Genomic DNA, 530,842 nt, shown 5'->3' with positions numbered 1-530,842 from the left:
TGAGGCAGAAAGGTCAATACGCGTCCATATAAATATAAAAATAGCTACACTTGTATTAAGCAAAAGTAATTGTATTAAATCAAAATGTCATAACTCTTATAGCATAATTATACCATAATTCTTAAAGTATTTTTTAATCGTAGTTTTATAAATTCAGAGAAATAATGTAGCCAATTATTTATAATTTTCAAATGAAAACGTTAAAAAATTCGTTTTTGATAAATAAGAAATAACACTGAAATGCATATTGCATTAATTTCCAGGTTTCCTTGCAATTTTTTGGTTTGTTTTATTGATTTAAGTTTGACGAAGCTTATTTCCCCTAATAATTAAAGTAATTTTCGAATTCGCATAGCCAATTTGGCGCCTCTTCTGGTGATTCACATGAGCCCTGCTTTGTTGCTTTTTAAGTATAAATGTTATTAATTTTTATTGCGTTTCGGTATTTTAATGTACGTTTAGAGAATGTTAATTTGTTTTTATATGCATATTTCAGTAATGTAATCTTACGACTAGTGAGACAGTGTAGTATAACTAATTTTCTGTTTTTGATTCATGTTATCGAGCTTTAACGCTAAGAAAAAATTTATAAGAGGCTTAAAATACCTAATTCCTATTGAAAGCTACATGTAATTGATAATTAAATTACTATTCAAATAACAAACACATGCTCAGTGTCAGTCATTTCGACATAATGTTTGTAATTCATTTTACCACAAATTTATTTCGTTTATCTTGTTTCATATTTATAAAAGGGGAGTTTACCTTCATCGCATTTATTGGTTGATTGAATATTTTGAAACAAATTTCAGTCATAATAACCTTATTAAAAATTTTCTACATATAGACAAGATGTCACAGATACCTCTCAGTTTCCGAACTAAATTACATGGTACTGAAATTCGGTGCATTTTCATATGATTATTTTTGACAGAAAGAGTTACCTTACGTAAATCACAAAAGAACATTGTTTTAATTCTTAATTAAATATAGCACTTGTATTAAATTGCTAAAATTCATTGTTAGGAAAATCTCGCTCTAAAAAATTAGACACTTTTACCTTTCAAAGTGGAATTTTTGTGGTTTTCTCTGTGCATAATGTGGGCGCGAGTAAGTTTTTCTTAGAATGTCCTCCACGGAGGCATTCCTCCCTTTAGGCAGATAGCTCTCCCTGCTTTGAAGGAAAAATAAAGCAAACCAAAACAAAAGCTTCAAAGTTGGTGTTTAAAATTTTTTTGTTTTCAAATACGCAAATTACTTAGAGATCTCAATTCACATTATCAAATGTTATTAGTTAAATAAATAAAAGCAAGCTGAGGATTTCCATTTAAATTGTTTGTTTTAAAATAAAAAATAAGAACAGTCAGTTTTGAATAAATCTTGTCAACATCAAGCAGGGACAGGAACATGCCAATGTAAAATTAAATATTAGGCCAAAAAGAAGCGCTTTGACGTAGATTTTGGATAAAACTTAATCAAATTCGCAGGTAGTCAGAGACAGGCCTTTCTTCAGTAGAGAGAAAAAAATGCTTCTGAAGTATTTGTGTATTTATTACATAAATGTTTTAATGCTTCCATAACACTGCTAATCGATAAAATTTATTTGATGAAAAGTAGGAAGTTTGCTTTTAAAATTCCGATTTTTCAACCTTTTTCAGTGACATATGTGGCATCGAAAAACACGTCTGGCCAGGAGGCAGATTAATGGCTGAAAAATTCTTAGAATTTAAAGAGGCATCGAACAAGAAAATTTAGGGATGGCGAAATTCTAAGAATTTGGCACTTGACAACGGCAAAAGTTTTAGAATGTAGAGAGCTACAGAATTTAGGCAAGGCAAAATATTTTAAATTTATAGATGGTGTATTTAATTATGGCAAAGCACACGAGGGCTATCTGCCTAAAGGGAGGGATGCCTTTCGTGGAGGACTTTCTAAGGGAAACTGGCTCGTATACACGTTACACATGGGGAAAACCACGAAAACGCCCATGCAGCCAGCCCGTTCGCGGGATTCGAACCTCAGACCGAACTACCAGTGTTCAGCGTCCTCACCGCTCGGCCGCTGGTGGGCTTAAATTTATAGAACATCGTTCAGTAGAATTAAGATCCCACAGCGATTGCACTGAGAAACAAATCGACCTGTTTCTCGATTATGCGGATGGACGCAGATTAACTTCCGAAAGCTCAGTGAAGCAAGAGCTATACATAATGCAGCTATTTACGATTTCTGCTATAATAAACTGAAATTTAATATAATAATTTAACACTATATATCAGTTTACGAAAAACATGATGATACTTTTGAGAAATTTTCTTTAATTCCCCAGTACAGTAAAAAAAAAAAAAAAAAAAAAAAAAAAAAAAAAAGTAAAATAGATTATATAATGATAATTACTAACAAAATGATGCCGATGACGCATTTAATTTTTATCTTTTTATTAATCTAAATAAATATGTCATAGAGTTTTCCATAACTTATAGTTTTGCAAATTAAAAATGTTCAATAATATAATATGTGATTATGGTACTATTGGTATGGTACTATTCAAGGCAAAGCACACGAGGGTTATCTGCCTAAATGGGGGGATGCCTTCGTGGAGGACTTTCTAAGGGAAACTGGCTCGTATACACGTTACACATGGGGAAAACCACGAAAACGACCATGCAGCCAGCCCGTTCGCGGAATTCGAACCTCGGACCGAACTACCAGTGTTCAGCGTCTTTACCGCTCGGCCGCTGGTGGGTAATATGTGATTATGAAAGCTGTGTAAAAGAAGAAAAATTCTTGCATATTCGTCAGGCAGCATACGATGGGCACCTGCTTGAGGAAAAGGATGCGTTTGTAGATGACTTTTTCAGGGAAACTGGTTTGGTATATTCAACCTAAAATTCACCAAAATACCAAGCAACGAACGCATTCGCCGGAATTCAAACTTAGGCAAAACTACCAGTGTTCAGTTGCAAAAGAGAGTTAACAACATAAACAGGTAACATGTCTGAAATTAGTATTTATTGCATCCAACAGTGATATGATTTTCTGATATAATTTAATGGAATATCACTGTAAAAGAATGGGAATCTTTTTTTTTTCTCCTTTTGCAAGGAGATTTTTTTCCGCTTTGTTTTCAACATTTGGTTGAAATGCAAATTAAATAAATATTTACAAATGCAGAATGTTGGATAGTTATTGATGATTTCGAGATTCAGTTTCTGAAATCCATTTCATGTGTCATTTCCTTAAAAAGGTGATACTGAAACCAACTTTCGAGGAGTAAAATGATTACTAGAAAAGAGTTTCCGATTTCTTTCATTCTTTTATTCCCATTATAAATTTATCCCGTAGTTCTTAGAACATTCTTCTATCCGTAAGTGATGATTTGCTTTCCGAGAAAATTTTCTGAAAGGAATTAATTACTTAGTCTTCAAACCATGGGAAAATCTTGCCATCGCCGGTACTTAATTCCCTTCATTTACTGAGATAACCTGCTTTGTTATAAGTATGGTACTTCTTTTCTGATTTTTACTGAATTTGCATGCTCAAAGCTATCTAAATAAAGAAACGCTATTGTGAATATCAGGGTAGGAGTACATATATGAAAGGGTTATATATTTTTCAGAATTCCCCTATGAGCTGTTTATTCTTAGGGCAGAAAGAGGAAAAAGCTTGCATACATCGCCATTCCCGGAAACTAGACAGTACCGAAAACATTACTAGACAGTCCGGTTTACCAGACAATAGAGTTTATCTGCTTCCAAGTTGTAAAAGCTGACAGTTATAAATTGTTATGTTCATGGCGACCTTCAGAAGGCATCAAATTACTTCAAAAGTTCCGCTGCTATAAATTTTCAGACTGCAATTTTGTTCCTTTAAATTTTCGAAAATACCTATTTTTGAAGTATTTTTCGGTACTTATATTAATATTGATACAAATAATATAGAAAGCACCAAACGTAGTTATGATGTATTTTAATTTGTCCTTAGTATTTTTTCACATATAAGTATTAACACTTTGTCTACACGTTTCTAATGTTTCACCATAGTAAGCCTTCTCTTTCCGAATGTATTCAGTTCCTTTTCGCTTTTGTTTTCTGCTTCTTCTTCTTTTTTTAAATTTTATTTATTTATTTATTTAATGTTACCATATCCTGAGTTTTACTCTAGCTATTAGCTAGAGTAGCTACTAGGTAGCATTCATTATAGTACATGCATTATATTCATATAGCTACTAGCTAGCATTCATTATAGTACAAAAACTAATATAGCTTGTCAATATCAACACATTTTTATCTTCAATAAAATCCACTAATTCGATTGATGCTGTAAAAATTACAATTTAATACTTTAGCCAATTATTCTGATTATAGTGATTTAAATTCGATTTTAGGCAACATATGCATTCTTTCAGAAAACGTGATATATTGAGCACCGCTGTTACAAGTAAATACTGTACATTCAACCATTTCATAATATGTAAATGTAGCATAACTTCTTTTCGAGTGCTTGCATTGAGAGTCTCCTTCAAGTAAACCTTAATGGAACTTTATTTCATGAAAATTTAGAAGTATTATAAAAGCCTCAGAATTATTTCCATTGCAAACATTTATGAATTATGCAGAAAAATATATAAGAAAAACATCAATGAGAAACTATTATCGAATATACATTTCATGACAGTAGTAAAACCTTTTTTCAGTACCGACGGTGTTAAAAAGCTCAATATTGTGATAAGCTAAATAAAATAAAACGGTATTAAAAGTTTAATATTGTGATAAGTATACTAATCTATAACACTCATTTGATATTTTTGCCATTAGGAACTATAATGTAATTCTAACCGTTAAAGTAACATTGTATTTGTATTAACTACAATTGTAATTGTCATTTCAATTAAATTTATCAGTACTCGTTGCACCTTGAGGGAGACGCATTATTATTATTTTTTTCCTATTATATAAAATACTGTCCTCAGAAAAAAATGTCTCTAGACATGATTCTGTCTCCAAAATTAATGGATGAGGTGAACAGAAATAATCTTGGAACAGCCTTTGGGCAAGTGCTCCGAGTATGCGAAATGTAAGACTGTAATTAAACTTCGATCATCCTGGAGACTACACTTTCTTAGAATATTGCCATTCGACAAATTATAAGACCTTCCATTTATCTTTAAAGTTTAAGCTATCTGTTATTGACTGAGAAAAGCTGGTAATTCATTGTAGTTACTTTGTAGTTAAAACTACAACTAATGCAGTTATAACTGTAATTGTGCCGCCCAGATGGTATAGTGGTTAGGGAAGCCAGACTGCGATACCGAAGGGCCTGGTTTCGAATCCCGGAGAAGGCATGTCTTTAACTGTTCGTCCTTTCATAGGAGGCGATGGTGGCCCACATATTAGATGCCTCCATAATAAAGTGACTGCAACTTCTGGCCTTGTATAGACTAATGGACTGTGTTGCACTGTAACTGTTTCCAATCTACCATTGGGAAAAAAAAAATAATAATTGTAATACAATGATTGTTCGAATTACAATATAACTTCAAAAGCAACTGGATTTTTCGCTCAGCAGAGTAATAAGTCGTCTTTTGAATACTACAAGTTCAAATCGGATGCCCATTTTGGCAAACAATCTAAATGTTTAGATAGCTCCGTGGATTTCCTTATGTGTAACATGAATACAAATCATTTTATTTTAGAAAGTTCTCTATGAGTACATCATTCTTCTTAAACGTTTCGTTGCATTCAATTAAATAAAGATCTTTTCCTGCTTTTATTAACAGGTGATGTGAACATGAGCCAGTTTCCCTTAGAAAGTCCTCCATAGAAGCATCTTTGCAGTCTTTACCGTAATCCAAATAATATGACAATCACAGGTGCATAAGAAAATTGTACTTTTATTTGTTCTTACGTGAAACAATGATGGAAAATAGTTCATGCAAGTACTTTCACTTGTAACTGAATAATGCATTTTAACTATTTATGAAAAATGTGTGTTATGTTGAATAAAAGACCAATTCGTAATTTTTTTTTTCAATGACAGGGAGTAGCCGTTTATAGACATTGATCACTACTAAGGCCGGACATGTTATTAAGGAGGGAACTAATACGTTGGCCACCGTTGCCACCTATGAAGAGGACGAACAAATTACATTCATGCCCTATCCGGGATTCGAACCCAGGCTCTTCGGTACGGCAACCAGAGTCACGAACCGCTTTACTGTCTGGGCGGTAATTCATAATAAATGGATTTAGTAAAATGTCTAATACACACAGCAATTAAGCATACTGATTGCTGATCAGAATCCTTTTTTACCAGCTAAAGCAATAGGTTGGACAAGCGTCCCGTAACAAATCCTTTGCGGAAACATCCCTTTGCACTGGCATAAACTCTTTGCTTGCTTTCCCTTAATCTTGTAATTTAAGTTCACATGTATATCGAAGATCATAAACATACACATTTCCTTACTAACGTTATGTGCATTTCGGTCTATATAAAATATTTCCTTTAAATAAACTCCTATTTATGCTGGTACCACAAACTACAATATATGTAAGATGATTCAGAAGACATGACAGAAAATATTAATATTTTTCTCATAGGTGATTATCCCGTTGTATTATTTAAAAAATCATTATCCAAAATGCAGAAACATTTCGAATATAATATTATTGACTGTAATTTTCAAATATTATCACGATTTCCTTAGCCTATGTCACTGAAATTATAAGGGGCAGTTGTTTTTCTGATTAAATAGTTACAATCATCTGCTGCGCAATTTTAATTAAGAGGTCATTACAATTGCATTGTAATTTTTATTAGATAATATAATTACAGTTATACCGTTTACTCAATTAGATTTCACAATTAAAATGCAATTATAATTAAAATGCATTTGAGTAAATTGTATATATAATTAAAAATTGTTACATTGTAATTACAAGATAATTGCATAATATTATTCCAATTACTATGTGTTTTCAATTGCATTCTGCAATTACATTTGCAATTAAGATCATGATTTTCCTGGGCTACGTAACTGCTTTTATCAGAAACAATTGCTATCCTAATTACATTATTATAATTACTTACTGGAGTTACAATGACAGTGTAATTGTAATTAGATTATATGTTTGCAGTTGCATTGAATGTGAAATTGGATTTCACAAATATAGAGTAATTGTAATTTAAATGAAATTACGAAAATTGTAATTGTAATTAAAAAAAACAGCTACTTTTTAACTATAACTACTTAGTAATTGCATAATTTTATTACAATTGCATACTACACTTAGAATTACAATTATGATCATAATTTCACTATGTTAAGTAATTCTAATTATCAGAGACAATTACTTTTCTAATTGCGTAGTTATAATTACCTACTGCAATTGCAGTTAAAATTACGTTGTAATTAGCTAATATTACCGTAGTTGTGATTAGATGCAATAAAATTTGTAATTGTAATTAGATTATATAATTATAATGTTTGTGATTATCATTGCATTGTAATTGTAAGACTTAAGAATTAAAATGCAATTACATACATTATTGTTGCATTTAAAAAGTACTTACTTTCTAATTGTAATTGCGAAGCTAATTACAATTGCAATATAATTGAAATCACATATTTCAAAATATTGTTGCAGTTTCTTGCAATTTTAATTTTAATTCCAATTACATTTTGCCAAACTGCATCTAAAATTTGGAGAATAATTAGGCTGGAAAATGAAAATTCTCTTTACAAACATAAACATTTAAGTTTACTATAGCTGGTATAAGCACAGAACAGCTGTAAGTTTCGAACGAGCTATTTATTCCGAGCTGTTATTCAAAACCTAACGATAAAACCCATTTGCCCCTAGCGAATAGATAGTTTCCTCTCCTCAATTACCTCCCACAGAGAAAAATTATCACCTGTCAGTTTACATTAAGAGCAGAGAGGGGAGGGCACTCTGAGATAGGCCGTATATATGCTGCTTTGCCGTTTCGGGCCAAAATTTAAGTTTACGTATATATGCTGCCTTGCCGCCATGAGGACCAAAATATTTGGACGCATATATGCTGCCTTGCCGCTATGAGAGCCATTATTTTCGAACGCATATATACGGCCTTGCCGCCTGGAGGGTTAAATATGTCATTTCCTTTTTTGTTAGCAGGTCCTCGGTTCCAACAGGGCTGTTTGGCGTTGAAGTCCCCTCCGACAATGGTAGAAGTATTAGAATTAAGGAGGTGAATCAATTCTTGTGCGCTGGGATTATTATTTGGTGGGATGTATATATTCGAAATTTTGAATTTTTTATGTTCTATTACAATTTCTATTGTGTTACTTTCGAAAGTGGTGCTGGGATTAGGAATTTGAGCGTGTTTTATGCTCCTTTTAACAAATGTGATGATGACACCGCCTCTTCCTGTCTCACGATCCGTACGGTAGGTGTTATAATTATCATAAAGTACTTTGAGTGCTGGTTTAATGTGAGTCTCTTGTATGAGTATTACGTCAGGTTCAATTTCAATAATGAGGTTGGATAATTCATCTTTTTTATGGTAAAGACCGTTAGCGTTCCAAGAGAGGATTTTTATGTTGCATCTGTTCTTGAATTTATTAGCATTAAAGATGATTTCCTATTTTTCCAATGATTTCGACTACTGCGATTATTTTATCAAGAGGTGATTTCTTGGTTTTAATGTTTTTGAGTCCTTGGATCACTATTGTCCTGAATGTTTTTATCGAAGAGAAGTCAAAGAGGTCTGACAGGGAGGATTCTGCGGTGCTGGTAGTTTCTTCTCTTAGAATTTCGTTTTGAATGAAGGTTTGAGCGATATTTTCGTTACTGTTTTATGTCAGCGGAGGAAAGTCTTGTCTTTTGTTAGTCCAGGGATTGGTTGCTGGTGGAGGACTGGGTTGGAACTGAACTTGTTTGTTTTTCGGTCTGGCCGGACAATTTGAGAAGTTGGCTGGGTGAGGACCTTTGCAGTGATAACATATGGCTGGCTGGTAGCGGCTACGTGTGCATTCTATAGGTTTGTGATTGCCTCCGCAACGGACGCATACCCAGTCTCTGGTGCAGAGCAGGGAACTGTGAAAAAATCCCTGGCATCTATAGCATTGTGGAGGGCCAGGTTTCTTGCGTAATGATTCTATTGTTACGTTCATATAACCTATGCGTTTGATTTTGAATATTTCCTTATTTTCTTCTGATTTCGGTATATGTACTAAGAAAAGCGGCATTGGTTTATTTTCTTTTCTGTTTCTTAAAAGTGTAATAAAGTTAACCTTAAATCCTTTGTCAAGAAGTTCTTGAGTGATGGCTTGGGGATCTGTGGTGATGGGTAAGGCTCTTATTATGACTTTTAAAACCTTATCTTCGGGCGATAAGTAGGTGTGGGCTTTAAGCTTTGTTTCTTCGACTATTTTGCGAATGAATCGATGTGAGTCAGACTCTGCAGGCTGTATTTCAAGGCGGCGTCCTTTTAAGGTGCCAGTTATCTCTTTTCCGGTTCGCATGTTTAAGTTTTTTAAGAATTCATCCGCTTTTGGTACGTCATCTACGACAATAATTGGCACTTTATCAATTCTACTTGTTTTGGTGCTGGAGTTTGGTTTTCTATTTGCGGGAATGGTGTCACTTTTGTTTGGTTGGTCTTTTGGGGTGGTAGTGAGCTGAGTGGCTGATTCATCTTCGTTGTCCAAATGCATGTCGTCTATTTGGTTCTCTAATTGTTTATATCGATTGCTGGTTTTGAGGGAAGGCTCCTCATCGGAGTCAGAATCCGTTTGTCTATGGCGCAATTTTCTTTTTCTTTGTTCTTTGAAACCACTAGTGGATTGAAGTATGTCGCAGAAGTTTTTAATCTCTTCAAATTGTTTAGCGAGCTTTTAGTTAGAGGTTTGTAATTCGTTTATTTTTGCATTGGCCATCTCGTTTTCCTGCATACACAGTTGATTAATGGCTTTTACAAGGAGAAAGTTTAGTTCTTTTTGATCACTAGCGGACATAATCACATTTGGGTCGTTACGGATATCTTGGATATCTTCCACCAAGGATCTGGTAATTTCGACGTCATTGGATAAAGTAATTTTGTGACTTAATATTTGGAGAACGTTGGGTTCATCATTGAGATGTCTCATGTGAGGATTTTCTGAGTTTGGAGGTGAATTTTCCATGTTTATGTTATTATTAGTTACAGTTATGTTTGTTGTGTCATATTGATTAATCATGTGAGGCAAATAAGTTGGAAAAAGGCCTTACTAAAGGCCGTACCCGAAGGTACCCTTATCAGCACGGTGAATAAAGAAAATCAGAAGAAAGAATAAAATACGACCTGTTTTATCCAACGAAGGGTGAAGCAGTGGAGTTAAGGCGACGTTTTTGCGAGGCGAAAGCCAAAGAAGAAACAACCCAGAGCCCGTGAGGCGAGGTCGATGAACTCGGTACAGTAGCGGGGGTGGTAGCAACGTAAGGAAACGGAGAGCTCGAACTCTGTCCCACCTCGGAATGAAGAAATTCAACCAGTCAGCAATTGAAGGTTTTGTTTTGGATTTATTATCTGTTTATATTCCTCTTTTCATATCTTTTGATGACGTCTTTTTCGCATCAATTTATAATAATTTTCTAAATTTTATTTCTATAAAAGACAACGGAGTGAATACGGAAAATTCGGTGGATTCTCACGTGATATGTGTAATAAAATTTCTAGCCTGTCCCGCAAAAAAGGGTGCACGGTGTTGTGTCGCAAAAGTTATATGCTAAACTTTATTTTGTAGCACTGAAAATTACAGAGAGAATTTGTTTTTTGATTACCAAGTAAAAAATGCACATGAGAGAGGCTTTCTCAAGTTGTCCTGTGCAGAAGATGTGTTGCGTTTTTCTTTTCTTTTACAGATATATATATATATATATATTTATTTATTAGATACCCAAATTTAGCCAACAAAGCCACATGCTTGCTTTTTTACGTATATGCATGTTTGTTAAAATTTATATGTATGTGATGTACCAGCTTTAGTCATAGCTTAAATTATCAGACAATAAGATTTAAAAGAAGGAACCATTTATTAAATTTTAGGAAAAAATAGCAGTTACAAAATCAGATAACCGGAGTAAATAAAAAGAATTACTAATAACTTTTTGTATGAAGTTTACTGCATCGTGACATTTAAGAAAAGCCCCGATATTCTTTTTGCGAGTTCTTTTATAGCCTCTGGAAAGGCGGAGCTTCCAAGAAATGACGTCAGCCTCGCCAGCCAATCCAGTTCGCTTTAAATATTTCCAGAACATTCTAAAACTGTACGTGTAGAAAAGGCGGGAAAACAACTTGACTACGTTCCTGTGGATTTAATTCCACGTACTTTCAAATAAGAGACCGTCGCCATTAAAAATGAAAAGAACATACAGTTAGAATTTTAAGTGTATTCTTGACTATGGAATTTTATTATTACAAATAATCCCCTCATCAGAAAAGGCTTGAAGCCGGGCGCCTCGACCACAAGACATTCCAAATAGAAAAAATATTTTAAATAATTGCTTAATTTGTTTGAAGAACTCGCATCTAGAATTCGAGTTACAATAATATTGTTACGAATTTGGTATTTAAAAAGCTAATGTTAGTTCAGTTATAAATTAAAGGGTTTTATTTCTCGCGCAGGGCAGCGCGTGACGAATATTAAAAGAAAGCTAAGCCGGAAAATTGAAAATACAAGAGCGCGTGCATTAAATAATTAAATATCTCTTTTTGATTTCGAGAAAGTACAGGAAAATTCTAGCGCGTGATTTTAAAATCTTATAAAAGGAGGAAAACATCTCAGTTTGTAGGAGTTGCTTAGTTTGTTGTTGTTTAGAAAACTGCTCTTGTTGATTGTAGCGAATTCGCGGATTAGCGTTCTTTAGATGTTTTGAATTACGTTCTTTTGGACATTTGAGTAGTTAAAAGATAACTACTGTGAGATATCGTAATACTGCATGATAATTTGAGAAAATTTAAGCATTTTTGTTGTGATAATAATAAATTTTTGTTCATTTTTCCTCGGACTTGTGCATTCATTTCATAACGAACCCGTACGCACGCAACAATTTTTGGTGTCAGAAGTGGGATTTGAATGCCAATAACTAGAGCGATGGAAGAACAATTCAGGCAAATGATGGTTGCATTTGCTTTTTTCCAAGAAAAGATGGAAGGAGCCGTCAACTCTGTTGAAGAAGAAATTAAAGGCGAGATGAAATTGGGCCAAGAATCCGTTGAGGAAGAGATGAAGGCCATTCAAGCTGGTCAATTAACTTTTAAAGACGAAATAAAAGCCGTACAAGTAAAGATTGAAGAAAGTCAATACGAAATGAAAAGAGAAATTGCCTGCATAATAGAAACCAAATTCGATGCTATGGAAGGTAGAATAGATGTGGTTGAAAATAAAGTTGGGCAAATTGAAGAAAAGGTTTCTTCTGTCAAAGATGAAATAGAAGATAGAGTGTCGGCTGTGGAACGACGAGTCGAAGGAAGAGTTTCGGCCTTCCAACAACAAATTGAAGAAAGAGTTTCTGCCGTCCAAGGACATATTGAACAACAAATCGAAGACAGAATTTCTGCTGTCGTCGCCAAAGAAGTTGACACTTTAGAGAAATTCGTAGCGATGGCAGGAAGCACTTCGGATGGTTTAAAATTTCTACCCATGCCTGCTCGTCCCTCTCTGAAGCTATCGACATATGATGCGAAGACCTCCTGGCAGGTGTATAAGACACAATTTTCTATCGTGGCGGATGCGAATGGATGGGATTCCCAAGCTAAGGCCTGTCATCTCGCCGCTTCTTGAAGAGCCGACGCAGCGGATATCCTTCAGACTCTTCCCGAAAACAAAAGGTTAGATTTCGAAGCTCTGTCCGGCGCCTTGCAGCTGCGCTTCGGGGAGAAATGTTCAAAAGACTACAGCAGGCTCCAAATAAAATCCCGTCTACAGAAGCTCACCGAAACACTTCAGGAGCTCGCCACGGATGTTGAAAGGCTGTCACATCACGCCTTTTCGGAGTGCCCGACAGAAACAAGAGAAATCTGTCCCTGCAATATTTCATCGATGGCATCCGGGACCCTGAAATACAGAAAGCACTACGAATGGCGGATGTTAAAGATCTGAAAAGCGCTTTAGTGTACGCCATGAAATTCGAGGCGGCCCAGCAAGCCACCCGTCGAGACCGCCATCCAGTCAGAGCTGCTCAGGTCCAGGAGCCAGGGAATCAAGTCACTGCTCGTCTAGATGATTTAACTAGACAACTGAACGCCTTGAGACGGAATATTGGGGACAAGAAAACGACCGTAAAGTGCTGGAACTGCGGTGCTGAAGGACACATACGACGAAACTGCAGAACACCCCAGGGTACGGATGTTAAAACCGCTCCTAACAAACAGCAGGGAAACTAATTAGTGGCCATCTCGCGGGGCGGAGGTTGCCAGATAATGAAAAGCCCCAGTTTAAAGCGCTTCAGATTTCTGCACTGAGAGTCGGCAGTAATGGACTTTTCATAATAGGACATATTAATAGAGTTCCCTGCAATATGACGCTAGATACAGGAGCCAAAGTTACTGTCGTGAACATTGTAAGTTTAAGAGAAAATAATGAGCGGTTTGCTAAAATTTAGATCAGATGAAAGATCTTTTAATATATAGCATTTTAATACTATTTAGCACAGTGTAATAAGTTCAATTTACAGTACACAACATCCTCAAAAATGATCGTTACAACGCAGTTCGATCATCCATCTTTAGAATAACAATCTCTTTCGTTGCCATTCCGTAACAGATAAACTTACCTCTCATGGAGTTCGATAGTGGCGCGACATTCTCCCCACCTTGAGTTTGGGGATACAAACTCAAAACAGTAATATAATGATAATACATACATACAATTTTGAGATAACTATAGCATACATAATAATAATAGAAATATTTCAAAATATTAGAATGCAAATTGAAATCAATATTTTAGAGTTCAAACGCAGAAAGTTCAAAAATTTGTTTAGAAGTTTATAAATCCAGTCTTTTAACTGGTTTTATTTTTCGTCCTGAGCGAGACACGCGAACAGTTTCATTAGAGTCAGTATTAAGCTCAGGACTTTCAGCTACTACTTCCGGAACCTTCTGAGGTTCCGATACGACTTGCTCGTAATTTGGGGTCAATTCCAAAGGGTACAGTCGTTGGATTGGTCTTAATATGTTTCCCTTTTCAGTTCGCAGTTTCACAAGTCTGATGATTCCATCTTTTCCTGGAAAGAGTTCCAGTACTCTCCCTAGCAGCCAATGGAGCCTTTTTTTATCATCTGTACCAATTAACACTATGTCACCTACATTTATTTTATCTTCTCTTTTGTTAACTGAAGAACGAAGGAAACCCAGATACTCCCTTTGAACCTTCGTTTTAGATTTTCACGAACCTTTTGAATATGTCTCCATCTCAAAACAATATTAGTCTTTTCAATTTGATCCAAATCAGGAACATCATTTAATGGAATGTCCTGAAGAAACATTGAGGGGGTCAAGGTCTTCAGATCTTGTTCCTCGGATATGTAAGTTAACGGTCTGCTGTTCATGATAGATTCGCATTCACAGACAAGAGTCTGCAATTCCTCGTAAGACAAACAGGAGCGTCCAAGATTTTTTCTCAAAAGATCTTTCAAAATCCCAATCAAGCGTTCCCAGAAGCCTCCCCACCATGGAGAGGAGGGTGGGTTAAACTTCCAACGAATTTCGTTGACTCTAAATTCAGTTTCAATTGTAGTCCAATCTAATTGTTTCAGAGCATTATTTAGTCCTGTAAAATTAGTACCATTGTCTGAATACATAACAGAAATTCGTCCTCTTCTGGCTATAAACCTACGCATAGCTTGGATGAAGTCATTGGTACTCAGTGAAGGTATTAGCTCAAGATGGACAGCTCTAAATACGGCGCAAGTAAAAAGTACTATCCACACCTTTTGTTTAGATTTAGTCAACAGAGGTCCAGCTATATCTACACCTGATACTTGAAAAACTGCTGCTACTTCTGTCGGTCTTTTGGAAGAGGCGGAAAAGGTACCTCAAGATGTTTTACCTTTTGCCTTTTACATGTTAAGCATTCTTTGATAACACTCCGTACAGTTCTTTTCCCTTTCACTATCCAAAATTTTTCCCGTAAAACAGTAAGTAGAGTTAATGTCCCAGCATGCTTGTTAGCAATATGTTCTTGGGCTATAAATCTTCTCACTGCCAGGTGTTTCGATGGCAGAATTATTGGAGAAATAAAATCTTTCGATTCTTCCTCATTTATCAATCTGGACTTCGATCGTAAAATTCCTTCTTCATCTTCAAATATTAGAAGACCTTTCAAATTTTTCGTGTTTCTTCATTAGAGTAACATTCCTTTTGTATTACACGGAAAATAGTCCTTTGTGCATTTAACAATTCTTCATTTTGAAGTTCCTTACATTTTCTAAAGTCCTTGGCCTTTGGTTGAAAACGCAGTATCCAAGCGATAACCCTAATCATCTTTGAAAATCTAGAGAATCTTCTGGCTAACTGTAATGGAATTGACTCTAGCTCTGTGTTACTAGCAGAGATGACTGACTTTCGTTTCTCTATCTCTACTTCTTTTTCGTTAATATTTACAGCTGACTTTGGCCACTGCTCCTTCGGATTCTTCAACCAGGCTGGCCCTTGCCACCACTTGCGTTTCTGAATTTGCCTAGGTCCACAACCTCTTGACAAAATATCTGCTGGATTCTGGTCAGTTGAAATATGGAACCAATCTTCCGAAATTGTCAATTTCCTAATTTCACTTATTCTGTTTGTAACGAATACCGACCACTGTTCTCGACGAGTTATCCACACAAGAACTGTGGAAGAATCTGTCCAAAAGTAAGTCTTGATGCTGGGAAGTTTTAGAGCTTGCTTCACAGAACTAAACAGCCTAGCACCTATGGTAGCAGCCATTAGTTCAAGTCGTGGTATAGTAATAGTCTTCGTTGGAGTTATTCGTGATTTGGCTTGAAGTAATTGAACAGTCACTGAACCCATACTGGATTCACTTCTTAAGAAAATGCATGCCCCATAAGCTGTCTTGCTGGCATCGACAAATGTATGGATACTTAAATTGGATTCCTTCATCACACCTAACCATCTTGGAATTTTTATATTTTTGAGGTACTTCAGTTGTTTTCCCCATTTTAAAAAATTCTTCTTTATTTCATCATTCACTTCATCATCCCATGATTCTTTGCTCTTCCAAGCGGCCTTCAGTAAAATCTGAGGCTGAATCATAACAGGTACAAGGAAACCTATGGGATCAAATACTCGACTAACTACTGAAAGCATTTTCCTTTTAGTTACTTTTTCTCTTTCATCAAATTTCAAAAATTCGGTGTCTATTTCTAAGGTATCTAAATCTTTGTCCCAAACCAGTCCTAATACCGGTGATGTTTTACTTTCTGAAAATGCAGGAATGCCAGAACTTTCCCATCCTCTGAGATCAAACATTCCTTCTTTCATTACATTAGTTGCAGATTCGATGAATATTTCTAGTTCGTCATTATTTTGTACACTAGTTACGCAATTATCGACATAAAAACTATCTTGTAATTTTTTAAGAAATTCTTCAGAATATTTTTCTTTCCGCGTTTCTTTGGATAAATGATGGTCAATAACCGCCATCAGCAAAAATGGACTACAAGTAATGCCAAATACCACACGGGTGTGACGAAATGTCTTCACTCTACCATCATCACCATACCAAAGAAATCGTAAAAAATCTCGATCTCTTTCATTTAGAGATATCTGTAAAAAAGCTCTTCTGATGTCTGAAATCACACCAATTTCATGTAAGCGAAATCTTGCTAGAATAGACGGAATAGTTTCAATCAAATTAATTCCAGTCTCTAAGCAATCATTTAGAGATGGCTGATTAGAAAGCTTTGCCGAAGCATCAAAAACGGGTCTAATTTTCATGGAAGATAGTGAGGACGTTTCCTTAATGACTGGACGATGTGGGAGGTAATAAACAACGGGTAAAGACAACTCCTTTTGTGGAACTTCTTCAATCACTCCTTCCTGCAGCCATTCATTAAAGACTTCATGATACCTTTCACGATATCCGATTTTTTCCAACTTCTTCGTAGTAGATTCGAGTCTTTTCAGATAGGTCATAATTGTCAGGTAAGACTGCATGCTCAATCTTCCAAGGCATATCAATCTCGTATGTACCATTTTCTAATTGACGAACTGTTTCTTGGAAATGAAGCATAATAGCTCTTCTTGACTCTTCTTTAGTTTTTTGTTCAACAGGATCTCGGATACCCAATAATTCTAAGTCCCACAACGATGAAATAGGCAGGTCTTCTTGAGATAACATAGAAACTATAGTCATATTTACATTGTGCTGATGTTCGGATTGAGGTACTTTACCCATCAAAGTCCAACCCAATTTTGTTTCTATAGCCACTAAACCTGTTCTTAGTTCTTCTCGTTTGCCAGTAAATAACTTCCCTGCAACCTCTGCCCCTAACAGTACTTCAATAGGGCCTGGATTCCCTTGGGTATCAGTTAAGCGTATTCCTTTATTTCCTAATTCGCGAATCCAAGAACCGTATCTTATGCTTGAAATATCATTACAAATAACATCATGGTCTACAGCATCTAATTTACACGAATATTTACCATCAAGGCTACTCAAATAAATCTTGTAACATTTATGTTTATAAATTTCAGTTTTCTTTCCACCAAATAAAGAGTGACTAAATTCTTCCTCCTATTGCAAGTCAAAACCCATTTCTTCTGCAGTAGACTTTAAAACATAACTTTTTGAGCTACCCGTATCAATCATTAATCTTGTAAGGATCTTAAGTTTTACTAACGTTTATTTTATTTTAAATCTTTACTATCACTTCTTATTTTCTACTTCCGGCCAGAATTATAAGCGTGAAGGTTTTTATGCAAAGTTTGTCTGGCGAACGCCAAGTACTTAAGTTGTGGCCTTTTGCCAAGCGAGAGAGAGGAAGCAGTGAGTTCGAAGCAGGCCGCTTACCTTAGAAGTTACGCAGTTGCTGTTTGCCTTCCAGGCCAGAGGTTTTAATCCTCTTGATAACTTTTAAACGTATTGTAGTGTTCTCAGTTATCTGTACTACATACGCTTCCTGTTAATATAAGGCCAATCTTCCACGTTTATTATTCTAAAGTTAAATTAGAGTTTAGTTTTATTTTTTATACTTTTACGTTAGACCCCAAGTGGCGGGTCAGTGTATTCCGAAGTACGGAAGTTATTGTATATAGAGAAAAATAAAGGGTTTTGTATACCCTTCGTCTGTATCCTGTCTACTTACTACAATTAGTGAACATAGCTTTAGTAAGCTCTCTGTTCCTAGTTAGGTCCTTGTATGTTCCCGAAGAAGGTTAGAAGGAACATTGACCCTGATAGTGGCGCCCAACGAAGAAGAATAACCATGGCCGAGTTTCAAGAAGAACCTGTGCTGCCTGCAGAAACGGCTCAGAATCCAGAAATGCCAGCTGCCGCCCTGGAAGGATTTGGTTACATCGTCCAGACCATGCTCGCTTCGATGAAACCAGGAGCAACATTTAACGGAAACTCACCGGTAACCAGTTTTTTGGAAAAATTGGATGACCACTTCATGCTCTACCCCGTGCACGAGTTTTAAAAAGTTACCTTAGTTACCAGCGCTTTGAGGGCCCAAGCGCTTAACTGGTTCAAATGTATAGGCAGAAGTCTCTTGGGTCAAGCAGGAAGTCCCACCTATACTTACGAAAATTTCAAGACTGCCCTACTAAAAGCCTTCCCTGTTGTAAGGGATCGTGCGAAATTAGAAACGGAACTTTTCAGTATATATCAACAAAGAATCGGAAACCTCTCGAGCTTTATTTTAAGAAAAATTCACGTTTTCAAGCTCTTGTATGGAAACCGTCCGGATCCTGAAATAATTCAAGTGATTTTGCCGAGGTTACTGCCCCAAGTGCAAGACTTTATTGAATTAAGAAATCCGACTACACTGGAAAAGTTATTTGAGCTAGCAATCCAGTTTGAAAGTAGAAGAACGGCGGACGTCGAAAGAAGACGCCAATATCAACAGCGAAACCAATTTGGTACGCCAAGACTACAGCAAACTCAAGCATACGGCTACGGAGAAAAAGCGAATCAGTGGGCAAGGAAACCCGAGCATTCAAAAACAGCCGGCGAACGTCGACAGTTCAATAGCAACCCAGGAAAAAAGTCTCAAGGCCAGGGGAAATAGAAGGAAAGCACGGAAAGGAAAAATAATTTAAACTAAAATGGATTTCTGCTGACGAGAGGGTGCGGAAATCCGAAGGCCACGAAAACCCCTCTTCCTACAAGTTAAATACAGTAATGGTGAAAAATTTGACTCTTCCGAAGATTGAAGTCTTGGTGAATAATATCCCAGCCACCGCACTCCTGGATACCGGCGAACAGTGTTCCTGTGTGGCAGAAGAGTTTTTTAGGAAGTATTTTCGCAAATACCGCATATATAATGCGGATAATACGACAGTATTAGCGGCGCAAGGAGAAAAATGTAAGTGCGTAGGTAAAGTACCTTTGTATATCCGTATCAAGGACGAACAAGTAAAGGTGATGTTTTTTATAGTAAAGAATCTGCAAGCACATTTAATCTTAGGAATAGATTTTCTTTCAGACGCACAAGCTAAACTGGATTTTAATGAAGCGCCCCTTAAGCTGACAATGAAACCAGTGCGTGTAGGAAAGGCTGAACCGCCAAGGTTAAATCTTGACCACCTGCCTAATGACGAGCAAGATAGAATCCGACAAGTGGTAAGTGAATTTGCTTCGTTATTTAGTGATATACCAGGATTTACTCAGGTTACTAACCATAGTATTGACACCGGAGATGCAATTCCAGTTCGCCAAAAACCATACCGGTATGATAAGAATAAGGAAAAAATTATAGAATGGCATATTACCGATATCGATATGCTACGTAAAAAGATCATAACGCCCATCTCAAGTAGTTATGCTAGCCCGGTGGTTTTATGTAAGAAAAATAATGACTATCCTTTGGAGCATCCAAAAAGGTGGAGATTCGCTATTGATTACCGTAAATTAAATTCCATAACGAAATATCCGGTATATCCGTTACCGATCATAGAAGAAATTTTAAGGAACATAAAATCAACCAAATTTATGACGACTTTAGACTTAACGACTGGTTATTTTCAAATAGGGGGGAGGCCTGAGGACGTGCCTAAGACTGCTTTTATAACCAAGTCTGGCACTTATGCATTTTTGCGTATGCCGTTTGGCCTTTCAGGGGCCCCAGCAACATTTCAGCGATGCATGGACATTGTGTTAAAACCTGTTCTTGGAAAGTCCACATTTATCTATTTAGACGATATCATTATTACTAGTGATAATCTCGACCAACATGTACAGGATTTAAGACAGGTGTTTTCTTTATTAAATGAGGCCGGTCTAAAAGTTAATGTCGAAAAGTGCAAATTCGCAGCCCCTGAATTAAAATATTTAGGTTACAAAATATCTCAAAAAGGGATCGAGACAGATGAATCAAAAATAATCGCTGTACAAAAGTATCCGACTCCAAACACGGCAAAGAAGCTCTCTTCTTTTCTAGGACTTTGTTCATATTATAGGTCCTTTATAAAAGATTTTGCGGCTATCGCTGAGCCATTGTTAAAATTAAAAAGGAAAAAGGCAAGATTCTCGTGGACGGCTGAAGCCAATAGTGCTTTCGAAAAATTAAAACAAGCATTAACGCAAGCCCCTGTGTTGAAATTTCCTGAAAAGGATGAGAATTTAGAAATTTCAGCGGATGCTTCGGATTATGCGGTAGGAGCGGTACTTTTGCAAAATCAGCAGCCCGTGGCATTTTTTAGCCGAACTTTAAATCAAACACAGAGAAACTATTCCGCGACCGAGAGAGAGGCACTTGCAGTTCTGTTAGCAGTGCAAAAGTTCCGAGTCTATTTTGGACAGGCGCCGATAACAGTGTACTCTGATCATGCGGCGGTAACTAGATTGTACTCAGGGAAAAATTTATCCCCAAGGTTAATAAGATGGGCACTCAAGCTGCAAGAATATAATCTGGTAATCAAGCATACCCCCGGTAAGGAAAATATCGTAGCAGATGCCCTATCAAGAATTAAAATAGATGAACAAGGGAATACCGTAAAGGTGGCAATGCTCACAGCATGTACAATAAATTCCCGAGAAACTGTAATAACTGAACTGGGTAAGGATCCTGAGTTTGGAAGCATTTATGAGTATTTGAAGGATCCTGAAAATTTTAGCCACCAAGATATTGTGGCGATAAGAAATAGGGCGGCCCATTACGAACTAATAGATGGTCTATTATTCTATACAAAAACTACGAATTCCAACAACGAATTTCGACCTGTTATCCCAGCTAGTCTTAGATTAAATATCCTGCAGGAGCTCCATGACAGCCCTTTAGCTTCTCATGCTGGTATTCGAAAAACTATCCAACGCGTACGCGAGGCAGTCTACTTTCCTGAAATGCAAAAGTTAACAAGGGCGTATGTCCAGTCCATCCCAACATGTCAAGCCGTTAATCATATTAATTTCCGCCCGGCCGGGTTTCTAAATAGTATTAAATCCGAATTTCCAAATGAAATAATTGGCATCGATTTATTGGGCCCTTTCCCCAAAAGTCAGTTAAATAAAAGTCGCTATCTCCTTGTTATGCTTGATCATTTTAGCAAATGGACCGAAATTGTTCCCTTAAAACGAGCCTCCGCGAAATTAGTTACTGATTCTATTTTAAATAAATATATTTTAAAATACGGGGCGCCCCTAAAAGTTATATCGGATAATGGTCCTCAATTTGTAAGTAATATATTTGAAGACATGTGCCAAAAACTGGGCATACGTCATTTAAAAATGGTCCCGTATCGGCCGCAATCAAATATAGCGGAACGGGTCAATAGAAATATAGTGAAAATTATCCGTAGTTATGTTAAAAATTTTCATAAAAGCTGGGATAACTATGTCAATGAATTTGCTTTCGCCCTTAGGACCGCAAAACATGATACAACGGGCAAAACTCCTGCTGAGGTATTTCTAGGCAGAAAGATTATAACACCGTTAGATAAATTATTTTATGTGCAACAAAGAGCCCCAGAATTTAAAATGGGTGATATAGAAAAACTAATAAAAGAAGCAAAGAAGAATACGGAAGTAGCACAAAGAAAACAGAAGCTATATTATGATTTGAAACGACGGGGAGTAACTAATAAAGTAGGGGATGAAGTTTTAAAAATTAAGCATTCACTTTCTTCAGCACCAGAAGATAAAACTGCCAATTTTTTTCCACGATTTGAAGGACCATATGTTATAGAAAAAATAACTCACGCTGTTGTAGTGTTAAAAGCCAGAAATGGTGAAACCTGTTCCGCAAACATTGATCAAATCAAGCCCTACTTCGATCGTAATAAAATGCAAATCTTTTCAGATCTTTTGCAGGATCCGGCACGGCAGACACCGCAGGTACAAGCTCCAGAGGTGGAAAAACGACAAGTACAAGGGCAAGCCAATGAGAGACAGAAGCAAGTGAAAAGAAAATTGCCCCGCGGAAAAATTGAAGGTAACAAGAAAAGAAGCCGTTCCACCGTGCAGAAAAGAGAGTTCACGAACACCCACAGAATGAAGAAGGGAGAAGGACGACGTATGTGAAGAGAACCAGGAGAAATGACGGCAACTATAACCCGGCTTTAAAACGGAAGATATACTCATCCGACAGAACTCTCCGCAGCAAAAGTCGTCGAACTGCGGAAGGGCCATCAGCGGCGGAGGAAAAGTTACAAGGAAAATTTTAACGGCCAGCAACGAGGTCCAAGCAGGAACACAGAAGTTTCCCGGTTCCGCCAAGACCAGCTGCCATCAAACGGCCAAGACCACAAGCAGAGGAGAAAAAGAAGATATTCAAGGGTGGCCGAATTGGTGAAAAAAGGAAGCTTCCAGAGGAAAGCACTGAAGGGCGAGCCCGTACAAGAAGGAGGATAAATCAAACTACTATCTGCAGTACCTTTAAAGACTGGGCCCAGAAAAGGATGTCCGAATATTACAAAGATAAGTAAAATTTTATGTTACTTTGCAAACTTAAGTTAATCTTTCATTCTTACTGCAAGTGGCAGATTTCAAGAAGTTTTACCTCATGCGAGGTCTACCTTTATCGCCAAAAGGGCGAGAAATGAGTTGTGACCGATTTTCGTATTATGTTTTTCAATTACTCGCGCTTAAAACTAAAGTTGATGTATAATAGCGTTGTGTAAAAACTTAAATATTGTAAAAAGTTATTGTATAAATTTTATTTAAAACATTCTAGCGAGAAAGAAGTTTTAGTCTGAAAGACTTTTTGAAATGTATTATTTCAATGTAGAAAGAATTGGCACTTGCTTTGAAAAGAATAGAAGTTAACAATGTACTACTAATGTATGTTTTCAAATGTGTAAAATTAACGGCATGTTGATATGTTCTTATATACATGTGAACTGTTATTTTAAATGTTAAGAAATACCGTGATATGGTAAAAGTGAAAGTAATGTTAAAAATTTGTTATTCGTGTGACTGTAAAGACTAAATCATGGTGAATATGTGTTAAAGGTTGAATGATGTAGTTAGGCTCTCTGACGCTACACTTTAGAGTTAGCCACTTTTAGAATAGTACCTCAGGGTTTAGAGTTGAAATTAGGGTGTGTTAAGAGGTCTCGTTATGTTGAATTTTAACACGTTAGTGTTTTGATTGTAGGAGGAAGTGTGGCACACGTAGACAGAAACACATTCGTGTTTGGTGTTCTTTTACAACACATGTCAGAGAGCACGGGGAGAGATAATTAAAATAGTCATGAATGAAATAAGAATGTTAAGAGAAGTATAATTGTATATGTTACTTGCCATTTCATTGTGTAACATTTCATTAAACTAGTTTTCCTTCCAGATCTCTGGAAGGAACCAGAATTGAATAAAAGCTCCTGTTTAGATGCAGTACAGATGAAAAACATTGTTGTATATCCTGGGAGCTGCTATTGTAACAAATTTCTTTCTTTTAAATTTCTAGTTTCTAGCGAAGTTATGTTTGTAAAAGATTGGCCTCGCGTTAGATTCTAGAGCTAAAAGTTTTCAACAAGGTCGTTTTAGACCTCAGTTTCAAACTAATTAACTCTGGCGGGAAGTATGTAAGGATCTTAAGTTTTACTAACGTTTATTTTATTTTAAATCTTTACTATCACTTCTTATTTTCTACTTCCGGCCAGAATTATAAGCGTGAAGGTTTTTATGCAAAGTTTGTCTGGCGAACGCCAAGTACTTAAGTTGTGGCCTTTTGCCAAGCGAGAGAGAGGAAGCAGTGAGTTCGAAGCAGGCCGCTTACCTTAGAAGTTACGCAGTTGCTGTTTGCCTTCCAGGCCAGAGGTTTTAATCCTCTTGATAACTTTTAAACGTATTGTAGTGTTCTCAGTTATCTGTACTACATACGCTTCCTGTTAATATAAGGCCAATCTTCCACGTTTATTATTCTAAAGTTAAATTAGAGTTTAGTTTTATTTTTATACTTTTACGTTAGACCCCAAGTGGCGGGTCAGTGTATTCCGAAGTACGGAAGTTATTGTATATAGAGAAAAATAAAGGGTTTTGTATACCCTTCGTCTGTATCCTGTCTACTTACTACAATTAGTGAACATAGCTTTAGTAAGCTCTCTGTTCCTAGTTAGGTCCTTGTATGTTCCCGAAGAAGGTTAGAAGGAACATTGACCCTGATAATCTAACTTTACGCTTTTTGTTCTTACCCTCTATGTTCACAACTAGGGTCTGAAGGAAAACTTCACTCGTAGCACGCGAATGCAAAGAATCGATTGTTTTCTCTTTTTTCTCACCATTTTTCTGGTTATGCATTTCACTAGACTTATTACATTCAAGACTAGGACAAAAAAATTTCAAATGCCTTTTTGACAAATCTGACACTTAACACTTGATCGACACTGGTTACTGAGGTGACCTTTAACCAAGCATATTCTGCATAAACCTTTCTTTTTTACCGCAGACATTTTTTCATCTAACAGAATATAAAACGCCTTTTTACAATTACGCGTTTCATGATCTTTTAAACAAAACGAACAAGAAGGTATTGCTTCATGATTCATCAAATCCGACGCGAAAGGAATATTTTGGCTAGTTGCCAAGTGCTTACGTTTTTAAACTGATTCCAAAACGTAAGCCAATTTTTTAAATCACCTGCGAACTTATACAGTTCTACTTTCGGTAGGCGTTGGCACAAAGTTTTACATATATTTTCATCAGTAACTAATTTCTGACTACTCTCTGACGATGTGTTTTGGATTTCGTTTAATTTACTCTTAATATTATCGAGAAATCGTTCCGATTTTAACTGTATCCTAATAGCCTTCTCTCGATAGTCCTCTGTTATTTCAAATTCTGTTTCGAATTCTTTATCATCAGTTATAGTATCTAAATAAGCACTGTGCGTCAATTCTAATGTTTCTGCCTTTTACTTGAACAAATAAAAGCACATTTCTGCTTCTTCATAATCAACATTATCATCATTAAAAAGATCATCTAGTCTTTTATATGCTTTAGTAAAAGCCGAACGTTGCGCAGTTTTGTTTCTTTTCATCACTTCCATTTTGTCATAAAAGTTTAAAATATTCAGATAAAAATTAGGCAAGAAAAGTATTTTAAACTTCAGTAAAACAATAATCAATAACTTCAAAACGGAAGTATAAGGTAATCAACTTACCCTATCTATTCTTTCATCCAACATGTTTCCAACAAACACGCCCACCCGGGGGCGCCAGAAATGTCGTGAACATTGTGAGTTTAAGAGAAAATAATGAGCGGTTTGTTAAAATTTAGATCAGATGAAAGATCTTTTAATATATAGCATTTTAATACTATTTAGCACAGTGTAATAAGTTCAATTTACAGTACGCAACATCCTCAAAAATGATCGTTACAACGCAGTTCGATCATCCAACTTTAGAACAACAATCTCTCTCGTTGAATTTCCGTAACAGATAAACTTATCTCTCATGGAGTTCGATAGTGGCGCGACAGTTACCATCATCCGAAAAGATTTGGCTGAACAACTGGGAAGCAAACTTATCTGAACGCCGCCCTGCGTTACCCTACAGACTGTGTCCGGTGAGAAGATCGACATCAATGGAAAAGTAAATGTTAACATCACGTTTGGAAGTGCCGTTTACAATCACACGGCATATGTAGCAGAGATCACTGATTCTTGCATACTCGGATTGGACTTTCTAAGGAAATACAATTTTTCCTTGGACTTTAAAAATAAAGAACTGCATTCTACATCTGAGGACATAGCGTTATTTGGAGTTAATGATGAAGAAGTTAAATCTGTTCATAAAATCATAGCACAAGACAATATCACAATACCGGCAAGAACAGAAATTTTACTTCCTGGATCCATAGCCGAAAACAGAAATTTCCGCTACGGCATCACAAAATATCCCAATAACTGTAATAGCCCAAAAGGAGTACTAGTAGCCTCAACACTCGTCGACCTATCCAGAACGGTTATCCCGGTGAGAGTCGCCAATGTAACTGAGAAGGGGAGAATTATTAAGAAAGGTGAAGTGGTTGCAGCATGTACTCCAGTAACCAGCGTTGAAAGAAAGAGTAACATCCAAGAATCCGTGTCCTGAGAGAGCATTACATCGGAGTTATTGCAGAATGCGCAATTAAACGATAAAGAGAGGAATGCTGCCGATCGCGTCATTAAAGATCTTCAAGTTGTTTTCTCCCGCTCGTCTTCTGACGTGGGTCGAACTAGTTTGACACAACATAGAATAGATATCGGCGATCATCCCCCGATAAAGCAACATCCAAGACGTCTACCGTTTGCTAAACAGGAAGAGGTGCGAACACTGTTAAAAGATATGGAAGAAGGCGATGTCATCGAGCCTTCAGTAAGTCCATGGGCATCTCCCATCATCCTAGTCAGAAAGAAAGACAGCTCAACAAGATTTTGCGTCGATTATCGCCGGTTGAATGAGGTTACGAAGAAAGACAGTTACCCTCTTCCTAGAATTGAAAACATTTTAGACACTCTTTCTGGAAGCAAGTGGTTCTCAACAGTTGATTTAAAGAGTGGGTATTGGCAGGTAGAAATACAGCCTGAAGACCGTGAAAAGACGGCATTTACTGCGGGACAAGGGCTTTGGCAATTCAAGGTGATGCCATATGGATTGTGTAATGCGACGGCAACATTCGAACGTCTTATGGAGACTGTTTTGAAAGGCGTTTCCTACGAAACCTGCCTGATATACCTGGACGACATCATCATTGTCGGAAAGAGTTTTGAAGAACATTTAGAAAATCTTAGGAAGATGCTTCAGAAACTGAAAGAAGCCAATCTGAAGCTGAGTCCCGCTAAATGCAAATTGTTCCGAAAGGAAGTGACTTACCTGGGACATATCATCTCTGCAGAAGGTGTGCGCACGGATCCTGAAAAGGTATCAGCGGTTAAATCCTCCAAACGTCCCGAAAATTTCCATCAGCTGAGAAGCTTCCTAGGGCTTTGCACCTACTATAGGAGATTCGTGAAGCACTTTTCTTCCATCGCAAGACCCCTTCACAAACTGACAGAGAGCAACCAAAAGTTCTTGTGGACAAAAGAATGCGAGGATGCATTTAACAACTTAAAGGAGGCTTTAACATCTGCTCCAATCCTGACGTATCCTCAGCTCGACCGACCATTTATTCTCGACACCGATGCGAGCAATGAAAGTGTCGGTGCTGTGTTGCCCAAGAAATAGACGGCCAAGAACGTGTAGTGGCGTACTGGAGCAAGTGCCTGTCTAAACCGGAGAGGAATTATTGTGTCACCAGAAAAGAGTTGCTCGCCATAGTTAAAGCTGTAGAAGAGTTCCCTCACTATCTATACGGCAGAAAATTCCTGCTCCGTACCGATCATGCATCATTGACCTGGCTTTTAAATTTCAAGAATCCTGAGGGTCAAATAGCTAGGTGGATACAGAGACTCTAAGAATATGACATCACTATCCGTCATCGTAAGGGATCATCACACGGAAACGCCGACGCCCTATCTAGAAGACCTTGCCAAGAAAGCTGCCGATATTGTTCCAGGTGGAAGAGAAATACGAGCTGCTGACTCCGGTCGCAAGACAAATTACAACATCAACATCGGCTGATCGAGAACCGTGGAGTGATGATGAAGTCAGGAAAGACCAGCTGGAAGACCGCGACATTAAACCCATAATTGATTTAATGGAGTCATCAACCAGAAAAACCTACCTGGCAGGACATTTCTATCTGTAGTCCTACAACCAAACAGTATTGGGCACTCTGGGATTCACTTCACATTCGAAACGGCGTCTTATACCGGAAATTCGAATCGGATGATGGGAAGACGTTCCGATGGCAGCTGATACTTCCAAGATCACGCATTCCTGATGTCCTTAAAGAACTACATAATAGCCCTACGGGAGGTCACTTTCGAATAATGAAGACCTTACAGAGAGTTCGTGAGCACTTTTACTGGAATAATGCAAAGGATGACGTGCAAAAGTGGTGCCGATCTTGCGATGCCTGTGCAGGTCGGAAAGGACCGAAGAGACGCAGCCGAAGCAAGCTGCAGCGTTACAACGTAGGGGCGCCTTTTGAACGTATCGCCTTTGACATCTTGGGACCTCTGCCACGAACTGCTGATGGCAACAAATACATACTCTTTGTCATTGATTACTTAAACCAAGTGGCCTGAAGCGTATCCTATTCCTGATTAAGAGGCTGTTACAATAGCTGAGGTGATGATACAGTACTGGATTTCCAGGTTCGGTGTGCCTCTTCTGTTACATTCCGATCAGGGAAGGAATTTTACCTCGGTAGTAATCAAAGAACTATGCAAACTACTCGGCATTGACAAAACCCAAACGACACCATTACATCTCCAGTCGGACGGCATGGTAGAGAGGTTCAATCGAACCATCCTTAATAACCTCTCATTAGTGGTTTCCAGAAACCAGCAGGACTGGGACAAGAAATTATTGCTGCTTTTACTGGCTTAACGCAGTGCTGTTCACGAGACTACCGGCTATTCCCCATCACAGATGCTCTTCGGTCGTGACCTTCGTCTGCTTTGTGATCTATTGTTTGGTTGCCCTCCAGATGCTCCTTCATCGTCTGAGGAATATATTCAAGATCTCCAGGCCCGGTTTGAAGTGATGCACAACTTTTCACGAGAGCGAGTCAACTTGGCGACGGAGAAGATGAAGACCCGATACGACACAAGAGCTACTGAACATCAATTCCACGAAGGAGACAAGATGTGGTTGTGGAATCCGACTCGACGGAAAGGACTTTGTCCGAAATTACAGTCACCTTGGGATGGCCCGTACACAGTCCTAAACAGGCTGAATGACGTCGTGGTTCGATTCGTAAGTCTTCGAACTCTAAACCTAAAGTCGCTCATTACGACAGGTTAGCTCATTACTATGGCCATAGTACATAATGTAAATAATTGTAAATAATATAAGACCATGGTCAGTTTTGTTTTTAAATGTGTCTTTAATTTGATTTGTATTTAGTATTTGATTTGCATTTAGTATTTGATTTGTATTTGATAGCATTTGATTTGTTTTATTTATTGCATTTATTGTTCATGTTGTTTATTATTGTAATGTAATGCTTATTAATGCATTTATGCCACAGTTGTAAGTTAAGCTTCCTGTCCAGGGATTGTACTGCCTGGGACGTGCAGTCCTTGGGAAGGGGGCAGTGTTACGAATTTGGTATTTAAAAAGCTAATGTTAGTTCAATTATAAATTAAATGGTTTTATTTCTCGCGCAGTGCAGCGCGTGACGAATATTAAAAGAAAGCTAAGCCGGAAATGAAAAAGCTAAGCCGGAAATTAAAAGAAAGCTAAGCCGGAAATGAAGAGCGCGTGCATTAACTAAATAAATATCTCTTTTTGATTTCGAGAAGTACTGGAAAATTCTAGCGCGTGATTTTAAAATCTTATAAAAGGAGGAAAACATCTCAGTTTGTAGGAGTTGCTTAGTTTGTTGTTGTTTAGAAAACTGCTCTTGTTGATTGTAGCGAATTCGCGGATTAGCGTTCTTTAGCTGTTTTGAATTATGTTCTATTGGACATTTGAGTAGTTAAAAGATAATTATTGTGAGATATCGTAATACTGCATGATAATTTGAGAAAATTTAAGCATTTTTGTTGTGATAATAATAAATTTTTGTTCATTTTTCCTCGGACTTGTGCATTCATTTCATAACGAACCCGTACGCACGCAACAATATTAATCTTAAATATACACTCTCACTGCAACACAGTCAATAATAATATCTATATATAAATTTTAAATAATATACCTTACTATATTGACATTTATAGAAATAAAAGAAAAGTAACATTATGCATGCATTATTGGGAAAACATTTTTTGAGAACAGTTTCAGTTCTGGATCCAGGTCTGTAGAAATTGCTGCAAAACATTAGAGCAGTTCTTATTTTACAAATCTTTCATTTCCAGTTCTCCTTGGCTTTAATATTAATAATTTCTATTTGAGGTGAGGTATTCCTCTATTTTTTTCTTCATATTATTGACAATTGCAATACTTGACTAATTTCTTAACATTTCCTTTTGACTTTTAGTTTGTTTACAGTATTTCATTTTGACTACTTATTCATATAAAACATTTATTTTGATAATAATAATTTTACACAATACTTTTACTCGTATTTTATAATTTACTATCGACAATGACAATTATGTCATATACTGCATTGTCGTTCAACACAACTTTCAACTTCAATAGTATTTTATAATTACCATTAATGTCGTTGCCAAAATAAAATTGAAACATAAATACAAAATAAATACAAAGATGCAAAACTACACACCAAAAATTTACAACACAGAAAATTAGACATTAAATAATTAGAGGTGCTCTAATTACCTTTAGTAGCAACCCCAACTGAGCGTTTACCAAAGGGAAAGTGTGTCCACCTATTGGTGATGTAGTTTAAAATTTTCTGGGTCTTGGTAGTGTCGTAGTCTGGAAACATGGACAATATCAGTAGGTTTCTTTGTGTGGTAATTCTTTTTATCAATTTCATAATTAACCTCAGATAATTTTTTGACAATTTGGTATGGTCCAGAATAGGGAGCTGTCAATTTACGTGTATTCGGAAATTCAAATTCATCAAATAAAACTAGATCACCAAGTTGAAAAACTACATCTGCAAATTTTGTGTCATAACGACTTTTATTCCTTTTATGATATTCAATAGTTCTCTCTTTAGCTAATTTTCTCGCTATGTCAACCGGAGGGTAAGTATTTTGATCTAGGGGAGAATCGAAAGGAAGTTTTCCGAGTAAAAGATATGCAGGGGTGAATTTAGTTACCGAATGAGGAGAATTATTATATTCACTAATAACTTAATCCAAAATTTTCGTCCATGGAATTTACTTTACATCTTAAACGAGTTACTAGGGTTTGGTTCACACGCTCTACTTTACCATTTGTCTGGGGGTGATGGGCAGTAGTTAGAAGTTGTTTTACATTATAATTTCTAAGAAAGTTTTTTAATCTATTGCAGGTGAATGCGGCATTACGGTCACTAAGGATTTTTTCGGGGACTTGAATTTGGAAAATTTGTTTCAAAATATTAACATAAGTTTCTGTAGTTGCACTTTTAGATGGAAAAGCCCAGACATATCTTGTGGCATGATCGATCACAATATGTAAATATTTTTTTTTTTTTGTAGAATTATAATAATTAAAACCGCCGACTGTATCAATGGAAAGACATTCAAAAGGTTTATCAGTTGGGGGTACTTCTTGCATAAGTCCAAATTTTTTTGGTTTTTTTTCTTTTTATTAATTTGACAAACATGGCAATGTTTCACGAAATTTCCAATATCTTTACTAATGTAGGGCCAATAATATTGTGGGGTGATTAAATTTAACATAGCATGAATACCTGGATGTCCGAATTTTTCATGAGTTTCAGTTAATAATTTTAATCTTAAGGATTTTGGTACCACAATTTATAACCTTTTTTCTTCTTAATTACCATCAAATCATTTAGTTCTACATATTTTTATCACACACATTGTCACTTTTTTGCTGCTGTATAATTTCATCACGATTAAGTAAATACACAGAATGTTGGAGCTGGTGAGAAACAGGTTGTCTAGAAAGCATATCAGCTTCAACGTTTGTAGAGCCTTTTTGATATTTAACTTCGTAATCAAACATACTGAGTCGGAGTGACCAACGGAATAATCTGCCTCTTAAATTCTTAAAATTTTTAAGCCAAACAAGGGCTGTATGATCGGTATGGATTGTAAATTTTTGACCGTGAAGGTAGTAATAAAATTTATCTAATGCATCAACAATAGCTAAACGTTCAAGTTCTGTAATTGCATATATATATATATATATATATATATATATATATATATATTGTAATCTTTTAAAGCTCTAGAATGGTAGGAAACTGGGTGTAATACATTACTTTCGTCTGGCTGCTTCAAAACAGCTCCCACAGCACGCTGTGATGCATCAACAAAAACATGACAAGGTTTATTTGGATCATACAATTGTAAGACTGGTTTTGAAATAAGAATATTTTTCAGTTCGTCAAAAGCAGTTTGACATTGATCATCCCAATGCCATGGTACATCTTTCTTCAATAATTTATTTAGAGGAGATCTTAATTTAGCATAATTAGGTATGAATCTATGATAAACATTTACACTGCCTAACACTCTTTGTAGTTCTTTTACATTACTTGGATATTTCAAATTTTTAGTACTTTCTATATTTTGGTTATCTGGGGTAACTTTACCTTTTCTAATTTCATAACCTAGAAAATTGATTTTATCTTTGGTAAAGACACATTTACTCTGGTTCAATTTAATACCTTCTTGAATAAATATTTCAAATAAAACACTCACATGCTTTACATGTTGTTCTTTGGAAGAAGAGTAAACAATTATGTCATCAAAATAACTACAAGCAAATTGGATTTTATTTTTAGTGAGGATGCGTTTAATAACTCTGTTAAAGATAGCTGGTGCATTTTTGAAGCCAAAAGGGAGTCTTAGCCATTCATACAGTCCAAAATTTGTAATAAAAGCCAATTTTTCGGTGTCATCAGGGTGAATAGGAATGTGCCAAAACCCTGATCTTAGATCTATTGTAGAAAAAACATTTGCATTACTTAATTTGTCTAATAAAAAGTCTATCCGGGGCAGGGGATGAGCATCAGTCTTTGCTAAAGCATTCAATTTACGATAATCAATACACATACTGGTTTTTTTTTGCCCTCATCGCGCTTTAATACTAAAGTTACTGGGGATGCATAAGGACTACTACTTTCTTTAACAATTCCATTTTTTAATAATTGATCAATTTGTCGTCTAATTTCTTCTTCTTCCTTAGGGGAAGTTCGATAAGGTCTTAAAGTGACAGGCAAATCAGAAGTCAAGTTAATTCGTTTTAGTTCAATGTTAATTTTACCTACATCATATTTATTTTTGGAAAACACATTCTTATATTTATTTAACAATTTAATTAATTCAGGGTTTTCTTCCTCCATACTCTCTGAATCTGTTGTTATTTCACTACTTTGTTTTTTCACATCACTTTTTTGACTTTTTAGTTTTACATTACTTTCGTTATTTACATTAAACCTTGTTACCTTAGACATCTTATCATCATTAAACTTCATAATATTAGACTTATTACCTTCATTAACTGTTATACCTTTAGACACATTATTTTCATTAGATATATTATTTTCATCAACACTTATTACCTCAGAGATATTACTTCTAGGTTTTGTCTTAACTGATGGCATTACATTACTGTTTTCTTCAAGTACTTGATCAAGTTGTACATGCAAAGAAACTCTGTTATTTACATTCACAGAATTTGAAATGTTTTCATTTCTTTGAGTTACCACCAAATTACTACAATCAATTTTTAATTCAATTTACATTCATTTAAACCCAAAAGAACATAATCTCAATTAGTATCTAACACTAACAAGTTAATTAGTTTAATAATACTTCCAATTTTCATTTGTAATCTACACATTTTATCAATAGAAAAATTTCCTTTAGTTTGCCTAATTTTAATACCTTTTACCTTTTGAACTTTTAACTGTAAATTGTTTGCAGATTTTTCTGAGATGATAGACAATGTCGCGCCAGTGTCCACGACACAGTCGACTGATCTGCCATGGGATAAAAATCCCTTAATTCTTAGTTGTCAAATTCCCGAAGAATCAGACCCCGAATTTTTGTTTTCCACATTAGAATTAGTTTCAGTTTCGTTGTTCTCACTTCGGAATGGGCAGATTTGTGCCCAGTGATAACAATTTGGTATCCCTTTCTTGGTACATATTCTACAAGGTGATGGGGCTATACCGTCAAAATTACTATTAGTATGGTGACTTACAACTTTCTTTCCGTTGTTGATATTGCTGTTAGATTTATTTCCAATTTGTTGAAAACTATGAGGTTTGTAATTAGATGCATTGGGTCGATTATCAACAAACTAACGATTATTATTTCGGAAATTAGCTTGTCTGAATTGTTGACTATTCCTATCTCTGTTATAATTTTGTGAATTTTCATCTTTAAATTCATGAATTTGTGGGCTTGTTCTAGCCAAGTTATCGGATCAGCGGGACTTTGAACAATCATCAAAGACTTTAAGTTCGTTGGCAAACCAACTGTCAAACCTAAAATAATTGATTTATCCAAATTAAGCCGCTTACCCAAATCACTTCTCTTTCGAAAGTAATTTGTGATGTCTTCTCTGGCGTTATATTTTAAATTAGCGAAGTCGCCGAAAGTAGTTAAGATGGGATCGATAAAGTTTTCTTTTAATATTTGTTCAAATTCTGAGTAAGTTTTTAGCTCATGGCAATTTTTAATATAGAGCCAGAGGGCTTTTCCCTTAATGTAACGAGAAATATTTTGAAGTTTCCAATTTTCGTCCTTATTTTGGCAGACCTATTGTTAAAATAACCTAACCAAGAAATTATGTCACTGTCCTTAGAATGTTCAAATGGAATAATATTTAAATCTTTTGTATCTTGATTCAAGTTCAGTGAATCGTCAAGATTAACGGGTTCCTGATTTGTCGACATTGTAACAAGCTTTAAAATTTTCTTGAGAAAAAAAAAATTTGCACTATTCTCAAAATATTTTTACAATAGTTAAAATATTTTATTTTATTTTTTTTTAAACCAAAAACTCTTCAGAGTGTTATCAACACTTCATAGAATTATAGACTAGAAAATTTTGTATTCTCGAATTTTATGATTGTCACTACACAATTCAGGATAATATCAAATCTTACTTAGAATACTATTAATTAGAATAAGACTTGAAATTTAAATAAACTCGTAATTACTTTAACATAATATATTTAAACCGAACTATTGTCGTAGCAACTTAGTTCACACACTGAGAAAAAATAATTTCCTAAAATATGTTCTTACTTGGCTGTTGAATACACTATTTAATCCTGCTCGTTTGTGTGCTGTTAAAAAAAAACACAGCATAAATGATTGAAATTCTTCAGCTTCTTTCCAGCAGACGATATCCAAATCATGCGGTTCTAACTATGAGACGCGCTCAAAATTCGAAGACAAAGCTGTATCACAATTCACTATTCTTCACTTGTAAAAAACAGACAACAACTTGCACTTAAAAAGTTCTTTCTCTTCCATTACAGTTACTTTCCTTTTGGGTACACCTATCCTGCCGACTCCTTGTGATGTACCAGCTTTAGTCGTAGCTTAAATTATCAGACGATAAGATTTAAAAACAGGATCCATTTATTATATTTCAGGAAAAAATAGCACTTACAAAATCAGATATCCGGAGTAAATAAAAAGAATTACTAATAACTTTTTGTATGAAGTTTACTGCATCGTGACATTTAAGAGAAACCCCGATATTCCTTTTGCGAGTCCTTTTATAGCCTCTGGAAAGGCGGAGCTTCCAAGAAATGACGTCAGCCTCGTCAGCCAATCCTGTTCGCTTTAAATATTTCCAGAACATTCTAAAACTGTACTTGTAGAAAAGGCGGGAAAACCAAATTGACTACGGGGCTGTGAATTTAATTTCACGTACTTTCAAATAAGAGACCGTCGCCATTAAAAATGAATAGAACATACAGTTAGAATTTTAAGTGTATTCTTGACTATGGAATTTTATTATTACATATATATATATATATATTAGAAGATTCCTAAATACCAATAAATTATACAAATTATAATTTGATTGAACTTTTTTCTAAAATGCATTGCATTTTTGTGTGATATTTGTTTTATAAGAAATGTAACACGTTGACTAAATTGATAGTAAAAATATCAAATATACTTCATAAAATCTCGAATTCTTTCTCAATTTCAACACATAAGAAATGGTACATAAATATGCCAGGAAAGACGGATGTGGGAAGGATTAATGCATGTAACAAATAGATCTTTAGAAAAATTGTCAATAGCATAACATGAGGAATGTAAAATGTGAAGATCTTTATAATGTAATATAATGCAGTTCATAATCATCAGAAAAAGTGCCCATGAGTGATAGGACTGCCGAACACTGATAGTTAGGTTTATATCCTAACTATATATTAGGACACATTTTGCTTAGCTTATCTGGTCTGATGATCTCTATAAAATACAGAATTATGAAAACTCACCACAATTACTCAATCAGAAATGACAGCAAATTATAGGAACATAGGCACAATTTGTTGCTCTTTACAAAATAAAAATTAGAGGCATCCAATGGTGGTAGCTGTTGGTGGAATATTTTATTTGTACAGAAAAAGAAAATGCTTCGGATTTCAAGAAAACTTATACAGCATTTCTGCTAGGAATTAATATATGACATCTGAAATCATAAGCAAGTGGAATTAAAATTGCAGCTTAAAGACTGTGTGATTTCCTAAAATATAATTACAAACACTGGAGACTAGTTAAGGTGATAATTTTGGCATATTATTGAGAAAAGTCTTGGCAATAAAAGAATATTATGTACATAGTAACACATACAGTGTAATATAGAGCGTAAAATGCTCCACAGATTCGTCATGAATCAAAATTACTTGATTGTGCTAATGTTGCAAGACTTTAAAATTCCATCTTTATTTTTACATAGCACAATGAAATGAAATAGAACTACAGTGTCTCACAAAAGTGATGGGACACTTGTGCTTTACAAAAGGAAACTGTAATAAAATAAATTAAAAGAACATCTAAACATCTTTTGTGGGTGTGTTTCATACTTAAATTTAGTAACAATTATTACATAACATACATTTTCTCAAAATATTAAAATATTAATTTAATAAAAATACAATTGTTCAGAACGGAGCAAAAAGTGGCTCACATAAGTGATGGGACACCATTAGATACTACTACGTACAATAATAAAAATATTTTGGGGGGTTTTTATTTTTACTCAAAAGCAATTGGCAATAATTTATATAATCGTCTGCGGTATTTCTCTCCAGTTTGTTTTGGAAATTTTGTGTTTTTTAGCTCTGTGCAGCCATGAAAGCTAAACGAAAAGAAACTTTCACTGAAATTCGAAAATTAGTTATTAATTTGCATATTGAACGTGGAAAATCTATTAGAGAAACTGCTGAAACAGTTAACTTGAGTCATTCAACAGTTTTCAATATCATTAACGGATATAAAAGGAATCATATGATTCAGGATAAAAGAAGACCTGGCCGACCATCAAAGCTATCCAATCGAATAAAGCGAATTATCGTTCGAAAGATTAAAAAAATTCCAAGAATGAGTGCTCCTAAAGTTGCTGCTGATTGATTTAATGATATTGAAAACTGTTGAATGACTCTCAAGTTAACTGTTTCAGCAGTTTCTCTAATAGATTTTCCACGTTCAATATGCAAATTAATAACTAATTTTCGAATTTCAGACAAAGTTTCTTTTCGTTTAGCATTCATGGCTGCACAGAGCTAAAAAACACAAAATTTCCAAAACAAACTGGAGAGAAATACTGCAGACGATTTTATAAATTATTGCCAATTGCTTTTGAGTAAAAATAAAAACCCCCAAAAATATTTTTATTATAGTACGTAGTAGTATCTAGGGGTGTCCCATCACTTATGTGAGCCATTTTTTGCTCCGTTCTGAACAATTGTATTTTTATTAAATTATTATTTTAATATTTTGAGAAAATGTATATTATGTAATAATTGTTACTTAATTTAAGTATGAAATACACCCACAAAAATTTTTACACTTTTTTTTATTTATTTTACTACAGTTTCCTTTTGTAAAGCGCAAGTGTCCCATCACTTTTGTGAGACACTGTATTTAGATGGAGAATAATGCATAAGCAAGTTTCATATGTAATAATTGTTACTAAATTTAAGTATGAAATACACCCACAAAAATTTTTACACGTTTTTTTATTTATTTAACAGTCAAAAGTCGTTAATTCGGACACTCATAATCCGGAATGATCTATAATCCGGACCTCAAAGCTTCAAACTTTCTGCGCATGCGTGTAAGGCCTTTACGGCTGAGAATATTCTTATGCGCGTGCGCAAAATACGTTTACGAATGCGCGTGTAATGTATAACGAACGGTATAATCTAAGCTAAAATTATTTAATTATCTATTTCAGTTAATGTTGCAGATTGCGTTGTTCCTTAATCTTCGAATTTGATCCAGCTTATTATTTTTTGCAGACTGTTAGAGCAATTTTATAAAAGTAAGCTTGAACTTTCGATTATGTCAAACAGAATTTCTGATATATATTTATTAATATGTAAATGATGTACAAAGCGAAAGTATGTTTCGAAGTTCATTAAACAAAAAGTGGAATTGCTACAAAAAATGGATAAAGGCATATCCTTTGTTTATCTAAACTTTAACGTTTGTTTATCTAAACTTTGTTTATCTTTAACGCCGCGGCGCCGCGCTATGAATTGGAAGTTGATTTGTCAGCACTATCCTTATCTTCAGGGCAGATGTTTTTATTTTATTTGGCTTATAATTCCTTATTAAATGTAGTATTTCATCTCGATGTACTCCATCTTTGATATGATTTAAATCAAATTCCTCGTCATTATAATTCGCTTCCGATAGCGAAGAAAGTGACAGAGGTTATTGAAAACGAAAAAATTTCAATTGACAAATTAGTCGGTATTCTCGACACAGCAATTATAGGACTTGCACAGCGGAACTTTGTAACTGAACAAGAAATTATGTCTGTTTAAAGAATTAAAGAGAATGTATTATCACATAAAAAACGAAGCAACTTAAACAACTTACATTGAAAGAAATGTTTAATAAATTAAACAAATATATATTAAGCTTTTTTTTTTGTAAATTTTGATACCCTTTAGATCATAATTGTTCTTTATTTCATAAATTACGGTTTCATATTTTTAATTTTATAATTTCTGCATGCCATCTTACCAGATTTAAACTGATGATCTATAATCCGGAAAAATCGATAATCCGGAATCGCCGAAGTCCCGACAAGTCCGGATTAACGACTTTTGACTGTACTACGGTTTCCTTTTGTAAAGCACAAGTGTCCCATCACTTTTGTGAGACACTGTATTTAGATGGAGAATAATGCATAAGCAAGTTTCATGTTAATTTTTTCAATTATTTTTTATTTTGGGAGTTGCTGGGTTACCTGATTATTGGTCACTGGCTTGCCTGGGTTATTTTATGAGTTATCCCACATCAGCATTTTAATACTATATATAGATTCTCTGAATAATCATTGTATTTTCTATATTTCAGTAGGAGCTTTTGTTAATGTGATTTTGCCTACGCAAAAATACACAAAAGAGAGATTTCTAAAAGTTTTAAAAGTAGTTTAAATAAATAAAAAAAAAGACATATTCTTAAAATATTTTTCTTTATTGAATTTTACGATGTTTAGAGTACATGAAATAATATGAACCTAGATATCACCGAACATTTTCAAATACACAAAGAGCCCAGACATTTCACAATACAGTAATTTTTATCAATTATTATTTTCACGCTTTATTTAAAAGTATCAAAAAGTTGTTCGGTATCGAGTTAGTAAATTGAGTAGAATATAAAGTTGCATTTTTTTTTTCGAAATTGAGATTTACATACTTCACTTATCGCCCCTACAGTAAATTAAATATTAAATCATATCAAGGTAGCACAAAGTCAACCAAAAGGATTTTTAATACAACCCTCTACCCAAGTAGTACGAACAAGTTACCATAACATTAATAACTGCTTTCTTGTATACCAGTTTTGCACAAACGTTGCTTTTGGCAAGCGGAAAATGATGCCAAAAGTTCCTGGCGCAACGGTCGTCTCTGATTGGTTGAATTTCTCCAGTTCACGGCGGGTTTAAGCTGCCCGTGCCGCTTGAGCTATTCGCACCAAGCAGGTCGCACCAACATAATCCACGCACACGCATTGAGTTGTCGGATCCGTCATTTAAACCAAGGCTATCTAGTTGGCCTTGTTTGAACCCAAATGAAAAGAATGGATTCTACGTACGCGAACTGCCTAAATGTTGTACTGAATATTTTTTATAAAAAAAATGGTGGGTTACTACATTGGCGTAGTTTAATTTGCATTATTTTAGCATATTTTTTAAGCGTTGGCGACTTTCAAAAGTTTAGAAAGGAAAATGGGTTCCTTTTCTTATATATATTAAAAGAAGGAACATATTTCTTTTTATTAAAGTATATATAAAAAATCTGATGTGTACACCAAATGACTTCCTTGTACGGAATATTAGTAAATTATACGCATTTTTTCTTGCATTTTATTTAAACTTATTACATTGAATTAAACCTACTTCGCCGACAGCGTATAAACCACAATAGAATAAATGCATTCTTTAAAATTCACTTTGTTTACCATAGCGACACTCTGGCGCTAGGTTTACTTAACAGTATTATATTTCCTTCATATTATAACTCATTTAATTAATTCAGTTCTCACTTCGCGAGAAGGCAAAAATGCATAAAAACTCAAAATATCTATATTAAAAATTACTAAGTAAATCTCAAACGCTTATTTTCTCGAAAAAATTTCAGAAAGAATTAAGCATGATTTAATTGGCAGTAATAAATGAATGCGTTCTCTTTGTTGTTGCGAAGCTAAGTTTCTCTAGATTGGCAACAAATCCACTAGTCTCCTGTTTCAAATGTAGGTCGCCGCTTTTTCGGATGGCCAAGAGTCTCCTTTCCCTATCGATGACGACTAGCTGATAGCTTTGCACTTTGTAATCGATTACGAAGTCTCGATACTTTGTTTACGTTTTAGGCGGAATTGTGGAAAATTTTGCGGAACGGAAAAGGGCCTTCACCTTCATATTTTATTTTATTTATTTATTTTTTTGCGGTATACGAGACTGGGCGCAATGCGAATAAATCTGTATGATACACAGAAACTTGCTCATATTGCTGATACAATGATCAAGAGTATTGATATGTTTAGTTCATTTCTGTTGTTAAAATAAAAAACCGCAATTGTGCATGTAATGAGTGTAAACAATATTGAAAATTTAGATATGTCTGTATCAAGGAGGTTAGAATACATGGAGATGCCCTGCGCGCAGTCCAAGTGAAGCCAAAAAGTGGGGGAAAGCATGCCCTTAGTAGTCGTGGCTTTAGAAAGATTGACGAGCTCTTCAGCCAATGAGGCAGAACCTAGCCACACCCAGTTTCGTAAATTAAAGACCGTGGATTCTTCGCGCGCTTTTTCCTTCACTTTTTCCCGCCATTTCATTTTATTTCTACATTTTCTATCATCTTGTAGGCGGCTGCAATATTGTTCCGAAAAGCAATTTTTATTCCTGCCAAAATGGTAAATTCCTGCGTCGCTTTCGGCTGTACAAATAGAAGAATAGCAGGATCCGGTATTACATTTCACAGGTAAATATTCTTTTAACATATATACTATCATTTATTTAATTATACTTTGCTCAAAGTTAGATAAAAGTTTGCTGTGCATGTTTAAAACATATCCAAGGAAACGGCTGCAAGTGCTGATAATTGTATCAATTCTAATGATTATCAGGATATGCAGAGGGAAAATATATGTACAAAGGGACTGATTCCATTAAAATGAGTTAAATGAGAAATGCATTATGTAATTACATGCTGTCATTAATGAATGCTAGCAATAAAGGTATTGTGAAAATAAATAAATAAATACTCAAACCATTAATTGATTATATTTTAGTTATTCTAAATATATACAGGTATAATTCTCAATTTTCCATGTTAGAAATACTACTTACGTTTTGAAAAATATTAAATTGCATGAACAATGATAAAAAATAATATTTAAATTCTGCATTGTTATTTTTAAAACTCCCACAAATTTCACCCCAAATTAAATCCTGTTATTAAATATTTACTTGAACAGAAAATAAAATTAAATACATAAAATATGACTTGTAATATAATATGATCACACCTTTAAAATAACGCGTTTTCTTTTCCAGGATGAGCTGACCACTCCCCCTTCCCTTGTTTACTTACCGTTTTGCTTTTACAACTCAGTTAATTACGAGTATAATACTCAAACCATTAATTGAAGAAAAATCTGAGAATTATAGATGTTTCTTCGCGCACGTCACACCGAGAAAATACTCAAACTCTTTTCTGACGGCTTTTCAAACGCACATTTCAATTATTCTACTTATTTATGCATGTTAAAAAAACATTCTTTTATATGGAAATGAAATCCGAAATGTAGACATTATTTCAATGTAACCATTCAGTACCTTATAACCCTCTCACGTCTTCACATAAGAAATCAGAAAACACACTCAAAACTTCAAACAAGCTGACGTTTAACCTCACTTCACATAGTAAGGGAAGCGTTTTCTTGCCCTCACGAGGCGTGGCTTATTTGCTTCCCCCGGCTTCACTCTCCTCGTATTGCGACAGCAGAGACGCCATCTCCATGTATTCTAACCTCCTTGGTCTGTATTGTTGACTAAGTAGTAATAATGCCTGATTGTAAAATATATATTAGACTACTGATTGTATATGTACGATTTAAAGTAATAATTACGTAGGGTAGAACACAGCAAAAGAATCACTGAATTTTTATTTATTTGAATGACCCATAATTTTTGTTTTGTTCATAGGGATATATCTTTTTTAGGTGATATATCTATTTTAATATATTGTGTACTTAATTGTAATTAATATACGAATAAACAGGGTTGATTTAGTAAAAAAATTAAATATAGTATGTGTTATTATAAACATTATAATACTATACCACACAAGCACTTTCTTATATATGTAATATAATCTTAGAGAAATACCAACTGAATACTTCTTTGAATATCTATAATATTCTCTGACTGTGTTGTTTCATATACAATGATCAAGCAAAGACAGCGTTAAAATTTTGCTCCGAACAGCTGAGATGCGTGTCTTAAATTTTGTACTAAACAGCACAAACTTATGTCTGGAGGAAAGAAATTTATAAATTTTGTTTTGTCTACGATTTTCATTTCTCTACATCGAAAAATTATACTGGGGTGGGAGCACCACTTCACTTAACATTTGATTTCAAGTGGCATCTGATGTTTTATGTCAATAAAAATATGACAGTTCATCCTAATTTTAATCTCTTCTTTATTGTTAGCTTTTAAGAAATTTGCTTCTTATTTGCATTTTGTTCTCTTTCTGTCAGTAGATGATATTAAGGATTTGGTTTTTATTATTTAACCATACTCTCAGATTTCTTTCTGTTGCTTCTCATGTAGGCACATGTTTCTTTTTCATTCTTGCAGCAGATATTAAGATGTGTAGTGCTTCAAGTGAACTAATATTTTGTGGATTTTTGTTTGCTATTGATTTCTTTTTAAATTATAATCCTGCTTAGTGTCAAGATTTATGCGCTGTTTATGTCTGGTAATTAATAATAAAAAAAACTATGTATTTTCATCATTTTGTGTACATTTTAACCATACAATTATTTTTGTATGCGAATAAATTTGTATTTATTGACTTTTCTTTACACCCAATTATCCCTAAAGTATATATGCTATGCTGAATGCATTATTTCAGATTCAAAATGTATACACAGAGAGATGCATATCACACTATGATGATAACAAAAGTGGTAATTTAATAACATTGACATCAAATATCACCTAAGACAACCACTTCCATAGAAAATTTTTTGTAGCAGCTGTGTCTGACTGTCTTACAGAAGTGTTTTGTGATTTAGAATTAACTCGCTGTAATACTGATGCAATTTAAGGTTACTAATATGTGCATTCAGCTGTTTTTCTTTATTAGTTCAAACAACCCATGTTATTGATCAAAAAGCAATACCTTATCATTAGTCATATTATAAAAATTTAAAAATGGCTTTTGGAAATTTTCCTCCTTATGCAATGATTTCCAGTTTGGTAAAAAAGCTTTCATAAGTTGATCTTACTATGGGCACGTATTGAATTTTATTTAGTGTTAAAAATCATTTCTATGGTATATGTACATATTTTTACAGTTTTTAAAATACTTCAGAAATTCATTATCTCATGCATGCATAAAATAAGCTTATTTGGTACTTTTCCGTTTCGCCGGCGCAAATCTCGCCAAGCAGACTTTGTTGGCGACAACATACAGTATACACATAAAAAATGTTAATTCTAAGAATTTTTTTTTATTTTGAAGGCATAAACATTTTAATATGGTTTAAAATTTTGTAAAAAGCCAATAAATAAAGACAATAAATTTGTAAAAAGACATTAATTTAAGAATTTACTATGATTTCATGGTTCAATATCCTGATTCGCCGGTTCGTATCACGTGACCCCAAGTGATCTCATCTCACGTAAACTACGCTACTAAAATCTAATTCGCTCAGTAATTATCTACATTAATTTCAAGTTAAATCTTAATTTGGAATACAAGTTTAAATGCAAGACTTATTTCAATTCGTACGAATAGCTTACTCAGAAATTATGTAAAACCGCAGTGCTTTACCTCGCTAGTGCATTCTCATTAGAATTGATGAATTTAACACTTGATTTCGCCTTCGGATGAGTGGTGTAATTGCGTTCTAATTGACTTATTACCGTGAATTGTCTTAGGGGATAAAATTTAAATATCGTGTAAAAATTCTATATTATTGTATGCCAGTATTGAAAGAAACAATCTGATAAGAAATGGCTTCAACTTGTTTTGAAACTGAGGCGTAAAAGGTTACCAGCTAAGATATTCCGTCTGGCATCAGTTAAACCATTATTGGCGACTTTATCGTTTGCGCCGGCAAAGCGGAAAAGTACCGCTTATTTCCTTGTACTATTATTAAGCTGTCCAGAAGAAGCCTTTTTTTGACAATGGATCACTGAAAGTTATGCTGTATCTTTCCGTTAATTAGAAAATAATTTTGGATAATAAAATAAATGTATTAGAAAAATATTATATTAAAATGATATTTTTAAAACACATAATTAAATTAATGTATTAGAAATCTGTAATTTAAAGCAAACCTTCGTTCTTCAACTACATATTCATTTCCGATACCCAAAGGCTAATTCCATCATAATAACTTGTATTTTAACTCGTCATTATTCAGCAAAACTTTTTGATTAAAAAATTCTGTATTCGTCCTTTGTGATAAAAGCCCAAGATACGAACCCCCACCATCTGCAAAATGCATGGCTCTCTTTGTACAGGATCTCTGTGGCTGTTACTGGAAGCCTAGAGTATGTTCAAGCAGTAGTAAATAGGCTTCCTTATTCTCTGTTTATTTAGTGTGTGATATATTTGTTTGTGTGTGTTTATTTGATAGTGTGTCTGTATAAATACTTTTGTCTGCCATTGGAAATAAAAATATATGCATTACAAATCCGAGTTATTAAGTATATTAAGGCTGTTTACATTTTTCATTCCAAAACATATATTCAATTAAAATACATTATGCAATTTGTGTTCATCTACATTTGTTAATGTTTAATTAATGCCAACAGAAACATGTTCGCATAAATTCCTCTAAGTAATTTAAACATGAGGTTGTTTAAGAAGGCCATTTTTTATCCATTCATTTATTGAAATATTTGCATTACTTCTTATATATTAAAATTTACATATATTATGTATATTTTTTTCAGTAGACAATCCAAGAATATTCTATATGTTAAAATGTATGGTATATGCAATAATACCCCCCCCAAAAAAAAAAAGAAAAAAAAAACTTATCCTCTATTTGTGATCTTATTATCTGATTGTGTCTTCTTCAAAATACACAAATAATCTGATGGAATGAAAATATTTTGGTCATTAAAACTTTTTAATCACTGCTCTTTACAACATTTCTTTTTTCTCATAATCTGAAGTTTTCGAGTAGTCTGAAGGTTTTCAAACTGTGTTTCACAGAAATTTTAGATACCATGCAACTCCTCTAGGGCATCTGTAAGTCAAAATTTAAAACAATTTTTAATATCACTGGACATCAAAATGAAATACTTGAAATAATCTTTGAAATTCTCTTATTATTGTTAAAAATATTAAGCAGATTTTTGTTTATGATTAAATTTATAATGAAATAATGAATTTCTTTTTACTTTCTGCATAAAATGCACAAATTTTATATTTCAATTCTTTAACATTTTTTTTTCTGAGGATAGAAATTCTTCTATAGAAAAAATTACGATTTTAGAAGTTTTTCTGAATTTAAAGATTTGAAGACAACCCTGTTATAAGGGTTTACGATTATAATGTGAATGACCCAAATAATTGTAAATGGCCTATGGCCATACTTAATACACATATTATTTAAATTGACATGCTTTACCTGTAATGTACATTTGTGACTTATGTTATAATTTAAGTGCACCAGTTTACTCACACTTATCTGTATTGTATGTATGTATTATATGCATCTCTAGACTCAGGTTAAAGCTAGCTCGTTTCCCCTTTCTCAGCTTTCCCAGATGACATTTTTGGGTTTTTACTGGAACTCGACGCACACTTTATTTCGGCTAGAATAACCACTTATCTCACTCTTCTTTTATTCAAAAATTATAACATACTAATTTGGGGAAAAAATTATATTTTATGTTAGTTACTCATGACAACATTCGAAACAACCTACATGTTCGACAAGGGGTAGGGGTCTAGGAAAGCCACAACTTTTTCAATGAACTGGATGAATAAATGCAGCCCTGCCTTTTGTTGTGTTTTATGCATTTATAAATTTCTACCTGACTGTTTATTCTTTAATTCTATATAACACAATTAATCAATGCTTGTTTCTTGTATGGAATTTTAACATTAATTCTACATAATAACATGAGTAATCTTTTTTTTTTAATTGTATTTTAGCATTATTAAAAAAACACTTTGGCACTATGAACTGAGAATATCTGTCAATCTGTCTTCTACGTTAATTTACAATAATATAAATGTGAATATCTGAATGGAGTTATATTGAAAGATCTACTGGATGCTATGATTCCATGATGGTCAATCCACCACATTGGAAATACTAAATCAAACAATAAGTACAGGAAAAGATTCAGCAAGACAATATATCCTCTTTTGAATGAATACATTTAACTGTAGTTATTCCATATGATGTATTATACAACACCCCAAAATCATGGAAAATAACTTTCTAAACAGAGTTTATAGTGTAAAAAAAGTAGTGGAAAAATGTTGTAGTCATGTAACTGGGCTATCTAACATAAAAATTACAGCATATTACACCAGTGTTCTTACCTTTACTGCATATTACAACCAAATAACTACAATTAGATATGAGAAAGAACAGGCAGTGTCAGTACAACCAAGAGTAAAACTTTTACAGAGTTGCTAATTTGAAAACAAGTGAACCTGTAAAACTAACCCTGCATACTGGTTTGCTTTAGATGCATTTGGTAACCAATATGCCGTAAGTCTTTACCAGATTCAGTTTTGAGTGCATTAAATACTATATTGCTCATATGTCTTGATCGTGACAATCAATGCAGCTGCAGCATTTTTGAATAGAAATAAGTTATATGACTCTCAAATAAGTGTTTGTAAAGTTGTTCAGGAAATAAATATTACTAAATAATAACATGTATTATGTTTATTGAATTGTACAAAACTTATATGTTATACTTTGAATTATCGTCAATTTTAATTGTCTGAAATCTGGTATTTGATAGTATATAGTTGTAGCAGTTTTTTCACTATAAATTCTGAAGAATCCGAAAATAAATGCACATACTAAAGTATTTCAAGTATGATAATATTCAGTATTTAAGATTATCCTAAAAGTATGAAATTTATTATTTTATTTGAAAATAAGTATTAGTGTATCCATGGCATGCAGGTCCCCGAGATTACTCTATTATCCACTCATAGGTGGGGGTGTCACCTTTGCCAAAGGCTCTTTGTAGCCTGCTTTAGGTTTTATACTAATTTTAATTACTGGCCATCTACTGAAATGGTTTCTTTATGTATATCCACCTTTATTCCAACTCTGGTATTTCTACGGCGATGGAGGTTTAGTTGACCATACTTCTTGACAATTCTTTTACTTTTTTTTAGTTTAATTTTTTTTTCAATTTGAAGCGGTAGACCAGTATTTTCATCTAGCATAACTGTTTTTGAAGCAGACTCGAAAATCTCCTTCAAAGAGTTGGCTACATTGTGTAAATTTTCGCTATCTAAATTCCAAAGGAGTGACCGAATTGATCTGTAATTTGCATCGCACTCATTGATCAAATTTCTTTTTTTACTCAACGTTGCTTCTTCAGATATGGTGGGTAAATTATCTGATGTTCCACCTGAAGGAGCTTCAGTTGATGAATATTTTCGTTTTCTGGTGCCTGAAATACTTCTTGAGACTAAATCTTCATCAACTTTGAAAATAGGTGTTGAAAATAGCCATTCTGCAGTACATTCCAAACTCCAGGCTGGAAACTTCATGCCAGCAAACACAATATGCTTGCACAGCAGTCGGTTTCTTCTGAAATCTAAGCATGTGCATTGACACAGTTGTTTCTGTTCATCAAACGTGACAGAATAAACTGCATCATGCTTAGTTTCAAAAGAAACTTTAAAGAAGCCATGTGAAATTTTTTTTATACTACCCACATAAACTTCAGCAGCTCTTAATTTTGTTTTTATGTGATCAATTAACCATTTTGGCTTATTGATTAAATAATTTGGTACATGTTCATTGTATAATCTGGCCTGCGAAAGCATACTCAGATTTTTTCTGACGTAAATTCTATATCTTTCTGGCAGAAATTTCTCAACCAAGATCTTAATTATTTCAGACAGCATACAGTTTTTATATCCCTGAAGATATCTATATTTTAGTTCCTCATTTAAGCGTTCAACACCATTGTTCGAGTTTATGAATAAGTCATTTGGTTTGTAAGCCAAAGCCCATCTCTCAATTTCCTTGAACCATGTTAATTCAAAATAATCTTTCACAGCTTCATATTGCTTCCATGATTTTAATACCTCTATTGCTGCAACCATTTCATCCTGAGTTGGAGCATTTGCTATGGCACATAATTTACACAAAAGCTCTTCTTTGGGAACCACTGCATTCTTTTTTTTAGAAGCCCATCTTGACCATGCCTGCTCTCGATGGAAACTACATATAAAAACCTTAATTCCTGTAAAGACATTTTCCAAACTTGTAATTTCTTCCATTGCAAAATCAACCATCCCATATTTTGGTCTAACGAGAGGCGACCAATTTTTAATAATTATAAGAGCTTCTTCTAATGCTTTGGCTGTTTCATTTTGTGTAATTATTATGCTCACTATTTGATAGTTCACATTTGTTTTGACAACTAAAAAATAAAATGGGAGAGCATACTTACAGGTTCGATAGGTCGCGTCGAGAAGAACAAGATTAGAACCATATAAGACATATAAATTTTTCATTTCTTCACTTTGATATACAAATAGCAGATTTAGTTTTGAATCTGTAAAGTCATTTGGCTCAGTACCATCATATGTATTTTCAGTACATGGTCTAAAAAAAACAGAACACTTAGAAGTATCCCAGCTATTTATTAACATTTCTGCATTTTCCTGGTCAATTTTACTAGTTCTAATATCGGATTTTGCTTGGCTTATTATTTTCCTTATTGCCTCCATTTCTGGATAAAATCGTCTGCGCGTTTTATCAGTTTCTCCCAATTCAGTTGAAACGTATACTTCTAATAGCTCTGCAATTACAGTGGCATTGCATTTTCCATTCTTAACTTTAGAAGCTATGAAATGCCGCACTCTAGCATCTATAGGTTCTATTACTGCAGCCATGTTACCCATTAGATGATTTTGATGATCTTGGCTATTAGGTAAATTAAACATGAAAACTTCTTCACCAGCAATACTATCTTTATTGGCTAGTTTTTCCTTAATTTTCCGAGATATCATAATCTTTCTTTTTCGGGTTGGCACTACCTGTAACATATTTATCACAGTAAAATTTAGAAATTCCAGCACAGTCATCTAAAACTAATTATTGATAAAGGTTCAATTTTAAAAACTTTCTGTTCATAGCAAATTATTAAAAAAAAAAAAAAAAAAAAAAAAAAGGAGTCATTTCTTTCCTTTAAAAATAGCTGTAAAAAGGATCTTCCATTTTTATAACAATAGATCAAATTACTTCTTCAAAGAAACATAACCAATAAAATTTCACTTTGAACAACTTATTTCTATTTGTAGCAAATCGGTTAGAATATAATTAGCATAAAAAGCCTTTATTTCTGGCCTGAAAACATCATTTTATTTGCATGTCAATTACTGAATTATTTATTTAGGAAAATATTACTGTTAAAAACCCTCTTTTGGCAAAAAAAAAAAAAATATTTAGAAAAATATGTTGAATTAAAGAGACACAAAAAATCATTTCTTTTTACATTGTGACTCTAAAAATACCTTTTGTTTTTGTCAAAAAGTATGTATACTTTATCATAGAATACCTTCAATACATCTTGCTCATACGTGACAGAATTATATTTTTTCCTTAAAAAAAAATTCTCTAAAATTACTAAGACCATCTTAGAACAAAAAGTTAAATAAACTTCTACCTTGAACTGAGGCATCCTGTACATTCGGGTAACATTAATTACAGCTGGACAATTAACTTTTTTAGTTGTCTGGTTCTTGGAATATGCTTTACCAAAAGCATGATCAGTTTGACACTAAAAGAAAAAAAAAAAAAAAAAAAACACACACACACATATATATATATAATCCAAGAGGTGATATTTTTGTATAAATTTTTAAATATAACAATGTTATTTTACCTTTTCATTTTTTTCTTTAGCATAATTTTCCTTTTAACGTTTATTCAGATCTTTTCCTTGATGGCAAACATAGGTTTTTTGCCCAAAGTGGAAATAGGGAATATCATCTAACCAGTTTAATCGTAAATCTGGAGTTAGTTCAACTGGAAAGAAAATTTTGATTTAGATCACAATCTGATAAGCTTTGATTTTTAAAAGAAAGAAATTACAGATCTCTATAAACATATTATACATTTAACTGTCTCTATATATACTACATACTGTAGACACTGCTTAATGTATTGCAGCTGATGTCGTGTATATTGCTATTGAATTTCTAAGTTCTGCTCTTTCATATATGGAAACATAAAAAATGCATCATTTGCTGTAATTTTATTTGCTCAATTTGGTTAATATAATCAAAATATTATACAATAAATTTCTTAAACTGAAGAACGAAAATGATTTTAATCAAGCATTTAGAAAAAAGCGCAAAACAATAAAATTAAAAAAAAAAACTTAATTTCATACGAATTTTCAATAGCTATTGATTTGGAAGGGCTTCAGCACAGTTCCCTCTTCTTCAAAAGGGAGGTAAAAATTCCTGAAAACATCTTTGCCAAAATACACTTGCGTTTTTGCCCAATTTCAGATTTTACATTGGCAAAATCTCTTTAAACAAGGATGCCCTCCAAGTATTAAGATTATAGGTATAGAATTGGTCCAATAAATTTCAGAAACATTATGGACTACTCAAATGAACTTTTGCAATGAAGACTGTAAACAATTAATAAACAAACTTTTATTTTTCCTAATTAAAATGTTAAGAAAGTGGCTAGTTATATTTATAGTTAATTCAATTCCTATTTTAAAAGATACTTTTCTCATCATCTTATATTATCAAAAATGGGCAAATGTAATCACATTAAGCAGCACCTACTGCAAACATAGAGAGATATTAAAAGCATTAAACTATTATGTAAAAATATTATGTCATTTTGTCTCATATTAAAATTATATATGCTAGGTAAAGTATAGAATGAGCTAGCTGCCTTACGCAAAAGGGATGCCTTTGAGAAGGTCTAATGGGAAACTGTCTTGTATTCACTTATATATAAGGAGAACAGGAAAATTCCCATGCAGCTAATCCATTCAACAGTATTTATACCTTGATCAAACATCCAGTATTCAGCTATCTTATCTGCTAGTCCATTCGTGCTAAGAGTCAAAATAGACAGTAATGTGATTTTACACACAAGATAAGTAGCATTCATTGACTAAAGAAATATATATATCACATCACTAAAGAAATATATATACATTTCAGAAAACTTTCCTGTTTTCTAAAATTCAATATCTTTATTATTATAACTTCCTGATATTTCAATGCATTATAATTTTATGGTGAACTATTACCTGAAAATAAAACATAATATTTTTTGAATTGGTAGTGTTTATTATAAGGTTATTTTGAAACATGTTGTTAATGATAAAACTAAAGAATGGATTTTCTTTATAGACTATTAAATGATTATATTTCAAATCAACAGACTGCATTCATACACTAAAATAGGATGAAAAATATAGTAGTCATCGAGACAATTGTCGAGTTTCTCAAGAAACAACAATAAAAATTTTCAAATCTAACACGGTATATCTTGTTTAATGTTTAATACAGTACGGAATGTTTCGTGAAGCATCAGCTATTTAAAAAAAAAAAAAAAAAAAAAAAACATGCAATACCTGACAATGAAACCAAATAAAAATCAAACATAACGCTATTACACGTCATGCAACAAAATTAATGAATATGAACGTCTATAAACCCTTTTTTCAACTTGGACCGAATCTCGCAACATCAACTAGATCTTACGCAATAAAATTACTACAAATTAGTGCTGATAAGTTCTTTGGAACAAAATGGCCAAATATCAACTAAACAACCAAAGAAAGCATTTACATTCTAGAGGATTTTTATTTACTCATTACATCTTCAAAAATTACTTACTCTCTTTATCGAATGACTTTCCATAGTAGTAAACATATTTTGTTACAGTTTCTACTTCGTGTCTGCGAAGTATTTCTTTAAATTCGCTCCAAGATTTCGCAAAATTCATTTTGCCTCTAAACACAAAGGTTCATACACGAGACGGACTTTGAAACTCGTAATCGATAAACCGGCCATTCCCCTATCGTTGACACAAGTCTTTCTATCGATGGGAAAAGGAGACTCTAGGCCATCCGAAAAAGCGGCGACCTCAAAGGGTCAACATCAATGGCCGCCATTAAAAACAGGCTTAGCGGCAATTAAACAACTTTAAAATTGCTGATAATTCTAAAAATATTGCACACAGATTTACTAAAGGCATAAAATCCTTAACCGGAAGATAAAAACAACATAATTCAATCATTTTTAAAGCAAAAAATGTACAATTTACAAACATATAAGAGTAAAGAAACTGAGATCACTGATCCGGGTAATAGAGAGGATATATATATAAATATATTTATATACGTTTCGTGCGGCCGATTGCAACCAAAATACGAGGTGCACATCTACATGTTATAGATGTCCTATATACAAAATTTCAACGTTCTGAGGCTACTCGTTTTTGAGTTATGCGAGATACGTACGTACATACGTTCGTACAGACGCCACGAAAAATTCTCTTCAGAATTAATTTTAAAGCAGTTTTATAATTTTTTTGAAGGAAAAGAGTATTTTATTCTGTCCTTACGTACAGATATCACGCAAAAACATCGTTAAATTGCATTCGATAGCCGTCAAAATGGATATTTTCGTTGAAATATGCTGCCTGAAACTTTTCGCGATAACTTCCTTTTTACTTCGTACAAGGAAGTAAAAAGGGCTGATTTTTATGTTCACAATGTGTATCGTTTTCCTGAACGGTTGGAATAGTTTAAATGACTGATTTAGGGGGGGGGGGACAAAATCTTGTTTACATATTTTGCACTTCTTGAATGCATTTAGATTCAAAGATATGTTTTGCACAATCAAGACTTTAATTCATTCCTCTTTGAAAAATTGCCTGAGAAAAGATAATAAAAATTAGACAGACGAAATTCTATGTAGAAATTTTAGACATGATTTAAGTTAAAAGTGATTAAATCAACTATTAAATGAACAATTAATCATATAATACTGGTTATTAACAATTTTGTAAGCCTGTTTATTTTTTTATGGAAATACTTGGCATTTTTAGGACACCAAAAAGTATTTCAAAGAAGTTTGAAATATTAGTACAAACAGATTAATAAATTAGATTGAAATAAATAATGGGATGTAATTTAATAAAAGACAGAAATAATTTAATGTAAGAAATTTAGATTTAAAAATTTGCACACACTGTCGCGAATAAGGCTCCTCTAAATAGGAGCCTTAGTATATAGGAGCCTTAGTCGCGAAAGACGTACGCTCCGCTCTTGAGGAACGGATTGAGACTCCAGACCGACGAGAATCGAAAAAGAAAGTTTGTTTTTTGAGAACTGGCAATGATGAGCGTATGCTTTTAGTACAGTGACGCAGTAGAATAATGACACTTTTAGATATGTGGAACAATGACGCTAAGTAGTTAGAAGTATTTTTGATGTTGTAATGATTTAGATATTGTTCCCCTTTTGTGTGAAATGTCAAATAAAGTTATTCATACAAAATAGTGCCAATTTTAGATGAGTTTGAAAACAAATCGGAGTCTGTCTACAAAAGTGGCGGACCAGAATCGAAAAACGCGGATCATAAAGGTAGCAACCTTTCTTCATTTGCTTATCTAGAATTTTGAATGATCTGTTTTTTCTGAATTGAAATGATATAAAAATTTGGCGCCCGAACAGGGACCGCCGAAGTAGACTATATTCAAGTGAAAGATTTAGGAATGTTTGAAAAATAGCTCCTTTTGATTTGAGAAGTTTATTTATTATTTGAGAGTACTGATTTGTAATTTGAAATATAAGAATACTACTAAATAGAAGAATTAAAGAAAAGACGAACTGTAGTTAGGAGTATGACAACAAAGTTGATAAATAATTGTAAAGAATACCTCTAAGAAACAGAACTTGATTTGTGTATTCTTAAGGGGACTCATACACCTTAAAATCCATAAGATGTTCGAATAGGTGACTGTCGCAAGAATTGAGATGACTTATTTATTTTAAAAGCAATTACTACCAACGTTTTACAGCTGACTACATAATATAGCTGCTTTCTGAAATAGTCATCAGAAAGTTTGTGTTGCCACAAATATTTTTATAATTTAATCCGCTTTGTGACAACATTTTTCGTCATGTTTCCAACTTGCGCGCACAGTTTAAAACATTCTGTTTCATAATTTAATTCCATATTTAATATATAGCTTTTATAACATCTGGAAACTACTGTGAACCTAAAATTCTAAAAATTTCATGTTAATTTTTATTTTATTTTGAGTCTAGTTTATAAAATGTATTTTATTAAAAAAATTTGTAATGGTTTCGACCATAAAATTTTTCAATATTAAAATATTCATCAGATTGTTGGTTCAGTTATAAAATAGTGCCCATATGAAGAATTTAATCAAATTTCAACTATGTACCATTAGCCATTTTTAAAATATCATGCGCGCAATGTGGAAACATGGCAAAATATTTTGTCTAAAGGGGATTAAATTACAAACATATTTGTGGCAACACAAATTTTCCAGTTACTAGTTTCCAAAGCAGCTATATCATGTAGTCAGCTGTAAAAAGTTGGAAGTAATTGCTTTTAAAATAAATAAAATATCCCAATTCTTGCAATAGTCACATATTCGAAGATCATGAGGGGTTTAAGGTGTACGAGTCCCCTTAATGAAAATATTGATTTATTAGATTCAAAATATAACAGCCTAAAAGAATTAGATAAACAAATACAAGAATTAATTGAGGCTACTGAATATGAATCGGAATTTGAAACTTGTGAAGTTTATTCCGAGAAAATAATTTCCATGAAATCAAAACTAACATTTATGTTAAAAGAGAAAAGGAAACCTGAAATTCCAGTTTCGAATACAATTGGTAATATTGTGAATTTCTGCATTTCAAACATTTCTGTTTCTCATTCAAAAATTAAATTGCCCAAATTATCGATCAATAAATTTAATGGCGATCCTGTTAATTGCTTATCATTTTGGAACCAGTTTGACAATGCAATACATCAGAATAGTGATTTAACAGATACAGACAAATTTAATTATTTTATTTCATTTTTATCAGGTGCTGCTTGTAATGCTGTTAGTGGTTTTGCATCAAGTGAAAATTATTTTGCCGCAATAGAGTTACTTAAAACACGCTTTGATCGAACAGATTTAATTATAAATGCACATACAGTATCTCACAAAAGTGATGGGACACTTGTGCTTTACAAAAGGAAACTGTAGTAAAATAAATTACAAAAACATGTAAAAATTTTTTCTGAGTGTGTTTCATACTTAAATTTAGTAACAATTATTACATAACTTACATTTTCTCAAAATATTAAAATATTAATTTAATAAAAATACAATTGTTTAGAATGGAGCAAAAAATGGCTCACATGGACACCATTAGATACTACTACGTACTACAATAAAAATATTTTTGGGGGTTTTTATTTTTACTCAAAAGCAATTGGCAATAATTTATAAAATCATCTGCAGTATTTCTCTCCAGCTTGTTTTGGAATTTTTGCGTTTTTTAGCTCTGTGCAGCCATGAATGCTAAACGAAAAGAAACTTTGCCTGAAATTCGAAAATTAGTTATTAAATTGCATATTGAAGGTGGAAAATCTATTAGAGAAACTGCTGAAACAGTTAATTTGAGTCATTCAACAGTTTTCAGTATCATTAACGGATATAAAAAGAATCATATGATTCAGGATAAAAGAAGACCTGGCCGACCATCAAAGCTATCCAATCGAATACAGCGAATTATCGTTCGAAATATTAAAAAAAATCCAAGATTGAGTGCTCCTACAGTTGCTGCTGATTGATTTAATGATATTGAAAACTGTTGAATGACTCTCAAGTTAACTGTTTCAGCAGTTTCTCTAATAGATTTTCCACGTTCAATATGCAAATTAATAACTAATTTTCGAATTTCAGACAAAGTTTCTTTTCGTTTAGCATTCATGGCTGCACAGAGCTAAAAAACACAAAATTTCCAAAACAAACTGGAGAGAAATACTGCAGACGATTTTATAAATTATTGCCAATTGCTTTTGAGTAAAAATAAAAACCCCCAAAAATATTTTTATTATAGTACGTAGTAGTATCTAGGGGTGTCCCATCACTTATGTGAGCCATTTTTTGCTCCGTTCTGAACAATTGTATTTTTATTAAATTATTATTTTAATATTTTGAGAAAATGTATATTATGTAATAATTGTTACTTAATTTAAGTATGAAATACACCCACAAAAAGTTTTACACTTTTTTTTATTTATTTTACTACAGTTTCCTTTTGTAACTTTGTTAATCCTGAGACTATTAGAAGAGTAATTCGATCTGCTGGATATCACGGTAGAGCAACCAGGAAAAATTCCTTTTAAGTGAAAAGAATAGAAAACTCACACTGGTTTTCGCAAAATCCAACATAAATAAAAATTCTGATTACTGGAATGAAGTTATATTTACCAATGAGAGTAAATTTAATATATTTGGTTCTGATGGTAGAATCTTGGTGTGGAGAAAACCCAGGGAAGAATTTCGCAAACAGAACTTGGTGCCAACATTAAAACATGGTGGAGGAGGAGTTATGGTATGGGAGTGTATGTCGTCCGCTTGAGTTGGCAATCTTGTTTTTATTGACAGTATAATGGATCAGTACAAGTATATTGTCATTTTTAATCAAAATTTAAAATCTTCAGCACGAAAATTGAACCTTCATAACGATTTTAAAGTCTACCAGGACAATGACCGCAAGAGTTAACTGCTTTGAACGTTAGACTTTGGTTGCTGTATAACTATCCTGAAATAATAAAAACACCACCGCAATCTCCAGACTTAAATCCCATAGAGAATATTTGGCAAGAATTGGAATCAAGAATTCGCAAACACACCATTTCTTCAGAAGAACAATTAAAATCGGTGCTTCAAGAAGAATTGGGGTAAAATCGCTCCAGAAAGCACACACACACGCACACACACACACACACACACACACACAAAAAAAAAAAAAATTAGTCGAATCCATCCCAAGAAGATTAAATTATGTTTTAAAAGTAAAAGGAAATCCAACAAAATATTAAAACCTTTTAAAAAGTAAAATTTTTGGATAAATATTTGATGGAAAAGTAAGTGTCCCATCACTTATGTGAGCCATTTTTTGCTCCGTTCTAAACAATTGTATTTTTATTAAATTAATATTTTAATATTTTGAGAAAATGTATGTTATGTAATAATCGTTACTAAATTTAAGTATGAAACACACCCACAAAAAATTTTTACATGTTTTTTAAATTTATTTTACTACAGTTTCCTTTTGTAAAACACAAGTGTCCCATCACTTTTGTGAGACACTGTATGGGGAAATTGTTAAATTTAGAACCTGTTAGGACTGCTAACAACATATTTGCATTACGTAAGTTGTATGATGATACCGAAATACTGATAAGAAGTTTGAAATCACTTAATGTAACTTCTGGCCACATATGGCGCGTTATTGACACCAGTTTTATTAAAATTAATTCCGAATGAACTGAATCTTTATTTCCAAAGAAAAAGGGTATCTAAAAATAATTTCGATGTAAACGAATTATTAGAGTTCTTAAAAACGGAAAGTGAATGCCACGAATCTATGCTACAAATTCAAGATAAAATAAACAACCATAATTCGAACCACTTTCCTAAAGAAAAAAGAATAAATAAAATTTCTATTCCAACGGCTGCTGTGTTAAAGGTTTCAATTAACAGCTGCCTATTTTGCGAGGATTCAGAAAAAGAAAAACATACTTCCGATGCTTGACCGAAGTTTCTGAGCAGACAGAAAGGCGTCACTTCGAAAACTCGGAATATGTTATTTATGCCTTAAAAGAGGTAACCATTTGGCAAAAAATTACTTTTCGAAGATAAAGTGGTATTCATGTGGTTGGAAATACAATAGTTTAATCTGTGACAGAAATAGTTTAGATGAAAAAAAATCAAATAAGAAGGATCTCAATTTGACGAACAAATCATGTTTAGAGAAAGTTTTATTACAAACTTTAGTAGTAAAATTGCGTGGAAATGGTCCAGCAAAATACTGCCGCTGTTTGATTCTGGGAGTCAAGCTATGTATCTAAATTCTTAGCTAATGCTTTGCAGTACGTATGTATTAACGAAAGCAGTGTGATTCATAGTCTGTTCGGAGAAACAGAAGTGGTTGAAACTCATAAACAATTCGTTGTACGTTTAAGTAGTATTAAAAACGATTATCAGTGTAACTTCAAATCTTTTGATCAAGCGAAAATTTGTTCTGATATTCCACAATTTGACATCAAGCCTTATTTAAATAAGTTAAAAACCCATAACATATTTTTGAATGATGTTGAAGGTAGGCATAAAAAATTGTTGTTCGAGCATTCTCTTTCTGAAATTCATTTCCTCATAGGCGCGGACACAATGACAACTTTTTCAGAGGCATTTCCACAAATTTCACGTACTGTTTTGTTCGAAATTGTGTCTGACCGCTTGAATTATCGTAAACTGTGTTCCCGATGGGTTCCAAAAATGCTCACTGATGTTCACAAAACAAAGCGACTTGGTAGTGCCCTGACATTTCTCAAGCGGTACAGTGATGAGGGAGAAAACTTTTTTAACCAAATTGTGACAGGTGATGAAACTTGGGCGTGTCATTTCACACTAGAATCGAAACAACAATCGATGGAGTGGAGACACACTCATTCTCCGAAAAAACAAAAGTTCAAAGTGACAATTTCATCACAAAAAATCATGTGCACTGTCTTCTGGGATAGGAAAGGCGTTTTGCTTACAGAATTTCTTCCCAGAGGTGAAACCATTAATGCGACACGCTATTGTGAGACTAACAAAACTAAGGCGTGCCATTCAAAACAAACGAAGAGGAATCCTCAGTAAAGGAACTGTGTTGCTCCACGACAATGCTCATCCCCTTACTGCTGTTGTCACTCAATCGTTAATTCGACAGTTTCATTGGGAGCAGTTCGATCACCCGCCATACAGCCCGGACTTGGCGCCGTCCGACTATCGCTTGTTCTTGCACATGAAGCACGAGCTTGGTGGCAAGCGCTTTGGATCTGACGATGACATGAAAAATGCTGTGGAGTCGTGGTTATCGAAACTGGCAGGAAGTTTCTTTGACGATGGTATACAAAAACTGGTCACCGCTATGACATGTGTTTGATCATTGGCGGAAACTATGTTGAAAAATAGTATAAGACATGTAGTTTCATGTAAAAATAAAATTGGATTCGAAAAAATTGTTTTACTATTTTGTTTTTTTCTAAAACGGTACTTAGTTTCTGAATACGCCTCGTACTTTTTCGAAATCAAAAAGAGATATTTATTAAATGTTTAATGCATGCGCTCTTGTATTTTCAATTTTCCGGCTTAGCTTTCTTTTAATATTCGTCACGCGCTGCACTGCGCGGCAAATAAAACCATTTAATTTATAATTGAACTAACATTAGCTTTTTAAATACCAAATTCGTAACACTGCCCCCCTTCCCAAGGACTGCACGTCCCGGGCAGTACAATCCCTAGACAGGAAGCCAAACTTACAACTAAAGGTATAAATGCAATAATAAGCACTACATTACAATTATAAACAACACGAACAATAAATGCAATAAATAAGACAAATCAAATGCTATCAAATACAAAATACAAATCAAATACTAAATACACATTTAGAAACAAAAAGGACCATGATCTTACACTATTTACAGTTATTGACATTACGTAGTATGGCCATAGTAATGAGCTAACCTGTCGTAATGAGCGACTTTAGGCTTAGAGTTCGAAGACGTATGGATCCGAACTACGATGTCGTTCAGCCTGTTTAAGAGTGCAAGGACCATCCCATGGTGACTGTAGAATAGGACAAAGTTCTGTCCGTCGAGTCGGATTCCAAAACCACACCTTGTCTCCTTCGTGGAATTGATGTTCAGTAGCTCTTGTCTCGTATCGGGTCTTCATCTTCTCCGTCGCCAAGTTGCCTCGCTCTCGTGAAAAGTTGTGCATCACTTCAAACCGGGCCTGGAGATCTTGAATATATTCCTCAGACGATGAAGGAGCATCTGGAGGGCAACCAAACAATAGATCACAAAGCAGACGAAGGTCACGACCGAAGAGCATCTGTGATGGGGAATAGCCGGTAGTCTCGTGAACAGCACTGCGTTAAGCCAGTAAGAGCAGCAATAATTTCTTGTCCCAGTCCTGCTGGTTTCTGGAAACCACTAATGAGAGGTTATTAAGGATGGTTCGATTGAACCTCTCTACCATGCCGTCCGACTGGGGACGTAATGGTGTCGTTTGGGTTTTGTCAATGCCGAGTAGTTTGCATAGTTCTTTGATTACTACCGAGGTAAAATTCCTTCCCTGATCGGAATGTAACAGAAGAGGCACACCGAACCCGGAAATCCAGTACTGTATCATCACCTCAGCTATTGTAACAGCCTCTTAATCAGGAATAGGATACGCTTCAGGCCACTTGGTTTAAGTAATCAATGACAACGAGTATGTATTTGTTGCCATCAGCAGTTCGTGGCAGAGGTCCCAAGATGTCAAAGGCGATACGTTCAAACGGCACACCTACGTTGTAACGTTGCAGCTTCCCTCGGCTGCGTTTCCTTGGTCCTTTCCGACCTGCACAGGCATCGCAAGATCGGAACCACTTTTGCACGTCATCCTTTGCATTATTCCAGTAAAAGCACTCACGAACACTCTGTAAGGTCTTCATAATTCCAAAGTGATCTCCTGTAGGGCTGTTATGTAGTTCTTTAAGGACATCAGGAATCGCGATCTTGGAAGAATCAGTTGCCATCAGAACGTCTTCCCATCATCTGATTCGAATTTCCGGTATAAGACGCCGTTTCGAATGTGAAGTGAATCCCAGAGTGCCCAGTATTGTTTTGTTGTAGGACTACAGATAAAAATGTCCTGTGAAGAAGGTTTTTTGTTTGATGACTCCATTAAATCAATTATGGGTTTAATGTCGTGGTCTGCCAGCTGGTCTTTCCTGACTTCATCATCACTCCACGGGTCTAGATCAGCTGATGTTCATGTCTTGCAATTTGTCTTGCGACCAGAGTCAGCAGCTGGTATTTCGCTTCCACCCTGGAACAATATCGGCAGCTTTCTGGGCAAGGTCGTCTAGACAGGACATCGGCGTTCCCATGTGATGATCCCTTACAATGACGGAAAGTGATGTCATATTCTTGAAGTCTCTGTATCCACTTCGCTATTTGACCCTCAGGATTCTTGAAATTTAAAAGCCAGGCCAATGAGGCATGGTCTGTGCGGAGCAGGAATTTTCTGCCGTATAGATAATGATGAAAATGTTCTACAGCTTTAACTATGGCGAGCAACTCTTTCCTGGCGACACAGTAATTCCTCTCCGGTTTAGACAGGCACTTGCTCCAGTACGCCACTGCACGTTTTTGGCCGTCTATTTCTTGGGACAAAACCGCACTGACACTTTCATTGCTTGCGTCCGTGTCGAGAATAAACGGTCTGTCGAGCTGAGAATACGTCAGGATCGGAGTAGATGTTAAAGCTTCCTTTAAGTTGTTAAATGCATCCTCGCATTCTTTTGTCCACAAGAACGTTTGCTTGCTCTCTGTCAGCTTGTGATGGAAGAAAAGTCCTTCACGAATCTCCTATAGTAGGTGCAAAGCCCTAGGAAGCTTCTCAGCTGATGGACATTTTCGGGACGTTTCCAGGATTTAACCGCTGATACCTTTTCAGGATCCGTGCGTACACCTTCTGCAGAAATGGCATGTCCCAGGTAAATCACTTCCTTCCGGAACAATTTGCATTTAGTGGGACTCAGCTTCAGATTAGCTTCTTTCAGTTTCTGAAGCACCTTCCTAAGATTATCTAAATGTTCTTCAAAATCTTTCCGACGATGATGATGTCGTCCAGGTATATCAGGCAGGCTTCGTAGGAAAGGCATTTCAAAACGGTCTCCATAAGACGTTCGAATGTTGCCGGCGCATTACACAGTCCATATGTCATCACCTTGAATTGCCAAAGCCCTTGTCCGGCAGTAAATGCCGTGTTTTCTCGGTCTTCAGGCTGTATTTCTACCTGCCAATACCCACTCTTTAAATCAAGTGTTGAGAACCACTTGCTTCCAGAAAAAGTGTCTAGAATGTCGTCAATTCTAGGAAGAGGGTAACTGTCTTTCTTCGTAACCTCGTTCAACCGGCAATAGTCGACGCAAAATCTTGTTGAGCCGTCTTTCTTTCTGACTAGGACGATGGGAGATGCCCATGGACTTGCTGAAGGCTCGACGACATAGCTTTCTTCCATATCCTTTAAAAGTGTTCGTACCTCTTCCTGTTTAGCAAACGGTAGACGTCTTGGATATTGCTTGATTGGGGGATGATCGCCGGTATCGATTCTATGTTGTGTCAAACTAGTTCGACCCACGTCAGAAGACGAGCGGGAGAAAGCAACTTGAAGATTTTTAATGACGCGATCGGCAGCATTCTTCTCTTCATCGTTTAATTGCGCATTCTGCAATAACTCCGATGTAATGCTTTCTGAAGGTACGGATTCTTGGATGTTACTCTTTCTTTCAACGCTGCTTACTGGACTACATGCAGCAACCACTTCACCTTTCTTAACAACTCATGCCTTCTCAGTTACATTAACGACTCTCACCAGAATAACCGTTTTGGATGGGTCGACGAGTGTTGAAGCTACTAGTACTCCTTTTGGGCTATTACAGCTATTGGGATATTCTATGATGCCGTAGTGGAAATTTCTATTTTCGGCTATGTATTCAGGAAGCAAAAACTCGTTTCTTGCGGGTGTTGTTATATCGTCTTGAGCTATAATTTTGTGGATAGATTTAACTTCATCATCAACTCCAAATAACGCTATGTCCTCAGATGTAGAATGCAATTCGTTATTTTTAAAGTCCAAGGAAAAATTGTATTTCCTTAGAAAGTCCAATCCGAGTATGCAAGAATCAGTGATCTCTGCAACATATGCCGTGTGATGGTAAGCGGCACTTCCAAACATGATGTTAACATTTACTTTTCTGTTGATATCGATCTTCTCACCGGACACAGTCTGGAGGGTAACACAGGGCGGCGTCCAGATAAGTTTGTTTCCCAGTGGTTGAGCCATATCTTTTCGGATGATGGTAATGTTGTCTCCTGTATCTATCGTCATATTGCAGGGAACTCCATTAATATGTCCTATTATGAAAAGTCATTACTGCCGCCTCTCACTGCAGAAATCTGAAGCGTTTAAACTGGGGCTTTTCTTTATTTGGCAACCTCCACCCCCCGAGATGGCCACTAATTAGTTTCCCTGCTGTTTGTTAGGAGCGGTCTTAACATCCGTACCCTGGGGTGTTCTGCAGTTTCGTCGTATGTGTTCTTCAGCACCGCAGTTCCAGCACTTAACGGTCGGTTTCTTATCACCAATATTCCGTCTCAAGGTGTTCAGTTGTCTAGTTAAATCGTCTAGGCGAGCGGTGACTTGATCCCCTCGCTCCTGGACGTGAGCAGCTCTCACTGGGTGGCGGTCTCGAAGAGTGGCTTGCTGGGCTGCCTCGAATTTCATGGCGTACACTAAAGCACTTTTCAAATCTTTAACATCCGCCATTCATAGAGCCTTCTGTATTTCGGGATCCCAGATACGATCGATAAAGTACTGCAGGGACAGATTTCCCTCGTCTCTGGGGCACTCCGCAAAGGCGAGGTGGGACAGCCTTTCAACATCTGTGGCGAGTTCCTTGAGTGATTCGATGGGCTTCTGTTGATGGGATTTTAATTGAAGCCTGCTGTAGTCTTTTAAACATTTCTTGGCAAAGCGCAGCAGCTCTAATGCGCCGGATAAAGCTTCGAAGTCAAGTCTTCGGTTTTCTGGAAGCGTCTGCAGGATATCCGCTGCGTCTGCTCTCAGAGAAGCGGCGAGATGACAGGCCTTAGTTTGAGAATCCCATCCATTCGCATCCGAAACGATAGAAAATTGTGTTTTATACACTTGCCAGGGTGTCTTCCCATCATATGTGGATAGCTTCAGAGATGGACGAGCAGGCATCCGTAAGAATTTAAAACCCTCAGAATTGCTTCCTTCTGTCGCTATGCTCTTCTTTAAAGTGTCAACTTCTTTGGCAACAGCAGCAGAAACCCTTTCCTCAATTTGTTGTTGGACGGCAGAAACTCTTTGTTCAATTTGTTTCTCTACCGCAGAAACTCTTTCTTGAATTTCTCCAACTGTATGTATTCTTCTTTCCATAGCTTCAAACGTGTTTTCTATTATGCAAGTAATTTCTCTCTTCAATTCCTCTTTAACAGATTCCTGGCCCAATTTTCATCTGTTCCTGTGTTGCTTTCATTTCTTCCTTAAGGGATTCCTGGCCCATCATTTCTTCCTTAACGGAGTTGACGGCCCCTTCCATCTTTTCTTGGAAAGCAGTAAATGCAATCATCATTTGCCTGAATTGTTCTTCCATCGCTCTTGTAAATGGCATTCAAAACCCCACTCCTGACACCAAAAATTGTTGCGTGTGTACGGGTTCGTTACGAAATGAATGCACAAGTCCGATGAAAAATGAACAAAAATTTATTATTATAACAAATATGATTAAATGTCCTCAAATAATCGTGCAGTATCACAATATATCACAGTAGTTATCTTTTAACTACTCAAACGTTCAAAAGAACTTAATTCAAAACAGCTAAAGAAAGTTAATCCGCGAATTCGCTACAATACACAAGAGCAGTTTTCTAAACAACAACAAACTAACTAACCATGAACTGAGAGGTTTTCCTTCTTTTATAAGATTTTAAAATCACGCGCGAGAATTTTCTAGTACTTTCTCGAAATTAAAGAGATATTTATTAAATGTTTAATGCACACGCTCTTGTATTTTCAATTTTCTGGCTTAGCTTTCTTTTAACATTCTTCATGCGCTGCACTGTGCGGGAAATAAAACCATTTAATTTATAATTGAACTAACATTAGCTTTTTAAATACCAAATTCGTAACACTATTTTAAACTGTATTCTTTAAGTATTCCATCCTGTTTATCATATTTTGTGCTAAACCTTAACATGGTCAAGAGAACAATGGGAAGTCTTGTTTAGCATCACATGACCATCTTTCGCCCTTTCCTCGACTTACAGTTACCTTGATGACGCCACATTCAGTCAACTTTCTTGGCTAAAGATTTCTTCCACATTACTTACTTCATGTTATTACACTTGGTTAGTTTTCGCCTTCGGGTGTGATACATAAAAATGTATCTCTAAATTCACAAAAAAACAAGCTATTGGCTTATTTTATTGCAACTCTTAACGTCTGGAATTTGAACTGCAAAAATTATGCGTTGAAGCAGAAAGTAGATATGCATATTCTGGCACCAATCAAAATACTAGTGGTACGCACATGAATCCAAAGTTAGAGCTTCATCGTTTGATTGAAAAATTTAAACTTGACGAAAATGATATGTTTATATTTCATTATATTTGAACATTTCGCAAACAAGTTGAAATGCCAGAAAATACATGGGTTTAATCATTTGCTTGGCTTATTGCCATGTGACATTGCTCAGCTAATCACCAGAGAAGCGGATGATATTGCAAACGATTATATTTAAATTAAAACGGTAAAAGATGACACCTGAAAAATTTCGCCAAAAATGTTTTACCCACAGCGTTGAATTTCTTACAGCTATCACTTGGATATTCAATAACAGATATTCAAGACAGGAAATCTCACTGCGAAAATTGTGACGAAACTAGGACTAGTATTTCTATCTCTTGACAATATTCAGAAATATAAAAATAAGCACAGAGTTTAAAGCAACATATGAGTAGCAACGAACTCAGTTTCAACAATGTTTCACCTTTATTTATTGAGGTAGTGGTGGCTGGTAAGAAATGTACCGCCAAAGGTTTCCTTCATTGCACTCTACTTTAAGCAAGTAGAAGGGGGAAACCCCACGAGGCAGTAAGCAAAGGGGCGTCCTCGCTGCCTGCTCTGGGTAATTCAGTTTAAATTAGCAGACACCTTTGCACAAATCATTTTAATTACAATTTATAATATCTAGCACAGCAGTTATTTCCTATGACCGATGGGCTTTCTAGTTTTAATATAAGCACGTTAGCTTCAAATATATGCAAACGATATGTTATTAATACAATTTGGGACAACAATATTTAATTTCAGTTTAATGTTGCTCTAGAAAGAATGTTATTAATGTTATTAGTTATGTGTTAATAATGTGGGATTCTAATCGACTAATTATATGCCGTAAAAAAAAAGTCTTTATTTGAAAATCTTTAATGTTTTTTTTATTAACGCTTTTGTGAAGCTTAGTGCTCAAAGACAAATACACTCATGTCCATAAATTAAGGATAATGCAAGATCAGGCAAAGGTAGAGTTAGAAGCAAAACAAATTTGACTTATTTGTAAAGCTTATTTATTAAACAAAAGGTAAAGAGCAAAAAAAGATGCTATACGTTTGATATTATTAAAAAAATTAGTAATTTTTTCTCCCTGGAGCAAATTACAAAAAAAAAAAAAAAAAAAAAAAAAAAAAAAAAAAAAAAAAAACCTATTTACAAAAAACCAATATTACATGGTTGGTATGAATGTTCATATATTGTATGTCTCCCAGACGATGCAATACAGTCCGTACAACACCTAGGCATGCTGAGTATCAAATTATCGATCTGATCTTGGGGGATATTACACCACTCAAAACGCAATGCTCTCCGAAATTCCGGTAGACATGTAGGAAGAGGTTGACAAGCTGCAACTCGTCGGCCAAGCATGTCCCACACGTGCTCTACTGGATTCAAGTCCGGTGAGAATGCTGGCCAGTCCATATGGGTGATATCTTCCAGTTGAAGGCATTCGCTTATGAAGTGTGCACGGTAAGGACAGGCATTGTCATCCATAAACACAAATTGTGCGCCCTGAAACAAACGTACATGTTGTTCCAGAATGACGTCCCAATAGATTTGGCTTGTTATGGTTCCAATTTGAACATGCAGGTCAGTTCTGGAGCCCAGAATAATTCCACCCCAAATGAGCACTCCTTCACCACCATAATGGTGTCGTTCAATGATGTTTTCTTGATGTAACGGATACCTGGAGCTCTCCATATGAAAGTCTGGCGAGAATCAGACTGCAAGCTAAACCTGTGTTAGTTTGGTACATTTATATTTACCGTATTGGCAACACCAAGTTCTCTCTTCTCTGTGTGCGAGCTATGGATGCCGATGTAATGTTGTGCACGTGTTGTTAAGTTTCAATAAAAAAATGTGAAAAGATACGTTTCTTATTTTTCGACTTGCTTCTTCATGTGATATCGATTTATTTAACATGGTAGCAGTTCTCGTGGTTTGTGAATATGAATGAAGAATTTAGTAGTTATAATTTGTTTTAAAAGTTACCGGTACTAGCGTAAAAATGGCATGTACAAGAAGCAGCGATATCGGCATAACGCTATTTGATGGTTCGGACTATTTTAATTGGAAAGTGCGTATGATGAAATTTCTTCAATTTAAAAAGTGTAAAGATGTGGTTCAGCGAAAAGTCAGTGAAAACGATGACGTGGAAAAATGGGAAGAAAAGGATATCCAAGCTACAAATTACATTTACGGCACCATAACAAACAAACAGTTGGAATATATTCATGAGTGTGAGACTGCATTTGATATAATTACGAAATTTGATGCAACGTATTTAAAAACTTCAACATCTCTACAAGTTGTTTGTTGAAATAACTTAGAATTGTAACCTTCAAATTACAGTCACATTGGTGACTTAGTAGATGTATTACCAGAGAAGGACAGAACAGTCGATTACCTAAAGAGCAAATTCAAATCAAAATTACTTGAAGAGAAAAATGATTATGAAGATTGTGCACCAGCAGAAAAATTAAATGCGTTCAAAATTGAAACAAGCAAATCGGGCCCACAAGGGAATGTCTGTTATAACTGTGGAAAACCTGGTCACATTAAAAAGAATTGTTGGCATGTCCATCAAAGGAACTATCGTTGTAATGGCTCCACTAATTATCGCAGTCGAAGTTCTTCAAACAATCGAGGACGTAGTCGTGAACGTGGAGCATACTCTAACCAGAGAATAAACACTCATCAAGGCAATAGTTTTCACACCACTGTTATTGAAAGTAACATGACAAGTTCCAGTGCAAATACTGTGACGAATAAAAATGAAATCGATTGGTTACTGGATAGCGGATGCACAGACCACATTATAAACAGTGATGAATATTTCAAAGAGCAAGTCACTTTGAAGGATCCTATTCAAGTGAAAGTCGGTGATGGACGGATTTTGAAAGCTACAAAGGTTGGAAATATAATAGTTTCTTTTCCTGTTTATAACTCTGAATCTATTGTAACATTGAAGAATGTATTTTATGTAAAAGAAATGAAAGCAAATTTATTAAGTTATTCAAAGATTACTGATAATCATAAAATAGTTTCAAAAGAAAAGTTTTCTAAAATATATGATGTCAATGGTTCATTAGTAGCAGTAGCAAAGAAAGAAGAAAGATTATATAAAGTAAAGAGTTATGTTAAAATAGTAAAATATTTGCAAATTTGACCAACAATAAGTTAACGTTAAAAGAAAAATTGCACCATTCATTTGGACATGTAAATTTTAAATATCTGGATATTATGTGCAAAGATCAGCTATTAGAAGGAATCCCTAAAGAAATAGAAACCAAATATATGAAGTGTGCCATATGTATTGAAAATAAAATGCACAATTTACCATTCAAGAATAATAGAAGAAAAGCAGAAGATATTCTGGAGATTATACATACAGATGTAAATGGACCTCACAGAACAATTGGATGTAATGGTGAGAAATACTTTGTGAGTTTTATTGATGATTATAGCAAGTTGGCAAAAATTTATTGTATCAAATCTAAGGATCAAGTCTCTGATTGCTTAATTGAATATGTAAATGAAATTCAAAATTTAACAGGGAAGACTATCAAAGAACTAAGATGTGATAATGGTAGTGAATATATGAATAGCAAGATATACAAATTTGCAAGAGAAAAAGGTTTCAAGATAAAGTCATGCCCACCATATGTACACGAATTAAATGGTACTGCTGAGCGTTACAACAGAACTATAATGGATATGGCAAGATTTCTTTTAGCCGAAGCAAAAGTTGACAGACGTTACTGGCCCGAAGTAATTAAAGCTGCTGCTTATTTGAAAAACAGGACATTAACAAATACTATTGTAAAGAAGACACCATATGAAATATTTTTCAATAGGAAACCATCTGCTAATGAATTGAAATTATACGGAAGTAGAGTGTATGTAAGAATACCAGAAGAAAAGAGAAAGTCGAAGTGGGATAAAAAAGCTGAATTTGGAATTTTACTTGGGTATACAGAAGTTGAATATAGTGTTTTGATGAATAACAGAATAATAGTTGCCAGACATGTTGATATTATTGAAGAAGACATAATGTGTGTAGGTTGTGATGATGAAGATAAGAATGATGATACAAATAAGAAGAATGAACCTAAAGAAGTGTCATGTGAATCGAGTAATGATAACTCCAAGGACAGTGTGATAAATGAAGATGAAACAAAAAGTGGAATGAGACCAAGAAGGCAAATCAAACCACCAGTTCGATTTCATGAAGAATTCGGGTACTACTGTGTTAGTGCAAATTTTTGTGATGCTACAGTTCCAGGTAACTTTGAGGAGGCGACAACATGCAGTGAGGCTGGACGTTGGAAAGAGGCAATGGACAGTGAAATGAACAGTCTTGTTAAAAATAACACTTGGACACTAGTGACTAAACCAGAGGATAAAGCAATTCTAGATGTCTAGATTCTAGATTCAAAAGAAAACCAGGTAATGTTTTTAAAGCTAGATTAGAGGTTCGAGGTTTTCAGCAAAAAGATAGTATTGAGGACACTTACTCCCCTGTCATCAAGATGCAAACCTTAAAATTGTTACTTTCATATTCCTGTCAGTATAATTTAAATATTCATCAAATGGATGTTGAGACTGCTTTTTTAAATGGTTATGTTGTGTCTGAGGTTTATGTTAAACAGCCACAAGGCTATAATGATAATTCGAATAGAGTGTATAAATTAAAGAAAGCACTATATGGGTTGAAAGAAAGCCCTCGTGCTTGGTATGAGTGTTTTAACGAGTATATTGAGAGTTTAGGATTTCGTAGAAGTAAATATGATTATTGTCTTTATGTAAAATCTGAAAATGATGTATTTGTATATATTCTTTTATTTGTTGATGATTTGTTGATATGTTGCAGAGATACTCGGGTAATTAATGATATTAAGGAACAACTACATAAAAAATTTAAAATGAAGGATTTAAATAAAGTAAAAAGCTACATTGGAATTGATACTGAATATGATAATGAGAAAAGTAATATCTTAACACTGAGTCAGGAAAATTATATTGAATCTTTAGCTAAACTGTATGGTATTAAAAATTCAAAGCTTTATGATATACCAATGGAGACTAATCTTAAACTAAGCCAATCTAATTTAAATCAAAATGTCAAATATAGAAATCTAATAGGAGCACTCTTGTATATTAGTCATGGTACTAGACTAGACATATCTTTCAGCGTAAATTATTTAAGTAGATTTCAAAATTGTTATGATGAGACACATTTCAAATATGCTTTGAGAGTTTTAAAGTATTTGTACTTAACAAAACATCTAAAATTAACTTATAGTAAAAATCTTAAAACTGATATTATGAATTGTTATGTTGATGCTGATTGGGCAGGTGATATTGTTGACAGAAAGTCAACTACTGGGTTTGTTATTGAATTATTTGGTAATCCAATTTACTGGAAATCCAAAAAGCAAAATTGTGTGACAAAATCTTCCACTTTTGCCGAATATATTGCTCTATCTGAGGCTATGACAGAAATTAATTTCTTGAAAAATGTTGTGAATGATGGTTTTGCTGATATAACTCACCCCATTAAAATTTATGAAGATAATTCAGGAGCTTTGGCCATTGCTAATTATGAGAACTTCACTAAAAATTCAAAACACATAGAAGTTCAATATCATTATGTTCACGAAAATGTTCAAAATGGAGTAATTGAAATTGTAAAGATTGATTCAGAATCAAATATTGCAGATATCTTTACTAAGTCTTTAGGAAAGATTAAATTTATGAAATTTAGAGAAGGTTTGAAATTGAAATAAATTTTGTATACTGTTTATTTAAATATATTTGCTTGAAATGAAATAGATTTTGGTAATGTCCTTATGTAAACTAAATTGTGTTTAACTTTGATTTTAACATTTAAGTTAATGAAAGAAACTTTTTTAAAAATAATTTGTGTTAAGTGTTGAATGTTATTGTTTATATCTATGCTTAATTGTAAATGGTAAAGATGAAAAATTGCTTATATCTATGTTCGTTTGTAATTAGTAAATATAAATGTTAAAGAGGCGTGTTAGTTTGGTACATTTATATTTACCGTATTGGCAACACCAAGTTCTCTCTTCTCTGTGTGCGAGCTATGGATGCCGATGTAATGTTGTGCACGTGTTGTTAAGTTTCAATAAAAAAATGTGAAAAGATACGTTTCTTATTTTTTTTACTTGCTTCTTCATATATCAATTTATTTAACAACCTGGACTCGTCAGAAAACATCACACAAGCCCACTGTTGCGGTGTCCACAATGTATGCTCTCTACTCCAGGCTAACCGCAGGGGACAGTGAGTTGCAGTAAGTGGAATGCATCTGACATGTCTACGAGCATATAGGCCAATCTGCCCTAAGCGTTTGTACACGGTCTGCCTTGAAATTGTCGTACCAGTGCCTGAAGAGACAGGTCTGAGGCTGTGCTCCGCCTGTTTCTTTTGGCAGTAACTGCCAAATACCGGTTCTCATTCGGCGCTGTAACTCTGGGGCAACCTGTGCTGTAACATCTACTCACATTACCATCATCTTGGAATCATTGCCAAAGCCTACAGATGACACTCTGGGCAATTTCAAGTTTGTCTGATACTTCCAGTTGGGTACGCCCACATTCCAGACGGCCGATAATTCTACCATGTAAAAAATCCTCCAAATGTGTCCTTTGTGTCATAATTATTCGGTTATTGCACTGAAATGCTTATAAGACGCCTGTGAACAATTTTACTTCTTTGCCTGTATTCCTTATATATCTTACACTCTCGTCATTGTGACGTACCATAGGTTTCATCTGGTTACTTCCTGAAATTTGCATATGATTCTTGAAGATGTGTGTAGTGATTTTACAGGTGATATATTTATTTTAGAGTTCGATTTCCGCGTGACTCTGAATTATCCTTAATTTATGGACATGAGTGTAGTATGTGTGTATGTGTATAATAATTCTCCAGATAACTGGAAAATGAATCCGTGAGCTCAGATAAATCCCAGTGGGAATGGCCCTTGATGGTCTTGCTTCTATCATAGAAGTACAAGGAAAAAAAAAAAAAAAAAAAAAAAAAAAAAAAAAAAAACTCTCCATTAATACATATTTAATGCTAGAGATAGAGATGCATAAAAGAATAAAACCCGAAATTTGAACTGATTTATAACCATACCATGGGTGGAGGTAATTGCATTGAACACTTATCTTCTTATGCAGCACAGAGAAAGAGAGGCAAGAAGTAGTAAACAAAGCATTTTTTCATTTCTTAGACCTGGCATTGTGAACTCTTTTTGCGCTATACCAAAAACTAAATGTCAGAATGAATTTACTTGATTTTCGCCCCGAGGTACCAAAGCTCAATGAAACAATGAAAAATACGAAGTCACATATAATGCAAAAACTGGATGCCCTTCAAATATCCCAGTACTACTGAAGATTTCTGCACACTTTCCGTTCTTCAGAGAGAAAGAAACAAGAAATCTAAGCCCCCACTAATGTTCCTTTTTGTACAATTCTGTGCTTTAGAATTTATCACAGGGAAAAACTAAAAAATTATTATGATCTTTTTATGGTGACAAATGAATAAATAAATAATGAATAATAATAATGGTGATAAATGATAAAATGAATGATAACTGGAAAATATCTAAACTTATGGAAATGCTAATCATATTTTACTTTTTACAGCATACTTGCACGGGGCAGGTTTTTCATATTATGCAGCAGCCAAACTAAACACATTTTTGCTTCTGATATAAGAATTCATATTTCTAATATAGTGCTTGACATTAAAAGACTTTTGTCATTCGAAGACTCGAAAAATCAATGTCAGTGAAAACTAAAAATGTTTCTTATATAGGTATGATATAAAAACTGGATTTCTTCATTTAATATATCTGTGTTGCCATTTATTAAAATTAAAATTCCAAATTTACTGAGTGTTCCTTAAAAAACCCATCTAAGCAATATATTAGTGAAATAAAAAAAAATTAGCGATGAAAACAAATAAAATACAACTCTGATTGTCCTGTTAGCTGATGGAATTATGAATTACACTGACTACCAATAAGTATTTGGACACCTATGCAAATGACGATATCTGCAGTCCTAAGGTACGTCACAGAATCCACTGGTATATATCGTGTAGGAAACAGCATCAGCATTAGGCGCAAGCAAGATGCCTCGCAGTTCGGAGCTCTCTGATTTCGAGAAAGGTATAATTATCGGGTATCACAAATGTGGGCGATCCTTAAGGGACATATCTAGCGATCTGAAGTACCCAAAATGGTCAGTGGTCTATGTGATTAAGAAGTGGAAGGTGAGCGGTGATTGTCGGAATGTGCCCCGAGCTGGCAGACCAAAGAAACTGAGAAATAGAGACAGATCACAGCTGTCCAGAGAAATTTGGAAGAACCGCACCCAACCGATGGCCCTAATCCGCGAGGAGTTTCAACAGGCATCCGGGAGTATTCTTTAAATGAATACCATCCGTAAGGAAGCACATATGCTTGGTTTTCATGGTTGTGCTGCTGCCCATAAGCCTTTGATCACAAAGTCCAACCGCGCTGCTCGGTTAATGTGGTGCAAAGCACATCGAAATTGGATCGTAGATCAGTGGAAACGGGTTCTTTGCAGTGACGAATCAAGGTTCACCCTTTACCGTACGGATGGCAGGGTCTGGGTTTGGCGTCTACCTGGAGAACCTCTCCTGCCAGAATGCATTGTGCCAACAGTCAAGTTTGGCGGAGGTGGAATTATGGTCTGGGGTAGTTTCTCCTGGTATGGGTTGGGACGCTTGGTCTCCGTTCATGGTAAGCTCAACTCCGATGCCTACTACACTATTTTGGATGACAATGTGCTTCGTACGTTGTGGCAGTTTTACGGGTTGGACCCCTGTTACTTTCAGGACGACAATACCAGTTGTCATGTTTCGATGTTAACCAAGGCTTGGTATGGTGCCAATGGAGTTCCTCGAATGGACTGGCCTGCCCAGAGTCCCCCCTATCGAGAACCTCTGGGCCAAGTTGCATCGCCGAATTCAAAGGTGCACTACCCGTGCAAAATTGGTGAAGGAACTTCTATGTCTTCTCCAAGCCGAGTGGAAGAAAATACCACTAGCTGTCATACAAAGACTTGTGGAAAGTATGCCCCGGAAGGTCCACGCTGTAATTACCTCTCGTGGAGGCTCTACCAACTATTGATTTTGAATATAGTTTTTCTTTTCTATCACAGGTGTCCAAATACTTATTGGCAGTCAGTGTATTATTATTTAATTATTATTATTAATCATTATTTAGAAATGATTCTCATTAGAATAAAATGCATTTGGATAGCATAAGAGTTGAAACTGACTACCTTTTACTGTTTTTTTAGAAAAACATTAACAAACTTCACAAATATAATTAAGACACAAACAAAATACAATTTTAATGCTCCAATTTTTTTCTTATAAATTATAAAGTAAAAACAAAAAATCATTTAAACAAAGAAATACTTTAAAAATCCTCTATTAGTTAGAGTGTTATTAACTAAAGAAAAAATACAGGAATTCAAGGATTTGAATTGCAAAATAATCATGAATCACGAAGATCAACGATATGCAGCGTGTCTTCTAGAAAGCTTGCTGGATCTGGGATATCGTGCAAAAGATCTATTGGAATAGAAAAGAATAGTTATTTAAATTAATTTTACAGCAAAATATATCAAATTAGGAAATTATATGGAAGAAAAAGAAGCAAAAGATACAGCAAATAATAAATAAAAGAAACTCTACAAATTTAGAAAATATTCAAACAGACTGCGTGTCACCTGAAATAAATTTCTTATACAGTGCAAAGTCTGAAATCCAGACATAAGATATCTGGACTTTCCAATCACCATTGATTGATTTTTTTTGGGGGGGGGCATTTATTTGCTCAAATACTAAACATCCACACATATTTCCAATCACAAAATTCCTTAAAATATGAATAAGAGTTTAAGAAAATGGTTCAACACTTTAAGTGGAAGAGTTTGCTGTAAAGTAGGTGGACCAGTTTTACTGTTATGTAGACTCCTGCATGCTTAGCCATAACATACCTTTTAAGTAACATAACTTTTAGAGGTATTGGGAAATAAAAAATCTCATTGTGTGTAGAGTGTGTTCTTTTGTGATATTTACTTCACTCTAACTGTAATTCAAGTTTCATATTGTTATATTTCATTTTTTATTAAAAAAGTTACAGATGTCACTTCCCTTCATTCTGCATGAGTAGACCCTTTAATCAAAGGCACATTCTAACACAAAATAAATGCAAAAGAGATATTTACCCAAAACATCACAGAATTCTGCAAAAGATTGCACTGGCAACAGATCATCTTCAAAGAAACGCAGCAGATTATCACCAGCTTCCAAAAGTGGCTGATCATTTTGTCGAATATAATCAGCCAGTACAATAGCCCATTCTTCATTCTCAGTAACAGCTACTTTCTATATAAAATAATTAAATTTTATATTAAGAAAACAATTTTAATCCTTTTTCCATATATATATATATATTCAAAATACAAGAATTATGCATTTATTTTATATATAAACTCATTTATAAAAATTAACATAAAATGTATAATACATCAATTAAAAATGATTTACATAGATGACTACATATTAAATAAATAAAAACTTTTAAGTTTAAAAATCTGCAGAAAAAAAAACTAGTTACAGATAAAAATAAAAAATCTGAAAGGGTTCAGATTTTAACAGTAGCCCAAAAAGGCTCTTTTAAAGTTATCAGCAAAGATTATAAATAGAGTTGGTCCAGGTAGAAAACAAAATATTTTGCACAATACTAAATGAATATACATTTACGGTAACAAAACGTTACATACCTTCTGTCTATTTGAAAAGTGAAAACATACATATAATGTAATTCTATAAAAATATTTAATGTTTTTAATTGAATATATCATGAATTAAATGCATTTTTATTTAAATCAGTCAGATAAAAAAAAAAAAAAGTAGAACTGTATCTACTGCTTTGGATAGCTTAGTTTATTAAGAAATAACAGATTAAATTTGAAAGATCCTGTAGTCATGGATATGAGATTTCATTATATATTCATTTATATAAGCTTCTTTAATTCAATAAATTTCATTTATTACTGTAAAGCATTTTTAACAAAAGCTTAAAAATTAAAAAGCAGATGTAATGAAATATTAGGATAGTTAGTAGCTATGAACACAGTAATCAATCAAATGAAACATCTCCTAGACAAGTTGCCTTGGCTCCACATATCTTGAAATTTTAACAAGAAACTGTCTTAAATCCTAAGTGGTTCCTTGTTATAGTAATTACATTGTGGAGAAAATTAAAAATTTTCCCCGTTATTAATGTTGTTAATTTTTCATATTTCAAAATTTTAATATTTTCTGAAGTGGCTTTTCCTAAATTAAAAACTTAATACAGGACTAGGGACATTAAATTAAAGGGGGTATATGCACATGCTAGTGTAACAGAACACTATCCTTTGAAATACATTCTTAATCTATGAAAGAGTATGATAATATTACGAAATTTGACAGGTTTAATAAAAGCATTAAATTAAAAACATATTTCAGAAGGTTCATTTATAACATGCTAACTATTTATGTATATTATTGTTTTTCATCTAATACCGTAAATTCTCAGATGCCAAACTTTTGTGAAACAGTTAGCGTAAGCTTAGGTACCATGATAGCTGCAATGCATACTTTTACAAATTAGAAACAAAATTATTCAAACTACACTTTTTGTCTTAATTTTAGGATGTTGAATAATGAGGGGAATAAGAGGGTGTTTACACACTTTCAGAACAATTTTGATAAGGAATTAAAAAAAAAAAAAAAAAAAAAAAAAAAATCTGAACGGTTGGGTGTTTTTTAAACGTTTTGTATGTTACCTTTATTTATTAAATATCATGTCCTTTGCACTTAAACCATAAAACTCAGTTCAAGAGCAATATCGCAAAATAATTTTAAAATGAGCATATCTTTAGAATTTCTTTAGAATCTTAGAAAATCTTTAGAATTCGATACACAGTCTCGTGTGCTAGAGATAAAAATGTTTTTTGTGTACAACGTCATCATTGCTCGCTTTGAAATCGTTGAGTTTGTTACTCAAAAATTCGTTAAAGTTTTACAAAATATGAAATCGATAATATTTTAAATTTGGTCTTCCACATGCCCATATTTGTAGGAGGATTATGCCATTCAAAATTCGATGGCTCTATGTACCGTTGTTTTATCATAATGCAAGAAATATACATACATTTATGCAGATTTTTCATTATATAATTTCTTCAAATATAATGTAGGACTCTAACATTTGGTGGCAACAGTTTGAAAAGTGATTCACCGTTTATAGTGACTAAACATAAAATCCAAAATGAAAACAATAGTCCTTCAGGGACAAAGCCCCTTTGGACAAAATGTTTTGGAATAAAAATTTCTGGCAACAGCTTATTGTTTGGAATGAGAAATACAGTCTATTACTTTCAAATTCATTCCTCTTTCAAAATGTTGCATGTAAACAAGCTGTGGATTGAAGAATATATTTTTGCGCTTTCCAAAGAGAAATATTCCTATTCCATAATTAAAAAATATTATAAAATGCATGGTATTAAATTTTTTTTTAAGCACAAAAGAAGCAACATTATTAATCAGAAGAGGAAGAACTGTTAGTCATTACTTTTACTTAGAAAGACGACTCCAAATGAATACCCAAAAATGGTACATACTGTTTTAATGTTTCTAAAATTAAATTATTGGTAATAAGAGAAAATCCTCTGATGCAGAAGTCGATTGCACAAAGTCTTTAAATACATCTGTCGGAACAAAAAATAAAATAAATCTAGATTTTCAACTTAAAAAAAAAAAACAATGTTCATCAACTTTTGAAGAGGCATGAGGCTCAATGCAGAACAATTTGTAGAAACCCGCATGAAAACTATTTAGCAAGAAGTAAATGGAAATACATTGTGAATCTTGATGAAGCATGGGTTTACCTAAATGATCGCAGCAAAAAGAGTCTTTTTATTATTAAAAAAAGAGAAAAAATGCACAAACCTGTAGCACCAATGCACATAAAGTTTCAATAAGGATTTATGATTGTTGGAGGATTCTCTTACAATGGGAAATTAAAACTAAGATGTGTGTGTGGGGGATTAAATCAACTCGATGTACTATAAAGCCCTACATCTGATATTTATAGAACATATTCCACTTTTTTAAAATCCCAATAACTTTAAAAAAGTGAAACTTTATCAAGACAAAGCAACAAGTCATATTTAGAAAAGTACCACAGCATTCCTTTATAAAATGAAGACCGTTACAAGTATTGCATATATACAATTTCAACAAATTCCTGTGAAGTGCTCCGACATTTCACCTATGGAGTACTGTGCCTTTGGTCTTTTGAAAAGAGCTCTTTCTGAGCCCAAACCCACAACAAATGGACTCTGGAAAGTAGTAGAAGAGGAACTGAAATCAACACCTCTGAAAATTTTACAAAAAGCCCTTCTAATATGGATATCATGATGCAGACTTATAATTCAAGACAATAAGATGGAACATTTATAAAAAATACTGTTTACATTTAAAACAGTAAGTAAAAAGTCCCAAAACTGTTCTAAAATTAGATAAACACTATATTTTCTCTTTAATAATGAAATAATTTCCCATAAATTATTTATAATTTCCTAATTTTTATGCTTAGTTCTACTGAATTATATACCTTAACTAAAATTCCAAATAGCATAAAAGTTTTTAATCAAGTTTTAATTATGATTTCTTACACATTATACACGTGAAACTTATACAGTACAAAGTCCGAGATCTGAACGTCGACCTTAAAAGCCACCAACAAGAAATTTTTTTTTGGAATTTTTTTAATGCTTCACACATGAGCATTTGATTTTTTCCCCCGTAAGAAAACATGTGGAGAATTCCGATTCTTAATTTCACTTTGGCATTAAATAAAATACCTCATTATTGAAGAAACAATCATTTTAGCAAATTTGTGTGACCAATAATTTATGGATTACGGGAGGATATACTTCCAGATACTTTAAAAAATGTCTGGCATAATTTATGGCCAGCTACCATATTTCATGGTGAGGATGATGAAAACGATAGTCGCAAATTCGAAGGCTTTCGGATATTGCAAACCACAGTTGGATTTTTATAAAGTAATTTGGAGAAGCGGTAATAAATGAAGATGAGATAACAGAAGTTTTTCAGTGCGATGACACTGCTCCAATCATCAATTAATTAACTAACAGTGAAATCTGTAGCATAGATCTAGATCCAGAAAATACTGCTATTAATAGTGAAGAAAGTGAGAGAAAGGTTATTGAAAACAAAAAAATTCCATTTGACAAGTTAGTCGCGAATTCTTGACACAGCAATTACAGGCCCTTGAACAGTGGAACTTTGTAATTGAACAAGAAATTATGTCTGTCTATTTAATTGAAGAGAAGGTATTAGTACAAAAAATGAAGCAACTTAAATAATTTACATTGAAAGAAATGTTTAATAAAGTAAATAAAGAATTTTTTTTGTTTTTGTTTGTAAATTTGGTACCATATAGATCATAAATGGTTCATTATTTCATAAATCATGATTTTATATTTTTAATTTTATAATTTCTACATGCCATCTTACTAGATTTAAACTGATGATCTAATATCCAGAAAAATCCCAAATTCAGAATCGCTGAAGTCCTGATCCTGATCTTTGTACTGTATATGGAAATATTACACTTTCATATAAGCCAAAAGAAAGACTATTCACGTAGAAACTTTAATAAGAAGACTGCATAACAAAGAAATTTATTCAAGAGGAAATAAATGCAAAGTAAAATTACCTTGAACATTTTCTTATAAAGGCCATCTATTAATCCAAAGAACAGAAGATACGATTTATATACACTGAAATCTTTTACTGATGTATCACTTAGACTTGCAGTTCCCTGAGGACTGACATGCCTTGCTTGTGAAAGAATTAAAATTCGTTTCAAAAAGTTCAACTTGAGTTTTTGCCATTTGGATGAGGGAAAAACTATCACACACATAGTCATCCAATACATAGGACCTTCAAGCTAAAAGCAATTTATGAGATATTAAGTATGCCATACATATCTTATCTCAACTTCATGATCAGACTAAGTTATAACACATTAATAAATATAAAATTTTAATCACTTTAAAATCCCTTGCAGAATCAAAACTTACCATTTAAATCTGCATGCAAATTAAAATTATTTTAGAAGAAACAAAGTAAATTACATAAAATTAAACTGAAATGAATAAAAATTTCACCTAACTTTACTAAATATAAAGTATAATACATGTTATACAGAATTTGCATGCTGTATATATGTAATAAATTTGAAAAGTTGATTTCCCCTTAGAGATATTCAGAGTCATGTAGATGCAATAAGAAACAGTCATGGCAGAATTAATAGTTTTTTTTATTTCTTGTTATGCACATTTCTAAGGTGACAAAATAACAAAGAACCAAATCAATACTATCACATTTTAGTATGCTCGTTGCTGCGTCAGAGCTTAAGTTACACTGGAGCCAGGCATGAAAGTGCAAGTTGGCAAAAAAAGCTGAACAACGCGCAGACACAAAATTACACAAAAACTAAATGCGTACGCGTGACCTCCCCCCAAAAAAACATTTTTTTAATATAAAAGTATTAAACATATACATATAATTAAACTAAAATAATACTTGTACTTACTATTTTGCTATTAATTTTATCTTCCACTCGTTAAAAAAAATCAGTAAATCACCAAGAGGTTGTAATGAATTAACCTTATTTAAGATGCTCTTTATGTAACTTAATTTAACCCTTGATACATGAATACTGTACACAACATTACAACACACTAATATACATATTTATGTTATATACTACTGCCCATTTTCAGGCAATGACAAGTTTTAGAGATAATATATATATATATATATATAAAACTGTTACTATAGCTTTCAATTATCTTCACTTTTTAGTTCAATAAACAGTACTTTAACATAACAACAGAAAAAGCAGTCATGTGAGATAATATAGTAACAAAATAACATAACATATAGTTAAAGGAGGAATTTAAAAAATAACTATTTTGTCTGTCTCACTCAATCCTGATTAAAAATTTTTAGGGAAAAAACCTTTTCTTTTTTGCTACTTTTGCAGCCAACTTTTCTAACTTCCCTTTGCGAGCTAGTTTTAATTTCTTTTCAGCAGCTTTTATACAATCCATTGATACTTTTTTTATTTTCTGCAAAGTTTAATTGCTTTTTTTTTTTTTTTTTTAAAGATTCTCGCTCCTCCTTTTTTATTTTTAGCTCTTCTTTGTACAGTTTATGAGCATTCCTTAAATTTTTACATAAAGTTTTGTGTACTGGAGAATGCAAGTGGTTATCCGTATGTCCGACAGATGGTGCCAGCACTGATCCTTGAAATTATTGAAGTCAACTCTCGTTTGACGGTTGCTTGTTCTTGATTCGACATTCGTGTGCATCTAGTTCCGCCTTTCCACATAAGCCCCACCTACTTCGCCTTGATGTAAAACAACATATTTCGCGATCTCTGGCATGATGTAAAGTTTTTTTACAAAGAAAAGAGGAAGAGAGCGTGTCCTCCTTTTACCCCCCCCACACATTTGCCGATTGTTATTTCTCAATGGTTCTACATCGATCTCAGAAACAGCCCGGGTGACGTTCAAAAAAGCGGAATTCCACAAAAACGCTGAAAACTTTCATGCCTGTGGAGCCTAGCACAGGTACTTTTCTCAACTTCTGAGGTATACCATAATTGCAGAAGGAGTGCACCAGAGCCCTAAATAAAAGGACTTCAGTAGTTATTTTATGTAAGTGAAACACAGTTTCAGCAGACATTTTACGAGTTAAAATATATATTTTATGATTTTAAAAATAAATAAGTCTCTAGCCTGTCTTTCCTTGGGGAACAAACACCTTGATGGAGGTTAAAACTTTTAAGGAAAGAAAAGTCCCCATCCACATGTCAAAAGCTTATTTTATTTATTTATTTATTAATTTTTTTTTTCAAATTTGTGACTCTCTGGTACATGATATGAGCATTTACTATAGTTATTTCTAAGAGCAAATGTAGTGCTAATTTCCAGTACCACTTGATGCTCCCCACTTCCCAACTCCCTAATTTTTTTCCTTCCCCCCCACCTTTTTTTAAAACTTTTATAACCAACTTTTCTTTCAAAATTAATCTAGTAATGCTTAAACGTACAACTAAAAGAAATTATATGGTTTATTTTTAGCAAAATGTAAACTTCTAATTTAATTATACTGTGAAGGGCCAACTAAAACTTTTCCTTTTCATGAAATTTTCTTATGCAGAGAATTTCAAAATGAGAGAAAATAATAAAAACAAATTTAAAATAAAATGACAGAAAAATATAATGTGAAATGTGCTACAAAGAAAATACAAACTAATCAAAACAGAGGAAGGAATTTTAAATAAAACATTTGCCACACAAATGCATGAAAATGTCTGACTGAAGAGCAGAAAGAAAAGGAAAAATTAGATTAATTCAATCTGAATTTACAAATAATTCAGTCCTATGAATTCGTTTTCACACAGTAGGCAACATCAAGATACTTTAAAATTTCCAGATTTAAGAAAATGCATATTATTTAAATAGAAGATAAAAGCAAACCAAATTTGTGTACATTAAAAACAAAATTATACATTTACCTCATAGCAGTTTTCTACCCATTTGCTACGTTGCATTTCCAGGAAATTAATGATGTTTTTCTCTTCACTACTCACAAAACGTGTTCTGAAAAATAAAAATTTATTATTATGCATATTAGAATCAAACACAATTGTTATGATTAAAAGTATTTTAATGTTTTTTTTTTTTTTTTTTTAAAATTCCAGTTTGAAATATGATCATGGCCAAATCACAAGTATCTGATGTCCTTAAACAAACGAAATCTAAAACACTCCCCACACATTGTTTCTATGATGCATTTAATGATGCCTCTTTACGATGATGACCGGCAGTTCTAGACAATTCTAGGCACATGTGAAGGTTGTCACGTTGAAGAACATTACTAGTGATGTTCAATACAATTTCTTAATTTTCAGAACAACTGATTGAATACCTATTTATATTAGGTAAATAATGCCTGTTTAACAAGAAACTAAGCAATATTTATCAAGCTTTTAAAAACCAAAATGATTTAATTGTTTATTTTGTAAGACATGCATCCACGATTTCAGTGCCCATAGAAAATTACGTAAGTTTGTTTAATGATAAAACTAGTCCTGATATTAAATAAACTAATTTTAATACAATTAAAATACTCAAGGTAAAATGACAATGAGAATTGATAAAAAAGTCTATTTTCAATACATTAAACATTCCTTTTTCAACAAAAATCATTGATAAAATTGCAGGAATTTTTGTAAGGTTTGTTTTTGAAATGCACTAAAAGTAAACGGAAAATTAATTTTCAATTTATAGTTTTTATCGCAGTATTTTTTTTGTTTCATAGAATTATCATGTATACCTTTAATTTTGTTTAAATTTCTTTAATTTTGTTTTAAAACGCAAAAATTTATGCTACTGCTATACATACATACACATATTATATATACAGTACCTGCTTGCTGCTTATTAAAATTACTTCTGTTTTCAAAATGAGTTTATTAAGTGGCTGAGTTTAGATAATGATTTGTGTATTGCAAATTGTGTTTTCAGTTCTAAACCTTTCAAGTAAAATAATAACTAACAACTAATTAATTAATCCTAAAATAATAAAAATTAATGCTAAAATTAAAATATTTGTGCAATTTTGAAATTAGTTTTTTTTTTTTTAATTTTTGTAAAAATCTTTTAAACTTTTTTGATTTCAGTTCAAGAGCTTTTTTTTTTTTTTATTATTATTTTTTAGAATTTGCAGTGATTTTCTAGATTGGATTGATGATGATATATCATCCCTTTTGCTATATCACTTTCCCTGTCTATTTCTGCACACATTAGTCAGTTTCTACAAATGCTGTCTCAGTATTTTTGTAGACAGACACATATTATAAAATGAATTTTCAAAACATGTCACTAACTATAATTTGCAGTTTCTCCAAGGTTTCTTTTACATTAAAGCCATATTTTTCAAAATAATTTTTTTATAAATAATACAAAATAATTTTTAACTGATTTTAAGAGGTTAATTTAAGAGGCATTGACTATACCGTGCACACTTCTGGCAGAGATACTGGCTTATTTATATCCTTCGAAGTGCTTGCATTTTCACAAAATTCAATTCTGTTCATCGATTTCAGAACATCTTTTCTATACTGACATTTCAAAATTTTATAATAGACAATAATTAAAGACTGAATCTTACAAGTTGTATATAAAAGAGACACTAATGTTTTATAGAAAGTGATCAGAGGTCTATATGAAGCTTAGTCAGGCATTAGTAAAGCTATTTTTTTATTTATCAGTTCGCTGTTCCATTTCAAAAGAAAATCAATAAAAATACTACTTGTCATCCATGAGTTCTTTTTGTGTAATGAAATTAACTTTTGATTCTTTTCAAACATCAACTTTTTTTTGCGTTTATCAATAGCTAGTGCTGTCACTTAGTTGTTGGGTTCCTATTACATGCTAATAATACAGTAAATTATATTTTGGTTTCTTAAATCAATTGTAGTTTCACTTTTAAATAAATATGCATGTTCTCATCATGCTCTAGTTACGTCTGTATTATAAATTTCATGTGGCTTGTATTAATTTAGTGAACAAAATAAAATGTTTTGTTCATTTATCAGCTGCATGATGATCTGAATCTTTCTGCATATTATGCAGTTTCTAATGAACAATGTTAGATTTCTCTTTCTCCAACTTGTGAGCCATCTATCAGTTGATGTAAATATTCTGTCCTAGCATTTAGTGAAGTTACAAAAAAAAAAAAAAAAAAAAAAAAAAAAAAAAAAGATATATTTTTTAGTTTTATAGCTTGAAACCATTCTAAAAAAGCAACTTTAACATCTATTAATTTTCTATCTTTTTTTTTTTTTGCATCACGATGTGTAGGAAACTCCAGTTTAGATGTAGTTTTTCTCTGACTGCAGTTACCAAGAGAATTAGAATCTTTTAAAAATGTATCCTTTCTTTTTGTTTGGCATTTTCAACATGTTACAAGTTAATCACACAACATTAAAAAAATACTTCTTCGGATGATTTACCCAAATTTCAAAATTTATGTTTCTAAGCAGCAGAAACATAAATTTACTCTATCTGCCACTTCATGATTACAAGCATGACCAATGCTTTCCTTGTTCTTCCTTCAGTCTACAGTTACCACTTCCTTTCCATTCAAAGATTCTTAATATAGTATGTTAATGCTAAGAAGCCTTTCCGAAATTTTCCTTATAACTCTCTATGTACAAAATGTACCTGTCCCAAAGGGAAGATTTTGAACGTGGAAACCTTAATAAATTCGATACAGAAGTTGCACTTTCACCTCCTACCAGCTACTATTCAAAAAGAAACCTAAATTCATTTAAAATATCAAAATAAGATCATTTTTGTTAACTACTTTCACCTCCTACCAGCTACTATTCAAAAAGAAACCTAAATTCATTTAAAATATCAAAATAAGATCGTTTTTGTTAACTTTAAGATAAGGAAATTATGTGTTTCAGTAGTTCTGTGCTGACAAACTTTGGAAACAGTTTCTTGCAGGAACAAGGACTGGAGGGTAAAATATGCGGTCAAGCCCATTTTATTAAAGCACTATATTTAAGCTGAACTAAAGACATGGGTGAACTATGAAAAGCTTTGATAGGTACTAAATCAGATATTCTGGCACTGAACAAGTAATCTTTTGCCAATCAGAGTTTAATAAATGTGAGCTATGAGTTTGCTAAATGTCAGTATTACTACTAATTAGTATTTTTTTATTACAGGAAATCTGAACATAATAAGCAGGCGAGTTTATTAATATTTGAATATAATAGGGCTGAGGCTTGAATAGTGGATTTATCTTAAAATATATATGTATATATTAAGATAAATCCAATATTCAAGTCTTACAAAAGATGTACTTACCTTCCCAAAACTGCATCAACATACCTGGCTATTATATTTGAAATGCTGAATCACAATGCCACCTAAAGCTAAAAAATTAACTTGGTTTCCGCATAATTTCTGACACACCTATTTACAGGTATCACTGTTTAAATCAACAAAAATAGTTATTAGCTAAAAAAAAGAAATACATTTTTAATTTAATTAATTTACATTGGTGGCTGTGAAGCTTTATCTTAACAACCCTTTTAATGCTTGGAAGTTGGTTGACCATAAAAACGTAGAATCTAGAGTAGAAACGTAGAGCTGTAGAATGTAAAAAAGATGGCTGTAGCTAAAACTTGGGCCAGGGAAATTCTTCCCTTCCATTTAGGTTGCGGAGAAAGTTACTGTGCGATAACTTTCCCCTGCCACTTGTCTGATGACCTTCGCATCTTGTAATTATGGGATTTCATTCCCCTTCATTTCCCCTCAACAGCGCAATATTAGTTGGAGGCAAAAACTTTCAGTTAGTTGTGTTTGGCATGATTAGCTTGCTCTCTAGAATGCTACTTAAGTAAGCTAACCATACTGATATGCATATGGTGTATATGTATATATATGTCATAATAACAGCACAAGGAAATGACGGAACACTGTACATGCGTGATTAGACCCATATTGAAGAAGAATTTTGATTGCGTAGTATTTAAAGAGCTTGGCAGTCGAGGCAGTTTTAATTCCATTTTTATTTCCAATTGATATTTGTGGCCACAATCACTTGGCACTCTAGTCGTGCCTTTCCACAATAGATTTACATTTTTGATATTGTTGAGATAGAAAGCAAGCCAGCGAAATTACATCTTAGCACAGTAGAGAGCAAAAGCTGAAGTGCGTAGTTATGAAAGATAGAAGCACGCGAAGAGAAAAGTTTTGTTTTACAATTCGGTGATTGGTCGTCAAGAGGCATCTGGTATTAACGGTTACATAAGATCGCATGATTAATTTGAATGACGCAATGCAGATACGTTATTACGATTTTAGAATAGAGAGGAAGAATTAATGTTTTTAGTTATTCTGATTCATATAATTTTATCTTACATATTCCCCCCTTCAAAAAGAAAAAGGTGTAGCGACAAAGAAGCCTTTTTTGAAGAGAAAGAGTTAAAGCACTAGCAAATGTAAAAAAAAAAAAAAAAAAAAAAAAAAAAAAAAAAAAAAACATAAATCATAAATTTTTTTTTCTGTAAACTATAATTTATAAATATCAATTTTTTTTTTTTAAAATAAATTTTTCATTTTTAGAGTCCTATTGAATTTTTCAGCATTTCAGTCCAAAAGTCTTTTTGTCTGAGAGTTCACATAATCATAATTCTTCAGGGAAGGTTCTTGTTATCACAGAGTATAACAAAATAAACTTTTACATAATCATTACTTATAATTAAATGTAATGCACATAAATATTTATGATATTAATTTTCATATTGATAAATTATATTTTAATACCATATAATAATAGGAGTAAGCTTCAGAAATTATGGTTTCACTGTTATCATCTTTCATTTACAATTCCTGATTTTACCAAACTGGAAGCCTCGCAATACTTCTTAACAAACATATCCATCAATAGGCTGTCCTCTTGAGCTAACCAGTGTGTTCTCTGCACTGGTGGCCCAGGGTGCCTAGGCAGTTACTTGAAAAGGCCTCCATTCCTTGCATTAAGGTAACTGGCCTTTGAGAACTGCACTAATACATTCCATAATAAAAAATATAATAATAATAATAATATAAAAAATTTACATGCATTCAGAAAATGAGAGCCTCCAACATTATCTTGCATGAAGAGGGTAAAAGGAACAACTGTACAGAGGTAATTACAGGCTTCTGTTGAAGGAACCAGTACACCCTCATCATACTATACTTAACACACAATAAGCCATAAATTTTAACATGCATTTACCATAATTTCATATTACGTATCTGTAATAATTTCACTTATTTTTTACACCTACTTCATTTTTAGAATAATTATAAAATTTATATTCAAAATTCTCAACAAAATTTCAAAAACATAAAAACTTATCTTAATATCCTTCCCTATGAATAATTTAAATAGCTTAAAATTCGTTACTTAATTTGCTCACACATAATTATGAAAAATTAGAAAAATTAATGAACAAGAATTTCAGATTTTCTCAAAACAAATTGCAGAAATTTTAACCAATGTTGAAATGAAAACTATAGAATTCGCAGCACATTAAATAATTTAGTTCCTGAGCTAGGTTCACACGAATGTAATAATTTTTGAGCTGTTGAAAAAGCAGAAGTGCAAATAATTTTCTGTCGCACATACTTGCAAACACTAACTCAGATCGATCTTGAACCCGCTGTAATGCTTAATTCCTAAACGGTAATTCACTGATGATTTCCTTTTCACTAGGCATTCGAACTTCTCAATTTATCGAGAGATTACTTTCAATCTGTAAACACTACGCGTGATTATTTTTTTGAAGCACTTGCAAAACACCACAGCAGAAGAATGATCTGTTATTTTTTAAACACTGAAAAAACAAACTTTATGATTCACTTCTTTCACATTATCTTGGATTTACACAAAACGATGATTTGAAGAGCTGAACTAAATTTTCCATTGAGGTTTCAGGCTGCAGGAAACTATCCTACCGGCTTAATTGTCATAATAAAAGCAAAGGAAATGACGGAACACTGTAGATGCGTGATTAGACCCATATTGAAGAAGAATTTTGATTGCGTAGTATTTAAAGAGCTTGGCAGTCGAGGCAGTTTTAATTCCATTTTTATTTCCAATTGATATTTGTGGCCACAATCACTTGGCACTCTAGTCGTGCCTTTCCACAATAGATTTACATTTTTGATATTGTTGAGATAGAAAGCAAGCCAGCGAAATTACATCTTAGCACAGTAGAGAGCAAAAGCTGAAGTGCGTAGTTATGAAAGATAGAAGCACGCAAAGAGAAAAGTTTTGTTTTACAATTCGGTGATTGGTCGTCAAGAGGCATCTGGTATTAACGGTTACATAAGATCGCATGATTAATTTGAATGACGCAATGCAGATACGTTATTACGATTTTAGAATAGAGAGGAAGAATTAATGTTTTTAGTTATTCTGATTCATATAATTTTATCTTACATATATATATATGCAAATGAGGTGTGTGTGCATATGCAATAGAAATGCAAATGTGTAGCATGTATGTACGATAGCCGCATACGTGTATGCAAACAGATTTATGCATATTATATGCCCATGCAGATAAAAGCATACACATGTACATATGTATAAATACCACGTATATATGATAACTGTGCATACATATAGATGCATCCATAAATCTTTGTGCATATTTGAAAATCACAGATTTAAATTCAAATATTATATTAATTTATATTTTTTAGCATTCAGCATAGAGGTTTTATTCAAAAATACAAAGATGAAATGCAATAATATTCCAATTATTGATGATTTTAAAGAAAGAGACCAATTCCCCTTATAAAGTTAGAACGTTCTATGAGATCATCAATAATTACTCTTATATATTTGCTTTCTACATTTTTGTTATAACTATTTGCAAATTCAAAATATGACAAGAAAGCAAAATGTGGGAAGTTTTATTAAATTACAGTTTTACAAAGATTTAACTTTTTAAAAAAATCTCTCATTAAATCAGCATTTAATCTGTGTTTCCTAGGAAATCCTTTACACTCGAGGCCTTTTTCACTTGGCGAATTAGCAACTTGAGACTATTTTCTGCATATTTAACGAATTTTTTACAGCTAATTTAAAATGATTTCACACACAATTAAAAGAAATACGATGGTTCTTGTATGTCTGTAGATACTTGCCATCGTATGCCTATTTCGCAGGATACAAACAGTATTTAATTCTTTGCGATGTTTCTTCAGATTACGTGCATGTTATCAATACTGAATTTTCTCTTTCTCCTGCTGAATCACTGTGTTGCTTTTATTTTTCTATTACCTCTCCTTCTTACACTTTTTACTTCATTGCTATCTTCATCACTGCTTACCTTCTCTCTATCGTCATGTAGTTTATGCATATACGTAATTTCATTCTTCATCAACAAAAAATCAATTCATAATCACTTAAAGTGATTTCTTTATCATATTCCATGCTTATTGGGCTTCCTAACTTAAAAATAATATTCCTATTGCCATAGCTGTCAAATTCGAACCAATATCGAAGACACATGTATAATAATAAATCTGAAAAACCTAGTTAAGATTAAATATTGGCAGTTACTTTATATGCATGTGTTGTTGAATACAGACATGAAGTGATATTGCCCAAACCAAACCTAAATAAATATCATTACCTCCCAAATTATCGCATTAAACCGAGTGGTGATTGGAGTCACCTTTTGAGTTATCGCATTAAATCAAGTGGTGACTGAGAGTCACTTCCCAAGCACAAAGGAGTTAATAATTAAAACATAGATACATATGTATCTTTTTGCTTCAACTTCTTTCTTGAAATTGTACCCATATTGATAACAGTCAGGTCATACCTTCAGTCAATTGAATATCACCTAATGGCTTATCAGCGAAGTCGATATACACTTGTGGTTCTATTCTCTGCTGCAGCTAAATAAAGCTTCTGTTTTTCCTTCATGTACATATATGCAATGGACATATGGGTTAGTTTCACACAGAAAATCCTTAAGAAAGGCCATCAGCGGCTGAGTGCCGCTGAATACTGGTAATTCAGTCCGGGATTCGAGTCCCAGCAAATGGGATGGCTGCATGGGAATTTTTGAGGTTTTCCCCATGTGTAACGAGCATACAAGCCACTTTTCTTTAAAACATCTTCCACGAAGGGTCCCTCCTTTTCCGTATAGTGCCTGATGGTGAAGAACATTATAAATACAGTCCTTAACAATGTTATTTTTCCCTATAAGCAAACAGCGCTAGCATAATTTTGCATGATTATACAGTCTAATTGATCTATGCTATCTTATTTTATCTAATTTCATATTTTGCTGAGAGAATTAATTACTTTTCTGCATATGCCTTTTGTTTTTAATTAATAATGAAATTGTCATCACTGTGGTGAAGTAATAATGAGAAATGCTATTTTAATAACAATTGTAATTTCAGTATTCTTTACATTCTTGTGTATAATGAAAATATGAGCTAAATTCCTGCAGAAGTGATTTGCATAATAGCATCTATATTTTGACAGGATAATTATGCGTTTACGAGAATTCCAGTCTTTATATGCTCATATAAATAAATGTTGGAATATTTGGATTATGACCAAGATACAAAGGGCTATCGGCCCAACGGCGAAGGGTCTTCCTGGAGGAATTTTTAATAGAAATTGGTTGGTACTCATGTTACACATGACGCCACATACAGTCAGCTACTTGACCGAAATGTAAACTGAACCTAGTTATCAGTGTTCATTGATTTTACCGCTCGGCCTCTGGTGGGTCTATATCCATACTAATAAATCCATTTTAAATTTTATGATATTAGTATTAATTTTACAAATTTTTTAGCGTCATCAGAAATGTATTTTTTCTTTAATTTCCCCTTTTTATTGTAATTAATTTTTGTATTTAATACTGTTGTTTGAAATATGCAAAATGCAATGCAAATATAATCAATAAAATCTCTTTCTTTTACATTAAAAGAGAATATTTATTAAAAAAATGCATATTTCATAAGGGAGAGAAGACCTTTTATCACAAAACTGCAAGGAAGAACAATGAACAATAATGTAGTTGAAAGATAAACACATAGGATACAATGGCCCGGGTGAGGGGGAATCAAATGTTAAAAAAATGAATAAGAATACTAATGAAAAAGGTAAATAAAACTAATATCATAAAAATAAAAGAGCATATGTTGAATAAATAAATATAAGCTGTTTACACAATGTTTGTAACACAATGAATGAGAATTGCCAACTTATGCGAGAAACAAATAGTTAAACATAATTTTCGAGTATAAATTAAAACTGTTAATCAGTACATGTAATTCTAAACTAAATTCAGTTTGAAAACAAATAAAAATTGATTAGACTATGTACTGATTTTAGGCGATCCTAGGAGGTATTTGCTGCTAAGGCGTTTTCAGAAATGGAATGGATTTGGATTACTTGTTCTTTTACGTGAAAACTTTCTAAACTCCCTAGTCTCTTAAAGGTTAATGATGTTATAAAAGTGTAGGGGAAATCCATGTTCGGATATTAAATATCATTTAAATATGTTTAATGAAAGGTTCTTGAACTGTACTAATTACACTAGTATATGGTAAACAGTGTTTAGAGAAGGAGAAACAAATTAATGAAGCAACATTGTTTAAATTTTCATGTGCAGCAAGGCTAATTAGTATTCAATCATAAATAGAACATTTACACTAGTCTCATTATTTATGAATTTCAAATCTCTTCGTTCTTTCAAATTCAGCAAGTTTCCCTGCTTAGTTATAAATGTATTCACAAGGTTGAGACTAGCTTAAAAGACATATAATGTGCAGAATGCTGAAATAAAGGATATCGGTACCATTACACAAATTTCAGCATATCTAAGTATTCATACTTCTATTTAATTATTAGTAATTACTTCTATTTCTCCATATTAATTAGAAAGTCTTATGTTTGAACAATGCTTTTGTTATAAGACTAACTGACCTATTCATTGGAAATTTCTCGGTCAACTCTGGCACTCTGATTTATGAAAAGAGTTAAAAAGTGACATCCATTCCAATCAGGAATTTGTATATTTTGCAAGTCTGCAAATCTAATGTTGAAATCTTTTATTAGATTTTCCTTACTGCCTCTCTAATAAACTCTATCTGACTCAAATGCGAAAGCATTCATCTTTCTGGTCATCCCAGATTTCATAGTATACATACATATAATTAAAATAATCTACTAAACAGAGTATAAAAAAGATAACTCTTTTAAAATACATCCTCCTATTTCTTTTTTGTTTGAGATAGTAGCAAATTACATTAACTACAAATGCATTAAAAATCTCTTAATAATAATAATAAAAAAAATCTTACTTACGTATTTATAACATAAAGAGTCATATGAATAAGGTAAGGAATAAGATGCATATTGCTTTGTGGCCCACCTCCACCGCTGTCTTCACTAAATGATTTTTCAAAAGCAAATTTTTGGAGTAATAATTTCAGATCATGAACAGTTGATGAATAGCCAACATCTCTGTGACCAGTGCATTCTTGTAAGTATGTATTATGCCTGCAAATTATATATTTCACATCAATAAAATGTAAAGCAAGATTTAAAATGAACAGAAAATAAAATAGAATATTTAAAAATTGTTATATAACCTACGCATTTTACATTACATGTAATTAAAAAAATTAAATGATTTATTTTGTGGTATAAGTTTTATTATAAATAAATATACATGCTGAAAGTATAAATTATTTTTTCAACAGATATTTAATTTTGCTCAAAAATTTATTTAACCACGTTGGTATCAAAAGGGGGCATAAAGACAAATCGCAAAGAGATAGGGATATTTAAAACAATAAATTTAATTGTTGGTAAGATGCTTATAAATACACATTCATTCAATCATACAGTTTAACAAATATTATTAACAAATGCTCAAAAAATTCTTTTAGCTCTTAGTATATTAGACATTTAAACATGATAAAATACAGTTTAAGGCAGGATGATTAAAAACTTTATTTTACACCTATAATAAACTGTTCATAATTAAATATGGAACTGAAAGTGCAAAAGCACTTTTTTAACTTCTTGAAGAAAGTATTACATTTTCACTATGTGAATTTTTTGTCCTGGTAAAACAGAAATTACTGCTAATTCATTTGTGAAAAACATTTCTTGCTGGCCTTGTATGCAGCTATGTCTTGTGTCACATTAAGGTTTTTTCCTTTTAAAATAAGAAAAAAAGTTTCCATATTGGTTAATTAGTGATAAGATGATATTATGACCAAAATGTTTTCTTACTGCTTGGCACAGCTATTTTAAACAATTCAAAGGTTCAATTTTATGTCCTGTGTCTTAGATTTCTGGGGATTCCTTTTTGAACTCGTACGCCCATCACACACTTTTCAGCTTAAAAAAGGAATCTGAATGCAAAGAACAGTATGTTTATATGGAACCCACCTGCCAAACTGGGACATTATTTTAAGTTCCTCAAATGGTGATAGAAAACTGATGATGAATGAACCTTTTCTATCAACTCTTCAATAGTAGCACATAGCTTTCACTTAACACAAGAATAATAATAACAACATAATATAAATGTGCACAACATAATATAATATAAATATAGTGGTTGGCATTTTTTAAACAAAAGTTGCTTTATTCAAATTTACAGAACCATCATTAGCATCATCAGAATGAAATGCTAGTTATCACCTTTACCATACATTCCCTCTAAATTTTTTACAGAATTTGCAGCACTATAATCTTTTGTATCCTCACAAAGCATGGTGCGTCTTATTTGCTTTTCTGTGACACTACCACTTTCATGAGGGGTTATTAACCTTCTAGATGCCCTATATATATGTGTGTATATATATAGTATGTATATATACACATATATGTATGTGTGTGTGTACATTGAAGAGCCATTACATTATGACCACCCTCCATATATATCAATGGCTTGCCCAGGAACAAAAACATTGCATGTGCACACCTGATCTTGGAATATATAAAGTGGTTATGCCTTTTCAAACATTTCATATGTCTTTTCAAACATAACACGATTAGCAACATAATGGGAAAAGCAGCTGATTTTTCCATCTTCAATAAAGGTGAAATTATCAGTGACTGGGAATATCAATACCAGAAACAGCACATTCAGTGGGCTGTTCACGTGCAGTTGTGAGCACATATCGAAAGTGGTGTATGGATGATGAAATGACAAGTTGGCAGCCAGCAGTGTGTCGTCGATGGCGCATTGATTCCAGAGGAAAGTGGAGATTCCTATGCATAGTTCGCCGTGACCGAACAGCTAAAACAGATGAAACCACCACCAGCTACAACAGTGGCAACCCAGGCAGTGTTTCTCAACACACTGTGGAGCGTATATTGTTGTGCATGAGCCTACACAGCTGGAGGCCGAAGCACAGCCCTGCATTGGCGGCACATTATCGCCAACTGCGTCTGCAATGGGCCAAGAGTTATAGCAACTAAAATCACCACCAGCTACAACAGCGGCAACCCAAACAGTGTTTCTCAACACATTGTGCAGCATGCTTTGCTGCATATGAGCCTAAGCAGCTGGAGGGCAAAGCATGTCCATTACATCGACAGGTTTGTGCTAACACGCCAATTTCCAAACAAAAGCCTGGCTCCCGGATGTACAGTTGGACAGAGACAAGCCGGTGGTGGTGGGTATTATGATATGGGCAATGTTTTCATGGAGCACATTAGGACCCATAATTCCCATAGCCAATATATAGAACAATCCCTGACGTTCTGTGCACTACATGAACATCGTTGCATACCAGGTTCACCCATTCATGACAACAGTACTGCTGGCAGGGGATGGTGTTTACCAACAGGATAATGCACTATGTCATAAGGGTCGAATGATCAGGGAGTGGTTCGAGGAACATTCCAGTGACTTTCAAGACATGCCTTGGCCTCCACATTCACCCGACATTAATCCAATACAGCATTTGTGGTCGCAGCTGGAAAACCAAATTCGTGCTGCCACGCTATCCCTTGCATTGTGCGGGAATTGCAGGACCAATTGGTGAGTGCTTGCTACCAGATACCTCAGACAACCTATGGAGTCAATGCCACACCGGATGCAGGCAGATTTGAGGTGGAGGTGGTCCTACATGTTAAGGTGGTCATAATGTAATGGCCCTTTGGTGTGTATATATACACCCAAAAATATTTTTATAATACCTTTTGAGTCTGTATGTGTATGTATGTATGTATATATATATATGAGAATATTTGAAATGTGTCCAGTAATTAAAGAGCATACACATACATTTTGGTGTTACAAACAAGAAAACAACTCTTTCTCATTCAGTTTTAGGAAATCTGGAGTCAAACCCTTGGCTGACTGTAGAGTTATAAGCAACAGATACCAGCATAGCTGCATGTTAGAATTTATCTGAATACAGCTATATTTGCTCAGTGTTATATTATGCATGCAGCTCAACATATGCAGTAGCAAATTATAACAGCAAATGACAGAGGTTTTTACATAAACTAAAAGCAACTTAGAACAACATAAAAAAAAGAGGGGGGGGAAGAAGCTTAGAAATATGCAATAAAAAAGCTTTCTAGTTACAGTATGATTATTTGACAAAATATTTAAGAAAAGAAATTTTGAACATTTTAAGTTAAATTCAATAATATCAAGTACCTTTAAAAATATACATGTTTTAACCTAGTTATAAAATTCTGATTTCCTTATTTAAGGAAGGCATAAAAAGATTGATTTTAACAAATGAAAAATATCGCAAAAACATTCATATTAATAACTGAAACTGAGTAGGACTTTTATCCTTTATAAATAATACTTTTATTTTATTTTATTTCTGCTTAATGCTTTTGTAATGTTACTTACATTTCGAAGTGCTTAATTTCTACATATTACTTTTACTTTAAAATTATACAGAAACATATGAGCATAAATTCGAATTGAACAGAAATGGACTTATTTTCTTGCACAAAGAACATGCACAGATTCCCCAAAACACTGGAAACACTGCATAAAATCAAGAATATATACTTTTTAAATATGACATTAATTTTGATTTCAGTATTTTGTAGCAATTTGGTGATAACATTTGCTGATTCTCAATGACCACAGCTAAAACAGCAGAGCTTTGCTTTCTGCAGTAGCTTGGAACAGCATAGCTTTCTCAGGACAGTTTAGAATACAGCTGGTGCAATTACATTACTGCACAAGATTGCATGGCTCTATATGACAGCTGAAATCATGTTGAAATATCTCACCAAAGAATGTGGAAATTATTTTTATAAAAATTGGAGGAGTTGTAAGAAATGAATGCCAGTGAGTGACAACACTTTTCTATTTTACTTCCTTTTAGAATGACATTTAAGTAAGACTTTATACTGTTTAATGTAACAAATAAATTACAGAAGGTTGTTCCTACACTTTGGTAAACTATAGCACCTCATTTATCCCAAAATATATTTAATCAAGAAATAATAACATTATCAAAATCAGAAATAAATCAATAGAAAGACATATATATATACTCTAATCCAGTTTAATATGATGTACTGTCTAGATGGAAAAAAAAAATTACAATCTAAATCAACAATACCCAACAGAAATATTATGCTGATCAAACAGGTACACACCAACATGCATCAACTGCTATTTACATTACATGCTTATTCATCAGATGAAAAAAAAAAAAAATGAATTTTTTACTTGTGAAATTATCTATAATATTTTTGTTTAATTTTCAAATAAAATTAAAAAATGCTTTGCATACATTACTATGACATTATTTTTCATGAAAAATAACAACATATTTAAAACTGACACAAGCACTAATAAATGATACAAAGAAATCAACTGACTTTGATTCATTTGCTGATGCATTTATGGGCAATTCAAATCTGTACATATGTTGGACAGAAAAAAGGCATTGGTATATGTGAGGAAACAACCTTAATTACAATAATGCAGGAATATTTTTATTCTCTGATGGGAAATATAACAGCTACAACACTTTTAGTAAAAAAAAAAAAAAAAAAAAAAAAAAAAAAGAGGGATGGCTATGTTTGGTATATTAGCTAAGTCCTCCCCCCCTTTGTAACAAGGATGACAGAGCAAACTGTCATTCTTGATTCTTTGCATATTAACTGTTTGAGTCCCAAGCAGCACAATTGCGCTGTTGAGATGTTATGTCGAGGAAATCAGTACATTGCGAACATTGTGGATAACTGATGGTGCACATCTATGTAAAAGAAATAAAGCGCTATCAAGCCGCTCGGTATTACTTGAAATAATATAAAACAAGTGCTACTGCCTTGCTTGGGTCTTTTCGTTTTCATTTAGAGAAAGCCCAGCTGCACTGTTTGGGATTCTTCTACAGTGTTTTTTCAATACCCCTCTGGGACTCAAAAGGTTAAATCTTTTATAACCATCAAAGAAGTCTGCTTGTAGCATTGGTTTCCCATATTTTCACCTTTTTAATGTTGTTGGTTGGCACATACATTCCTTTATTTAAGTAAGTAGACTCATTTGTTAAAAGTTGATTCATTTGCAACTATGTAAATAATGAACGATAAATTATTAAAAAAAAAGAAAGAAAGAACAAGAAGAAGAAAGAGATACCAGAAAGTACTCATATCCCCCCCAAAATTAATTTAATTCAAAATGCACTCTACTCCAGTTACCACATTTTAAGTGTTCCAAACATTTGTGGTTAGCAATAGTTGTAATGGACAACATAGATCTGGATAAGTATGAAACGCATTTTAAGTTCACTTTCTAGTTTGATAACTTCTAAGAGTTTAAATAAATTTTGCTTAAAAATACATCTATTACCTAGCTAAGCAGCTTGCAAAAGCAGATTCTGGAACTTGTGGACCCCATAAAGGAAGAAGACCATTGCATTTTGTGTTTGCATTTTGCAGTGCAGCACTCTCCCATTCATCTCGACCACGAGCGTGTCTGAAGAAAAAGTTATAAATTCTAATCATCATCATCATAAGAAAGCTTACAAAACCATCAGATGATGTGCTTATATACTTCAAAATAATGTGAAGAAAACAGCATAAATTTTTTTAAAAATATGCAACATGAATTAAAAAAAAAGTTAATTACCTAACAGCAGCCATATGACAATCAACATGAACCACATTGAAATGAGTAACAGTGCTATAACCAGGTGTTTTTCTTGGCCGATTTTCAAAATCTTCAGCATTGCACCTTTTTGTAAAAGTATAGATACCTAAAACTTTTGTTGGCTGGAATTTATAACCCTCACGGCAGATAATACACACTAAGCCAGATTCCTCTCCAAGTTCTTCTACATGTTTCATCAGAGAACTTGTAGCAGTAACCTACAAGGGAATGGAAATCATATTACAAGAAAAAAAATACAAACATTTTATATAATGCTCAGCATAAATTTACTTTTACACTAATAATTCAATAACAGGAAACTATCTACAGTAAGTTAAATAATATTTCATATTCATTAAATATCTAAAAAAAAATCCAAACTTTAAAAACAGAGCACATAATAAAATTAAAGCTGAAAGCTTATCAACAAAATTAACATTACAAAAAAATTGAAAAAGAAACACTTTATTGTGCAAATGCACAAGGAATAATTTTAGCAAAACAATACATGTATTCCATACAGTAAACATAATGTATCCTTTCTTTATTCACACTTTCCGCTTGTTGCTCAAAAAAATATTATCTCATGGTTCAGTATACTTTTCAAATTCCAATTTTCAAAGTTCTTATCCAAAAGGAATCAAAAGACAAGCTAGACACATATTTATCTTTAATGGTGCAGACACATATTTAATTACATAAATCTGTTCACATCACTGTAGATCACTTTATATACAAATCCAAAGAAATCAAATATCAGTATAATTATTACAATTAATAAACATAACCAAACCCTTGAATATTTTCTTTGGCACCACACACATGATTTTAATTGAAAGTTCCAAATTTCACACTATTACCCCCAAAAAAGTTGTTAGCATTGTAGCGCCCTCTTGTGCAAAGGAGAATCTGTACACGGTTGAATAATCTTGCTTTTCTAGGAAATTGTTTTAAATCAAAGTTTCTTAGACCTTTTTTCAAAATGGGGATCATTTTTATATATCAGAATGCTCTGCAGACATTTTATGCTTGCCCACTTTGAAAACAATTTCTCCCCCCCTTAAGTTTATGTTACTACCTGCATACTTACATTTTGAAAATACAATTAATTAAAATTTATTAATTTTTTGGAACACATTATAAACATTGATGAAACACAAATATAATTTACATTACTTACCACAAAAATATCAATTTATTTTACTTACTAGAAAATCATATAAAATAATAGTTTTAACAAGTCACAAAACAGATTACTTTTTTTAGTGTACTGTTATGGGTGAAAACATTTCTGAAATGGATCACTAACATGGATACTGAAATTAGACTTCCTGGATTTTTAATAACAATACAAAGTCCTGACAGCATAAAACTGTGGAAGCCTAGCATGAAAATGGAATTAGCCCCTTATTCTTCAAATTTTAGTGCTTAGGACCATGACAGTTTCCTCCAACTAATGAATGATATTTGGAGTTCCTACACAAAATAACAGACAAATGGCACAAAACACAGGAAAAACATCCAATCCTTGTTCTTCTTTTTCCCTTTTCTTTAAACGGATAATACAAGACCTTAACAGCATACAACTTCAGCTAATACAGAATATCTAAAGTTCCTGAACAGGCTAATGGATAGGAAAAGTTTCGATTGAAGAGAATATTGAGCAACAAGATCAATTACATTATTTTGAGGATTTAAGGTATATATGGGAACCATGACTTTTCCCACCAGCTGAAATAACAACCGCCATTGTACCATATCTTAATGATAATTTTTCCCATGTTGCCTTAGGTACAGATATTCAAAATGTTAACTAAAATCTATGGTTCTCTATCTAACTGTTTTCAGTCACAAAAATACAGCATTGTCACAGGAACAAGACTTATTACCTTGAGCTCAGCAAAGAGCATTAAATATTGTAAAAGTACTTGAATGGATAAGATGCAGCTGATGACATGTTAAACAATTTTATATTTTTTTCAAATAGGAAAACATAAAAATCCATAAACAATTATGTATAAAATTTAACATGTGATTAATAAATCATACTTGGCCTTTCTCATTAGTGCTCATTCCTAATGCTCCAAGTTGTTTTTCCCTCATAGCCATAGCAAGTCTCTTTTTCTCATCTTTTGTTTGCTTACGCACTTCTTCAATCTTCTGAGCCACACTGGGATTCTTTTTAATAGCTTCCATTAAATTTTCTGCCAATGAACCAACTCTTTCATCACTTGATACTTGCTCTAACCTTTTTATAATAAATACAATACATACATTAATACATACTGAAAGAAAGAACTCTTAACATTTATAACCCCGGAACACTACACAGAATAAAATATTATTTCTACAGATACAAAGTTAACAATGAAGCATTGCAACATAAGTTCAAAATAAATACCTATGAATGATAGGAATACATTCAGCACTGACTAAATGCTGAGTAGTTTCATGACCCTGACTCAGACCTGTCAATAATTTTAATACATATTTTAAAGCTGGCTTGGATGTGAATTCTTTCCACTCATCTGAAGCTCCAAGAAGTGCACTTCTAATAGAAATTAAAAATAAATTCAAAGAGATTAACAAACAACTTAAAAAGAGTATATGCTATAAAAAATTGAGATTTTAAAACACCATTTCAAATACAATCTTTTGTAAATTTACTTCTTATAAACATCTACTTCAGAAACTACTGCATTAACACCAACCCAAATTCATATATTTTTGTATATAATCTGGGAGGGTGAATTTCAAACACTGCTTTGAATTTCATCAAATGGCAATAAAATGCGTAAGTAAATATCCTCCAAACCAAATATTTCAAATCACTGTTTTACACTAACATAAAATTAAAAAAGAATTATTATGTAGTTAACTCTAAAAATGCTCATAACAGATTGATATTTCTTTAACATAACCAGAAATAAACCAAAGAATACTGATTTATGTCATTAAAAATTTCAAAGCAACTTAAATTTTAAAACTTTGGTGAATATTTTTGCTTTATTTTATTTACTTATTTGAAGGAGGAATTATAAAGTGAAAATATTAACAAATATATTACCATCTACACAAAATTTAAAACAGAAATCTAAATTAACTGTAATAAAAATTGATCATGATTAGATTTTATTTTGGATGCAGAACTTAGTATAAAGGACATATATAACAGCATCAGAAATGCTGTTCAGTACAAGTATTTATAGCCATAAATAAACCATAATTTTATTTATGGCTATAAATACTTGTACTGAAACTTGTTGCCAAATGCTTACATGTTGCATAAATGGATACATAAAATGATTTTAAATGATTAACTTTATTATTTTGATGAGGAAAGTACTTTCATTACAGCAAAAATAAATGGAAGATTTTATGCACTATTTCTTTCTTCAGACCTCACAAACACAATAAAATAATCCTTGCTTATTCCTCAGGTGTCCAGATCATCACATCCTTTTTTCAATAATTAAAAAAAAAATTAGGACATTATACTGACTAGAGTTGAATACTAGGTGGGTAGAGAAAGAAAAGGCATAAGTCAATACATATTTAATCTGCATGCTTTCAATTTAGTGCAACAAAATTCACTGCATGCATTCCATTCAGAATTAAGAATATAGAAATCAATAATATAAAATAGCTTTTTCACATACTTTATAGGTGGTGCATGAGCAGTAATATATTCCAAGGCATCTTGTACAATGTGCTTTTCTACCAATAAATCCTTCAACTGATTGCCATTAACATTACATTCTATTCCAGCTGTCAGCATACAAAAGCATTCCAACTGCAAATCGTCATCAGCAGTGTGCTCAAAATCAAATTCGTTGAAGTTCAAATAAGGCTTGAAATAATTAATTAAGGATTCCATTTTTTCCTAGAGGGGGAAAAAAAAAAGAAAGAAAGAGTATTAAGTTTAGCATTTTGCATTAAAGCAACTACAGTAAAACCTCTCAACTTTCATCTCTTTGAAAATGATTAGAATTTCTAGGAACAAACTAGTGTTGAGCACAACTAAATTAATTATTTGGAATAATTATGTTCTCTATGGCAACCATGTACCCAAATTAAAAAATTTTTTTGGAATCCACTTGTCTCTTAGAAATGTTTCACTGTATATGTTAAAATATACTTAAAAATAGGAGTTAAATCCAATAAGAATCTAAACTATATTATCTAAGAATTTCAATTACAAATCAAAATTTAGGTATTCAAATATGATATGGTTTGCTGGATTTTTCTTCATGATTCCTTGCAATGGAGTATGCTACCTTGAATATTTCTACAGTAATGTTATCTACTATGCAACAATAATTCAACCGGTCGCATGCAAATGGAGAGCAACTCACAGATGGATGGATCAGTATCACATCTCTATTATAATATAGATTAATTTTCCATGCTAATACAGTAGTTCAAGAGTGGGTATGCATCCAAACACTTACCTTTTTTAAGAGGGGATGCTACAACTTGCAAAAAGACACAATGCATTGTAAAGACATTACTTCAAACAATGACATGCTTTGGAAGTATGTAAATATTTTATATGTATAGGTCATATTTGAATGTCTTAATATATCAGACAATTTACTTTTTATGAAATGCAAGGTACAAATATATTGAATTTTCAGATTCCAGATTGTAAATCAAATAACAAAATTATGAAACTTCAGAGCACAGCCAGCAAGGATTGAAACAAGCAGCAGATATACCTCAATGAAAAAGGTCCTACAATGTGAGGAGAACACTTGCTCTCTGAAATCCTTAATAACATTTAAAGAAATAGCTGATGTTATAAATCTGAGAGATGTTTCTTATTCTTTGAAATAATGCCCCGAATATTACATCGGGGAGTTCCTTTTTTTGCCAAAGTTGGAGTCAAAAAGGTAACATACATGCTTATTGCATGATTTTTCCAAAAATATGTATTTGCTATGGTGACCGGAAAAATGCCCACAGGAAAAATGCTCACAGGAAAAAAGCCCACAGAGAAAAAAGCTCACATGGAAAAATGCTCACTAAAAAATATGTTCACATGGAAAAAAGCTCACATGGAAATAAGCACACTGAAAAATAAAAGACGTAGAAATAGTTTTAGATTAATCAATACATAATAATTAATCGATTTGAACATCGTACACCTACTTCAATTGTTCAAAGAAAAATTATTTAAATTATATTATATATATTTTAAATTATATTATATATATATTAAATTATATTATATATACCAAAACATTTATGGTGTATATATATAAAACTGTATAACTTATGTGTAGATTCAGTTGCTATAAAAGATTAGTAAATCCGCCATTTTAAATTAGGAAAAGGAGAGAAAAAGAAGGAAAATAAAACAGAATATACAGTGAGAAATTATTATAATTTTAATTGTTAAAAAAATAAAATAATAGTAAATATAAGTTAAACATTTTATAATATAAACATTTAGAAGAATAAACAAACATATGTAATTATTTTCTTTAAATTACGTTAAATATCTTATTATATATAAATCATAAATATATGTTTTAAAAAGTTATAAATACATAAAACTCCTGAATATTAGCTAATATATGTAATTATCAAATTTTATCATCGATTTCATCATAGTTTCTTACATGATTCGCGATTACCAAATGTAAGTTTTCATATTTTCTTTTTTCAGTACGCCATGTATTTACAATAGCTAATAATAAACGTTGACAGGCTAAATCTTTTTTTAGTCTGTCAAATAAAAACCACATACTGGGATGGCTACAATTAAATAATGAATTTAGTACCTTATGAAAGCTTTTGTAACAATTTGTGGTTTTAGGAGATTTTTTGAAAGCTGCTTCATAATGATTCCACACTTCGATTAGAAATTGTGGTCTTCTAGAACTTTTTTTGGCTCCAAACTTATATAACTACATTAAAACATCAATTTCTGTAGATACACATCAAAAGTATGCAAAAATAAAGTAAATAAACAAAAAATAACTATTGCAGTTACAGGAATGAAAATGTTGCACAGGGGCAGCAGTATAAAATATTAAAGTACATGCAAAATTTTACTATAGTTTTCAATCTTTTCTATACCTTCCCTGAGAGTGTTTATGTGAGCATTTGTTCAATAATTTTTTTTAAATGATCAAATAATTTTTCTCTTAAAATATAGGTATGTGTACGATGTTCAAATTGATTAATTATTGATTGATTAACATAAGGATATTTCTACATATTTCACTTATCAGTGGGCTTATTTCCATGTGAGCTTTTTTCTGTGTGAGCATATTTCTGTAGGGGCTTTTTTCCTGTGAGCATTTATACCTGTGAGCATTATTCTGTGAGCATTTTTCCTGTGGGTTTTATCCCTAGAACCATTTGCTATTATCAAATAATAATAGAATTTATTAAAATCAAAATCTGTAAATTTTATTCACACATAAAAATTACTATAACATAACAAAATCTAAAACATGTTATAACACTTTAATCCAGCGTTTTACAATCCATCAGTTCTATAACTGCCAGCCACATGGGAAAGTGGTTAGTGACTCTGACTACCATACAGAACAGACCAGGTTTGAATTCCAGAGACGGCATAGATGTAATTTGTCCGTCCCACACAGGAGGCAATGGCAATAATGCTTTGCTTTTACAGCAGTTCTGTTAATTTCTTATATTCTACTCTTCATGTTGTCAATTTATAGACCACGAAGTGAAGAACATGGTTTTACTACAAATATGTGCAAGCATAAACCATTACTTATGCTTGAAAAGATAAAGTTACTAAAAGGAATGAATATAAAGCCCTATATGAATATGATAGAAATGGATCATTAACTCCATTATTATTATTACATATATTACTTTAAGAACAAGACAAGATTTTAAATTTCTAACTCAAAATGAAAGTTATAAAAACTTAAAGAACCTTACTTAGAAGAATTAATAAAGAAATTTTTTTCTATTTTAAGCTTTGTTATTGCAACAACATGCAAAGTGCCATGAGCTGGAAATTTAGGAGTCGGGAATATATGGTTAACAAATTAGTCGATTTCAATTCTTCACAATTTTTTATATTTTGGTGACAATAAAGCAGATTTAGGAGGTATATACTGCACTAGGCTAGCTACATATTTTTTTCAACATAATATCAACAGGAAAAAAATATATTAAAGTAGATAAAGCCACATAAAAGTGCTTTCTGGGAAAAGATTTCTCAGGTTTCATGCAATTACTAGGAGGTCAATGCAAGCTATAAATAATAGCTCTGAAAGAGTTTTTGGTGGTCCTGAACTTTCATTAAAGATTCGGATTAGGAAAGATTGGGGAGATCTAGTTCAGAATTAAACTGAAATACTCAAAAGATCTACGTGAGAGCAACTGGAATGTCATTGGTTTATTACACTTTGCCAAATCCATTAAAAGAAAAAAATGTGTAAAGGTTAATACATGAAAAGTAAACCTAACAACCTCACATACCGCATACAGATTAAAAAAAAAAAAAAAAAAATAACAAATTTAGCTGTTTTTTTCTCCACAGTTACTGGGTATTTTAATATTTTCCTCAGCTATGAAAATGAATATCAGAGGTAAGACTACAGATGGTTCTAACAGGAACCTGATCAACCGTTTGAGTCTAGCGAAGCGCTATCACTTGTCGTATGCCAGAAGTATGGCGCAGCGCAATAGCGCTTCTCTTGTTTTCTAACGAGAATGCAAAGACGCTGCTGTTGGTTAGTATACTTGGAAAAAAAATTATTGAAATATTCAATTGGTTTCGCATCAGGAGGAGGGGCATGCTTTAGTCCAGGTACTACAGAAAAAATATTCGATTCGTTCAAAAAAAATTGTATCCACGAATAAAAATTAATCAATAATATCGTCATCGGAGGTACTTGCAGTTACTTCATCATCATCACTGCTATCACTAATAACTCGTAATCTCTTAGAACCAATGATGATGTCACTTCCACTATCACTTTCAAGGTCATTACATAGACTCCAACCTTCAGCAAACCTTGTCAGTAGTCAACGCGCGAACGACATTTTTACAACTTTGAAAATGTGCGCGTAGCGTATGTTGTAATTAACCATTCATTAATTTTAAATTAATAATTAATTGTAATCAATTTTATTAAATTTAAAATCCATATACATATAAAACTGAATAATTAAAAATATACCTTGTAAATTATATGCACATTTAATTAGAAATTTTCTTTTAACTCCTCAAGTATTCACTAATAAAAAGTACTTCAAATCACTACTAATCATAGAAAAAATCAGAAGCTATAAATCATATCTTTATTCTGGATATGATTTCTACAGGGAAATAAAATTTAAATAACCAAGAATGATACATATAAGTATTAAACAAAATACGCATAATTTATGAATGCAAAGATTTATATGTAGCATGTTTAGCAAGCTTAAGTTCTGATTTTGAGAATGTTTTTTTATAACACAGTTCTTCATTTGCCTGCATATTTATTTTTTCAATCAAAACTGCTTCAAGAGTTTTAAGACCTAAATTTGGTCGAAATTCCGTCTGATTTTTTTTAACAATAGAAAAAATTCTTTCGCAAGCTGCATTTGAATGAGGTATTATTAAGACAGCAAGCATTACAGAAGGCAATACTTTGTATTTAATACACCCATTCATATTTTTTAATTTGGCAATTTCTCCCCATGCTATATCAATACGCAAATCTACAATTTCTTTCAAATCATCTACTTGATACATGGAAAATTCAATTTCTACTTGATTAAGACATTTTTCATCAATAATGGATGGAAAAGTATTCATCAAGTAAAGAACAGATGAAAATGAGACTTCAGTTCTCAAGTTGATGTCAGCAACTTCAGCATGTTTTAGAAATGGATCACTCAGTGGAAATTTATCAATTATATATGAACATGCAGTTACAAAAAAAGCTCGCACAGAATTGAAAAATGATTTCACTTTCATTCAACTTGGCATTTTTTAAATATAGTCTTGTTTCCGCACCAATCACTAAATTTTCATTTTCTTTTTGTTTACTATACTTCTGAAATGGAATAGACGTTAGAGTAACATCTTCATTTTCTTTAGAAATTACTGATGGTTTTACGAATCTAACAAATAAATTCATTAAAAGTTCAAAAAGTTCTCTTCTCAATTTATGTATATAAGGAGCTTGTTGTTGCAAATTAATATTTACTGTTATAAACAAAGGCAAAGTATTTTTCAAAAATAACAAGCACAATTTGGTGGTCGGTGACTGTAAAATTTTTTTAATGTTTTGCAATCTCTTTCCTTCATTCTCACTGTTATCTGGTTTATCTCCAAAAAAATTTATCACAGCATCCCACTGTTCCAAAATCCTTGTTTTAGATTCTAAAAGAGACAACCATCTCGTACTGCAATATTTCAAAATTTTATGAGATTTTGCATTCTGTCCCAAAATTTGTTGAGCAACTTTGAAGTTATGCTTCCATTTCGAACTTTTCTCCAAGTAAAAATATATATCTATTATCAACATTTCAATTTCTGAGCCAATTAATTTTTCAGTAGCTTTTTTTGCAGCTATATGCAAGAGGTGGCATGGACAACCTCGGGTGATTATACTTGGTTGATGCATTTTGATAAATGATGCTACACCTTTAAACTTTCCAATCATATTACTAGCATTATCTGAAGAAAATGATAAGCAATTTTTCCATTCTAAACCTTTGTTTTTAAAGTTTTCATTTATACAATTAAAAATACCTTCTTCTGTATTATTCGTGCATTCTAAAATAGAAATCAATGAAGTAATTATCACTCCCTTTTCTTTACTGTAGTATGTTATAACCAATGGGTACAGTTTGTTATCATTGTTATCATTACTTCCATCAGTACTTAGAGAAAATGATGTACTGCACACTGATTTTATAATATCAGCAACAGTATTTTCTGCAAGCGTTTTCACAATAGCAGCAGTTTTGGTATGACCGCAGCTAAATTTTTTTGCTATGGCAGAATCCGGAAACATTGCTTTGAAAAGCTCTTTGGAATGATCCGAAACAGAAAGCGGTAGATTATGTTCAATTAAAAAACGAACAAAATAGCATTCGGCTTTTATAGGATCTGTTTCATCATCTTTTATTAAGAAATTTGTTATTTCTTTAGATTTTACGGTGCCAAGTTCTATATGCTTTTGAGAAAACACATGCCGTTTACAGTCATCTTTTCCACCATGAGCAACTGAGAAGTCTTTGTTGCATACACTGCAGTGTGCGTGATTCACAGAAATTTCGGACGCTTTAATGCATGGAAATTCTGAAGAATATGAATCTTTAAACTTCTGCTTTGATAATTTTGGCTTCTTCGTTCGAGGCAGCATTATGATTAAAAATCTTTCACCTGATTCACAGTTCACAAGACACACGCTAAGCTCTCGCCGTAAACTACACAATGCAGCCGAATGCAGCCTAAACACGCATCAGCGAGGAACCTGGGAGACAGACAACTGGGTGGAACTATTGATAAGTCATTAACGGTTGGAGTTACTGATCTACGATTGGCTAATTCTTCAAAACTAGGAACGCACTCAACATGTGATATATGATAACACGAGTATTCAGCCAATCATCGGATGAATTAGTTGGTTCCGTTTTGCGTACTGGTTCTCCTGCTCTTGTTTCTGTAAAATCCGTAGTTTTTTCCATACTTTTCGTAGCTCGTAGTTTTTCATGAATTTCCGTAGAAACTACGGAGAATCCGTAGTAGTTGGAGTCTATGGGTCATTACTATACTCTTCATTATCACTTCTCATAACATAGCCATTTTCAAATGAATCAGAACTTGACATGGGTTATTTCGTAATTATCAGTATAACACTTGGTAAAAAAGTGAAAAGAATTTCCAATTCCTATAAAACAACTGCTACTGATATCACTACAACTGCTCTCAATAATTGTGTAAAATATACTAACCAACAGCAGCGTCTTCGCATTCTTGATAGAAAAGAAGAGAAGAGCTATCGCGCTGCGTCGTATTTTTGGCATACGACAAAAGTGAAGCGCAATAGCACTTCGCCGAACTCAAACGGTTAATGTTTCTACATTACAACACAAAAACTAAAGGCATGTATGAAAGCAAATATTTGCATAATTTTACACTGCACAATTAATATCAAGACATAATACTTTTAATGCATTCTATTGATGTAAAGTTTAAATGGATATTTTTTAATCCAAAAAATTATTTGAAATAAAAAATCATTACAAAATCATATAAAATAAACTATATATATATTGTTTGTTTACTTTAAAAAACATTTTGGTAACATTTTCAACTTATATTACTAACAATGGCACTTATAACACACTAAGAAAGGACAAAACAGTATATATGTATTTTTCATAGTCAAAAATGCATAATCTTTAAATAGCAATATTTTTCATAATCAAAAATGCATAATCTTTAAATAGAAATCTGTGATTGCTATTTAATTTGTGATTAAATAGCATTCACAAATTTCGTAAAATCATTTGAATTATAGTTAGAAAACTTTTACTCAGTGCACTCTAACAGATATAGTTTGATTTCTTGTAGAACTGCAATTACTAACCACATTTTAAACTGCAATACTCGGTGAAGTCTTACTGAAATTAACATTAAAAAGACATGACTGCACAATACAAATCATTATGATACCAACCTGAGACCCAAATGTTAAGAAAGGTACAACTCGCATCAAAAGTGGCAATAGAGTTGAAAAATTTTTCATTGGGACGCTGTTTACCGAAGATAACAAGAAAGTTATATCTTCCTTTTCACCACAACTTTTACAAAATTCAGCATACTGTGCCTTAGTCTTTGTTGCAGCTTCAGCTAATATTACTTCCATGATTTGCAGTAACTGTTCTATTATTGTAGGACCACCAGCAGGTGCTTGCAGAAGTTCAGGAGTTTCAGCTGATAAAGCCAATCTAAGGATGCCTAGCATTACTCTAATGGCACCCATTTTTGGATCAACCAGTTTCTGACGATTGCTTTTTACCTGCAAAATAAGATAACAGAGCCAGATAAGAAGAAATTAAAACAGAAGTTCATCTAAGTGATTCTCAATCTAGTAACATTTAACACGAATGCTGCTTAATTCAGAATCACTTAAGGCCATACTAAAAATCCTCAATATTTTCTTACCTTAATACAAAATCCAAATAATTTTAACAACACTGTAAGCAAAGATCGTCCTCGAGATAAATCGGTTATAGTTGCCATTCTCTCCAACATAACTTCAAGGCCGCTACATTCACTCATTACATTTGCCATTTTGTAAACTTCTTCATTATCCACTTCCTCATTGTCTTTTGTGTCTAAATTCTCGATAAACTCTTCTGTGGCATCACCAAGAAGGCCACGCATTCGATAGACTATACGCATAGCTTCTGACTCATTGTTCTCTGCACACCAAACCTAAAATATTAAGCAAATAAACTAATAGAAGGAAGACATCTAGAACACAATGCAGTTCATTATTTTATTTTTAGACTACGATAAACTGTTACTTTAATGAATAGTCTAGCTCGATAAGAATTAAAATTGCATTAATATTTGCTATACATCAATATGAGTTAACTAGAATAGTTATCTGAACTTGGATTAGAATTTAGGATATAAGATGGCACATGAATTTCATCAACTCCTTATAGGAACTATAGGAATATGTGGATAAAGAACATAACGTGTCTCCTGCAAAAAAGCTGATAATAATATATGGGGTGTATACTAAAATTCCACCCTTTTTGTATGTGGCAACTATCTAAAGTGTAAAAAATAATTATTTTTACATCTTTAAAAATATCGAACTCTGTACAGAAAACAGCATCTGCAGGAAGTTTTACTTCATGGAAATTAATGGTGAACATGCCTGGTTTAAAATGATGATTTTGATACACATGGAAAAAAGGCATACAAAGCAAATAATAATATATAATAAAATAAAAAAAAAAAAAAAAAAAAAAAAAAATGGCAGTTGTAAACGAATCAATCTTGAATGTTACAAACACTAGTTAATCAATTTAAACAAAAATAATATTAAAAAATATATATTATCTTACTTCTGGAGTACCACAGTTAAATGAAACATATTATAAGCAATAATCAAAGGGTTCATACTTTATTTAGAAATTAAGAAAATATGAATTCTTAGGATTAATACATATAATTTTGTAATATTTGTAACTGTATATATACACTATAAATTCACAGCTAGTACTATGTATGCACTATAAATTCACAAATATATATAAAGCTTTTTTTTTTTTTTTTTTTAAATGAGAAAAACCTACTTTTCTATACACATCCTTGACAGGTAAATCAAGGTTTATTATTTTATTATTGACTAGAAGTTCCATTCCACTATCATCTTCCAGTAAAGCAACAAGTTCACAATCTTGGCAAATCTTATTTTTCACATCTCGCATAAGAGGCCCCATTCCTGGTTCATTGGAACTGTAAGGGTTGCCTAACATGCGACCCTGAAGGAAGTCTTCTTGCTGTGGGTCTTTTTCTAGAGTTATGTAAAATTCACCAGAATCACTCTCTTCCTGGAATGAAGGGAAAAAATTATTTGTTTCATTTATGTTGTTGTCAATTATATAAATATATACATTAATTTGTCTCCATTGTGCTGCACACTGGTTTATATGCTTTCTGATTTACAGTGAATTAGTTTTAATCAATCTAATTCATTTTATAACTCCATACTTATTTATTGTGTATTTTCAGTTGTCTTTAAATTGTGGCTACTTACCTTAAATTACGGCCACTTACTCTTAACATGTTTAATTCCTTTACAATTTCATTGCACTTATGATTTTGGACAGTGAAAATAGCCTTAAGATAACTGGAGGTACATGTTCTTGAAGCTTACTACATATAATAAAATTGTTTTATTTTACTGAAAATCATTCTAAAGAACTTAAAAACGTATTTTCATTCAAAATGTTGCCAATCTGACAGCATTTTTGAGATCCTTTAAAGTGATTTTAAAGAATCTATTGACATGGTAATAGTTCATAAAAATCTTTCAAATAAAAGAAGTTCAATTAAGGAAAAAAATCTTTATAGAAGCTTCAAGCAACAATTTCTATAAATGCAGATAAACTAAAGGTAGTTCAAGGAAAACCAAGACATCACACTAATCTCTTTAATACAAGAATAAATGCTGCAAATTTGGCTCAAATTTACAGGATCAGTGTGATTAAAAAAAATCAACTTTTTGACACGTTTAAAATTCTTAATGCAAACAAACCAGTTGATTAAGATATAATAACATGCTGAGCAAGTATTAATTTAGAAGTCAAACAACCAAAATCATCATTATATTTTCATATTTTCAACAGACTTAGTTTCATCAGTTTTACCGAACCATCATCTTCAGCTACAAAAGTGCAAATGAACCAGATAAGATATAGTGATTAGATAAGATAGACTGGACAAGAGTTAAGCTATTGATGCCATCTGTTTATGAAACAAGAAATAAAACATAATTTTCTTAAAGGCTGAAGACAAAGATGGATTGGAATTAAGGTCGTTAACTAGGCAGAAAGATTTTTTTTTTTTTTTTTAAATGTGAAATGCCTCTAGAAAATCTAATTCACCAATGGAAGATGCTTTTTGAATAATTTTGGCTGCAGAAAATTGCCTTAAGATAAGTGTGATTGTCCGACCAACAATGCCGGGCAACAGAAGACTTCTGTGTTTCCTTTTTTTTAACATATGCCTCATGTTACTTAAGTAAATTTTAAGGCTCTTTTAGTTTGACAAATGTAAATTAAACCACACTGGCAAGAAATCCTGTAAATACCCCAGAAATTCATATCTGGAATGGGGTCCTGGAGTATGGAAATCAAAATTTTATTGATGGGAGAATAAACGACCCAAAAGTCAAATTTCTGTAAAATATGTGCAATTTTATAGCTAACTGACGGAAAGAATCGTTCCGTCAGAATTATCTCGTTCATTTGCACTTCTGTAGCTGAGGCTGACGATTTGGTAAAACTGTCAAAACCAGACCTGTGAGAATTTGAAAATATAATACTGATTTTTGTTGTTTGACTTCTAAATTAAAACTAGTTGATTTCAAAATGTATGTGGTCAGATTATAATATAAATATAAACATCAGGAAGAATCCAGAAGTTTATTACTTATATTGACAAAATGAAAACACTTACTGGATATATCACAGAACAAAGTCTTTCAAATATAAAAACTGGTGTCCGAAGGTCATCCAAACCATATTTCTTTACAGTTTCAACACAAACAGCCATGAAAGCCATAGTTTCAGATTCAGTACCTATACAAATAAATACAAATTTCAATATAATTTTTTCAGATTCTGAAATATATAGCAGCATGGTATTCAAGTGTGAAACATACAAGACTGCCAAAAGTTCTTATTAATGCATAAAATGAGACACAAATACATATACAGATCTTATTAATTTAAACATATATTTGATATGTAAACCAAGTAAAATAGAGAAATTTTTTATTGTAAAAAAATATTTGTATACTTATCTACTGCATAAACTAAACAGGATTTTTCAAAATTTTAAATTTTACAAATCAAACTTTGCTAAATTATAAATCAGCAAGTAATAATGCAGAAAAATCCTTTGTTTTTACCTTAAACAAAAATTATAATTACTGCTTCTAAGGGGGGGAGGACTTATCACTAACATTAACACAATAATTTTGATGTGGGAGTTAAAGAGAAATTCCTGGATAACAACATTTGGAAATTTCTTTATACAGGTATTAGAATACATTTTTTATTAATTAATGGTTTTATTGTTAGTACACAATGTAGTACTTAAATAATAAAGCTGTATTTTTTAGAAAAACCCTGCAAAGCTGAAAATTCGAAACTATACTGCATTAAAAAAAAAAAAAGTATTTATAAACTAGTTGAGCTGTTAATTTTTAATGCTTGTGTCATACTTTTAAATCAAAATTCATTTTCCCAGGAGCATTTTATTGCATGGCAATAGAATTTTATGCTAGTCAGAATACGTACAGCAGTTCTTTAGCTTCAAACCTACTGTTGTTATTAACCATCTATTCTGTTTTCCAGATTTGTGACTCTCCTCCTTAAAACTAAAACTGTATCTCAAAAGAAAAGTTTTTCTGTTATCGACAAACTCTAAACGCCCACTCTCACAGCCATATTCAAAATAGACCTTTACAAGTATTTTCACCATTAAATCATACCACTGCTTGCACTGATGCAGGTTTTAATTTTTCATTTGGTCTGTGTGTTACATACATAAATGCAAATTCTATCTATGACTTACACCCCTTTTTAAAATGTAGTTATTAAATAAGCACACATAAAGTGAAAATAAATATTGTTTCACTGCGAAAGTGTATTCCAAAACATAGATTACTTTTATGTGTCTCCTCTGCATGTGGAACTGCTCATAAATGTACGTGAGTATGGACATTAAAGACAACTGCTTCCATTTAAATTAATTGTCTATTGGTGATTCACTGCTAATCTTGGGTCAGATTGATAATCTCAAGGTAGATATGGTTGCCACATTAAGAATCTTGAGCTACTGCTAGAAAACCTCACAGAAATTTGTAACTTCTGTTAGTTTTGACTTTGGTTTATTTACTTATGACAAAGCTCTCAAGGGCTATCTGCCTACAGAAAGGGATGCCTTTATGAAGGCCTTTCAAAGGGAAACTGGTTTGTATACACATTACGCATGGGGAAAACCACAAAAAGCCCATGCAGCCAGCCCATTTGCCTGGAATTGACCCCAGGTCGGAACATAACTTCTGTTAGAAACAGCATTTGTAATTAGAGATGGAATTAAAGAGAACTTGCATTTGCATACAGGTTCATGCAACCGATAACAGTGTGTTACATTATTTTTTAGTTTAATCCTTACAGATGGTGATGTAGAATAAATTTCAAATTTAACAAAGTACATCTCTAGTTGTTCTAGCAGTGAAAACTCACCTAGGAAATCAAAGTAACACCTAGTTAAACTTGTATTTGAGCAAGTTTAGTTATGCCACAGACAGGTTACATAACGATATGTAAAAGTTATAAAATTAAAAATGTGACAGGTTGTTTGTTATGATTTTAAGGGAACCCAAATTTACAACAATAAAAGACAGAGGGAGAAAAACTCAATGCTAAATTTGTTTTGTTACACTAAAATTTTTTTCAAGATAAGCTGCTTATGCAAATTTTAATAATGTCTCTTTACTTTCATAAAGAGAAATTTCTTGCTCAGTTACAAAGTTTCATTCTTCAAATCCTGTAATTACCATGTTGAGAATCACCATAAAATAATCAACTGAAATCTTTTCATTCTTAGCAACATCATTATAATTTTCTTCATTATTAGTAGCAACATTTTCCATGTATAAAAACTATACTGCAGGTTTCACCATCCATTAATTGATGGATGATTGAGGTATTGTCATTCCAATTAAGACCCAGTTATATCATCCTCATTCAGCATTCCTTTATATAACTCAACCAATTGCAAAATTTTTTAGGTTCTTTTCTATCAAAGTCCTTTGATGCATTTTTTTGGGGGGGGGATTGCCATATTTTTTTAGCATCAGGCATCACCAGTTTAGTTTGGCTTCTTTCCTGATATAACCTATTTTTTACTGAGACAGATTTTTACAATTTTGGGATTTGTCAACAGGTAACAAGCACTATCCTGTTCTACAAGAAGGGACATGTTGTACAAAGACTGTATCTGAATAACCATCTCAAAATCAAAATGTGACTCAAAGCCAGAATGCTAGTATTCTCTGCCATTTCAGTTTACTACATATTTTTTTCATCTGTTAACTGACTGAAGATATATAGGGTTTTATGTTTACTTATGTATTATCTTATTATTTTGCAAAACTTTCATGAGCTCTCACCAGGATACAAATTAGTGAATGTATATAAAAACAGAAATCTTGAATTTAGGAGAGAGATTTCGGCAGCAATGCTGACTGTACCATTACTATTTTTGCCCAGCTTCCAAACTAACTTGAACTGGCTTTAGCTTTTACTGTATTTTTGCTTGTGTAAGTTGAGAGTCTCAGCCAAAACTTATAGGTGCAATCTGTTTGTGAATATAAATTACGTTATTCCTGCATGCAAGATCTATTATTACACAAGCATGTAAATCTATTAGATTGTAGAACTAATAAAAAGGTTTTTTTTTTAAACCTTCACCTAAGTTGGTGTTACTTTACTGGAAGATTTAGGATGGTGCAGTAAGTCATTTGGCTGTTTTTATGCAGATAGAATAACATTCAAATAACTAGGTTTCAGACAAGTGAAATATTGTTATTGTATTGGAAGATTTTAGTTAAAGCATCTTCATTCATTTCATTAATTAACGAAAATTTCCACTTTTTACTTATGATATCATCCAAGCGTCTTCAAATTCATGCCTATCATCATTATTAAACATGGTAGCCAACTATAAACAGGGCTTTTAGCATTTCCAGCACTCTAGGTGATAAGTACAAATGGTGCCCCTTATAAATAAACCGCATTCATGATTCAAAATAACATGTATATTTAGCTGCTACATGTTACAACGACTTACAAAAAATAAGCATCCTAGGCAGGTGCCTATGCAGGAATTTATAAAATTATTGGAAGACCTGTTCTCTCATGAACTTGAGGTGCTCAGCTCAATACAGCAGATTTTATATAGAAATATTTCAAGAATCTTATTACTGTATAGATTTTAAGAAGGTTACTTTACATCTGTCTTTCACTGCGCAATAAATTCCAATATCTATGCACTGATTGATGAATATGAGGATTTCAGGAAAGAATAAAACTAGGACGTTATCTTTTAATAAACTTTAATTTTGGTAAGTTAACAGATTTGATAATACAATTTTTGATAAAAATAAAGTGAATTAAATATAATAAGCTGGATCAAATTAGAATAAGGAACAGTGCAAGTTAAGCTTAAATAAAAATGAGCCAGAATCTTTCTCCCCTGATATGTCAATGAAAGAAAACTAATATGTATAACATTCCACTGAAAACAAATACTAGTCTTTGGAGGTCATTTATAGTATACAGGGGTAGATATGAAAATGCTGCCTCCCACAATGATGATTTGATATTATCATGAATAATGATTCGCATTTTTCTTATTGCTTGGAGGGTAGAAAACTTACCCAATTGGAACAAAAATTTATCTATGGCACACTTGCTTAACCGCGTGCCTGATTATCCCGAGTTATCTCGGGTTCATATATATTGCAGTTAATTATTATCCTGTGAAAACTCGGACAAAGCAGAATTTGTTAGTACGATTTGTTTTATCACGGTTTTACTCGGCTTGGAGGAAATGAACGGAAATATTCAGCTTTGATTGGCAGTTTGCCAAATTTTGTTGGTTGCGCGGTTCTTTTGGAGGGACTGGTCACGTGTTTTCCTATTGTATAGTATACGTCGGCTTGTGGATTAGTAATGCATAAAGAAGGATACATGTGTTGAAAAAATAAAATAATTGTGATGATGCAAGATAGTTATTACGAAGAGGTGGGGGAAATCATATCCAACGAGACAGTGTACTCTGTGCTCCCGTGAAAGATTCCAGCGGTAAGCCAGTAAGAAAAGAGACCAGATACCAGTGTAAAATATCAGGTATCACTTTCCCTTGTTTCAAAAACTATCATACAAAGACTAATATTTAACTTTTTTTGTTTGCCCGAGATAACTCGGGATAGTAAACTAATATTAAAATTAAATGTTTTTACACTTTCAAAAAATTAAAAATTCAACTTAAAAACCTACATGTTTTGATTTGCTTTGTTTTGCTGTATTTAATTATAAAATAAAAAAATGTGATGATTTTTTGCAATTTTTTTCAAAAAAATTTGTAAGGGAAGCAGTTAAGTATCATATTATCCATTCCTATATTACGTGAGAAAAAGAAAGCCAGACCTCCAAATTTCAGATTTTGTACTGCATCAACATTGATTTCTTTTAAAACGGACAACATTTAAAGTTAGGAATATATATAGAACACAGAATTAAAAATATTACATGACAATATTTACAGCACACAGAATTATAAAAAGATAACTGAAGCTATTTTCAAAGCAGAAAGATATTTTACCAGTAGTCATTTCTTCAAGTAATTCTAACAGCTTTTCCTGAGTTTCATCAATAAGTTTAGTCCTCTGGACAACCAACTTGCGAAGTGAAAGATAACCATTCAAGACACAGCCAACTAGTCGAGATTTGTAATGTTGCCTTATGGTAGCTACGTCAATAAATGACTCCAGCAGCTCAGTGAGCATTTTTAAAGCATAACCTAAAATAATTTATAGTTTTAAAATCAAATTAGAATTCCCCAACATAATTTTAAAACCAAATTTATAATTTTTAAAACAATTGCATGGAATCAAGGAAAATTCATATACCTTGAGAAAGATCAGAATTTAGAGTTGTCTCTTCTAAAAAGCTAAGATGTTCAATTTCCTTGGTTATCAAATTTCCAATGTGTGGCAACAAGCCTCGAAGAGCCAAATAAAATTTCCAAGGCACAGGGTTGATTAAATTTTGGTATAAGGTTAAGAATTCAGCAGCACTTTCGCCTGCAGATCCTAGATCATCTAAATAAGCTGTCAGCATATCGAGAACTTCTCGTCGTCGACTTGGTATCTAAAAAACATTTTTCCAATTTATTAGGTTGTATTAATGAGTAAAATTATTATGTTCTTGCCCAAATATGAACCACAAAATTTAAAGAAATGATTCTTTCAATTCCTTTTCATTTCTTTATTTTTAAAATTTCATTTTATTTCAAGAGTTTTATTAAAATTTTTAAAATGTAAATTTATATTTTTTATTTTTAAAACTCTTTAAATGGCATGTAAACAATTATTTTCTACTACAAGTAGGAGCTAATCCACCACCTCCGTAGTACCGCAGGTGACTGAAGTATTGCTAAACCTAGCTGTTATGCTTCGATTCCAATTTTGATGGAGAATATCTGTGGGGTGGTCCGAGAGTCTCCCAGCCTTCTTCACCTATCATCAACCTCCTGAGAGGACTTTCAGCTTGCCATGTATTTTAAATGACCCCTTGTTACACAAAAACTAAATGCTTACACATATAGATACTTACCTATTTAAGGATTTGAGCCCGTCCCTGTAGGTATGGCAGTCAAAGATGTCATCAGGACACATTTTATTATTTTTCAAAATTGAATATAAATTAGTAAAAACAACAAATTGGATATCATGTATAATTCAAATGTATTACGAATTACAACATTCAAAGATATTATTAAAAATATAAAATAAAAATTTAAATTAAGAACTACGGACATTGTTTTCAGTCACTCTGCATGTTAAGTAGTACATTAAATATATGTACATAAAATTTGTTGTATTATATATAATAGTTAGTACATACAAATAAAAATTAGCAAGGGTAGGGAAAACAGTAAAAGGCAATAGTCTTTCTTAGCATTACCAAAACATCAAAACTTAGCAATTATCATAATACATGTGTTAGCTATACACGTTAATTATAATAAAAATTAGTGAAATTTTTTTTTTTTTAAAATTCAAAATTGACATCTGAAAAATTAAATTAAAAAAAATATTTAACTAAATTGGAATTTTTTTATAGCTCTGCGAGATGCAATTGGCATTGATAAAATACCTGCAAAAGATGGAAATAATTTGATGAAGGTTTTTAACAGAAGAAGACAGTGTAATGCTGCCACTGGAAAATGCAATGAAATGTAAGTAATCTCTTGCAATATAAGTATGATAACATGATTATGCATTACATTTTACAGGTAAGATTAACTTTCCATCAGATTTAGATTTCTGAGACATGCACAAAGTGTTGACATTGAAAATAATGTTAGTTGATAGAAGATATGTGATCTACCTTTTTAAGTTGCTTTAAAAACACAGCCGTTTTAGAAGTATATACATAAACCATTAACTTTTGTAAATAAATCTATAAAATGTTACAGCTAATGTGTATCCAGTAAGTACACTATAGGAAATGTAAACTTTAATTTGAATAAATCAAGTGGGTATTTACTGGATTTTTCGTTTAAAACTGAATACTTGTCTAAGATTTTAATGAATTTCAGATAATGTTAAAATGTCAATAATGTTAAAAAGGATTAATTTTTCTGAGATCTCACAATAAAAAAAGTTATTTATTATCAGTTAAAAGCAATATATTTCTGTGTTTAGTGCCTCTTATTCACTATGCCCCAATGAATGACATCTCTGCTCAGAACTAGCATTTTGTTTAGCTATGCAGGTAACCCATCCCATATTTAAAATGAAGGGGGGGGGAGACTAGAATATAAACATTTCGAGTACAAGAAATTAATTTAAAATGAAAATAAAACATTATGTAAGCTTCAAGTGTCACTAAAAAATCTTATTTTAAGGCTAATTTAATACAGTACAAAGTCCGTAATCTGAACGTCTATTATCCGGAATGATCTATAATCCGGACCTCAAAGCCACAAACTTACGTATGCACGTAAAGCCAGCGAAGTGTTTACCCATGAGCGCTTCCGATAGTGAAGAAAGTTACATTGAAAGAAATGTTTAATAAAGTAAACAAATAAATATTACGCTTTTTTTTTTGTAAATTTTGATACCCTTTAGATCGTAATTGCTCTATTTCATAAATTACGGTTCCACATTTTTAATTGTATAATTTTTGCATGCCATCTTACCAGATTTAAATTGATGATCTATAATCCAGAATCGCCGAAGTCCTGATGAGTCTGGATTATGGACTTTGTAGTGTATCTTTAATAAAATTATCACCCCTTCCTTTTTAATACGTATTTCAAAATTTAAATATTTTATACAATTTTTGATTAAATGACAAATTAAAAATACTAATGGGCAATGTGATTTCAGTTCTGTAGAAGATGTATCAGGTATCTGGGGGTAGCAGGTGGTGTAACATTTTAAAAGGATGCAGCAGTAATGGCAATAATTTTACAATAAACATAATTTATCCAATACCTTACCATACCACATTCAGAACAGCATCACTTTTTGCATTACTCCACACAAATGATATTCTCAGCATCATACATATTAGTATGAAATTATACACACTATGCAACTTTGTAGCAAAACACTGATATTGCCTACAAATTGCTGAATGTAGAGATTCCCAATACTGATATTAAATTGATATTAATATATTACTGCTACTCTTGTAATACTTATTTATATCATATTTTACTATATTGTAATTATTACTGAATTTCTCTCTCTATATATATACATAGTGTAGTGCCTAGTCCTCCAAAACTGTAATCCTGAAAATACGCTGCACCCTGTAGGTGAAAAAGTGCTAAGTTGGAGACTGAATTTTGGTGGTAGAGGCTGAATGCTCAGTATGCTTAGTGTGATAATTTTATAAATTTAAACAGTTCTATCAACTGATGTATTTTTATTTGTACAAAGTGTATATGATCATAACCTATGTTGTAAATAAATAAGATTAATCTGAGTTAATTATTTGCATGCAAGACTCCAACACCGGACAAGACTGGATCCTAAATTGTTGCAGTGAAACAGGATTAGAATCTAAATGAAACACCTCAACAGAGAAAAGATAAGTGATTTATGCTTACCTATTATTTTTAAATGACTATTATAGTTACATAAATTGTACAATGAGGTAAATTACGAGTTACTACAATAGTTTGAACTGATTAGCGCTATATTACAAAATTATAACAAAGCCGCAAAATGTTCTGAGTTTAAGGTCTCAAAAAACAAGATTTATTTCTATTGACAAAAGAACTAGGTCAGAATGCTGATGAAAGTATTACAATCATGGAACTGAAAGATAAAATTATTAACAGTAATGATTACAAAATTGATCCTGAATTCATTAAATCGATGTTTATATCCATAATTGATGACAGGAAATCCAATGAAGAACTGGAAGCTTAAAAGTTGAAGCTACAAAAATTTAAATTAGAGAAAGAACATGAACTAGAAATTGCAAAAGTTAGATCTTCATGTACTTTTAATCTTTCAGATAACACAATGTTAGAAAATTTAATTAAAAGCATAAAAACTTTTAACGATATCCATTCTGACTCATCCGGAATCTATTTCTCTTCGCTAGAAAGAGCATTTACGATTAAACATGTGCCAGAAGAACACAAAGCTGAAATTTTTATAAATCATTTAGGAGAAAATGCAGCAAACACTTATAGCATCACTTAGATTTATATTAGTGAAGATGATGTAAACAATTATGAAGTAATTAAAATCTTAAAAGAATACCAGCCAACTGCACTGAAATCATCTAGATTACAGCATCAGGCTTTTGCCTTACAAAAATACAATATCGAGATGAAACATTTACCAGGAGTCAAAACGGGCAATGCAGATGCTTTATCCAGACTGAATGGTGAATGAAAATTTTTTTAAAAATTTTTTAATGAAGTGAAAAACTTTTAGATACTTAACGATATGGACAATTCATAAAGACTTTAATTTTGGTGTTTAGACTGATTGTTAATTTTTTTCTTTCTTTAAAGTTCATTGTAAGATATTTCTTTACTAACTAATATTTGTAAAGCTACTAAATTATTTATAGCAATTAGATAATTTAAGTGTAACATCCTTTACCATTTTGCAGTTTTTTTAAAAAAAATTTTTACATGTAAGAGTTAATTATTTTGTTAGAGTTAAACATTATTTGATTAGTAGATATAATGTTGAACTGTGAGTACCAAGCTTTGTTATCAGAATGTATTTGGACATTCTGCCCAACCACAATCTTAGGAGGAAGGTGTAGTGCCTGGTCCTCCAAAACTGTAACCCCCGAAAATAGGTAGCGCCATCTAGGTGGAAAAGAAGTAAGTTGGAGACTGACTTTCGGTGGGAGAGGCCAATGCTCAGTGTAGTAATTTTAGAAATTTAAACAATTCTATCAACTGATGTATTTCTATTTGTACAAAGTGTATATAATCATAGTGTGTGTTGTAAATAAATAAAAAGATCAATCTGAGTTAATTAATTACTGGCAAGACTCCAACACTGGCCCCGGCTGGATCCTACACATAGTATACGTATAAAATTTTTATTTAAAAAAATTAAAATATTATGTTGCTTATTATTCATACAGGAAATTTTGTGCAAAGAAATGATAAATACTAACTTAGTATATAATACACATGGGAAACTCACATTACCCATCAAATTTAAAATCAGTCTGATGGACAAAGTGAATAATGATGATAACAATAATAAACAGGGTTCGTACACATTTCCTTACGTGAAAATTAAGGACTTTTAAGGACCATCAAAGAAAAAATTAAGGACCTATCAGCAAACAAAAAAATGAATAGAATAAAGCAATTATCCATACAACAGACTTCATGCTTGTAATTTCACTTTAAGAAACTAACAGAAGTGTGTATTATGCACTATTATTAAATTCAATTTAATACTTACCATAAAACAATTATGAAAATTTAACTAACTCCCTACAAGTTATGAAGTAGATAACATTAAATTATGTACATAATTTCTTGAAAAACATGTATAAGTGTATTTTACACTAATAACAGTCACTATTTTAGAGATTTACATGATTATTATTTAACTTATTTGATATTTATTTAAACACAGTCAACTACTATTATAATCACAATGTAAGAATATTTTGCAGATTAAAATAACTGATTTGTAAACATACAATTTATTTCCTTGGTTTTTTGAAAGAGACTAGAATAATAAACTGTACAATAAAAGATACAAAACATTTGTGCTTTTTTTAAATCTGAAATCTTTTCAGCTATTTTAACATCTAATTTATTTATGTCTATTTCCTTTTCTTTAACTATTCTTCTAAGTTCATTTGCTTTGATAAACAAATCAATGTTTCTGCTGGTCTCAGCTTCATCTGCTAAAACATCTACTTCTTCATTAATATCTTTAATGTCCCTTTGAAGAAATTTTTTTCTTAGTATGGTTCTAAATCCAGAAAATACAGCTACCGATAATGAAGAAAGTAACAGAGAGGTTACTGAACGAGAAAAAATTTTGATTGACAAGTTATTCGGAATTCTCGACACAGCAATTACAGGACTTGAACAATGAAACTTAATAACTGAAAAAGAAATTATATGTCTATAGTATTAGAAGTATTAGAAGAGAAAACAAATCAAACAACTCACATTGAAAGAAATGTTTAATAAAGTAAACATATAAATATTAAGCTCTTTTCTTTTGTAAATTTTGATACCCTTTAAATCATAAATGCTTCATTATTTCATAAATCATGATTTCATATTTTCAATTTTATATTTTCTACGTGCCATCTTAGTAGATTTAAAATGATCTAATATCCTGAAAAATCTCAAATCTGGGATCGCCGATGTCCCGACGAGTCCAGACCTCAGACTTTGTACTGTATAAATATATATATATATATATATAATACGGAATGTATATTTTCAGTTAAACTTCTGCCCAATAACTTTAGTAATTCATGAAAGTTAATCTTGCGTCTAGTTAATTCAGGAAAATTAGTTTCAATTAGTTGTTTTCAGCTTTAAAAATATTAAAAAAAATTTAATTAGTTATTTTCAACTAATAATTGTATCGCCATTAGCAAAAATTATGCATTACTATGAACAACATAGGTTTAAACCAAATACTTAATTGTCTATTGAAGCTTCAAAACGTATTTCCGAACTTCACTTTTTCTCGGCTAGCGTTACCGAATTTGCCCTTGGTGACCTAAAATTGAAATGGAGCCAACAGATTTCCCGCGAAATCGATAACAGACACTCTGCAGAAATAAACTCATAATCCCGATATCCCATACATATAGTATGTGCAAAAGAGAATAAACTCTGTAGAAGGTGATAAAAAATTAATTTATGGCTTAATTGAAACAAACACAGAAATTAAGCTAAGCAAAACCGTGTAAAAACAAATTGAAATGATAAAACGAAACTTAATTTTCATGTGAATTTTCAGCGCTGACTCTCCCATTCTAGAAATTTCAATTTGTTACAGAAAGAGGCCACATTTAAGGATTGCCATCCATCAATATCCAGTCTTTGTAGTCAGCTTGATGAAGCCACAGTTTATTGAAAATGCACTTTCCAGGCATCTCGTTCCTGTTGGCATCGGAAGGGTTGTGGCCTTCCAGGTTGGGATTGCTCCAATTTTGGCAAATATTTTCAGAATCCCCCCTTTTTTTTCTCGAGCACCTTCATCATCACTTTCGCCTCTTAAAGAACTTCTGGCTTCACGCTTTCGTCACAATCTGCCTAAATTTATGGATAACACCTGTTTCGAAAGACTGGGTGAATAGCCAATCAGACACCGATACTTTCGTTCGGGTAGCTAATTGTTTTTTTTTTTTTTTATCGTTTGCAACGCAAATCCCCCAACAGATTGGTTAAGAGCCGTGTAATTTTAATTCCATATTCATGAGAAATCGTAATTCCCACTTAGAATGGCAATCATTAGAAATGATAAGAAATGTCAAATGAGCAAAATTAAGGACCGTTTATTCATTTTGGCCAAAATTAAGGACCGTACAAACTCTGAATAAAGTAAACACTCTCAAATTTTAATTCAAAGCAAGCAATATTACACAATAAAATTGTTTTGTCACCATAGTTAGAACAAAAAAGCTAAAAATACTACTTTCGCTATTGTACTGTTAAATAAAAGCCCCCTCAAAAGAAGGGAAAAAAAAAAAAAAAAAAAAAAAAAAACTATTACATAGTGCTGCACAAATGCAATAATCATGGGTTTACATTTTATAAACAATACAGGTTTATCTACTTGTACGTCCAGTCACACATTTAGGTGCATACTAATTACATTAATTAGATAATTACATGAATTACAAAACAACATTAATTAGGTACACAGTACTTGAATTTGATTACACAGTAGCTGAAAAGACAAAGAAGGTATGCAATATGCAAAATTGTGTACTGAGGAAAAAAGTGTAAAAAAAAAAAAAAAAAAAAAAAAAAAAAAAAAAAAAAATATTATATTTTTATTACATTACATCCAGCAAATTCTGGAGGTGTAATAGGATAAATTTTCAATTCTTATCTTGGTTTTCAGACATACTACAAAACACTCTATGCTAGAAATAGATTTTTTTCATTGAAGTCTTTTGAAGCTTGTGTCTGATGATGATCAGTGGTGAAAAGACTTTCTGTTATCTGTCTATTCTGTAATCTATCCCAAATGATGGTCTCAAGATTAACATATAATCAACATTCCACTGCATATTAAAGCATACATGTGCATACACATACAAACAAAAAAAGCAATGACCTAAAAAAAGCCTGAGATACTATCGTTTAAAGCAGGCCTGAGCAAACTTTTCTGCGGAAACGCCCAATTAAGGATAAAAACAGACCTCGGTTGAAAATAAAACAATATTTTTGGACATACATAGTTATCATGAAAAATTAATTCTAGCATAAAAATAAATAAATTTCTAACAATCAGCAATTCAATGAGACAAATGATGCTATTTTACATCTCTCACTATTAAAAATTTCAGATGCTAATTTTTTAGTGAAGATTTTTAAAACTTCTTGTAAATGGTATATATATACTTAATATTTTTTTTAACGAGATTCATGATTGAAATCTTTTTTCACATATATAAGCTCATCTCCAAATAATGAATATTTTTCAAGCAAAATTTTTAAGTTTGCCAAATTTGTCCAAATTAAGAGTATTCTAATATTTACAGATTTCTTCATGACTTTGCAATTATTTCTCATACAATATAGCAGATCAAAATTCTCTAAATTGCAGTTTACTAAGTGCACAATCAAGTTCTATTGAAAATGTATCTTGAAGCACCACAAAACATGTTTTAATTTTTTTGAAATCACAAATCATGCTAATGAAGTATATTTAAAAGTAGATCTGCAATTTATGAAATTCTATCTCTTTGAACATAAGTGGAAATTTGAAAGTTGGCATACTAAAAATCTATTGCAAATTCAAATTTAGTTTACTTAAACAGGAACGGGGAAAAAAAAGTAAACGAGTAAGAAATATGATTATTGTTCATCAGCCACACTTTAAAAAAAAAAAAAAAAAAAAAAAAAAAAAAAAAAAATATATATATATATATATATATATATATATATATATATAAAATTTTCTTTAATTCATCTTAAATACAACAACATAACTTCAGTTTTATTATAGCTGACATGGAATAAAGTGCTTTTCCACCACAGCATACCTTTTCATTTAATCAAAAATGGACACCCAGGGAAACAAAATGAGTTATTCACAAAACACATGAAAAACTATTTAATTTACCAACGTTTGTAAGTAGCTAAAAAGGTTCAAAAGTGATAAAATAGGTATTAATTACAAACCATATTCAGGAAGACTTAATTAGAATTTCTTCATAATGATCCAGCTCAAACACTGGAGAATATGAAAAATGAATATGGCAGTCTTTTTCCTTGTTGCTGATTAAATAATATATTTAAACATACAACAAACTTTTATAAGCTGTTAATTATTATAAAATTTACATGTTAAATTTATTAATATATGAAAAATAAGTACTTGCTTATTAACAGGGAATAAAATGGTTTTGTAAGACATGTTTAAAAAAATTCCAAATATGGAGTCAATGTTTAACTAGGTAAGATATTAAGGTGCCATATTTGATTAGCAGCTGATTTCTGGAAGTAATGCATTTATCACTGATTTTGAAGTTTCAAGAATCTAGATGTTTCTAACTATGGCATTCAGATTTATATAAGAATCTGAAGATATTACAGATATATTATTTACATAGCACATTAATTATGAAATAATGACAAACACAATTTACTGATTAGGTATTTTAAGAAGAAAGCACTTGCAACTACCACTAACTCCATTGCTTTGAAAGAAGATGGGCAGATTAGTTTTTATATTTAATAAACAAGCTTTCATCTACTTCAAACAATCAACTACAGACTATTAGTAATGTAACACAGACTTTATGCTCATAATTATTTTAGTTATACTGCTTTTAATGTAACAACTTGTTTTTCACTTGATGTTTTTGTATGGTTACTAAGTTGGTAATTTTTTATTTTTCATCAGCATTACATAGTTGCCGAACCTGAAATCTTAAAACCTGGGTGATTTTTGCGAGAAAACCAGGAAAAACAAGGCTTCCAGCAGGCCAGTAACACCATTTCAAACGACCTCCAAACTGATTTTAATTCACTCAAGTTATTGAATTGTTTGTTCGTAACATTCTGACATAAAATATATTACCATTAGATAGATATTCTAAATTTTATGTTCTTTGGCTAATTTCATTTTAAAATTTCCTTGCACTTTTATACTAAGAAAATCCTGAGTAGTGAAGAAAAGCTTTTATATTTATCAAAACACTCATAAATATGATGAAAATAAAATTAATGATTAATACATATAGTGTTTGTGTGGATAAACGTAGTCATGTATCATATACTGAAGTAAAAAAAAATTAACCAAAATACTAACTGATTAAACACTGCTTAAATCTTCATATAAAAATCTAGAAATGTCCTCAGTACAAGACAATTCAGATCAAAAGATATTTAATGATATCAATAAAATGTAACAAAAAATACAACCGAGATGAAATAAAATTTAATAAAAATTATTCTTAAAAATAAAAATTCTGAAAATCACTAAATATGGCAGAATGGAATATGCCTAATTTCAGTTTCATTATTTTTTTGCTGGGAAATACTTTTATTATCAAAGGCTAAAATATTAAAAACCAGGAGGTTTTGTAATCTATCGAGACAGTGACTGATGTGATGAAAAACAGGAGAGTGGCAGCTATGGTATTTGTAAACACAAGTACATTTGTAACATTTGTGTTTGGTTAAAAGGGAAATACAGAAAAGTGCATTTGGTCCCAAACTTCCTCCTTAACTTAATTATTATTATTATAAACAGAAATAGCAAAAATAAGCCTAATTTTACCTGACTTAAAGCCTCTACAACATTGCATGCCATAGTTCTTGCAGCTTGAGAGGAAGGATTGAACATGACAAGACGAAGCCAGTTTGATTGCAGCAATTTTAACTGAAACACGTGGCGACGGGTTTTCTCTCTCCATCTTCCTCCATATTTTTCAATTAAGTGAAAGTTATGGACTTCTTCTTTCTTCATTTTTGAAATATTTGCAATATTTGGATCCAAGATTTTAGCAGGCATCTGCTGCTTCCACATTTTATATGATTGTTTAGGGTCTCCTGCAAGCCAGCCTTTTAAATCTACACCTACTTTCATTCCCGCTAGAAAAAAAAATGTTAAAAAAAAAAAAAAAAAAAAAAAATTCAAATCACAATTACTGGTTAAAAGAGTAATGATTCAAGATACACATTCTTTCCTGAAAAACATTTAACAAGTTTCATTACATGCTAATTACCCACAAAACAAAAGGTATAACAACAAAAACACATTCTGTCAGTTTGGTGGTAGTGTAACTTCCACATTTGTTATGTAGATTTATTACACAATAAATAGTAATGGTACTGTACAAAAGAATGTATTATTGAAAAATATATTATGAATTACAAAAAATTTATGTGGCAACAATTCCCAAAGCATGTGACATTTTTGAAAGAAAATTATGTAGCTAATGAGTTTGCAATTTAAAGACTGATTAAGAATATTTTAGGCAACAGGCTCAGGTTCAGAAATGAATATTAAAACACCTATGCATTATCATGTTGGCTGGTTTCTCAAAAATTTGCTGCACAGAGTGAAAGTGTAATTCAAGAATCCAGAAACCTTGATCTGATCAACTAGGTTCAGAAATGGACATTAAAACAAACACCTGTGCATAATCATACTGGCTGGTTTCTCAAAAAGTTGCTACACAGAGTGAAAGTGGAATTAAAGAGTCCACAAATCTTGATCTGCCTTTGTACATTCTGAAAAGTCAACAGATTCTCACTATGATTTGAACACAGCAAAGATCAAGTGATGCAGCAACTCCAGTAAACATACATTTTGCAGGTCAAGAACATAAGGAAAACTTGCTTAGTGAAAAAATGCACTTAACAGATAGGTGGTATCACTGCATGAACAGTAACCTCCTTCAAGGTGCTGCTGATATGCTGATAAAATGAGTAGGCTGTATCTGAGGAAGCATGTGCTCCTGTGGTCATAGAAAAGTTGTTAATAAACTTTCCCCATACATAATCAGAGTATATATACTTTGTAGAGACCTATATACTAGGAAAAAAAAAAAAAAAAAAAAAAAAAAAATTCAGAATAGAGAATTAGATATTTTTCAAATATGTTCTGCTTTATTACAAAATTAAATGTTTTATTCTTGTTAGAACATCTCAAAAAAGTCAAAAGTGCTTTTTAACTTCTCAAACACTTCTAATTTTTAATTTATAGCATTTTAAACAAAAAAGCTAACTATATTATACTAACTAGTTTATGCTCTTGCAATATCTTATTACTTAAATTAAAAGATATCATGGAAAAAAAAAAAAAAAAAAAAAAAAAAAAAAAAATTATTGTGAAGGAGAAAATGAGAAACATGTAAGCTTTGGAGCTGATTCTCAAAATGAAATTAATTTCTTGATATAAATGTCTCTTAAATATATTAACTTTGTGAAAAGATCTTACATTCAACAAACATTACTTAGCATTTTATTCGTCATTGATATTTTACATAATTTAATGCCTATTGTTTATAACATTTTAATCTTTGGAAATATATGTCCTTGTTTAAAAAAATAAAAATACTTAAAATAATAACTACAGATTGACTTAAAACTTCTCGAAGAAAAGCCTGTAAGATTAACTACCTGTTCTTTTGTTATATTACTATTTGATAAATATAACAGAATGTTTTTAAAGAAAGTTATTAAACAGCCTAACTTCTTTACCCACTAAAACCTTTGCTAACTCGTGCTGTCAAAATACACTGATAAGCTAAAACGTTAAGACCATCGACACATTTTTCAATGATCTCATCTGAATGATGTGTGGAGCGGAGGGCATGTGATTAAGTGGGAATGCAACAGTTCTCTAGCAACAGTTAAATAAAAACTGTTGCTAGAGAAGGAAAGAAATCCTTTTTGCACTTACTTTTGCAAGTGATGGGGAAAGCTACTGATCTAACAGAATTTGATAGAAGGCAACTTGTAATGGCCCAAAGACTCAGAATGAGTATATCCAAACTGCATGATGTTCACGATCTGTCGTTGTTAGTGTTTATGCAAAGTGGATAAATAACAGTGAAACCAGCAAAGTTTCAGACACCAAGGTGTTGGACATCCATGTATCATCAAAGAAAAAGGACGCCCTTTGCATCTTTACATGACATAAGTCTTCCCAACTAGAATTGAAATCTTCCAGCAGGACAGTGCCCTATGTCACAAAGATTGAATTATGTTGGAGTGGTTCTAGGAGAATAAGGATGAACTCCAATTAATGTCTTGGCCATCTAACTCACCAGATCTTAGACCAGTAGAGCACATTCAGGATTCCACGGTGCGGCAGCTCAAAGGTCAGACGCCACCATGTTGGAATATCTTGACTTTGCGTGACTGCTACTTAGACATTTGGTACAACTTGTCTCCAGTCATCTACCAAGAAATTGTGGCATCCATTCCAAGGCAAAGTGCAGCTGTTTTGCAGGTCAAAGGCTGTGCAATGCATTATTGAGTAAGTGGTCAAAATGTTTTGGCTCTACAGTGTATATAATTAAAAATTTACTTAAAATTCCTAAAATTTTTTTTCTTTAGTTAATCCATTTTAGAGTTTCACTTTGTTTCCTGGGCTTCAGAAATTTTGTAGAAGAACAAGCAGGTTTATTTTTTAAATTTATTTGGATTATAAGAAAGCATGTCAGTGTTACTTGCTGAGGGAAGGAATGCAGTTCTGAAGGACTTTTTATGGAAAACTAGTTTGTACTGATGATAGTAAGGGGTAAATCATGAAAATTCCTATGCAGCTTATTAATTGGTATTTAAAAGGGCAAACATAATAGCATACAATGATCATCTTCCCATCTATACAATGAAGGGTAAGGAAGAAGCATTTTCATCCCCAAAATGTTCTTGAAAACCATAGAAGGCATCAAGAAAAAGTGTTATGATCACGAAATTCTTCAGGTGCAAAACTTTCTCAAACAGTAATAGCCTTTAATAACACCTTTAAAGGGTTCATGTGTTATGCCCAAAAAGGCTAAATATGAATTAAAGTTTTCAAGTTTGAGAACTTGATGATTCTTATATATTACTTATACTTGCTTTGAGATTTAGACAGGAAGACTGAATCATTGCTAGATACAGTATTTATATCACAGTATCATCATACGGTCTGGACAATAACTAAGACTTCTCAAATAGTTAAATTCATGGACAGATTAAGAAAATCAAGTTGTTTAACACTAATCCAATTCAGATAATTTGGAAGTTAACTGGATCAGATTGAATATGCCAGCTACAGTCATCATAATCACAAACAGCGATTAAAGTTGCAATTGTTCACCCAAGATGACTAACTGAAAATTCCAAAGCAAGTAAACATTGCCAAACTATGCATTTTCAACAAATGTCTGCCTCTTTGAAAGTGTCATAACGAATATTTTTATTATTACAAATTGTTTTAATAAAACTACATGTGCAAATCATATACACATATTCACAACTTTAACAAGCAGTACTGATAGAGATAGCTTACATAACATGTGTATGTGATGTCAGCAGAACCACTGCATTCAATATGATATATCAATTGTGACATCAGCAAAATCAGTAGTTTTGATTATTTATGTACATATAGCAGTCAAGCAATTCAAACTTTGCATTTTCCACAGCAGGTTTTGGCTTATCTGTAATGCCATAATGAAGAATAAAAATCACTCACAATTACAGAAAACCCATTAGGAACAATGGAAAATAGTTTGCATATTACAAATTAATAAGAGATTATAACCCCAAGCTTAGATTGTTTAAAAAACTTCATTCATAAAACTAAATATCTAATCTGGTTTCCTATCAGCAAATTTTATTATGCTTTGGTCACAATCCATGAATTTCCAACTTAGTATGATGGCTATTAGAAAACGAGAAAAATTACAACCAATGCTACTGACAATTTTCAGTCATAAAAATAACAAAATTAGAAAGTTTAATATTTAATAAAATCTCTAAGAATCAGAAAAAAAGAAAAATCAGAAACACATGCACTGAAGAAGATTTTAGAAATATTTATTATTAAATGTCATTCTAACCTGCTATGTTGATGGTGGCAAGTGATTCAACACTTTTATCCTTGTTTTTCTTGCTCATGAACGACTCTGGTTTGATAAGGACTTGCAATATCCTCAGACAAGGCAGTGTAATGCTTTCCATCACTACAGAACTTTTCGCATTAACACCCATAAGGAAGAGTTTTATAACACATCTACAAAAAACATTATATGCATTAAAATACTTGATGCACAAAAACATGAAATCTGATAACACACATACGTGCACACAAAACGAGGCATAATTAAAGTGATATATGCTAGAAATTATGCATTTCAGATTATAAATTTATCAAAGCCATGTAAATACTATGTTATTACTCTTATTTATACTGATTTATAATATGGTTTTTCAACATTATTCAAAGGAACATTTATTGCAGTCATTCTCATTTTTTTAACCATGAATTAATAATCTTATAGAAACAAAATAAAAACAAAATGATTCTGCATTTAGATACATAATTATAGCATATGATATAACATTTTTTCTGGTTAGCACCAAAAATTGGATATAAAAGAATACAGATTTAAATATTAAGATTTATATTTACTGCTTTAAATTGCTCAGCTGGACTGATTAAATTTGGAAGGTTATTAAAAATCTTATGCTTTACCAACTGGCATCACTTTTCAAAAGTGGTTAGGCAAAAGGCCACACATATAGCTACTTTAAATTTCTTGAAGTAACAACAATTGACAAGGTATACGGATACCATATGCATTACAAAATGAAGTACTGAAACACAATCTTTTAGGGAAAACTGAACTGAAAATGTTTCTAACATTGAAAATTTGTATTACATTACAAATGAAAACAAAGCTATCCTTGCAATAACATTGATGATAGGCCAAAAAGGAAATTATTGTTTCCCACTTACAAGATTAAGCAACATTGTACTCACATTGTCCTTACTCAACAAATCCTAGCTAAGTGCTAATATTAGAAAACTAGATAAAAAGCCAGAAAACACTGTACCATTGTGCATAATCTCTGTGATTGACACTACGCACACAATGAAACTTCTCTGTAACTATCATTTAAGTTTCAGATTATTTTAGTGTTTTGCAGAGATGGTCATATTAGACAGGTAATTTTAAATACAAGTATATTTATTTATTTTGGGGGAAATACTGGATACTTTCATAGGTGGACTGACCACATCATACGAGGTTTTACGCTACTCGTATACTACATAAACACACAAAATAAAATTATATGGAATCAATACCTTAATCTCTGTTCCCAACATGAATCTTCTTTCTGAAGGCTGCTAGCTAAAAGAGCCACTTCATGACGCACAGCTGCTGCCAAATCTGGGCTAGTTACATGTCCTTTCAAAGCAGTTGCGATCTTTTCCATCAGCAGTGCATTTAAATCTGAAGTAGCACGAGCATTATCTCTGGTAAGTGAACATAACAGTTGTCTAACATCATGCCTTACACGAACACTTCCATGTCTTAAGTTATATGCCACTAGCTCATGAATTAACCCTTGACTACATAAAATTAATCTGTATCTTGTATTAGTAGATAATGCTCGTAATAAAGTGACACAGTGTTCAACAGCAGAACTCGCACATCCATAACATTTTCCGGGAGCATTTACAGCTAAAGTAGGACTTTTAGGCTCATCTGGAGTTTGACGCTTTAACAATACACTTTCTTGAGTACCTTGAGATGCTGGTGATGTTTTTGATCTGGTTTCACGCTGTCGTCGCTCATAATCCACCAGCTCCTTTCGTGATGCAAGAACCTACAATACCCCAAAAAAGTATTCTAACTGAAATTTGTAAAGAATTTTAACAGAAAGGACAGGTAAAATTTCAATGTAAATTATGGATGAAATAAAATATGTAAGAACATAAAAGTAATTCATATTTTAGTGACATTTATGAAAACTACATAAAAACATAAAATTATTATTAACACATATTAAAATTAAATATTTTTCTATAAACTACCTAACATGTGTATATTTAGTAGTAATGCTCATTCAAATATAAATTTGCATGCTTCAATATACAACGGAAAATAATGACATTTTTTCCCTTCTTGATAAATATTTAAATGTTAAGAAAACAATTGAGATACAAATAATTTATTTTTCAAATGTTACAAAATATTATTCAATTTTCTTTTTGTGATTTTAATTAAATTTAAAATACACTGTTATAATAAAGGAAGCAGTAAAAATCATCCTTTTTAAGACTAAATTTTGTGATACCTCACATTCAAAATAATGGTTAAATCTTAACAAATGATGAAAAATAAAGGTCAAGAGTAGGATTAGCAGCAGATTTATAAACATCCATACACAAATCAGTATCTAATGGCATATTCATTTGAATATCACTGGCTGAAAAATAAATGTTTCTTAGCTTTCTTTTGCGGAAAGGGCAACATTCATTATGATATTTTCTCTGCTTGTATTTTAAATAATATTTTAACACCATGGTTTATTAAAAATGTACCATCAGATTGGACCATTAGATGCAGCTGCTAATGGCACACACCATTGAGCTCTCACTAAGTGCTATTTTCCCAAGAGTGATGTTAAAAAGCATGAAACTCTGGAAGCGAGCGAGTTCACATTCCTTCAAAAGCTAATACATCAAAAGAGACAACTGTTATTTATTTTTGCATGCAGCTTTATATGCAGAAACATATTGCTAAACTTTGCCAAGAATTATTCAAGGCTACCGGGGGATGGCAATTCAAATTATCACCAAGATCTGGGCAAAAAACCAATGCTGCACCTCCTTTTATTCACGACAGCATATATATCTGAACTTGTTTGAGGAACATCATTGTTGAAAGTATGTTGAATGGAATCCAGTTCTTTTTTTCTATCAAGATTCAGTCTGCAATAAAATAATTTATAAGACCTTAACTGGGTTTTGATAGAAATGGATTGGACTTAGCGCATTTAGTATGAGTAATTTCTAGTCCTGTGTATTGCCTAAAACACCAATATGATTCACAGAAGCACACAGATTGGATATAAACCAACCGCCATCTGTATACTGCAAATGTAAGCAAAAATGTTTTTGCTCTTTAATGAGAATTAATAATCACTTTAATATTAATTTACTTATCAGAATAATATATATTTTCAAAGTCTGTTTTAATTGCTCTATTGCAAATAATATCTGATCTCAGGAAAATAATCTAAAAACAGCTTATGCTTTTTTTATCAAATTAATTTTTTTTAATGGTTTCTATTAAATGACATTACAAAACTAGCAGTCTGACAAGCCCCCCAAAAAAGTATAACTATTTCTGTGTTATGTGACTATTAAAACAAACATAAATTAAAATTTATGCACAAGATCGAACACCGATCTACACTACAACATGAATTCTTTTATACTTTTAAAAAATTTAAAATATAGCCAAAGGAAACTATGCCAGAATTACTTGTTGCCTTAAAATGTATAAAAAAAATAATTGCATTAGTTATAATGAAATTATTCTTACTTTTTGAACTATTTTGCTTAACTCATCAAATGAAGCTTTGCAGTCTGCACAGTATCGTTGAGCAAGTTGTTGAATGGCTCGGTTTACATTAGTAGATGAAACTGAAGCTGTAGTAGAACTAGATCCTCCATTTTCATCAAGAGTCTTTTCGAGCAAACCATGCTCATATATGCGTAACAAAAGAATCTCCAGAGCTGGTTTATTTGCAATAAGCTGCTTGTAAACTCGATCAGCCTTCTCCAGCAAACTATTTATAGTACTAATAGCTTTTTTACGGTCTTCTTCATTTTCGATGGGATCAACAGCACAGCAAGGTTTTGCTGTTATAGTGTAATCAAATTTGGCATATTTGCAAAAACCACATGAATTGCATAAGAAAGGATCCTTTTCATCATAATTTATGGCTCGGCATTTGTGACACTGAAATACATTTTCTCCACAATTTGAGCACACACCAGGATTTGCAGGAACAGATGCACTGCACCTTGGACACTGCAGAGTTTCAGAAGATGCTTGAATATTTTCGTAAAAGTCAGCATATTCGATCATTAGATTACAAGCGACAATGGGAAGTGGAAACTCAATTTTTAATTCAGTTTGACCAGCGGCCAAGGTGCATTTCTTTGCTTTATTCCAAATAGATGGCCTATTCTTCAATTCTACAACAGATTGAACAGATCTATTATTGTAATAAATATTCAGTGTATGGACCATTTTATTGCGCTTTAAGTCACCAATACGAAGAGTAATTTTAGAAATGGTATGACTACCAATTAATTTTACAATCTGTGTAGTAGTAGTGAATCGAGAATCTACCTTAATTGCTGATAATTTGATATTAGTATAAGGAACTTCAGGGTTGTTGCATACTAAACACGGTTCACTTTCCAAGTAGTACCCATCAAACTCCACCAAACCTTGCAGCGAGTTATAAATATTTGAGTTAGGATGATTCATCAGCAGCTGGTTTTGCTGATGTAAAATATCAAGAGCTTTTTCAATATATTCTTTTTCTTTATCTTGTTGAGGCATATTTAAAGTAAAATAACCCAATAAATCTACAAACTGTGCAGCTCGACGACCAAATGTTGGAAGCTTGGGCCACAATTTCCACATCATGTCTAATAAAATTTCCTGCTGGGAAGAATTAGAATTCTTGTGGAGATGAAATATTAAGGAATGAGCTTGCCACCTCACAGATGTAGAATTTGATTCTAGCAAGAAGGCACATATAAAATAACTCATCAAACTTTTGTCTACAAATTTATTTACTTGCTGTGCCAAAGCCATACAAAGAGCAGTATCACTTTTGCTTGATTCACTCAACTCATCTTCAGTATCAGCTTTATCTTTTTCTTTGCGCTGCTTGGATGGGGAAGTTGTTACTTGAGGAGTGGAATTACCAGTCAGTTGTTGCTGCTGAATTGCTTTCGAACCACACAAAGCACACTGCAGAAGTTGCAGAATAATTGGAGATACACCTTCATCTAACAAAAAACTAACATGAATCAAAAATGATAGAATACTTTCATCTTTCTGGCAAAATTTCTGCCAATTAACAGTTCGGGATGTAGCAATATCACTGCAAGCTTTCAAATGTTCAATCATATTGATTAATGAGTCATAAGAGAGACTGAGCATTGTGTTACTAGGAGAGAAATCTTCATAACCTCCTTGATTGCAGATCATTTTCACATCTTCCATGTGAGATTCAAGAGCATGGAAATCTCTAAGTTGGCGATATTTATCTTTAGAACCACAAATGTATAGAAGTAATTTTCTTACTTGCCGCCGTACAAATGGTGTTTGTTGCATCATCATATAATCACACAAGTACAGAAACCAAGACTGTGAAAATACAACAGGCTGAGATCCAGGCATTAAATTTAAAATCTTCTTAATTTGATAAGGAAGTCGTAACACCATTTCAGTCAAAAGCTGAGGGTAAGCTTCGAACACATCATTAGCATGTCCTTTTACATACTGTTTTAAGAAGAACGGTGACATATCAGGAGGTGGTGAGAGAGGGTGGGATTTCAGTAAATTTCCTGTTATACTGGATGACTTATCTTCAGTCTGTATGCTCTTCCAATAGCCTAACAAAACTTTTAATACTTGCAGGCAGTAATCGATAGCATTAGCAGACACTAAAGCCAAAGCTGTAGCACTACTACAGAATGTTGAAGATTCTCCGGCACTAGTCTTCAGAGAGCCTTTAACTCTTGACATCATAATGCTTAGCAGTCTCATGACAATTAGATTAACTTCTCTTGCTGGAGTTCTTTCAGCAATTTTTGACAGGTCTTTGCTATTCATATCTAAAGCAGATATTAATGCAGGAAGAAGCTTTGCTAATGCTGCACAGTCTTTTTCCTCTTCACCTACAAGATCAGAAGTAAGCATTAAAATAACTTGCATGAAAGGAATGGCTCTCACTCCTCCAACTTCACCAAGTTCTGGCAAATAGTTCAGCATTTTCTCTAGAAGCATAAGACGCAAGGTATGAAGACGAAAACTTGTGTCAATATCAGTCTCAATTTCAAGTCCTTCTTCACCCTGTGGCATAGTTGAGCTAGGTAAACCAACAGAACTAGTTTCAGATCTAGCACCTGTAGTGATGCTCTCAGGTACAGTATCACCATAAGCACTACTGCGTCCACTTACATTATGTTCTCCCATAATTGATTCAACTCCGCTGCCACCACTTTCAGAGCCAGCACTGCCACCTTGTTCCGCAGGAGAAGTGCGCAGCGTTGACCCATCAGTAGCAGCAGTGCTGCCTTCATCATCACTAGCTCCAGCAGAAGCAGTTGTATCAGAATAATGACCACCTTCTAGAGAAGATGTATGATGTGAACCTTGGGAAGCAAGTGATAAAGCCTGCAATGATAAGCCCCCTGACTGAACTTCAGGCTGATCTTGCAGACTTAAAGCTATAGCAAGCTCAACCATTGTTTCATCATCATCAGGAGGTATGTCTAACATTGGAAAACCTCCTTGACTGGCAATAAGGGCTTCAAGGTTAGGTACACCGCCACCAGCACCATCTGCTGGAAGAAGAACAAGAGGGTCCAAGCCATCAACTATTTCAAATTGCTCAAGATCTTGATGGAAATCATGCATTTCAGGTTGAGGAGGTACTTGAGCTTGAGCTTGATTTGATACTGGAGCTGCTGACTGAGACGGAACTTGAGGTTGGGGATGAGCTCTGTTTTCAGAACTTTCTGCTTCATGGAGGACTTCACCAGGCATACTGCAATGTGCTGGAGAAGGAATAAAAACCTTTCGTCTCCTTACACGTGGTCTCAAGACACGAATCAAAGCTTGTTTAGCAGCAAAGCTTACAACAGTGTCCTCACAAAGAAGTAATTTTACATAAAGCTTAGTAGCCAAAGAAACATGTTCAAGATCACATGCAGTAAAAGCATGAATTACTTCAACTAAAGCATGAACAGTTGCTTCAACATGAACAAGTCCACGGAAGGATACAGGAGCAATGGCTGGATTAGAAGGTTGCATAGCATGTAAATGCCAAAATGCATCAGTAAGTTGAATAATAAAATGCGCAGATCCTGAAAATTCTACTTTTTGAGGGCTGTCTAAACTACCCGATCTTTGTCTTTCACTTTGCTGAGAACTTGAACTATTTTCTTCAATATCTTGGCTCAATTTGAATGAACTTTGATCAGAATCAAGAGCTGTGGAATCGGTTATTATCATTCCATCATGACTTTCAGCAAATCGTACCAAATTTGCAGGTCTAGCAACAGCTACACCTCTTGTAATAGCAACTAAACGATAAAGAGCTTCACCGTCAAGTTCATCTGTTGGTTTACCATCCTGACTAGCATTTAAACAATGGAGAACATAATTCAAAAGTGCTTCATCTTTATGAGAGCAATATGCATTTCTACTGTTGTGAAGTGTTGCTAATAATGTTTTTACATGTTCATGCACCACAGGGGGAGTAGGTAAAGTCAACATTGTTGTGGATAAATCAATGGCATTATTTTTTAATTGTTGTTTATCATCAGAACTTAATCCAGCTGAGAAACATCCATCTAAAAGTTCTAAACTGCTACTGACAAGCCTATCCAATGGAGTAAGTGGCAATGGCGCAGCAGGGATACCATCAACTTCTACTCCAGCTTCAGTACCAGATGTACCAGCAGTTCCAGAAGCTGTCTGGGTTGGGAAATCATCATTATCTTCTGGCCATCCAAATGCCTCTTTTGTTTTGCCAAAAATTTTAATAGAATCAACCATAGTCACACCAGAAGGATCAGAACTTGCCCCAAAAAATATTGTCAATTTTTTATCAGCAGTTAATGATTCTTCACGTGAAAATGGAAAATCATACCAACGATTCCTTGTTAAATTTACTTGGATACTACGTCCAAAAATTTCAATATAGGAAGGAGCTCTTTGAATATCTTGATTGCCAACAAGGATACGACATCCTACCATCACCATAGAGTTATCTGAATTGTTAACTTCTATTGCAAATCCTGCTGCTTTTGTGCTAGCAATATACAATCCAGTAGTATTTAAGCGATGTTTAATCTGCTGTGTGTTGTAAACTTGAAGAACATCATTTCCACCAAATTCAATATCATTCATTGCTGTGCAGTGCTCAAAAAAGTCAACAGGAAATGTTATGCTACCAACAGGGCGGCCACTTTTAGCAGCTTTCTTTTTCTTCGATGGCTTGGATGAACTTGAGACAGATGCTGGCTGAAATGCTGGTGTTAACCAGTAATTTGTCTGATCTTGATTAGCCATATAAATGCGAAGGCTTCCATCCTCACATAAAAGAATTAATGTGGTTCGAAGTTCACCACAAGTGATTACATGCCTAATAGCCACCATATCTGTTATTTTTGACTTTGCGGTTAGAAATTTAATTTCTTGCACTAGTACTGTATCTGGCTTCACCATTAATATAACAGGATTATTAGAAGCTTGCATCTGAGCCAATATCAGCCCTGGGTGATTGGCAACTTCAGACCATTGACATAGTGGCTGTGGACTTGGTTTACTATTTCCACTATTATTTCCATTATTGCTGTTATTTTTCATTTGAATTAAAAACATCTGGGATAGTTGTGATGACATTCTTGATAAAGGTGCTATAAAGCTTTTTCCTTGGGTATAACTGAAGAACAGAAGTTGCAGCGTGTGTGAATAATAAATCGAAACACCTCCTCCACCGATCATGCCATTCGAATCCTAGAAAGAGAGGGAAGAATGAAAAGTATTTAGTATATACTTTAAATTTTGCTTGTAAAACAAAAATTTGCTTCATAAAATAAATTTAAAATAACAGATTTAATTAAAAAAGTTTAATAACAAGTTAAAAAAAAACAAAATTTCTTATTACTTAAAATAATTTATCCAATTCTGCAAAACTATACTTTTGGCATTTATATAACTACAGAACAAACAGCCAGTTGTACAACTAGTAAAAATATAAGAAAAATTACTCAAATTTTGCTTCACATTAGACAATATTCAATATAGCTTCCCTTATTTTCTCACAAGGAATTTTGGGAAAATATTAAAAATCAATCCATGCTTGTACTGGTACTTCCTTTATCATGAATTACATAATGTGCCCTCCTCAAAAGGGAGTGTAAGCATATAGTGCAGTTTTAAGCATCAGAGTATGAATTTAAATTTCACTGCCTAAAGTCTTTGCAAATGTGGGATATGCACACAGTATATAATCAAGTAGGATTTCTTCTCCTTAAGTACGCATTTTTTTTTTTTTTTTTTTTTTTTAAATCTATAAGTAGAAGAGCAATTTCTGACAGAAAATCTGGGAGGTGATTCTGATTACTCTTTTATAAGATAAGATGACTGAATAATTCTCAACAGCTGCTATGCTGTTGGTTGGCATAAAACAGGTCAATCTATTAAAGATGTCATTATTTTCTTTGGTGTTGATAACTGTATGATTTTTCGCTTTCAGAAACAATTTAAAATGAATGTCTTAAGACCTGTTTCTCATAAGCCACAGTCTATCATAGCCTCTTATGATAAATATATGGCTTTGTTAGGTAATCATAGTTGACAAGCAACCATGTTGACTTCAACAGAGTGGTTACGATAACAATTGGAAGACTGATATCTGCAACTACTGTGCAGTGAAAACTAAGCAAGAAAGGACTGCAACTCTATGCTCCTTTAAGCAAAGTCAGAGCATGTTTGGAGTTGTCAACATGCAAATTGGAAATCAGCTGATTTGTTTCGAGATAACATACTGCTCATGAATGAACCAAGATCTGTGCTAGGATATTGATAAGAATGCTACAATCTAGAGGGGGAAAAATAAACACAGTAATTCTTCAAATATCTATCTTCAGTAATGGCAGTACAATGGACTAACCAGGCTTTTGAGCTACTGCACTGATCTGCATGTCTTAACAAGAAATATTATGACTAAAAAACAGCAGGATGAAGTCCTTGACCCCGCTGTAAGATCATATGTGACAGCCATTGAAACGGCATTTATTTTTATAGGTGACACATGTCCACATATAACAAATCTAGTGGATGTGCGTCTCGACAGAGAAAGTGTTAATGAAGTGGCCACATGCTCACTTGACCTCAACACTAGTGCAAACCTATAAAATTTGGATATGCATTCTTAGCCTCTGAATGTAGTCTAAATAATCTCAAAGAGCTGAACACAGCCCTAAGAGTGGAAAAGCAATTATTGCTCCCTAAAGCATTTGAAAACTGAATTGAAGGTATGGAATGTCTTTGTGCTTGTATGAAGGTCAAAGAGGTGCACATCCCTCATTAAATGAAATTTGATTTGGTAGCATAGTTGATTTTGCTTTTTAATACACCAAATATACTAATAAATACACCTAAATAAATTCTGTTTATTATAACTGTTTTAGTTATGAATACAAAACTTAATTGTCCTCTTCATGTTACAAATCAAAGCATCATTCAGTTACACTGAATATACTATAATGTGGTCAACTTTGGGGCAATTAAAAATGCAAGGGTTGGCACACATACAGATATACTGATTACTCTGTTGAAACTGATTAGAATCCAATTGTTATGAAGTTAGTTGTAAAAGACATACTATAGGAATTACAGGACAAATTTGAATATCATATGAACACAACTCATGCAACTATTGTTTGATGGATCCCAATTAACTCAGTATGTATCAACCTTAAAAATAAACAATTTTTTTTTAAAAAATAAATAAAGAAAGAAATATATACTTAGATGAATTATTTTTATCCAGCACATATTAAATTCTTACTTTCTTCATACTTTTTCAAAGTCTGAAGACTGAAATCTTAAGCCTTATTACCATAGTAAAGGCAGAGAGGGCAGACCACATCTCTCTTTAAGGTTATTAAATAAGAGCTGGTAATAATTACCAATATGATTTATGCTCATACTATCAAACAGCAGATTTTACCAATTTCTTACAATAAATATTCCTTGTACAAAATAATGTACAGCAAATCGTTTGCTGTTTAACGAACAAAGACAAAATTAAAGCTATTATTTCGTTAAACACATAGTAGCTACTAATTAATATGAATTGCACTACACTTACATAGTATGATGTTTTATATTTAGTGCACTATCTGAGAATTTCATTTCATAAACATTTTACAGTATACGTTAAAATAGGTAAGAAGCAAAAGAATGTGAATATTGCATTTCATATCATTTATTTAGAAACCATTAAAATTTTACTGTTTATGCAATGCACCTTTGAATATGAGTATAATAATGTTTTAGCATAAAAATGTATGTGTATACTCAACCATTTTCCTTACTCTTCAGATTTGTCCTTATGAGAGCCACCTACTGCATTATCCCAAGTGCGTGAGCACATTTCAAGTAATATACATCAACATAAGTTCTACAACCTTTACCATCAAGAAAAGTTTCATTCTTTAAACGCCATATTGCATTATTATTAAATGCAACATTTTATATTACAACTTCAAAGACATCTTAAAATAAAATGCAGACTGCACTGTAATATTTTAGTTCTGGCTTCTGATTCTGGGAAGGAAGAATGATTCAAGTAGACATGTTATAAACATTAGCAAAATTTAAAAACCACTGAAAGTGAAAAAAATTCATACTTTTTGTAGTTTTTAAATTTTAGTCAGAATTTATAAATACCTTCAGTTCTGGATGCTTTGTTTCCAAAATGTTAGTGACATAAAAGGGACCATGTTTTGCACAACTCTCTTCAACCATAGGTTGGTAATATATGTGACCTGCAGATGACATTAAAACTAAATGCCGCTGGCCATCATCAGAAAATACAAAACAGCAATCACGGATTTTTTCGCTTGGCAACAAGAAGAAAAATTGTGGACTCAGAGCATCTTGGGACAAGTCATATATTTTAACCATGTCTGCTGTTACAAGTGCTAGTTCAGTTTGGGATCCAGGCAACCACATAGCCTATAAAATGAAATACAGATATATAATAGTAAAAAATTCTTGCAAGTTTCATGCTTTTTAATACCTATAATAACTTTAAAAAACTTTAAAAAAAAACTCACTTTGATGATATAATTTCCTGATTCCAATTGTGGATGCAATACGAGATGATCCGAAACAGAACCTGATCCGCTAAATGTCAAAATATGGCAATCCTGAGAATAAATAAAATGTAGTTTACTTTCAATAAAACATATATTTCTAACATTATATGGCAAGTAATTTAAAGACTTAGTTTAAGGAAGTAGAAAGAAACTTACTTTTAAGCCACATACTGCTAAAAAGTCTTCATTATAAGGATTTCCAGTAATAGATAAAACCATGAATGGTACAGGAGCTGATGCTAAACGCTAAAAAAGAGAAGGAAGGTACAATCAAAATTAGGGTGAGAGGCAGAGCCAATCTTAGCAGGGGGCAAGTTAGTGCACAGCACGTGGGCAGTCAAATAATGAAACATAAATATGAAACATACTAAATTTCTATAAAAAAGGGCACCCAATTGTGTAGCCCAACATGGTCCAACCCGCAATCCTCTTATTTTGTTGGCACTTGTCCTTCTTACTGGGAAAAAATGTTAGTTAAACATTTAGAAAAACAAAAGACTCTTCTTAATGCTTTAAATAATAATAAACAGAATAAATTGTATTTGTGTAAAACAGTCGCTAGGATGCGAACCAGCTGGCGAACCTGCACTGCAGGGAATAAAATTATATATATATATATAAACACATTTAGTGGGAAACATTTTCAAAGATATCCATCAGATGACAATTTCTTTGATTCTTAAAGGTGGTAGTATTCATTCCTTTTATAAAAGCCACCTCAATAATAAGGCTTGAATTATATCTGATTTATCGTGCAAGCGCAATCTCATCAGCTCTTTTGGAATATTGCCTTTATTTTGCACTTTGCTAGAATTGGCGTGGTGACGACCATGAGAACGGAAGCATGAAGGAGAAAAAAGAAAAAAGGGTAACCATTTATTACCAGGAGAAAATGGGCAGGAGCACTGTTCGGCAAGCAGTCAATCTTGAATGGTGGATCTTAATGAAAGTCAGTTCGGAGTATGCAGGGTTACATGTTACATGACTCAGTGTGCCAATGGGGGAGATCGCGCAGAGAAAGCTTTTAGTGTTTTGTAGATCCCAGTGCAGTCTTGCAGGTGAAGTTAAGAATAGTCATGTAACTTTGATGATAAGCTTCATTCTACGACCATTATACTCCGTGGCGTATATGCTTCCATTTTCACTTTCATTCAGTACTACCTAAAATGGTGGAACTAAAAAAACTACAAATTGAAAATGAAAAACGACCATTTCAATCCAAGTGGCAGGAAAGTTACTTTTTTGTTGAACATAATGGAAAACCACAGTGTGTTATCTGTTCTCAAGTCTTCAGTGTTCCAAAGGAGTATAATGTGAGGAGACATTACACCAGTTTGCATAAATCAAAATACAACCATTACCACGGAAGTGCAGGAGTTATTTGTTTAATAATTTGAAGCTGAAACTAACAACACAGAAGAAACTAACTATCTTTCAGTGAACATCAAACACTGCTGATCTGAAGGCATCTTATGAGGTATGCTTAGATTTAGCTAAAAGTATAAAGTCTTTTAGGGATAATGAGTTTATCAAAAGATGTGCTATAAAAATATCATCTTCATTTGGGCATAATAAGGTAGCTAGAAATTTTGAAACAGTGTCCTTGTCCCATCAGACAGCAAGTAGAAGAATTAATGATATGGGTAGTGAAGTTTCAGATATTCTAAAGGGCATTTTGGGAAAATGTGAATTTTACTCTCTAGCTCTAGATGTCAGCACAGATATAGCTGACATCAGCCAGCTCCTTATCTTCGATAAAACAATAAATGAAGAATTTGAAATTCATGAAGATCTGCTGGAATTAAAACCATTAGAAACTAGCACCAAAGGTATTGATACTCGTATATTCAACGCTTTGAATAATGCCATTTCTAAATATGGAGTTTTTGGGAAGTACTCTGGCACTGCAACAGATAGAGCAACGGTTGGTCATAGAGCTTAGTTAGTAGGTCCGTGTAAAGAAAAAGGAATAGATTGTTTGTTTTTCCACTGCATTATCCATCAGGACGCTCTCTGCAAGGCTCAGTGACACAATGAAAACTGTTGTAAATACTGTAAATTTAACGAGGCAAAGCACAGAGAGACAGAGCATTTATTGCATTTGTGGACAATTTGGATGCTGAGTATGGTGACATTTCATTGTACTATCAACTGCGCTGCTAAGTGCTAGAAATTGTCTGGAACAGTTTTTTAGGTTGAGGAATGAAATTCTTGCTTTCCTCAAAAAAGAAAACACTGGGCATGGGTATCAAGAAAAATTGGAAGAAATCCAGTTTTTAAATAATCTTGCTTTTCTGATAGATTTAACGTCTCATCTAAGTGCTTTAAACTTGAAACTACAAGGCAGAAAACAAAATACATCAAAAACGAGAAATTGCATTGAAAGTGCTTCAATGGAACTGAGCCATAGACTTTGGTTTCATGGCAGGCTTACTTTGCATTATTTTTGTCATATAAATCGTAATAAAAGTAAAAATAACTGAACACGAAAAAATTAGTTGATGTTTTTGTGCATTTATGAAAAAATTTAGTAATTGAAACAAAGGCTTAGAAAATTAACTTAAAGTTCAGAAAAAGAATAATGGAAATTCATACTTTAAATTGTTACTCTCATTATAAGTAAAATAAGAAATGTTTACATAAAATGAAAAATGTTAGAAAATGCATTTTTTAAAAAATTTGCAACTTTCTTAAAAAATAGTTGTGACATAAAAGACTACAAATCAAAGCAATAAAAATTTCAGAATATAATGCTAAAATAGTTAAAATGAAAACTAAATACCCTTATTTTTTGGGGGGGAAGAGGCACACAAACACCTTTAATAATCCAAAGATAAAGACATGTTATAATTATTACCAAAATTTAATTGTTATTTGTATCATTCAATTCTTGATATTAATTTTATTACAGTAAAATGTATCACAAATAGATAGATTCACAGTCTTTTTTAGAAAAACTCAATTGTTTATCAAATATTAAATCAAAATATTTGTTCAATTATTTTAACTACAAATACTTTAACTCCAACATACTTCTAAGCTCAAAAGTAAAAAACAGTAGATGAAGATGGTGAATGAAGTGTATAAAAATGAATGAAGATGGAAAATATTTTATGACTGTGCTTATTACTTACTGTTAATGTCAACTTTCTTTTACTGGAATCTGCCTGCTTTAGTAAAGCCGAGAGTTGGAGCAGAGTGATCTAGAAAAGATAAGGAAGCTAATTTTAAGCATTTCCAAAATATAAATTTTACGGCTGCTGGTTAAAACACAAAAATCAGTATTATTTTCCATGAAAAGTGAATTTTACTTCACAATATTTGTCATATGAAAAGATACAAATTTACAGAGAAAAAGAAATAACTCAGAATACATACGAAAGCCAAATAAAAATAAGTGCTATAACACAATGAAAAATACTTTTAAGTTTTTGCCTTCACTACCAAACTACAACATTAGAGAGACATTATGCACCATACCATTTAAAAAAGGTGATTGCTATCATAGAGTGTTAACTGATGTTATACATTTACATATGCTGCAAAAGATCTTAATTAGAAATATGAGTGACAAATAATCACATTTTCAGAAAGACACTTCACATACATTTTCTATGCATGCCTGCAACATGGATGCTAAATCTTTCAACTTCTCATTATTACATTTTTTTTAAAATTTATTCAATTTCAAAAGAAATCATTACTTCCAGTTAGATACAGATTTTGTACTAATAAAAATGATATTTACCTTCAATATTAAAAAAAGTGTTGCTTTTCAGCAAAACAAAACCGATGCTTTAAAAATGCCATACATTTTTCATAAACTCTGTTTAAAAGTCATCTTTTATTTAAACGTCCCATTTTATTATTCACGAAATTCCCAGTTGATAAGTATTATCAACAATAATTAAGGAATTAATTAGTTTAAAAGTTATTTTGCCCGATTTTTTTAACAATATTTTGCAATAAGCATTATTTTTAAACATAAATGCTGTAACTAAAACTCCTACGAGTTAATGGCAAATTTCTAATTTCTTTTTCTGTATACACCACCAACTGCACCCAAAATCAAATTAAATGGTTATGATTAAATTTTACAATATATTAGACTGAAAATCACTAATATGCTTTTGCAATACTCTGATATATTTTTATTTACATCATTTGATGTTCAAATCTAGGATACTGAAACACACATCAGAAATTAACTGAAATTATTTTTTGATTTGCCATTATTAGTCATTATTTTTATTTAAGTAATATTAACTGTAGAATTTTTCTGAATGATTTTTGTATATTGTAATCATTTTATGTTTTTAAAATTTTTCAATCACAAACTCTTCTTTGATGTTGTGGTGAACCTTCATTTTCCCTTTTCTATATTTATTGCTACTATTGTTGAAGTTATGCATTGGACGTTAAGAAAATAATTTCAGTTTTTTATAGTATATGAATATTTTATTGAATTATATACTGGGCATTCTGGTCCAACACCTTTTGCTATTTTTTCTGGTAGTATCATTATTCTGCACTTAGAAAAGCTATGATCTCTTCTTACAAAAACTGTGTTTGATATCTTCATTTGAAGTAAGTGTTTCACCATTTAAATAATTTTGTAAAGACCATTACAAGTGATAATCTGATGATGCCGGATATTGTGAACATTGTGGATGTGGTAGCACATCACATCTAAGCTATAATAAAGTTACTGACAACTAACTTTTTGTCAGATAAGGTATTATCACAGTGAACACTTTTTCTGTTTACTGGTATCACTCAATTTGTCCAACTGATGGCAGTACACTTTTTAATCAATTGTGGAACTGTCTGGTAGAAGGTTAAAAAATATAAATCCTTTAATAACTCAGCAAACAAAGAATTTTTTTTGTTTTGATTTTCAAACATAGCTTTAGAAGTGCTTTGAATTGGCTCATCTCTTCTGTTCTAAGGCTGCTTGCTTTGACATCGTTGCAAACAGTGAATTTCTCATTGTGAGTTATGATTCGTTTCACAATTGGACAATATTTTTAAAAATATTTAATGCATTCTTACTGAGCATTCCTAACTGAGCTAATTTATTTTTGAAAATTACATATAAAACTTAATCAATTTTGTATCTTCAGTTCTCATATACTTAGCTTTATGTCACATATTAAAATAATTAGTTGAGTTTATAGATTTCCTTCCTTATTCATATTCATTTTTAATGACAATGAAAATAATGTAAACTCGAACATTAAATAACTAGAATTTTCAAATTTTTGCAGCAATATATTTACAATAAATATCTAATCACAGATGGCAAACATGTGGAACCAATATATCAAGCTTTGAAATGAATGACACAAGTCATTTTTTATGTGATTATAAACAGTTAATTTTGACATATGTAATCCTTGATGATTTATCCTGTTGTTATTTGGCAGTTTGTTTCAATCAGTACCCTTAATATAAAAATGTTCAATGTCAAAATTGCTGGAAAGACATTTTGCAAACCACTTTTTGCACAGGTGTCAACCCACTTTTTCTACATTCATGGTACAATTTTTATTTTTATCTGTAGAGTATTCTTACCTTTTCAGTCATAAAATGGAAAATATGATGAAAATGCTGATTTTAAACTTTCCATATTTCATGCTCCCTAATCCCCCCTTCACAAAAAATGACACAGAATTAAGCAACTTTTTTTTTACAATTAAGCCTTAAAATGTCAGCTGTCAAAATATATAATGACAATATGGTTAAGAATGAAGTAGGTATGTAAAAGCTATATACAATCTGCCTGTACGTAAAGTAGAAAAGTATGTTGAATTCAGTAGTAGTGCTTCGAGTTCAGAGATTAGCTTGAAAGCGACCGAACCAAGTCGGAAGCTGTATTTTATTGCTTTGCTGTGAAGTTGTCCTCATTGTTATTATAGCTTGATGGCTGTGTTGCTGATAGTTTCATAGTTTTTTGCCGACAATAATATGACTTTGGAACTGTCCTGTGTAATACTGACAAATAAAATGTGGTTTGATTCTTCATTAAGTGTTGTCATCAATCGCTCCAAATCCATGAACCCATAGAATGCAACAATATGTAGCGCGAGGCAAAGAAATGAGACTGGATGTCAGATGCACAGAACCACAACTAACATTAGCCTATGAAATGGAATTTCAAATTAGTTTTCTTCATAATTTATCACTTAAATGAGGACAATAAATTGTTTATATGCTGTTATTCATCCTATTATTATTGCAACACACTATTCATTTTATCAAATTCCCTGTCATAATACTTTAATTTTGTTTACCAAAAGGTCATCTATTTAAAATTTAAGCCGGCAATAAAGATGAAATTTAAGATGCCTCTTACCTTGCCTTTCTCATGGCTCACTGCTAAATGCTGACGTTTCCCTTGAGGTGATGCTAGACAGCACATGGCAACTCTCCTTATCATATGGCTGCTTATTAATTGTCGAATGGTTTGCCCCTGGTCACCAGAATAGTTCATTCTCACATTTTCAAAAGCTCCCTCTTGAGAACCCAGTGTAGGTAACTAAATATAATAATGGGGAAAAAAAATAGATATTGTCAAACTTTATTTTGCTACCATTCTTCTCATTCGGTAGATTGGAACAACTATAAAAATGTTTGCAGCTTTTAAGAGCTTATAAAATAGTGCTTCCCTTTGTAGTTAAATAACAGTATTATCACAGCAGAGCAAAATACTGATGCACCTTCAAATTTTAGATTTTATTTAAACATTAATATCATGGTTTTATAGAAATAAAAATGTAAATGCAAAGGCACAAACTTGTATTTCTCAAAAACAGCCACAAATGTTTCAAATAGTATACTTATGCATGATCAAAATTTTGTGCACACTGAATTACAGAGGATGTGATTGTGATGCACAGAGATGTGATTACCAAATCTACCTTCAACTCAACTACTGCATCAGAATATATTTTTAAAAATAACTGTAGCTGCAAGTTCCACTGAAATAACAGCTATCTGGAGCAACACACAATAAAATTTAAAAAAAAAAAAAAAAAAAAAAAAAATTGTTAAGTGGTAAGCATTTGCATTTAAATTCTTGAGTCCTGAAAGAGACTCAAATTATACAAAAGCAATTACAATTAATGTTTTAGCAACAGAATTAAGATTTTTTTAAGATAACTATTTCCTTATTTAAATTAACTTCTTATTTACTTTTTTAATGCCCTGAAAAGAATGAACAGTTAAAGTTAACAAATTTCAAAATACAGAAACAAGAAAGTTTCATATTAGTAATTCAAAGTAAAAGTAAGTCTTCATCATTCAATTATTGATTCAGCAAAATATTTTCCTATTATACAGCTATACATTTCCATCTAATTATGTATTAAATTCTTTTAATACCAAAAATTCATCAATCTAATAATCACCAATGTCTGGAATCCTCACAGCCTCTCAGATATAAAGAGTAATATATACAGTTAAAATGACTGCAAAACACTTTCAAACTGCAAAAGTCTTTCTAATTCTAAATCCATTTAGATTATTGGATTGCACAACTTTTAGTGATATTAATTTTTTATTGATGTTTTGATGTTTGGTTAGTGCGATGGCATATTAAAAAATTTTCTTCCTTATGCAAAGGAAATATTTAATAATGAAAAAGAGTTTCAAGAAAACAAAGTTATCAAATTGGATGACAAGTTTAGATGAACACTATCAAATCAATTGTAATGAAACCACAGTGGGGGGGGGGAGATTTTGATTTGGCAATTAAAAAAAATAATAAAGATTTAGGTTTAGGAGAATTTTAAGGAATAAAACTGTGCAACTACTCAAGATATAATGATTATATGTACTTTTTTTCCTTGGAAAAGGGGGGGACTTGAATTAAAGCATGCTACAATTTAATATATATATATATGTAAACACAATTTTTCATATAATGAAAAGGCAATCTTTTTTTCTTTATATTCTTTTCCTTATTAAGTATTAAAGAGAAATCAACTGCTTACATATGCTTCCATTAATTTGCTTTTATTTATTCTGCATTTTTTAAGCTAAAATTATAGACATATAACTAGCTTTGTAAATCAAAGCAATAGCCCTTTAATTCCTCCCTCTCTATTCTAAAAACAGTACTTCTTTTTTCTGCATTGCATCATTTCTAGATCAATTCATATCATATGACTTGCGCAACACTGATGACAGCAATTTCGGAACTTAAGCCAAAATTTTCTCTTAATAGGCTGCCATATTGGATAACTGTGCACTTTTGATTCTAGCTCTCTTGCTGTTAAGATGCTAGCATGTTGCTCTTCCTTTTATCACAATAGTATCGAAAATGTAAATGCTCTTGAATAGGCACAATTATAGTGCCAAGTGAATTGTGGCTGCAAATGTCAGTTGAAATAAAGATGTATATTTAATCTTTCTCAACTGCCATGTTTGTTTTTCAATATAGATCAACATTATGTTTTACATCATCAATAGTGCCGCAAATGTCATTACCTATATATATCAGGCAAGTCTTTCATTACACACATATATAAATATATTGTTATGGATTTGGTTAGTAGAATTACAAATTAAATTGTTTTATTCCCAGTGCAGTGCAGCACGTAATGAATATTAAGAGAAGCCGGAAAATTAAAAGCACAAGAGCGCGTGCATTTAACATTTAATAAATAAATATCTCTTTCTAAATTCAAGAAATTGCTAGAACAATCTCATGTGGCGAATTTAAAAAGCTAAAAAAGCCAGAGAAAGAACACCTCAGCTCAATTTGGTTTAGAAAAACACTGTTAGTTTACTGTAGTGAATTTACGAATTAGCTTTCTCTACGTTTCTCTAATTTTGAATTAGTTCTGTTGAAGGTTTTTAGTAGTTTAAAAGATAACTACTGTGAGATATCTAAGGAAATTTAATTATTTTTTTATTTGTTGTTATAATAATAAATTTTATTTATTTTTTATGAGACGAAATCATAACGCATTCAAACCATAATGAACCCATACGCACTCAACAATATCTATCAGGCATGGGCAAACTATGGCTCTCTGGTCTAATAATTGCAGCTGTCAAGCAACATGTATCCTTTTGGTCTAAAAAAATGTGAATCGCTAGAAACAAAAATTAGTTTTATTTAAAAATATAACTATATTGAAACAAAAACACGCAATGATGTATTTTTTATCAGTAATTTCATTTCTTATATTACATTATTAAATTATGTGTGTGTAACAGTTTGATAGATTTCAAATCGTCCACTGTGCGCTAATTAGCTCGGTAAGAAACAGAGGAAAAAAATTCTGTTTTTGTGAATTACTACAAGGACCATATTATATTAAAAGCAAATAACAGTTATAAAAGAAAAATTCAAAGGTTATTTAAAAAACGTCAATTTTTTGCCCCTCCCTGACTTATTTTATTTCGTTTCCTTTCATGTGGCTCCTTTACTTCTCCATTACCAGAATTGAATGTCTCAGAAAAATTATTATTCCTTGCAAAATATTACTTTTTTTCACTCATCAAACTGCAGAAAAAATCACTTTCAAGGAGGAAAAATGTAATTCACATAGAAACGTTTTCAAATTGAGGAAAAAGATAAAGTCTGCAAAGCTCATGCATAGACTTTATGGCAGAAAACTCCCATTAGTACTTGATCAATAGATTTGTTACAGTCTTTCCATGCACATGTATGCATTAGCATTCCTAAGAAGAGCTTTTTTTAGGAAGGACAGTGCAGGATTTACATATAAGCTACACAAGCTATAGGGCCCCCACTTTTTTGGGGATCCCCCCCCAAACCCTTTAGATATCTGAAAATCACATTTGGCACTGATATATAATATCTGGACTTACAAAGGGCCCCATATCTCTAGTAGGTTAAGGCCCTATCAAGTCTAAATCCAGCCATGTGGAGGGAGGCATACATTTTTCTTGCTTGCATTATGTGCTGCAGGCACATCTTTTCCACACTGAAATCTTTTTTTTTTTTTTTAAATAATTTCTTGGTAAATCATAAGCAAAGATCATCATTTATTTAAACTATTATTATTCATGTCAAAACTCTAGGAGGTCGTAGGGAGGATGGATTTCTCAAAAAAAATTTCAGTTCTGGTTCAAAGTTATTATTCCACATTTGATCAACTGTGATTACTCAAGATAGCAATTTTTTACTGTTATTATCAAATCTTCATTTCAATTAAGCTGCTTTAAGTTGTGAGAGAGCCATCAAGCACAAATTCTTCTTTTCCAGTTAACATTTGATAAAATACTAGTGAATATTACACACATTATCGCGATAATGGTATTGGTAAGTTCATTTTAGCTTCTGCTATTTCTTCATAAGTTTCTCAATGATCTTTTTCCTCTCTATAAAACTCAAATATCACATATTTTCATCTATAGGTGCTTTTGGTCTTTCTGGTCATTTTCTATACCTGGATGTTCTTCCAAAAGAGCAAGTAGTAGGAACGTATCAATCCAATGCCTGGTAACTACATACTCTACATCAGGGATCTCCAACCTTTTTTGTCCCTAAGAGCACATTCTAAAATAGCTGTTGGATGGCAAGCACCATTTACATTTCATAAAAAATGAGAAAACTTTCACATAGAATTTCATTGAAAACTAAAACATTTTTATTGTGACTGCACAGGCATGGGTGCACATTAAATGATTGGTGGGTGCCATGGTGCCCACCGGCATAGGTTTGAGAACCTGTGTTTTACACAGTCAGAAAGTCTATTGAAATTTTGCCACATAAACTTCCAATTTTGAAGTACTGTGTTTAAACTTCTACAGTCACAGTGCCCAGATACTTGCAGACTTCATTTCAAGCACTCATCACTTCAAGATGATGTATTCTAAAGAATTTGTATGGATACAGTACAAAGTTCGAGATCCGGAAGTCCAATATCTGGAACAATCTAAAATCCGGAAAAATGTGGAAAGTCCTGATTCTTAATTTTCCTTCGGCACTAAATAAATACCTCGTTACTGAAGAAACAATAATGTAGCATAAATTAATGTGAGCAAAAATTTGGCTCCATAGCTGTGATCTCAAATCGAAGCATTCTATAAAGAAACATGGTTGATTTTACTCCTACTAATACTTTATATCCCTGACGCCAACCCGGCGAATCATTAGTTATAATACAGTCAAAAGTCTTTAATCTGGACTCGTCGGGACTTCCGCAATTCCAGATTATCAGTTTTTCCAGATTAGAGATCATCAGTTTAAATCTGGTAAGATGGCACGTGGAAATTATAAAATCAAAAATATGAAACTGTAATTTATGAAATAAAGAGCAATTATGATCTAAAGGGTATCAAAATTTACACACACACACACAAAAAAAAAAACTTAATATTTATTTGTTTACTTTATTAAACATTTCTTACAACGTGCACATGCGTAAAGCATACATTACACATAGTCAAAATTAGAAAATTGCAACCAGAAAACTATTTGATGTGTATTTGTGATATTTATAATGATGAGGAATTTGATTTAAATCATATCAGAGTACATCGAAATGAAATACTACATTTAGTAAGGAATTACAAGCTGAATAAAATAAAAACATCTGCCCTGATGATAAGGATAGTGCTGACAGATCAACTTTCAGTTCGTTGAGCACCGCGACGTCCCCCCCCCCCCCGCAGAGCAGCGTGAAATTGATAAACAGATTTTGGAATGGTTCGAGAAACTAAGGATATGCCTTTATCCATTTTTTGCAGCAATTCCACTTTTTGTTTGATGGACATCGAAACATGCTTTCGCTTTGTAGATCCTTTGCAGCTGCAGAATCGGAAATTCTTTTTGACATAATCGAAAGTTCAAGCTTACTTTTATGAAATTGCTCTAACAGCCTGCAAAAAATAATAAGCCAGATCCAATTAGAAGATTAAGGAACAACGCAATCTGCAACATTAACTGAAATAGATAATTTTAGATTAGTTTATACTATCCGTTATACATTAAACGCGCATGTGTAAACGTATTATGCACATGCATAAATGCACATGTGCAGAAAGTTTGTAGCTTTGAGATCCGGATTATAGATCATTTCAGATTAAAGACTTTTGACTGTATTTTATTTTCATCACCGCATGTTTATCAACACATGACAACTTGAGCAATGACTCATGCAGCGATGCCCAAACAATTTTTTATATTAGTACAAAGAGTATGGTAACCTTTTACGTTGACATTCTTGCACTTGGCAATGATTACAGATTTAATATTTAAATGCGCTAAGAAATATTAACAAGGAAAAATTTGACGAAAGTTTCTTTCCCTACGCTAAAAATAAATTTTGTTGATGATATCGATGGGCCAAAAGAATAACTGATTTGTTTTTCACGTAGACCCAGAATCGGCACCAGAGCTCGTATGGCTGCACCAGGTGGCAGAATTTATCAAAGATGAGATTTATGAAATTTAGAGAAGCTCCGAGCAGCAAAATGAAAGGATGTAAATATTTTTATAATTTAGGAAAAGCACTGCTATCCAAAATTTAGAACTTAGGCACTTGTTAGCAGAATTCAGTACCCACAGAGATTGCATCAGGCGGTAAGGTATCTAGCACCGGCCCTCAAAAAGCCTTATGTATATGTGGGAATTTATTTATTCAGGATTCAGATAAGCCTTAAGCATGTGCAAAAAATAGACGCAAGTATAATAAATAACTTAACTAATACAATCAGGCTTAATCGTCTCAATGCGCTATAGAAGCAATAAAAAATTCAATGGAACAACTTGTCTTTCGTCCCCAATCTCACGACACATAGCCAATAATTATAGCGGATGCTACCAAGCTAGGCCAAAATTATACTCTACTGAATCCAAGGAATTTCAGCCAATATTGCGCTGTTCCTTAAATTTCTGATTTGAACCAGCTTAATTTTTTTTTGCAGGCTGTGTTTATCACAGCAATTTGATGAAAATTAAAGTTTCAGCTTTTGATCATGTCGAAAAGAGTTTCTAACTCTGGAGCTGCAATAGGATTTATGAAGTGAAAACATGTTTCTTGTCCATTAACCAAAAAGCAGACTTGCTGAAAAAATGGATGAAGGTATACCCGTCTCAAATTATGTGAGGAGTATGACATTGGAAAAGCATATATGACATTTAAAAAAAAATTTTTTTTTTTTTTTTCCGACACCCTACTTGCAACGAATAACAGAAAAATTAATTCCTTATGCTAAATGTGACGACCAGGACACTGTGATGATTGAATAGGTCAGATAGTGTCACAGCGAAGGCGTGCCACAGGTGGATTCAATGATAATGGCTCAAGCCAAAATATTTCATGAAGAAATGAACTTAAATACTGAGTGCATATATTCGACAAGTTGGTTAACGAAATTTAGAAATGGCATGGTATAAAGCAATTAAAAATTTCAGGTGAAAACTCTAGCTGATACTGAAGCTGCTGAACTATTTGCAGATGAACTCATTAACAGTTAAAATTTTTCTCCAGAACAAATTTACAATGCTGATGAAAGTGGTCTTTTCTGGCAATATGTACTGCAAAATACCTTGACAACTTCTACAGAAAAGGCTACAATTCTTGTCAAAGATTCCAAAACGAGACTAGCAATTTTAGCATACATAAATGCAGCAGGAACACAGAAATGTAAAGTTTTTGTAATCGGAAAAAATGCATAACTTTGAGCATTTAAAGGAGTAATAAGTTTCCTGTTATATATCATGTAAATAAAAGAACACGGACGACACAAGTGTTAATGAATGATTGTCTTGAAAATCATTTCATACCGAGGCTCAGCAGAATTTGGTTGGTTTACCTGATGATGCAAAAATTGTACTGACTGTAGACAACTGTTCGGATCATACTTCACTTAAAGTTTTAGTGAAAGGCAATGTATCCTTATTATTTTTTCCTCCAAATTGTACGTCCATCATTCAGCCTATGGGTATCGGAATAGTGATCAAGATGAAATGCAAATATAAAGCAGAATTTCTATATTGCAAACCAAAGGTTGAATTTTCCAATTAATAAAATTTTTAAAGAAATGTGGAGAAGCGGTAATAAATGAAGATGATATAACAGAAGTTTTTCATTGTGATGACATTGCCCCAATTATCAATCAATTAATGGACATGAAATCTGCAATATGGTTCTAGAATCAGAAAATACCACTATGATAGTGAAGAAGGGTTGACAGAGAGGTTATTGAAAACGAAGAAATTTCGATTGACAAGTTAGTTGGAATTCTCGACACAGCAATTACAGGACTTGAACAATGGAACTGTTACATCTGTCTACAGAATTAAAGAAAAATTACCAGCACAAGAAAGCAGCTTAAACAACTTACATTGAAAGAAATGTTTAATAAATTAAACAAATAATTATTAAGCTTTTTTTTTTTTTGTAAATTTTGTTACCCTTTAGATAATAAATGCTTCATTATGTCATAAATCAAGATTTCATATTTTTAATTTTATTAAACTGCTAATACAATCGACCATACCTTAATAATAAAAGATTATATTTTTTACAATAATTTGATTTCTATTAACAGATTTTCAATTAATGAAATGAAAAAGGGAGTTTATGAAATAATTTGAATTAAATTATTTATAATACAGTCCTGCAGATTTTCAAGACACACAGGATTTGTATAAATTAGTTATACTTTCATATGGACAATAAAAGTAAAAATTTTCAATTAGCAATCTTAAATGACAACATGCAAATAATTTGTATATATACACACAAACTGCCTACATACCATTAATTGATCACTCTGATCAAACACTTTATCCTGAGTATGAAGTTCTAACAAAGCATTTTGTGCTCTTATAGAGCTCCCTATTGGAGAATTTCGTTGGCAAGATTGACTTATTGCAGGCATCAGATACTGCAGTAGCTCTAACACTGTGGAAGCTATGTTTGTAGTAGCCTACAGAAAGAAAAACATTCAGTGTTAAAAAAAAATGATGAATGTGTACATAGAATACTGTAACAATGTAAGCAGCAGTTTCAGTGATATATTTGACAACATATCACAATAATAAGCATCAATTAATCAAATAACAAACTAAATAAATAATAGAAACTAATCAATCAAATGAATTGCAGCTATTGAAAAATAAACGTTCAGCTTACCATAAAATTCAAGAGAACATCTTTTGAAGCCTTTAAAAAAAAAAAAAAAAAAAAAAAAATACAACAATCAAACAGTTTTTTAAACCAAATATAAAACTTTAAATCAAAACATTTTTAATTAAAGTACAATGATACATTTATTTCAGCAACCTTTAATATTATTACACATTGGACTGAAAATTCTACCACATGTGGTCCTTAAATTATTACATTCATATTTACAAAGGAGCATGATCTAAAGATACTGCTATGTAAGACATGTTAAAATATTATGTTCGGAAAGCTTATGAACATTAATTTCACATAAACTCAGCATAATTGTAGCAGTTAATTTTGATGTGAATATCTTGGCTAACACTTAATGTGCCCAATATTGTAATGAGAAAGGAAAGCAGATCAATTTACATTCATACTACTTAAGTTCTCCAAATTGGTTTAAAAGTACCAGCAACATCATAAGATACTGTGCCTTAAATGAGAAGTTCCCAGTTTGAATCTAGCTCGCAGCATCACTACTTTTATTGTACCATAATTCTCTTACTGCTAAAAATATATTTGTGAAAAATGTTTTTAAGGCAATAGCATTTATTTATAATTGACAGAAAATATAAAAACCTAGAATCAGGGACACTGAGTAAATGGTTTATCATAATCAAAAAATGTTTTCAGAATGACTTTTTAAAATTTTATTTATTGACTATTATTTTTTAATTTTAAAGACGAACACACATTATAAGATCTCTCCCATATATTGCTGGTTTGATCTCTATTTCCTTCTAATGTACTTTAATATTTCACAAACACAAATCATGAATAAAAATTTAAATTATGATAATTTTTTATTAGTTCAAGATATGCAATGTTAGATTTTTATATTTAATATGTTTTTATGCTAATTATCACAAATAAGTTGTAAAAGAACTGGCAGAAAAGTGCAATCAGATTGAACAAAATAAATTAAAAAAAAAATTCTTTAAAATATGAAATTGTGTATTACTTCTAATTTTTTTAAATAACATAATATTATAAGAATTAATAACAGAAATAAAAAGAGCATTCCATTAATACTTAAAAGTTTATAACAGTTTGAAACTTTGGGGGGATTATTTTCTAGGATTTTGGTGTTTAGACTGAGAAAGGTTTACTAGTTCCTAAATTTTATGTTTTCAGAGAGAAAGATTGAGTACAATAGTCTTCTACCAATTAAAAAAAAAAAAAGGGGGGGGGGAGTCGACAGCCCTTCTAATTGCTTAAGCCAACCTACTATAGAATCTAGTGCAACATTTTCATCTCTTTTCTACCCAGCGATTGTAAATTACTAAAATAAACAGCAATAATGGAAATGAAACCATGTCAATAAAATAATTTGATAACCAAATGGTACAGATAATGTGTTCGGCATAACTGTTGGAAATAGGTGTTTCCCGCATCATGTCATGGAAACAGAAGGGACAATGCAAAAGATCATCAAGGCCCTGCCCAAATAATGCAATTAAAAAAAAAAAGAGAGAGAGAGAACTTGGTTTGCAGTTAACAGTATTTGTCCACCTGTCTTAATTGTACTTACTTTAACCATTCTACACAAACTTTTAGACTTTTCCTATGGGATTACATTAGAAGAAAATTACACTCCACATATCTTTTGGATACCAAAATATTGATGAACAACAGAATAAAAGAGGTTATAAATTCTGTATTTAAAGAAATTTTTCAAAAAAAAAAAAAAAAAAAAAAAAAAAAAATTGCATGAAATTGGAATTTTGCTCAGTTTTCTTTCTAGGCACAAAAAGCATTTACAAGGAGATGAAAAAAAAATTTACTTGGCCATGATCTCTTTTTTTCTAAATGTAACAGAATTTTGTAACATGAAAAAGATTTTTATAGTTACTTTATATAGTTAGATGTAATACTTAAAAACACAAATTCTCCTTTTCCCATTTCATTCATTAGAAAAGAACTACAAATTCAGCAGATTAAAACTAACAGATGAATTGTATCACTTTGTACAGCATTCAATTTACCATAGAAATTACAAAAGCAGGGTAAGACAAAAATTTTCCAGTAAAATTTTATGCACAAAATATTGAAGAACTTGAATCAGAACTTTCTTGACCTCAACTGATAATTTAAATTAGCTACAATCACAGCATTAAAAAAAGTTCTTTAGTTGTGAAACACACACCTCCAGCTGTCTTGCCAAAGTCTGCTTGTGTTTAAGAGTCTCATCAGTTGTCTTTTTGCTTTCGGATGACTGACTACGCAGCTGTTCTCCATTAGAAGCACCAGCACCAGAAGCTGTCGGAGAAGATGGTCGTCTCCGCAATGAGCTAGGTAAGATGGAATCTGACCCAAAAGAGAAGCCAGTAGTAGAAGGCTGTGGTGCATTATTTTCATTGGTAACTTTAGGGCTTCTTTTTAAAAGAGCCTAAAAATAAAAAACACAAACATGAAAATGAAAATTAGGTTAAAAAATATTTTGCTGCATAGCTCAGAGGAAAATAATTTTATAATAAACAGAAAATTATCCTTTTAAAACAAGTAATAATAATTATATTATTATTATGAAAGTTTCAGCTCAAACATTTTAAAAGTTCCGCTTTTTTTCTGGTAATCATTAAATAAAATGCTATGAATTTCTACAGAATGTCAATCACTGTTTTAAAATTTTATCCATAAAAATTATTAAGCAATAAAAATATAAATTGGTGAAGTTATATACTTTTGTATATAATAACTAATTAAACATTGTTTGCTAGCATAAATTTAATAAATTTTGGATCTGAGCTTAAAATTTCATTAAAAATGCTAAAATACTGAAAAATTAAAAAATAAATATAAAAAAGCACAAAACTGCAGTTGATCTTCACATTTAGATTTTTGTTAAAGCTTTGAACAGTTTTAAGCTAAACAGTTACAACAAACCTATTATTATATAAATTAATTCCCAGTAACTTAGGATACAAAATAAATTACCTTTTAAATCCAGATGTTCAAAACAATGCCAAATGGACCGGGGAGGGGGATATGGTATAGTATTATTCCTTCATAAACTAATGCTACATAGAGAGTTCTGACTTTATTTCCTACATAGATGGGACTATTTTTCACTAGACAGCCTACTGCACATGTATTGCAATTTGCATTTCATATAAAAGACACTCTGTTGGTATGATGGTAAGAGAGCTGGCTGCCATAGCCTTGGGTCCAAGATTCTACCCATTCCCCAAGGCATTCTCTTTAAAAACTGGGAAAACTGGGCAAATTCATACTGTCACTTATAAGAGAATATGAATTTGCCCAGTTTTCCCAGTTTTTAAGGAGAATGCCTTGGGCAAATTCATACTGTCACTTATAAGAGAAAAAGTGAATTATTGAACTGTGTTGAACATATTTTTAGGAGCTCCTAAAGCGAGAAAATTGAATTGCGTAAATAGGTGTCTGAGGTGAAAAATTTTTATATCATTTTAAAGCCCTAAAAAAGATACATAAGAGGATATAATCTTTAGGAATGTATCACCAAGGACTGTAAAGATATTGTCATTCAAAGTTATCAAGTTTGTAAGTTATTAAAATTTAACAATACTCAATGTTAGACTAATATTACAACGACTGCAGCCAAATCTTTTAAATAGCTTATTTCTCTGTGAAACTCAACATATTGTATCAAGAATTACAGTACCAGATAGAGCAAATTTTTCTCTTTCAGAATATATAATTTTTATATAAATTTCTGTGATATTTTTTCTAAATATATTGACTAAAATATTTAATTTTCACTAATATTTAATTTTAAAATTCACAGAAAAACATTGTTGACATATCAGTTTTAATATAGGTAATGCAATAATTCCTTTATAAGATTTGTATTACATATATTGAAAAACTTTTTATTAAAATATTTCACGTTATCTTTCTTATAATAATATAACATAACAAGGATATAGACAACTCAACTTTTCTCATGTAATTTAATGTAACATAAACATTAAAAATAAATATTAATTTAATATCTTTAATCCTTATATTTTTTTTACAACAACTGAAACTTTCGGTATTTAATATCAACTGTTTATTTAATATGTATTAATATATAGTAGATACATAAATAGTCTTATTAAATAAATAAAAAAAAATATTTCTCAACTGAACTCATAAAGTATTTAAAATAAAATAAATAAGATTTACATTTCTTTACTGCTTCCAACCCTATAATGCAAAACTCTAGATCTTCAAGTTTAACATCACTTGATACCTATCATTCGACTGATCCAACGGCTGTTCTTCAGCGTTTTAAACTTTCAAGGATTTGCAATACTGATGCTAATTCACAAAGCACAATTAATAATACTGATAATATGGATCAAAAAATTCAAAACGCTTATGATGAATGCATTTCATTACTACAAACTCGAATATCTGGCAAAAGAGATCTCTCTAAGAATTTATATCTAAAAATCAAATCTTTGATTGATTTTATAAAAGATTCAAAACTTGCTGCAAAAAACTCGCATTCATCTTCACTCTCATGTAAAGATAATGAAATAAAAAGTTCTAATGATATTAGTCATCATATCAATTCTAAGAAATATATGGATTCAGCAACTTCACCTATTAGCTGTCAAACAAGAAAATTCTATGATGACGCAGCTCTCTCACCAATCAGTTCTAACTATGAATACGAAACCAGTTTACAAAATATATCTTTAAACAAGCAAAGGATTTCAACATCAAACAAAAGTCGTCCTCTGCAACAAAATTATATCCAGGATGCAAACAATAATCCACCCATAGGTTACAACGACATGCAGATTTTACCACGAAATGAAGAAAGTTTTATTTATCATCAAAATATCAATAAAGCATTTATATCTCCTATATCTCATGACCAAATACAAAAGGAAAGATCCAGATCTTATGCAGAAGTAACCAAAATAAATAAAGCTCCAACTAAAAGACAGACTCCAACACTTCTTATTATCCCAAAGGCACAAATGACGAATCGTGAATTGCAAGATAATTTAGAAAAATACAATCCAGTTTCCAAAACTCGTGTAAAAATTCAAAAGATTTCACATATCTGAAAAGGTGGTATTGCGGTTTCATGCAATACCAAAGAAGAAATACTCAAGATTAATTCCACATTGGAAAGCAATAAAAATATCAATAATTTAGTTTCTTTCAAAATACCTTCCAAAAGAAAACCTAAATGCACAATAAACAATCTACTTAACAATACTGGTCCAGAAGATGTCACTGAAATAATTAAACAAGCAAGTAATTTGGATGAAAATGAATTCATACCCACTTTTAAAATAAATGACAAAAGAAACAATGGAATAAAATGGGTAATTGAATGCTCTCCTCTAGCTTTCAAAATACTAATGAAACAAAATAATATTAACTACGGCTGGAGAAGTCACAAAATCGCAGAATTTTTTGGATTACGTCAATGTTTCATATGTCAAGACTTTTCACACTCAGTCAGAAACTGCAAACATAGAAACTATTGTGCATTCTGTGGCAGCAATCACAATATCAAAGAATGCCAAGCAGAAAGTCCCTTATGTATAAACTGCAAATTACATAATGATGCCAATATAATACGGACCTTAATACATATCATCCTGCTTATGCACCAAACTTCCCAATATATCAAAAAGAAGTGACCAAAGTAATTACAAGAACCGAATATGACATCTTAGATTAATTTCATCCTTACCATTAACAAGTTAATACCACTTCTTCACTTTAATTCACCGAAATAATATAATTAATATGTCACCAATACTAATTAAAAATACAGAATTTTCGACTCTCAAAATACAACAAATTAACCTTCAAAGAGCCCCCTCTTCTATGACAAACCTGGTCCAAATTTCAACTGAGCTCAATCCAGACATAATCCTCATACAAGAACCCTACTGTGTCAATGGAAAAGTTAGCGGAATACCAAACTGTTGGAACTGTATTCAATATGAATCTTCAGATAAATCTTCAGTCAGATCAGCTATCATCATCAATAACAAATATTTATGTCCAATAATAATCTTTACAAGTAAAGATATAGTTTCCATATTATTAAATAATAAAGAAAATCAACTTATCATCACCTCCTATGCATCGCCATTAAAAAATTTAGAAAATAACATTAAAGCCCTTTCTTCAATAATAAGGAAACATTCAAAATATCAACACGTAATAGGAGGCGACTTTAATGCCCACCATACAATATGGGGATATAATAACATTGATACAAGAGGTGAGCATGTCGAAGATTTTATAGCGGAGCATAATTTTATTCTTTATAATAATGATAACAGCCTACCTACGTATGAAACAATACATGGACGTGGATGGCCTGACTTAACTATAACCTCATATCAAATAGCTAACAAAATTTTATCATGGGAAGTTTTAGATACCATATCGCTATCTGACCATAAAATAATCTCATTCAGAATAGATCTTAATTTTGAAATAACCTTAACTCATCGATTTAAAATTAATTCAAGATCTATTAAAATTTTTAATCAGCTCCTGAAACAAGATCTCTTCAAGATCCATCGGGAAATCAATAATTCATCTGATAAAATCACACTTAATAAATCAATAGAAAACCTTACAATATTCATACAGCACTGCTGCAAACAATCATTTATAACCCAAGAACCAAATAATAAACTTAACTTAAACTGGTGGACTAAAGAATTAAGGATACAGAGAAACAAAACAAGAGCATTCTATAGGAAAATGAAAAAAGCCTCCCTTCAAGAACTGAAAGATAAATTTTACATTATATACTCACAACGAAAAGCAATGCATAAAAAAATGATACTATCAGCTAAAAATAAATGCTGGAGAGATTATTGTACCAAAAACACAGAAAGATATGGAAATATTTACAAGATCTGTATGAACAAAGTTTTTAAACCAACCCAAATCTCCATCACTTCAAACCTCAATCAATCTCAACATCAAGATCAAGACACAACTTTAATAACTCTTTCTAATATCATGGAACAAGTTTTTCTGCAAGACTCCTCTCAAGAAGATACTGCTGAACAATCGTACGTCAGAAATAATAATACAGCTCCAGATACAATGGATGACTTTCCCTTTACATTAAAGGAAATCTCTAATATAATAAAAAATTTAGCAAAAAATAAGGCACCAGGACCAGATGGAATATTTAACCAAATAGTCCAACTTATTCATTATATTGATCGAACTCTTTTCTTAGATCTCAGTAATAAGTGCCTACAATTAAGCACATTTCCTACTCATTTCAAAACTGGTCAAGTCATTTTGTTTAGCAAACCAAGCGCAGATGCAAATACTCCAAAATCATACAGACCAATCAACTTATTACCGGCAATAGGAAAAGTCTTAGAAAGAATAATAGCAAATCGTCTACGACATCATCTAATAAAAATAGAATTTATCAGCAATAATCAATTTGGATTCATCCCGAATAAATCGACAACGAATGCCATAGATTCAGCTTTAAACCAAATTCATACCAATAACTCCAATAATCTGCATTCTGCTTTTATTTGCTTGGATCTAACCAAAGCTACTAAGGCCACTATGAGAAGGGATCCATTGCAGAAGTGCATCATTATCGGAAGAGAGGTTTTGCAGTAAAAACAAAAAATAGAGAATCACCAATACGAGGCTAATTTTGCAGATGCTGGATAGAACTGTGACTATCAGTCAAAATCAAAATACCTTTGTAGGCAGTGCAAGTGTATATAACCTTAAGGCCCTCCTCAATTGCTATAAGTTCAGACTGAAGAACAGAATAGTGACCAGGTTTTTCTAGTCAATATAAAGCTACTAATAGGCGCTCTAATGAAGACTCCACTACTGCAACTCCCAAGTTTATTTTTACTGTCATCAGTGGAAACCTGAAGGGCATTAAAGGGAATGCCGTTTAAAGTTTTCAGTACAATCTGCCAAAGGTAATCTGGTAAATATTTTTTTTTTTTTTTTGGTGAGAAGGGGTTGTTTGTTTTTTGGTACAAGAGGTTTAAGCCTGTGTGAAAATGGATGCCAAGAAGTCTTATTTTATTATTTTATTTTGTTACAAATTTTGCTCACAAATTCATTATGCTTTCATGGTAGAACATCCTAATTCGCTACCTCATATTACATGACCCCAAGTGATCTCATCTCATGTAAACTACACTAAAAAAATCTAATTACCTCGGTAATTATCTGCAATTAAATTCAAGTTAAATCTTCAAGGAATACAAATTTAAGGAAATGCAAGAATTACTTCAATTTGTACAAATTGTTCACTCAGCACTTATGTTCAACTGCAGAGATTTACTTTGCTAGTGCTACTTATCATTAGAATTAATGAACTAATCCAGTGTCTTTGCCTTTTTATACATTTTTGCCTTTGGGTGAGTGGTGTGACTGCACCCTAATTAATTAATTAATGTAGTGTGATTGTACCTTAATTACCAAGATTGGCCTCAGGATATAAATCTAAACTATCTGGTTAAAATTCTATGCAACTATATACCAGTATCGAAGGAAATGATCTGTGATCTCTAGTAAGTTTCAGTGAGTATCTCTTAACAAATGTATCTATTAAACCCATGAGATAAACCAAAGAAAAAGGGCTGTTTCTTCTCAATCTTTGATTAGAAACTCAATCATGAAGAAGTATAAAGTATCATAACTATATATATTAAAGTATTTTTTGACAATTTAGCTTTGAGTCTCGAATTCAGTGGTTGTACATCACATTCAAAGAGGGCTATTTCAGCCAGGCAGCTGCTACATAAGCCAGCATTTGGGTAGCACTTAAATTGAACACACTCAAGTTTAGCCAAATTGGTAGCAGAAATGAAAAAGTAAATTTTTGAACCATATTCCAAAATGGGTCTTATTCGTGACATACATGCAGATTTGAGAGTAGATTAATTCCCCCTCCCACTCAGTATCAGATATATACTTAAGGATGTTAAGTCTTTTCCTGATCCTCAAAACTAGATTTTTAATGTGTTTATTACTCAGGAACTCTGGATCAACCAAGTAAGGTAAAGGCTGATCCAACATAACAATATTCAGATGATAATTAGATCATAGTTACTATCATAGGCAAAATCATAGTTACTATACCTGGCAACTACCATCTTCTTTGGCTCCACAATCACAAAAGAATGATCCAAATTTTGCATATGTGACATCATGATCTTTATGACAAACTTTTGCACATATAGTACATACACCAACTCCATCTATCATTTTGCAAGTATGGCAATGATACCTGTAATAGAATAGTTTAAATACATTTCATATACCTTTCTATATAATTACAATGAAAATTTCAACCAATAATTTATTTACAATACTAATTCATTTCAAGATAAAAAATTAGTAAAATGTTAAGGTATCATGATTTTGCACTCATACCTTCAGAACGGAATAGTTGCTAAAGTTTAAATTTAAAATATTATAACACTATAACTATTTAAATTAGAATATCATACCACTAGATTCCATACACTATCAAGAATGAGAAAACAAATTTTGAATTAACCAACTCAAATTCTGAGCCACAAAGTTTTGGTAATATTTTAAAATGAAACAACAAAAAATAAAAAACAATGAAACTTGAAGACATTACATTTGCACATATTTATACATTTGTATATTTTTACTATTATTTTTACATAAGATTTTATGCATTTGATGATACAATTAAAAGAAAATTTTAAAAAGGCAATAGCTCAAACATTTGACAATGCAATTAAATTAATAGAATTCGTTCTTTATGTGCATCACATTTTTATTACTCACAATATAAAATTGAAGACGGATTTTGTTAAAAAAATAATGAAAATTAAAAATACTTAATCTTTTATTCTATTATGCACTTATTCAATTATTCCCACTAAATTATATAATAAACTATTTTTCTTACTTTAGTTCATTAATTATCATATCCATTTTAAATAAAAGCTTACTGCATAAAAATATTTTTTAACTGTATTTTATTTTCTGTTTTTTAGTCTCTATTACACTATCAATGATGAAATTTTCAGTCATTATTAAAACACAAGCAATAAATTACAAGACAATTATGAAGTTTTGAAAATTGGATGCAACAAGCATTTTACTTGAAGCTAAAATGTAAAATGAATATCACAAATTTGTCATTAAGTGTACCTAGCTTTCTTCTTTAAAAGTACCTTTCTTCTTTTAAAAGAGGGCAAAAAGTTTCGTCAAATAGTCGAACAAATCAAGTAACTCAAAACTTCACCAAAATTCAGAAATTAATTTAAAACAAGTTTCATTGAAAAGATATTTTTTTCTTGCTTCATTTGATGGTGCAAACAATAAAATTCTGATATTCTTAGTTTGTTCATTAAACAAAGCTATGTGCAAAAAATAATTTGAACATAAAAAAAAAAAAAAAAAAAAAAAAAAAAAAAAAGAGAGAGAGATGAAAAACCTGCTTCACTACACAGCATTGTCAAGGACAAAAAGTAGGTGCACAAAGTTTGAATTCAGGAATTATCAGGAAGTAGGTTAAAAATCGATAGCCAAATTCCACTCACAGTGAAATATCATAACTGAACTAAATAAAACTAAATAAAATATAAAGTTTGTTCATATGTTCCTCCCACTACCTACGGTCATTATTTATTATAATTTCCCTTCCGCAAAGAATTTTCCTTTGCTTTATAAATTACCACTTTAATAAAATTACATGAATTTGTCTTAATTTTCATTTGTATCCTTGTTTGAGTTTTTTTTTTTTTTTTTTTGAGGGGAGGGTATTTTGATTTTTAATTTTAATTTAGGCAGTGATTACGGCTTATTTGGATAATGTTTGCTTTAATTCATGTACATAATTATTCATATCGTGCATATACAGTACCATGAAGTTCCCATATTACACTTACATAATTGTAGCATTTAACAAACGCAAATGGGATACTCAAGATCACTACTACTAAGTTATTGTTGCTATGTCAATTTGCTACACAGCATAATATTATCCAGTAAAATTTTCCATATTAAGTTAGAAAATTTTGCACAGTTTTGCAGTCTTTACACAGAATAACAAATTTGAGCAATTTCTCTGCCTCAAATTTTACTTAAAACTTATCAGACTTGCTATCAAGATTCTTTAAATGCTCTTGCAAACTTTTGGTAAGAGTTTTCTTGATTATACACATTATGGTAGAATTTGCATGCTATGATTGGTTAACTGCTAATTAAAAATAAATTTTAGGCATTTTAGGTTATAAGCATATTAGCTACTTTAGAGCAGGGTGCAACCTTTTTTACTAGGCATATTTTCAAAAATGCAGGAGCTTAGCGTCACTGTGGAGTGGCAACAAAAATAATAATGATATAATAATAACAATAAAAAGCAAATATGAGCTTATATCAAAATAGAATTAATTTATGTGGATTGTAAAAGTTATAATGCTCTAACAATCTTTGATATTGCAAAAACATTTATGAAAAAATGTTGCTAAAGTGAGTGTTCATAAATGCAACTAGCCAAGAATAAGAACTGCAAATTATTGTTATTTAATAGCTGAAATAAGTTGCTGACACATAATAATCTGCTCAAATGAACTTTTTTTTTTAGTACCACAGCAAAAGCAGTGTTGTGTTTATTTTTTCATCTTTTAATCTGAAGAAACGAAACTCCATTCTTCTTAAAACTCAAAATTCGCAGTATGTGGAATCAGATGCTTCTAGCAATCAAAATTGATTCATCTAGTAATGCAGTGTTATCTAGATGTTACTAAAGTTCAGTTTTAGGCAAAAGTTTAATTGTACAAATCATACAATTGTTAAAATGGTGATGATAAAATAAGAGGTTTTTGTTATTACTGTTGTGCAAATATCTAAAATTTAGATATCTGAATGACGGGTACATTCACTGCATTGCTGATCAAAAAGGGCAAGATGCTAAAATTAAAGGCTTGATAGGCTAAAAAATGAAAAGTGATATTTTTACATGATATTTATACACATCTTGCTGACACTTACCAAACTAAATTAATGAAATATTTCCATTTATTAATAAACATAGTATAAATCAAGTTAAATTTTGTCCTGATGCGATGAGTATAATAGCTTTTTCTAAAGTTTTTCTTTCATTATACAGGAGTTAAAAGTTAATATTTCATATCGCTTGCAAATGGTCATCTGATAATAATGATCAGTATTGCGACTTCATGTGCTTCATTTTCGAAAATGGCCTTTACATTGGCAAGTACTTGGAAATACAGTTATAAATCCCCATGCATATAATTTTAACTGACCATATTTACCTTCCAAAAGATACTTATAGAACTGGATTAGATCTTCTCTAAATATCATTTTTCAAATTAAGTCACTTTCAGATCAGTCATTTTCAAATTAGTCACTGAAGGTCTGATGAAAGTTCCTCAATTGTACAAATGAAACGTATTTTGAAATATGGAGATTTCTTTTGCTTTTTACATCAAGATCCGAAATAATCTGTAATTGCCTAAATTAATTTACAACTGTAATTGCTTAAATTACAGTTGCTACTGCAACTGTAATTTAAGCAATTACAGTTGTAACAACAGCTGTAACAACAGTTTATCTAAAAGAAACTGTGATAAGAACAAAAGGTAGACCTAGGATCTGGACTGTACCTTCTGATGCAAAAGAAGACATCCGTAAAGATAGTGTTGGTCATTTTTTACTAAAGCGAGAAAAACGGCGTCGTTATCAAAGAGAGGGCTGCAAAGGAAAACCAAAAACATACTGTGGCAAATGTGACAAAACACTTTGTCAGGCTTGCTTTGGACCTTTCCACCAAGATTAGAGTGAAATTCATCTGAAAAGTGTATCTTGTAAATAAGGAAGCATTAGTCGAATAAAGTAAAATTTGTACACGGAAATCACTTTTCATCATCGAAGAGAACACTAAAAACATGTAAGTGCAAATTTTATCCCCTTTATTCCAGTGTCCTATTTAGAGGACAGGACAAATTTCTTAATATAATATATAAAAAAAATTTCTAATTTTATTATATTCAGTTTGTTTAGGTTTAATTAACCTTAAAAAATATCATTCTTTTCAAATTTGAACAAAATAAATAAATTGGGATAAAATGGGTTAAACTCTTCTCGCACAGTTATTATGCCATTAGATAATAAACACAAATACCTTTTCACTTAATTCAAAATACAGCATTCAAAGTCTCCTTTTTTCTCATTATCTGGTCTTCAGACTGACATGGCAATGGTGCGAAATAAATAAAACCAAAATATCACAGATTGCCGATATACAGTAAGAGCCAACAAACGTGACAGACAATGTCACCTGCACCTTATCTCAGTCAATATAAAAAAAGTGCATCCTGTGACACTGCCTCACTCTGCAAATTTAAACTGAAGTTAAAAGTATGCTACTAACATACATTAACAAAATCTATGACAACTGCAAAATTTTAAATAATGTAAACTATACTTTTCTAGACTTAGTCTAGAATTTTGAGGCATTTTTTTAAACACACACCATAAGAAGAATTTTCCAATACATTCTTATATACAAGTATATGTTAATGGTATATAGAAATATTAAATTATATCTTATAATTTTAATTCCATAGATGGTCCATAAAACTGTTCACATTACGAAAAGTTACTTTAAGAGTTAAAAACACATGGCAATGCATTAAATTATAATTTCATGATGCATATTTATAAAATTAACATACCAATGCTGATTCATAAATTCTTTTTGTGTTATAGTAAATGTGCAAAGCTTGTTGCATATGGAATCTTCATCCTGAAAATATATTTAAAACAATTTATCAATGATTATTCAAAGTAAAAAAGAATTCAAAAACCACTAGGCACACTAATCTTGCCTGTTTCAGAATAGTTACATTAGATAGTGTTACAATAGGAAGAATAGCATCATGCTGTGTTTTAGCAAGATCAGAGATAGAAGCAAAGTGCACAGTTATTCAATATGGCTACTTATTAAGAGAAAGTTTTGGTTTAAGTTCTGAATTAGCTAAATCATCAGTGTTATTAAATCATATGTATAGATTGATCTAAAAATGACGCAGTCCAGAAAACGTTATTACTATTTTTAGAATAGAGAGGAAAATTACCCAAATTAAAAAGAGTAATTAAGAGCTATTGGTAGCTTAAATTATAGTTACAGTTATAATGCAAAACATTAATAGGTACTTTAATGTTTGATCATCTAAGACTTTCATAGCGAGAAAATTCTAACAAGCAAGGAAGAAAAGTTTTTATTTATCAAAGTAATTTAAATGTAGCAAAAATTAAATTAATAATTAATGTACACAGGGTGTTTCATGAGACAGACTTGGAGGGGTGGTGGAGCATACTAAAACATGCATTTTTTGTATAGGAATGTGGGGTGTAAAGTGACGGGTTAAGGCAGGAATGCAAAAAAACAACACGAGAGGAAAATGTGTTTATGTACAAAATCAACGTAAAGTGCTTCTTTGCAGCAATACAGTATTCACAATAAATGTTCAAAAAAGGGAACACTAACAGTAATAGGAACTACAGCTATGATTGACTGGCAATGCAGCGGTAGAGGGCGGTAGTGAGCCGGACAAACCATGATCCGATGCATCAGAGGATCATTCGCAACTCTGATGTCGAGCGTGATGGGCGAGTTTACTCACGGGGAAAAAGCTGAAATGCATCTCATGTATGGTGCTGCTAATGGGAATGGCAAAGCAGCACTACCGTTGTGCCAGGAACAATTTCTGAACAGGCGTATGCCGAAGCACACAATGTTCGAGAGGTTGCATCGGTCTCTGCGTGAAAAAAGGGTCATTTGAAGCCACCTCTGACACTAGGAGTGGAAGAAGTGCACAACAGCCTCACATTGAAGAATGCATTTTGAACATTGTGCATGAATCATCTCAGACAAGTACAAGAGCTATTGCACGTCGTCTGCAGCTAAGTCATTCCACCGTTTGGAGAGTATTGCATGAAAATGGTTTGCACCCATACCATTTGCAGAGAGTTCAAGGCCTTGCAAGAGACAAATTACCCTTTTTGATTCATTTCTGTCATTGGTTCTTGCAGCAGTGTGCGGCGCACCCATCGGATGTGCTATTAACGGACGAGGCAACTTTCTCACAGGACGGCATCTTCAACAGCCACAACATGCACATGTGGGCAACTCATAATCCACACGGCACACGTCCACATGCATTCCAAACCCGCTTCTCTGTGAATGTGTGTGCAGGTATTGTTAAGGACTACCTCATAGGTCCATACCTCTTATCTGCACGTACAAATGGCTTATCTTATCGTATTTTTCTGCAAGAGGTGCTACTGGAATTGCTGCAGGATGTTCCGGCTGTCGTTCATGATCACATGTGGTATCAGCATGATGCTACACCAGCTCATAACCATTGTGTGGGTTAGCAATTACTTGGATGGGACATTTCCGGGCCGATGGATTGGGTGATTTTTTTTAATGGGGGTCATCTGAAGAGCATTATTTACGAGACTCCCGTTGACTCACTGGAGGACGTCGTTGCACGACTATCCATTGCAGCTGCAAGTGTGCGCGAAATGCCTGTCGTTTTTCAAAATGTTCATCAATCCCTTCTGCGACATTACCAAGCATGTATTACTGCTGCTGGTCGCAATTTTGAACATTTATTGTGAATACTGTATTGCTACAAAGAAGCACTTTGCGTTGATTTTGTACATAAACACATTTTCCTCTTGTGTCGTTTTTTGGCATTCCTGCCTTAACCCGTCACTTTAGACCCTGCATTCCTATAAAAAAATGCATGTTTTAGTACGCTCCAATACCCCTTCAAGTTTGTCCCACGATCTATGAAACACCCTGTATAATATTGTATGGATAAACTCAGTACTGTATAATATATTGAATTAAAACAAGTTTAAATGCAAATATTAATTAATTGAACATTGGTTGAATTTTAATAAAATGTTCTATAAATATTTACAGTATATTAAGGTACAGCACTAAGTCAAATAAAATTTAATAATAATAATAATAATAATAATAATAATAATAATAATAATAATAAAAATTAAAAAAAAAATGCTAAAATTCACTAAAAGTGCAGGTTTTCAATTTGCATAATTTAAACTTCATTAATCGAATAAATTTCTTTTATTGCTGGGAACCATTTTACTTAAGAAAGGCTAAAAATTAAAAATTGTAAGATTCTGTAATCTACTCAGAGAAAGGGAGATTCAATGAAAAACTGGAAGGCTCCTTATATATTCTGAAATTTACACAAAATTTGATTAATTTGATTTTTATGATGATGCTTTTGTTTATAACTACTAAGCAATTCTTACCGATTCTTCACCGGCTGTGTCTTCTTCGTCAGGACCGATATCTTCCGCCCAGTCAGAATCAATCTCAGGATGATGCAGCTCACTATCACAAGGGGGAGAAGCTGTCCCTGTTCGATTTATTCCAGCAATTCTAAGCAGAATTACACATTAGTTTTTATGCTAATTCAGTATCTTTAAATTTTAATCTATATACTTAAAATTTTCAAATATTTTAGTAAATATATTAAAAATACGCCGAATGTTCAGGAAAATTACATAAAAATTAATTACAAAAGAAATATTATTTTACATGAAAGTACATTTGCATTAAACATTAATGTTACAGGAAAAAGAATACACAATTTATTAAAAGAAAGTAAACACTTACTTGTCATTTTGAAAACGTAAAGCACCAACAACATCAGCCATGTATGACAATAAATAGCAACAAGATTCCATCATTATTTGATGCTGCAAAATTTTAAAAATTTATCTTATAAATTTATCTAACCTTGAAAAATACATCACATTAAATAATTAAATTAAGACCCACAAAAGTGAATAGAAAACTCTGATTAAAAATGAAATTTAGAGCACAGCAGTCATATTTTCTTACCACAAATATTCAGTAGAAATTCAGGGAATGGAAATTTAAGAAGCAGGAATGTTATCTCAACACTAGCTAAGTTTCACTACCCACTAAATGTGTTAAATAAGAAACCACAATGTGTTTCAACTGCATAGCTTTCACATGCAAAATTTTTTCAATGATTATTAAAATAAAAAAATCAATTCTTATTTTTTTCTGAAATATATAAGAGCATCTACATATACATAAAAATAAAGAATTTGGCTGCTAATATTCTGTGACCTATCTATTCTAGGCAGTCAAATTTTTTTTTTTTTTTTTTTTGTTTTTTTTAAATTAAATTTCAAAAGCTTTCATTTTAAGTTCTTGTGTATTGAGAGCTAAAATATCTAGTTTTTCTTTTCATTTTTTATTTTATAATATCACTGCATGAATCAATCAGTTTGGTGAGTGAGATTTTAGTGCAAAACCAAAGATGATTATAATGCGCCAAACATGAGGTAGGATGATCTAATTTATGAAATAAAACAATTTCTTAGTAAATAATAATAATAATAATAATAATAATAAAAAGGGTGGACAAATGTACCAAATCCAGAGAATGAAGTCATAAAAGCACACATTAAAATACAATACACAATCTTTCAAAACAGATTAGATTAAGATATAAAAGCCAGTCTCTTTTAAATAATAAAATTAATTACAATCAATCAGTTTGATGATTTCCACAATTTTCAAAATGAAGTTTGAACACAAGACAGGAACAAACAAGTCTAAACTTATTCCACTTTGAGTAAGATAGCAGTGCACCAAATATTAGGAGTGACACCTCTGATAGCAAGCAATTCTCCAACGAGCTATTCTGAAAGCAATATCACTGATTAGTAACTTATGAACACATAATATGTTCACAAAAACCAATCTTCTTATCTTTCTGCCATACTTTAAATGCAACTAGATATGTAGTTTTTTTTGCCATTGACATAAAGTAAAATTTCTTAAAGCAGTTTTCTATGTTCAGCTCTGACATGATTAGAAACTTATTACAAAGGTTTCTACTAGACATAATTATATATATATATATAAATATATATATAAAGAACTTCTCAACGCAACTACTTATCAATTATCCAACCTTACAGAAACATCTATAATAAACAGGATTAAAACTTTTCATAAGAAACTCAATATTACTTTCAATGCAAACTACAACAGATTTACTAATCTTTATGCGATTCCCAAATTCCATAAAACACCATTAAAATTTAGATTTATAGCTAATGGAACTAATAATTACAAGAAAAATATAGACTATTATTTTTCAATTCAACTTAATAAAATCTGTAAATTTATTTTCAATGATTGTAACACTAATGATAACTATTGCTGGATCATTCATAATAACACTCCTGTCATTAATACCATTCATACCATTAACATCCAAAACATTAACTGCTATGATTTTGAAAACTTATATACCTCACTTCCTCTAGAAGAAATCTATACCAGTCTACTTGATCTACCAAAACTTTTCCCTAATATACTCAATATCGTGACTCTTGACAAATGGAAAACCTACCTAAAATGCACACTTTTTCATAACTACATCAAGTTTCAAAATCAACTTTTTAAACAAGTCAGAGGATTGCCAATGGGCTTACATTCCAGCACCTCGATCTGTAATATCTTTTTATTTGTCAAAGAATTTAACTTCCAAAAAAATCTACAACCACAAGAGTTAAATTACTACAAACACACCTACAGATATATTGATGACCTTATTACAATTAATAATTTTGGTAAAATTGAAAACTCCGACATTTATCTGAATTGTCTTAAACTTAATAAAACTAATAATTCACAAAATAACATAGACTTTTTAGATCTTCAAATCATTAATTACAAAAAAGTTTTACTTTTTGACAAAACAAGAAACTTCAATTTCAATATTAACAAATTAATAAATTGGAACTCCAACATATCCAAAAAAGTAACTAACAATACTATAATTAATCAAATACAACGAATTAAAACTATATGCACAGATACAATAGATTTACAACGCGAAATTTTGATCCTTATCAAAATTCTCAAAAATAATCTAATTCCCTTTCAATTTATCAACCATTGCCTTAAAAGAGCAGGCGTTAAATACTCACTCTAAATCATTTAACTGATAGGGATATGATAATTTATTCCTAAACCTGAGAAGGCGGTATAAGTTGGATGACTGTCAGTTGAAAGATTTGTATATAGTGTAATTACTCAATTGTATATATTGTAAAAAGCTAATTGTCTTCAGACATATACTGTTACTATACTGTTACTAAAAAAATGGGCCTATTTCCTGCCTTTAGACTGTCTATTAGCTCTTGGACAGCGAAAATGCCTTTTTCCTTTCTTAAATTCTTAATCATTGCGACACGACAATTAGCCAGAAATTAATTAATTTCCATTCACTAGTATTTTCAAAAAAATCTTAACAGACGGTCTCTCTCAGATAAGAACTCCACAAAATACATCCCTCAAGAATTCCAAGTCCCACCCACTACCATAAATTACTTCACCCAAGTCTTACCGACTGATACAGTCAAAAGTCGTTAATTCGGACACCCATAATCCGGAATGATCTATAATCCGGACCTCAAAGCTACAAACTTTCTGCGCATGCGTCGCTTTCACGCATGCGCGTAAGACCTTTACCGCTGCGAATTTGCGTGTGCGCGTGCGCAAAATACGTTTACGAATGCGCGTTTAATGTATAACGGACGGGATAAGCTAAGCTAAAATTATCTAATTATCTATTTCAGTTAATGTTGCAGATTGCGTTGTTCCTTAATCTTCGAATTGGATCCGGATTATTATTTTTTGCAGATTGTCAGAGCAATTTTATAAAAGTAAGCTTGAACTTTCGATTATGTCAAATAGAATTTCCGATATATATTTACTAATATGTAAAGGATATACAAAGCGAAAGTATCTTTCGGAGTCCATTAAACAAAAAGTAGAATTGCTGCAAAAAATGGATAAAGGCATATCCTTTGTTTATGTAAACTTTAACGTTTGTTTATCTAAACATTGTTTATCTTTAACACCGGGCGGCGTGCAATGAATTGGAAGTTGATCCAGCACTATCCTTATCTTAAGAGCAGATGTTTTTATTTTATTTGGCTTATAATTGCTTACTCAATGTAGTATTTCAGCTCGATGTGTCTTTGATATGATTGAAATCAAATGCCTCGTCATTATAATTCGCTTCGGATAGCGAAGAAAGTGATAGAGGTTATTGAAAACGAAAAAGTTTCGATTGACAAATTAGTCGGTATTCTTGACACAGCAATTATAGGACTTGAACAGCGGAACTTTGTAACTGAACACGAAATTATGTCTGTTTATAGAATTAAAGAGAATGTATTATCACATAAAAAACGAAGCAACTTAAACAACTTACATTGAAAGAAATGTTTAATAAAGTAAACAAATAAATATTAAGCTTTTTTTTTTTTGTAAATTTTGATACCCTTTAGATCATAATTGTTCTTAATTTCGTAAATTACGGTTTCATATTTTTAATTTTATAATTTCTGCATGCCATTTTACCAGATTTAAACTGATGATCTATAATCCGGAAAAATCGATAATCCGGAATTGCCGAAGTCCCGATGAGTCCGGAATAACGACTTTTGACTGTATTATTCAAAGCCCCTACTGCCGCTAAGAATTTTCGGACACCCTACAGTTCTGAGTCAGACACGAAGAGAACACTTTGCCAACTCCCCCACTAGAAAGAATGTAAGTTACTTAATAGCTTTCTGGCCTTTATATCTTCATGTACATTCACTGATCTTATTTATATTATTTTCTATATTATTTTTATATTATTTTTATGTTTTCTTTGATTTGTTTTTACAAAGTTTGCATTATTTATCTTTTTTATAATCTATGTTTATTTCAACTTTACTTTGAATTCGATTTCATAATGACAATTTCCAATGTTTAATTTCTACAAATAATATTGTACTCAAATACATAAAGATGATAGTGTCGGGGACGGTTACTCGAGTTTTACAGGATTTCTCTACAGTAATTGATTTTTACTCCAAATTAAATTGACTAAAATGCTTCATGAGAATAAGTTCTTTGAGTAGCAACTATTCGCGGAAATTTTTGGCCTGACTAGAATTGCCGGTTTGGCTTTAACTTATAACTCGAGTAAAGACGAAACACTTTCATATTTACGTATTTTTTATCAATTATTGTTCATTGAACGGGAGTTGGTTTGTTCCCCTTGAAAAGTCAACTAATTTCCGATCAATGACAATAATTACATGTTTTAATTTTTCCTTTTACAATTGAAATATTATTCTTCGTGATGATTTAACTCCAGTCCCCGTTAAAACATTATTAACATTTTGCTTTCAAATTACTTCAAAACATCTTTCAAAATATAACTTACCAGTATGGATGCACACTTTTAAAATAATTCTACTTTAATTAAACTTAGGAGATAATATAATCAATTAATCAATACAGTTTAGGAAATAAATTATATATATATATATATATATATACATATAGGTATTGGTGTTTGCAACCAATTTCACAAAGCTAGGAAATCGAGTTTACCTTTAAACACACACAAACATATATATATTTTTTGGAACAAAATTTATATTAAATTAACCTCAGACTTTTTACTTTACTTTGAAATTATTTTTATCTTGCAGCTTCAGCGCACAGTCGTTTTTTTATTATTTGAATGTAGTTTCTACAATTTTGAACATTCTCTAGAGTAACTCTCTTGTCTGCAGCTTTCAGCACAACTTAATCCTTTTACATTGATTTTTTTTTTTTTTTACTTTTTTCAGCGCCTGTGGCATATAAAGGTTTTCTTAATTTTCACCATCTTTCATTAGGTTTTAGTTTTCCTCACCAAAAAACTAACTGTAATGTACGTTAGCTTGCTCTTTACTTTTGCATCTGAGCTCAGTTGAAAAATATTAAAATTAGCAAATGCAAAAATTTACTTTGAAAAGCATGTAAGCTTAATGCCGTCCTTGATCCAATCCACGAACACCAGCATCACCTTCAAAAGAAATTCGAATTTATGGCATTTACTTTGTGATTTCATGGCATGACCACTGAGCCACTAGTGCATTGTGTCACAATGCTCACAATCCTCTAGAGGCTCAGTGGTCGTGCTTTGAAACCACTGCTCTTTATAATGGCATTTGTTGCTTTTCAAATAAAAATGCTTATTATTACCCAGATATAGATAAGGGGCTTTAAAGTCACGGATTAATTTTATTACTAAACAATACATGCACCTGCCCAGTGAAAAGGTTTTTCTTTTCCAGAGATTTTTCTGACCTCAACATGCTTGGTTCCTATGCTAGTATTGTGATTTTATAAATTCTTTTGTGAGGTTTAAATGTAATGTAAATATACTTTGCTATAATTAAGAATAGAAATCACACAAAAGTTTTAATTAAATAAAAAGTATTTTCTAAATATTTTGGAACGAAATACGAATGAGAAACCAAAGATCTGTACCAAAACCAAAAAGAACAAGCCCTCCCCCAGTTAACATATAAAAACCATGTTCTTTGATGTTTAAAAAAAAAAAAAAAAAAAAAAAAAAAAAAAAAAAAAAAAAAAAGGTTTTTTTATCCTTACTTTACTGAGTTTTTTTTAATCCATTTATCCAAATGTCCTTATTATGCAGGTTCTTATGTTTTCACTGGTATAGAAAAATTACACAAATGTTTGTTTTTTAATTTTTTCTGGCGATTTACTTTGTAAATTAATGTAAAAAATTTACATTTAATGCAGTTGTTACATACATTATTTTTAAATTGACAAATTTCGTCATTTACTGGAAATGCACACAGAAAGAGGTAAGATTGTTTTTCCTACTATCTCAGCAAGTTTCAAAGTTCCAGATGTGTGCTGGTTTCACAGTGCGACCATCACCCACAGATCAATGGGCAACAGTAGATTTTTTTTAAAATTCACATATTATTTGTCTCTAGGATCAAAATATTCAATTTCTAGAGTGTTTTAGTTAAAAAATTATAAAAATAATATTGCACGCGTTAAAGGGTTAAAAAGTTTAACTGTCTAAACAATTAATCACCAAAAACTAAACAACACTGCAATTCTAAAACATTTTCAATCGCATGATTTTGACAATAACGAAATTGCTATTTTGGATATAATTCCTAACACCAAATTAAGACTCTAAAAAATCTATCTACATTCTGCAAAATAGATCACTTTACCCTTATGGGCTCAACTTGTACTTACACAACACAGCTATCAAGAAGAAAGAACACTCTGTCTACACTCAATTTAGAAGGTTCAGTTAAAAAAAAAAAAAAAAAAAAAAAAAAAAAAAAAAAAAAGGTTGGGGAAGGGAAAAAGTAATAATGATAAAAGAAATTTTTTTTTGCAATGTTGGATACCAATCAACTCTTCAATAATTTTAACAAATTCTTAAATGCAAAATCTTTCGCCAAAAATCTCATTAATTTTACTCCACATGTTCAAAAATAAAATGTTATAGCAACTTCTCAATTTTTTTTTCAGACTAAGTATGATGGCCACCAACTGCTTAGATTATAATAGACTTTTGTAATTACAAATTGCATACTAGCAAACTTCTTGACAACAAAATTTTTTGCATTATTCACTTCAAACATCATATCTATGATTGCATAAATGTTAATCAGCTTTTTAAAAAACATCAATATCGACTATCTAGCAATATACAAGCAATTCCAAGCTTTAAATTTAATAAAACACTTGGAAACTTGATTACCAACCACCACAAGATTGATGTGCCAGGTTCCGGAGAGTGAAAACTACCAGAATACAGTGCTTTTGTAGATCAAAATCACTAGCATGTCACTACAGAAAATTTGATGTTTGTAAAAGACACAACTTTAAGACAATTAATGCACTTAGGAACTAAGTTCCATCCCACATTCCATATTATCAAAAAATACTGCAACCAACCAACAATTTGAAAGTAATTTAAACACTTTCATAATCAATACTAGTTACAAGACTAATTTGTCTACTACTACTTATCTTGAATGGAAAGATGCAACTCTCAATGACTTCATATGGAGAATTTCTTTCTTGCAGAGATTCATTACTTGCATAACATAACAAGAAAGATCTTGAAAATAAAATTAAGCAGCTCTAGCACCAATTCATTATAGCTAAAATGGGCAAAGCGAGCAAAACTTTTATGAAAGACCTTCTACTACAATTAAATTCATCCAAACAATTTGTATGTTCCAACTTTTTACTTCACTTGAAATTGATTACGTATACAGTACAAAGTCCGAAATCCGGATTTCGGCGATTCGAGATTTTTCTGGATATTAGATCATCAGTTTAAATTTAGTGAGAGGGCATGTAGAAATTCTAAAATTAAAAATATGAAATTGTTATTTATGATCTAAAAGGTATCAAAATTTACAAAAACTTAATATTTATTTGTTTACCTTATTAAACATTTCTTCCAATGTAAGTTTAAGTTGCTTTTTTTTTTTTGTGTTTAAGTTGGGTCTTAAATTCTGCGACTCGGTGTGGACTGGACCCTGGCACTGGTTCTGGGTTTATGTGAATAACAAATCAGTTATTCAAATAGCCCTGAATGTAATCTTTGGTTCTATGAGTATCAACAACAAAATCTGTGTTTAGTATATGGGAAAAAAATTTTGTTAAATTTTTCCTCGTCAACATTTTTAGCACATTTAACTTAAATCTCTAATCGTCGACAAGCCTAATGTCAACATAAAAGGTTTCCATACTCCTTTATTATTCAATTACTAACATAAAAAAAATGTTTAGGCATCGCTACAAGAGTCATTACTCAAGTTGTCATGTTTTGAATAACATGCGATGATGAAAGGAAAGTATAATAAATAGCGATTCCCCAGGTTGGAGTCAGATCACCGATGTATCTACGTGGAATGTTTCTGTTTGAGATGTGTGCCAAGCAGATACACAGCAACGGAGCCAAATTACTGAAAAACAAATTTATGCTAAAATGATCGTTTCTTCAATAACAAGGTATTTTATTTATTGTCAAAGTGAAATTAAGAATCGGGACTCTCCAGATGTTTTATTATGCACGGAGGGGGGGGGGGGAGAATCAAATGCTCATGCATAAAGCCTACTAGAAAGACCTTGTTGGTGGTTTTGAGGTACGGATTTTAGATCATTTCGGATAATGGACGTCCGGATTTCGGACTTTATACTGTATATACATATAAGGTCATTCAAATGAAAATGGCATTGCTGTAATAACTTCCCAATTTAAACAAAAATATGACCATGCAAGCCCCTATAGAGAGCAAAGAGTGTTGGAAGTGCATACATTATTGTCAGATCCTGCCAGACGCGTGTGTGATAGCATCGGAACACATTAAAAGGCACGGTTCGCATCATGGATGCCTCCAAATGGTGTTAATGTGCACAGTACAAATTTTAACAGCAGAAAATGCGAGTGCTTCTGAAATCTAGTGTCGAATGTAAAATGTGTATGGCATACTTCTTCACCCACAGTATGAAAAGCAGATCAGTATTCCGATGGTATAGGAATTTTCTTAGAGGGAAAAGCAGTACTGACGGCAGGCCACAACCCGGTCAAGTGCATACGGTGATCACTCAAGAAGCAGTAGCATTTGTGGACCATCTCATTAGGAAATGAAGCTGCATATCACTCGAGAAATACAGGAGGAAATGTCTATGAGCACAGGAAGTGTGCACACAATACTGCATAAAAGGTTGTGATATTGCAAGGTTTGTGAGCAATGGGTGCCAAAACATTTTACAGAGGAGCAGAAGATTCATGCATCTCTATTTCCATGCAACACCTTATGCAGTACGATGAAATGAAGAATAAATTCCTTTCAAGGATCACTGCTGCTGATGTAACATGGTGTGATCACTTTGATCCAGCCACAAAAAGCATGAGCATGGAATGGCGACATTCTTCATACCCATGCCTGAGAAACCTGGCACGTCCACTGGAGCTGGTAAAGTTATGTTAATATGCTTCTTTGACATCGATGGCCCAAAGCTTATTTAACACAAAATTTTAAGAGCCTCAAATGAAAATCAATTTAATGCCCTTTCAAAATGATGGTGGCTCTACGCCTTAGCTGTAAAGTTCTTAATAACAATGAGGGATAAAATAAGTAACAGAAACTAATTAAAAAAATTCAGCATCAAAGTTGAATAACATTAACTAGTCTACAGATAAATAGTCTCCATCTGGAAAATTACTGATAACTGTTTCTAAATTAATGTGTAGGTATAGTGGTGTGTGTGTATATATATATATATATATATATATATATATATATATATATATATATATATATATATATATATCGAGAGAGAGAGAAAAGAAGCAGTCAATGAGGTAAAAAGAAAGTATGTTTGAACTAAAAGTAATAAACTAGCAGAAAGTGCTGCTAAATTTAATAATGAAGTTTAACAGTAATGTTAGATCCAACTCATCAGCAAGAAGACATGAATTTTACCTAGGAAATCAATACATGAACTACATAAAAGTAAAAATCTAAGATACTAAGACATTGATCTGAATGTAGAAATTAATAAAGAAGAAAGTAATTTTGCTAGAAATCAATTAGTTGACTAATTAATTAAGGACTAGGCTTCCGAGTCTCAGTGAATTACTCAGAGCGAAATTTGTCTTGGATCTCTTACTAATCGACCAGGTGGAGCTTCAAAACACTTTTCCCTTGAGAAATTCTGTTAGGAAGCTCCAAACAAGGGAAATTAATTTTAGCAAAATTACTTTCTTCTTTATTAATTTCTAAATTCAGATCAATGTCTTAGTATCTTAGACTTTTACTTTTATGTAGTTCATGTATTAATTTCCTAGGTAAAATTCATGTCTTCTTGCTGATGAGTTGGATCTAACATTACTTTTAAACTTATATATATGCAGAATGTTTTATTATTTTTACTTTCATACTGGATGCTGTTAAATTCATTTAAATGTTTCTTCATAGCACTACTATTTGGACTTAAAAATACAATTTAAAAACAATACACTCAGAACCGAAGTTTTCAGAACTATAATTTAATAAAACACCAAATAATGAAAAAAAGATAAAACAGTTACATAGTAAATTAAAAACATATTAATACAAGATCCTGTTTTTCAACATCGCTTTAGCATTACAGTGCTATTCAACAAATTATATACAATTCTACCACCTAACTACGTATACAAAAAATAGCATTAACTGCAGTTTTTTTTATAAGGGTTTCTTAAGAACCGAAAATTATTTCAAGAGTTTTTCCAAGGTAAGAGAAACTTAAACTATCAAAACTTGACATTAAAGATCAGATCAAATTTAAAGATATAAATCTGCACAACACTGCCGTTTTACAAAGACTCAAGACATTTAAATAAAATTAAACATAAAAATTTCCCAAAATTATTATCAGCTTGAATAGAAAGATCTGAAACATTATGACATCAAATTTTTCAGATATTTCTATTCAATTGTTGAAATATATTAACAAATCCAAAGATAATTTAATTAAATGAATTAAATTATAAATTACAGAGCCAGGAAACCAGATGATGCTGTTCTGAATACTTATACTTTCTATGTACATCCCAGCATTTAAAACTTACTCATAACTCTTTAAATATTATGCAAATATTTTCATCATAATAAAATCTCTGATTTAAAAAATATCAAAAATTACCTTGCCACCAGAAATATTCTGCTCTAACTTTTCTAAAACATCCTTCTGGGCAAGGTACTTTTTACTAAGAAAAAAAAAAAAAAAAAAAAAAAAAAAATTAAAATTAATATAAAGCATGATATTTTATAAAATATCTGTGATTCAGAGTAAAATGTAATGAAAAAGACAGAGAAAACTAAAAATTACAATATTCAATTAGTTCACAAAAGTGTTTTAGGATAATAATTCAATCATTTATGTTACAAGACCTTCAGAATGATTTCAGAACTTCTTCATCATTATGTCATAAAATAAAAGTCAGCTTATAAATTAAAAAAAAATTAAATATAAAAATACTTTACTTTCTTTCACAAAGTATAAAATTTGGAAAGAATCCTACTAAAGGCAATAAATTTTAAATAATAGAATGAGACATTTATTTAAATATAAAAAAAGAGAGCCAGACACCAAGAGAAAATCTGTCCCTATTTCTCAAAAACTATCCGAAAACTTCCATATTATATTAAAAAAAAAAAAAAAAAAAAAAAATATATATATATATATAATATTTATTGTTGCCAAATGATAAAACTATGATAGACTGCATATCTGATATTAATAAATTATCTAATAAGTAACACGAAGTAATATAAAAGATGCAGACCAGTATGTTACTACACACAATTAAACTGGAAAAAACAAAAATCATAATTGGATGACTATAAGAAAAAAATCTTTCACTTTACCATAGTTCAAGCCATGCTGGCGTTGCTTTAAAAAGTTGAAAATGACCTGCTCCAGATCCAGCTCCAGAAAGAATGGCCATAACAACCATTAATTCAGAAAAACCAATGCCTTCTGAAGCTGGTGATAAAATTTGTAAACCCATTGGGATCATAGCGGATAAAAATGTATTAGCCACTTTTTCAGCTACAGCACTACAAAAAAATAAGAGCAGTTTTAATTAAAATGAAATCATATACTACAAAATGCATACTAAAAGTTCCTTTTAAGAAAATTTAACATGGAGGAGCATGAACTTCAAACTTATTTTGTTCCACATAATTTTGGTAGATAACCAGGGCCAGTTTAAGAAATTTTGGGAGCCCCTGCAAGTTGGAAGATCAGGGCCCCCTAAAGGAATCCCTTTTAATAGTACAATTTCTATCGCATAATCAGGTTGTTACATAAATTAGAATCACTAATCCTTTTATTTCAAAAGTTTATTAATACTTATGTAATCTTTTCTGTTTGGGAATACTTTTCAAAATAATAAAATAAAAATGCACTTAACCATAATTAACACTTATGCCAGAATACTTTATGCCAGAAACGGCATAAATGTCTAAAGCAGTTTCCCTAAATTCAAAATTTTAAAACATTAAACAATTTTTACATGGAAAATTTTAACATGTATAGAAAAAAAAAAAAAAAAAAACTTAATATAAATCATATTTTACAGCACATTTATTCTAATTCATTTTTATTTTACAGTAAATATTATATTGTAAGCATTTATTTAAATATTTAGTCCGACTTATTTTTAAACTTAACTTTTATTATTTTTCTTATAATTTCACTTAACTTCATAACTTTGTCACAAAAAATTACATAATCTATAATTTTTCACCCTTTCTCTCCTTTCCAGATAAAGTTTTCTGCATTTGTTAAATGTTACTGTTTCATGTTTTTTGAGCACTCAACATTACAATTAATGTGTCAATGTCCAATAAACATGCAATCTACTTACCGACTGTTATAGAAAAAACCTTCTAATTGTTCTTCCTTCAATAAAAATTGTAATTTTTTTTTTTTTTTTTTTTTTAAAAATCAGTTTCAGTTTTGACTAAAAGCTGCTTTCTGCTGAAGCTACTGACACTGATTGGATAAGATAACGGATAGCATTTCTAAATCATCACCAAGATCTAAGGCATTTATATCTTTTGAGTTTTATTTTGGGTTACTTAAAAGCATCTACAAGTTTTTTACAACTGTTGCTTATATATTCCTTATTTTTGGTAATTTCTTAATGCCGCAAATGACACTAAACACATCAAAACAATGACTTGATAATTGCTCATCTTTCTGACAAAAGAGAAACTTTCCATCAGTATAAGAGCAATGTCTATTACAATATTAGAACTTAGATGTAACTGATTTTCTTCTACTCATATAGATTTACTTGTTTTCATAAGAAAGCATCTTTTGTTTATAGTTCTGCATCGGGTATCACTAGAATGGACAAAACCTCCTAAAGATATGATCACTTTTCTTCTTTTATCTTTTCTAAAACAACTTTTTTCAGAACTCTTCAATAATGCTTGGCATTGCATTTTTAAGTTTTACTATTGGGTTCTAATTACATGCCTTTCTGCTGAATTGCTTTATTAACCCCTTAATCTACAATGACAGGCATAGCCCGCATACGATGGTCGGGCCAAACCTAACTTTCACGGGCATAGGTCGCGTATGGTGATCGGGCCAGAAGTGAATATTACGTGGAATATTTGACATGCAATTACAGTCTGACGCAATAATTGTGGTAGATGCAAGTATTACAAAATGTTTATTTATACAAAACTCCAAAATACAAAATTAGTAATCTGTAACGGTATGATATATTTCAAAGCATTCTGGTACATGTAACGAAACTTTACACTTTTTACACTCGTGTTCTATGTGGATTTTCTCGTACTTGATCTGTATACTGATTTGTTTCGGTTACAATATTGTTCCAAAATATGTCATCAAATATTAGATTAAATATATCAAATTCTCCTCTACTTACTCCTAATTGACATAAGGCTTCCTCTCTTATGCCAGGAGCCATCGTATAGTTCCAGATTTTTGGACTATTTCTTATTCTTTTTGGTAGTTGATCGTCATTGGATGTATCATCAATAATTATTCGCCTATACTTTCTTCGAAAATTACATAATTCGTCATGTTTATGATTGCCTGGATTAGCGTGTTACACAAGTCGTGCAAATGTCCCGAACGCTGTGCAAGCTTGTATACAATTTCGACCCAACATCTCCGAATCTAAAGCGTAGGTTAAGGGGTTAACTTTAATGACATGAACAAGAAAATCATACCAGATCAAAGTCTAATTCTGATATGTAAACCATGTATTTTTTCTCAGAATAGATAAACAAAATACAAGAGCATTCAAATGAAAGAAAATTTAACAAACAGCTCATGCGAACCCAACGAGAGCACCTAGAGCTTCCAACTATACTTTTTAAATGTTTAACATATGAATTTCCCAAGAAAGTAATCATTTCCAGATTTTACTCCAAAGCATACTTTTCTTCCTGCTTTCAAAGCAACTGCTAGCAATCAAGGTTGCAAAACATCCCTGAAAATTACTTTGTGGCATATGGAAACCATTTTCTTTTGTTCAAATCATTAATGGCCATCTTCTGAATGCACACAATGTTTCTGAAAAGATAGAGCAGACGACCCAAGAGCCCAATGACAAAACTTAGGGATTTTCAAAAGCCACAACTAAATCTTCAAAAAACCACAATTATACTTTTATATTTTTTAGTAGTAGCAAAATCGTTTTTTAATGAAATGATACAGAAACTAAATATTACTAAAAACAATTAGTTAAATATTCTCAACCAGAATGCTGATTCAACAAAATTCCAAACAGATTCTAATAAAGGAATTCATTTTATAAATTGCTTTTCAGTTGCATATCATTATTTAATTAAAGAAAAGTTATACATGCTATCAAAATACCTTTTGATGATTTGACCTTTTTGATGATTATTAAGTTTCAAACCGCAACAAAAGAAACATAAGTTTTTACTACTGCAATCAGTGTAAAATCTTTTCTAATGTACAAATCTAAGGTTTGTAAAAGAATTACGTTCTGAAGGCAATAAAAACCTTAGTCTTCCACACATGAAATGATGATGATAGAAACAATAATAATAATAATAAACTTGCAGTCTGTAACACTTTAAAAATTAAATTAGCATTTTCAAATTAAAGAAATATAAAAATCTGTAAAATATTTCATTGCTTGAATTAAAATCATAATTTTTCGGAGAGCTATTTTCATATATTCTTTTATTTATATCATTTTACATTCAATAATAGCAGAAATATTATAAAAGTTGAGTAAACACTTATCATCATCTTTTAAGCAAACTTAATACCTCTTACACCAACTGAAAACAATAAATCTCTACTATCAAATAAAATAAAAATTCAATTAAAATAATTTTGAAAAATTCTATTGTTCATAGCAGATGTAAATTAGTATAAACAGGGCAAAGTGAAAAATGTTTATATTAGAAAGTAAGAAAATGTGAAAATGCTACATCCATAGGCAAACTGAAGAAATCAGACTTGTCTAGTGCTTATGAATAACTTTTTTGCCCGTTTCGATTCTGATATTTAATTATTAACATTCATCAAATTTTTGGAAATCTTCAGTTCGGCTACAGCAATGAAAAGTCATTATACAGACATTACTGTCCCAATGTATGAAAACAGTAAAAACATTATAGGAAAAAAAAAAAAATGTTAACAACAATTACTCTGAGCCAATCAAAGCATTCTTTCAAGAAAAAAGTATTTTAACTCAAGAAAGTGACCACAATGTAGAATTTTATATCAATGCTGAAACTATTTGGAGATGGATGCTAAAAAGTTGCTGGGGGGGGGAAAGGACATTCATGTTCGTAAATGATTTTATTATTCATGGCTACCATTTCTAAAAGCAGTTTATTTATTTTGGGTCAAAAAATCTCATATTCATTAAATGGTGCATAAAGCAGATAAAAAATGTAGCATATGATTGTTGAATGGAATAGTTAGGCTGCCTGCACCACATGCTAAGTACAGTTGATTAGTCTGCAATTTACATTGGTGGTTAATTTGCTGAAGCAGCAAAATGTATCAAAATGTTTACTTTTTAGTGCATTGAACAAAAACTGCATGATTTTAAGTTATTTTTCTATGGAGTGTTCATTGGATGAGAGGAAAATAAAAAATTAAGTGCCTTCAAACAGAAAAATTATTTTTTGTAATCAGCAATAGCAAGGTAGTGCAAAAGATACTTTTGGAAATGGTAGCTAGGAATAATAAAATAGCAAGGTTTCCATTTGTCTCTTCTTTCAAAGACTTTTCATTAATCCGATGGCATAAGAGTACGTTTAATGTGTTCATGTAATTTTTTTCACCTCTAGTTAGAAATCAAAACTTCTACAGTAACTATGTTAAAAATACTGGTTGCAAGTGAAGTGGAGAAATTTTAATGTGTTATATTGGGGGGGGGGAAGTAGAAAATAGCCCAATTAATATTTTTATTAATCATTACTGTTTCAAAAGAGAGTGAACAGTTTGTTTTATTACCAAAAATTTCAAAGCTGTTTTGAGGTCTAAGGTAATGAATATCTAATAATGTCCCCTCTCCCAAATCAAAGGATACTGGAAAATTGTAAAAACTGGTAAATTATAGTAGAGATTCAATATAAATGCCATTTAAAAGAAATTTTCACTCTACCAAATGATGCAAATTATAACGAAATTATTTAATTATAGTGAAATTCTGAGATTATTAATTTGCCCATTAACCAAAATATATACAAAAAATTTCTTTTAATATTAAAATAAAATTAAAAAAAAAAAAAAAAAAAAAAAAACCCACTAAATTTTGGAGGGAGGGGGAAATGGTTTCATGCATGCACGTCTCTATCCAGATAACAGGGATGCTAAATTTTATAGCTCTTTGCCTGTCTCATTGCTTTGTGATACATATAGCCCACATTTTTATGATTAATATCATTTATAACTGTAAACCAGCTTATACAGAAAAACAATAAATTAGAACAAAATAAGAATGATAAGGTACAATAATAAAAATGATAAGATAAATATGACAGAACATTTCAGATTACATACATTTAAAAAAAAGAAATTAAACTATTTTCATATTAAATCACATATAGAAAGAACTGTCAAATTTTACAAAATTACCTATTCTGCTTCACAATATAAGAAGTTAAGCTCTGCAAAAGTAGTCTGTTTTCTTGAACGCTATTTCCTTCTTCCACAGGCTAAAGGAAAGAGAGAAATAATTTTGCATTTAATAAATTAATTTACATTTTACTTATTAAATTATTAATTGCATTTAATAATTTAATAAATAAAATATAAATTATTAAAGATGCTACATGTAACAAAGATATAAACTGCCCTAAACAGTCAATAATTTTATAAGATTATAACTGCATATTAATATATCAAGTTACTGACACTTAACTGTAACTATTATTACATACATAAGTTAATATATGCAATGCTGTATATATATATATATATATATATATATATATATATAATATAAAAAAATGTGTTATTAATGCCTCTAAAAATTCACTGTGGTTCACTGCAGATTTTAAAATAAAGTAGCTTATTTTACATCCTTCCCAAAAGCATTAGATCATCTGTCCAATGTAGTCATTACATTTAATGAGGGTTCAGAAAATTTGGATCAACAGTGGAAGAGAGGAGAATGTGTTGTAAAAGCAGGAAGAAATAAACTCTAGCTCTTTGCCTGTGCTTATTCCCTATTAGAGTATAAAATGTTAAAGAAATTGCTATTAAAATTTTTAAATTATGACAACTCATAAATTAAATCTTTAGTACAGAATAAAACTAAAAATCAACAAAGTCAACTCAAAAAAGAAATCTTTTAAAAATTCTAGCATCTGCTCATTTGTTTCTGCATTTTTATAAAAAAAAATAACTTGATATAGATAGAAAAATATTAAAAGCAATGTATAGAAAGGTAAAATATTTCATGAATCACTGACTAGCAACAATATCTTTCTTGATGACATATCAACAATGGCATAACAATGTGGAAAATAGCAACACTTCTTCTAGGTGTTAATAAATATAAAAACAGGTATAACAAATAAGTTTCAGAAAGGTTGGAAATATTCCAAATGTGATACAAAAAATAAAAATATTAACATGTAAAATGTCATACTTGAGCAGGACCACCAAATATCACTTTGCTTAACCACTGCTGAAGCGTTGCTGAATCAACTTTACCCAGTTTACTCATTTTGCACAAAGATGCACACAACTTCTCCAATGTTTTATCTCCAGGATTTTTTTCTTCTAAAATTAAAAGTTTGCAATGGGTAAAATAAATGATTTAATTTATATTACTACTTATAAAGCTTTTCAAATCTATTAAATAAAATCAACAATGAGATGATTTAAACAAATTAAAGTTTAAAAGAAATTTAAAAATAAAATTTTTGTCAAGCCTTACAAGAAGCAAAACAAAAGGTGTATTAAAGTTTTGAAATTTAGAAAAAAATTTAAAAGATATTTTATGATCTGTATGCAAAAATTTACAAACTGCTTTTGTTCAAGAACTTGTCAAGGTAACATGAAATGTTCAGAGAACCAGCTGTCAGAAAGGAAAAATCATTTCCAAATCTGCTATGAACTTTAATCTATTGTATTTTCATAGCATTGTATGTATGATTTGTACGAGCATACTTATTAAAAAACAAACAAACAAAAACTCTGAACTATTTTGTGCCTAGATATATAATATCCAGTATTAGAAAAAATGTTTTATTATCTAGAGCAATGCAGCAACTATTGACAAAAATTATCAATAGGATGTATTGCAAATTAGGTACATTTTAATTTTTTTGAGATACATAATTAAAACTAAGATAATTATTGAAATTATCAAAAAAGTTTATTGTTTTCAAATTTCTCAATTTGTTAAGCAAAGACAGTTTGGTTAAATTTAAAAGGCAATTTTTTTTCTTTCAAATTTAATCTTAAGTCCTTTATTGAATTACACAGAAAGCCTTAGTTTATTATTATAGCAATTCACAAATTTGTTTGGGTACACCCTTAGTAATACAATATACATTTATCCAATAGATCAGATTTAATGTAAGCTTATGTAAGCTAAGAAATGGTGGCTATGATGTATTTCAGCTTATCTAAATTATGACGAAGGATATGAATAAAGACCTCATCTTTCATATATTTTCAAGAGAAAAATATCACAGAAAGTTTATGCATGACATTAAAGTGACTACACTATGAATACTACCAAAGCCTGTCCATCCACCTCTGAGGAGGATTTTTTTCTGAGGCGATTTCTCATCCTGACTCAGAAATATGGTGATATTCCCTGATATATTAACTGAAGAATGAAGTTCTCATTGGCCTCCTACAAATGTGCCATTAACTAAAAGCCACTTTTTGTAACCAAATCATGTGAGAAGTCACAATCTAATAAAATGCTGGGGGGAAAACTTACATACTTCTACTTATGAAGAGATTATCTTCTTCCTTTTTCCCCATCGAATTAATTATTGAACCTTTTTCAATAAGTTTGCCTTTAAATGATATATAAAGATTTTGCACTTCATCTAAAAATTAGTTTTGAAAATAAAAGCATTTCTAAATGGACGAGTGGAAGAAAAAAATATAAATAAAATTATCAATTATCTTATACCAAAACCCCATTTTGCCTTCTACCAAGAAATGAAAAAGAAGTCCAATATATCCGGCTTATTTCGTACATATGGCTGAGTAATTTAATTTTTGTCATTTAGAAAACTTAATTCTTCCACCCTTTCAATACAGACACCAATAATGGAGAAACATTTCATAATGCTGATACTGAAGACACATTTTTTCATATGGCATTTTCTCTATCAGATTATCCAGCTCTTTCTGAACCATCTTGATGATCTTATTTTAATCATCTACCTTCTCTCACTCATGGGAAAACTGATTCTTAAAAAAACACTGAACAAACCAATGTTAGACCACTAGAATAGTAATGAGATTGAACTGGATTAATTTCTGTGGCTTGTAGGGTAATATTTTCTTGGTTAAGTATAACTTCAAAAATCCAAAAAAGCATAGTGATAAATAATGAATCTTTCCAACTGAGCAAAGTGTTACTTAAAAACTTTTGGTATAATTTCAGGTTGTTTCAATTCCTAATAACTTTTAAAACTGGTTTCTTCAGTTTCTAGTCCCACCAGTGGCTGAGTGGTTAAGACCAATGAATACTGGTAGCACAACACAAGTTCCAGCCTAAGTGAATATGCTAGTTGTATGATTGGTTTTCATAATTCTCATCATATTGAATGTTGATATCAGCCAAAAGTCCCTTAGAAAGTCCCCCACAAAAGCATCCCTCCCTTTCGAAAGAGACCCCTATCTGCTTTGCTATATTTTAATAACCTAATTTTAGCTCTAATTTATAAACACTAAATCCAATGATTCTTCTACTGCTAGAAGCAGGTTTGAATGCCTTCTTTGGAACTGTAGGTGAAACCACTGACATACTTGCCAACCTATGACACTAAAAAAATCAGGAGATTTTTCACAATGTTAAAAAGACTTTTTTAAATGATAAAAATATAGTTTTTAATAATGAATTAACTTTAAATAGTTAGTAATTCTTAAATGCAAGCAACACAAAAATACCTTACACATAAAAAACATTTTTATTACTTGCATTGTATAAGGGGGGGGGGAACACTTTAATCAGCTTTCGTACAAATGTTTTGAAGAGTGGCAGATTTTGCCTTCATTTTAGAAAGAAACTTCATAATTTTGTTCATAGCAATTGCCATGCAGGCCTGTTTTTGTTAATAAAAGTTTTTCTAATGTGTCATCACTAATATTAGATCTAAATTTAGTTCTCATTTTTGCAACAACACTGAAAATCCTCTCACACTCTGCATTACTATGGGGAACTGTCAAGATGGCCAACATAATTCTAGACAGCTCACTATATTTTAAAATTCCATCAGCACCTTTCAGTTTTCCAATTAAACTCCACTGGTGTCAATCCTAGCTGATTTTATAACTTTATCCAAGTTTCCTAATTGTAAACTGCAAAATTGCGACTGCAATATATCAGTGGCAACATCAATATCATCTGTCATGACTAAATGAAGTAACACACGAAATCTGTTCAAAAAGTACCTTATATGAGAAAAAGATGCATTAGCTAGAACAGAAACATCAGCAACTTTAAAGAAAAAAACTCCATTAAAAAAGGCAGAGAACAGACATTCTGCATTCTTTTTGGTCCTTTGTTTCCAAAGAAAAAAAAAAAATTTTTTTTTTCAAAACAACTCATGTTGTCCTTGTGTTTTTGTGTACGCACATGTTTGAGAACATATGCCCTTCCACCACGTGAAATCAAAAAATCGCAACAACAGACGGTACACATCACAAATTTATTACATTTCCTTGAGGAAATAATGGAAGGAAAGTCAACTGTGTATGATTTTTGAAACATACACGAGTATTTCACCTTTCTCGCAGACATAACAAAAGATGATAATTTCTAAAACTATTTCCCGATGGCTCACACAACTCAGGATAAGATGAACGAAATAACTAAAGAATATCCAAATGACACCCTTGAGCTTGCTTTGTGCTCATTGGCTAATATATGCCAGATGACATGCAGTGGAGCTCGATGCCCACTGGAGAACGACATTTCTGGATACATATGCTCTCACTCACAAAGCAGAAATTCTCATCTGATTCTAAAGTTTTTGTTCAAGATATAATCTAGAGAAAATTCAATTGCTTTCGTACGTCCAAAATCACTTTTGTTTTGTTCATGTAACGAAGTATTAAGCCAAGTTCCATAAAAATAGTTAGAAATTTTGAGAATAAGAAAAAGGTCGGGAGAAATATATTGTAAATCGGGTTGGCAGGAGAGTGGTCGAAATCTCATGCACTGAACACTGAGTTTCTTTTTTGACTTATGGAAAGCCAAAAATCATGTTTCTGCTCTTTATTGCTAAGTCTAAACTTGGAATTTTATTTATAATTTCAGCCCTTTTTAGAAAAACATTTAAATTAAAAATGACCTGTTACTGCTCCCCGCAGATAAAGAATGTCCTCCTACTCTACAATACTTCCATCCTAAAATTCTGCTTCCCCCCCCCAAAAAAAGAGAAAAGAAAATAATGGCTTTTCCATTTGAAAAATTTATCAATATGGATGCTGATTAATTTGAAAAAGAGAACTAAAAATTTTTAGACACAAAAAAGTAACTGGGTACTTAAACATCTCAGTGAAATTACACACCACACATTATAATAAAATACTTCTGCATATTAATTAAATGTTGTGCCACGCTAGCATGCAACTATAAATGACTGAAATTCTAGAAATAAAAATGGCTAATATTTAAAAAAAATATATGTAGTATTTCCCAGATTCCTGCAAAACAACTAAATATAATAATAAATTGAAATAAGTAAATAAGTATTTCTTAAAAAAATTTTGTAAATATCATATTTTGGCTCGAGAAATTTAAGATACATGATTCAAATGAACTTACTCTGTTGAAATAATTTGCTAAAAAATTTTAAAACTCTTGTTCCATACACAGGACTCAAGTTACTGTTGGCTGCTGATAATAATATGTTAACCATATCTGTAATCAGAGAAGCATCAAATATAAATACGTACAAAATTAATTCAAAAATTGAGAAAACAATTTTTATTGCAAAAGAAATTATCACTAAATACCATTATCACTATCATCAGCAAAAAATGTTTCCATAGCTTTTTTCCCAGCACTTTTATCTAACAAGCCTTCCATGAATTTTAGGCATTCGTGAAGTATACGTTCATCAACATCGCTAAAAAAGGGGGGAAATGCACAATTCTCAAATCTATCAAATTTAAACAAAAAATATAAACAATAAAATTATAAATCTAAACATTTACCTTTCTTTATTTGAATGATTTATAAGCAAATCATAACTCTGAGTGAGTACTTCAAAATAATTAAATGACAGATATTCATCACCTTCTGGAGCACCAATAAGCCTCTCCAATGCTAATGTCGTCTAAATTTTAAATACACATAAATAATTAGATTGATAAATTAATTAGAATTTTATATTAAACAGTACACTACAGTTCATTTTGAGAGCCCAGCAATAAATTACATCACTAAAGACATATGACAATGTGTTATTATACAACAACATACTGAGCACAATAATGAAGAAAGATTAACAAACAGTAAAACACAGTAATGAAACATTTACTGATTCTCTCCCCCCGCAGCATTCATCTCCTCCAAAAGTTTAACATATCAATAAGATTATGATGAATTATGAAAAATTAAAATTAAAAAATATAAAAGAATACAATTTTAAAAACAAGCAATCTGAAATTAGATACTGAGTTAACACCTCAAACAGTTTTATGCTAAAAATTATATATATGTTAAAAATTTATACAGAAAAATAAAGAATATGTAAAAGATATAATTTAAATTAGCAGCATAAAATTAATTTCCTTTCTCTATTCTAAAAAAAGTAATCTCCCTTTGCACTGCGTCGAGACTAATCCCTATCATATGACTCTTAGAAAACTCTAATGATGTAAATGGAACTAAAACAGCCAATAATAACAGCAATATTAATTATCCAATCAAAATGCATTGAGAACCAAAACTAACTCAGTCTGAAGTAAGATTTCATCCTGAACATAACATTGCATTCTAGTCTTTGGTCTAGCTAAACTGCAGCTCTCTTCTTATTGCAAATCTATCAAAAAATGTAAACTTCTTTAAATAAGCATAAATAACGTGCCAAGTTGTTTGTGGCCGCAACATGCTTACTGATATAAAATGAAGACTTAATCTGCCTTGACTGCCAGTTTCCTTTTTATTATGGATAAGCTTTCTTCACAATAAAAATTCTTGCTCTTCATTACGGATTCAACGTTCTATAAGAACTGTTCAAATTAAAAGCTACAAATCGTCGTAACAAATAAAATAGGTTGAAATTTGAATATGCAGCTTTAGACATCTAAAGATGTGAGTGTAGTGTACGGTGTGGGTGTGCGCATGCATAAGCACCCACACGTGACGCAAGAGAGAAGCAAGCAAGGCGCTCCGTCCAACTGATGCGACAGTGCATGCGAGGACGTCATAGTATTCACAATGCCAAATTCGACAACTGCAGAGCAGTGAGGTGTTATCAGATTTCTGACTGTGGAAGGGTTTAAACCGGCCGATATTCATCACCGGATTATGGTCGTATACTGGGCAGATTGTGTATCAGACAACTTAGAGAGGAAGTGGAGTGCTAGTAACTTTATGTGGTAAATTTGCACTGATTTAATACGGAAAAGATTTTAATAACCAAGATGATGGTGTATATTTTTTTAAGTAAACTGTCGGTACACAAAGCTTATAACACATATTTCTTATACATGAAATTTATATTCATATTTTGACTCAGCAAATTTTAGGGGCATTATATAAATGAAAAGACAAAAACTGCTTCTTTTTTTGGCTCTCACCTCATCAAAAGCAAAAGAATGAGATCCTCTCATGGTGTTACATCTTATTGATGTGACACTTTCTTGACTATGCATTGTGTTACTTTCTCCCACTACCCCTGCAGAAATTCTACAGTTCTTATTAGCTATCATCATGGAAAAAATAAGGTGCAAATGCAGTCCCCGAACACTAGTTCTAGTCACATTTTATACCATTAATCAAATATGCCAATAAGCAAACACTTACAATATGACTATATTTTATGTTTTTAGTGCTAAAGTTGAAAAATGGCAGCCTTCGAAATAAAAGAAGAGATAAAAGATGATTTATTTTCCAGTCTTATCCTTTTTATTTATTTATTGGCAGGATTTAATTAGCAAATTCCATCAAAGGTTCTTACATTTAGATATTCAGATATTTATCATATTTCGTCATCTGTCCAGTGCCCAGATTTCTGAAACATTTTGAATTTTCCTGTTAATTACATTTTTTGAATCTAAAACTTGCATAAATCCAATTTTAAACTTATAAATAAATAAAGTATAAACAGATTTTTATTAAAGAAAATTTTCAATTTCTCAGATATTAAGAAAAAACATTTTTTAATGGCACTATAGCTATTACTTTAAAACATGGACTTCAAGGTTATTTTCCACACCCCACTTGGCTTTTAATTGCGGTAACAACAGCTATAGCAGATCGTTAGGTCTCCTAATTATTTTTTTTTGCACTTTACTCACTTTTTGAAAAGTACACAAATGAAGGTTGAATTAAACAGCAATCTCAAACGAGGTGGAGAAAATTAGCGCTGTGCGGCAATGACAACACATGTTATGACTGCAAATGGGGAAAGATCAGATAGATCTTGAAACGCCTCTGTTAAAGCAGAGATTATAACATTTAACAGCAACAGATTATAACATTTAACAGCAACAGATTATAACATTGTCCAGATTCATGTATAAACAAAAAGAATACAATGACATCAAAATACAGCTTTAAAAAATTATGAGTAACTTAATACTTTTTGAATTATTTATATAAAAAGCATTCAGCACTCAAGCTAAATCAGTTAAACAGCTAATGCCTAAGCTAAACATATTAGACTTAAGCAACTAATCTATAAATAAATTCAATGCAAGAATCTTACATAATCTCCAAGTGATTCTGTGGTAGCATCTAGCAACAATGGAAGCATAACACGAATCATTTCTTTTGAACTGTTATTTTCAGGGCACCATCTATTTTAAATAAAATCATTAAATAAAATTAAAAAATTTCACCATACACTGAATCTAATTTTTCAACTAAAAATTAAAACTAGTGGCAAAAACTCCTCTGAAGAAATTATGAAATATTACATGTGTATGCAACTTTGAAAAGAATCAGATTACAGTTTTTTTCCTACAACAAAGAAATGAAAAACAGAAAATGAAGCTCCTCACCTTATTACCTGGAAATTTTAAGCAGCTTCCCCCCAAAAAAATTACACACCAAGTTCTGAGAATGAATTTCCTAACTAAATTTTTATTCAGTCCCAGTCTCCTAGACTTCTGTTAACCTATTCAATCCAGAAGTTTTATGTAAATATCAATAACATGCTAGCTACATTAAGTATTTATTGCAATTCATAAAGTGTCACTAAGCTCTCCCTGAATCCTAGTGACATTAGTCCCTGCCTGAGGAAAAACTTGACACTTTTAAAAGATTACTCATATATTGCAGGCTGAGGAACCTTGGTGGGTAAGAGTATAGGGTTTTATGTTAATTGATTAGTTATCTCATTATTTATCTAAACTTTCAATTTCATTGAATCCCACGAGGAGGCAAACAAGTTAATGCCTTTAAACACACAGTACTTACAGTCTAAAAGAGACCTTTAGAACAGCTATAACTGACCCTCACACTATTACTTCTCTCTGCAACAGAATCATTTACTTCTACTCTACCTTTGCTAATTGTGAAGGTTAGAGTCCTGAGCCAAAGATAGTGAGCATGTTTCACCCAGTAATTTAATAGTTTAATTTTACTAAAGTATTTGTTTCTGAATTCCTGCAAGTTATGAAGACTTGCAGTTTAGAAACTGTTTCTATTATTAAAACTTGTAACCATCAGTCTAAAAAGGTTTATTTTAAACTTTATTCTGAGTTTGTGTAAGTCTGCTTAGCAGTTACAATGCAAAGATAAGTCAACTGTGCAGTTTCAAAGGTTAATATTTTAAGTAGTTTAGATCAGTATAAGTAAAACTTGAAATTAAGAGAATTAGATAAATTACAGCTGCCCTGTTAGCATGATGGAAGAAAAGCCAGCTGATGTAGTCTTGGGCCTGGTTCAAATCCCAGAGAAGGTGTGTAAGAGTATAATGTCTCTGTGGCATGCGGGCACTTAAAATACTGGTGGGCCGAAAATCCTCTCAGAAGGGGAAGAGGGAAGGAAGATCTGTTTTCCAAGAGATTCTCCTTCAAAACTGAAACAGTGCTGGGTAAATTAATTCTGTCATGTATAAAGAGGTCAAGGCCTATGCAATCTTTATATAGTGGGACCTTGAGATACGAGTTTAATTCATTCCAGCATTGAGCTCGTATAGTGAATTTCTCATATCTAGAAACAAACTTCTCCATTGAAGATAATGGGAATCCAGTTAATCCATTCCACACCCCAAAAAATATCAAGATAAAAATCAATTTTTCTGATAAAAAATGCTGGTAAATAATATAACCGTAGTTTATCTTTATAATAGCTTCCGACACCGAATTGTCTTTTAACTGCTTCTTGTTTATCCGCAACAACAACAGCTTCCTAAAATCTTCTAGAAGTTTTGGATCATGCTTTTAAGTAACGGTAACTCCTTTAGCCATATCAAGTTTCTTAATTTCTTCCTTCTTCTTCAGAATAGTGCAGATCATCAATGTCAAATGGCCTCGCCAATTACTTCACTATTATGCCACACTTGTATTTATCTATTTCTTTCTTATTTTCAATGGCCATGGCTTCCTTCTTTTTCAAATATACTAATAAAATGGAGGTTTAAATAAGCTACGTTTTTAATTATTTAGTTGGTGATAAGTTCTAAATTCTTATGTTGAATTACTTGCATAGGACGGACACTATATAGATTCAATACAGCATAGAAATAACACAGGCGACTAACTGACACTAGCTGCAGCATACTAACACAGGTTACCGATATACAATCTACATAATAAAAGAAAAATCTTGATAACGATATTAGAGGATTAATGCATATTTTGTCATCTGCACAGGATCATTACAAATATCAATACTACATACGGCCAACTCTAGTACAGAATCTGTCAGAGTATCAACAGTAAACAGAACTAACAACAGAATACATGTTGCATTAGCTTAGGCTTATAATTAGCAATGATGAATAACCAAGACAGAAATTAATTAAATTATTATTTTTTAGGATACCTGCATAAGACTGAAATTAACTCTTCAACTACAGTTTCGATCAAATGCTGGCAGAGATCTCATGTAGTGTAAACCTCTACTGCATTCTACATGGCAAATTAACATGGTAGTAACTTCTACTGATACTTATATAGCCTAATCTAGTTCATTAGCTGAAAGTCAAACTGACAATTAGAGAAATTTAGAGCTGCACAGTATACAATTATGTATACTGTTATTTCTGCTCAGAAACTAGATGACATATTTTAGGACTAGCAGTTCAAAAAAATTAATTAAAAAATTTATAAGAGTTAAGAATACTAAACAAATCAAAATTCAAAAAGTTTAAGCATGAATATTCATCACTAGATACAAATGCTGAAATTTTAAATTGTTAAATCTGAAATTTTATACTTTCAGAAAACATCAATGTTAATACAGTAGCAACTAAAAAAAATTTACTTCAAGTTACATATAACTTGAGTTTCCATTCTAAAAACTTTGCAATTTTGAGGCTGATATGACCATAATATTTGTTTATGATTTAACTGCTAGGAAGTCTATTTTAGAAAAGAATATCAGTTTGGAGCAGCGAAACTGAAAAAGTTCTTCAGAAGTACGAAGTAAATTCAAACTATTTCAATATGCATATCTGATAAATACATTTAAATACTGATACAGTATATATTTGAATTTGGAATTTCGCATCTCCTCCCCTCAAAATTATTAATTACTACCCAGGAAATAAATTTTTTTTCTGGTAATTTCTGCTGCTTTTTAAGTTACACAAAGAGGCACACCTGATATTAGTTCTGTTAGCTTCATTTCTGAACTTATTACAGAAATGCAGATTATTCAAATGGAAAATACTGTATTAAAAAAACTATTATTCAAATCTTTATATAACGAGGAAAATATGTGCAAATAGATACACTTAAATACACAGAAAAACAGAAGAATTTTTTTAAACAATTATTTGTATTAAAAAATATTTATAGTTTAATCTGAACCTTGCTCCTTTGCATAATTCTAAGAATTTAAATTTGATTATTCATTAACACTTCTAAATACTGTTCTGGTATTTTATGTTTTGCATCATTACTTAACCATTTCACCTTTTAAAAAATATTCTATTCCTCACTTTTTTGTAAAACCTGTAGCAAAACATCTGAAGTGAACGTTTTTCTCAGTTTAATGCAAAAAGTGCACAATCATCACTACAGGTCCGGTTTTATGAAAAAATAGTGTAAGACTTTTGATGTAACTTAGTGTTATCGGCAATATGTAAGCTCTACAGAAATCACAATACTGCATTCAAAGAAATAATATTACAGTAATAAATAAAGTGAGCAAAATAAAGATTTGGACTATAAATATGGCATTTTAAAAAACTCATCGATTTCAATAAATGTAACTTTATATGTATATACCAAAATTATTAATTATACTATGAATAAGGCACATATTCTAGTTGTATCAAATCTGGATTTAAATAAAAATTAATAAACAAATTCAAATTTTACAATTAAGATCATGCACGCAACAACGATTTCTATCAATAAAATTTTTAATAAAGTTTTAATAAATTTCTAATAATTTCAAAAAATTTTATTTAAAGAACATAATAGCACAGGATCAATTTTCAGTTCAGATGATGCATATATTACAAAGCTATAATTAATAACAAATCTGTTTGATCTAAAAAATGAGTTTTATTTAATTTCAGATAATTTCACTGCTAAAATTTTGGCAGAGATCTGCTTAAATTAGTCTTACATAATCAAATCACCAGCAAAACGAACTAAAGTATGCAAAAGTCTTTTCAGATTTGGACTTGTTGAAAACCTTGTTTGACCTGAAATGTAAAATATGTATCACCAGTCTTTTAAAAATAATAAAGCAGTATATTAAACTTAATTAATTTTTTAGCATGAATCAAGTTAAATCACACTGGAAAATATTATTCAATTGTTTACTGAGACTGACTAGACTTTTCACTTTCAGCATTCAACAGGTATATATTAGCTGAAACTTACTCGAGAGACAATTCATGTGGGCATGTTCAATGGATGATATGTAACTTTCCGAAGGTATAATATCATTAGCAAAATCATTTCTCTAAAAAAGAAAGAAATGTAAATTTGTAACAAATTTTTACTGAATTCTGTAATTTTTAAAATCAAAATGAATTTTTATATATAAAATATTCCAACTAATTTTTTATGAAATAAATACGTAGTCTGGAGGCCCAGATTTTAGATCATTCCGGATATTGAGTGCCTGATTTTCGGTCTTTTTTACATACATTAAAATTTTAATTACTGAACTCTTGTTTATCAAAAAAGATCTAAAAACATCTAACAACATATTATTAACCTACCCCCCCCCTTAAAAAATTGCTATCTCAATTTAAAGATTACAGAATAACACTTGAAAAGTATAACTAATTGGTATTTTTGAGCTGTAAAAAGCAGAGCTGTGGAGTCAGAGTCATGAAGTCGAAATTGGAGTTAGGCAGATTTTAGGGTAAAAGGAGTCGGAGAGCTGGAGTTGCTAAAAACACGTTGACTCCAGTTCCAATTTGAAATGAAATTAAAGTGAACTGAAAAAGAATTTAATGACAAACTGAGTTATTATTTTTATTTATGGACTATATTGATTAATAATATTTAGTTATTTTCTATTTGATATACATATTAATAAATAAATATAAGGGAGAAGGATAGATGTGATATTTACAATTATTCATTAAACTGATTCATTTAGTTTCTTCTTCAGCTCATAGATGGCATTATTGTAGTAAAATTCACAACAAGTAAAAGGAGCCCATGGCTGCAAAATGCATCAAATGCTACAAATCTCATTGGTACCTATGCTACAATTCTGACTGTTAAATTTATGCAAGCACCACCAGCAGCAAAGACTCCCAAACGTGATGCCATTCTTAGGAGGGGCGGAAAACAGGAAAAGGAGCAATTATTAATCAAGCAACACGATGGGGAAGTACATATTTGATGATAAAGAAGTTGTTACAATTAAGAACTTTCTTAGAAGATGTAGATAACACTAATGTTTCATTAACAGAAAGACTGCGGAATGATCTTGCAAAGTTAGAAACTATTCTTTCTACACCGTATATAGCCAAAATAAAGCTACAATCTGGAGAATTAACAGGAGGCTTCCTTCTATGAGAATGGAAAAATGTGATAATTGATCTTTCTAAAATGGGAGGGCTTATTGCAGAAGGAATCATTTCCTCAATGAAGAAAAGAGAAATTAGTTTGCTAGATAATGAGAGCTTGCTGGGTTCAATATATGTAGATCCAAAACACCGAATTTTCTTAGATGACAAAGAAATTAAAAAGGCAAAGAAAGCCATCTATGAACTTTCACTAAGAATGACATTATTCTCAGAACAACTGGAGTATTCGAATCAAGACAGTTAGACTGCAGACACTATCCTCTTCCATTGATGAATTAGATTTTGAGAAATATTTGCATAATATTGAAAAGGCTAAGGCAAAGTGAATGAAAATAAAGAGCCAGGAAACTTTAGATATAAAAATGAAAAAATACAAACAAGATTTCTACACAGCCCTTGAAATAGAGAAATATGATCTCTCTTGCAAGACACCTCTTTTAGAACTTACACAAATCTATCCTGAAAAGCTAAAAGAAATAGCCTTAACAGTAACACCCTCCTACTGAATAGTATGGAAAGGCTATTCTCAGCTCTGAAGTTTATCAAATCTGATCTACGGTCCTTTATCAAAGAAGATCTTGCCAAAGCTTTACTGTTTCTTAGAAATTACTAATGCCAGTTTTTGTATTTCATAATAAATGCTAAATAATATATATAATCTGCTATGCCATCATTTGTTTTTCTGTAGCATCTATTACTTCTTTTATATTTAAAAAAAAAAAAAATAAGCTTTAACACATCTGTATAGGTTTACATATATATGAGGGAGTCAGAGTCTTTAAAATTCCAGAGTTGGAGTCGGTCATTTTCCCTACCGAGTCCACAGCTCTCGTAAAACGTGCCAATTCATCACACCTTTAGTATTGAAAATATGCATTTATAAATGGATATGATATGTAAACTAAATAGAAATGATAATATTCAAAATTCTATGAAACAGACATCACTTGAAAAAAACCAACAAAGAAATTAAAATAACATTTTACTTTTTCAATTAGAAAAAAATCACTTTATAAAACAAACCTTACTGATTTAAGCAAAATTTTTTAAAAATGAAAATACTTTGATATAATTGCAGATTACAAAATACAGATAAAAGGGTTAAAAAGAAATTCTGTAGTTGATAAGTAATAAATGGCATTAAAAATGTCCTACTATTTCAAGGTATGGAAAAATAAATGATTTTCCTATACTGAGACATATATGACATCAGAATTTTTGTTTATTATTTGTAATATCTCTACAGATGTTTATACAAATAATCAATTTATTTAAGCACACCACAAATGACAGACTTTAAATGTCCTTTTTCCATAACGATACTAAAATCTGAAACGCCTATGCTTTGTCCAGGATTTGAGCTTGGACTCAACAGCATAGACTGTAGTGGGTAATTATACATTATAATACATAATACACATAATTAATTAAAAACATAATTAATCAATTTAGAGACAAACATTAATCAAAAATAGAAAATAATTACCCATGCAGTTGTTGTTATAGTGTAAGAGTTCCACTGACCCAAGACGCTACGCAGCAGTGGAGGGAGAAAATCAGCTATTGCCGAAGTGAAAGATGATACTTTAGATGAGCCATTGGATGCCATGCGTAACACAGTATTGTATGCTTGTAAAGTTTTCGAACTAAGAGGAGGAGGAGACTGTGCTGCATTTGCTGACATTTCAGCAAACTGATGCAATAAATTCCATCTAAACAATGACAACAGAGGTACAGAAATTAATCATATATATAATTTGTTGACATAAAGTTTTGCTTTACTGACAAATTATATACCTGACTATAGTGCATAGCTCTTTTAATAACAGCAAACTCCCTTTAGAATTACCTAATGCTATGCAGTATTTAAAACTAAAGCTAAAGCTTACATGGAAAAATATATTTTTTTTCTCAATAGATAACTTCACTGAAAAGCTAACAACACTTTTACATATCATGAAAACTAGATAAGACATTCATATAACAGAAAAAATAAACAATTCCGTGGCGAGATATACTAATATTCAACATAAGAAACATCTTTAGTTTGTGACATTGTATTTGAATTTCACTAGCCAGATTTGATTTTAGTTTATATCTTTCTTACTGCCTTATTTTGTCATGGGCTAGTTCATTCCAGAATTTATACAGATTTGAGTGGAAAGAAGTTTGGTATAAAGTCTGAAGAATAGCTCATAAGCACATGTGAGAGTTTGGACGATGGTTAGCTGCCATCGAACTTGTCATTTGATCAACAGCCGCTGCCTAACATAAGAGTAAAATTTCAAGGTAGACTTTATTGATAAGTTTAGATATCAACAGACGTACATGAACATGCAGTTAGTTACATACTGTACTAACAAACACCTTAAAGGAAAACCTTGCATTCATTGCCAAGTCCAGGTGACTGGTAACTTTGTGTTGCAATATTTTTATTACCGTAATTTCCGGAAGAAAGGCCGCATCAGCGTAAACGCCGCACTGGAGAAAAATGGCGGGAAAAAAATTAAAATTACACAGAAACGCCGCAATAGATTAAATTGCGTGACATCGTCGTGGGCCGTATAGATACAAAAACTCAACCTAAGTCCTGATATATGACATACCGGTTAAGAAAAATGCATGAAATGAAACCATAACTCAAAAATAAATTAAAGGTAAGAAATGTGGAAAATACATTTACCTTCACGTATATACTTATATTTACCCACTAAAGAAGTCCATATTTGTAATACTCAGACTATATTATAAAAAATGTTGCAACAACGAAATATTAAATTTGGATGACAAAAGGAAATTTTAAATTTTACTTACGAATTACAGCAAACTATACATCATATGAAGCCATCAAAATATGATTCTTCACTATCTGAATTAAAAAGATTATCTAAGTCTTCCAGATCATCACATTCATCCTCTTGGTTTACAGTCTCTTTATCTAAGGATATAATTTCAGCTTCTTTGAACCCTGCTATTATTGACGATGTTTCTACCGATTTCCACGCACTTCCTGCCCACTTTGCAATTTCTTCGTAAGATGCTATATGCATTTTACCGCTTTTGGTTTACGTATGCAATCCTTCACTCATCCAACACTCCCACCGCTTTCGGACTTCAGCTTTGAAGGATTTATTACCTGAAAAATCTAACGGTTGTAAGATTTTTGTCAAACCACCAGAAATTATTGTTTCGGTTGTAGACAATTTTTGACATCTGGTTTTCACTGACTCAGAGAAATGAGCACGCATGGAATCCATTATCAATAACCCCTTTGGTTGGAAAAAAGATCCCATACGACACTGCCAAAATTTTTTTAGCCACTCATGCATGATTGTTTCGCACATCTAGCCGTTCTCGTTTGCACAAATAATTACGTCATTAGGAAAATCTCCCTTCAGAATAGTCTTTCGTTTAAAAATGATCATCGGCTTTAGCTTGTCACCGTTTGCAGCACAAGCTAACACACATGTAAATGACGTTCTTTCATGCCTCATCATAAACACAGATACAGTTTTTGCACCAGTTTCATCAACAGTTCTGTTTGCAGGAGAGTCGAAAGCTAATGGCGTTTCATCCATATTTATTATCTGTGACCGAAAAAGTTTTTTTTTTGTTAATAATAGCTGTCACATATTTTAGAAAAGATGACTTTTTATCCTGAGAGTCCATTGGTAATTGTTGCCCGACTGTTGTTCTAGTACGCACAGAAATATTTTTTCTTTTCATAAATCTGCTACACCTCCTTTGAAATCATTTATGTTCATTCGTTTTGCTATAAATTTTGCTTGTAAGCGAATTTTTACAGTTGAAATTGCCATTCCCTTTCCTCATTGCTCCGTTATCCAGTTTGCAAGGTCGTCCTCTAGATTTGGTCACCTTACAGTACCACTTCTTTTGGCTCGTTTCTGTTGTGGCATCTTTTTAAGAAGTTCTTTTTCAGTTCTCCAACGTTGAATACATCTGTCGTCCACTTCAAACTCTCGAGCTGCTGCTCGATTTCCAATTTGTTCAGCACGTGAAATTACATTAAGCTTAAAACCAGCAGTATAGCTTCTGTGCCGTTTAGGGACATTTTCAAAAATTTTCCGCTCCCTTCTTACTTAAAAACTATCCAACAAGTACTTGTACCCAAACTGGTGGGATCTGTATCTGGCAGAATGCCAAGAAAAATCCATTCATGCTGAAGGGGAAATACATCAGAGTTCGTTATTGCGATGCGAGGCAGGTGGTGTCGTGTCAGCCTTTGAAAAAAATTGCAGAAAAGGCAGGGATGGGGAGAGGATGGGTCCTGGAAGATTCATCGAATGGCAGAGGAAAGAGACTATTCGAACTGATGAGAATGTTGATTTGAAAGGGGGAAGAATGTTATTGTTCTGAGATCTCCTTTAGAGTGAATAAGGCATGTAGGTCTGTTCAAGGGAAAGAATGTAAACAAAATAACGTTCGCAAAAAGCAATTGAGTGGTCTTTTGTGTGGGAACAGCACCAGTCTCTGCACAATGACAAGGCCATCCAAACTATGTACAATGACCATCATAGGAAATATTTTATTTTTAGTGCACTTAAACGCCGCATGGGTAGAAACGTCGCACCCGCTGAAAATTTAAGTTTTAAACACGTAAACGCCGCGGCGTTTCTTCCGGAAATTACGGTACTTCCTTGTACGAAGAAAAAGGAGTATTGTAATTGCGAAAAATTTCAGGCATCATTTCAACGAAAATATCCATTTTGACCACGACTGAATGCAATGTAACGATGTTTTTGCATGACATCTGTACGTAAGGACAGAATAAAAGACTCTTTTTCCCCAAATGAATTATAAAATGGATTTAGATGATACTTTCTTGTGGCGTCTGTACGTATGCATGTATCTTGCATAACTCAAAGACGAGTAGCCTTAGAACATTGAACTTTTATATATAGGACTGCTATAACAAGCAGATATGCACCCTCCTATTTTGGTTGCAATCGGCTGCACCAAAAGTATAAAAATATATGTATATATACATATATCTACTTTGTTACTCAGCTCAGTTTCTTTATGCTTATACAGTCTTGTAAGACCCCGCTTAACGCGGGGGATACGTTCCATCAAAGTAGAGGTAGAGCGTAATGCGAAACAGCGTTAAATGAGGCTATCTTTACATGTAAATATTGGGGTTAGGGGAAGATGGCTAGGAAATTGGTTAGGTATTAAATTTAAAAAGTATGTTTTTTTAATAAAAATAAAACCAAACATTTATTTCTTAAAGCCCAAATTAATACCACATTATTATTTCTTGCAAAAATAAAAACAAAATATAAATAACAAAACGAATATTCTTTAAAAAAAAAAAAAAAAAAAAAAAAAAAAATAAAATAAAATAAAATAAAATTCTCAGTCAGTCATATTTAGTTAGCCTTCCGCGTTTTCAGTGTTCTGCCTTTTTGTGACAAAAGCATCTAATGTTGTTTGCCTTTTTCTTTTGCGTTGTTCTCTTAAAAGTTGTTCATAAATGGATACAGCATCTCTAACACCACGCCTTACTTTTGAGCTCCTGTCAAAATTCGGATCATTTTCAATGAATTGATCCATTATTTCAGTTATGGTACACAAACTCCTTTTTACAAACGCCATCGAAAGTTCTTTTTGCTCTTCTTCTGAATCACTGCTGTCAACATTTTTGTTTACCCCTTGTTCAGTTAATTCCTTGAGCTCATCATTAGAAAGACTAGCCGCTGCTTCTTGAATTATTTCTTTGACATCTTCCACATTTACCCCTTCAAAACTGGTTTGCTTCGTTAATTTCACTATCTCTTCCACTATTTCATCCACATCGACAGAGTGTCCAACGTCATCGCTCTTACTTAAATCCAGCCAAATATTCTTCCATACTCCTTTCAAAGATCTTTCTGTTACCTCATTCCAAGAAAGGCCTATGTTTTCTACAGCATCCACGATGTTGTAGTTTTTCCAAAATTCTCTTATGGACTGGTTCTCTTCTCCGTCTGTTTTTTCAAACATTTGCTTAAAGGTTTGCCGCAAGTAATAAGCCTTAAAATTTGATATAACGCCTTGGTCCATTGGTTGAATTAAGGCAGTTGTGTTAGGCGGCAAGAAAACCACTTCGACTGGAATGCATGTTGTTAAGTCTGATAAATTTGTTGGGTGGCTTGGACACAATTAACAGAAGTGCTTTTTGTTCAAGTTTTTTAATTTCACAATAACGTTTAACAGACGGGCAGAAATGTTCAGTGAACCAATCCTGGAAAATTTTCGCAGTTATCCATGATTTTTTTTATTAGACTCCCAAATTACAGGTAAAGTTGATTTAGATATGCCTTTCATCGCTCTTGGGTTTTTGGAATGGTAAATTAGTAATGGTTTTAATTTAAAATCTCCGCTTGCGTTACCACCTAGTAGAAGGGTTAAGCGATCTTTTGCAGCTTTAAATCCTGGTGCCCGTTTCTCTTCACGGGATAGAAATGTTCGTTTTGGCATTCTTTTCCAAAACAAGCCTGTTTCATCAACATTAAAGACCAATTCTGGAGGATAGTTTCTTTCTTCAATTATTTTTTTTAATATCGCTGGAAATTCAGCCGCCACTTTTGTATCACCACTTGCTGCTTCTCCTGTAATCTTTATGTTGTGAAGGTTATTTCGATGTTTAAATCTATTAAACCATCCTCGACTAGCAACGAAAGTTTCACTTTTGTCAATTGTCTCAGCCTGAATGTAATTAAAAATTCTTCTAGCTTTTTCCATTATGATAGATTGGCTTAATGGCATATTGCGGTCAATTTCGTCGTCAATCCATATAGACAGTCGTTTTTCCATTTCCTCTATGATATTATTTCTAGAATGGGTAATTCTAGTTGCAGAGCTTGACGTAGTTGCAGTTGCCGTTGACAGTATTTTTTCTTTATTCTTCATGATGGTCCTTATTGTTGAAGTTGGCAAATTCAATGAAGCACTAATTAGAGTTTGACGTTCACCAGAATCTAATCTTCTAATCACTTCCATTTTAGTTTTGAGCTTTTTCTGGTTGCTTTCTTTTCTTTTTCATTATCACCCATAGTAAAAAACTAAAGATCAAAATATTTGACACTGAAATATAGTATTAAATATGTAAATTAATACCTACTTACAATAATGTCAACAAATGTTTCTAATAATAAAAATATGCCTGTACAATATCGCACCAAACAAGAAATACAAGTACACTCTTTCGGATATGTATTTGAAACCTATCGCTGCATAATATTTCGTGGAATCCCCGTATGCTGCGCGCGATTTCGTGGAATCCCCGGGTTGAAATAAAAGAGCGCTAAACCGAAACAGCGCTAAGCGGGGTCTTACTGTATGTTTGTAAATTGTGCATCTTTTGCTTTAAAAATCATTGAATTAAGTTGTTCTTATCTTCTGGTTAAGGTTTTTATGCCTTTAGTTAACCATCATGTTATAGTTGTAGAATTCAACAACTTAAAAGTTGTTTGCATGCGGCTAAGCCTAATTTTCTTACCATAGAAGCCATATTTACATTTGAAACTTAGCAAATAGTGGATTTGTTGCCAATCTAGAGAAACTAAGCTTCACAATAACAAAGTAACATCTTCTTTTATTACTGTGAATTAAATTATGCTTAATCCATTCTGGGATTACCATTTAAGTTATTAAATTATCTCATACATTGACTCAGCATAGCGTCCACAACAAATTCAGTTTCTACTCCTTCAGTGCCCTTTTGCCGAGTGAGACCAAAACTAAACTTCCAGTTTTGTGCACCGAAAAATCAGCCTTCTTGCCCCCGATCGAATTGCTTGTTTTTGCATAGAAACTGTAATTTTAATTGTAAAATTTTTTTTGTTAATTGTTTTAACTGTATTTGGTGTTTTAAGTTTTTCTATATTTTTAAATTTTTAATATAGATATTCTGAATTTTTGTGTATTTTTGCCTTGTCGTGAAGTTAGAACTGAATTAACTGAATGAGAAATATATCTCTAATGAAATTCGAGGAAGTAAGTTTAAATGAAATACATGAAAAAATCTGTATAATTCAATATTCCATACAAGGAAGTCATGTGATGTACACATCAGAATTTTTCAACTTTCAAAAACGGTTAGGTAGAATAAATTTAAATTTTAAGCAATATCTGTGTTTTTTGCTTCAGTGCAAAGTTTGCGGTAAAAATTCCCTCAAGAATTTTAAATAACACCTAGGGAGACCCAAACTAAACTTGGTACCTGAGGTAATTAAGATCTGATTAAGCTTCAGACAGGTGTGTTACAAATTAATTATAGCAACTACTATGTGTTAACAATTACCAACTAGATATACTTTTATAAATTAAATGCAATTTAAATTATATGAATTACATATATTAGTAAAAGTGTTTATAGCTTTCAAATAGCCTAGTTTGTTAAGTGATAAATAGACTGATAATTTGAACAATAAATTAATGCTCTTATGTTGTATGGAATGGAGGTAATCTAGAAACTGGCTATATGTAGCCTATACAGGCTACATGGAAAATAAAAATCTAATGTTTTAGGCAATAGCAACATTTCCCATGTTGCATGACAGATAAGCATTACAATTGTGCCGATGATTGTCCCAGAAATTAAAGAAAATATTTGAACAATACCAACATTATACTTTAATTTTCAAAACTCAGAATTCTTTCTAGGTAATGATTTGCAGGCAGCAATTCTAACAATTACAAGAAAAAAAGTGAGAATCACACAAACGTTATTCCAATAATTCTTCATTTCTTTTACACATTTTTTGCTCTCTGTTAAATCTATGTCTTTGTTTTTAAGCTGTGTCCTAGCCATTAAAAACAAACAGAAATTTTGAAGTAAAATGAAAATTAAGGGCTTGATTTAAATTTGTGCCAGAATTAACTGTAACTTATTTTTTTATTATACTTATGCAATATAGCAAAAAAATTACCATTATATATATGTTTTTTAGTAATTAAAAAAACTGAAGTATTATTAAATTATCATATATCAACGAAGATCAAGGGTACCTGATGCATGATGACAGAATTTCTATTGATTGCAAGATGATTGGAAGCATTTCTTGTGCTAATTCTTTAGCTTCAGTGTTGGCCCCTTCGCTCTAATTTAGAAACATAGGAAAATATTAAAAAATTAGCAAGAACTTTGAAGTTTTTTTTATAAAAAAAATATTACAATAAATAATTTTTACTATTTTGTATTAAAGGAAAAAATATTTATATACCTATGAATTCTACATCATGAAGATTATTGTAAAAACCATACAGTTTTAGACTTGATATAAAAGTTTTAAGTACTTCAAACCCACTTTTCTTCTTCCCACAGTCATACTTTGTTGTAACTTTTATAACAAATTTTATAACTTTTTAAGTAATGTTAATATTTTTTAATTTGTACAATTTTCTTTACTAGAATTTACAATATATATTGAAGAGTGGGTAGTGCTGGTTTTCAAAGTTTAACTAAAAGCTCAAATGCAAGTTTCTTGCAGATATTTGCATACACTTTGAATTTTCTTTATTTATATTATAATTTTATTTCATATTGCAATGATTAAAAGTGACTTTTATATAATAGATGACAAACTTAGTTTAATCATAAATTCTCTCTAATCAGTTTAACTCTCCCTATTAACATTAGTCATGTATCATTTTATGTCACAGGGAAGGTCAAACTAAAGATAGCAGAGCTGCACACAGTGGTTGGATAGGATAAAGCAGAGCCAGTTGTTAGTTGGCCCTGGGAAGTTATTATTTGTTCATACCTTACTTAATTTAGTAAATAAAGCTATCAAGCTTTCTCTATTTTAATTATTGGTGCAAAACAAACACTTTTCTAACTGGGACTTGTTCTGCAAACCATATAAACCATACAAAATGTTCAATTTCTTACCCACCAAACTGAGACAATTATCATAAAATTTTCAACATTATTTAGGAAAAACCCATAACTGTAAGTACATACTAAGAATAATAGTGTATATATGCAAGTATGTATGTATGGATGGATGTATATGCATACCTACAGCGGAACACCATTTTTCAATTCGTTTAAAATATTAACTGTGATGAAACAAATTTTTATTAATTTTAATAAATATTTATTAAAATTAATATTTTAATAAATATTTAATTAATATTAATGCTCTAAAAATTAAACAATTTAATTTTTTTATAATTAATGTTTTAAACTTACTAATGTCATTTTATATATCATACAAATTACATCAAACATGGTACAAATTTAATGCAAAGCAAATTTGTATAATGTAAATATGTAAAACTGACCATAAACATTCATATCTTTATTTGAATTACCATCTTCAACAAGTAAATTTTAACCTTTTTTAAAAAAAAGTCTTTGTCTTTTTTTTTTTTTTTTTTTAATTCTGAATCTTAAGTAAAGCTTTTGAATTAAGTTCTTGAAAATTTTTTCTTGATTGTAGTTTTACATACAAAGAAATTTCTTAGGGTTTCAATGCAGAAGATAGCATTTCAAAATCAAAGTGGAATTATTTCTTCATTTTCTTCCTCATGACGACTACTTAAATATTCATGTGGTAAAATCTTTTTAATCATTTCTTAAACTATGTATAGGTTTGACATCATTACACTATCATCACTGTTTACATACACCTTAACTGTAATGTCTCATCCCAGTAGTTTCCAATCTTAGTCATCTATAATCACACTTTCATCATCAACACTTTCACTTGACTCTGGTTTCGAAAGTCCCTCTTTAATGAAGCAATGTTTAAACGTAATTTTACTTGAGTTCAGGCAAGTGAAATCATATTCATTGCCTCACGAATATTTAAATTTTTCTGTGTATTTCTTGTCATTATATGTTAAAGGATTATTTGAATTAGCTTTTCTTTGTAGAACATATTTAAATTCTTACTGATACTCAGATTTAAAGGTTTATTTCTTGTAATTATACTTTGAAGGATAACTTGAATTAGCTTTTGCTTGTAGAACATATTCAAATTCTTACTGATACTCAGATCTAAAGGTTACACCACATTGGTCATTTGGCAGAAAGAAAATGACTTTCATAGTTTGCAAGAAATCTAATTCTTGCAGATGTGCAGCACAATGATCCATTAAAAGTAAGGTTTTGCAGTTTTGTCTCCTTACAATTTTACGTATTTTCTTGAGACATTCTGTAAAAATGCCTGTAGTCATTCATGCTTCCTTATTTGCTTTATATTCTAATGACAGTTTTCTGGTACAGGAGTTTTAACATATTTGAGGCTGCTTGGTTTTTATGACATTTCTATAACTAAAGGAGTCATTTTTTCCATACCACGAGCATTTTCACAAGGTAAAACAGAGAAAAATTCTCTACTTTGCTTAGCTCCATAATTCTCCTTTGAAAATTAGGATTCTTGCAGGCATAAGTTTAAAGATTTTAGATTCTCCTTTTATTATAAGACAGAGATTCAACACCACTGTTTAAATTCGTGCAGCCATCTACTTGGAATGCATGCTTCCTTCATATTCAGTCAAAGTGATTTTTCTTACGAATTCTCAAATAACATGGGGCCATTCACTGGAATATTGGATGCAGGACACTGATTGAAAAGTTTTAGCAAAATGGCTTCGACTTCAGGAAATTTTCCATCTTGAGCACGTAATTTCTTTGAAGCAGACTGCCCACAAATTTCTGTTCTTTCAACGTTTTTTCTATCATAAACAACCCTTTTTAATGTTGTTACAAGACTAACCAGTCTCTTTGCTAACTTAATTTTCATCAATACAGTTTCCTCATCAAATTCTTTTACAATCTGAATTTTATCTGTAAATGAGAATGTCTTTTGCTTTCATAACATTTTGTATCAGTTAATTCTGCTCCACCTAATTACAGCATCCTTTTCAGAAGGAAAAAAAAAACTATTCTTCCTTCCAACTGAACCTTTATTTGTGAATTTGTTCAACTCCTGTACCAGACTTTGATGTCTCCTGCCTTTGTTTCCTTCGCCTATCCCCATTTCTGGTGAACATACTTGAACGATGGGGGTACGAGATGTAACATCAGTGCAGTAAGTTAAGCAAAAGCGATGTGTAACCAAAATTATGTGATGTATAAAAGTGACAATTTACTATTAAAATAAATGACTGAATCAGGACCAAGATGAAATGATGTATAAATGTAAAAGATGTATAAAAGATGTTTGATTGTATTCATATAATATCAAAAAGTTCTTTTTGTTTTAAAATATATTATTCCAATATTTTCTCCGTGCAATATGCTCCTGAAAATGATTCAACTATAGATAAGAAATAAGAAATTTAGAACCAAATCCACAAAGATGCAAAAGAAATGAAATACAATACCAATAAAATTCAAAATTCCATATAAACATGTTTCAAAAAATAATCACCGAACCAGAAGAATTATAGATATCGGAAATACAACATTACAAAAATTATGTAGGAAGCAGAATGCAATCAAAATCTGATTCAAATTTATCAAGACTCGAGATATTTCGGGTCAACTGAACCCCTTCCTCCATGGAAAACCACTGCATTTCTGTTCATCCAAAGTTAGCTGATGAACCATTCTAAACCATTTAATTATAACAGTTCACCCAAAAATTCTGAACTTCTCCTCAATGCAGAGGGGAGTCCATTAAAGAAATATATAAAAACACATCCATATGTAAAAATTTCAATGTCGAATAAAGTAAAAAAACTTCATTAGATATTTTTTACTAAATTTAAGATTGAAGTGCATAAGTAGTAATATGAAATAAACACAAAAAATTAACACAGAACATTGAAATCAAACTTACCAAGAGCAAAACAAAGCCCCAAATAATGAAATTTTAAAATAGATGCTTATGGTTGCCAGTGTGGCTTCATTGGTGATGGTTAGTTAAGATTCGGAACATACAATAGTAAAGTAAAAAAAGAAAAGTTAGAAAACAGTAGTCTTCATGTCATGAGCTTATCATGATGACTTGAACAGAGTATATACCCTCTGTTAATACAAGTAAAGTCAAGAATAACTGTACAGTAATAAGAAGGATAAAGATGGACGTTTTAAGGGATGTTTAACCCCTTAGCATACAATGACGCTTCAGAGGCGTCGCAAGGTTATCGGACCAAACACGAATAAGACACCTTAGAGGCGTTGCAAGGTTATCGGCCCAAACATGAATAAGACGCCTCAGAAGCATCGCAAGGTTATTAGCCCAAACACGAAAAAGACGCCTTAGAGTCATCGTAGCTCTACCGGGCGAAACATAAACAAAACATTTGAGAAACTTAATGGGGCCTTTGCCCCATGAGAAACATTCCAGAGGCGCGAGTTCAGTTACTGCTTATTCGCATTCGACGTTACATCGTTTGTAAGAAGTATTATAAAATCACCCATTATAATGTCTTCAAAAAGAAAAATTAGTATTGAGAACAGTGATGACTTTGCTACCAGTAGTAGTGACAGTGGTAGTGACATTGTATGTTTCGCACGAAAAGCTACTAAGCAACTGGTAATTAGCGAAGAATCCGATAATGAAAATTATTATCAACCACCTGAGTTGTGGATCTGAGGGGGGAAAAAAAAAAAAACGAGAACCAACCAAAAATATGGCAATATATGGAAATTCCTGGAATAAAAGCTGCAACATTAGATCAGTTGAGTACAAGCAAAGAGGAAATGGAGGTTTTTAATATAATGTTTAATAGTATATTTTGGGAAAATCTTGTGACGGAGATGAATCTATATGCGGAACAAGTGACATATAATGAAAATAAAAAAAGAAAAATTGATGAAGCTTGGTTTACTATTGACTGTGATGAACTAAAAATATATATTGCCCTATGTATAATTGCGGCTGAAGTGAAGAAACCCGCATTTTAAATGTATTGGTCTAAGAGGGCCGTTATTGCAACTCCAATATTTAGAGAAACGATGCAGTACAAAAGATTTTTACAAATAAGTAGATTTTTGCATTTTGCAAATAATGAGGTGGCCAATAAAAGTGATAAATTAAGTAAAATAAAGCCCCTAATAAATTATTTTAACCAACAATTCCAAGAAATATATACTATGCAAGAGGACATTACAATTGACGAATCATTAGTAACATTTAAAGGACGTTTATCCTCTAAACAATACAATCTGTCAAAAAGAGCGAGATTTGGTATAAAAGTTTATAAATTATGTGAGTCCAGTACAGGTTACTGCTGTAATTTCAAAATATACACTGGCCGTGACAAAATACATACTACAGAAAATGCATCTGAAATTTAGTCAAAGAACTATCAAAGCCAATTTTACACAAAGTACACACATTATATTTGGACAATTGGTATTCTTCACCAAATCTTTTTGTAACTCTACTCAGCAGTAAAACTAATGTCATTGGAACAGTGCGCGCAAACAGAAAAAATATGCCAAAAGATTTCTTGAAAACAAAATTAAAAACAGGAGAATATGAAATGAGAATCTGCAGTGGATTACTGGCAATAAAATGGAAAGATAAACGAGACGTTTTTATTCTATCTACAAAATATACAACAGTAGCAATGACTAAGCAAATCAAAAAGCAACACAATCCTACTTGGAAACCAAAGTGTATCATCGAATACAACAAAGGGATGATAGGAGTTGATTGACAAGATCAAATGCTTCCCTCTTATGAGAAAGTGTATGAAGGGGTATCGGAAAATTTTCTTTTACCTGTTTGACATGACGTTATTTAACTCTTTCATTTTGCATAACAAGATAAATATTGAAAAAAGACAGGGATATGCAGAATATGAGGTTAAAATAGCTGAATTATTATTGAAAAATACACCATTGCGGAACTACAACCGTAAAGGACAGTTGTAAAATGGAAATTTACCACTAAGATTGCAGGCTCAACAGTGGAGTCATTTTCCCAAACATATAGATCCAACGCCGTCGAACTAAAACCCAAAATGAAGATGTGTAGTTTGCACAAAGCATAAACAATGCAGAGAGACAAAGTGGGAATGCAAAAAGTGTAAAATTGAATTACATGTACCAACATGTTTTGAGAGATATCATACTGTCAAAGATTACTAAAGTTTTGTATTAAAACAAAAATGTTATTATTAATGGATTATATAATTTGCAACAAAAAATCTTTTTTTTTTTTTTTTGTTTAATAATCAACCAACTGTAATTACTTATCAAACATCTTGCAAAGTTAACTGTACAGCGCACGTGTATATACAAATCATAGGAAGTTTGCAATTTGTACAATTTTGAACACTGAGCAAAGTTGTTTATGTCCCTTCGCACGACCGACTATGGTGTCGCTTTTGGCCCGCACATTTGGAAATTATATCATAAGGGAAGGGGTTAAAGAATAGAAGAATAAAGCCTGTAACCACTTTTCTCATATAACTGCACAGACAACTACCTGGTGCAATGCAATACCTCATATAAATATAATACTGCTGAAAATATACATAAAATATATCTTAAACATTTGAATTCCTTTCAAATGTCTCGAAGTCATTTTTTATGACCTTATGTCAACACTCACCATCTCAATTAAAAGGTATATTTCACTAGTAAGCTAATATAATAGTAATAATAATAGGTTAAAAAAATTCAAATTTTAAAACATGAAAACCTTCTTATTACATACAATATATTTTATACCTAAACACATTTCTTTAAATATCAAAGATTTATTTTATATTCAGAATGCAAATTATGTCAAAATTGCTGGAACATCTAAATATGCTTGGTCAGAAATAGCAGGGTTATCATTTACTTAATTTGGCAGATACAGAGGAAACCCTTTAAAAAAACTTTAATAAAATTATATGGTTGCGTCTACTTACTTCTTTTACACAAGTTTCACACATATTTCTGTGTATGGAAATTCAGTATTTTTAAAGACCATCAATTGAAAAAAAAATTAAGGACGTATAAAAAAAAATTAATGAAATTAAATTTAATCTTGTAAATGCCATTCCATAATGTAAGCGTATGAAAGATGTATTTTAACCCTTTGAGGGGTGGTATATAAAATAATTTAAACTGTGGTAAAATTTTGCATGAACTATAACTTATGGACCCTAAGGACACAAAATTGAGACTTAAAAAAATTCTAGAGCGAAATCCTGAATTTTGAGAGCCGGTATATATTTTATACCGGCGCCCCTCTAGGACATTTTTTTTCCAGGTAGTTGCCAACTGTTAATCTTTGTTTTTTAAATTAATTTTGGGTACTTTTGATGTGCGTTTGTAGTGATGAGTGCTTGAATATAGTTATGTAAGTCTAAAGACAAAATTTTCTTAAATTACGACAGAAATTTAAAATTTTAAAAATAAAATTTATGTTTTTATGCACTTTGATGATGCAACCCAGCTGAACATACTTATGGGTAAAAAGCTCTTCAACTTGATTTAAATTCAATATTATTTTATAAAAAAAATTTAGCAAATATAACACTGCATGTGTAAATCGTATCATGCTGTAACTGAACTAGTAGAATATCACAAGCAGATGTAATTCAGCCGAAAATTGAAAAAAATTGAAAAATGAAGCACTACGACCGACTCAGCTGAGAAAGTATGTTGCATTTTTGAAGTTGTATTTTATGCTTTAGATAATATGTGAAAAAAACCATGCTTCATACTATGATACGAAGAATTGCCCCCCCCCTCCACGCACACACACTTTAGATCACGGAGGACCGTAAGGGTCCCTTTTTTATTTTTTGTAAATATAGGTTGTAATATATCTTTTTGTTCAGGAAGAAACACCGTTAAACAATTTTATTATTTGATACACCTCAAAGCTCTTATTCTGATTTTCAACCCCTTTTCAACTTTTGGATAAATTTTGTTTGCATCTAAAACGGGGCTTAGAAATATTTTTCCTCCTTTCACCAACTGTGAAAATTTATTTCCGAAACAACCTATTTGTATCAACCAGAGCGCAAATTTCTCTTGTGTTCTCTAGTCTTTCATCTGAAATTAACAAAGAATTAAAAAGAATTTCCCTAAAGAATAAAAGCATGCTTTCAAATCAGGAGTTTTTGTGATTACACTATGAGATGGACCTTAAGTACATTTCCATTTTAAGTGAGCTTTGTGTGATCTTATCACACTTCACAAAGGGAAGAAGGCCTGGCTCCAGAAAGACAAATTGGTTGTCAATCACCTCTTTTCATTTTCTTACATTCTAGGATTTTGGAAAACAGGAAGCAACAGGTGTCTTTTGGGAGCTAGCATGCCACGTTTAACCCCCACAATTGTGTGAAGTTTTGACCCCAGACGGCAATTTTGAAATTGATGAGTCTTTCTCTTGGGAAAGAGATAAGTGCTGAAATAAAAATTTTAGCTAAACACAGACGAATGAAACTTGAGCTGAGTACACAAAGAATAAATGAAACTAATATACTTGTATTCAGTCCTAGTGCAGGGTCAGAAAACTCCCCATTCCTCCATGAACATAATATTTAATCCTAAACGACTTATAAGTTAATCATGAAATATTATTACATCATAAACTGTTATAATAATAAAGAAATTCTGTCACGTCACAGAGTAGAAAAGGAGAAGACTGGTGCTGCCATCTATTGGCGTGGTACCCTCAGTGTGGGCGCAGGTATATATTATATACCAGTTTTAAAATCGTATAAATAATCTGCTGTTAATTATCACTTCTGACTGAAATGAAGTAAATATATAAGATTCAGCAGGTGTACGTCGTATCTTTGCAGATTTTGAATTTTTTCTTTCCCTCCAATAGAATTTATCAATCTTCCAACATGATACCTTGGACCGACGTATATTAATTTCATAACTGTAAAATATTGAGCTTTCATAGGGTGATGTTGCCATTTAGAATCGAAAGAAAATACTAGACACTTACGATTATAGCTTTTGGTGTAGAAAAATTAGCATTTTTTCGGAGGTTAAAAAATTGGCAAACGCCCTTCAAAGGGTTAAAACACAAGCATATGAATGCTGCATAATTATTAAATATAATTGTAAAACTAATTTAAGAGTAAAACCAATTTAACTTGGTTAACTTAATTAAACCAACCAACCAACTTAAACTACTAAAAAATTTACTATTAAAATTAGTATTCACTATTATTAATTCACAATTAAATGCTATTCACTACTAACTCACTATTATACAATTCTTTTATTTTAAAAATATCCATTAAAAATTATTACATTGAAATCACAATCAAGAAAAATTCTGAAATTTAAAACAAATATGTACCATATTTCCCAATGTGACTGGTGATGTGATGGTGTTTATATGTTTTTGGTGATACGATTTTGCCCGAGAGAAGGGCTGAAGGTCATGCTTTTGAAGGCACATGCAGATGTCACATTTCCATTAAAATCCAAGAAGCAGCCTCATATTAAATCAGTTACATTACTGAATCAAACACTTCTGGACAGGGGAATAAAAATATCTCCATATTATTGGAAAAGATAAATTGAAGTGTTGGAGTAAAATTACGGTTTGCAAGTTTGTTACCCATTTCACTTTTACAGTCATTTCCTTCATTTGGTTCATATATGAAGGTTCTAATGAAATGAGACTGCAACCTTATTATTAATTTAAACATTAACACACATTTCTTTCAATCGCAGTTTACAAAAATAATATAAATTAATATTTGAAAAAAATTACTCAAAATGTCAAATAAACAAAAATACATGAAAAATCATTACTTTCATTCAATAAAATGAATTACAAGCTAAAATAGCTTAGATACAAATACATACTAAAGGTCTTGAGAAATATTCATCTAAGGCAACTTGCACTTTTGCAACTGCACATTCTATAAGAAATATATCAAACAACCTTGGTGACTGTTCTTTACTGCACGGTTCAGACGATGATGCAGGAGTTTTCTGCAACTAAGCATTTATTCAATGTATAAAGAGTACTAAAGAAATACTTTAAAAATACATGTTATATTATTTAAAGATAATTTTTCCAGCCGCAACAAAAAAAAAAAAAAAAAAAAAAAAAAAATAAGGACTGGAAAAAATATACCAAGATTACACTAATTTATGGAATTTTAATAAAGAAAATATAAACATGATAAATTGGCAAAAAGTGCATTAAAAAATAAAATCTATAAAAACCAAAAATACATTACAACTGCAAAAAGGGACATAAAAAAATTACATGTACTTTTTTAAATGAAATATTTAGACCATAGTTCAAGATTCCAAAGAAACGTAAACCATTAAAAATGGAAAGTAGGGGGAAGGGAAAAAAAAAAAAATCATACATTTTGATTATCTGCCCAGTCCTAAAGAGAATTTACCAGATGACATGCTATATCACCAAAACAGGCAAACAATGATGGGGGGAAAAAGGGGTTTAATGTGACAACCCAGGTGTGCACATGCAGTATTAATGTTGGTTTTTGCTGCAGAGTGCACTTTCTTTTCCCCCCCTTTTTTGCAGAGTGGGTTAAGGATTCTAACAGGACTATGGAGTCTGGTTGAAGATGACAGCATTGCACTTCCTCAGAAACATGGCATTTTGTTCAACAATAGAGAATGCAAGAATTTGCACTTCCATACTTTGTAAAATCAAAATTTGTGCAATGATGCTGAATTTCAGAAAAATCTCCAGTTTGTTTTAAAGCAAAAACTGAATGCTCTGTATTTACAAAAAGAGAACAAAAGTGTACAGAGTCACATGGTACTTTGTGATGCTGAGATTCTGCAATTTTCTGATTTTTAAGCTAAAACATATCATTGTGCACATGGGGAGAGGTGTAGGGAAAAAATAGGTAAACATTTTATAATGGATATTTCTTGCATTTTATATTTTGTTAACTGGTTGCTATTTTACATTGTTTTTAACACACTGTCATTTTTGAAAATGGATGTTGTCTTGCACATCTGCTTTTCTACACGAGGAGACAAAGTTGCTTAGCGTCACAATAAAGACCTTGCAGACTTGTAGCCTGACAAGTTGGCCTGAGCTACACAGCCAATTATGAAAGTCAAAGCACTAGATGTCAAAGCAAAAGATGTGATTTGTATCCAACAAAAGACCTCCATCAATCTCACAACAACCATAATAATTTGCAAACTTTTCAATGCATACATATTTCAGAATTTAATTTTAAAATAAGTTGTAGTAACATTAATAGCAATAATAAACAGGAGCTTAATAGCATAAGGTACAATAATATAAAATTCCAATAAAAATACAAAACAGGAAAAATAAATATAAGATGCAAATTTAAAAAAAAATTAATGAAGTGAGAAAGGAATGCAAATTAATTGTTAAATATAATGCATATATGAATGTGTGTGTGAATATATATACAAACATACGAGGGTTGGAACTTTAATAGTAGCAACTATTTATTTACAAGGAATACAAAAGTGATTCATGTCATCATGTTCTACAGTCCTTCAATATAGTCGCCAGCATTGTGTACAGCCCGTTTCCAACGATGTGGAAGTCGCAGAATACCTGTAGCAGCGCCTGTTTTGTTGATAGTTTGAATGGACCGGTCTACTGCCGCAAGAATCTCAGGAACAGTTTGGAAGCAAGTGCCACGAAGTGGTTCCTTCATCTTAGGAATTAAGTCATAGTCACAAGGGCTTAGATCTGGGGAGTATGGTGGACAGTAAAGCACTTCCCAGCCCCATCGCTTGAACATATCAGTCGCAGCTTGCGCTGCATGCGGCCAAAAATTGTCATGCAAAATGAGAGGAGCGTTCTTCAGAAAGTGTCGCCATTTTTTTCTCAAAGCTGGTCGGAGAATGTGCTCCAAAAATGAGCAGTAATACTGCGCAGTGACGGTCTGCCGTGGGGGAACAGTATGCATTAGGATGACACCATCACAGTCGTACGGGGGGTAATGTTACCTGTGTCCGTGATTATCCTTAAGTCACACGTGCCCCCTGGGTGGTGCTAAATGGGTAACTGTCACAAAGTCCTGTGGCATACCGGGGTTTAGTGGGATGAGGTTCGGTCTGATGATGAGTAATCTTATGACGACCCAACGGACCGCTCTTCCCTGGGAAAACCGGCGATTGTGGGGAGGATTTGAAATTCCGAGGATCTTTGATTTGGAGAGGAGGGGTCTTGGAGGAAGCAGCCACGTAGAGGATACAGGAAAAAAGCTGAGTTTTGCGTCTCAGGCCGCCAGATAGTACAGGAGCTCGGGGCAGCCCAACCAGCATGTCCTGGCTGCTCTATCAGCTGGTGTATAATCTCGCCTGCCTTGTAGTTCCAGGTGGTGCCTGGGTGGGGTCCTGCATGGCAGAGCGGGGGGCTTTTCTGAGGTCACTGCTGGCTGCTGAATCTGGGGCTAGCCCCTCCAAACTGGCTCTTAGAACATCGGAAGGAATTTTTCTCCCCCTTTTTTCAATCAGATACCAAAATGGATGCTTGCAATATAAAATTAGATAAAAAACGCATCTTCTGAAACCCCCACTTTAACCACTGTAGCTCCTTCTGAGGGAGTGAATGCACCCTCGGGTGCAGACGCTCTTCTCTTCAGGACTACAGAAACCAGAACCGCTGGTGAAAGGGTGAATGTGCCTTCGGACACGGACACCTTGAACCCAGTGGGGATGGATACCGACTCCTCTGTCAGAAGTACTGTGCCAGATGCGCAAGCGGATGACCAGTCACCAATGACATAGGTTGTAAATAAAAGAAGAGAAAAGAGACAACGCCAGAAAGAGTGGAAACGCCTGCAGAGGGCCATGGAAGGGATCTCGATCTCTGGGAAGAAGGGAGCGAAGGAGAAAACAGATAAAGCTGGGACTTCTGGAGCGAACTCCAAACCGGTGAGGAAGAGCCATCCAAAGCAATGAAGAGTCTCGTAAGAGAGAACGCATTGCTGGTGACACCCCGGAAATGGTCCTCAAGAAACGATGGCTTTATAGTCAAGCTGCAAGAAAGGCAATTACTCTGCGAGTCGTCTGCAAGGATGACTCCAGAGACATAACATCGGTGGATTCAGATTTCATCACCTCTATAATTGATGACCGAATTATCGATGGCTCTATCACCACCTGCAAGGTCCATAAGACAGTCCTGCAGCCAAATGGCCTCAACATTGCATGTGAGGGCCAAGAGACTGTGGACGTCCTAAAGACTTTAATTAATGATCTACCTGGCCCTGAAGAAAACCATCCCGGTTATCATGCCATGGCTCACGGGACAGACCCCCCATGAAGAGGTTTTTCGCTTGGTTTCCTGGTAACAGGTCATCAAAAGATAACATCAAGCTCCTTGATGCCTGTAACAAGGGCCTGGATGTTAAGAAGATTGCCATCAATGCAGTTATCCCTGGAGACGGAGGTAATACCCTGGTGCTGGGAGTGGAACCTGAGCTTATGGATTATCTGGAAGCCCAGAATTTCAAACATTTTTGTGGTGCCCGTGGCTGTGTACAGCTGAAGGAACCAAGGCAACAGGAGAAATCAATTCCTCCACCCAAGGATCCTCCGAGGAAACAGTTGATGGAAGAAGGGGAGACCGAAAAGGAATCGCAACCAGAGCTTTCTTTGGAGGCTCTGGGGAAGACATCTGAATAGTTTTCCCCTGTCACTACTTCCTTTGAAGTAGTGGGCTAAGGATGCGGCTTTTAACTAAGTCTCTCCTTAAAATCCTTCAGGGTAAGTTCTTTTCTCTCATTTAACCTGTTTTAATGGTTAAGGTGAGTCAGCTAAACCTGCAACATAGCAGAGCAGCATCATACAATTTAGCTGCTCAATTAGGTAAGCAAGGCACTTTTGTTGCCTTAATTCAAGAACCTTGGGTGTACAAGGGTAAAATCCTTGGTAGACCCATGAATGCACACTTCTTTTCGTCAGAGGGACCTAATAAAAGACCTAGAACTAGCATTTACATTTCTAAAAATATAAAGGCTATGAAATTATCCCAATTTACATCAGAGGACTTAACTGCTATTTTAACTAAGGACATAAACAGTTCACTGAGAGGAAACATTTGTTTTTGCTTGGTTTACATGGCTTATGACCTTAACATTCCCCAAGAATTTATAGATCTTGTGAGTTTCTGTGAAATAAACAATATTCCTATGGTTATTGGTGGTGATGTTAACGCTCACCACCAATCATGGGGCAGTTCTGATACTAATCCTAGAGGAGAAAAACTCATGGAACTTATAATGAATACCAACCTAACTTGGGTAAACAGGGGAAATCGCCCCACCTTTGTCAACAGAAGAAGAGAAGGAGTCATTGACCTCACATTAACTTCTTCTGATATTTATAACCTTATTGAGAATTGGCATGTAAGTGACAATCCCTCGTTTTCAGACCATCGCCTTATACAATTTTGTATTTGAGATGAAATTCCAGCTGAATATTTCAGAAACATTAAAAGCACAAATTGGGACCTTTATAAGGACTCCCTGGTTTCTAATGTCATTAACCTTCAGGTTTAGACAATAATTGTACAGTCGAGGAGCTTGATACTCAAGCTAACAATCTGACAAATATCATTATTGAATCTTATCATGCATCATGCCCTCTCAAATGAAGGAAGTACTCTCCTAGCAAGAGAGTTTGGTGGACCAAGGAGCTTGAAAGCCTCCGCCTAGAGGTTCGGAGAGCTCACAGGAAAGCAGTCAGAAATAAACCTGAAGTTAACTGGTCTATCTTCAAAATTCTACAAAGGAAATTTAAAAGTGAAATCAGGAAAACTAAATAAACTCACGGAGATCGTTCTGCACAGATATTCTGTCCTAACAGGAGACTGCCAGAGTATATAAGATTCTTAAAAGATCTCAGGAGTCTCAACTCTCATCGGTTATGCGACCTGATTGCAGTTAGACTATAAACCCTTTGGATACACTTTCAACCATGTTGAATTTTCATCTGGGGGACACAAGTGTCACCTCTGACCCCCAGGAAAATCCATTGGAACTACCTCATAATCCATTAGGTTTGGATTTTTCTAAGACAATAGTGAGCTAAAGGCTAAAGTGGCCCTTTATGTATTTCTTCCCTTTAAAACTCCAGGGAACGATGGCATTTACCCAATTCTGCTTCAGAAAGGGTGGGATATTTTTGGCCACATTCTCGTGGACATATTCGAATCCAGTTTGGTTTTAGGATATGTTCCTAAGGTGTCGAGAACTTCACGAGGTGTGTTTCTTCCTAAACCAGGAAAAGATACATATGAGAAGCCAAACTCATTTAGAATGATTACGCTAACATCCTTCCAGCTTAAGCTGCTGGAACAATTGATTTTCTGGCACCTCCAGTCAGATAATAATCTGAACCATACTTTTGGCTTAGACCAACACGGTTTTAGGCCTAGCTTCTCCACTGAGTCAGCCTTACACCAACTCGTGTGGAGAATAGAAAAAAACAATTATAGACGGACACTTTGCCATTGGGATTCTACTGGATATTGTAGGAGCCTTTGATAACATCGGTTTCGAGAAAATACATAAAGCCCTAACTGGAAGTGATATTCACCCTATGAAAACTAGATGGGTCATCTTTATGATTAAAAACAGGAATATCTGTGTTAGTCTCACTGACTATGAAGTAAAGAGAGATATTACCAAAGGGTGTCCACAGGGTGGTATTCTTTCTCCGTTCCTGTGGAACCTGGTATTCATCTCACTCTTAGTACTTCTACGGGAGGAACCTGGCATGTCACAGGCTTATGCAGATGACCTTATTGCGTTATTACAGGGTTTCGATCGAAACCCTACACAATCAAGCTCAGCAGATCTTGAATAAAGTTTCACACTGGGATGAAACAAATGGCCTATCTTTCTCTGCTGAAAAATCTGATGTCATAGTTTTCACGTGGAGAAGGAAATGGAAACCGGCAGATTTATATCTGGGTAACCAGATTATCAGACATAAGGAATGCGTTAAATACCTAGGATGTTACCTGGACAGTAAACTTACATGGATCACCCATATAAAAGAAAAGGCACAAACAGCCACAAATGTTCTAGTACTTTGTAGGCGAATCGTTGGTAAACAATGGGGCCTTAACCCAAAATCTACTCTATGGATTTATACTGCGATAGTCCGGCCAATGCTTTCTTACAGATGAGTAGTCTGGATCAATGTTATTAACAAAAGCACATATTTAAACATTTTACAAAAGGTGCAAAGACTTGCTTGCCTATGCATTAGTGGGGCTTTAAATAGTACCTCTACTGCTGCATTAGAATTTGTATTGCAAATTCCACCCTTGAAATTATTCTTGAGCGGAAAAGCAATTAAAGCCATGTATAGATTGAATAAAAATGGCACATGGTGCCAAAGAACAGGTTTTGGTCATAAATGCCACCTGAAAACTTGGGACTTGGGCAATGAGATCCCTATAATCTATATGCCCAAAGATGCAATTACTAAAACAATAGTTCCAGATAAACTATTCTCAACTTGTATACCAAAAAGGAATGAGATAGAATCTCTAACTGACCTATTTCCAACAGGATCAATTGAATGTTACACAGATGGATCAAAATCCAACTTCACTGGAGCTGGAGCTATTATAAGAACCAAGGGATCTGAAGAAGATTTCATTAGATTTCACCTATACCTTGGTAAATTAACAACTGTTTCCCAAGCCCAGATTCTGGCGATCAATATGGTCGCCAGGGAGCTCTTAGCTAAAAATACAGTTGATAAGAATATATATATTCTCTCTGACAGCCAATCAGCCATCCTTGCCTTGGCTAATCGTGTCAAGTTACAAAACTGTGTTTTGAACTGTACTCAAGATCTCAATTCTCTGGCTCAGGCCCATAATACCATTAGTGTAGTCTGGGTCCCAGGTCATTGTGATTTTGCTGGAAATGAACTAGCTGATAAAGTAGCTAAAGATGCTTCGCAACTACATATGTCTGGCCCAGAACCATTTTACCCCGTTTCATATCAAACTGTTAAAAAAGAAGTAAGAAGCTGGATAAAGAACAAACATGATGATATATGGTCTAAACTACCAGACTGTGCTCATTCTAAATTGGTGCTCAGTACACTTAACTTATCAGGTGAACTCATACACCTCAGTAGCACTAACTTACGCCAGGTAATTCAAATTGTTACCGGACATGCTTATCTGGCCAAGCATCTCCACAAATGTGGTCTTGTCAAATCTCCTCTCTGCCCAGCTTGTGGAGAAGAAGAGGAAACACCTTTTCACTTTCTGGGACGATGTCCGGTGTTTTCTGTCCCTAGAAACAAATTCCTTAGGTTTCCCTATATTAGCTTTGATCAAGACTTTCTATACAAAGGGCTCTCTGGCATAATAGGGTTTCTGATGTATACTAAACACCTACAGGTAAGGTGAATTTGAAACCACAAGAAACAAGCATTGAGAGGCCCTGTGAGTTCTTTTTTTTCTTTTTTTGGAAAGAAACTATGCAGGGATTTCCCTCTCATAGCCGTGTTTTGGAATATAATTTGGAAATAGATATCAAATCTTTATACACTACCTGGCCATTCGGCTTGAGTAAGCACCTCTGCTCTCCTTATTTAATTTTTTTTTTTTTTTTTTTTGACTCGCCATCGCATTCTTGTTTAGTCAAGAATTTGCGTTTGGTGGTTTGGGAGGGGTTGAATCGGCTCTTCATCCAATAGGGAAGTTTTCACGATTCAACCGATACCCTGAATTTAGAGATGGGATCTTTTGCTGATACTATAGATTTGGTGTCAGTTTGAGATCTTATCTATTTATTTATTACTTACCTTTTACGGGAGTTACCATTTAAATCCTTTGATTTAAATGATCAAATGGCGGAAGAGTAATGGGCAATATTGCCTACACTCTTTTCCTTCTTTTCATAAGAAGGAAGCGCCACAAATGTTATGTTATGTTATCACAGTCGTACACGAGAATCACCATAACTTTCACATTGCTGGGGTTCTGACAAAATTTCGAACGTCGTGGTGACCCATGATGACGCCATTCGTTTAATTGGCGTTTCAGTTCTGGCTGGTACGATCGGGCCCAAGTCTCATCCAGCATAATGATACGGGGTAAAAAAGCATCTTCTTCGCGCTCATAGCGTTCCAGGCGGGTTCGGGCAGCATCGTATTGTAGCCATTTCTGCATTTCCGTCAATTGATGTGGAACCCATCGTGAAGCAATTTTTCTCACGGACAGGCGTTCCTTCAGAATGTGCAGCACAGTCGTATGCGCTAATCCTGTTTGTCCGGCCAGCTGAAGAATGGTTTGGCGGCGATCACTGTCCATTAGTGTGGCAACAGCTTGCACGTCTGCATCGCTGACACTAGGACGACCTGGCCGCAGCATGTCTGCCACGTTTTGGCGTCCTTCATTGAATGCTTTCACCCATCTTGCTACAGTTCTGTAAGGCAATGCAGATTGCCCACAAGCCTCTTGAAGCCCTTGACGACACTGTCGTGCTGTACGACCTCTGGCACATTCAATTTTTATCTAACATCGTTGTTCTTGTTTTGAAAACATTCTGACAACACTTACTTTAGACCGCGAGCTAATACAAGGATCCGTTCTTCGCGTCACTCTGCATACGCGTGACATAGGCAGGACGAGTCTTTTTGCTGAGAGGTAAGGTAGGTATGTAGTTTACGTGATATTCTTTGGTTTTGTTGCGTAGCGCTTTTTCAGCTGTGTTGCCACTATTAAAGTTCCAACCCTCGTGTGTATATATATATATATATATATATATATATATATACACATAGGCTATATTTTTTTCCAACCTTCGATGGGCTATAAAGAAAAAACGGGTGAATACTCAAAAAAGATTTGATTGCCAAAGTAATGTACAATACGGGTTATTTCTCGACATAATCATTTTGACGATTGAAGCCTTTGTCATATCTGTGAACAAGCTTTGCAATATCCTCTTAATAAGATGTTCCCGCCAATGATTAGAAGTGAGTTGTCATGATTTCTTTGAGCTCCATGCCATTTTGAAAGCGCTGCTCCCCAAGACACTACTTCAGTTCAGGGAAAAGATGAAAATCACTTGGCACTAGGTCGGGACTATATGGTGGATGTTTGAAAACGTCCTATTGAAATTGGTGATGGATCCGCTGGGTTACTAGAGTGGAGTGAAGATGAGCATTGTCATGGATCTGAACAATTCCAGAAGTCAGCATGTCTCTTCGTTTGTTTTGAATAGCTTTCTGTAAGCATTGCAAAGTTTCACAGAATGAATCTACATTAATTGTTGTTACAGGCTGCATAAACTCCACAAGCAACACACCTTTTTGGTCCCAAAAAACAGTTGTCATAACCATACGATTGTTGGAGGTTCGTTTGAATTTTGTGGGTCTCTTTAGAGAATTTGTGTGCATCCATCATTGTGACTATCGCTTCGTTTCAGGCATGTCATATTGAACGCATGTCTCGTCACTTGTCACAATGGATTTAAAAAAATCTTCTCCATCAGAACTGTAATGGTTAAGAAACTCCAACGCTGCAGCCATTTGGCAAGTTTTGTAGTCCTCTGTCAACATCTGTGGGACCCAACGAGCGCAAACTTTTCTGTAGCAATAGAGTACAGAGAAGATCTTGAAACTTCCGGAAATTTCATCAATAATTCACTTATGGTGAATCTTCGATTTTCCTTAACCGCTTGGTCAACTCATTGACCTGTAGCGACAGGACTTGCGTCCTTGACCCCCCTTCATCATGCACATCAGTTTGGCCATCTTTAAACTTTCGACACCACTCACGAACAATGCCATCACTCATAAAGTCGACACTCAACTCATTCTTCGATGAATTTCCGCTGCACTGTTCCCTTCTGACTGCAAGAAACAAATAACGGCTCGCAATTTAGACTTAGCGGGAGAATCAATAGTGACAGCCATGTTTACGTGACTGCAACTCAACAACTCAATAGGAAATGGCATGTTGAACCCGCCAGTGACAGAGCGCGTGGAGGGAAAGTGACCTGCTATGTACACCAACCACCTGCCACATGCCTGGCCATTATACTGTCCGATCAGAGGTTGAAAAAAAAAAAAAAAAAAAAAAAAAAAACCTCCTATATATATATATATATCTGAAGTGCCACTGAATTAGGGATAGACATGGCTATGCAAATTTTATAGCGCTGCACGGCAATTGTGCTCACGAGAGGAAGTTGTGGTAAATGCACATACAGCTAGTACTATGGTTGTTGTTCATCAGTCATTTTAATTACCAGTATGGGTAAAACTTCTGATTTAGACAGCTTCAATCTCAGGCAAATAGTAGGCACTCGACGCATGGGCCATTCAAATTCCAAAATCCTCAGCGGGCTAGGATTTTCAAGGTCAACAATGTCAAGAGTATACCAATAATACATGGATGGTGGGAAAAAGAACTAGCAATTGGTCAAATTGCAAAGGACAATTAACCTAGAACAAGTGTGGTGTGAGACGGCTCAGCTGTATTGTACATAGTCAACAAAGACAAACATTAGCTCAAATTACCACCCAGCTAAATCAGGGCGACAGTCATACAATCAGTAAAAGGATTGTGCATTGCTCGCTTCACCATATGGGCTTCAGAAGTCATAGACTCACGAGAATAACTTTGCTGAATACATGCCATCGAGCTGCACTTCTTGTCTGGGCAAGAGAATTCAGAAAATACACTCTAGTGGACTTCAAATGAGTAGCAAGGAGTGATGAGTCTCGATTCCGACTAATTAATACCGATGGGAGGCTGAGAATATGGCTTCAGACTCATGAAGCCATGAACCCTGTAAGGCAGATTGGAACTGTAAAAGGCCATGGTGGCTTAAATCATGGTCTGGGATATTTTCTCTTGGCAGTGTTTGGGATCTTTGGTACTTGTACCAAACTCCCTTGATATGATTCGCTATGTAGAGTTGCTGGGTGATCATCATCCATTTCTGTTGTCCTGCCATTCACACAGATATTGAGCATCCCAGCAAGATAACTGCACTTCTCATAGGTATTTGTTGGCTACTGCCTGGTTGGATGAGCGTTCTTCTAACTTCTCTGTCATAAATTGCCTACTTAAAAGCCCTGCCTTAAATTCTACTGAGCAACTTTCAGACCTTTTGGAGAAAGGTTTGAAACCTCATCACACAACACTAGTGAATCTTCTAATTATATACAGTCTATCCGATGTTAGGAAAGCCATTCTTGTAGAATGCTTCCAGAAACTTATTGAATCTATGCTTCGTCCTTTGGCAGCCATTATAAAGGCCAAATGAGACCCAACTTTATTATTGACTAGCTATCCCTCATTCAGTGGCACTTCAGTGTATATAAGCAATATCTTTCCTCCTGTAGATGGATTGGTGCAGACACTGAGATATACTTGTTTGGAGATGGCCTTAAATTGGTGAAAAGTTAGTTGACTGGCTAATTTTGGGGACGGCTGAGAAGATAATCAGAAAGTACTCCAAACCTTTTAAATATAAAAAAATTATGCAAATATTTCTCTTTTAAACATAAATTAAATTTTCATTAAATTATAATTATTATTTCATTCCTAAAACAAGATTTCTATTGGAGTACAATTAAATATCTGCCATTTGACAAAAAATGACACCACCAGCAAGTTATGGTTAAAACTGTCCGATGTAAAGCGCCATATCTCAAGGTTATACATCTGATAACAACATAGCCTTGAAATATTAGCGATTTTGTGAAAGCATCATATATTTTTTATGTGTGAAAATGTCAAGTTTTGAGGCAAATGAGCGTCATTTGCGAGAAATTTTGATTTACTTCTTTAAATTCAAGAAATCTGCAGCTGAGGAGCATTGATTGTTTGTGGAAGCACATGGTGAGGCTGCCTTTAGTGAAAGAAGTTCTTGTGAGTTGTTTCAAATATTGAAGAATGGTGAATTTGTGGTTGAAGACAAAGGATGCAGTGGATGGATGAAAGTGTACAAAGACATGGAATTGAAAGCATTATTGTATGAAGATTCACACCAAATGCAAATAGAAGTTGCACTTACATTAGGTGTGACTCAGAAAGGAATTCCACATTGTTTAAAATCATTGGGAATGATTCAAATGCCAGGAAAGTGGATTCCATATAAAATGAAGCCAAGAAACATTGAACCCTGATTTTTCACACGTGAAATGCTGCTTGCCAGGCAGAAAAGAAAGGTTTTTTTTTGCATCGTATCATCACTGGTGATGAAAAATAGATCCACTACGATAACCTGAAGAAGAGTTCATGGGGACCACTTGGGTATGCTTCAATATCGATAGCCAAGACAAATATTCATGATGAAAAGAAATGGTGGGATTGGTATATGGTAGGAATGGTATACAGTGGAATCAACTTGGTGTCGTGTATTATTATTCGATAAAACAGAATGAAACCATTACTGGGGCTCTCTAATGAACACAGCTGATAAGACTGAGCTCAGCATACTAAGAAAAAAGCACCTACTACTATTCCAGATATTAGAAAATTATTCTCCTGCCTGATAGCACTCAACCACATACTCAGTCTCATACATATGCCAGTCAAAACATACTCAGAAACACTCAAATGAGAAGTTCCTCCCTCTTGCTGTATTCACCAGACATTGCTCCTTCTGATTTCTACTTGTTTTGATTGATGATACATGGCTTGTTTAAGCAGCGCTTCTTATTAGATGAGGATACAAAAAATTGGGTCGATTAGTGGATAGCCTCAAAAGATGAAGTGTTCCTCCAACATGGTATCCATACGCTGCCAGAAATAAGTGAAAAAGCAGTGGCTAGCAATTAGGGATTGAAATTTCGGAAGAAAAGTTCAATACCAGTATTCGGTATTTTTTAGATCTTAATACCGGTAATAGGAATTTTAGAAAAAGAAAGAAAACACGGGTGTTTCTTTGTTTTATTTGCCAGCTTTATTAGAGAGAGTAAATATTAAATCATCTATAACTTATAAACTATAACAGTATATAATATTTATTGTCGGATGGTTTTGGATATAACTGATTTCTGTATTGTATTTTGGTTTGTTGAAATTTTTTAGTTATTGCTAATTCTAATTTTTGTTCAAGAGACAATTCCTTTTCACTACTGATATCAGCATGAGTGTCATCATCTCCTTCAATAACTGTACCGAATTTTCTAAATGTGGATAAGTTTCTGGGCAAAAAATTTTAAGAAAATTTACCTATAAACTTAATTTGGCTAGTCTCTTTTCTACTTTTTCATTTTTAAAATCATTATAATTATGTAAATACAGTCAAAAGTCTTTAATCCAGACGTCCATAATCCGGACCTCAAAGCTACAAACTTTAACGCGTTAACACATACGCATAATACCTTTACACATGCGCATTTAATGTATAATGGACGATATAAGCTAAGCTAAAACTATCTAATTACTTGTTTCAATTAATGCTGCAGATTGTGTTGTTTTTTATCTTTATAATTGAATCCGGCTTATTAATTTTTGCAGACTGTTAGAGCAATTTTTATAAAAGTAAGCTTGAACTTTCAATTATGTCAAAAGAATTTCTGATTCTGGAGCTACCAAAGGATCTACAAAGTAATAGCATGTTTCGAGGTCCATCAAACAAAAAGTGGAATTGCTGCAAAAAATGGATAAAGGCATATCGTTTGATTCTCTAACCATTCCGAAATATGTTTATCAATTTTACGCTGCTCTGCGGGGGTGGGGGGAGGAAACGACGCAGCGCGAATGAACTGGAAGTTGATCTGTCAGCACTATCCTTATCTTCAGGGCAGATGTTTTTATTTTATTCGGCTTATAATTCTTTACTAAATGTAGTATTTCATCTCGATGTACTCTGTCTTTGATATGATTTAAATCAAATTCCTTGTCATTATAAATATCACGAATACACATCAAATAGTTTCCTGGTTGCAATTTTCTAATTTCGACTATGCATAAACGTATGCTTTACGCGAGCGCGCGTTGAAAGAAATGTTTAATAAAGTAAACAAATAAATATAAAGTTTTTTTTTTTTTTGTAAATTTTGATACCCTTTAGATCATAATTGCTCTTTATTTCATAAATTATGGTTTCATATTTTTAATTTTATAATTTCTGCATGCCATCTTACCAGATTTAACCTGATGATCTATAATCAGGAAAAACCGATGATATGGAACTGCCGAAGTCCCGACGAGTCCAGATTAAAGACTTTTGACTGTATTATAAGACATTTTCTATTTCGGTATGCCTTTCTTCTGTGTGATTTTTAATGCAATATATAATTCTTCAGATAGTGATGTGTGCTGCTCTTTCAGTGACTAGAGCTGATGCGGTTCTGGATATTAATTCGAATTCACTATCGGAAAAGATAATTTGAAGGTTTAAGTGGATTACTGCATTTTGGATTGGATTTTTCAGTTTTTAAAGTCATTCCCATCATTAGGAGTAATCTGTTCCAATGTGTTTTAGAATCTAATATTAACACATATTCTGGTTTATTTTCAGTTATTACATATTTTTGTAATAAGGCATTGGTAGGGGAACATTTAAATATCTTAACAATTTTTCAAACTTTATTAATTATAGGAAGCAATTCTTGATGAGTTAATATTTCATCCTCATTAGCAATATCTTCTTCAATAATTATTGTCATTATCATCACTGTCAGTATCACTCTCTTCAAAGTCGGAAACAAATTTCTACATCCACAGTATTTGGGTTCTTCTGTTTATTTATTTATTTATTTTTTTGGTATAATACATATGTTACTCCTAATTGAATTCCACAAGCACAGCACAAATGCCGATTTGCAACAATCAACTTTCCAACTTTTTTCATAAAAGTTGCTCCATCAATCATCATGGATACAATAATTTCTTTTAGGGATAATCCATATTTCCCTAACTTAGATTTAAGCATTTCCACACATTTTTCGGATGGCATACTTCCTGAGACATGAGCAAGTCCTTCTCAATGAATATTTATATTTAAATAGTGTCTATTTCTTACACATGTCTATTCATCAAATGTAAGACTAAATTTTTCACCATTTATGTTTAATTGCATTAACTTGTGTTTCAAAGAATTGTACTGTTACTATAGTTTATAACAGTTCTTATAGTGATTCAGAAGTCAAACAACAAAAATCAGCGTTAATTCACAAAATTTTCACAGGACTAGTTTCGATGGTTTTACCGAACCATCATCTTCAGCTGCAAAACCGCAAATGAACAAGATAGGAAATAATGTTTAGATAAGATAAGAAAGCCTGGACAAGAATAAGCAAGTGGCGCCATCTGTTGGCGAAACCAGAACTAAAACATAATTTCTCTAAAAGCCGAAGGCAAATTTGGATTGGAATTAGGATCGTTAACTAGAACAGAAAGATTTTTATGAATGTGAAATGCCTCTAGAAAATCCAGTTCTCCAATGGATTTTATTTTAGGTATTTATATATATCTTAGAGGTATTTATATTATCTCCTAAAATAAGATATTTATATATATCTTATTTTAGGAGATTATAAAAATTCTGTTGTCATTCCCTTCTTTCCATCAATTAGCTATAAAGTTGCACATATTTTGCAGAAATTTAACTTTCGGGTTGTTTACTCTCCCATCAATAAAATTCCAACTTCTATACTCAAGGACCCCATTCCGGATATGAATTCCTGGGGTATTTATAGGATTCCTTGCCAGTGCGGTTTAATTTACATTGGCCAAACTAAGAGAGCCTTAAAATTTCGCGTCAAAGAACATGAGGCATATGTTAGAAAAAAGGAAACACAGAAGTCTTCTGTTGCTCAACATTGTTGGTCCGAAAATCACACTTTCAATTTTTCTGCTGCCAAAATTATTCAAAAAACATCTTCCATTGGAGAACTGGATTTTCTAGAGGCATTTCACATTCATAAAAATCTTTCTGTTCTAGTTAACGATCCTAATTCCAATCCAAATTTGCCTTCGGCTTTTAGAGAAATTATGTTTTAGTTCTGGTTTCGCCAACAGATGGCGCCACTTGCTTATTCTTGTCCAGGCTTTCTTATCTTATCTAAACATTATTTCCTATCTTGTTCATTTGCGGTTTTGCAGCTGAAGATGATGGTTCGGTAAAACCATCGAAACTAGTCCTGTGAAAATTTTGTGAATTAACGCTGATTTTTGTTGTTTGACTTCTGAATCAGTATTTATTCGGCGTGTTATTGTGTCTTAATTAGTTCTTATAGTGTTAATCAATGTTGGTAGATTTTTAAAACCTCTGGTGGATAGTGATTTTATTTACTCAGTAAAGTGCAAAACACTCAAAATGGCAAACCATCCAATGCTGTCATTTTACTTATAATTTAATTTCATCCAAATTATCTCTCTCTCTCTCTTTTTTTTTCCAAAATAGTCTAAAATCCCAAATGGTTTAGGCTTAGAAACCATGCTCAAATTTATGAAACCAAACTGACGTATTATCAAAAGATTTTTTATGTTCTTTAAAGTTATTCTTATTCATTATTATTATGAGTCTATTAATTATGAGTATATAATAAGTCTGAAAAGTATTTTGAATCCTAAAGTATGATACGCAAATATAATGTGAATAACAAACTCACCACTTTAAAAAATATCAAAATTTTTCTAAATATTACGCACTTTCTTCACAATTACAACATTGTTCTCACAGAGATGAATATTAGACTACGCATCCTGCACGTGTGCAGTACTGCTCTGAGCTGTAATAGGGCATTACAGTTTTGGCCCGCTTCCATGGATGATTCACATATTTATCACTTCTCTAGACTGTACGCTGCAACCTTGTTTTCACAGTCTAATTAATTTCGCCCATTAGGGAGACATAAAAACGTATATTATTTTGCTATGTTGGCGACTCCTGAACATATAGTGGAGACAATTTTAAAAATGTCTAGTAAATTCTGAAAAAACAGTACTTAAACATGCGAATACTGGTATTACGAAATTGTACAAATTTTGTAATCCCTATTAGCAATGGGCAATACTTTGAATATAACATAACATACTGTTCTTTCACAATAAATACACAATTTGGGATTAAAAAAAGGGGCAGAGACCTCTTAGATAAAAATACTCGTAATACTATTAGATTAAAAATTAAAACAAACAAAGAAGAAAAAGCAAGAAAAAAAGAAAAGGAAAGGAAAAGAAGAAAAAATTTTAAAAAACTTTGACTTTTGTGCAAAGCATTTCTTACAAATCCATACATGGAAGGATATTAAAATACTAAATACTTAGCTTACTTGCATCTGAATAAAATAAAATAAAATAAAATACAGAAGCTTGAAATATATATTAACATAAAAATTTCTACTAAACATTAGATTTTACGCTATGCAGACAACAATAGACAAACATAAATTCTGTAATCATCTTTTATAGATAATCAGATATTTACTTTACTTACCATACTCATAGTAAAATAATGTTAAAGGGGCCGAAATACAATGACTTTTTAAACAATTTATTTATATTACAACAGGCAACGAATACCAAAATTGTAAAGATAAAATAAAAAAATTTTGTCTACTATTAAGCAGCAATAAAATACACATACATCAAAATTGAAAACAATAACACCTCAAAAAGACTTTTCTGGAAGCGGTAATAAAAAAATACATAAATAAATTATAAGATGCTTTAAAATTATTCAGATAGAAGGGAAGGGGGAGCAATCTCCTTCCAACATGCATATAGACATACATATGTATCCATAAATATACTTATGATATCACTGAGAAATCATAACAAATGTAATGTAGATTAATATTAAAGCATAAATTTATTATTGTTCAATTATACTAATTTCTAAACACAGGCACAGTCACCAAACACAACTTGATTTATTTACTCCCCAAATATGATTCAAACTGTTGAGAAATTCCATCACTTCTTAACAGAAAAATGAATTAGAATTGCATCAGATTTTCTTACATAAGCAAAAGAAACACATACATTATTTTTATGTTTAATATTTAACTATTCAATCCAACTAGCAATTTCAAATTTACACTAATCCTAGTTCAATATTTTGTAAATAATGGTCTAATTACAAAAGAATTAGTTTCTAAAAACAAGAGTGTTAGAGAAAGTTCACTTATATATATACCGTAATTTCGCACGTATAGTCCGCAGACACGATTTTATATAAAAAAAATTTTAAAAATTGTCAGATAGTCCGCACCACCGGATAGTCCGCGGACTATACGTCCGAAATTACGTTTTTTTAATACAGCAATATTCCCATGCTTTTTAAACACATCCTTTTGTTTGCGCAAATTTCTCACCGCTTTCTTGTCCACTTCAAAATAATAGAGTAAAATCCTAGTATACGGTGCAGCCTTGGCATGACTTTGCCAACACCAAAAATGATCCAAAGAACGTCTATATATATATACTATACACGCATAGTATATATACTATATACATAGTATATACTATGTTTAACTATATATTTTCTTTGAATGACCCGTTAACTACTCATCGTATATGTCCCGTTTTTACTGCTCATCATAAAGTCGCCAAAAGTAGTCAAATCTCGTGTGCACCGGATACCAGGATTAAACCAATAACGGCCTGCTTCTCTATTTCCATCTTTTTCAGTTTTCTCAACTACCTCTCAGCAGTAAATTTCCGGCGATGTTTCATCAACGTTAGCGAAGATGAAAGACAAAATATGAAAACAAAATACTGTGCAACGTGCTATCTTCGTGATAAGTGGTAATGAAATGTGACCTTCGACCCCACTCACTCGGTGTTGCCAAACCACGCTAAAGTAAACGAATCACGCTTTTTTTCGTACTCCAGGTACTTGCTACTATGGCTCCTAAAAACCGAGTTGACGCATCGACTTTTCCCCTCCCGGCAGTTGTGCTAAAGCAGTGCGAAGGATACTTGGAATCTCACGCTATTTTTATATTTGATCATCGGCAGTTCATGACAGCGTGTTTTTTAAATTTCAACAATTTTAACCGTGAACAACCAGCGTATTATCCGCACTGGTGGATAGTCCGCAGCTTCAAAAATTCACATTTTAAACACAGATAGTCCGCGGACTATACGCACGAAATTACGGTATATTTATTTTAAACAAATACTTTTAAGCACCGCTAGCGGCACCTTTATACAGAGTAGCACCGATACTGACACATGTGTTGGCTGAGTCAAAGAAAGTCTATGTAAAGAAAGAAAGGCTCCATAGAAATAATGTGACCATCGAACTTGTTTGAACTTTGATATCAGCTTCGAGCTTTGGCGCTTTTTGGCGACAGATATTTCACTCATGCGCAAAATAATTATGGCAGATGTTGAAAACGTTATATGTGTCTAGACCTTTATCCGGGCTAAAACCAGCATTCAGTATTGAAAGTTAACCTGTATCCTTCATGTATAAGACGCAGGTAACTTTTTTGAGACCAAATTTAGGAAAAAAAGTGCGTCTTATATGCCGTCAAATATGGTATATATATCCAAGTTTTTTTTTTTTTTAAATAGACTGCCTTAAAAACAGGAATTTAAAAATTAATAAAATGTTGATGCAAGTGATACATGAATGAAATATAATGATTTATAGGATTTTGAAACTCAAAACTTTGAATGAACTTGGCGTGAACATTTAAAACAAGTAAAAACAATATGTATATGAAATAAAAACTAATAGCTCAGTTGGCACATTTTAAACACTTTAGCTCAAGAATTTTAAATTAATTCAGTCTTAGAAATTAATACCATTCAATTCAAAACAAAAAGTCTCTTGCATGATGCAAGAATCAACTTACCAATTTTGTAATCAACTGTTTAGCAACTTTAATATCAAATTTTATAGAACATGCATTTTTTGTCACAGATCTTATCAGAAGCTCTGCCTTTTGTGTAGTCAAGCCTTGTTTGACCAATGTATCCTATGGAGAAGAAATTCTAAAATTATAATACAGACTAAAAACCATATAAAATGAACAGAAATAAATTTAAAAAAAAAAAAAAATTCAACCCCCTAAGTATGTAATGTATGCCCCTTGAAACAACTTTCATTATTTACGATATTGCTTCAAATGCTCATAATTATCAAGGGGCAAGTTGTAAATCATATTTGAAATCATCAGATTATTAAAACTCTGAAGATTTAAATACCAAGAAGTATATTTTTTTGCTTTCAAATCATTCAGTTGATTAAGCAAGTATATGTCACCATAATAATAAATACAGTGACATTATTATTATTATGTCACTGTATTTATTATTATTAGATGACATTATTATTATGGTGACATTATGGTGTATGTCACCATAATAATAAATACAGCATTTTGCAAACTGTTTCACAGAATGCAGGGATAAACTAAACATATCATATTTAATGCAATAGTAACACTTGCCAACTTTAACAGATTACGAATGCATGGAAACATAACATCTTCTAACATTCTAAACATTTGGAAAGATTCTGTTAAAGACATTACTAACATCAAAGAAATTTCTTTTCTCATAACTAATTTTTATACGCATTTTAAAAAATCTACCATTGTATTAATGGCTGCATCAAATCACCTCAGAAAATTTCCATCATTGCATTATTATTATTATTATTATTTACTCTGAAGAGAAAAACAATTTTATGCTATAAAACAGCGATTCCTAAAACATGAGTTGCAAATAGTATTAAAGCATTCTTTTTTATAATGTACAACCTTACACAGTTACCCAAAATTACAAATAAATTTTTTATCAATTTATTTTTAATAGTTGTTTACTCATTATTACTTCACTATTACACTGTTCACCCCCAAAAATCTCCTTTTTCTCAGAATAATTATATACATGGGATCTCGATAATTCATAACTAGATGCATGAATCAATTTATAATTATCAATAAACTGTTAATAGTAACTTATTTATTGGTCGCGGAAACTTAGCTGACAAGACATTTAGCTGACAGGGACACTTAGCCGACAAGACATTTAGCTGACAGGGACACTTAGCCGACAAGACATTTAACCGTCACAGACATTTAGCCAACACGGACAGTTAGCCGACAAGACACTTAGCCAACAGGACATTTGGCCGACACAGAGAGTTAGCCATCAGGACATTTAGCTACGGGACACTTAACTGTCAAGATATTTAGTCAACGGGACACTAAGCCAACAGTGACGTTTAACTGACACGTACCCAATAATTATTCAAATTTACTATCAAATAGAAAATTTCTTGACTTCTCCATAAGTTCAATATTTAAGTTATTTTTTTCACTATCAACAAAATTCATTTTTTGATTCTTGAAGAGCTCATATGTGCTTTTAATTGTTGTGTTAATTTTGCATTGTTTGATATGTATCGTGCTGGTTGATGTATACTGGCCGAATTGAAAAAGCGCTGAAATTTGTCATCAGGAAATATGAATTAAATTTCGAAAGGAAAAAAGAATTTTTTTAGCTAAGTATGGCGGTCACTTAATTACATTTGAATATGGGATCTTAAAAAATTATCCGTAAAGCTTCTTCATTTAATCAACTGGGTTCTTTTGAACACATTCACATCATTAATAATTTTTCTTGTTTACTTAATGATATTAATTTTTCAATCTCGCTCTTCCAAATGCTTTAATTTCTAATATCTATACGTTTCATTACTATTTTATTCGTCACATCACGTTACATTCTTTTCCTTACAAAACCGCTTGGCTCCTCCCAATAATGGAATTTCATTTCCTCGTCCTATGAAGTGACGCAGTCACAGATGCAGGTACCCAGGCATTGCCTTACCCTGTGTAAAGCAAGTGAAATTACTCAGCATAACTTTTTTTGTGCTAACATTAAATTCAGGAGATTTGAATGCGAAGCAATTTAGCAAAGTAGGAAGTGATGAGCAATTATATTCGCAGGGAGCAATTATAGTGATTTGCCAGATACTGTTTAGACATAACTTGGTAGTAGGAACAACTTGAACTTGTTGTTTGGCGAAACATGGATGAATGTAACTTGTTGTTTAGGCATAACTTGGTTGTATCGTGCAAGAATTCGCAATGAAGTGGCTACTGTCCTCAGCGTAGCAGGAGTAGACCGTCTGAAAAATCTGAATAATGCAATAAAAATTATTGTTATTCTTAAATTATACTTTTTTATAGAAACATATGGTGGTGAGGGGTAGTTTAGCAAATTTATTTTATTTTGTTATTAAAAACGATTAAAAAAAGCAAATTTTTAAAACAAGCAAAGGTATAAATTATTTGTGACCTCTATAATTTGCTGTTCATGCCACCATTCTTGTGATAAAAATTCTATAACATTTTATTGACCATGCCTCTTGCTTAAAATACTTAGGTTTATGTTTATAGCCCTAAACTGGTGCATAATGTTTAATTTAAAAGTAAAATATTAAGGTTTTGTTTTATTAGTAAATGAAGCAACAGAAGGAGGGGCCACTAACCAAGCAGGGCGGAGCAAAGCAAGACATCGTGAAAAGTCACCGTAATGTGGTGCCAATTTCAATGCTAGATTTAACTAGATCAGTCATGTAAATAGATAATATTATGTAATCTGTTTTGAAAGTCGCAATGTGTAATTTTTAATATATGTTATATTAATGTTTTTCTTGTAAAATATAACTTTTCTCAATATCTCTTAAAAATGTATAAATTTTCATTTCATTTTTCATTAATTTTATTCTTTTTCCCTCTTTCATTCCTTCTCTTCGTTGTTTTTGGTTTAGCTACATGGTACTATGGCCACCTAATACAAGTAGGTTTGGTTTATGTAATTACGGCAAAGCCAGAGGGGAGGCCTAAGGGGAGGGATGCCTTCATGGAAGACTTTCTAAGGAAACTGACTCGTATGCATGTTACACAAAACCATGAAAACACCTATGCAGCCTGTCTGTTTGCAGGATTCGAAATTCGGACTGAACTACAGTGTTTGGCGACTTTGTTGCTCGGTTGCTGCTGAGCCTAACAGAAATCGAGTGACCGTTTTACTTAATATATAACTAGTCTCTTCCAATGAAAATTGCCTTTTTAGGCTAGAACTTTATAAATGCAGTCAGGAAAATGGGCACCAAAAATTGTCCTATTACCATGTAGCTAAACCCAAAACGAGAAAGAGCAAGAATCAAAATTAAAAAATAAATAAATAAATAAATAACAATAATAATTAAAAGTGAAATGAAAATTTATACATTTTTAACAAATATTGAGAAAAAATATTTTATAAGAACATTAATATAACATATTATATTGAAAATTACACATCGCGATTTTTAAAACATAGTACATAATCACTACATAGTATAAAACAAAGTCGCGTTCTCTGTCCCAATATCCCTATGTATGCTTAAATCTTTAAAACTACACAACGGATTTTGATGCGGTTTTTTTTAATAGATAGAGTGATTGAAGAGGAACGTTTATATGTATAACATCCATTAAATAGTGGAGAAATACTGTTATTTTTTAGGTTTCTAATGTGATGTCGTAAATAATTACATTTTCCCCACTTACATTGCAAACGCAGGCTGAACCCTACGAGATTTATCAAAATAATGTACTAAGTATTGTACACATTGAAAAGCTCTACAGATTTAGAAATAGCGGGACGTAGCGTTTGCAGTGGTACCGGCCGGCCGGGGCGGCGGGAGCATGCCTATAAATAGTGCGTCGGAGGCCGCGGTTCTCCCTATAGCACTTTGAATTTAGCAGCGATCGGACACATTTATTATCGGAGCTCTCTAGCTTTCAGCGCGACAACGTATCAGTAATTATAAGTAAGTTACAATAAATAATTGTATGATAGTAGTTTTAAAATATAAATGATATTCTATTCTAAGGTTAATTTTAAATCGCACTTATAGTAATTATAAGTACGTAAGGTTAGATAAGATTAGATTAAATAAAACCATAATTTATGGATTGGAATTTTCTACTAAGATCTTGGTTAAAATTTAGAGTTAAATCAATTTAATATTAGGGAAATTATTTTCAAAAATCGTAATTTAAGGTGAGGTACGTAAGTTCAGAAAAAGATTATGAACTGCGATTCATTTTTAAAATATCCATTAATATTTTATACCCGTGTGAAGGCGGAGCGGGTCGCTAGTATTATCTATTTACATGACTGATCTAGTTAAATCTAGCATTGATAGACAGCACCACATTATGGCGATTTTTCACGATGTGTTGCTTTGCTCCGCCCTACTTGGATTGTGGTCCTTTCTTCTGCAGCTTCAGTTATGAATAAAACAAAACATTAAAGAATATTTTACTTCTAAATTAAACATCAAGCACCAGTTTAGGGCTACAAACATTAACCTAAGTATTTTAAGCAAGAGGTGTCATCAATAAAATGCTACAGAATTTTTATCTCAAGAATGGTGGCATGAACTGCAAACTACAGAGGTCACAAATAATTTATATCTTTGCTCGTCTTAAAAATTCACTTTTTTTAATAGTTTTTAATAATATATATATATATATTTGCTAAACTAACCCTCACCACCATATGTTTCTATAAAGAAGTATGATTCAAGAATAACAATATTTTTTATTGCATTATTTGGATTTCTCATGACAGGGTAAGAAAATTTCATTAGTGGGAGGAACCAAACAATTTTGTAAGTGAAAGAATGTAACATGATGTGAGGAATAAAGAGTAATGAAACATAAAGATATTAAAAATTTGAAAGCATTTGGAAGAGCGAGATTGAAAAATTAATATTATTCAGTAAACAAGAAAAATTATTAATGATGTGAAAGTGTTCAAAAGAACTCAGTTGATTAAATGAAGTAGCTTTATGGATAATTTTTGAAAATCCCATATTAAAATGTAATTAAGTGACCGCCGTACTTAGCTAAAAAAAATTCTTTTTTTTTTTTCTTTTTACGGAATTTAATTCATATTCCCTGAAGAGAAATTTCAGCGCTTTTTCAATTCGGCCAATATACACCAAACAGCATGATACATATCAAACAATGCTAAATTAACACAACAATTAAAAGCACATGTGAGAAATGGAAAAATGAATTTTACTGATAGGAGGAAAAATAACTTAAAATAACTTCTTGGAGAAATCGAGTAACTTTGTAATTGATAGTAAGTTTGAATAATTATTGGGTAGATGTCAGCTAAACGTCACTGTCGGCTTAAGTGTCCTCTTGACTAAATATCTTGACAGTTAAGTGTCCCGTAGCTAAATATCCTGACGGCTAAATGTCCTGTTGGCTAAGTGTTCTTGTCGGTTAAATGTCCTGTCGGCTAACTGGTGTCGGTTAAGTGTCCTGTTGGCTAAGTGTCACGGACCCCTTATTTATTATAACTCTATTATTACATTGTTTTTTACAACAAAACTCCCTTTTCTTTTTCAAAATAACTATGCATACGTAGATCATGATAAGTGTACACGTGGATCGAAATACAGTCAAAAGTCGTTAATTCGGACACCCATAATCCGAAATGATCTATAATCCGGACCTCAAAGCTACAAACTTTCTGCGCATGCGTTGCGTTGATGCGTGCAATGATTTGGAAGTTAATCTGTCAGCACTATCCTTATCTTCAGGGCAGATGTTTTTATTTCATTTGGCTTATAATTCCTTACTAAATGTAGTATTTCAGCTTGATGTACTCCGTCTTTGATATGATTTAAATCAAATTCCTCGTCATTATAATTCGCTTCCGATAGTGAAGAAAGTGACACAGAGGTTATTGAAAACGAAAAAATTTCGATTGACTAATTAGTCGGTATTCTTGACACAGCAATTATAGGACTTGAACAGAGGAACTTTGTAACTGAACAAGAAATTATGTCTTTTTATAGAATTAAAGAGAAAGTATTATCACATAAAACGAAGCAACTTAAACAACTTACATTGAAAGAAGCGTTTAATAAAGTAAACAAATAAATATTAAGTTTTTTTTTTTTTTTTTTGTAAATTTTGATACCCTTTAGATCATAATTGTTCTTTATTTCATAAATTATGGTTTCATATTTTTAATTTTACAATTTCTGCATGCCATCTTACCAGATTAAAACTGATGATCTATAATCTGGAATCAGATTAACGACTTTTGACTGTATATCCCAATTTCACATACATAGGTTTTAATTAGACACAACTGGATATATGCGAGTCATGACATGAAAAGTTAGGTGAACACTACAATAAACAATAGGAATTTTTAGAATAGTTAGGGCTTTTCTATAGGCAGGCCTGTATGTGCAGTCTCTAGGAACATGGACCCTCTACAGGTGACTGAAGATGAAGTTCTGCAGCATACTGCCATTAATATTACAGCCATGGTACCTAACATGATATTCTTGGCAATGAGATTCCTCCAAATAAAGTTGGGAAAGGGCTGTGAAGTTCCATGAAGTTGACTTGAATCCAGCCATATTCATTTACAACTGTTAACTTTACTTATTGTTAGGGGGAGCGGAAAAAAGGGTTATATATCAGTGGAATTTGGAAGATGAAATGGGATTACCCTCAAACACAACTACTGACTGGTGTAATTACCTCCATGAAGAGTGTGTGTGTTCTGTAGAAAAAAAAAAAAAAAAAAAGCAAGTAAAAAGTTAGGCAGCACTGAAACAGATATAAGGATCCAAACAAATATCTCCCTCTAAAGTTGCCTATGAATTTGCAAATTCTCTAAATATGAAATGTAGTACAAAGTATTACATATTAACAAAGCTTTTATTAAATTATTCTATCTCCATTGTTTCAGAGAGAAACCACTAGGATATAAATTATTTCAACTGAATTCTCAGCTTCCAAATATTTCCAAATAAAATATGTCAACTTTTTATACATTTTCCTAAACTGAACAGAATCTAGGAATTTGAAAAAAAATTTCTTTTGCAATACATATTTTAGAATTTTTCCATTTTTCCTAAAAATACAAAACATAAGAGCTTTATGATTTTAATTTTCAATAATAAATTAGTTTTATCACAAGTATGGTAAATTTATAGTTCATTTTATTTCCCACTTTGTAAGATTCACTAAACCATTTACACTATATCTTAAAACTGTGCTTTAATAAAATGGTAAAGAATTGTATGCCAGATAAAATCTACAGATACAACGATACTCGAATTCAGTACTTAACCCCTTAAGGACCAGCAGAGGGAGAATGAAACACAGTCACCAGACCAGACCTGCTGAAATGGATCGGCGCCACAGGCCCGCGCATTTTCAGCAGTTAAGCTTAATTTTACAGAAAAAATCGCATAAAATCAGCATTTTGATATTATGACATTAATTTCTGAAGTTGCATACTTAATGTACTTGTTTTTAATGTGTATTAATATTAAGAATATCATATTAATAGAAATAAATTAAACAGGCAAAATACCAAAATCATAACTATACACACAGAAATAAATACTATAAACATGAAAAAGAAATTATAAATACAAAATTAAAAAAAAAAAAAAGACTAAACAAGGATTACCAGTAGGTAATTAAATTCCAATTAAAAAATTCTACTGTGTGTAAAATAATTCAAAACAAGGCTCGACACACAGTTCTACATTGCATATTTTGCAAAATACATTGTTTGCTTTTGCTTTTCCTTAGATTTAGCGCACACAGCGCATCTTCTCCTACCTTTATTAGCTTTTCTGTCAACGTAAATTTTTGGAAACTGTCTTCCAGTTAGACGGAAAGGTCGAGTGTCCGATGATTTTGGATAAATTTTTAAGTTTTTAACTAAGGTCTCTTAGCCACAGCTAACGAAAATGAAACTGAATACAATCCAAACACCATGTCCCAAAACTTCTTCAAGAGACACTCAGAAATATTTCATCCTCAAACCCTGTATGACATCAGGTTTATACAGTCAAAAGTCTTTAATCCGGACTCGTCGGGACTTCGGCGATTCCGGATTATCGATTTTTCCGGATTATAGATCATCAGTTTAAATCTGGTAAGATGGCATGCAGAAATTATAAAATTAAAAATATGAAACCGTAATTTATAAAATAATGAGCAATTATGATCTAAAGGGTATCAAAATTTACAAAAAAAGAAGCTTAATATTTATTTGTTTACTTTATTAAACATTTCTTTTAACGCGAGCATGCGTAAAGCATACCTTACGCATAGCCGAAATTAGAAAATTGCAACCAGAAAACTATTTGATTTGTATTCGTGATATTTATAATGACGAGGAATTTGATTTAAATCATATCAAAGAGAGTACATCGATATTAAATACTACATATAGTCGAGATTAAATACTACATTTAGTAAGGAATTATAAGCCGAATAAAATAAAAACATCTGCCCTGAAGATAACGATAGTGCTGACAGATCAACTTCCAGTTCATTGCCGGCGGGACGTCCCCCCCCCCCGCGCAGAGCAGCGTGAAATTGATAAACAGATTTCGGAACGGTTAGATAAACAAAGGATATTATGGCTTTATCCATTTTTTTGTAGCAGTTCGTTTTTTGTTTGATGGACATCGAAACATACTTTCGTTTTCTAGATCCTTTGGGAGCTCCAGCATCGGAAATTCTATTTGACATAATCGAAAGTTTAAGCGTACTTTTATAAAATTGCTCTTACAGTCTGCAAAAAATAATAAGCCGGATCCAGTTCGAAGATTAAGGAACAACGCAATCATCAACATTAACTGAAATAGATAATTAGATAATTTTAGCTTATACCGTCCGTTATACATTAAACGCGCACGCGAAAACGTATTCTGCGCTTGCGCAAATGCATATGCGCAGTCGTAAATGTCTTGCGCGCACGCGTAAAACGCCTATGCGCATACGTCCACGCGGCGCATGCGCAGAAAGATTTTAGCTTTGAGGTCCGGATTATGGGTGTCCGAATTAACGACTTTTGACTGTATTAGAAAACTTACTGTTTTTCTAAATCGAAAACAGTGTCCACGATAACTGGAAAGTGATAAACGAAAGACTCCCCACTGGCGGGATATCCGTTACTGATAACATCAATATATACATTATATATAATTACATTAAATGTAAAGTAAATACATTATATATACCAAAATATAATGCCTTTGTCTTATATATATAACGACCTATTAAATCGAGTAAAGGGGAAAAAAAAAAAAATGCTGGCTCTTTCCTGAGAAATGCGAGCGAGTAAGACGCATTACGCATTGAGAAAGCTGAGTCTTTCCCCTTCTGTAATAATGTTACTTTTTAATTAACCAAGAAAGCTATGTTAAGTTTCAAAATAAAAAGAAAAACACATAAAAAAGAAAGGAAATCCTAACTAAATAAACAAAAATGCCTGTGCCCCTTTAATTCACACTTATAAAGAGTCGTGATTCCCAGTTTGTTTATTTCAATGAATCTATCGGAACCAGAAGCACAAAACAGAAACTAATGCCACTACATGAAGGTCAAATGCTGTATGAATCAATCCATGTGAAAACAGTTACCACTTGTCTCCATCTACTGACTTTTAAAAATTCAAATAAATTGTTCTGTTTTAATGTTACGTACACATGACTTTGGGTTGGTAGGAGCAGAATCATTGCGCCACATATACGTGATGCTGGTCCTGAACGGGTTAACAACGTGGTAATGAAAATTCACATCTGACAATTCAAGCATAATAGCAATCATGGATGAATACCACATACAAAAAATGCTTGGGTTAACTAATTGAAATATCTATTGGTTACATGGTCTTCAAATAAAAAATAATAATGATAATAACTAAAACTACTATAAAATTCAACATTTATATCAATAGATTACACTTTTCATAAAAATTACCTTCATCCATCCAGAAAAAACCTTGTGGGATGACCGAGAAGACCAGATGATTGCATGTAAACATTCAGCATCATTTAATATGGAGGTACCGGTAGAAATAGATTCAAGGGACTGGATAGAGGGCGGTAAACACAACAGCAATCTCCATGCAATACTCACTGAATACTGAACAGCACACAAACCCTAAAATTGAAATTTACAACACTGAATTTAATATAACGCAGACTTGCTATTTGCCTTTAGACTATAAAAGTTAACTTCATAGTGCATTTTCATTACTAGCATTAAAAAATTGAACGGAAAAATAAAATCAGGAGCATAAGTAAAAATTTCGATTAATAGTAAAATAAAACATCTCATGTTTACTTTCAATGAATAATATAATTCAGGCATCATTTACTAAAATGCATTAAACTATAACTATAAAATATATTAATTTTTAGTTAATAAACCCAAATTATGAGAAATAAAACAAATTCAACTTACCAGAAAAGAAAGTTGCTCAGATGTGTTTCGATCGGGCATGTCGCATTGAGAGGCCAGATAAATTAGGTTTTGAACAGAGTAGTAAAAACTTGGATATTTTAATATATCTCCACTGCTCAAAATGAAACTCAAGGCCTACAATAATTAAATTGCAATTAATTTACAGTTACTAGAAAGCGAGACAGAAATGCGAGTTTCATATCTGGCAATGTAAAATATTCAAAATCAGTTTTTTTTATGATAAATATTTAAAAAATTAGATTCTACATTGATAATAATGTACTTACAAAACCATCTAATTTTGGAACTTCTTGATTGCTAAAATCAACTGACATCAAATTAAAGAACTTTGGTTTAGATACTCCTCCTAGGAAAAGAAAAATGTATGTAAGTAACAGGCTGGATCTGAAAGGAAACAATAACTAAACTAAATCAAAATAACTTAAATATCTCCTTTCAAAATATGCCTCATTTATGATAAAACAATGATCTATTTAAATTTGTGTGTGGCACGCACATATGCATGTTTGTGTTCATCATACATAATGAACACAAACATACATCGGAGCTATTATATACATATAATAACACAAAACAAATTAAAGCTAAAATATGTTACACAATTGAACATAAAACAGCAGCCCACGCAACCCACCCTCCACCCCACATTAACAAACCAATGCCCCCTTCTACCACGCCCCAGACCAATCCCCACCTCCCTCCCCCTAAAAAACGCACCCCAGAATGAACACCCCAAATGTGAGTCTGACAATATAAGAAAAATAAAGCACCCAGCCTCAAGTGACGCCAGCGCCCCCTCCTAACCCAACACCACTACACACCTCCACAACACTCCACTAAACCCACCACCCTACCCCCCCCCATCACCAACCCCCCCGCATCTCTTCTCCATCCATCCCGCACCCACCCACATCCCCACAGTCATACATACCCAGACACCTACGCCAGTACATCCAATTAACGTAACAGCCATTACCTCACCAACCTTCCCCACCCACGAGGCCAGATTGACCAATACAGAATACACACATACAAAACCAACCCCTACAAATGTGAAAATAGACTAAGAAAAATTTAACATATGTGACAACAATAGAAAAAATTTTAGAAGTAAAATATAAGACACAATGCAGTATTTACAGTGGAATTGCAAGTGTGTAAACGTTGAAATAAGTGTCACACAGATATATAGAAAGTACTTCAAAATAAAGTCGTCTAACACAAGTGCATCTGTATGGGTGAAGCTAAACAATAAACATCTTGTATATGATGAAAAATACTGGTTATGAGCACGAATAAAATAACAAACTGGCTGTGTAAGCCTTCTTTTGTCATTTAACCCAGGTTTGATCATACTTTGGTATGTCATACCCATCTCCTCCATTTTTTCACTGTTTTTCTCCGAGCTTTTTTATAAAATGGGATGATTATTTCTTGGAGCTGCCCTCAAGGTCATAACTTTGGAAAGGAAAAATAGATAAAAGAGTTCTGAAAATAGATATCATGAAATCTGCAGGGTATGTCACACACAGTGCAAGCATTTCTGTTACAAGTCTGAGTACAGGTAGATGCATTAAAATCATTCTCTCATTATGGTGCATTTTCAAAGTTATGGTGAAGAAATGTGACATTTAAGATATGTATTTGATACTGTGTCTTCGGATGAAGAAACTCTTGAGAAAGGTAATGAGTTTTCTGACAATGAAGAGCTGGATGATGAAAAAAATTACAGTGAACTCGAATCTTTGACGGAAATAGAATATGATTTAGAGAGCGATCTTTCTGATTCAAATGAAAGTGGACTATTTTGCAGGAAAGGATAATATAACAAAATGGAGTAAATTGAAATTCCATGGAAATGTTAGAATTTATGCTAAAAATATAATTTAAAAACTCTCTTGAAACACATGCGTTTCAAAAATGTCGCTTCTCCTTTGGAAGCTTGCAACTTACTTTCATTTTCTAATTTGAGAAAGAAACTATATCAATGCACAAATATTTCTATTAGCTTGATAAAAGAGCACTTTTCTCAAAAAAACCTATGCAAGAGAGACTAATGAGGATGAAATTAAAGCATTTATTGGATTGCTGTGACTGTGCAAGTAAGTATGTCATTTGCATTTTAAATACATGTTTTGATTTGTAATATTTCTGGATGACATTTTAGAAGTTAATAGCATAAAAGCATACTTCTAATGAGAATTAATTTTATTAATCACTTGTTAAAATTATTCTTATTTTATTCTTTGTAAACATAAAATGAAAGATTTAGATGTTTGAAGCAGTTGACTCAAATCACTAGAAGCAATTGACTCAAATTTTTATGTTTTAGCAATTGACTCGAATTTAGATGTTTGAAGCAATTTCCAATGCTTCCCGCTACAAACTACTGCATTATTATATACAATAACATATGCTCCTCTGATTTAAATCCATTGAACAAGTGTTAAGACACTTTAGGGACACACTTGCAGGCACGATCTTACCCTCCAGAGAAATAATCCATTTTCATGTAATGGTATGTAGACATCAGACAGTCAACCGAATACAAATCAATCATTTTGTACCCAGCTAAATCATTAATGTAACTGAAAACAACCTATTCTTTCCACCAATCTAAACAGATCGGCAATCCATCTCGCCATATGTTGAATAATTTTCTACATTAGTGCACAAGGATCTGTATTCGAAAAACAAAGCACTCTCATCTTCCCGACATATTCCTCTCTTTCTTTTTTTGAGATGCCCTTTGCTTTGGTGATGCACAAACCTGCCAGAGCAGGAAAGAATTTCATAAACTAGCTCCAATATGTCAATATTTTTTTAACTGTTAGTAGAAAATTGCCAAAAATCATACAACGTAGAAGAATACATCACAACAGATAAAAAATGGAATCTTTCAACCTTGATGCCCATAAAAAAAATCCAAATATGGAATCGAAATTTTTGTGCTGGTCGATCCAGAGTTTTCTATACTTGGAAATCAGGAATTTACGCAGGCCATCAGCCAAAAGGTCCATTTCAAGTGGATACCTCTCCTAGTAGTATGGTAAAAGCACTAATGGAACTGCTTTACAACTCGGAGAAATTTAACAATGGATAACTGGTATACATCTTATCCACTTTATCAAGAAATTTTGGGGAAAAAAAAAAAAAAAAAAAAAAAAAAAAAAAAAAGCTATTGGAACTTTGACGAAAAATAAAAGAGAAAATTCCTCCAATATTTTTTAACACGATTAAGAAAGAAGATTACTCCTCCCTTTTTGAGTTTCAGAAAGAAACAATTATTGTTTCTTATACACCCCCCCCAAAATGGAAATGTGCTTCTTCTATCTACAATGCTCAATGATGATGCAGTTGATCTTGATAGTGGAGAAGTCATGAAACCAGAAATAATAACTTTTTATAACCTTACTAATGGTGCCGTGGATGAAATGACTGCAACGTATTCAACAGTTGGAAAAAAAAAAAAAAAAAAAACAAGTCATTGGCCTATGGCTTTTCTTATTCCCTATTGAAAGCTGTTGCAATAAATGCATGGACAATTTTGTTATCAACAAAGAAACCACCTAATGGGCATCGAATCCAACGTTCATATCTGAAAACTTCAACTGATAGAAGACTATAAGATAAGAAGCAAACAAGCAATTCTCCCACAAAGCCTAAAAGTAAAACTGGGCAACAATGAGGCCGATACACCTCCTGCCAGGTAGATATGAAGGTAAAGATGACATATAAAAATTATCCTGAATGTAGGGCCAAAAAAACAGAAAAAAGAAGCTTGTCTATAAAAAATGTGAAAAATATGTATGCATGCACTTGCCGAAAGTGTGCAAATTAAAGGTAAAACTTCTAATATAAGTTTAAAACTAAGTTCTCTCTTTTCTGTTTTTGTTTCATACTTTATGTAGTTTTAATGGTAAAAGGGACGAAGAAACCCCCCTGGGTATGTCATACCCCGTGGAAGCAATCCCATTAATTTTTCATGCACATGTAATGTCGGGTTAAGTATGCCGTGACAAACCTCAACAATTGATAAACCTTCAGATCCTTTTTTTTTTCCACAAATTCTGGCAGCATATTAAAGACACTGTTTTAATTATTCACAAAACTTCTAATAAGACAGCTTTTGCAACCACAACCACTTGTTATTGATGTTTGATATCTCATAATATGCAAATTACAACCTGTCCACTGTATGTTCAGAAGACATTTTTTGCTTATTTTTAACTAGGGAATGTTCTGCCAACATTTGGTCACTTAATCGTGAGGCATTTTGCATAGTAAACTAAGTCTTCACATTCTCATTGTTACTGTTCAATTATTTGTTAATTGTAAATTATGTGTTCCCACTATATATCCATAAGAATGTTCTAGCTTATCTTCAGCCACAGATAGCATTTCCCCCTCCCCTCTTAACTTTGTTCTAACATAAGCTATATGTATATACAAGGTAGCCCAAGAGGAAAGTAATTCAGCTTCTAAGGTACGATATACACCATCTTTTGAATAGATCCACATAGAAAGAGTAAATGGTAAATTAAAATAATGCAGAATATTGCTTTACACTGCTACAAAAATTCACTGGGCGGATGGGCACTCAGCAGACAGAGAACAAGAACCTCTTCTAAAGAGCTTGTTTTCAGGTTTGAAGATAGACTACTTTCCCGTTTGCCATTCTCTGTTTTGTCTGATGACCAAAGAAAATAAACACTTATGCTTCTAACAAACATATTTACTATAGATAATAATTGAAAAAACATCAAGAATACTTACTATACACATTAAATACTGTAAGAATTTACAGCCACTCCTTAAAAAGCATAAACAACCAAATCTTCACTGCTATAGCAAATTAGGGTATATACGTTTTATCCCATTGACCATGAAAGTTGGCTACCACTGAACTAAGAAAATTGGCGAAGATCCCACCGAAGTTGTGTCAGTCATTCTTGCAGAATTCTGAAGGAACTGGCATCCCTTTATTTAATAAACAATCAGTGTTTGACTTGCTTCGTTTCTGCACTTCATACAAAGGCGTTCATCGAATTTTACTATACTGTTAGGTCCCCTGATTTCACCGCATGCTCTGTTTAGAAAGCTATGAGTGCAATAGTTAATTTCCCTAATATACTGCAGTTTTTTCAGCCATATTCAGATTATCATTTCTTGTTAATTAATATTCACTACTTTTGATAGTAAGATCCCATAACTTTGAAACTAATCTATTGTTTACTGATGTAGAAGAAAAGTCCCGAATTTTAATATTTTTTAAAATTCAAAATGAAAAGGAAAAATACACATATAATAGTTAATTTAGAATTTTGTTCATTGAAGCAAAACATGGCTTATCAAGAATTAGTCGGAGTTACGTCAAACCAAAAGTGCTTATATTCTGGGTGTGTTGCTACATCACACGCTCATAACTGTTGCTAAATTGAGCTCCTTGGTGACTGTTACATAGTCAAGGAAAAATATGTAAGTAGCCAAATAAATAACAAAACAAAGTAAAAATTCTCAATCTAATATACACCCCTCATATAAAAATTTGCATAGGCAATTCTATCCAAGTGATTTTCACTACTTTTTCATTGTTACGGATTTAAAGTTCCGTATAGAAGAGTCCTTTGCATTCATTACACATGAAAATTTCTGCCAGGTTTTAACATATCAAATTTCAGGTTTGATGTATATTTAAGAAAAAGAATCAAGGTACAAAGTGAGAAAGTCATTTTTTTATCATAATCAAGAAAACATTTACTCATGACATTTTCAGAAAATTTAAAATTTCAGGGCTAAACCCGAAATACTCAGAGGGTTAAAAGTTAATTCATAATTATATGAAAACACAGAAGTTTGATGAAATTTTGAAAAAAGAAAACTGGTTGGTTTATACTAACTATATCAGTAGCTCTGGTAACAAAACAAAACAAAAACAAAAACAAACAAACAAAAAAAAAAAAAACTAATTTAATGTAAAACCACATTTACGATTATGCAATAAATGATATAATAACTGAGTCAACTTTATAATTTAAGTAAAATTTCTGACAAGGTGAGTCTTACTAAAACAAAACAGAAAAAAATTACTGCAAGTTTGTTGCTGATTTTTTCATGATTATTAACAGAATAAAGTGATCAATTTCTGTCCTTGTTTCAAGTTTATGTAAAATCAATATAAGCAGAAAGTAAAAAGTGTACAGAGGAGAATAAGCAATGCAATGCATATAAAACCAATAAAAATCTAAAATAGAACATACCTTGACTTTCTTCTGGAGGCAAATTTTTTACATAATTTTCCTCAATATCTTTGCAAGGAAAAAATAATTTTGTCTGCTTTTTTGTATTGTCTTTCTCAGTTAAAGAAGTAATACTTTGGAAACTGAACAAATTTTTCTGAATCTGTAAGAAAATGAGGTGAAAAATATAATATCCATAAATATTACATAAAAGGAAAGAAAAAGGAAGAAAGGTAAAATTATCATTCATTTAAGACATTTCACTGGAAATCTAAGCCATCCTTTGATACATTTATCTCTTGCACTAACATACAACAGCTCCCCCCCAAAGTCAAAAATTATCAGAATAGTACACAAATAGATAAAAGATTATGAATAATTCCGCATTAAAGTAAAATTTGTATTATTTGAAAATAATAAATATTTTCTGTGAAATTAAACTAGAAAGCTTTAGGTAGTCAATTTGCTCCATGGAAGGGAGGGGAATTTAAAATGTTTTAACAGCACTTACATTTGGCTGTTGTTGAACCATGAAAGCTGGCGGAAGATCCTGCCAAAATTATGTCAATCATTCTTGTGGAATTCTGAAGGAACTGATTCCTCTTTATTTAATAAACAATCAATATTTGACCTGCTTTGCAAAAAGGCATCTGTCAATTTCTACTGCTTCGTAGGCCATCCGATTTTACCAAAACCTCTATTTAGAATGCTACAAGTTCAAACTTCTAGCAGGTAATTGTCCCAGTCTATTACTATTTTGTTGGCCATATTCAGCTGACCATATCATGTTCATTAATACACACTTAAAAAAAAAATTTGTAGAGCCCATACCACTGAAATTTTAATTTTTTTTCTCAAATGCAAGGAAAAAATATAGGAATAGAAGTTAATTTATAACCACCTTGTTATAAAAAGCACAGTTTATAAAAATTCAATAAGGTTTCGGAGACTTAAACCTTGAGACGATTCCAGATTACATCAGAAGATCTAATGAAAAATTCTTCAACAAAGCTGTGCAATGTGACTTTGTTAATTACTCCCAAGTCTTTAATTATGAAATTCTCTTTGAAGATAGAAGCATCAGACCACTTACAGCTCACACCTTCATGGGAGGAGATGACAATTTTTTCACTTAGCTCCTGAATCGGTAGCTGTTTATACTTCCAATGCATCTGATTTTGATTGAAGTTCTTCTGTAGCTTGAATATTATTCTTGGTGAATTATAAAACTAATGCTGTGAGATTTTTTGCATTAACTAGTGTTGTAAATAGGTTGCTTAGGTTGTTGTCCAGTTGCTGTAGTGTATTGCGTTGAATAGTTGTATTAAAATTGTGTTGTATAGTTGTATTGTATTGTGTTGTATTTAGCACTATTGATTGAGGTTGTTTAGTTGTATTTGAATTTGTCATTGGAACTATTGCTGTAGTGTATCTTCTCATATTGTTATGATTGATTTGCATTGTCTTGGGTCCTCCTTGAAGGCTATGATCGCTCGTCACAAATTTGCGAACTTGTTCGATTGGATTGTCTTGCTCCTTTTGGTATTTCTCTTCTTCCCCTTTTCTCCGTTTTCTCATCTGAGATTTTCTCCATGTCAGGATTTCTTTATATCAAGTGCCCTAGGGCTTTAATTTTGGAACCGGCAACACTGCTCTTCGCAATAGCTTGGTCAATTATAGTCTAAGTAAATAAACTCAAATTAGCTATAGCAACGAATATGGACAGATGACATGAACTTGGAGAAGCGGAAAGAGTGACGATCACTGGAGCCCACAGATTTGGGCATTCGACCTGCGAGATTTCCAACAAATTTCAGATACCCCAATCGACAGTGAGCGATGTTATCATGAAGTGGAAATGGGAGGGGGTTATGACATGATGATTCAGAACAATTAAACCAAAAATATTAACAGATCGTGACTGCCTAAGCTTGAAACACGTGATGAAGACAAATAGGAAGGCATCGCTACAGATAGTGGAAGAGGAGTTTTGATCGGCTTCCAGTAGTGTTGTAAATGTATGTACTGTCCGTCGGGAGATCATTGCACTTGGTTTCCATGCTTAAGGAGATTTCCTTCTCCTTAAGCATGTTTTTTGACAATTAGAAATTTGTCTCAACATGCAAAACAATGTTCTCATTAGTTTCTGCATGTTGTATCTCCTAACTGCCAACCTCTCCACAATGTACTACCTATGAGCATTTACTTGATCTGGTAAAAGTTAAACAGTTCGACCCCCCCCCCCCGGACATACGTGAAACAAATTATCACTATGTCTGAAAGTAATTAAAAATCACATAATAAATTTCAATAAAGGTTTAAATAAGCTTCTTATTCAAAAAGAACTTGGAACATATAAGCCTGTTCTTATGCTAACAAAATCAATTACAGTTTGTGGTGAAAATAACAAGTCAAATTCAAATTAAAAATATGGACTAGTGGTTAAAGACTATACAATTTAATTTCAATTTAATCTGATTCAGTAACTCTATTGTCATAATAAACTCAAATGTCAGCAGCAGTAATGGAAAGACTAATAATTACAAATTATCAGAGCTGACAGAACTAATGCAGGGAGCAAGTGGAGGTCAGAAACACACTCGTCTTACACTAAAATTGGACAGTTTAAAAACTGTCCGATTTGCATTCTGGTGAGGAAATAGAAATGGGAAATTATAATAAAGGCTGAAACTGTAAATAACTGGTTAATTTACATAATAATATCTATACATATCTTTGAAGAATAATTTTCTTTTTCTTTACACATTTAGCTTCTTTTTTCAACATGTTTCCTTTTCACTTAAAATTTTTGGGATTTAATTAAAGACTTCTGTTATTCTAAAAGACTAAATGAATTTAGAATCTATGGAAAAAGCTAATTTTATTTCTTCAGTAATATGAATGTACAGAAAAAGCGGCTAATTTTATTTCTATAGTAATATCATTCAGAAGAAATATGAAATACATATGGTAAAGTCTGGTCACAGAGCTGGTGTGGCATAATTTTTAGAATTTAGGGACATACTGAACAACAAATTCTAGAAATGGCAAAACTTTTAGAATTTAGAGCAGGCACTGGAAGCAGAATTTAGAAAGGCACCAAGCAGTAGAATTTCCACAGAGACTGCATCAGGTAGCAAAATGCCTAGTGCCAGATCTCTGTGTATGATGCATTAAGACATATTAGATGAATCTTTTGAATTGTCAGTTTTCAATTTCTTTATTAATAAAAAATTTCCTTTCTTTAATGCCTGTCCACATGATAAGATTAGAAGTACTTTTGATATTTTCCATGCTTGTGTCTAGTGAAAAGTAGAGAAAATAATGGGAAGTTAAAAATGTTAATAAAGCGATTCTAGAATCAGAAGTAAAACATTCAACTATTATGTTTTCATTGTTCTTCCAGATGTTCTCGAATATGTAAGAAACAGCGTGTTACTACCATGGTGACATTTTTCATTTTATCACATTTTTCTGGAAGCTTTTAGAATCGTGGGTCTATAAATTTGCCTTAAAATCTTTCTAAACTTTACAAGTTTCAATGTCTAAAATCCTAAAGAAAAATTACTCCTACCAATTCTGTAACAGTAAAAACCCAGAAATGTTTAAAAAAGGAAAAAAAAAAAAAAAATAGAAGGAAAAAAGTGTGAAATTGATTTTATAGAGAAAACTGATGCATTTCTGAGAATTCTGATCATTCTGAGAAATGGGAAAAATTCTTACCATGAAAAAATTAAAAACACATTTTTAATTAATTACACAGCTATTTTTCTCTTGCTAAAAACTGTTTTGTAAACTGTGCTTTATAGCATTATTCCTTGCTTATTTTTCAGATTCAAAGACTTGTATAAAATGTGGCAAAAATGGAACTTTATAATATGACAGTGAAAAATAAAAATGCTTTATTTTAATGTTATTTCTTAAATATAATCCCAATATATTACCATTATTTTGATGAAATTTATCAATGTTGAATGTTCTAAAAAAATCGTCAAAAAATTCACAGATCTCGGAATTAAAAATTTTCTACAGAAACCGATCTTAAAATCGCCAAAATGTTGATAATCACCAAATTTAGAACCGTTTAATAAAAGAATTCACATCCCCAAAAGCGGAAAGTTGTTTGGGAGCTCTTCATTACAAAAAATGAAATAGTTTTGAAATGCTTATGTTTCACTTCTTGCTCAGAAACTCGAGTATCCCACCATTATTTATATTAAAAATAGGAACAAATTAGAACTCATGAAACCATTCAAAAAATAGCCATATTTGTCAGTGAATCGCCAAAAATATTCCTGCAAAATGCTAATTCACACTCAAAATAGCAGTCGTAAAAACAGAGACAGAAATTTCAGATGATTAAAATTAAGGACCTTCTGCCGATTTTGGCCAAAATTAAGGACTTTTAAGGACCAAAAATTGATTCTAAAAAACTTAGCGACATTTAAGGACTCTTCAGGATCGTACGAACCCTGATCACAAGTTGGTGGAAAGTCATCTTCAGAGGGTTGCGGATGTAATTGTGCCAAAAAGTGGCCCCACACGATACTGATGGACTGCTGAAACCGAATTAACATACTAGTTAGGGGTGTCCAGTGACGAATAGCCAGATAGTGATATTGTCAGATAGATATATAAGTACTGTTTTAACAAATGCTAAATAAATCCAAGTCCTTGTTTGATTGAAACTTGGAAAAGAGGAGTTTTGATATGCTTGAGTAATGCAACAAACTAAAAATTAAATGGATTAAAATTAATACTTTAAAATTTACTTTTACTCTGTGTATTTTAATTTCACCAATTAACTAGACATGATACAACACCAGACAGAATTATTACAAGTTTAAAATTAAAAATTTATAATCAATGTTTACTCAATAAAATGCTATTGTTACCTGCTCAATTAACGATGAAGGAGCATCATATAAATTTCTCATCATATATTCAAATATCAGCAACATTCTTCCCATATATAAGATCTGAAGATCTCTTAAAGGACTAAAAAGAATTCAAAATTAAAACAGAAAATATAAATGTATTCAAAATTAAAACAGGAAATTAAACATACTTGATGACAATATTGACAATTACAGAACCAACAACAAAAACTAACATACCTCATTACTGTTGAAGAAATTTCCATGATAGTCTGAGCCATCATTAATAATACACTTTTTTTCTGCATCAAGTGTAAATTATGAAACAGAAATAAAAGCAGCTGGGCATGTTCCACATTAATATCTAGTTAATAAATAAATATATTGAAAAGTGAAAAATAAAAATAAAAATAAAATCAGATAACTTTTAAAAACAAAATGCATTAAATTAGAATAAACCTCTGATAATTACAACTCCCTTTTTATAAAAAAATGCTAATGCTGTAATTTTAAAAAGACAAATAAATTATTTTTTTTTACCTTCCCCTTCTTCAACAGATGTGTACGCTGATGGAGTCAATATTGCTCTTTTCAGAGTATTCAATAATCTTTGCCAAATCAAAACACATGATGCTTCACTTTCACTTCTAAGCTCATCTTTTTCCCTTTGCTGTCGTAACAGCAAAGTCTAAAAATAATAATTTAAATTAGGTATGCATGTTAATTTCAAAGCTTGACTATTTTAGCACAAAAATGAAAGCATTTTTACTTACTTAAGAAAGTATTTATTTATGTGAGTATTTAATATTTACAGTGAAGGAAAAAATATTAGGATGGCTAATGCAAATGTGACTCCTTTAAAAACTGATTTTTTATCCGAAGTGCAAGATATGCATCAGACTTAATATGATACAAAAAGGATAAATCTTACAGACTAATAATATTTTGTCTTAATAAGAACTATTATTTTATCATTTTAATTCATTCACAGTTTGAGACGGTTAAAATTTCAAATTCACATTAGCTGCAATATGTACTACATGGTTTGACTCTTTCCGAATGAGCGTCCCATATATGCATCATTGGAGATTGAATTTAGGGGACGTGCAATGTGTATATGCATTTTAAGCTGGAACACTTTTTTTTGAAGAGCACTAGATGGCACCCTATATCCATTACCCTTCTGAAATGAACAATTTTAGGTTCCTGACCTTCAGTTTGTATACATTCTGCCTGTGTTTTAGTTATCAGCTGTTGCAAGGGTGGTGGGAAAGCGCAATGTAAACAGAGCTGGGCTCTTTAAAATGCCATCTGATAATATAAACATTTGCATTTCTGATTTATATTCAATTCCTCCTTTTTATTCTCCTTCCCCTTTACTACAGTCAAAAGTCGTTAATCCTGACTCGCCGAGACTTCGGCGATTCCGGATTATAGATCATCAGTTTAAATCTGGTAAGATGGCATGCAGAAATTATAAAATTAAAAATATGAAAGCATAATTTATGAAATAAAGAACAATTATGATCTAAAGGGTATCAAAATTTACACACACACACAAAAAAAAAAGCTTAATATTTATTTGTTTACTTTATTAAACATTTCTTTCAATGTAAGTTGTTTAAGTTGCTTTGTTTTATGTGATAATACTTTCTCTTTAATTCTACAAACAGACATAATTTCTTGTTCAGTTACAAAGTTTCGCTGTTCAAGTCCTATAAATTCCTGTGTTGAGACTAATTTGTCAATCGGAATTTTTTCGTTTTCAATAACCTCTGTGTCACTTTCTTCACTATCGGAAGCGAATTATAATGATGAGGAATTTGATTTAAATCATATCAAAGACGGAGTACATCGAGATGAAATACTACATTTAAAGAATTATAAGCCAAATAAAATAAAAACATCTGCCCTGAAGATAAGGATTGTGTTGACAAATCAACTTCCAATTCATTTCGCGCAGCGTCAATCATCAACAAAATCCATTTTTATCCGGCTCCCCCCCCCCGGCCGCAGAGCAGCGTGAAATTGATAAACAGATTTCAGAATGGTTAGAGAAACAAAGGATATGCCTTTATCCATTTTTTGCAGCAATTCCACTTTTTGTTTGATGGACATCGAAACATACTTTCGCTTTGTAGATACTTTGGAAGTTGCAACATCGGAAATTCTATCGAATAACATAATCGAAAGTAATTAAGACACAATAACATGCGGAATAGATACTAATTCAGAAGTCAAACAACAAAAATCAGCGTTATATTTTCAAAATTTTCTCAGGACTAGTTTCGATGGTTTTACCGAAACTACAGCTGCGCATATGCGTGTCTTACGCGCCTGCATAAATGCCTATGTGCATACATCAACGCAACGCATGCACAGAAAGTTTGTAGCTTTGAGGTCCGGATTATAGATCATTCCGGATTATGGGTGTCCGAATTAACGACTTTTGACTGTATATATGGTCTTTTAGGGTTAAAATCTGGGGTTCTGCTACATTTTGTGTTGCCTTCCAATATATTGCGGGTCCTTCCCTTTTTATTTTGGAAAGTCTTACTCCAGTCTATTATGATGCAAAGGCGCTTCCTATTAGAGGAAGAACACACTCGTATGGTAATTGAACTAATTACTGACACAGATTAGAATGATGATACATTTTCTAAAGAGTTAGAAAGTGATACTTTTGGTGATTCTGATACGGAAATTTTAACAAAGACAGAGCTCAGTGAGTGTCTTTCTTCAAATTCCCATTAAAGTGCGACTCAAGATACTTTATCTTGGATTACCATTCTTGAAGAATTGCATCAGCCAGATTTTCAGATGTAAAAACTGAGAATATAAAAGTATTTTTTGCAATGATAATACCGATGGGCATTATCGAGAAGCTTAATTTGAAAATGTATTTCACTATAAATGAAATACTCGCTACTCCATTTTTCAGTAGAGTTATGCCTAGAGATATGTTCTTTAATATTTTTAAATTTTTACATTTCACCTCAGACAAGAGCACTAAAAAGTTGGGAAAACTAGTACTAATGGTAGAACATCTAAACAATAAATTTAAAAGAAACTACATATCCGAGGAAAATATTTGCATTGATGCATCCTTTTTGCTTGGAAAGGACATCCAAAAGATCGTGTTACAAGATAAAAATATGTAAATTATGGGAATCAGTTACTGATTATGTTAGAATATGTTAATTGACAGTGGGAAGGACACAGAAATGTGAAGCAGCGACTGCTCTTACGGAAAAATAGTGAAAACATTGATGAGCAACTTATGTAAGAAAGGGCATAATTTATATATGGATCACTTCTTTAGTTCCACATCACCAGTGGAATATTTGCATGCTGTAAAAATAAATGTTTGTGGAATAGTATTAAAAACATGAAAACGAATGCCTAAAAACCTTTCCCGAAACTAAAAAAGCAACTGGAAGTAATGCAGCAAAACAATATGAACATCATTGCCTTTAAAGAAAGAAAGATGTTTTTATGCTATCGAGCATACATGCACCAGAAATGGCAAAATCTGGCAGAGAAGATAGAATTATTGGAGAAGACATTTTAAAACCTAAATGTATTATAGACTATAACAAAAACATGGGTGGACAAACACTCATGTTTTTGTTATAGTCTCCTTTGTTAACAAAAACATAGGAGATGCAGTTATGGTATAGATGGTGTAGACATAGGAGATGCAGTTATGAGTTTTGTTTTCGAAAACCAGTTAAACAAAGAATTTCTTTTTGGGTTTTCGGATATTTGGGTAGATGGAGCAAAAATGAACTCCAACATCCTTTTGGGGAAAAAAAAAAAAAAAAAAAAGGCATTAAATTTTTTCCCCAATTTAAATTAAAACTGATTAAACAAATTTTTGAGAACTATGGAAATTATTGAGAAGAAAAGCAGTCTGCTGACAGATCTGTACCAACATCCATCCGATTATCTGGTATTTTCCTACTCTCTGTATAAAAACAAAAAGGGTGAAAAACCCAAAAGAAGGTCCATAGTGTCACAAACCATGCTAAAACAGATAAAAAAATCAACAGTCATTAATCAACATTATGCTTGTGGAACATGCAATGTAGGACTTTGCGTTTCTCTGTGCTTCATTTTAAAATTTGTTACTTCTTACTGTAAATAATTTTTATTGTGTTGTTTTATTAATTTTAAACTTAATGAATTTGGTCAATTAAAACTATGGAATAATTTGAATAGTGCTTCCAAAAATTATTTTACAAGATAAATAATTTTAAAAATATATTTTCATGTAAAATAATGCTAATTTTAACATATATAAGAGCTTAAGTAATAATCTAAAATGGTACCAAACCCGCAGGACGTAAACAAAGGTTCGCCTACACAAAAGGGTTAAGCTTCAATTCAGCAAAACTAAACTTAAACATGAAAAAAAAAAACAGGTTGAGATCAAAATGAAATCTTTTGCTTGATCAAATACTTTTTCAGCTATTTGAGGAATATGAGATTTTAAACTAATATCTAACATTTGTTTAAAATATTTATCCAACAGCAAATCTGACTGATTACCTTCCAGAAAAGTAAGGTATAAAGGATCACTCATAGATTCAATCGGTAATAATTTCATCATAATCATCAATGATTCACAAACAGAAGTTTTCCAGGTGATTGAGTGTTTTGAATAATGATGTTTGATGGCTGCTCACTTGGATATATATGGTCATCTGATTGACTCATGTTAAGTTTCCATATGCAATGAGAAACAAGTTTAACTGACCGAAAACATCTTGAGTGAATATGAATATTTCAAATACTGAGTATAAACTGATTTTAAATGCATTCACTTAACAGATCACACTAATCAAGATCATAAGGAAACTACTTAAAAAATTTTACATTTCTTTAAATCATTTATTAAATCGGGTCAAATGAGTGACTTTGAAATATCTAGATACAGGAAAGGAGATTTTCGATATTAATATCTTGATTTAGCCATTGCAACACTAGTTCTGCCAAGCAATCTCTAACTTAATAATCTGAAACACCACCACATCTTGCATTGATCAAGTCATATATTCCCTCCTTCTTTAACCGTTTGAGTATGGCGAAGCACTATCGCACTTCACTTGTCGTATGCCAAAAATACCGCGCAGCGCGATAGCGCTTCTCTTGTTTTCTATCGAGAATGCGAAGACGCTGCTGTTGGTTAGTATACTTTACGCAATTATTGAGAGCAGTTGTTTTATAGGAATTGGAAATTGTTTTCATTCTTACCTGGTGTTATACTGATAATTACGAAATAACCCTTGTCAAGTTCTGATTCATTTGAAAGTGACTATGTTATGAGAAGTGATAATGAAGAGTATAGTAATGACCTTGAAAGATATAGTGGCAGTGACATCATTAGTTCTAAGAGATTATGAGTTATTAGTGATAGCAGTGATGATGAAGTAACTCCAAGTACCTCCGATGACGATATTATCGATGAGTTTTTACCCGTGGATACAATTTTTTCGAACGAATCGAGTACTTTTTCTGAAGTACCTGGACCAAAGCATGCCCTTCCTCCTGATGCGAAACCAATTGAATATTTCAATAATTCTTTTTCAATTTTCAATATTTTTTTTTCCAAGTATATTCACCAACAGAAGCGTCTTCGCATTCTCGATACAAAACAAGAGAAGCGCTATCGCGCTGCGCTGTATTTTTGGCATACGATAGCGCGATAGCGCTTCGCCGGATTCAAACGGTTAAAAAAATAATTTCATGTACATTTTTTCAGATGATATTTTGTATGCACGATTATCTCATTCTTTCTTCATCTGACTTTCATATTGCTAAGGTACTCTAATCAAACATAACAGAAGGAGAGAATTGCTCGATGGAAATGACTAAGTGAATTTCTTTTCAAATTCAGTATTAAATTTAACAACTTGATAAACTAAAATAAAACTTCAGTAAAAAATGGATTTTTTTATTCACTTGTAAAAAATCTGGAGCATGAATATATAACGACAGAAAGATAGTTATTTTTATGCCAAAAAACCTATCTAGAATTTTGTATGGCAATGTAATAAAAAAAAATTCATTAAAATTTATTCACTGCTTCAAAATGATAATAAAATAGCATATTTTTTTTACAACAGCGATAAAAACTGGGGGGGGGGCAAAGCATAATTAAGAATGAAGTACTAGGGATTATTCAGAAGTAATGTTGTATATTGGCACTATATCTATCATTTTTTCAGTATATTACTAACCTGTACATTTTGCATATTCTATGAAATTCCCATTACACTCAAAGCAAATTAATAAAAAGTTTTAAAAAAGGGGGTAGAACAGATATTCTTCAGATGAAATATAAGAAATATAAGATCCATAAAATTTTTTAAACTGTTTTAAAAGCAAAAAAGCCTAAGGTAAAAAAAATCAAAGAATAAGAAAAATATTCAGTTCAAATCTTTAAAAATTGATATAAAAAGTCAGTTAAAAAATGATATACAAAGTTAATTAAAAGTATCATTTATTACCTGTGCCAGGACGGATAACGTTCGGGAGAAGACTTGCAATGGCCAGTTTTCTTGGTTCCAAGGGCTGACACCCAACTGAGCCAAAAGCACATTCTAGATAAATTAATAAACAGATTTACTGTAATACAGGCATGTGCTAGTCATACATGGTTTAAAAATCTTTTTCAGGTAACATATTGTGACAATTATGTTAATTTCCTATCACTACAAGTTAAGTTTTCATATTTTTCTTACTCTTTTTATCTTTTATTACAATAATGCCCTTAATTCAGAAGTTTTATGTAAATCTTAATGAACAATAATAAGAACTGCAGTTTTTTAATTGCAATTTATGAATAAGCTCTGTAAGATTAGTTTATGCTTCAGGAAATTCATGCTGTTTTAAGGCCAGTTTACATTTCTCTGAGTGACATACAGCGAGCTTCTTACTTCGACAATGTAAATGCCAGTGATTCCTCTTCTGCTTTGAACCAGTTGAAAATCTTCTATCCACGCAGTAACTTTGAGCAGTGCTCGCAGAGACATTGTACCCAATTTTTTCCATCATGCTGAAAATGCCGAGATGGAACAACAGTCAAACTGTGGCATTTTTTATTACATATTACTTATGAAGTGTTATGGAATACTTTCACTACCTGAATATTATAGCCATTGTTTACTAATACCTAAATATAATGTAGATGTAACTACTGATCAGAATGAATTTAGGTTTTTGATATTGTAGAAAAAACATAGAAGAAAATTAAGCTAAAGTATCGGATTCAAAATATTTATTTTAAATATATTTTTTTCTGAATTTGCTTTAATCAAAAAACAAATTATATGTTATTCAACAACCCCCAAAAATACAGTTTTCACTTTTAAAAACGTGAAAGAGCAAACATTTGACTGTTGATATAAATTTCAAAAAACCAGTTTCACTCAAGGCCAATCATACCTATAAAATAACCTAAAATTTTGCTTATAGACTTCCTTTTTATTTGAACAACAAATTAGATTTTATTTACAAACGATCAATCGGAAGTATTAAGTTAAAATTCGCCAACAGAATGCATATAAGGTTATTATTAACATGTTAAAATTTGAGGGTGTTGGAGAGCTCAAACAAAAAATTAATAATTTTTGCTCAACCTCATACAGAGAAAATGGCCTCACACACTTCTAGAAAAAATGTGTTGTTTGCGCATTTTGGTACTCGAAATAAATATTGCAGAGAACTGTAGGAGTCACCCGTCGGCAGAAAACGAAGTACTACCTGCAGTTTTAATTTTGGTGGTAGAGCATCTTGAAATAAAGGTTTCCCCCCCCCCTTAATAAGTGGAGTGGCTATTTCCAATAAAGTTTCAAACTATCCTTCAGCCATTTTGATGAATTTTTCAAACTTTGGATAGCCTCGCCCCGAAGTTCATTTAAAAGTTGATTTAATGTTCCTAATTCATCATGGCGAGCTACCCAGTAATGTACACATTTCCTTTTCTTTTTTTCCCCCTGAGAACAGAAATTGATTAGTCGGAAACTGTTCGCAAACTTCAAGCACACAACTGCCACATCGGTATCTATTTTGCAAACAAACGAATGCGACTTGTCAGTCCGCTCTGATTGGTGTAAACAGCCTATCAGATTACAGGTCTGTTCACTCAGTTCAAAACGCTGTAGCAAGGGGCTCGCTACAAGTCACTCGGAGAAATGTAAACTTACCTTTAGAGAAATTACTCCTATATTGATCCTAATTTAACAAACTTCTACAAAGAAAAAAAAAAAAAAAAAAAGCGGAACTTCGAATCTGTGTACAGGGAGCTAGAATACATCTGGTGACTTACTTATTAATTAGTTGGAACTAGGCTGTTAAGAGTTTTAGGTCATATGTTAAAATCTGTCACAGTTGGTCTGTTGTTTTTTTAAAAAATATTTTAAGTCATACAAGATGTGCTTCAAATAAACTATTTATTCCTTATTTAGCTGTTAATATCTTACTCACAGCAATAACTGAAATTGACATTTGCACAGCTGGAAGCAGACCGTTAGGTTGAAATCAAGTTGGTAGATATAACATTTTAGAGCTTTATATATATACATATATATAAAATCAGAAATAACTGAAATGCAGAATTTTTAATAAATCAAACAAGAAGTATTTTCTAGTTGATTTACAAGAGTTATCTTTTGTCATAATTACACGTTAAAAATAAGAAAAATTCAGGACACCATGCATTCAAGTGGATAGCAATCTCCCCTACAACAGAGCAACTGATCTGCCCATCCTGATGATGATGAATGCATCCAGTAAGATATTGCATACCTTTATAAACCACAAATAGTTCAAAATCGATTGAGAACATTCATGAGAATTAGACAAGATATGCTATTTTGTTCAATAAATTGTTCATGAAAAGAACCCACTGAAATTCAACATAACAATCATGGTGCAGCTGAAAATGTTCAGCTTGCAACACTGCCAATTTCAAATAACTTTTAGACTCATGAAGATTAGTGGTGCTAATTAAGATGGTCTCTCAGTACTAATACAGTAGTGTCCTAATTCATTTCATATTGAAGTGCAATATATAACAAAAATTTAACATTTATGCAATAAATATTAAGTGCACAATAACTAAAAATCAAAAATTACTTAAACTCACCTGTAAATTATCAGACAGCATGCCAGTTGCCAATATATTATGAATAAATTTTGCAAGGGACTGGGAAAATTCATCATACAATTGGCCTAAAACAGGTCCAAAGTAAACACATATAGAACCTACATAAAATAAAATTAAGTATCTGAAACCATCAGAAATTAGATATTAGCATTCGAGAGCAAATAATGAGTTATAATGCAAACTACTATAATATTAGTCATGATTCTATGAAATATGAAAAAACTAATACAGTCAAAAGTCTTTAATCCGGACGTTCATAATCCAGACCTCAAAGCTACAAACTTTCTGCGCATGCGTTTACGCATCCGCGCTTTAATGTACGAGGGCCATCCAGGAAGTAGATTACGTTTCCGTCTGTGTCCGCTAGGGGCGGGGCTAGCGCGGCCATCTTGGGGTCAGAGCGTTGCGCAGCTCAGTCTGCATCTAGCCGTGCTAGTGAGAGGTTCGTGCTGTGCTCCGTTCAGATACTGCGACGGTTTGAAATGTCTGCGTTAATTGAAAATCCCGCGAGCTGCGCTCAGTAATAAGGTTTCTGACTGCAAAAAACTGTAAACCGATAGAAATCTATCGGCAGCTTCGTGAAGTGTATGGGGACAACATTATCACTGAAGGTGGAGTGCGTCAGTGGGTCATAAGATTTCAAAATGGCCGAACCGATGTTCACGACGAAGATCGAAGTGGGAGACCCAGCATAGTGACCGCCAAACTTCTCGAAAAAGTCGATGCTAAAGTCCGTGAAAATCGAAATTTCACAATAACGGAACTTTCTTTGAGTTTTCCACAAATTTCGCGAAGTTTGTTGCACGAAATCATCAGCGAAAAGCTTGGTTACCACAAGTTTTGTGCAAGATGGATTCCAAAAATCTTGACAGAGGACCACAAAAATCAGCGAATGGCTGCAGCGTTGAACTTTTTGGACGCTTACCATAAGGATGGTGACTCTTTACTCGATCGCATCGTTACTGGTGACGAAACATGGGTGAAACATGTGAACTGTGAAACGAAATTGCAATCAATGCAGTGGGGGCACACAAGTTCTCCCCAAAAACCCAAGAAATGCATGCAAACAATGTCAGCAAGGAAGATGATGGCGACTGTTTTTTGGGACAGAAAAGGTGTAATTTTGGTGGACTTCCTGGAAAGAGGCACTACAATAAACTCTCAAAGGTATTGCCAAACTCTCCAAAAACTCAGAAGAGCAATTCAAAACAAGCGCAGAGGAATGTTGAGCTCTAAGATCTTGTTGATTCACGACAACGCCCGGCCCCACACGGCAAATGTCACTCGTAAAGTTCTTGAATCTTTTAAGTGGGAGTTGTTTCCTCATCCGCCGTACAGTCCCGACCTGGCACCGAGCGACTTCCACCTATTCCCAGCAATGAAGAAGTGGCTGGCTATGCAGTGTTTTGATGACGACGCACAGCTGCAAGAAGAGGTAACGAAGTGGTTGAAGGCGAAGGCGGCCGAATTGTTCGACGAAGGAATTTCCAAGCTCGTACATCGCTACGATAAATGCCTTAATTTGTATGGTGACTATGTAGAAAAGTAGTATTTGAGTGTGGCTTTCATCTGTATATAATAAAATTTGTTTCCTATACTTTGTTTATTTTTTTATTCCAAAACGTAATCTACTTTCTGGATAGCCCTCGTATAATGGACTGTATAAGCTAAGCTAAAATTATCTATGTCAGTTAATGTTGCAGATTGCGTTGTTCCTTAATCTTTGAATTGGATCCGGCTTATTATTTTTTGCAGACTGTTAGAGCAATTTTATAAAAGTAAGCTTGAACTTTCGATTATATGAAAAAGAATTTCCGATTCTGGAGCTGCCAAAAGATCTACAAAGTGAAAACATGTTTCGATGTCCATCAAACAAAAAGTGGAATTGCTACAAAAAATGGATAAAGGCATATCCTTTGTTTCTCTAACCATTCCGAAATCTGTTTATCAATTTCACGCTGCTTTGCAGGAGGGGGGGGGGGCGTCGCGCAATGAACTGGAAGTTGATTCGTCAGCACTATCCTTACCCTCGGGGCAGATTTTTTTATTTTAGTGCTTTTTAAGCTTTTATTTATTTTTTTTTTTTTTTTTTTTTGCAAATTTTAATACCCTTTAGATCATAATTGCTTTTTACTTCATAAATTACGAATTTTATACACTTTGTTCATATTTTTAATTTTATAATTTCTGCATGCCATCTTACCAGATTTAAATTAATGATCTATAATCCGGAAAAACCAATAATCAGGAATCGCCGAAGTCTTAACGAGTCCGGATTAAAAACGTTTCACTGTATTAAATTAAAATCTTTCCTTCAAATTTCAACAGAAAAAGTAAGCATAAAAATTGTCACAACTTAAGGGGGTAACATAATAATAATTTGTGTGATACAATACCTGGTGGAATATGAACTCAGAAACAAAATATGTACAAACAACATGGTACATGAAAAACCATTTTCATCCCAGATATTTACAAGAAGTAATGTTTGACATTTGCCAGAATTCTTGAAGATCAGAAAAGCTTTGTTTACGAGAAAAGCTTTGTTACTGACCCTCCTGAAGACCTCGTTGCTAAAATTAATATCACTACTATAAAAAAATGCGCGACTCCAGTTTTTTTTTTTTTTTAAACATATACTACAATCACTCCATTGTCACATTGTCACTGTGATGCATGTATTGCAGTTAGTGGTCATTCATTCACATAATTCTTGTAAATATCAAAATTTTTTTCTTATAAATATCTGTGATTAAAACAACTTTTCATTTTTAAAATTCTTTGTACTTACTGAGTATCTGCAATCACATTTCACCATGCACTACCTCATTATTTATATATTTATTTATTTTGGGATATTTTCTATTAGTCCTTAAAATTGTGAGCAGTTCCTGTTACAGTCTATACATAAATTCTGCAAATGTAATTAGCATTGGATTAAATATTCATTTGAGAATCCTGTTAGACAACCAGCTTGCAACATTATTTTTTATTCAACATCAAAAAAAGTTTCTTATAGTTCACTAAAATATATATTTTCTGTTTGGTACACTATATGGCAATATTTTTAGCATACTTTTCAAGTGAAAATAGTCAAGATCTAAAACCAAATTGTCAACTGCTACTGCCAGAACAGGGACTCAATCTGTATGAAGTGTGAACTGTCAATGCATGGTGAGGTATCAGACACAGTTATGAGTGTGGTATATCTGAATATCCTACAACTTTACATTTTTCTAGACTGCGAATGCAGATAGCCTCACTTCATAACAGAATGGCACTTTGGAACATTATCCAACAATATGAAATATGCCCAATAAACGAGTCCCAGGAAAATAGAAGGCAGAGGAGTTCATATTACGAGGTAACATTGAAATCCCTACTTTATTCCAATGGATTTTTTCCCCTTTGAAGTGCTCCATACGAAGGGGGGGGGGAGGGAACTAGGCCTTTTTATATATCTGAATTACAGAATAAGTTAAAGAATAATTAAGGTTGTCTGAGATGGAGTGACACTGCATTCAATATATGCACATTATTAGCATTTCTGATTCAAAATGGTATAAAATAAATCCTAGTGAAGATGACCAAGTTTTTCTTATGCACCCTGCAATATAAAAAACAAACTCAATGACACACACAGGTCATACAGGCCTATGGTATTAGCTAAGTTGTTCTCACAAACAATCAATAAATAAAGGTACATTTTATTTTGAATTATTAATACATTTAATTTGTATGCGACACTAATGATGCTGATCATGTAAGGTGGCAAAAATGCTACAAAAGCCAAATCAAAGAATATATAAAGAAAATTCCTTACCACTATCAGTTCTCGAAGTTTCTCTATCTAAATCTTTAATAATTCCAGCTAAAACAATCATCTGAGATTCTCCAAGATTGTATCTAAAATATATAGATTATACATATATACACATACATATACATATTCTCTGCATAAACTTCATAGGGTTTATACTGTGCACAGAGAAAATAACCATCAAAATAAAAAATCTGACACATGCAAAGGTTGTACATGGATATTTATTGTTTTACTGTTACTACTCTGCAATATCTCTGTAGTAAAACTTGTAACTAACTGTACACAAAATTAAGTGAACACATAAAACTTTAAATCTTATTCAAACAGATTATTACCTTAACCAAAATAAAACACTGATAAAAGTTAAGTGCTCAAATATTTACTTTTAGTACAAATGAAAAGTCACTTTAAAATTTAGAAGAAAGATAATGAAATATGCTGGACCAATTTGCTACTAGCCAAAATAGATATTTTCATTGAAATCTTAAAAATGAAATATTTTTTTATTATATTACTTTCTTTACTTCATATGAGGAAGTTAAAAAAAATATTGAGCAGGTTTAAAATTAATGGCATTAAAAACACCTTTTATTAATCTCATTAAAATTGAAAATATATTACCATTTAATGATATTGAGAAATTTATTTTAATTTAAATCTAATATACATCTTTATAAACTAAGAAACACATGTATAAAATAAAGATTTAAATTCTTGCTTTTAAATCGATCAATTAGCAACAGCCATAGCAACAGTTTACCAGGTATGTGACGTTAGAAATTAATTTTATTACCGTATTTGACGGCATATAAAACGCACTTTTTTTCCCTAAATTTGGTCTCAAAAAAGTTACCTGCATCTTATACGTGAAGGACACAGGTTAACTTTCAATACTTAATGCTATTTTTAGCCCGGATAAAGGTCTAGACACACATAACTTTTTCTACATCTGCCATAAATATTTTGCGCATGCGTGAAATATCTGTCGCCAAAAAGCGCCAAAGCTTGAAGCTGATGTCGAAGATCGAACAGGTTTGACGGTCACATTACGTCTATGGAGCCTTTTCTTGTTTACATAGACTTTCTTTGACTCAGCCGACACATGTGTCGGTATCAGTGCTACTTTGTATAAACGTGTCAGTATCGGTGATTAAAACTATTTTTTTTTTCTTTTTTTAAATACTCTGGAAAATATGACTACAGGAACAGAGCAGCAGCAAGGCATTTTGGTCCACAACCTACCGAAAAAATTATACGTACTTGGCGACTGCAGGAAGATCAACTGAACACTGCTAAAAAACAAAAACATAACCTTCTATGCTTAGCTCCATCTTGGCCTGAACTTGAAAATGCCGCAAAAATGTGGGTGATAGATAAGAGGAAATCTGGGATAAGTGTTTCAACCAAAATGATAATCAATGAGGGCAAATTATTTGCGGAAAAAAATGGGAATCAGAACTTTTCAGGGTATGAGGGCTGGTGTTACAGGTTCATGAAAAACAAGGCTTATCAATGCGCACAAAAACAACTACTGCACAGAAAATGCAATGATAGGCAATGTTTTCCTTGAAACTGTGTTTTTTTGTCATTTCTGCTTTATTTTGTATTATGCTTGATTACTTGCAGTTCATTCACTTATTCATTATTGAAATTTACATATCATGTTCAAAATAGCTTGCCGTTTCTTAATTTTCCTTAATAAAAATATGTTTGGTAACTGCATTCAATGATTGTTTATTTGGCTTTTACGAAACGTGAGAACTAAAAAAAACCACATTTTAAGTTATTGTGGTACCGCGTTGTCGCACATACTATTGAAAATTTTTTCCTTGTGTCTGGCCTTCTAAATAAGGGTGCGTCTTATATGCCAGTGCGTCATATGCTGTCAAATACAGAAATTGCAATAATGATGGCACATGCATTAAAATTTGCTGCATTTGTGAAACAGTGCAGTAAACTGAAAAGCCCATTAAATTAGTCACTGATTACAACACAAGCAATTGTCCTAATCAACTAGGCTTGATAGTTACTGGAACAATATGATGTAATAAATTATAAAGATGTATATTTATTTCTTTTAAATCTCTTAGTTTCTTATGCAACTGTCAAATATTAAAATTTGAAGAAACATTAAAGATCTCATGCCTGCAAAATGGGAACAGAAAGTTGAGAAATGGCAATCATGAGGTATGAAAGATCCTGCATTTCTCACATTGCACCAGTGTGAAATTCACCTAATTAATTTAATTACCCATGTATGAGTAATTAAATTACCATTTAATTACCCATAAATGGTTATTACTGCCTCTCACACCAGAAGTGATCCCAAAAGACTGAAACACCTAAAAACCACCCTTATAATTATTTAACATATAATGACCACATAGCGCAAAACAGACGTGACAGCATCCTTACGGTCCCTGATGAGGCCACCCCCACCTACTTGTAAACAGAGCTGGATTTAGACTTGATAAGATATAGGGCCCTTTATAAGTCTGTTATACTATATTTTAACTTTCTGGGGGCCCCCACTGCAGCTTATACATAAATCCTGCACTGCTCCCAACATACGAATGTAGCGAGTGACCAGCTTGAGAACATTCCTTATAACAACACTTGCCAAATCTCATGCAGGTAATCATAATCTAAAAAATGTCCAGAATTTTTTTAAAGCCTTCATTAAGAATGTTTCTCAAAACAAAACTAATGTAAAGGACACTGAAGACTGTCAAAACCATAGATCTTTGATAATTTAAAGACTGTTAAGAAGCAAAAATAAGAATTTACATGCATTATTGAAATAAAAGACACCACTAATCATTAAGGCCACTTATCATTGACAATACTTTGGCAGACAGTGTTATGGCACATTTCCAGTGTTCATACAGTGCAATACTTGCATAGGCAAATTCAATTTTAATTAATATGAGGACTGTGCTTAATGTGTGAATGCATCATTTTTAACACTTGGCATAAAACTGCAAAACATAATTTTTAAATCACCTCATTGAACAATATTTACCCTGCTTCTGTAGCAGCTGTTTAGTATACTGATTTGATTACAGTTAACTTCTACTTGTTAAGATGATAAAAATCAATATTGTTGGTTCAGTATTTTTTCCACATTTATTGCATAAAAATATATTAAGCAATGTTTCTACATTTCCCCCTTTATTTATTTTACATCATTTTTGCCTTACTGTATGTTACAGCTTTATATCAATAAACAATCAATCTTAGAATTACTTTTTTTTTTTTGTAATCAATGGTATTTTGATTATGCTAATCAGTTGCCGCTGAATATTAGACAGTCGACTCCCAATTGACCCCTTGATAATCACTGATCACACTGGGAACCATGTGCATATCTACTATTTGAGACAAGGAAGTAAGGATGAAGATTTTTTTACTTTTATTTCTTTATTTATTTATGGTATATGTGCTATGCATTAAAAACTTATGAAATCATCACACACTGGTTATCATAAATTAAGGAAAAACCACAAAAATAGCGATAACTAACTAAAAAATAAGCCAAACCGTGTAAAATTTGAATATGTTGCCAAGCAAGAGTAGCTGAGTAAAACTGCGATATGCAAATTAGTGGCACTGCTTTCGGAATATGTCATCTGCGAGGAGCATAAAAGGTCCATGTTTGAGAACAAGCCAACATATTCCACTGTGACAGTGACATCAGAAATCTGAGATAGACAATTCGTAACAATGATCTCCAGGCATCATTTGCCTGCAGAACTATGATAGAAAGCCATTGGGAGACTAGAGGCAGGACAAAGTCAAACAGAAATGGCCAGATGGCTAAATGTGAATCCTTCTGTGGCTCATAGACTTTGGAGGCAATTTCAAACCACAGATTTGGCATCCAGGAGGTTCAGCCAAGGACGGCCAACTGCTACGACGAGCGCCGATAACCGATATTTGACATTATGTGCACGCAGGAATAGAACCGATACTCCGACTCTTCTTCGATACCTTGCTGCAGCCACTGGAAGGTTCGTGTCAACATCAACTGTGCATAGAAGGCTTCACGAAGGTGGTCTGTATGCGAGGCGACCAGCCATTTGTGTGGTGCTCACGTCACGCCATACGAGAGACCGTTTTCAGTGGGCACGACATGTCCACTGGACGCCTGAACAATGGAAGGCGGTTCTCTTTACAGATGAGTCCAGGTTTAGTCTAGAAAGTGATAGTACACTTTATTTGATATGGAGAGAACCTAGAACCCGTTATCATCTGTCAAACATCAGTGAAAGAGATACATTCGAAAGGGGCAGTGTCTGTGTTTGCAGTGGCGTCTCTTGGGTGGACACACAGACCTCCATGTCTTTCCAAGGGGAACTGTGAATACTCAGATATATAGAGATGACATTCTTGAAGTTTATGTGCGCCCATATACCGGGGCAATAATGATGCTTTCCTGTTACAGGACGGCATTATAGATGATTATCTTCAACAGGAAACAATCATGCGCATGGAGTGGCCAGCTCGATCACCGGACTTGAATCCTATTGAGCACGTTTAGGATGCTTTAGGGAGATGTCTAGCTGCTTTCAATCCGCCCACTCAGACCCTTGTTGCGCTTGAAACTGCTTTGCAAGAGCAATGGCTCTCGCTTCCTATGAACTAATAGACCGCATAGTTGAAAGCATCACACATCGCTGTATGTGCTGTATTGCTTCTAGATGCGATCATATTCCATATTGAAGGTACTTTATCTATAGCAAACTGACACCTTCAATTTGTTCATTTTATACATATGCTAATTGCTATACTAACATATTTGTCTGTTAATTTTTATGTTATTTGATACCTTACTATGTGTTGTATATTGTGGGTAAGTTTCATTCAATTCTACATGTAACTTTTTCAGTAATCGTGATTTTTCCTTAATTCATGATAACCAGTGCATTATCAAATTGACTATAGCCAAAGATAAATACACAACCATTCTGGGATTTTATTCATTCATTAAATATGCACATTCAAATTAAAATGTGACTTTAATATAAAAATACAGCACAAATTAATGAATGCATTTTTCAAATGCTATTGCTTTTGCTTACCTCAAAAATGTTTTGATGCATTGGCTATCAAAGTTCACTAAGAAGTTATTCATGAATGTAAATATCTTTGATGCTAAGTTGATATACTGTAAAAGAGAAATATTAGCTCATAACAATAACATATAATAAAATGCAGCAACAACATTCTTTAAAATCTCAAAATAAGCATAACTTTATAATTCATTAACGCATATAAACATTTTAAGTCTCCAGAAAATGCAAATATTCCAGTGGTCATTCATTTTATTTAGAACACAAATAAATACACAGTTTGATTCGTGATAAATTTGCCCATATATATTATAAAAGATGCTGAAAATATCCATTACCACTTGCTGCTAATTATTTGCAAAAGCTCTGGAAAAGTGTCATTACCAGGAGTAACAAATACAAATGGAATACTCCTATCCATTTTCAATACAGTATCAAAGCTTGATCCAAAGAAGTCTTCTAAGGCAGTGTTTCTGAACTGCCAATCTGTGGACAAGTGCCGGTCAGCAAACACTATTCGCTGGTCCTTCCAAATTCAGAAGTATTATAACAATAATATACCTAATGTTGTTTACAAACAAAAATATTAAAATCTGGCAAGTGTGCATTTTACCATGTATACTGCACTAAGCATTAGCTCTTGCTTTCTCAGCATGTCTGTTTGTTTGTCTGCTAAATTTATTAGTATTGGAGGATCTATCTTGATGCCATGAAATTGCATTTGAGAGTAATGAGTACTCATATTAAACAATACATACTAGTTTTCAGTGGAGAAATGCTTATAATTTTTTGAAGTCCATTGAATAATGGCAGTTATATTATTAGTGTAGTATACAGAATGAACTTCTTTAAATAATTTTATTAACAAGAAAATAGAAATAAAGCAAATGACAATGAAGTTTTTTAACCAAGTTCAATTCTTATTATGAATTCTGATTATTTCAGCTGCTGCCACTTAAGCAAAGGAAAAGCAACATGAAGAGGTTGAAAAGTGGTGCTTCAGTATGGTAGATCAGGGATTCTCAGCCAGCAGTCCAGCGAACCTCACTGGTCCGCTGTGATAATTTTTTTGTAATTTCCTGCGATTTTTCTGAGATTTATTTACGTATACATGGCAATTATACCTATATATAATAATTACAATATTTATTTATCTTTACAATTAAATATTATTGTAAGCAAATGATAATAAGAATATTACAATTAATTTATGCAATAATCCTTGAATACCATGTAAAGTTATTTTTTTTGGGGGGGGGGACCACCGGTTCGCGAAATGTTTTTGTAATTTTACAGGTCCAAGGGGACAAAAAAAGTTGAGAAGCACTGTTCCGAGGCACCCACAAGAATAAGAGTAGCTGATTTTTAGATGACATCCGCATGGTCATACGTTCTTCCCTTGAGAAACTTTCAGCCATGCTTTCATACGAAATGTGCATATAACAATATGTTTGTTGAAAGTACACATTCTACATCTCATCAAGAAATTTACTAAAACTTTTAAAGATAGCTGGAAGTGTTCAAAATGTTATGGGAGAAAATAAACAGGTACTGAATAATTTCATTCCTTTCTCAGAACTACACATATTTCTAATTTGCATATTTTCACCTTGATGTGATATTTATATTTTCCAGAATCGTGCGATGAATCATCTTGTAAATATCGATGCTACAGCACATTTTCAATAAATTCTGTTTTAATATAAATACTGCAGGTGGAGTGGAATCTAAGTTGTATAGGCTATATATATATTAAATAAATAAATAAAAACAAAAACAAGAATAAAAACTTTCATTCTTTAAAGTTCAGATTATAATCAAAAGTCACTTTAAAATTAAAAATACTTTTCCCTTCAATAATCCTATTCTTGTTAACTGATAAAATTAAAACTTAACTGTTAAATAAAATTAAAAATCAACTCAAGAAGAAATTCAGCTTAAAAAGTCCAACATTTGCTTCTGCATTTCCTTTTCTGAATATAAAATGATAAAGATAGGAAAGTACTACAATATTAAAAAGAGTATTATCATTTGATTAAAATTTTAAAAATAACAATAATAAAGAAGAAAAAAAAAGAAATATAAAGTAAAAATTGCAACCCATATGCTATCATAAAATTCCAACACTACTATCAGAATTTGTCTTTTGATGCAGAAGATAGTGTACACAAGATGTAAATTTGGACTTGTGTTATAAATCTATTTTATTCATTGCATTAACGTATAAAATAATGTATTTACTCAAAAATTAAATGCTTCTGACACTTGAGGATAAATTTTAAGAAATAAAAACGTAGCTAAGTATTGTGCAAATGTGCACTGAGTAAATGTAGCCATCAATATGGTGGATACAGGATCAAATCACTCAGACTGATATGGCTATTATAATAAGCTGACGTTACCCAGTTTGCGTATAGTAAATACATGTGTAGTTTATTTATCAATTAAACAGTTCAGTTATTCTATATACAGAATATAGATTACCATTCTATAGAACGGTAAATAAATTCCTACTCCTCGTTCTGAAATTTCATTTATCAAAATACCTCTTTATAAGACCCAATCAATTTTTTTCAAAGGTCTTATTTTGAAGCAAATACAATAATTCTTGCTCTAAAATTCTAGTAAGTAGTATAAAATTAATTTATATCATTCACTGCTACATCCATGAGTAATACAAAATAATAATAATTCCTCTATTATAATGAATGATAACTTCCTCGAATCTTTCATTTGTAATGGATAAAATTTTATCCATTGTATGGAAAGAATAACACTTCTCTGAGGTGTCAAAAGGAAAGACTATGAATAATTTAAATGAAAGATGAAGGACGTAAAAAATTATCAATTTACTGTGTATAGAACACAGTATCACTTTTAAAGAACCTTTTATATTCATGAATTCAATATTATGTAAAAATAAAGGAAAACTAAACAGGGACACTTACTTTGAAGTACATTATTTATTTTACAAATAAACATACAACAGTTTTAAGAATAACAATAAATATTGCAGCTGATTTTGACATGGATCATTTATTTCATATTGAAGTTAAAATATGCCAGACATAATGAAGTTAAATATGCCTGACAGCAATGATTCCATAACATATTTCAGCATTTTTCTTAAATATTTCTCAAATAAAGTCTGCTTTTTTACAAAAACTCATCTCTTTTTCAATGTATTCTGCAGTCATCTTGGCATCAAAAGTGCCTTCTAAGCATACCAATCAAACTCAGTCATGTTCAATTAATGACACATTTAAATGAATACCTATTATCCTGTGATACAACAAAATATGTAAGATCTTTGGCCACATTCAATTACACTAAACCAAATCTGGCTAAAGTGAGGAATACTCTTGCAAAGGATTTTCTTACATAGAAATTTGAATTACTATTACTGATTCAGAAGTCAAACAACAAAAATCAGTGTCATATTTTCACAGGACTAGTTTCGATGGTTTTACCGAACCACCATCCTCTGCTGCAAAAGCAACTGATGTTATAATTGCACTAATGCTCAGGATTTGCAACTAAAATTAAGACTACAACAAGAACTTAATCATAATGTAAAGTTATATCCTCTAAAAGCAGACTGAGATAATCAACCAATGTTTGCACTGAAAAGGGAGTTGAATCTTGGCCTTAGAATTGCAAGCACAGTTTCAATCTTGCAATATAATCTTTAAATTCCCAGTCAAGCAACTAGGTTCTATACCCAAGGTCCTACATTCAGCAACACCAATAAATAACAGCTTCACAACAGGAATTGCACTTCTCATTCACAGCTGGTGACAGACGGTAGAACCTAGCTAGCATAGAAAGGTTTAGTTGATTATGACACAGCACACCAAGGCTATCTGCCTAAGGAGAAGGATATCTTCGTGGAGGTCTTTCTAAAGGGAAACTGGATCATATGCCCATTACACATGTGGAAAACCACTAAAACATTCATGCAGCCAGCCCGTTCAACAGGATTTGAACCCCAGACCAAACTACCAAAGTTCAGTGACTTTACTACTCGGCCACTGATGAGCTCTAGCCAGCATAGAGTGATTCCTCAGAAGTACATAATGCTTTCCGAGAACAAGATCAAATAACAATAAGACCTTATTAATCTTAACTTAGATAATCAATGATTTATTGTATAACATGAAAGAGTAATTATTTAAGGAGAGGGAATCCTTCTTACTCCATTAGGTTCTCCTTTATCTGGTATCAGAGAATTACTTTCCGAAGCAGTTTGCTGTGGCTGTTGAGATTTACCATTAGTTGCCTCTGATTCATTTGATACAGTTGCTGGTGGTGGAGCTGTGTTCGGTGGTTCTGGAGGAGCTAAGGTCTCTTCAAACCACTGGCCTAGTATAGGTTCACTGTCATCATCTAACAGAATAATTATGAAATAATAAATACCAAGACTAAATTTCTGTAATAGTACTATTTCTGAAATCAGAATATTCTTATCTCGAAACACATTACCACAATATTTAATAATTAAAAATTTTTAAGCTTTCATTTTGAATCTTAATTGCAACATTCTTTTATAACAAAATTATTCCATTACAGGCTATCACATTCCTGATCACAAATTACTACATTTCAAGCTTTGGAAAACCTCTGCTTTGTGGATTTATTGGGGGAATTAATTAGTCAAATAAATTTAAAATTTTCAAACACTTATTCATTTTATAATACTTTTAAGTAACATGCAGGTAATTAGCACAGGCCGTAGCTTTTCAGCTTGGAAAGTATTACATTTCTATTTTTCAGCTTGGAAAGTATTTCATAAGCTTTACTAGGACTTCATTATTTTCACAAGGTATATTACTACCTGTGGTATTGCACAAATTTACAGAATTATTTGTAAACCTGAAGAGATGTGTGTGTTTACTTTTTATCCAAATTTTTCAGATTTCAATCCAATCAATTCATCCTCTTATGAGTACGAGTATCTTTATAACAGTCCCATTTAGTTATTTTTTACAATATGCAAAATGTTTGATAAAGATGACTAAGGGGTTCATTTCCTTACATAGCTCTGCACATATTCTTTCAATTGCACAATTACTCAAAATAAGGTACAAATATTTTATGAAAAGATTTCAGCACAAGGAATTGGAGAAACCTTAATATAAAATCTTAGTGTTTCATACTGCCCCTGCATGGCAAAAATTCTTTTGATCAGTTAAATACAAAAAGTTCTATTATAAGATTTTACAAGCAAAATTCATGATAATATTTAAGTAACAACTTACAGATTTCTTTCAATGTTTATTAACAAATAAAATTCAACACTTTTAAACCATATTTAAAGAACAATTACAAAATGATCTGAATATAAAAGTACATAAGACTCTTCTAATTTACAAATACTTTTGAAAATTTATGCAATGTAGCAGTCTGCATTATCATACTAAAAGATGTGTATCAAAAAGGAACTCTAGTATTATTTTGGCAATTAATGGTTTATTAGTAGGAAAAAATAACATTTATCATCAATTCACATGAAACTTTTTATTTACATTAAAAAGCATAATAAATATTTTATCAATTAGATTTTTAATCTGCAAGATTCATATAAAAAGTTGTTTTCTATTTTTATACAACCCTTTACCCACAATGGTAAAGTACATATTTTGTAACTAGATGTGCATGTTCAGTATATACTTTGTAACTGAAAGTAACTGGAAGTGCCTAAATCAATATTTAAGGAAATATAGCTTGTTTCTATCTTTTTCAAATGTAACATTATGGGGGGGAAGACAGAACACATTAAATTGAAAATTTAAATTAAATTCAAACCTGGAGTTCATGTATTTTGATTCATGTATTTTAAAGAATTCATGTATTTTGAGGGTCATAAGCATGAAGTATTATTACTTCATGAAAAAGAGAAACCCTGTGTTATCTCACCAGAAATGCAGATTTTGCTTAAAAATTCAAGTAGTTAAAAATACCCTGAATATGCTCTGCAAGCATGCAACCATTAAGATACATAATAGGCCACTTTCATAAACTATAAAACAAAGGATTTAAAATGTCAACAAAGGATTTAAAATGTCCACAAAGGTATACTGTCCACTAAACAATACGTAATTAAATAGTACAATGAAAATTTTAAGAAAAAATATACTGACTTGATTTTTGATTTATGCGATGACGGCAAAGCCTTCGGGGCTATCTGCATAAGGTGAGGGATACCTTTATGAAGGACTTTCTAAGGGAAAGTTTTACACATGCGATAAACCACGAAAATGCAAATGCAGCCAGCCCGCTTGTGGGATTCGAACCTTGGACCGAACTATCAGCGTTCAGTAACTTTACCATTAGGACACTGATGAGCCAATTTATATAATGAAGAAAAGTTTTTATACATTTATGGGTAATATATCCTCATTTTTTTTTTTTTTTTTTTTTTTTTTTTTGGTTTCTTAATGTACTTATTACCATGATTGATATCAAAATAGGGAAAAAAAATATCCATAATATTTAAAAACCACCACTTCAATATTAATCATGTTCAGTACAATTTAATATTAATCACTGTTTATAATGGCACACTACAGAGCAGTACTTTAAATTTATTTGTACCATATAGACTTTTAATTATGCTTGAATTACTCAACTAATTTTTTGGAAGGTATTTCTTCATTAAAAAGAGTCCTTTTTCTCTTTTAACAAAGAAATGTATTGCAATTTCATGCACTTCAGAACATAAAAGAAAGTATTTGCAATGTAATGTAACAAGAAAACAAAGAAATGTATTTGCAATTTCATACACTTCAGAAATCTTTGGCAAGAATTAAAACGGAACTTTCTGATTATCTGCCACCAAATGTTAGAAGTACTATGCTTCTGTTTATCACTAGTGGTACACATGATTAAAGGAAATCCCACTGAAGCTAAAAAAATAGAACAGAAATGCAATCCCCATGTGTAAGTGTAGACTGAAACTTGTCATCTAATACTGTAATAACTATGTATCTTATTAGTTTCTTATATTAAAGTATTTTAAATTACTGTCTCTTAGATCAGATGTCAGCTAATTCTGGTTTAAGAAGCGAAATTTAGAGGCAAATGAAACTTACCTTATATCTTATAACCTCCATTCACTTTATTTCATTTTCAACAAGCCTGTCTGAACTGGTAGATTTGTATAGTTTGTTTACATTAATAGCATGCCAACAAGGTTTGTTTAATGATTTAACATGTGTTAACTTTATTAAATATTTTTTCTTTACACTTATGACACATAAAATTCAACCGAAAATCACAAAATATTAATCATATGAACTGAATTTCTGATACAATCTTGCACGCAGGAAATAAAAGTGTTTTATTCATTCCATATAGTGTTGCTTGCTTTCAAATTGTTGAGCTTGTTCATTAAAAATTCATTTAAGTTTTATCTTTCAAGGAGGTTTCTGTAACCTCTCAGAGATGAACCAAAGTCTATGAAATCAAAATATGAGGTACACATATCTGTCTGCAGTGACCATACACCATATTAAAGAAAAAAAAAAAAAAATTTCACAAGAGGATACTTTATTTTTTCATCATTTACCAATTTACATGGTTTTAATTTCAATATTTTACGAATAATCAACTTCCAAACATTGTAATTTATGTTAACTAATACTTTTGTACAAATTTCTATTAATAATTTTTAAGTATTAGTTATGTTTTATTTCTGTCATTATCCTTTAATTTTAGTGACTGGTATATAATAAGAATATATTTTATTTGATTTTTATATACGATATTTAAAATAAGTCTGTGTCTTATTGAGCAGAAGCCAGCTATTTTCTGATTAAGAAGTCATGTCTTTAGAATAAGAGGCGTGTGAAACTTAGCCTTTTATAACTGCCTTTCATTTTATTATGTCACTTCTATTTTCAACAAGCCAAACTGAACTGATAGATTTGGTATAGTTTGTTTACATGAGCTTTCAACATTAAATTACTTCTTATAAAGATGTAATATTTTGTATAGCTAATGTCAAAAATATACACCTGACTGTCATTGAAACAGTGGTACTTTTCTATTTTGCCGGCGCAGATGATAAAGTCGGCAATAATGGTACAACTGATGCCAAACGGAATATCCTCGCTGGTAACCTCATTTTGAAAACAAGGCACAGCCATTTCTTATCAGATTGACTGTTTCTTTCAATACTGGCATACAATTACATGGAATTTTTACCAGATAGTTTAATTTTATGCCCTAAGGCAATTTGCGGGTGATAATTACGTCAATTAGGATGCAATCACACTGCTCACCGGATGGCCAAAATATAGAAAAGGCAAAGTCAAGGTTAGGTTAGGTTATTTAATTACGGCAAAGTTTCGAGGACTATCTGCCTAAGGAGAGGGATGCCTTCGTGAAGGACTTTCTAAGGGAAACTGGCTCATATACACGTTACACATGGGGAAAACCCCAAAAATGCCCATGCAGCCAGCCCGTTCGTGGGATTCAAACCTCAGACCGAACTACCAGTGTTCAGCGACTTTACCACTCAGCCGCTGGTGGGTGCAAAGTCAAGGACTTGCGTCGAATGGAAAGAGATTGATAGTGCGCAATAGTGCTTTTACTCTGCATCAGATAAAAGAATGTCTGGAACAAAAAAAGGATGAGATGTAATGAATGAAAATAGAGAATGCACTAGCGAAGCATAGCACTTCAGGTTTCACATAATAGCATAGATTTCACATAATTTCTGAGTAAGCTATTTGTACGAATTGCAATAATTCTTGCATTTAAACTTGCATTCTAAATTAAGATTTAACTTGAAATTAATGTAGATAATTATTGAGAGAATTAGATTTTTGTAGCATAGTTTACGTAAGATGAGATCACTTGAGGTCACGTAATATGAACCAGCGAATCAGGCTGTTTAACCATGAAAGCACAGTAAAATCTTAATCTTTTTTTACAAATTTATTGTCTTTATTTATTGGCTTTTTTACAAAATTTGAAACGACATTAAAATGTTTATACCTTCAAAATAAAAAATTCTTAGAACTAACATTTGTTAAAATTTTTTATGTGTATACTGTGTGTTGTTGCCAATAAAGTCTGCTTGGTGAGATTTGCGCCGGCGAAACAGAAAAGTATTAAAACAGTTTGTATAAGAATAATTATGAAAAATTACACTGAAATTAGATTTTAAAATAAATTTTTAAGTATTAATATCATGAAAATGCGTCTGAAAATCATCACTCAATAGTATCTACTGGCAGTAAAAAAGGAAAATTGATCATGTTTAGTTTCTCCATAAAATTTCTTCTTTTTTCTTTCCCCCTAATATAAAATTATCCTTTTTTGCTTATAAACAAAATTCCTATGAGGTATAAAGACAGTCAAACATATATTTTACTGCAAGTTGTTGCTTTTTCATGGGGGTGTCGATAATAAAAAAATACTATTAAAACTAACTACATTAATACTGCTGAGAAGCTAACCTGTCTCCACACTGCTATCATCAGATGAGCTGAAATCATCTTCATAGTAAGTATTAGAATCTGATGTACTATAATTATCTCCATCTACAGGGTTTTTCTGAATCCTCTTCAACATGCAAGCCTGAAAAGAATATATATTATATATATATATATATATATATATTTTTTTTTAACTTTTCTGTTTTCAAAATTTCTTTATACAGAAGCGACAACATACATATAACATGAGTCATAATTATCTCTAGACTTTAGTATACCATTACCTTATACAAACAAATCAACAAATTTTCAAAATATATTCTCATATACTTAACATTACTAAACTTTCATAAATCCTATCTTTGTTAATGTACAACTTCATCTAATAACAGCATGTTCTTCAATATTCATCAGTGTGCCAATTAGCAAAAAAAGACGGCTTTAGTTCCATTGCAATATAAATACCAGATACCCATGATATCAGTATGATTATATAAATGCAGTTGAAATGAATTGCAAATATTGATTACATGACACAACATTTAGAAAATACTATAATGAAATCAATGCTTGAGAAATATGTGCAAATTATTGTTACTATATGCCAAGATTAAACCTTATGGCAAGAGACACATTCAAGGTCCATGCAAAATTATAAAAAACACTAAGTTATTTGAATAGAAGATGAATGTTGCACAACAATCTCTACATGAGGTTTAAAGTATCAAATATATATATAAATCACACATTTGCGACGCCCTTGTTTTTTAAATTTCATACAACTGAGACAACTGATAGCCAGACAACATTATCCACTACAGTATGCACATATGCAAGGTTACAAAAAAGAAAAAACAACAAAAACCTGTAAAATTAATTTAAAAAAAAATCAACTTTTCTCTTACATTTCCATTAATTATGCTAACTTTATCTTTTTTCAGTTCTAAAATACTGATACACTAACATCCCATAAACCATTATAACTCACCTTAAAACTACAGTTTTTAAAAATAATAACTGTGAAACTTACCTTTCGATAACTAACAGAAGCAAGACTAAAGAGTAAATTAGTTAGATTAACACTCGATGTCAATTTCTGCACACGCTCCCATGCAGTAAATCTCTCAGTGATAACAGGTATTACAAAATGTCCATGAGGTGCACTTAAAGAGCTACCAATACTTTCAACAACACTTGATCCAACTTCTACTTTCAAATCATCCAGAAGATTCACCATTAAGGACATTGCATGAGTAGCTAAAGCTACTGATAAAACTCCATATCCTTGTTGGCTAGAATTAAAAATAACATTATACCAGTAAGTTCATTAAATATGAAACATTTGAGGCTAAGTAATTATAATTGATGACTTAAAAAATAGGGAAATAAAAAAAGGAAATATAATGTGGAATCTAAAAAAAGAAATGTTTTTCTTTTTTCTTTTTTTAATCACATCCACAATTCTGATACAGTTGTTATGTTCTGCATCAAATAAATTATTCAGATTATCATTATCAACCAAAACCAAATGATTCAACACCAAGATATGCAATATACATCATTAGAAACATATTTTATAGCCAGCAAACATAGCAATCCTTCATGTTCTAAAAAAACAGGAAGTTATAATGAATCACTAAAGCAAAAATGCATTTAATATAGTTTCACTTAGTGCGCACTTCCTGCACTGATCCTAAAAATTAAATGTCATTACAATGAGCAATAATCATGCAATATTGCAGCTAATGTTCACAAAAATTATCATTTGGATGTATTATAAATCAAATATAGTTATACAGCATGAAGTCCGAGATCTGGACTTGTCCACACTTCGGCGATTCTGGATTTCGGATTTTTCCGGAATATTAGATCATCAGTTTAAATTTAGTAAGATGGCATGTAGAAATTATAAAATTAAAAATATGAAATCAAAATTTATGAAATAACGAAGCAATTATGATCTAAATGGTATCAAAATTTCCAAAAGAGAAAAACTTACTTTATTAAACATTTCTTTGAATGTAATCTGTTTTTGCTTTCTTTTTTTTTTTTTGGAGTGTGTGTTAATATTTTCTCTTCAATTCTATAGAAAGACGTAATCTCTTGTTCAGGTACAAAGCTCCACTGTTTAAGTCCTGTAGTTGCTGTGTCGAGAATTCTGACTTGTCAATAGAAATTTTTTCGTTTTCAGTAACCACTCTGTCACTTTCATCACTATCAGTAGCGGTATTTTCTGGATCTGGAACGATACTACAGATTTCACCCTCCATTAGTTGATTGATGATTGGAGCATTGTGATCGCAATGAAAAACTCTGTTATATCATCTTCATTTATTACCGCTTCTCCATATTACCATATTAGCTTACAAAATCCATTTATAGGAAAATTTCACCTGTGGTTTGCAATATCTGAAAGCCTTCAAATTCAGCTATCATCTTCATCCTGTTCACCATGAAATATGGCAGCTGGCCATAAATTATGACAAGCAATTTTTAAAGTATCTGGAGGCACATCCTCCCTTGATCTTGCATTGCTCCACACAGCAGATTTTATGGTAACATTTTAAAAAAATTCTTTAAGAGACTTGCCATTATTCAAGAAATTTAACATGGATTTTAAAAATGGGAGTTATGCCACGCGATATTTGCACTTCAGTGCATGCACTATTCCGATATCCATAGGCTGAATGATGGACATCCAGTTTGGAAGAAAGAATAACATGGATACATTATCTTTCATAGAACTTTAAGTGAAATATAAGCTGAACAGTTATCTACATTTAGCACAATTTGGGCGCCATCAGGTAAAGCAAATGAATTCAAATGTTGCCGAGCCTTGGGTATGAAATGATTTTCAAACCAATCATACATTAATGCTTGTGTCATCAGTGCCCTTTTATTTGCATGATATCTAATGGGAAAATCTTTACTTCTTTAAATGCTTGAGGACGCATATTTTCCCGATTATGAAAAGTTTACACTTGTGTGTTCCTGCAGCATTTGAACCTGCTAAAATTGTTAGTCTAGCTTTGGAATCTTAGATACCAGTTGGGGCCTTTTCTGTAGAGGTTGCCAAGGTATTCCACAGTACATATTGCCAGAAAAGACCAGTTTCATTAGCATTATAAATTTGTCCTGGAGATAACGCTTCATTATTAATGAGTTCAATGAATTCCTCTGCAAATAGTTCAGCAGCTTGAGTATTAGCTGAAGCTTTTTCAACTGAAATTTTTAATTGCATTATACCATCGCAATTATAAAATTTGGTTAACCAGTCTATCAAATATGTGAATTCTGTTCAAAAAGTTCATATATTCATGAAATATTTCGGCTGGAGACCAGTCAATTTGTCATTAGACCAGTCAATGGCATGTCCTCGTTGCATCTCGGTCTGACCATTCAATCATCACTTTGTCATGATCATCATTTTTGGCTTAGTGAATAATTTTTCTGTTATTCATTGCGAGTGGGGTGTTGGAATCCACAAAAAATTCTTAAAATTATTTTTTCTGTTATGACGTATACAGTTGATTTTCCAATGCCATAACTCCTAGCATAATTTTGAGACGGATATACCTATAGTTTTTTGCAGCAATTCCACTTTTTGTTTAATGGACATCGAAACATACTTTTGCTTTGTAGATCTTGATGCAGCTCAGAATTAGAAACTCTTTTTGACATAATCGAAAGTTCAAACTCTCGTTTTCATAAAAATGCTGCAATTAATAAAAATAATAAGCTGGATCAAATCAGAAGGTTAAGGAACAGAGTAGTCTGCTATATTAACTGAAATGCTTTGGAATCAGTAAAGTATAGTTTTTGCCTAGATTAAACAGCGTCAGCTATACATGACTAATTATGTAATGTAACATGGCAACGAAATGTTCTGTTAAATTTTGCCTTTCTTCTATCATGCACTGAGACAATTAAACCTGAATTGTATAAATTTAGTTATTTACTATATTTAAGTCTAATTCTTGCACATGCTTAAGGCTTATCCGAGTCCTATTCCTACATATACTTAAGCTAACTAAGGGATGGCACTAGATATTCTGCCGCCTGATGCAGTCTCTGCAAGTCCTAAATTCTGCTACCAAGCACCTTCCTAAATTCTAAATTTTTGATGTCCCTTAATTTTTAGTCCCAGTGCTTTCCCTACATTCTAAAAATTTTATCATCCTTGAATTTTTTTACTCTGTGCTCCTCCAAATTCCAAAAATTTTATCTTCTCTAAATTCTGCCGCCAGGTTCAGCCATACGAGTTCTTGTGCTGGTTCTGGGTTTATGGGAATAAAAAATCAGTTATTCTTTATTCAAGTAGCCCTAAATGTAATCTTTTAACCTATGAGTATCATTAACAAAACCTATTTTTAGCATATGGAAAGAAACTTTCGTTAAATTTTTCCTTGTCAACATTTAGCACATTTAATGTAAATCTGTAATCATCGCCACGCATAATGTTGACGTAAAAGGTTTCCATACTCTGTTATTCAATTACTAATACAAAAAAAAATATTGTTTATGGAGCACTCATTACTCAAGTTGTCATGTGTTGATAAACACACAGTGACAAAAGCCAAATATAAAAATAATGATTTGACAGGTTAGCGTCAGGGATATAAAATATTAGAAGCTGTAAAACCAATGATGTTCCTATGTAGGATGTTTCGATTTTAGATGTATGCCAAGCAGATACGCAGCTACAGAGCCAAATTATTGATCACACAAATTTATGCTAAAATGACCAATTCTTCAATAACAAGATTATTTTATTTAGTGCCGAAGTGAAATTAAGAATCAGGATTCTCCATGTTTTTTTACGGGGAAAAAAATCAAATGCACATGGGAAAAGCATTAAAAAAAAAATTTTTTTTTTTGTGGTGGTTTTAAGGTCTGGATTTTAGATTATTTCGGATACTGGACGTCCAGGTCTTGGACTTTGTACTGTACTAAGCTTTTAATAAGATTTTTAAATAATTAGATGTATTTTTGAAAAACAAAATAAACATTTAAATTATTAAGAAGTAAGTTAACCAAGTATAATATATATAACTCTAAGTAACTAAGTATTTCATGGCAATATTTCAGACACTGGCTATTTGCAAGGCTGCAAGAAAGATGAAGACAATTTATTTTGCACGATAACAACACTTGGCAAGTTTTAAATTAGGAAAAAGAACAACTTCGTTTTGGTGTAGATTTAACTAAAACTCATTCATTTCAAGGGTGAACTGGTACAGTTCCTGCTTTGTCAAAAACAAAAAAAAATTCTGAACGTTGTACTTTTGCTTAATTTTAAGTTTTACTTTGGCATACTTCTCTTCCCTTGTTCACTTACCCAGTTGTATAGATGATAAATGCATGGCAGAATAATGTAACACCATAGTTAAAAAATATCGGAAACACTTTTCTAAAGGTATTTCTAGCATTAATCTTTTAAGGATGAGTAACATTATAGAGGATTTAATAAAATTTGATAAGCTAGGTATCATCAATAGCTTATATTGTAACACTATATGGAAATATATCAGACTATTTTAACAAATGTTCTGTGTTTCTAAATGTTTGAAAACTTCAGAGTATTCACACAATACACGGTCAAAAACTGAGATATACAGGGTGATCTTTTTTAAAGTGACAGTGTTTGGAGTGCCCTGTAGCGCGATCTAATAGCCGAAATGGAACCAAACTTGGAATTTAGACTAATCAAGACATGGGAAAAAGAATTCCGTGAAAAATTTTAGTTCCAAAAATCGCCGCTAGGGCATTTTGTGGTGCTGCTGTAGCTTACAATAACGAGAATTAGCATGAAACATGGGTATCAAAGAAAAATGCAAATGTTGTGCGATGACAGTGCCACTAATAGGGGTTATAAAAACAAGTAGTAGACAGCTCCAACAAATAATCTCAACTGAAGTAAACAAGTGGACATGCCTCTCACGTTACTGGAACGTGCGGTTACTGGTGAGCTGTATTACATGAATCAATGTAATGCATCCACAGCTCTTCGGGAATTTCGAACCAGAAAAAAATTACGAAAGGGGCCTTTATCGCTGAATGGTCTTAAGAAAATGATTAAGAAGTTTGAGGAAATGGGACCATTCGCACTGGGAGAGGACGTACACCAGTATCAGAAGATGTAATAACCGATGTGGCAAATGTAATTGTCAAAGGATCGCAGGGAACCATTGCTGGTACTAGCAGCGTCTGGGGTGTAGCTCGACAATTGGACATGAATTATTCCACGGTTATAGAGAGTTTTGCGGCGCGTTATTGGATTTTACCCTATGGAGATTTCCTGTTATGTTTTTACCACCAATCCTCAAATTCCATATCACAGATTATGTTCTTACTGCATTAATATAATATTAACAAGACATAGTGCACAATAAAAATTAAGCTTTATTTAGGAACTTCGCGCACACTGCCCGACAGCCTGCCTGTTTCGCTCTGCTCGCTACTCGTAAGAAACTTCTCCTCTAGGGTTGCCACACTTATCGGAGGGCGCAAGGCGCGCTCCTTATCGCCATCACCACAGAGTTTCCCCCCAGTTCCTTTAATGACTATTCAAAGGAACGACATAGGTTATGAAATTATCTTAGAGGATCCGTACTGTCGGGTATTTTTTACATGATTACAAAATTAGAATATAAAATTAGAAAAGATCAAAATGCAATTCAATATATAACAAGGTATTGACACATATAATAAACATGAAATAACAAGAAATATGTTAAGATATGAATTTTAAAAAAAATGTTTTAAATTGTTATGTAAGAAGCAAGTTTCTTAGGGAAGTGAACATGTCTTCCCGATCTGGTGACAGTTTGTGTCTTAGAGAGTTCGTTTGCAGATTTATTCTGCTGAACTGTCTTTAAGTCTTTATTTGTTTTCAGTTCAGGCAAATTAGAGTCCGAAAGCAAATAGGCTGGTTTCACACGGTCTATAGACACAGTAGATTTCAGACCGTTAACATCAATTGTGAAAGTTTTGTCCGTTCTAGAAAGGACTTTATGCGGACCTGTATATGGTTGGCACAGAGGTGGCTTTACTCGATCGACACGTAAGTATACATGCGTACACGACTTTAAGGTAGCACTTACGTAACATTTTTCTTGGCAATGTGCAGATGTTGCTATTGGATTCAATTGTTGCATTCTATGCCTAAGATTCGTGATAAATTGTGTGTCATACGGAGATATCTTAGATGATGTTATCATATCACTAGGCAGCTTGAGAGTTGTGCCGTACACCAGTTCAGCACAAGATGACTGTAGATCTTCCTTTACGGCTGTCCGAATACCAAGCATAACAACTGGTAGTGTTTCAGTCCAGTTATTGGTCTCGTGAGCCTTGAGAGAAGATTTTAAATGTCGATGAAATCGTTCAACAATGCCGTTGGACATTGGATGATAGGCTGTTGTTGTGATTCTGTTCGTACCTAAAATGCGCGTAAATTCTGCAAAAAGTGCGGATCTCATTTGAGAACCTTGGTCTGTTGTTATGATCGATGGGCAACCAAAACGAGATATCCAACAGTTGAAGATGGCTCTGCAAATGGTTTTCGTTTTCATATCCGGGATGGGAATGGCTTCAGGCCATCTGGAGAATCTATCTATTAGAGTCAAAAGGTACACGTTGCCTTCTGATGGAGGTAACGGTCCGACGATATCCATATGGATTTCTGAAAAACGTGCATCAGGAAGAGAGAATGTGCCCAGTGGTGCTTTAGTATGCCTAGTAATTTTCGATTTTTGGCAAGATTCACAGGATTTCACCCAATTTTTGATATGACGTTTCATATCGGGCCATACATAACGAGAACAAATAAGCTTCGTAGTAGCTGCAATTCCTGGATGTGACAGATTATGCAGATGATTAAAGATGAGTCTGCGAAAGGAATTCGGAACAAATGGACGAGGAATGTCTGTTGATATGTCACAAAGAATATTACCATCAGAATATTGGCACGGTTTAAATTCCAGTTTCAAAGATGATGTGTTGTTTTTGAGAAGGTCTTGTACCTCCGGATCATGCCGTTGAGCTTCCGAAAATTTTTTAAAATCCAAAAATGGAGATTTTGTTATGGAATCAATTTCGATTCTTGAAAGAGCGTCAGCAACGACGTTTTTTGAACCTTGCACATGCCTAATATCAGTAGAGTACTGAGAAATAAAATCTAAATGGCGCAATTGTCGAGGTGAACATTTATGAGGGTTCTGTTTAAAAGTGTATATTAACGGTTTTTGATCCGTATAAATTATAAAATTTCTGCCCTCTAACATGTGTCGGAATTTCTTAATTGCAGAATAAATAGAAAATAATTCCCTATCGTACGCGGACCATTTCTGTTGACTTTTATTGAGTTTCATAGAGAAAAATGCTATAGGTTCCCATGTTTGTTGAGACAACTGCATAAGTGTGCCGCCGATTGCGACATCTGAGGCATCTACCCAGATGCTTAGCTGGGCTCCGGGAATAGGGTGTCTCAAAAGGGTAGCCTGAGCATGGCATTTTTGGCAGCAATAAAGGCTTGTTCAGCATTCTCGTTCCAATTTAATTGTGGGGATGAATCCTGAACACGAGAACGAGATTTCTTTTTATTAATATAGCCTTCTAACAATTTTATTAAAGGAGAAAGAATATGTGCTGCTTTAGGTATGAAACATCTATAAAAGTTAAACATGCCTAAAAATCGGCGAAGCTGAGTGAGAGTGGTAGGTTGAGGAAAATCTAAAATACATTTGACTTTGTCAGGAAGAGGTTCAATTCCGTTTTCACTAAGGTGAAAACCTAAGAAATCAATAGATGTTTGACCAAAGGTGCATTTTGAAACATTTATGCAAAGTCCATATTCCTGAAGTTTGGAAAATAAAGCTTTCAAATGCCTGCAATGTTCCTCAGAATCTTTAGAGGCTATGAGCAAGTCATCGACAAAAGCGTAAACGCCTTCTAAATCCCGCGTGACTTCATCTATAAAACGTTGAAAAGTCGCGGATGCATTGCATAAGCCGAATTGCATACGGATACTTTCGAATAAACCGAATGGTGTGCATATGGCGATTTTGTGGATGTCGGCTGGGTTAATTGGTATTTGATGGTATGCCTTAATCAGGTCGACATGACTAAAAATTTTAGTACCGTGCAATGCAGCAGTAAAATCGGCTAAGCATGGAATAGGGTATTTGTCTTTTATCGTTTGAGCGTTCAATGCTCGATAATCTCCTACAGGTCTCCATTCCAGACTTCCCTTTTTTGGAACCATGTGAAGTGGGGATGCATAATTGCTGCTCGAAGGTCTCAAATGCCCCAATTGCATCATAGTTTGAAATTCTTGTTTTGCTATTTTTAAGCGATCTGGAGCTAACCAACGAGGTTTTGCAACCACAGGTGGACCTTTAGTTATGATATAATGAACGGTGTTGTGTTTAACAGGTTGGTTAGGATCTGGTAATCTAGTAACTGAAGGAAATTCTTTTAAAATTTTGTGATATGGTGTATCACTAAATACAGTTTTTACTGAATAAATGCTTGCATTTTTCACGCAACCGACGGTTTTAAAATGTGTTTTTAAATCTTTGAGACATTTGTTTCTGAGATCAGGCACCAATTCAAAGAAATGGAGAAAATCTGCTCCAAGAATGGGTGTACTAACATTTGCTATAAGAAAAGTCCATGTAAACTGTCGTCTTAATTTGAAATCCAAAGAAAGTGTTTTTTGACCATAAACATGAATAGTAGAAGAATTAGCAGCGAAAAGTGTTTGTTGGGACGAATTCCGTTTTTGAGAATTATTTGCTGGAAGTAAGGACACGTCAGAGCCGGTATCGACCAAGAATGAAAGGTTTGTTCTACGGTCACGAACGAACAGGCGACGTGAAACTTGAGGCAAAGAATAAGTCGCCTCTATTCTTTGCTGATTTCGTTTCCCTGCCATGAACAAGGTTTTGTACATTTGTCATCTCTACACTTTTTCCCAAAACGTCTATGATACCAGCAAACAGAATAATCTCTCCTTTTGGAATTGCTTCTTTCCTTATTGCGATCTCCGCGATTTGGCGAGCGACCACGAGAAAGAGAAATGCGATCAATACGTTTGTTTAAATTTTCTATTTGTTTAAATAATTTATCCTCAAGAGACTGATCGACTGTGCGAGAAACGGCACAAGTCCCTGGGGTTGGATTTACTTCTAAAATTCTGTCGGCAATTTCTGCAGCTTTATCTACAGTTAAATTGGAAACCGCTGCCAAAATAGACTGAACAGTCGAAGGCAAACGTTGAAGGAATAATTCTAACATTAAGTTATCAGGGACATTTAAAGATTCTGCTCGACGTTTCATATTTCTAAGCAAATCGGAAGGTTTTCGAGAGCCTAATTCCTCTCCAGATAATAATTGGCGAATTTCTTGCTGAGAAGATTCTCCTGCACGATTTATTAACTCAGTTTTAAGCTTTGTATATGGATCAATAGGATCTGGTTTCATAAGTAAATCCCGTACTAGTGATGCGATATCTGGAGGAAGATGAGAAACTACATAATTATATTTAGTAATGGATTCTGTGATAGGTTTAGGGGTGGCAAGAGCAAAGGTACTTTCACACATAATAAACCATAAAGATGGGTCTGATCGGTTATAAACCGGAATTTGGACGGCATGAACATCAGACATTGTGCAAGGTTTTTAAGCCAAAATAAAAGCAAAAATTTAACTAAAGAAAATGAAATTAAATGATAAGTAGAAAACAGAATTATAAAATGATCTATAATTACTACTCATCTGTGATCCGGAGGACGAAAACCGATGTAATCCATTACTTCTGGTTTGGAGGTCTTGAGTGATGGCTTGTAGTCAAAACCGAAAGTGCTTGAGAACTGTTTATACGATTTAACACAGTCCGGGTTACCATTATGGAGATTTCCTGTTATGTTTTTACCACCAATCCTCAAATTCCATATCACAGATTATGTTCTTACTGCATTAATATAATATTAACAAGACATAGTGCACAATAAAAATTAAGCTTTATTTAGGAACTTCGCGCACACTGCCCGACAGCCTGCCTGTTTCGCTCTGCTTGCTACTCGTAAGAAACTTCTCCTCTAGGGTTGCCACACTTATCGGAGGGCGCAAGGCGCGCTCCTTATCGCCATCACCACAACCCCTACAAAATCAGCCGCTTGCACAAACTGAAACCAAGTGGTTATGATAAGCGAGTGACATTCGCTCTATCGTTTCTTGCCAGGGTAGAAATGATGATGCTTTCCCATGGCACATTCCCATGGCTTATGATGCTTTCTCATGGCACATTCTGTGGGGAGATGAGTGCCATTTTTTATCGCAATGGGTCAGTAAACACACAAAATAGCCGAATTTGGGCTTCTGAGCAGCCCCCCACCGTGTACGAAATCCCATTAAATTCCCTAAAAGTCACTGTTTGGTGTGGTTTCACAGATGAATTCGTAATTGGGCCATTCTTTGTGGAGAAGATCACTCCGAAAGGACCCCAAATGTGCACCATAAATGCAGAAAGGTATCACGAAATGCTTCAAACGTTTGTTATACTACAACTTCAGCAAAGAAACCGTCTCCAACAGACAATCTTTATGCAGCATGGTGCTCCGCCACACATTAGTAATAAGGTAAAGCAGCTGTTGCGCCAAAACTTCACTGACGATAGAGTTATATGTCGCAGTTTCCCAGCTGCATGGCCGCCTCGTTCCCCTGACCTCACGCCATGCGATTTTTGGACCTGGGGTTATTTGAAATCTCAAGTTCATGTTGGTGGAGTATCAAATTTGTCTATTCTAAAGGACAACATAACAAAGACAGTGCGGAATATTTCTCATGATATGTTACATACGGCTGTGGAGAACGTTATGCACAGTGTTATTTCTGAGAACGGTGCTCACATTGAATGCAGTCTAATTCCTCATCGGGGAAGTTAATGTAGTAAATAAACATTAATAATTTAACTGTTTGATTGTATGTCTTGATGTCCCATGTCTTGATTAGTGTAAATACCAAGTTTAGTACCATTTCGTCTATTAAATCGCACTACAGGGCGCTCCAGACACTGTCACTTTAAAAAACATCACCCTGTACTTAAATTTGAAATGATTATTTGTTAAAATTTCAGAAAATTAACTCATATAACAGAATAAAACATTTTCTTAAAAATACTAACATTTTTAATATTATCGGCTTAGTTGCAGTAGATGAATCTTTCATTTTAGAAGGAGTTTGATCTGGTGTTACTTTTCCTCTTGATGATTGATCTTTACTTCTGTCACCCAGCTGAGAAGGGTTCAAATTTAGAATGTACTGCAAACCCCCTAATATTATCCAAGAAGCAATCATATGAAGATTTTGAAGAATCTGCAAATTAAAACACAATTTACTTATATAAATTTTAAAGCAAAGATTTTTCTTTTTTGTTCATATACTCAACTTTACAATGCATTTAAACAGTTTGCTCCAAAACTTGTTTTTTATATAATAAACACGATGTTTCATGAACCAAATACTAAATACTACAGTATTTTATGAACTTGAGAAAAGCACTGTCGCTTGAAACTTTTATTTAGTATTTTCGTAATTTATGTATAGTTTTGTGGTTGTTTGTATCTGGCTTTTATGTATTTTATCGTGTATTTTGTGTCATAATTGTATGTTTATTTATAGTTAATATATTAAATCTCAAATTTGTTATGCTTGAAATTATTTAAAGTTTATAAGTTTGTGTGTTGTCGCTAAAGAATTTTCGGAAACACTACACTTCTGAGTCAGACACGAAGACAACACTTTGCCCACTCCCCACTAGAAAGAATGTAAGTTAATTAATACTTTTTCTGGCCTTTATATCTTCATGTACATTCACTTCACTTCACTTTTCTTATTATATGTTTTTTATTTTTATTATATTTTTGATTCAATTTTACAAAGTTTGCATTATTTATCTTATATTTTCTAATTTTCTAACATTTATTTCAACTACTTTGAATTCTATTTCATAATGACAATTTCCAATGTTTAATTTTTACAAATAATATTGAACTCAAATGCATAAACACGAGTTTGTCGGGGGACGGTTACTTGAGCAACTATCGAAATTTTACTAGAGAAATTGCTTTTCACTCAAAATTGAATTGGCTAAAATGCTTAATAGGAATAAGTTCTTTGAATATCAGCATTGGTTCATAATCCCTTCTATTCACGGAAATATTTGGCCTGACTTGAATTGCCGGTTTGGTTTAGCCTTATTGCTCGAATAAAGACAAAACACCTTCGTATTTATTTATTAATTATTGTTTATTGAACGGGAGTTGGTTTGTTCCCCTTGAAAAGTCAACTAATTTACGATCAATGACAATGATTACCTGCATTTAATTTATTCCTTTTACAATTGAAATTTTGTTATTCATGATTTAATTCCAGTCCCCATTAAAACATTTTTAACAATTAACTTTCAAGTTACTTCAAAACATCTTTCAAAATATATCTTACTAGTATGGATTAACTCTTTTAAGATAATCCTACTATAATTAAACGTAGAAGATAATATAATCAATTCATCAATATTCTTTAGTAAATAAATTATTATTAACTTACTTAGCAGCAATTGTGCAAGTAGTAGTAACTTGTTTTCGCACTATACGAATTTAAGATCATACAACATTATATGTATACATACATTCTTAGACAAAAAAAAAAAAAAAAAAAAAAAACCCTATGCACCACAGCGCACTGAGAGGAGTTGGACACAAATTGATATGCATACAGGTTTCGAAGGAAAATGCAAAATTTTGCATTTTGGCTGCCAATGAATGAACAGTTGTCACTACAGTGTATCTGATCTGCGCAACTGGCAGGATATTTAAGAGGAGAAATTATGATTCCAGATCACAAATTCTTCACAAATTTCATTCCATGTACTCTGGTAGACAGTAAATATGCCTCGCATGCAGATGCGCAAATGATATGCGCAGATGTCAGAATTTGAGAGAGGTTGTGTAATTGGACTCAAAGAAGGCCCTTGGTCTTATTGGCGAATAGCTCGACATTTGAGCAGGAGTGATGCCACTATTAGACGATGTTGGCAGGAATGGGTGAACCATGACCGCAAACAGCATCAAGAAGGAAGCGGTAGGCCTAGAGAAACGACAGAATGTGAAGAACGAGCAATCGTCAGAGCAGCACTCACAGCCCCAGATGCATCATTATCATCGATTGTATGTGCAACTAATGCTTCAGTGACCGCAAGGACCATTCATAGATGGCTCATAGAATAAGCCCCTTGCGTCGACTACCATTGACCTCTGTACAAGGTCAAGCCCATTTGCAGTGATGTCGGGCTCATTCGCACTGGAATGTCCCTGACCGGAGTAGAATAGTCTTCAGTGATCAGTCCCCCTTTGAACTGAGCCCCGATGACCAGCAAAGGCGAATCTGGAGACGCCCCGGGCAGCGGTGTGATACCAACCTGGCTGTCTTCCGACGGACACGCCAACAACCTGGAGTAATGGTCTAGGGTGGCATTTCATTTCATATTAGGACCCCTTTGGTTGTCATCTGTTGCAAAATTACAGCACAGTGGTACATCGACGAAGTTCTACGCCCCGTTGTGTTGCAGTACATGTCACATCACCCTGGGCTTACATTTCAGCAAGATAATGCCTGCCCCCACACTGCACATGTTTCTACTGCTTGCCTTAGTGATTGCTGAACATTTCATTGGCCAGCAAGGTCACAGGATATCTCTCCTATTGAATATGTTTGGAGCATTATGGGCAGGGCCCTTCCAACCAGCTTGGGCTGTTGACGATCTAACGCGCCAGTTGGACAGAATTTGGCCCGATATCCATCAGGAGGACATCAGCAACCTCTATCAATCGATGCTAAGTCGAATGAATAACCGCTTGCATAAGGGCCAGAGGTGGACAAACGTGTTACTGACTTTTTCTCTTTGTGAAGCTCTATCGCTTCAATAAATCATACACTTTTTCTCAAACTGTAAGCATTTGTTTTTCTGTACATGTATCACTTCTACCAATTTTTGTCCGATTCGGATAACTCCTTCAGAGTGCGTCGTTTTTTTTTTTTTTTTTTTTTTTTTAAAGAGTGTATATTAATTTGTAGAGTTCTTAATTCCGAGTTGACTGCCATTAGAGTTATATGGATAACTTGATTAGAACCAGAGATACAGATAGAAACTTCTTAACATTTACTAACATTTCGAGATCTCGGACCAACTTGACAGCACTCTCCAATTTTCCAGAAAATATATTTTCTAAGGCCTTAAGCAATTCCGATAGATGTTTCTAGAAGTGACTTGACATCATTCTCTAATTTTCCAGAAAATTTATTTTTAAAGGACTTAACCAATTCTGATAGAAGTGACTTATTTTCCCATCTATCTATAGATGAATATATAGGGCTTTGCTGAAGCGTCAGTCAGTTCAATTTAAAGCATTTGCAGACTGTTCCACTACTGAGTTTAATGCTCAGTACAAGTTTCATACTTTGCTTGATAAGCGATTCTGTGATGTGATATATCTCGAATGATAAGGAGAATTTCAATTTAGCTCTGCACTAACAAAATTTTTGAAAAAAAAAAAAAAAAAAAAAAAAAACTTTCACAATTTAAATTACAGTATCTACACAAAAACAAGCAGTTCGGCCAGCGGCAAAAAGACAGATTTTTCGGTGCACAAAACCGAAAGTTAACTTTTGGTCTCGCTCGGCAAAAAGACATTGAAGGCATAGAAACTGATTTAATTTGTTGTGCACGCTATGCTGAGTTTATATATGGGAAAATTTAATAACTGAATTGATTAAACATAATTTAATTCGCAATGACAAAAGAAGACGTTACTTTGCTGTTGCGCTGCTTAGTTGCTCTAGATCAGCAACAAATCCGCTATTCTGCTGTTTTAAATGTAAACAAATATGGCTGCTATGGTAAAAAAATTAGGCTTAGCCTCACGTAAACAACTTTGAAATTGCTAATAATTCTACAACTATAATAAGCAGGTTAACTAAAGGATAAAAACCTTAACTGGTAGATAAGAACAACATAATTCAATGAATTTTAAAGCAAAAAATGCATATAAGAGTAAAGAAACTGAGCTCACTGAGTAGAGTAACAGAGTGGATATATTACACTTTTGGTGTGGCCAATTGCAACCAAAAAAGGAAGTGCACATCTACATGTTGTAGCAGTCCTATATACAGAATTTCAACATTCTGAGACCATTCATTTTTAAAATTTATGCGAGATACATACATATATATACGTAACGTGCATACGCACAGATGCCATGGAAAAATCTCTTCTGAATCCATTTTAAGTCAGTTTTATAATTCATTTGGGGGGAAAAAGTCTTTTATTCTGTCCTTATGTACAGATGTCATGCCAAAACTTTGTTAAATTGTATTCGATAGAGACCAAAATGAATATTTTTGTGGAAATAGGGTACCCAGAATTTTTCGTGATTAAAATACTTCCTTTACTTCATACAAGGAAGGAAAAAGAAGCAATATATATCCTCAAAATCTAAATACGAATTTAAACAATTATTCAAAATATCAAATGGAGTGAAACATTTATTCAGAAGATATTTAATCAAAAGAAACATTCAAACGACTAAGTAACAAAAACTGTAAATTTTATTTTAATTTATGTAGAGAATTTTTGATAGATTAGAAGCTATAAATTTTAAAGCCTGATTTCTCAGTGTAGTGATAAAGTATGCTTAGAATATTTACTTTTAATTAAAACATACTTAAAATCAATAACATTTATAATTAGCAATCACACATACCTACAGATACAATTAATAAATTTTACAAATTTTATTTTATGCATACAATAAAAAAAAAATCTGAAAAGTTTCAAATTTTAAATTACGTCCAGAGCAGCATTTTTTTAATGTTTTATGTGCTACCTTTATTTATTAAATATCATGTACTCAAAGCATAAAATTCAGTTCAACAATAATATAGCAAAATAATTTTTTAATGAGCATATCTAATTTAGAATTTTGGATATAGAGTCTCCCGCACTGGAGATAAAAATGTTTCTTTTTTACGGTGTCGCCATTTAGAATTTCCGATACAAGAGTCTAATGCACTGGAGATAAAAACGTTTCTTTTTTACAGTGTTGCCATTGCTCGCTTTACAATCGTTTAGTTTTTTTAATCAAAAAATTGTTGAAGTGTTACAAAATATGAAATCGATAATAAAACAAATTTTAAATTCAAATTAGGGCATCCACATGCCCATATTCTATGGAAGATTATGTTATTCAAATTTTGATGGCTCTAGGTACTCCTGTTTTATCACAATGCGAGTAACATACATACATTCATGCAGATTGTTCATCATTTAATTTCTTCAAATATAATACAAGGCGATAATATTTGGTGGCAACAATTTGAAAAGTGATTTGCCATTTATAGTTTCCAATGCAAAATGCCAAAACGAAATTAATAGTCTTTCAGGGCAAATTGCTTCTATGGACTAATAATGCAGTACATTCTGAATTATATTAATCAACTGCACACAAACCCACATTTTAGCTACCAACGACAAAACTAAACAAATGATATAAAAATTGAAGATTTCATTAGAAGATGTGTAACAAATTTATTTAAATTATTATTTAGTAAACATAATCAAGTTTTCCACTAAAGCTAAACAACTGAATCACATAAAATCAATTTTTTATAAGATAAAGGATATTAATAATTATTAACAATTTACTTACATGACCACCAGCTCGAGTTGAATTACTAATTACTATGGCAGCATTATTATAAATTTCAAGCTAAAAAAGAATGCAACATATATTTAAACTTTGCTTGATCTACAGGATAAAGCACACAAATTAAGAGAATTCACTGCAAGATTTTTTACACTTCACCTCCCCCTGAAACAATGAAGCTTTTTAAAGCAAAAAAAAAAAGTGAGATACAGTAAACCCTTGATAAGCATGGAATCGTTGAACACGATTTTGCACATATGTGTTATCCTGATTGTTACTGTTTAAGCTATTCAATGCTTAACAGTTCTATGCAGATTTTTTTGCAGTATGCTGAATGCTGAACAGTATCGACAAGGTTGCTACAGCCACAGAAATCATACACAGTGCAAAAGCAACTAGCAGTGAAGGATTTTTTGTTATCAAAGAAGAAAAGATATAAGAATTAATCGAGTATTAAGATTGAGAAATGACAAATGAAGATCTGAATGACCCCATAATACCAGCCAAATATGAAAGCAGCAACAGTGAAGGCGGAGAAAACGCACTTTTAACTTATAAGCAGTTAAGCAACTTGTCACAAAAGTCACAGGAACTGACTGATTTTGTAATGATGATTGACCCAAATACAGAAAGAAGAGAATATTTAATAAAAGGCATTAACTGTGCATTCCTTAATGCAAAACTTTAAATAACTGAGTCAATTATTATCCCAAGTAGAAAAGTTTCAATTTTATGATACATTAAAAAATATTGTATCATATACCTACTTTAAAGTACTAATAAAAATCTTTTCAATTAATATTGGTTTCATTTTCCCTTTTAATTACAATAACATTGGGTTTGTTTAAATTATACACATTTTCTTAATTTGAACTATATAGAAAATTAACTTTGCCAAATGCAATTTTGTCATGCATGTGATGATGTATTTATTATTGACCTCATTATGATTGATTATTATTACACACATGATATTATTATTTGACATAGTTTGCATGTTTATGAAGGGTTTACTGTATGTAAAATTTCTTAGATCAGAAATAAATTAAATCACATGCTCTAAACAAAAAAGGAAAAATTTTAGTGGTACATACAGAAAGAATAATGAAAATACCAGATTTATTTCAATGAACTCAGAATTATATTTTTAAAATAGCAATGTTAGTCAAAACAATTTTAATGCAATGTTTTTATGAATGCATCAGGAGAAGAAAACTATTTTACACCTTATATCAATTTAAATTTATACCTTCCTAGCAATTTATTCAATAGCAATCACTATTTTTTAACATGCGACATCAGTTGTTACAGCTTTTTCTATATGAACTTCATTTACTCGCAAAACAGTTTGTTTTTTATTTTTTAAATTAATTGTTAAATTGTTTTTTATTTTCTTATTATTTATAAAAGAAGATAAAAATATATTTATCAGTTAAAATTTGTAAGTATGCATAATCACAGATTTAATGCATTCGTGCTAGTCAAATGCCAATCCATACATCTAAGAGCCAATCATGTGCCATGTCATGTGCATATTTTCATGTTGTTTCCATATTTATTCAATTTTTGGTAAAGTTTCAGATTATTTTACCCTGACAGCAGATGAGTTAAACAATATTGCATGCATAATCATTACTTTTTTTAGACAAAAGTGATGAGTTGAAGTCTTTATTACAGTTTCAAATTTAATTACAATTCTCAAAGTTCTTGCATTAGGGACAAAACAATTGGCAGTTTTACATAGATATAGATATATTATTTACACAATTCATTAAATTACTTGAAATTCTAATACCAGCTCAGAGAAATCAAAAAAATATACTTTGGAATTTTGCAAGCACTTTATTTTCTTAAATTAATAAATTACACCGATATGCTAGTAAGCTAATTTTTCAATCACATGTAACTACAAATTTGTATAACAGTGTACACAGAAGCATTTTATGTATAGTCCTAGAGCTTTATTAAAAGGAATTTCCTAATATGCAATGGAAACACACCATATGGACCTTTAAAATGGAAAACTTTAGAATTGTTTTTTATTATAACTTTGGTTCTAGAATTTTTACATAGGGTTTGTTTTAAAACATTGCTAAAAAAATCACATTTTAATATAAAAGCATTAAAACATGAGTTTCTTTTTACATAATGACTTCTTCCAAAAAAAAAAAAAAAAAAAAAAAACTTTTACGTTTTTAAGAAAAAGTTCTGATTTTTTCCTGACATTTTGTGGTATTTTTTTCATTTTACTGACTTTCCAGACAAGTATAATCTTGTATGTTAGAACCTCAAGATAAATTATCAGCATATACAGACTTATTCTAATAATAAAGAATCAATTATTCAAGACATAACAGCACTTTTTCCCCAATGAATCTCTTGCACACAATGCTTGACATAAATACATCCCAGTGAAATGCCAACTATTACAATTTTGTTAAGAAACAAAATCTGGGTAACCGAAACAATTATATATTTTCGGATCTTGCCGTAAAATATACAGTCGTCATGGATTTTCAGCATCTTATTTAAGTTAAAATCACTAGGGATACATACAAATATATTTCTTCTGAAGAAGATTAATTTTTCATATTTTCATCTCAATTAATTTTTTATGAATTTGATTAAATTAGTTTTAAGTGGTCAAAAAATCCTGAAGTAAACTGTTAAAACAAAAGATTATTAAAATTTGAAATAATAAGAATTTAACAGTAAGATGTTCAATGCTTACTGAAATTTATGATAAAAATATTAGGTAATAAAATACAGCTTTTAAAATATTTCTATGCATATTTTAACCATTTTACGAAATCCACTTTTTAAAGTTATAAATACTCTGTAATACTTTTTTATATTACTTTTAACCCTCTCAGTATTATGGACGAAAAATTTCATATACAAGGTAACCAAAAAAATTCTTGCAGTTTAGTACAGTCATAAATGCATAAAACAAATAATAATCAACACTAATTTCAAAAGTAATCACCATCGGCATCCAAAGAGTGGCTAGCTGTGCGAGACTATCACGGTAAAACTCAGGAGTCTTGGACGCGAAGAAGTCCGTGAGGGCCTTTTCGAGGTCTGGCCAGTTCTTGAAGGATTTCCTACAACAATGGTTGTCCAAGGAATGGAAAAAGTGGTAGTATGTTGGCGCAAGGTCTAGGGAGTATGGTGGATGGGGTAGTGTCTCCCAGTCACTGGATGGTGTTCCTGGCCGGCCGAGCCACATGTGTTCTGGCATTGCCAAGGAGGAGCAGTACATTCTTACGATTGACCAATGCTGGCTCTTTATGCATTAGTGCCTGATGCACATGTTCCAACTGCTGCAAGTACAGCCCTGCCGTGATGGTTTGGCACACTGGTAGGAGCTCATTTGTGCACCACTTGGCGACTAGTCTACCAGATACAGATGTGGTGTAGTTGCCGAAACTGCTAACAACAAACCCTGGGTTGTGACACAGGGTTGGAGTGAACTTCAAACTCAAGTTTTAACATGAATTTTAATAAGATGAAAAGCTTAACAGTTGCATATCTTGACAATATGGGACTTAGATATATTTAGTCCCGTAATTTCAGAATTTTGTTACAGGAAAAATGCTCTAGCGCATTATACACGAGGAAGGATCGTTCTTAGCAGGTCAACCTGCCCATAGCTCTAAACAGGAAAGTTGTTCTCTCTTCTCAGGAAACCACCTTATATATCTGTTTACTTCAGCTAAAATCTCAGGGGGTGAGAAGACTCTTATTCTCATACATAACAAACAGGGTTTGTACACATTTCTGCACATGGAAATTTAAAGTACTTTTAAAGACTTTTAAGGACCGTTAATGAAAAAAATTAAGGACCTATGAGCAAAGGGAAACTGAATAAATTCAATTAAAAATATTATTCTATGCCTGATTTTCACTTTTGTAATACCATCCTAAAAATAAAATAGATCCCTAAGTAGTATGCATTATTACTAACCATGAATTAACTAACATAATTATTAATAAGTTTGAGAATAAAATAAATTTCATGCAGTTTATCAAGTAGCATTAAATATTTTACACTTATAATAGTTGGACATATTTAAAAGAAGATAAGTGACATTTACGTTTTATTAATAGTTAACTTTATGCTTTTTTTTTTTAATTAATGTCTCATTTTGTCACATACTTGGTCAGTCTAGAGGTTTAGCAAATAGAAGGGAGATTTTATGTCAAACAGCATAGGTTAAAATAAGAAGTGAGATCATAATCAGCATGATTCATAACAAAAGACTGAATGTTGTTCCTCTGCTGCTTGTCTATAGAGAGACCTGCTGATTGGAACAAACCTGAAAGGCCTGATGTAGGCACAGTTGGCAAGTGTTGAAAGTTAGTCAAGCTCTGCTTAATGCAGTTAATGTCACAGCTTTGTGTAGAGTTCCAGGGGTTGTAACCCAGTTAATATACTTTAAGGTTCCAATAAGCCATTAAAGCGCCAGAGGTGATAAGTTGTTTTATATATAAGTCTCAAGTAGACGCAAAGAATAAGTTTTACTTGATGGTGTTGATGGTTATTTGATGGGTTCTCCACACAAAGGATTTGGCAATTGGATTCCCTAAACACCCCAGTTGCCATTTAAAAGGGGGAGTATATAAGGTATTTCTCCCACCTTCTTGGTGACCCTTCGTGGTGTAGTGGTTTGCACACTGGTAGCGGTATTCCAGAGGTCCGTGGTTTGATTCCCGGCGAAGGCGTTGTTAATTTTTTATCTTTCCTGCTTTCAAAAATACCTAATGTCTCTACAAGCCTTCCCAAACATTCTGGCTAGTTTATATTGATTTTCTTCTCTTTAATTATCGATCTTTTCTGACACTAATTAGAAATTTGCCTCAATATGCAAACCAATGTTCTCGCTAGTTTCTGTGTGCTTTATCTCCTAACTTGTCAATCTCTCCACAATGTACCTATGAGGGTTTACTTGATTTAGTAAAAGTTAAATAGCCCCCCCTCCCCCCGATAGATGTGAAGCAAATTATCACAGTATCTGAAAGTAACTAAAATATCAGACAAAGAACTTAGAACATAAAGGCGTGCTCTGATGCTAACAAAGTCAATTACAGCTCACGGTAATGTAATTAAACAAGAACAGTCAAATTCAAACTAAAATGTGGATTAGTGGTCAAAGATAATACAATTTAATTTAAATTTAATCTGGCTCAGTAACTCTATCATATGAGGAAACCGAAATGGGAAGTTATAGTACAGGCTGAAATAATAAACAATTGAGTAATTTACATAATAATAACTGCACATATCTTTGAAGAATAATTTTCTTTATGTATTCGGTTTCTTTCTTCAATGTGTTTCCTTTTAATTTTAGAATTTACAGGGTTCGTACACATTTCCTTACATGAAAATTAAGGACTTTTAAGGACCATCAAAGAAAAAATTAAGGACCTATCAGCAAACAAAAAAATGAATAGAATAAAGCAATTATCCATACAACCGACTTCATGCTTGTAATTTCACTTTAAGAAACTAACAGAAGTGTGTATTATGCACTATTATTAAATTCAATTTAATACTTACCATAAAACAATTTTGAAAATTAAACTAACTCCCTACAAGTTATGAAGTAGATAACATTAAATCAGAAACATAAAACCTTGAAAAACATGTATAAGTGTATTTTACACTAATAACAGTCACTATTTTAGAGATTTACATGATTATTATTTAACTTATTTGATATTTATTTAAACACAGTCAACTACTATTATAATCACAATGTAAGAATATTTTGCAGATTAAAACAACTGATTTGTAAACATACAATTTATTTCCTTGGTTTTTTGAAAGAGACTAGAATAATAAACTCTACAATAAAAGATACAAAACATTTGTGCTTTTTTTTAAATCTGAAATCTTTTCAGCTATTTTAAAATCTAATTTATTTATGTCTATTTCCTTTTCTTTAACTATTTTTCTAAGTTCATTTGCTTTGGTAAACAAATCAATGTTCCTGCTGGTCTCAGCTTTATCTGCTAAAGCATCTACTTCTTCATTAATATCTTTAATGTCCCTTTGAAGAAATTTTTTCTTCTGCTTCATATAATCAATTTCTTCCTCAATAATATTTCTTTTCTCTTTGAATTTTCAGATTTAGTTAAAGATTTTTGTTCTTCTAAACACTGCATATATTTAGACCTTGCAGAAGCTGCTGCTGATCTCATTTCTTTATTAATTTCGATATTAAGAACACCTCCAGAAAATTTTATGTAATCAAATACTGTGCGTTGAAAAATGTATGATGAGTCACTTAAATTTTCAATTTCAATTGCTTTATTTATAGAGAAGCCCCTTTCCACAGAGGCCTGTCCATGTGACAAGATAAGAATCATTTCCACTATTTTCCATACCTTTGAATAGCGAAAATCATGAAAATAAGAAGTGAGAAATGTGTCAAGAGAAAGATTTTGAATATCAAAAGTAGAAAATTCATGTAAATTTGTCTTAACTACTTTGTCTAGAAACTCTCCAAACTGCAGCAGAATTTCATCAAAATCATCTTGTAGAACACGTTTATTCTGCATTAATACCGTTAGAACTATTTTAATTTTGTTCTGGGCTTTTTCTGGACTTAACCATCAATCGCGGGTCTATACAAGATGCATTTCGAATAAGAGAATAATTTATTGGACATTTAGACATTAAGTGTTGTACCATTGTTAAGACACATTGTTGACCTTCTTGTTTCAATGCAAAACTTTCAGCTTGTGAAATGTCCTTCTTGCGGCATTTATCTTTCATTAACTGCTCAGCAATGAATCCCAAATAAACTTTACTTTTATCATTATAACAATTTGGATCATTAAAATTAAATTTATAAAGATTTTCTGCTTTACCTATTTTTGAATATTCTAGTTTCAAAATTTTAAAGTGCTAAAGGCAATCATTTACAAGTTTTAAGATATTTTCAGCAAAAAAGGGAATAAGTGGTTTATCACTTTGATAATATTCAAGGAAAGGCAATAATATTTTCGACAGAGAGAGAAAATATTAAATTTTATAAGACATGTTTTATCTTTAGTTGCCTCCAAAATATTTGAGAAGGATTTCAATGAATTTTTTTTAAACTTCACCATTTCAACTTTTTTAATGTACAGTAGCAAGTCATCCCATATTTCAATGGCTCTTTCAACTGCTGGGACATTTTGCAACCATCGGTAAAAGCAGAACTTCACAGGTAGCTTTTTTAAGCCAGATATACTTAAAAAATCTTCACGTCTTGCAGGAGAATCTTTCAAAATCCAATATAAGGAGGATAAGAATGATGGAATGTCCCAGCCAGTGGATGACATCCCATGCTTGAAAGCATTGTTAAGAGTGTGTAAACCGCATGTCCCTAATGTCAAGCATTGAATGTTATTGAATGTCAAGCATTGAATGTTCCTTTGTCAAGTTCTGTTGCAATAAATCATAAAATTTCCAGTTTACTGCAGGACCATCCATCGATATTTGTAAGAGTTATGACAAGTCTAGTTTTTCAACACATTCATAATATTTGGATAAAATAATTTCACTTATTGCATGCCCTATAAATGCAGAAGTAAGGTACTGAGTTCTGACCTTATTTTCGTGATGCCAGTACCTCACATGAATATGTAGTTGCTTCTTTTGATTTGTTAGATTAAGAGACTCATCAAATAGTAATGTAAAAAACTCAGCATTTTTACAATGCTTTAGTAACAAAGTATTGTACTGGTTTTACCTCTTAGCTCTGGATCTAATGCTGTAAAACTAATTAGATATGAATTTTTAAGGGGTAATTTCTGTTTCATATGCTGTATTAGTATAAGCTTTCATCAGAGAAATTTGGAATTCTTTTGCTATTGAATGACTTTTTGATAATTTCTTCAGGAGAGTGGAAGCTTCTGCACCAGTAAATATTACTTTGCCAGGTAGATAGAATTCTGGATTTGTGACATCAACCTTTAATAAATCATTATAAGATGTGCACTCTATATTTTCTGGCTTCATAAAAAAAGAGAAAAATTTTGCCATCAATTTATAAATACTGGAATGTATTAAATGAAGCATTAGTTTTTTTGTTTCAAATAATTTAATATATGTGTTGAACTCTGGTAATACTGCTGAATATAATGCCATATGCATAAAGTTTTGTTTTGCATAACAAATAACCCATTTACTATTCTTTTTTTCCGAGCTAAAGCATCCTTTGTGAGTTGTTGGGAATGCAAGCAAGAATACACCCCTTCAACAATTTTTTTCTGAGCTGCAGAAATATTTCTTTTATTGTATACAGTTTGAACATAAGAAAAATAATCCCCTTTATCAGTTTTATCCAAGTAGTGAAAATAAAATGAAATAAGAGCATCCCACAGATCTTTGATTCTTTATAAAACACATAAAATGTACACCCACCTATGGTCTGGTCTCTTCAAGGGCTTAAGTTTAATGGCAAGGGATTCACAGATTTTGAAAAAAATTTCTCTTTTACTGCAGCTTTTCATATCAAAATAGATGTCATCAAACAAATCTTCTAAGTATCTATCAAAACATGAAGCAAATTTTTTTTGCACAGTTATTAGCTGTGTGACATGTGTCACCATCAATATCTAATAAGTGGGGTGCTTTGTTTGATCGTAGTCTGGTTTCAACACCCTTTTTTTTTCCACGCATGGTGTTACATGAGTCCATTAATAGACTAATTAAGTTTGCCCATGGAATATTATTATCTTCAATAGTATTAACAAGTGCTTTAATAACAGCTTCTGAATTGCAAGATTCCATCTTTAGAGATGCAAAATTATGAACTACAACTTCATTTTGATTGTTGTCATAAAACTGCACCAATATAGCCAGTATACTTTCTTGAGCATTGCTAGTACTTTCATCCAAATTTAGAGAAAATGGAGTCTCCTTTAAAGTTTTAATGATATTTTCCTTAATAGTTTTTGCGAGCCCATATTTCATCTTATAACAAGCAGTAGTCCTGGACATTTCCAACGAGTTTAGTGCCGTCTGATCGCGGCTCAACTGTTTGCAGAGTTCAATTAAATTGGGAGCTACATTGAAAGAAAGAGAATTCTCGGCGATAAACGAAGATATTAATACCTCTTGGCGTGCTTTTCTTGTCACTATATCCAATGGCCAAGCATCAGTCTCCAGTAAGTCATCAGTATTTTTTGAATTAGCATAATTACTTAAAGTCATTGAATGTCTAATGCACTTTGAATATTTTATGTGCATCACAGTTTTAGAATGATTTGTGAAAGCCTTGAATCCTTCCCCACTATACTTCAGCAGTGAGTTACAAAAAACACAATATGCTTGTCCAGCAACATTTATTTTCTTGCACCATGTGCCAATGGTACCCCCATTACCATCTCTCTGTTCAATCCAATTCCACCTAAATGCATTCCGAACACCTTCTTCTAATTGTATAATATCACTATTTATATCGAGAAATTTCATAGTGAAATTCTCTTGTGTACATAAATAAAAAAATATTTCAATAAACGAAACGAAAAATTTACACGTGCATCAATAAATGAAACAAAAATTTTACACAGCGGAGAAAAAAAAGCTGAGAAGCAATCAATGACAAATAGCTAACACGGCGAAAATCCCCCTTCTCTACTTATTGGCGCCACGCCAGGAGAGATAAGACCTTTGAACCCAGAGTCACGTGATCGCACATCTGGTCGAACGAAGTCTCTCCCTTTTTTTTTCTGCCGCGCCTACTTGCCGAAAAGAATCCAGAAGAGAATGTCCGAGAACCGAAGGAATGAGTCATAACTCACAATAAGGAAAGAACAAAAAAGAAGTTTTTTCCCCCTTTTAATGCATTATCACTGCCTTTGGAGAAAGAAAGGAAAAGTTTTCACCACACACACTGACCTTGCGTTTTCTGCTTTCAAAGCAAACAAAATTACCCAGATCAAAATAAATAATTCATTATTATTCCTACTTTCTTTTGAACGACGATCCCCGGAATTTCCGGGTATCGAAGTTCAAAATCCCGGAATTCCAGGGCTTCCCCGGAGCACAAACACCCCTGCCACATGAAAACTGTTTTGCAATGGAACTATCCGGGAACATTTTAGTAAATAACGGCCCAATATCATCGCACAATTTAAAAGAATAGTGGCTTTTGATGCACTTAAAAGCCCACAATATTTCTGCATCTGTACCTTCAAATTTGAAAAGAAAAGAATTGATTTTATTATTTTCTACACTTATTGATGTTGAATTAGCAGTTACATCTTTTCCTGAAATAGATGGTTCTTCTAACTTGACAAAATTCATGATACTGTTAGAAGAAACTCTGCAGAAGGGAGAGATGTTTTGCACCTAAACGGGGCATTACATGCAAGGCATTAGCAAAATTAAGTATCGCATATACAATCATGTCCATAAATTAAGGATAATTCGTAGTCACGCAGAAATCGAACTCTAAAATAAATATATCACCTGTAAAATCACTACACACATCTTCAAGAATCATATGCAAATTTCAGGAAGTAACCAGATGACATCGATGGTACGTCACAATGAAGAGAATGTAAGAGAGTGATATATAAGGAATACAGGCAAAGAAGTAAAATTGTTCGCAGGCGCTTTATAAGCATTTCAGTGCAATAAACGAATAGTTATGAGACAAAGGACGCATTTGGATGATTTTTTACGTGGTAGAATTATCGGCCGTCTGGAATGTGGGCGTACTCAGCTGGAAGTCTCAGACGAACTTGGAATTGCCCAGAGTGTCATCTCCATGCTTTGGCAACGATTCCAGGATGATGGTAATGTGAGTAGACGTTACAGCACAGGTCACCTCAGAGTTACAACGCCGAATGAGGACCAGTATTTGGCAAATACTGCCAAAAGAAACAGGCGGAGCACATCCTCAGACCTGTCTTGTCAGCTCTCTTCAGCCACTGGTACGACAATTTCAAGGCAGACCTTGTACAGACGCTTAGGGCAGATTGGTCTATATGGTCGTAGACCTGTCAGATGCATTCCACTTACTGCAACTCACTGTCGCCTGTGGTTAGCATGGAGTAGAGAGCATCCATTATGGACACTGCAACAGTGGGCTTGTGTGATGTTTACCGACGAGTCCAGGTATAGCTTGCAGTCTGATTCTCGCCAGACTTTCATATGGAGAGCTCCAGGTAACCTGTTACCACCAAGAAAACATCATTGAACAACACCGTTACGGTGGTGCAGGAGTGCTCGTTTGGGGTGGAATTATTCTGTGTTCCAGAACTGACCTGCAAGTTCCAATTGGAACCATGACAAGCCAAATCTGTCGGGACGACATTCTGGAACAACATGTACGTTTGTTTCGGGGTGCATGGGCGCACAATTTGTGTTTATGGATGACAATGCCCGCCCTCACCGTGCAAACATCATAAGCGAATGCCTTCAATTGGAGGATATCACCCATATGGACTGGCCAGCATTCTCACCGGACTTGCGTGGAACATGCTTGGCCAACGAATTGCAGCCTTTCAACCTCCTCCTACATGTCTACCGGAACTTCAGAGAGCATTGCGTTTTGAGTGCTGTAATATCCCCCCCCCAAGATCAGATCGACAATTTGATACTCAGCATGCCTAAGCGTTGTACGGACTGTATTGTATCATCTGGGAGACATACAATGTATTAACAATCATACCAACCATGTAATATTGCTTTTTGTAAATAGGTTTTTTTGTAATTTGCTCTAGGGAGAAAAAATCGCTATTTTGTTTAATAATATCAAACATATAGCATCCTTTTTTGCTCTTTACCTTATGTTTAATAAATAAGCTTTACAAATAAGTCAAATTTGTTTTGCTTCTAACTCTTCCTTTGCCTGATTTTGCATTATCCTTAATTTATGGACATGAGTATATATGTATATAATGTGCATATATATATATATATATATAAGAAATGTATACTGAAAATATACATTTTTTACTATATATATATATACAGTACAAAGTCCGAGATCCGGACATCCAATATCTGGGATGATTTAAAATCCGGACCTTAAAGCCACCACCAACCAATTTTTTAGGGCTTTTTTTGGAGGGAAGGGGTATGCTTTACGCATGCGCATTAGATTTTTTTCTTCATCATAAAAAAACATGCCAGAAATCCCGATTCTTAATCTCAGTTTGGCGCTAAATAAAATATCTCATTATTGAAGAAATAATTATTTTAGCATAAATTTGTGTGATTAGTAACTTGACTCCATAGCTGCGTATCTGCTTGGCATAATCTCAAACCGAAACATTTGTTAATTTTACACTAATATTTTATATCCTTGATGCCGAAATCGCGAATCATTATTTATTGTATTTTGCTTTCATCACCGCGTGTTTATCAACGGATGACAACTTGAGTGATGACTCATGCAGCGACGCCAAATAACAGAGTATTATCCGATTACAGATTTATGTTTAATGCACTAAAATGTTGACAAGGGGAGATTTAACAGAAATTTCTTTCCTTATGCTAAAAATAGATTTTGTTGATGATACTCATAGGACAAACGATTATATTTAGTGCTATTTGAATTAAGAATAATTGATTTGTTATTCACATAAAGCCAGAACTAGCACTAGAGCTCGCATGGCCGCACCAGGCGGCAGAATTTAGGGAGGTTAAACAGAAGTTTTTCATTGCGATGACAATGCCCTAATCATCAATCAATTAACGGAGGGCGAAGTCTGTAGTATGGTTCTAAATCCAGAAAATACAGCTACCGATAGTGAAGAAAGTAACAGAGAGGTTACTGAATGAGAAAAAATTTTGATTGACAAGTTATTCGGAATTCTTGACACAGCAATTACAGGACTTGAACAATGGAACTTAATAACTGAACAAGAAATTATATGTCTATAGTATTAGTCTAAAAAAGTATTAGCAGAGAAAACAAATCAAACAACTCACATTGAAAGAAATGTTTAATAAAGTAAACATAAATATTAAGCTCTTTTCTTTTGTAAATTTTGATACCCTTTAAATAATAAATGCTTCATTATTTCATAAATCAAGATTTCATATTTTCAATTTTATAATTTCTACGTGCTATCTTAGTAGATTTAAAATGATCTAATATCCGGAAAAATCTCAAATCTGGGATCGCCGACGTCCCGACCTCGGACTTTGTACTGTATAAGTATATATATATATATATATATATATTCTGTATTATATATATATATATATATTCCGTATTATATATATATATATATAATACGGAATGTATATTTTCAGTTAAACTTCTACCCAATAACTTTAGTAATTCATGAAAGTTAATTTTGCGTCTAGTTAATTCAGGAAAATTAGTTTCAATTAGTTGTTTTCAGCTTTAAAAATATTAAAAATTTTTAATTAGTTGTTTTCAACTAATAATTGTATCGCCATTAGCAAAAATAATGCATTACTATTAACAGCATAGGATTAAACCAAATACTTAATTGTCTATTGAAGCTTCAAAACGTATTTCCGAAGTTCACTTTTTCTCGGCTAGCGTTACCGAATTTGCCCTTGGTGACCTAAAATCAAAATGGAGCCAACAGATTTCCCGCGAAATCGATAACAGACCATCTGCAGAAATAAACTCATAATCCCAATATCCCATACATATAGTATGTGCAAAAGAGAATAAACTCCGTAGAAGGTGATAAAAAATTAATTTATGGCTTAATTGAAACAAACACAGAAATTAAGCTAAGCAAAACTGTGTAAAAACAAATTCAAATGATAAAATGAAACTTAATTTTCATGTGAATTTTCAGTACTGACTCTCCCATTCTAGAAATTTAAATTTGTTTCAGACAAAGACCACATTTAGCTTTAATAGGATTGTCATCCATCAATATCCAGTCTTTATAGTCAGCTTGATGAGGCCACAGTTTATTGAAAATGTAATTTCCAGGCATCTCTTTCCTATTGGCGTCAAAAGGGTTGTGGCCTTCCAGGTTGGGACTGTTCTAATTTTGGCAAATATTTTCAGAATGCCCCCCTTTTTTTTCTTGAGCACTTTCATCATCACTTTCGCCTCTTAAAAAACTTGCGGCTTCACGCTTTCGTCACAATCTTACTAAATTTATGGACAACACCTGTTTCGAAAGATTGGGTGAATAGCCAATCAGACACCTATACTTTCATTCGGGTAGCTGGTTTTTTTTTTTTTTTTTTTAATAGTTTGCAACGCAAATCCGCCAACAGATTGGTTAAGAGCCATGTAATTTTAATTCCATATTCATGAGAAATCGCAATTCACACTGAGAATGGCAATCATTAGAAATGATAAGAAATGTCAAATGAGCAAAATTAAGGACCGTTTATTCATTTCGACCAAAATTAAGGACTTTTAAGGACCAAAAATCATTTTTGAAAAAATTAAGGACTTTTAAGGACTGTATGAACCCTGATTTAATTAAGGATTTCTGTTACTCTAAAAAACACTAAATGCATTTAGAATGTACAGAAAAAGCGGCTAATTTTATTTCTATAGTAATATGAACATTCAGAAGAAATATGAAATATATATGATAAAGGCCGGTTACAGAGCAGGTGTGGCAGAATTTTTAGAATTTAGTGACACACAGAACAACAAAATCTAAAAATGGCAAAACTTTTAGAATTTAGAGCAGGCATTGGAAGCAGAATTTAGATAGGTAGGCACTAGGCAGCAGAATTTAAGATACACAGAGATTGCATCAGGTGGGAAAATGCATAGCACTAGCTCTGTGTACGATGCATTTAGACACATTAGATAAATCTTTTAAACTGTAAGTTTTCAATTTCTTTATTAATAAAAAAAATCTCTTTCTATAATGCCTGCCCAAGTGATAAGATTTTTTGATATTTTCCATGCTTGTGTCTAGTGAAAAGTAGAGAAAATAAAGGGAAGATAAACATGTTAAGAAAAAAGATTCTAGTATCAGGAGTAAAACATTCAAATATTATGTTTCCATTGTTTTTCCAGACGTTCTCCAAAAAGTAAGAAATTCATCGCAAACTTTCTGTAAAATGCATCCATTATGTGTCGATATGTTGATACGATGGAGACATTTTTCACTTTGTCACATATTTCGTGAATCTTCTAGAATCGTGGGTCTATAAATCTTGCCTTCAAATCCTTCTAAACTTTCCATGCTGCAATGTCAAAAATACTAAAGAAAAATTATTCCAACCAATTCTGTAACAGCAAAAAGCCAGAAATATTTTGAAAAAAAAAAAGGAAAAAGTGTAAAATTAATTTTACGAAGAAAACTGATGCATATTCTGAGAATTTTGAATAATCTGAGACAATTACATGAGAAAAACACTTACTTTGAAAAAATTAAAAAGAAGACATTTTAATTAATTACATAGCTAATTTTGCTTTTACTAAGAGCTGTTTCGTAAATTATGCTTTATAGCTATATACCTTGTTTATTTTTCAGATTTAAAATATTGTATAATAAGTTGCCAAAATGAAACTTTATAATATGACAGCGAAAATTAAAAATTTTTTTATTTAATGTTATTTTTTAAATATAATTCTAATATATAACCATTATTTTAATGAAATTTATCAACGTTATGATGTTTTAAAAAAATCGCCAAAAAATTCTCAGATCTCGGAATTAAAAATTTTCTATAGAAACTGATTTTAAAATCGCCAAAATGTTGGCAAGTTGTCAAATTTAGAACCATTTAATAAAAGAATTCACAACCCCAAAAGCGAAAAAAGCTCTTTATTAGAAAAAATGAATTTCGAAATGCTTATGTTTCACTACTTGCTTAACTCGAGTATCCCATCATTTATATCAGAAATAGAAACAAATTATAACCCATGAACCCTTTCAAAAGATAACCATATACGTCAGTGAATTGCCAAAAATATTCCTCCAAAATGCTAATTCACACTCAAAATGGCAGTCGTAAAAACAGAGAGAAATTTCAGATGATTAAAATTAAGGACCTTCTACTAATTTTGACCAAAATTAAGGACTTTTAAGGACCAAAAATCGATTTCAAAAAATTTAAGGACTTTTAAGGACTCTTAAAGACCGTACGAACCCTGGTCTATCTCTCGACCCTGATGAAAAGACTTCTTTTACCTCTTTGTCCACCAGAGTGACCTTCGAGGTTGCAACTGGAATCATTAAAAAAGGCACAGGATTTCACCACTGAAACACATACTGCTGCATTCTGAAATCATTCATCATAGATAAAGTAACTTTATGCAACCTTATCACACAGAGCATGATCTTGCATGGGTGGAGAGAAGGTCTGGCAGCGTGACGCGCAGTATCCCATGGTGACAACCAATGTCTGGAACGCCTGAGTGTGTCATATTGAACACACTTTTCATCGCTGGTGATTACTCGATCAAATATGGATGCATTCCAGTTTCGAGTGAGCAATGACAAACATGCAGTGGCATTCTGTTGCTTGTTTGCATCTGGGCAGTGAGTGGGGGTACCCACTTGCTCAGTTTGTGTGCCTTTCCTATGAAGTGCAAATGGAGTCTGATCATTTACGGATACTCGGAAGTGTTCGACAAGCTCACCACATGTTTGGCTACTGTCATTCTCTATGGCTGCTTTCAAGGCCTCATCGTCCAGTCCTTGTGGCCGACTGCCGCATGGTGCATCACTAAGGGACATATCCCCCTGACCTCAACTTCTGGAACCATTGCCTAGCAGTTCGTTTTGTAATGGCATCATCCCCAAAGGCCTGGCTAATTCGGTTACTTGATTCTGATGAAGACAGGCCTGCTTTAAAATTATACAGCAAACAACTCCAAACGAGCGCCTTCGATGCGTCCATTTCAAAAAGTCGCTATGCGAGTTATGTTTGAAGTGAATATGCTTTTATACTCTTGATCAATGTCTGGACTCCCATCCTAGTACTTTTTTGGTTACCTTGTAAAAGGGACTTTCTTATTCATTACACATGAAAATTTCTGCCAGCTTTTAATGTATCCGAATTCAGATGTATATTGAAGGAAAAATAATCAAATATAAAGTGAGTTGTTTTTTAATTATAATCAAGAAAATACTATTTATTCATGGCATTTTAAAGAACTTCAATATTTCAGGGCTAAAGTTGTAATGCTCTGTGTATTAATAGATAAATACATATTTTATTAAATAACAACAACTGTTTAATAGCTTTCATAATTGGGATGAGATGTATTAAAATCCACTTTTAATTCCTTCAAAACTTTAATTCCACAAGCAAAGATTTTTTTTTTTTTTTTTTTTTTTTGTTAATCGTTGAATAAAATCTGATAAATAATGCCTTGTTTTTTGTTTACAGAGTTATTTGTTATAACAAGAATTTTCTACAAAATTTGCTATTCTGAATTTATAATATATATATGTGTATACTACATTCTGAATTTTGTCAAATATACATACTACATTCTAAAGTTTTATATGAATCATATATTCAAAATATATATATATGATTTATATAAAACTTTAGAATAATATAATAAAACTTTAGAACAAAAAATATATATGAATATACATTTTTTGAATCACAAGCTTGTAAGTGATTAAAACAGACCTTAAATATAATATGAAATATATAGACTTTTTTTAATGTGTGTGTGCATGTGTACTTACACTAGTTTCAACTATACTGACAGCAGATGTTTCATTTTCATCATCTTTTGCATTAGAGCTTTTAAGTTGAGGGCTACTTGAAAGACCCAAAATACTGTTGGCTGTTGCTACTGATATTGAAGCATATATACAACTAAGCATAATCTTCATCAGCTTGGAAATCCTGTCTTCTGTAAGTGGCTCTAAAACAGGTAGACTTAAAGCTTTGCTTATGATCTGAATATCACTTGCTAAAGCTTTGTACCTACATTAGAGAATAGTATTTTTTAAACAGTATATATTTTTTAAAAATGTAAATACTTATTTCCTATGCTTTTCAACAGAATATAATTATTCTATAGAATACTCTTCATATACATTTTTAAAGCATTATTATTACAAATCAAATTATACTTTCAATTATAAATATAAAAGTTGTCGAAATGAAATATGGACAATAGCAGAAAAGTGTTACAATAGACAAAGATAACAAAAAATACATATGTTGAATAATTTGCTTCATATAATACACTAAGAAGTAAGATGACCAATCACACAAATACCCAATTATACTAACAACTCTAATGGAAATTCTTCATTATCTCCACAATTTTAGTGGAAATACGGTTTAAAATTTCCTTCCAAAAGTTTGTAAAAATATTGAACTATCCCTATTGTGCATATTGAACTATAAAAAGTTACTGCAGTATTTTGAATATTTTAAAACTATGAAATAAAGACACAAATTATTTAATTTTTTCTGAGTTTTCCTGTTCGGTGGTATCATTTAAATTCAAGTTTAGCCCTTTTGGGGATAAGAGGGGAGAGAAGTTATCGTACTTAGTAATTCTAAATGAAGATTTAGTTGGAAAAGTAAAGCAGCTAGGAGATTAAGAGTGCTAAAACTGTATCAGGAACAGAGCTGTTTATATCACAAAAATTCCTTTCCGATTAAAAAAAAAAAAAAAAAAAAAAAATTACATAAAAACATTACACTTAAAATATGCAGATATTAGCATATATCACTGCTAAACATGCTTGTATATCTACAGCAAAAAATTTTGAAACTTAAGATCTCTTCAAAGAATTCTTTGCTCTGTAGTGACATATTAGAATAATTTGATACTTGAAAACAAATTAAATGTTAAATTTCTAAAAAAATAGATTTAAAAATAGAGCCTTTTTTCTTTAAAAAGGCTTTGGGCTAATTCCAATGCTTGCACTGCCATTCATGCATAAAAAGACTTATAAACTTATTATAATTATTAGTTTGAATATACTCCCAAATGGTAGGGATAGAATATTTTTAAACTACAGAATTACTTTACATACCCACAGAAAAATACTTACGAATTACTCAGTCTTACAGCACTCGTGGTACATGAAGGGAAAAGTAAGCCTTTGCCAGAAAGAGAATCTTGAAGTTTACTTGTATATTGACTAATTGTATGAAGTGACAAACTCATATCCAACAGCACATCTACTCCACTTAATAACTGCAGAGTCAATTTATTTTTAGTCAAAAGCATGGTCTGAAATTTTTAAAGGACGAAACTGGTAAGTAAGAATTTATTATCTTACATTTAAAAAATGTAACATTAGCCCAGTAAAATAATGTAGTCACTTTCATACACATTCATTTATTTTGCATATTATACAGTTGCAAGCTCACAATCTAGGCAAATAATTTGTACAAAAATTGTATTTTTAGTCTCATGTTTTCACTAAGTTCTTTTTAACACATTATCAAACTATTGAACTGAAAGTAAAATAGAAAATTGTGATGAACATTAGCTATGAATTATGATATTACATATTATTTAATTATTTAATCAAAAAATAAAGCTTTTGAAAATTTGAATCATCATGAGTACTCCAAAATGCACTGAAAAATAGCTTAAGATAATGTACACGAATTAATAAATAATAAATAAATTGATCATTGTTTATTTTTATATCCTATCTATCAACAATGCTTTGATGCACTAAAAAATAAAATACAGTCAAAAGTCGTTAATTCGGACACCCATAATCCGGAATGATCTATAATCCGGACCTCAAAGCTACAAACTTTCTGCGCATGCGTCGCGTTCATGCATGCGCATTTAATGTGTAGTGGAGTTATATGCTAAGCTAAAGTTATCTAATTCAGTTAATGTTGCAGATTGCGTTGTTCCTTAATCTTCGAATTGGATCCGGCTTATTATTTTTTGCAGGCTGTTAGAGCAATTTTATAAAAGTAAGCTTGAACTTTCGATTATGTCAAATAGAATTTCCGATATATATTTACTACAAAGCGAAAGTATGTTTTGAAATCCGAAATCTGTTTATCAATTTCACGCTGCTCTGCGGCAGAGGGGGGGGGCATAAATGTCATTATTAGATTATGATAGATTAGAAAGATTATGTCAAATAGAATTTCCGATATATATTTACTAATATGTAATTTGTATCTACAAAGCGAAAGTATGTTTTGAAATCCGAAATCTGTTTATCAATTTCACGCTGCGGATTGGAAGTTGATCTGTCAGCACTATCCTTATCTTCAGAGCAGATGTTTTTATTTTATTTGGTTTATAATTCCGTACTAAGTGTAGTATTTCATCTCGATATACTCCGTCTTACTTGATATGATTTAAATCAAGTTCCTCGTCATTATAATTCGCTTCCGATAGTGAAGAAAGTGACCCAGAGGTTATTGAAAACGAAAACATTTCGATTGACAAATTAGTCGGTATTCTCAACACAGCAATTATAGGACTTGAACAGCCGAACTTTGTAACTAAACAAGAAATTATGTCTGTTTAATAGAATTAAAGAGAAAGTATTATCACATGAAACGAGCAACTTACATTGAAGGAAATGTTTAATAAAGTAAACAAATAAATATTAAGCTTTTTCTTTTTGTAAATTTTGATACCCTTTAGATCATAATTGTTCTTTATTTCATAAATTACGGTTTCATATTTTTAATTTTGTAATTTCTGCATGCCATCTTACCAGATTTAAACTGATGATCTATAATCCGGAAAAATCGATAATCCGGAATCGCCGAAGTCCCGACGAGTCTGGATTAACGACTTTTGACTGTAATTTATGTATTATTAAACATGAAACATGAATTACCCATTAAACATGAAAGTTAGCAGAGGCACTGCCAAACTTGCATCAGCCATTCCAGTGAAAATTTGGAGCAAGAGATTGATCTTTAATTAATTACATAATCACAGATTGCTATTTTACTATCAGACAACAGAGAATAGTCGCTGAAAAGTTCAAGTTGGGCACAGGTTTAACAAACTTACATCCTTCTTTACACAAATAGAAGTTGAAGATCAGAGTTACATGAAATCAAAATCAAGAGCTTACGAGTGTGTTGTGATGTCATGATTGTTCCCGACTGGCTAAATTAAACCGTCTGGCAAGGTTTCATTGGTTCAAAATGATCAAAAGGCAAATATCAATAATGTAAATAAATTTTTAAAATACAATGTTCTATGAATTAAACTTGGATGCTTAGACTACTCTTTTTATTTGTGTTAATGGATCTGCCTTTTAAAAAAAGAATTAGACTGCTATAAGAAAACTGGGATCTCTTATTTCTTATAAGAAGAATAAAATTTTGGACAGTGTTACACTATATAGTTCTTGCTAAAACACAATATACAAATTCAAATTAAATCATTAAGTCTCTATGAATCTGACACTCCATATATATATCCATAAAAGCGATTTCTTTAAATTGCTTTTAAAAAACTCCCAACTATTGAAAGTTTCATAACTCAACTAAACACTTCATATTTAAGGGAAAAAAGTTTTTTTCAGAACACATATTTGAGCATCACTTTTTTTTTTTTTTTTTTTTTTTTTTTTTAAATAAGCTAATTAACAAGCCAGAGTTTCTATTGCCTCTAGCACTGGCATCAAAAGCTGTCATGGATGCTGATTGTTTTTTGTACATCATTACATTGAGTTTTCAGTCTAATTAGTAAATATTATTTTTATGCAATACAATTAATATTCATTGGTAATTAAGAAAACACCTTTCCAATGGAACCATTTTAAACAATTTTCTGTTGCATTCGTAAGAAAATGAGTTTTCACTATTGAAGTAATACATAGGTTATCAAGCCTTTAACTTAAATAACTGTAATTATTAATTAATATGACTGACTATTTTTCCTTATAATCTAGTAACCTTGATGTTTACTAGTATTGCTAGAGATGAAATTTCAGGCTTCTTTAATTAAAAATTCAAATGTGAAATATAATCCTTTTTTGTAGTTGTTGGTATCATTAGCTAAGAATTTTAACTTTCTTTCTGAAATTTCTGAATCCCATGCAACATAAAATTAATTTATTACCCATGAAATCAGAGAAATTTCTCCAAATTTATTATCTCTATAACTAGGCAAATTGCTATACATCTGCACTGGAAAATTAATACTGCTGTTCAACAAGGTACGCAATTTTTCAGTTATTTTTCAAACTTTCAATAAGTATACTGAAAGTAAAATGTCAAATCATATGAATAAAATAAAAATTAAAAAAAAAAAAAAAAAAAACATGAAACTGTTAGACTAACTTTCTGTTTTTTATAATTTTCATTCAATTATTAAAAAACAAGCTTAGTGATAACATCAACAGTATTAAAACCACTTAATCATGAGACAAAATTGATTATAAGAACTACAGCTATGCCCAAAAATTAGCAAAACTTTTACTTTTTTTTGCAGCTTTAAGAATAACATAACAGCTTTTTCATTTTTCAATTCATGACTAATGTATATTGTTTGCACCCAACCAATATAATTTATTGATTCTGTAAGTATCATCAGAGATTATTGGAGTATTTTTTAATGAGGTTTTTCTCTGAAGTATTCCAAAAATGTATCAAAAAATTGCAAAGAAATAACAATGATGGTATAGTATACTATCTACCGTTTTTTAGTCAATCATTTATTTTTTAGATGACGGCACTAAAATTGGCTGTTGTTCTGTTCATTTCTTTTCTCCATAATTCTGTCACACATTCGAATTTAAAAACTGTGTTTGAGTGGTGCCAGCTTTATTTGATTACAGCAAAGTACTCAAAAGGACCTAAGGGGAGGGATGCCTTTACAGAGGGCTTTCTAAAGGAAACTGACTCATACACACATTACACTTGGTGACAACCACAAAAACATCCATGCAGACAGCTCGTTTGCTAGAATTTGAACCCTGGACCAAACTATTCAGTGACTTCACTACTTGGTAGCTGGTAGGCACCATCTAAGGAATAACTAACTAAATATGGTAAATCACATAATACAACATCACTGAAATTTCTTTTTTAAAAATGAAACAGCAAATTTATGAAATGTGTCATTTTTTGTATTCAATTCTAAAGTTTCTCAAAAAATATTTGTTTCTCTTATACGAATTGTGTAGAAAAAAAAAAAAAAAAAAAAAAAATGAGTATAGGAAAACATCACAACATTGCAGAATTACTATAACATTAATCAAGCACAGCAATAGATAACAAAGCAGAAAAATTACCATGTCATTTAGATATTTACCAAAGAATGTTTTTGCAGCAATATGTTCAAAATATAGTTATAGATCTGAAAATAATTATAAGATAGGAAAAAAATGCTTCTTTACACATTAAGAGAGAAAAAAAAAATTATCTGCCAAAGAGCTTCAAGGTCTCTAAGTGGCAGAAAAATTTGAAGCAAAATGATGAACAAAAAGGTGTATTTTCGAATTCCAAGAAATATTCTATTTTTAAAGAAAACAAATACCTAAAGGAGTATGCACCTGGCCAAACTATACCATGTTGGAAACAACCCTGAAAAATCAGTGAAAATTACAGATAATACAATGGCAACTCAATTTTTCATGCAGATGGTACAGTGATCAGAAAGGTATACGTGGTTTTCACAGAAAACACAATGCCCCATCGCTCTAACAAATCAGTCACAGCTTGCGCTGCATGCGGCCGAGCATTGTCATGCAAAATGAGAGGAGCGTTCTGCAGAAAGTGTCGCCGTTTTTTCTCAAAGCTGGTCGGAGATTGTGCTCCAAAAATGAGCAGTAATATTGAGCAGTGACGGTCTGCCGTGGGGGAACGGCATGCGTTAGGATGACACCATCACAGTCGTAGACGAGAATCACCATAACTTTCACATTGCTGGGGTTCTGACGAAATTTCGAACGTCGTGGCGACCCGTGATGACGCCATTCGTTTGATTGGCGTTTCAGTTCTGGCTGGTACGATCGGGCCTAAGTCTCATCCAGCGTAATGATACGGGGTAAAAAAAGCATCTCCTTCGCACTCATAGTGTTCCAGGTGAGTTCGGGCAGCATCGTATCCTAGCATTTCTGCATTTCCGTCAATTGATGTGGAACCCACCGTGAAGCAATTTTTCTCATGGACAGGCGTTCCTTCAGAATGTGCAGCACAGTCATATGCGCTAATCCTGTTTGTCCCGTCAGCTGACGAATGGTTTGGCGGTGATCACTGTCCATTAGTGTGGCAACAGCTTGCACGTCTGCATCGCTGACACTCGGACGACCTGGCCGCAGCATGTCCGCCACGTTTTGGCGTCCTTCATTTAATGCTTTCACCCAGCTTGCTACGGTTCTGTAAGGCAATGCAGATTCTCCGCAAGCCTCTTGATGCCCTTGATGACACTGTCGTGCTGTACGACCTCTGGCACATTCAATTTTTATCCAACATCATTGTTCTTGTTTTGAAAACATCCTAATACCACTTACTTTAGACCACGAGCTAATACAAGGATTCGTTCTTCGTGTCACTCCACATGCGCGTGACGTAGGCAGGACGAGTCTTTTTGCTGAGAGGTAAGGTAGATATGTAGTTCACATGTGGTATACGCGATATTCTTTGGTTTTGTTGCGTAGCGTTTTTTCAGCTGTGTTGCCACTATTAAAGTTCCAACCCTCGTATTACTAATATTTTAACACAACAGCATGACGCAAACTGAAAGTTTAAACAAAAAAGTTGAACTATACTCATTTCAACATTATATGTGAATACAATAATCAAACAGACGGTCTTCTGATGCCACCTTTTGACAGTACTGGCAAATATTTCTCAACCCAGGTGAGCCACGGCCATTTTAGTCACCTGATCTAAATCCAGTTGAAAATATACAACATGAACTAAAGATAAATTAATTATTTTCATGCATCAAATTTGAAGGAACTTAAAAGAGAATGGCACATTATGCATGACCTTCTGCTGAAAAATTTTAAAAACTAACTCTGCCTCACACAATTTAGAGAAGTCATTATAGACAAAGGTTTTGTAAATAAATATTAATAAAGAAGTTAAATTTTTTGTAGTAAACTAAGATTTTTGTCCTCAATAATAAGATGCTTCAACTAGTATTCTTATTAAGACACAATAACACGCCGAACAAATACTAATTCAGAAGTCAAACAACAAAAATCAGCATTATATTTTCAAACTTTCACAGGACTAGTTTCGATTGTTTTACCAAACCACCATCCTCAGCTGCAAAAGCGCAAAACTGAAAATATAACACTGATTTTTGTTGTTTGACTTCTGAATTAGTATTATTATTATTATTAATAGTATTTTTTGATTTAACACATATTAGGGATAATTCAGAAAAAAAAATTTACAGCACAAAAACAATGCAATAATCAGTAACAATACTTAATAAATCATATTACTAGGGTTTAAATATGCATTAATTTTGAACTAAAAACATTAAACAATTATAAACGTATTTCTTGTTTTCTAGCACAATTGTAGATACAAAGACTGAAGAACTTCAACAGGAATTTGCAGTAGTCTAGCTAATGCATATTATATTCATTTATACATATTATACAGTCATTTATCATACATGAAACATAAAATTTATTTCATAATACTAACCTTTGATTCTTGACCAGGATCAGGAATATGAATGATTGTAGTGTCGCCATCTTTGTCAACTACTTCAAGAGGACCTTCTTGTTTCTGCACATTCTGAGTATCTAACATGGGTGTCATCAACTGTTCAAGAATGCTAGCACTTGGATCTAATCGTGGTCGTTTTGGTTCTTTGACATCATCTTGTCCATCTAAACCAAAATATATAAATCCCAACCCTCAAAAAAATCTTGTAAATACAAAATTTCAATTTAACTTGAATATGTAGAGAGGTCTAGAAAATGATAATTTAAAGTACTAATTAAAATACTACCAAATTTTTTTGGTACTTTTCCGTTTCGCCGGCGCAAATCTCGCCAAGCAGATTTTATTAACGACAACATACAGTATATACATAAAAAATGTTAACAAATGTTAGTTCTAAGAATTTTTTATTTCGAAGGTATAAACATTTTAATATCATTTCAAATTTTGTAAAAAGTCAATAAGTAAAGACAAAAAAACATTAATTTAATATTTTACTGTGCTCTCATGGTTAAACATCCTGATTCGCCGATTCACATCAAGTGACCCCAAGTGATCTCATCTTACGTAAACTATGCTACAAAAATCTAATTCTCTCAGTAATTATCTACATTAATTTCAAGTTAAATCTTAATTTGGAATACAAGTTTAAATGCATGAGTTATTTCAATTTGTACAAATAGCTTACTCAGTCAGAAGTTATGTAAAACTGCAGTGCTTTACTTCGCTAGTCCATTCTCATTAGAATTTACCCTTGATTTTGCCTTTTCGCCTTTGGGTGAGCTGTATGATTATAATTTAATTGACTTAATTACCGCGAATGGCGTTATGGCATAAAATTGAACTATCTGGTAAAATTTCTATGTAGTTGTATGGCAGTATTAAAAGAAACAATCTGATACGAAATCTCTGCGACTTGTTTTGAAAATGAGGTGTAAAATGTTATCAATCAGCGAGGCTATTCTGTTTGGCATCAGTTATACCATTATTGACGACTTTATCGCTTGCGCCGGCAAAACAGAAAAGTATTACTTTTTAAATAGCTCACAGTTTTAATTGAATTTCTGATCCTTGGAGATTGTATATAAAAAGTTTTCTAATTATAAATTATACAAATATATATATATGCAATAATAAAAGCACAAGGAAAAGGCAGAGCAGTGTCGATACTTGCTTAGATCCATATTGAAGAAGAATTTTGATTGCATAGTATCTAAAGAACTTGGCAGTCGAGGCAGATTTTATTCCATTTTTATTTGCAATTGATAATTTGTGGCCATAATCACTTGGCACTCTAGTCGTGCCTTTCCACAGACGATTTACATTTTTAATATTGCTGAGATAGAAAGCAAGCGAGCAAAATTACATCTTAGCAGAGTAGAGAGCAAAAGCTGAAGTGCATAGTTATGCAAGATGGAAGCACGTGAAGAGGAAAGTTTTAGGTTTGCAATTTGGTAATTCGTCAAGAGACAACTGCATTAACGGTTACGTAAGATATCGCATGATTAATTTGAGCGACGCAGTTTAGACTTACAGCGCTATTTTTAGGACAGATAGATTAAGTTCCCAAATGAAATGGAAAATAAAAGAGGTTACAGCAAATTAAATTTAGAAGTTTGCTTTCATATTTTTTATCTTACATATATATATATATATAAATACAAAACAGTTCTTTTGAAAACAAAACACAAACATGCTAAGTTATTTTCGTGCATTATACAATTTAATTTATAATTAGAAAACTTTACACATGTCACTTGACATTTCAATTTGGAAAAAAAACATTTGGAATCAATAAAATTCTTGAAATTCTGACAAAGACAATTTTAATAATCTTTAAGTACTTTACAGATGTATATCTCATTTAAATGCGACTTTAATATTATTCATATTGCTGTAATATTCAAATAAAATTTTATATAAATATAAGATCAATCATAGTAAGAAATATGAAGATGAGAACAAAAACATACCTTGAAATTCATTGCCCCTAATAGCAAATGCTAGTGGGTCTTTTGCAGATTTTAAAACAAGTGTCAGCATAATAATTTCAGAACGTGATAACACTTGAGTCTTGTGGTTATTGCATAATCCATATACAATTGATACAATTTGTTTCTGGAAGGGGATTAAAAAAAACTATTGGATTCCAGCTTTGAAATAAATCTCATTTCATTAAAAATTTTATTATTATCTACATATCCGCCTCTCTAAAATGTACATAAATTATTTTGATATATACTTAACTCGGTACTAAAGTTATACCAAGAATATGCGTTCAAAAGAAATTTTTTAGATTTTCTTATATTTACTTAAAATAAATCTAAATTATGAAAACAAACTGGTTGTTATTAAAAATTAAAGAAAAAATGAATTTTACATTACAGAAATGAAATCCTAATTACAATAGAAAATGGCTGATTTAATTATAATAAATTGTAAAAATATGTTTTAAATCAGATATACCATCATATTAAAAATATCACTTTTTGAGTTATCTACACACTCACAATTCTAATACTATGCATCAACATAAAATTAAATCAGAAATATAGCATACCTGTGATATGCAACACTGTTCTGACAAATGCTGCAGTTTCTGTAGGAAATACTGCAACAGTATTTTGCAAGCTTGTGCTGCACTACCAACTTGACTTTTGGGTACTAAAACGCAAAACAGTCAAATATTTAAAATCACAAGCAACAAAAATGTTTTTAAATAGCCATACCTTTATACAAATATGGGTATTTCTTTATTATAAAGGCCCCCAAAATTAAACCGCTGATCATACTAGATATAAAATGCAGCAAGGTATAAGAATATGCGGCGAGATTTTCACAAGACATCTCGATTGATTAGTGATTCAGTCTTGGGGGTTGCTATAAGAAAGTACTCAAATATGCAACAATTTATAACACCTAAGTAAAAACTTTACATAAATTATGCAGATACTACAGAATTTTCTAGAATAAAATTTAGCAAGGAAGTACTCAAATATGCAACAATTTATAACACCTAAGTAAAAACTTTACATAAATTATGCAGATACTACAGAATTTTCTAGAATAAAATTTAGCACCTGTAAGGAATTTCTCTTTTCTTTATCCTAAATATCACTCTTACATTTTTCACATAAATGACCAAAAATAACTAATCATACATACTTCCATGGTCATATATTAGTTTAATGATGCAAAGCATACGAGAGTTGTAGAATATTGCTCGCAATAAAACTGTTAAATATTCTGCATAATTCAGAGCTTTTTTTACTTCGAAACTCCCTTAATATTATTCTAGCCACAAATTAACAGAAATAAGTTTGTAAAGCTAAAATGATACTTTTTAACAAAAAAGTGCTATTACTAGAGTAAAAGTATCGGATTTTAACAAAAGCTTGCCGACACTGCAAATATAATCTACGAAAACAGTTTGCATAGGCATGTTTAATCATATTTTATTAAACGGCTTTTAGCATTTGAAAGAAAGAGACTTGCTTTAGAACACTGTGTGGTGAAATTTGTAAAAAGAATATCGTTATCATTGTGCACAAGGTGTCTGAAATGGAACTATTGTGCTACCAGATTAGAATCATCATTTACATCCAGCTCTTGCAAAAAGTCAGCTACAGAATGTCACCAAATCATGTGTACAGTTTTAGGTACTAATGTTGTATCATACGATACTGTGAAGGTTTGGTATCAAAAGTTAAAAAACGAGGACTATACTGATGTTGATGTGGTCCGCCTGCGAGAACTTGTGGAAGAAGATCAGTCTGCAACCACTCGAGAGCTTGCTAAGGACTCAGGCGCTAGTATCATGTCATTAGTTGTGCTATGTATCACATAAACTTGACATACAAGTTTAATGGCTGGGTGCCACATGAGCTGACTCAAACAGATAAGGATAGACGTGTTCGGGCCTTTAGCGCGAGGACCAAATCTAAGATTGGATTATCACTTGTGATGAAAAGTGGATTCACTTCAGCAACACAGGTCAAAAAGAGAGTTGGTTGGCGCCCGGTGAGCCCACCGACAAGCGTCGCTAAACACAGTTTTGACTAATAAAAAGATCATGCTTTGTATCTGGTGGGATATGCTGTGGTATTATCCACAAAAAGTATCTAGAAAAACAAAAAACCCTCGACAGTAAGCTGTACATAGAGATGCTAGTCCATGTTGATGCTGCTATCAAGGAAAAATGACGAACTGAGTTTTGATGCAAAAGATCACATGTGTCTGCATTCAACTGCTACACTTTGTACGGACTCGAATGGGATCTTCTGCCACACCCACTATATAGGCCCGACATCACTCCTTCAGACTTCTACATTTTTCATACCTGCAGCTATATGTTACTGGTGCTATCTTCCCTTCTGCACAGGATACCCAAAATGGGGTTGATCCATTTTTGGACTTGCAGCCACCAAGTTTGAAAAACTACCAAAACACTGACAGAAAAATCACAGATTTGGGTGGTAATTACTACCCACACTAACATTTTTTTGGTGGAAAAATTTTGTTACAATCAGATACTTCCTTGTTAAAGTGGCCACCATGCTTAGTTGCTAACAAACTTGCCATTCAAATAAAAGAAATTATACATATATATATATATTTAAAGACATTGGATATAAACTGCTAATTAAAATATTTATCTCGATTAGAAATTTGTCTATATTACACAGAAAGAAAAATACATGTTGGTAACCTCATTAATATTAAGCATTAATTTTCAATATTTTCAGTGCAAGAACTCCATTCTTAAAGCAAGGCAATACAATATTTTCTCAACAATGAACTTACTATGAAATGAATTGCTGATGATGAAGTGGGCTGAAAGTGCAGCAAAAGAAGCGAAAAAATTTTCATACTCATCTTCATGAGATAAAAGCACTTGCTGCCTGTAAAAAAACATAAAAATTTTTTTAAAAATCTCATGAAAATAGCTCAGAAACTTAAGTCATGTTAAAATGGGACTTTTAACACGAAAATACATGTATCTAGAAATCTTAAAGTACTCAAAAATTTAAAATATTATCCACATTTCTGAAATGCAAACAATCCATATGATATCAACCTGACTTTCAAACTTAATTAGAAGTGCTTTAGTCAAATAAGCAATAAAATATTTTAAATTTTCGTAGTATTTAAACTTTGTACATCTTTTGTTAAAAAGATCTCATTTTTTTGCTTTCACAGAAATAATTTAGCATTTTCTTTGATAACTTATTCAACACTTTCTAACATGATTACCATGAATGTCCTAAAAAATGTAATCTTCTGTTTGTAACGGATGCATACAATTCCTATTCATTGCAATCTCAAAAATAATTTAGTTTAAGCTCTATCCCAGGTATTGACAACCTATAAGTATATGAAGTCGATTTCAATGGTGTATTAAGTGAACTGAAATACATTGATTATAATCTCATACAAAATGAAATTTTATTTAAAAAGAAATGTAATTGTTTTAAATATGTAATTCTTTTTTATTTTCATATCTCTTCAAAATAAAAGGCTTAAGCATTAAAGGTGAGATGATGTGAAGACAACGGCAGTAAATCCTACAGATTCATAAAAATTAATTCATATCTTAATAAATAATTATAATCTGTTGCTTGAATTGTCTGCTTCGAGCTTTAGGATTAAGTTATACATCTGCATAAATTTTCTCACATATTTAAGTTGCTTTGAGTCACAAAACGAGCTAATGCTTGTGTATTAACCTTGAAATACTCCTCACTCAGTATCAACAAATGAGTCCCTCAGGTCAAAAAAGCTCAACCATATTTTTTGTTTAAATTATGCATTCTCCATGGAAAAAATTTAATATATTAGTTTATTTTGCTATTTATCAGGTTTAGAATTATATGACAGTAAATGTAATAGCATATAAAAATTTAAAAGCGTAAAAATTAACATGAACATTGAAAACATTATTCTTCATAATAGTTATCACAAACTATTTTGAAATGGTTTTTGAGTGTAAAAAGGTAATATACTGCATATTTAAAAAGTACTTTTGAGGTTTTTTTTTTTTTTTTTTTTTTTACTTCGCTAATTCTCTAATGCTTTTCTGTCATCCTGCCCTTCCGACCTTTTTTTTTAAAGGGAGGGAGACGTAAGATATAAGAAAATACAATGGCTGCTTTAAAAATAATTGGCGACCTCAAAATTAACTATTTTATATACGTAGCTCTTCCCCTAAATTCAAAATTTCTCCCAAATTCGAGATCTTTCTAGGTTATGTAACACTACTTAAAAAGGATAACTAAAACTAATACAGTCAAAAGTCTTTAATCCAGACTCGTCGGGACTTCGGCGATTCCGGATTATAGATCATCAGTTTAAAACTGGTAAGATGGCATGCAGAAATTATAAAATTAAAAATATGAAACCGTAGTTTATGAAATAAAGAGCAATTATGATTTAAAGGGTATCAAAATTTACAAAAAACAAAAAAAAAAAAAAAAAAAAAAAGCTTAATATTTATTTGTTTACTTTATTAAACATTTCTTTCAACGCGTGCATGCGTAAAGCATACATTACACATAGCCGAAATTAGAAAATTGCAACCAGAAAACTATTTGATTTGTATTCGTGATATTTATAATCACGAGGAATTTGATTTAAATCATATCAAAGACGGAGTACATCGAGATGAAATACTACATTTAGTAAGGAGTTATAAGCCGAATAAAATAAAAACATCTGCCCTGAAGATAAGGATAGTGCTGACAGATCAACTTCCAGTTCATTGCACGCCACGACGTTCTCCCCTCCACCGCGCAGAGCAGCGTGAAATGATAAACAGATTTCGGAATGGTTAGAGAAACAAAGGATATGCCTTTATCCTTTTTTTACAGCAATTCCAATTTTTGTCTGACGGACATCGAAACATGCTTTCCCTTTGTAGATTCCTTTGGCAGCTGCAGCATCGGAAATTCTATTTGACATGATTGAAAGTTCCAACTTACTTTTATAAAATTGCTCTAACAGTCTGAAAAAAATAATAATAGTCTGAAAAAAATAACAGATCCAATTAGAAGATTAAGGAACAACGCAATCTGCAACATTAACTGAAATAGATAATTAGATAATTTTAGCTTAGCTTATACCGTCCGTTATACATTAAACGCACATGCGTAAACGTATTATGCGCATGCGTAAAAGTATTACGTGCATGCGTCAACTCGCTGATGCATGCGCAGAAAGTTTGTAGCTTAGAGGTCCGGTTTAACGACTTTTGACTGTATTAGCCAATCATACCTTGTCTCTACAACTGCATCTACTTCGGTATAAATACCGCTTGCAAATTAATTACGTCATACCATTCCTTTTCCTAAGTGCTGTTCTGTTAACTCCACGCCGCTTCGCAGATGCCTAAGTCATGCTTTTAAAATCAGTGTACATAAAAATTATCATATTGAAATACGATTGGATAAAACACTTGTCTACAAATATGATTTGATATGAAGTATAATGGAATAAAATTATATTTTGAAATGACTATATCTAGAAGTTTGCGGTTTATGCATCCACTAATCTAATTACGTAGACTTCAAACTACAGTGCATCAAAATATCCATCCCCGGCTATGATGACTGCTAGCTGATTACTCCTACATATTAAATTATGACATATATATATCCCATGTATAAAAATGAGGTATCAGTACCACATTTGCTGAAGGCTGTCTATTTACAATTCATTTCAATGCATTAAAATAATATATAATAAAAAAAGGAACAGGATAGTGATTTAAATGACTGAAATATGTTAAAATCAAATTTCAGTAGTTATTGTGTATAAAAATATGGTAAGCTTAGATAGCATGTTCAATGAGTGAGTGAGAGTGAGGTTATTGGCACAAAACCAAAGATGATTATAGCACGCCAAACACAAGGTGGGATGATCAAAATTGATGAAATCAAAATAATTTATTAGTAAATAAAAACAGGTGGACAAATGTACCAAATCCAGAGGATGAAGTCATATAAAAACAAGGTTAAAGTACACATTAAAACCCAAAACACAATCTTCAAAACAAATTACAATAGGTAATAAAAGCCAGTCTCTTTTAAATAATAAAATAAATTACAATTGAACTCTCTTCTGATTAAATGGTCGAGAGGTAAGTCACAGATACTAAAATATTTCTGACGAAGATTATTAAAACATGGACACTCAATTAAAACATGACGGACTGATAGACAAACATTACAATTCAAACACAGGCTCATTCTCAACCTTCAAAAGGTAGTTATGTGTTACTCTAGTGCGACCAATCCTGAGGCGAGTCAAAAGAACTCCCTCCTTACAATTTCCAGCAAAATCCCAATGCTCAATTCTACGATTTACATTTCTCAACTTCTGCCATTTTTTTTTTTCGGATCTTCCCTTTGATGACACAGCGGACGTCTCTAAAAGGGATGAGGCGATTGGACAGTTCAACAGCAGATTTTGCTGCGATATCTGCAAGCTCATTTCCCTTTATTCCCGCATGCCCAGAAACCCAGCAGTACACGATTTCATATCTTCGAATAGTTACGTTTATATGAATCTTGAGAACATCCAATACCACAGGATTCTAAGTGTTAGGAAAAGCTTCCAACGATTTAAGAGCACTATAAGAGTCTGTATAAACTATGAACTTTTTGTGGCAGAGCTTTGAGATGTACAAAAGACCATAATATATTGCATTTAGTTCAGATGTTAGGACTGAGAAAGCATGATCCAAGCATCTGTCCTCTATGTAATCTTCAAATACAAATGCCATCCCAACATGATCATTTGACTTAAATCCATCTGTATATATCGGATGATAACTGCTATATTTGTGCCTGTGCTCAGCGAAGAGTTGTCTGTAAATGATCTCGTTAGTGCTTCCCTTCACGTGGTGGTTGAAAACATCAAGAAGCTGGATTTGTGCATCTTCCCAAGGTGGGATTTCAAAATTCTACACTAATTGGGGACACATATCAGAGAGGGAGATATCCTCAATGACAGGTTGAAGTCTTAAAAGAAAAGGAAGGTATGACAGATGGACGTGCTGCAAATAAAGTGTTATACATATTATCAAGAAAGTACAGCTCATAAGGATGTTCAGGTTGCCATAAAATATTAAAATACTGCAAAAGGGACAATTGCTCATGCCTCAGATGAAGTGGTGGTTCGTTAGAGTCAACATAAAGGCTCTGGACAGAAGATGTCCTGAAGGCTCCAGAACAAATCCACAAAGCTTGATGATGAACAGGGTTTAGCTTAAGCGACACTGAAGACCGAGCGAATCCATAAATAACTGAGCCATAGTCTAGACCAGACAAGCGCTCTATAAATGCGAAGCATAGAGCAACGCTTTGCATCCCAAGAGGTGTTTGCCAATACATTTAAAATATTTAGTGTTTTTAAACACTTCTTTCTCAAATTTAAGACGTAAGAAAGAAAAGTCAATTTTCAGTCGAACATCCTAAAAATTTTACTTCAGGTGCAACTGGAATCATTGACCCACTGAGATATAATTCAGGCTCAGGATGGAGACCTCACTTTCTACAAAAGTGCACGCACAGTCTTCTGCTTTGAAAATGCAAATCCTTGTCTGTTTGCCCATTCCTGGATCCTATTCAAAGCAATCTGGAGTTGCCTCTCTACATGTCTCGTATCTGCTCCTTGACAGCTAATTTATAGGTCATCAACATACAAAGATCCTGAAATGGTGGGAGGAAGTTCTTTTAATACAGAATTTATTTTTATGCTAAACAGGGATACACAAAGCACACAGCCCTGAGGCATACCCTCTTCCTGTTCAAAAACATTCGACAAAACAGAGCCAATCCTTACTTGAAAAGTTCTAGGGTTCAGGAAATTTTGAATGAAAATTGGTAGGTTGCTATGCAAGCCACTATCATGAAGATTACGAAGTAAAGAAAATTGAGACAAAAGGTGATTTCCTCTTACAAAAGCTTTGCGAATGGATGTCACTAAAAGGAGCATGTTATCTACGGTTGTTCTCCCCTTTCGAAAACCGCTTTGGTAAGGTGATATGATATTATACTTTTCCAAGAAGTAGACTAGGTGGCTGTTTACCATTTTTTCAAACAGCTTGCATATGCAATAGTAAGGGCAATTGGTCGATAGTTGGAGGGATTCCTCGGATCTTTTCCTGGCTTAGCAATAGGAATTACAACAGCTCTTCTCCATGCATTGGGAAAAGTACGCTCCTTCCACACTCTATTGTAAAGCGTGTGGAAGATCAGTGACTTATAGGACAGATGCTTCAGTATTTCATAATTTATGCCATCAAGACCTGGAGAGAACATATGTGTCTGCAGCAAAGCTCTACTTAGTTCAAGGATAGTGAAGTCTCTATTATAAGGCTCAGATTTGGAAGAGTTGAAAGCGATGGGATTTCTTTCAAACTGCTATTTGATGGAGAGAAATGCGAGTAAATAGTTTCTGCTGGAAGAAACAGCAGCAAATATCTCACCAATAGTATTCGCAATTTCTTCCATGGAGCTTATCTCTCAGCCATCTTTTTCCAAAATGGAAAGTGGAAAAGGAAAGTTCTTTATATATTCCGCATGCTTTCCTAACTCTTTCCCAAACCCGCTTACTAGGCGTAGAGGATGTTATTCATGACACATATGAAATCCAGGAATCCCTCTGGCTCTGCCTTCTTAACTTTTCGTGTATTTGCTTTGACTCTTTTAAATGCCATAAGGTTTTGCAGAGTAGGGTATCTACGAAAAATTCCCCATGCTTTTTTGTGTTTTTTCAGTGTTTCATGACAGTCGCAATTCCACCATGGCTTCGAATACCATAGCATTTTTCCTGGTGTTCTAGGAATGGAGAGCGTAGCTGCCTGAATTATGGCATTAGTAACCGATTTCACTGCATAATCAATCTGCACATCTTTTACCATTTCCTCTGTGAGCTCTGCAATGGATGAGAAGAGTTCCCAGTCAGCCCTACCCAGTGTAAATTGAGGGGATCTCGACATGGGGTTTGCTCCTTGTATGAGAGTTACAAAAATGGGATAATGATCACTGTTATAAAGATCATTCCCAACACTGAAAGTGCAAATTGGCAACAGAGATGGTGAACAGATGGCAAGATCAACAACATGAAATATCCTTGTAGGTTCATAGAAGTATGTGGCCTGCCCATTGTTTATGAGACAAAGGCAATGATCTTGGATCATCTGCTCAATTTGTCTTCCTTGAGAATTGGTGTCTTTACTTCCCCACAGCAGGCTATGGCCGTTAAAATCCCCTTTTATGATAAAGGGCTCAGGCAGCTGCTGTATGAGGTCACTTAAATGCTGTTGATCAACGTGGTAATTTGGAGGCAAGTAAAGAGAAACAACCAAAACAACAATATGAGAATTTACTCGTATAGCGACAACTTGGAGGGATGTTGTGAAAGGAAGTGTATCTGATGGACAGTCAAGTGAGGTGAGGAGACCTACACCTCCACTGGCACGTTCACATGCAAGATTGTCTTTCCTTACAAACAAAAACCTCCAAAGTTTTGCTTCTTGTTCCGGTTTCAAGTTTGTTTCCTGTATCACCAAGCACACAGGGTGGTAAGCATTGACTACACTTTTGATGTCAAGCAAATTTCGGTGGAAACCACGACAGTTCCACGAGACCATTATGATTTATGTTTGTTCTTTCTGTGCTGCTTTTTTGATTTCCGTGGAAGCAGATGCTTGGGAACATCTATTCTCTCTTCTACTTTCGTACTATCTAAATCTAAAGATTCAGATACCATATCTTCAAATGAACTATTACTATTGCTTCTATTTTTGGTTACTATTTTTAGGTTTGCTATGGATAGCTATTTTTTTTTTTTTTTTTTTTTTTTGTATGACATGAGTCGGAGTTTCCTTTTTCTGGCTTGCATTCTGCTGGGTTTTATTTGGTGGAGTCTGTGCATTTATCAAAGTCTGAGTGGCAATGGTAAGTGTTGCTTTAATGGCACTAGCATATGATATATTTGTTTGAAGCTGTGTGCTTTGAACCAGCCTTCTGGCTTCTGCATAGCAAATGTTTCTTGTAACTTTTGCCGTCTGTACTTCCTTTTCTGTTTTCTATTTTGGACTATCATGAAGATTACGAAGTAAAGAAAATTGAGACAAAAGGTGATTTCTTCTTACAAAAGCTTTGTGAATGGATGTCACTAAAAGGAGCATGTTATCTACGGTTGTTCTCCCCTTTCGAAAACCGCTTTGGTAAGGTGATATGATATTATACTTTTCCAAGAAGTAGACTAGGTGGCTGTTTACCATTTTTTCAAACAGCTTGCATATGCACGAGAAAATGCTGGATGATCACCCTTGCAATTTACACACAATGCCGCAGCGGTGCAATTATCACTATCGTGACCAACCGATGAACATAGAGCACATGTCAGGTTGCCACAACAGGATGCTTTAGTGACCAAACTGCTGGCATTGGAAGCATCGCATTGGGTTGGGAATATATGGGACAGTTTAGATACCCAGCCTTTATATTCTTTGGCAGATCAGGCGATTTGAAGGTCAGGATCACGTGTTTTGTGTCAATCAACTGACCTTCCTTGCGCATCTTGATCTGCTTATCAGTACAAACCTTTTGGTCAGCTAACTCAGACACGAACTCTTCTTTTGAAATGAACATAAAGTCGATTTCCGAGATCACGCCTTTACAGAAGTTGAGTGTTTTGTGTGCTGACACAGATATGGGTATTTGTCCAAGTTTGGTTTGACATAAAAGAGAAGCAGACTGGGTGGCCGAAACGGTATCAATAAGCAGGTTTCCACAACCGAGGCACATGTTCCTTGGCTCACCTATGCATAAATGAATGTGTTTACTTACCAGGAAAGGAGACATCTTTTGCTATTCTCCAGGAGCATTCGAAGCAACAACAAAGCACGAACAATCAGCAGTTTCTTTGGCATTTGCATCGGCACAGATTTTCTTGCCAATAAATTTCTGAATAATTTCTATATCTTTGTTGGTTTCAATTAAGTCAGTTTTTTTTTTTTTTTTTTTTTTTTTTTTTTTTAAGATGAAAAGTGAAGCCAGGATTGAAAGAGAAAAGATTCTGGTCCGACGGCCCCGCCCACCACGGAACCCAACAAGGGAACACAGATTCCTGTGTTAGGACTAGCCAGACCTATACGCAAACTGGAGCCCCACAGTCGGCTTTCCCGAAAGCAGGTACTCCCGAGAGCTTATGCCCAAGCCACTGACACAAACAAGGACTAGTGAGCACACGACTGACACCCGTGAGGACGACTAAGGTGCCTCCCTATTTAGCTGTCCATTGATAGTCATGTTAGAAGGAAGAAATTCACGATGAATGAGTCCATCACAATCGAAGAAAGCGATTAACATGACCTCGATTTTGGACTTTTCAAATTGAAATTTTTTCTGCCTTGGTGAATTTGGAGACCACCATTCGGAGCTTTGACGCTTGGTTTCAGAGTCATATTGATAACACCAAGACTCGTCTCCCATGACTATTCTATCCAGGAATGCAGGGTCAGCATCAGCATTGTCGATAAGTTCGCCACATGCGTCCAGTCTCAATTGCTTTCGTTCAGCCCTTAAATGGTGAGGAAAGAATCTGGAACAAATCTTGCATTTGCCTAGATCTTGCTAAAAATTTGCCGAACCGTCTCTTTGTCCATGTTGAATTCATTGGCGAGTACTCGAATAGTCAATCGATGATCACATTTCACCACATTGCAAACTTTTTCAATTGCTTCCGGCGTGCGTACAGATTGCGGTTGACCTGTGTGTGAATCATCTTTGACGCTTTCGCGCCCGTCCCGAAAGCATTTAAACCATTCAAAAGTTCTTGAACGGGATAATGCTTCCTCGCCGTAAACTTGTTTCAACATTTCGTAGGTTTCCGCAGCTGTCTTGCCCAATTTGGAGTAAAATTTTATGTTAATTCTTTGCTCCATTTCCACTTCAACAATAGGAATTTAAGAGCTATGTTTTAATGAACCTTTCCACGAGAAGCACTTACTTCAGAATGGCATCGATTGTACTGCAATGCACAAGAAAACGCTTTTCAATATGCAATCACTAGCGCCATCTTCCGACTTCTCCTACAGTTACATCAGTCCTGGAAATTAATAGCCAGACCTTGTATTACTGGGCTCAAGAAGCACTTCGATCAAGTTTTAATTGGAGAAAACTTTTTGTATGTATGCATGTATGAATAGATGTACGTGTTCAAGTATGCACATACATATGTACATACTTTTTTTTTAATCTGGTTCCAATAAGAGTAGCAAACTGATAAGATTCCAAAATAATACCATATTTGGTTAAATACCAAAGCATTCATTACAACAAACAAGAATATCATGCATTTTACCTCATAGTCAGTTCTAATCTGTGAAAGTTACTAAAAGAATCTACATAACTTTTTCTATGGTTTATTTTAATTATATATTTTTATGTACCCTTCTTATATTATTTTTAATATTGTAAGCTTGGAAAAAACTGATAAGTATGGCTAATTTAAAATTTGTTAAAAAGTGAAAAAAGTTTAAATGTACTATTTTTGTAAGAATAGTTCACACCTTTATTTTTAAAAGGCAGATTTTTAATGCAACAAAGTTTTATTAACAATGCTTACAAATAAGCATTTTCAGTGTATATGCAAAAACACTGAAATTTCAGATAACCAATTTCACAGATATGTCCCAAAGGTCTACCTCATCATTATGGATTAATAATAGACACACCTTCTAACTACCTATTGTATTACTTGTAAAACATCACATTACTTGTAGACATTAGTAATAGCTGATAACCATCCTTCACAATAAGATTAATCAAGACAAATTATATTGTGTTTATTTAAGGTAATAATCTGTTGTTAAAATAGACAGATTAGCAGCTTTAGAACAGCAGTTACAATGTGTTACAGGGAATAATAATAATTTTTTGAGAGGGTATAAAATTCTGATTCCTAGTAATCTGCCAAATACTGAATTATAAAATTGTGTTCAAATAATTTTTCTTTTCAAAATATGCATATATTTGTATTCAAAATTTGCAAATATTTGTACTCGTTTGATCGTAATTCAAAGTTCCTTGGTTCCTCTTTCTCAATTATAACATGGGTATTTTTATGCATGAAACATTTTTGGACAAAATTTTTAAATTCCATTCCTTCACAAGAAATTTACTGGGAAATAAGTCATTAAAATTTATAGTGAAATAAGTCATTTTTGCATCCCGATATATGCAGTTGAAAGCGGTTATTTAGACCATCAAAATAAATGTACAATCTTCTTCTCATGACTTTTATATGGTACTCTCATGATGAATAAATTGTATTCAAATATAATATCTATAATTACCAATGTTTTCGCAAATAACATACCGTTATATAGGCGTACGTCATAACTGAAATGAACTAAGTACTTAAAATTTAAAAATGATCATATTTACCTTAAAAATACAAATTTCAACTACTTTTAAATCATTTACAAAAGAATTTGATAAAAATATCCGGGATTATTTTACATTTTTCCCTCAAATGTACACATTGATCGCTTATCATCGTAAACTGCAAACGCAGGCAATTAAAACTGCATACCTTAGAAATACGCTAAAAAACTTCCTAAAAATGACACTAAATGAATTTAACATTCCACTATTACGTTATTAAAATAAATACGAACAAAAGAGGCCGGCTACTTAAAATGCTAAGAATCAGATACTCATACCTTCTAACAACAGATCGTATTACTTGTAAAACATCGTATTTATTTACAACTCCTTGAGATGCTGTTAACAATAATATAGACGGTTCTCTAAAAGCATAATCTACATCTGTCTCGGACGTCGCCATTACAACATAATCACAAAATCCTCTGATCGTAAATTCGCAACTTTCGGTTTTCAGTTAGATACTTCCAAATTTTCTCATATGATAAACCTATGCTTGCTTTTTTGCCCATCGGTGCAGAAATACTTAGCGGGTGCAAAACAAGACATCTGTCTACTTGTCTGTCTTTGTCTAATTTCTTTGCATTATTTTGATTTTAGGAACTTGCTTTAAAATCACTACAAAAGCTCGTGTGCAATTTACGAATGACTAACAGTTTGTATTTTGAAAATTATACCATATAAGTATTTAAACTGAAGCAAAATCAATTAAATTTATTAACAATAATTAAATTTATATTCACATGATGATACTTACTATGACGAAACTTAAAAATTCTAATTTAAATTGAAATATTCATCAATATTTATAATTTCAGTGTTTTTTGTACTCTAATATAAATTTCATAATGAATTTAAATTTACAACTATCTTAAGGCTTTAATAATTGATGATAAATAAGTTATTTAATGTTAATGTTGGAAATTAAAAAATCTGGGATTTAAATAAAATCATACTGAGTAGTAAATCAACAACTCAGCTTATCTCATTTGTTTGTTTATGTTTATTCGAAAGTGAAAAGTGCGGTAGTTTTCGTGATTGTAGTTCTGTTTAATATATTAGTTTTTAGGTAGAATGATGCCTGAAAGAGGTAACCTTCAATTAAACCTGATTTTTTTTATTATAAATAGTTACCTGTTATATTTATATTATACACTAATATTATTACCTGCTTTTATCTTATTGATTGTGTTGTTAAATTATAAATACAATACTGATTTGAATATTATTCACAAAAATTAATAAACTGTTTCTTATGTTATCTCTACATTTGAAAGTTTACGGGGTGGGAATATGCGAGTAAATACAGTGATTGCGGTAAAGAAAAAACAGAAATCGTGTTAAATTTTAGCGAGTTTTTTAAGTTTCAAAAAATATCTTAAAGGACATTTTGGGGAAAGTGAAGAATCACCCACTGCTTGGCACGTGTTTCAAAATCACCAACTTGAAAATAACAAGTCAAATAATTGCACAAACTCGGTATTCATGTACACATCGACCTATTTTCACTTAAAAAAATCACAGAATCGTACAAACTCGGCATTGCGTACTCCCTCGACTTTGTCCATGTACACATCGATAATGATAGCAAATGAGTGGATAATTGTGCATAGCTTTAAAATACAAAAATTAGGGAGAAAGTGCAGAATCGCCCACTGCTTGGCACATTTTTAAGAAGTGCACATACTCTGTATCCATGTACACATCGACCTATTTTCACTTAAAGAAAACATCCCAGAATTGCACAAAAATGGCATTGCGCACTCTCTCTACTTTATCCATGCACACATTGAGCTATTTTTAACTTAAAAAGTCAATGAAAATATACAAAAATCCAATTCTTTTTACTATTCTAAAAAGCGCCAATCAAATAAGTGGGCAATTCTGCACTTTAGCCAGTAACAAAATAAATTAGAAATTTTATTTTTGAAATTACAGGGTTTGAGAAGAGCAAGTTAAGTACTTATGCATTATCACAACCTCTGTAGTAGAAATCACAAAAGCTTCAGAGTATACCAAAGTCTGTTTAACATAACAAATATTCAATTTCCGATGTTGCCATTTTTATGTTCGTTCTTTTTGCTATATTCCAAATTCCAACAGCTTTTGTAGAAAAAGCAAGCTTATTTTTGTCTTTTTTTAATTGATTACTCGATTTTAAAATTTTTGCGGTAAAATCCTAGTATACGGTGCAGCCTTGGCGAGATTTTAAAAATTATTGCCAACACCAAAAATGACCCAAAGAACATCTATGTATATACTATACACTTTATTACTATACATTGTTATATACTATGTATAACTATATATATTCTTTGAATGACCCGTTTACTACTCATCGTATATGTCCCGTTTTTACTGCTCATCATAAAGTCGCCGAAAGCAGCCAAATTCCGTGTGCACCGGATACTAGGATTAAACCATTTTTGCTTGTAGAATTTTCCTATCATAGAAAAAAAATGAGGGGACATTTCTGAAGGAATGATTTATTCAATCACAAAATCCTAAAGTCATTATACTGCGAATTCTTCTGAAAGTAACTGCTACAAAATTTCCACCTCAAGGGAAACAAAAATCTTAACTAATTTGTAACTAGATTTATTGACTGTCTTTGGAATAAATATATAGTTAAAATATAAAATATGCATGCAATATATAATTTTTTATACTAGTAAAAGGAAGTGTTCTTTTCTTTCATAAAATTTTGAAAACTGCATCAAGGTGTTTGCAATAATAGGCTAGTACCTGATATTTTGCACCTGTTATATTTTAAGCTGGTTAGTGAAGAGAGAAGGGTACCCCTTGTATTATCGCAAAGTTGTTATTTCATTTACCATCAAGTTGTTTTATTTATGGTAGCCTGAGTAGTTGAATGTTATGGAAACCCTATTATGACATAATCAGTTGCATGATTGCAGTGAATTCGTAAGGGCTTATGATGTGTGATGGTTAGGAAGTATATTGCTTGTTTTGTGGTGCATTAATTGACTGGTGTGTAAATGAAGGCTTACTTAGTAGTCATTATTAAGTGTCCTGTTTGTAGGAAGGAAATGCATATAGTCGAATGTCGGATGATAACGGTACTACGGAGGATATTTTTTACTCTTATTTTGTGAATTTATGTGGTGACGCCAGTATACAGATTCTAGTTCAGATAATTTTAGGAAGTTTTGGATGCTGTTAAGGAATTTTGCTTGAATAAAGACATGTTAATTCATAAATAAGGTAAATCTATATTTCCTTTGTGTAGTGCAAAGATGGGCTAATCTTTGGAATATGATAACAGGCAGTTTGGCGACATTTTGGTAGGTGATAAAGGTTACTACCTAGGACTTTGGCAATAATGTGAGAAGTACCCAGTTCCAATTACGCATTATTTTGTGTGAGAGAAATGAGAGATCATGAGATATGTCATGTGACATTTATGGACAAAGCACAGTTCTTTAATCGGAAAAGGGGGGGAAATTTGGAAAAATATCTGCAGTAATTTATAGCATTTTGTATTTAGCTTCATTGTGTGTTGTGTGAAACAGTGTTGCTTAATTTTTGGATCCCATGGCCCTATCTAAAGTGAATTCGAAATTTTTTATTGCGTTTAGCATTTTGTATTTAGCTTCATTGTGTGTTGTGTGAAACAGTGTTGCTTAATTTTTGGATCCCATGGCCCTATCTAAAGTGAATTCGAAATTTTTATTGCGTTTATCTGATAATCCAAAAGAATTGCTTGAATGGTGTATGAGTGTAGGATTAATTGTGAATAAGTATGAATGTCCAACATGTGGGAATGAAATGAGATTGTGTGAAAGGGAGGCGATTACAGATAAGTTTGAATAGCGGTGCAAGAAATCTGGTGAAAATGGATATTTTGTGATCCGCCATGCACTTAAGATTCTGTAGAAGATTAGATAAGTTAGTATTTTTAATCATTTGAGGATATTATTTTTATGCATTGTTCTAAATATAAAGAATAAATAAATTAATATGCTACTATTGGAAAATTTTTATTAGCAATGAATTAGTTTAAAGTAATTAAGATTTTAAGTTAATTTATATTAATTTAATGTATGTGTTTATTTATATTTTAAGTTTTTTTAATTTAATTATATTTTAATTAAATGATAGTTATTTTGTGAATTATATGTTTGTAGAATTTTGGAATACATTTCAGTAGAAGTAAACGTGCAAGGAAATAATTTAAATATTTGACATTAAGTATTTACAACCATTTTTAATGTTTACGTCATAAATTCGCAGGTGATGTTTATAATAGATAATTTAGAGGGAAAAGTTTTTGGATATTTTATTTATTTTATACGTGAAAATGTTCATCCTTGGAAAGGGTATATACTTTTTCGCGATCAGGTAATTTCATATACGTCCTTTTTACCGACTTTAAAAATTCACAAAATTTTCCTGCATTTTCGTGCAAATTTTTCTAATTTATAAGAAAAAAGCAGTGTACATGGATAAAGTCAAAAGTGTGCGCAATGCCATTTTTGTACAATTCTGGGATTTTTTTTAAGTAAAAATAGGTTGACGTGTACATGTTTACCGTGTATGTGCCATTCTGAAAAACGCGGCAAGGAGTTTGCGATTCTGCACTTTCTCCCAATTTTGCAGTTAATATTCGTCATGATTAAGCACTTTTATTCCATAAAATTTCTAGCATAAGCATAATTCGGCTAGCAGATTGTTGGAAAAAAATGTTGAGTAAATAAAAAAAAAAAAAAAAATTGTCTTTACTTTGTGAAGACAAAATGGCGCCGAAGAAAAAGTAGAAGGTTGCTGTAGCAGGGTTGGTTGCCAAAAATCGCCGAGTTACTATAATCCAAAGATTAACTCAAAGATGAATTTCGTTTTTTATGTTATTTGATTGTTGAATTTAAAATGTAGTTTGTTGAGATTATATATTTTTTTGGTGGCTGCTCCTTTGACTTTTTAATTGAATATAGTTTGATGTGTACATGGACAAAGTCGAGGGAGTGCGCAGTGCCTAGTTTGTGCAATTTTCTGATATTTTTTAAGTGAAAATAGGTTGATGTGTACATGGATAACATCAAGGAAGTGCACAATGCCAAGTTTGTGTAATTCTCTGATTTTTTTTTAAAGTGAAAATATGTCGATGTGTACATGGATACCGAGTTTGTGCAATTCTTTGTCTTGTTATTTTGGCTTTGTGTTGCGGCGATTTTTAGCACAAAAGTTGCTGCTACTCAAGCCAAAATAACAAGTCAATGAATTGCACAAACTCTGTATCCATGTACCGCCAAAAATCGCCAATTTTCACCTGTAAATATATTTTTACCTTTTAAGACAGCCAGAAGGTAGCAGGGTAGAAAGTAGAAGGTAGACACTTTACCAGTGGTGCAATTTCTGCAGGTCCAAAATTTTGCTGCCACTTGCTCTTACTTAGTTCTAAAAAATCTGCTGTACCTAGATTCTGCTACATAGTGCTTCTCCTAAACTCTAAAAATTTTACCATCCCTAAATTTTGTTCTCGATTCTTCTACAGTAGACGTTCGTTTTTACGAACCTCTTTTTTACGAATACTCTCGATTTGACGAACTAGCGAATGGTCCCGAATACACTCCCATAGATGTAATGTAATTTTGCGCTCTTATTTACGAACTACAAATCAGGAAAATCTCTTTTTTGCGAACTCAGTTTTCATACTTCTGCGTGTTTCATTGGGACGAAGTGTGAAGGTCAAATAAAATCTCCAACTATTTTGAGGCAGCAAGTGTGAAACATTCGAAGAAGTACAGTAAGGAAGGAGGGGGCGAAGAAGAGGGGGAATTAGGACAAATTTATGGTGTTGTTTGTTGTGGGAGGCTCTCAGAAGAGCATCGGCCTGATGTTGTTGGGTGGGGGTGAGACCATTTGTGTTAAAGGGGTTTGGGTTGCTTCTAAAAGAGAGTTGTTGCTTTTTGTAATATCATAGTCATTTGATCTGGACAACTCAATCAGTGAAGTCTCATTAGTCAAGAGGGAGATTGGGCCAGTTTTTGTTAAGTAAGATTCTTAGAGTTATGTCGCAAATGAAGAAACGAATTTGTTTAGCGGTTGAAATAAAGAAGAAGATTTTAAAAGAAGTTGACGAAAAAATATTAAGCAAGACACAAATTGCTCAGAAATATGGAATTCCTAAAAATAGTTTATCGACGATTTTAAAGGCAAGAGAGAAGATCTTTGGAGCTAAAAACGGAAATGATGAATGTGGACCCTCCTCTCGAAAATATTTTCGAGAATCAAAACACCCAAATTTGGAAAGGGCTTTGCTTGTTTGGTTTCGAAAGATGAGAAGGTTAAACATTCCAATTGATGGAAATGTACTTAAAGAACAAGCACACTTTTTTTCTTCCAAATTAAGCATAAAAGATTTTAAAGCATCGGATGGTTGGTTACAGAAATTTAAATTTCGGAATGGTTTGAGTTTCCGGAAAATGTGTGGTGAAAGTGCAGCAGTAGACACGTCATCAGCAAATGAATGGAAAGAAGAAAAGTTGAAATTGCTTCTTTCTGAATACGCTGCAGATGACGTTTTTAATGCGGACGAAACGGCTTTGTTTTTTAAGATTTTGCCAGAAAGAACATTAGCTTACAAAGGAGATAAATGTGTTGGAGGTAATAAAGCTAAAGAGAGACTTACAGTTTTGATTGCAGCCAACATGACTGGGTCACAAAAATTGTCTCTGCTCTTTATTGGAAAATATCTGAAACCAAGGTGTTTCAAAAATGTTCAGAAGATTCCTGCTGCATATTATGCTAATAATAAGGCCTGGATGACTGGCAACATCTACGAAAAATGGTTGAGAGATTTAGATAACCGTTTTTCAGCAGAGAAGCACAAAGTTCTCCTAATCATGGACAATTGGTCTGCACACATGGAAGTCACTGGGCTTCAGGCAATCCGTGTGGAATATCTCCCACCAAATGCAACTGCAGTTTTACAGCCAATGGATCAGGGGATAATCAATAGTTTCAAGCGAAAATATAAGACAGAGCTCTTGCAAAGAGTAATCCTTGGCTTGGAAAGGGAACAACCTTATCAGATTGATATTCTTGGTGCAATGCATTTATCAATCAGTGCATGGAATGATGTTTTAGATGAAACAATTTCTAAAGCCTTTCGACATGCAGGTTTTATTAAAGAAACAGACGTAACTGAAGAAATCCATGACAATAGATCTCACGATGAAGATGAGGTTCTCATGCATGAACTTCGCTGTAGAAATCCACAGTTGCCAGAACTTTCATTCGAGGATTTTTTAAATGTGGATTCTAATGTCATCTGCACAGAGAAAATATCGGATCACGATATTATTAGCAGCATAATCAACGAGAATGAGAGACTTTCAGATCCAGAAGAAGAAGAAGAAAAGGAAGCAACACCAAGACCGACTTTGAAACAAGCTGCTGAATACTTGTCAGAACTTAGACGATTTTTTGAGGCCAGTGATAATTGTGAAATGCTAACAAATATAGAGAAGATGGAGTCTTGCATTGTACAATCTGTTGTTTTAAAACAGACAAAGATAAGTGATTATTTTGTTGCTCAATGACTTAATAAAGGTACGTTTTACAAATATTTTATATTTCTTGTTGGTTTAATAGAATGGATATCATTTATTAAGTAGTAATACTATTAAAAATAATTCCTAATACATAAATAAAAGCATGGAATAGTATCACTAACCTGTCTCGAAAACATTAAAATGTGAAATACTAACAATTTCCGATGCCTTTCTAAATTACGAACTCTCGATTTAACGAACTGTTTTCGTAGTCCCTACGAGTTCGTAAAAACGAGCGTCTACTGTATAAATTCTAAAAATTTTGCTGTCTACTGCAGCTGTATGGGGTCTAGAGAGATGTTCTACTATATAAATATTAATTATATTCCATCCTACAAAATTTTGGTAAAAATATATTTTAGACGATTTTTTTATGCCATTCCTGTTTACGTCCAACACCGTCCCCAGTAAAATGGTACCCAAAACATAATTAAAACACAAAATATATAATCTCAATAAACTGCATTTTAAATCAAACAAGAACATAACATAGAAATACATGTTATGTAATCTACGCAATGTAAAAAGGAAATACAGTCAAAAGTCTTTAATCCGGACTCGTCGGGACTTCGCGATTCCGGATTATCGATTTTTCCGGATTATAGATCATCAGTTTAAATCTGGTAAGATGGCATGCAGAAATTATAAAATTAAAAATATGAAACCGTAATTTATAAAATAATGAGCAATTATGACCTAAAGGGTATCAAAATTTACAAAAAAAGAAGCTTAATATTTATTTGTTTACTTTATTAAACATTTCTTTCAACGCACGCATGCGTAAAGCATACCTTACGCATAGCCGAAATTAGAAAATTGCAAGCAGAAAACTATTTGATTTGTATTCGTGATATTTATAATGACGAGGAATTTGATTTAAATCATATCAAAGACGGAGTACATCGAGATTAAATACTACATTTAGTAAGGAATTATAAGCCAAATAAAATAAAAACATCTGCCCTGAAGATAACAATAGTGCTGACAGATCAACTTCCAGTTCATTGCGCGCCGCGACATCCCCCCCCCCCGCGCGCTAAGCAGTGTGAAATTGATAAACAGATTTCGGAACAGTTAGATAAACAAAGGATATGCCTTTATCCATTTTTTGTAGCAATTCGTTTTTTGTTTGATGGACATCGAAACATACCTTCGTTTTCTAGATCCTTTGGGAGCTCCAGCATCGGAAATTCTATTTGACATAATCGAAAGTTCAAGCTTACTTTTATAAAATTGCTCTTACAGTCTGCAAAAAATAATAAGCCGGATCCAATTCGAAGATTAAGGAACAACGCAATCATCAACATTAACTGAAATAGATAATTAGATAATTTTAGCTTATACCGTCCATTATACATTAAACGCACACGCGAAAACGTATTCTGCGCTTGCGCAGATGCATATGCGCAGTCGTAAAGGTCTTGCGCGCACACATAAATGCCTATGCGCATGCGTGAACGCGGCACATGCGCAGAAAGATTTTAGCTTTGAGGTCTGGATTATAGATCATTCCAGATTATGGGTGTCCGAATTAACGACTTTTGACTGTATTGACTTACCTTATTTAAAATTTCTTTTTATTCGGCACGTGAAACACACAGAATTCCTTAACAACATCCAAAACGTATTTAAAATTATCTAAACTAGAATCTCTGTACTATTGTCACCACATAAATTCACATAAGTAAAAATCAAAAATATTCTTTCAACTATCGATGATATTTCTTTCGAAAATCCCTTTTTATTACACCTCGCATACCTTCCATAGTGTTGATAAGAGCTCCAGTTCCAAATTCTTAAATCTCACTACAGAGAGATGAACGAAGCCATTTAAATCTCCATTTACACACCAGTCAATCAATTGTTACAGTTTCTTGTATTTATTTAGCTATTTTTAGTAGAATTTGTAATTGAAATTGTTTTATATTACCATGCAATGCAGCATTAGATTTATTTGAAGAGAGAGCTATGGCAGAAAAATTAAAATACAGGAGCATGCGCATTTAACATTTTAATAAATAGATATCTCATAATTGTACTCTTTTGTTACCCAGAAAAATCGAGAAAATAACAGAATATTCTCATGCAGGATTAGAAAGATTATAAAAGCTGGAGGAAAACATCTAAATTCAGTTGCTTTATAGTTGTAACTTAATGCTGATATTTGTTGTAGCGAATTCACGGTGAGATCGGATTAGCTTTCTGTGTGTGTGTGTTTTTTTTTAATTGAGGTCTATTAAGCATTTTATTAGTTTAAAATATAACTACTGTGAGATATTGCGATATTATATGAATATCTCTGAGGAAATGACAGCATTTCGTTTTATTTGTTGCGATAAGAATAAATTTTATTCACTTTTTATCAGACTTGTGCATCCAATTTATTACGAACCCGTACACATCCAACATTTTTTTGGAGTCAGAAGTGGGATTTGAATGGCTATTACAAGAGCAATGGAAGAACAGTTAAGACAGCTGATTGCAGCTTTTCTTGTGTTTAAAGATGGAAGCTGGCCAAGATTCCGTTAAAGAGAAGAGAAAAGCTGGCCACGAATCTGTTAAATCAGAGATGAAAACCGTTCAAAAAAATGGAAGAATCTGTTAAAGAAGAGATAAAAGCTGTTCAAGAAAAGATTGAAGCAGGTCTAGAGGAAATAAAAAATGATATTACTTTCATAATAGAACACAAATTTGAGGCTATGGAAGGCAGAATAAATGCTGTTGAAAACAGAGTTGGACACATTGAAGAAAGAGTTTCTTCTGTGAAAGAACATATAGAAGGAAGAGTTTCTGCTGTCCAACAACAAATCAAACAACAAATTGATGACAAGGTTTCTGAAGTTGACACCTTAAAGAAATTCGTAGCAACACCAGGGAGCAATGCAGATGGTTTTAAATTTTTACCGATGCCTGCTAGTCCCTCTCTGAAGGTATCCACATTTGATGGGAAGACCTGTTTTCAAGTGTATAAGACAATATTTACAACAGTGGCAGAAACGAATGAATGGGATTTTCAAGCTAAGGCCTGTCATCTTACCGCTTCTCCAAGAGCAGACGCAGCGGATATCCTTCAGACACTTCATGAAAACCAAAGGCTAACTTTTGATGCTATATGCGGCGTTTTGGAGCTGCACTTCGGCGAGAAATGTTTAAAAGACTACAGCAGGCTTCAATTAAAGTCCCATCATTAGAAGCCCACCAAAACACTCCAAGAGGTCCCCACAGATGTTGAAATGCTATCTCACCTCACATTTTCTGAGTGCCTGACAGAAACAAGGAAAATACTATCCCTGCAGTACTTCATCGATGGCATTCAGGATTCAGAAATACAGAAGGCTCTGTGAATGGCAAATGTCAAGGACATTAAATTCGAGGCAGCCCAGGAAGTAACTCTTAGAGACCGACACCCAATCAGAGCTGCTTTAGTCCGCGAGCCTTTAGATCAATTGATGTCTCATTTAGGTGATTTATCGAGACAAGTCAGTGCTTTGATACAGGGAAAGCATGAAAGAAAATTGATTTTAAAGTGTTGGAAATGTGGTATTGTAGGCCACATACAATGGCATTACAGAACACCCCAGGACACGGAAAATAAAACAGATGATTTGACCAGACAAGTCAGTGTCGAGAAATGAATAGGAATGAAAAGAAACCAATCCTAAAGTGCTGGAACTGCTGTGTTAAAAGCCATATACAAAGGAACTGCAGAACACCCCAGAGCAAGGAAATTAAGACAGTCAATTTAAACAGACTAATGCCATGAGACGGAAAAGGAGTGACAAGAAACCAAAGATCTGGAACTGCGGAGCTGAAGGCCACTTACGAAGAAACTGTTGAACACTCCAGAGCACAGAAAATAAGACCATTTCCCAGTAACAACACAGGAACCAAATTAATGACCATATTGAGGAAAAGAGATTGCCAAATAATGAAAAAAAAAAAAGCGCTCAAGATTCCTACAGAGAGTGGCAACTGTAATGGACTATCTATCAATGGGCATATCGATGGAGTTCCTTGCAATATGATCATTGATACAGGAGCTAATATTACCATCATTCGAAAAGATTTAGCTCAACAATTTAAGGATAAACTCATTTGGACACCATCCTGTGCTACCCTCCAGACTGCATCTGGTGATAAAATGGGCATAGATATGGGAAGTTAAATATGAACATCACATTTGAAAGTGCCGCCTACCATCACACAGCATATGTGGCAAAGGTAACAGATCCTTCCATACCCGGACTGGACTTTTTAAAGAATACAATTTTTCCTTGGACTTCAAAAACAACAGCCTGCTTTCAGCATCAGAGGACACAGTTATCCATCAACAGGAGAGATCCTCACTTGGAAACACCGACGTCTTGCCTGAAAGACCCTGCTCAGAAAGCTGTCAAAATCATACTAGGGTTAAAGAGAAACACCAGACTACCATCTATTCTCCATGACAGATGCTCAACGGTCGTGACCTTCACTGTCTTGCGATCTCTTGTTTGATAGCTATCCAGATGCACCTTCATTGTCTGAGGAATACATCCAAGACTTCCAGACCCAATTTGAAGTGATGCACAATTTTGCACGAGAGCGAGTGAACTTGGCAACGGAAATAGTGATGACCCAATATGGCATGAGAGCTGCTGGACATCAATTCGACAAGGTATGAATGTGAAACCCAATTCGACGAAAAGGACTTAGTCATAAATTAGTGTCACCTTGGGATGGTCCTTACACAGTCCTAAACAGTTGTTTACTTAATGCTGATATTTATTGTAGCGAATTTGCGGTGAGATATTAGCTTTCTCAGTGTTTTTTTAATTTAGTAGTTTAAAATATAATTACTGTGAGATATTGTGATATTGTACAAATATCTCTGAGGAAATTTCAGAATTTTGTTTTATTTGTTGTTGTGATAAGAATAAATTTTATTCACTTTTCGTCGGACTTATGCATTCAATTTATTACGAACCCTTATGCACGCAACACAATGTTTTCTTTCTCAATCATTCTTAAGTGTACAGAAACTTCAGGTTAATCATACCACCAGCAGGCGTTTTTCAATGTAAAGCACAAAATAAGAACTTTAGGTTAATCATACCACCAGCAGGCGTTTTTCAATGTAAAGCACAAAATAAGCAACATACTTCCTAACCAACATCCAACACATAAATAAGCCCTTACAAATATTTTCCAGTCTGTCAAATTCACTGCAGTCACACAATCAGTCATGTCGTAAGAGGGTTTCAGTAGCATTCAACTACTCAGTTTACTGTAAATTAAACAACAACTTGGCGATAATCCAAGGGGGTACACTAAAATATAGACTAACCAAAATTCCACATGCTTTAACTTTTTAATAGTTTGAATGGGGTGCGTAAAATACAGTGAAGCAATCAACTCTGAGAATATGATTTCTACCACCAACTTCTAGAGAAGATTTTTCAGCTTGCCATGTATTTTGAATGTCCCCTTGCAGCACAGATACTATATGCTTACAAACATCCATGCCTTCTCTGGGATTCTTATCTAAATCTGTATTCTTAGCATCATCTCAAAGTAATCTCAGTCAAATCAATTAGATAAAATACTCTAAGTTTGCATGCACTTTTATTTGTATTTAAACATGGAACCATATTTAAATATAAATAAAAGTGCAGGAACTTTCACAGACGATATATCTGCTTCATCAGTTCTAGAATGAGCTGGTAATCTGCAAAAGCTCCTGATAATTTCATGTATGTATGTGCTTATAATTATGTGAATGTGTGTGTATGTGGTCTGTTTTAAAAGCTAATATCTCTATTAATTTCAGAAACTCTTTATTCTTTACCTGTGTATCAGGTGCACCAAGACCCATTTCTGTCATATACAGAAGAGCTTCACAATTCAAGAATTCCTCTAATCATTGACAATGGTAAATCTTTTAGTTTGAGTTTTATTTTATATTGCTTTAACACTGTTTGTTTGTAGACTTGCTTTGGTTTGTAATGTAATTCTGAAATTAGTTTTCTTAAATTTATAAAAACAAGAGAACATTTTCTTGTTATATTATATTTAATCAGCAGAATTAAATATGTGAAATAGTACTAAATTTTATTGAATATTAAAAAAAAAAAACTAAATTGAATTTTTGTATTTACATCTTTTCCTACTGGCTATTCTTATAAATAAAAACTATCATAGCACACAGATAAAATGTGTCCTTTGGTGTCATGTAATTTTGTTCTTCAATAAGCTAATTTAGTTTTTGTAAAGAAAAATGTAATTGCTATTTCTTTGTTTCCTTTTGCAGTTTGAAATTTGATAATTTAAATTTGGAACCTACTTTTTACAGAACAGTAAGCAGTGAAGTATTGCTAAAGTTAGAGGACTGATTATACTGATGCACATAATGACATTGAAAAAGTACGGAATCGGTAAAATTCCATAATAAAAGATACTGTGGAGTCATGCAGCACTTCTCCACCTTGATTGTAGGAACATTTTATAATGTTATTATCAAAATATTGTTTACTCTGCATCAAAATTAAAAATATTATCTTTTATAGTTATTAAATAATTCCCTCTAGTTTACCTTTGACAAAGAATTAACCTGGATGACCTTTATTTTGTTTATTAAAATTAAAATTTTTATAATTGCTTCTGGATAATCATTGATGCCTATTTGAACATGCAAATTACAAAATTTCAAAGTTGAGTTTTTATTATTTGCCTTAAACTACATCGGGTTTTAAAATGTGCCATTTAAAGTTGCTACAGTTTTTTAAACATAATCTCAAACACCTGCATTTTCTAAATATTTTCTACAATTTGATTAAAGTATATAAATAAAACAAATTTTTTAAAAAAATTGCTCTTTCATAAACTGAATAAAAAATACAGATTTTGATCATCAAATCATCTAGCTTTATATGTTCTCATTTAAATGTATAGTAATGCAAAACAGCAATAATGCTATGTCTGTAAAGATGTATCAATAACTGCAGTTACAACTGTGTCAATACATAGGTACAATTATTTTTAGGATCATACCAGTGTAAAGCTGGATGGGCAATTGAAGACAAGCCATCACTTGTATTTAGAAATCTTGTGGCCAAACATCGTGGGAAAAAAGTAAGTCGATAGAAATTTTTTTTATATAAAATTCATTTTTCACAAGGCATAATATTTTTTTTTCAAAAATTACTATTTTATTATTGGTATATTAATTCAGTTAGCATGTTCTTGTGACCTTTTTGTTTTAATTATTATGTTAATGAATTCTTACTTTTTGCATTTAGTTATTAGTGTATTATATTTCTTTATTAGTGTATTATATTTCAATAGTCTTAATGTTATTATTTGTGACTTTTATTAATTGCTGGAATTATTTATATGCATTTTACTTAAATGATTATAGCCACCCAGCCAGTATAGTGGTCAGTCACCCTGACTGCCATAGCGATTTTCCCAGACTTGAATCCTGGAGAAGGCAGGGTTGTTTACTGTCCATCCCTTCATAGGAGGCAACAGTGGCCATCTGTTAGGTGCTTCCATAATGAAATTACCACCACTTACGGCCCTTGTAGTGGCACAAAGCTAATGGTCATTAAATAAAGCCCTCAGCCATTAAAAAAAAAAAAAAAAAAAAAAAAAAACTTAAATGACTGTGCTTTTTTGATTTTATGTGAGTTACAAATTGATGAATTTTTATTTAATTTAATCAAGTCATGCTTCCATTTTTAGGAGAGTGAAACTCAAGTTGGAAATGATATCAAGAATATTGAAGTAGTTAGATGGTTACTTAAAACACAGTTTGACAAGAATGTTGTCACTCAGTTTGATGTGCAGGTATTACATGTTTTGATACAAATTATTTTGCATTGAAAAAATAACTCAAATTATTGTGATTATTGTGCAAAAAATAAAAATTCATGAAAATTTTAACTGAATTGTATTGTAGCATAATTACTTACTTTTGAATATAAAAAATCTCAAATCAGTTATTAAGAGATTACATTTTATGATATTTTATTGCATTTTTGTAATATTTATATTTTCTGAACATATTTAAAAACAATTTTGTCAATTAAAATTTTATATGAAGATAATTTTGGTGTTAGAAATGTCCTCATTAGTGTTAGAATTACATCTCATTATACTGAGAAATTTGTATTAAATATGTTGCCCTTGCAGCAGTAACTTATGCCCTTTATTGGTCATTGAAAACTCATAGTTCTACTGATCAACTACTGATCAAAGACTTTGCTGATATGTGGTGACTTCAATAGTTATCACTGCCCTTCTGTTACAGTAAATAATATCTTTCCTTTTATATTAATTTTAACAATTTCTCTAAATTTAGTGCACTTTTTCTCACCAGCAACCTTATGGGTTGACTGCCAGTAACCATAAATCTCTTATGACTATTTGCTTTTAAACATTGGTCTGCTTCAATTTAATTTTAGTTTAAATATCTACATAACTTTGCTACACTGCTCATTATTATTAGTATCCTATGAGTTGACTCCCAAACGTCTCTCATCTTGTAAGTCAACATACTTAATGGGCGCTGGTGTGCTTCGATTTAATCTTAATTAAAATACTTACCTAAATTTGCTTTATTGTCCCACACTAGTGACATACAGATTAACCCTACTGACTGTCAATGTTTAGATCACTGGTGATCAGTATCCATCATCAACATGGATCTACTTCTATTTAATTAAAATTTTTAAAAAATCAGAATTTGTGAATGAAAGTTGTGTATGAATAAAAGTTGGTAAAAGTCTTTATGAGATTCAGGAGGATTTAAATCCAAATAATTTTGTATTAGCCTCAAAATATATAACATTAGAAAATGTTATTTAAATTGTTAAAACAAAATTAAACAGAAATTGATCATCAAGGTCATTGGTTACATTGAAATTGACAACTATTTAGGTCAGTGTATAGGAGACCAGTGGGAAACAAATGCTAAATTTAAATAGCATTTTAAATTAAAATTAAACCAGAATATATTGATGATCATCAAGTCTTGCTCATCAAGGGTCACAGAAGTCAACCCAGGTATCACAGATGCTGCAAGTAAAATAAATTTAAATAGATTTTAAAACTGAAATTTAATCCAAGCACAGTAGTGCCCATGGAGGCTATTTACCTATCGGCTGAGACTCGTGTGGGATGAATTACTAGATCACCAATGCGGGAGGGAATAAATTTAAATACATGCATAGATTAAAATTAAATCTAAACCCATGAAAAGGCTTTTTGCAACCAGGGACATACAGGCTGACAGTCATTGAAATGATCCATGTATCACATTGTGAAGATGTGGAATGAATTTAAAAAGCTGATAAAATAAATTATTAGCGTTTTAAATTAGGACAAATTTATGGCCACTTGAAATCAATCCATAGGTCACCAGTGTGAGGCAGTGCAGTAAATTTGGATGGATTTTAAAATAAAAATTAACTTTGAGGATAACAATGCCCTTCAGTGCAGTCAGTCACTTGGAAACAATCAGTTGGCTGCTGGTGTTAGGCAGTGCTATAAATTTAGGTATATTTTAAGATTAAATACATGCCAACACCTCTCAAGGCAGTGCTCTACAGGCTCAAGATTTCTTGGAGAATCAACTCATAATGTCACCAATGTGAGACAATGCTGTAAGTTTTGGTATTTAAATTAAGCATAAATCAAGATATAGCTATACTTATCCAAGCAGTCGTTTAAGGTTATTGATGACCTACAAGTTGAATGTTGCTTGAAAATTAACACATAGGCCACCAGTCAGAAACTAAAGTAATTAACAAATATAGCTTATACAAATTTAGCTATTAAATGCTGTATAAATACAGTTTTTAATAATCAGATCCAGAAAGTCATAATTCTTCTCATAAGACTCTTTAAGGTCGAATTAAAATTAAATCAGAGCACATCAGTTTCTGTCAAGGGTATTGGCTAACAATTGGCATTGCAGATTATTTGGTGTGAACTTACATATTGTCAGTGGGAGGTTATGCGATAAATTTAAGTATATTCAAATTGAAGTTAAGCAAACTTAGACCTATTAAGGGCCACTTCATTATAGGTAAACAAATAAAAATAAATCTTTCTTCTTTTGAAATGTGGTTTGATTTGATTTATTTGATTACAGCAAAGCATCTGAGAGCTATGTGTGTAAGGGGAGGAACGCTTTTGTGGAGGACTTTCATGGGGAAACTGGCTTATATTTATGTTAGATATTGAGGAAACTACAAAAACACCCAGGCAGCTAGCCCATTTGCCTTGAAATGAACCCAGGTCAAACTACCTGTGCTCAGTAACTTTACAGCCTAACTGCTGATGAACATCTTTAGATCTTGATGAACCTCTCCAATGATTTGTAAATTGATGCACAGTCAGCTTTCAAAACAGAAATCTGTAGAAGATGCTTTTAGAAAATACAGGCTGTAGAGGATAAACATTTATGTACTCAAATAAAAAAAAATTTCCCTTCCCTGACATTAAACCCAGGGTGCAACTAAAAATCTTCCAAGCAGTTGATTAATTATTCATCCATTGGATGTTTTGCTAACTCTGGTCTGTAAATTAAATGACTTCACCAAGAAATGTTTATTTTGCAAGTAATTCATAATCCCAGAAAAAGCAAAGCTTGATTAAGACCAACTCATGCTGTATTTCAGGCCAGAACCAAGTTCCCAATTTTCATTTTTCTTAATCTTTGATGACTTAAAAATAGACAAAAAAAGAGTGGGGAGTAAATTTTGACTTTCCAAAAAGTTTCTCATCTTGGAACTATTTAAGCACATACTGACTACAGTCAAAAGTTTTTAATCCGGACTCGTCGGGACTTCGGCGATTCCAGATTATCGGTTTTTCCGGATTATAGATCATCAGTTTAAATCTGGTAAGATGGCATGCAGAAATTATAAAATTAAAAATATGAAACCGTAATTTATGAAATCAAGAGCAATTATGATCTAAAGAGTATCAAAATTTACAAAAAAAAAAAAACTTTATATTTATTTGTTTACTTTATTAAACATTTCTCCCAATGCGTGCATGCTTAAAGCATATATTATGCATAGTTGAAATTAGAAAATTGCAACCAGAAAACTATTTGATGTGTATTCGTGATATTTATAATCACGAGGAATTTGATTTAAATCATATCAAAGACGGAGTACATCGAGATGAAATACTGCATTTAGTAAGGAGTTATAAGCCAAATAAAATAAAAACATCTGCCCTGAAGATAAGGATAGTGCTGACAGATCAACTTCCAGTTCATTGTGTGCCGCGTCATTCCCCCCCCCTCGCACAGCAGCGTGAAATTGATAAACATATTCCGGAATGGTTAGAGAATCAAAGGATATGCCTTTATCCATTTTTTGCAGCAATTCCACTTTTTTTTTTTTTTTTTTTTTTTTCTTGATGGACATTGAAACATGCTTTCACTTTGTAGATCCTTTGGTAGCTCCAGAATCGGAAATTCTTTTTGACATAATCGAAAATTCAAGCTTACTTTTATGAAATTGCTCTAACAGTCTGCAAAAAATAATAAGCCGGATCCAATTAGAAGATTAAGGAACAACACAATCTGCAACATTAACTGAAATAGATAATTAGGTAATTTTAGCTTAGCTTATACCGTCCGTTATACATTAAATGTACATGCATAAACGTATTATGTGCATGCATGAAGGTATTATCCACATGCGTTAACGTATTATGCTCAGAAAGTTTGTAGCTTTGAGGTCCAGATTATGGATGTCCGGATTAAAGACTTTTGACTGTAATAGTTAATCTAGCCCTAACAAAAATCGTTATTATTCAAAAATTGTTTTGGCTTTTATTTTCTTTCTTAGACTAGTATAAATTGTGATATTATTTCTTAAAATGGTGTAAATTGAAAAGTGGGTTCCCCCCCCTTAGCATGCAGATTTTTTTGGAGGGGGTTAGCATACAGTGCCATAACTATAGAATCCAAAAGCTCTAGTAATGCCAGTGGTTACTGCTATTTTCAGGTTCCAAAAATATATTGAAAACAGAATCTCTTCCCATTGTCACCAACAGATTAATGCATACATTCTTAAAGTTTTAAATAGAATTTTAGAAATTAGATTTTGTCCATGAGCGTCCTTTGAAATATCAGTATTCTTAAGTTAGAATGGCCACAAATACTGAATTTAAAAGTCTTTTCTATACACAGATTTTACAAGTGTATTTATTATTTCACACATGTATTACATTAGTATGTATGCTTTATCTCTGAACAAGTGTTTTGTATTATAAGGTATTTCTCCCGCCTTCCTAGCATGGTGTAGTGGTCAGCACACTGAGCCGGTATTTCAGAGTCCATGGTTTGATTCCCGGCGAAGGCGGTTGATAAATTTTCATCTTGTCTGCTTCCAAAAATACCTAATGCCTCTATAATGGCACCCAAACTAAAAGGGTGTTGGATGATGATTCTCCTCACCCAGGATTTGGCAATTGGGTCCTCTAAAAATCCCAGTCGCCCTTTAAAAGGGGGAGTATATATGGTATTTCTCTCACCTTCCTAGCATGGTGTTGTGGTCAGCATACTGAGCCGGTGTTTCAGAGGTCCGTGGTTTGATTTCCAGCGAAGGCAGTTGCTAATTTTTCATCTTGTCTGCTTCCAAAAAATACTTAATGTCTCTATAGTATGTAGAATATTTTTGCAAGATGTAAACGTTTTTATGGACAGAAATAATCATATGTCATTATTATGTGACCTTATAACTATATTTACATATATTTATTTTATATAATACGAGTAGTATGGCAAACAAAAGGCTGTTGCTTTGCTAATTTTATGATCTACTACTTTATTTTGAATCAGTATAATATGTGTTCTAGTATCATGCATTCTGTACTTGGTATAGAATCAAATTTTTTATTTATCTTACCAATTCCTAAAACATTAATCAAAACAAATTTTAATTTTATTCTCTGATTTTATTTTTGGGAATTTTGCCCCCTCTTTTTTTTTTTTTTTTTTTTTCTTAGGAGGAGGAGAGATTTTTGTGCATTTTATTCAAAATAATGTAAATAAATGTAGTTTTTAGTCTTTTTCCTCATGTATATTTTTTAACAGCAATTTTGAATTTCATTATTCAGGAAACAGTTTTTGATTACATCTTTAATCATCTTGGAATTAATACACAAGGCTGTGTTGATCATCCAATAGTGCTTACTGAGGCTGCATGTAATCCAAACTATTCAAGACAATGTAAGAAAAATTTATAGTACATGTTGATCCTTTAAGCTATGCTTTCTCATATCATTTTGAACAGAAATATTTATATTATTTTCTTTATGTAATTAGAGCCTTTTTCTGTTATTTTTGCTTTTATACTCTCTATATAAAATCAACTTTCCTTTAATGAAAAGTAAAGCATATAACAACAAATGAAATTCTTTCAAATTACACGTTTTATCTAAACTTTACATTTTATTAGCTGTATTATGTGGCTGCGATAGCACAATCACTGCCAAATATTTTCCCAACTGTTATTTCTTTCAAATTTTATAGTAAGTAATTAAACTCCAGAATAATCCCTACGAGTTCGGATCTGGAACTTTATACTGTACTATTTTTTCAATCCATCTAAGCGAAGTATTTCTAGCAGAATATCACACAATACTTCTGTTGCATAAAAAAGAAAGATTTTCATTTAGGCAGGAAATTCTCTGAAAATGCATGAACCATAATATGTATACATGTTACTGGCAAATTATGAAATGCCAGCATCCTATAGAATGCCTAGGCATTGTATATAATGCCAGACGATTTTAGGCAAAGTATTAAATAAAAAGAATTATTACATACTTTACGTAGGCATTCTATAGAATGACAAATGCTCTTTAGGCAAAGTATGAAAAAAAAAGGTTATGATAAAGCTATTATTTAAAAGATGTTTTTTCCTCTAAAAAACAAATGTTATTTTGAAAAATTAATGAAAAAGTGCCATTAAAAAACTGTTCTTCGAAATATTAAAAAAAAAAAAAAAAAAAAAAGATAGTGAGGTAATCTTAATACAGCGTAATAAATTTGTATTTTCTCTCTGGCTGAGACTGGGCAACGGAAGTTTAATTCAGAAACAATCATAAGTTTCACATCAGTATCCTTTTTAATACCTTTTTGTTTTTTCTGGCAGGGCTCAAAAAGATGGTTGTTATGGTTCAATATCATTACATGTAACATTTTTGTAATTGGTTGAAAGTTCTTTCGACTTCCTGTTATAATTCCTGTGCAGTACTCAAATGAGTTTTCATAATGTTCCTGTGCAGTACTCAAATGAGTTTTCATGAAATGCAGAAAATAACTCACCGTCCATGGCGTAATACTGTATAGTAATAACGCTTTCATTAACAGGGTAAATGAATGCACTTTTGTTTTCTACAAACATTTCATCCTAGCGATTCAGCGGCCAATAGTCCTGTGGTTCCTTCTTAGTAGTCATTTTGGCTTTTTTACATCATTTACTAACTTCTGATAAGTAGTTACGGTTTTTCAAAATGAATCAGAAATGTATTTCATACTTTGCTTGTTTGTCATTTGGCCTTCTATTGAATGCCTAGGAAATGTGTGAAATATGAATTGTTTCATACATTGCTAGCTAGTTTTAGGCATTCTATAGAATGCTGAATTTCATACTTTGCAAGTAACACATACACCGAAAGGCCATTACATTATGACTACCCTTTTAATAACATGTAGGACTACCTTTAACCCCCAAAACTGGTGTGGTATTGACTTCGCAAGGTTCTGATAGATAGTTCAAAGTACCTGGTCCTGCAGTTTCTGCACATCGCGAGTGGGTAGCGTGGCAGCACGAATTTGGTTTTCCAGGTGGGACCACAAATGCTCTATTGGATTAATGTCAGGTGAATTGGGGGCCAAGACATGAATTGAAAGTCACTGGAGTGTTCCTCAAACTACTTCCTGATGATTTGACCCTTATGACATGGTGTATTATCCTGCTAATAAATGCCATTCCCTACTGGAAATACTGTTGTCATGAATGGGTTAACTTCGTCTGCATGTAGAGCACAGATGTCAGGAATTGTTCTGTGGGGATTATGGGTCCTAATGTGCTCCATGGAAACATTGCCCATACCATTATAGCCCCCACCACCGGTTTGTCTCTGTCTGACTGTGCATCCAGGAGCCAGGGTTTCATTTAGAAATCGCCATATTAGCACACACTCATCGATGTGGTGATTCATTGGACCTTGCAACTTTCTTCCATTCTTCTAATGTCCAATTCCGATGTTTCTTGGCCCATTGCAGATGCAGCTGGCGATGACGTGCTGTCAGTGGAGGGACGTGCTTTGGCATCCGGCTACATAGGCTCATATGCAGCAATTTACACTGCACAGTGTGTTGGGAAACACTGTCTGTGTTGCCACTGTTGTAGCTGGTGGTGATTTCGGCTGTTGTAGATCTTTGGTTATGATGAATAATGTGTAGCAATTTCCGCTCTCCTGTGGAATCAATGCACCGTTAGCGACACATTGCTGGCTGGCGACTTGTCATTTCACCATCCATACACCACTTTCGATATGTGGTCACAACAGCTGCATGTGAACAGCTCACTAAACACGCTGTTTTTGATATTGATGTTTCCAGTCACCGAGCCATAGCAATTTGACCTTTATCAAAGTCCGATAAATCAGCTGCTTTTCCCATTATGTTATTAATAACTAATTATACTATGTTTGGAAAGACAATGCATAGCCACTTTATATACTCTGACATCAGCCACACACGCACAGTGGTTTTGTTCCTGGGCAAGCCCATTGTTGTAGATGAAAGGTGGTCAAAATGTAATGGCTGTTCGATGTATATGACATATGTGGAGAATTACTCGGAAATGTGTAGTCATTCAGAAATCAAACAACAAAAATTAGCGTTATATTTTCACAATTTTCACAGGACTAGTTTCGATGGTTTTACCGAACCACCATCCTCAGCTGCAAAACCGCAAATGTTTGCAGCTGAGTATAGTCATTTGTGGTTTTGCAGCTGAGGATGGTGGTTCGGTAAAACCATCGAAACTAGTCCTGTGAAAATTGTGAAAATATAACGCTAATTTTTGTTGTTTGACTTCTGAATTAGTATTTGTTCAACGTGTTATTGTGTCTTAATGTATAGTCAATCATATGGTAACAATTAAGAGAATATAACAATCTTTAAAAAATCCAGAAATTTAAAAACTTGATTCATGATGATACACTTGCATGATAAACAACGTTCCGCAGTGCACCAGTGCTCCTAAGAACAAGCTTGCAATGTTACACTCACAAAACCTCTTTGGGTTTTTATATTAGTAGTAAAGATGCAGTTAATAAACAATTAAGCAATAACAATTTAAATATTCCAGGGTATTATAACTTCCCATCTGCACAAGATTTGTGCAGCCATGCCAGCCAGGCCACCAAAACCCCATGAAGTTGAAAAAATGACATGGGAATTTTAAACTTTTTCTTAACAACCACCAAATGGTATGATGATCAGTCAGTTCCTCTGATGGCTATTTTATACTTCTAGAGTTTGGCAACTTTTTTTACTTGGCATATTTCAGAAATATGATAGTTTGGCAGGCATAATAATACAGTAATAACTATATAATTATATTAAATAGAATTAATTTCTGTGTATAAGTTTTAATGTTCTAACAATTTGTTTATTATTACAAAATCATTTGTGACAAAGTGTTATTGTAGCACATTGCTCTTAAATATTGCTAGCCAAGCAAGGAAACTGCAAATTGTTGTAGTTCTGCAACTGAGTTTGTGACATGCAACAAATCAGCTGAAATGGAATTATTTTCCTAGTACTAACCATTGAAAATGCAATGTTGTCCTTTTTTTTTTTTTTTTCCCCGAAAACGAACGTGTATTCCACTTACAACTCTATGGTTTGATACAGTATATGAGGATGATGAGAACAGAAAATAGTTCATTGCGTGCAAAATCAGATATTTATGGTATTGAAAATTGATTCATCTAATCATTTAGTGTTATTTAGATTTCACTAAGGTTCTGTTCTTTGTAACATTAAAAATTTAATAGTACCATTCATACAGTCGTTAAAGTAGTGAGTGTAAAATAGTAATTTTTACTGAAATTATTCATTATAATTACCAGTCTTTGTAATTCAATATTTAGAATTTAGATATTTGAACTGCAGGCACATATCACAATCCAAAACATTACAGAAATGCTACTATTCATCAGCTGTAACACAGTGAAGCACTCAATGTATCAGTATCCATGATATATCAAAAGTTAAGTTACTGTTGCATAAACATACAAGCTCTTCATAAAAATAATTATAAAATTGTTTGAAATAAATCCACATACCATCAAAAAAGTTCTGGAATATCAGAATAAATTTACTTAAAATACAAGACATTATTCATAATGTCTAAGCCTTATTATATGGCATTTTAACTCAGAAGCAGTTACTACAAAAATAATGGCATGAAAGCATTTATGCACAAAAAAGTCCGTAAGAGATACAGTCGATGGACAAAAATATGGAAACACCTTGTGAAATGCATGTTTGAAAAGAAAGATTGATTTTAATGAAATATGTAGGTGGCGCTGGCGTTTTTGACTACTGACGCCACCTATGCAACTTCGTAAATGTGCTAAACAGTTCAATTGTCGGAGTACTGTTGTGTGAGGTTGTCATTGTATTATGTCAGAGTTAACAGACTTCGAACGTGGGCAAATTGTTGGAGCACGTATGGTAGGTGCTTCCGTAAGCAAGGTAGCCGAGGTGTTTAGTGTTTCAAGAGGTACTGTATCGAAGATTTATTCCGCATATTTGAAAAGCGGAAAAACATCATCTGCTAAATCACAGCGCGGACGAAAGTGTGTCCTGAGTGATCGTGACAGACGATCATTAAGGCCAATTGTGACGAAAAATAAGAAGACCACAGCTGCAAAAGTTACTGCTGAAATGAATGTTGTGTTACCGAACCCTTTGAGTACCAAAACAATTAAAAGGGAGCTTCATAAACAGGGAATTGCTGGCCGTGCTGCAATTGAGAAGCCGCTCATCAGTGATGCTAATGCCTGTAACAGGAAAAGGTGGTGTTTAAGTCATAAAGCCTGGACTATAGAGCAGTGGAAGCGAGTAATATGGTTTGACGAGTCTTCTTTCACATTGTTTCCCACTTCTGGCCGAGTTTACGTCTGGAGAACGCCATCTCAAGCCTATAATACAGACTGCTTGTTGCCAAGAGTGAAACATGGCGGGGGTTCTGTTATGGTTTGGGCAGCCATATCGTGGTTCTCTGCTAGCCCCATGATAACTGTGTCAGGGCACATGACTGCCAAGACTTATGTGAACATTTTGGCCGATCGAGTTCATCCCATGGTACAAACTTTGTCCCCCGATGGTGATGGTGTCTTCCAAGACGACAAAGCCCCTGTTCACACAGCTCACATTGTCCAGGACTGGTTTTCTGAGCACGAGGATGAGTTGTCCTATCTCCCCTGGCCACCACAGTCGCCAGACCTGAATATTATCGAACCTTTGTGGTCTACATTGGAACGGAAAGTGTGTTCTCGTTATCCATTGCCAACATCGTTATCTGAACTTGCCACCGTTTTGCAGGAAGAATGGTATAATATTCCCTTGGAAAACATACAGGAACTGTATTTATCCATTCCAAGAAGACTGCAAGCTGTTTTGGATGCCAACGGGTTTCCTACACCATATTAAGCAAAGAAACATGTTTTTTAAAGGTGTTTCCATATTTTTGTCCAACCCCTGTATGTTCTTGTGAGCTTTCAGTATAATAATTCTGTACAGAACAAATGATGAAAGACTTAAAGTATGCCATTACAATAAACATCATATTCCTTTATTGAAAGTGTAAAGATCAGAGATAGGAATACATACCTTTTAAGTTTTTGCATTACTGATGCTGTAACTCCAGATACCACAGTTTGAATTGGTTAATCTGCTACCAACAGCTTAAGTTGCCATCGTTCTTCCAATACCTATTCTAATAGCTCTAGAACCAATATTATACAATTTTAACAACATTTGCTTTATTAATCATAGTTAATTTTCTTCCAGCAAATTATCTAAAACAGCACCTTTTATGTCCTCATCTGAGTTATTGTCTTTCTCTTTGACAGTTTCAAATTTTTAAGGCAAAAAATGATGGGCTTAAGAATTCTTGACATGGACATCATAACTTTCATTTAAAACGAAGCTTAAAACAAAATTGTAACATCTGAGATGCATTACATATGATATTTCTGAAACAAAGATATAAAACAAATTCTGCAATAATGTAACTAAGATGGATAACAAAACTCCAAAGTGCAAATTCTTATAAAATGTTTCATAAAGTGCAAATTCTTATAAAATGTTTCATATTCTTATAAAATGTTTCATATCAATTGCCAAATAAATAGTCAATGGTTTGTCATATTTTTCAATTTTGTACTCTTGCTTTCAATCCTTCACAGCAGAGCCAGCAAAGACTAGACCCATCTCACTTTTTTAGTTTACAAAGCATCCGTTGCTTTTTCCCATATTGGCAGACATGCTACCAATTTTATTGACATGGTATATGGAGAATCACATAGGAAATTGTCGACAGATTTAAACTTCTTTATTTAAAAGTTTGACAATGCATTTTTACATCTACATCATAAACAATATTTCACAGCACACTAGAAAGAAATAAGTTTGCAGTAACCACAAAGTATCCCTTTGTGGTTTTATATTAGCCATATACAGTTAGATAAACAATTAAGGAATAATAATTTAAATATTCCAAGACATTGCATACGTACACACACATACACCACCTCCACAAAAGTCTATGCTCAGCCTTTATTTTCAAGGCATTTTTTATTTTTTCATGGACATAAACTTCTTGTAACAAAATTGTTTTAAATTGTGCATATATTCATGTTTTGACATTTAAAAAAAAATCAGTTTTATAAAAATTACAAAATTTAACTTTCTGTGTGGTCTGTTGGTTGTACACTTATATTTAGGGAAATTTTATGTTCATAATAAAATGTATTTAAAAAAATATTTTACTCCCATTAGACAAAAATTTACGAAAATATTCGATTTCAAAATTTTGGATAGTTAAAGTCATTTTCCATTTGCCTTGAGGAGTCAATAAATAAATTAGATAGTTCAAGTTTGATGTTTGACTACTTTGTCAAAAAAAATCCCAAATGCTAAATTTACCTTATTTATTGCATATTTTGTTCACTTAGATAGAAAACGAGTAAAAGATTTTTTTAATTCTTAGTCAAAGGATTAAATGCCATTCAGTTGTATTCTTTTGGAACTTTCTGCAACATTCTTTAGTTTTTAATTTCATTTGGTATGTTGGAAGAATTTTTATGCAAGTGAATTTTAAGCTTTTAAGGGCTAAAAGTGCATTATTTTAAAAGCCTCTCAAGGTACTTTAGAAGCATAATCTAATAATTATACAAAAAAATTCAGTAAACTAAAAATAGTTTTTTTTCAGGCAAGTGATGTTACAAGTTGGTTGTTACCAATGCTGAAGCCTGCCAGTGTTTTCTAGATATGACTGTAGAAGATTCTAGAAATAAAAACTCCTTTTTAAAAAATTCTGTATTGGTCAGTAATTTTCATGACATCTTGTATGAAAATGCACGTCACGTATCTACTAACATCAGAAAATTTCTTCTAAAATGATATTTTGTTTTAGTTTTATACAAATGCGAACATTTCTTTCTTCAGTTTATGTATGACTCCTAAACATGGTCTCCAGTTTTAAAATGAAATATCTCAATTTTTGTCATATGGGAGTCATTCCTTTTTTGTATTTTGTTTTTTATGATAAATGCATATAAAATTTTCCTAAACATAAATATAGAGACCTTTAAAATGTATAAATAGTTAGATTTGATAATTTTTATAAAATTGATTTTTTAATTTTAAAATGTGAAAACATGAATATTAGCATCATTTAAATTATTTTTTAATTGGAAATATATGTGTATGATTAACAATTATGAAAAGAGGCTGAATGCGGACCTTACGCTGTACAAAATGTAATGTATATGAATTAAAGATTCAATGCAAATATATTGTTTATTAAATTATAAAACCAAAATAGGGTGCAATTATATCTCAGATTTTGTGGTCTGCTGGCAGCTAAAGTTTTAGCTGATCCCATACATGTTCAATCAAATTTGTATCGAAGAAGTAAAGTCTTAGGCCTTATGATGCCTATACCTTATAAGGTACACTGCTCGACATTGAAAATGCAACACCAAGAAGGAGTGGTTAGAAAGTGATGAAATTTGGGACAGAGACAGCAAGCAGCAATAACTGATCTTTATTTCAAAATGATAGTCGGAATACAGAGCAAGAACGGCGTCGGCTCAGTAGGATGTAGGACCACCGCGGACAGCGATGCACGAAGAAACACGTCTAGGCATAGAGTCAATAAGAGTGCAGGTGGTGTCCTGAGAGATGGTTCTCCATTCCCTTTCAACCATTTGCCACAGTTCGTCTTCTGAACGAGGCAGGGTCAGAGTGTGCAAACGGCGTCCAATCACATTGCATACATGTTCGATTGGTGACAGGTCAGGAGAGTACGGTGGCCAGGGAAGCAGAGCATGTTGGCAGATGCGAGCACTGTGTGGTCTCCCATTATCCTGCTGAAAAAATTGCATTAGGCAGCCCCTGAAGGTAGGAAATTACCACCGGCCGCAGTACATCATTCAAGTATCGTTGGGCTGTCATAGTGCCCTGAATACGAACTAGAGGTGACCTGGAATCGTAGGCAATAGCGACCCAAACCATTATGCCATGTTGTCGCGCGGTGGGTCATTCTACAGTTACTGCCGGATTAGATCTGTCTCCATGTCGACGCCACTTTCAACCAATCGACGGGAAATTATTCTGGTCTACACAGAGACATCCAGCATATCTTGCACATGCTGCAGAATCGCGATACAAGTGACTTGCGGGACCGCCACAGCTTGTCGGCGGATGCGTCGCTCCATGCGTGCTGACGTCACTCTGGCTGCACCTGCACCCCTCCTTCTTCCCACATTTCCTTGTTCCAACCATGTTCGCCATAGCCGATGCACCGTGCTCGCATCCATGTGGGTATCAGCTGCGATTTGACGCAACTTGCCCTTCTCAATCCAATCACCATACTCCTTGTAAAATCATATATCTGCTGGAAGTGCCTTCGTTGACGGCGACCTGGCATTCTATTCTATTACACGTATCCTCCGGGATAAAAACCAATTTTCTTTGATAATTCTTCTGGCAGAAATAACAACACGAATATTGCCTATTCTGCACGTCCCTTCCCTTATATCTTACTTCACATGTGTCGGAGAACTGCGCATTTCACATCATTCACATAACTCAGTGATGTGCATCTACTCTAAAATTTACATAAATTTCTGACCACTCCTTCTTGGTGTTGCATTTTTAATGTCGAGCAGTGTATTTTCTTTTTCCTTACCATGTGCCTTCATGGTGTAATTAGAAAGCACAACCGGCTGGTAATTGGCAGGCATTGCACATTTTTTATGTTTTGTGCTTTGACAAACCTGGTAATTCTACAACTGCTGCCCGAACTAAAACTGGGTAGATGAAATTCATCACCACATGGATTTAGCAACTGAGTCCCCTCCTCTTCTGTCAGTCATTAAATGGGAGAGAATACTCCCTTCGTACCATATGCCTTCATAGTGTAAAATTGAGAAGCCTTTTAGAAGGTCTAGAGTTTGAGTGAGGGCACTGCACATTTCTTGTTTCCTGTTTTAACAACGTCATGAGCAACATTACCTTTCCGAAATATTGCAAGCCCATCAGCGGCTGAGCGGTAAAGTCGCTGAACACTGGTAGTTCGGTCCGAGGTTCGAATCTCGCCTCGTGAACGGGCTGGCTGCATGGGTGTTTTCGTGGTTTTCCTCATGTGTAACGTGTATACAAGCCAGTTTCCCTTAGAAAGTCCTCCACAAAGGCATCCGTCCTCTTAGGCAGATAGCCCCTAGTGTGCTTTGCCATAATTAAATACACCACTATACCGAAATATTGCATCTGAAATCCCAGCTGGAAAAGGGAGCACATGAAGCCATAGCTATTAAACTGTGAGAATAGATCAGCTGTCACAGGCATTCCATATTATAATGCCTACATTGGGGAAAGTGTGTTACTTAATAGTGGCATTGGAAATTGTGATCAGCTGTTCCCAAAACAAAGCTGCAAGTGTTGTTAAAGATACGATCAATTAATATTACCGGCTCCACAGTCCAATTAAGTCCGTACTACCAGGTCTGAACCCCTTGATGCCTCCGCATTTGGCGAGAGGTGGTCATCAGATAGAAAGTGCCCACAGAGAGCTAAAAGAACCTCAGCTACACCACCACCTTGTCCTGCACCCATGGGCAATGGATCAAAATGTACTCTCATTCCTCATGTCTGAATGGGTCGACAGGGGTCACCACTCCCCGCGAACCGAGACCACCATGAGGTGTGGTCTTCCACGCCCGCTACCGATACCACCTGCCCAGTGGCTGATAGCCTTTCTCCCCCTCAGTCCAACCATACAGACAGTCTTCCCTCGGGGCTCTGGAACCACCAAGCTCAAAATGCTTTTTCCCCAGAGTATTCTGTCAGGATATAGAATCCAGCCAGTTGCAGCCATCCCAGGGGGTTTGCTAAAGATACATGTGTTAAGTCTAGACCGCTGATACTACTGTGCACTGACATCACCCTGATGGAGTCTGTAATATTCCTGTATTAAAAACAGCTCACAAAAGAGAAGGAAAACGACTGATTTGCTTTTCCCGGCTGTCTGAAGAGGGTTCATTCGCACACAAGACCTGCTGCATGTGCCTATGTGATAACAGGCTAACTATGAAATTTGTGCATGCCCGATGCTTGATCCTTTGATCTTCTCTGCTGATGATTTTTTTTTTTTTAATCTGGGGCTCATCTACCATGTATTGGTATCATTGCTTGTAAACTGCTTCCAACACCATGAGATGTTATGGTCAGAACTACCATTCGGACCTTACCATCTTATGGCCAATGCATGATATACTACAGACCGCATTATACACTGACGAATCTGTGGTCAATGATAAAGCCTCTCTTGAAGTTCTTTAGTGGAGTAAATCAATGTCTCTAGCATTATTGTTATTCCATATTTTTGTTGCCATTGGCCGTTGCTTTCTGCATTCATAGGATGTCAACTACATACCAATTTATAAGGCTGTAGTGTAAGCTTACATCATCAGTGCAGGTTTGAAGGTCATGTAAAGCTTTCCAAAGCTTGAATCAGTAGCCTATTTACTCACACCCTAGTGATTTACTTAATTTCATTGTTGCAGCATGCTTTCTTTTTATACAAATTTCACTGCTCGTGGCTGTTTTAGAAATGTGATATTTAGCAGCAGTTATTTCATTATTCATTTTAAATTAATCTGTTCACGTTAGATGAAGGCTTTTTAAAATATATTCTAATAACATTGTAAGGTACTTCTCCCGCCTTCCTAGCGTGCATTTGTAGTGTAGTAGTTCTGCACGCTGGGACGGTATTCCAAAGGTCTGCAGTTCGATTCCCAGCGAAGGTGTTTGCTAATTTTTCATCTCTCCGGCTTTTCCAAAAAATACCTAATGTCTCTACAGTGGCACCCAACTAAAAGTGTTGTGGATGATGATTCTTAACACCCAGGATTTGGCGATTGGGTCCCCTAAAAACCCCAGTCGCCCTTTAAAAAGGGGTATTATGTAAGGTATTTCTCCCACCTTCCTAGCTTGCCTTCATGGTGTAGTGGTTCTGCACTCTGGGCCGGTATTCCAAAGGTCTGTGGTTCAATTCCTGGCGAAGGCGTTTGCTAATTTTTTTATCTCTCTTGCCTCAAAAAAATCCTTATGTCTCTACAACATGTTATTGAATTTATCAGTATGAATCAAAATATACAAGTTTACATTTAGATGTGATGTTTTTAATAAACTGAAATATCCAAATTATTTACTAAATCGTAAAGCATTGTTTAAAGCATGGATCTTTGTAAATTATCATTTTGAAGTTTTGTTAAAAAGTTTTGATTCTGTATATTTGTGATTTATGTATCTAACTGTCTATGTGGTAATATATATATATATATTTTTCTTTTTTTAAGTGATGTCTGAGTTGTTGTTTGAATGCTACAATGTACCACAAGTGGCTTATGGCATTGATTCCCTCTTCAGTTTTTATTATTATAATACCAAGCCAAAAGGTTAGTTTATTTATATTATTCTGTTAATTTATTTGCATTATGCTTGTTAAAACTGTGCTGTAGTATTACAGTAGAACTCCAATTGTTTCTATTGTTTGTTCTTGTAAGCTAGCTTCTAAAAATACGTATATTTTGAACTTAGTGTAATATTTAAAATTATTTCTCTGTTTGAAATACAGTGGAACCTTGATTAATACTATCATTATGATGATAAGAGAATAGACGGATCATTGAAACTCCTCCCCTTCCCCCACCACCATCAGATGTGGATTGTTGATAGTGAAGATCTGTTTTTAGTATAGTACATTATCTGGTATGGATAAAAATCAAAAAAGAGTTGAAAATAGATCACATTGCAACTGCATAGTTCACTTACTATTATGTACAGTAAATTTACAATATGTAAATCGAGGTTTCTAGCAAAAATGCAATAAATATCAAACACCTTTAATTTTTGCATCTGTAACATCTTTAATTAGTACATTTTTCATCTTAATTTAAAATAAAAAATATGGTACTGTATTTTTTATCTATTGAAATTGCCAAAAGGCTCAGTATAGTACTCAGTCCTGTGTTCTAGTTTACCATGTCTACAAAGTTCTAATGCAGCCTTTATTTTTGCTACAATTGGTTATAAGCATATACTTCCAGTTATAAAAATGTTCAAGTTTTGATCTAATTTTTTTGGAAATCTATGTTAGTAACCAACAATTGTGAAAATAAAGACTGCGTGAGGACTTTTATAAACATATAGTATGACAAGATAATTCCTCGTTATTTCAGATTTTCATAATTAAAAAACACATTTCAAGTAAAGCATTACACTGCATCTTGGATCGCAAACAAATTATTGAAACAAAAAATGTCTTGAATGCTTAATGTTGTTTTGTTGCGAAAGGTCAAGTTGGCAGTTAATGATTTTTCTAAGATGCTCTTTTACAGAATTAACACTCAAGGACCACTGGAAATATCATTTTAATATTTTTACATTCCTTAATTCTCATTGGTAACATTTGGCAGCATGACCATGAATTTGCCCTGTATGTAGTTATAGTCAGATTGTATTCCAGACTAAGACTGAAATTTAGAACAAATTTTGTTATTTATGATATTAGATCTCTAGACAAAATAATAGATTAGGAAGTTACCAGTGAGGATGTGGAGAAGTTACTGCAGAACTATAAAAGTGCACTTCGTAAGAAAGAATTGCAATAACTTCAGAAGCAGGAACAAAAATCATTTGTGTAGGAAATGTATTCAGAGGAAAGAGTGTTCTTAGTTATTTGATCCATGAAATTTTTGCAAAATGAAGTAAAATGTGAAGTTTTTACATAATGATATCATCTTCATAAAGCAGTAACAAGTTGCAGTATAAACATTTTCAATAAAAATGAGATATCTTGCTTTAGGAGCATTTTTAACACGTAAATCATGTTGAACAAATTTTGTGTCAAACAGAGGCCCATTGAGTCTCAAGCAGCATCTAGTGGCACTAAGAACCAAAGAAAAGGTATTTTGTCTTTCCCCATCTGTAATAATGCTGTAATATTAATTTTAATTAACCTATGTTAAGTTTTTAAATAAATTTAAAAAAGACAATCAGTCTTAGTTTTTCCATCATGAAAGCTTGGTGATATTACAGTATACATCATGTAGGTTAGTCTGTGGTATTTGAGAAATTTGTTATAAAATATTTCTCCCACCTTCTTGGTGTGATGGTCTGCACACTGAGCGCATATTCCAGAGGTCCGCAGTTCGATTCCCTGCGAAGCAGTTGCATATTTTTCATCTTCCCTGCTTCCAATTAACCTAATGTCTCTACAATGTAGCCATAGAACATAATAGAAAATCAATTGCATATTATAATTGGCTGAATAGTGCATATTAAAAGCAAAATAAACTAAGAGTATTTAATGTTTGCAAATAGTGTAAATAAAAATAAATTTAATTTTTTTTTATTTTAGTTGAAATTGAAATAAATTATATATTTTTGTAAATTAAAAATAATTTGATTTCTAATTAAATTTTCCGTTAAAAATATTTTTATATTGTCTTACAGAAATAAAATAATTTCTTATTTGCATAAATTTTGTTGGAAATAAACTGAAATTTAAAAATTGCTTACTTAACACTATAAGAAGTACATATTTGGTTTCAAGAGTAAGATGACCAAGTCCCAGTGGTGCTGATACTGAGTCATAGAATGTTGATGAAATTTTAAAGGGGATCAGTGACGATCAAGGAGTCTCTTGAAAGTTGATAGCCAAATATTCTCTGCAGATTGATTGGCATAATCAAGACCTCATTGATTACAAAAAAATTTATTAATATGATTGATAATTAATTGTGTAAAACTGTATAACATAGTAAGAAAAGAAATCATAAAATAAATATAAGGGGAAAGTACACTAAAATTATTTAATATAATTTTAAAATATGTAAATATTTTCTGCAATTAGTGCAATGGAGTGTAATGCAAAAACACAGGAAAACAAACAAAAAAGTACGGAGAATGCAAAACTGGAATATAAAACAAGAAACAGGTTGAATAATTTGAATGAAGTGATTTAAAAATTAAATCAAGCAATTTTCTGCCAAATATTAAGAAAAATTGCATAAATACATCAAGTGCAACCATCACAGTAATGAAAAGTGAATTTTAATGAAATTTCGAGCTGTGGTTTTATTTCTGAAAAACTCTTTATATTTGTAAAATTAAACATAAATCTAATAAACCACTTTTTCAAATCTTTTGTTCATATTCTTAAAATAATTGTTATCTTTGCTATTTATTGACAATTTTTTGTATTATGATAATGTTGTATAATGTATATCATAGAGAAAAATGTGAGGGGGCTGATGAAGAAATCTGTTCCTATAAAAAGAGTTAATGCAAGAAAATGTTTGGAAATCCCTGATCTAAATGGTCTGTGGTCTCAGTTAGATTGGAGTTCTACTGTAATTTCTTGCTGTATTATTTCCAGTTTTTTCCATATTTAAGTATCATTTTTAAAAATTTTGCATTGTTTTAGATATTTTTCTAGTATTTTATAGGCATTGGTTTAAGAAACAATTTGAAGTTTTGAAAAATGTTATATACTATAGAGTGACCTTGGGCCCATCAAAATATTTAATTAATGTTAAAAATAAATTTGGGATAACTGTATTTTGATATGTGATATGTGTTGAAAGTTCCTTGGAGAGTTTTAAATTAGAAATACTTTGTACATTCTCTCCAGGAAAAGCATATGAACTAGTTTCTATAATGTTGTAATGAGCAATAATCTTTTTTAACTCACTTCTGTTTACTTATTATGAGCAGCTTTATTTCTTCTGTAGTCTTTGATCTCGTAGTGCTTTGTAAGTGCGGAAAGAGCCCATTATTAAATTCTGCTTTAAAGGAGAAATATACTGTATATATATAACATAAATTAATTAACATAAATCTATGTGGCTCCAAAATTTTACATTAATTATCTGAATCCTTTTCTATGTAATTAAGAATTAAAAAAATCTTTCATCTAATGGAATTAAAAAATGAGAAATAGTTATCTAAAAAAATCTTATTTCTACAAAACAATTAATTTTACTCTAGTTTGCGGCAAAATACTTCACCAAATCAGTAAGTTACTTTTGCCATATATTTACATCTTTTAAATAAAAAAAAAATACTTTAAATATAATAATTACAATAATGCTTTATAACAAAAGTAAAAGTTTTTAAACTTTTACTAAAATCTTAATTCAAAAAGGGGAAATATAAATGAATATAATAATTTTATTTTCAGGTCTTTTTGGTCTTGTTGTATCTTTAGGCTACAGTGCATCTCACATTCTGCCAGTTGTACGTTCAAGATTCGATGTTCGAAATGCAAAACGAATAAATGTTGGTTCTCAGCATATGATAAATTTGCTTCAGCGCATTCTTCAACTGAAATATCCTGCCCATGCATCTGTCATAACTCCTAGTCGTGCTGAGGTAACTAGTTTTGAAATAAATTCATATAAATGTATTCTTTTAAATTATTAAGCAAGATAAGTTCTTCACAAAAGCCTCAATAATTGCACTAGCAAATCTGATGATCTCATAGTGTGCACCATGGCTCTGTTCTTCGCAAGAACAATTTTTGAACAAGTTGGGGCTGTTTACAGTATGCACTATAAGAGTACTCATTTTTGAAACTTATAAATCCAGCTCATTTTACCTCTGTTTCTCTTTATTTTATCACAATTCTCAGTAACTGGACTAGTATACATAAATATGTCATAGTATGTATTGGGGCTCAGCTTCCGAGAGGAACAAATTTCCAGTAAAATATGTCTGTTTATTGTAATATGTTTATAGTTTGTAAATTTCAAGTTATTAGTTCTGAAATTTGTAAACCATAAGAATATTGTTTAAAAATATATTAATTACTTTTTATCCCCCATATTGTAGTGTCTAATGCATGAACACATGCATTTTAGCCAGAGCTATATGGAGGACGTTCGAAAATGGGAAGATGAAAATTATTCAAAGAAAAACACACATATTGTTCAACTGCCATATGTCCCTGTAAGTAAAATAATTTATCACCCCTAACTTATATAGTGTTAGTCTAAAATAGACGTATTAAATGTTTATAAATTGAAAACTGCTTGTTTTTATCATGAAACATTTAGTAGAGTTTAATAGACAAAGTCATCAAGTTTATGATCTCCTTTCATTTGTTTTCATGGCATCAGCATTGCATGAATGATTTGAGGTCATCTGAGCATTATAGCCGCTAATCAGACAGGAAAAACTTGTTATGTATTCAATTATGAAAAAACATATTTTGTTACTATTATATAGCTTTGTTTTAAAGCATAGTATAAATCAGTGTTTCTTAAAATATGAATCATGACCTCAAATTGGGCCACCTAGCAAATTGGTGGGATCATGAAAATTTTATTCAAATACATAAATTAAAAAAAAATTAGTCTTATTCATTATCTTTAATTTATGTAATACATTTCTTTACTGTAATAAATTACATTTTCTGTATGGCACTATTATAAAATCATAATATGGGCCAATAAAATATACAAGTTGAGCTTCAAAATTATATATACATGTTAAAAAGTACCACTAGTACTTCATAATAGCAGTCTCCCATTGTGATATCAGCACATAGAATATTTCAGAATTGAAACATGCCACAAACACATAGGATGTTACAGTATGTAACATCCTATTGTGCCCTATTGTATCCTTTATTAAATTGCATTTGCTGTAGTTGAAATATGGTTAATGAAGTGTTCTTTTTAGTTGTAAATATGGCTTCTGCCAAACAAAATAAACACTGTGCTGCTTTCAAATACAGTCATTCAATTTGTGATAGAAAACTGAGATCTTGCTACTGCAAGAATGTTTGATGTTGATGAAAGCACCATATATGAGTAGTGGAAGAAAAATGAAATTACAATAATTAATATGCCAAAAAATAAATGAGTTTTGCTTAAAGAAGTAACAAAATGGCCTATCCTAGGCAAAAATGTTGCAAGCTGGGTCTTAGAAAATCGCCAGAATGGATTAATTGTAACAAGCAACGTGTGTTTATTTGCCTTAAAGCGGAAAAAAACAAATACAAATGAAAGTGAAACTTTAAAGCAATTTTGAGTTGGTTTAGTTATTTTATCACATGGAAAAATTTAGTTCTATGAGAAAAAACAAAAGTTTTACAAAGGCTTCTGAAAGATTTGGACAACAGCTTGATTAGTTTCCAGAAGTATGTTATTTACTTATGAAGACAATATATATATATATTAACTGTCCCATATTGGAAATATGGATGGATTGGATTAGATTATTCAGTTATGGCAAAGCACACGAGGGCTATCTTCCTGGAAATATGGCTGAAACTCCAGTTATGTTTGATGTAATAGAAATAAAAGAATTGATGTAAAAGGGACATATATATAATTCGAATTAAACAACAGGTCACGAAAAATTTCACCTCATCGTAGTACTTTCCTGCTTAGTGAACAGAACAAAATTAAACCCATGGTTATTTTTAAAAGAAAGACAATATCAAAATGTAATTTTCCAGATGATGTTTTCATTCATGTTCACAAGAAGAATGAATGGATGAAAACAGTAATTGAATGAGTAGTGAAATTGTAAGAAATGCTTGGCAAGATTGTACTGTTGCCTTAAAGAATCCAGAAAGTCTTTTAGTTGTTATATGTTCAGATCCCATCTACTGGATAATATGAAGAAATTGTTGACAGTTTTCCCAATTAAAGTAATGCCATTAGTTCAATTAATTAAAAATGACAGTAGTAATTAATTGACAGTAGGACAGTTATTCCAGGTAAATTAATGCCATTAGTTCAGATGTGTGCATTAGTAAACCTTTCAGAGGAAATTTAAAACAACAGTGGAATATGTGACTGTTAGAAGGTGAAAATATTTACAAAAGGAGACCAAATGTACCATGACAGTCTATAAATAGTGTGTGAGTGGATAATTAAAACATGAAATGAAATTAAGCCTGGCTTAATTCAAAAGTCATTTAAAAAATATAGTATATCTGTTACCGGCAATGCATGAAATGCCGGTATTCAGTAGTATATTTGGGCTGATATTCTGTAGAATATTTAGGCATATATAAGTCTGAAACATGATAATTATTACATACTTTATCTAAGCATTCTATAGAATGACAAATGCTCTTTAGGCAAACTATAGGGAAAAAGTCATTATAAGGCTCTTAAATAAGATGTTCATTTCTAGACCATCAAGTAAGATGTTCATTCCTCAAAAACTCAAATGTTATTTTGAAAAAATAATGAAAAACTGTTATTAAAAACCTTTTTTTTTAAATACGTAAAAAGAGAAATATTTAGTGAGATGATCTTGGTACACCATAGTAAATTTGTATTCTGTCTCTGACTGGAAATCAATAAGATCTACCCAACAATGAGAATTAAATTGAGAAAAATCATAGGTTTCAGAATAATGCCCTTTTTAATACCTTTTTTGTTTTTTTCTGGTAGAGTTCACAAAGTTTATATACATTCCAATATCATGCAGTGTAACATTTTTGTATTTGGTTTAAAGTTTCTTCAACATTCTGTCAAGTCCTCTGTGTCTAACAGCCAAATGAATTTCATGAATTATGGGAAATAACTGACGTCTTCTTTAACAGGATAAACAAATTTACTTTTGTTTTGCACAAACATCACATCATAGTGATTCAACAAGTAATAGTCCCATGAATCCTTCTTAATAGTCATTTTGGCTTTTTACATTATTTATTAACTTCTGGTAAGTAATTAAGACACAATAACACGCCAAACAAATACTAATTCAGAAGTCAAACAACAAAAATCAGCGTTATATTTTCAAAATTTCACAGGACTAGTTTCGATGGTTTTACCGAACCACCATCCTCGGCTGCAAAACCACAAATGTTTGCAGCTGAGTATAGTCATTTGCGGTTTTGCAGCTGAGGATGGTGTTTCGGTAAAACCATCAAAACTAGTCCTGTGAAATTTTGAAAATATGACGCTGATTTTTGTTGTTTGACTTCTGAATTAGTTCTGGTAAGTATTGGTTATTTGAAAAAAAAAAACTGCAGATGTATTTCATACTTTGCCGGTTTGTTATTTGGCGTTATATAAAATGCCTAGATAATGTGTGAAATGCTTAATCGCTTCAGTGCCGGATTTCATACTTTTTCGGTAACATATCTAACAATCTAGATAGAGTGGAAGATGATTATTGTTTGTGGATTAGAGTAAGTGATGGTGAAGATGAAGCAGAATTCAATGATGTGCTTGAAAATATAATGGAAGACCAATATGATGAACTTTTCATGTTAATTGATAATGAAAATTTTTTTGTTCATAAAATATGTTATTTCTTCTACATGTAGAAATCTAATTTCTGTATGCTCATCTTTTCCTAATTTTTATATCCAGCATATTATGCACACTGATAAATTTTGATCTTATTCTTTGTATTAAAAGTGCACATTATACTCTGGAATATGCAGTATATTTTTTATCTATGGGTATGTAGTTGAACTTCAGCAACAAAGATAATGATGCTGATGGCAATGCTACAAAATCTTATCAAACAGAATCTACAGTCAGAAAGAGGTATCTAAGATGCAAAAAAGAAAATGTGATGAGTTAATTCTCCAATTTGTTGTTATTTTTTAATAACTGTGATGATAAGCAACTACCTCTTTAATCTGCAATGACATTTTGACTTTGGATTATAAAACCATCAAAATTAAAAATGCATTCTTGAATCCAAGCATCCTTCACATGTTTGTAAACCAAAAGAATATTTCAAATTACTGTTAAATTTCTCAAATTTAAAAAAGCAATATTTTGAGAAATTTATAACTACTAGCAAAAAATATTTACTAATCTTATACAAAATTTCACATCTGATAGCTAAAAAGTGAAAAGGCATATACCACTGGAGAAGATACTATTATCTGTTGCTATTAAAATGACAGAATTATTTCATGAAAGTAAATATGAAAAATAAAATTTGGAAAATGCTTAGGCAAATGACACTACCATCAACAGAATTTCCGAAATTACCAATGATGAAGTCCAGCAATTTATTTCTTAATGTTAGAAAAACCAAATTTTACAATTCAGTTGGAAGAACAACTGATATTTGAAAAATAGCTCAGTTGTTAGTATATGTCATATGTATTTAAAAGAAAACATCTTTGAAGAATTGTTATTGCTTTGTCCTTTCAAAGGGAAGGAAGGCATATAGCAAAATCGATGAATTTTTTTGAAGGTACAGCATGGAAATATGATGCAAAAGTGACGATGAGCAAAAATATTGGTTTTAGTCATTTGTTTGAAGATGCTAGTAAGGATCATGTAACTTTTACATGCTGCCTGATCTATTGAAAGGCTCTTGTAGTGATAGAATTGAATGGTATACAGTGGAATCTTAGATCATGAATGCCTCACTTCATGAACAGTTCGGTTATGAACAAATTATCTGAATGAAAAATGCTTCGAATGTCAAACATATCTTGAGTTGTGAATACTTGAGACATTGCTCATCATTTGGCAACATATGATTTTGAGAAGTATTCTGGGGTAACCCACGCCACATAATTAACACTTAGGAACTTCTAGAAATCTCATTTTAATATTTCCTACAAAGCATAGCATCAAGTGATGTACAGGACCATGAATTCTCCCTGGAGAAAATTATGGCCAGATTTAGTTGCAGACAGACTTTGAGCACATTCAAAGTTATAACTTTTTTGTTGTTGTTGTTATCTTTGATATGGTGTTTCTAGGCAAAACCATGGGCTAAGTAAGAAGTTAACATTGAATATGTGGAGAAGTTACTGGAAGATTGCAAAAATTAGCTTAAATGAAAGTACTACTGTAACTTCAGAAACAGTCACAAAAAGTGGTTTTTGAAGAAATGAAGGGAGGAAGGGAAGAAAAAAATTATCATAGACGGCTTTCAGGAGTGAATTAAATTTATCAACTAAGGTTTCTCTGTATTTCATGATGCTGTCAAGCTGATTTGTTAAAATCCATGCCTATGACGGCCATTTATTTTCAAATCTCTCTAAAGACATATCAAATACAAAAATTTATTGCAGAAGATGGATGCATGTCAAGAAGGTGAAGTTTGAGAAGATTATTGTTACTAAAGAAGAAGTGTTTTTAATCAAATAAAATTCTGTTCTTGTGTTCTTTTTCAAAATAACGTATGTCTGTGAAAGCTGGGCAATAGCAGATTATTTTTGTGAAACTATATGATCTAAACTTATCTTAATGAATAGGAAGAAATAGCAATATATTTACTTCAAATGATAAAATTGAATTTTTTATTAAAAAGATCAACGTGTAGGACAATAGCTAGAAAATGATTCATTAGAAATGCTTTCATCTATAGACAATTTTATAATTTAAAAAAATAAATGCAAATCTTTATCTGTAAAAATTAGTATAAATCTCTTAAAAACCCTAAAAGCACAATTTTTCAAATACTATATACTAAATTTCAATTTTAAAAAGCTATCTTGTATTCAAAAACTAATTTTGACTGACATTAATGAGTTTAATCACTTGCCATATAAAAACTAAGAGGAATTTGTTGAGCTGTCTAGAAAGAGAAAGATTCAATGGCAAGTAAATTCAATTACCATTCAGTGCCGAAAAATAATGAAGATGCATTTTACATCCAGTAGTATCAAATACAGTCAAAAGTCTTTAATCCGGAATGATCTATAATCCAGACCTCAAAGCTACAAACTTTCTGCGCATGCGTCAACGCATAATGTATTAACGCATGCACATAATACCTTTACGCATGCACGTTTAATATATAATGGAAGGTATAAGCTAAGCTAAAATTATCTAATTATCTATTTCAGTTAATGTTGCAGATTGTGTTGTTCCTTAACCTTCTAATTGAATTCGGCTTAGAATTTCCGATTCTGGAGCTACCAAAGGATCTACAAAACGAAAGCATGTTTCGATGTCCATCAAACAAAAAGTGGAATTGCTGCAAAAAATGGATAAAGGCATATCCTTTGATTCTCTAACCATTCCGAAATCTGTTTATCAATTTCACACTGCTGTGCGGGGGGAGGGGGGTGGAATGACGCGGCACGCAATGAACTATAAGTTGATCTGTCAGCACTATCCTTATCTTCAGAGCAGATGTTTTTATTTTATTCGGCTTATAACTCCTTACTAAATGTAGTATTTCATCTCGATGTACTCCGTCTTTGATATGATTTAAATCAAATTCCTCATCATTATAAATATCACGAATACACATCAAATAATTTTCTGGTTGCAATTTTCTAATTTCAACTATGCATAATGTATGCTTTATGCATGTGCACATTGAGAGAAATGTTTAATAAAATAAAAAAATAAATATTAAGCTTTTTTTTTTTTTTTTTTTTTTTTTTTGTAAATTTTGATGCCTTTTGGATAATAATTGCTCTTTATTTTATAAATTATGGTTTCATATTTTAATTTTATAATTTCTGCATGCCATATTACCAGATTTAAACTGATGATCTATAATCTGGAAAAACCAGTAATCCGGACTTCCCGAAGTCCCGACGAGTCCGGATTAAAGACTTTTGACTGTATTGCATTGAGATTTGATTTGTCATGCAGCAAAAAGCAAACACATTTGTCTTATAAAAAATGTATTCCAAACTACTACTTTTCATATGTATATTGTTTACCAAAGAAAAGTTACTTATGGGGAAGCATTTACTTTTATATCTTTATTTAATATCTGGGGTTGCCAAAAAATCTCTAAAAAAGGGTTCCCTTGAACATCCTTAACTTGAATATCTCTGTTATTTTAGTTGTCCAAACTTTTCTATAAGCCAATGCAAAAACTGTCTGCAATAAGCAGATCTGTCCCCCCCTTTTTTTTAAAGGCAGCAGCAAAACAAAACCTTAAAATCCTTCTGAATGAAAGAAGTTTAAGAAGTGGTGTTGTAAATGAAAATATGCCTTGGTGTTAGTTTGGGCATTCAACAAATATTCACATTGGGCATTCAACAAATATAAATTCAACATGGCACTGATATGTTAATCAAGAAAAAGTCTGAACTTAACACCAAGTGACTCCTTTTTTTCGGGGGTGGGGGTACATCAAGGACTAAGTTTTTGTTCTTTCCATTCCTGCAGGTTTGAATGATCTTAAACAGTATATCACAACAACTGTTGTGACTCTTGTGATGGATATGCTGTGGTGTATTTGGGAAGAATTTGACTGTCATTTTGAAATCTGTCATGTTACATAAGGATCACATGTAAAGTATTTGTAAACTAGCCATGTTCAGGAGCCTATTTTTTTAGTCTTGCAAATATTTTAGAGATGCTATTAAAACTCTTGTTTTCTTAAACTTTTCAAATGTATGTTTACTGTTCTTTTCATTTCATTAATGTTTAGACTTACATACTTGATGAATTTATTGAAAGTGAGACAAGCATACTGACTTTGATAATTGGCAAAACCGTTTAATGTTAATCTCATTAAAAAAAATTGGTGTGCTTTGATAGCTAAAGGAGTCTGTTCTTCTGGAGCAAAATTTATCCTACAGATGCAGCTAACTTTTTTTTTTTTTTTTAATAATTGAATCATTATACAGTACCAAGTGTGTAATCCGGACGTCCATTATCCAGAATGATCTATAATCCGGACCTCAAAACCACAAACTTGTTTTTGTATGCTTTACGCATGCGGGTTTAATGTTACGTAAGCACATTTAATATTTACGCATGCGCATTTAGCACTAAAAACGAACCAATTTAAACAACTTATATTGAAAGAAATGTTTAATAAAGTAAACAAATAAATATTAAGCTTTTTTTTTTTTTTTTTTTTTTGTAAATTTTGATACCCTTTAGATCATAATTGCTCTTTATTTCATAAATTATGGTTTCATATTTTTAATTGTATAATTTTTGCATGCCATCTTACCAGATTTAAATTGATATATAATCTGGAAAAACCCTTAATCCAGAATCGCCGAAGTCCCGATGAGTCCGGATTATGAACTTTGTACTGTAGTAGTTAATTTATAAGCTGAACATAATTGGCATACATATAGCTCCAATGTATTAAAATTAGTGGAGTATTTCTGTGCAGTATTATTGCAAATGAAAATTGAAATTGAATTATCCATAAAATATTTAACTCCTTGTTAAATATTTTTCTTAGTACATGTATATATGACTAGTCTAATGATCCCCTCTGGGGAGGGAGACGCAGAGAATTTTGTGAAGTACTTGCTGGAATCTATACTTAGGCAGTCTCGGCCATGGAGGTGTAAAATCTTGAGCTCGGTGGTTATATGTGCCTAGCTGGGAGATACCTTGAGATGAAACTTCATTAGCCCAGTCGGGTAGGTTATACCACATATACTATGTGGATTGCCTGTTTTGGAGAACTAGGCATCCACATAGTACTGGTAGGAGCATTTTTGATGGCCAGTCAGATCTCTAGCCATGCATGCTCCCCACTGCTGTGAAACCTGGGAACCAGGAGTGGTGACCCCATGCAACCAGGAGGTAGCAATTGTTATAGAGAAACATTTAAAGTCTGCCACCTCAGGTTGGGGTCCCAAGGTGGTAGCATGATTAGTGTACATTTAACCTCTTGGTGGACTGAATGATTTAAGAGGATTGTAGTGTAATTTGTAATTATGTTATTACTATATAATTTTCTGGTGACCCACCCCCTGCCTGATATGGGAGCCTTTCAGTTGGGACCAGTCGGGGTAGAGTCAAATAGACAGAGCATGAAAGACAAATATTATTATTGCTTAATGCAAAATGTTATTGCATTATATTGATATTTGTTGCATTAATATTTTGTTGTTTGCTTTATGTTAATAATTTATTATGAGATTTTCAGTTACCAGGATCATCCTCCAGTAGTGCTAGTGGTAAGATGGAAAAATGCCACACATTATTGAAAAGAGTTCAAGCAATTAGGCTGAAGCAGAGAGCAGAGAAGGTACTGTAAAATTTTACTTTTCTGTTATTAGTTTATCCAGTAGAACTCAGATTGATCAGAATTCAGATAGTTGAAACTAATTAACTAGTTTGCTTATTCTTTTAATTCTAAGTTAGTATTCTTAATGCTAAAGCCGCTACTGTGTGATGTGATACAGTAGTGCCATTCTAAAATTTTATGGTGTTGCTGGTAAGAATTTTAAAAAGTTGTAGCCTGTAAATTTCAGGTTACAACTTGATCAGTTTTTTTTTTTTTTTTTTTCCCTTAAAATGTTAAACAGTTTAAAAATTTTTTATTAGAAAAAAAATAACAGCATTAAAAAAACTGCAATCTGCTCTTGGTATGCAGATTTCAGTTTAGCATCTGAAACAACTTTAAGCTAAACTGTTTTATAGACCAACTGGTTTAGGAATTATCTCCCATAAATTAAAGATACATAATATAAAATCTTGTACTTAAATCATCTATTTAAAATTATAAAGCCAAAAGGTTTAACAATAAAAATCAGTTGTTTTGTTTTATTTCATTATAAATTAACAACACATGAGATTTATGCTCATATTTAATAAAAAATAGATTTATTTATCAAGACAGTGCATTTATTTCAACTGATTGCTTGCAACATAAGTATATTTTGCTAATTTTTCCTCCATGTTGTCAATGAGTTGACTAGAAGTTGGCCAAAATGATGAAAATATCAGTTCTTTTGTTTTTTTACCACTCTTTAGTTCTTTTATTTTTTACCACTCTTTGTCGTATAATTGAGCAGCTATATCTGGCCTTTTAATCAAAATATAACTGTTCTCATCAAAAAAATCTTATTGAGAATTTTACTGCTAAAAGTAGTGTTGTGTGCAAGATCAAGTTTCCATGATGTTGCAGTTGTTATATAATGGGACTCATAAAAAGAATTATGTGACATGAACTGCCAACACCCCAGAAAATTGAGAACAGTCTTCTAGATACCAATTACCTCTTTTATCTCTTTGATAAAAGAAGAGAATTCAGTTTTCCAACAATTAAACTTATAAACTGGAATACAATCATATCTAAAAACGTTATTGCAAATACAATTTTTAATCAAATTGCTAGAATTAAAAAAGTATGCACCAAAATTGAACTGCAACAGAAAGAGATACTTCTTTTTACTAAAAGTTTACAAGAAAATTAAAGTCCAATTAATTTCATTTACAGTCTACTAAAAAAAGCTGGAGTGGTCTGCACCCTTTAAAATTTTTTAAGGTAATGAATTTTTTATCTGAAAGCTCAAATTAGAGAAGAATGATTTAAGAGGATTGTAGTGTAATTTGTAATTATGTTATTACTATATAATTTTCTTGGCTATACTTTTATTAACTAAGGACCTACTCTATTTTAAGTTGCCATGATAAATTCATTGTGTGTAAGTTGTACCCTTATCTAACATTTGTCCTTATTTCCTTTTCTCAGTTGCATTACTTCAATGCTTTCCAAATTTTAAATTTAAAAAATATTTACTGTTAATTCATCTTTTGGTTGGTTTAAACTTCCCATTGCCAATTTATATTGCCAGTAGCACCAAACATGGAACCATTAACATCACTTTTTTCCTTTTTAATTACTGTCTTTTATTCTTTTGTTCTTCCAACAGTAAGTTCCAACTTTTCTTAATTTGATAAAAAAAATTGTTCTCGGTTAATAATTCTTTTTGTAACTATAATTTAAGTTCTTTCGCTATATTTTGTAAATTATTATGTTTTAATTTGAATTTTAATATTAGTAAATTGTGCATATATTTATTACTTTTGCTTTATTAAGCAAATTGAATTTATTTCATTTAAATTTGTTTTTGTGTATTTTTATTTCATATAAAAAGAAAGCTGCTGTGTTGAGGAGACATTCAGGATTTTCTGATGAACTGTTATAATTAAATAATTTAAAATGTTCATCAGCTAATTTTTGATGAACTGAAGCTCAGTGATTTTCCTAGGAAGTGGAGTTCAATTGAATCTGATCTACATCCTTTTGATAACATTGAATCAGATTTTAATTGTATTCCTTTTCTTTTTAGTTACACTTTTATGTATTTTTGTTGTTTTCAGGATTTCTTTTGATTTTAAAACACTGAGTTGTTAAGGTTTTCTTACATTTTTTACTGGTAGATTTGGGGATTATACTGGTTTTAAATTTTATTTATGTCATATCTTTGTGGTTTTAGTCGAATAGAAGAAGCTTGCACTTGTGTCCAACTTGAACATCCCTGTTATTTTAGTTGTCCAAACTTTTCTATAAGCCAATGCAAAATAAACTGTCTGCAATAAGCAGATCTGTCCCCCCCCTTTTTTTAAGGCAGCAGCATCAGAAGTGAAGCAGAAAGTAAAATTTCCCTCTCATTGTCTATTAAAAATTTTTGTATTGGTTAGTTGACTTTCAGTATGCAATATGTAAAGGATGGAAAGGAGAAATATCTAAATTAAATTATGCTGTTAAGTGTCTATTGACAATTGAAATTAAAAGTTTGTTTCATGCATTTTTTATCTTATATATCTCCTTCCAGGCTTGGCATCAAAAAAACCTTTTTTGGAAAGAAAGCATTAAAGCGGTAGAAAATGAAAAGAAATATGATTTGAAAGAGAACTTGTGAAATTTAAAGTCATTACAATTTGAACATAAATTTTGAGCTCTATCTTTGGAAACAAGCAAAATTTTAAGCCTTATCGATAAAGATATACTTAATCCAGGCATATTGCAAGCTTCTTCTTCTTCTGTGTATGCTTCAATATCTGTGCCATCAATACCATTCCGATTTATTATATATACATGTAATATATGTTGCAGTTTTTTTGTTTTAGGCAGGAAATGGATTATTTTTGCCTTAAATGAAGTTGAAATATTTTTCCCCCCTTCAATGCATATATTTCTATTTAATATAATAAGACTTTAAATAGTGGAAAGCTGCTTCTTAAGATCTTTAATCTGCCATTTTATGAGTGATAATAATTTATGTAGCTGTTGCATATGTTATTATAGCTTATTTTGAACCCAGTTTCCAACATTCATTTTTACAATTTATGTGTATTGCACTTTTGTAAAATGCCATCTTTTTAGAAAATGTATTTTCAAATATTTGGCAATATGCTGTAATCTTGGGAAAACTGGATGACTTTTGTCTCATTATTGGATAAATCCCAGAGAGCCATAGTTATTCAAGAAATGTGGTAAATATGGCATTGAGTGTGACTTGCACAACCTAAAATATTTTATTAAAATTCAATAAGGAATAAAAGCACATGCAAACAATAGTTACTTCATACATAGGCAATAATGTCTGTCAAGAATAAATATGTGTGGCTGTAAAAAGTGTAGATAAAATATTGCTAAATTATGAAGATAAGTAAATATGTAAATATCTGTGTGATGGAAGATAAGTAAATATGTCAATATCTAACAAAGATTCGAGGAAATGGAAGAATATTCCAACAGCAAATTCTATAAAAGCATCCAGATACTACCAGACTTACAGAAATGTATTACATTAGAAAGGCAAAGCAGGAGAAGTTCAGTATGAAAGAATAGTACGCAACATTAAAGAATGGTAAAATTCACTTCTTCTGATATGCTTTTTATAATTAGTTTTAAATCTTTGTAGACACTATATTTACATAGTTGTTAGACTTTTTACTTATCTGAAAGCCAAAAAAAGAATCTTTATATAACTTGACTCAGATAAATATTAACAAAATTCTATTTGTTGTTATTACTGCTTCTTGTGAATTTTTAATTGATGGTAGCAGGGTTCGTATGGTCCTTAAGAGTCCTTAAGCTTTTTGGAATCGATTTTTGGTCGTTAAAAGCCTTAATTTCGGCCAAAATCAGCAGAAGGTCCTTAATTTTAATAATCTGAAATTTCTGTCTGTTTTTACGACTGCCATTCTAAGTGTGAATTAGCATTTTGCAGCAATATTGGCGATTCACTGACAAATATGGTTATTTTTTGAATGGGTTCATGGATTATAATTTGTTCCTATTTGTAATATAACTGGTGGGATACTCGAGTTTCTGAGCAAGAAGTGAAACATAAGAGTTTTGAAATTATTTCATTTTTTGTAATGAAGAGCTCTCAAACAACTTTCCACTTTTGTGGATGTGAATTCTTTTATTAAATGGTTCTAAATTTGGTGACTTATCAACATTTTGGCAATTTTAAGATCGGTTTCTATGGAAAATTTTTAATTCCGAACTCTGGGAAATTTTTGGCGACTTTTTTAGAACATTGTAACACTGAAAAATTTCATTAAAATAATGGCAATGTATTGGAATTATATTTAAGAAATAACATTAAAATAAAGCATTTTTATTTTTCACTGTCATATTATAAAGTTCCATTTTGGCCACATATTATACAATGTTTTGAATCTGAAAAATAAGCAAGGTATAATTACGGTGACCAGACGTTCTTTGTTTCAGAGGACAGTCCTTTATTTGAAGGCTCTGTCCTCTAACTTTATTTATTTCCTGAAATAAGCATATTGTCCTTTATTTTGAGAAATCATCGCAAAATCAAATTTCTCAAATTGGTTTACTGCAACTCTAGATCGGAGCACCCGCAACGTATTTTTCTAAATGCCAGCCGAGCCGTACGCTGACAAATACGCAGTCGGGCCGGAGCAATGCTTGCTTCTCGCGTTAGTACCACCACCACATAACTAGGGACTGCTTAGTTTCTTTAATCTTTGTGTTCATTCTCCTTCTATGGTTTGTGCGCGCGGCACGTCCTTCGTTCAATGTTACCCAAATATTGTATTTTACAGCTTTTAGTTTACTCAACGGTAATCAATTTATGACTTACCCTGGTCCTAGCTCCTAGGTAAGTTTGCTTTGTATTTTCAGTTTTGATATTTCGGTATTATCTAACTAAATTTTATAGAAATCTTGACTTTTACCATTCATGGCGCCTAAAAGAAAGTGCACTTTCAACCAAGCATTGCAGGAAGAATTTCCTTTCATAAAAAAAGGAAAATCGGATAGCGATGTCAGATGCAGTAAATGTTTAGCCACTTTCAACATTGCAAATAGCGGCAGATCAGCAATTAATCAGCATCTTCAAACTTCAAAACACAAAGATGCGGATATGCAGGCTTCGACGAGCAAATCTTTAAATGAATTTTTTGTTAATAAAAGAGATAATGACACCCAAAACGCGTTAGCCCTAAAAGAAGCATCGTGGTGTTATCATTCAGTTCAACACAATTATTCATTTAGATCTAGTGACTGCTCCTCCAAACTAATTAAGAAGTGTTTCGAAGAAAAATATTCTTGCGCAAGGACAAAAATGGAATCAATTATTTGCAATGTCTTCGCCCCATATTCATTTGAAGCGATCAAAAGTGACCTAAGCAAAACAAATTATATCACCATTTATTCTGATTGTTCGAATCATGGCAACACCAAATTATGTACAATTCTCGTCAGATATTTTTTACCCAATTTTGGAGTTAGAGTAAAAGTTTTGAATATAAAACAGCTTCCCGGTGAAAATTCCGATATTTTGACAAATTGTATCAAATCACTGGAGAAATTTGGGGCCACCAAGAAATTGGTAGCCTTGTGCGCGGATAATACAAATGTTAATTTTGGTGGTTCTCAAAGAAAAGGAAAAAACAATGTTTTATACAAAATGCAACAATCGAGCAAAAAGAAATTGATTGGGGTTAATTGTGCAGCCCACATATTCAATAATTGCATCAGCACTGCGGTCGATTGCCTTACAATAGATATTGAAGTGGTATTGGTAAAAATTTACTCACATTTCTATATTTACACAATACGAGTAGAAATATTGAAACAATTTTGTGATGAGGCAGAGGTCCAATAGAAAAAGCTACTTGGCTACAGTAAAACAAGATGGTTAACTCTTCTGCCAGCACTGGATAGAGTTTTACAACTATTTGAACCCTTAAAGGCTTACTTTTTAAATCGGGATAAATGCCCAACAATACTTAAAACTTTTTTCAATGGGGAATTATCAGAGGAATGGTTATTTTTTGTTCATAATCAAGCGTCAATGTTTCATCAATATATTTTGAAGGCTGAAGGTCAAGATATTTCAATGTGTGAAACATCGTTACTTGTTAAGGAATTAAAAACTAAGCTAAATTCAAGAAAAAATGAGAAGTTTGTTCCAATAGTGATAAAGAAAACGTTATCAAAAGTGCAAGATATGCAATCTACACAGTTTATCTCTGAAGCTTGCACGTTTTATCAAACATGCATTGAATATCTAAGCAATTGGGACATGTGTTTCAATGAAGCAGAAGTTTTTGAATGGATCACTTTGCGAGAAGTCCCTGTGTGGTCGAAGGTGGAGGCAAGTTACATTTTCATATCAGAACAATGTTCGGTCGAAATATCCGACGGTGAATTACTTGATGAAATTACCCTCGTAAAAAATTACATTACCAATGAAAAAATTGACGAATGGAGGCAAAACAGCAAATCCTGCCACCTAAGGTGGGTGGAGATATTTAATCACTTTAAAGCGAATCATATTGCCTTCAACAATACTTGTAAACTCATTGAGTTTGCTTTATGTCTACCTGGAACTAATGCTCCCGTCAAAAGAATATTTTCATTAGTAAATAATATGTGGACCAGTGACAAAACCCAATTAAGTGTTAGTACATTACAAGCCAGCATAGCTGTAAAATTTAACTTTGAAATGAATTGCCTTGAATTTCACGACTTTTTGAAGCATGAACCGGCACTTTTGCGAAAAATCCATACATCTGGAAAGTATGAGCAATAAATTATTTAATATCCTATATTTACATATTACATTATTTAAAACTCGTTGAACATATTAATGTCTGCTTCTATTGTTTTAATAAACCTTTTGAATTACTAAGTTTTTTGGAGTTTTTTTTTTATCAGGAGGTGTCCATAAATGATCGCAATATTTGGGATAATTTTGACCCTGCCCATCCCCAATCCCCATGTCACAATTTGTCACACCTTGGAAGACCCCAAATTAACATTTGTGACGTCACACGAATGCACAACCCCCCCCCCCCATGTCACGTTACAAGTGTCCTTTATTTTCTCCGAAAAAATATGGTCACCGTAGGTATAATGCTATAAAGCACAATTTATGAAACAGTTTTAAGCAAAAGCAAAATAGCTATGTAATTAATTAGAAACGTCTTTTTAATTTTTTCATGGTAAGAGTTTTTCGCCATTTCTCAGAATTCTCAGAATATGCATCAGTTTTCTTTTTCTCTACTTTTCACAAGACATAAGCATGGAAAATATCAAAAAGGCTTCTAATCTTATCATATGGACAGGCATTATAGAAAGAAATTTTGTTATTAATAAAGAAATTGGAAACTGGCAATTCAAAAGATTCATCTAATATGTCTTAATGCATCATACACAGGGCTGGCGCTAGGCATTTTGATACCTGATGCAGTCTCTGTGGATCCTAAATTCTGCTGCCTGGTGCATTTCTAAATTCTGCTTCCAATGCCTGATCTAAATTCTAAAAGTTTTGCCATTTCTAGATTTTGTTGCTCGGTGTGTTACTAAATTCTAAAAATGATGCCTCACCAGCTCTATGACCGGACCTTACCATATGTATTTCATATAATGAAAAGGAAATGTGTTGAAGAAATGAACTAAATATATAAAGAGAAAGAAAGTTATTCTTCTGAGATATGTAGTTATTATGTAAATTACACAGTTGTTAACAATTTCAGCCATTACTATAATTTCCCATTCCTATTTCCTCACCAGAATGCAAATCACTAAGACAGTTTTTAAACTAAGGTTTTTGGAGTGTAAAACAAGAGTGTATTTCTGATCTCTGCTTGCTCCTTATATTAGTTCCTATCCGCTCTGATAATTTCTATTGCCGCTGCTGACATTTAAGTTTATTATGACGATATATGTGTTATTGAACCAGGTTAAATTGAAATTAAATTGACCACTTGTCTTTGACCACTAGTCCATATTTTTAGTGTGAATTTGACTCTTCTTGTTTAATTACATCACCACGAGCTGTAATTGATTTTGTTAGCATAAGAACATGCCTTTATGTTCGAAGTTCTTTTTAAATAAGAAGCTTATTTAAACCTCTGATTTATAGTTACAGACATAGCCATAATTTGTTTCACGTCTGTCGGGGAAGGTGGATTATTTAATTTTATCAGATGAAGTAAACCCTCATAGATAGTACATTGTGGAGAGGTTGACAGTTAGGAGATAAAACAGGCAGAAACTAATGAGAGCATTGTTTTGTGTATTGAAATAAATTTCTAATTGTTAGAAAAGTTGCTTAAGGAGAAGGAAACTGATATAAATTAGCCAAAATGTCTGGGTAGGGCTTCAAATTAAAAAGGTGCATAATTATTTTGCTTTGTTGCTACAAAATATAAATGTTTAATGTGTAATTATCCTAACATTGTTTAAAATTCAATGTCGTAAATTGCATGTATTTTAAACTGTGAAATTTTATTAGAATATGATATTAATAGGTTTTTTTTAACAAATATTATTAAAAAATAAATTTAATTTGATAGTGTCCATGTAAATCCATATGACTAAGATTATCTAATACCTAATTTAATTACTTATAACTAAGTTACCCTTAAAAATTATCTTTGCATATTAAAGTTAGTTATTGATTTTCTATAACCTTTACAGTAGTCACAAGGTAAAACACAAAAATATAAAAATTCATGTAAAACTTATTCTTCGCATCTAGTGAAACTTAAAATAATGAAAAACAGCTTATCACCTCTAGTGCTTTAGTGGCTTAATAGAACATTAAAGTATATTAACTGAGTTACAATCCCTGGAACTCTACACGAAGCTACGACACTAACTGCGTCAGACAGAGCTCAGCTAACTTTCAAAACTTACTAACTGTGCCTACATCAGGCCTTTCAGGTTTGTTCTGATTAGCAGGTCATTAGGCAAGCAGGAGTGGTGACAACAGCCAGTCTTTTGTTATGAACCATGCTGAATATGATTTTAATGCTCATTTTAACATATGCTGTGTGACATAAAACCTACTTAGTATTAACTAAACCTCTAGATTGAGCAAGTATGTGACAAAATGAGACATTAAAAATAAAAAAGCTGTTAGTAAAACGTAACTAAAATGTCAAAATATGTCTAGTTATTTATAAGTGTAAAATATTTAATGATACTTGATAGATTTGATAATATTTATTTTATTCTCAAACGCATTAATAATTATGTTAATTAAGCTATGTTTAAAAATAATGCATCCTACTTATGGATCTCTTTTATTTTTAGGAAGGTATTAAAAAGTGAAGTTAAGACATAGCTATAATATTTTTAATTGAATTTATTCAGTTCCCATTTGCTCACAGGTCCTTAATTTTTTTTATTAATGGTCCTTAAAAGTCCTTAATTTCCATGTGCAGAAATGTGTACGAACCCTGGGTAGAGATCCATATCTAGAGATTTTAATGTGTGTAAAAAAAAAGTATTGAGATTTTTTGAATTTGTAAAAAATACATGTTCATAAATTGTGATAAATTCATAGTATTATTTCTTTCATGTGTCTCATTGGAATACCATTGATAGAAATATTTGTTTGTATATTGTTGATATATATATATATATATACAGTCAAAAATCTTTAATCCGGACTCGTCGGGACTTCGGCAGTTCCGGATTATAGATCATCAATTTAAATCTGGTAAGATGGCATGCAGAAATTATAAAATTCAAAATATGAAATCTTAATTTATGAAATAGAGAGCAATTATGATCTAAAAAATATCAAAATTTACACACAAAAAAAAAAAAAAAAAACTTATTTATAATGACGAGGAATTTGTTTTAAATCATATCAAAGACAGAGTACATCGAGATGAAATACTACATTTAGAAAGGAATTATAAACCTAATAAAATAAGAACATCTGCCCTGAAGATGAGGGTAGTGCTGACAGATCAACTTCCAGTTCATTGCGCGCCACAACGTCCCCCCCTTCCCCACAGAGCAGCGTGAAATTGATAAACAGATTTCGGAATAGTTAGAGAAGCAAAGGATATGCCTTTATCCACTTTTTGTTTGGTAGACATCGAAACATGCTTTCGCTTTGTAGATCCTTTGGTAGCTCTTGAATTGGAAATCCTTTTTGACATAATCGAAAGTTTAAGCTTACCTTTATAAAATTGCTCTAACAGTCTGCAAAAAGTAATAAGCTGGATCCAATTCGAAGAGTAAGGAACAACGCAATCTGCAACATTAACTGAAATAGATAATTTTAGCTTAGCTTATACCGTCCATTATACATTAAACGTGCATGCATAAACGTATTATGTGCATGCGTAAATGCATTATGCCCTTGCGCAGAAAGTTTGTAGCTTTGAGGTCCGGATTATAGATCATTCCAGATTATGGGCGTCTGGATTAAAGACTTTTGACTGATATATATATATATATATATGTATGTATATTTAATTAAAGGTCAAACTATAACTGGAGTTGTCGTAAAAGCTGCAGTTAAATCTAGGAATAAATAATGGATGAAAATTGTAAAAATAAATTGCTTTTACAGATCAGTAAAGAGTTAAACTTTTAAAAAAATAGACATGTTTAGCCTAAAAATAAAATGAAATAAAATTAATTTCTCCGAGCAGTATAAGAATGATTGTTAACAGTGACATCATTTAGCCATACAGTTATAATTTTGTATTCATTTTATACCCTTTTTTGGTTGCATTCACCAAATATACTAAAATTTTGAATTGGCCCATAATTAATTTCTGTTATCATTCTTTCATTTATTCCATATATTTTATTAATTAATTACTGCTTATGGGTATTTTCAGACATCAAAGCTTTTACATTTTGTTTCCAATTTTTTTCAAACTTCTAATGTTCTTTCTTTTTTTATCACATTTTCACAGAAAAAACTGTAAAAGCTTATCATATCATTACATCTTTGATGTTAACTACCAACACCCCCAAATTACTAAATTTTTTGCATTTCTTTTTAATTTTTAATAGAAATTGGATGTTAAAATCTTTGCACTTGTTTTGAAATTCAGTTCTATTAAAACTAACATAAAGATGAACTTAAAAGTTTAGTTTCATTGGTAACTTATAAAATTGTTCATTAAAAATAAAATGCAGTTCTTGCTGTTTTGTGTATCTGTCAAATTAGTAGACTGTAAGTTAAGTTTTGCAACACAAACTTTATTGAACAGAATTATTTACAATTAAAGAAATTACAGTTGCATGGTTTCGTACCGAGAACAGAAGTATCATTTCTTAATGACTGTGTAGGTCGAGAGTAAAACTCTCTTCCTCGTTGCCTAGAAGATATCCACTCGCACCTGCGCAGCATTGCCACAAAAGTTCACAGAAAGAAATATTTCAAACTCGTAACACTCCCCGCCAATTGGATTCTTAATCCAATATTTCTATCATTTATAAAACAATACAATATAAAATTAAATGAAAGTTATACAGCAATTACACTCAAAGTGCAATAGTAATGTTAAATATAGAAATGAAACTTAAATACAATAATTAATACACAGGTAACATACAAATATATTGTACAGATCTTTTAAGTATCTTGCCTTGTGACAAGCGTATGTTTGTTCACAACTCTTACTTTCCCATCACGTCCAGTGAGTATTTCTTCTATTCTTCCTGTTAACCACTTGGTGCATGATAGGTTTTCTTCCTTTACCAGCACCAAGGTTCCAACATTTACGTTATTCTTACTGAACTGCCACTTATGGCGTTGTTGCAAATTATTTAAGTAATCTCTTTTCCAAAGCTTCCAGATTTTGAGAGCATCTGGAAACCTTTTCCGACTTGCTAAGCCTATTTTCATTGATATTTGTACGTGGGGGTTCTGCTATGGAAGTGATGGATCTCTCAATAAGGAAATGCCCTGGGGCTAGGGTTTCAAAATTATCAAAATCAGCTGACAATGGAGTCAATGGTCTGGAGTTTAGAACTTCTTCAATTTCCGCTAATACTGTAGTGAATTCTTTTAGAGTAAAATGAGAATTTCCGGCTGTGTGTTTTAAATGATACTTAAAGGATTATATTTTGTTACGGCATAAATTTCTTCCGAATACCCACTTTGGACAAATTTTAAAAGAACAAATTCTGACTTGTTCAACTCTTGACACTTCAGATACCCACCTTTTTTGTCTTTTGGGTTTCTACAGTTATAAATAATTCTCAAAACATAAGAAACTATACGAATAAGTTTAGAAAAATTATTAGTAATTTTAAGCAGATCATTATGAAGCAAAACATTCTGTTTAGTTACAGCTAAACATAGAGGTATATCTCCTTCTACACAGGAACCTTTTTTCAATTTTGAAATATAATATTCTTCAGGAACTGAATTATTACCCTGAAATACTGAGACTACATTTTTTCTTGAGAATTCAGGACCTGACTACCAGGTCTCATTTTTTAAAAGATCTTTTACACTAGCCTCTCTTGTTACAAGGTCAGCTATATTTAGTTTACCAGGATGTGTGACCAAACTTCAGGATTGCTAAGAGCTTGAAGCTCTTTCAGGCGATTGGAAACAAGCTGTTTCCACCTATGATGAGGTCCTTTAATCCAGAACAATGTGATCTGGGAGTCTGTCCAAAAATGAATTGTAGGTGTCCCTTTTCGTTTTACAATTTGTTTTATTTCTTTTTCAAGTCTGGCTGCCAGCAATGCCCCCATGAGTTCAAGTTTTGGTAGAGTCAGTTTCTTTAATGGGGCAACATGACTCTTCGAAGCAATTAAGTTTACCGAGATTTTGTCAACATTTTTAACTCTTAAGTATACTGGAGTTCCGTATGCCCTTTGGCTGGCATCGGAAAAGACGGGGATTTGAAGTTCATTGGCATCACCTAGGCTACCGTCAAGGATCATCCTAGGGACTTGTGAGTTTGTAAAATCAGATAACTCAAGTTTCCATTGAGTATACGTTTGAAGAAGGTTTGCTGGAAGTTCTGCATCCCATGAACACTTCCTAAGCCATAGTTCTTGGAATAGACATTTGAGTCTGATTGTAAACGGCATTAGAAGACCAAGCACATCGTACAATTTCCCCGCTGTTTTTAACACAGTTCTTTTTGTAACACTTTCTCCTTTATTAAACTCGAGTAAATTTTTCACATCAATGGTGATGTAGTCTTGATGCTCGTGCCATGGAAGACCGAGAACCTTTTGTAGTTTGTCAGTAGGACTGGACTCTGAATGAATGAGATGGATCTTGAACCCCTTGTCTTCCCATATTTGTAACAGTTCCTTGCTGTTGGAACTCCACTTACATAAATTCATTCCTGCATCAGCCATAATCCTTTTGGCTTCACACGACATGTGAAAGGCAGATGAGACGTTGTCGAAAGCTCCAACAAAATCGTCGACATACAGACATTTATCATGCATTTCCACCATCGCGGAATGCATCTCTCAGAACTTTTCGATGTGTTCTTTAATGGTGGCAGACAGCAAGAAAGGACTGGCTTTGACATCAAACAGAGCATGGCAAAATCTGAAAATATGGATATCATAATGTTCATTTGTACCTGGGTTTTTACTTGGAAACAGAAATCGTACTGCATTTCAATCCTCTTCATGCAAAGATATCTGCTAAGACGACCACTGCATTCAAACGGAAGAAGACAAGCATGTTGAACATCGTATAAGACAAGCAGCGTATAAACAGTCATTCAGAGAAAAGTTGTTCATGTACATTGGCATCAAAAATGATTCGTTTCTTGGAACTGACAGAGTCTCTGTGAACCATTGAAAATGGTAGATAAAACAGAGGCTTTACACTTTCTAACTTGTCATTGGAACTTTTTCGATGATACTGTGAGTTTCATAATCATTCAGTATCTCTCAGTAGTCGTTATAAAGTTCTGATTATCTCTCAAATTTTCTATTTAAATGTTTCAGTCATCTCCTGGCAACTGCTAAATTATCACTTAATTCCTTAAAGTCGCACTTCCATGGTAACCCCAACTTCGTACCTCCCTTCCTTATAACACACAGAATTCTTAAAGAGTGTTATGGCCATAACTTCCTCATCTGAATGTACACTTTGGAGAACTCCAATTGATTCTAATTTCCAAAATTGTCTTAAACCCGATCTTGTATAACACGATCTTGTATAAAATAACTTCAATAATTACTTGGATACACGACGGGAATAGAAACCATTAGCATCCATCCGAAAACTGTTTCAATTAAAGTGATAGAATTACCCCTCAACTGGATTTGGTTTTCCCTTAATAATTCGTAAAACACTTCACCTCCCAAAAGAAGCCATATTTTTTTAGGTAAATAAAATTTAGGATTAGCATACTTTATATTTGCTGGCAATTTTAAATTTTTGACATCTATTTTTTCAGCTGGAACATTTCCAGCAATTTCTGGTAAAATTAAGAAGTCAAGTTCCTTACTCAAAGATTCTTCGTCGTTAGCTATGCGCGTACAAATTTTATTTTTTCCGTAATCGGAACTACAGTATTTTTTAATCCAATTGAATCTGCTCTACACCTCAATCTTTGAAAGCCTAATAAATCAGCTGCTTCCTCAGTTATTAAATTTCGCGTTGAGGCTGAATCACATAAAGCATTTAACATTAACCATTCCCAATTAGATTGCCTTAAATTAACTGTGACCGTGGAGAGAAGAACATTTTTGTTTGTATTAAGCGATTAAAAACAAAAAGCATTTTGCGTTTCGCTAACTGAGCCGTCTGGCACCAGTGATTGCGCAACACTTGGTTTCAAAATTCCTGTCTTTTCACCCCTTCATCGGCTCCACTGTCATTAATGAATCATGCTCATTTTTGTCTTTTGAACGCGAAATTTGCTCCTGGAAGATTAATTGATGGCAATTTTACTTTACAGTTGCAAGAGGGTAGACGGCTTTTAGCATTTGCAATAGAATTTTGATTGAGAATTTTTTGAAGGCTTACTTCGCATGTTTCGAGGTCAATTTGCAGATCATCGAGGCTTGCTTCAAAGGCTGGCAAATCAGCATCCGAAAGCGTGCTGTAGCATTCTTTGCGTAACTCCTCTAACTTAGAACGTAGTTTGTCCACTGCTTGAAGCTTTTGAATAATATCCGTATTTCTACTGGTACTTCATCTTGTAAGAATGACTTTATTCTCGATATTTGCGATTTTATATATCCTCGTTTTCGACTAAAGACTGTTAATTGCAACAGTTCCACAGGAGCCATTTTCTCATTAGTCATTTCGCCTTTCAAATTTTTTTTGTTTTAAAACAGTTCGAACTTCTCCAGCTCGATGGACCATGTTTCGTGTATCCATCGAATTAGTAGACTGTAAGTTAGTTTTGCAACACAAACTTTAATGAACAGAATTATTTACAATTAAAGAAATTACAGTTACATGGTTTCTTACCGAGAGCAGAAGTATAATTTCTTAATGACTGCGTAGGTCGAGAGTAAAACTGTCCTCGTTGTCTAGAAGATGTCCACTCGCGCCTGCGCAGCGTTGCCACAAAAGTTCAAAGAAATAAATATTTCAAACTCGTAACACTTGCAATATCTGTGAATCTTCATGGCCAGCATCAGTTTGTAGCAGTCCGAAGTTCCATACTTTTAATTTTCTGTAGAGGATTGATTGTTAAGTGTGTTATATATTTGTAATGTATACGAATATACCCACAATATATATTTGAGTGAACTTTCCGAATAATCTTCTTTATCAGAACTTAATTAATACATTCTGACTTTACAAATTTCTAAAGAATGTTTTTTTAAAAGATAAATTGTTATTTTTTATATCAAATTATGTTGAGGGAATGAGCCAATATATTTATGAAAATATGTGTTTTCTTATTATATATAGGTGTATTTTTATAAAGTATTTCTAAATTTGTTCTTCATTAAATGGAGATATGAAATTTTTCTGAAATTAAAAATTCTTAATATTGATTAACAAGTACTCTTCCTTTCCTAATTATTATTAATATTATTATTCTGTTATGAAATATTCAAGAGTTTCAAGAATTTTTTTATAATTTGGGGTCTAGAAAACTTAGCATTTGTATCATCTCTGGCTTTTTAAGTGTTTGGGTGTTATGAACCGTATTCATTATTTTAATTGTATATTGAACTCATTATGGACATAGTAATGATCATTATGAAAAAATTTGTTAAACTTGTTTATTTGTCATAAAAGAATTTATGTATGTGCATAGAATTTAATGTGTTTTAAATAGTAATGAAAATTTTAACAGCTCTCTTTTGATGAGGAACGTTTGCAGGAATATCTCTCTGTTCAAGATCTGCTGGAAGATGGTGATAATGAAGCAGTTTTAGTATGTGGATTTTTTTTTCCCTTCATTTTTAATGATTTTATTCATTATCACATATCCCCCCTGGTACCAAAAGTGTCTCTCTCATCATTTGCTCAATGTAGCCTAATGAAGTTTTCAGTCTTTACTTATGAACATTAATTGTACATTTCAAAATAATTCTTATTATTATTAACTAAAAATAGAAAATTTAAATATGGAATAAGAAAACGTGTAGATTTATTGTTTAAAAAAATTCATTTTGTAAATGCACATTTTGATTTTGCACACACATTTGTTATAGTATTTGATCTGCCATTATGCAAGCAGTTAATTTTAAGAATATGTAGAATAAAGTACAATAAAAATTTAACTTGAAAAAAAAAAAGATTTGTTCATGCTTTTTTTATTATTGAAGATTATGTATGATTTATTTTTATTGAAGATTAGGTAATGAATCATGATTTTTCAGTTTGCCTAATGCCTTTTTACCAAGCACATTTCTAACAACTGCTCCAGATTTTGTTCTATTCCAACATGTTTTTGCAGCTACTTTGGAATTTTTGTAAATTTTTAACTTACTTTCAAACTGCAATCAACTTACAGGAATAATTGTGTTTTAACTTCATGGTATATTTGAACTATTTCTGAAGCAATTATTCTAACTCCTTCTTTAGAGTTTGCTTTCATGATAAACTTATCAATTAAAATCTGGATGGTAACACACTGCTTTTATTTTTAGAATGGGATTATTAATGTTGTCTTTCTGCCAAACTTTTATATATCCAATTTTAAAAACACTGTCATATAGTATACTTTTCTACCTGTGAAATAATACTGGCTACTAACCATTCATAATCATTTTTCCAGTTATTTTATATGAACATAATCACTTGGTCCTTTTTTTTCTTATCAGCTGCATAATTTATTTATGGGGATAACAGCCCTTAATAAAATTAGATATGATGATCACAAAAAGTATGTGTAACAAAAAAGTACCAAATTAAAAGTATGAATAATATTATATATAGCTAAGCAAAATAAGTATTTTAGAATGAATGAAACTAAACTAATGCAAACCAAGCACATCCTATATGGAGAATGTGAGGGAAGGCCAAGTGACTGTTAAGCAGTACTGCCAACCCCAATGTACAAATATATAAGGTAGGGCCAGTTTCCCCTTTAGCCAATTAGAAAGCTTTCTGATATTTGACGATCATAATGTCAGGTGGCAGGGGAAACAAAATAACAAATACAGGATGTCTAGAATTAAAGAATTTTAAAGCTCTGTACAAGCAAAACCAGTTATCAGAAAATTGTGAAATTTTATGGTGGACTTAATGAAGGGATGAGAGTATCTTTTAGTGGGGGGGAAAAAAAATAGTTAGTTACAAATATCAGCCACCAGAAGGCATTATATTAAGAAATTACACATTTGGTAGATTATGGTGAAGTACACTATGGCTATCAGCCTAAAGAGTGGGATGTCTATCATGGAGGATTCTAAGGGAAACTGGCTTGTTTATGCATTACACATGAGGAAAACCATAAAAATGCCAATGCAGCCAGCCCATTCGGCTGGAACTGAACCCAGGTCAAATTAGTATTCGCTAATTTTATCACTCAACTGCTTGTGAGGAAATTAACACAAGTTACATACACCTTTACAATAGTTTTACAAATTTTGCACTCCTGCTTAAAAATAAGCAACAAAGGCAGAACACAGAATAAAACAAAAACTATTTTATGGATATATGTGAAATTAATCCAAGAGGTTGGTGTACTATTACTTGGCCACACAGCAAAGAATAAAGCAAAGGCATGCAAAAACACATGTATTACAACCATCACATCGCAAAACACCAAATTAATTGCAAGAATGTGCAATGGAAACATCATGCTACTAACAGTTGTAACACCCTCTATCTGAAATGTGTTGGCAATATTGTTGTTGATCACTTGTTGGGACTTTAGGGCCCACTCCTGTAGTAATGCATGTCGGAGCTCATGGAGGGTGCCAGGTTGCTTACTGCAACCTGCTATCCATCATCCCGACATGTCCCACACATGCTCTGTGGGATTCAAGTCTGGTGATCTAGCAAGCCATGGCAGACGTGAAATGGTTTCACTCTTCAAGTAATTGCTCATCTCTATGTGGATAAGCTTATCACCCATCAATATTGCTTCCCATTGCAGGAATAACCATTGCAGGGAAGCACAAGAGGTTGTGGAATTGCATTGCTGTATTGGAGGACTATGATGGAACCCCCAGGAATCATGCAGAGGTTGGTGCTGTCATTCCTTGCTACTCCAATCTATATAAGTAAGTCTCCTTCTCTGTAATAGTCTCTTTCAATGATCTTTCATGCCCAATAGCATGCCCTTGGCTCTTGCTATGTCATTCCTCTTCGGCAAACATTCTCGATGTTAAATCACAACTAAAGAATATATGGTCCTACTGCTGCTGTGCTGTTAGTGATCTGCGGCATCTTGCACATAGCAACAGAAAGCGAATCATCTAGCACTGTGGTAATCCTCCAGCATCCAGACCCGTGTCTTCTACATGGGTTTTGATCCCTTTGATAATGATTCCATAGCCTGTTTATGACACTGCGATGCACATTCAGCTCTCTCACAATAGTGGATTTTCTTGCACCAGCTTGCAACATCCCGACAACTTTCAACGCATTTCATCGTGCAAATGGTGTCTTTTTTAGCTCATGCTTCCTCTTTGGCTATCTCAGATTGCATGGAACTATTACTACTTGGGAACTGACACATAGGTCTGTCATGCCCCTTTTTAAGGCATTGTGGTGTGACTGCGGGACTGTGCTTTATGCTAATTTTGGTTGTCTATTTGCATTCAGCAATGCAACCTCTACCTCATATGTAAATTGTGTGTTTTGATTCCCTTTTTTACATTTGTACCTTTATTTTTTTTTTTTTTTATTTTTTTTTTTTTTTATTTTTAGGAGGAGTATATTACAACAAAACATGTTCCACATGATGGCCATCATTTTTAGCTACCATCCAAAATTGTAAGATGCCATGTTCCACAATTTACCGAAGTGTGTTTTTGGAAATGTTGAACATGTGACATGAAATACTGGCTTAAAGATTAAGTTATTCGATTCTCATAACTTACTCAAATGCCCCAAAGCTAAAAATTGCATGGATTGAGGACTTTCTATTGGGCTGGACACACATTGTGAAAATTCCTTCTGATGACACATTCTTCTGTAAAATGACATTTAAGAACATTTATAACACACAATGCAATGTGTTGAGGTGCTCCATCAAGCTTAAAGATTGTGCATGCAAGGCACTGCATGCACAATCTTTAAGCTTGATAGAGCAGAACTGGAACTTGCAGAGCTGGAACAATTTGTTCTCTAAAAACAATACATATAGCTACCTAGTGATTGAGCATATCACTGGACTTGTAGGACTTAAGTCCTCATAGAAGTACAGGCCTAAAATAAATTATGAAGGAAAATCCACATAATGCTGTCGATTTTAGTGAATGCAACAGATCCTATAAGGTAGGGCATGAATTTTCTGATTCCCAGATTTGGCAGTTTTCAGTATTCACTACATCATCCAAATAAAAATCTGCTTTGTGTGTCCAGAAGATATTCCAAAATGTTCTGAATCGACCTCAAAGTAAGCAAGAAGCTGAAGTGAGAATCAAAGTCAAGCATCAAAATCATGAAACAACCACATCACCAGTAGAAGTTTGTAAGGATAATACTGGAGGATATTCTTCAAGATCTTATGGACAGCTGACCATGGCCTATCCAATGCCTGTGCTAAATGCAGAATACTGGTACTAGTCTGAAAGTTTGAAGCTGTGTCCTCTATCATCTGAAGCACAGTCTCCTGTATTTGCTTCTGCAGAAATAGGTTTTCATCCTGTTCCAAGATGAATAGAAAATTATCCTGTTTCTATAAATTTTGTTATTTTCTGAAGGTTTTTATTATTTATTGGACCTTTTTGAATCCCCTTCAAATTCTAAGGTTTCCATACAGCAGCTATTGCAGAGTTAGTGTTTTGGTAAAACAGTTTTACTAATAAAGCATAATTTCATAAACTTATTTAGCATTATTGTGAGCAGCAGCTGCACCTGTAGGCAGCTTTAAAATAGGTTCTTTAATTCTGTACACCCTATTTTTCATTAGGTTATGATGTCAGAAGAACTGTATCACCAAATGAAAATCACAGCTAGAATTGGCTGTGAAGGCAAGCAAAAATTTGGCACCCCCTTGTTCCAACTATTCAAATAACAATATCGAATGTTTATCATTCAGCTGCAATACATTTTTAATTTCTAAATAAATGACATTTAGAATTTTTCTAAATTAAAAAATGACAAGGATGGGAAAGCTGTTTAAATTACAGTCCTTTCCAAAAAAAGGACTATTGGCAACACTCCATTGTGAGAGACTATGCTGCAGCACTTGGTCCTGATTTCCTCCATATGGATGGTAATGCTAGACCTTATCAAATGAGCATCGTTAATAAGTACCTGGAGAGTGAGGGCATTGCTTATATATGGAATGGCAGCTGTATTCCCCCAACCTTGATCCAATTGAAAAATCTTTGGGATGCGTTTGGGCATACTGTCTCTGCACGTTTAACTTCTCCAGCAAGTCTCAATCATTTCGACAGTTCTAATGGATGAATAACAGTTGCTAGTATCTGAAATGTTTGATTCCTTCATACATTGTCTTATGGTGTGTGTGTCTGTGTGTTTTGTTTTGTTTTTTAAGATGGAGAGACATTAATTTGTTAATGATGGAAATTGGCATCATCATATAATTTACATAAATTAGATAGTGTTTTCATCTATGTACATAATGTTTGTTTTCTTTCTTGCATAAATGCATTTTCTACCATCATGTGAAATTTAGTTGTGAATAAAAAGTTCATTTTTCCATTTTTGTTCATTTTACCATCGCATGCTTAACTTTTGGAAGCCACTGTATTTTAAAAGCAGAGAAAATAACTAAGCTGAAATAACTTTGGTTGTGTTGTCATTTTAACAGAGTTTTAAAATTTAACATTTAATAAGTTATACATTTGCATCTTACACCCAATATATTCAGTATAATTGTACGTTGTTTGAATTTTTAATGGTATCTTGAAATAACTGCATGATTTATTTGCTCATTGTAGGCTTTACAAGAACTTGGTTATACTTCTGCAACAGAACTTCAAGCAGGGATAAAAAAATTGAGCTGCAATATTAGAAAAATCAAAAATCAGATTGCTTCACAACAAGATGAACAGCAGGTATTTAAGATATTTCAGTTATATAGATTAATCTGTTTCTTTTTATTTGAAACTATGTCATACAGATAAAAGTACTAAATATTGATAAATAAGGAGAATGAACTTTCTGTTGATGGTAATTTAATTTTTTTAATTAACATATATCTTAACATGTTTGTCTTTATTTGCTGCTTACATTATTTTGCTATTGGCCAAAAAGTGTCAATTTTTTTTTTCTTCTTTTTGTATACCAGTCTTTTTCTAAGTGCAGAAAAAATATTTTAAATTTTTTAGCTTCTGTTGTATATGAAGTTCTCAAACATTTTTAATTTAAAAAAATTCATTTAAGATTTTAATATTAAATTGGCAAAAATATTCTGCATTAAATTTCCTTGTGCTCTTTTTAATTATTATTTGTACTATCTTGATGTAATTTATAAACATCTTTGTTACTATCTTGATGTAATTTATATACATAGCATAACATATACATAACATTATAATTTTTGTGAAGTAAATGTGAAATCTTAATATGCAGATTTGCGTAAAATGTTTTCAACATTTGTGGTTATGTATGTTTCTCAAAAGTTATTTTATTTACCCATAACTTTTCAAAATAGTACTAATTTTTTTAATCTGTAATATATTTTGGCTTTCTTTCAAAATTTTCTTAAAAATTAAGTGTAATTTATTATGTTTACAAGCTGGCATTCCTTTTTAAGGTTAGTTCAAAATATATGTTAATTGCATGGTTTTTGCACCAACCTGCATTTACATATTTCCATTTTTGATATGAGTTTTGTTTCTTTTTGAAATAGTTTTATTTAAAGATGATTTTTAATTAACTGAACAGGAATTAAATGTGGACTTTAATTATTCAGTTTATCTGAGAAACTGAAATCTTTCCATTTAGTATCAGTTATTTAATTTATGCATGAATGAAAACTACAAATTCCATTTGAAAAAAAAAACTTTGCTGAATTGCATAACTTATTTATAGTAAGTATATCATTATTCATAAAGTCTATTTTCAGTAATTTTTTTTGAATTAACCGTGTTAAAAACGTCTAATAATCAGCCTAAACCCAATTATTAACACTACACTTGACACTTTTAAAACTGTAAATGAAATGTGATATTAAATTTCTTCAGCTTAATCTAATATCGGGTTTTAACAAAAGTTTTCTGCCACTGCAAATAGTTCACATTGGTGTGCTTAATCACATTTTGTCGAATGATTTTTCATGTTTGAAAGAAAGAGACTTACTTTAGAACATTGTGTTGTGAAATTTGTACTAAAATATCGTTATCATTAAGTACAAGGTATCTGGAATGGAACTATAATGCTACCAGATTAGTACCATCATTACTTCCAGTTCTGTTGCAAAAAGTCAGCTACAGAATGTTACCAAATCAGGTGTACAGCTTTAGGTACTAATATTGTATCATAGACACTGTGAAGGTTTGGTACCGAAAGTTTAAAAAGAAGGACTATTGACATTCAAGAAGCAGAATGCTCTAGCCAGGCTACTGATGATGAGATCCGCCTGCGAGAACATGTGGAAGAAGAGAGCTTGCTAAAAAGTTAGACATTTATACCATGTCCATTAGTCATACTATGTATCACATAAACCTGACATACAAGTTCAATCACTGGCTGCAGCATGAGCTTACTCAAGCAGATAAGGGCAGATGTTTTCTGGCTTGCATTAATCTGCTTGAATATCAATGCAAGGACAAATTTCTGGACCACATCATCACTTGTTATAAAGAGTGGATTTACTTCAACAATGCAAGCCAAAAAGGGGTTTGGTCTGTGTCGGGTGACCCTCTCGGCAGTGTTGCAAAGTGCAATTTGACTAACAAAAAGATCATGTGTTGTATCTGGTGGGATAACTGTGGTATTATTCGCAAAGAGTATCTGGGAAAAGGTAAAACCCATGACAGTAAGGTGTACAGTGAAGATTCTAGTCTGTGTTGACGCTGCTGTCAAAGAAAACATCAAACTGAGTTCCAGTGTAAAAAGGTAATGCTCTATCAAGATAATGAGAAACCACATGTGTTTGCATTCACCAGCTGGACTCTGTACGGACTCAAATGGGATCTTTTACCACATCCACCATACAGACATTGCTACTTTGGACTTTTATCCTTTTTCACACCTGCAGCTATGTCTTGCTGGTGCTATCATCCATTCATAACCACCAAGTTTCTGCACCAAAGGCTTTGAAAAACTACCAAAACATTGGCAGAAAATCATAGATTTGACTGATGATTACTATCCACATTAAAGATATGGCTTTCATGTTTTTTTTTTTTTTTCCTAACTTTATTAAGAATGTTTTTGGCAAAAAACTTTCATTACAACCAGATATTCACGTCATAACAGGATAAATGACACATCAACCTAAAGCCAGTGTGGTAAAAAATTCAAAACGTTTTACAAATTTAATATATTAGTATTATTTTTTAATTTATGACAAAAAAAGGACATTTTTGAACAAATGATACTTAACCTTCTGAGCGGCACATGATTAGAGATCTGTTATGAAGACTTAGATTTAAACAGCATTTATTATCTAAATTTGTATAATTACTTATTTTAGTCTCTGTTTTTATACACTTACATTCATTAAGGTGACATTTACATTATTAAAGAAAGCAAAAGATCTTAAATTATAAATTAGAAGCTAATATGTGCCAAGTGACAAAAAATCTCATGATCAAATAAAGCTAGTCATGCTGCTTAGAGGGTTAATACTACAGTCAAAAGTCATTAATTGGGACACCCATAATCCGGAATGATCTATAATCCGGACCTCAAAGCTACAAACTTTCTGCGCATGCGTCGCTTTCACGCATGTTCACAGGCATTTAAGAGTGCGCTTAAGACCTTTACGGCTGCAAATATGTTTGTGCGCATGCGCGTTTAATGTGTAACGGAGGTATAAGCTAAGCTAAAATTATCTAATTCAGTTAATGTCGCAGATTGCGTTGTTCCTTAATCTTCGAATTGGATCCGGCTTATTATTTTTTGCAGACTGTTAGAGTAATTTCATAAAAGTAAGCTTGAACTTTCGATTATGTCAAATAGAATTTCCGATATATATTTATTAATATGTAATTTGTATCTACAAAGCGAAAGTATGTTTTGAAATCCGAAATCTGTTTATCAATTTCACGCAGCAGATTGGAAGTTGATCTGCCAGCACTATCCTTATCTTCAGGGCAGATGTTTTTATTTTATTTGGCTTATAATTCCTTACTAAGTGTAGTATTTCATCTCGATGTACTCCATCTTTGATATGATTTAAATCAAGTTCCTCGTCATTATAATTCGCTTCCGATAGTGAAGAAAGTGACCCAGAGGTTATTGAAAACGAAAACATTTCGATTGACAAATTAGTCGGTATTCTCAACACAGCAATTATAGGACTTGAACAGCGGAACTTTGTAACTAAACAAGAAATTATGTCTGTTTAATAGAATTAAAGAGAAAGTATTATCACACGAAACGAAGCAACTTACATTGAAAGAAATGTTTAATAAAGTAAACAAATAAATATTAAGCTTTTTCTTTTTGTAAATTTTGATACCCTTTAGATCATAATTGTTCTTTATTTCATAAATTACGGTTTCATATTTTTAATTTTGTAATTTCTGCATGCCATCTTACCAGATTTAAACTGATGATCTATAATCCAGAAAAATCGATAATCCGGAATCGCCGAAGTCCCGACGAGTCCGGATTAACGACTTTTGACTGTATACAGTTTCCGTACCAAGCTGTGTGGAGCATGCAAGAATTTATATGTATTAAATATCATAAAGGCTGTCACTTCTCTATTTAAAAACAATTCAGCATTAAGACAGTAACGTCATTTTAAATAAAAGTCTGTTATTCATTGAATTATATTGTATTATTTTTTTGTGCTTTCTGTAGGATTCACCTTTAAAGAATTGGTGTGAAGAACTGAATTTAAAGAACTTTTCAGATGCAGATACCTGGATAAATGATGTAAAACAAAAAAGAAAAGTAATGATATTATATGGTTTTATATGAGTTAGTCAGTGATGTGCCAATTGATAGGATTAACTGTATGTTTATCTTTAAGTTTTAGAAATCTAATTCTGATGATATATTTTTTGTGTGTGAAGAAGTGGAGAAGCATAACTATTTTCACAGAAGTATTTCAGCTGGTCAATAAACTTTTATTCAGTAAACAGCTGGTTCATCTGTTACCAGAAATATAAATGCATTTATTTAGATACATATTCTATCCATCCATTTTATGGTGTGTCACTAATTGGCTCAAGTAAAGTTTTGATTGATATGTATAACCTACATGAATGCAGGCACTCAAGCGTCTTTTTATCACAAAATATTTCATACTAAATTATTTTTCATTTAATATACTGCTATCAATTACTTACATTATAGAATATGAATTTACAAAGGAATGAAACAGTTTTTTTAAATATGTATTTTCTTCTAAAGAATGAAACAGAAATAGGTTTTTATACTTACTGACTTAGTTTTGTTTTCCTCTATTATTTCCATTAAGCCTTTTTTGTATAATTAAAGTTTATTCAGACTAGGTTTTTATTGAATATTAGATTGTTGGTAAAATTGTCCATTTTAATAGCAGCATAGAGAAATTAAATTTGAGTTTAGAATGAAATATAGGTTAGAGATGGCAAAAAATTTTAATAATTGCTTTTTTTTAATGCAGTCTCTTTATTATAATGAGGTTTTTGAAAAAATATTTGATTGCCCTCAAAATTTTAAGCCATCTGGATGTAATTAAAAACATTTGAAAATGTGAAGTTTTATTTACATTGCTGGCAAGAAAGATACCTTATGAATAAGACAGTGAATCATCTTCAAATGATAAAATGTTGTTACACAGAGTTATTCAAAAAGAGTGAACTAAGTTTGAAGTCCACCTTCATGGTCCTCAAGCATCTTCTTGGAATAAATCATTGATGAATTGAAAAAGTATATTTCTAAGTTTTGAACAGTACACTTTGTCATGCATGAGATGCCTCGTTTTCTCTCAGTGTTTAGTTGCTTTATGTACAGAATAGCAACACTGTGGTGGAACAAATCCTGAATGGCCTTGAATTTCAAAGCACAAGTAGAGAATATCCAGAAGGCATTTCATAAAACCCTTGGAAGTCCATAACTCAGATTATCTGTAAATTTATAATCCCAGAACACACTAGTAAAACATGAAATAAAACTTCATTATCAGGAGAACACTTTGCCTGGTCAGAAATTTGAAGTTATTTTCCTAATATAATACGGCTTCATGAAAGCATATTATTCTTTTCAAATAACTTTTTATTTTGTATTCATTACAAAGTCGATCATTCTGTTTTGTATGCTATTGTTTGCCAAGTACTATTCAATGTATTTAAAAAAAAAATTATGTAAAATTTAATCTTAAAAATGTTGATAGCCCTCAGAAATTCCTCTATTCTTTTATTATTTATTATTATTACCATTATTGTTATTTTTTTAATTATGAATCAGTTATAATGCTTAATTACATGGTTTTAATAGGAAGTGGCTGAAGCTCGTCAGAAGTTATCTTCAGACCGATTAAAAAGCACACACATTGGTGGATTCAGCTCCACAACTGCAAATGACTTATTTGGAGGTCAGTTTCATATTAAAAAAAGAGAAATGTTTAAATCTATAAGAATATTTCATAAATTTAATATTATTAGCCCAGAAGGGCTGTTAATTTCGTTTTGGCATTTTGCGTTGGTTCACTATAAATGTCAGTTCACTTTTTCAAATTGTTGCCATCAGATATTAGAGCCATGTGTTATATTTAAAGAAATTAAATAATGAAGAATATGCATAAATGTATGTATGTTTCTTGCATTGTGATAAAACAATGGTACCTAAAGCCATCAAGTTTTGAATAATTTAATCTTCACTGAATCTGGTCATCTGGAAGCCTGAATTTTGAATTTGTTGTACTATCAATTTCATATTTTGTAACACTTTAATGAATTTTTATTAACAAACTTTATGATTTCAAAGCGAGCAATGGCAATACTGTACGGGGGGGGGACATTTTTATCTCCAGCATGCGAGTCTATGTATCAGAAATTCTAAAGATATGCTCTTGCAATATTGCTGTTGAATTGAATTTTATGGTTTAAATCTTTTTATTTGATCATTTTTTAATATTTTTAGATATATTTAATATGAGTTGTCTATATAATTATATGAGCAACAACATATTTTTTGTTTTTACTTCTTGCAATATTCTGTTAAATCTGCCTTTGGTATGTTTAAAGCTTAATCTGTATTTAATGTTAAAGTCAAAAACTTAAAAATTTTATTATCTTTTTGAGAGTCATTAATAGTGTTCTGATTTTTAGGTGTATTTGGTGATCCTGTAGAAATGCAATCATTTCAGGAATATGTAAGTATTAAAACTTCCTATAGACCTAAAAGTTTTCCTATAAATGCATAGTAAAATGTAATCACTTATTCTACTGAGTAATCATAAAATTTCAGGACGACATATGCTATAATGAAAAATTTTGCAAACTGTGTCATAGCAACATTAAGGGAATTTATCTTCATCACAGTATGTTTATCTGCAATACAGGGATTAATTCGCAAGAGCATCAGGTGCAAACAACTAGTTCCATGCATGCTCCGAATTTTAATAATTTTGATATACAAGATATTTGTAGATATTTTCATGTTGGAATATCAGTCATAGATATAATGCAGATGAATAGAAATTTATTTAATTTAAAACAAAATGTGCAATTCATTTTTACAAATGAAGTGTTAAAGATTCATCAGCTCTGCTACAAATTGCTACATGTGTCTTCAGAAATTTGCCCTCTTTCCATTTGGCAGTTTAAGGAGTTTCAAAAATTACAGTTGGCCCTTTGGTTTCCTTCTGATATATATATATATATATATTACAGAAATATAATCCCTACCCTCACATAATCTTTCTACCAAAAAGGATTTTTTTGACCAGGTATATGTAGAAAATATTTGTATCTACAGACTGCATCACTTGCAACTATGCAGTTTTTCACTTCTTTAAAATTTTTAAATGCTAGCAAAATTCAATATGTTTCAAGCTTCTTTAGTGTCTAGATGTGATACATATTCATGTAAGTCAGCCATGAGATGGGCTATTTTCCCAAATGTGCCTTTAAATACTTAAAAATTATATTTAGAGATTGTCATACTTAAAAAAATTGTTCTTTCTTCCATCATAAGTGGGGAACAAGAAATCTGAATCTTCTTGATAGTGTCTCGGTGAAAAACAATTAAATGCGTTTTGGTTTCAAAAAAGTGAACTATTCTATATCATGTACATAATATCTCACATTAAGAAATCTTTTAATAATTAAAATAAGGCTACAAGTTTTCATAAAAGTTATTAGTTGGACAGTAATTAATTAAATTCATTTCTAATTATGTCAATTGAATAGTATATTAAAATAACAGCAAACCAAGATAACTGCAGAGATATTAGTCACTGGTGACCTATGAAAGAAGACCAGTAAGCAAACCGTTAATCCTTCTGCAACCATGCTTATGAGTGATTTAAAGCTCAGGGGGACTAGGACCAGCCAGCACAAATTAATATAATGAGGCATGCAACTTTGCACCACGAGCATTCTCAAATCGAACTAATACTGTTACAGAACTGGCTACTGTGATTCCATGACTGAGCAAAAAAACATAGATTTACCATAGTTTCTCAACCAGGACAATGTTTATTAAATATCCGCAACAAAAAAAAAATAAATAAATAAAAATAAAAATTTGTGGAGTTTGATACGGGAGACATGAAAGATGAGCAATGCCCTTGCAGGACTCAAACCTGGACCTCCCAAATATGCGCGAAGTGTGTTAACCATTACACCATGAAGGCATGCAGAAAGGAGGGACCCTTTTAAACGCCTGCTGAGGATTAGGAGACCCATTCGTGAAATCCTGGTAATGAAGAATCATCATCCACCACCTTTTAGTTCGGTCGCCACTGTAGAATCATTAGGTTATTTTGATGATACAGGAGACATGAAAAATGAGCAATGCCCCCACCGAGACTCGAACCTGGACCTCTCGAATGCATGCTGAGTGTGCTAACCATTACACAACAAAGGCATGTGGAAAGGAGGGAGAGAATAACCTACTATAATTGAAATCTCTAAATAAAGAAGTTGTTACCAAAAACAAAAAAAAACTCAATTGAACTTACTATATTATTGAGAAGTTATTTCAGTAGTATGAATGGTAGTTTATCAGTATTATGAACTTCCGTTAATATTGTTGTTATTTTTAATAGCACTAAAAAAAAAATCACTGCTGTTTTGGTGTGTCTTGTTTGCTGAAAATCTGTTCTATTACTTGAATGGAACAAAGCAATGAAATGTTGTTTGAAATGACCGAAAAGTTGTATCCATTTTTCTTCACAGTTTTATTTTTCTTGATTTCATAATTAGCTGATAAAAATCCTTTTGCAATGACTACTTCATCAAAAACTTTATTGTATAAGTTGCACCCATTGAGTGACCAGAAAATTTCTTGTAAATAAGGAAAAAATGACTAACCTTCAAATGAATTTATCTCCTTCAAAATAATTCGCCAGTGGACCGTGTACAACTTTTCAACATTCTTAAGGTTCTATAAACACTGTTTATAGGCATAGAAACTAATTGTTTGCAAAATAACGTAACATTTGGTTTAATATCCAACACATTTTCAAATCTTTGTCTTTCATGGCCATCTTAAGCTTCAGAAAAAGGGAAGAATCAGCTTGCGATAAGTCAGGAGAATATGGTGGGTAATTTATCACTCCAATTGAATGCTTAACAAGTACTGTTGTGTAGACAGTGCTGTATGGGGCTTAGCATTATCGTGTAAAATGAACCATTACCAGAATTTAAAATTTCCTTCCTAACTCTCCATATCCTGTTTCTTTATCGAAAGAGACGACCTGCTTGTAAGACTACTGATTAATTGATGGATTTTCAGGGACAAATTCATGGTGTGTAAGTCCTTTTTAATCCAGAAATGCAACCAACATCACCTTAGTCTGTTATTTAAGCATCCATACTTTTTTTGGTGGTGTGAGGGGGGGTATGGAGGAAGACAGCTCTTTCCACTATATACTTTATCTTTTTGTTTCTGAGTCTTATTGCAGATACCAGGCCTTATCTCCTGTTGTGATACAAAGAAACTGTTGTTCTGTCTCGCTGTAATCATCAAATCTTTACAGCAAGCTTTTCTGTCTTCTTTTCGCTGTTCTGTCAAAATCCAAGCCAGAAATCACAAACTTTCTTCAGATTTTTAATTAAACTTAACCTGCAGCTTTCTTTACTTATCCCAAGAATGTGTGAAGCTGCTGAGTTGTTACACCTCTATCATCTTCTACCAAAGAACAAATTTTCTTCACATTTTTCTTATTGTTTGAAGGGCACCCCATTGTTGGTTCATATTTAATGCTTTTAAACCTGCATTTAAAGCAGTTTCACCACTCATACATGCAGTATGTCATGAGTGATTGTCTTTTTCACACATTATTCTTGATAATGATGTGTGACCATATACTGTTTGAATCATCTCTAACATTTTGGTAGCCTATTCGGGCTCTTTACAAAAACATTTGGGTTAAAAGCATAGAATAGGCTGCGTCAACAAAATTGAGAAGGCAGAGCCATGGATCTTATAAGAGATAGACTAACCCAGTGGGTGGGGCGCACGTCACCGACATGTCAGCAAGAAAGAGTAGGGACGATCTGGTTTACTTTAACACTGAAACCTATGGCGTGTATATCACATAACTGTTTTTAATTATTAAATGTGATACGTTGTATAGTGATGAGATTATGAAAGTCACGGTTTTTTTCAAATAGGATTTAATATATCTCATTAAGGCACTTTTTACTGCATGTTTTTTCACGCATAATTCTTGTATAAACATCTTTGGTAAAACGGTAAAAACTCTAAGCACAAAATTTATGAACTTAATTTTGCGTAAAAATAAAGTAAAATTAAATAAGATTGATAGCATGTGATGTTTTGAAATAAATAAGGTAAAATTAAACAAGATCTAAATTTAATGAACATTTTCAGGCAGTGATTTTCAAAACTATAATACGTAACATTACAAAACGATTATTTATTTGATTATATCATCATTAAATTATTAACATTAAAGTGGATTATTTATTTTAGTAATTTATAAAATTTGGAGCATAAAATTTTTCGAGTGTAATGAAGGAAACAAAGATAAAATAAAATGTAGAAGCACTCAAATTTTATATTACGCCCAAAAGGAACCTTTTTTTTAATATTTTGAGTGTTACCCATATTTATTGAATATCATGTTCTTCACCCGTAAACCACATAAACATTTGAAAACAGCATATCTTTCCGCACTGGAGATAAAAATGTTATTTTCCATACATTGTTACCATTGCTCGCTTTGAACTCGTTGAGTTTGTTAATAAAAAAATTCATTAAAGTTTTACAAAATATGAAATAGATGAAAACAAATTCGAAATCCGGCTGTCCAGATGCCCATTTTTGGGTGGAGGATTATTTTTTTATCAAAATTTGATGGCTCTAGATACCGTCGTTTTTGTCACAGTGCAAGAAACATACATACATTTATGCAGATTCTTCATTATTTAATTTCTTTAAATATAATACAGGGTGATAATATTTGGTAACAAAAATTTGCAAAGAGACATGGACATTTATAGTGAAACAGCGCAAAATGCTGCTTCGAGCTAATAAATTAAATTAACAGTAAATAAAAAAAAATATTATGCAGAACTAAAAGTAAATTTTAAAAATAATCACTATAAAATACAAGCAAAATTAATTATTACGGTTAAATACAATTTTAATATTAGAATTAAATGTATAAAAATTAAGGAGTCAAAAGTGTTTACCACTATGATGTATTATGAAATATAATTGAAATAAAATTCCTTTAGAGAAATTGTGCTATAATACTCATCTATAATTTTAAAAAAGCAGCTCAATTTAGAATTTTAAATGAAACTTTCAAAAATTCGTTTTTAAATATTTTAGTATTTTTTACTTATTTACACTAATAAAAAGCATAAAAATTGCAAGAGAAAAATTGCTTGTTTGAAATTTTCTATTAGTTCAGATTAAAAATATTATTTTCTAAAAGTAGTAGTTACAAATTTCCTTACAGCATAGAAAAAGCTAAAAAAAAAAAAAAAGTATCCAGACCTGAAAGCATGCAATAGCTTTATATTTATTTGGAACGCTAATTATGCTTGATAAATATACTAAATTTTTAAAAATAAATCTCAGTTTCAAAAATAAAAATATGGAGAATTTCTAATTTGTGAAATGAGGCACTATAACCAACTTTTTCTTGACAATTATACACGTTGCAATAGGCAACCACTGTTAAATTTCTGCAAGTCATCCCTACTCCTCCGTATGTGATCAAGGTGACAGCCGGGAATGCGTCAGACATGGGAGAAAACCCATTTGGGTTGGTCTATTTCTTATAATGTCCATGGGCAGAGCTGTGTGACGTCCATAAATGGATGGGACTAAGCTTGTGACGTCACAATGTTTTATCGCATTTACACTATGCGTACTTTCTATTTTCTCTGAAAAATAGCAATTATGAATTGTTTATTATTGTAAATTAATATCAAATTCTTTATATTTATAACATTTAAGCTTAGGCTTTACTGAAAATGAGTATAATAAATTGTTTATAATTAAAATTACCATGATACAGTGAGTAAAGTCTACCAATTATTAAAACGATAAACAACATCGTAGTCTCTCATACTTGTGCTTCATACAGCTTCAATATTTTCAAAGATTTTTAAGCTTTAGCATTTATGCAAATACAAAAGATTTTTTTTAATTTAAATTCATATTGTGGAACATTTTTAATTTTATCATTTTTACAAATTACCTTATTGCTATGTAACGACATAATTTCTTACATACCAGTGATTAGACAATTTTCATTATTTTCTAAAAATTGTAAATTTTACATTAATAAAAAAGAAGAATATTTTTAATTGCATATGAACATCATTACACAGCTTTCTTATAAGTTTTTAAAATTCCTAAATCATGCCATATTCTCTGTAAACATACTAGAATTCTATACATTAATAAATAGAAAAAAACTAATTTCTCACAATAAAATAAAACAATATAAGAAAATAAATACTACAAATTTGGAACGCTAAGCAATGCTTCACATACGCAAACACACATATTATCAATGAACCCATATTAGAGTGAAATTACGATACCAAACACTACGTATTAAAATAATGAGGTAAACGTTACTTATAGGGTCAAAGTTTACAGTTTTGCTGCTGTTGAGTAGATCATCGGACTATCAATATTTATTGTAAGTCGTAAAGCATTATCAACATATCAACACCAAACAATTAAAAAAACAATTTAAATAACAAAAATGATGTCTCAAATATGATTTACGATGAACACAACAATACCAATTTAAAATACACAAACAATATATTAAGCGTTGCACATAAAAAAGTTACATTACTGCTCGACATCACACACAACCTCGTTTTTCCTTGTACACCACAATTCGTATTCGCTCGAAAAACATCAAAGAATTGCACAAACTCAGTGTCAATCTGCACATCCATCTATTTTCACTTAAAAAACATCAGAGAATAGCACAAACTCGGCATTGTGCACTACATTAGCTTTGGCCCATGTACACAACGATATATTTTCACTTAAAAAAAAAAACAGAGAACTGCACAAATTCGGTGTAGTGCACAAGCTCGGCTTTGCCCATGTACACATTGTTCTATTTTCTCTTAAAAAAACATCAGAGAATTGCACAAACTCAGCATTGCACACTACATTGGCTTTGGCCATCTACACATCGATCTATTTTCACTTGAGAAACATCAGAGAATTGCACAAACTTGGCATTGCGCACCACATTGGCTTTGCCCATGTACATATCTATCTATTTTCACTTAAGAAAACATCAGAGATTTGCACACTACATTGGCTTTGGCCATGTACACAGCGATCTATTTTCACTTAAAAAAACATCAGAGAATTGCACAAACTCAGCATCACGCACAACCTCGGCATTGCGCACCACGTTGCCTGGCCATGTACACAGTGATCTATTATCACTGGAAAAAATCAGAGAATTGCACAAAGTCAGCATCGCGAACAACCTCGGCATTGTGCACCACGTTGGATTTGCCCATGTACACATCGTTCTGTTTTCACTTAAAAAAATAGAATTGCACAAACTAGACATTGTGCACTACCTTGGCTTTGCCCATGTGCATAGAGATCTCTTTTCACTTAAAAAATCAGACATTGAATAAACTCTGCATTGCTCATATACTCAGAAACCTGCTTTCACTTAATTGGAGAATTGCAGAAATTTGCGCATAACCAACTCCATTGATTCAAGTGATAAAAAAAAATGTTTCCATTTACACAAAATGAAATTACACAAAATGAAAATAAAGCCACAAGAATGAAGTAACTACCGGATATCCAAATTGCCATATTTGATAAGCACCCGATATTTTACTTAATAAATGAAACTTACCTTCAGTCATCTCCTTTTGCACCCCATCACATTCCCCTTCAAACACGCCACCCAACACCACATTCTTCTTCAAGCATAACTCTATGCACACTTCTCTACAAAAACTTTTCCAATCTGTCAACGTATTTTTAGCAAGTAATTCCGATCCTATAAAATCATTCCTGTACTTACCTAAATACATATAGGTAACTCACATTATACCACACATGCTCGATTTACTCTTCGCAAACCACGAGTGCTTTCAAACAGACCATGTAATTCGATGCTTACATTAGCCTCCAGTAACTCTACACATCCACTCAAAACCATCTATACAGTTCTTTTGCTCTACTAGTTTCATATCAGTTTCAAAAATTGGACATTTATATGGATTTGCAATGAAACGTTTCTCCATACACCACTCAATCACGCTTTTTTTACCGCTTCACTCCAACTGAAAAAAAAATTCCAGATTCAGATAATCATCTATTCTGCACTAAGCACCGAATCAGACACACTCATCAAAAACATTCTTTCTTTTCTCTATTTTGAGAAGTTACTATTATAATTTTTAAATCATGCATTCAATATTTTCATTCGTTTGATAATGTTCGTTTTCAATCGTTTGGTATCTTAATAATACATTTGTGAGAGATAACTCATTGCGTTAAATGCTAACACTACCACACAACACACAAAAGTAGATTTATAATTTAAAAAATCTTGCGCAGAACATTATAAACTTAACATTTCAATTCAGTTAAAATATAATTTTTCTTCAAATAAGAAGCTATGGCATACTTCTAACTTGTTTTTAAGAAGAGACGTAACCAATATTACGTCATAAAAAGGTGTGTCCAAGTATAAGACAAGTAAACACTACATCGACTGATGCAGCCTATTCTGCAATTTAGCCTCATAATTAAATAAAGTGATTTTTGCGGCAACGTTCTTTCTTGGTGTAGTATGCAGTATACACGGGATTTAGCAATATTATTATGAGTAGTAAATGATTATTTTGGTATTGGCGGCCATTTTCAAAAATGTGCCAAGGCTCGTACCGTATTTTAGGATTTTACCGCAAAATCTTTTAAACCTTATGTTTTCTTTTTAATAAATGCCTTATTTGTCATTTTGCAGTAAAATAAAAAAAAAATAATATTCAGTCATCTAGGCTAACCATTTAACATAATTGTATTCACCAAAACAGTGTTGATTATTGTAATTCAGTTTTTAATCTTCAAGTAATTAACTTTATTTTAATGTTATTCGTATCCTTTAATGTTGCTTCTTCCTTCTAAATTGATTTATTATTAGTTAATAATACTTTCAAATTTCAGCTCCTGAAATGAATTCTAACAGTATGGTGGCATACCATCATGAAATTTAATACCCACCCTTTTTTTCTTTATATATGCGGCTAAATAAACATAAAATACCTGAATTTATTTCAAACTATCATAAAATAGATTTCTTTCTTTCATTTAGTTGCAAAATTGCTGCAAAAAAAAAAGACATTTTTTAATCCAGATTGAGCAGGTTCTAATCTCAATCTTCAGTGGAGAAAACAATTATTATAGTTATAATCATAATCCTTTGAGAATAAGTCGTATGTAATTGCCAATTTTTTGTGTTTTCGAGTAGTAGCATAATTAATTTACCTCTCAGCAGAGCCAATGCTCACTACGCAGATAGACTGGAATTTTTCTTAAAACATGCCTGCAAAACCTGAAAAAATCAGGGAATTTCATTCTCCTGTTTGAGTGGCAACCCTGATATAATTCATCTATTATAATTTTACAAGTTTTTGAATGTTTCAGTGTATTATAATTATAGTTAATATATTTTTCAACATTATTTTTATTTCCATATAGTCACTGAATATTAAAGTTACAATGAATTAATGAGTTAAATATTTGATTTTTGATTTGCAAGAAGTTTCATTCAATGCTGTTGCACATGATAAACTACATCAAAATTGCACTGAAAGGGGGCCTTTCACTGGGCTCATCAGCGTAATCAGCTGAATTTAAATAAATAGCCTTTTGTGTTCTTCAGTTTTTAGGGTTGCTTTACTTTTTACAGTGGGTGTCCAGGTATATTGGAACTTTAATGAGAGCTTTGTATTGCAACATGACCTCATGGTAATAAGAGTATTCCATGATGGTTGGCAATCCAACAAGTACTGCAATTTTTATTTGAATATATTTTGACATAGGTTTGAAAAGCATTATTTGGCAGTAGCAGTCCTTTTAAATAATAATGGGGTTTTTTGAATTTTTCATTCATTAATTCTAAATGTAATTTTTCTAGATGAGTGGAAATATTAACTTTTTTAATTGAATTTTATAAAAAATTTTCTCAAGAATATAAAGTCAAAAATATAAAGAATAAAAATTTAGTGTAATTGACATTAAAAACATTTACTTTTACCTTGGGATTTCTTTGTGCAGTATTCTTGAGCATACTTTTCTTGACAAATTATTGAATCATGTTGCTGTGCACATTCATAAAGTATTTGCTTACAAGCACTTACAGTATGTTTTATAATTTACATTTCCAGTAACTTTATAATAATCCTATACTTTGATTGAGATTGTGAGTTAAATCAATGCTGTGTATTATATTACTCTGCATTAAAGATAAATTTCTCTTTCTTCTGATCATTAGACAATGGAGCTTGAAGAAAAGAAAGAACAAATTAAAATTTTAGATGAAATCTTGGCTGAATATAACAAAGAGTTTTCTAAGTATGTTTATATTTTTTTAATTTGTAACATTTAAGTATATATATATTTTTCCTCCAGGTGAACAGGTTATCAGTTTGCTGTTTTACTAACTGTAAAATTTCTTAACTGCTTATTTTTAGGTCAGAAGCAAATTTTTCTTTCAATTTAGCTGAATATTATCAGTTGCAGCTGGGTATTGAACAAATAAGGTATGTGAATTTTCAATCATAAATGTTATCAAAAACTTGACATGTTTTAAAGGTAAAGAGATTTATAAATTAAAATAATCTAAATTTCTTGGAAAAGAAAAAAAAAATACATATAATATTTCATAGGAATATAGAAATGTTTTCATTTAGTGCTTTTATGATAAATATAATTTATTGGTTATAAATAAATTTGTGATGAAGTACAATAAATTAAAAATCACAACAAATGAATGAAAAAATTGCTTTTTGCATTAAATGTTTGCAAAGCTTAAATCATACCCTATTCTTTGTAAAAGCATTTTTCATGAATAAATTATCTATTAAATTCATATCAAAATTTTACCTTGAAACAAAGAAAACTCTATCCAAAGAATTGAAAACGTAAGTCAAATTATAAAATGCTTTAGTGAAAAGACTTAATCCAAATGGAATTTAAATATAAACTCACAAGAAATAATTAAAAACTTCAAGTACTTCGAGAGAATAGAACCAAAACTTTGAAAAAGATCACTAGTGAAACCAGTAGATTTGTCAGTTTGGCATCATTGGCAAAATTGTATTATGTTTATTTTAAGAAATTGTTTTGTAATAATAATATATATACATATTGGTGTAATATTTAGTAATAACTTGGATAGATATATGAAAATAGAACTATAATGAAAATAGAAAATAGGTATTGCAGTTCTTTGTAATATAATACATTCTATGATTATAAACAAATGGTCTATAAAAACTAAAAGTGCACCCTCATTATTCTATACGGTGTCAGGAGTATTTTGCTTTCAAAATGGAAAGTTTAAAACCACCAAAGCTGATGAAATTTGATGATCTTGCTTCAAATTGGCAAAGATGGCTGCAATCATTCGAAATATATGAAGTAGCTAGTGGATTACATAATAAAGAAGAAAAGGTAAGAGTTAATAATTTTCTTCATGTAATAGGAATTCGTGGTTTTGAAATATATAATACATTTCCTATAGAAGAGGGTAAAGAAATTAAATGATGTGAAATTAAGACAAAATTTACGGAATACTGTATTCCTAAGAAAAACATTACATATGAAAGACATTTATTCTTTACTCGAAATCAAACCGTGTCAGAAACCATGGATTACTATGTAACTGACCTTCGAAATAAAGCTCGAACATGCGAGTTTGCACAATAAATGGATAGTTTAATAAAGGATAAAATTGTTTGCAGTATTAAAGATTATGTAGTGAGAGCAAGATTGTTACATGAAACAGAATTAACATTAGAAAAAGCTCTTGATATATGCAGATCTGCTGAAATAAGTGCACATCAAATGAAATTCATAAAAGATGAGGAAACTGTTGTAAACTTAGTGAAAAAGAAACTAAGTAAACATAATAAAAATACCTACAAAGGAGTAAATGCCAAGAAACAAAAGACAAAAGTTTGTTCTAAATGTGGAACATCTCATGAGTATCGAAAATGTCCAGCATATGGAAAAATCTGTCATAAGTGTAAAAAGGCAAATCATTTCACGAATCATTGTAAAAGCTATATAATAAAAAATGAAGCAGTCAAGGTAAACAAAAAAAAAAAAAAAAAAATAGACAAATTAAATTAATAAATCATGACTCTGAGGCATAGTTAGAATTTTATGTAGGCACATTAAACCTTAATTCAGATAACAAGCAAGAGAAATCGACTGTTGACGTTAATGTAAATAAAAGCAAACTAAATTTGCAGTTAGATACTGGAGCAATGTGCAATGTTATTTCTAAAAGCAAAGTGAAATTGCTTAATGTTCGTATACAGAAGTCTGAAATAAAAAGATTAGTTACATTCTCTGGGAATAAAATGAATACTTTAGGAAAAGTAGTACTTGACTGCCAATATGGAAAAAATAGTTATGTTGTGGAATTCCAAATTATTGACAAAGAAGTATCTTCTATATTAGAAATAAAATCATGTTTGCAGCTAGGTTTGATTCAAAAAGTAATGTCTGTTTACACTGAAGACTTACTGGAGGAATACAAAGATGTATTTGAAGGAGGTTGGGTTGTTTGAATAATGAATATAAAATCCAGTTAAAACAAGATGCAACATCAGTAGTTCATCCTCCAAGAAAAATACCCATAGCTATACGAGATAAAGTTAAGAAAGAATTACAAAGAATGAAAAAATTAAGTGTTATTGAAAAAGTGAGAGAACCAACTGAATGGGTAAATTCAGTAATCACAGTTGTCAAACCTAATAAAATAAGAATATGTTTAGATGCTAGAGATGTAAATAAAGCTATAAAATGAGAACATTATCCTGTGTTAACCATTGAAAAAGTTCTCATTAGAATGCCAAACGCAAAAATATTTTCTGTTTTAGATGCTAATAGTGCTTTTTGGCAAATCCAGCTTGACAAAGAAAGTAGTAATTTGTGTACATTCAATACACCTTTTGCCAGAGACAAATTTAAAAGATTACCTTTTGGCATATGTTCCGCTCCAGAAATTTGAGCCAAATAATACAAATTAAAAAAAATAATACAGTACACTAAAAAATTAAGCCAAATTAATTAAGCCATAGAGAAAATTAAGCCAGATAATACAGTACACACCCGATTATCCGCAGAATTGGGTGGCGCGGCCACTGCGGATAACAAAAATTGCAGGTAATCCGAAAAAAGCTAAAAACGGGTATTCCGAAAGAGAAGACAGTCATTACAACTTTGAAAAATCATTTTATGTACAATAAAACGTAAAATAAACAGCAGGAAATGTTTAACTAACGCTTAATATTTTAGTATACAGTCAAAAGTCATTAATTTGGACACCCATAATCCGGAATGATCTATAATCTGGACCTCAAAGCTACAAACTTTCTGCGCATGCATCGCATTGACGCATGCGCGTAAGACCTTTACGGCTGCGAATATGCGTTTGCGCAAAATATGTGTACGAATGTGCGTTTAATGTATAACAGATGGTATAAGCTAAGCTAAAATTATCTAATTCAGCTAATGTTGCAGATTGCGTTGTTCCTTAATCTTCAAATTGGATTCGGCTTATTATTTTTTGCAGACTGTTAGAGTAATTTTATGAAAGTAAGCTTGAACTTTCGATTATGTCAAATAGAATTTCTGATATATATTTACTAATATGTAAAGATCTACAAAGCGAAAATATGTTTCAAAGTCCATTAAACAAAAAGTGGAATTGCTGTAAAAAATGGATAAAGGCATATCCTTTGTTTATCTAAACTTTAACGTTTGTTTATCTAAACTTTGTTTATCTTTAACGCTGCGGCACGCAATGAATTGGAAGTTGATTTGTCAGCACTATCATTATCTTCAGGGAAGATGTTTTTATTTTATTTGGCTTATAATTCCTTACTAAATGTAGTATTTCATCTCAATGTACTCTGTCTTTGATATGATTTAAATCAAATTCCTCGTCATTATAATTCGCTTCCGATAGCGAAGAAATAATAGAGGTTATTGAAAACGAAAAAATTTCGATTGACAAATTAGTCGGTATTCTCGACACAGCAATTATAGGACTTGAACAGCGGACCTTTATAACTGAACAAGAAATTATGTCTGTTTATAGAATTAAAGAGAATGTATTATCACATAAAAAACGAAGCAACTTAAAAAACTTACATTTAAAGAAATGTTTAATTAAGTAAACAAATAAATATTAAGCTTTTTTTTTTTGGAAATTTAGGTACCCTTTAGATCATAATTGTTCTTTATTTCATAAATTACGGTTTCATATTTTTAATTTTATAATTTCTGCATGCCATCTTACCAGATTTAAACTAATGATCTATAATCCGGAATCACCAAAGTCCTCCTGAGTCCGGATTAACGACTTTTGACTGTATCACTCAAAACTAACATAAAATGCATTTTGTTAATGAAAACAGAAAAGTGCTTTGTGCTTAATAGAGGCGTCAAGGATACACAGAAAAATTAATACATATGTACTGTTTTAATACTGTAATGTATTATGTAATTACAAAAGCATAACTGTAAAAATACACCTTTTTGGAGAAATCAGTCATTTGTGTTTGCTTCTTGCCTTGGAAGCATTTTCTCTTGATCCGAGATTGCATTTTTCGTAGCATAAGTTTCTCTGCCAACTCCGCGTCGTCTTGTTCTTCCAAATAGCTCAGCAGTCCGTCGACTTGTTGCAAAGCCGTTCCGTCAGTCTTCCGCATCTGCACAGTGGGCTCGTCTTCGCCTTCACTTTGCTGTCCTTCATTATCGGTCTCTCCCCTTGCTTTCTTCACAATTTCATCATTTGTCATGTTTTCGAAGCCAGGTTCATTGACGTCACACTCCAATCACTCATTAATGTTTTCAGCATCGACGTTCTCACCACCCGGAACTGTTTTTACCATATCGGCAAGAGTCGCCGGGGGCGTGTCTACATCTTCATTCACTTCTTCACAACTCAAAGGGGTTAGGTTGTTGTGTGCTTCAACATTAGGCATGAGTTTTCTCCATGATTTTATGAGGGTTGACGGTTCACTCAGTCCCATGCAGATGCAATATTGTAGATGCTGTCCAAGATTGTATAGGGTTTCCAAAACTCTTTCAGGTCATAACCTTCTTCAATTTTGTTCATTAGCCAGCTTGGTTCAGTATGTTCTCTTCATTGTTGCAATGACTCCTTGGTCCATGGGTTGGATTAGCTCAGTAATGTTTGGGGGAAGAAACTTTGCAAAAATTGGTCCATCAGAAGACTTTAGCACGCTTGTTGCTGGGTGAGAAGGTGCGTTGTCGATCAATAGCACAACTTTTTCAGGCAGGTTTTTCGATTTAAGATGTTTACGCACTTAAAGAACAAAGATATTTTTCGAACCATTCTTGAAAATGTTTCGGTTCATCCATCCTTTTTTTTTTTTTGGTTAAAGTAATCAACAGACAAATTTTCTATCCTTGTGCCTTTGAAAGATCTCGATTTTTTTTACTTTCCAGTGATGAAAATTCTAAGTTTATGTCCCCTGGTAGCGTTATTGCAAGACATGAGAGTGATCCTTTCCTTGCTGCTTTTATGACCCGCCACTTTACTTTCACTTTCAAATGCTAAAGTGCGAGTGGGAAGACATTTCCACAAAAGTTCCGATTCGTCGGAATTGTAAATTTGTTCAAAAGATAGCTCTGCTTTTAAAACAAATTCTTCAAATTCATGGGGAAAATCATCGGCTGCTAGTTGGTCACCACTAAGTTTCTCCCAATGAAGTCCAATTTCTCGAATTCCAAGATTAAGACGAGAGAGGGCGGGGTAGCGGACACTGCAAGGGTGAGTAAGAAATCAATTACTCATCAGAGGGGAAGGTTCCGAGAAGGCCTGGGATATTTTTGCCATAAATAAGCACGATGTTAGCAAAGGTAACGTTTTGCTCAGTTTTGTGAACATTTTTATTTATTTATTTATTTATTTATTTATTTTTGCTTTACGCTTGTAAAAAAAAAAAAAGAAAGAAAGAAAGAAAGAAAACTTTGTGCCACAGGTACGGATAATCAGGAGTCTACTGTAGAAGGTCTAGAAGGCGTTGAATGTATTATAGATGATATCTAATGAAAAGGAACATGAGCTACAACTTAAAAAAGTACTCCAGAGAACATAAGAAGATAATTTGAAGTTCAATAAGGCTAAATGTAAAATAAAAGTTAATCCTGTGAATCATATAAGGCATGAGTTAAGTGAAAATGGACTAAAACCTGATTTTTCTAAAGTAGAAGCAATTGTTAAAATGCCAGAACCTACAGATGTGCCTTCGCTACAAAGATTTTTGGGAATGTTTAATTATTTAGCCAAATTTATTTTTAACTTAACTACTATTACTGCACCATTAACCCGCGAGCACACGCAACGGGTATGTCATACCCATGTGCATTTTTCTTTTTGTATATTTCTCACCCATTCTTTCATAAAAGGACGAAACTTGGTGTAGCTGAATTCAAGGTCACATACTTAAATGGGGGAAATTCCTGAGGTGACAGGTGCAACGGTTTTTTAGGAACAGCATTGCTCGGGCATGTCATACCCGCGCGTGTACTCGCGTTTCTCAGTGAGTCACATCGCACTTCTCGTTTTCAAGCTTTTAGTATAGGTTTTTCTTGAGTTGTAAGCATGGTGCCGTATATTCCTTAGAATGAAGAGATGAAAAGATTGAGAAATGAAAACTTCTTGAAACAGTTTCTTCTGATGAGGATTCATTTAGTGAAGACGATGAAGATGTTGATGACGAAGAATATAATAGTAATTATGATTCATCCATAGAGAGTAGTGATTCAGATACAGAAACAGAAAATGAAACTTTGGAATGTAGCAATGAGTTTTATGTTGGAAAAAATGGAGTAAAATGGAACAAAAATAAATTCCGGACTAATGTTAGAATTGGAGCCAAAAATATTATAACTAAACTCCCTGAAAATACGAAGTATTCTAAAGACGTGTCAACACCTTTAGTTTCCTGGTCACTGCTTATCGATGAAAATATGTTAAAACATGTTGTCGACAATACAAATATTTATATTGATTCAGTACGTGGAAATTTCACTCGTGAACGGGATGCGAAAGCAACAAATGAGTTGGAAATCAAAGCTTTAATTGGATTGCTGTATTTATGAGGAGTTTATAAATCATCCCATGTGAACGAAGAGATTTGTGGGCAACAGACGGAACGGGAATGGACATATTTCGGGAAACAATGCCAGTGAACCGATTCCTCTTTCTTTTACGATGTTTCCGTTTTGATGACATTAGAGATCGTCCCAGTAGAAGAAACGCTGATAAATTAGCTCCGATCAGAGAAGTTTTCGGAAATTTTGCCACAAATTGCCAAAAGGCTTATACTGTAGGAGAGTATGTGACCATTGATGAGAAGTTGGAATCATTCAGAGGTTGTTGTTCCTTCAAACAATATATGCCCAACAAGCCAGCAAAGTATGGCATAAAAATATTTGCTCTTGTAGACGCAAAGGTATTTTATACCTGGGGTATGGAAATTTATGCTGGTTAACAACCAGATGGGCCATTTCAAGTTTTAAAAGGTGCAAGCGAAGTTGTCAAACGTTTAATAAGGCCCTTATACAACTCTGGTCGAAATTTAACAGTTGGTAATTGGTATATAGGATATGAATTATCTCAAGATCTCCTAAAGAAGAAAATTACGATAGTAGGTACAAAGCGTAAAAATAACAGAGAAATCCCACCTGAGTTTCTGGCAAAGAAAAGAGAAGTATATTCTTCAATTTTTGGTTTTCAGAAAGAAGCAACACTTGTATCTTATGTGCCGAAAAAAAATAAGAGTGTGCTCCTGTTATCAACAATGCATTCCGGCGATCAAATCGACGAATCTACTGGGGAATCTAAAAATCCTGAAATCATTACATTCTATAACATGACAAAAGGAGCAGTCGATGTTGTAGATGAGATGGCAGCTGCGTATTCTACAGCAAGAGTAGCACGTCAATGGCCTATGGTGATTTTCTTTTCAGTGTTAAACGTGGCTGCCATTAATGCAAGAATAATTCTACTATCAAAGAAGGAACCACCAATGGAATACTGTACCAGGCATACTTTTCTCAAAGCCTTGGGGATGCAGCTAATAGAAAGTGTTCAAAATGAATGACGACGAGCATCTGTAGTTCCTGATTCTAGACAAACACTGACCAGCATCTGTAGTTCCTGATTCTAGACAAACACTGACCACCGATGAACATGTTAACACAATGAACCATCCCCAAAAAAACCTAAAATTATTTACAAGAGGTGTATAGAGTGCCCCAAGAAAAAAGATAGAAAGATTAGATTCATTTGTGAAAATTGTAGCAAAAGTATATGTATGGAACATATGACCTCATTTTGTAAACAATGTTAAAAAAATTGTAAGTAAATAATTTTACCTCTCCTTATTCTTTGATATTTTGTCTGAAATGAAGTATTAACTTGGTTTTACATTTTAATTTCTTTTAAAAACCGATTAATTTTATTCGGCAAATTTTTAATTACAAACTTTTTAGTCGGGTATGACATACCCAGCGGGTGTTCTCGTGTTCGTCAGATCAGTGCGTGTGCTCGCGGGTTAAGACAGTTACTTGAAAAAAATGTTCTGGGGCACTGGACTGAAAAACATCAAAAAGCTTTTGAAACACTTAAAGACTTGGTTCCAAAAGCACCTGTATTTAAAATTCTATGATGTTTAATAAGGATGTAACTCTTTCAGTAGATACAAGCTCTGAAGGGTTAGGTGCTGTTTTACTACAAGAAAATCAACCAATTGCTTATGCTTCCAGAGCTTTAACAAAAAGTCAGAAAAGTTATGCTCAGATAGAAAAAGAGCTTTTAGGTATTACTTTCGGATGTTCTAAATTCTAAGATAAAGAAATATACAGTCAAAAGTCGTTAATCCAGACTTTGGCGATTCCGGATTATCGATTTTTCCGGATTATAGATCATCAGTTTAAATCTGGTAAGATGGCATGCAGAAATTATAAAATTAAAATATGAAACCATAATTTATGAAATAAAGAACAATTATGATCTAAAAGGTATCAAAATTTACAAAAAAAAAAAAAAAAAAAAAAAGCTTAATATTTATTTGTTTACTTTATTAAACATTTCCTTCAATGTAAGTTGTTTAAGTTGCTTCGTTTTATGTGATAATACTTTCTCTTTAATTCTATAAACAGACATAATTTCTTCTTCAGTTACAAAGTTCCGCTGTTCAAGTCCTATAATTGCTGTGTTGAGAATACCGACTAATTTGTCAATCGAAATTCTTTCGTTTTCAAAGATCGGAAGCGAATTATAATGACGAGGAATTTGATTTAAATCATATCAAACATCAAGAGTACATCGAGATGAAATACTACATTTAGTAAGGAATTATAAGCCAAATAAAATAAAAACATCTGCCCTGAAGGTAAGGATAGTGCTGACAGATCAACTTTCAGTTCATTGCACGCCGCGACGTTCCCCCCCCCCACGCACACACACGCAGAGCAGCGTGAAATTGATAAACAGATTTCGGAATGGTTAGATAAACAAATCCATTATCCTTTATCCACTTTTTGTTTAATGGACTTCGAGACATACTTTCACTTTGTAGATCCTTTACATATTAGTAATTATATATCGGAAATTCTATTTGACATAATCGAAAGTTCAAGCTTACTTTTATAAAATTGCTCTAACAGTCTGCAAAAAATAATAAGCCGGATCCAATTCGAAGATTAAGAAACAACTCAATCTGCAACATTAACTGAATTAGATAATTTTAGCTTAGCTTATGCCATCCGTTATACATTAAATGCACATTCGTAAACATATTTTGCGCAAACGCATATTCGCAGCCGTAAAGGTCTTGCGCGCATGCGTCAAAGCGATGCATGCGCAGAAAGTTTGTAGCTTTGAGGTCCGGATTATAGATCATTCCGGATTATGGGTGTCCAAATTAACGACTTTTGACTGTATACTGAGAGGTTGGCCAGAAAGGAAACATCAGTTGAAACCTCAAATCAAAGTATTTTGGGACTATCGAGATGAGTCGACAATGGAAAATGACTTATTTTTCAAAGGAGGAAGGGTAATTATTCCTTTATCTATGCAAAAAGATATGTTAAATTTAATTCATGTGGGTCATTTTGGTATAAAAAAAAATGTAAGAAAAGAGCTAGAGATATTTTGTTTTGGCCACTTATGAACAAGCAGATATAAGATAAAATTTAAAATGTTATATATGTAATGAATACCATAATAAAAACATAAGAGAGCCTATGATACCACATGAAGTTCCCAATTTACCTTGATATAAAGTTGCAACAGATTTATTTGAGATTAACAAAAATCTATACTTATTAATTGTAGATTACTATTCCGACTTTTTGAAATCTCTTAACTACCAGATGCTCGAAGTCAGACAGTGATCATTTACATGAAATCTCATTTTGCAAGACACGGTATACCATTGATAGTGATATCTGATAATGAGCCTCAGTTTGCTAGTAAAGAATTTGCAGAATTTGCAAAGAAATACCAATTTAAACATATAATAAGCAGTTCATATCATCCACTGTCGAATGGATTAGCAGAGCGTTCAGTACAAACAGCGAAGAAATTGTTAAAGAAAGCTTAAGCAGATCATCCTGATCCTTATTTAGCATTGTTAGCTCATACGAACACTCCAACTAATGAGATGTTAGAATCATCAACTCAACAACTTATGAGTAGAAGAACAAGAACGATTCTTCCTACATACGAAGAATTACTAAAACCTCAAGTTGTAAAAAATATAAAAGAAAAAATCAACCAAGAAAGAACTAAGCAGAAGTCATAGTATGATCTCCATACACAAACGTTCCATCGCTAAACAAAGGAGATTGTGTTAAGGTATATAACGATAATCGCTGGAAACCACCAGTTGTAGAAGGAAGTATATAAGACACCTAGATCATATATACTGCGATCAGGTGGATCAATATTGAGAAGAAATAGAAAAGGCATTAGAAAAAACAGTTCAACTGTTGAAGAAAATATCAGAGGAACAGAACAAGAAGTTAATACACAGAAAACAGATGTAAAAGGATATGATTCCAGATATTCTCAAGGGCAAAGTTTAAAAGAACAACTACCAAATTCTGCTAACTACAAAGTTCTGCTAACATACAAGCTAACTACAAAGTTCTACCAAATTCTGCTAACATACAAGGGATGATGAGCAGAGAACTAGAAGCAGGAGAGTGATTGGAAAGCCGGCCAGGTATTTGGACTGGTTTTAGACTGTTAAAAAAAAATTGAACTCTTTAAAAAATTGGAAGATGTAATATTTAATATTTTGTAAATGGCAACATTTAATATTTAGTAACTTATAATTGGCAACACTTTCGATAAATATATGAAAATAGAACTATGGTGGTTTGCATTTCTCTGTAATATAATACATTCTATGATTATAAGTAAATGGTTTATAGAAGCTAAACGGGCACCCTCATTATTCTATAACTGATCACAAATGTGCTCAAACCAAATACTTCTCATTTGTAACACTGTGCCTTATCAACAAAGCTACTTAAGCTAGTTGCAAATCTAAGGCTTTAAATAATATGAATGTTGTCTAGAAATTTTGCCTTGATTTTCTTCCCTTATTATAAGATATGCTCACTTTAAGGTCCTGCATAATTATGCAGAATTTGGGCAAAAGTAATGAACAAAGATCATGTTCTCACGTTTCAAGTTTGCTGAGTTTGGGATTTTTCAGGTGAAATGTTATAGAACTTTCTTTTAAACTAAGAAAAATAATTCACATGTTATTTCAAAAGCAAATATGTTCGCTATTAAAATATCTTCCCTTCTGTTTTATGCTTAACAGCTTTCAGAACTTTATATAAATTCATCATATTTTAAATGATTTAGACGTGGAGAAAAGAGGCAATGGAGCTGAACTGCTATGAACTAACATGTTCTGTGCTAAAAAATTACAATTGCCATTAAAACAAACTCAGGATCTGACTGAAATTGAGCATTGATTATAATTAGAATTGTAATTCAAATTTAGATTGCCATTACCTGTAAAGACTAGCCAATGAATAGATGTAGAACTAGTTTTCAGGAGCAAAATATATTTGCTTTTGAAGAGCAGAAAGTTTTTATCAAATCATATCAAGATTGACAGAATTTTATTTAAAACTTTTGCAAATGTGAAATTCCTTCCCCCCTTTCTTAATTTTATGCTTAACACTAGCTTTTTCTCTTCCAATTAAATTCAGATGCATTTTATAATATTCTACCCACTAAAAAAATATTAAATTTTATTATGTTCCTTACCTAACAACTTTGAATTAACTTATAAACATTCATCTCCAAAAAGAAATTAATTATGTTTTTGATTTAGTTTTCTTGTTAATATGCTGTTTTTTGTTTTAAAATGTACTACTACTGTTAATTATTTTCTCCATTTATTATTATTTTATTAATTACCATCAGGTAATTTTACATTGGTCAATTAAGATATGGCTTTTAATGAAAATATTATTTAATACATGTTTTTAAAACTATTTTGAAATGAGTTTTTGATAGGCTTTTAACTTTCCCAAGCCACAAAGCATATATTCAGTGTTAATTTGTCCTAGTTTACCTTTAAACATTTATTCACATCACTTGTTCAAATGTCTTCAAATAAGGTGGTATATTTTTAAAAAAGGCATTCAGGTACAAGTGATGACAGCGTTTAGTATGTATAATGAAGAAAATGTACTATTCAAATAATTTTCCCGCCATTTTCGTTATTTCTTCTACTTGAAAAACTGAGAAGCAAAAATTGCATTGTGTGTATTATTTGAGTGTAAGGATAAAATAATTTATATAATTGAATGAATTAAAGTTCTGATATATTTCTCAGTTATTATCTGTATTAAAATTTTTATGAAGTACATCTACAAATAAGTGCTTATTGGGTAATTAGAAAAGAATGAAAGAAGCACTTGAGCAAAACCTTTTTATTTTGAAAATGTATAATCTTTATCTTTGGCTATTTTTCCATATAGGCATCCGTGGCATTTAGGTACAGGGAAACAAGTTTTATACATTCTTACCATACTCTTTTGTTAGTAGTTGAAAAATACAGTTATTATTTGCCAAAATCTTCATTGGTTATTTAATAAGTATCTTGGTGAACTGCCTTGGCTATTTAATAAGTGTTTTCCACCAAAATTTTCATTGTCAAAGTTGCTTATGTAACACGATATCCTAAGCTGCATACTTTCAAAGTTAAATTTTAAGTTTTAAATGCTAATATCTTTCAATTTTTTTATTGTCAAATAAGTATTACTTTTTTGACATGCTACATATCTTAGTGCCAACTGTGTTCCTTGGACTATGAGAAAAAAACAAAATATATAATTTACATTTGGGAATTTTTATTACAAATAAATATCTTCATCACTGGATTTTGTAAGAAAAGTAAAACTTTATATTTTATCTTCAGTGCTCATACTATCTTCTTGTAGTTAGTGATGGGAAATAAATTGTTAGGAGAAAGATCATGAAGCGACTCTTAACCAAGGCAACTGCTTTGTGCTTGCAAAAGAAGGAGGGATGTTAACTTCAGTGAAGTGTAAGGAAATCTTATTCTGTAATCTTTTTCAATGTCTAACGGAAGCTGAATCATGAGGACCTGTTGTCTTTATCCACTGCATTTATCTTTTTTTTAATAGTAGAAATGCCCTTTGTTGAATCTTCTGGAAATGTTTTAGTTGGGTCCATTTCATTGTACTGTTCTACTTGTATAGGTGCAATTTATAAAGTGTTACAACAAAGCAAATTTATTGGAGTTAATAAGTATAATCATAATATTCATTAATTTGCGGAACTAGTTTTGAAGGTCTAGATATAGAAACTTCCTCTTCAGATGCAGAGGTGCAAATGAGTCATTTGCACTTTTGCAGCTGATTCTTATCGTATTAACTCCTCCAATAATCATTATTCAGTATGTTATTTTAACTCATACAAATACAATCAAATTTCTTAATATTTAAAATCTTTGCTTCATATATAATAATATATCTAATTTAAATAATTTAAACTACATTTAATTTATTTTGTGTATTTCATTGTTTCAAAATACTTACAGCATTATAGCAGTTAATAAAAATATTTCTAATACCATATATCATACATTATGTACCTTGGTATATATAGTTTGCTTAATTTTGTTGAATTTAACTATTTGAATTTTATAAATAAAATTGTTCTTTATATGTGTTCATATATAATTCTTTTATTTTTAATTCATGTGTTATTTTAGGGTTCCAGAGATTATATTTCAGCCTACAATGATAGGAGTAGAACAAGCAGGTATAGCAGAAACAATAGAAATGGTTCTTGCAAGATATACTCAGAATGACCAGCAAAAGCTTTCTGAGGTATAAAAGCAAGTTGAAATGTATTAAAATATCAATAGTATTATTGTACTACGTGTGTGTGTATCTAAGATGACTATGTAAATCAAAATTATAATTTAAACTAACAGGTAACCCTTTAGTTTCTCCCTCTCTATTCTAAAAATCATAATAATTTCTATGGGTTGCGTCATTTCTAGATCATCCCATTTTCATATGCCTGCGAAGCACTGATGACAAAATAATTGGGAACTGAAACTTTTAACTCAAACCAAAACTTTTCTCTTCGTGTGCATCCATCTTGCATAACTATGTACTTTAGCTTGAACTTCTGTAGTGCTTGGTCACTGTTTCGCTGTGCTCGCTTCCTATCTCGAAAGTATAAAAAATCTAAATATTTTGTGAATAGGCACGACTAGAGTGCCAAGTGATTGTGGCCACAAATGCCAACTGGAAATGAAAATGGAATTAAAACTGCCTCGACTGCCATGTTTCTTAAATATTATCAAGTCAACATATTAGCATACAATGCAATTGGTGCTCTTCCTCTTCATATGGATCTATGTATGCATCAACACTGCTCGTTTTTTTTTTCCCCCTTGCTATTATTCATGTAAAATATTAGAAAATATGATAGCTATTTAAAAAATAATTCCCGACCTCAAAATTAATTCTAGATTTGGTGCTTTACCCCTAAATTCATTTGTTCTCCCCAATTCAAGATCCTTCTATGTTATATAACAACCTAAGATTAACCAATCATAGCTTAGAGTACTTTCTGCATGTACTTAATATGTTTGGCACAAAAAATTACGTCATTCTTTCCGTAGCTTCACCACTGCTAAGATATCCCCGCTACTCCACTTGTCCATTAAAAATAATGTCACCCCTGTCAAGGTGTGTACATAAGAAATTATTATAATTCATTATGATTGGATTAATATCTACTGAGATGACTTTATGTGCTTGGAAATAAAGATTGGGAATTCATCTAATTCATTTTATGTCAGTGTCACCTGTTCATCTTTCCACTCAGGTGGCATGACTATGCATTAAAACACATATATACACACATAATCAAAAATGTAAATAATAAATTTATATTCATATTCCATCAAAACTGCAAAGTAGAAAACAAATAAAACGGTGAACATAACCACTGCAAAAAACTGAGAAAAATGGCAGGCAAACATAAATGTATTTTTAATTACTGACCATAAAAATACCAAAAAAATCATAAAGAGGTAATTTTACATTTTTCTTAGCATCTTCGTCAGGGGATTTGTGACCCAAGAAATATAAAAGGCATATAACATGTGTCTTAGCTAAACAGTAAACAATTTAGTAAGGCCAAACATTTTTAATTAAAATTTTGGAAAAATTTAGATCATTTTGTACATTAATTGTCCACCCTCAACAGGCTATGCTTGAAAAAATCTTTATCACCATTTAGCCTTTTATGCACTATACACCTCTTCTCACAGTTGCAGAGCTATAGGATTAAATCACAGAAGTGTATTTTAAATTTCCAGATACTTTCAAAATGGGGCCCTGTGAGGTAATATCTGAATTAAGGAATACAAAATGCAGTCAAAAGTCGTTAATTCGAACACCCATAATCCGGAATGATCTATAATCCGGACCCCAAAGCTACAAACTTTCTGCGCATACGTCACGTTGACGCATGCGCGTAAGACTTTTACGGCTGCGAATATGCGTACGCGCATGTGCATAATACGTTTACGCTTGCGTGTTTAATGTATAACGGATGGTATAAGCTAAGCTAAAGTTATCTAATTCAGTTAATGTTGCAGATTGCATTGTTCCTGAATCTTCGAATTGGATCCGGCTTATTATTTTTTGCAGACTGTTAGAGCAATTTTATAAAAGTAAGCTTGAACTTTCTATTATGTCAAATAGAATTTCCGATATATATTTACTAAAATGTAAAGGATCTACAAAGCGAAAGTATGTTTAGAAGTCCATTAAACAAAAAGTGGATAAAGGCATATCCTTCGTTTCTCAAACCATTCCGAAATTTGTTCATCAATTTCACGCTGCTCTGTGGCCCGGGGGGGGTGGAAACGCCACGGCGCGCCATGAATTGGAAGTTAATCTGTCAGCACTATCCTTATCTTCAGGGCAGATGTTTTTATTTTATTTCGCTTATAATTCCTTACTAAATGTAGTATTTCATCTCGATGTACTCTTGATGTTTGATATGATTTAAATCAAATTCCTCATCATTATAATTCACTTCCGATAAAGAAAAAAGTGATACAGAGGTTATTGAAAACGAAAAAATTTCGATTAACAAATCAGTCGGTATTCTCGAAACAGCAATTATAGGACTTTAACAGCAGAACTTTGTAACTGAAGAAGAAATTATGTCTGTTTATAGAATTAAAGAGAAAGTATTATCACATAAAACGAAGCAACTTAAACAACTTACATTGAAAGAAATGTTTAATAAAGTAAACAAATAAATATTAAGCTTTTTTTTTTTTTTTTGTAAATTTTGATACTCTTTAGATCATAATTGTTTTTTATTTCATAAATTACGGTTTCATATTTTTAATTTTATAATTTCTGCATGCCATCTTACCAGATTTAAACTGATGATCTATAATCCGGAAAAATCGATAATCCGGAATTGCCGAAGTCCCGATGAGTCTGGATTAACGACTTTTGACTGTAGTTCAAATTTAACAAATCTCACAAAAAAAAAAATTGATTAAGGTAAAGTTAGTCATTTATTTGCATTAATGTGCAGTTATTGCAATGCTTGACACTAGCTGTATTGTACAAGAAAATTCTTTCTTTTCAGTATTTAATCATTGAATCCATTTACTAAATAAATTCATTAATTGAATTGTTAGTAAACATTGCCTCTAGTTATCATCTCACAGCTTCACTGAGATTGATTGAAAAAATTCAGCTATAAAATCTTAGGAACACTCTGTGTAATCCAGTTCAATAGGATAAGATTCAGGCTTCTTGATAGCCCATATTTTCCAATCCATTGCCTTGGAAGGAAAATGTATAATACAGCTTGTAAATTCCTTGAAAAATATATTGGTGCTTCATCCTGGGAGAAAGGTGTTTTATTAGATTTCTCCATAACTTAAGTTTGGGAAATAAAAGTGCTCTGTTATGGCTGGATGTAGGTTATTATGAATAACAGCTTGAATTTTTATTTATTTATTTTATTTTTTATTTATTTATTTATTTTTGACCTGCATATCTTTTCCCGTAACTCGCAAGCACGTGCGTTGGGTCCAATGGACCCGCTCAGTTAAAGAAACCTTTCTGAAAATGCCTTTATTTTTCCCAAGTGGTTGTGGTTGAGTGTAGTCTCCTCCAAGGCCATCCTCTTTATGTTTCCGAATTTTTTTGCCAGAAACTTTATTCGAAGTTTTGTTTTTAATCAGATCGGGTCTTTCTGACCCAGCGCACCTATTCGCATTGCTGTAAGATAGTTCATTTGTGGTAGCAGAGAAAACTGCAAACATGCTGCGTCATTTATCCTATAAGGAAGAAACGGTACCTTTGCAAAAATTATTTGATGTATAAACTGTTGAAGACTCCATTGAAGAAACTGATGATGAAAGTTATAATGAATTTTTAGTTCGCATGATACTCTCATGTTCTCAGAAATCAAAATGCATTCTGAAAACGAAAACGAGAATGACATTTATTGCTTTATTGGAAAAGACAAAAAAAACAATGGTAAAAAAGAAAGTCTAAAGCTGATGTTAGAACTCCTGCTCATAATATTATTTCTAAATTGGCTGGAAACATTGGTAAGGCAAAATATGTGTAGACTCCAAATGAATCGTGGTAACTTTTACTAAGTGAACAAATGTTGCTGAAAGTCATCAGTTATACAAATATTTATATTGTGTCTATTTCTGACACCTTTCAAATAGAGAGAGATGCTCATAACACAACTCTAACTGAAATTTGCACTTTTATAGGTCTTTTATGTTTTTGTGACATAAATCATCTCATGTAAATGTGCAGGATCTGCGGGCAATAGACGGAACCAGCTTCGAAATTTCCCACAAAACTATGTCCTACAAAGGTTTTCATTTTTTATAAAGATGTTTGCTTTTTGATGACATAGGAACTCACGTCGTCAAAAATGAATCAGATAAACTTGCACCTATAAGAGAGTTTTTTGAAGATTTTGTGATTAACTGCCAGAAATATTACACTGTCGGTGAGTTCATAACAATTAATGAAAAATATGAAGCCTTCCGAGGAAGATGTTCTTTCAGGCAGTATATTCCTGATAAACCTGAATAATAATTCCTAAATAACCTGAATAAAAATATATTTAATTCATAATAAATTCTATATTTAATATGTTTTTCTATTCCTTTAAAAACTTTTATTTCATAAAGAATATTGTAAAAATTGAAATTAAAATTTTAATTTTTATAATTTGCATATTTTTTAAGTTTGATCATAAAATTTTGGCATAAATGTAACACTTTTACTTAAAGAGTAACAGTTTTTTCTTCAAAAAACAGGAGCCGGGTCTTTTGGACCCAGGGCACGCGCCTGTGTAACTCAAAAGAGCATGCGCACTCCTGGGTTAAATAAATAGGAATTTTCTCAATAGTTTTTTAGTTTGCCTATTTTTTTATTGTTTCCTTACTCTTGTGTTTAGATTCAGTGGAAGCAGAAGGTTTCAGAATCCATGTAATGTAATATTTAGTGATTATCATATCAAGTGAAGAATCAAACCAATCTGGAACTGCCATTATTGTTTTAGTAATTTGAAAGATATTTGTTCTTAAGATAAAACTCCCAAATAAAATTTTCTTGAAGATGTCCTACAAGTTGCTTGCTGTGCTGTCTCGAATTTCATGACGTACACTAAAGCACTCTTTAGATACTTGACATCCGCCAATCACAGGGTCCTTTTTAACAGCAGAAACCCTTTTTTTTTTCCCCCAGTTTCACCAATTTTATTTTCAATTGCATTCACTATTATTGCGGTAATTTCTCTTTTCATTTTCTCTTGACCTGCTTCAGTCTTTTCTTGAACTGACCCTTCCATTTTTTAAAGGCTCACTTTCATATCTTCTTTAATGGACTTAATGGCCCCTTTCGTCTTTTCTTGGATGCAGCTAAGTCTGTCGCCAGCTTTCTTAATTGCTTCTTCATAGCTCTTGTCGCTGGCATTTAACCCCACTCCTGACACCAAAAATTGTTGCATGCACACGGGTTCATAATGGATTGAATTCACACGGAACTGATAATATCTTAGTAAAATGTATTTTCTTAAAAGAAGCACTACAGTTCTGCAGTTTTCTGCAAAAATACTCATACAGCACCCACCGAAAAATCTGTAGTATTTTCCATTTCTTGAAATAAAAGAGGAAAGGCATATAAAGTTAAAGTTTGGGTCAGATATGATTACAGATTCAAATAGGGATCAATTACTTATTCAGTTACAGTCATGGAGGGGCCAGACCTAAATGTCGACAAATGGTCACCAAGTTTGGGACAAAAATTAGTCATCAAAATAATCCTCAGCTTGGCAATATCTGGCCAATTTAGCAAGATATCCATTTATCTCAGTGTTAAATAGACTTGTCCCTTGTAATCTTATTTTTTCTGGCAAAGCTTCGTCTCTTCATACTTTTTTTATGTTACATTATGCAAAAGATATTAGCATTTCACGTAAAATTTCATTAAAATTATTTACATGTATGCAAAATCCGTAACTATGTCATAAGGTCTGAAAAAAGGGGTGGAATGGCTGAATCAGTCACAAAAGCTTTAGTAAACTATGAAATTAATAGCATACTAAATTGAAATGAATTTTTTTACTAATAATTAAAAATTACATATAATATTATAATTAAAAATAACAAAGACTATTAAAGAAAGTCACAATACTGATAAAAAAACTTCTCAAAAATAGGATATGATTAGTTGACTTATTAAAAATTTCTTTATCTGATTGTTATTTTTTGCTAACAACTTCTTTATACAGACTTTTCAATTATAGGTATTTATCCTCCTAGGTTTTTTTTTTTTTTTGTGTGTGTGTGTGTGTGTGTGTGTGTGTGTGTGTGTGACTGTTTTTTCAGAATTGTTGTGGTTTGAGCAAAAAATATTATCGTAAGCTTACTTAAATCTAGTGAAATTAAATTTTCACCAGTTGAAAACTATCTCATTTAATTTTTAATATGGCAGTTTTAGTTATGAGATTAAAACGTGTGAAGACATGAAAATTTGAAAGTCAGGAAAAATGAGAAATAAACTGTGCCCTCACCGGAATTCGAATTGCAGATCTTTTCGTTACTAATTGGATGTGCTAACCATTTGCATCACAAGAGCTCACACGGAAAATGTAATTTCTCCCATTCTCCTGCACTTAAAGAGCGACTGGGAATAGGGATGAGGCCCAATCGATAAAATATAGGTCATACCAAATAATCGTCCAGCAAAGGTTAGTTTAAGTTCCATTATAGAAACTGTTTAGCTTTTTCAGAATCAGGGAACCCAAGGAATCAACAGTGCCTTTGCCAAGATTCACTTAATCCGGACGTCCATAATCCGGAATGATCTATAATCCGGACCTCAAAGCTACAAACTTTCTGCGCATGCGTCAACGCATAATCCATTAATGCATGTGCATAATACCTTTACGCATGCACATAATACCTTTATGCATGCGCATAATATGTTTACGCATGCGCGTTTAATGTATAATGGACGTTATAAGCTAAGCTAAAATTATCTAATTGCTTATTTTAGTTAATAATGCAGATTGCGTTATTCCTTAACCTTCTAATTGAATTCGACTTAGAATTTCCGATTCTGGAGCTACCAAAGGATCTACAAAGCGAAAGCATGTTTCGATGACTATCAAACAAAAAGTGAAATTGCTGCAAAAAATGGATAAAGGCATATCCTTTGATTCTCTAACCATTCCGAAATATGTTTATCAATTTCACGCTGCTGTGCGGGGGGCGGGTGGAATGATGCGGCGCACAATGAACTGGAAGTTGATCTGTCACCACTATCCTTATCTGCAGGGCAGATGTTTTTATTTCATTCGGCTTATAACTCCTTACTAAATGTAGTATTTCATCTCGATGTACTCCGTCTTTGATATGATTTAAATCAAATTCCTCGTCATTATAAATATCATGAATACACATCAAATAGTTTTCTGGTTGCAATTTTCTAATTTCAACTATGCGTAATGTATGCTTTACGTATGCGCGTGTTGGAAGAAATGTTTAATAAAGTAAAAAAATAAATATTAAGCTTTTTTTTTGTAAATTTTGATACCCTTTAGATAATAATTGCTCTTCATTTCATAAATTACGGTTTCATATTTTAATTTTATAATTTCTGCATGCCATCTTACCAGATTTAAACTGATGATCTATAATCCGTAAAAACCGATAATCCGGAATCGCCGAAGTCCCGACGAGTCCGGATTAAAGACTATTGACTGTATAATTAATCTATTTGTAAACTGAATGTGCTAACCAATTAACCATGACAGCACATACGAGAGAATGCATTAATTCTATATCTGTATCTATCACTTTTACAATGAAAAGGAATTTGTCTGAAAAATGGAACCTTTATTGTTTCTTGAAAATATAATTTATTAACCTTTTTTTATTTTCTTCTGTTCGGATTCTGTTGATATATTAGCTTTAAAGCTGAATATTCATAATTGCCAAGCATATTTTCACTTTTTTTTCAAGAAAGAAATAATCTGTGTAACATTTTTGTTTCTTTAACTGAATGTGGTAAAGCATGCGAGAGCTATTTACTTAAGGGATGCTTTTGTGGAGGGCTTTAGGAAATGAGCTAGCATTCATGTAACATATGGGGAAAACACGAAACATGCGTAACTTAGGTTAAGCAAGTCCGCGTTCTTATGCATAACTCAAGTTTTTGAGTGAAAGACTTTATTTACATTTTCTGTTTATTGCAGTTTTAAATTCCACAAAGGTAAGGTACATGAAGCTTAATGCAGATTAACTTAAAAGAGGCTATTATAGTTTCAATTGAATATTCAATCATTTATAATTAATGAAGCTTTTAATTTGGTTTAATTAACTTGTTAAGGAAAACACATACAAACAATATCTGCTTGAGGAAGGGATGCTTTGTGAAGGGACTTTTAATTCAAGAAACTTCAGATAAAAGAAGTCAAATCTTACCTTATCTCTTTACATTCCAGTCTTGATATAAAATTAAACTAAGATACTGATTTGCTTAATTCATCTGGCAATAACTGTAGCTGTTCAATGAATAGCCATAAATGGTGCTAACTGTATAGTTCTGACTAAATTTAAGTATCAATACAATAGGACAAAATCTCAAATTAAGCATCTCATTCAGTGGCAAGATTTGGAATGAAAAATGCAGCAAGGCGAATGTTATGTGAAGATAGGAGTAATCGACCTATAATGTGATGTATTTCATTTTCAGCCATTGTTTAAAATCTTGATGCTATTCCAGTGCACTTTTGTGCATAGGTCTCTGGAAAAAAATTTTAGGCAACTGCCATGACTTCTAAAATCGGTTCTTGCCCTTTATAAAGCTTGCTATAGTGAAGTTGAACCATTATGAACTCTCACAGGATATCTTAAGCAGAAAGTGTAATAACAGCTCATATACAGATTAGATGGTACAAAATTCCTGATGTAGCAGCATGGCATTTTCTGGACAAGTTGATTTTATGTACCATATATTCTGGCATGTAACATACCCTTTCAGTACAAAAAATTAAGGCTGAAATTTATGAGTGCGCATTATATGCCAGATATAAAAATGATAGATTTAAAAATAAGGAATGAGCATTTAAAAAAAATTAGATTTTTATATGTACCTAAATATTGTTTATTTAAAAGAAATGACATACTTTAAGAACTTTAAAATTTTTATTATCGGATAACATGAAAAGTTTGTCATATTCGTCTTCTGTTATAACTTCAGGCACATCATCAAATTCTGTTTCATATTCACAACCATTGTTACTCTGATCCATAAATAAATAACAATCATCATCCATTCCATCTTTCAACATCAAACACCCTTGCTGTGGAATGATTTCCCTTTTGTTTCACAAATTGAATGGCTTGGCATTTGAAATCAGCACTGTGTTTGTTTCTTTTCATGGCAGCCATATTTACCACTAAAAGGAGCACTAAATCAACTGTATTTTAGTTTTGATTTTTCACTTCAAAATCACGGCTTCGAATGACTACAGAAAGACATAACATCTAACTCCTAATTCCACGAATTCATTCAGGCTGGAAGTGCATTCTTACTCTAAATTGTAGCCTCCTTTCCTTCGAAACCCTACAATAGCATTCTTTTGGACAACTGCATTGAATACAATCCATCCTCTTTGCAGGAATATTTACTCCCTCAAGCATTTAACCCACGCACATATTGTTCCCCTTATTGCTTGTCAATTCAGTATACCATTATTCAAAAGCCTAAGACAAATCTTCCAGTAGGTGAACTCAAAATATAAGAAAGAGCACACATATATCATTAGAGATTCTTTGTGAAGAATTGATTGCACATTATACATCAAATATACCTAAAAATAAAATAAAAAATTAAGTTAAAATTAATTATGTGCGTTATACAGTGGAAACTATGGTAGTTCACTACCATAAATAAATATAAATCAGCATCAGTACTTTATTCTCAACAATACACTTTAATTTTTGAAAACAGTTTATCTAGTGCTGTAAAACCATTTTGGAAATATATTAATATCATTAACGTTTCTTTTAATTCAGTTGGATTATTTCAGATAAAAATTTATCCACTGTCTTGGAATTAAAGGAAATATAATAAAAATATGTATTTAAGAAACCAGATTTTAGGAGACTAATCAATTAACTCATATCTAAATAATTTTGCTGGTTAAATAACCTAAATAATTTGTAACCCAGACAGTTTGTTGTTTCAAAAGTAATTTGAAAGATGTTATTCTGACTAAGAATTTGCTTACGACTGGTAATTGATGGGAATTAGACAATTGGACATGTAGCATTGAGAATGAAACCAGTATTAAGTATATAATGTTTTTCATTAACTGTAAATAGTTACTGTTAGTCTGTTAATGCTGTTCCTTTTTTTAAGTGTGTTATTTTAAAAGTATCTCAATGTATTTCAAAGTCTAAAATCTTCCCTCTCCCTTTTTCCCCTAAAATGGATTTCTAACTTTTCATAGCCAATTTGACACCCCTAGTTGTTCACCTGAGGCAAATGCCTTATTTGCCTCGACAGTTGTCCCATTTCTGTAATTATTTATGATTCTAAATGCTAATTTAAATTGCCTTTGTTATTATGATTTGTATTTATAAACCTTTTAGCCTTACTAATTTTAAAATTGTGTATCTTTTTTTTTTTTTTTTTTTTTTTCCCCATAGAATATTTTTATTACTGGAGGTTGTGCTAATCTTCCTTATATCAAACAAAGAATAGAAACTGAATTACTAGCAATGAGGCCATTTCAGTCAAAATTCAATGTTCACTTAGCAGGTTTGTAATAATTTTTAAATATTTTGTTTCATTACAATGGTTTCTCATTTTGTTGAGTTTGAAATTTTCTTTCAATGAGAGGAATATTTTTCATATTTGAAATGATTCAGAAATAAGTTAATTTTTTAAAAAATCATATTTCAATGAATTTTTGTTATTTGAACACACTTTACACAAATTTCATTTCACCCTGAATTCATCATAAGAGAAATTTTAACAATGACAAAAGCTAAAACAGTTGTCAGTATGCTGTCAACTGCATTGTATAGCACTCTTGTGAACCTTTATTACCCAAATAAGAAAACAACAATACCCCTAAAAAAAAAAAAAAAAAAAAAAAAAAAAAAAAAAACATCTTATCACATTTAATAATCCTTAGACTTCTGTCAGTTTAAGGATTATAAATGTGGTAAAGGATGTAGGATTACTGCAGAACTGAAGGAAATGTTTATGAAACTGGATAACTGCTTCTTTGAGAAATCTTTCATAGATGAGATGACTACTGCAATAGCAGAAAATATCTCTAGTATATGGAGAAGGCAAGTTTTTATAAAATTTCACATTGAACTTGTATTCCATAGGACTTTTGGTGGGTGACTATGCTTTATAAATATCTTTACAAAATTCAAAAATATTTATTCATGGATTTTAATGTTTTATTGAAAGTCAAGTATCACCTGATGAACATAATCATAACTAAAAGTTTTGCACATTAAGATTATACGTTGAATTTATAAGTAAGTTAAATATAATGAGATTTAAGTACAGAGGAGATGTATGCCATTAACAAATATTAAATTAGGCAAACCTGAGCCTTGGATTGACATTAAATTTAATCATAAAAGTTATGCTAATCTAATACGTGCTTGAGTTATAATGCTAATTAATACGTGCTTCAGTTTTACCTAATTTTATCTGAGATTTAGGAGTTCAGCAGTTGTCGTTCATTTATATGAAAAATAATTGAAAATCACATATTTGTTCCCTCATATGCAAAACAAAGAGTACTCAATAAAAATACATATCATAGCTAATTTTTAACTTAACAATGGATACTGTAAAGAATTACTTCTATTGCACCACTAGTTTTATCTTATTTATTAGAATCAATTTAATAGCTGTATGGCCAGCCACCCACAGATCACTAGAATGATAAAAATCTATATATGTTTGGAATTTCGATCTGAGTTCTCAATTGGAGATAAACTCACCTGCATAGTTTAAGTTTCAAATTAAATGAATAAATAAACTGATTCACATATTGAAACTATATTAGATATGTAGTAAAACTAGAACTTCAACAGACAATCTGCTCAAACTTGCTTGACCTTCATTGACATCAATCCAAATAATGAGTTCATTTTCTCTTTTATCTTACCTGCTAGGTTCAATTTCTTTGGAGGTTTGGGCTAGCGTACATTTGAAAATAACCCTCATGATATATGGGAGATTGTAAGGAAATTATGTATTGCAATATAGCCTACTAATGTTTTCAGTAGCTTTCAGATTTTAAAACTACTTTTTTCTATAGTTGTCTTAATGATTTTAGCTTTGTGCTGTAGGGTAGTGATCTTGAACTTAAATTAATTACATGTAGGCTGAATGCAGAATCTAAAAGCAGCTGATGTGTCAGATTTTTTTAAAATAAAATGAGAGTTTGTGTAGAATCATTTCTTCGTACTCACTTTCAGTTTCTACTAGCAATGTAACAAATTATTTGATGATTCAGGATTTACTTGAACTTTTCCATGGATAAAGTTTACTGTTTCCGTAATATATTTTCCATGTGTGAGCTTTTGGCACCAAATGCTTCTTAATGAATAATGCAGTGTATGGTGCAAAAAGTATTCTCAAATTTTCTTCTTTCACTATATTTCTAAATTTCACTACTACTGCATTTTTTTCCAACCATAGCAGCTGCATCATTACTTCTAAATCCAAATTATTTTATCCCAACTTAAGGTATATTTTTCCTTTATTGTTTTCATTTCAAAAAGATATCCTATGCAGCAGTTTACCCCCCTCAAGAATTATTTCCAAGAATTCCTCAATTATTTCTAATTCATTAATAGCCACCTGGGATGAAAATGGCTGTACTATATCTGTATTGTCAGTTCCCTCTTCAACTGCTCTTGAGAATGCTCCAAAACCTATACTTTTTTCCTTTTAACTGACTTTGTAAATCATTCACAGTTTCTGTAATACACTCCCAGTCATATTGGCTGTCAAATCAGAAATTTTAAGTTATTGTTATTTGCCAGGTTTGATCATTTTGCAGTAATGTGTGCGAAAATAAAACTTGAACTTTTGCTTCATTGAGTTTACTTACTTCTGTGAAAATTTTGTTGGTTGTTGTAAGCCATATTTCAGAAACTATAATTTTTCTTTCCTTAATTTGCTTTCGAACATTTAAAATTTTTCATTGTGATTTTCTTTGTAATAGTAAAAGTAAATTGTATTGAAACTTTGGAACTGACATTACCTTATTATAAATAAAATATAAAATTGTATTGCACACAACACCATAAGAGTACATAACTTTCCATTTATCTTGAAAAAAAATGTCCTTCGTCTGCCTTTCTTTTATCCTTTGTTAAAGACATCACTTACGCCTGAGTCTTTTAATAAAAATCACTGTTGCAATTTTATTTATAACTTTAATTCAACCAGATGAATCCCTGTAAAGCAAGAATGCATAATTCTGAACAATAGGTATTGATATAATGTAGCATTAACAACTACAAATAAACAAGTTTTATGAATAAACAAGTTTTAGTTTGTTTTGTGTGAGAGGTCTTCAGACTGTCACCCACTGAGCCATTTTAATAGGTTAAAAAGGAAATTGAATGCAATTGTCTCACATTCTCTCCTTTTCTTTAACTTTCCCCATAGGAAAGTTTACAAGATGTTTGATATTTATCTCACCCAACTGTGCTTTTGCTGAAGGTCAATGTATTTTAAGTACCTCACCATGCTGGCATTCTTGACTAAAATAAACACAAAAGAAAACATGCTTGGAGTCTTTCTCATACATTCATGCACATTTTGTTCAAAAGTATAAATGGTGGAGGGAAAATAATTAATGAAATGTTGCATCAGTTAGCAAAGGAACAGGTAGCTGTAGACATCATAATTGGTTAGCGATAAATGAAGCTTGTACAGTTGATTCAAGCCTGAATAATCATAATTGTTTCTGATTCTGAAATTGAGAAGTGTTTTTGGTCTTTGAATGAGTGCACTATGACTAGCTGTGATAACAAAAAAGCTGAAGAAAAAGTGTGATTTTTCTCAAGAAAAGTGGTCATCTTTACTTTTTCGTTGGGTACAAGAGTAAGGCAATTTGCTTTATTTGCAACAAGCATGCAGCTGTAATGAAAAAACACCAAGAGGCATTATGATACTAAGGATATTTTTGAAGCTATAAAGTCAGTGAATTAAAATCAATGCTGAATTGTCAGCAGCCTTTTTTTCTTCAGAGTATGAAATAGTCTGAAAATAGTGCCTATGTTAGGTACATATGTTAGCAGAAAAAACTGCTAAATATAGAAAACCTTTCATTAACAGAAAGTTTGTTAAAGAATGTCTTAAGTGTGCAGTTGATGTGTTTTGTTCAACACAGGCTCAAGCTGTTTCATTAGCTTACCTGGTGTGACAGTAGCGAGGTGCATGAAGGATCTGGCAGCAGATATATTCAATAAGTTAAAATCCAAATACAAGAACATGTGTGTTTTATTCTGTAGCTATGGATGAAACAGATTACACTCTACCTATTTTAACACAAGCACAAGCAGTCACTTTTATTCATGAGGTTGATAAAAAGTTCATTTGTAGAGAAATTAGCCAGTGTTGTTGCACTTAATGTTATAACAGAGCAATTAGATTTGTATTCAGTCTGACAAAAACTTGATTAAATGTGAATTTGACTTGAGGAATATATCTGCCAAAACCACAGATGGTTTCTTCTCTGACTGAACAGAAATCAGGAGTAATAAAATTACTCATATCTAATGCAAAGGCATGTAGAAATAAGTACTACAAATGCTTTCCACTATCATCCATCAAGAAAATTTGTGCAAGAAGTTCTTCTCAAACTTTGAGCTGAGGAAAGATGCTTCATTCTCTGTTTCCTCTGAAGGATTAAGTTCAACAGTTCATGGAATATAAAGGGGAATCCATGGGCTAGTTCCATGATGAGAAGTGATTAAGAAGCTTTGCATTTTTTGTTGATATTTACTGGTCATCTCAAAAATTTGAACTTCCACTTACTGGGGAAAGGACTACTTGCTCATAATCTTTGACTGTATGAAAGCTTTTGAGCTAAATTAATCCTATGGGAAAGTCAGTTGCTAAATAAGAATTTCATTCACTTTCTAAAATTGATGAAGTTTTTGAACAAACTACGGTGTGAAAACCAAACAAGTATATACAGTGCATTTCAAATCTAAGAGTGGAATTTAAAAGCAGATTTTTGATTTCCATGAGAATAAAATTTTCAGGAGAATGTTCTCCTTGCTATTCTCAGTTGACATTGAAAATGTTGCACCTGAACTTAATTTGGTTTATGTGATTTTGGTAAAGCATATTAGGGCTATCTGCCTAAGAGGAGGGTTGCCTTTGTGGAGGACATTCTGAGGGAAATTAGCTCATATACACGTTAGACATGGAAAAAACCATGAAAACACCTGTGCAGCCAGCCTGTTCGCCTAGAATTGAGCTCAGGAAAATGTTATTGAAAATGTTACTAAATTTTTAATTGAATTTAATTTTTAAATGTTAATTGTAAAATATGTTGATAAAAATATTAACAAAGCAGACTTTTTCAGAGCAAAAGCAATTTTTATAATAAAATAGGTACAGGGTAATCTTTTCTCTGCTATTCCAGTTTCTAAAATAATTTAATTCATCCACAAATCTTAACGTCTGTATAATGTTGTAGATGAAATTATGTTTAATTATTCGTATATTTTTTTCACTTTAGATAAAAGGTTTGATAAATCATGTAAAGAAACTTAAAAAATATCAAATCAAATATATAATATGCCCAAATCATCTGAAAAAAAATATTTAATATTTTGAAATTATCTTTCAAATTTTAATAAGACTTTATAGAGTCATTGAGTAAACTATATTTTATGTCATAATACAGTCAAAAGTCATTAATCCGGACTCGTCGGGACTTCGGCGATTCCGGATTATAGATCATCAGTTTAAATCTGGTAAGATGGCATGCAGAAATTATAAAATTAAAAATATGAAACCGTAATTTATGAAATAAAAAGCAATTATGATCTAAAGGGTATCAAAATTTACAAAAAAAAAAAAAAAAAAAAAAAAGTAGTTTAATATTTATTTGTTTATTAAACATTTATTTCAATGTAAGTTGTTTAAGTTGCTTCGTTTTATGTGATAATACTTTCTCTTTAATTCTATAAACAGACATAATTTCAGTCACAGACATTTGAAAGACATTAATTCAGACATTTCTTCAGTCACAAAGTTCTGCTGTTCAAGTCCTATAATTGCTGTGTCGAGAATACCGACTAATTTGTCAATCGAAATTTTTTCGTTTTCAATAACCTGTGTGTCACTTTCTTCACTATCGGAAGCGAATTATAATGACGAGGAACTTGATTTAAATCATATCAAACATCGAGAGTACATCGAGATGAAATACTACATTTAGTAAGGAATTATAAGCGAAATAAAATAAAAACATCTGCCCTGAAGATAAGGATAGTGCTGACAGATTAACTTCCAACTCATTGCGCGCCGTGGCGTTTCCCCCACCCCCGCGCCACAGAGCAGCGTGAAATTGATAAACAAATTTCGGAATGGTTAGAGAAACGAAAAATATGCCTTTATCCATTTTTTGCAGCAATTCCACTTTATGTTTAATGGACTTCGAAACATACTTTCGCTTTGTAGATCCTTTACATATTAGTAAATATATATCGGAAATTCTATTTGACATAATCGAAAGTTCAAGCTTACTTTTATAAAATTGCTCTAACAGTCTGCAAAAAATAATAAGCCGGATCCAATTTGAAGATTAAGGAACAACGCAATCTGCAACATTAACTGAATTAGATCATTTTAGCTTAGCTTATACCGTCTGTTATACATTAAACACGCAAGCATAAACGTATTATGCTCATGCACACACGCATATTCGCAGCCGTAAAGGTCTTAAGCAGAAAGTTTGTAGCTTTGAGGTCCGGATTATGGGTGTCCGAATTAACGACTTTTGACTGTATTAAAAAGGATAAGTATTAAGTAAAATTAAGGTGAAATATATAAATTATGTTTAATTTTATTAAAGCTTTGCTAATAATTATAAGTATTATCATATTATTCAGGAAATATTGTTTCAGGCTATAAGTTGTGGCATTTGTCTCATATTTCACAATTTTATAACATGGTATGATGAATTTAATTTAAAGTGCTATCTGTTTTAGAATGCAGAAATGTGCATTTCTTTAACAAATATTTTATTGTTATCTTTCGTGGAACAAAAAATTTCCCTGAGAAAAAAATTCTGCAGAAAGGAAGCCACCTTTTCAAAAATCAAAGTAAAACTATTTTGTTCAGAATCACAAATTTTATTAATTAAAAAAGAAAAAAGAGAGATAATAAGTACCTCAAGAAAAATTATTTGATTTCAGAGTTTTCCCTGCCTGAAATCTTGAAGCATAAAAGCATCAAATCAAAATACAAATTTTTAAATTTAAGCAAATAATTGTTTAATAATTGGAAAGATATTTGCTTTAACTTGTGATATGAAGCATCAATTCCGTTGTGCTGATTGAAAGAAACAGTGTTTATTTTGGTGGAATCACACATAGACCAGTTCCCTAGCTGTGATTTAGTTACTCAGCGCTCAGACCTTATTTATCCTTATTTATTAATAATTCTTTTTTTCTCAATTTTAAGTTCATAGGCATGCATCATGCATTCTGGAAGTATTAAATAATATTCTTTATGCACCATTAAAAACCAAATAATTTTGTACCAGGTATATTGGGTTAGGTAAATATTTTATTAATAATAATAATGCTTCGAACATTCAAAAAGTAATTTGTTGAGTATGTTGTAATTAAATGTATTCTTCTTTATATCAGTTAGGTATATTATAAAAAAATAAAATAAAATTACTGATTATTAAGATGTGTTTGTTACTTAATGTTTCAAATATTCAAATGGAATTTTTATTTTTTATAGCAAATCCAGTTATTGATGCTTGGAAAGGAGCTCGAAAGTGGGCCTTAAGTGATGATAATTTAAGAAAGTTTTCTGTGACTCGCAGTGAATATGAAGAAAAAGGTGGGGACTATATTAAAGATCATTTATGCTCGAATCACTACATCACATTTCCTACTCCCACTCGCAAAGTTCAACCAGTTGTTCAGCCAGCTCCGTCTAAATCAGAACCTGAAATAACATGACCTGTGAGAGTGCTTAAGCTGAAATTTCTGAAAAGAAGGTCATTAGCATGTTTATTTCCAAAAATAGTGTGCTATGTTCAGGAAGAACTGAATATAAATTAGCAAAAAAAGAAATGTTAATAATAATTGCAGTCTAAAACTTCATATATTACAACACTTCAAAAACAGTGTGTTATTAAAAAAAGTAAAAATTGTACTTTATCAAACAATCTTACAAATACTTTGTATTCTAGAATAATTTGTAGAAATATCTAATCATTGTCACGTGTTCTATTCAAATACTTTTATAAATCTAGAATGTTGTATAAAAGAAATTAGGCAAACAAAACAAAAAAGAAACAGTTTTTCATAGACGATTTAGTATTACTCATTCAACTAATTCAGTTCTCACTTCGCGACAAGGCAAAAATACATAAAAACTCAAAATATCTATATTAAAAATTTTGAAGTAAATCTTAAACACTTATTTTCTCAAAAAATTCCAGAAGCATGATTTAATTTGCAGCATAATAAGCATGATAATAAGCATGCAGCATAATAAGCATGATTTAATTTGCAATAATAAGGCGTTATCTTTGTTGTTGCGAAGCTTAGTCTCTCTAAATTGGCAACAAATCTACTAATTAAGACACAATAACACGCCGAATAAATACTAATTTAGAAGTCAAACAACAAAAATCAGCGTTAATTTACAAAATTTTCACAGGACTAGTTTCGATGGTTTTACCGAACCATCATCTTCAGCTGCAAAACCGCAAATGAACAAGATAGGAAATAATGTTTAGATAAGATAAGAAAGCCTGGACAAGAATAAGCAAGTGGCGCCATCTGTTGGCGAAACCACAACTAAAACATAATTTCTCTAAAAGCCGAAGGCAAATTTGGATTGGAATTAGGATCGTTAACTAGAACAGAAAGATTTTTATGAATGTGAAATGCCTCTAGAAAATCCAGTTCTCCAATGGAAGATGTTTTTTGAATAATTTTGGCAGCAGAAAAATTGAAAGTGTGATTTTCGGACCAACAATGTTGAGCAACAGAAGACTTCTGTGTTTCCTTTTTTCTAACATATGCCTCATGTTCTTTGACGCGAAATTTTAAGGCTCTCTTAGTTTGGCCAATGTAAATTAAACCGCACTGGCAAGGAATCCTATAAATACCCCAGGAATTCATATCCGGAATGAGGTCCTTGAGTATAGAAGTTGGAATTTTATTGATGGGAGAGTAAACAACCCGAAAGTTAAATTTCTGCAAAATATGTGCAACTTTATAGCTAATTGATGGAAAGAAGGGAATGACAACAGAATTTTTATAATCTCCTAAAATAAGAGTGTGGCTTTTAGTGTGTTGAGATGAGAATTTTTTAACTGCTTGATTAATAATGTTGGGTGAAAAGCCCCTGTCAATAGCTATTGCTTTTAAATAATTTAGTTCTTCATCAAGGGCTAGTTTGGAGGAGCAAACTTGAAGAGCACGGAAAACATAGGAATAAAATGAAGCTAACTTTTGTTTAGTCGGATGACATGATTTAAAGTGTGGTGGAAGGCAAACCGATGAAGGTTTACGGTAAACTGTAGTACTGAAATTGGATGTGTTACGTGTGACCAGAATGTCGAGAAACGGAAGAGAATTGCAAGTCTCAAGTTCAAAAGTGAACTGAATAGCAGGATCAATAGAATTCATTGTTGAAAGAACTCTATTTAAATCATCTTTATTACCTTCAAACAGGGTAAAAGTATCGTCTACGTAGCGGAACCATGCCGGGAAGCTTAAAGTTTCAAACAATTTTGATTCATAATAATGCATGTAGATATCAGCCAGGATGGGACTGAGGGGGCTTCCCATGGCTAATCCCTCAGTTTGCTTTGAAAATTTTGTAAATTAACGCTGATTTTTGTTGTTTGACTTCTAAATTAACAAATCTACTATTCTGCTGTTTCAAATGTAAACAAATATGTCCACCATGTTATTTAAAAATTAGGCTTAACCGCACTTAAACAGCTTTTAAATTGTTGATAATTCTTTAAATATTGCTTGCAGATTTCCTAAAGGCATAAAAACCTTAACCAGAAGATAAGAACAACATAATTTAATCATTTTTAAAGCAAAAAATGCACAATTTACAAACATATAAGAGTAAAGAAACTGAGATCACTGAGCCCAGTAACAGAGTAGATATATATATATAAATATATTATATCAAGCAAGGTAGTAATTACAATTTTGAAAAACTAATCTTGGTGTATATAAATATATTTATATACATTTGGTGCGGCCGGTTGCAACCAAAATACAAGTTGCATATCTACATGTTATAGCAGTCCTATATACAAAATTTCAACGTTCTGAGGCTACTCATTTTTGAGTTATGCGAGATACATACATACATACATACATACATACAGACACCATGAAAAATTCTCTTCAGAATTCATTTTAAAGCAGTTTTGTAATTTTTTTTTGGAGGAAAAGAGTCTTTTATTTTGTCCTTACATACAGATGTCACGCAATAACATCATTAAATTGTGTTCGATAGCAATTAAAATGGATATTTTCATTGAAATATGCAGCCTGAAATGTTTCGCAATTACAATACTTCTTTTTTATTTTTATTTTTTACTTCGTACAAGGAAGTAAAAATTGGATTTTATTTTTTACTGCAGATGATTCTGTACACAAAAGGTAGTGTTTGAAATTAGAAAAGTCAACCTATTATAAGTTTGGAAACTTATATTATTTATGGCATTTTTGGTATATAAAATACATTTACTTGTTATAAAATGCTTTTAAGAGGTGCAGTTAAAATATCTATTAAATAATTAATTAAATGCTATTCTATTCAGTGCAGTTTTATAATATCAAAAATAAAGAAAGATTTTATTCAATGGTAACTGATAACATCTACATTTATATGAGGGAATTTTATTGAAAAATGAAACAATACCACTTCTTTGATGTGTTAATAATGATCTGTTTATAAACTGATAGCTTACAGTCAGTAAGTCAGTCTGAAAGAGACATTGCATATATGTTTGTATATATTAAAATGCTGAGTATTTGTAGAATGTGTCTCATCATGATATGGACTTCTTACCTATTGCCAATAGATGCATTTCTATAGCATATAGGGTTGCTAACAAATTGATTGGAAATGCATTTTGGAAGGGGGGGATCATTCTCGCCATAATTTTTAACATTCTCCGAACCTAAGCAAAAACAAAAAGAAAAAAAAGAATGTGTAATATGAATGATGATGCAATCCAAAATGAATTTTCTTTCATACCTGATGATAACAAATTTTTAATGTAAAAGTTGATTGCAGAAGTAGACATGTTAGTTTCTATTTTTCCCATAGCATACCTAATTTTTGTTAAAAGAGTTATGAACCTTTATTTCCTTAAACATGAGTCCATGGATGTGTATAAGGGTTATTTTTAAAATGATGCATACTAATTTTTTTCCCTTTATTTGTTTCAAACAGTTTATCCTTTATAATTGTCTTATGTATCCCTCTATTTCTTAATTAATACACATGCTAGATTCTCAGGTTTTTCATTTACTTTTGTTCAATTCTTGGATGGCTAAGGCAGCCACTGAAGAAATATCTCCCAAACAGGAAGTCCATGCAGAGGTTCTTTCAACCTTAAGAAAAGTCAAAGTTTGCTAAATTTATGTCCAAACTATAATGATATGCAAAAATGAAGAGAATTTGCAAATTATTTCTATTTTTATGAAAAGTATTGAACCAAAGGTACTAATTATGCCATGGAAGAAATATGTAAATATTCAGAGTTGAATACATAAGTCTACATAAGAACACATATGTGTGTCTGTGAAGCTGTGATTGTGGAGGAGGTTTAAGTGCTTGAGGGGTTTTCGGATATTTTTGTGCTTATATTCCTTAATGATATTTGTTGTATTTCTTGCAAGAATTGAAGATATTTTATAAGGTATCTTGTAAAATAAGTAGCAACAAACGTCTGGATGACAGAATGAGGTGGAGAATTGTCAGTAGATTAAAGGCAGACCAATCACAAGCACAAAGGGCTGCAGAGCTTAGGATAAAGTCCTGTGTCATCTACAATTTCTAGAAACAGTTTCAGAACACTGAATCCATATGAAGAAGATCTGAACAAGGTCAACCAAGATTAACAACAATGAATGAGGATTGTTTTTTGACACTTTCTTCACAGCAACACAGAACTGCTACAGCTTCACAGCTCTCACATCAGCCATATGCTGTCAGTGGAATCTGAGTTTCACAGTCTGTAGTTGCCTGAAGGCTTCACATAGCAATGCCAGAGGACTCGCTGTTTGCTTCCCACTGACTGCAGTTTTCAAGAGAACATGATTAGCATGGTGCAAACAACATTAGTCTTGTGCCAGACTTCACTGAAGCACCGTGCTTTTTACAAATGAGTCAAGATTGAAACTTGTTTTTTATATTTAATCATGAATCATTATAGTCTTATTTTATCTTTTTTATTATTATTGTTTTAATTTCTTATTTTATCTATTATTATTATTGTTTTGGTTTAAAAATGTGCACTGCAAATATAAACCATTAACCCCTTATGTAATGATATATCTGCATCTCTTGTATAAATTATCTCTATTTTTAACTCCCTGCATATTGTATCCTGCACATAATTTTACATAAACTGCCTAAAGTTTGAACCTTATTCTAAATTCAAAAATAAATAAAAAGAAAAATGAAAGAAAACATCTGAAAACTCTGCTTAATGATTCTACTTAATCGTAGTTTCAGCTATCAAAAAATCATCTGATTCTAACGTCTTGCCGCAAACATATAGAAACACAGCAAAGTAACAATATGACAACCCTATATTACAGTCTCACGTGAATCTTTGCGCCAAATAATTCTGTTGGTTAAATGCATTCTTCGCAAGCATACTCGTTTGTACGCTGTTTCCCTGGTAATGTAATTGTGCTTTTGCTAGTTACGTTCGAAGCATAGTCATGTGGACGGGCCTTAACTCTATGAAGCATGTTTGGGACACATTGGGAGGGTAATTTCATCTCACCATCACCCCCCCCTCTAAAACCCATCCCAAAGTTAAAAGCTGCCTTTCTGCAGGAGTGGGATTGACTGCCAAAGAGACTCCTCAACTGCCTCCTGTCCACTATGCCAAAACGCTGCACAACCTATCTGGCTGTGAGAGGGGACCATACCTAATGGTAGACTTGTTTTAAGTTCAATATCACAAGGTAGATTTTATACATTACTGCACTACTTTACTAATAACCATGCATACATAAAAGAACTTTTGAATGGTACATCTCTTTCTCTGTTATAAAACGTGTATTCGGGCAAGATTTCATTAAAATTTATCCATTCGTTTTTTAGAAATTTAGAGGGAGAATAAACCCAGTGGGATCAATCTTAAGGTCTTCCACCCCTCTTTCCATATTGCCAAACCACCACATGATATTTTAAGTGTCTCCATACTGTGCAGACATTTACGCATTTTCATGGCTTCTCTGGAGTTTGAACTTGAGCCCAAGCATATAACAGCCAGCATTGCTAATCACTATACTGGGTGCAATATATTTAATGTTGTTATTGCTTGTGCTCACTTGTTTGATGTAGTCAGCCCAAACCCATGAAATTCCTCGTAGCAAGGAGAGCTAGATAACGCCTGCCGTTGCCAACAGCCTTGAGCACTATTAAGGTGACAGTTCGATTTACCTCAGTCCCATCTCTAATTTTGATGGAGAGCACCTTGGGGGGACAGTTCTGAGGGTCTCCCATACATCTCATCTTCCACCAAACCGCACAAGAGGACTTTCAGCTCGGCGCATATATTTAGAGTACCGCCATGCCGCATCGACGTTATATATTTACAAATATCCATGCCTTCTCCGGGATTCGAACCTGGGCCTTTCGGCACGGCAGTCAGCGACGCTAACCACTATACCGGTTGGGCGGCTATTTTATTTATTATGATGATTATTAAATGGTCTTAAATAACAATCATTCATTTCCTTCATTTTTTGATTATGCATTTTAATTTCTGTGGGTTGAAAGGAGAATAGAATTCTCCAGACTTCAGCTCATGTTCAGAGTTTCTAATCCATGTTTCAACAGTTAGATTATTTGAGATAAATTCTTTATCTTCAATGCCAGGTGATCATTTTAATAACATTCATGTCTGTTTCTGTTCAGGAATTAAATAGTGACAAACTTATCGAACAGACTTTTCTTTTTTTGTTAAAATATGGCAGACTCATATTTTTTAAATCCATGTAGCTCAAAGATCTTCAAGAAAGTCCATCACAAGGTCAGCATTTTGTTCATCTGCTGATGGTGATGGTCTTCCTGGCCTTAGGTCTTTTTATTTGCTGATATCCTTCATAAAAATGAGTAGCAATGATCCCAACAGAATACTCTTTTCAAAACAGTGTTATAAATAGAGAAGAGGGTGGCATTTTCTGTGTGAAAAGTAGTCAAACCCCACTATAATGAAACCCCAGGTATAATGAATGAATCTTTAGGTCCCATCCAGTTTCCTGTACGTTTAATGTTATTTTATACTGCTATAGTGACTTTTATTAGCGAAAGCAGGCCTATGTGGCAATTGCTATGAACAAAATTATGAAGTTTCTTTCTTAATGAAAGCAAAATCTGCCACTGTTCATAACATTTGTATGAAAACTGATTAAAGTGTCTCTTTTTTCTTTCTTTCTTAAACGATGCAATAAAAATGTTTTTTATATGTAAGGTATTTTTGTGTTGCTTGCATTTAAGAATTAGTAACTATTTAAAGTTAACTTATTCATAGACTCCAACTACTACGGATTCTCCGTAGTTTCTACGGAAATTCATGAAAAACTACGAGCTACGAAAAGTATGGAAAAAACTACGGATTTTACAGAAACAAGAGCAGGAGAAGGAGTACGCAAAACAGAACCAACTAATTCATCCGATGATTGGCTGAAAACTCGTGTTATCATATATCACGTGTTGAGTGCATTCCTAGTTTTGAAGAATTAGCCAATCGTAGATCAGTAACTCCAACCGTTAACGACTTATCAATAGTTCCACCCAATTGTCTGTCTCCCAGGTTCCTCGCTGATGCGTGTTTAGGCTGCATTCGGCTGCATTGTGTAGTTTACGGCGAGAGCTTAGCGTGTGTCTTGTGAACTGTGAATCAGGTGAAAGATTTTTAATCATAATGCTGCCTCGAACGAAGAAGCCAAAATTATCAAAGCAGAAGTTTAAAGATTCATATTCTTCAGAATTTCCATGCATTAAAGCGTCCGAAATTTCTGTGAATCACGCACACTGCAGTGTATGCAACAAAGACTTCTCAGTTGCTCATGGCGGAAAAGATGACTGTAAACGGCATGTGTTTTCTCAAAAGCATATAGAACTTGGCACCGTAAAATCTAAAGAAATAACAAATTTCTTAATAAAAGATGATGAAACAGATCCTATAAAAGCCGAATGCTATTTTGTTCGTTTTTTAATTGAACATAATCTACCGCTTTCTGTTTCGGATCATTCCAAAGAGCTTTTCAAAGCAATGTTTCCGGATTCTGCCATAGCAAAAAAATTTAGCTGCGGTCATACCAAAACTGCTGCTATTGTGAAAACGCTTGCAGAAAATACTGTTGCTGATATTATAAAATCAGTGTGCAGTACATCATTTTCTCTAAGTACTGATGGAAGTAATGATAACAATGATAACAAACTGTACCCATTGGTTATAACATACTACAGTAAAGAAAAGGGAGTGATAATTACTTCACTGATTTCTATTTTAGAATGCACGAATAATACAGGAGAAGGTATTTTTAATTGTATAAATGAAAACTTTAAAAACAAAGGTTTAGAATGGAAAAATTGCTTATCATTTTCTTCAGATAATGCTAGTAATATGATTGGAAAGTTTAAAGGTGTAGCATCATTTATCAAAATGCATCAACCAAGAATAATCACCCGAGGTTGTCCGTGCTACCTCTTGCATATAGCTGCAAAAAAAGCTACTGAAAAATTAATTGGCTCAGAAATTGAAATGTTGATAATAGATATATATTTTTACTTGGAGAAAAGTTCGAAACGGAAGCATAGCTTCAAAGTTGCTCAACAAATTTTGGGACAGAATGCAAAATCTCATAAAATTTTGAAATATTGCAGTACGAGATGGTTGTCTCTTTTAGAATCTATAACAAGGATTTTGGAACAGTGGGATGCTGTGATAAATTTTTTTGGAGATAAACCAGATAACAGTGAGAATGAAGGAAAGAGATTGCAAAACATTAAAAAAATTTTACAGTCACCGACCATCAAATTGTACTTGTTATTTTTGAAAAATACTTTGCCTTTGTTTATAACAGTAAATATTAATTTGCAACAACAAGCTCCTTATATACATAAATTGAGAAGAGAACTTTTTGAACTTTTAATGAATTTATTTGTTAGATTCGTAAAACCATCAGTAATTTCTAAAGAAAATGAAGATGTTACTCTAACGTCTATTCCATTTCAGAAGTATAGTAAACAAAAAGAAAATGAAAATTTAGTGATTGGTGCGGAAACAAGACTATATTTAAAAAATGCCAAGTTGAATGAAAGTGAAGTGAAATCATTTTTCAATTCTGTGCGAGCTTTTTTTGTAACTTCATGTTCATATATAATTGATAAATTTCCACTGAGTGATCCATTTCTAAAACATGCTGAAGTTGCTGACATCAACTTGAGAACTGAAGTCTCATTTTCATCTGTTCTTTACTTGATGAATACGTTTCCATCCATTATTGATGAAAAATGTCTTAATCAAGTAGAAATTGAATTTTCCATGTATCAAGTAGATGATTTGAAAGAAATTATAGATTTGCGTATTGATATAGCATGGGGAGAAATTGCCAAATTAAAAAATATGAATGGGTGTATTAAATACAAAGTATTGCCTTCTGTAATGCTTGCTGTCTTAATAATACCTCATTCAAATGCAGCTTGCGAAAGAATTTTTTCTATTGTTAAAAAAAATCAGACGGAATTTCGACCAAATTTAGGTCTTAAAACTCTTGAAGCAGTTTTGATTGAAAAAATAAATATGCAGGCAAATGAAGAACTGTGTTATAAAAAAACATTCTCAAAATCAGAACTTAAGCTTGCTAAGCATGCTACATATAAATCTTTGCATTCATAAATTATGCGTATTTTGTTTAATACTTATATGTATCATTCTTGGTTATTTAAATTTTATTTCCCTGTAGAAATCATATCCAGAATAAAGATATGATTTATAGCTTCTGATTTTTTCTATGATTAGTAGTGATTTGAAGTACTTTTTATTAGTGAATGCTTGAGGAGTTAAAAGAAAATTTCTAATTAAATGTGCATATAATTTACAAGGTATATTTTTAATTATTCAGTTTTATATGTATATGGATTTTAAATGTAATAAAATTGATTACAATTAATTATTAATTTAAAATTAATGAATGGTTAATTACAACATACGCTACGCGCACATTTTCAAAGTTGTAAAAATGTCGTTCGCGCGTTGACTACTGACAAGGTTTGCTGAAGGTTGGAGTCTATGCTTATTATTAAAAACTATATTTTTATCATTTAAAAAGTCTTTTCAACATTGGGAAAAATCTCCCGATTTCTTAAAAAAACTCCTGATTTTTGAGTGTCCTAGGTTGGCAAGAGTTGGGTATCACATCACTACCCAACTCTAAGAGAATGAGAGTATTATAACTATATATTTTCTTAGGAACCATATGGTGTGTATGACCATTGAACCAAAAATCATGAACAGGTTTTCTGATTCCATTCAAATTCTTTTCTGAGCTGATGGACAGAGCTGTACTCAACGCTGATTTTATGTTGGAAATTTTCACTATTTGGGTAAAGGGAAAATAGTAAATCTTCTTTTAGAAAATAAAAAGTTTTTATCCTTTTCAGTTTGTTTTGCTTGAGTATAAATGCTCTTCGAGTTCTTTTCTTTGAATTACATTCTTAAGTCTTTTGCAAGACGTCAGGAATTCTTTATATAGGCATCCAGTATTATTTATATACTGAGGAAAATGACTGTTTTCAGTGAATACTGAATAAGATATATAGATGATAAAAATTATCTTCCTTTTTCATATGTTCCAGAAGAGCAAAACTCTTACAAAAACATACTTAAAAATAATTTTGATTTGAAAAGAAAATGTCTTTGAGGACATTATTAGTGGTCCTTTCAAATGTAAACAACATTTTGTTTTTAAAAAAATTTATGGAGTTAATACCACGAAATATCTCTGGACATAAAACATTTTCAGAATCATTTTTATTTGTTGCCTCTGCTACGCACAGAAAATAAAATAAAATCTTATATTCTAGAAAATTTGCCACTATCAAATACTTTTGTAAGAGAAAGCAGCATTTTTTATTCATAATATTTGGCATATTGTTTGGCATGCGCAGAAGTATTGAAACATATACAGGGTGCCCCAGAAATGTTGCAGCAAATTTCTATAGGTACCCATGCCCGGAAATATCATTGGTAAGTGGTAGCAGAGGTAGAAGACGGGAAAGGAAACAAGGGTGATTAATTTGAAACATTTATTGGACATGAATACAAGTGGTGTACGACAGCTTGAATGTTACAACAGATGCTCGAAGTTTGCACCATCAGACGCCAAACATGCTTGACACCGACGGACCATTGATTGCCGGACATGTTCAAATACACCGAGAGTTTCTTTGATTGTAACAGCTGCGCAGGCGAGTCTTGCCACGAGATCCATTTTATACAGGTGACGGAGGACGGGGACGCCTGGTGTTTAACAGGGGTAAGCAGGCATATGTCCCACGCCCTCCACTAACCAGATGCAACAACTCCCTGGAGCCGCACAAGGCCGCACCTGGAGCTTATTGATATTCCATTCAGATTAAACATGGCCATACAGGGGCGACATTGTGCTACATTGAAATTTGATGTACATTTGTGGGTGGGGCAGTCTTGTTTGTACATTAAACAGAGCATAAACACACATGAAATGTGCACATAAATAAATAAAAAGAATACATGAATATTAAAAACACCTATAACTTTCAAACACCTAAGACGCTTCAGACACGTAGACACCTAAACACTTAAAGACACTTGAGAAGGTACACAAAAACAATTAAACAATTAATACAATACACAATACAATATGCAATTGAGGTAATACAATGTACAGTGACAATATGAAATAATAAACGCATATAATGCAATACTCACATGCTCAGAAGATACGTAACGCAGTGCATATGTACACAGTACACATTACGCAGGACACATGAGTGATAATCTGAGATATTAGCATGTTAACGATAGTAGTGTACAATCAATGTGGCTGCAGAGGTAATACAATTTGCAATAGAGGTAATACAATATACAATAATACAAAGTGCAATAATAAACACATATTATGCTGTACTCATATGCACAATTGATACCAGACGCAGTACACAGATACATGGGATGCAGTACGTAGGACACAGGATACAATGCAATATGCAGCGGAGGTAATATAATATACAGTAATACAGTAATAATCACATATAGTGCAGAATTCATATGCATATAATTTACATAACGCAATACACAAATACGCAGAACACTTTACTCAGGACACATATGTAATAATCGGAGATATTAGCATATTACGCGCACAGTGCAGTAGCAATAATAGTGTACAATCAGTGAAGCCATAGAGGTAATACGATGTGCAATAGAAGTAATGCAATATACAATGATATAAAGTGCAATAATAAGCAAATGTAATGCAATACTCATAAGCACAAAAGGTACAAAACGCAGGAAATGATATGCATGACGCATAAGTAATAATTTAATGCATTAGCATTTACGCGCGCAGTACAGCAGCAATAGTAGTGTACGAGCAATGCCGCCATAGAGGCAAGTACTTGTACAGGGTATACATATGATGCGATACGTATTATACATACATAAAATACAATATGCTGTGATAAGCATATGTAAAGCAAGACTCATGCTCAATTGATACAAATCGCAATACACGGATGCGCAAAACGCGTGTGCTTAATATACGAAACCCTATACACCGACACATAAAATACTATACCCATTGCACATAAGTTACAGAGATATAAACATGTTGCATACATTGCGCATTAAAACACGTTACGCAAATTTCATTATACTCATAATTAAACATTACATCAACATAATTAAAACACCCAAGTAAACATAATTACACATAATTAAACATTACAATGTACACATTACGTATTAAAATCAAATATAAGCATTTTCCGCGCACAGTGTTGTTGCAATAGCATAATTACAAATCAAATGGCAATTTCCAAAGTTTGGTTATTTCGTACAAAGGCGCACATTTCAATCTGGCGATAAATTGCAGTCTGGCAATTATTGCAATCTTGCAATTTACAATAATAATTACATATACACATATACTGTAGTGCAGTACTCATATGCGCAAAATATACAAAAGGTACAAGAAGCAAAATGCAGATATGCAGGAGACGATATGCGTGACACATAAGTTATAATTCGGAGACATGAGTATATTACGAGCGCAATACAGAAGCAATAGTAATGTACATTCAGTGCTGCCATTGAGGCAAATACTTATTCAGTGACAGATGCATATAGTGCGATACACATTGGACATACACATAAAATAAATATGCTGTGATAAACACATATAACGCAATGCTGAAAACAAAATACACAGATGAGCAAAACGCATGCGCTTAAGATACAAAACACTATACCCCAAACTTAAATTACTATACATAGTGCACATATGTAATAAACAGGGATATAAACATGCATGGCATATATCATGCTTAAAAAAAAATTAACATATGATGCGTTGGTCCGTTATGCACGTTTGTTGCACAGATTATAGCACAATTAGCGTAGCACAGTTAGCGTAGCTCAGTTAGCACAGGCACTCAGTATACTGCGGTTGAGGACTTCTGTGAAGAACGGCGATGGACGTTTTAAGTCGGGTGACAGACGTCTTGACCCTGTGTGGCTAGGTAGTTAACCATTTGGCAAATTTTATTCACCACTGCACGGTTTTTAACCGTGAAACGGAGCAAGGCATCGAGATCGGTGGTAGGCTCTGGAAGGTGCATGGCCGAGGTAAGAGGGCATGCGAACAGGTAGTGGTTAGGGTTGCCTTCTTGTCCGCATATGCAGATGTCTGTGGTAGTACGTGGGAAAGGGCCCATGCCCTGTTATAAACCTGGTAAGCGGCGGTATGGAGCAGAGTCGGCTAGTTGAGACTTTTGGTAGAAAAATGTGAGCGCGACGCCCCGTGTCGCAGCTGTCCCAGGCTGTAATGGTTGCTCGTGTGAGCTGTGACTTGAGGTAGGAGGATGGAGCTGGTAGGTTCACTTCTATGGCCTCATGGTTGGTGGCTGCCTCGTTGGCTAGGGCATCTGCAGCTTCATTGCCAGCAAGGCCCACATGGGCCTTCACCCATATGAGTCTTGCTGGGTTGGAGCGATGCTGCTGCAGTAGACTTTGAATGTCTTTGATGATTGGTGATGTATGTCTGTGATTTTTTATGGCATGTAGTGTTGACTGGCTGTCAGTGCAGATTATGGGTGAGCGGTAGTTGAAGCGTGCAGCGTGTGCTATGGCCTTCAGGATGGCGAGTGCCTCAGCTTGGAAGATGCTATTATGTGGTTGGAGATGGCCCTTCCAGCTTGTGATGACTTCATTATGGTGGGTAAGAAGGAAGGCGCTGCCGACTCCTGCGTCCTGCTTAGAGCCGTCCGTATAGTAGACAGGATGAGCGCTTGTGATATTTGAAGAGGGAGCTTTTGGGATGCTGATGATGACTCCTTTTCCTTTGTCACCTGGATGTTGTCTGCTGTGATGCCTTAGGTGTTCGTAGGAGGTGGGGCTGAAGGTGTGTCCATTAAAGGTGGCATCTTGTCTGAGTTGTAGAATTCTGGTGGTCGCTGCTTCCTGCGTGGCTCTGTGATAAAGGGGAGGGATGCCGGCTAGTGTTAGTGCTGCGGATGTCGCAGTGGTTCGAAAACCTTTGCATATCATAAGCGCGAAAGGACGCTGGATAGTGAGTAGCTGTTTTTGCTTTCTGCCCTGCATTGGATTTGCCCAGATTGTTGCGGCATACAAGCAGATGCGTTCTATGACGGTTGTGTACAGGATTTTGTTGATATGAGGATTCTGACCCCAGTTGATTCCTTGGAAGAGTTTGGCTTTTCTGGCTATTGCGTTTGTTTTGCTGCGTATGTACTGAAGATGGGGGATCCACGTCAGGCCTCGATCCCAGATAATCCCGAGGTATTTGAGCTCAGAAACGATCTTGATATTGGTTTGCTGTAGCTTGATACAGGGTTTCCGTGTTGGGTTGGTGCCTGGCTTTGGAATAATTAATGCTGCGGATTTATCGATGGAGAGCGTGAGTTTGAGTTTGGTGCATAAGGTGTTGAAAATTTCACATGCGGCTTTACCTCTTTCTTCTGACTCATTTCGCGTACGTCCTTGGATGATGATAGCCGCGTCATCCGCGTAGGCAGTGATCTTTGCATAGGGCGGCCATGCATAGGTGAGGACTGTGTTGAACGTAAGGTTCCAGAGGAGAGGGCCGGCACATGAGCCTTGTGGGCAGCCTCTCTCCTGGACCTTGACTGTAATGCCTTGGTTGTGTGGCACCATCAGCTTGCGATTGCTTAGATAGTCGCTGAAGGTATTGAAGAGATTTTGTGGGCAGCGAGTTGTTCTGAGGGCCTGTCTAATGGCAGGCCACCAAAGTGTATCAAAGGCGCTGCGCAGATCGAGAGAGATGAAGGCACTGTGAAGTTGTTGTTTCCTGTTGCTGTGGATGATGCGGCGAATTTCTTCAAGTGCGTGGATGGTGGATCTTCCTGGCCTGAAGCCGTATTGCTTACTACTGAGGATATTATTACATTCAAGGTGGTGACTGAGGCGCTGGACTAACAATTTTTCATAAATTTTGCCCATGGCTGGGAGCAGGCATATCGGTCTTAAGGAACGGGGGTCTTGTAGGTCTTTATTCTTTTTGGCAAAAAAGACAACATGACCTGTTTTAAAGGCAGTTGGAAAGATTTGAAGTTTAAATAGGCCATTGAATAGATGCAAGAAGAAGGCAGGTTGTGTGGCGAAAGCAGTTTTGAGAATATTGTAGTCCAGGCCGTCAGGCCCTGGCGCTTTCTTTGTTGAGAGGATTCTAAAGATTTCTGAGATTTCTTGCATGCTGAAGTCCATGTCATTTGCCGTGTCAGGGCAGGTGGTGTCCTGTCTGATGCTGCGTTGTTCAGCTGTGTCTGTGGTTGGATCATCGGGAGGAAAGATCGCGTCCATCGTGATGGTGGCCGTGGCGGATGTAAGGTTATTGTCCTGTGAGCCTGCGGCTTGTTGAAGATGAAGTTGATGTGGGCGAAAGACTTTATTGGTGCTGATTTTGTGCAGGATGCCAAAGGGGTTTGCATTTGTGGTGCAGAAGCGTTTCCAGCTGGTAGTTTTAGCGGTAAGGATATTTCTTTTGTAAGATGCTCTCTCCATTCTGTAGAGGGCTAGATAATGTGCCTTTCCTTCATCTCCTATGACTTTGTTGATCTTGCGTCGTAAGGCACGGCATTTTTGCCGTTGTGTTTGTAGGCTCTTGGTCCACCATGTGATCCCATCGAGTTTTTTGGCAGTGCGCATGGGAAGGACTGCATCGCAGCAGTTTTGGATTTCTTTGGTTATGCTAGTTGTGAAGTTGTCAAGGTCCTCAGCGTTATTACAGCTGTGAATTGTTGGGATGGCGTCTGTGAGGAGGGTTTTGAGTTGATTCTTGAGCCTGTTTATTTTACTGCCTGGGAGTCTGTATCTTTTGAGTATTGGGATGGTTGCATTGTGTGTCAGCTGGAAGAGTATGAATTTGTGGTCTGACAGGCTTTCTGTATCTACCACTTCCCAGTTTTGCAGGAGATTAGTTGCGTTGCTGCTAGAGAGGGTTAAGTCAGGCCAGCCCTTGTGATAAGTGTTGTCAAAGGTAGGTGGTGCTTCTAACGAGTTGTGGAGATGCAGGTTTTGCGTGGCAATGTAGTCCTCTAGACTCCGCCCCTTTGGGCTTGTGTCCGGGTATCCCCAATGCGTGTGGTGGGCATTAAAATCCCCACCAATGATGTGCGGAGTGTGTGGACACTTCTGCTTGATTGTGTCTAAAGCTATTGTAGCATCTTGTATAGAGTCCGTGGGCGGGGAGTAAAGTGAGGTAATGGCAAGAGCAAGATTGTTTGTTTCCAATAGGATGGAGACACAGTCGCGCTCTGTGAGAATGTTGATGGGGGACCAGGCTGGATTACATATGATAATTGCAGCGCGCGGTGGAGAGTCCGAAGAGACATTCTGCTTTTGGATGATCCTCCAAGTTAGTGGGAAGCCTGCTATTTGGCCTTCTTTGCAGTATGGCTCTTGAATGAGGATAAGGTCAATGTTTTGTTGAATTGCGTGTGTTGTGGCCTGTGTTGCTGCGGCTTTAGCTCGTTGTAGGTTAATCTGTAGACAGCACAGAGGACTGGTTAGCTGCAGTGAAGTGCTGTTGTTGGTGGTCAAATTGGCACTGTGCACTACTTGCGTGCTGCCTTGCTGGCTGGAGGTCGTCGTAAATAGTACTTCTGCGGACGCGGTCCACGTAGTTGCTGTAGGAAGGGCAGGTGGTATGGTATGCTGGGTGGTCGCATGGGATGTTACTTCTTGTCCTGTGGTTGTAATCAGCACAGTTGATACAGGCTGGTCTTTTGGCAGTGCAGATTTTGACGTTATGCTCACCTGAGCAGAACGCACAGTATTCCTTATTGCGACATTCGTGCTGCAGGTGTCCAAACTCCTGACATCGGTAGCAGCGTTTTGTGCTGAAGTGTTCCGTGATACGGTGGGCTCTCCAGCCAATGTACAGACGTCCGAATTGCATGATCCTGTGGAAGGTGGAGGGTTGGCACTCGGCGATCCATTTAACATTTTGGTTTTAGTCGATGTAGTAAGTTAATTGAAGATTTTCGGACACCAAGTTTTGATTCTAAGGATGCTTCTAGGTCTTGCTGTTGCAAAGTGGCAGGTAGGTTATGGATGGCAATGCGCGGGAGTCGCGTGGTAGGGCTTTTGATCTTTACCAATTTTTTAGCACTAGAATTTGAAAGTTTCTCGGAAAGCCTGTCGTAATCTTCTGTAGTAGCACACTCTACGGCTAAACCTCCTTTTTGTATGTGCCTGATTCTATGCACTTTTACTCCAATCTTTGGTAGTGGAAATTCTTCTGTCAGTTTTTGCCTTAAGTCTTTGCTGGTTAATTCCTCTTGAGGATAGATGAGTAGTGTAGGTAGTGATTGCGGCTGTGGAGAGGCAGCTGCGACCTGGGAGTATGTGCGCACAGCAGTTGTATGCAGCTGTGTAGGGTTGCTTGGTAAAAAAGGTACTGGAACGTCTGGGGCAAGTGAAAGTCCTGTATTTGAAGCACAGTCGTGGGTCTCCTTAATGCCTGGGCCCTTTAGGGCTAGTGTCTTGAGGACTCTAAGTGTTTTGGTGATGGCGTCTCTTACGTCCGTGGGGAGGAGGTATCTTCCACCTCTCTTGCATGTAGCAATGCAGTAGCACTCTTTATAAAGTGCTTGGATCGTTTCTTCGTAGGTGTGCTCCGTAGAGGTGAGTAATGTTTCTGGAACTATGCTGCTGACATAGGTGTATGGATCAGACATCCTGCGGAAACTGTGACTTTTGCGTTTGTTCTGCAGCTTGTGAATGTGTAGGCGGCTGAAGGAACATAAACTTGAAATCCTTTGCACGGGATAATTGTGCGCTTATGGCGTAAAATGTGGGTACTGAAGCAGCACTAGAAATGCGCTAAAGAAGCTGCACTAGAAATGTGCTAAAGAAGCTGCACTTGAAGTTGAGTATTTTAACTCAGTGGAAAGAGGTGTTGAGCAAATATTAGTGACACTGAACTTGAAAACACACACTGAACTTGAAAACACACACTGAACTTGAGAACACACACTGAACTTGAAAACACACACTGAACTTGAAAACACACACTGAACTTGAAAACACACTTGGTGACACTAGAAGAGACTTAGTAATCCTGAATGCACTGTGACGTTGTGGGCACTAAAGAACTAAGAGAAACTGTGCACTAATATAGTAAGCTGAGGCCTTAAGGATAAGTACTTGTCATTACGTGCTCTATTATGTTAAGTGGCATAGTAAGTAATTGGCAATATGATACAGAATGACAGAGCTGATACCAGTAGCTGAATAGCAAAACAATGTACAATGCAAATACTATATAAGTTTGTTACGCACAATACAGACACTAAACAACAGACATTAGATGAAGTGCTTTTCAGTCATGAATAGACAGAATTAGTGAGCTTATAAATGCGACACTTCAGTGATAATGGCTTCACAGGGTTGTAGTGGCGTACCAGAGGTTTCGAAAATCGTAAAAGTAAGAGAGAACAAAAAGTTCAGTTAGGAATGAGAAAAAAGGGGGAGAATGTAAGGAATAATTAGGGAGAAATCTTGAAGAGCGGGAAGGTGGTGGTAGGAGAAAGCCGAGGGGTAGAGAAGGTGGTTAGAAGTGGTGCTGAGTGAAAGTGACTTTAAGTATCGAAGGAATATAAGAAATAAAAAGTGGATTAAAGGCTATTACAAAGGGAGAAAATTGAAATTGAAATGGATGTGCTAAGGAGATATATTTTTAAAGAGCTGGTCTTACGCTGAGAGGGTAGGTGAGAGAATTATGGGACTAGGTGAATAAAGTGGGGAGTTATGGGAGAAATAAAAAACAATTAAGGGTATTAAAAATGGAATAAATTACGAATGGAACGGGTGAATTAAAGAGTTATATTGTTAGAAAGCTGGTCTAAGCAGAGAAGGGAGGTGAAAGAATTACGGAGCTAGGGGAGTTATGGGAGAAATAAAAGGCCGATTATAGTCTAATAAAAATGGGAGAATTAAAAGCGATGAGGATATATTAAAAATTTATATTGCTAGAAAGCTAGTCTTAAGTAGAGAAGGGAGGTGAAAGAATTATGGGATTAAGTGAATTAGATGGGGAGTTAAGGGAGAAATAAAAGTGGAAAAAAGCGATATAATTCGATTAAAAAGGGGGAAAGAACAGGGAGTGGGGGAAGAAAGTTGTTGATGAGATAGGGTTGTAGCTTTGGTTATTAGGAGATGAAGGCAAAAGAAATTATGGTTCTATTGAAATTAGAGCGGGAGGTATAGTGTAAAATAAATTATAATATAAATTTAATATTAAAAGAGGAGGGGGCGCTTGTATATTCAAAACTATTAAGTGAGTAGGATTCTGTAAGGGGAAGAAGAGAGGATTACGAAAAAATGGGTTTGGGAGAGGTTAGTGCATTAGGGACCGGGAAATTGGAGAAATAAAACGAGATTAAAGGTAATTAAAAGCAATTAAAAACGTTATAGATAGAGAATTAATAGGAGTTAAGATATGAGAGTTGTATATTTTTGAATGGGAGTCTAGGGGGGTCTTCTATTAGAAATTGGAGTGTCTAAGTCAGGAATAAAGAATTAGGGGGGCTAAGGGTAAAAGTTTAGACTTAGGCTTAGGAGCCTCTGGTAACTCTGAAACGTGAGACCATATGGCCAAACGTGAGACCATATGGCCGACCAAACCATATGGCCCGACCCTGCGCTGCTACACGTAAAAAATTGGACGGAGTTTGTGGACTGTTAAGTGATCAGTCGCGGGAAAATATGTGCACAAAAAGATCCAAATATAAAATATTGCATAAAATCAAAAAAGAACTATAATTACAAGGTAAGCAAAGAAATACATGTAAAAGCTTCTTTAGATCGTAAGTCTAGCGTAATTACAGGCTGAGATATTGATTTTTACAATTTAAAGCAAAATTAGCACTTGAATAAAATGTGGAAAAAGAATCAAAACATTGAATTAAAACATTTTAAAATGCATTTAAAAATGCAGCAATTAAAACAAAACATACATGAATATAAGTGACATAAAAAGTTAAACATATACACTTCAGATTGGAACTTTATACAGATTATAAACTGAATTGGAGGTAAGATATGATTTTTTCAAAATTATGGATCAATATGAAAATAATTAATCATATGGAGGTAAGATATGATTTTTTTCAAAATTACACACCAATTTCGGGACTTAGAAATAATTGAGCACTTTTCTTAGCCCTACCAGGGCACCACGTGGTAAGCTGGCGGAAGGCGACCGTAGCAGTGGCGGCATCACATATGAACAAAAGTCCGGCACTTTTGCAGCAGCCTAGAATCCTTTGTTTTCGGCACAAAAACACTAATAACTAGAGAAATACTTGGCGCACACGCAAAAATAAAATATTCTCGGATGCAGCGTATATTCACACACAATTTAAAACAAACAATACACTTCCGGCGGCACTTTTTCCACCAAAAATCTCAAAAATACAGGAGCGAATCGAAACGACGTCTGTCCTCGATGACGGTCCACACGGCTCACGATCCATTTTATACACAGCAAGATCGTGATACACGGCACTTTTGATGACTTGTCACAAAAAGAATTCAAGGCTCAATAAATCCGGTGAGCGTGGGGGGGGCATGGAATCAGTCCACCACGTCCAATCCATCGATTCGGGAATGTTCTCTTCAAATGGCTACTAACATCCAGTCCAAAATGAGCAGCCGCCCCATCATGTTGGAACCACATGTTGCGCCTCTTATTTAATGGAACGTTGTCAAGCAAGTCAGAAAGAAACTGCTTCAGAAAGATCAAATAATTCGTGGCATTCAACCTGGATGGTAAAAGGTTGTAGGGTTTATATTTATTTTAACTAACATTTATTTTAAGTTTAAACTATCTTTCCTGTCAAGCCTTACTTTTCCCTGGAACTGCCAATGCCAGAATATGTAAATTTTAGTAGAACGCGCAAGGATTCAAATTATCAGCGGAAGTATTATGATTTAAATAGGAAGGAAACGAGTTCGGTGTCTGATATTCTTACTTCACGAGCGCGGAGGTAGTTAGCGAGAAATTGAAGAACCCCGCGTTTCGGCCTATGTGCTTGGCGGGAAGTAGTGTTAATCGTCCAAGTGAGCTTCAAGTCTGCTGAATTAGCAGCGGTATTGTAAAACGCGGTGAGTTAGTTATTTTAGAGAGCCTCGTAGTTAGAGTCTTGTCTTTAAGTTCTTTTCAGGTTATTATTTTTATTTGACCGCCGTGTTGGCGCCGTCTGTAAGCGTCAAGAGCACGCAATAGTAATTTATTACGTTGAATAAAAAGGGACTTAAACCCTTTACAAGACTCTGTGTTTTATCCTGTTTTCACAGTCACCCCTTGGTTGCGTGCAAGTTGGAGGCGCGCAACGTTACATTGGCGCCCGAACAGTTATCGAACTGAAATGGCCGAAAATTGGATGGAAGCCGCTGGACAACACCAAGAAATGACAAGCCAGTTAAAAGGATTTGGATACCTTGTCCATACTTTGAGAGCATCAATCAAGCCAAACGTCCATTTCGACGGAAAAAATTCGGTGGCGGTATTTCTCGAAGGTCTAGAAAACCACTTTCAGCTCTACCCTGTGCCTGAAAGACAAAAAGTTGGCATCGCCACATCAGCACTAAGAGGACAGGCCGCGTTATGGTGGAAAAACATAGGCAAATTTTTATTAGGGGAATTTGGAAGCCAGACATATATATTTGAAAATTTCAAAAAATCGTTAGTAAAGGCCTTCCCCATAGTGAAAGATCGCGCACGGCTGGAAGCCGAACTATATAGTTTCTATCAACGGGATACAGCAGAATTGACGGACTTTATTCTACGAAAAATCAAGCTAACGGATATGCTGTATGGAAAGAAACCCGATGCGGAGATTATTGAAATAATATTACCAAGATTGTTACCCGCTGTTCAAGACTACTTTGAAATTAGAAACCCAAGCACATTGCAGGAACTCTTCGAATTGGCGGTGAAGTTTCAAAATCGCAGAATAGCGGAAAAAGCGAGAGGGGAAACATATTCTCAAAGTACCCGAAGGAAATCTTCAAAGGAGGAAACCAGAAATGGAAATCGCTCTTATGGGGGAAAAAGCTATCAAGCTAACGCATCGAAACTCGAAGGTCAAGGCCCAAAAAGAAAATTTGAAAATAAACATCCGCGTACCCAGAAGACACAGATTGAAAGGAAAGCTTTAAACGAGTAGAGGGGCCTGTGAAAGGGAGGGTCCAGACCCCGGAAGTTTTAAAAAAACCCTCAAATAGACATTTAAATACGGTCATCGTAAAAAACTCACAGCTACCAATTATACAAGTCCTGGTTGGCGATGTACCAGTAGAAGCCCTCATCGATACAGGAGCAGAAGGAAATTTTATGAGTGAAAATTTCTTCAAAAAGAATTTTTATAGGGTACGATTATTTAAAACCAAAAATACGGAAATTATAGAGGCGCAAGGAAAAACATGTCACTGCATCGGGAAATTATCATTAAACTTACAGGTAAAAGAGGAAAGTCTCAAAGTATTAATTTTTGTGGTGAAAGATCTGCAACATTCTCTTATTTTAGGTATGGAGTTTTTAAGGGCCGCGAGGGCCAAATTAAATTTTCAAGATAGTTCCGTGGTGTTGGACATGGACCAGAGGGTGGTGGAACCTGTGGAGACACCTCAATTGGACCTTAGCCATCTTAATGACCATGAAAGTAAAGCAATACAGCAAGTGGTGAGTAATTTTTCTCATTTTTTTCAGAAAAACCAGGAAACTGCCAAATAGTAACGCACAAGATTCAATTAAATGCCGAAAAACCTTGTAGGACTAAACCTTATCGGTAGGACAAACAGAAAGACGTAATCATCGAGGAACATATTCAGGAGATGTTAAAGAATAAAATAATAACGCCCATAAATAGTGAGTACGCGAGTCCAGTCGTACTATGTAGGAAAAAGAACGAGTTTCCTCCTTCGGATAAAAGGGCTTGGAGGTTTGCTATTGATTACAGAAAACTAAATAGTATTACCAAATTTCCAGTTTACCCTTTGCCGGTTATAGACGAGATCATTAGACAGATCAAATCGACAAGATATATGTCTACTTTGGACTTAACGTCTGGCTACTATCAAATAGCTATGAGACCCGAAGATATACATAAAACCGCGTTTATAACAAAATCGGGCACTTATGCATTTTTACGCATGCCTTTTGGGTTGTGTGGGGCCCCATCAACATTCCAGAGAGCTATGGACATTGTTCTAAAGCCTGTCCTAGGAAAGTCAACTTTAATTTATCTAGATGATATAATTATAACGAGTAGTACGTTGGAACAACACATTAATGATCTAGAACAAGTTTTTAAATTATTAAAAGAGGCCGGTCTTACAATTAACGCCTCAAAATGCAAGTTCGCAACTAAAGAACTTAAATATCTCGGTTATAAAATTTCGCAAAAGGGTATAGAAACGCAAGATTCAAAAATAAAAGCTATTAAGAATTTCCCACCGCCCAACACCGCCAAGAAACTTTCTTCGTTCCTTGGGTTATGTTCTTACTATCGATCTTTCATAAAAGATTTCGCTAATATTGTTGAACCACTCTTAGTAATCAAAAGAAAAAAGGGTAAATTTACGTGGACAGCGGAAGCTAACACAGCTTTTGAAAGATTAAAAGAAGCGCTTTTTAATGCCCCTGTTTTAAAATTCCCGGAGGGGGACGAAAACCTGGAAATTGCAGCAGATGCGTCAGACTATGCGGTTAGTGCGGTTCTTATGCAAAATAACCATCCTCTGGCATTTTTTAGTAAAACATTGAATCAGACCCAAAGGAATTATACAGCTACAGAAAGAGAAACATTAGCCGTATTAATGGCTGTACACAAATTTCGAGTTTATTTCGGCAAATCGCCAGTAACAGTCTTTTCGGATCATGCGGCTGTTGGTAGACTTTACTCGGGGAAAAACCTAACGCCCAGGTTAATAAGATGGGCTTGAAAACTCCAAGAATATAATATCACAATAAAATATAAACTGGGTAAGGAAAACAATGTAGCTGACGCACTTTCTCGTATAAAATTGGACGATGAAGGAAATGAACTTAAATGCGCTGTGTTGACTTCAAAAATTTTAGATTCTAGAGATACGGTCATTACTGAACTGAAAGCTGATCCTGAATTTGGAAATATCTATGCTTATTTGAAAGACCCCGAAAGCTTCGAGCACACAGATATCGATGCGATAAGAAATAGAGCAAAAAACTATGAAATAATAGATAATTTATTATTTTATACGAAAACAACAAACGAAAATCTTGAGTATAAGCCAGTCATCCCAGCCTCGCTTCGATTAAGCATTTTGAAGGAGTTGCACGAAGAAAAAACAGCGGGCCAACTAGGGGTCAGAAAGACTATAAAAAGGGTACGCGAGGCGGTATATTTCCTGCAATTATACAAAATAGTAACGGCGTATGTAAGGTCCTGCAATCAATGTCAGTTAATAAATGATATTAATTACAGCCCGGCCGGGTACTTAAATAGCATTCGCGCTACATTTCCGAATGAAATTTTAGGCATAGATCTTCTTGGTCTCTTCCCCCAGAGCGAGTTAAATAAAAATCGTTTTCTTTTAGTAATAGTAGATCATTTTTCAAAATGGACAGCAATTGTTCCACTTAAACGCGCGTCAGCCAAAACAGTCGCAGATGCATTCTTACACAGATACATTTTAAAATACGGTGCACCGATAAAAGTCATTAGCGATAACGGAAAACAATTCATTAGTCAAGTATTTGAAAACATATGCAATGGGCTTGGCATACGCCATATCAAAATGGTTCCGTATAGACCACAGGCTAACATAGCAGAAAGAGTTAATAAAAACATAGTAAAAATAATTCGCAGTTACGTGAGCACACATCACAAGCGCTGGGATGGCTACATAAATGAATTAGCTTATGCTTTAAGAACGGCACATCATGATACCACAGGAAAAACTCCAGCAGAATTATTTTTGGGCAGAAAGTTAATTACGCCTTTAGATAAATTATTCTTTGTGCAACAAAGAGAGCAGGAGTTTAAACAAAAAGATGTGCAAAAGTTGATTGATCAGGCGCTTAAAACCTCGGATACGGCAAGAAATAGGCAGAAAATATATTATGATAGAAAACGCCGTGAAGCAGATTTTAAAGTTGGGGATAAAGTATTGAAGCGGAAATTTTCTTTATCAAGTGCTCCAGACAATTTTACGGCAAAGCTAGCTCCAAAGTTTGAAGGCCCCTATGTAATTCAGGAAATCAAAGGAGTAGTATTATATTTTAAGAACGAGAGAGGGGAAATCTGTAAAGCAAGTCCCGACCAGGTGAAAAAATACTATAATCCAAATGATTTTGAAATCCTTAAAAGTTTCTTGCAGGACTCAAGTCTAAACGAAATAGAAGGTCCAGAGACAACAACTATTCCACCACCCAAGAAACAGAGAACTGAAGAGAGACCTAGCACTTCTACAACCCGGACGTCGGTATCAAAAAGAAAAAATAATTTTCAAACTCCAGCGTTTAAGAAAAACAAAAATACAGATGCACCGGGTAAAGAAACCGTGGTAAAGAGAAAAACACCACCTACAAAGGATTGCAGGAAAAATTATACATCAAGGAGAACGCGCACACGGCCACAGAGTCAGGTGCCAGCAAGGCCGCCGTTCCGGAAACTGAAACGGCAACAGGAGGCACAAAAATACGACGAACAGAAGAAATTCAAGAAGGACTCCAGACCGGAGGACGTCAAGACCAGCCGTCCCAGGGAAAAACGGAAATGCCAACAACCAGACAATTACTCCGCCAAGAGGCCAGCATGTAGAGGACGCAAAAGAAAAAGCAATGTGGACGACACTCGGAGATCAATAAGGAGAAGATTAACATCCATGAAACCTCTAACTTGGGACCAATTTTGCCAAAAACGAATGACGGAGTTTCAAGCATCGAAAACTCAAAGATAAGTTAAAACCTTCTATAAATTTTTTTTCTCTTTTGTTCCGAAATGTTATGCATAAGTACGAAGTTCTATGTTTTGACGAAAGTCAATATGTCTCGGTTGAGACTTAGTTTTGTTTTACTTTATTTAGCTAAGGCAAAAGTATTATTTTCTTTAAGTGTAAAAGCTAAAAACAAGCATTTTCTGTTGGTCGAAAGACTAATTCTGTTATGTTAAAGCCAAAATTTGGCCGAAGATAAAAATAACTTCGTATGCTTGTATTAATAAGAATTTTAGTTTCAGTGCCGCCAGCTTGGCGAAGAATGAGTAAAGTAAAAATTTATTTTCTCTTATTCATTTTATGGTAAATTGTAAAAATCATATGTATTAAAATTTTGTAAATGTATGTAAATACTTGAATGTTATGTAAAAGTAGAATTTAGTCTAGAAGCATAAAATTGTAGATGCTAAAAGTGAATGCTTAAAAGCAATGAAGTCAAAATTTAAGTATTAAATTGCAAATAAAGTCATGCTTTAGAGCGAAAGCCTGCATGTTTAAAGATGAATGAGGGGGAAGTTAGAATGAATGTGTTTTGTAGGGTTCTCCACCTACATTTGAATTTTTAAGAATATTAAAGTAGCTCATTGAGTTGTAGAATGTCGAGTAAGGTGTGTCTATTTGGTCGTTGAATTCTAACAAATCATGGTGGCTAGGGGAAGTGTTGTAAGACTAAAACACGAATATTCCCGTTTGACACCACACATGGTGGAGAGCCAGGGTAAAGTTAAATTAATGCTTGAAAAATTGAATGAATGTGAAGTAAGCAATAACTAAGAAAAACGAATCGTTTAAAAACAAAAATTTATTGTGTCAAGAAAGTGTAAATTATAATGTATGTAGAAAGATACTGATACTTATTCCTTCCAGATGCTGGAAGGAAAGACCAAGATTGATTGATGAAGTCCAGGAAAAGTTGCTGTAAGAAGAGAGCTTTATAACGATCAACAGAATTTTAGTATACAATTTGTTACATAAGATTTTGTTTGTGTAAACGAGGTTCTCGCCAGTTACTTCAGAATTAGAGAAACTTACAACAGGTCGTTTGTAGGACCTGCTTCCAAGTTTTCCCAATTCTGGCAGCGGCAAATGTAGGGTTTATATTTATTTTAACTAACATTTATTTTAAGTTTAAACTATCTTTCCTGTCAAGCCTTACTTTCCCCTGGAACTGCCAATGCCAGAATATGTAAATTTTAGTAGAACGCGCAAGGATTCAAATTATCAGCGGAAGTATTATGATTTAAATAGGAAAGAAACGAGTTCGGTGTGTGATATTCTTACTTCACGAGCGCGGAGGTAGTTAGCGAGAAATTGAAGAACCCCGCGTTTCGGCCTATGTGCTTGGCGGGAAGTAGTGTTAATCGTCCAAGTGAGCTTCAAGTCTGCTGAATTAGCAGCGGTATTGTAAAACGCGGTGAGTTAGTTATTTTAGAGAGCCTTGTAGTTAGAGTCTTGTCTTTAAGTTCTTTTCAGGTTATTATTTTTATTTGACCGCCGAGTTGGCGCCGTTTGTAAGCGTCAAGAGCACGCAATTGTAATTTATTACGTTGAATAAAAAGGGACTTAAACCCTTTACAAGACTCTGTGTTTTATCCTGTTTTCACAGTTACCCCTTGGTTGCGTGCAAGTTGGAGGCGCGCAACGTTACAAGGTACGGGCCGACTTAGCAGTCGCTGACCAAATCCGCACACACATTAACTTTGAGACGTAGTGCCGCACACCCTGAGTTTTTTTTTTTTTTTTTTTTTTTTTTTTTTTTTTTTTTTTTAAGCCCACAAATGCTGATTGTGGTGTTTGAATACACCATCCCTATTAAATGTAGCCTCATTCGTGAACGACAAATTAGCTGGGAAATTATAATCACGGGCACTTTTTTGCAGAAACCACTGTGCAAAACACGTTCAGAATAGTCTTTGGGGAGCAGTAATTGAACTTTAGAGACGAAACGCGTGGAAGGGCTCGGCGTTCCAGACTCGCTAGGCTCTGTTATGAGACAATAATTGTTGACAATAATTGAGAGGCAACTGCATATATGCCGGTCCTTGGATTACTCTTCACCGTATCCAACAAACTTTCTTTCCTAAAAACCGAACGAGTCGATTGTGGCCTGTCCTCATTTGTCCTGCCACTTCGTAATGACCTGTAGTCGCACAAATTTTGATGCAGACGTGCAAACAACCGGGATGGTTGTTTACTGGTGTGGTTGATGCCTGTTGGAAAAGGGTTCTTGATAAATGCGTGCAGCGGTTCGTCCATTACCCTCAGTTATTCCATACATTAAGTGCATGTCTGCAAGCTCTCGGTTCGTATAGCGTTCCATGCTCTTCGTATGGTACCTACCGCTCGAATGAGGCAATCCTCACTTTCCATTTGCACTCTCCTGTACAGAACCCCCTGGCGGCGTACAATGGCGTTTATGGGCATGGGTTCCTATGCAATCCTTAATCCTTATGATGTGCTCTACCTCTCCCAGAAGTTTGTCGCAACATTTGCGGGACACCAGCTTCCGGAGGCAGAGGCTTTAATCTGTATAAGGCAGTTTGCTGGACTGCAAGGCAATGGAGCCCCTGTTCTCTCGTGTATAATAATTTACGAGACACCCTGTATAATGCATAATTCTAATATCTGAAAATAAATTCCGTTGCATATAAAAAGTTAAGTAAAATAACAGATGATTAAAGTAGCGAATGAAAATATTCGTTCTTCTTACTTAAAAAAAAAAAAAAAAAAAAAAATCTTTAAACTTTTGATTAATACTTTTTATAGATATCATTAATAGTTTACTATAAAATAGTTTTTCACATAATATTAATAATGTTTATTAATAAATTTTTTATTAATAAAAATGAGAATGAAGAAATTCCATGTGAATAATCCCCAATAAAAGTTTATTTGCAACTTAAGATTCACAGTAGCTACTGCAATTCATTTAAGATAATAACAAAGGGCTTAAACCACATTTAGCCGTATTATGTTATCGCTTTTAACAAGTAAGCCAAATTTCAAAACGTGCCAAAATATAAAATCACGTGTATTTTCGGAAATTTAAGATAACAAACTGTAATCTTTTGCAGGCATACCTAGAAATATATCTATTTTAAGACGGTAGTAAAACTTTTATAGCTTCTAATTCAAAATGTTTCTTGGAAAAATTAAAAAGCTTACTTAAAAATGCAAATATTTAAAATAAATCTGAGAACATTTATGAGTTTTATTTTTATTAAACTTTACATTAAAAGCCACTAGTATTAAATATATGTCAGATTCGGTTGAATTCGGAATTGAAATTTTGATTGCTAATTTAAAAAAAAAAAAAAAAAAAAAAAAAAAAAAAAAAAAAAAAAAAACTTGGCACTTTTGCATTAATTTGAAGCGTAAAATCGAAATATCGGAAACAAAATTGGCGTGTCATTTCAGGAAAAGTCCGATTTTATGTCAAAATACGCACGTTAGAATAATTGGGGCTACGTATAAATCTAGTATACACTGACTTGTAAGGATCTTAAGTTTTACTAACGTTTATTTTATTTTAAATCTTTACTATCACTTCTTATTTTCTACTTCCGGCCAGAATTATAAGCGTGAAGGTTTTTATGCAAAGTTTGTCTGGCGAACGCCAAGTATTTAAGTGTGGCCTTTTTGCCAAGAGAAAGAGAGGAAGCAGTAAGTCAACGCAGGCCGCTTACCTTAAAAGTTACGCAGTTTCTGTTCGCCTTCCAGGCCAGAGGTTTTAATCCTCTTGATAAATTAAACGTATTGTAGTGTTCACAGTCTCTGTGCTACATACGCTTCCTGTTATTATAAGGCCAATCTTCCACGTGTATTATTCTAAAGTTAAATTAGAGTTTAGTTTTATTTTTATACTTTTACGTTAGACCCCGAGTGGCGGGTCATTGTATTCCGAAGTACGGAAGTTATTGTATATAGAGAAAAATAAAGGGTTTTGTATACCCTTCGTCTGTATCCTGTTTACTTACCACAATTAGTGAACATAGCTTTAGTAAGCTCTCTGTTCCGAGTCAGGTCCTTGTATGTTCCCGAAGAAGGTTAGAAGGAACATTGAACCTGATAGTGGCGCCCAACGAAGAAGAATAACCATGGCCGAGTTTCAAGAAGAACCTGTGCTGCCTGCAGAAACGGCTCAGAATCCAGAAATGCCAGCTGCCGCCCTGGAAGGATTTGGGTACATCGTCCAGACCATGCGCGCTTCGATGAAACCAGAAGCAACATTTAACGGAAACTCACCGGTAACCAGTTTTTTGGAAAAATTGGATGACCACTTCATGCTCTACCCCGTGCACGAGTTTCAAAAAGTTACCTTAGCTACCAGCACTTTGAGGGGCCAAGCGCTTAACTGGTTCAAATGTATCGGCAGAAGTCTCTTGGGTCAAGCAGGAAGTCCCACCTATACTTACGAAAATTTCAAGACTGCCCTACTAAAAGCCTTCCCTGTTGTAAGGGATCGTGCGAAATTAGAAACGGAACTTTTTAGTATATATCAACAAAGAATCGAAAACCTCTCGAGCTTTATTTTAAGAAAAATTCACGTTTTCAAGCTCTTGTATGGAAACCGTCCGGATCCTGAAATAATTCAAGTGATTTTGCCGAGGTTACTGCCCCAAGTGCAAGACTTTATTGAATTAAGAAATCCGACTACACTGGAAAAGTTATTTGAGCTAGCAATTCAGTTTGAAAGTAGAAGAACGGTGGACGTCGAAAGAAGACGCCAATATCAACAGCGAAACCAATTTGGTACGCCAAGACTACAGCAAACTCAAGCACATGGCTACGGAGAAAAAGCGAATCAGTGGGCAAGGAAACCCCAGCATTCAAAAACAGCCGGCGAACGTCGACAGTTCAATAGCAACCCAGGAAAAAAATCTCAAGGCCAGGGGAAAAAGAAGGAAAGCACGGAAAGGAAAAATAATTTAAACTAAAACGGATTTCTGCGGACGAGACGGTGCGGAAATCCGAAGGCCACGAAAACCTCTCTTCCTACAAGTTAAATACAGTAATGGTGAAAAATTTGACTCTTCCGAAGATTGAAGTCTTGGTGAATAATATCCCGGCCACCGCACTCCTGGATACCGGCGCGCAGTGTTCCTGTGTGGCAGAGGAGTTTTTTAGAAAGTATTTTCGCAAATACCGCATATATAATGCGGATAATACAACAGTGTTAGCGGCGCAAGGAGAAAAATGTAAGTGCGTAGGTAAAGTACCTTTGTATATCCGTATCAAGGACGAACAAATAAAGGTGATGTTTTTTATAGTAAAGAATCTGCAAGCACATTTAATCTTAGGGATAGATTTTCTTTCAGACGGACAAGCAACACTGGATTTTAATGAAGCGTCCCTTAAGCTGACAATGAGACCGGTTCGTACTGAAAAGGCTGAACCGCCGATGGTAAATCTTGACCACCTGCCTAATGACGAGCAAGATAGAATCCGACAAGTGGTAAGTGAATTTGCTTCGTTATTTAGTGATATTCCAGGATTTACTCAGGTTACTAACCATAGTATTGACACCGGAGATGCATTGCCAGTTCGTCAAAAACCATACCTCTATAATAAGAATAAGGAAAAAATTATAGAATGGCATATTACCGATATGCTACGTAAAAAGATCATAACGCCCATCTCAAGTAGTTATGCTAGCCCGGTGGTTTTATGTAAGAAAAATAATGACTATCCTTTGGAGCATCCAAAAAGGTGGAGATTCGCTATTGATTACCGTAAATTAAATTCCATAACGAAATATACGGTATATCCGTTACCGATCATAGAAGAAATTTTAAGGAACATAAAATCAACCAAATTTATGACGATTTTACACTTAACGACTGGTTATTTTCAAATAGGGGTGAGGCCTGAGGACGTGCCTAAGACTGCTTTTATAACCAAGTCTGGCACTTATGCATTTTTGCGTATGCCGTTTGGCCTTTCAGGGGCCCCAGCAACATTTCAGCGATGCATGGACATTGTGTTAAGACCTGTTCTTGGAAAGTCCACATTTATTTATTTAGACGATATCATTATTACTAGTGATAATCTGGACCAACATGTACAGGATTTAAGACAGGTGTTTTCTTTATTAAATGAGGCCGGTCTAAAAGTTAATGTCGAAAAGTGCAAATTTGCAGCCCCTGAATTAAAATATTTAGGTTACAAAATATCTCAAAAAGGGATCGAGACAGATGAATCAAAAATAATCGCTGTACAAAAGTATCCGACTCCAAACACGGCAAAGAAGCTCTCTTCTTTTCTAGGACTTTGTTCATATTATAGGTCCTTTATAAAAGATTTTGCGGCTATCGCGGAGCCATTGTTAAAATTAAAAAGGAAAAAGGCAAGATTCTCGTGGACGGCCGAAGCCAATAGTGCTTTCGAAAAATTAAAACAAGCATTAACGCAAGCCCCTGTGTTAAAATTTCCTGAAAAGGATGAAAATTTAGAAATTTCAGCGGATGCTTCGGATTATGCGGGTGGAGCGGTACTTTCGCAAAATCAGCAGCCCGTGGCATTTTTTAGCCGAACTTTAAAGCAAACACAAAGAAACTATTCCGCGACCGAGAGAGAGGCACTTGCAGTTCTGTTAGCAGTGCAAAAGTTCCGAGTCTATTTTGGAAAGGCGCCGATAACAGTATACTCTGATCATGCGGCGGTAACTAGATTGTACTCAGGGAAAAATTTATCCCCAAGGTTAATAAGATGGGCACTCAAGCTGCAAGAATATAATCTGGTAATCAAGCATACCCCCGGAAAGGAAAATACGTAGCAGATGCCCTATCACGAATTAAATTAGACGAACAGGGTAATACCGTAAAAGTTGCAATGCTGGGCGGCCCATTACGCACTAATAGATGGTCTATTATTCTACACAAAAACTACGAATTCCAACAACGAATTTCGACCTGTTATCCCAGCTAGTCTTAGATTAAATATCCTGCAGGAGCTCCATGACAGCCCTTTAGCTTCTCATGCTGGTATTCGAAAAACTATCCAACGCGTACGCGAGGCAGTCTACTTTCCTGAACTGCAAAAGTTAACAAGGGCGTATGTCCAGTCCTGCCCAACATGTCAAGCCGTTAATTATATTAATTTCCGCCCGGCCGGGTTTCTAAATAGTATTAAATCCGAATTTCCAAATGAAATAATTGGCATCGATTTATTGGGCCCTTTCCCAAAAAGTCAGTTAAATAAAAGTCGCTATCTCCTTGTTATGGTTGATCATTTTAGTAAATGGACCGAAATTGTTCCCTTAAAACGAGCCTCCGCGAAATTGGTTACCGATTCTATTTTAAATAAATATATTTTAAAATACGGGGCGCCCCTAAAAGTTATATCGGATAATGGTCCTCAATTTGTAAGTAATATATTTGAAGACATGTGCCAAAAACTGGGCATACGTCATTTAAAAATGGTCCCGTATCGGCCGCAATCAAATATAGCGGAACGGGTCAACAGAAATATAGTGAAAATTATCCGTAGTTATGTTAAAAATTTTCATAAAAGCTGGGATAACTATGTCAATGAATTTACCTTCGCCCTTAGGACTGCAAAACATGATACAACGGGCAAAACTCTTGCTGAGTTATTTCTAGGCAGAAAGATTATAACACCGTTAGATAAATTATTTTATGTGCAACAAAGAGCCTCAGAATTTAAAATGGGTGATATAGAAAAACTAATAAAAGAAGCAAAAAAGAATACGGAAGTAGCACAAAGAAAACAGAAATTATATTATGATTTGAAACGACGGGGAGTAACTTATAAAGTAGGGGATGAAGTTTTAAAAATTAAGCATTCACTTTCTTCAGCACCAGAAGATAAAACTGCCAAATTTTTTCCACGATTTGAAGGACCATATGTTATAGAAAAAATAACTCACGCTGTTGTAGTGTTAAAAGCCAGAAATGGTGAAACCTGTTCCGCAAACATTGATCAAATCAAGCCCTACTTCGATCGTAATAAAATGCAAATCTTTTCAGATCTTTTGCAAGATCCGGCACGGCAGACACCGCAGGTACAAGTTCCAGAGGTGAAAAAACGACAAGTACAAGGGCAAGCCAATGAGAGACAGAAGCAAGTGAAAAGAAAATTGCCCCGCGGAAAAATGGAAGGTAACAAGAAAAAGAAGCCGTTCCACCGTCCAGAAAACAGAGTTCACGAACACCCCCAGAATGAAGAAGGGAGAAGGACGACGTATGTGAAGAGGACCAGGACAAATGACGGCAACTATAACCCGGCTTTAAAACGGAAGATCTACTCATCTGACAGAACTCTCCGCAGTAAATGTAGCCGAACTGCGGAAGGGCCATCGGCGGCGGAGGAAAAAGTACAAGAAAAATTTGAACGGCCAACAACGAGGTCCAAGCAGGATCACGACAGAAGTTTCCCGGTTCCGCCAAGACCAGCTGCCATCAAACGGCAAAGACCACAAGCAGAGGAGAAAAGGAAAGTATTCAAGGGTGGCCGTACTGGTGAAAAAAGGAAGCTTCCAGAGGAAAGCACTGAAGGGCGAGCCCGTACAAGAAGGAGGATAAACCAAGCTACTATTTGCAGTACCTTTAAAGACTGGGCCCAGAAAAGGATGTCCGAATATTACAAAGATAAGTAAAATTTTATGTTACTTTGCAAACTTAAGTTAATCTTTCATTCTTACTGCAAGTGGCAGATTTCAAGAAGTTTTACCTCATGCGAGCTCTACCTTTATCGCCAAAAGGGCGAGAAATGAGTTGTGACCGATTTTCGTATTATGTTTTTAAATTACTCGTGCGTAAAACTAAAGTTGATGTAGAATAGCGTTGTGTAAAGACTTAAATATTGTAAAAAGTTATTGTATAAATTTTATTTAAAACATTCTAGCAAGAAAGAAGTTTTAGTCTGAAAAACTTTTTGAAATGTAGTATTATTTCAATGTAGAAAGAATTGGCACTTGCTTTGAAAAGAATAGAAGTTAACAATGTAGTACTAATGTATGTTTTCAAATGTGTAAAATTAACGGCATGTTGATATGTTCTTATATACATGTGAACTGTTATTTTAAATGTTAAGAAATACCGTGATATGGTAAAAGTGAAAGTAATGTTAAAAATTTGTTATTCGTGTGACTGTAAAGATTAAATCATGGCGAATATGTGGTAAAGGTTGAATGATGTAGTTAGGCTCTCTGACGCTACACTTTAGAGTTAGCCACTTTTAGAATAGTACCTCAGGGTTTAGAGTTGAAAGTAGGGTGTGTTAAGAGGTCTCGTTATGTTGAATTTTAACACGTTAGTGTTTTGATTGTAGGAGGAAGTGTGGCACACGTAGACAGAAACACATTCGTGTTTGGTGTTTTTTTACAACACATGTCAGAGAGCACGGGAAAAGATAATTAAAATAGTCATGAATGAAATAAGAATGTTAAGAGAAGTATATTCTATATGTTATTTGCAATGTCATTGTGTAACATTTCATTAAACTAGTTTTCCTTCCAGATCTCTGGAAGGAACCAGAATTGAATAAAGCTCCTGTTTAGATGCAGTACAGATGAAAAAAAGATTGTTGTGTATCCTGGGAGCTGCTATTGTAACAAATTTCTTTCTTTTAAATTTTCTAGTTTCTAGAGAAGTTATGTTGTAAAAGATTGGCGTCGCGTTAGATTCTAGAGCTAAAAGTTTTCAACAAGGTCGTTTTAGACCTCAGTTTGAAACTAATTAACTCTGGCGGGAAGTATGTAAGGATCTTAAGTTTTACTAACGTTTATTTTATTTTAAATCTTTACTATCACTTCTTATTTTCTACTTCCGGCCAGAATTATAAGCGTGAAAGTTTTTATGCAAAGTTTGTCTCGCGAACGCCAAGTATTTAAGTGTGGCCTTTTTGCCAAGCGAAAGAGAGGAAGCAGTAAGTCAACGCAGGCCGCTTACCTTAGAAGTTACGCAGTTTCTGTTCGCCTTCCAGGCCAGAGGTTTTAATCCTCTTGATAAATTAAACGTATTGTAGTGTTCACAGTCTCTGTGCTACATACGCTTCCTGTTTTTATAAGGCCAATCTTCCACGTGTATTGTTCTAAAGTTAAATTAGAGTTTAGTTTTATTTTTATACTTTTTTACGTTAGACCCCGAGTGGAGGGTCAGTGTATTCCGAAGTACGGAAGTTATTGTATATAGAGAAAAATAAAGGGTTTTGTATACCCTTCGTCTGTATTCTGTCTACTTACCACAATTAGTGAACATAGCTTTAGTATGCTCTCTGTTCCGAGTCAGGTCCTTGTATGTTCCCGAAGAAGGTTAGAAGGAACATTGAACCTGATAGACTTACCAATATGTATTTGGACACCTGGGATAGAAAAGAAAAACTAACTTTATTCAAAATCAATAGTTGGTAGAGCCTCTACGAGATGTAATTACAGCGTGGACCCTTCAGGGCATACTTTCCACAAGTCTTTCTATGACAGCTAGTGGTATTTTCTTCCACTCGGCTTGGATAAGACATAGATGTTCCTTCGCCGATTTTGCACGGGTAGTGCACCCCTGAATTCGGCGATGCAACTCGTCCCAGAGGTTCTCGATAGGGTTCAGGTCTGGACTCTGGGCAGGCTAGTCCATTCGATGAACTCCATTGGCACCATACCAAGCCTTGTTTAACGTCGAAACATGACAACTGACATTGTCGTCCTGAAAGTAACATGGGTCCAACCCGTAAAACTGCCACAACGTAGGAAGCACATTGTCATCCAAAATAGTGCAGTAAGCATCGGAGTTGAGCTTACCATGAAAGGGGACCAAAAGTCCCAGCCCATACGAGGAGAAATACCCCCCGACCGTAATTCCACCTACGCCGAACTTGACTGTTGACACAATGCATTGTGGCAGGAGACGTTCTCCAGGTAGACGCCAGACCCAGACCCTGCCATCCGAACGGTAAAGGGTGAACCTTGATTCGTCACTCCAAAGAACCCGTTTCCACTGATCTACGGTCCAATTTCGATGTGCTTTGCACCACATTAACCGAGCAGCGCGGTTGCACTTTGTGATCAAAGGCTTATGGGCAGCAGCACGACCATGAAAACCAAGCAGATGTGCTTCCTTGCGGATGGTATTCATTGAAACAATACTCCCGGATGCCTGTTGAAACTCCTCGCGGATGGGGGCCATCGGTTGGGTGCGGTTTTTCCGAATTTCTCTGGACAGCACTCGTCGGTCTCTATCTCCCAGTTTCGTTGGTCTGCCGACTCGGGGCACATTCCGACAATCACCACTCACCTTCCACTTCTTAATCACATAGGCCACTGTCGATTTTGGGTACTTCAGATCGTTAGATATGTCCCTGAAGGATCGGCCACATTTGTGATACCCGATAATTATATCTCTCTCGAAATCAGAGAGGTCCGAACCGCGAGGCATCTTGCATGCGACTAAAGCCTATGTTGTTTCCTACACGATATACACCGGCGGAGTCCGTGACGTACCTTAGGACCGCAGATATCGTCATTTGCATAGGTGTGCAAATACTTATTGGTAGTCAGTGTATATCCTAAATCGCGCTTTCGAAACCTAAGACGAAATTTGTCAAAATCTGAGTACAACGGAAGATATAAAACTGTCCCCCACGCTTTTTTTTTTTTTTTTTTTAAAGTTGGTGCACATACAGCGACGCAATTACATAAACACACAAAGTGCAGTTATTACATACTGCTTTACTGCTTATATAGTAAAATTTCTCTTAATATGCAGCATCGAGACCTTGCCGATTCGAGGAAACAGTACAAGCCGCTTACTAAACTCACTGAAAGTTATTTGAACGTAAAAAGCAGCTCATTAATAAAAATCAGTCCGTTTTTACGCTCAAATTTCCACTAACCAGAATAGATATATTCTAGTCAATAGCAAACACGCCGTTTATTAAACTTATCTCCGCCGCTAATAAAACTAAGATTGGCAAAAGATAAATTCTTTAGTGCTAGAATATCCTACTTGTAGTTATCAAAGCTGTTACGGATGCCAGTTCGTTGGAAGAAGATTTTCGATCTACTAAATTTCGGCTGTGTCTAGATATCGTCAGCAATTTTTATAATTTGTGCGATCGTCTTGTGTCATCCATTGCGGAACGTGATTTATTTATTGTTCAAGTATTTGGTTCTTCAATAATACGAGACTCACAGCTCTTCGAAGCTGGATTATCAAATCCACGGAAAAAGTTACGGACGCCAGCAGTTCGTTGGAAGAAAATTTCCGATCTACTGAATTTGGGCTGTGTCTAGATATCGTCAGCAATTTTTATAATTTGTGCGATCGTCTTGTGTTCGAGAAAAATTAGTGCAGCGAAGTGTGTGGAACAGTTAATAATGTCCGAAGATCATCAGTTAAGAGTGTCACAAATGTTGTGAAGTTGTATGGTTGTGATAAAAGTGATATATTTGTCTGAATCATCAGCATCTATATATTGGTGGTGAATTGTGTGATAAGTGATATATGAGTCGAACATCATCAGTATTCAACCAGTGCGTGATTTATTTATTGTTCAAGTATTTGGTTCTTCAATAATACGAGACTGATCGAAATTTTTCTACCCTATTTGTAAGCCACTATTTTTAGATCTCTTTTGCCCATCAGAGCTTAAAGGATCCAGAATTTCCTTATAATAAATTGTCATAATCTCTTGAAATTGACATAAACAATCCTCTAAATCAGTGAGTGTTTCTTCACAAATTTTTGGCCTGCTAATAGGACGCGGAAATGCAACTTCTGTATCCCATCCTTTAAGGTTTCCACGTTCAGTATCTTCACTTCATGATATATAGATTATTTTCACAATGAGTTCTCAAAGAAGTTCATGAAGTGCTTCCTATCGTTATTATCTATACTAACAGTCTTTGAATGAGCAGTAAATGAAGGTTTTAAAAGAAAGTAACAGATCGACTTAACTGACAAAGTGTAAACTTTCCTTTAGTTTAGAGACGTGAGTTTCAAAATTAAATAAATCACTGGAAGAAGCATTTTTTAAAATTTTGTTGTGGACTTTATAACATTTTGAATAAGAAGCGAAAAGATTTAAGCCAGAGAGAAAAGGATAAATTGTTAAAAGATCTCGATGTTCTTGGTAAGGACATACAGAGAAAAACTGCGTTTAAACTCTGAATTTTCCAAGCAGCACCAGGCGGTTTACTTAAGCAAAGAATTATAATTGATGAAGAACTAATAAAAGGTGATAATTGATGAAGAACTAGTAAAAATGCAAATGTCTCAAGGAAGAGAAAAATTCGGAAAATCGAAAGACGTTGGAAATGCTTTCTTACAATGGTTTCAAGCAACGAAACTTTAAAAAAAAAATGTAATTTTTAGAGTCTTTTTCATTATAAAAACTATGGAATTCGCTAAAATGCTAGGTGAGACTTTTATGTCATGTGACAAATGAAAAAATTCAAGGACTGGCATCTAGCTTATCATAGCAACGAGAACTCATAGATGAAAAATAGCATTTTTACTTTTTTTAAATGTAACAATTAACTACAAAATTCAAAAATGACTTTACCAATTAGATAACAGTACAGCACACACACCTCTTACCTCTTTTGAAAGAAACATAGCGTCTCTTCTATAAACATAATTCTAATATTCAACCGGTAAGACAGGGTATCGTAAAAGCGTTCAAATATCATGTCAGAAAAGATGTGACGATATGCACACCTCTGACAAACATTTGCTTAATTAGAAGGACTTCCTGTTTGGCAGTTAGAACTTTGAGGAAAGGTGTTACGAAAAATCCCTGGTGCGGTTTCCGGACACAAAAGATGTAGTAATTGGCCCCCTACTAAGGCATTTCTGTAAAGACGTTTAACAAAAAGGAAAGAGAGAGGCTTTTGTGTGAGATTTTATGTAGTGAGTGACTTGAGAGAGGACGCAACCAGCGATGTAAACGGCATGCAGCGGTCAGTTTTTTGTATTATGGCTGTAATATTTTGATTATTTTACTTAGGATTATTCAAGAAATTCTTATAAAGTTTTAAAATAAATATCTAAATGACAACTGCTTTTTTCCTTAATCCAACACGGGTGTTCAGACGTTACAGCTTTATATAATTGGTGGCAGCGGTAAAGATAAGAAAAATCCATGCAGAAATTACAGACCATCACGCTCTGAAAATTCATCTCAAAATTGTAGGACAGCCATTATTCGAATAGCATCAGTATTGTAGCTCAAATTGTGGGACTGTTATTGTCCTGATATCATCAGTGTTATGCAAATATTACAGACGGCCAGGCTCTGAAAATTCATCTCAAGTTTGTGGGACAGTCATTGTCCGAAACGTCATCAGTGTTCTGCAGATATTACAGACTGTCAGGCTCTAAAAATTCAACTCAAGTTGTGGGACAGTCATTGTCCGAATATCATCAGTGTTTGCAGATATTACAGACCATCAGGCTCTGAATTTCAGTTCGAAAAAGCGAATACAGTTATTCGTTAAGCAGATGTGATAAGAAATACACGAAAAGTTACGGACGATAGTCCATATAAAGTGATTACAGCTCTTCGAAGCTCGCCAGTTCGTTGGAAGAAGATTTTCGATCTACTGAATTTTGGTTGTGTCTAGATATCGTCAGCAATTTCTATAATTTGTGCGATCGTCTTGTGTTCGAGAAAAATTAGTGCAGCGAAGTGTGTGGGACAGTTACTAATGTCCGAAGATCGTTAGTTAAGAGTGTCACAAATGTTGTGAAGTTGTATGGTTATAATAAAAGTGATATATTTGTCTGAATCACCAGCATCTATATATTGGTGGTGAATTGTGTGATAAGTGATATATGAGTCGAACATCATCAGTATTCAACCAGTGCGTGATTTATTTATTGTTCAAGTATTTGGTTCTTCAATAATACGAGACTGATCGAAATTTTTCTACCCTATTTGTAAGCCACTATTTTTAGATCTCTTTTGCCCATCAGAGCTTAAAGGATCCAGAATTTCCTTATAATAAATTGTCATAATCTCTTGAAATTGACATAAACAATCCTCTAAATCAGTGAGTGTTTCTTCACAAATTTTTGGCCTGCTAATAGGACGCGGAAATGCAACTTCTGTATCCCATCGTTTAAGGTTTCCACGTTCAGTATCTTCACTTCATGATATATAGATTATTTTCACAATGAGTTCTCAAAGAAGTTCATGAAGTGCTTCCTATCGTTATTATCTATACTAACAGTCTTTGAATGAGCAGTAAATGAAGGTTTTAAAAGAAAGTAACAGATCGACTTAACTGACAAAGTGTAAACTTTCCTTTAGTTTAGAGACGTGAGTTTCAAAATTAAATAAATCACTGGAAGAAGCATTTTTTAAAATTTGTTGTGGACTTTATAACATTTTGAATATGAAGCGAAAATATTTAAGCCAGAGAGAAAAGGATAAATTGTTAAAAGATCTCGATGTTCTTGGTAAGGACATACAGAGAAAAACTGCGTTTAAACTCTGAATTTTCCAAGCAGCACCAGGCGGTTTACTTAAGCAAAGAATTATAATTGATGAAGAACTAATAAAAGGTTATAATTGATGAACTAGTAAAAAATGCAAATGTCTCAAGGAAGAGAAAAATTCGGAAAATCGAAAGACGTTGGAAATGCTTTCTTACAATGGTTTCAAGCAACGAAACTTTTAAAAAAAATTTAATTTTTAGAGTCTTTTTCATTATAAAAACTATGGAATTCGCTAAAATGCTAGGTGAGACTTTTATGTCATGTGACAAATGAAAAAATTCAAGGACTGGCATCTAGCTTATCATAGCAACGAGAACTCATAGATGAAAAATAGCATTTTTACTTTTTTTAAATGTAACAATTAACTACAAAATTCAAAAATGACTTTACCAATTAGATAACAGTACAGCACACACACCTCTTACCTCTTTTGAAAGAAACATAGCGTCTCTTCTATAAACATAATTCTAATATTCAACCGGTAAGACAGGGTATCGTAAAAGCGTTCAAATATCATGTCAGAAAAGACAGAAAAGTATATATTGGTGGTGAATTGTGTGATAAGTGATATATGAGTCGAACATCATCAGTATTCAACCAGTGCATCAAGTGTCTACAAATCCAGGCGGGTAAGTACCTTGGTTTTTTTATATTGAGGCAGTGAAGTACACTGCTGGTCACCGTAAATGAAACACTCTGAAGGAAGCATGCAAATAACATGAAATTTACAATATGCATTAGTGGAGGTGAGATATGCAAATGATCAGAATTTCAGCGCAGACGCACATCACGCGTGCCTGTGGCGCCACTTCAAAGCGCTATTTAAGGCTTGGAGGTTTCGACGATTTTGTTTTCGGCAATTGTGTTTTTCTTGTGGTTTTTTTCAAAAAATGATCAATTATGCCTCGTAGTAAACAACGATCATCGTTTGATCAAGTATCCGAGTTCGACAGAGAAAGGATAGTGGCCTACCGAGAATGTGGATTATCTTTCAGGGAAATCGGTAGTCGTGTTGGACGAAACCAAATAACTGTAATGCGGATATGTGACCGTTGGATGCAAGAGGGTACGACGGACCGACGTGTTCGATCGCATCCACCTCAGTGAACCATTTCACGTGATGACAGGAACATTTTGCGCATGGCAGTGACGGATCGCTCAGTCACATCACGAACCAAAGCACAGCACATTCAGTCTGTAACGCATCATCCAGTGTCTGGGCGTGCCATTCGACGCCGTTTACAGCAGAGTGGTCTGTCCGCAAGACGTCCATTGCTTCGTCTACCCTTGACGCAGAACCACAGACGTCTCCGTCGCCAATGGTGCGATGAAAGAAAGATGTGGACGGCAGAATGGAATGAAATTGTCTTTACTAACGAGTCACGCTTCTGTCTGCAACACCACGATGGTCGGATTTGAGTCTGGAGACACCGTGGAGAGAGGACGCTGAACAGCTGCGTTATGCACCGCCACACTGGTTCTGCACCGGGTATTATGGTATGGGGCGGTATTGGATATCACTCTCGCACTCCTCTAGTACGCATTGCCGGTACTTTAAATAGCCAGGGCTACATCTCCGAGGTGTTGGAGCCAGTTGTGCTTCCTTACCTTCACGCCTTGCCCACAGCCATATTTCAACACGATAATGCGCGACCACACATGGCACGCACTGTCCAAGGGTCTTCGTCAATCGTCAGATTGAATTGCTTCCGTGGCTGGCTCGCTCTCCGGATCTTTCGCCGATAGAAAATATGTGGTCCATGGTTGCTAAACGATTGACCCAGATTACATCCCAAGCTGCCGCACCAGATCAACTTTGGCAACGTGTGGAAGCTCCTTGGTGTGCTGTACCCCAAAAACACATCCAATGTCTCTTTGAATCAATGCCGAGGCGTGTGGCAGCGGGCGTATTTCCAAACCCTACCCCACTTTTCGAATTTTTGACGTCACAGATATATCGACTAATTTTACCTGGCAAGACGCCTACCCCACGTTTGACTACTACGGCGCGCTTTCGAAAGAATTGTGCTGCTGAATAGTGTGTTTAGGTGCTAATTGTGAGATTTTTGAAATTTAAATTATTATGAGTGGGAATTTACGCAAAATCTTTAGTGAATGGTTATTGTTTATCGCCGTAGTGTATTTGAGGAAAGAGGAGAATAATTCGAAAAATCTGGAAGGTGATACTCGGCAATAAATGTGCTGCATTTCATCGCAAAAATTCAGCGACGCCAGAAAAACAAACGAAAGTGTTCGAAAAACTTATCCACATCTGAAGCTACTATACAAAAATTGTATGTGTGCCAATACAGCAATTTAAATAAAAAAAATGCAGAAAACTTCAGATCAAGGAATAAGAAAGAATTGCAGTGCCTCTATGTGCTTAAAAACTACGAAGCATTCTGCAGACTTTCGTGCCAAAATCAAGGTTGACAAATAGATTAATACATTTTATTGTTTCCTTTAGTGTATATATTTCAAAATTATTAAAATAACTTGAACAGTTGTTTAATTGCTTAAAACAGCAATAAAGTTCATTTATAAAGATATACAAAGAACTTCATAATTCTTTGGTGAACAACTGAAATTTACTAAATTACCTAACTTTATCAGGTTCAATGTTCCTTCTAACCTTCTTCGGGAACACACAAGGACCTGACTCGGAACAGAGAGCATACTAAAGCTATGTTCACTAATTGTGGTAAGAAACAGGATACAGACGAAGGGTATACAAAACCCTTTATTTTTCTCTATATACAATAACTTCCGTACTTCGGAATACAATGACCCGCCACTCGGGGTCTAACGTAAAAGTATAAAAATAAAACTAAACTCTAATTTAACTTTAGAATAATACACGTGGAAGATTGGCCTTATAATAACAGGAAGCGTATGTAGCACAGAGACTGTGAACACTACAATACGTTTTAATTTATCAAGAGGATTAAAACCTCTGTCCTGGAAGGCAAACAGCAACTGCGTAACTTCTAAGGTAAGCGGCCTGCGTTGACTCACTGCTTCCTCTCTTTCGCTTGGCAAAAAGGCCACACTTAAATACTTGGCGTTCGCCAGACAAACTTTGCATAAAATCCTTAACGCTTATAATTCTGGCCGGAAGTAGAAAATAAGAAGTGATAGTAAAGATTCAAAATAAAAATAAACGTTAGTAAAACTTAAGATCCTTACAACTTTATAACATTAAATATCTTCGTAACTGTGTTATTATGCTCTATTTTATAAAAGCTTAACTACTTCTAAAAGCTAACTAATAACTAAAAGTTTATCTGCTACTTACTATTTATTTGTTATACATTAAAATATTTTCTGATTTATTTACTAAATGCATAATCAATTATCAGGATTACTAAATGTATTAAGAATTTCCATTCATGCTTGTGCAGTGTGAATGCATGTTTGTGTAATGAACTTTGATTTTCATGAACGAAAAAGAAATACAATCTCCGAATAAGTGTTTTCCAGTTCCTGTGTTTAGCTGTAAAAGTAAATTCACTTCAAGTATGTGTCTGTGCAATTTTGACGATGTAAATGCTGAAATGTATGTATAGTAAAAACTCAACAAAAAAAAAAAAAAAAAATCCAGAAAGCTTTTGAAATTTTTAATAGCCGAGCATATAAAAAATGAAATATTGTAGTAAGTGAATGGAAGAATAAACTACTAGTCTAAAATCATAAAAACAGTTCATCTTATTTGTATCAACTTGACTATCAAAAGCCAATATTTAATATTATGCACGATTTTGAAAAAAATGTATGCTGTTGATCTTTGGAATATGATAACGGGTGATTTTTACAATGGTTGTTATGTGGATTAAGACTGAAAGTTGAGACTTTAAATATGAACAATAGTAATCTGAAAATTTGAAGTAGTAATTTCATTCCCAACAATCTCTGCCAAATACTTCCATGGGGTTTTCATCCGCAGAGAACCCGTTGGCGCTTCGGGAAAGAACCGCTTGGCGCCGTTGCATTTTTACTCGCCAAGAGCCGAGCCGTTAACGTTATATTTTGTAAACGTGATTTTTAGTGCATGTAAATTCAAGTTAGCAGACAAAACAATATATTAAGCATATGGTAGTAAAAATTCACAGATAATAAGCATGTGGATTTAAAACTATCCGGTTAAACGTGATATACGAAAATAAATTTGTATTAAAGTTAGCACAGAAAACAATATATTAAACATAACGGGAAGTAAAAATTCACTTAAAAAGTAAAAATTAGTATTCTTATACTTACGTTTACATTATACTTATATGTATTTTCTCTAATTCGTATAGAATACTTATATTTCTATTACAAGTGTCTTTTTTTCATTTTTAAGTACTTTGCTTGTTTACATTGCAACAAATACCTGTCTTTTTCATAATATATTTCACAATACAAATAACCTTAAACAGTAATCAAATTTTCTTCAGTAGCTTTGTTAATAAAACTAGAGCTTTATACATTTTATTATTTTTCAAGAGTCATTTGAACTGTATTTCTTACACCAGCAGTGGTTTGCTAATTTTGATGACCATGGGGATGCATCAAACTATTCTGTTATCTTAGACAATCAATAATATTTTTTATTTCAATTTAATCAGCTATTTATGTCACACCTGCCATTCTCTGAAAGGTTATTGTTAGTAAAGCATTAACAATATAGTATCTTGTTAAAATTTGATTTATTCTCATAATGGTACTTACGTATTAACGCAACCAGGCCAAAATTTGCATAAATTGCCAAATTTGGCGACCCTACTTACGGCAACCCTACGTGTTATACGTAGTTTTGTAAAAAGAGCATGTGGAGATTCATAAAATTTTCCTGAATTTTCGTGCAAATTTTTGTAATTTATGAGAAAATAGCAGTGTACATGGAAAAAGTCAAGAGTGTGCGCAATGCCATTTTTGTGCAATTCTGGGATGTTTTTTTAAGTAAAAATAAGTCGACGTGTACATGGTTATGGCGAATACGGTTTTCAATCAGTGCTAAAAGCAATAGCCAAAAGATTTCCGCCGAAAAAATAATTCTGCAACTTATTCAAATTCGAAACTGGAAGGGTTTAATTGCTATTTTATATTTTAAAACAAAATAATATAAAAAACTGTATTAAAAATTATCTGTAATTAATAAATGTACATTTTCTTTCTATTCATACTTTTTTACTCAAACTTACAAATAGCGCCAACCTGGTTGCGATAATACGTAAGTACACTCATAATTTTCGATGACAATAACCAATAATAAAAATGAAAGCATTACTTAATTATTTAAAATGCACATTTTTGCGGCCTACGAAAATAAATTATTTTAGGGGTTGGAAACCTCATTGTTCTGCGTGCATACAGCTGTTAATAATTAAGAAAACAACGTGAACAGAAGTGTTACAAATTAGCATTCACCCCTCCCGCCATATTTTCTTCCTTTCCGAGAACCGGCATCTATCGACGAAAACTTCTTTAATTATGCGAAAATATTTCTATCTTTTGGTTGTTAAAAAATTCAGAAAAAATAACGTGGAAAAGCAGAAAAAATAATAATAAATAAGAGAAGAAGAATATAAATCTTCAAATGTGAACAACCACAGTGATAATTCAACAAAATGAATGCAAGAGGAAAGGTTGCAACCTTCGAACAAGTGAATAGGATCAATCCGCTAGGTTACCAGGTTTGAACTATTATCGCCAAAGTTGGCGAGATTTACATTTACCGGGTTCTCTGCGGAAGTGCTTCCCTTCCATGTTTTAAGTAATTAAAAAAAATATTTTTAACCACTTATTATTAATTTTATAAAGTACATTCTATAATTTAAATTTTATTTACTTTCATCTATTTTTAATGTTTGCCATTATAAATTTCATACTATGTACTTTTTTAAGATTTCATAGTTGCTAATTAAACTTCCTTTACAATTTATTTAGTTATTCTATACATACATTTATATTTTATGTAAGAAAGGGATTTATGTGCAACAGATATACAGTGAAAATCATTTAACACAAAACTGAGGAGACTGAAATATTTTTTCGCATTAAAGAATATTGAAAGGGGGGGGAAACATATATTCAACAAAATTAAGCTTATTAAAGTACATTTTATTTACATAGATATGTATATATGCATGTATTTAATAAAAACCAATGAAACAAAAACATCCACAAGAACTTAATAGAATTTAATACAAAATTTTCAAGTTTTTGAAAAACAAAACATTTATTGAGTTTTGAGAAAATAATCTGATATTTTTCTTTGCATTGTCTTTTTTAGCATCAAATTGTTCAACGTCAAACATTTTGTTATTCATTTCACCATTGGAATGTGCGTCTAAATAACTGTCCATACTTTTTATGATATTCCTCATTTCGGATGATGTGGGAACAGGAACTGCATTCATTTTATTTTCGTCATCAGAATCTGCATCAATGATATCTTTTTAGCTTTGAACAAATTCCAAAATAACTTTGTCTGCCATAATTGGGGCTGTACACACATTATCATAAACTACTGCAACGAATTCTTCCGATAGTACAGTAAGACAGTTCATTAATACAGAAACTTTCTCAAACATTTCATTATGTGTCAGCTCAGTTTCAATATCCTACTTCTCCATTTCTTTCGGCGCCGAAGAATCTGATACTTTTGAGAATCGTGTGTAATGAAAATAATTTTCATTCATCCTTGGAGTCGCTGAATTCTATGCAGTGCAACATATGAGCCAAACTCACTAATTTTTACTCACACTGACATGTACTCATCATTGAATTCCAAAGCTAACTGATGAGAGATGAGATGTTTGTGTGGCGTTTGTAGACGTGGAAGTACCGTAGATAAACAAAACTGGCTCGTGTCACAGACTATTCCGAGAGTATTTCAAAGCCAAATTAGCCTCTTTTCTACAAAACATATGAAACCACCTCTCTTTCATTTCACACCCCGCTTAAATCTCGCCAGCGATGCCAGTGTTTTCTGTATTTTGTTCATTTCCAGAAAGGATACCTTTTCGTGTTAAGAGAAACAAAATGCATGAAAATACATAATAGTTTGTCGGGACCGTTGCATTATTTCGTGTTAACCGATATTTCGCGTTAAACGTATTCCACTGTATACAGATGTGTTTGGACTATGTATATACAAATAATTTTTTAAAAGGAAAATTTATAATCCTTCCAAAAATTTTTGTGCATTATGCTGCTAAAAATTGATCAGTAAATATATAAAGAAAGAAATTTAGAACCAATTTCTCAGAAAGAATAAAAATTGAAATTCAAATTAACTTGATGAAATCCTGTTTAGACTAGTAAAATCTTTTTAAATTGGAAGATATTTTTAATGATTTTACTTCCCCCCTCCCATTTTCCTTTGCTACTGCTGTTTGATAAGAGGTTCTAGTAAAGTTTTGTGTTTAAATTTTGAACTTTCAAAGATTTTCCACTGCAGGATTTTAATTTTTTCTACATTTTTAAGGGCATGTTTTCTTTCTTTCTTTCTTTTTTTTTTTTTTTTTTTTTTCTTAGATTCTTTTTAGATTAGAAAAATGTTTTTAAATTGGAAGATATTTTCAATGATTTTCCTTCGCTTTGAGGAGGACTAGAATTTTTTGGTGAACTATTAAGATAAAAAATATATTGAAATGGTTCATCAGCTGATTCTGGATACAGAAAAGCAAGGATTTTGTTTTAGAAGGGGAAATGTAATTAAATTCGACATACCTCCTCTTGACGATATTATGTTAAAGTTGGTTGGATTCCTCACCTTTCTTGTTCTTTTATACTACTCTTTTGGTTTTTCTTGTGATGGTTTATTTTAACATGTTGACTGCCGTGGGGGTCACCGGTGACCTGCACTCGACTTAACTACAGCGCCGTGGGTGCCACTGGCAACGCGACCAATAGTAAAATACATAATTAGAATAAATATTGATACTGATAAATTTTTAAATAGTACCATTGTTACTATAATGGTTCGAAGAATAATAAATAGTAAAAATTTAAATTATAAATCACAAAAATGGTCTACAGATGTTTGGAGGTCGGTGGTGATCCCCAGCATGAACCACAATTATATAACATTACGTTCTGTAGATAATATTTCGACATAATATATATCGTATAATAAAAATTTCAAGTTGGCGTCATGTGCAAATCACGTAAAATGCATGCGGCAGTCAACGTGTTAATTTTTACATTTTAAATTATTCTTGTTCCACATTTATAGGATATTGTGAAGATCATTTGAACTTCAATTTTTTAGTCTTTGTGAAAAGTTGTTTCTAAATTTCTTTATATACTATATATAAGAGCTCCTAGAAAAAACTTATTTATTTATCTCAAATTTTCATTTTGAAACATTTTAGTACATGCTTTTCCTCAATATTTTAAAAGTTGATTTTTTGTTGAACTGAAATATGTAATATGGAAAAATTCTATCAAAAAACATAACTCAGAATCAAAACAGGAGATAAATAGAGATAATAATAATGTGCGATATTGGATTCTCTTCCCCTAATAGTCATTTGAAACATTTTAGCGTGTTTTTCCATTCAGCTGAAACAGTAAAAATATAGAAAATTTCCCCCAAGAAACATAATTCAGCTGAGAAACAAAACAGGCAAAAAAATGGGTTGGCGTCAGAAAACTGATTGGTCTAAAACAGGGCTTCTTAAAATTTTTTTCAGTCAGAAAGGGTCAGTCGTGACCCTTTCTTATCATAGATTTTTTCACGACCTCAAAATATTTATAAAAATTTTGTGGGACCCCATAAGCATTGTGAAAATCTGACACACACACACGAGTGAAACTGTCAATTTTTTCACTTGTATTGTAAGGTAGTATTGCAGTTTTAGGTCATTATCTTCAATTTCTCATTTTTAAGACATAGAACAATGTGAAAATTTTAATTAATTGACAGACGAAATGACAGCGTCACGTGCAAAGCAAGTAAAATGAACATTTATATTATAAAAAGAATAAGTTGAAACATTTTTGTTTTTCTCTTTGTCTGTATTGTCTTATCTTTATCTATTTTCAGATACATTGTGTAAAAATATTGGGTAATTGTAAAATTATTATATTAAGTTTAAGAAATACCAAAACTACTAAAATTTTTTGCAACCCCCTGCTGTATATGGCGGTTGCGATCTACAGTTTAAGAAATCTGGTCTAAAATAACGTTACAATATTTGATTTTGTTGGAACATTGGATAACTGAGGCCACAGCCAGTGCAGTTATGGCAGGTATGCAAATTTTGGAATTTACAGAAATATCAAGTAGCAAAATTTTTGGAATTTAGGAGTGGAAAAGTTTTTAGAATTTAGGACCCACAGAGATTGCATAGCACAATAAAAAAATGTACCTGCGGAAGCTAGGACTCCAGTGCATGGTTATATTCTTATAAAGAGTGTATGCCTGAATGCAAAGATGCATTTTGAGTCATCATCACTAGGTCACCAGCCTACACAGCATTGTGTGATACATCATTCAGGTAAATAAGAAATAAAATTGGCTGCACTTTAGTTAAATAACCTAACTCATTCCTTGTAAGTATTATAATTGTTGAATAAGAATACAACACTTGCTTTCTGTTCATCTGAAAGGGGATTGATATTCTAGCAGTTATTCCAGCAGAAGTTTGCAAGAACGGATCATTCTGTATTTAGTTAGATAATCAAAATACACAAGCTATGAACATAACATATTAAACCGTAATTCACTTTTCACATTGGACAGCCAATGTTTATCAATTTTCACATAAGTCGTAAATTTGAAAATACTCTATTGTATGCTGTTCTGTTGAAGACAAGCCTGGAATATATTTTTTTTTTCCAAAATGCAATTGATAACTGTTTTTTTTTTTAATTTTAACCTGGGAGTCATGAACAAATTTGTGGCGGGTCACCAAATTCAAAGAAATTTATTTGACAATAAAAGATATACGGAACTTGAAGAGAATTTTGGATGTTTTTTAACATTTGCCAGGAATTTTAAATTAAACATTTCCATATTTTAATTCTGATTTTATTGCTTTCCACTTGATTTATGTGTTATGTTTGATGATTTCCAAACAGCTCGAATCAAATTTCAAAGCAACTGCATACGCACAGCTAAGATTTAGTTTTTTTGGCTATCTTAGTAGTGTCTTGCATGCAATTTGTAATTGTAATATGCATCATTTATAAACTATGTTTCTGATTTCTAATCAAATTTGTTGTCAAGTAAGCACATAACATTTCCAAAGCATTAGAAAATTCAGTAGTGTCTCAAAGGATAATAAAAACAATTTTGTTTTCGTTGCAATTTTGTTCATGATGGTTAAATGGCCCAAAATCTCTTGTAAGAGAAATGGGATGGATGCAACAACATCAAATAAGCTTAGAGAAAAACTATTAATGTAAATGCAATCAAAAATGTAACCATTGGCTCTCTTTCTACTTCTAAAAAAAAAAAAAAATGAGTAAATATCAAGAAGAGTTTATTTTATACTGTTTTACATGTTGCATTATCGATGGAAAAAGAATATCCATTGTGTGTTAAATGCACTAATGCAGTGAAAACTTGGCACATGAAAAGCATGAAACCTGCGAAATTAAAAATATATTTAGAAACGGTACTTTTCCCGTTTTGCCGTCGCAAACAATAAAGTCGCCAACAATGGTACTACTGATGCCAAACGGAATATCTTCGCTGCCAACATTTTACGCCTCATTTTCGAAACAAGTTGCAGCCATTTCTTGTCAGATTGTTTCTTTCAATACTGGCATACAACTACATAGAATTTTTACAAGATAATTAAAATTTATGCCCCAAGACCATTTGCGGTAATTAAGACAATTAGACTGCAATCACACCACTCACCCGAAGGCAAAAATATAGAAAAGGCAAAATCAAGGGTTCAATTCATCAATTCTAATGAGAATGCAGTAGCGAAGTAAAGCACTGCGGTTTTACATAATTTCTGAGTAAGCTATTTGTACGAATTGAAATAATTCTTGCATTTAAACTTGTATTCCAAATTAAGATTTAACTTGAAATTAATGTAGATAATTACTGAGAGAATTAGATTTTTGTAGCGTAGTTTACGTGAGATGAGATCACGTGGTGTTACGTGATACGAACCGGCGAATCAGGATGTTGAACCATGAAAACATAGTAAATTCTTAATGTCTTTTTACAAATTTATTATCTTTATGTATTGGCTTTTTACGAAATTTTAAAAGATATTAAAATGTTTGTTCCTTCAAAATAAAAAATTCTTAGAACTAACGAACTTGTTAACATTTTTGATGTGTATATTGTATGTTGTCGTCAACAGAGTCTGCTTGGCGAGATTTGCGCCAGTGAAACTGAAAAGTACCTCAGAAACTAAACATAAAGATTAAGTAAATAAATCTGAAGAATTTTTTTAAGGAATGAGCTGAGAGCATGAAAAATTAAAATGTATTTTTGAAAAAATATACAACAGTTCCTGAGAAGGATTTACAGGCATCCTTAAAAGTTTCATATTTAATTGCAAAAAATTTAAAACCTCATACAATTGGAGAATCGCTCATTCTTCCTTCAGTAATTAAAATGACATCATTTATGCACGCAGAAAAATATAGTAACGATTTAAAAACAATAGCATTAAAAAAAGATACTATTTCTCACCAAATTGTTGTCATATCAGACACTATAAAATACAAAATCCAGTCTTTACTATAAAACTTGATGAAACTACCGACATTACTAAAATGTTTCAATTCATCGTTTATGTGAGATATGTTTTTGAAAACGACGCAGTAGAATATTTTTTATGTTGTAATATTTGGGAAGGAAAAGCAACTGGAGAGAAAATATTTGAAATTATTAACAGACATTTTGAAACAAATAATCTTACCTAGACACACTGTGTCGCAGTTTGTACTAATGTAAGCTTTTAAAACTAAGCCAATACTTTGGCAAGGAGAATTGAACAAAAAACAAAAAAAAAAAAAAAAAAAAAAAAAAAAAGCAGAAACATGCTTTTTCACAATTTACCAAAGAAAATAATACAGATTTCTTGTTTAAAACAACATCGAAAAATTTCTAGATAAGGAATTAGGTTGGATCTGTGACCCATTTTGCCTTTGGTATTTTCAATTCCAATGTATCTCTAAATGAAAAAGAAAAATTAATTCATATTTTAAGTGACGGAATACTGTGTGTTAAGTCTCTAACTTGCCAAAAATTTTAGTTGATTGGAAACTAATATGTCGATTTAAAAGGAATGAAAGTAAATTAGTATTACGTTTCTTACATAAAATTGTACAATAAACCTTAAGCTTATATTTAAAACTTCTAAAATGCTTATGTTACATTTATCTGTTATATAAGGTGTATAGTGGATTTGTCACTGAAATAGAAATAATTTTGCTATTGAATTAACATAGAGAACTTTTTTATCGAAATATTTTTTCTCTGTGACATTAGTTGCATCTACTACAAAATAAAGATTAAATAACTGTTTTTAAAACATTTTGAATTCGTTGTACATATTGATCTATGAAGCACTAGATTAGTGAGTTTTTATTACATTATTGACAAATATAGTTTTTAAACAATCAAAAAATTTTCAGCGGAGATAATTATTTGTCAAATATGAATGGGTTTTCAAAGACGAAATAAATAATAAGTGATAAAAAGAAAATTCAGTTAGAACATTCACATCTCTAACAAAGTAATTTGCTTTGATTTAATCTTTATAATACAATTTATTTTAAAATGATAAGGCAAAATCCAATGTGAAAGGTTATGCGAAGATTACGATGTACCTAGAGTATTCAGCGTTCTGTATAATCCTATAACCAGATAATAATAATAATATTAAAATAAATTTTATCTGAATGAAGTTTTCTTTTTACAGAAACAGTAAAATTATGCAATTACATAAACGAATACACTTTCAGACAATATACTTAATACTGTTTACAAGCGCAAGCCAAAGTTCTGTTTATATTACTTCTCGCCCTTCAGCGCATGCTCAAGAATAACCATCCAGGCGAAACTAGTCGATTTGTCCATGACGTCAAAAATTCGAAAAGTGGGGTAGGGTTTGGAAATACGCGTGGCAGCGGTGATCTCCAACAATGGCAGCTACTCTGGCCACTGATTCTGGAAGGAACCACACTTCACAGAAGTCTATAAATTTAATCATTTGATACTTGGTCAACATGTTATCTGCTAAATTAATTTTGTTGTGATATCTCTTGTCTTTCTTGGTGTTGCAATTTGGGTGGCCAGCAGTGTAGTCTAATTTAAGTATTTCTGTAAATTAACTGTTCAGTCAGTAAATTAATCTTATAAAACTGAATGTTTAAAATGTTAGTATTTTCAGTTAAGGAGTAAAATTTGAGTAAGAACTGAAGATTTCTTTTTGGTTTTCCGTTAAACTGGTAAAAGGGGAAGCTAGAAACCCCCAGTATCTTATTTTAAGTGTGTGTGCGAAATCAATATTTAATTATTAGCATGTGGATATATGTTGTTTAATTTATTGTACCTTTGAATGCATATTTTAACACATCTCAAATTTTGATGAACGTATACGGTATTATCATAAACCCTTGAGTTAACGCAACTGAATTCTAAGTTTGTAAAACGTTAATAGTATTTGTAATCTTAAGCTCTCTAGTAACAAATTATATTTCAACTCATAATGTGCATATTATGGTGTAAATTATTTTGCATTTGTGTTTAGATCTATCGAATATGTTGTAGGGGAAAAAAATTAAGTGTTCAATTTTATTTCTCTCTTTGTGAAAGGATATTTGTTTAAATCAATCTAATATATATGTAGAGTGACGGAGCTAAAATTGTTAGGTTGTTATCATAATTTTGGCTTATATCATGGCATTCTTAGCAAAAGTTAGGAAAGAGGATCTTAAAACCTTGGCTGAAGAGTTAGGGGAAAAGTTAGCCCTGAACTTAGGATATTGGATTTAAGACAGCTGATTATGAGAAATGAATCCTATGAGGAGGAACTAGTGAAAGGCCTGTGAGAAAATATCACTTCAACGAGGCTTGAGAGGAAAAAAAAAGGGAGCGGGAAAGAATTAGGAAAGAGGAAGCAGAGAGGCAGGATAGAATTAGGAAGGAAGAAGTAGAGAGGCATGATAGAATTACGAAAGAAGAAGCAGAGAAGCAGGAAGGAATTAGGAGAGAAGAAGCAGAGAGGCAGGATAGAATTAGGAAGGAAGAAGCAGAGAGGCAAGATAGATTTAGGGAGAAGAAGAGAGGCAGGATAGAAGTAGGAGGAAAGATATAGAGTTTGAATTAACTAAATTAAGATTACTAGCCGCTAACGGAAATGAGTCTTTAACTGGTGGGAATGAAGAAAATAGGCTTAAGAAAAGCCGTTACGATCTAAAAAAAATTATTCCAAAATTTGATCCTGAAGAGAACGAAATTAGTTTGTATCTACACTCATGTCCATAAATTAAGGATAATTTGGAGTCACGCGGAAATCGAACTCTAAAATATATATATCACCTGTAAAATCACTACACACATCTTCAAGAATCATATGCAAATTTCAGGAAGTAACCAGATGACACTGATGGTATGTCACAATGACGAGAGTGTAAGAGAGTGATATATAAGGAATATAGGCAAAGAAATAAAATTGTTCGCAGGCGCTTTATAAGCATTTCAGTGCAATAACCGAATAGTTATGACACAAAGGACGCATTTGGAGGATTTTTTACGTGGTAGAATTATCGGCTGTCTGGAATGTGGGTGTATCAAACTGGAAGTATCAGACGAACTTGGAATTGCCCAGAGTGTCGTCTCCAGGCTATGGCAACGATTCCAAGATGATAGTAATGCGAGTAGACGTTACAGCACAGGTCGTCCCGAGTTACAACGCCGAATGAGGACCGGTATTTGGCAGTTACAGCCAAAAGAAACAGGCGGAGCACAGCCCCAGACCTGTCTCGTCAGCTCTCTTCAGCCACTGGTACGACAATTTCAAGGCAGACCGTGTACAGACGCTTAGGGCAGATTGGTCTATATGCTCGTAGACCTGTCAGATGCGTTCGAACGCGGTTAGCTTACTCCCTGTCGCCTGCGGTTAGCCTGAAGTAGAGAGCATGCATTGTGGACACCACCGCAACAGTGGGCTTGTGTGATGTTTTCCGATGAGTCCAGATTTAGCTTGCAGTCTGATTCTCGCCGGACTTTCATATGGAGAACTCCAGGTACCCGTTACCACCAAGAAAACATCATTGAACGACACCGTTACGGTGATGCAGGAGTGCTCGTTTGGAGTGGAATTATTCTGGGTTCCGGGCCCACCAGCGGCCGA

General features: G+C 32.9%; 3 protein-coding genes across 7 annotated transcripts; 1 reads left to right on the top strand and 2 right to left on the bottom strand.

Moving 5' to 3' along the window:
* Positions 1-48,157: 48,157 nt before the first annotated feature.
* On the bottom strand, positions 48,158-53,579 carry LOC146995927 (uncharacterized). 3 transcript variants are annotated; one of them, XM_085822289.1, is made up of 4 exons: positions 53,356-53,579; positions 51,369-51,511; positions 51,150-51,263; positions 48,158-50,520 (listed from the first exon to the last, which is right to left on the bottom strand). In XM_085822289.1, the coding sequence occupies exons 3-4, from the start codon at positions 51,171-51,173 to the stop codon at positions 48,517-48,519; spliced, it is 2,028 nt and encodes a 675-aa protein (XP_085678415.1). In that variant the 5' UTR covers positions 51,174-51,263; positions 51,369-51,511; positions 53,356-53,579; the 3' UTR covers positions 48,158-48,516. The 3 variants fall into 3 exon arrangements, with proteins under 3 accessions (XP_085678415.1, XP_085678413.1, XP_085678414.1); XM_085822287.1 differs by having other exon boundaries at positions 48,158-51,263; XM_085822288.1 differs by lacking the exon at positions 53,356-53,579 and adding an exon at positions 52,405-52,557 and having other exon boundaries at positions 48,158-51,263.
* Positions 53,580-76,364: 22,785 nt separating this feature from the next.
* On the bottom strand, positions 76,365-358,134 carry poe (E3 ubiquitin-protein ligase-like protein poe). 2 transcript variants are annotated; one of them, XM_085822285.1, is made up of 69 exons: positions 357,901-358,134; positions 346,968-347,065; positions 344,725-344,828; positions 344,138-344,282; positions 342,144-342,331; positions 335,582-335,763; positions 334,253-334,496; positions 316,634-316,693; positions 311,053-311,243; positions 299,896-300,157; positions 298,887-299,007; positions 293,618-293,808; positions 289,432-289,517; positions 284,351-284,433; positions 280,507-280,625; positions 277,868-277,960; positions 271,896-272,043; positions 271,596-271,719; positions 271,374-271,476; positions 266,500-266,641; positions 260,506-260,585; positions 260,219-260,353; positions 259,733-259,915; positions 249,758-249,880; positions 229,826-229,960; positions 220,093-220,184; positions 212,567-212,792; positions 209,915-209,996; positions 209,655-209,733; positions 205,615-205,705; positions 202,895-203,016; positions 202,694-202,806; positions 202,503-202,598; positions 198,129-198,262; positions 197,111-197,190; positions 191,863-192,054; positions 191,138-191,201; positions 180,170-180,252; positions 179,803-179,932; positions 177,183-177,253; positions 172,582-172,729; positions 165,632-165,874; positions 163,450-163,479; positions 163,073-163,243; positions 154,683-154,865; positions 151,462-151,530; positions 148,484-148,573; positions 148,286-148,378; positions 147,897-148,184; positions 139,725-144,953; positions 137,477-138,000; positions 136,227-136,399; positions 131,945-132,258; positions 121,358-121,598; positions 121,051-121,248; positions 116,110-116,231; positions 114,222-114,479; positions 113,074-113,346; positions 112,586-112,927; positions 104,567-104,790; positions 103,309-103,458; positions 102,957-103,155; positions 100,887-101,125; positions 100,608-100,733; positions 95,117-95,311; positions 84,717-84,801; positions 81,843-82,076; positions 77,272-77,431; positions 76,365-76,612 (listed from the first exon to the last, which is right to left on the bottom strand). In XM_085822285.1, the coding sequence occupies exons 1-69, from the start codon at positions 358,023-358,025 to the stop codon at positions 76,536-76,538; spliced, it is 15,798 nt and encodes a 5,265-aa protein (XP_085678411.1). In that variant the 5' UTR covers positions 358,026-358,134; the 3' UTR covers positions 76,365-76,535. The 2 variants fall into 2 exon arrangements, with proteins under 2 accessions (XP_085678411.1, XP_085678412.1); XM_085822286.1 differs by having other exon boundaries at positions 280,507-280,592.
* Positions 358,135-358,596: 462 nt separating this feature from the next.
* Arp5 (Actin-related protein 5) lies at positions 358,597-474,213 on the top strand. 2 transcript variants are annotated; one of them, XM_035371528.2, is made up of 19 exons: positions 358,597-358,712; positions 371,006-371,107; positions 372,218-372,306; positions 372,919-373,023; positions 378,319-378,430; positions 390,379-390,477; positions 394,266-394,456; positions 394,916-395,032; positions 403,895-403,996; positions 420,259-420,339; positions 425,492-425,608; positions 429,531-429,623; positions 431,154-431,250; positions 431,987-432,030; positions 441,868-441,947; positions 442,067-442,135; positions 455,918-456,035; positions 466,451-466,562; positions 473,781-474,213. In XM_035371528.2, the coding sequence occupies exons 1-19, from the start codon at positions 358,697-358,699 to the stop codon at positions 474,002-474,004; spliced, it is 1,968 nt and encodes a 655-aa protein (XP_035227419.1). In that variant the 5' UTR covers positions 358,597-358,696; the 3' UTR covers positions 474,005-474,213. The 2 variants fall into 2 exon arrangements, with proteins under 2 accessions (XP_035227419.1, XP_035227421.1); XM_035371530.2 differs by lacking the exon at positions 466,451-466,562 and having other exon boundaries at positions 473,781-473,970.
* The last annotated feature ends 56,629 nt before the right edge of the window (positions 474,214-530,842 follow it).

Source organism: Stegodyphus dumicola, chromosome 8, assembly GCF_044657685.1.
Source record: "Stegodyphus dumicola isolate Sdum_Otavi_A_Nest chromosome 8, ASM4465768v1".
NCBI classification, from domain to species: domain Eukaryota; kingdom Metazoa; phylum Arthropoda; class Arachnida; order Araneae; family Eresidae; genus Stegodyphus; species Stegodyphus dumicola.
Note: the sequence above shows the minus strand (reverse complement) of the source record. Positions and strands in the feature narration are given on the sequence as shown.

What these genes read in the sequence shown, in the direction of transcription:
- LOC146995927 (XM_085822287.1), bottom strand. Translation starts at nt 50,568, where the DNA reads ATGACTGTGCTGGAATTTCTAAATTTTACTGTGATAAATATGTTACAG.
- poe (XM_085822285.1), bottom strand. Translation starts at nt 358,025, where the DNA reads ATGGCGACGTCCGAGACAGATGTAGATTATGCTTTTAGAGAACCGTCT. An exon ending in AATATTTCTCAAGACCTTTA is followed by an intron (nt 220,185 to 229,825) that starts GTATGTATTTGT and finishes TTTCTAAATTAG; the next exon opens with AGCGAAGGGGCCAACACTGA. An exon ending in TTACGTTTTCAAAATGACAA is followed by an intron (nt 179,933 to 180,169) that starts GTAAGTGTTTAC and finishes AATTCTGCTTAG; the next exon opens with AATTGCTGGAATAAATCGAA.
- Arp5 (XM_035371528.2), top strand. An exon ending in TCACTCAGTTTGATGTGCAG is followed by an intron (nt 373,024 to 378,318) that starts GTATTACATGTT and finishes TTCATTATTCAG; the next exon opens with GAAACAGTTTTTGATTACAT. An exon ending in CACAACAAGATGAACAGCAG is followed by an intron (nt 425,609 to 429,530) that starts GTATTTAAGATA and finishes TGCTTTCTGTAG; the next exon opens with GATTCACCTTTAAAGAATTG.